At 41.5% G+C, this 473,111-nt stretch overlaps 1 protein-coding gene, 2 long non-coding RNA genes and 2 pseudogenes across 4 annotated transcripts; 2 read left to right on the top strand and 3 right to left on the bottom strand.

Annotated features, from left to right (window-relative positions):
* The first annotated feature begins 14,910 nt into the window (after window positions 1–14,910).
* On the top strand, window positions 14,911–27,874 carry LOC139042058 (uncharacterized). The gene is made up of 4 exons (XR_011498271.1): window positions 14,911–15,148; window positions 16,708–16,811; window positions 26,875–26,972; window positions 27,664–27,874. It is a non-coding gene; the product is annotated as an uncharacterized lncRNA (long non-coding RNA).
* A 9,885-nt stretch (window positions 27,875–37,759) lies between these two features.
* On the bottom strand, window positions 37,760–56,267 carry LOC139042040 (small ribosomal subunit protein eS4-like; annotated as a pseudogene).
* A 105,168-nt stretch (window positions 56,268–161,435) lies between these two features.
* On the bottom strand, window positions 161,436–161,782 carry LOC106833996 (small nuclear ribonucleoprotein Sm D2 pseudogene; annotated as a pseudogene).
* A 34,807-nt stretch (window positions 161,783–196,589) lies between these two features.
* LOC106833995 (uncharacterized) lies at window positions 196,590–204,887 on the bottom strand. Its single transcript, XR_001398742.3, has 3 exons — window positions 204,729–204,887; window positions 202,736–202,818; window positions 196,590–197,629 (listed from the first exon to the last, which is right to left on the bottom strand). It is a non-coding gene; the product is annotated as an uncharacterized lncRNA (long non-coding RNA).
* Window positions 204,888–205,699: 812 nt separating this feature from the next.
* PAPPA2 (pappalysin 2) lies at window positions 205,700–466,183 on the top strand. Of its 2 annotated transcripts, XM_070497529.1 has the most exons (23): window positions 205,700–205,925; window positions 207,545–209,375; window positions 239,806–240,877; window positions 307,206–307,351; window positions 324,667–324,960; window positions 326,688–326,880; window positions 330,126–330,247; window positions 333,314–333,803; window positions 336,872–337,000; window positions 340,761–340,852; window positions 344,613–344,803; window positions 346,689–346,835; window positions 371,655–371,790; window positions 371,991–372,207; window positions 390,496–390,667; window positions 394,142–394,319; window positions 395,549–395,762; window positions 414,733–414,901; window positions 416,296–416,434; window positions 418,128–418,237; window positions 426,463–426,534; window positions 460,665–460,763; window positions 462,879–466,183. In XM_070497529.1, exons 2-23 carry the CDS (start codon window positions 208,460–208,462, stop codon window positions 462,951–462,953), a joined length of 5,373 nt encoding a protein of 1,790 aa, XP_070353630.1. In that variant the 5' UTR covers window positions 205,700–205,925; window positions 207,545–208,459; the 3' UTR covers window positions 462,954–466,183. The 2 variants fall into 2 exon arrangements, with proteins under 2 accessions (XP_070353630.1, XP_014700821.3); XM_014845335.3 differs by lacking the exon at window positions 205,700–205,925 and having other exon boundaries at window positions 207,431–209,375.
* Window positions 466,184–473,111: the final 6,928 nt, after the last annotated feature.

Below are 473,111 nucleotides of genomic sequence, written 5' to 3'. Positions count from 1 at the left end.
GCCAGTGAGTTTCAGACGCTAACCTAAGATCAGACACATGGACTTAAGGCACATCCCTCATTTCTTTAAAGATTTATAAACTTCCAAATACAATGAATTCCATCTTGGATATGGGATAAATTCTAAAGTTCTCAATATTTACCTCCTAAAGACAAAATTTTTCCAAAAGAGACTGAATTTACAATTTTAAAGATTTTATTTTTTTTTCCTTTTTCTCCCCAAAGCACCCCGGTACATGGTTGTATATTCTTCGTTGTGGGTCCTTCTACTTGTGGTATGTGGGACGCTGCCTCAGCGTGGTTTGACGAGCAGTGCCATGTCCACGCCCAGGATTCGAACCAACGAAACACTGGGCCGCCTGCAGCGGAGCGCGCGAACTTAACCACTTGGCCACGGGGCCAGCCCCTGAATTTACAATTTTAAACCTGAAGAAACAAAGATGCCTTGGCTGGAAAGTTTAAATTACTTCCCCTCACTACGTAGTAGGATGGAGGTTCAAAATCAAGATGAGTTTAACTACAGACAAGAAAGTCCAGTAATTGCAGGCTAGGTAATTCGGACAAACCCTCCCACTGGAGACAACTAAAAATATATAGCATATACACATAAATATACAAAAGCATCGTCCAAAAATATCATAAAACTAGCAATATAAAAGGTGACATTTTGTCATCTCTCTATGAAATGTCTAGATGTGCATTTCTTTTTATTATCTAGCATGGGTTTCATTGGACTTCTGTGTATTGATGTCATTCGTCAGTTCTAGAAAATCTCAGCCATTATCTTTTCAAATATTTGCATAAAAAAATCAAATAGCAAATCTTTTAAAGCTGTTAGAGATAAGAGACAAATTACCTAAAGGAGCAGCAGTTAGATTTATAGCTGACTTCTCAGTAGCAACTATAAGGACTAGAAAACAGTGGAATGACATCTTCAAGGAGATGAAAAATATGACAGCCAACCTAGAAGGCTCTAAAGAGTGAAAGAATCCTTTGTATATAAGAAAAAAATATAGAGGTCTTCAGATAAGCAGAAACTGAGTTAATCACACAAAAGGAAATTCTAACGGATATTCTTTAGACTGAAGGAAAATGACCCTGGGTAAAGGTCAGAGATATAGAAAGAAATGAAGAGCAATGAAAGGGGAAAATGTAAGTGAACATCGTGTAAAACGATAAAAGAACTGTCTTATGGAGTTTAAAATTTAGTTAGCTAACTAGAGAAATAAAATATGCCACAGCAATAAACATGGGAATTGGAATGAGGGTAAATGTAGTTAATGTATTCTCAAACCTTTGCACTGTCCTGGAAGAGGTTAAAATGACCAATTATCAGACTTTGGTGAGATCAGGATGTTGTAATCTCTAGCATAACAATTAAAAAACCCAGAAACAATACATAATTTACAAATTGGGAGGATAGAATGATAAAAAATAGTAAACACATTCAAAAAAAGTCTACCCTTCTCCTGAAGTTTCCATTATCCTTATATGGCACCTTGATCATTAACATACCAACATCGCTTGATCACCTTACATAATAAGGAGGGTGTGTTACATTAGGGTGAAAAAAAGGTCTTCAAATAACACTGAGTAAGGAGAACACTAATTCTACACAGGATTTAGGGGTTAGTGGGGTGTGAGAGGCACCATTTGAGAAGGCTTCTAGGGAAGAAATGTCCATGAGGAACATTCACTGTTGATAATAGGCAAGGCTGTTTTCTATGGCCTGGACCTTTCAGAGAGCACAGCTGCAAGGTTTGTGAGCAAGGATAGCATTGGGAATTGGATCAGCGGGAGGAAGCTATGAGCAGCGCAGGAAGACACGGATTCCCAGAGGAGCCTCCCAGTCAGAGAACAGCAGGACAGGGATAGAAGGCATACTGAATTAGCTACCGAAAGATTTTCTACTTAACTAGTCCTGTAAATCCCCTGGCCAATCCAAGGTTTGTCAGAAGCCTCAGGCAAGGATTGGGCGGTTGGATTTCCACGAGAGCCCTGGTTTTGGAAAAATGGCCTTCAAATGAGTGTTATTGGTTCCCATGACTTGCAGTGTAGAAATGGCAGCAACCATCTGGCCTTCAGGTGACTTCAATTACATCTGCCTTGAAGGTTTGCAAAATTGTAACTATTTTCGAAAAATAAGGTGCCTGTTAACAAATTGAATTTACTCTTCTTCATAAGCTAGGTATTTTTTGGCCATGTAGCCATTCAAAAGTTTGAGGTCATATTTCGAAAAAGAACAGAGGAGTTCAATAAACAACCAGCTGAATGCTGTGGCTCTGGAGAGCTATGTATACCGATGCAGAGTCTCAGGTCTATCAGGCATGCAGAAGAGTAAGTTTCTTCTCATCTCTTCCTCCCTTTTGAAATTCCAGTTGTGTTCTGCATTCAGTAATGATGGACTTACCTTGATCTCCCACAAGTCATCTCATAACTCAGTGTTTTAATAAATTCATCAACATAGCTCATTTTAGAAATTATATATTCTATTCAATATATTTTCTACATTCTATTGGTGGTAAAAAGTAGACCATGAACTTCGTTCCTTTTAAGTTGGACTCTCTACTGGAAAGGCAAGACTCTAAGGGAGGAAGGGAAACAAAGGGCTTACTCCTGTGGTCATCAAACGCATTGGCTATGGCTGGAGCGTTGCCTTGAGAGTGATGGCTGTCCCTTCAATGATCAGTCAACATCACCAGCTCTGCAGTGGAAACTTCTGAAGAATTTTAATGGTTTTAAATCCTTATTCTAACATAAAAAATCTAATTTGAATTCTAGAATCATGAACTGTTTGAAAAACATCTGATAAAATATTAAAGGTCCAGTTTCTCCTGTTGGACCACATGTTCTAAGTGGAAATGGAGCCGAGAGCTGGGGCCTGGAAAGAGCATTGATCGCACCACTCCTTGAAGAGCTATTTTTTTCTCAGTGTGTTTTTTACTTTCTGTTTTCTGTGAATCTTAAAATAGAGGCTGCCCAAAGGCTAAAACATGGGGTATTGAAGGATGCATCTCATACTGGGGAAAAAGTTATGTGTGAATAGAAGAAACTTATACTTCTTTGTGTGTGTGTGTGTTTGTGTGTATGCATATATAATTTTTAATTTTTGGAAAGACTCAGTAAATTAATCTAATTCCATTGTTTGGAGCAATGGAGGAGCAGCTAGCTAACAGGCACGTAGCTGCTAATCTGTAAACTGGAGCCTCAGGAGGAGGAGAGGCTCCGATTTGAAAGCAGGTATTTTAGACCCTCGGGTAGCTTGTTTCCGTCTCTGAGCTGCTTCTCTGGTTCTGTGTTGATCTAGCGTGAGTTTGAATTATTTCCTCTGACGTTTTTAATATTAAAAAAATTATTTTTTCCTGCAATTATCATGCATATGGGGTAGAAAATTATAAAAGTACACAAAACTATAAAATGCATTGTAAGGGGGAATTATACCCAGTTATAGCTTTGTCAACATTTTGGAGTGTTCTTACATGTAAAAAAAAACTTACACACACACAAACACACACCTACACAGGGTCTGCAGATGATTCTCAATCTTGGCTGCACATTAAAAATCATGATCAGTGTGCTTCATGTAAGAAAGAAGAATTGAAACTCCAGTCATTTAAATAATGGCTAAAGAATAATCCTTAGCCCTACCTCAAAACCTTGATTAATAATATACATTTATTTTTAAGTTAAATTAAGTTTTAAAGGTTGTGTGTATGTGAATATATATGTATAAAATTGTTTATCAAATATGTATATAGCTTCTCATTCCGATTTTTTTAATTTAATCTTAAAAAATTTTTTTTTCTTCTCCCTAAAGTCCCCCAGTACATTGTATATACAATATACATTGTATATTTTAGTTGTGGGTCCCTTTAGTTGTGGTGTGAGGGGTGCCACCTCAGCAAGGCTAGACAAGCGGTGCTAGGTCCACGCCCAGGATCTGAACAGGAGAAACCCTGGGCCACCGAAGCAGAGCACATGAACTTAAGCACTCGGCCATGGGACTCTGACTTTTCACTTAAAAAATATTTTCATGTCATCAAAATTCTTAGTAATCATCCATAATGGCCACAAAAATTCCATCTTGTGAAAACATCAAAATTTGTTTATTATTTCATGTTTATTCTCCTATCACTGAATATTAAGGTTATTCCCAATAAATACACAATGAGCTAAGTCTTTATATACATATCTGATTATTTCCTTAGGATGGACCCCCTGGGTGTGGACTCACTAGATCCTAAAAGGCAAAGGGCAACACTCGGACGAAGAAAGCGAACTTTCCTAGAAGCCACAGCAGATTTCCACTTACATCTCATTGGCCACAACAGGGTCAAATGGCCATTCTTGACTAGAAGGTAGGAAGGGAGAAAAAGTCGGATGAGCCAACAAATGGAGTCCATCCCTATGGCTGTACAATTTTCCTACATCCCTTTATCCTTTTCTTTTTGATGGTGGCGCTAGCGTTTATTAAGCCGTGCCTTACTGCCGGGGCTGGGGCTTGCCCGTGATGTATCAAGCCCAGAAGTTCTGCTAATTCTTGAGCAATGACACCAGGAAATTGATAGCTAAGTGGATGTTGTACACCAGCTCATCATCCGTTATCTTCATGCGGCTGGTGGCCGTTGCCAGACACAGCACCTTCTTCTTTCGGAACTTGATTGTGGACTTCACTTTATCAACTTCGGCCTCCACGTTCTCATTGTGGGTCAGCAAGGAGGGGAACTTGTCAGCCTTATTCAGGTCTGGGCCCCGGATTCATGGGATCTGCTTGATTAGAGTCTTGTCACACTACTGCTGGTCCTCTAGGATGCACATGGGGAACTTGGGGTGTGGGAGTGGACTTAAGCCCGATGGTGACTGAGAAGCCTTTTCTTTCTGAGGATCATAGTTCTTCAAGCTCATCTGCAGCTCCACTGTCTCCAAAAACTTCCAGAGTTGTGCTGGTTCCCATGCAAGACTTCCCTCATCACGTGGCAGCACCCTTTATCCTTTCTCATGGAACACATTCATCTCTTCCCCAAGTTCAACATCCCCGACGTCTCATGCATTCACTGCTTCCAGCTTGAAGACCTTGATGTCTGGGTGATAAACAATTCTTTCTATCGGGTCCAGATATGGTTTCCAGGGGTTCAGCAACTTATAAGCTAAAGCAATGTTTATAAATCTTTCACGTTCACCTGAATCAACTGAAAGCTAGTTAAAAGAGATTGCTGGGTCCCTCCCCAGTGTTATTGACTCAGTAGGTCTGCAGCCTAAGAGTTTGTGTTTCTAACAAGTTCCAGGTAATGCTGCTGGTCCAGGGATCACACAAATTACATAGCTATTGTATACCATCACAACCAATAAATTGACAATATAATCTATTGACCCTACTAAGACTTCACCAGTTTTACACATGCTCATCTTTGTGTGTATAGTTAGTTCTATGCAATTTTATTACATGTGTATAATTGTGTGACCACCTCCGGTTGAGATACGGAATAGTTCCATCCAAGAATCCCTCACGTTATCTTCTTATAGCCACCAACACTTCCCTCCTTTACCTCATCACCCAACATCTGGCAACTACTAATCTGTTCTCCATCTCCATAATTTTGTCATTTTCAAAATGCTTCATAAATGGAATCATAATCTTTTGAAACTGGCTTCTTTCACTCAGCAAAATTCTCTTGAGATCCATCCAAATTGTTGTGTGTATATCAATAGTTCGTTTCTTTTTATTGCTCAATAATATTCCATGGCACGGATGTACCACAGTTCACTTAACAGTTTGCCCTTTGAAGGACATCTGGGTGGCTTCCAGATTTTGGCTATTACAAACAAAACTGCTATAAATATCCATGTACAGTTTTTTGTGTGTGTGAATATAATTTTACATTCTTTAGGATACATGCTTAAGAGTGAAATTGCTGGGTTGTAAGATAATCACATATTTAGTTTTATAAGAAACTGATAAACTGTTTCCCAGAGTGGCTTTAGCATTTTACATTCTCACCAACTATATATGAGTGACCCAGTTTCTTCATATCCTCACCATCATTTGGTTTTGTCACTATTTAATATTTTAGTTTTTCTGATAGGATATAGGATATGTAAGATATTTCATTGTTCCATTAATTTTCATTTCCTTCATGGCTTAAAGATCTTCATCATCTTTTTGTGTGTTTATATATGTATTTGTATATTTATATATTTTCTTTGGAGAAATGTCTATTTAAATCCTTTACCATTTAAAAAATTGGATTGTCTTTTTGTTGTTGAGTTGTAAGTGTTCTTTATATATTCTGGTTACTATGCCTTATCAGATATCTGATTTACAAACATTTTCTCCCATTCTGTGGGTTGTTTTTTCACATTCTTGTTAGCATCCCTTAATGTACATAAGTTTTTGATTTTGATAAAGTCCAAATTATCTATTTTTCCTTTTGTTACTTAAGAAACCATTGCCCCATTTAAGGTCGTAAAGACTTATCCCTATGGTTTCTTCTAAGAGTTTTATAGCTTTAGCTTTTATATTTAAGTATTTAGTCCATCATATGGTATCTTTGTTATATAGAAGGTTGTGTTTGTATGTTTTAAAATTTTTTGATTATTGTAAAATACAGATAACATAAAATTTCCCATCTTAACATTTTTAAGTGTACTGCTCAGTGTTGTTAGGTGTATTTGCATTGTTGAATGACCTATTTCCAGATCTCTTTTTATCTTGCAAAACTGAAACTCTTTATACTCATTAAACGACAACTACCCATTTCCCCCTTCTCCCAGCCCCTGGCAGCCACCATTTTACTTTCTGTTTCTATTAATTTGACTACTCAAGATACTTCATACAAATGGAATTATGAAGAATTTGTCTTTTTGAAACTGACTTATGTCACTTCATATAATGTCTTCCAAGTTCATCCACGTTGTAGCATATATCAGAATTTCCTTTCTTTTAAAAGCTGAATAATATTCCATTGTATGTGTATACCACATTTTCTTTGTCCATCCATCTGTCAATGGACACTTGGGTTGCTTCCGCTCCTTGGCTATTGTGAATAACGCTGCTATAAATGTGTGTACAAATAAAGGTGTGTACAAGACACTGTTTTCAATGCTTTTGGGCATATATTCAGAAGTGGAATTGCTGGATCATGTTGTAATCTTACTTCCAATTTTTTGAGGAAACGTCGTACTGTTTTCCATAGCAGTAGTACCATTTTATGTTCCCACTAACGAAGCACAAGTGTTCTAGTTTCTCCACATCCTTGCCAACACTTGCTAAATACCATCCTAATGGGTGGTGTCTTACTGTGGTTTTGATTTTCATTTCCCCAGTAATTAGTGATGTTGAACATCTTTTCATGTGGTTGTTAGTTATTTGTATATCTTCTTTTGAGAAATGTTTTTCCAAGTCGTTTGCACATTTTTTTGTGTGTGTGAGAAGATTGGCCCTGAGCTAACACCTGTTGCCAATTATCCTCTTTTTGCTTGAGGAAGATTGTTGTTGTTGAGCTAATATCTGTCCCAATCTTCCTCTTTTTCATGTGGGATGCTGCCACAGCGTGGCTTGATGAGTGGTGCTAGGTCCACACCTGGGATCTGAACCTGCAAACCCTAGCCTGCTGAAGCAGAGTGCCCGAACTTAAGCATTGATCCACTGGACTGGCCCCCTTTGCTCATTTTAAATCAGGTTTTTGTTTTTATGTTGTTGAGTTGTAGGAGTTTTTCATATATTCTGGACCTTAACCCTTTATCAGATATATGATTTGCAAATATTTTTTCTCTTTTCATAGGTTGCCTTTTTGCTCTATTTATTGTGTCCTTTGGTGTACAGATGTTTTTAATTTTGATGTAGTTCAATTTATTTTTACTTTTGTTGCCTGTACTTTTGCTGTCATATCCAAGAAATAATTGCCAAATATAATATCATAAAACTTTTTCCCTATGATTTCCTCTAAGAGTTTTATAGTTTTAACTCTTATATTTAGGTTCTTTGATCCATTGTATGGTATCTTTGACATGTTGAACACTGTGATTGTGTTACCTCCAAAAATTTCAAACAAGGAAACTGATAAACAACTTTAAGGCTTTTATTGGGTTGGAATTAAACTCATACAGTCATTTGGGAAGAATTGACAACTTTGTGGCATTCAAACTTCCCATATAGGCAATTATTATGTAAGGTCATTTTAATGCAGCTGATTAAATATATGAAAATTTGTTTACATAGGGTTTTCATATTTCATGCATTATTCCTAGTGTATTATATTTAATTACTACTCCAAATACTATGTCTCTATTATATTTTCACCATTTATTGATGGCTTTGAGGAAAACTATATTTTAAAAAAATATTTGTATTGTATATTTCACTTTCATGGATCCCTTTATTAGTTCTAATAGTTCTAATATATTTTCCTATTATTCCCATAGAATTGTCTACATGGGGCAAAATACATACACTCATCTCTATTTCTAGGTGATATATTTGTTTATCAATATAACCTTAGAGCATCAACTTAAAATTATTGGAGAGATCAAGGTGGTTATCTCTAAAATAAATGTAAACATAAATGGTTTTCCTTTGTATCTAGAAATCTATTAGAAAAAAATCCCCTTCAAGTTACAGGAAAAATGTGTAATACTGGAAATAAAATATTCTTCTTCCATTAATTTTATCTCATTTATCTTTCTTGCATTACAAAGTATAGTTACTAAGAGCGCAGACTTTACACAAACCTGGCACTTACTAACCATGTTACTTTGGGCAATTAGCAACCACCGTAGGCCTCAGTTTCTGCATCTGAAGAGTGTTATCAGAGTCCTTACCTTATGAGGTTGTTGTAATGATTAAATGAAATAACCCATGTGAAATGCATCGTGTAGTGTATGATACATAATAAACATTAAATATACTGTCATTATTGTTACTTTATGGACAAGATACCTAGAACAATATTATATAGTAAGGTTAGAGCAGGCATTAATTCTCTGGGACACTGAAGAAGATGTTGTTAGTGTTTCAGAATTAAGCGTGATGCTTACCAGAGGTGGATTTACCTTGAATGAATCTTCAGATTCAGAGATTCCCACTAATACATGCCCCTTCCGAGGCTGTGGACAACACGTTCATATGGTCACATATTTTGTAAAATTTGTGAAAGTAAGATATTTAAGATATTGCTGGGATATATACTGGGATTGTGTTGGACCTATAGACCAAATTGGGAGAATTGATATGTTAACAATATTGACTCTGCCAGTTCACGATTGTGGTCAATATTTCCATTTATTTAGGTCTTTGATTTTTTTACTGATGATTCGTAGTTTTCAATATACAGAACCTATTTATATTTTGTTAGATTTATTCCTAAGTATTTAATTTTTTGTGATATGGTCACTGGTATTTTTATTAATTTGAAATTCCAGCTGTTCATTGTTGATATATCAGAATCTGATTGACTTTTGTATATTCACCTTGCATTTTGAAATCTTGCTAAATTTGCTTTTTAGTTCTAAGAGATGTTTTGTAGATCCTTTGGGATTTTCTACACAATCATGGCATGTGCGAATAGAGACAGTTTTATTTCTTTTTTTTTCAATCTTTTTGCCTTTTTATTATTTTCCTTGTCTTATTGCACTGGCCAGGATTCCCAGTATGATGCTCTATGGGAGTGGTGAAGGATGACGCCTCGCTTTTTTCCTGATCTTCAGAGAAAACATTCAATCTCTCACCACTCAACGTGATATTGAATCAGTGAGGTGAGAAAGTGGTAGATGTTTTGTAGATGCCTTTTGTTAGGTTAAGGAGGTTCTCCTGTATTCTTAGCTTGCTGAGAGCTTTTATCATGAATGATTGTTGAATTTTGTTCCATGCTTTTTCTGTATCTAATGAGATGATCACATGACTTTTCTTTTGTCTTTTATTATAATGATTACACTGATTGCTATTTAAATATTAGAAAAGCTTTGAATTCCTAGGATGAACCTTATTTGGTCAGGAAGTGTTATCCTTATCATTATTGTTGGATCAAATTTGCTGATTCAAGTTTATGTAGTAATTGTTTTTCTCTTTACCATCTCAGATTTTTGCATTGCATCATCATTTTGTATTGTATTTCGGATTTCCTTGCATCACTCTTATTTCACTCATCTTCCTTTTACCTCTTCCTTTATTTCCATTTATTTTTTCTTCATGGCTTCATCTCCTACTTTATATTTTTCTTTGTCATTGACTTTTGCCAATTTTAATAATACATGCCTTGGAGAAGGTCTTTTTGCATTGATGTAATTAGGAGTTCTATTGGCTTCATGTACTTGTAAGTCTAGTTTCTTCCCCAGGTTTGGAAAGACCTCAACTATTATTTCTTTGAACAAGCTCTCTGCTGCTTCCTCCCTCTCTTCTCCCTCTGGGATATCTATAATGTTTATGTTGCTTTTCCTATTTGAGTTGGATATTTTTCAAAAATTTCTTCATTTTTAAAAAATCTTGGGGCCAGCCTGATGGCACAGCGGTTAAGTGTGCATATTCCACTTTGGCAGCCCAAGGTTCGCCAGTACAGATCCTGGGTGCAGACATGGCACCACTTGGCACGCCCTGCTGTGGTAAGCATCCCACATATAAAGTAGGGGAAGACGGACATGGATGTTAGCTCAGGGCCAGCCTCTCTCAGTGAAAGGAGGAGGATTGGCAGCAGTTAGCTCAGGGCTAATCTTCCTAAAAAAAAAAAAATCTTGGTTCTCTCTCTTCCACCTGAAGCGTTTCTATATTTTTATCCTCTAAATCACTAATTCTGTCCTCCAGAACGTCAGCTCTATTTTTTATGGTTTCTAGATTATTTTCTATCTCATTGTGTTCTTCATATCCAGAATTTCTGTTTTTTTTTTGTTGTTAGAATTTCAATCTCTTTGGTGACATAGTCCTCCTGCTCAAGAATTTTATTCCTAAGATCATTGAACTGTCTTTTTGAGTTTTCTTGTAACTCATTGAGTTTCTTTATGGCAACTGTTTTGAATTCTCTTTCGTTTAGATTGTAAATTTCTGTGAGCTCAGGATTGGTTTCTGGAGATATCATTTTCCTTCTGTTGTGAAGTGTTAATATAGTTCTTCATGGTGTTTAAAGAAGTGATCTTTTGCTGGTGCATTTGTGGTAATAACAGGTTGCAGATTCCACCTGCCACCCATGGGGGGGTGCAGGAGCTGTGTTTTCTGATCCCACCCCATCTGCTGGAAGTTGTACTGGTAGGGCTTCTCTGTATTTGTGTGCTGGCCACAGCCACTTGGCAGGACATTCATGCATGTGCAGGCAGGGCTTCTGTGCTCACAGGTGGGTCACTGTGTTGTGGGACCACTGTGCTCAGCAGGGGACTGGCCAAGCTGGTGCACTAGGAGAGAGGGGAGGGGTGCTTTCTTTCACACATGCAGGCCTTGTGCTCCAGGTCAGCTTGGCTGAGCTGTTGTGCTTAGTGGGGGCCCCCTTTCAGGGGCTGAGCCACACCACCCAATGGGGAGCTTTCCTATGGGTGAGGCCACTGTGGCAGGGTGGGCACTCCTGTGGGCTGGGCTACAACTCTGAAAGTGTTTGTGTGGACCAGGATGTCCCCACCTCCACTTGCAGTTGTGCTGGCCACTGTGTGAGGACCTACCACCTAGATCATTGCTGCTGGGGAGGAGGAGGGTGTGCTCATGTGGTTCCAGTGCCTCCCAGGGGTCCAGTCCACCCACCTTCAGATGTATAGCTGCATGGATCTCTCAGATGTCCTCTTGTGCTGTGCAGGGAATCCTCTGCTGGTTAATGAATGTCCATTTAGCTGTAACTTAAAAGAGAGAGACTAAGAGAACAACTCAGTCTGCCATGATGCTGATGTCACTCCCATCTCCTGTTTTATAAAGACCATATCTTCTAGCTTCTCTTGGAAGATACCAAATTAATTCCTTTTTTACTTTATTTGTTTATTTTTGGTGCAGAAGATTGGCCCTGAGCTAACATCTGTTGCCAATCTTCCTCTTTTTGCTTGAGGAAGATTGTTGCTGAGCAAACATCTGTCCCAATCTTCCTCTATTTTGCATGTGGGTTGCTGCCACAGCATGACTTGGTGAGTGATGTGTAGGTCCATACCTGGGATCTGAACCTGTGAACCTTGGGGTGCCAAAGTGGAGTGTGTGAACTTAACCACTACGCCACGGGCCAGCCTGAGATTCCTTTTTTTTTTTTTTTAAAGATTGGCACCTGAGCTAAAAACTGTTGCCAATATTCTTTTTTTTTTTTTCTGCTTTTTCTCCCTAAATCCCCCCAGTACATAATTGTATATTTTGGTTGTGGGTCCTTCTAGTTGTGGCCCAGATTCTTTTTTTAAAATTAAACTTTTTATTTTACTACGAGTAGGTTAGTATCCACAACGACTAGCATACATTTATCTCCTGTGTGCCTGCTGGACTATCATTAGATCTTTTCTTGGTTTAACTTTTTGGGTTCTCTGACTTGCTAGAACATAAGATACAATTTTTTTTATGGTGTAGTATAATATGAAAAATTGTATCCCCAATAATGTCTTTGTCTAGATATGCTTAGGTAACTAAGGATGATTGGATGCAATATGCCTCCAGATACCCTGTCTGATTTCTACCACACTGAGCACTAGCAGTTGTTGTCTTTGAATAGATACAGGAAGAAAGGAAATACTAACGTAATGAATCAAAGAACATGGCTATTTGTGATTCTGGCTTTTGTTGATAAAGTTGAGGGGCAGTTATGTGTTTTTCTGGTTATTACATTCCCTGTATCTCAGAAGTGGACACACATTGAGGGAGAGGAAAAGCCTTTTCCTCCCTTTTTTTGGAATTTTCTATGACGTTATATTTAGACTGTGGAAAATGTGATTTATAGTTCAAGAATGTTTCTTAATCCATTTTAAATAACAATGCAACTAGTGAAAGTTCCTCTCAGAGATGTCACATGGTGTTCTCATTTTTAGCTTACAATGTTGTAGCTAGTCTTTGTCATTTTGTGTGTTGTCATGGATTTGTAATGGTGAGTTGAGTGTGAGTTGAGTTGTATCAGGCAATGATGGTATGTTGCTACACGAAGGAACAGCCTGAGGTTTGTGGAATAACTCATAAAGTCATATGGCCTGTAAATGTGAAAGTTTGTATTTCAATTTAGTTTTGCTTACTGTAGTGTCCATGGTTCAGGGATCATAACAAAGTTTAAGAAAGAGTTCAATCCAAGTGAGGGAATGAAAGTTGTGTACAGGAAACCCAGATCTTATGAATTTGGAGGTGAGAAATGTTATATAATAAAGTCCAAAGTGTGGCTATGCCATCTTGTAACTGATGTGAAATATTAGTAAATATTATTGGAGTTGAAGAATTTTGTAGCCAGGGAGCTAGGTGTTAAGTCAATAAGAATGGGAATGAGATTGGGTAGGGCATCAGACGAATAGAAAGCCTAGTCCATTGATCAAAGTCATCGAGAATGGTGGTAAGACCTGTAGTAACAGTAATAAGGGTGGCAAAAAGCTGTCATGAATTGTCGACAGAACACTTTGGAGCAAGGAACATTCAGAACCGTATCTCCTCTTGCCCATTTAATGAGAAGACTGGGAAAAAGAATGGCTTTCACTGGTAGAAAATACTCATGACATAGTTGTTTTATCACAGCAAAGCCATGTTTCAGTTGAGGGAACATTTGTGAAAAATTCTAAGACTATAGAATAGTCTCTCACAATTTGAGTAAACTCCTCGAGACCATTGTGGTCCCTGTGGGCATATACCTCCTTGGCTTCAGGCCAAAGTGTCTCAAAGTCAATTTAATTCTGCACTCAATTCCTGTTGTCTTGTGATTCTGTCTACATGGATTACATTTCTTTCCATTTCCTTGGTATGAAAAAAGTTACTCAGATCCCATGAATGCCTCTATTTTTGTTCAGGCTGTCCTGGTTTTCCCCAGCTAGCTTACTTTTTCTAAATCCCTTGAACCTCTCTCCTTTTTTCTTGGGAGCAACATCCCTTACCTTTTGATTCTTTTTGGATTGATGTAGCATCAAGTAAATCCATCTGCAAAGCCATTAACAGATGGATATTGCAGACTTTGAATATTTACAATATTCAAAGTGGAGAAAATACGTTTTCTCCAATTGCAGAATGAATGACACTATCCAAATTTACAAAAATTTGGTGGAGGCCACTCCCCACCCCCCCCAACACACACATATTATTTAAGGCTTAACCATCCTTCTTCTTGTCCTCTCTCCAGAAAAGAAAAGGAGAGAATAAAACTCCATCCGTTCTGCCTTCTAATAAGTTGAGAATTCATATAGTGATGGACTTTGAAAACATTTTCCCAGCTTTATTTGTGAGAATGTCCTTTAAGACCAGGAGTAAAGTCTTTTTTCTTCCCTTTCATCAATATTGCGTGGCAGCGTGTCAAGGCATGATGTTACATAGGTCTGACTGATTTATCCTTCCCAAAGTCCTGTTTACTTTCCACTGGCACCCCGTGATGTTTCAGTATTCTATAAATGAAATGGTTGATGCATTTGGTCTTTTCAGGTATCAAAGTTAAGTTGACCAGGCTATAATTTTTTGAGTTATCACTTAATTTTCTTCTTTAGAAGTAGGCCCTACCTGTGTCCTTTCTCTGTGTTTAGGCTTCATAGCTGTCCACCATGTGTTCAGAAAGATTGTTTCTATGATAAGTTCAGGACGTGTCTTCAGTATTCCTGAATCTATGCTACCCGGGCGTGCTGATCTGAAAACACCCACTGTATTTAATCTCTGACTCCTTTATCTCCTATTCTGGATAAACTTTGTATTCTATTACAAAGGTGGCAGAAACTTTGTTTATTTGACCACAGTTGAACTCTTTTACAGGCTTCATACTGAAATTCGCCTTCAGAAAAAAAGAAAAACAGTTACTCACCCGAGAGCTCTGTAGTCCACAGTTCACAATCTCCCTGTCTGGAGATTAGATGATAGAAATAATTAGAAGTATTTGGAAAAACTCAGGAAAGACGCCCAATAGTGGAGGATATGTTAATATTTTTCCATGACGCTCTAATCTTCTATTGCCACCGGGTATTTAGAAATTGGTCAAGGAGGCTTTGTTGAGCTTTGCTTTTCATATCAGAAGAGTCCACAGTTATGTCACCCTGTTCTCCCGGTAAGTCTAACTCAGAAGTTTTCCTAACTGTGGATTTCTTCCTACTTATGATAAGCTGAACTAATTTAATTCGTTTACGGAATGAGCTGCACTCAGTAGCGTGAAGCAGAGAGTTCCTTTATTCTTTGTCACTTGTTCTTTGGGTTAGTTATTTCCAGCCTCTGGGACAGAATCTCAGTCAGGTCCCAAGGTTTTTCTGTCTCATTAAATAATTAAAAGTAGAGTACAGACAAATACCAAAAGTTCAGAGTCTCATTCAGTTTAAAATCTCTTCTTCCCCCGTGTAGGTCTGCCTCAGGCTTAGAGGATTGAAAGGGTGGGGTAGGGGGTGTGTGACCTGACTTTCCCCTTTTCTTGCTTCACTGCATTCTCTACTTAATAGTTGCTGTTTCAGGCACTTTAATATTAGAATGGGGATGGAGAAGTGAGGGGCAGGAAAATCCTCTGAACCAGGAATGTTATAATGTGGCGATGATGCCAATGAGCAGGATAAAGTCCCAGGCTCACCCTTTATTCCTGGGGTGCTTCTTTCAGTTTTGCAATTCTCTCCCTGGAGACCTTGGCCTGCAATTCCTGGCGTGAATGATGCTGCTTCCATGTGGCCAATTTCATGCCTCCACTCCACTTTCGCATCCACAGGACACCTTCACCCTCTTGTTATTGAGGCTGCCTCACTCTGGGCAGGAGATTTTGGTGGAACTCATGGCCAGCTAATCAACTTGACTATAAGTCAGCTCCATTCCACAGGGTCTGTATCCGATCCATGGAAACGGACCTGTCTGCCCTGCTCTCATTGGATGGATACCTTACTATTGGTACAACCTTTTTCTGCTATAGGTGACTCTTATACTTACCTTTGCTTTTTCCTTCAGTCATTGATCATGGTACCTAGTTCCAGAGAATGCATATTAGCTTTTCAAATGGTCCTTTTGAAACTTTAATTGGCTCAAGGTGAGGAGGGAGCTTCCCTTCCCTCCCATGAGGGAACACTCTAACAATATTCTTGAAAAAAAACCTCATTAGCAACATCTTCACCCTCCCAATGGATTCTTAGCCGTCTCTCAGACAATCAAGAAGTGAGTGATCGAAGAGCTGGTTTCAGTGTCTTCGATGTCCACTGGAATGTAAGCAGCAATAAAGCAGGCATTTTTGTCTGTTTTGTTTATTGCTGTATCATTAGGTTTTAGAAGAATACCTGACACTTAGTTGGCATTCAATAGATGTATGTTGAACACATGAATGAATGAAAAAGTCATCAAGAATCTTGTTTTATGATGTGTACATATATATGGCATCGATTGTATTAAAAAAAGTGAAACCAAAAAACAAGAAATGTCAAATTTAATATCCTATCAACTTAACTTATTTTAAAATTATCTTTACAAAGAGAATAAATGCAAAGTTTTTGGATTATCATTCAATGGTGATGTCCACAAATACATGTATTTTTCAGAGAGCAAAGACTGTAAATCCAAGGCTAGAAGTTTAACTAATCTTAGGCAGTCCCGAACGAATAGGAAATGTGGTTTATTTTAGTAATTTGTTCCATTCATTTGCAGATTATAAATTCTAGCTAAAACCCTGAGAGTCGGTGAAGAGTGTGAAAGTGGAACTTATTAGACTCTGGCTCGCGGATGGAGAGATGCTTTGGGGTTAGCTTCTGGTAATGCCTTCTCTTGACTTTCTCAGATACATGTCTGTACCCTTCAGTCAGAAGTTTTAAAACTTGTTTTGACAATGGATCACGTTGGAAGTCAAGACTATGACTCAAGTTGAACTTTTGGGAGCCCAAACATCAGCAAAGATGATCCACCAGTGATGTCCTTGGAAAAATTTCCCTAAGATTAACTGGACAAATGGCACTGTTTGAAGTTATAAAGGAGGGAGTTCACAAGTTAATTATTTATGCAGGAACCGCAAATGTAGACACAGAATGACAAATGCTTTTCTTGTCATGTGCCTACTTTTATCAACTGGTGGAGGTGCCTGGAAAGCTAGGCTGAGAGGGGTTTTGAGATTAACTCCAGTCCCAGAACTATACAGCTGATCAGAGGCAGCACGCAGTGCTGGGGAGACAGCCTGCTCACATACCTATTGTGCTCAACTATGGTTAGAATGTTTGAAGAGTCAATGTTAGTTCAAATCACTAATTATGAGGGAATCATCATTAAAAGATGGTAGAGTAAAGGTGGTTCTACCCTATTCTCATCTCTGAAATAATTAAAAGCAACACAAAGGTAGGAAACACCTTTGATGAAAATAGCAATCACTCACAACCCTAATGATAAAGGATAACTGACTAATTAGTCAAATCAGACAAAAGGGAAAATGTGAAAGGATTATATCTCTATATTTTTGAGCAGTGTTCAAGGTTCCCCAAAATGGATGACTCAGACATGAAGAGTATAAGTAACAATCTTTTTTATTTTATTTTATTTTTTTTGAGGAAGATTAACCCTGAGCTAACATCTGCTGCCAATCCTCCTCTTTTTGCTGAGGAAGACTGTCCCTGAGCTAATGTCTGTCCCCATCTTCCTCTACTTTATCTGTGGGATGCCTACCACAGCGTGGCTTGCCAAGTGGTGCCATGTCTGTACCTGGGATCTGAACCGGTGAATCCCGGGCTGCCCGAAGTGGAATGTGTGCACTTAAACGCTGCACCACCAGGTCGGCCCCTAAGCAACAATCTTTTAATTGGAATGGCGAAGTCTTGGATACAGACAAGCTTTAGAAGGAACTCTGAAGTTCATTCTACCTTCACAGAGGGGCAGGGGAGGAGGAATTAAGAAACTTGAAAGCAAAGTCATGCCTCCATGGAGAAAAGCATTGCTAGGACACCGTTGAGCAGAGAAGGTGACAGTCGATTTTGTGTGTGCGAGCACTGAGCTGCATCAGTAAGTGATGTTATCACATAAGAATCAACCCATTTTGTGGAATGACGCAGACTGAGAGCTTGGAGATGTACTGAGGAGCACCCAAGATGGTGGGAAAATATCTGAGAAAAGCATGTAGTTGTTGAACTTGCCTATTGTACCAACTCACTTGCCTGGCTTTTTCTTCAGCAAATAAGCAGCCTAGAAAAATGGCTTAGAAATGAACCAGCACAAGGCTTAAACTTGTAGAATAAGTACAAAGGAGAAAAGGAACAAAATAAACAAAAGGTAGATGATGATATGTTAAGCAGTATTGAACATTTCAAACAAACACTTGTTGGGGACATCAAAGAAACTTTTTAAATGATGTTTTTGAAACAAGCGCACAGGAAGAGATATCAGTGTTAAAGAAATAATTACTAAGACAACATAAAAGAGCTGAGAAGTGATCTGGAAGCATTCAGGAAAGAAACAGAAGGGTGACAAAAACATGTTCCAGAAATAAAAGTGGTATTAAAATCAGGAAAACCAATTAGGTGTATGGAAGACAGATTTGAGAAAATTTGCAAAATAAGAGATAAATAAAAAGTTAATAAAAAAGAACAAAGAGGTAAAAATGTTCAAGAAAACAATATGTATGGGAGATAGGGTCCAATAGTGAGACAGAAACTAGTCAATAATTGGAATTAGGAAAATATAATATAACAAAGTATTAACTATAGCAAGAGGTTGGAATAACGGGATTGGCTGGTGTCTTGGTTTGCTGGGGCTGCCACACACACGTACCACAGACTAGCTGGCTTACACAACAGAAATTTATTTTCTCACAGTTCTGGATGCCAGAAGTCAGAGATCAAGGTGTTGGCAAGTTTGGTTTCTTCTGAGGCCTCTCTCCTTGGCTTGCAGATGGCTGTCTCTTCCCTGTGTGTTCACGTAGTCTTACCTCTGTGTTTGTGTTCGAATTTCCTTTTCTGATAGGGACACCAGTCATATTTGATTAAGGCCCATCCTAATGACGTCATTTTAACTTAATTACCTTCCTAAAGATCCTGTCTTCAAATGTAGTCACCTTCTGTGGTACTGGGAGTTAAAACTTCAAAATGTGAATTTTGGGAGGACATAATTCAGCTCATAATAGCTAGTAAGGAGTAAAGAGAATCTAGATACATAAATAGCAGCTACAGGTAGCAGCTACTGCCCCTAGGAATGAAGTATGTTAGTCAAGGAAGATAGGGTACTCACGGTCTGGGGGACCTCCTTCCTCACCCCCCGAGTCTGAGGTCCAGATCTTGTGGAGAGGGTGTGCTATGGCTCACTGGAAGGCAGAGGCCACTGAGGCTATGGAGCTGTCTGCCACGAGGTGCTGGGCTTGCAGAGAACATTCTAGGGGAAGCTTCCCATGGGGAGGTGCCATGAGCTTCTGGTCACTGAGAGCTGTTGGAAGCTGGTGCTGCAGAAACCGTGTGTGTTGTTGGATCAGACTGCTGCCTGTGCGGCAGGGGCCCACCCAGAAGAGCACCCTGGAGCCAGGAAGGGAAAGCTCTTACTCTTCCAGTGTCCTTCTATTAACGTTGTGCCAGCTGACAAAGAGAGATCTTTACAGGGTCCATCTACATTATCACAGAACAGGCAATGAAGGATGGATTTGGAGGGGAAAGGCAATAAATTAATAACTGGCATAACAGGCAAAGGAGGTCCAAAAGCATTGGTGTCACTGAAGAAGAAATGGCAACAAATGGGACAGAAAATATACTAGGAGGGGATGCCCAGACCGTGAACCCTGCAAGGAGAGGAATTCGAGGTCATCAACAAGTTACTGAAGTATGTTATTTACATATGTATCCTGTTGAATTGAATTTTTCATATATAAGAGAATTTTATGACATTGAAGATGTTGTGATTTAAGAAAAGTACCATTGTACTTTACATGAAAGAGAGGGGCAAAGGTGTTTGAAGAAGTCAGTAGGTAGGTCCTTAGACTTTATAAGCCTTGTCTTGGGCAAGTCACTGACATTGGGTTCTGCCAGGTAGTATTTCTTTGTGGTGTGAAGGGACATCAGGGTGTCAGCACCAAGCTAAATCCAGTCATCAAACATCGTTTTCTTTTGCCCTTTTTTAAAATTGTTGGAATGAATCTCTCTCAGTAAACTGAGATATATGAATCTGATTATTGGAGGGCTATGGACAAAGTTCCCATTACATTTGAGTATTTAAACCCGTTCTCCTCTACATTACTTTTGCCTACAACAGTATTTAGTAGATACTCAATAAATATTTGTTGATGGAGATAAATACCAAATCCTAAAAGAGAAAAGGAGATGCATGGACAATTCTAGAGTTTTGCTATAATGTTCAACTATAATGTTAAGGCTTTGTAACCTCAGTAGATTTATTGGAGGAATTAGATTCTAATGTTAGCTAATAAATTATACGAATGGGTGTGCCACTTCACTGTATACAAGGTTGGAAAAATCACCTTGGACACAGAGGAAATGAAGTGAATTATCATAAACTCTTTTGATCAACTATGAACAAATAAATTTGAAAAGCTGGTTGAAATAGATGGTTTTCTAGGAAGATGTAAATCACCAAAATTGATGAGAGAGAAGATATAAAATGTAAATAGACTGATTTTCTTGGAAGAAATAGAAGAAGGTGTCAAAGAGTTATCCACTAAGAAGCATCAAGCCCAGAGATCACCCATGGTATCTCTCAACCTCTGAAGAACGAATAATCCCAACGCTGTTGCAACTCCTCCCATGCACAGAGAACAGAAGCTTCCAAATATTCCCTATGGAGCAGGAAACAACTACCCCAAACTCACATTTCAAGCCCGTGAGAAAAAACTGGATTATTGATGAACTTGATATTGCAACAACTGACCTTCCATTTGGGAAAATACAGTTGAATGTCTACCAACTTCCACGTTGTCAGAAATAAGTGGAAAAGAGAAACAAAGTATTTGAGGAAAATGTGTACACTTAAAAAGTTAGTAATTTTGGTGAAGGAAGAATTTTCTGATGAAGATATAAAAACTCAAAGGTAGAAAGAAAAATACTGATAAATGACTATATGTCAAAGAAAATAAGCTTTCTGTACAGCAATGAATATTCTAAACAAAGTCAAAAGACAATTGGCAAATTGTAAAAATATATACATGTCAGGAAAAGTATTAATTTTCTTAATATATCAGTATTCTTTTTTTTTAAATACAGTTCTGTGAGGTTTTTCTTCAGTTATTTTATTGAGATCATAATGGTTTATAACATTGTGTAATTTCTGGTGTACACTATTATTTTTCAGTTTCTGTATAGACTGCATTGTGCTCACCACCAATAGTCTAATTTTTATCTGTCACCATATGTATGTCCCCTTTTATGCCTTTTGTTCACTTCCCAACCCCCTTCCCCTCTGGTAACCACTAATCTGTTCTCTTTGTCTATGTGTTTGTTTATCTTCCACATGTGAGTGAAATCATGCAGTGTTTGTCTCTGTCTGGCTTATTTCGCTAAACGTAATACCCTCAAGTTCCATCCATATTGTTGTGAATGGGATGACTTTGTCTTTTTTATGGCTGAGTAGTATCCATTTTATATATATATATATATAAATATATATATATACCGCGTCTTCCTTATCCAATCATCAGTTGATGGGCATTTGGATTGTTTCCATATCTTGGCTATCGTGAATAATGCTGCAGTGAACATAAGGGTGCATGAGTCTCTTTGAATTGTTGACTTTGTGTTCTTTGGATAAATATCCAGTAGTGGGACAGCTGGATTGTATGATATTTCTATTTTTAATTTTTTGAGAAATCTCTGTACTATTTTCCATAGTGGCTGCCTCAGTTTGCATTCCTACCAGCAGTGTATGAGGGTTCCCTTTTCTCCACAGCCTCTGTAACATGTGTTATTTTTTATCTCGGCAGGTATAGCCATTCTAACAGGTGTAAATATATACATGTATTCTTATAAATTAATAAGAAAAACATAAGCTATAAAAAAGAAAATAATTAGCAAACAATATAAATAGGTATTTTACAGAAAAATAAATGCAAGTAGATTATAAACATATCAAAGTATGCTCAACCTCATTCATAAATAAAGAAATGCATATTGAAACACAGAAAAGAACACAAAGAGGTGTCACTTTCCGCCTATCAGATTATTGAAAAGGATCAAAAAGTTGGATAATATAGTAATCTTAATGAGGATATGGGAAAAGAAGTACTTTCATCCACTGTTAGTGCAACTACTGATTGGCACAAATTACCCTGTGAAGGACAATTAGCAATATTTATTAAAATTAGCCAGACACAAAGCTTCTCATCCAGATATTCCACTTTTAGGAATTAATCCAACGCATATACATCCACAAGTCTGAAAAGATGTATATGCAAGTTGTTACAAGATCATTTGTAATGAGAAAAAACCTAAATATACAGCAATAGGGAAATAATTTGCAGCTCTTAGAAAAAATGAGATGGATGTTAAAAAATACAGAATAAATCATATCCCTCCATTTGTGTAAAACAAAGGAATTAGGTAGACTGCTATTAAAGTACAAATACATAAATAAATGCATGGAAATTCTGGAAAGATATGTAAGAAACTCCTGATAGAGGTAATTTTGAGACATAGAACTGGCCAAGGGCCTGGGGTAGGAAGGATCTCCCTGTTGTCTGTTTGAAGTTTTTTCCCCTGCACTTGTGCTATTTTATTTACGAAGAAAAAGAAATAATGAATTGCTCTTACCTGATCACCTTAGGAAGTCTGGTGTCTTGTGGAGAGAAGCCATCTTGCTGACCTTTTCCAGAACGGCCACTCTCCAAATAAAGCACGCCATAAAATATTTCAGTGACTCATTTATCTCTTTGTGGTTGTATCAAGTTTTTACGGTTCACGTTCTTCTCAACCAAAGATGCATTTGTGATTGCCAGAAATCGACTTCAGAGCATTAAGATCCGACTTTTTACCCCAATCCTGTTTCCCTTCAGCCTTGTAGAATCAGCTCACTTTTGGTTTGGCTCTCTGGAGGAGAAAATTCAGATAAGATGATTAGAAGGTGGGGTGAAAACGCTAATGAGGACAGAAGGAGAGAGGTGAAGACAGTCTGTATTTTACGTGTCTTTATCTGACCCCTGGCTCTCAGTCTATGGGTGGTCATTTCCAGGGTTGAAGTAGCGATGAGCCGTGGACTGCAAACCTTGGTCCATGTGTAGGGACACTTGAAATTAAATTGGAAACAGTGATGACAGATGGAGAAATGTGTGTACTTTCAGAGGTATGTGTACTCGGCAACATAGCCACCTCTTTCAGTGTGAGAAACATGAACTTAGAAGAGAGGGACAAAAATCGGCATTTGACTGAATTCAGCTTCTGAAAAATGGAATGCATTTTAAACTAGTTTTTTGTAGGCAAGGCCTTTTGCCATTGAAGTCTTTTTTTACACAGGCGTATGAAACAAAGAGCCAGTCATTCAGTCAAAGCCGTCTGCAATTTAGATCATGTATTATTCTTGCTTCTTGCTGCTCCCTCATCCTCCTCCCATGCACTCCAGGTGCACACTAATGAAGGACTTCCTGGTTAAATTTTCTTCTGGTAGGACTCTTTTCTTTTTTTACATCAAAGAATTAGTTTACTCATTCTCCTGTTTCCTAACCATCTGTTTATTATTTATTTATCTTTCCCTAGAATCACCCCCAACAAGGAAGTTATTTGGAGTGGCATCACATCCCGGGATTGGGAGTCTGAAATCCGAGGGCCCTCTCCCTTCCGTTTGTAGCTTAGGTAGGGCATGAATGAGGTGGAACCGGTATCCCCTTTTGGCTCCTGCAGAAGGTGGCCTAAGGGTGGCCACACCCGGGAGGGTGGGGTTGATGGACAGACCAGAAACCTCATTATCCCTCTCAAGCCGCTTTCCCCTCACTAGGGAACTGGCGGTCTGCAGCGGGCGTTATCGGGGCGGGAAGTCGTTGCGGATGGCGGAGTTGCTTGCAGGTGGCATTGAAATGAGGGGCGTTAGCCTAGTTGCCATCTGCAAAGTCAGTGGAGGCGCTGGAATGTCTTTATTGCCACAAGGGAAAGGGAGTTTGACCAAAGAGGCCAGCCCCGTTAGGCCAAGTTCCCCGGCAGTGATTTTGGACGTGTTTCTTTTCTTAACAAGGACAATAATGGATGTGATTAGGTTGAGGTTCGCGGCAACGAGGATTCGGCAGAAAGCACTCCAGGCTAGATGATGAACTGCATCTTGGCGTGCAAGTCCCACATGCAGATGAAAAAGAAGAAAGCAGCGAGGAGCCTCTCAGCTACCGACAGGGTGGTGTACCCTGGTACTGTGCCAAGGCATTGAAGCGAGTGAGACTCACCAGGCACAATATAATCTCGGGAAAAAGCAGAGTTCCTTTTTTGGTGCAAGACTTTTGTGCAGAGAGGCTCTCAGAAGTCACCTTAGCACTGGCAGGGGTCCTTGTGTGTGCCGGGCGTCCGCTGGCTTGCTCAGGGTTCGAGGACTCGCCAGTGTAGCCACGGTGTCCACCATCTGGCCAGGAAGTCTCTTGCTCTATCATCTCTATCTGAGTCTCTATCTCTTTATTTATCTGTGTCTCTATTTCTATCTATGTCTCTGTAACTGTCTCTCTATCTCTCTGTCTACCTACCTACCTACTTACCTGCCTATCTATGTGTGTGTAACATCTTTTGGGCCATTGTTCACATATACAGCAAACTATCATATTAGAATGCAAAATGCTTAGAACATCTTCCGATCACCAAATAACTAATGTGGTTGTTAACAATTGTTTTGAACGCAGTAACATAAAAAAAGTTTACAAGCTTTACCATAAACTTTATAGTGACAATAAACAGCACACAGCAATAAATAGATTTGTTATAAAGTGCAGACAACATTTTACAGTACAAAACACTTTTTGATAAGGAACTGTTACTTTTCAAATGAGGTGGAGATTTGAAGGTTGAGAAAAGTTGAGGAAGAGAAATGGAAGGAGAGTTGAAACAGTCATTATTTGTCCCCTGTCACAGAAGATGATGATGTGAATGTGTTTGGTGACCAAGGGGCAATTGCAGGCAAATTACACTGATACAGTAAAGTCAGTCTATTCTTGGAGGCATTATTCTTTTCTTCTCCTGCTAGATAGTCATACAGGACCATATGTTCTTCAAAATAATCCCATCTTATCTCATTGAAGATTGTTTTAGTGAAATAGCTTCCCTAATCCATAATTTTGTGGATCAGACGAATGAGTTGACAGATTCAGGACTGTCTAACATCAAAATAACAGGGGAAAAAAACACATCAATGCAAAACCCACAACTCTTTTCTTCAAATGTAACTAAGACATTTTATTTTGTTGTCTTGGACTTGCAATACAATGTTGAGTAGAAATGAGATCAGATATTGTCTGATTTCTGATCTTACAAGGAAAACATTCAATACACCCCTACTGGATATTAGCTGTTGTCGTTTATCAGATCGAGAGAATTATTTTTGATTCCTAGTTTCTGTGATTTTTAGCTGGAATGAGCACTGAATTTTGTCAAATGCTTTTACTGCATTCTATTGAGATAATTATTTTTTCCTTCTTGTTCTGTAAATGTGGTGAATTACATTGATTGATTTTCTCACGTTGACCCAACTTTGCATTCCTAAGACAAACCCCACTTGGTCATGGTATGTTATCCTGTTCTATGCTGTTGGATTCCACTGATTAATACTTTGTGAGGAGTTTTGAATCCATGTTCATGAAAGATATTGGTCTGTAATTCTGTTTTTAAACCATGCTTTCAGGTTTTGGTATCAGAGTTACACTGACCTCATAAAACCAACTGGTAACTTTTCCTTCCTCCATGTTTTGTGAAAGGGTTTATGTAAGATTTGTATTCTTTCTTCTTTGAATATTTGGTAGAATGCAGCAGTGAAGCCATACGAATCTGGAGTGGTTTTTTGTGTGTGACAGTTTTCAATTACATACTTGATTTTTTGCGGGGGAGGTGGTGAGGAAGATTGTCCCTGAGCTAACATCTGTACCAGTCTTCCTCTATTTTGCATTTGGGACACCACGACAGCATGGTTTGATGAGTGGTATGTAGATCCATGGCCAAGATCTCAACCACGAACCCCAGGCCACTGAAGCAGAGTGCACGACTTAACCACTACACCACCGTGATGGCCGTTTGATTTCTTTAATAGAGTTCTGCCTCCACTTCTTACTCTCTGTAATGCTTGGATCTTATTTGTTTACCCAGCATCTATCTTTATTTGGGAACAGTTCTTTCCTGTTTTATGGGATCCCATAAGAACTATCAATCATTGTATTTTATACCCCAACCTCTTTAGAGGGGTTGGTATGTTATCCAAACTGACACACCAAATTGGGACTTTTCTGCTAGAACAAGTGGGAGAAGACTGTCTCTTTCCTTCACTGTAACGGCGCTAGGATATTGTGAGTTTGGGCTGCCACCTGCCATTTTCCAGAGTCGCGGGGAGGAAGACTATCTGTGGTTAGGAGAGGAGATCAACCAATTCATGGAGGGGAGCAGAGTTAAAAGGTGGAAGGGAAAGAAGCCTGATTACATCATTTGGACCCCCAGGTCAAATCATGCCTAAAACCAGTTCTATTTCTAGGCTTTTCTGATAAACAAGCTAGTAGATTCTTTTTAACATTTTTATTTTAAGTTAATTTGAGTTGGGTGTCTAACATCTGCAATGAAAAGAAACTTGACTAATATACTCTTTCTCAAGAATCTGCACTCTTGGGCTTTCAACGTTAATTTGTGGAATCATGAGCTGTGGTTTGGTGTTAAGGGACTTCTTTCTCTCTTTGCTTATTAGGTAGGAGGTGAAGAAAGAAGCTGTAGGCGTACAGATCATCAAGAAATATTCTTTGAAGTAAAGTGTATTGAAAGAGTGACCCTGATCTTATTTCAGAGGTACAATGGGGAAACATATGACCTTGACATCCTAAATGATCACTCAATATGTATTTTACCTTTAAAGCACTATAGTATATAGCAACTAAATTTACTAGAAGAATTTGGTTTTGGCTTCTGGAATGTTATATATTTCCCGAATGGTACTTTTGGTGTGACCTGGGGTCTCCTGTTATGGATCACATTCTCATGTAAAACAGCATCTCAAGTTCCAAAATACTGACTTAGCCATGACTTTTTTTTTTAAGCTTATTGGAAAGTCTGGTAATTATTTTACTTTTCTCTCTTACGGATTGTTTTCTACAATATAATGAAATGTGTCAAAGATAGACTTTGTTCTAAGAATAAATGAGCTGTACAGTTGTCTATTTCAGTGAATAAAGGAGTCCAAAGCATTATACCTTATGAGTTTGTGAAATATATTACCTGCCTAAATCTCTAGCCTTTGAATGATTTAAAAAAATAAATAAATCTATCAAGGTGTTCTATTTAATTATCTTTCAAAAACTTGTGCTTGAAATTCCTTTATAATTTAAGGGTTATGGAAATTCAGTGAATTTATATTTAGAAATACTATAAGTGTTAAAAAATTAATGAATCGGGTAAATTGTTATACAATTATTCAAATGATTGGAATGGATAATTTTTATTTTACGTTATATTGTAAATATGTTTGGCATTTCATTTTTAGGAAACAAAATTTTGTGTGAATCTGCTTTGGACCGTTGTGCTTGAAATAACAAGAAGAAATTCACGTGTAATAGACTCAGCATTAAGATGGCACCGTGACATGAATCCTGAAGCAAATTGTAGCATTACTCATCCTTATACATCAATAAAGATTCTATTTCCAGGCATAATGACATTTACTGGTTTGAAAACTATTTTCATCTTAATATTAAAGAATATTACTTTTATTAAAAATCCCTTGGAGGTCTGATGACATTTGTTGATTGAATTTCAAAGTCAAGTACAATGAGATGTTCCCTCTCAGGCACCGTGTATGTGGCTTTTTAAAGTTAGGCAGACCTGGCCTCAAACCTCAGGTTTGCAACTAACTAGTTGTGTGAGTTTTGGAAAGTTACTTTATTACTTTGGGTCTTGCATACTAACCTCAAAGGGTAATATGAGCAATAGCGATAATGTATCCTAAGCATTTATCACAGTGTCTAGCGCATGATATTTCCTCAATAAAAGGTAAACTTCCAAATGGGATGGTGGAAACCATCAGGTCCACATGCAGCTCTGAAACAGAATGGATTCTGAGAGAACCTGATGATAGCCCACAGTCGCACTGCATTTTGCTATTTCTATAAAGTTAGGACTATTTTAATGTCGTTAAAATATTGGAATGTACCCGTGAAGAAAGCAGCCCTAAGAGCTACTGAAGGTGACTCTCTGGAGAGAAAAGCAAAAGAGATTTTATATGTATATGTCTATGTACGTGTCTGTGTGTGCTTGTGTGTCGGGGCAGAGGTTGGATGGTGCGAGGCAAGCAGATTATGGAAAGAGAAATCAAGTTTCTTTCCTCCTTATAAAATCAGGGAGTATTTTCTATGTGGTCAGGATATTTTTTTGTTTGTTTGTGTTTTCTCTGTAATCAACATACACTCAAACTGTCTGGGGATTTCCAGATACTAGAAAGTGAAGCATCCGGAAAGTGGCCTCAGTGGCAAGAAAGCCATCCCAATGGCCAGGAAAGGGATGAGTAAAGGTGAAGGGAGGGGTGATTTGCCTACATAATACACCAATCAAGGCATTAATGTAAATTTCGTGGGTTTTTTTCAAAGATTTTATTTTTTTCCTTTTTCTCCCCAAAGCCCCCCAGTACATAGTTGTGTATTCTTAGTTGTGGGTCCTTCTAGTTGTAGTATGTGGGACACTGCCTCAGCATGGTTTGATGAGCAGTGCCATGTCCGTGCCCAGGATTTGAACCAACGAAACACTGGGCTGCCTGCAGCGGAGCATGCGAACTTAACCACTCGGCCACGGGGCCAGCCCCAATAAATTTCGTGTTTTTTAAAAATTAAGATTGTTAATATAATTCTGTGTTAGTAGGATTTTCAAGGTATGGTCGTGGAAAGAGAGGTTGTGGCAGACACTATTATTTCTCTACCCAATATTCCTTCCTTCTTTCTTCCTTGCCTATAGAACTCTTACTCTGGGGCTGTCCTGTGAAAATCACTTACTTTTTAAGCCCCATGAAGCTAGGAGAGGCCAAGTGACATAGTTCTGACAGGTGAGATGTAAGCGGGAGTCAGCTGGGTGCATCTCAGGAAGCTTTGCTTTCTTGGTAACAGTGACTGGTATGGCTTGTTCCTGTTGTTCCAGTCGTGATCAGTTTGGCGCTGCAGCATCCATCTTGCAATCATCAGCTGTCAAACATGAGGATCCAAGAATCCAGAAAGCCTGGATCCAAGAAAGCCCTGTGGAGCAGCAGAGCCGAGTAATCACCTACCTCTGGACTTGTTTTGTGAGAAAAGTAAACTTTTGGCTCAAGTTGCTATGAGTAGGGTTTGACTCAAAGTTAAATGTATTTCTAACCAATACTTTTCACAAATAGGTTTTGTGTAGTGACTATTTCTTTTTTATAAAGAAATTGAAATTTATTGAGATATAATTAACATACCATACACTTCATCCATTTAAAAGGTACAATTCAATGCGTTTTAAAATATATTCACAAGGTTGTGCAACCATCACCACAATCTAACTTTAGATCCCTTTTGTTCCCTCGCCCCACAACTCCTTATCCATCAGCAGTCATTCCCTGTCTCCTCCCTCCCCCAAGCATCCGCTAGCCCTAGGCAGCAGCTAGGCTACCTTTTGTTTCTATAGATTTGCGTATTCTGGACATTTCATATGAGTGGAATCAGACAACATGCGGTCTTTTGTGTCTGGCTTCTTTCTCTTAACATAATGCTTTCAATGTTCATAAATGTTGTAGCATGTACTAGTAATTCACTCTGTTTTATGCCTGAAACATGCTACTGTATGGAGTTACCACATTTTTTTCTCCATTGGCCAAGTGATGGACATTCGGGTTATTTCCACTTTTGGGCTATTATGAATAATGCTGCTATGAACATTTGTGTACAAGTTTTTTGTGTAGATCAATGTTTTCATTTCTTTTGTGTCTCTATGTTGAAGTAGAGTTGCTGGGACAAATGGTAATATTTTGAGGAACTGCCAAACTGTTTTCCAAAGCAGCTGCACCTTGTAAAATTCCCACCAATGGGGCTGGACCCAGTGGTGCAGCGGTTAAGTTTGCACGTTCCGCTTCAGTGGCCTGGGGTTCACCGGTTCGGATCCTGGGTGCGGACATGGCACCGCTTGTCAAGCCGTGCTGTGGTAGGCATCTACCATATAAAGGAGAGGAAGGTGGGCACGAATGTTAGCGCAGGGCCAGTCTTCCTCAGCAAAAAGGGGAGGATTGGCAGCAGATGTTAGCTCAGGGCTAATCTTCCTCAAATAAATAAATAAACAAACAAACAAAAAATTCCCACCAGCAACATATGAAGATTCCAATTTCTCCATATCTTCACCAACACCTGTTATTGTCCATTTTTTTGATGATAGCCACCCTAGTCAGTGTGAAACGGTATTTCCTTGTGGTTTTGATTTGCATTTTTCTAATAACTAATGATGTCGAACATCATAATGAACTTGTTGCCCATTTGTATCTTCTTGGAAAAATCTATTCAGATCCTTTGCTTATTTTCTAATTGGATTGTCTTTTTGTTATTAAGTTGTAAGATTGTAACGATTTAAATAGTTACTTAAATAGTAACTATTTCTATAACATAGTGTACTTTAAACAAAATAGGATATTTATACAATTCTCATATTGATGCTTTCAGGTCAGTCCCAAGAGGCATAGGCATTACATTTTCATCAATATTAAGGGACAATAATTAACTAGTATGAACATTTCATTGTAAATATATTTAGTCCTAAATCTCTGGTTAAACTTTAACAGCTAACATTCTCAGTTTAACCAACTTTGGGCAAGTAGACTTAGATTGGCTAGATTTTTTTCTGGACTTGCATAGGGTCACTTAGCTATCACAGTCAGTGGCCTCAAAGGTTAAATGCCCTTATTTTCTACTGTAGCATCGGTTAATGAAACACTGTAGTCTCTGACTCCTAAGAAAGGCCTTTGGGGGTGTGACTTTCAACTTCCCTGAGAGTCAGAAATCATTGGAGTAATTTAGTCCATTAATTTAGTCCAAATACTTGAAGTCGCTCGTTAACAATTTCCCATTGTAGTGCTGCAAGCTTCAGCCTCTGTTCTCAAGAGGTGATTCAGGACAGAGAGGATTTTTCCCCCTGAACTAGGATAAGGTCAGTGGAGATGAAGGGATTTGAGATACAAAAATAGGAGGTAACTGTGACTAGATTTGGTGATTGATCAGAGAAGGGAAGGAAGGGTGGAAGTGAGAGTGGAGGAGAGGATCACGCAGGTTTATGAAATGGGTGACCGAATGGATCATGGTGCCTTCATTAGCACAGGGAACAAGAAAATATGGGCTAGGTGTGAAGGAAGTGCCAAGTTTACATTTGGATATGATTTTTTGAAGTGTTTCTGGGAAATTTATATGGTGACGTCAAGTAGACAGTTTTATACCTGTATCTGGACCTTAAGAAACAGCTGTAAGCTACATTGGAAGTGTGAGCGTGGGAGAAGATGATAGTGTAAGTGAGCATAAGTGAGGCCATCTTATTACGCTAAATGACCCTAGCTCCCCCTCTGTGTGACTACTTGCTGCTCTGCACATACTCAAAAAAATTCGCATGCTCTCCTGATTTATGGCCTCAACTTATGTATGTACTCCTTGATACCTTGATAAATTAAAACTTTGTTCTATGAGTTTCTCTCCAGGAACAGGCTGACCACAGGCGGGAAACACACCTACAGGGTATCCATTGCAGCTGACAGAAGAATGGAACAATGTAATGCCTGGAGCCCATCATGCCTGGAGACCAACATCACTGGCCCCGTCCTCACTGCCCATTTCCCCTATATTACTACTTCAAGATTCTGTAATCCTTCAAGATGGGTTTGTGAGACATTAGTCACCCGTCTTCCAATTGGTCGGCTTATCTAATTAAACTTCCTTTCTTGATGTCTAACTCGTTGTGATTAATTGGCTCAGATCAAGGTGGGCAGAGCCAGCTCATTGATAGTATCAATGTCACCAAGAAAGCATGTAGAGTGAGGAGAAAAGAGTGCCCAGTTCAGAACTCTGACGAACATCAATATTTGAAAGACAAAGAAAGGAAGAGTCTGCAAAGGTGACTGATAAGGAGCAGCTCAAAACATAGAAAGAAAACCAAATTTCTGGGAAAAAACAAGTTGTCATCTGCATCAAATGATTCAGAGTGGTCCAATAACATAGAACTGGAATGTACCTATTAGATTAAGCCAGAAGAAGGTTTTTGGTGCTTTTAATGAGAGTAGATAGTTTCAGGGCTATGCTCACATAGGTAATTAGCTGCAGATCTGAGATTTGAGGCCAGGTCTGTCTAACTTTAAAAAGCCACATATACAGTGCCTGAAAGGGAACATCTCATTGTACTTGACTTTGAAATTCAATCAACAAATGTCATCAGACCTCCAAGAGATTTTTAATAAAAGTAATATTCTTTAATATTAAGATGAAAATAGTTTCCAAACCAGTAAATGTCATTATGCCTGGAAATAGAAACTTTATTGATGTATAAAGATGAGTAATGCTACAATTTGCTTCAGGATTCATGTCACAGTACCATCTTAATGCTGAGTCTATTACACGTGAATTTCTTCTTGTTATTTCAAGCACAATGGTCCAAAGCAGATTCACGAAATAGTCTATTGCAGCAGGGAAAAGGATGGAGAGTGATGGAGGAGTGTACTGCCGGGGGAGATGCTATTTGAGCAAAGACCTGAGGGCGGTGAGGAACAAAGCCGCGGACATGTTCAGGGTAAGACATTTCTGGCAGAAGGAACGCAAATGAAAAAGCCCTAAAGTGGACAAGGATTTATCAAGTGGAAGGAAAGCAAGAAAGCTGAGAGCCTTAAGACTTAATTCTACCGTGGAACTATCCAAAAGTCTCAAAGGATACAATTTCAATATTTAAAAGATCTATTTTAAAAAGGAAATCTCACACAGAAAAGGCTCAAGTCCAGCACAATAACTTTTTCCTTTGAAACATTTGGGAGTAAGTAAGCTGTTGACGTGGCCCATTGCCCCCAATTTTTTAAATATGTATTTTCTACAAAAAAAAATTGGTCCCGGGGAAAACATTTTGAGAAAATTATATGAAGAGTTTCATCACTGAATTCATTAAATATATCCAGGAAGATACCTAGGAATATTTGTTGTTTTTACAATTTTATTAATTTATGTAATCACTGGCCTGAGCAAGATAGTAAATGCTAAAGCAGTATGATGCTGAAGCTTTGAGTCTATGAGTTTATTAGAAATAAGAAAGGCTTAAATGAATTTTTATTAGCAATTCATGTGCCATTGACAAAGCTGTCATTTAAAGATATGACTAAATGTTCTGCATATCTGCAAGTGTCTTAATATGGATCTAGATGATTAAATATGTTTATATCATTTATTTTCCATTTGCAGGTTCAATTCAAATTTTAATTTTGTATTTGTCTTTTACAAAAATAAATCAATATTAATGAAATATTTGTAGTTCTTACATGCAAAACAGGAGTTTTAGTTAAGGCTATATAATTGCCCAAGTGATCTACTAAGTAATTGAATAGATGAGAAACAGTGCATCTCATCTCATTGATGGTAATATCAAACCTATATCTCGTAAGGCAAGCGGTCCCTTTCATTCACTGTCTTGGTTGTTAACATGGGCATTTGGGTGTTACTATCATCTGTGAGAATTATAGTGATAGCTGTGACATTTCCTGAGGACAGAATAGTTGAATTTAATGTATTTAATAATATCCACAATTTTGAGTCTCTGTTAGGCTTAAAGCATTGGTTTTTAAGTCATGATCCCCTAGAGCCGGGTCCTTGAAGTAATCTCTGTTATTTTGGTTGCTTCTACCAAGTTGATACCAATGTATGGTACTATTCATTAATCCAGGCATGTCTAGGTGCCTCATCTGGGCTTGCCTGGCTTAAATGGAATGCTTGTCTTATAAAACTGTGTGTCATTACCATACATGTCAATGCCACGAGGAGAGAGAAGAATGAACAAATAGGAAATGATGACACAAGTGAAAAACCAAAGAAACAATTAACTTGTAATGGAGCTCTAATCTGATCTTCACTGATTACAGCTCCTCACCTTGTCTGAAGGAGTTTTTATGCTGATCATGGATATAGTCCATTAGTCTTAAGAGATGAATGACTTTGAAGGAGTAATGATGTTTCTTCCAAACACCTCCAGTGCCTACATGATCATTGTGACATTAGTTCATTGAGGCCTCATTGTGGTACCTGATATTTGTTCATTCCTTTTCTTGCATACCTGTTTATAGCTGACATGCCAAGAAGGGTATATCTAACTCCCCCTTAAATGCATTGAGAAAAATCCATCATTATAGTATTTACCATGTTTCTTAGGAATCTGATCTGTCTTCAACAAATGCACCATTTTTTCTGGATGGTTTTTACTGGCTTCCTATTTGGCGATTGTGGAATGTCTTCCTCCCGTGGTGATGTGGCTACTGCCTGCATCTCAGTAAGACCAGTCTCCAGCGATCAGACCAGTCTGCTGCCTCTCGGAAGTTGTTTGTAGCAATGCAACCCCTTGGATTGGTATCATTTTCCTCATTCTTGTGCAATGCTTCTTGAATATTCTGTAACTTCAAGATAGCTTTCACTAGAGTTTTATGGAGATGGCTTGTACCCCTTAGGCGGGTAGCACAGTGGTTAATAGTATGGATTCTGGAGCCATAAATCCCTGGCTTTGAACCCTCGCTCCACCACTTGATGCTGTATGATTTGGGGCAAGTTGCCTATTCTTTTTGTGTCTCAGTTTCTTTGTTTGCAAAATGTTGAAAACAGTAGTAGTAGCCTAGCACCTACTACCTGCTGTGAGATTGAAATGACCAATGTGCTAAAGGACTTCGAACAATTCCTAATGTCAAAGAGCATGTGTCTTCCTATCTGGACCACAGGGTAACTCTGGCACTATCTTCTAGCGTTAGCAAGCCAACCTAAAGCCTGAAAGTAAAGCTTGGTGCGACTCCTAATGTTGTCTGCATAACGCTCCCACACACACCAGGTTTCTAACCCCAGGGCCTACAGAAGGGTGAATATTTTAAAATATAAAGACTTCTGAATTCAGCAAATATGAGTTTGTTTATTATCATCACAAAAAATCTAGAATTTGTGGTAAGTTACTGAACAGTATTCATAAAATGGAATAGGTCTGTCTCTGGGAACAAGAGTTCCAAATCTGTTCAGAGATACAACTTTTGTTATGTTTTGTGTCAAGGAATGCTTTTGCCCACATTTATTTCAGAAATTTAAAGGTAAATACAAATTAATTTAGTTTTAAGAATTTTATGATGTCCTTTGTGGTATCACAAAATTAACATTGGGAATAACTGGCCAATTTGTAGCTCACCATTCACACTTGCCAAAAAACCAAAATGAATATACCAGCTATGCCATCATCCATAGATTTCATTCACTTCTAGATCCAGTCAGAGATATTAAATAGCTACTCGAAATAAAAAGTACATACTTCTGGGTTATGAGGCAAAGAATGAGCATAGAAGTAGCACTGAAAAAAAGCGTGAGATAAAACATTGAGAGTTTTTATGGTCAGAGGACTCACTGTCATCACAAGTCATGAGAATTCTTCTTCAGAGTGCAGTTGAAAGAACTTATCACTGTGTAGGCTGTTAGAGACTGAGTCTGTGGAGGGAGGGGGGTGAGAAAAGGGAATTTGGTAGTTGGAAAAATGAGTGGGACTAGAATGACTGACCTGGTACTAAGACTCTTCAGGTCAAGGGATGGACAAAAACGTTTCTCTTTCTGCCTTCACAAACCGCGACTGACCCGTTCAAGCTGCATTCTCCAACTGGGGCGGAGCATAGGTCCACCTGAAATAAACCCACGGACAGGAGGCCCCTGCAAATTGATGTAGGTGTGGGAAGATTCTGCTTTTTCGTCTTTCCTTCTCTTTTTCCAAACTCCCACTGGAATGCCATAGGCAGTCTAGGATATGTCCCAGGAGCCAGGCAGGGGACAACTGAGCTTAACATGACAAAATCAAATCCAGGTTTATTAGCTAATGATCTGAATTTACATCAGAATTTTGCCACTCTGGCTACTTCTGTGTGGATCAAACACACGTAATTGATATATTTCTTCTGTCATTTCACAGCGCTAACCAAATGATAGGTCCACTTTTCTTGTTAAATTTCTTGCTAAGGTGAAGACACATTTAGAAGTTGAATGGTTCATCAGTCTCATTAGTTAATGTAATAAATGCTTAGTGAGTGATACTGTGCTAGTGTGTGTGTGTGAAAAGAAACCATCAAAGACTGATTCCTTAAAAATCTTCCACTTGATGAAGAGAGCGGAAGCTTGCACACTGGCAACGCTGACACAGGCCTAGATGCTGTAGAATTTTAATTGGACCATGACACTGTAGAGCGGAAGGGGAGTGCAGGAATCCTAGCTAGTGCATGGGTTCTTCACAAGCCAAGGCCCGGAGACAATGAAGTTCAGGTGTTTATGGGAAGTATTTCATTCACTCACTCTTCCCATAAATATTTCTAGAACACCAACATGTGACAAACTCATCCCTAGACCCTGGAGATGCAGCCCTAAACAAGGAAAAATCTTGGCTCCCCTGAGACTTACATTCTGAGAGGCAAGGGACAGATCAATTAGATAATTTCAGATAGTGGCAAGTATTGTGAAGCAAACAAAACAGGGTAATAGAGAGCACCAATGGGGCAGAAAATATTAGGTAGTGTGGTCAGGGAGGAGTTTAGCTTGACTAGAGAGTAGTGTGACGGTATTGTGGGGTAGAAACCTAGAAAAGTTTATACTGGGGAATCCATGAAACACCTTGAATGTCGGGCCTGGTAAGCTCTTTTTGGGCATTTCTAGAAAACACTAAGTACTTTAATTCTCATAGAAGTGAGATCTAGTGCTCACTCTCCTGACCACTGGTCTGTTCCAGAAGCATGTGTAGCGGCACGCTTGTACCCACGCTTGACAGCGAAGTGGAAATGGTCATTCTATATTTGGACACTGTGGCATCTTGAGTCATTTAACTTTATTTGACTTCCAAATGCCCAAGAGGCTAATCTTCACAAGCTCATCCAGCAGATCTTTAACAATTTTCTTAGTTGCTCGTAAAGTATTTTCAAATCACATTTAATTTCAGTTTATTATTTTTCCTGTGTTTCACTAAAATTACCTCTCATTGAAGTCTATCTACACAGGAATCTACAGGGTTTAACCACTTTTCAGGTATTTCTGTAAAAATAACCAAACACAAATTAAAAACAATAAGTGTGTCATTACTTCTACACCTAAAAATAATCAAAATGGGTTTATCTCAAATATTCAAGCTATACAATTTTTCATGCAATGCAAATACAGAATATTTTAACTCACAAGGAGAATTTTTTTAAGTTATTTTATTGAGGTCACATTGGTTTATAACAGTGTGTAAATTTCAGGTGTACATTATTATATTTTAGTTTCTGGATAGACTGCATCATGTTCACCACCAATGGACTAGTTTTTATCTGTCACCATCTGTATGTGCCCTTTTACCCATTTCATCCCCCACTTCCCTTCCCCTTGGTACCAATCTGTTCTCCTTATCTACGTGCTTGTTCATTTTCCACACGAGTGAAATCATATGTTTTTTGTCTTTCTCTATCTGGCTTATTTCACTTAACATAATATACTCAAGGTCCATCCATGTTGTCATGAATGGCATGATTTTGTCTTTTTTATGGCTGAGTAGTATGCCATTGTATATCCAAAGAACATGAAAACACTAATTCAAAAATATATACACACCCCTGTGTTCATTGCAGCATTATTCACAACAGCCAAGACTGGGAAGCAACCCAAGTGCCCATCAACAGATGAATGGATAAAGAAGGAGAACTTTTTTTAAAATTATTTTATTGAGGTCTTATTGGTTTATAACATTGTGTAATTTCAAGTGTACATTATTATATATCAGTTTCTTTCTTTTTTTTTTTTTTTTGAGGAAGATTAGTCCCGAGCTAACTACTGCCAGTCCTCCTCTTTTTTTGCTGAGGAAGCCTGGCCCTGAACTAACATCCGTGCCCATCTTCCTCTACTTTTTTTTTTATATGTGGGACACCTACCGCAGCATGGCGTGCCAAGCGGTGCCATGTCCACACCCAGGATTCAAACCAGTGAACCCCGGGCTGCTGAGAAGCGGAATGTGCAAACTTAACCACTGCGCCACCGGGCTGGCCCCAGAAGGAGAACTTTTAAAGAAAGTTTTAAGCATGTGAGCTGTAGTGGAAACTTACTATCTTAATCAATGATTTTTTTCTTGACACAAAAACTATTAATTGAACTTTATTAGCCTTGTTATAGCTCTAAACATCTATACTTCCCTTAGAAGATCTGACAGTTCATAAAGTTTATAAGACAGCTATCTGGAGTATGTCTTACGAGAAAAAATAGTTTTCACAAATTAAGCTGAATGACAGCAGGGGAACAGGCAATACTGAGATCATTTGTTGACAATGTATTAGGAGAGAAGGCCTGAGAATGGAGCAGTGGGACCAGGTTGTGGGTCATATTAAGGATTAGAAAAAAGAGAAAAACATGAAAACAAAGGAACCAGAGTGGGTGTGAGGTTGTTTTCACTGTTCAATAAGGGCACAGCATCCAGTGAAGTCAAGTCACAGTAGCACACTTGTTAATTTTGTCATTTTTACAGAAACACCACTTATAAAACTGGACACTAATGTATAAGAAGGGAAAAAGTTATCATTGCTTTTTATCAAATTATAGAGGATGCTCTTTAAAAAGCAATAGACAAAGTTAATTTTAAGGTTGCAAGTTAGATTGAGTGTAGTCCAATAATTATTATGCTTAGTTATTACTTTTCTTAATTTCATTCAGTTTATGGAATATTTTTTCAAAGTTTTTGTGACTGGTGGCTGGATAGTGGGAAATGTGGCACAGCCGAGTTTGCGGCAGCCAGAGCTTAGGGACTGGTCGCCAGGTAAGCAGTAAAGGGTCAGAGAAAGGGAGAGGACAGGATCATGTACAGCAGGCCCCTTGTTCTTGGGGGACACCTTCCAAGACCCCCAGTGGATGCCTGAAACTGCGGATAAGACCGGACCCTATACGTACGGTTTTTTCCTATACATACACATCTATGATAGAGTTTAATTTATAAATTAGGCACAATAAGAGATTAACAACAATAACTAATAATAAAATGGAACAATTGTAACAATATACTGTAATAAAAGTTACCAGAGATCTTAGCAACCTCAGCATATGATCTTTTTCCTTTCCATGTTAAGTCGAGAACTTTCACCTTTTCACTTAAAGGAGGTACCTTTACGACTTCTCTTTGGCATATGCACTTTGGGGCATTATTAAGGAAAGTAAGGGCTACTTGAACACAAGCACTGTGATACCGCGACAGCTGATCTGACAACCCAGACGGCTACTGAGTGACTAACAGGCAGGTGGCGCATACAGCATGGACACCCTGGACAAAGGGATGGTTCACATCCTGGGTGGGACAGAACGAGATGGTGCAAGATTTCATCATGCTATTCAGAACAGCATGGTATTTAAAACTTCTTTAAAACTTGTTGTTTCTGGAATTTACCATTTAATATTTTTGGACCACAAGTTAACCGAAACTGCAGAAAGTGAAACCACGGATAAGGGGGGAATACTGTGTGTAATAGTCGGCTCGGGCCGCCATGGCAAATCTCTGGAGGCTGGGTGGCTGAAACAACGGAAGTTTGTTTTCTCACAGTTCTGGGGGCTGGAAGTCCAAGATCAAGGTTCCAGCTGACTTGGTTTTTGGCAAGAGCCCTCTTCCTGGTTGCCTTCTTGCTGTGTTCTCACATGGCTGTTCCTTATTGCTTGTGTCCGGGGGGGAGGGGGTGAGGGAAGAAGGGAGAGAGAAAGAGAGCACACTAGCTCCCTGGGGTCTCTTCTTGTAAGGACACTAATCTTATGGGATCAGGGCCCCACCCTTATGACCTCATTTAACCTTAATTACTTCCTTGGAGGCCCCCATCTCCAAATACAGCCACATTGGGGGTGAGAGCTTCAACATGCAAACTTTGGGGGGACGCAAAGATTTAGTCCATAAAATATAGGAAGAAAGATGGGGTTTCTACCTGAAACAGAATGTAGAAAAGTTTTACTGCAAACTAAACAATAAATTGGCTCTGAGATTCCTGGCAAAGAAGGCAAAAAGAGAAACATAATAGGCAGTGTGAATTTAAATCAGTGGATAATCTCTTAAGCCTTAGTCTTATTGTGTGTTTGTGTTTGTCAAAGTGGTTTCAGACATCGACCAGTAAGGGCGGGGGGCAGGGTGGGATGTATTTCGGGGCTAGAAAGTCTGCTGCACTTCATATCACACTGTAGACTGTTTTTCTACATAGAAGGCTGATTTCAAACACTGCTTATACTCCTTGGAGCCTGGGTGGAAGACATCAGGAAGCACAAGTTCTGGACTGGAGTTGGGTTTATTGACACTGGAGTCAAGAATTGGGCTCTTTGAATCGTCAATGCACATGCAGGAATAAAAGAGAACAAGTGGAAAAGCCACAAATCCTGAAAGCAGATTATTTCAAATCTGAAGGGGATTTGTAACCCCTGCTGCTGATTCAGGTTAATAACGTACTTCTTACCAAAAGTGCTGAAGAAGATCATTTACATTAATTCTTTTGTATTTAAGTGAATTTAAAATGATTTTATCCTAAAAATTACCAATATCTATGAATAACTGGAGGCAACTTATTGGTCACAAGCTAAGGTTGGCATTTTTATTCGAGCTGCTCTGAGTGGGTCAATATAATGCACACAGTGCAAAGGGTCACGACATCATTTGCATGATGACTGCATAGATAACGTTTAGTTGGTGAGTGGTTTGTGCCGTTCTTCAATTCTTTTTGTTTTTTTAATCACTCCATCTTATCTTTAATTAAGTACAAAGACCCTCCAGTCATGTCACCAAGGGATCATTTCACCCACTGCCCTGTTTGGCGGCCAGTCTCTCGTCTCTCTCTTAGGCAATGGTGAGGAGGATCCCTTTTCCTTGGGGAAGAGAAATCCGCGCTTTTTTGTCTTTGCCAATAAAAAAAATGTTGGAGAGTTGGGTGGCGAAGCTGTTGCCTGTGGCATCTTTCACATGAACTACCTCAAAAGAACCAGGATGGTGGGCCGGCCCAGTGGTGTAGTGGTTAAGTTCATGCGCTCCACTTTGGTGGCCCAGGGTTTGTGGGTTCAGATCCTGGGTGCAGAACTACACACTACTCATCAAGCCATGCTGTGGTGGCGTCCCATATACAAAATAGAGGAAGATTGGCACAGACGTCAGTTCAGCAACAATCCTCCTCAAGCTAAAAGCGGAAGATTGGCAACAGATGTTAGCTCAAGGCCAATCCTCCTCACCAAAGAAAGAAAAGAAGAAAAAGAACCAGGATATCTCTCTGTTGGTGATCACACCAATTCTTCCAAGGTCAGCACCTCCAGTCACCATATACAGGTTACCAGTGTTAAACTTGATGAAATCAGTAATCTTGCCAGTTTCCAGATCAATCTGAATCACATCATTCACTTTGATGAGAAATCAGGGTAGTGGTTGGTGTGAGCATCATGGGTCATCCGATGAGGGATTCCTTTTGTGCCCACAAAGATCTTTCTAACTTTGCATAACTTGTACTTGGCTTCCTCAGGTGTAATATGATGAATGGCAAGCGACCCTTGGTGTCGTGGATAAGACAAAAATCCTCTCCAGCCTTGTCAATGCTAGTGACATCTATTGAACCAGCAGGGTATGTTACATCAGTTCCAGCCTCGCAGTCAATCTTAATGAACTGCTGCATGCGAATCTTCTGTAGTTCATCTCTTGTCAGAGCATACTTAAGTCTGTTCCTTAGAAAATGAGGGGAAGACGTTCTGTCAGCTTGTGGAGACTGGTAGATGGACAGGGAGCAGACACACTGGTCAGTTTATCAGCATCCAGTGCTTTGGAGATGCTCCATGCTTCAGATGCTCCTCGGGACCACGAGCTGTGGCTGTGCTAGCCATGAAAAGAGCATTCTTCAATTTTTTTTAGCTTGTCTAAACTTTGAGACGAATTTGGTTCTTAAACCTACTTTGTTTTCTCAAAATTGCAGGAAGGGAAAAAATAATTCTGATCACTTAGATTCCTTCAAAATGACAAATTCAAGAATATCAGTGTCTGAAAGCATAACCAGAAAAACAAGTATAATGTAAATGCAAAAATTTTATGCCTTCGTTCACCCTTTTGTTCATTCATAATTTGGCCAATTTTTATTGAGTACCATCTATATGCCAGGATATTTGTTAGACTCTGGGTAAAATGTGATCTCTTGGAACTTCCATGGCTATTAAAATGCAGTCCTGTGTGATGGCCGCCATCCTAGAGATACACACAAGTCTTACTGGACCGCTTGTGGGGGTCACCTTTCCTAGAGGAGAAAATTTGGGTTGGTTTCTGGAGAAAGTGGCACGTGAGCTAAAAGACGGATAGGAGCAAGCCATGGAAAGGGTGCGGTGTTCCAGAGGTGACATTATATGCATGGGAGCAGCTGGTTCAAAGGCAGAGATGCACAACTGAGTGATAACTGAGAGAGTGGCATGTGGTATGCGGCATGTAGAGTGAAAGTAGTGTGAAGCAAGAGGAAAAGCTAAGATAGAACTTTGCATGCCATGCAAATTTGGCACTTTCTCCTAAAACCTTTGGAGGGTTTTAACAACTGGGTTGAGGCGATCAGATCTTTTTTTTGAATGACAGTGCCAGTAGGAGTATGGCAGATGGATTGAGGGTGGGATGCAAGAGCTGTAGTCTGAGATCAAGTTAGAAAACTATTGCAGTAACCCAGGCAAGAAGTGGTGACGTCCCGAATTAGACTATTTCCCAAAGACATAAAAACAAATCTCCTCCACAATCCTGGGCCAGATGTTTTAAACAGTTATTTAGAAGAAAGCAGATAGCATCTGCTTGCAGGCAGGGTTAGTTAATTTCTCTCTTTCTCATTTAAAAAAATATAACCCGTCAATGTAATTTCGAAGCCATACGATATTTTAGAACTCTCTACGAAAAAATCAACAGATAAGCAGACATTAAACCATCCATGCTCACAAACATCAATGCCCTTCTCAGGCAACCCTATGCAGATTAACCAGAATCAAACCTGAACATTTTAATCGTAACATATGTTCTGTCATCTGCCAATGTGTTTTCAAGTCCATGCAGATATGACCGTATGCCACAATGAATGAATGACCTGGAAAGATCAAAGTTATTTGATCTGGTTCCATGATTTATAATTTCCAAATGAACATGAAGAGAAAATAGCAGGCATCAAACATCCATCTATGCTGGTACCAGGTCATACGCTGTAATTCTACCCGAGGACAAGTTTCCATGGTAAACAGGGTAGGCCTTGCCAAGACGTCACAGGTTTCCAAAAAGCAGCTCTGTCCCTCTTGGGAGAACTTTGTAACTGGAAAAGAAAATCTTCATGGATGAAATCTCCAGAAAAATAAAGTCACAGACTGTATTTCTGCAGTAGGCCCTTTGCCAAACGTCGCATCAACAAGGATGCTGTCGGCAGTGACCCGTCCTATGGTAGAGGTGGCAAAATGCTCCCGCCAAACCCTGTTTTCATTTGCTCACAGCTTCCTAGGAAAAAAAAAAAAATCTTACTTTGAGTTGAAACTTTCCACGTTTCATCCCAATCCAAAGGTGACTTAAAAAAAAATTTTTTTTGGAAAGTTGAGTTAAAGTCAAGTGAAATTTGTAAAGTTTAGTCATTTGGGGAGATATGTGTACACAAACATCTCGCTGGGTAACACTAAAAAATTACATTTTCGTTTCCCTTGTGACTTTTGGAAGACTAACTCCTTTTGGTTGTTTCTTTTGAAAGGATTTAACCCTGTCTATGTTATAGGGGCAGGAAACCAACCATTTTTTCAATTTACTCAAACAGGTTTTTGCCCATGAAGAACTAATAAGACTACATATTAAATCCACTAGGAGTTTAAAAAAATTTAGAATGTCCCAATAGATATTTGATAGAAAAAATATTGAAAAATAATGAGTTTAATTCAATTAAATTGAACCAATCTACTAAGTACCAGGCACGAAGTGAGGACTCAGTGTTTGAGGAATATAAAGCTGCAGAAGGAGGATCCTGGCCTCAAGGAACATATTATTTGGGAGTGGAGGTAAGACGAACATAAATGGCAATAATAGAAAGCAGAATACAATAAACGTGAAAGCAGCGGTATAAGCAAAATGATGTGGGACCACGGAAGTGGGAAAAGTTAATGCTGATCTGAGGATAGGAATAGTTTATTCTGGGTGTTGAGGGATTGAAGGTGGCAAAGATCAGTGAGTTGGGAAGGACATTTCAGACTAGAGAACAGAGTGAGCACAGCCATTGAGATTAGAAGTGGGACTAGTCAAGGTGGCTGGGCTGTTGGATATGACAGAGGAAGGAGTAGAAAATAAAGTTAGGAAAAGTTGAAAAGTTAGGCTCAGAGTTTCTCCATGGGTACGCTATTTGTATTTCAGGGTGGATGGTTTTTGGTCATCTCAAGGAACGTGTAGCCCTGATCCCAGCGTTCTAAAATCCAGCGGTGCTCCGTGTCATTTTGACCACTGGAAAGAATCCCCCGAACACTTTCAAACACCCCCTGGGGGAGGCAGCATCACATCTGTAGAGAATGACTTAGGGGGTCTTGGATACCAAGGTTGGGGACAGTCCCTAGTTCTGTAGGTGATGAGTGTCAACTAAACCAATCTGGCCAGAGCAAGGGTGTGATCGGATTTGGGATTAAGGAACATGGTTTCTGGAGATTGAATCAGAGGAGGAGAAAATTGGGAAGTAGGGTACCAATTCAATCTATTGCAGTAGTCTAGGCAAGAGTCAATGTGGACGCGAACAAAACAATTTCATCACTTTTGTGCCTGAAAACGTTAATAGACATTATCAGTTCTCGAGCTCTTCCTCTTGCCATAGTACTGAAACTCCACAGCACTGCATTGCAGAACTCTTTGTGCTGGAGCTGCTTTCCTGTTTTTTTTCTTTCCCCAAATTAATATCATATGGTAAATTCAGTATTACAAAAACAAGATTTTTAGAGGGTGATCATAACACCCTTTCTACAACATGCTTCCTAATCCTAGAATAAACATTTGGAGGCGGGGAGCTCTATTTAAAAAACAAGACAAAAGGAATGCTCTCTGTTTCATTTTAGATAGTGTTTGGATTCTTTCACTTCTTGATTGTTTTTTTCTTTTTTAAAGGAAGGCTCTGTTGACAGTAGATTGAATAGTTTTGAATCCCAGATGTCAGTGCAGTGGAAACTCAAAGTGGATCGGCAGATGGAGTCTGTCAGGAGCACCGCTCGTTGCCAAAACAGAAGACAGTGCCCAAGGCGAGGGAGGCGGGGAGGGAGTGCTCTGCTCTGTGCAGGAAATCCTCGAGACCAGGGGTGCGCAGAGAGCACCCGTCTGCACGTATCCGGAGGGTGGCCTGGCGCAACACAGCAGCTGTGATGGCATCTTGTAAGGCGTCCTTCTCTCCCAACTGCTGAAGTATTGCTGCCTTCTGGTTTGCTCAAGGAACTTTGGAAGGGACTACACTGACAGAAGATCAACCACAGACATGTCATGCTGAAATTTTCCTTAAAAAAAACCCTCTTCAGGGAACTTTCAGGTGGCTTTTTGTTTGAGACAAAATGGGATTTCAAGCACATTAAGCAACTGAAAACATGTACCGCATCCACACAGAGGCCCGAGGACCTGAGAATGCAAAGTTGCATCTGATCCCGTTCTTTAGTGAGACTCTCCTTCTCCAAACCTCATCCTTTCAGCCAGGTTCCTGTTACTGGTTTCTAAAACTGGCTTGGGCCCCGACTCAGATTTTCTGGGGCTATATTCCCTTCAGATCCTCTTGTGCAAAGTTGTTAATTTTGCTCTTCGTTGAGGAATATACTTAAAAAAATAATGATCACAATGTTTCTGATTTTCCTGCCACTTTCTATGTTATAAAGCAGTTTCATCTATATTAGCTCATTAAATCCTTGGAAGCTCAGAGGATTAGGGACTTACCCAAGGTCACAGAATGGAAAATCCAGAACTCAAGTCCAGGTCTTTTAACTCCAAGACCGTGTTGTTCCCTCTAAAGTTTGCTATTCAATGACCAGCACTTTGATCCATTGAACCGATGGTGAGGAGGGCCAGGACTTCCCAGCAGTAAGATCTGCCAGTTTTGACCTAGGGTCTGCTGCTTTGAATGATGAGGAGCCACTCCATCGGCAGTTTCTAGCACTGTCTTCTAGAGATTGTTATTGATGGTGCCAGCTTTCGTGGATCACGGTCCGCAGTGACAGGAGATGCCAGGGCTCCAGTTCCTGGTGGCCATTCCTCTTTATATTGTTGCTTGCAGTGACTCCCAGCGGCATTTTCTGCTGACTGTGGTGACTCCCACCTGCTCCTGTCAACAGCTCTTGAAAGGCCGTCTGGGTCGTTTCAAAGTCTCTTGCTTCCTGGAATAGCTCCGTGGCAAGGAGACAGCACAGCGTCACAACGTCAGCACCACCTCTGAGGGCAGATCAAAGCTCTGGTGCTCCACAGTTCTTACTGGAACTTCTTCAGATTGGCCCCTGAAGTGACTTAGAGAAAGCAAGACTGTGTAAGGGTCCGTAACTTCCTGGATTTTGCTGGATTCTGAGACAGATTTGGGTCCACTAAGTCTCTGTTGGTTCAGAGTGAGTGCTTTGACCTTCTTCTGTCAGAAGTCACACGTGTAGCCCGTAAAATTTCTCTCTTCATGCTCAGTCTTTCCTTATTGTGCGTTTCTATGAAACCAGCCCCAGAAACTGCCCTAGGTATCTCAAAATTCTCAAGCTCTTATGATTTTCTAACAGTGGCCCCGGGTTATGTAGAAACTCAAAATTATTTCCCATAACCACTGAGCAATAATAGTGAGGTAAGATTTATTTGGGGCTTGCCACAGGTGAAGACCTGTTCTAAGTGCTTTCTATTAACTTTTAAAATTCCCATAACACACCCTTGAGGAAAATCCTGTTATAAGCTCCTTTTACAAACATGGAAAAGGAGGCTTATGATGTTAAAAAATTTGCTCAGGAGGTAATGAATGAGAGCTGCCTCCTGGTCCTTTCTGAATTCCAGAAGTTTCTAGTGGATAAGAAGGCTACATCGCATTAAAAAATTTGAGTACATCCTCCATCCTCCTTGCAGAATGCCACATTTTCTCTGAGGGCAGATGTCTTTAAGCCTCATGTGGTCTGGGCAGAGTTAAGACTTCCGTGGCAGACACTTCCTTTCTTATCTAACAGCCATTCCTTGTTCTTCCTTGCCAGAGTCCCTGATTTTTATTCAGGTAGCAATGTGCTGTGGAGCCCCAAGCGACTGGATCCTTGTTGGCTTCATTCAACCATAGCAATCCCATTCTCCTTTGCACGTTTAGTATAGGGGCAGTTTTGGGTGAGTCGGGGGATCTTTGAGGAGCTTCTCGACAAGATATTCCTCTCTGAGTGAAGACAGAGCCACCTGGAGAGAAAGCCCGTTTGCCCTCCTTCTCTTCCTGCTTTGGGTAATGTTGAGTGAAGAGGTGACGTCTGGGGTCTGGAAGCTTGTGGCCATGAGATTACCAGCTTGAGATGGAAATCAATATCCTGTGGATGGCAAAAGGGGAAAATAAAAAAACAGTCTGGGTCTTTTTTAATGTTATGGAGTCCCCAAGTTAACCCTTGGACCACTTTTGAATTTCTCAGAAAGTTGGTGGTAAATGTCCTTATATTTATGCCAATACTACTCAAAATGTGGGAAGTGTATGCTGGTCCACAAACCATTTGTTACTGCTCTGTGAGGAGATTAGGACAGAAATTGACAAAATGGGTTTAGCTACTTCTATAGTACTTTGACATTGCTGTTAAACCAGTGACAATAGACCTGTCTCATTGAACAAGATATTGACCAGTCCAGGATGGATTGGAAATTAAAACAACGACGCCAATAACAACAACAATGCCATAGATAATTTAGTTGAATTTTTTCTTACTATCAGCTAAGAGTATTCCTAACTTACAGACCTCTTAAGAAAAGAAGGTTGCATCCACGTGACTGATATGCTCTTGAATTTAAACAGATCTATTATGGCACACGGTAGAGACCTGGACGTAACAGGCCTTCTGCTTATAGGATGTCTTAATAATTGACCTAAAATGTGTCTTTCTGTTTGATCTGATTCTTCTGTGGTTGTCATGCTTCGAGGGAAAGCCAAACCACTCGAGCCATGCAGGGTGGCACAGACTAGCCACTTGCTGAATGCAGCACAAGTGTGAAGTTGGCAGCGTTCAGCTCAGCGCTCCCTCACATGGTCCTTCAGAGGCCCCCCCCGCCCAGCCAGCCCGTTATCCCTCCTGGCCTCTCCCCTGTTCTTGTTTTTGCTCTCAGCCTGACACCAAAAATCTTTAATAAGCTTTATGGGGAATTTAGCCACTTAAGACTTTGAGGCTTTGGGAAAATCACTCACCTCTCTGAGTCTCAGTTTCCTTGTTTGTAAAACGAGGATAATGTGACACCTCATTATGTAAATAGTAACAACGATACCTAACATTTATCGTGTGCTTCCTGTGTGCTTGGTACAATTTGAAGCCCTTTCTAAGTGTTACCCCATTTGATTCTCCTAATAACTTTCTGACGTATGTGCTACAATTTTATCTCCATTTCATGAATGAGGTCTGCGACAAGGTTACACAGCCGGGAGAGGAGCTGTGATCTGAACCTGACATGACCACTAGTGTCCTCCTGTTTGACCACCATACTGCAGTTCCCTATTGTAAGTGTACGAAATTATCAATATTACGTGATTAAAAAAATTTTGGATCAAAAAATAGTTTATCTAGTGATTTTGTCTGTGTGAACCAGCCATTCATATAATTGTGTATTCACATGATTAAATGTGTAGTAATGAGCCATTTCAGAGCACCAAGAAAGAAAAAAAAAAAGGAATCAGCTGGAACATCTGGCTTCTGGTTGGTTTCCTGTTCAGGAGTTCCTAAAAGCAAACTTAATTATAGTGTTGATCTTAGTAGATTAGAACATATGAACGGCTTGGAGTATATTGCCAACTGGACGAACCCCTTTCAGGTTGATCACGCAGCAGCCAGAGGCAGTGGAAAGATCTACTTAATTCCTTGGTAATCAGCCTGTTTGATGGAAAGCAGGGCTAATTCCAGGAACACACAAGACCAGGATCGGAGGAGCTGGCCTCCAGGGCTGGCTCTTTCACCACCTGGCTAAGTGACATCGGGCAAGTCACTTAACCCTTCCAAGTTTAAGCTCTCTTTGCAGTGAGGCTCAAATGAAATCATAGAGGCGTAAGTTGCTTGTAGACTGTAAAACTTTCTGAACAGAATTTTTATGTTTTATATTTATATTAGTGCCTAACCCCTGATATTGACACTGTGGTATATTTGGAAGAAGTAGCGTGCTTTAATGAAAATTCCACTGTCTCAGAGACAAGTGATCTGGGTTCCCGTCTTGCTCCATCTCCAGCCTGTTGCAGCAATGTTTTCTTACGTGACAAATGAGGGATGTATGTGGAATGAGGGTTTCTTTTTTTTTTTTGGTGAGGAAGATTGGCTTTGAGCTAACATCTGTTGCCAATCTTCCTCTTTTTGCTTGAGGAAGATTGTTGCTGAGCTAATATCTGTGGCAATCTTCCTCTATTTTGTATGTGGGATGCCGCCATAGCATGGCTTGATGAGTGGTGTGTAGGTCCACGCCCGGGATCTGAACCAGTGAATCCTGTGCCGCAAAAGCAGAGCACGTGAACTTAACCACTATGCCACCAGGCCAGCCCTTGGGAGGGTTTCTAAATGATCTCTAGGCCTCTGTGCCATTTGACCATCAAAAATACTGAGATATTGGGGCTGGCCTCCTGGCTGGTGGTTAAGTTCGTGTGCTGCGCTCTGGTGGCCCAGGGTTCGCTAGTTTGGATCCTTGGCGCAGACCCACACATCACTCATCAAGCCATCTGTGGCAGCACCCACATAGAGGAACTGGAATGACCTACAACTAGGATATACAACTATGTGCTGGGACTTTGGGGAGAAAAAGCAAAAGAGGAAGACTGGCAACAGATGCCAGCTCAGGGCCACTCTTCCATAAAAAAACAACGGAGATATTTTCTTCAGGTACTTATTAACAGATTACTACTGTTACATTTCTACATAGCTGAAGCACATCTTCAAAGGACACCAGAAACTGTCCTTTTGACGTGCAAAAACAGACTGTACAGCCTTGGATCAAGAGGGCATCACGTGGACACAGCCAGATGTGGTCTGCGAGGGAAGAAGCTTGTATATGTGTTTGGAGAGCACCCCGGGTACGTCGCTGGAGTGGACCCTGCATGAGCACAGTGTTGCAGAGGGATTTTCTAATCCCGGGATGCAGCTAAGGTTAGCAATAGCAGCTCTGCTTAGAATATCAGAGCTACAAAGTTCGATGTGGAGAATGAGGAGACTGAGGGTCAGGAAGGACACATATTTGCCTGAGGCTGCACAGATAATCAGCAGGAAGCAGGCTGGAGCCCAGCTCACCTAATTCCCAGGCCAGGGCTCTTTCTCTTGGTCCATGCAACTTTATTTACAAAGATGACATTATTAAAATTATCCTGAGGAATTGCTCAAAGAAAGCATCATGAAACACTGAAAGAATACAAAACCTCTGAAGCACTGAGATGATTTATCTATTTTTCATTCACCTCATATAAGACAAGTGGATATTTTAGCAATGCGTTTTTTAAACCAACATGTACCATGCATACATAATTCAGGAGCATCCTTCTGAGAGTTATATATAATTGCAAAGATAATATTGCCATATCAAGCTGATGAAAGTCTATATTTGAAAGAGTTCTCTTTTTGATGTTGTTTCACAGGCATCTGAGGCAGTTCTCTGAAAGAACTCTTCTATTTTGTGTGGAGCATAACGTAAACACTTACCCCCGACCAACCAGAAGGAAATACATGGTGGTGAAAAACCATCGCCAGGGAATGGCCTAGACAGAGCAAGACCTGGGGGTCATGGTGGATGATTAGCCAAATATAAACCTACAATAGTTTATTGTAAAAGCAAATATTCTACTTGGACGTTTCAAATGGGGAAAGCTGTATTGGAGCCAGAATTATAGTAATTTTCCTATTATCCTCAGTGTTTGCCAGTCCTTTAATTTAGCACTGAGTCTTCTTTTGTACTTCTCTTCAAGGAAATTGGATAAATGGCATAGAGACAGTAGAAAACAAGGAGCTCAGTGATTAAAATGCAAAGACGAAAACCTTTCAGTCATGTGCTACTTTATTATAGAAGATGTTATTAGCTACTAGAAGACAGAGAAGGTCAGATGAGATAGCAGAAAAAATGTCTACAGTCACGCACCACATAACGACGTTCTGGTCAACGATAGACCGCATATACGATGGTGGTCCCATAAGATTAGCACCATGTAGCCCGGGTGTGTAACAGACTACACCATCTAGGTTTGTGTAAGTACACACTATGATGTTCACGTAAAGATGAGTTTCTCAGACCATATCCTGTTGTTAAGCAACGTGTGAGTGTAATTACAAGATTCATTGAGATTAGATGGCATATGAATAGCTAACATTTTTTGGGTCCTTATTATTTGTCAGGCACTGTGCTAAGTGCTATTCATGAACAATCTTATTTTATCCTCATAAAAACATAGATGGTAGCTACTATTATTATTTGCATTTAATAGATAAGGAAAGTGAGGCTGAGAGATATTCAGTAACCTCTCCAAGATAACACAGCTGGAAAGAAGATGGGAAGATACTGTGGTTACCACCCAACAGCTATTCTCTCTTTTATTTTGCAAAGAGAACTTCAATATTTTTCATCATGGGGGGCAGGTTCTCTTCAGCCCCAGGGGTGATTTTTCATTGGTCTAGTTCAATCATGGGGATGTTCTTACCCTTGCCAAGTAATTGGTTCAGGCGTGAGAATGAAACACAATTTTGGTCAATGTGATAGGAGAGGAAATCCAGGTGGGGCCTCTGGAAAGCTTATCCTTGTTGTTAAAATGACACTTTGAACTTTCCCTGCCTTGGGATGCTCTGGTGTGAGGCTGTGGTACACGGAGCACGTGAAGACATGAAGCAAATGTGAAGGGAGAAAACCAAAGGACAAAGGTGACATAATGCAGATGGCAGAGTGGAGGGATGGGAAGGCCCTGCTGAAGCCACCAATCCTAATGCCACCCTATCTCAGAACTTATTAGGAGAGAAAGTAAATATTCTTACCCCCTACGCCACTTTTGGCTGGTTTTTCAGCTACTTGTTGCTGAATGCATCCTCATTGATAAAGTGAAAACGCTAGCATTTAGACTCGTGTCTATCGGATACCAGAGTCTGTGTTCTTAACCACTACAGGAAAGTGAGGGAGACAAACAAGAATGTGTCTATAAAAGCAAAGAGCAGCCCAGGGGCAATGAATGGGTTGGCTCAAGCAGAATAATAAACCTAACTGTGTTGTTAGGGAGAACAATGGTGTTTAAAAGAAATTAGGGAGAAAAATGGCTTGAGAGTGGCTTCGGGTTATGGGAAGTGGAAAAAGAGTCTTGTAATTTCGTGTTATTTGTAGACATTTTTTCCATTCACTGGCCAGTGATTCAGCTCTCCACTTGTCCAGGCTCATGCAAATACGACATGTGAGGCATCTTCCAAAGATAAGTGATGCTGGGGGGAGCAGTATGCAAGCTGAACTGTACAGTGGTCAAGCCATTCGGGTTATATGTGAATACTCTTTAAACTCCTATCTTAGGTGACATTGCTGGGATCAGGTTAGGGTGTGGCACCTCCAGGCCTGGGCTGGGTGAGCGGGACTTACCCTGGGTTAGGGGTATTCAAAGTGTGGTCCATGAACCTCTGTGGGTCCTTGAATCCCATTTAGGATCTCCATAAGGTCAAAACTATTTTCATAATAATATTAATATTATTTTCTTATTTCTTTTCTTATTCTCAATGTCTTGTGACTGAATAGTGGAGTTTTTAATTACTACATGAAATGTGCTATCACAAAGATTCAAAGTGGAAGCAGATATAAGAATTCACCTGTCTTCTGTTAAACTAGATATTACAAATTTTGCAAATATATGAAACAGTGATGCTCTTTGTACTATTTCTTTTTGTTTTGGAAAATGTAGTTTTTACAAATAAAAACTTGCTATTTATCTTAACATGTAATGAGTTTACTATTGTCATTTAAACATAAGTAAGTAAATATTTAAGAAATTCTCAGTTTTAATTTCTTTTTTTTTGTTTTTTTGAGGAAGATTAGCCCTGAGCTAACATCTGCCGCCAATCTTCTTCTTTCTCCTGAGGCAGACTGGCCCTGAGCTAACAAGCATGCCCATCTTCCTCTATTTTATGTGGGACGCCTGCCACAGCATGGCTTGACAAGCAGTGCATAAATCCACACCTGGGATCCAGACTGGGGAGCCCTGGGGCCGCTGAAGCAGAACATGTGAACTTAACCTCAGCACCACTGAGCCAGCCCCACGGTTTTAATTTCTAATGTGAAAAGTATCAATAGTTAAAACTCATGTAAAATTTCCTTGGGGTCCTCAATAATTTTTAAGAGTATAAAAGAGCCCTTAGGCCAAGAAATTTGAGGTCTTCTGCTCTAGACTTTTATGCTTAATGCTAATGGAGAAGAGAGAGTTGTAAGAGAGAGAGCCTAACATGAAGAAAAGTCTAAATTGAAAACCAGGCTCAAACTTATTATTCAGATTGAAGGAGCTGGGTAAAGAAGGAAAAGAAGCTAAAAGGCAGGCACTAAAGAAACCCCGGAAAAGTGGGAGGTTCTAAGCTGGTTAATGGGGGGTGGTGGTAGAGAAGTGAAAGCAGAGGTGCAGGAGTTTTTCTCAAAGGAAGCTGGTGGTCTCCAGTTGTTTGAGGGGGGCCATGGAAGCACTTCAGCATGCTGAGTCTGTTTGAACAGGAATTATGGATCAAAAACTGAAAATAAATCCCTCTGAAAAAATTCATGATTCCTGGAGTTGTAAGTATTGCTCAAAAGATATGATGGGGGGCCAGCCCTGTGGCCAAGTGGTTAAGTTTACGTGCTCCACTTTGGCGGCCCAGGGTTTCGCTGGTTCAGATCCTGGGCGTGGACGTGACACTGCTCGTCAGGCCATGCTGAGGTGACATCCCACATGCCACAACTAGAAGGACCCACAACTAAAGATATACAACTATGTACTGGGGGGATTTGGGGAGAAAAAGCAAAAAAAAAAAAAAGCAAAAAAAAAGAAGATTGGCTACAGTTGTTAGCTCAGGTGCCAATCTTTAAAAAAAAAGACATGATGGATTTAAGTTATATAACTTGTCTATGACAGGTCATAGAGACGTGAGGATTAAAAACTTTTGGTCCTAATTTTGGCTATTTGAATAAATTAAAGGTCTGGTTTTATTTCAATTCACTAGAAGCTTGCCAACAGCATTGGATGCTTTAGGTAGAGTTTCTTCTTGTACTAAATGGCCAAATGACGCCTCTTTACAGAAAACTTTCCTGTTAAAGGACTTCCTTTTACTCTTTACTGAATTGTTTTCAAAGCAAGTGTAGCCATTCCCTTACTTTTGATCACTGGGCACACAAAAACCTTCTGAAAATGAATGATTGGCAGGGAACTCCTAAACGGAAATAATAGTATATAAATGATCAGGGCCTCACAGTTGGCAGAAGGAAATGCGAAACCTCTCTGGAGGGACACTTCTTCAACACAGGGTACACAAGATTTCCATAGACAAAGCCACAAGGAAGGTAAGCTTACATTCCAAAATTATAAAACATGAGAGAAACAATTCTTTATGAGTGACAGTGCCTCAACTGATAGAACAATCAACTGGAAGCTATCAAATACTTATGCTTAAAGTGGCAAAGAAGAGGAAATAAAAATATAAAGCAAAGAGGATTCTGAAAAAGAACAGGTACATTTAAAAATAATTAAATAAAACTTAGAAATGGAAATGTGTAGACATTGAAATTTGGATAGGTTAAAAATGCTAGATATGGCTAAAAAGAGAATTAGTATACTAGAAGATGAATCTGAGAAAATTATCTGGAATGCACTGAAAAGAAAGAAAATGTTAGAAAATATGAATTGTCAAGAGACAGTGAGGCTATAAGAAGGTGAAACATGCATCCACTAGGAGTTTCAGTAAGAAACAATAAGGAGAATGGTGGAGAAGTACTATTCAAGGATAAAGTAGCTGAGAATTTTTTTCAGCATTGATTAAAAAAATGAGTCCTAAGTCTCAACAAGCACAGCAAAGTTCTCGGCAGAATAAAAAAATTAAATCCACATCTAGATGCATCTTAGTGAAACTACAGAACACCAAAGACAAAAAGAATATAATAAAAGCAACTTTAGAAAAAAGACAAATTAACAAGAAAGGAATGGCTGGAGACCTCTCAATAGGCAATAAAAGAAGTCACAAGACAGTGTAAAAATATCCTCCAAGTGTTAAGAAAAAATAAATATTGACCTTACTTCTATAGCCAGCTAAACTCTGTTTTAATACTAAAGTCTCCTTTACCCCCAAAACAACATTTTCAGACAAAATAAAACTGAAAGAATTTAGCACAAAACAACCTTGATGACAAAACTACTGAAGGATGTAATTTGGGAGGACGAAAATTAAACTGAGAGGGAAAGTGTGAGAAGGAGTGGTGAGAAAAGGAGCTGCTGTTTTTCCTCTTACTGCTGCTGGGTGTCCAGCGCCTTCCATCGGATCAGGGGTAGAGTCTGAGCACAGAGATGAGGTACGGAGACGTTGTTGTTGCTGCCTGTTTGCTTCTCTGTGTATATCACAGTTTTCCATAGGATCAGTATTGCAAATAGCGATTAGGTTCCTGGGCTGGCCTTTAAAAGTCTACTGAGCTGAAGTGCTACTAACACATAAAACCATCTGATGAAAGAAGTACTTGAGTCCAGAAAACATTAAGCAAAGGGATCAAAGGATTCCTAAATTACCAAGTCCAAAGTCCTGGGGTGGTGGCAGTGGCAGTCACGCGGATATGAGCAGGCAACACATGAATGTCAAGTTCCTAAGGGAAATTCTAGATACTTCCTCTGAAGAAACATGCATTCTTCCCCTGGATTCTGATTAGACCTTGCTTTTTCTTCAGTGGTTACTGACAATAAAATCAGAAGAACAAGAACCTTGGAAAAAATATGACCAAAGAGGATAGGATTGCCAGCAGCCTTTGGATTTCACAGAAAGAGCCCTTTTAGGCAATGCTTTAGTGTAAGTGCCCAGCTGAGTTGCCTGAAATACTTTAGTGTCCAATCTTTTTTCTGGAAATAAATTCACTGGCAGATGATGATTAGATGATTATGCAGATAGGCAAAGCCCAGAAATCCTCTGGATGGAAGGAATGCCTGAGCCCAGCAGTTGGGCGTGGAAGGTCAGGAGAAGGGTGAGGAAACGACAGGTGCTCTTGGTTGGCGCCAATGGTCTGCTGCAGACTGTCTCACAAACATTCACGAGGTTGGCCCGTGCTGGGGTGGAGCCCAGAGTCAGGGCAGGTGCCCTGTAAAGGGAAATCCCCGGGCAGCCGAAAATGGAGAGAGTCTAGGAAAGAGGGAGCCAAGCAGGGAAAATTAAAGTTAACTTGTACCCACCTCCACACCCAAATAGAGATGAAATATGTGGGCTCAGGAGTGCTACAGGGGAAAATAGAAGTCTGAGAGCATCAAGCTAAGTTATTTTGTGGGAAAGGAACAGGGATTACCAAAAGGCACACAGAGCCACTAGCTATTATGTTAGTGTAGTTCTAATAGAAGCTTTTAACTAAGTTCAATTGCTTGACTGCAGTAAAATTAATCTTACACTTTTGATCAAATTAAAGGTATTGTTTAGTATGGTGTAGTCAAATGAAATGAGAGGTCAAGAGGTCATTCGAATATACTACTCTTCCATAAAGCATTTCGATTAAATAAAGCCTAGCTTTTTGAAGAATAAAATAGTTACTATTCTAGAAAAGTGCTGACAGGCTTAATTAGCCTTTTATTGGGGAATAAACATGTCGTAATTAAGGAAACTGGCAGAGTGAGAGCTGAGGAGCTGGCTTTGAAGGGTTATGTTAATTTGAAAAGTAATTTATGCTACATGATAATCTTACCTACCAAACTCCTATTTTTTTCCATTTCTTTTTTGACTCAAAAAATATGGACAATGGTTTACTCGTCCAGGAACTGAACCCCGGACCGCTGAAGCGGAGAGTGCTGAACTTACCCAGTAGGCCACAGGGCCGGCCCCTAGGCTCTCTTCTTTAGTGTTCTGTAGAATGGGATGCAGTTTTCAATCCTTTTTCCCTTCTGTACTGCTTATTAGAAAAGACTCAGAACTTTTGACATTTTCTACAGTTTGTTTGTTCATTCATATTTTGCCAGCCACTGCTCACAGTTCCATGAAGGAACCAAGATGCTTCAAGCTTTTGGGCCTTTGTATACACCCAGCCTTCAGATTTTCATGCTGTAGCAGGAGGAGGAACAGGTGCTTCTTAAAAACATCTGTTCTTCATACTTTCACCCTTAGTTGAAAAATAGCCTCAGTTTCCACTCTGGGGTTACTTAACGTTCCCCATGTACCCGCTGTATGGTTCCACGTGCATGCTTTTGCTCCAATTTGCCTCAAAGTTCTTCCTCCCTGTTAGTTTGTCCGTCTAAGTCTAGCTGTCCCTTAAGACCCAGATCAAGTTCCAGGCACTACATCAGGTTTTCTCGAACACTCTATCTTATCTGGACTCTCGCCCTGTCCTGAAACCTTGGATGTCCTATTTTGGCTTGTCACTTTCAAATGTGCAATTGCTTTGTCTCCTCAACAAGACCGTATTTTCATTGGTGGCAAGAGAAATCACCATATTTCTCTGAATCCTCTTGCACGCACCAGATTCTCTATGACTACCGGTTCAAAGAATGCCATTCAAATTGCCACTGGTGGTGGTTGTGCCGAATAGCAACCCTAGCTCTAAAAAGCCGTGGCAGACTTTACAAGCCATGGCTCCACCGCAGGGCATTCTAGGCACCAGGTCTTGTTGCCTTTGCAGTTTGAGGTCAAGTCACATGTTTTCTTTTCCCATTGTTTCCTCTTCTACTTCTGCCACACCTTTGCCTTGGAGATTGGCACGGAAATTTAAGCTCCATTGGGTTAAAAATAAAATCTCATTATTTATGCTATAATCTGGTCAGATTCTAGGACTCCATGTCAACTTCCCAAATTTGTTTTCTCCTGGCCTTTCTCTCTTTTGTCGTGCAGATTAGCTATCCAGTGAGGTCACCCTTCTTGTGGGTGATGAGGCCGTGATTCCTGCTGCTTCAGACCAATTTAAATCAGGATTATTTGGGGGCTTTTCTCCCCTAGTATAACGGCGCCCACTGCGTTAAAGCCCAGCTTGAAGTGAACAATCACCTATTTCAATCTTTCCTCCAATTTTGAATTCTTCGTATTTGTTTTAGTTTCTTTTGGCCGCTTTTCTGCCAAAATTCTGAATGATGCACGTGCGGGATGTTGCACCCCAGGTTCAGAAGCATGCTTCGGCAGAAGTCCACCAGAAGATGTAATGTGTCTAAAGCCCTTTGAAAACTGTCAAGCATGTCGAAGTGGGGGCCACAGTTACCTTTAGAAGGTTCCTGATTCTGGTAGCTGCATAAGAGCTGTGTTTTACTTTAGTCCAAAAGTTTATTTCCTTCAGGAATTTGTTAACAGCACCCCAGCATGCCAACGTGAAAATGGTTTTATTGCACATTCAGGTTTGGCTTCTTCCCTGGTTCCATGAAAAATACAAGAGAAAACCCAAAACACACACCCTTATATGTATAATTTAAGGAAAAATACTGAATATCTGAAGAAAAATTGCTAACAAGCAACTTTTCCAGAAAACTGTAACTACACATTACCACATTATATTAAAACCCACAAAACAAGCCATTATTATTCAATAGTCTTAGCAACCTACATGACTTACAAAGGAAGGGCTATTTATTTTAAGGACCATTAAAAAACGAGCACAAATGGATGTGTTCTCAGCTATATATTTTGAATCGAATCTTCGGCACCAGGAATCGGAATATTTTGTCATGTAGCATTAGCACATGTTATAAAATGCATAGTGCAAGAGCGGCTTTGTCAAGTAGACAATAAAGCTCATCATTTCATACATGGGTAGCAATTATGAAGCAAGAAAAGGAGCTGTGCCCCTTCTATCTGTTTAAAAGCAGTCAGAAAACAAGCTTAATCACTCCTGTCAAGTACTAACAATTTTGAAGTATACTTTTGAACAAAAGAAAGACGAAGAACAAAAATATGTTTATCGACAGTGGGGGCTGGAGGTGACTGGAGTTGGCTTGCACCAGCTCACGACAGCCAGGTGTACACAGCTCTTCCCAACTCCTTGTTCAGTAACATTGCAATTATATTTTGTAATTGATCATGATGGCAAATGCCACAAACCCAGGCTCCCTCCCCCCACCGAACCCCCCTCCCTACCACAAAAAAGAGCTGGTTGTTCACCATTTTCCAGCACACCACGGAGATCCAAACGTAAGTGTGTGTCAACACATCATGGCTTTCTGAGGACACTTCACAACTGCTGGCACTATACAAAGTTGCAGAAATCTCTGCTAGGTGCTCTGCAAATCTTGCAGAGAGTTGAACCTTAAAGCAAAGCTCTTCTCATTCAGTGGTTACATCCAGAGGTGCGTAAACCAGTATCGCCTGGATGCACACAAATGATCTCAGTAGATGTGGTGTTCGATAAACCTGGAATATGGGTGCAGCAGAGTGATCTGCAAGGTTTCTAGAATACTGTGGTTTCAGAGCTGTAGAGTGGCTGAGTGCCCAACATCGTAGTGAGTGCGCATTTATGTTTGCCATCGTTTCACTAACAAATATTCCTCATTGTCTGTATTTCCTTGAGATTTCTTGTAATTTGCATAATCCTCAAGAATGACTTCACATTCCCTTTGGTAAGAAAATAAAAGCAGCTTTGTCTGGTAACCAAGTTCCTGTCATCAGTAACTCGTGGTTTTGGTTATTCAGGAGATTTTAACTTCACCTCTGTTCAGGAATGTGTTTCTGGTTTCAGTGATGTTGTCAGCTTGGGCTCTTGTCTCTCCAGGTGGCTGGGAGGTCTCACTGGTTTGGCCACCAATTCCATTTTCAAGAGTTTTCTGTTTGTTCTTTTTCTTCCTTTCTAACTTTTTTCAGACCAGATTCTTCTTTTCCGGGGAAGCCCCTCCCACCATCCCCTCTCCTTTTGTTCCTGATTGGCTTTAGAAGTCCATCTCTTTCTGAAGATTGCTGCCCACGTTTTGGAGAACCCTGATTTCTAGAACACATTCATCCTTTTTATTTCAACTCCTCTAACGTATAAAGATTTTCACTTGTTTTCATTTCTGATGATCTTTGCATGAAGAAGAGCCCATGACAGCGTGGGGCCTGCTCAGTTTCCTGGCACTTAGACTCCAGGAGCCGTTTGGTGCTGTCAATGACTTGCCACCTCCTCCTTTTCCCACCACCCCTCATTCCTCAACTAATATTTATGTCAGGATCCTGAATATGCAGCATGAGTGAGTTCGTTTCTTCACTCAACACACATTTATAGGGGACACACCATACACCAAACATGGTATTAGGTGTGGGGATACACTTACACTCTAGTAAGGGTGGACCAAAAAGAAACACTTTCCAGAGAGTTAACATATGGTGATGTGTGTGAAGACAGCACAAAATTGAGTGATAAGCAAGCACCAGGCAGGTCAGGGACCTGGCCAGAGTAGGACAGCAGCCTGGCAGGGTCAGGAGATAAGATACAAAGTGAGAGTTTGAGAAAAAGTATTTCAAGGAAGAAGGGAGTAGATGAAAGTCAAAGGCAGGCATCCGGATGGAACATATCGGTGTAGAGATTTGTAAGGGTAACACTCATAAAGCACGAACCGACTCTCAGGATCAGAACATAATATTAAAAACTTTCTGTTTGGATCTGAGATCTGTAGATATCTGGTAAACCATAATGGTGTCTCTTATTTTAATGTATATAGGACTTTATTGAGTAGCAGGTGTTATTATTTTCATTTGATCCTAACGTTGGCATTGTTTTCCTGCTTTGAATAGACACAGTGATGCTGAGAGAGGTGCCTAGGCAAAGTCACACACTAGGAATAATAGCGCAAGGCCCTCTGCTGAGACTTTATAACTGATTTCAGTGGATCGTTATGCTGCCAAGAGAGATCTTGGAGTACATTTCCTTCGGGAAGGATTTGTGGTTGAGCCTGGTTAGGAGACAGCTGACCTCCAGAGATGAGCTGTTAGGCACAATACAGACCACCAGAGGGTGCTCTTACCCAAGAGAAAGTTGGCAGTCCTTCCCACAGCTTAAGAACTCTGTTCGTGTTTCTTCTCTGAGGTTCTTTCTTTAGAAACTGCAGGAGGAACCTGAAGGTAGTCAGTCACCCAAGAACTGCAAAGCATGGGGCGATGACCTGCAGCCTTCACACAGCCTGTGTCAGAGAGGCAAGGTGTATAGGGAGATGCTTAATTCTCTCTGAAATAATCCCCAATTGTGCCTGTGTGGGAGGGAGGAGCAGACAGTTCAGAAACAGTTATTCTGCAATGTTTGAAGAAGGAAGGAGTCCTTCCTGCTGTTCTAATGCAAGATTTGTTTCCACGAGCCGTAGGGTTCTCCCCAGGGGTGATTCTTAGTTGATTCGTAGGTGCTCATTGTAAATACTCTCAAAGGGTCATATTTAAGAATTTTGATGTCACCTCACTAGGAGAACTTTTTTGTAGTTATGATGGCTGTCATCTCAGCTTTCCTGTTCTCTTCTGTGCACAGGTTCATTCACGATCACTCTCTCTTTCCCTCCCTCCATCCTCTTTCCCTCCTGGCCTCTCTCGCTCTTCAAAGTTACTACAGTAAAGAATAGGAACTCATTCCCCTTGAGGTTCAAGTATCTGACACTCACTTAAAATGTTACCCTCTTCGAGTGATGCATTATAACAGAAATTGAGGTCTTAAATCAGGAACTGAAGCTTTAAAGACACATGGAGCAGCCTCCAGTGGACCTGGGTGAGGGGGACAGTAGTTTCTCCCTGGAGTTTTAAAAAGTCATTTTCTCATGAATGGTCGTGTACTTGGCCTGTGCTTTATCACCATTCCTAGGAATCTCCTCGTAGTGTCGTTTGTGTCTATTCAGAAGAAAAGTGTGAAAATTGTATAATAATCTGGTCTGGATAATTTGAAAAACATCGCCCTTCTTCTCTATTTCCTCCTCCCCTTTTCAATGACCATCCTCCCTCAACCCCTAGGCTGATAGTGGGAGTCATCCTGGGACTGGATGGTGGAGATGATCCTCTCTGCCTCCACTTGCTTCTAATCTTCTAGGCACGGCCTCTGGGTTTGGTTGGAACAAAAGTGGATTCCATCCTGTCAAAGCTCACTTTCTTGATCCCTGTCAGGACTCCGTCTGGGGAGGCCACTGCGGGGTGGGAGACACTAGATTCATTACAAATGTCCTTTTCAATGGTTCTTCTCTTGAAACCCTTCTATAGTTTTACCCTTGAGGGGAATTTGGCCTGAAATAAAGACATTTTAGTTCATACCCTCAGGAAAAATAGACATTGTTGTCCATCAGAACCTAGAGGCCTGTGGCAATCTCACAGGAGACGGTAGGTCTAGGTGTTATTCTGTTGGCTGAGAGTTGAGTTTAGTCTGTTTTCTTCATTGGGTCTCTCCCTCTTTTTCTTGTGACAGATACTTTCCTTTTGAGCTTGGGGACACAGTGTCAATGCCATGGAATCGGGCACTTATTCAACCAATGGGTTTGGGGCAGTTTCTTGTTTTCGGTCCAGTTCTGAGGATTTGAGTTGGGAGTGAGGTAGTGCACATATTGGATAGACTTGATCAGATTCTGCCTTTTGCAGTTAGTCCTGCCCGAGTGCTTTCCAACAGTGGTTTCAACAGCAAATCCCAGCGTGACGTATGGGCCTCTGAGCTGCACACGCCTATCACACATTTCTCTCCATAGCTTGTTCTTCCACCTTTGCAGTTTCACCTCTTTAATCCTTTAACGTTTCTCAGTCTTCACGAATCATCTATTAGAATACAGCTACTCCAGGGACAACTTGTATCTTAGCCCTTAACAGGCACTGCCTGAGTTTTCAATTAGTAATTTAGTAAGAATTAAAGTCATAGAAAGTTTTCCCTTGGAAGATCTGCAGATATTGCTCACTTTACAGATGAGGAAACTGAAGCTAGAGAGAGATGAGAGTCATCTAAGGTTATACACCTGGAAGAAAAGCAGGACCAGGGCTATAATTCAATTCTTTCAGTTTCTAGGCTGGTGTTTTAAAGATTTTATTTTTCCTCTTTCTCCCCAAAGCCCCCCAGTACATAGTTGCATATTTTTAGTTGTGGGTCCTTCTAGTTGTGGCATGTGGGGTGCTGCCTCAGCATGGCTTGATGAGTGGTGCCATGTCCGCGTCCAGGATCCAAACTGGTGAAACCCTGGGCCGCCAAAGCAGAGCATGCAAACTTAACCACTTGGCCATGGGGCTGGTCCCTGTGCTGGTGTCTTTTTTCCTCTCTGTTACCCTGTGAATGAGACCATGCTGGGATGAAGGTGAGAGGGCAAAAGGGATGCCAGGAAGGAGGAAATGAGCATTTGTAAAAGAGGTGGTTAGTTACCCAACATTCATTCAGGAAATATGTATTCAACACTACTATTCTAGGCATTGAGGTAGGTATTGCAGACATTGAAGACAAATGAGACATGCCACTGTTCTCTTGAGAGTCCAGTCCAGTGGCTGGGGTAGGCAAACTAACTGACAAGGATAATGAATGTGATAGTAGAAATGAGAGTCATGGGTGTGCTTTGGAAGCACAGTCTATTGTCAGGATTCTTTTGGTTGCAGGTGACAGAAAACTTAGCTCAAACCAGACTGAATAAAAGAATTCACCGATTAGCATAACTAGGATGTCAGGAGGTATTTCTGGTTTCACACACAGCTGTATTCAGGGTCTCAAAAAACTCTATCAGGACAAAATCTTTCAGCTCTTCCTTCTTGTGTGTTGACATCATTGCCAGGCAAATTCTCCCCAAATGTTGCCAAGGATGGATCAGGCAGCTGTGGTCTCATGTGTTATCCACTTAGCAACCTTAATAGAAAGAAGGTGTTTTCTGTCAAGCTGATCTCATTGTGCTGACTTGGATCACATGCCCATCCTAAAGCAGCCAGGGGAAATAGAATCCTCTTATTGGCCAGGTCTGGGTCAAATGCTTACTCTGGTGCTGAAGACATGGGATTAGCTACACTCAAACAACATGGGTTGATTGTGGAGGAGGATTCCTTGTGGACATGCAAAAATAACAATAGGCTCTAACACCAGCTGGAGAAGAGGTGGAGAGGAAGAATATGGGGTTGTTCTGTTTCAAAACCCAACTGGGTGAACTATAAGAAAATTCTGATACTAACCACTTGGAGTTAGCATCAGACTGCACAGCTAAAGGGTTGGTCCTCTATAAGGCTATCCTTACTTCAGATGCTGGCTGCACTTTGGAGATCCCCAGCTCACCTGCTCTTCTAAATGACTGGCCATGAATTCAGGAGTTTCCACAACCAACCCACTCAGGTTTGATAATTTGCTAGAACAACGCACAGAACTCATGAAAGCACTACATTTATAATTTCAGTTTTATTATAAAGGATATACATCGAGTGAGTTCTGGCAGCATGCGCAGAGCTTCCGCACCCTGTCCTGATGGAGCAAGCCTACATCACCCTCCCAGCACAACAGTGTGCTCTCTAATCAGGAAGCTCCATGAGCTTGGGTGTCCAGAGTTTTTATTGGGGTTTTACTACATAGGCATGATTGATTAAATCACTGGCCGTGTGACTGAACTCAATCTCCACGCCTACTCCTCTCCCTGGAAGTCTGGCATCTAAAAGTCCCAACTCTCTTCTGGAGACCTGCCCTAATCCTGAAGCTAGCTAGGGGTCTACCACGAGTCACACTATTAGCTTAACAAAGACACTTCTATCACTGAGAAAATTCCAAAGGTTTTTGATGCTTTATGCCAGGCAACACATAAATTCTTTACCTACATAGGTGTAGAAAGACTTCCTGGGGAGATGATATCGAGTTGAGTCTTCACACTGGCAAAAAGCACATCAGTGTGAAATCAGCAATGCATGTAAAAGGAGGGTAGTTTTAAGGGACCGTAAGTACAAGTGAAGCAAGAGAGAGGCTATGAAGATGGACAGTGTCTACATCTGGCAGTGCTTTGTAGATCTGCTTTTATCTTGTGAAGACTGCGGGGAGCCACTGAAGGATCTGAAGTTTAGTATTATGTCTTTAGATAGGTATGGAGGGTGGAGGGAAGGTGAGCAAAATGGAATGAGGTGAGTACAGTAAATCAGAAAAGAATTTCAGTTTCCAGAGATACCTAATTCAGTATTTTGCCAAGAACAGACCCTTGACCTCTGTACTAGTGTCCTAGGGTTGTTGTAACAAACTGCCACAAACTGAGTGGTTTAATATAACAGAAATTTATTATCTCACAGTTTTGGAGGCCAAAATTCCACAAACAAGGTGTCAGAGAGGTTCCGTCTGAGGGAGAGCCTGTTCCATGCCTTTCTCTTAGCTTCTGGTGATTGCCAGTAATTCTTGGCATTCCTGGGCTTGCAGATGCATCACTCTAATCTCTGTGTTTGTCATCATATGTTGTTCTTGTGTCTCTTTGTGTTCAAATTTCATCTTCTTATAAGGACCCTAGTCATTAGATTAGGGCCCACTCTAATTCAGTGTGATCTCATCTTAACTTGATTATATCTGAAAAGATCTTATTTCCAGATAAGGTCACATTCACAGGTACCAGGGGTTTGGACTTCATCGTATCTTTTTCTTGGGACACATGTCACAAGCCTTCCTGGGCACAGAGAGGAAAGTGATGGATTATCTGTGTAGCCTCAAAGCATCATAGCTCTCTCCTCAACCTCATTCACACAAAGCCAATAAGCTCTGACAGGGCTTGGGTGGAGTATCTTTTTCTCTATGGGCTGAGCTGAGCCAAGGTGGGTGGCTAGTGTTGCCCCTGTTATTGTTCTGGAGGGGAAGGCTCTGCTCCTTCCTTCTCCCAACTGTGTTCTAAATTGGGAGACCAGGAGTCTTTGAGTATACCCCTCCCCTGCACTAATCTGTAATTCTCATAGCACTCCTACTTCTTTAGAGAAAATGAATAATGGATAATCTTAAGCCCGATGACTGCTCTTATCTCACTGGAAGAGGGATGGTGGGATGAAATCACCATAGGATGACTCTTCTGTCTCTTCTCCTTACCCTCTCTCACTCCCTTCTCAACCAATACATTAAATGGAACACCTCAATCCAGTATCTTTTTTGCTGTGTTTAAGTCGTAACCCCTTGTAATAAAAATATTTCACCAATGATGTCTTATTCATCTTAAACATGCAGCTGTGTGTTGGGAGTTTTAAGCTTGGTTGTTCAACATTGGTTGAATGAGATTCTTCCAGTGTGTGACCTACATCCTGGGAATCACTTAGACACCTTCAGGGAGTCAGCTTATTAAATAGTACTGCATTGTCTCAAAGAGATCAGGTGCACCATAGGGAGAAGCTAGGTGTTTGAGGTCTTGGATGTTAAGGTGTTTCACCAAGGAGACCCAATTCCCTGTCTCCCTGAAGCCAATACTCTAGGATCAGATATGGCTGGCATCTCTGTACTCTTTTTTTTTAAGGATTTCATTTATTGTTTTCTTCTTTTGTATATGGTTTACTGAGAATAAGGCAAAGGAAATAAAATTTTTAATTCATTTTTAGAGTTGGGAGAAATGAGGTCTATGTAGGTGAAGTGAATTTCTCAGACTCACTTCATAGAGTCGCTAACTCACCCTGGTTTGCCTTGGACTTTCCTGGTTATAAAGCGAAAAGCCCCACACCTCAGGAACCCCTTCAGTCACCCTACCTCTCAAACATGACCACAAATTCATCAAGGGCAGAGGTTGTTTTCCAGGTCTTTGATATCCACCATATTGCCCCTTTTTCTCCCCCAACTCCACAATATCCAGTATATTTTTAGGAAGTATCTGTGATCAAAAGGAATGTCACCTAAGAAGCCAGAGCTAAAAGAAGCAAAGGAAGATTACCCAATTTCTAGTATTTGACTTTGTTCCATTAGTTTCTTGAATACTGAAGAGACTGAGAAGATCAGGAGAGGGAGAGTGATGGAAATGGAGGATGCAAACTCAGAATGCTATTTATGGTCTAAGAAGAGTCTTTGGTTGAGTTACTGGCTATTCTCCAAGGATCAAACAGCTCCAAATTTCCAGAGGAAGCCCCTGGAAAGGAACTTTTTCAGGAGAAATCACTATGTAAATTTCCTCAATGAGATCAAAGCAAGTGTCCATCTGGTGATGTCCTATTCCATCTCCCTTCACCCCTGGAGATCATCCCTCTATGCAATTTACGGACTGTGATCAACCAAATACTTGTCACAATTTCTTAGCTAAAGTATCTTCACATGCTTGTTGTTATGGCAACCATCAATAATATTAATAAAACTCTGTCTGGTTGAACCAGATGAATGGGACATGTAAACACAGACAAGAATAGCCATATCAGATGTCAACACAGAACATAAGCACAGCAATCTGTATGCTGGTCATCGTCTTCCACCCCACTCCAGCAGCCACATCTGTTTTGCTGCTGCCTGGAACACCCATTGACTTCTGTGTAGGGGTTATATAAGTGGGTACACAGCCAGAAGGGGCACTCTTGGGCCTATAAAATGAGAAAAAGAGAAGTAGTTTACCATGAGTTCAGTATTCCGTGAAACTAGGGGTTCCCTGTATGATATTTGCACATTGTTCACCAATTAGAGTCATCATAAAGCACATTGTCTACAAAGCTTGTTTTTATTAAGTATTCATTTTGCACATGTTAGTGACTTAAATAGTGGTTGATTTTAGCTGGAGGGTCAGTGGACAATAGACTAGTGATCAGTACACTTACTTAAATTCTTGTTTTGTAAAACAGGATCATCAAACCTACCTTATGGACTGTCGTGATAATCCAATATGATAATACAAGCAAGGCTCTTTGCATAGTGATAACATATAAGTGCTCCACAAATGAAATATTATGGGAGGCTATCTAAATAGTGGCCGTGGACTTTGAAGTTAGTTCAAATTCCAGTTTTTCATTTTCCAGCTGTGCATCCTCGGGCATGTTTTGTGAATCTCTCTCAGCCTTAGATGGTTTTCCTCATCCACTGAATGGAGAGCTTAATAGCACTCACATTATAGGGTTTTTGTGAGAATTAAGTGATGTTATGTTCCAAAGGTGGTCACTTCAGTGCTTAAGCCTTGGCTAAGACTCAATAAATTGTAGCTGTTGCTGATATTACTAATAATGGTGATATTATCACTGTGAGGTGCCCACTGATGTGACAGGACAGGGCTGTAGCGAAGACTTGGAGGAAAAAAATCTGGTAGTAGTGGAGGAGATGGGGTGGAATTATACAGCTAATGATTATAGTTTTTCTCTGGTAAGTATGAGTGCTACAAAGCCAAGGGATCTTCAGCAGATTCCCAGTTTACCTCGGTGACAGATTGGAAGTTCTGTTCTTGAACTTTTTTTTTAATTTTTAAATTTCACTTTCAAAATCCTAGTTATAAATTAGTGCTATAAATCGTCAAGTTATGTTCTCTATTGCTTCATACTTAACGCCCGTTTCTGATCTCTCTATTTCTAGGTTTTCTTCTCCTACTTTTTTGTACTGTCAGTTCTTACCTTTGCTATTTGTTTCTTACCTTTTTACTCTCTGGGACCAGCATTCTGGTAACATATACTCTCCAGCAGTCAGAAAACTTGACTACCAGGGAGAGGAATAAGAAGATCTTTTCCTTACACCATCCAGCCATGATGTTCCTGGTCTCAGAGAGATCGTTGGCCCTTAACAATCTTCCTTCTTCTAATAACAAGACCCCTGTTTTTAAAAGAATTCATTGGAGCAGTCATGCCCTGTAGAGGACTAACATTTTAGAGATTTTCTTTTCCTCCCATCAAAGAAGAGCCTCTGTTTGCTAGTATGACACCTGCTTCCTCCTTTTCTTGTTTGCGTCAACAAGTGGATTCAATCGATTGATCGTTTTCTCAGCACTCTGCTCAACAACTTAATGGATTAAGAAAAAAAAAACAACAAGCAAACAGAGGAATTCTAGTAACAGAATTTTCTCGTTGTCTGAGAGTCACTCTTGGCACAGCCTTAGACTTTGTGTTTGAGGTGATAGGGACATGGGGCCCATAGTTAATCAGTTATTGTCCTGGGGAGTCTTTGTTTATTCTGAGTGCTTCATCTTTCCAACTAGACATGGATTTTCTTTTAAAAGAGACTACTTGTTCTTCTCTAAGAGCTGACTTCCACTCACAGGACTGGAGCCCTGTGGCTATAATTGTGCTAAACATCTCTGTTCCCTCAATGAACACTGCGGTTTGTACCTGTGGTGGACACCCAAGTCATTCTGGGCCAATCAGAATCTTTCTCTTGGGAGTTTTGAAATCAGACATTGGGACACCTATCAGTTGGTGGTGACAGAGTAATAGGTACAGGGCTGCAGGGCTGGGCCTGTCTATTAGTTATTTATTGCTGCATAACAAATCACTTAAGAGTTAAGAGCTTTAAACAAGAAACATTGATTATCTCAGTTTCTATGGGTCATAAATCTAGGAATGGCTCAGATGTGTACCTCAACCTCATTCTCTCTCACAAGGCTGTGATTAAAGTGCTATACTCTTTGATTGGCTGGGGTTGTGGTCTCATCTGAAGCTTTGACTGAGGTAGGATCTGCTTCCATTCTTACTCACGTGGTTGTTGGTAGGATTCACTTCCTCAAGGGACGTTGCACAGAGGGTCTCAGTTCCTTGCTGGTTGTTAGTGTGAGGCTTCCTTAAGTTCTTTCCTTTATGGGCCTCTCCCTAGGGATGCTGGCTTCCATCAGAGAACATGAGAATGAAAGAGAGAGAGTGCAAAAAATGGAAGCTACAGTCTCTTTGTAACCTAATCTTGGAAGTGACATATCATTACTTTTGCCATATTCTGTCCATTAGGAAGAAGTGACTAGGTCCATTCCACACTCAAAGGAAGGTGATTACCCAAGGATGTAAGTATCAGGAGGCAGATACTGCAAGTCATCTTAGGGGCTGCCTACTACAGCCTACCCTCTGATCCCCAATGATTCATGTCCCTCCTACATGGAAAGTACACTCACCCCTACCCAAGAGTATGACATTACAGTATCAGTTCAATGTCTAGAACCTCATTATTTAAGTCAGATCCAGGTTTTGCTGAGGCATCTTAGGAATACTTCCATAAGTACATCTCCTTGAGTACAGTTCCTCTCAATCTGTAGAAATGTAAGAATAAAGAGACAAATTATCTTCCCCCGGTACACACAATACACAATTTTGGGACAAGCATAGATTAACCAGTATAGACATTCCAGTTCAGGAATGCATGGGGGAATGGAAGCCACAAAGGAATTACTAGTTTATAGCAATTCCGAAATCTGGACAAGCAAATGTTGGAAATTCCTTGAATATGTCTCAAGACCTGAGAACAATTCTCCATGGCTCTTGACTCTGCTCTTTGGGCTCCTGGTTACCCTGGGAATCATCCTCCTTTTTGTATGAGAGGTAACATCCTTCAGCTGAGCAGTTTTCTCAGCCTGCTTCCTACCAGTTAAATTTTGGGAGTCAAACTACATCTTCATTTTTTACTGCCTCTGTTCCTTTTAGTCCAAGCTGTCAGTGTTTCTGCTGATATAATTCTCTCAAAAATATTATGGGCTTTCTAGGAATGTCATTGGAGTTTACACCACTAGATAAAGTTCATACTCGTAAGTCTGTTTGGGAAAAATCTTTCTCTACATTGCGCGTCTGCTGAAATGGATGAGGGACAGTGCGTGTAAGCTTCTTAGAAGACCTGTTGCTTGAGAGACTCTGTAAGGCACACCTTAATTTCTTTAAAGGGACTTTGTGTGACTGAATAATACATTAGGCACCATCTTTGTTCTTTTCTGAGGTCTGAACAAAAAATCTGACAGTCACACCCTCAGCTTTATCTTTGCACCATGTTCTCCTGTTAGAGCTCTTGATTTGCTCCTTACTTGAAAGCTATTTCTTAATTTTAGAATTGTTTGCCATCTGAAGTGGCTGAGAACTTGTAAAACCATCAATTTCTGATTTCTTTGTGTTTTAAAGTCCTTCTCTCTATTGATCTTTTTCCTCTTTCATTTTACTATAAGCAGCAAAAAGAAACCAGGTGGCACCTTCAAGATTCTACTTGGGAATCTAGTTAACCAGATCATCCACTTTATTAGGAATATTTTCTGCTTTCCACATAACTGCAGATGACAGTGTTGCCCCTCCATAATAAAGATCCCTTTCTTCCAGTTTCTAATAACATGCCTCAGCTTCTTTTTTTGAGCCCTCACTGGCAGCATCTCCAAAGTCCAGATTTCTACTAAGAATATATTCAAGGCAATTTAGGTTTTCTCTTAACACACTATTTAAAACCTTTTAAACCTCCATGTACCTCCTGGCTCTAAAGGCAGTCCCATATTTTTAGGTATCTGTTATGGTACCAAATCTGTATTACTTATCCACATATAAAAAATTTTCCTCAAATTTAATGGCTTTTAACAATAAACATTTATTACCTCAATTCTTATGGGTCAGGAATCTGGGTGTGGTTTAGCTAGATGCCTCTGCCTCAAGATCTCTCACAAGTTTTCCATTGGGTTTTTGGCTGGGCTGCAGTCTCATCTGAAAGCTCACCTGAGGTAGAATCTGTTTCCAAAGTCACTCTTACTCATGTGGTTGCTGACAGGATTCAGTTCCTCGTGGACTGTTGGACAGAGGGTCTTTGTTTCTCAGTGGCTGTTGTTTGGAGGCCTCCCTCTGTTCCTGTCTCCCTGGGTCTCTTCATAGATCCAATCATACCATAGCAGCTGGTGTCAATCAGAATGATCACAGAGTGAAAGTGTGCAGGATGGAAACCACCTTCTCTTTAACCTAATCTTGGAAGTGACATATCATTATTTTTGCTGTATTCTGTATTAGAAGTAAGTTACAAGGCCCAGCCCACACTCAGGCATAGAAGATCCTTGAGGGTCATTTTGGAGGCTACCTACCACGGACAACTATCTTATGCTATAAGCAAGGAGAGAGAAGAAACAAGATGGACAAGAAAGGTAGAGATAAGAACCACATTCTGCTTTGACTCTAATATCTTTCCAGTTCCTAGTTACAGCCCTAATGAGGACCAACTGCATTGCTTTCTTTTGGCCTCTATAATATGCCTTATAATCTATGCAACAAATTCTCATTTTTTTCTTAATGTAGCTTGAATGACTTCTGTTATTTGCCACTGAAAAAACCTTGACTAGGGCAGGATTGTACTTCATCAGTACAGGTCTAGGCACACATTAGATTCTCAAACCATACTTGCTGTACTAATTAAACAAAATATTGATCTCTTCTAGCATGTTCTCTGTGGGACTATGGTATCATCTTAAACATCGCCAGCAAGAATACCTACTATTTCAGTGTTTGGTGTTAACCACACTTTCCAAGGGATAGGATTTCATGCTGACAAAGGGATCAGACCAGGGCCCGGTGGTGTGACTTGTTTACTATATCTGTTTTTATTCAGTTTTACAATATTTGTGTGAGGAGTAGACTTGCTGCCATAGGCCCTCACATTCCACACATAGACACTGGTGCTGAGGGGAGATGCTGAGACTATAATAACTGAGGAAGGGAAATGAAAGTTGCCCACAATGCATTCCTTGCTCCAAATAGTCTGAAGCAGGGGACTTTATCATTAGTCTCAGCTTGGTCCAATGTGTTTTAGAGTTTCATTCTTTCAGCTTTTCACCACTAACCCTTTGCAAAGGGCTTGGCTCTGTGGCAATGTGGACTGACTGTTGAAGTGTTCAAATTCTCATGTTTTGGCAAAATGTGGAAATTCCTTTGAGGACGACTGTGGCTCATCGTCAGAGATAATCCTTTTAGGAATTCCATGTCTGGCAAATGTGGCCTTCAATTTGTGGACTCTCGTGGTAAACTGGTATTGTTCAGGGTTTCCAATCCTGAGATTTTTATTGTAGTTATCCTCTCTAATGATACAGTCTCCGTTACTTTTTCTTCCAGATAAACATATTGGTGCCAATGTTCTGCTGTGGTCTGTTTGGGCAGGCTTGGGATATCATTAATTTCTTTATATATAGTATACACCTTTCAAGTGAGATTGGGCATTCGCTGATGAGTCAGCCTGTTTACTAATGAAACCACTGAACTGGAAAGGTAGGCTGCTGATGGCATTCCATATGCTTCCTGGGACCATGATAGAGTATGAAAACTTCAAGAGACCATAAAGATTGCCCCCTTCCCAACCCTCGGTTCAGAGTCAGCCATAACTGATCCAGGGCTTGAACCCAGGGTCCTTTTTCCCTTTACCACGCTATTTTTAACTTGATCAAGTTTCTCATTGTCAAACAGCTCTATACAGCCAAGAAAAATGGAGCTTAACTTTTCAATGAACATTTTATGTCATTATCTCTTTATTTATACTATTATTCTACTCCTAGAAAACTTCCAAAGAGAGTAAACTCACATTTACCCAGAAACCAAATGTAACTTAATGTTCTCAAGTTTTCTAGACTTCAATCTTTGGATTTCTTTGACATTGAATGACAGTAATTGGATACCCAAAGTCATGCGACTGTGAGAAGTTCAATTCTCTCTCTAAGTATTCTGAGAATGCTTGGTTTGCAACAGGAATGATAGACTATCACATAGTTAGTCATTTTCTTTATCCCACAATACACACACAACAGTCTCAGAATAATAATACCAGTCCTTCCACCAACAATATGATTTGGAGTCTATTTTTAAGTTCCTTTGGTCTTCCTCTCTATGTGGTATGTGACCCGCTGGATCCAAATTTAGGTTCTTTAGTTTCATTTTACTTTAACTTTTTTTGGAATGGTTTTTTAAATTTAATTTTTTAGTCATGCAAAATATGCACATCTGTCCAAAGTTAAATCTGTAAAACAAGATATGCTCAGAGAAGTCCTGAGTTTCCCTGTTCACTCACAATATTCTTACAGGTAATTATTTAAAAAAATTATGAAGAGACATTTTTCCAAAGAAGATATACAGATGGCCAACAGGCACATGAAAAATGTTCAACATCACTAGTTATTAGGAAATTGCAAATCAAAACCACAGTAAGATATCACCTCATCTTCATCAGAATGGCTATTTTAAAAAGATAAGAAATAACAAGTGTTGGAGAGGATGTGGAGAAAAGGGCACCCTTGTACGCTGCTGCTGGTGGGAATATAAATTGGTGCAGTCACTGTGGAAAACAGTATGGAGAGTCTTCAAAAAATTAAAAATAGAACTGTCTTATGATTCAGCTATTCCACCTCTGGCTATTTATCCAAAGAACATGAAAACACTGATTCAAAAAGATATACATAGCATTATTTATAATAGCCAAGACATGGAAGCAACCTAAGTGCTTATCAATGGATGAATGGATAAAGAAGATGTGGTGTATATACACAAGGAAATACTACTACTCAGCCATAAAAAAGATGAAATTGTGCCATTTGTGACAACATGGATGGAACCTGAGGGTATTATGCTAAGCAAAATAGTCAGACAGAGAAAGAAAAGTACTGTATGATTTCACTCATATGTGGAAGATAAACAAACAAACAAACACACAATAAGGAGAAAAGATTGGTGGTTACCAGTGGGGAAGGGGGGTGGGGGCAGAGTGAAAAGAGTAAAGGGAGACATTTGTATAGTGATGGATAGAAACTAGACTTTTGTTGATGAACACAGTGTACTGTACATAGAAGTTGAAATATAATGAAGTACACCTGGACCATTTATAATGTTATAAACCAATGTTTTCTTGTTAGTGCTGTCAAGTTGATTCTGGCTCCTAGTGATCCCGTGTACAGCAGAGCAGAACTCTGCTCAGTCTTTTGTGCCATCCTCTCACCTCCCAGTGCTGTATCAGACAACACTCCACTACTATTCATAGGTTTTCATAGCCAATTTTTTTGGAAGTGAGTGGTCCAGTCCTTCTTTCTGGTCTGTCTGAGTCTGGAAGCTCTGCTGAATCCTGTCCACCATGGGTGATCCTGCTGGTATTTGAAATACCAGTGGCGTAGCTTTCGGCATCACAGCAATACACAGCCACCACAGTATGACAACTGACAGATGGACAGGGTGGTTCCCTGACTGGGAAACAAACCTGAGCCACATCAGTGAGAGCGCTGAATCTTAACTACTAGACCACCAGGGCCGAAACCAATGTTACCTCAATAAAAATAAATAAATAAATAAATGAATGAATAAATAAATAAATGAATGAATAAATAAATATCATGACATGTTTTGTTTTCTGTTTATTATACAAGTCTTTTATTTAAATAATCTTTCACTATGTGGCCTACTTTTTTTAAATCTCCTCTTCTTTCTAGTATATATATACAGTATTTAGAAAGGTTTGCATTTTATTGTAATTGTCTGTGAATAAATGCATTTGACTTTTTCCTTTCCAACATGGATATGTTTTATTTCTTTTTCTTGTCTAATTGTAGTGGCCAGAACTGTCAATGCAATGTTGAATAGAAGTGAGAGTGTACATCCTTGTCTTGTTCCTAATCTTAAGGTGAACCCATTTAGTTTTTCACTATTAAGTATTATGTTAGCATTAGGTTTTTCATAGATGCCCTTTATCAGGTTGAGGAGATTCCCTTCTATTCCCAGATTGTTGAGAGCTTTTATCAGGAATGGCTTTTGGTTTTTGTTAAATATTTTTCTACTTCTATTGAGATAATACATGTTTTTCTATTTTAGCTAAGTTATATTGATTGATTTTCAAATGTCAAATAAACCTTAAATTCTGGGCTATGCTGTCATATCCTTTTTGTGTATTGTAAAACTCATGTTGCTAAGATTTCGCTTAGAATTTGTGTATCTATATTCATGATAAATAAAATTTACTGTATTTACAATTTACTGTTGTCTACAATTTACTTTTCTAGTAATATCTCTGCCTAGGTTGGAATCAGGTAATATGGGCTTTATAGAATACGTTGGAAAGAATTTATTCTCTCCTATTCAATTTTCTGGAAGAGTTTGTGTAAAATTAGTATTATTTGTTTCTTAAATGTTTGGTAGAATTCACCAGTGAATACATGTAGGTGCAATTTTCTTTGTGGCAAGGTTTTAAACTATAAATTCAATTTTTAAAATATCTATATGGCTATTCAGTTTATCTACTTCTTCTTGAGTGAGCTTTGAGTTTGTGTCTTTCAAGAAATTAGTCCATTTCATCAAATTTGTCAAATTTACTGGCATAAAGTTGTCTGTAATATTTCCTTATTATTCTTTTAGTATCTATAGATTTTGTAGTGACATGACCTCTCATTTCTGATATTGACAATTTTTTCCTTCTCTTGCTTTCTTTTTTTTATCAGTCTGGCTAGAAGTTTATCAATTTTTTTTTTTTTTAAAGATTGGCACCTGAGATAACAACCTTTTTTTGTTTTTTCTGCTTTTTCTCCCTAAATCCCCCCAGTACATAGTTGCATACCCTAGTTGCGGGTCCTTCTAGTCGTGGCATGCAGGATGCTACCTCAGCATGGCCTGATGAGCGGTGCCATGTCCATGTCTAGGATCCGAACCAGTGAAACTCTGGGCTGCCGAGGCAGAGCACGCAAACTTAACTATTCAGCCAAGGGGCCCGCCCCAAGTTTATCAATTTTGTTTTCTCAAAGAAATTGCTTTTCATTTAATTGCTTTTCTCTATTGTTTTTCTCTTATCTATTTCACTAGTTTTCACTCTCATCTTTATTATTATTATTTTTTTTGGTATACAATGGGTTTAATTTACTCTTCTTTTTCCGGTTCCCTAAAATGGAAGCTGTCATTTATTTGAAATCTGCATTACTTTCTAATAAAGATATTTATCACTGTAAATTTCCTGTTAAGCCCTGCTTGGCTGAAACTCACAAATTTTGAGAAGTGCTTTCATTTTCATACAGATTAAAATACTTCTTAACTTTCCTTTTGATTTCTTCTTTTATCCATTGGTTATTTAGTTTCTATTATATATTTCTGTGTTTTATTTATTTCCATTGTTGCTTGAGAAGATACTTTGAATTTTTTTAATTTATTGAAACGAGACTGATAACTCAGAATGTGATTTATACCAGTAAAGTTTCCATGTGCACAACAGAATGTGTATTCTCTTGTTGCTTGGAGTACTTTCTAAATGTCAGTTAGGTCAGTTTAAATGTCACTTAACTCTCATATATTACTTGATTTTCTGTCTACTTGTCCAACTAATTATTAACAAATAGGTGTTGAAATCTCCAAGTATAATTATGGACTTGACTCTTTTTTCTTATGGTTCTATTGGTTTCACTATGTTGAATTTGAAACTCTATAAGGTATACACACTTTTAGTATTGTTATGTTCTCTTGATAAATTGATCTTTTTATCATTATGAAATGACCTTCTTCTTCCCTGGTAATATTCATTCCTCTGAAATCATCATTGTCTGATATCGATGTAGCCATTTCAGCTTTCTTTTGATTAGTATTAGCATGATATATTGTTTTTTCTCCCAGCCTTTTACTTTTAGCTTGTTGATGTCTTTATATTTAAAATGGATTTCTTGTAGGTAGCAAATATTTACGTCTTCCTTTGTACACAGTTTGATGATATCTTCCTTTACATTGGGGTGTTTATACCATTTACTATTATTGTGATTGTTGAAGTGACTGGGTTTAAACTACCATCTTGCTTTTTATTTTCTATTTGTCCAATCTGGTTTTCGTTCCCTTTTTCTGCCATCTTTTGGATTAATTATTTTTTATAATTCTATTTAATCTTCTTTGTTGGTTTCTTATCCATAATTCTTTTCTTTTCTTTCTTTTTTATTTTGGAGATTGAATTAGAGTTTGTAGTACATGTCTTTAAATTATAACTGTTTCCCTTCAAATGATTTCATATGCTTTAAGTATATAAGAACCTTCCAACAGTTCATAAATCTCCATTTCTTTAGAGTCAATCATTGGAGTTTCATTAGTTTCCTTTAGTGGTGTCATGTTTTTTTGATTTTTCATGATTCTTATGGCCTTACATTGGTGTCTGTGCATTTGAGGAGGTAGGCACCTCTTCCAGTCTTTATAGCCTGGCTTTGGCAGGCCAGGTCCTTTACTAATCAGCCACTTCAGAGATTCTAAGTGGGCCATCTGGTGATGTTTGGGTCTATTGGAGTTGTTGGGTAGGCATGCCTAGTGCCTGGGTTTGCAGGAGCATGTTGGGAGCCTGGGTTCATGGGCATGGGCCGGGCACTTGAGTCTGCAGTGATGGGGCTGGGACCTGGGTCTGCATGGGTGCCTCTGGATTCTGGGTCTACAGGTGCCAACCGGGTGTCAGGAACGACTACAGTGGGCCTGATGTCTTGGTCTGTGGGAGTAGGTCTGGTATTAGAACAGGCTGGGAACGTGGCTTCAGTGGAGATTGCCTGGAGGCTAGGGCCATGGGGGCTGGCCTGGCATAGGGCAAGCCTGGAGCCTGGGGCCATTGGAGATAGTCTATAACCTGGGGCCTGGGGGTGGGAGGTATTGTGTTGGCCTGGAAGTTGGGATTGTGGGCACTGGTCTGGGACAGGGTAGGCCAGGAGCCTGAGTCTGTAGGGAATGGCCTTGAGGCTGAGTCCTCAGAGGCTGGCCTGGTGCCAGGGTAGGCTGAGAACCAGAGTCTATGAGACCTTGTCTGGAGTCTAGGTCTGCAGGGACTGGCCTGACACTGGGGTTAGCTAGGGGCCCGTGTTCGTGGGAATCTACTGGAAGCCACCTAGGGCCACAAGAGTGGACCTGGTGCTGGGGTGGGTTGGTTCGGGCATCCATGGTGAAGTCAGGTGCTTGCTTCACTCTCTTTCTTCCACAGGGAAGGTGTCTCTCTCTGCACTGGGCTGCCCTGGCTTGGTAGGGGGTGGGAGGTGGGGGGTAATGTGAATCCATCTTTCCTACCCTCTTCCATACATCTTTTCTTACTTCTGTGTTTCACCCAGGTGCTGTAATACCTTGTCTGGAATCCTTAGCTCTTGTGAAGGTATTTTCACATGAGAATAGTTGTTCAAACTGGTTTTTTTGGGGGTGGGGGAGTGCTAGAAATGCCTATGCTGCCATTTTACTGATGTCATTCTCAAAGTCTCTCATTTTTTTTTTGAAAGATATTTTTTACAGAGTATAGAATTCTAGGTTGAAAGGTTTCTACCCTCAGTTCTTTAAAGATATTGCTCCATTGTCATCTGACTTGCATTCCTTCTGATGAGACTGTTCCTCTGTACGTAATTTCATTTTTCTCTGATCACTTTTAAGATTTTATCTTTATCATTGGATTTGAGCAATTGATTATGACATTTCTTGCTGTAGTATTCTTAATGTTTTATGTACATGGGGCTCTTTGAGGTTCCCTGACTTGTGAGTTAGTTTTTATCAAATGTGAATAATTTTTTGGCCAGTATTTCTTCAAAAATTTTTTTGTTTCTTCCCTTTATGTCCTTTTGGGACTTGAATTACAAGTGTATTTGGCCATTTGAAATTGTTCCAGAGCTCACTGATAATGTATTTATTTAAAAAATCTCTTCTCTATGCTTTTTATTTTGGATAATTTTTATTGTTTTGTTTTCCAGATCACTAATCTTTTCTTCTTCAAAGTCTAGGAGGGTCTCGTTAAGATGGTGGTGTGAGCAGACGTTGAACTCATCTCCTCCCATGAACACAACCAGGTTACAACAATTTTTGGAAGAATTACCCTGGATTGAAAACTTAAAACTGGATAAAAAGAACCCCCATGACAAGGGACAGTCCTTACAAAGGCAGAAGAGGCAGTAATTCTGGCCAGAGAGGAAAAAAGCCACCTTTGGGAGCAGCAGAGCTTCTCAACTGGCCAGGCGGGAGCCACCCTAAGGTCCGCAGCCCTCCCTGGAGGAGTGAGGTCCGGAGTGGGGGCTATACTGCTATAAGCATCCTTTAGACTCAGCCCAACTGAGACGAGGGTCTTACTGTCTGGTTTTGCAGGCTATTCACTGCAGCGGGGACACCCCCAGAAATGCTACTGGCCAAAAGCTGAAAAGACCTGGGTCTTAAAGGCCCCACACACAAACTCACTCATTGCAGCAACCTAAAATCATCAGAGAGAAGGCTCACAGTCCTTTGGTGAAACAAGACTCACCTGGTGGGCTCTGGGGGCATCTTGGTGAGAGGAGGGTCCTCTCCGGAGATTGGCACATTGGTGGGGGCCATTGTTCTGACCTGGTCCAGGCGTGCTGATATGGCCCGGTGGGGGCCATTGAGGTTTGTCCCTTGGGCTGTTGGCCCAGGGGTCTGCCACGCCTACCAGAGCACAGATTTAATTCAGTTCAGCCAGGGCAGGCAGCCCACCCTAGGGACTGGCCCCACCTAACAGCAAGCCCTCAGGCTACTTTTCAGCCTGTATTGACTGGGTGCCTTGATCCTCTACAGGCAGGCAAGGGTGTCTGCCTCTGTGGGGCAGGACCTGTGTGAGGACCAGGTGAACTATGGGGGAGAGATGGGAGCCTCTGCAGTGTGGCGTTGGGGTATGCTCCAGGGGGTTGAAAAGTTTGCACAGACCAGGACTGTGTTGACAGTGTATGTGGTCCTGTGGGGGGTGAGGCTTATCAGAAGACTTGTGCTTCACAAATAGCCATAAAAAAGATCAGCCCCACCTTCCAAAGCCTGAAACAATTGAGTGCCCCCTGCCAAGGGCTAGCCCCACTCAGCTGCACTCCTAAGGAAACTGACAACAGCCTTGTTGGCCTGAGGCCTATCACAACTGTATGCCCCTGAGCCTAGCAACCAGCTACACTGGGCACCAACCCAATTAAGAGGAAAACTGCAATCAGAGAGTGCTGATAGATTTTGTAGCCAACAGTGCTGAGGCTCCCCAAACTGGATTTACAAACAGCTGGCCAGGGAAGGAAAGATCAGACTCCCTAGGTACCTGCAGTGGGAGCAACCCTGCCACAGCAGAAGGACACAAGTAGTCCACAAAGGGGTCACTCCTGGTTCTTATGGACTGGTGATGAGAGGGAAGCACACTGCTGGGCCTCGTAAGGCATCTCATACATAAGGCCCCTTCTCCAAGATCAGGAGACTTAGTCGACTCACCTACTACAAAGAAAATAGCACAGAGAAAGAGCCATAATGAGGAGGCAAAGGAATACTTTCCAAGCTAGGGAACACTACAAAACACCAGAAAAAGGACTAAGTGAAACAGAAACTAGCGACCTACTTGACAAAGAGTTCAAACAAAATATCATGAGGAAGCTTACAGATATGCGGAGAAGAATGGATGAACACAGTGAGTACATCAGCAAAGAACTGGAAGATATAAAAAAAAAAACCAATCATGGGGCCTGGCCCCATGGCTGAGTGGTTAAGTTTGCATGCTCTGCTGCAGGTGGCCCAGTGTTTCGTTGGTTTGAATCCTGGGCGGGGACATGGCACTGCTCATCAAACCATGCTGAGGCATCATCCCACATGCCACAACTAGAAGAACCCACAACGAAGACTATACAACTATGTACTGGGGGGCTTTGGGGAGAAAAAGGAAAAAATAAAATCTTTAAAAAACAAAAAACAAAAAACAACCATGGGAAAAAAAATTTAAAAAACCAATCAGAAATGAAGAATATAATACTCAAAATGAGAAATTCACTAGAGGGACTCAATAGCAGAGTAGTGGAAGCAGAAGAACGGATCAGCGAGCTAGATGAAAGACTAGAGGAAATCACCCAAGCAGAACAGAAAAGAAAAGAAAATTAGACAGAATGAGAACAGTGTAAGAGAACTCTGGGACAATATCAAGCATGCTAACATTTGGATTATAGGGGTCCCAGAAAGAGAAGAGAGAGACAAAGGGGCAGAAAATTTATTTGTTGAAATAATAGAGGAAAATTTTCCTAACCTGAGGAGGGAAACAGACATCCAAGTTCAGGAAGCACAGAGAGCTCCAAACAAGAGAAGCCCAAAGAGGCCCACACCACGACATATTATAATCAAAATGTCCAAAATTAAAGACAAAGAGAGAATCCTAAAAGCAGCAAGAGAAAGGCCACAAGTGACATATAAAGGGAAGCCCATCAGGCTATCAGCGGACTTCTCAGTCGAGACCCTACAGGCGAGAAGAAAATGGCACAACATATCTAAAGTGCTGAAAAGAAAAAAGCCAAGAATACTCTATCCATAAAGGTTGTCATTCAGGATGGAAGGAGAGATAAATAGCTTCTCAGACAAGCAAAAATTGAAGGAGTTTATCACCAAGAAACCAGCCTTACAAGAAATGCTGAAGGGACTTATTTAAGTGGGAAAGCAATGACCACAAATAGAGATTAAAAAAATTATCAAAAAACCCCAAAACAACAACAATAAAAAACACGCAATAAAATCACTTGTAAGGTAAAAATATAGTAAAGGCAGCAGATCAACTACCTGTGAAGATAATATGAAAGTTAAAAGACAAATGTACTAAAATCACCTATTTCAATGATAAGAGAGTAATGGATAGACACACACTAAAGAAGAGACTATATATGATGTGAAGAATATATAATGTGGGAGGAGGGGAGTGAAAAAGTAGAGCTTTTAGAAAGAGGTCAAGCTAAAGAGACTATCTACTCAATATAGACTGTTATATGCATAGTATATTAAATAGGATCCTCATGGTAAGCAAAATCACAAACCTATAACAAGCACTAAAAAAAGTAAGACAAAAGAAATCAAACGTATTACTAAAGATAGCCATCAAACCACAAGGGAAGAGAGCAAGAGAAAAAGACAGGAACAGAGAAGAACTACTAAAACACCCAGAAAAAGAAAGTGACAGGATGGCAATAAATATATATTTATCAATAGCTACTTTAAATGTCAATGGATTAAATGCTCCAATCAAATGCCATAGGGTGGCAACTGGATAAACAAACAAGACCCATGTATATGCAGCATACAAGAGACACACTTCAGACCTACAGACACTCACAAACTGAAAGTGAAAAGATGGAAAAAGATATTCCATACAAATGGCAAAGAAAAGAAAGCGGAGGTAGCAATACTTATATCAGACAAAATAGACTTTAAATCAAAAACTGTAATAAGAGACAAAGACAGGCACTACATAATGATAAAGGGAACAATCCAACAAGAAAATATAACACTTGTAAATATCTACGCACCCAACATAGGAGCACCTAAATATATAAAGCAATTATTAACAGACATAAGAGGAGAAATAGTAACACAATAATAGTAGGGGGCTTTAACACTCCACTTACACCAACAGATAGATCATCCAAACAGAAGATCAATAAGAAACACTCGCCTTAAAGGACACATTAGACCAGATGGACTTAGTAGATATTTACAGCACATTCCATCCAAAAACCACAGAATACACATTCTTTTCAAATGCCCATGGAACATTCTCCAGGATTGATCACATGTTAGGCCACAAAACAAGTCTCAACAAATTTAAGAAGATCGAAATAATACCATGCATCTTTTCTGACCACAAAGGTATGAAACTGGAAATCAACTACAGAAAGAAAACCAGAAAAGCCACAAAAATGTGGAGATTGAACAAAATGCTACTGAACAACGATTGGGTCAATGAAAAAATCAAAGAAGAAATAAAAAAATTCCTGGAGACAAATGAAAATGAAAACACGACATGCCAAAATCTGTGGGATACAGCAAAAGCGGTTCTATGAGGGAAGTTTATAGCAATTCAGGCCTACCTCAACAAAGAAGAAAAATCCCAAATAGACAATCTAAAAGTGCACCTAAAGGTACTGGAAAAAGAACAACAAACAAAGCCCAAAATCAGCAGAAGGAAGGAAATAATAAAAATCAGAGCAGAAATAAATGAAATAGAGACTAAAAAAAAAATAGAAATAATTAATGAAACCAAGAGCTGGTTCTTTGAAAAGATAAACAAAATTGACAAAAACCCTTAGCTACACTCACCAAGAAAAACAGAGAGAAGGCTCAAATAAATAAAATCAGAAATGAAAGAGGAAAGATTACAATGGACACCTCAGAAATACAAAAGATAATAAGAAAATACTATGAAAAGCTATACGCCAACAAATTGGATAATCTAGAAGAAATGGATAAATTCTTAGAAACATACAACCTTCCAAAACTGGACCAAAAAGATGTAGAAAATTTGAATGGACCAATTACCAGTAAGGAGATCGAAACAGCAATCAAAAACCTCCCAAAAAATAAAAGTCCAGGACCAGATGGCTTCGCTGGTGAATTCTACCAAACATTCAAAGAAGACTTATTACCTATCCTTCTCAAACTCTTCCAGAAATTGAAGAGGAGGAGAGGCTTCCTAATTCCTTCTATGAAGCCAACATTATCCTGATACCAAAACCAGACAAGGACAACACAAAAAAAGAAAATTACAGGCCAATATCACCAATGAACATCGATGCAAAAATCCTTAACAAAATAACTAGCAAATCAAATACAACAATACATTAAAAAGATCATACATCATGATCAACTGGGTTTCATTCCAGGGATGCAGGGATGGTTCAACATCCGCAAATCTATCAACGTGATACACCACATTAACAAAATGAAGAATAGAAATCACATGATCCTCTCAATAGATGCAGAGAAAGCATTTGACAATATACAGCATCCATTTATGATAAAAACTCTAAATCAAATGGGTATAGAAGGAAAATACCTCAACATAATAAGGGCCATGTATGACAAACATACAGCAAATATCATTCTCAATGGAGAAAAACTGAAAGCTATCCTTCTAAGAACAGGAACATACAAGGATGCCCACTGTCACCACTCTTATTTAACACAGTATTGGAAGTCCTAGCCAGAGCAATCAGGCAAGAAAAAGAAATGAAAGGGATCCACATTGGAAAAGAAGAAGTGAAACTGTCACTCTTTGCAGATGACATGATTTTATATCTAGAAATAAAAGATTTAAAAATTCCTAAAGATTCCACTAAAAAACTTTTAGAAACAATAAAGGAATACAGCCAAGTTGCGGGATACAAACTCAATGTACAAAAATCTGTTGGGTTTCTATACACTACCAACGAAGTAGCAGAAAGAGAAATTAAGAATACTATCCCATTTACAATTGCAACAAAAAGAATAAAATACCTAGGAATAAACTTAACCAAAGAGGTGAAAGATCTGTACACCAAAAACTATAAAACATCGTTGAAAGAAATCGAAGATGACACAAAGAAATGGAAAGATATTCCATGCTCTTGGATTGGAAGAATTAACATTGTTAAAATATCCATACTTCCTAAAGCAATCTATAGATTTAATGCAATCCCTATCAAAGTTCCAGCAGCATTTTTTACAGAAATAGAACAAAGAATCCTAAAATTTATATGGAACAACAAAAGACCCCGAATAGCCAAAGGATTCCTGAGAAAAAAGAACAAAGCTGGAGGTATCACACTCCCTGATTTCCAAAGCCATAGTAACCAAAACAGCATGGTTCTGGCACAAAAACAGACAACAGATCAATGGAACAGAACTGAGAACCCAGAAGTAAACCCACATGTTTATGGACAGCTAATATTTGACAAGGGAGCCAAGAGCATACGATGGAGAAAGGAGAGTCTCTTCAATAAATGGTGTTGGGAAAACTGGACAGCCACATGCAAAAGAATGAAATCTGACCATTCCCTTACACTATGCACAAAAATCAATTCAAAATGGATTAAAGACTTGAATGTAAGACCCCAAACCATGAAACTTCTAGAAGAAAACACAGGCAGTACGCTCTTTGACATTGGTCTGAGCAGCATATTTTCAAGTCCCCTGTCTAACCGGGCAAGGGAAACAAAAGAAAAAATGAACAGATGGGACTACAGCAAACTAAAAAGCTTCTGCACAGCAAAGGAAACCATCAACAAAACGAAAAGACAACCTAACAATTGGGAGAAGATATTTGCAAACCACGTATCAGATAAGGGGTTAATATCCAAAATATACAAAGAACTAATACAGCTCAACAACAAAAAAACCAACAATCCAATTAGAAAATGGGCAAAAGATCTGAAGAGAGATTTCTCCGAAGAAGATATACAGATGGCCAACAGGCATATGAAAAGATGCTCAACATCATTAGCTATCAGGGAAATGCAAATCAAAACTACAATGAGGTATCACCTCACTCCGGTCACAATGGCTGTAATTAACAAGACAGGAAACAACAAATGTTGGAGAGGATGTGGAGAGAAGGGAACCCTTGTTCACTGCTGGTGGCAGTGCAAACTGATGCAACCACTATGGAAAGTAGTATGGAGTATCCTCAGAAAATTAAGGATAGATCTTCCATATGATCCAGCTATCCCACTGCTGCGTATTTATCCAAAGAATTTGAAAACACAAAGGCATAAACATACTTGCACCCCTATGTTCATTGCAGCATTATACACGATAGCCAAGACATGGAAGCAACCTAAGTGCCCACCAAGGGACGAATGGATAAAGAAGATGTGGTATTTATACACGATGGACTACTATTCAGCCGTAAGAAATGATGAAATCCGGCCATTTGTGACAACATGGACGGACCTTGAGGGTATTATGCTGAGTGAAATAAGTCAGAGGGAGAAAGTCAAATACCACATGATCTCACTCATAAGTAGAAGATAAAAACAACTACAAAAAAACACATAGCATTGGAGATTGGGTTGGTGGTTACCATTGGGGAAGGAAGGAGGGGGGAGGGCAACAGGGGGGATTAGGCTCACATGTGAGGGGATGCACTATAATTAGTGAACATGATGTAATGTACACAGAATTTGAAATATGAAGTACATCCGAAAAAAAAGTCTAATCTACTTTTATATTCATCCAGTATATTTTTTATCTCACATATTTTCATCTTTAGAAGTTATATTTGGGGTTTTTGAATATCTTCAATGTCTCTGCATAACGTGTTCTGTATTTCTTCTAGCTTCTTGAACATAGGGAATATAGTTATAATTTATGGTGTGCTGGCAAATAGCTAACAATTGGCTCTCTGGAAAAAGAAGATAACACAGCCTAGATCTGTCACATTTGCAAACTTCTGTGCTTTAAACAATCCCACTATGGCTGATTTCAAGCTACCAACACATCATCACTGAATGTGGAGTTGGGAAGAGATTCACAATAGATGCACACTACTTTATAATATCTGCACCATACAAATACGATAATCTTAAGTAACCTCAGGCGCATAGATTATACTAAAATGTAAAATAACAAGCAAGTGATGAGATTTAGTATTTGTTACCTTTGCTTTAAATATAAATTATTTAATTGTAAGTGTATATAATTTAATTTTAAATGTTGGCTATGTTTAATAACTGGCTTGCAAAAATTCCCAATAATTGAAAAATTGGCTCTCCCAAGCCAGCATGACGTGACTCCAGTAGACCATTGGATAATAATTCTTTTAATGTCTTCCTCTATTGATTCTATCTGTGTCAGTGCTGGGTCAGTCTGTTTGATTTTTCCCCTCACTATTGGTCACACTTTCCTCCTTCTTTCGAAGGCTAGTAATTTTGATTGGGTGGTAGGCATTATAAATTTTACCTTTTGAGTGCTGGATTCTTTTTGGCTTTTTTGTTTTTGTTTTTGCTAAGGAAGATTCTCCCTGAGCTAACATTTGCTGCCAATCCTCCTCTATTTTGTTTGCGGGTCACCATCACAGCATGGCCAATGAGTGGTCTAGGTACCCACCCGCGAACTGAACCTGGGCGCCAAAGTAGAGCTCACCAAATTTAACCACTAGGCCATGGGGCTGGGCCCTGGATGTTTTTGGACTATTATAAACATTGTTGACTCTTGTCTGCCTGATGCCATTTAATTTCTTATTTCATCCTTTATGGTCCTTTATGGGTTTTAAGGGTTTTGTTGGTGGGACAGAGCAGCATTTAGTATAGGGTTAGTTTTCCCCTGATACTGTGCCAAAAGTCTTTGAGTACTCTCCCCAGTGCCCCATGTGAAATTCTACACTCTGGCTGGTGGGAATAGGAACCAGTCCCCACGAACCCTAAGAACTCTTTCCTCTAATGCTTTTGGGTGGCTCTTTCCCTGCTTGGGTAGTTTTCTTACATGAATGGGTTGATCGGTTTTCAGTTGAAAACACAAGGGGACTTTCTACAGATCTCCACGTCTCTCTGTCTCTCCTTCCCTCCTTCCTGCCTAGTCCTCTGCCCTGTGAACTCTGGCTGCCTTGACTTCCTTAGATTTCCAGCTCTATCTACCCAACTCCATGAGAACTTTGGGATTTTCCTGGGTCCTCCCAACCTGCACTGTGGCCTGGAAACTGTCTTTAGGCAGTACACTGGGGCAACAGTAGGGCTTGTTTGGTTTGTTCTCTATTTTTCAGGGACCAGTGGCCTCTGTTGCCTGATGTCCAATATCTTAATAACCATTGTTTCATATATTGGTCCATTTTTTTTTAACTTGTTCATATGAGATGGTAAATTTGGCCTCTTTTACTCCATCTAGGTTGGTATTGAAGTTTCTAACCTTTATTTTTTAGTTTAAGAATTTCATTATTTTCAACTTCTGTTAATCTTAATGCATTATCTATTTTATTTATCTGTTCATTTGTTCTTTCTAATTTAGTTGTAATTACTGAAATTATATATTTTTTATTTATAATTATTTTCCGAGTTCCATATTCTCTTTTCTAAGGTTTCTAGTTATGATGTATGTTGTTCTTTGAACATGTCCATTATTTTCTTAATTGATTTTTGGCTCATTTTGAAATATTATGTCACAGTTTTCATCTGTTTTGTAGACATGACCTTTGGAATGCTTTTGTTATCTAAAAGGATGTTATTCTGCTCTTTATTTCCTTTTTAAAAATTATAACTTTTTATGAGATTTGATCATGATGTTTGTTACTGCCTCATTTTGAGTGAAATGAGTTTTTCTGTATTTTCAGGATGATGGGATGGGCCAAGACAGCTTTTCAAATTTCATGACTTAAGAGCTTCCTCTTCTGCTGTTTTCACAAAGTGATTGATAAATGGACTCATCCTAAGATCGTCTTCCCCTATAACCCCACCCATTTGCTCCTGTTTCTCTGTCCTGCTGTAGTTGAATAAACTCTTAAGAATTTCTCCTTACAGTTGGACTTTATCTCAGATGAGTACTTTAGTTTGTTAATTTCAAGAGTTCATGTAGCCTAAACTGATCCAGCTCCTTCATATTTTATTGTGTTCTCTTTGCACTCACCCCGAACATTGCAACTCTCCCAGTTTAGCTACTGTTCTCTACTGATTTCGGAGTTCTCATGCTCTCAGGTGCATCAGACACCTTGATATTTTCCTCTGTGTTTAGATACTGATGCCAAGAAGGCTTTGTAGCTTCTGTTGGTTCTCTCTCTCTCTTATTTTTTATTTTGTGTTTTGTGGCAATTCTTGTCATCTAGTTTTGTGATAAGTTTATCCACAGGCATATTTTTAGCTATGTACAGTAGGCAGAATAATGTCTCCCTTCTTCCAAGGTGTCCCATCTTAATCCCCAGAACCTGTGAACATGTTACCTTATGTGGCAAAAGGTGCCTTGCCTGTTTAAGGTAAGGATCCCGAGATAGGGAGGTTATACCAGATTACCTGGGTGGGCTCAGTGTAATCGTAAATGTACTTACAGGTGGAAGAGGGAGGTAGAAGAGCCAGAGAAGGAAATATAAGATCGAAGCAGAGTTAGAGTGACGTGATATAAGAAAGGCTTGACTGGGTACTGCTGGCTTTGAAGATGGAAGAAAGGGATTAAAATTTACCTAGTCCATATTATTCTACTAAACTGATGTATTAGCTTCCTGTGGCTACTGCAAAAAATTATTGTAAACTTTGTGGTTTAAAATAAAAGAAATCCATCCTCTTATAGTTCTGGAGCCCAGAAGTCTGAAATCCAGGTGTTGGGAGGGTTGTCCCCCTTCTGAAGGCTCTAGGGAAGGGCCTTTCCTCGCCTCTTCCAGCTTCTGATGGCTCAACTCCTCCTTGATTTGTGGCTTCAGAACGCCAATCTCTGCCTCTGTCTTACCTGGACTTCTCCTCTGTGTCTGTCTTCTTCTCTTCTGCCTCTTATAAGGACACCTGTCATTGGATTTAGAGCCCGCCTGGATAATCTAGAATGATCTCACCTTGAGATTCTTAACTTAATTTTATCTACAAAGATAAATTTACATTCACAAATTCGATGGTTTAGGATAAAAAAATTATATGCATATTTAGCATTTTATTTATTTATGTATTTTTCAAATAGGCTTTATTTTTTAGAGTAGTTTGAGGTTCGCAGAAAAATTGAGCAGATACAGAGATTTCCCATGTATCCTCTGCCCCCCTACACATACTCTCCCCTATTATCAATATCGCCCACAAGAGTGGCACATTTGTTACAATTGATAAAACTACATTGACACATCATGATCACCCAAATCCATGGTTTACGCTAAAGTTCACTCAGTGTTATACACTGTATGGGTTTGGCTGATTCTATGATGATGTAGCCACCACTATAGGATACAGAGTGGTGTCATTGCCCTAAAAATCCTCCGTGCTCCACCTTCTCTTCCCCCTAACTTCTGGTAACCACTGATCTTTTTACTGTCTTTATAGTTTTGCCTGGAAAGGACATCATATGGTTGAAATCATACAGTATGTAGCCTTTTCAGATTGACTTCTTTCACTTAGTAATTTGCGTTTAAGTTTCCTCCATGTCTTTTCATGGCTAGATAGCTCATTTCCTTTTAACAATGAATAACACCCCATTGTCTGGATGTACCACAGTTTATTTATCCATTTACCTACTAAAGAACATGTTGATTTCTTCCAAGTTTTGTTGGAAAGCTTTATGAATAAAGCTGCTATACACATGAGTGTACAAGTTTTTGTGCGGACATAAGTTTTCAATTCCTTTGGGTAAATACCAAGGAGTGTGCTTGCTGGGTCACATGGTAAGAGCATGTTTAGTTTTACAAGAAACCACCAAACCACTAAACTGTCTTCCAAAGCGGCTGCGCCATTTTGCATTCCCAGCAGCAGTGAATGAGAGGCCCTGCTGCTCTGCATCTTCTGTAGCATTTAATGCAACCTGGCTGTGATTGCTTACTAGTTCCAGAAGATTTCACTTTGGCGATTCTTTTGGATTTTTTGTATAGATGATAATGTCATCTGTGAACAAAGATTGTTCTCTTTCTTCCTTCCTTATCTGTGTCCTTTTTATTTTGTTTTCTCGTCTTATTGTATTAGCTAGGACTTTTACATGATGTTGAAAAGCACTGGTGGGAGGGGGCGTCATTGCCTTGTTCCTGACTTTAGTGGGAAAGCTTCAAGTTTTTTGTAGATTAAGTATGATGTTAGCTGTAAGTTTTTTGTAGGTATTCTTTATCAAGTTGAGGAAGTTCCCCTCTATTCCTAGGTTAGTGACAGATCTGTTTAGGGGCCACCATATAAACAAATACACCTGCATAAAATAGTTGTCTGGAAGAAGGAAATTCCTTTAGTAATTCTTCTTCTCTGTAAAAATATCAGTTATTTGAAGTCCAGTTCCTTCTGAACAAGTCTAAAATACTTTTTATGATTATTGCTAAAGTTGGCGAACTGGGGCACTTATTTATATAATTGATTTTATAGGTTGCTTGTATAGCACATGTTTTTTGATTAATTAATTAACAAAGTCATTTATCCCACTTTGGGATCAGTGTAAAAAATCAGTATAGGGCTGGCCCCGTGGTGCCGTGGTGCAGCGGTTAAGTGTGCATGTTGTGCTTTGGTGGCCCAGGGTTCAATGGTTCGGATCCCCGGTGAGGACATGGCACCATGTGGCAAGCCATGCTGTGGTAAGCGTCCCACATATAAAGTAGAGGAAGATGGGCATGGATGGTAGCTAAGGGCCAGTCTTCCTCAGCAAAGAGAGGGGGATTGGCGGCAGATGTTAGCTCAGGGCTAATTTTCCTCAAAAAAAAAAAAATCAGTATAAACTAGGTTGGCCTTAAGGCATTTCTCAAGCTGTACTTAACACTGTTCCCCTTGAGTTGGGGGGAAAAGTTTAGAAACCTGGAAGTTTTAGAATAAAATAATATATCTCTCCATTTTCTGTACAGCTAGGTACTCAAGAAAAATCATTTGGGGTCACTTCAAAAGTAAAAAAACCTGGTATCATGCTGAAACTCTAATTTCTGGCATCTGGTATTGGAATGGGAAAATATATCACCTGAAATTTCCTGTAGATGACTATAATCACAGTGCTTCAAGAGGAAGAAGAGAGTAAGAAAAAACAATCAAAATCATTCTAAGTTTGGTGTCTTCTTTTAGTTTCATTGCTATCTAATCTTTTGCTTACCAAATTTGAATTCTATGTTGTACATAGTTAACTTCATTTTGACAGTTTCATTACTAAAATAAAGGGAGCTGGACCGACTCCTTAGAAAATGAACTTCTCCTGGAAATTACGCCCATTTTTTGCACAGTTACAATAGATCATTAATGAAGCTTTTTGAAAGTAGGCTAGACTCTGTATAGACCTTCTTTAGATACAAGTAATAGAGAGCCAAGAATATAACACTAGATTGTACCATCTTGTGGTTTGTATTTTATATTAAGGTTTTTTTTTTTTTTTAAGATTTTATTTTTTTCCTTTTTCTCCCCAAAGCCCCCTGGTACATAGTTGTATATTCTTTGTTGTGGGTCCTTCTAGTTGTGGTATGTGGGACGCTGCCTCAGTGTGGTTTGGTGAGCAGTGCCATGTCCGCGCCCAGGATTCGAACCAACGAAACACTGGGCCGCCTGCAGCGGAGCGCGCGAACTTAACCACTCGGCCACGGGGCCAGCCCCTATATTAAGGTATTTTTATAGGAAAAACAGCATATAATTTGATTATTCTTTTTGCCCTCATATATTAAAAAAATCTCAGAGCAAATAAAAAATGAAACATTAAACCGGTTGTTTTTCAGAAGAAAGGCCTTAATTGCTTTTTAAGTGCCTGTTATTCTGTGAGCGCTAAATGAATTTAATTTCTGGTCGTCACATTTCTTTATTGGTCTGCTTTCTGAAGCTCAGAGCCTCTGTGTTGTTTCATCACTTGGGTGCTTCTCTGAGAACTTGGAAACTGCCTTCTCAAACAGCTGCTTGATCCTAATTCACAACTCAGAGTTCCCCCTTTCTGCTTAATGGCTCCTCTGGTTTTCAACTTGCCTTCTACAAAGGTCCAGTGTTTGTTCTTAGGCACGTTTTAAAGTCACCAAAGAAAAGAACACCATATCACAAAGGACTGAAGAAAGGGTAAAATGAGGATTGAAAAAACGGAACTTGGGAGCAAGAAAAATACAAAAAGATTGTTTCATTATTTAAAGGTAGATGAGACAATGTTAACAGTTGTTGAAGATGATACGGATATACCTAACTCTTGTTTTTCTCATTCTTCTCTATTAAAGAAAAAGTAATTAAAAAACTGAAAGGTAGAATAAAGAATTAAAAACTGGGATGAGTGTGTGACAGCAAGAGGGCATCCAACCACTTTAAAGGTATTCAAGTCTTTAGACCAAGAGGAAGTAAATCATGACTTGGAAATGCGTGCATAATAACAACTACTAATGATCTTTGAGAAAAATATGGCAAAGCAGAGCATGGCCAAAAACTTGAGGGACGCAAACATTTCAACTACATTGGGAAATATAGATTTCAGAAATTACAGGTGGGGGACTACTGTGGATCCTCACAACTGTCCAGGCTGGATCCGTCCATGCCCATGTGCAAGGCTGGGCAGGTAAGTGGTACCCACCCCATGCCAGCTCCCAGAATTCTATACCTCAGTCCAATATCAGAGTCTCTTGATTTCCGTTTGCCTGTTAGAGGAGATAGCACTGCAACGTTTTAGAATGAATTACAAAACAAATAGCTTTAAGAACTTAGAAAGGTATGCTATTTTCTCTGGGAACCAGTGGAAGTTCACTAATAAGTCAGGCCAAAGCAACTTCTTTCACTCTGAGGAGTTTGCTGGTGTTGAAAGTATCACATTTCACCAAGATACCAGGAATTGTGGAATTGTAGAGCTGGTAGGCATCTTAGAGATCACCTAGTTCAAATTCCTCATTTGAAAGGGAAAAAGGAAGACGGGAAGGATTAACTACATTGCCTCACATCACACAGTAAGTTTCCAGCAGGTAGAGCTTGCAATAAATTCAAGTCTCCTAGTCTGAGTCCTTTTCAGCATATCAGGTTCTTCTCACGATATCTTTGTGGACAAGAGGAAGTAAGGGCTGAATGAAGCACAGTTAGGTTGGTTTACAGTTGGTGCAATAGCTACACTCCAAAAATGTTTGAGTTTTGTGTTATTTGAAGAGAGATCTATAATGGTATACTTCAGGTCTCTTCACAGAAAACTTCTTACTAAATTTTCAGATGACACAAAACTTGGAGGAATAGATAATATACTGGGTGATAGAATCAAGATTCAAAAGGCTTTTGACAAACTGGGACAATGAGCTGAAAGCAATAAGATGAAATTGAATAGGGTTAGAAGAAAAGCGCTACAATTAATTTTTTAAAAATCAACTGCTTCTATTCAAGACCGGGGGTAGTTTGCAGAAGTTTTGGTTGAATATAAATGCAATGTAGGCCAACAGCGTCATTTGGCTGCCCAAATAAATTATTGCAATCTCTCTCTGACTCAGAAGCATTCTTCTAAGAAGTGTTCTGATCAAGGGAAGTAATTATTCCCTGCATTGACCACAGCGGAAGATGAATCGGACTTTAGACACCACATTTTAACTGAAATGTTGACAGCTATAGTTCTTTGGAGGAGAGTGGCAGGATTATGAAGGGTCTGTTGTGAAGAAAACTAGGTATATCTATTCTGAAAAAGAGAAGACTTATAGATAATTTGCTAATGATAGCTATCTTTAAAACTCTTCATTCATCCTTTTTCATGTTCAATTTTCTTTTCATTCCACAAAGGTTTACTCAGAACCCTCTACTAAGTGCCAGGGATACACAGGTAAATATGATAAGATCTCCGCTGTTAAGAGCCTCATTGTTGGGGGCTGGCCCCGTGGGACAGTTAAGTGTGCATTCTCTGCTTCGGTGGCCCACGGCGCAGACCTAGCACCGCTCATGAAGCCCTGCTGAGGTGGCGTCCCACCTAGCACAACCAGAAGGACCTACAACTAGAATATACAACTATGTACTGGGGGGCTCTGGGGAGAAGAAGAAGAAGAGAAAAAAAAGATTGGCAACAGATGTTAGCTCAGGTGCCAATCTCTAAACAAAAAGAACCTCATTGTCTAATGCTGTGTTTCTAAAGCTGGATCTTTGGATGACCTAGGTATCTGTATCCACCTCAGATCTACTGAATCAGCCCATGGGTGAGGCATGGAGAACTGAAATTTTAGGACCCCACATAGTAGCAACATGGTGGGATAAATATCATCTTTGAGATTTGTCCAATGTGCTTAGGCAGCACATGGGAAAGAGAGTCAAAGTGTGTTTGATGGAATCTGCCATGTAGTATAGGGAACACAGATATTCCTAGATGTTCTAGAGGGCAGAATTAGAGCCAGTGGGTAGAAATTAAATGGGACCAGTTTTCAGCTCAGAAAATGAAGAACTTTTCAACAATGAGGGGTTTCAAAAATGGAACAGATTTCCTAACGAACAGTGCACCTCTCATCCTGGAGATGATAGAAGGGAGGCCTGACGAGCAACCATTGTGCAGTTTCGGGAAGAACATTCATGTCTTGCATCCTATGACCCACATTAGCACAAAGAGGGACCCTTCTCCCAATACTTCTACCCCCTTTCTCTCTTGCTTCTTACTCCTCCTTATGGGAGAGACTAGTCTGCTTTGTTAGAGGCTGGGGCATCTCTGAGGCCATGTTTTCCTAGGGGCAAGTCATCATATAAAGCTCTTCCTTTATTAGGCTGGTGCTTACTGTAAGAGTCAGACATGCAGGCTCTTCATCCAGATGAAGGGTCTGTTCTGTAGGACCCCATAGCACACCTAAGTGTGTAGGTTCCAGGGTATATACTGAAGATGGAAAATAGGGACCCCAACTTGCATCAGGTATAAGCTGTATTCTCTGGCATAGTCACCAGAACCCCCGCTTTGAGAATCATTGAATACTTTCCAGGCCATTCAGAAGCTATTTGGATCTCTCTTTGGTTAGAAGTTCCATTATTGGCTAGAGCTCTGAGGTGGAGAACAGGTGAGTCATAGGCCCACAAATCCATAACACATTTTTTATCTTCACTGAATAATGTGAGGAAACTAGCAGTTCAGCTCTCCTGGCACCTTGACAACTAGTCTCTAGAGGTGGAAGTTTGGACTAAATGACTCCATTAACCTTTCAGAGTCTTAATGGAGCCTGGAAGCTTCCAGTCCCCATTTGTTGGCTGATATTACTTGAACAATTTGTCCTTAAATCTGCTAATCAATAATGCCCATCTGTCAAATGCTTGGTCTTCAACCTTACTTTATTTCCTATGGCTTTAGGAATCCTCAAAAAGATGGTGAGATCTCACACATAATTTAGGCTGTGCCTTTCATTTATGTAAGAAATTGTTGCACATGCTGAGGTATGCTGTCCAGATCCTTCTTTGGGGACTGAAACACTCATTCCCCAAGCTGTTGAGGGTGGCAACTGACAGCTTGTAGTGGAGTCCCTCACCAGAGACTGTCCTCTGCTGAATGTCCCCTCACCAAAGGTGACACTTCCTTCCTAGAGGCAATCCACATGGTTGATACAGGGGTATAAAGACCCACCCCCTTGCCCCAATTTGAGACAACTCTGGAGGACGCTCCCAGTCCCAGAGGTCCCCATGGGGTCAGCTGAGGATTTTGTTGTGACTTCTCACAGACCAATTTCTCTCTCTATTCAATGTTGCTTTCATCTGTTCCCAGAGGTATGATGCCGAAAGGACCACCCAGCAAACTTCCTGCATACAACTTGCTGTCTCAGAAGTCTTCTTCCTCCTAGGGAACCCAACCTGCAACATGAATACTTGCTGTCTTATTTTAGGTATCAACCAAGTGCTAAGTGCGTTGAATACCGCCCTGAGGAAACAGCCTACGATTCTGTAGTTTATCTGTTTCGGCTACTGTCCTGCCCTGATCTATGTCATGACTTGGTCAACACGTGTTGCTGCCTTCACAGGTCAGTCTTGATGCTGATATTCACAGGGGGCTGCTGCTGCACTCCTCGTAACCCCTGTAGCTTTGAATGTGCCTCATTAGTGCCTGTGGCTGTGCCACTAGGCACCTTGATGCTATCGGCACTGCTCTGCCATGCTGGCTATGCCAGACTGGATGCCTTGGAACAGTTGATGACCTGTTCTCACCCTTCACTTCCCTTGATATGTCTGTTCTTTCTGCTGCTGTCGGATTGAAGCTTCTCTCCATCTCTGCCCATCTTTGTTCTCTGAGTCTTTTGACAGTGAGGAACCTATTTCCCTACTTGTGTTTAGCTCCTTTACGGGGGTCCCAGACACAGCTGCTTGGCTCCCCAGTGGGAAAATCTTTCATTTTCATCATCTAGCCCTCTGTGGAGGTCGTTTTCTTGTTAGAAATGCAGATGACTTTGACTGACGGATTTCTTTCGTATATTTGTTTTCATGTATTTCTCTTCTGCCTTGCGTATATAGACATCCCAGGGGGCTGGTTGGGGCTGGATAGAGAATGTTTTAAGCACAGCCTCATATTGGACCCAGAATAACTGCTCCCTTTCCTACACTCAGGCCCTGATACTAAGTTTGTCCCTCCCAAGACTCCTCCCCACTATGGTAACTTCCTTCAGTGGCCTCGTTGTCGCTCTTTGGAGCTTGGCTTCCCTTGGGACCTCCCCAATCTATCAGAAATATCTGTACTTGTCTAGACCTCAATTATGGACACAGTTCAACTTCTGTCCCATGGGGGTCCTGGGCCCCATACCAGTAAAAGGATGCAGCTAGTTTCTTATCTAAGTGTCCACAAACATTCCATGGCAGTTACCCTTAATAGCCTGGTGCACATAGATGACCTCTGGACAGGAGGGCGCCTAGTTCCACATGCTAGCATATCTGAATCTCAGCCAGAAGCATTGCTACATACAGCTTTGGGATTCCATGAAGTGATAATGTGTGACAGGAAGAGAACTGAACCTGGAGTCAGGAGATCTAGAGAGCCACTAACTCATTGCTTTAGCTCTTTGAGCCTCAGTTTCTTCAATTGTAAATGAGGGAGTTAGACTAGATCACGTCTAAGAGCTCTTTCAGTTCTAACACTTTATGATTTTTTCTAGCCATTTGTGTCATCTTCCTACTCTATTACCATGACTTTAATTGGGTCTGGCATGAACTCCTCTGAGGGACGACATTTCCAAAACAGTTTTCTGCTGGAATGCAGATGATACTTTTCCAGGGTTGACACATATGCATTTCTTTGTGCGACCTCTGGAGCCCAGCACAGAATTTTCCATCACAGTCTGCCTGGGATTAATCAAAATGCTTCAGGAGAGACCCATCCAGGATAGCTCCTTTGTAACAGATTCTTGGGTAGAAATCATTAAGCTCACCTTGTGCCCAGATAATATTGAAGGCTGGAAGGAAATGAGTTTTTTGGAGATTTTTTTTTATGCGTTTACTGCCCTGAATTCTGCATACAACAAAAAGCAAAGGTTAATAATGAGTGGATTATACACTCATACAACAAGAAATTCAAGGGTTAGAATGCCCATAAACTGGTTTTACAGGATCAAATGCTGTCAGTACATAATGTGAGTATTTGAACACAGGACGTAAAACCCAAAGACAGAATCACAAGGCCAGAAAGGACTGTGTGAAGATATCTATGTTTCCTTTTTTTAAGCGTAAATGAAAAAAAAAAAAAAAAGAAAAAAGAGTAAATGAGCCTTAATTAAGCCATCTCAAATGGAAGGTGATCAATGTTACCTATTTAAAAGCCAACAGAGAATCTATAACCCTCAGGAAGAAGTACTTTCTCTTCTTCTTTATAATAATTCACTGTCTGGAAAGCCTTCCTGTCACTACTATCTCCATTCAGGGGAGGTATGAGGCAGAAAACAAACACAGAGACACCTAAAAAGTCAGCTTCTTCTTCAGTCTCTGTTATCCTTGAGTCTTGCCAATTCTTTCTTTAAAATGCTGCTCTGATCTGTTCCTTGTCTTTGCCACAACTCCTCTAATTTGGTTTAGGCCCTTATCATTTCTAAACTGGATCACTGTAATTGTTCCTTCATTCAGTAAACTCCAGCTCAGTGGTGCCAGTAGAAAAATGGGTCCTCCAGCACGCTGCAAAATTTCTCGTTCTCTTGCCAGTATGAGAAGTAAGATTGACTAGCAATGGTCTAGCAGCATGTATGGGGGAATTGGAGAGGGAGAAAAAAAATTTCCCCAGTGTTGGACATGACTGTACCAAAGGCTTGAAGAAAGATACCCTGGTATCACGACTGATGTAGTTTCCTCATTTCTGGGAACTTCTGTAGACCTGAAAGGAAGGTGCGAAGTTAATTGGGGTCTGATCAGAGGCTGTGACCCATCCTGCTTGCTCCCACACTGGCCAGGTGCTGCACTTCCTTTTCCTCCCTCCTTCTCAGCCTTTTGCCTTGGCCCTGGGCTCACACAGTCCTGCCATACGCCTCTACATCAGATGCATTTGCTTTGTTTTTCTGCTACTTCAGTCTCACACTTCTTTCACCCATCCTTTACATTACTGCTGAAGTAATTTTTTCTAAAATGCAAATATTATAAAGTACTCCTCCACTCAGTATCTTTCAATGGCTCCCCAGTGCCCTCGGAGTACCATCCAATCTTCTTGTGGAATAGACGAGGCCTTTTATGATCCAGCTCTTGCTTTCGTCTCCTGCTTTTCCTTCACTGTGCCTTCTAGCCCTTGTATGTGTTGTCATTTCAGCCTTGTATACCTGTTCACCTCCTGTGACTTGGCTCATCCCAGCTTATCCTGAGTCTCCTGTACTGGAAAACCATTTCTAATTCCCCTTCCTACTCTTAATTATCTTTATTTCAGTGAGGTCGCATTCTTCACTCCTGTGAGTTCGCATTGAATCCTGTGCTTGTTTCTATCACAATATTCATCACACTATATTACAGTTATTTGTTTCATGTCTATCCCTCTCACCCAGTTGGAAGCTTCTTGAGGCCTAGATCTTTCTTTCATTTTTACATCATCCTGCTCTAGCACTAAAACTTTCCCATAGCAGATGATCAATAAGTGTGAGTTACAGAAATGAGATTGAAGAGCTCCCTAACAAGGGTGATCTACAAAAGGTTTTTTTACTGAGTACAAGGTTTGGCTAGACAACCTCTAAAGTCCTTCCTAGCTCTTAGATACATGATTTTATGATATACTGGGAGCTTGAGATAAAATTCTCAGAAAGTAGCTGCTTCTACAGAATAACACACATTTTTCTTGTTTGGATATTAAATTTGGTGATTTTGATCTTTTTCACAGTTCACTTCAGAGCATGAATCCTATTTTCAAAAGCTGCTTCTAATTCAATCATTTTACTGACAGAAATCATTTAGTTTCATTATCTCTGTTCAAACAACTGGATCAGATTTATTACTCAGTCAATTTATTCTGCATCTCTGAGATCCTATCAGTGTACCCGCAGTGTCAAAGTGTTTGATACGGAGCAGGGGTTAGGTGTGGGCTGAAGATTTCAAAAGAGCTAGTCCCAAGGGCAAACCAGATCTAAGGGTCAAGGATTAGGAGTCAGGAGCCAGATGAGCAGTCTGACCGTGTCATGGACATGTGTGTCATATGTCACAACCTGGCAGTGGGACCTGGGCAGAGGTCAGAAATCGAGAGAGTGCAGATGCCTCAGGGTAGAGTGAGGCGAGACTGAGAGTTGAGGGCTTGGCAGGTAGAGAGAGAGGAGGAGCTGGGAGAGGGTCAGGGACAGGAAGGCAGGCCCAAGCAGAAGGGAGAACAGATTCAAAGAAGAGAATCCTGATTCTGAGGTAGAACCTGACTCAGCTAGAAGGTTCTTGACGCTCCTTGTTGCATCAGATGTTAACGTCAGTGCTAACTCAGTCTAGACCTAGGATGCTACTTGTACTCGGCAGGAGGCAATCTGAGGGTAGCAAACAGGAGCAGGAATTGACTACTGGAGTGCTGTGACACTCCTTACGGTACTTTTACTTGCTTTATAGTCCCTTATAAGCGTATCTAATGTCTCCCGTTACACAATGAACTCCTTGAGAGCAGGGGCCGTGGTTTTCTATCCTCAGACTCTCAATTACACTTCATGCAGAGCTTTGCATATATCTGGTACTGCCTAGTATGTAATGAATTAAATTACAACACTTAGGGATTATGTTATTAGTGCTCCCTGGAGAATATTGAGTGGCTTTAGCGACTCCCCAGAATGCTCATTTAAGCCATCTGTAGATTCAGTTGTTTTTAATGCCGGTCACTGATTTTTTTTCTCAGTAATTGAATATTTGAGGTCTGAGTAACCCTGGGAAATAAGTAATGCTCTGAGGAGATGCATCAGAATCTCTAATGAGTCAAAGAAAAAGTGAGTTTTCTTGGGACAAGATCTCCGCCATGGTGCCTGCCTATCGAGTGTTTGTCCATAAATGGATCAACAGCTGACACCAGTGGAATAAGGTTAAAATTCAAATACAACTCAATGTCTCATAACTAAAGAAGCGCAAAGTGTTGAAAACTTTGTAAAAATCCAGAAATTCAATAGGGCTGGTGAGTTTCTGCTTTCTTGATAAAATATCCTCTGCCTTTAGGACTGTGTACTTCCTCAGCCGGGAGGATACTCCAGAAGGCACAGCCATGTCGGAAATGCTGAGTTTTCAGAATCTTATATAATATGCACTTATGATTCAGTATCAAATTTAACCCTGACAAATGAATACTGGAGCCTCATATGGAATAGCTCACATCTTCCGATTCTTTTCTAAACCTGCTTCTCCCAACTGGGGTCAAAACATCCTTCTACTTGCTTGACCCTCCTAATTGTTTTTAGTCCTTTTTTCTCTTTGCTAAGCAATGAAAATGATCCAACTCTACAGTTTTCTAGTGTCAATATGGGGGCTCTATATAGAGAATGAGTTTGAGGTTAAGAATTCGGTTTTAATTCTGGGAGCTTGACACAAAAATGATTTGATTTAATCTACTTGATTCTAGTTCTTTAGTTTCCTCATAGAGGACGTTTAATTTTCACCTGCTGGATTTTGCTGATTGCCCTTTGCCCTGTCTTATATTAAGCAAAATTCCAAGTGGATTTGGAGTCCAAAATTATGGATTGGATTCTCAGTTCCACCATTCATTAGCTATGTGAGTATGGCTAATCGCTGGAGGCTTAGTTTTCTTACTTGCAAAATAAGAATAAAAACCTTTGCCCTGAGTGGATTGATGAAGGACTCTATGTCAAGGTGTTTTTAGAACACTATTATCATTACTTAACTTTTTGGTTTATTTCTTTGTAAATGAAAACTCTCGGAAACTTAATTCCTCTACTGTCTTAACTTTTTGCCTGTAATTCTTAAGGTAAAATTCAATCAACGGTAACCAAAGACAAATAAAAATTGAAATCATCACTAGCACCATTACCATCACCACCATCAACATCATAGTACAAAGTAGAGAGTATATAAAACCAATATCAGGCCAAGAGGAGGACCCTCTACTGTTTGAAAGAACAAATAAACCAGTGGTGCTTTTTGTTATGCAGAATTGATTCAGGAGAAAACTACCTACTTTGGTATGATTTGAGGAGTAGTGAAAAGCATTTCTGTCCTAAAATAGAATCCTGCTAATGACCTACAGTGGGAAGTGGAAAAAATATGGAAAACTAGGCTAGTTTCATTTACTCTGGGGGCCTTCCAACTGCCTCAGGGATCTATGGGATCTGGGGACAATGTCAAAGGTGAGACTTGGGGTTTCAATCAGCAACATTTTGAAAACAGGGTCCAAATTTCTGCTCTTTGTTTTTCTGGCATCTACATGGAGGAGGCGAAGGTACGCAGAGGGAGGCTGTGAGAAGATAACAAGTCTTTGGAAACCTTGTGATCAAAACATCCTGCTCTACATGTTCTGTTGATTAGGGACTGACGGTAGGTGGGTACTATGATACGATGGGTAATAACCTCACCTGGGGTCAAGAGACCTGGGTTCTAGCTCTGTCTTTACCATTAACAAATTTTGTTTTGTCTTTCGGTCTTTCATACTCTGTTGCTCAGTTTCTATATCTTTAAAGTGAAAGGTTTGAATAAATAGCCTCTTGGTTTCTTCCTCCAGAAAACATTATTTGAGCTCCTGCTTCCTGTTTAGGACTATAATACAAAATAAATAGGACGCAGGCCCTACCTTCAAAGAGCTTACAGACTAATAGAGCAGACAGAAGGGCAGACAAATATGTGTAATAAAGGAATAACTGTATTACGCTGGATGTCTGTCTAGGTCCCTTCTAGTTCTAATATTTTATTATTTTAAACGTCTTATGAAATACCACACACCCCCTGGAAGAGTGAATTGTCAGCAATTACTAGCACAATTTGACTTCCTTGTAATTTTGTCAGGGATTCTGTTGTCCAATGACCTTCCTGTTCACCCCCGGAAATCATCTTCCACAATTCCTCACTGCCTGTTTTAGGCATTTCATACAATGCAAGGAACTTTCTAACCTAAAAGGGATTATTTTAAAGTACTTGACCCATATTATTTATACCATTATGTGTCACCTCAGATTCACCAGGGTACAACAATGAAAATAACAATAATGATTATTGCTAATGCCACTATTAATTATTCATGTTAGTGTCATCCACTGAAGTCATTCTAGAATTCCCCAGGTGGATTTAGGCACTTTCTCTTCCATACCACCGTCCCATTGTCTATCTTTCTCTTCATTCTTCCTTTCCTTCCTTCTTTCTTCGCAGTGCTATTACAATTCTATGTTATCTTGTCTCCTCCACTAAAGCACAAGCTCCTCCAGGGCCCAGGCCTCTTACCTATGTGGATATCCTGGCACTTAGCACAGTCTCTGGGCACAGAGTAGATACTCAATGCATGTTAGTTGAATGAAAGAATGAATTTTATTATCTTCACTATAGCTCTTCAGACAATACAATTTTTTAAATCATAATTTCTCACTGGATCTCCAGCCACATTCTGCCTTTAGGTACTTAGGCGTTACTCCATTGGAGGGCTCGTGGACATTCTACATCTGTTTATGCTTAAAGAAAGGGACTCCAGTTGCAAGTCATTTTGCAGACTCTCAGATCTGGGTTTTTCTTTTTTATTATAAGTTTTTTTCCCCCTTTTTTGAAAGAACCCATTGTCTCCATGACCTGAACCATCCCCCGCCCCACTGTCCCCTCCTGTTTCCCCCATGTCACCTTTTGCTTGCACACATATGATGCAGCATCATTTAGGGACAGCATTTTATAAAGAGGAAGGACACTGGATCCGTTCAGGTGGCAGAGAGATGAAAGAAGAGCTCACATGTTTCTTTGGTTTCTGTTATTTTTTCTCTTCTCATTAAGGCCTGCAAAGACAGCCTGTGAGAAAGAATCTGAAGGCTGAATTTGACACCATGGGATACCCAGTGGTAGTGGGTGGGGGGAGGGGTTGGATGTGAAAATTTGAGGAAAGAATTTGGATTCAGAATCAGCTGCAGCTCAGCTGCCAACTGATCAAATGTCCCTTTGGTTCCCTGAACCTATCCATGAAATTTGTAGCTTGGAAAAACTGCATTTGATGTTGGCAGGATGCAAGTTTTGTTTATCCAAGTTCAGTCTTCAGTGTTTTCTCTTCCCTCTCCTCAAGTACTCCATGTGTTCTGAATATTCCCACCTTCTCCCCAGACCACAGTAGTGAAGAAACGATGCTTGGAGTATGGGAATATCAAGAAAGATTAGCTTCAGAACTTGTCTATTTTTTTTCTATCGGTCAGGGACAATGCCAGATTCCACATCCATTCTGGACACAGGTAAACCAGTAAAATCCACATTAATTTAGATTATGTTGACTTTGTCCTATACTGAACAACACGTAATATTCTGTGTCTTGTTTAATCACACAACAGAAGGATACTACCCACTGAGTCATTCACTCACCATATTCCAACTGCAGAACATTTGAACATGCTTTTAATATTTATGTGACGCCACGGATGTACACAGCAGGGAAATCACACTAGGAGAAAAAAAAAGGCTATATGCTCAGGAGACTATAGCATGGAGGAATGAATACTCTCAAGCAGGAAGAAAATTTGAGATGAACTCAGAAGAGGGAGCAGGTGTATTTAAAATTCACCCTAGTGTAGGGAGTAGTTGAGATTCACTTAATCATCAAAAATATTTATTAACTGTCTACTTTTGTAAGTACCATGCTAGGTGCTGGGGGATAAACTCCATGCCTTTATGAAGCTTAAGAAAAATATTGAACAAGTGCCTACGAGTGTGAAGAGCGTCATGAAATACACGATGCTTAGGGAGCACAAGGGGGATACATAAGCATAGAACAGGAAGAGCCAACCTCAACCACGGGGTCAGGATGGCCTCCTTGTGGAAGCGATATTTAAACTGAGGACTGAGGGTGAGTAGGACTTAGCCAAGGTTTGGGGACAGTGTGTGTGTGCACACACAATTGTGTGTACGTGCTGCAGGAGATCATAGCAGCATTCTTGCTAGGCTTTAAGCCTAGGAAAAATAAATTCCAAATGGGTGGCTGGGAGATATGTGATTTGCTGACTCTCATAATTATTATACAAGATTGCTTGTGCTTTGGAATCTCAGGCCAGAGGGGAGTATGTTATTGGGCATGAAGGCAATGGGCATAAGAATGCCGGGCCCTTGCAGGGATGGAACGTCACCTGCATATCATGCTGATTGTTCTTAAGATACTCCCCAAGGGAATGACCTGGGATAGGGCTGCTGTGCTTCAGGGGCTGAAGAATAGAACCTTTGGGCTTTGGCTTGTGTGTCTCTGCAGGCATGAGTTCCTGCTATTGTACATGCTTGTGATTCTTTACCCTCAAATAAATATGTGGCGATCCGAGAGACCTCACCTCAGTCCTTGAGGCTGATGGTCCCCTGTCCCAATGAATAATATAGATTGTGTTCTGTCTATTAATTCCGTCTGCCTCTTCGGCTGGCTGCCTAGCTGGTCTTGGCAGCATGTATGTGTGTGTGTGTTGTGGTACAGGGGAGGGTCCTGAAGAGGGCTTTTTAGGCAGCAGGTTTAGAGGTTGCAGATGACTTGAGGTTAGAATGAGAATGGTGTGTCCGAGGAACTAAAAAGTCCAATTTAGCTGGAGCATGGGGAGTGAGGATAGATACGTAGAATGACGGGCTGTATTCCTTTGATGATGGCAAGGGATTTCCCACTGACTAGGAGATTCTTCCCGGTCACAGACGTGGCAAGAAAGGTATCTTATACCTTAGAGCAAAGTCAAAAGAGAATGGGTGGGCAGGACAAGGACTATTGGTGGAAAGGAAATGGAATCATATGGTTGGAAGATTTCGATGAGCATTTTCATTGTTTTAAGGTATCAGGACAGGGTTTTGAGAAGCCTTGAAGAAGTACTCTAGAAACTATGTGATTGGGGTAGGTTTTCCCCATATTTACGGAAATTAGGCAGTAAACTCCCTGAGGGAAGAACCAGGTCTTTTTGCTCACTCCTGAAGCCCCCAAGCTTACTGAGTACCTAGCTCATAGTTGGCTTTCAACAAATATACGAATTAATAAGTTAGAGGATGAATGATTATCTCAAAAATCATCTTGGTTGTGCCTTTTTGGGGCCAGATTTGCTTTGCAATTCCCCTAGGGCTGCTTGGAGACCCTTGGAAGCTCTGGAAGTATGCCTGCTCTGCTCAGCTTGGTTCTGATATCATAGAACTTGGATATCTTGGAACTGATCTCATAGGGCAGCTTTGAACTCCCAGGTCTGTTTCCATCCTGACCTGAGTCCTTGGAACACACTAAGTGCAGATGTCCAATCATGGAATAGTAGGAAGCTCTGTGGTTTAGGGACTTAATGTGATGGAGAAAAGGTGGTTTACTTCATGATCGATACCTTGTAACTCCTCTAGATTTTATTTCTAAGGGTGACCTTTTTAATCCCACAGATAATCTTAGATTATAAAGTCTCAGTCTTTTGAGGAGACCATGATGATTAAACTCATTATGGTGGTGGGAACTAACGTTTTTGTAGTAACATAGTTTTCAGTGTACTAGCTTACAGTTTCAGTACTTTATTTCATCTTGGGATTATTATTATCTCTCTTGTGCTGATAGGGAAAATGATGTTCACAGGTAATTTGCCTAAGATCACAAACTAGCAAGTCCTGAAAACAGAACAAATACCTTCTTCTTCAAGGACTATTTTTCTACTAGTGTTTCAACAAACATATAGTTTGGGACCTCAGGCAATTTATATCTGAATTTTTAGTTTCCTTGTTTGCAGCTATCAAAGATGACAGTCAGCTCTGCTGGAACTAATTCTCGTGATTATGGCTTTATGTTTTCTATCTGGGGACATAGTACTTAGATGTAAAGGGATGAATGAATCTACAATGGCATAATTTCAGGCGTAATAGGAGGCTTGTTAAGGAAATGTACTTGTGTAGGAGGGACTTTTCATGCTTCTCAAATTTTATGAGTGTAGTTTAGTGGAAAAAACACCAACTAGGAGTCAGAAACCCAGGACAATCCACTTAATCTCTGTCGCAGAACCTTCTCTATAAAATAGACCCCCATATTGTTCCATCTCATCACAAGGTTGTTTGCGAGGATCAAGTGCTAAAGTTTCTCTGAAAGTACTTTGTAAACTGTATATTACAATGTATGATATCACACTTTATGGTCTAAATGTAAAAATACATCAACTTACCTTGAAGAATACTTGTTGAAAATAAAGAGTTCAATTCGGAAGTATTGATAACATGATCTCTAATCTCCCTGTTGGCTAACTGGTCAAGTTACTTAAACTGTTTATCTCTTTGTCCACATACGTGGGTAATAATAAATGAGCCCTATAACTTTTAGGCACAATGTGTGGACAAATGGGAAAATGAATTGGAACAAGCTTTGGGAAAGGCTATGCTATAGAATTATGACTAGTCTTTCCAGGTTCCTTTTGGAGTACACAGCATTAGTCTCTGCAACATCAGAGTTTTAAGGAAATCTTTCCATCCTTTTTCCATGAACAAGGGGCAACGAGTCTAGTCCCTTTTCTTCTCGGGATCAGAAAGGAAATAGGATAGATATTCTCGAAGATAAGAGTCACATAGAGGGATGGAAATTGCATGGATATAGGGAGATGGAATTTAGGGAACAGAAAATTTGGTCTTCCTAGAGGCCAGGAGAGCAAAAGAAAATGAATAAAGCAGAAGGGGCAGAACAAAAATATAGTTAGTTCAAGTGTAGGAATAACATAGGAGAAGAGGTTGAGACAAGAGAGGAAATACAGCCAGAAACTGAGTGGTGAAGGACCTTAACGAGGAAGGCAAGCAGTAAATTGTTTTCGGAAGGCACTGAGGAGCCAGAGAAGGGGCTAATTCAATTAGCATAATATAATAATAGTATAATGAGCATAATAGAATGTCCCTATGGTAAAGGGTGGGGAGCAGCAAGTGCTAAGGGTTGCATAATCTTATATGGTGTTATTGTTTTACAAAGAACTTGTTCAATTTGGTGTCATTGTTTTATAAAGAACTTGTTATTCCTCTTCCTCCCTGTCTTTGAATAAACCTCCTTGAAGAATGAGACTCACAAATACACCATCATCATAGAACTGGGAAAAACTGGAAACGTGGAACTAGATGATAAGTCTTGTAGTTGGTGGCCTCTTTATCAGACTGACGTCAAAGGAAACGATGATATCCTTATAACTTTGCAACTTGATAGTCAAAGGGTATTTTCCCAATGTTTTTTCACTCCATGTCCATAGGAAAACCAACCAAGGCTGTAACAGAGGATGTTTGGGAGGGGTTTGTTCTAAAGCTCAGGGCAAGGTGCAGCCCCGGAACTCTGCATGTTGAGGAACTCTTGTCTGGACCCCTACGGAAACCTTCCCCGTGGGCTGGCTCTCACCTCAGTGCTCTGCTGCTCCTTCCTGGGAAGTGGAAGCAGGCGGGCAGCACCTTGCTGAAGCCATGAGCCCTCCCACCCCCAGTCCTCCCTCCTGTGGTGGCAGCCCTTGAGAAGAATGCTGAGGTTTTGGGCCTCCACCCTGAGGTACCCAAAAGTAACTTCAAGGAGCTAATGAGTAAAGTATAGTAACAAGAATAAATCCCAATGAGCTTCTTAGAAAGCTGAACCACAACTTTGGCAAGGCAGGAACTATTGTCTGGAACTTGTTTGTCTATTCGTAGAGTGTTGCATGCCTTCCTACATCTCCCAACCTACCCGTTCAGAACAGAGAGATTAGCAACAAAAGATAGATTTTCAAAGCTCCACACAGTTGTGATTTATGCTTTACTTTGGAGACTGTTAGGATGGCTTCTCGTTGGCATTGTAAGGGGTTTCAACCAATATCTGTTCTAATGGACCTCCAGGGACTCTTGCTGTGGTGTGTGTGGAAAGCGGGAGCACTCTGATCCGACCTCCATCTCTTCTGCAAAGGCTTCTTCGTCATTGCTTTGGACTTGATGAAACTCTCCCCCAACAAAAGGCAAAAAATGGTTTCAAGTGCTGTAACTCTTCTATCATGGGAATCTGTACCACCAATAAATGGCATGGAATTGCCCTCAAACTGCCTTTTTCCCTCACTGGGGGAAGATCATGTTTCCAGAGCATCTACCGGGGTGAAGGTACTTTTGAGAACACCAGGAATTCATGCCCTTTCAGGACTTGCATCCTCAGGAGGGGTAGGACTGTAGTTGCGTAGTCCCTAACTGGTTAGTCCGATTCAAGTTCTGTGTTAATGAGGTCAGTGCTGGAGAGTGCAAATCCCAGGCAAAATATACACAGGAGAAAATGACAGGTGAAAGTACCATCTTGGAGAAGTGTTTGGTAGCATCCACTGAAGCTGAATACCTGCGCACACTGTGACCCAGCAGTTGAACTTCTAGGTATGCGCCCAACAGAAACGCACCAAAAGACTGCTACAAGAATGTTCATAGCAGCATTTTTCGTAATAGCCAAGTCCTGGAAATGACACAAATGCCCATTGTCAATAGAAGGGATAAACAAATTATGACATTTTTACACAATGGGATAATATATAGCAATTAGAATAAATGATCTGCAACTAAATGCAATAACATGGATGAATCTCAAGAAATAATGTTGAGTAAAAGATGCCAAGCACCAAAGAATACACATTGTGTGTTCCTAGTTATATAAAGTACAAAAACAAGCTAAGCTAATCTATGGTGGTAGAAGTCAGGAGGGTTTTCACTCTCCGAGGGGTGAGGGGTGACCAGAAGAGAACATAAGAGGGGTTCCTGAGATGGTTATTAAACATGTTCAGTTCGTGAAAGTTCATTGAGCTGTACTCTTAGGATATGCGCACTTTTCTGCATTTGATAAAAGGTAAAAGAAATCATGAGGCTGGTTAGCTTCATTCTGTGATCACTTAGTTAAACTCCAACCTAAAAGGTCACCTAGGAAAGGTATTGCTGTTGGTTGTAAGAAAAAAAGCAATTGGGTGGCTAGCTCACTGCAAACTTATCGGCGCAATTCAAAACAAACCAATCAACCAAAGACTAAAACTAAAAGTTTTAAATCCCTATTGATTGGTATCACCATCTCACTCTACCCACCACCCACCTGGTCCCTAGACCTTTTGCCTATGTGTAAGCAGAGGGCTCCAGGTGTGCACCAGTGACCCAGTGACCCAACAGAAAAGACCATGTGTGAAAGGCAGGTGTTTGCGCCACACAGCATCACAGGTGCATCACTGAAACCAGATGAGGGCATCCGTGCTTTACAGCAAGAGGCTTTTTGGCTGAATTTGGTGAGCTCTATATATTGTCTCTGTCATCACCTCCGGTAAAACCAAATGCACATCATCTCTTAAAACCCAGAATACTTTCCCTGGAACTGCCCCTGCAAATCCACTTGAGTTTGCCTGAAAGGAGAAATAAGACTAGAAGCTTTTGGCTTTGGGTTTATCCACACCTATGTGGAACAAGTAGTTGTTCCAACATGACAGACTCATTGGATCACTCGAGAGTGGAAGTAAAGTCTACATTATCCCTACCTTTTCAATACGTTGGGATGAGACTTAGATTTGTGTGTGTCCAACCTACGAATATCTAAGGACTGCTTATGGAGCGGGCCCCTGTATTATAATTACATCTCCATTTATTAGGTAGATATTTACTGAGTATCTACAAGGTTAGAGGCACTGAGGGGTCAATACTCTTGGGCAACCATTTCCCTTTCTATCAATGGGTACCTGTTCAGCCTTGTATCTTCTCCTTCATGTTAGCGAAATTAGAAAAATAAATACATTTTTAATTATAAAATAGCCATCAGAACCGTGGACTCAGAGAAACCAGAGTTGAATCCTGGCTCAGACACTTAATAGCTATGTGATCTTGGGCAAGTCCCTTAATTTCTTTAAGCTTTGGTTAAGTGAGGAATAATGCCTAACTACCTCATAGGCTTTTTGGTAAGGATTAAATGTGATAGATGACAATTCTGTCTTGTCTGAAATTAGACTCAGAGCTGGATTTGATGGAACCAGAGGCTTGTGTCTTACAGTACTCGTGGTGAACACAGACGGCACTCCTTCCAGATTTCAGGCCCCTCTGACTGGTTCTTTGTGGCCTATGGGCTTTGCTTCCAATAACACACTCCCACCTCCTTCCTCAGCTTTATAGAGCTGCTCAGCCTACATACCACTTAGCCAATGTCTGACTTTGTCGAGTATGAAAGCCCACATTTCTAGTCTTGAGGAGGGGCAAACTCTGAGGTTGTAACTTATGATCCTGATCTCCCCATGGGATTAGATTGAAGCTGGGACTTTTCCTGGTTACACTTTTGCTTGACTCCTACTGATTCCTTGTCTTGTAACCTACTTCCCTACCAATTTATTTTGGGAACACTTCCTTAATAAGTTTCTTGCATACAAATCCTCATTTCAGGGTCTGCTTCTGAGAGCCTGACCTAAGATAGTCCTTATTGCCGCACACAAACTAAAATAAAAGTCTCCCTGGGCAGTAGCTGCACTTGGGATGAGAACAGATACGGCTGTCAGGTGGGGAGATATATAAAGTTGGGAGTGGCTGCCTGCTGTTCTATAAAGCCACTCTCAAATGAGTTTTACAAAAAAAATATTCTGATAGTGCCACAAATTGTTCCATTCAACAAATGATTACTGAGTTCCTGTCATGTGTCAGACAGTATACAAACTAAGCTGTGCCTGGGTACCTGACCCAGAGAAACTGTGAAATAATAAATATTTCTTGTTTTACACTAAATTTGGGGATAATTTGTTATACAGCAATAGATAATTACTAATACAAACAGCAAGGAGGTCAATTTGGTTGGAGTCAAGTGCTCCAGGGGAAGAGTAGTAGAAAGTCAGAGAAGGAATGGCACTGGGGGGACCAGGGCTCATCTGTGAAGACTCTGATTTCAGTAGGTCTGATTCAGTAGAGTGGGGGACTGGGCATCTCTATGACTTTAAAAGCTCTGCAGGTGACGCTTATGTGCAGCCGTGAACACCACTGAGAAGAGAAATGGCGCTCGGATTGTGGTGGCAACACCAATACTGAGGTTCACTGTATCCCAGCCCAGACACTTGCCTTTAAAGTGAAAGACTGTTGGTGACTGGGGCCCATCCCTATCGTATTCACCAGTAAAAAGGACTCAACATTTAAATGACTTTAGACGATGAGTTTGTGATAACATCACTGAATGTGGAAAGTCCATGCATTTAATTTTTTACGCTTCAACCAATCCTTCCACATGAACAAACAAACCAAAAAGAGTTCCTCCTGTTATTCCTGTTTCTTTCTCCTTTCTTTCTACCTTCTTCACGGGAATGTCTCCTTTGGTTGGAAGCTCCCTTGAAGTTGACTGTGTCAGTTTCCTCCTCATACTCCGCAAGGTCACACCCTACTCGTAGATTTCTTCATTATTTTTCCAACTTCCCTTGATCTGAATCTATAGTTAACATCAGTTATTTCTTCCAAATGCCCCCCAGGTTTAGACCGCAGCATTCTTTCACTCTGTGGTGTGGGGTCTTTGGTGAATCCTCTAAGACCAAAAAAAAGACGCTGACAGTTCAGAAGTCGAGGACTTGTGTGAATATCAATAAAGCTTTTCTTAAGGCAGAAAAATTGGTTACCCTACAGAGTACAATAGGAGTTAATGGACAATAATAATAATAATAATAATAATGTCATCATAATAGTAATAGTTATGCTAATGTTAACTGATGTTTGTTGAGAACCATTAAGAATGTCTTTTCTTTAAGAATTTGCCATGGTTCCTCTTAATTCTCTTCCTGGAATAGTTTCCTCTTTCAACACTCTCACCCTTAATCTTGCTAATTCTTATTCATCCTTCCAATTTCATCAAAAATATCACAACCTCTGGGAAGCCTTCCCTAACTTTCACAGACTAGATGAAGTAGTCCAGTTTGTGCCTCCCAGCACTCTGTACTTCCCCCACATGACACTTACCATACTTCAGTGTTAACTGCTTTTCAAATTGTCTCTCTTCCCTACAAGATTCTGAGCAATTTGAGAGGAGAGACCATGCCTAGTGTGCTTAGTTTTGTTCCTTAGAGTCAAGCACCTTGCTGACACATAGTAGATGATTGAATAATCTGTTGCAGCAATGTTGGAGGGGGTCATTGAGAGGATGTGACTGCCCCTGACCCATGAGCTGGACCCAGGCAGTCGGAGGCTCCTCACTGCTTCCCCTGTCCTTGGAATGTACATCCTGCCTACTATTCCCACACCAGCAGCCACTTCAAGGACACAGCCTTGAGAGAGTAAGGTGTTGTTGAGACCATCTGGACTGAATACACGCCTGAACCCCGTTAAAGCCTCCATATAAACTTTTAAGCTTCTGGCAGACTGGGGCGGAGATGTACTCATCTTGCGGCTGCCCAAGACAAGCCTCGTGTGTAAGTTGACCTGCTTATCAATCTGGAATGGGCTGCCTCTTCAGTTTCTCTTTGTCTTCCACGTTTGGGGAGTCAGTTTTGAATCTTACCGGAGGAACTCCCAGGGTTGTGAGCCAACAGGCAATGATTTTCTTATAGCCCAGTGCCTGTCACTGGGTTGAGTTCTTTACATAATTGTCTTTTAAAATATTATGACAACTCTATGAAGTACAGATTAGTCCTCATTGTGCAGAAAAAGAAATTTTGGCTTAAAATGGTGAAATGAGCCACGTTTTCATAATAAGTGGCAGAGTTAGGGTGGGAATCAGGTCTGTTAGGCTCTAAAACCACTACTCTAGACTTCTCTTACAGGAGGTATCATGTCATTGGGAAAGTTGGTGGAGTTAACTGTTAGGTTTTACATCCATGTGACAGAGGAGCAATGACCTCATTTTTGAGGCTGGCATTTTGGCTTGTTAAATCCCAATTTAAAAGGTCTGATGCACTCACTGTTGTTTCTTCTTCTTTCCACTTAGGATGCAACGTCGTGCAACCTAGCCCTAACTGCTACTCCTGGCATCCTTTCATTTATTTGTTCACTCACTCGCTCACTTACTCAAATCCAACAGATATTTGTTGAGTGCCCACTACATAAAGGCACTTGATCAGGTCCTGGGGCTCCAAAGACGAAGAGGCACAAGGCCTGTCCTCAAGGAGCTTATATTAAATAAATCAGTGCAATGGATTGTCATGAATGGATAGTTAACCGTTGTAGTTTTTGTCAGCCCTGCATCTGTTCTTCCTTCTTCTGGTGCTAGAAAATGAGCTTTTCTTTATGCAACCACTCCTTCCCTATTAGTCCATGTGTGTCAGATGAGCCTGATCCAGTGGTGGGCAGGCAAAAGATACAGGCCTGGCCAAGCAGAGCCTTCTGAACTCTGGTCACATCAGTTGTTTGAGGATGGGGCATGTTTCAGGACTGGGCAGGATGAGGCACGGAAGCCCCACCCAGAACTCTGATGAAGTTCTCATGGAGGAAGCTTCTTCTTTCTGCTTGGGTTGCTAGAAGAATAAGATGCAGCTGGGGACCTATTCCCAGAGACATCTTGTCTGAGATGCAAACCAACTCAGAGCAAAGTAGAGTCAAGAGGTGGAGGAAAAGACAAAGAACTGATGATGCTGTTTGAGCACTTGCTACGTTATTATTGACTTAAATTGCTTTCAGCTGGATTTTTATGAATTGCAGTATAAAGAGACATGACATAAAGGGCTAGGGTAGAGCCACAGGCCCAGGTGAAGAAGAGGAATGAAAGATCACGTGGTCGTTCAAGATAACATAAAACAACCTTGAGTTTATTCCACAATTTGTATGGAACAACAAATACCTGTGAACTGCTAAGTCAAACTGGAAAAGAAGAGCAAAGAAGAGGATTCACTCTATGAGGTATGCAAACATATTAAGCCATGGTGGTAAAAACAATGTAGTATGTGAAAAAGAATAGGAAAATGAATCCATGTAATAGAACAAAAAATTAAAAGTAGACCCATGTTTATTTGGAAAACTGGCATACGATAGATGTGGCACTACAAATGTATATGTCATTGAATTGTTTAATATATGGTGTTAAGGAAATGAAGTCATTATATGGAGAAAAATTAGGATAGATTCCTATAGGACAGTAAAAATTAATCTTCCCGAAAGACCTAAGTGTAAATGGAACTAGAGAGCTAGTGGAAAAGAATATCTTTGTGAGTGTTGGGGGAGGGAGGTGTTTTTCAATAAGACCACTGAAGCACAGTTCATAAGGCAAATAGTTGACGTATTTGACTACAATCCAATTAGAGGATTTCTCTTCAGTGAAAGCACCATAGATCAAGTTACTAGACTGGCGATAGACTGGAAGGAGATATCTGCATTAACCAAAACAACGATAAGGGATTGATATCTAGGTTAGAAAAGAAATTCTTATAATTCAACAAGAGAGACTTGGGAAGTCAATGGAAAATGTTAAAAAATCAGGAATAGGCAATTCATACAAAGGGGGATCTCAATGATTAACAAGTATATGAAAATTTGCTCAAACTCAGAAATGAGAGAGATGAAAATTGAAATCACAATGAAATACTATTTTATAGTCAGTAGCATAGAAAAAATTAGAAATATCAGTGAGGACCTGCAGACACTTGAACCCTTACACGCTGCTGGTGAAATGCACACTGGTGCAGTCATTTTGGAGAATAATCCAGCAGTACCTAGATAAAGTGACCTATGACCCAGGAGCCCCAGGCTTGAGTATATACCCCAGAGTAGTTCTCACACATTACCAGAAGGGGGCATATACAAGGCTGTTATGGAGGGAGAAAGCTGGAAGCCTGAAAGGGGAGAATGAAAGAAAGTAAGAAACATAATGAAATTTCCAGCATAATACCATCTAAGTAAATTTAAAACACATACACACATACTATATATTTTTCAAAGACAACCCCTTCCTAGACACATACAGACATAACACATACGTACATAAATACATATACACATTTATGCATCTCTGTCTACCTATGTACAGCAAACACATTAAAGTGGGTGCCTTTAGGGTGGGGGATGGGATATAAAGGGAGGGCAAATGAGAGAAATGTGAATGAGATCAGGAATAAAAGGAAAATAATAAAGTAAAATGAGACAGAAGCCCTGCCTGTGTGGATAATGACAGCATGCTGTGAACTGAAGAGTATAATCATCTCAACTTTCCAAGTGATTCAGGTTAAAAATAAAATGGTAATTAAAATTAAAATTTTAAAAATGCCCTAGGTGAGGAGAGGGGCAGGAATATTCCACCTGAGCGCCAGTCTCATCCCCCCCGGGAGCAGCACGTGACCTTAACTGCCCTCAAAGTGAGATGGTGTAGATACCGTATTCTCCCAACCACCTCTCCACTGTAGTGAGAGTGAAATCAGATCCCATCTATAAATAATTTTCCTGCTTCAAAAAGTAAAGCCATATAAAGTTGGGGTTTTTGCTACTAAGATTAGATAGGAAGCAATTTCTGTTTTTTTAAAAAGCAAACAACTTGTTGGAAATCAGTATGTTTATTGTCTAAAATCTTTGGCCTGAAATCAACACGCCTGATTTAGTAGTCACCTGCAGTTTGGGGTTTCCTAAAACACTCAGCGGTATGCAATTTCAGGCTGTCCTCATTCGCATATGTAAATTGTGCTGCATTTTCCTCTAGGTTTGAGATACAAGAGTCACACATGGTGAAGAGAACTATTGGGTTCTAAATTATCTCTAACACACCTGTCTGGTTTTTGTACTCTGAACCTAAATCAAACATATTCTTGTAGGACACATGTACCTTCTCTTTATATGAGACCTGTTCCTTTTCTGCCATGAAATAAACTCTACAAACACACAAGCAAAATGAAGCTCAAGGATCTAGCAAACTATCAAAAGAAGTCCCAAGGAGGTGTTCTGCAAGCAGAAGGGTTTACTTTTTCTGGTTCTTTGCTGTATCCCTATGCCTATCCTAATACCTGGCCCTTGGTAGTGCTCAACAAATATTTGTGGAATGAATGAATGTACAAACAAACTCACACATCGCTATTTGTCTTTGGTCTGCAACCAATTGTCACAATTCACTTTTTCTTTTCTTTCTCCCTTTTTAGAATTATCCAGTCAACAAACTCTTCACTAAAACCTCTTGATGTACTGACATCTGTGAGAGTTGAGGGGGAGAAGAAGAAGGAATTATAAAATGTGGTTCTCATGACTGAGAAGCTTATAATCCAACAGGGCAAATACACATGAGCAAGGCATCAGACTAAGAATTAGGAAGCATTTTAGCACCACGTAACACTGTCTGGAAACTTAGGAGGAAGACACAGAGCTGGTGGATGGACAGGAAATGGGGGAACGATCCCCCAGCTGGGCCTCCCTGCACGCTGTTGGGCTGTGGAGGGTAGAGGGAGTTGTTGGGAGAGCTGGCCTGGGGCAAAATCTTCACAAAGATTTTCTTGCGGAACCAGAATTTGAGCAAGTCGCTGGTGGAGGCCTCACTGTTCTAACCAGCTGCTAATGAGAAACTGGCTCTTTGATGCCAGAAGTGCTTGTGCTGAGAGAGGCACAAGCACTTAATGGGGTTGCAGCTGAGCTTCTGCGGACGCATCCTCTAAGGAGTGGAACACTCCATTCCAGACCTGTGGTGGCCAAGAGGGTGCCCATATGCGTGAACAGGAAAACTGCGGCAAAAAAGCCAATAATACAATGATGGAAATCCTCAGCTTTGTGTCCAGGGAAAGCTTGGTTTAGCAATCACTGTGAGCGAGTGGAACCAGCTCAACCAACGTCAGCAATTTGAAGACATCTGGTCTTTATTTTTGGACTTTTGTACGCTGAAGAGGATTATGGTTATATGATGGAGAGGCCATTTAGTTTTGTCAATCTACAGAATTTCTTTTAATAGGAATCCCTCACACTTAGAATAGAACCTTGTTCTCTAAAGTCTCCTTGAGATTTTCAAATATTAACTCTTTATCTTCCAGAGTGACTTTCGGAGGGAAGTTACTTGAAAGAGATGTTTTTAATAGGGAAATTGAGTCATGGAGTCGACATGTACTTTACCAAAGGGTAACCTGGTAGTTGGTGGAGGCCCCAGGAGCTTCAGCATCCCATGGCTGCCAAAAGTAAGGGTTCCGTTCCCCGCGCTAAGCCCCTTGGCCTTCATTTCTTCTCTCTCTGCTTTGCCTTCTCTTCTGGCATTTGCTTATCTTTAGTTCTCCCCTAGCTGGACCTGTTCTAGAAAAAATTATTAGTCTGGTAAAGTCAATGATGAACAGTATTCATATTAAACCCACCGCCATTCATATCCATTGGTCAAAGACCTGTTGCCTTCTGCAAGACCACCTGTTATGTCTCTCTTTTTCCTCCACTTCTACCCTCCTGCCCCCATTATTCCTGACCTTCCTTACTTCCTCCATTAACACATGCTTTGAGTTCCATTGCCCAGGGCTCTGATAGGTGACTGGCTATTTTAGAAAATTTATTTGTAGTAAAGCTGTTAATGGCCTAAAAATGGCTCAGAGGCTTCCTCCCCCAGATAGAATTTACATTTTCATTAGGGATTTCAATGTCAAAGAAGTCAGCTGAGGATTCCTGCACACTGGCAGTCTTGATTTTCTCCCATCTGGCTGCCCACTGAGCCGTCACCTGCTCTCAGGTTGTGGCTCCTGCAAGCTGGTTGGGCTTCTCTTTCTCTCATTCCAGTGTTTTCAGTTTATGTGGTGTTTTTCAATATCCTAAGAGCAAAGGACACAAAAAAAGGCAGGTAGGCAGAAGAGGGAGAAGGAACATTGCCAATGGAAAAAATGGCCAGGCCCTCAGGCTGAGGAATTCAGTCTGTGAAAAGGCCCATTGGGTACCAATGATATTGTTGTCCATTAAAAAAAATCCATAGGCTTTTTAAAAATGCATTTTCACCTTAATATAGCAGTGGCAACCACTCTGCCGTGCAATTCCTGAGGCTTTATGGCTGGTGGGGGTTAATGGTTTGAGGTGTTATTCCTTTCTGTGCTTCATTAATCCCCAGGAAGTGCCCATGCTGCGGGGGTTATTTGGCTGGGGGAGGCCACAGAGGCACCCACGTGTCCATCCAGCTCCTAGGTAGTGGCAGAGGCCCACCTGGCAGCGCTCAGTTCCGCTCGGGCTCTTTGTCTGCCCCACCGTGTCCTTCCGAGCCTGGGTTAGCGAGCCCCTCAATGGCATTATGGGTTCTAGATAAGTTTTTGGACAGATGGCATTTTTCTTAGATACTGGCTGTGTTGATGTGGCTCAATCTTGGCCTCACCACCTTCCCATATCACAGAAAGTTTGGAAGACACAAAAGTGTCCTCTTCTGAGAAAGAGGAAGATGAGTGTGATCCTCCTCCTGTAGCAGGTGACAGGGGAGACAGGGTGATGAAGGGGGCAGAACCAGAAACAAGACAGAGTCTCTCAGCAGCACAATATGCTTTCTGATAATCAGAACTTATTACACTTTGGGGGAAAAATCATAACTTTTGGAGCAGAGGCCATGGTGTTTATAGAGTATTCTGTACCTGTCGGTCCCACTTCTCTCCCTTCCACAACATTAACTGAGCACCTGCTTACTAAGGTACTAGTGTAGATACTGGGGACACTTCCACGGGCAGGAGTGACAGGGCTCCTGTCTTCAGGTTTTCTACCTTTTAGCGTGTGTTTGGGAGGTGTGTGTGAGAGGGCCTGGCAATAACCAAACAGACTTTTCATCTTCTTCCAACCCTGAGACTCGGGCAGGACAGCCGTGCCTATACCCACTTCACAAACAGGACAGCTGAACCTTTGAAGAGGTTAAGTGACCTGTTTCAGGCAAACTGGTTTATGCATTCATTTCTCACCTACCAGTGAGATTTATCGAGGGCCTGCCACGTTCCAGATCGTCTTCTAGCCTTTTTAGATGTAGAGATGACTAGCGTGTGGGCCTTGCCTTCCAGAGCACCCAATGTAACGGGAAAAGATCCACAGAGACACGTTCTAATCTGACAACTGCTACAACAGAGCCTGTGCTTGCAAAGTGGGGCCTAAGATGAAAAAGCCCCAAGTCTGCCTGAGGAAGTCAGGGAGCAAGAGACAGCTGGGCTCAGACATGAGCCTCAGGCTCCGGTGTGCAGAGAATGTGCTCCATAACACTTGTTGGACTGGACAGAGCCAGCTCTTCAGAGTCCGGCTTTACTATCTGTTTAAAAAGGGTCCCCAAGCCATCAGAAATCCTATACACAAATTAAGCATAAAAACCTCTTCTCATTCTAAACCGAAATAGAAGTTCGTTGTTCTACTTTTTTGGTCAGTCTTCCTGCTTTTATGCGATTAATTAAAAGCCGAGTAGCTGCTAAGTTGCAAGACAAATGGCAAACTGTTTATATCTCATTTAGGAGTGTAAAATTCCAGAAACTTCTGCAAGAGGCTGCTGCATCCCCCCTCACCCTCCCTGTATACCTCCCCTGCCTCCGTTAGACTGGTCTTAACTACAAAGGACTTCCCCTCAAACTCAGTCACAGCAGAGTAAACTCAGGATTTGTGTCCTGGGCATACCATTAGCTAAAATTCTGACCTTGGGTAGGTCACTTAATCTCTTGGTGTCTCAGCTTCCTAAGCTATAAACGAGATCATTACACCTGTCCTACCTTATGCCGTGAGTCCTTTTGAAGATCAAAATGGGCTGCAACATGTGGCAGAGGTTAAGAAGGAGCAAAACACTCAGCACGCGTTAGTGGATGCCATTACCATTACTACAGCACATCCACTGACCGAGGGAGATGTTAGGCATTTGCTCACTTGGCTTGGTTTCTGACGTGCGCCAGAGGGTGTTAGACTTCTCATATTTCTTTAGTGTCAGACGGTTGGGATGTGGTCCTGGCAATGAAGGCAAGCATTCTACTTTAGAATTCTCCCTGTCCAAGGGTCAGGTTCCCACTTAAGGGCTCAGTTTCCCCAGTCTAATAAATTGTAACAAATTGTCTCTTTTCCCCTGATAAGTGACGACCCCTGGCTGCCTTGTCTCCTTTTAGGCTGCAACCACTTCCATGAGCTGACAACTCCAGTTCTCCTGGGCTTCGGCCAGGCCTGCGGAGGAAGACAGCAGAGGAGATTAGAATGAGGGTTACTCACATCCTCTGCAGACACCTCACATTCAGTGTCTGCCTGGCTGGCATCAAGGGCACAGGGAACCTGAGGATGGGTGTGTACTGTGTGCAGGAAGGAAAGGATGGGTAGGGAGACTTCTGTTGCTAAGCTGAAAGGGTTGTAAGAGGAAAAGCGGGTTGAGGGGGAAAGCAGAGAGGGAGGCGGTACTAGCCAGAGCTAAATATCTTATTCGAGCAGACGGAAGAGACAATATTTATTTCTTCTACAGATGGAGTGATCGTGTTGCCCAGATCAAAAATTGTGACTGTGGACTATGATCAAACAAGTATAGTTATGATGACAACAGGACAGTGCAGTTCAAATATAGACTTTCATGGAAAATTCTGGAAGAGAGCTCTCTTCTATCTATGACCTCAAACCCTCCCATAATTCCAAAGCTTGTTGAGTGTAGTTTTGCTATGAGGCACAACGGGGAAGTTTGTGTTTGAGATCCTCCTACTAATCTCTCGTTTCAACACATATTTATTGACCATCTACAACACATGGGGCTTGGCCCAGCCTCGTGGGTGTGGGAGCAGGGGCACAGAGCCCTACATTGGGAAGGCTCTGCACTTAGTTTAATGTGCTCCTGCTGCTGTCTTGAAATCTGTAATATTTCTTGAATAAGAGTCCTGAATTTTCATTTTGCACTGGGCCCCATAAATTACATCACTGGTCCTGTGTGGGGTACCATGTTAGGTGTTGGGGATACAACGTTGAAAAGACACAGGCTTTTCCCAAAGTTTCTCCCTGGCTGTCACTGACTTCCTGCCTAGGCAATACCTCTTGTGCTGGACGCAGCTCTCCACTTAGCTATCTGCTGAACACCGCTCCAGCTAACGGGGAGTTCGAGAAGTTCCTTCTTAACTAATTCACTGCAAAAAATTACAAATTACATAAATATTCTTCCTGTAAAAGTGGTTGAAATTACCATAGATGATTAGGACTATGAAGAAAAATATAAGGAAGAAAACATAAAACAATCCATGATCCCATGACCCACATGCAGTGCTTATTTCCGGGCTGTGGGATCTAGACATTTTTGATTTTAATTATTCCTATTTACATTTTTAAATGATAGTAGGGACCTACTGTGCTTGCAATTTTATAATTCTGCCTTTTCACTTAAAAGTGGATTTTTGTCATTTCCCATGTCACTAAATAATTTCCAAAACACAGCGTTTTATGTTGGTAGCATCCTATCACATGGACGTACCATGATACATTTTCTTCTTTTGGGGGGACATCTACATTGCCTCCAAGTTTTTGCTGAGTTAGATGTCACTTGGATGAACATCCTTGTATATAGATCTTTGTGTTCTTCTTTGGTTATTTTCTTAGGATAAATTTCAAAAAACAGAATTACTGGGGCCAGCCCAATGGCATAATGGTTGAGTTTGTGTGCTCTGTTTTGGTGGCTCAGAGTTCACAGGCTTGGATCCTGGGCACAGACCTACACACTGCTTCTCAAGCCATGCTGTGGTGGTGTCCCACATACAAAATAGAGGAAGATTGGCAACAAATGTTAGCTCAGAGCCAATCTTTCTCACAAAAAAAAAAAAAAAAGGCAGAATTACTGATTAAAGGATGTGGAGAGTCATAACACATATTTAAATTGTCTTCCAGAAGATGGTGACAAGTTCTACTCTCACCAGTAAACGAATGAGAGGACTTATTTCACAAGTCTTGCAATACTGGCTATTTTTATTTCCTATAGTGGTTGTCCAAGTTGACAGGTGACAGCATTTCTTTGATTAGATTGAATATATTTTTCTTGCATTTATTGGAGACACATATTGCCTCTTTTATAAACTGTCTAAATACATCTTTTACTCATTGTTCTATCAGAGTGCTCTTTTTCTTAGTATCTGTAAGTTAGTGACCTATTAATTATCTTAGTTTTTTAATGTATTAGGGAACATGCAGAATTAGTGTGAGTGGCTGATAACAAATGCATATTTAACATGTTATCTCTGCTGAAGATTACCTTTAATAATTCTTTAAACTTGAAGAATTACTTTCTCTGTAACAACTTCAGTGATGTTCAATGTGGGAATGAGTTACTTCAAAGGAAATGAAATTCCTGTAATTGTAAGAATTCCTGCAAAGGCTGAAAGAATATTAGCCAAGAGTGATGTGGAGGGGATTCTTGCACTAGGCAAGATGTCACACTGGCTGGGTGATACCCAGTCGTTTTTGACTCTCCTTCTATAAATTTAATGGGAAAATTTCAAGTACCACTGTCTGTCTGGTTAGGACTCTTACAATTCTAATCTATGAGCAGTTCCATCCAGGTACGTTCAGGCCTTCCTGGGTCAAGCAATTTATCCCATTAATTGACAGTATATTATCTGAGATAAAATGGTATGATCAAGAGGTCCACACTTAAGTATTAAAAGGAGTCAAAAAAAAAAAAAAAAGGAATCTTATGAGGCTGTAGAAATCAGAGAGGTCCTGATGGAGGGAGTGAGCCTTGAACGAAGGAGTCTGTGCAGTAGAGAGGGGTGGGAAGGCTTTCCAGCTGCAGAAAACAACAATATGACTTGACATGGGCTATGAACCTGGCCTAGGCGTGGCCTTGGTTGTTTGTCACTGGTCAAATCAGGGTGAGAGGGTATTGATCATCTTGGAAAGCCAAAAATTCTTTGGAACAGGAAGTAAGAAAGATTGTTTCCAGGGCTAAGGGCAACTCCAGTTGGGGATTCCACAATGAAATCTGGTGTTAGGCTCATCTTTTTTGTTTAGAAATCCTAGGCTGAATTTCGTAGCTCTGAGACCTTGTTGGAGGCCCAGTCATTCTGGAATAAATCCAAGAGAGCTGAGGATTTCTCTCTCCTTTTCCTTTCTCAGTTGTTTTCTCCCGAGCTTTTATTTGCGTTGTTAAAGATGTTAGCAGGCCTGGTTAGTTGCACACAGAGAGTAGCAGTTACCTTGCAGGAGATGAGTTTCCATTTCTCCATCTGAACTTTGAGAAGCTGCCTTCATGGTTGGAAAACTCCCTCTTTGTCACAAAGATGGGTTCTGTTGCAAGGGTGGGAGCCTTGGCATCTGGGCTCTCTGGGGACCTTGTTTACTCAGTTGATGGAGTAAGGAGCTAGTGAGGCTAAGGTGCTGGGTTCTTTTCTCCCTTGAGCCACTTAACTTCCCTCTGTTCTGCACATGGTCCTAAGTTACCCTCCCTAATCTGATCTGCCAGTTTACAAAGTCACTAGTTTGCGGGAAGAGGTGTAGGTGCTTCAGCCAAACCATTTTCTCAACTGTGCCTCACAACTGAGATGCTAACATACAGTTGGTGCTCCATGAACCCATTCGATGAAGATTTTTGGAGCCACTACAGTGTACCAGGAACCGTGTGAGGTGCTGAAAATTCAGATTTAATTCAAGTGCTCTCTGTCCAGTGGATTTGATAAAGATGTGAAGGACAGCATTGTCCACAGAGACCCAAGAGGGGTTGGCTGGGGAAGATAAGTGGAAGCAAGGGTTGTGAGATCAAGGCTGACCATTAGAAAGTGGACACAATGCAATAGGTGGGGACAATCTGAAAGGTTGCACTACCCAAAAACTCCATTTATCTCGAGGTTTGTAGATTCAGGTAGCTTCCACATTAGTTTTGCTGGGTTCAGTCTTGGAATATCTGAGTAAGCACCAGAAAGGAAGGTGATGCTTAAAACAAGCCTCTGAGATTCTCTCATCCTGGATGTCTCTGGGCCATCACAGCTATAGGCTGAGGTTTTCCATTGTACTCAGTTAGGGGCTTTGTTGACGCGGGAAGAGCATCTCGGTATTTAACTAGCACCAGGAAAAGCAAATCTGCTTATTAGTCCCTGTGGCTTTTAGGGCTACCCACAACTAGCGAGGGGTGTCAGTTTAGAAGGGAGCCACTTCAATCAGCCGAGCAAATTCTCATTGCCAGCTCCTTGTGCAGACGCTTCCAGGTGTATGAGCTCATCGCTTCTTTCATCCTCCTGGCTAAGCACCGGGGAGTGCAAGTGACCCAGGTTCGCTCACCTAGTCCAGTTCCAGCCCTTTGACGAGTGAAGTGGGCTTGGAAAGAATCAGGAGTTCCAGAGGTAACAACTTCTGCATAGAGTCCTTTCTGTGTTCTCTTATTCCTTGCCACCCTTCATCTTTCACGTGAAAGGGCAAACGGAATTTTCAAATCTGTTAGCCCATTGATCACAAGGGTTGAGTTGGCCACTGAGGCGGCTGCTTCCTTCCCTCCTCCTGCTTCCAGGTATGACCTTTCTTAAGAGAAGTTTCCCTGATGGAGGGACATGTGGATACTGCTGATGCCCTGTTAGCGCTTCTCTTTGTCCTTCATGGGTATTTGGGGACATATATCCTTTAAAAGCTTTACCTTAATAAATAATAACAACAATGCTCTATTTCTGGAACATATACTATCTTTTAAGTCCTTTGCTCTGCAATTTAAATGTATTATCTCATTAAACACTCACACCAGTCCCGTAAGGGAGAAGCAATTATTGTCCCATATTTTGGATGAGTAAAGTGAAGTCCAGAAAAGTTAATAACTTATAGTAGCTGGTAGATGTAACAATCAGGATTCAAGTTCAGGTTTCTAACTTCAAACGCTGTTTCTAACCACTATACCATCCCACCTCCAAATACTTTCAAAGCTTACATACACTCAGCAGCTTGCTGGGCAGCACAACGTGGAAGGAAAGCGTTGGTCTCAAAGGCGAGAGTTTCTTTCTGCTTTAATTTCCTTGATAAGTCCAGGTCTTTTTGACCAGAAAATACTTCTCCTTCCTCAATTCCTTGTGGCTTTTTAAAAGTCTGACTGTTCAAAAAGTACTTTTCTATCAGGAAAAAAAGTCATTTGTGACCTCCCTCTGGTATCCATCTGACTAGTCCCTCCGTCTCTGCTCCCTCCCTCTCCTTTTCTCTTTCACCTCTGTGAATGGCAGCGTTAAGACCCCGGCTGGGGTATCCAAGCACACGCTGTAACTCACACATCCGTCCAGCGTCCCTACGAACACATTTGTGATGATAAATGGAGGATGGTCCAGGACTAATTGCATCCTGGGGAGAAGTGGGTACAGCAGCTTTTCGGCTGGGTTTTTACTGTGGGTGGCACCTTGGAAAGTGCTGTCTTTAAGGATTACGTTAGCAGTTGCGTACTTTCCGCCCAGCCTGGGAGAACAGCTCCCACTAGAAAAGGAAAAGAAAAGCTCACTACGGTATTTCTTGGGAACCGGCCGAGGGTGACTGCTTGTGAGGACATCCACTGGGCCAAAGGTCCTGGACTGTTTTACGGCGAGACTCTGCTCTCACCTCCCAGGCGCGGGAGGGCCCCGAGACACTTCACGCATCCCGCAGATGTCCCCGAGCGCAAGTAATCCCGGGCTGCGTCAGAGGCCTCACCACGGCCGGCCGTGCGCATTCCAGCGCCTCGAGCGCGCGCGCTCCCGGCGCTGCCGGCTGCTCTCTGAAGTCAGTCCCGTCCGCGTCGACACTCTTTACAGACCTCTGCAGGAGAAGCTGCCAACTATTTGATCGAGTCTTTTATGGGCTTGAGGAAGGGACTTTGTCCTCCAAAATACTATCCAGAAAACATGATGGAATTTCTCTAATAGGAAGTACAACTTTCAGTTTAGTTAAATTCTCAAATGCAAATACTAAGTGAAATTCACACTAACATGTAAATGAGAGCCACCCCATTCCAGCACCAAGGAGGAAGCGCCTGGATTTCGAAAGAGGTGAAGGAGGATGCTGGGTGGGGCTCACTCACACTACAGTGTTAAAGGAGAGACCTGACACGGAATTAACAACCTGCGCTGACTTCTCATTTTGCACTCCCCCCCCACCCCCCCCAGTCTGTTTCCGCCTATTTCCCCTGTTTACCAGAGGCCCCATTGAGGAAGGGGTGAGAATTCTCACTTCTGTCTTCCCTTCAATCGACGGCTCTATAGAACAGCCTCTTTAGTTTCCTGATGAAAATGGCGCAACATCTATTCGCTCTTTTCACCTGCCCTTTCTAGACCGTAAAGCTGGAAGGGCAAACCAGAGGGGGCCATTGCAGATCCAGGGGAGAAGAGAATGATCAGGCTGGGAGACACCAGGCAAGAGGAGTGAGGCTGGCTCTAGGCTAAACGCAACACTCGGAGAGAAGGAAAAATAGAACTGAATTGAGAAAAGAATGCTTTCCTGAAGGAAGACTTCATGTCCCCAAAGGCAACAAAACAGAAAATCCAGAGAAATATTCAATCCCCAATGAGAAGGGACCAGAAGTAACAAAAAATGTGAAATAAAAACACAATCATTTTTAAAACAACACAACAATTCCAAGAATACTTTGTGCTTATCAGCCTTGCGCCAGCCTTCCTCAAGTGGCGTCTCCCCTAATCGGGGCTGGATCTGATTTCTCATTTGGAGACTACTGCTTTGGGTCAGTGAAACATTTTTTTTCTCTCTCTTTTTTTTTAGTTTTGTGTTGAAAGAGAGCAAGAGCTGGCCCCGTGGTTTGGCTCCAAGTCCTCAGCGACTTCTGGGCGCAAACAGCACACCCTCAGAATTGAGGGAGCTATTGATTCTAGGATCTGGAGGTTTGTCTTCTCCAGCCTTAACAGATAGTTGCGGATGGCTGGTGAAAGGGACACTTTGGGTGGAGTTCATGCCTAAGCCAAGAAGAAGGCGGCAAAGGGGGCCATCCCGGTGGCGCAGTGGTTAAGTTCGCAAGTGGCCTTCCAGCGGCCAGGGTTCTCAGTGAGGGGTTCACCACCCGAATCCCCCGTGCAGACCTATGTACCGCTTGGAAGCCATGCTGTGGCAGGCGTCCCACATAAAAAGTGGAGGAAGATGGGCACAGATGTTAGCTCAGGGCCAGTCTTCTTCTTCTTCAAAAAATAAAATAAAAATAATAGTAATAAAAAGAAGAAGAACACGGCAAGGGAAGTGTTTGTTACTTGGCACAATGAGAACCCGTGTAGGGGAGTGCAAAGTGGGCAACATTTAGGAGAGGAGGATTAGGGTGGTTTGGAGTTTGCTTGGTCTGGCCTGAGGGATCTGAGGTGCACCCCCAAATGGACGAGGAGCTCAAGCAGGGTTCCAGGAGTCTTAGTTCCCTCTAAGCCAATTAGATTTTCATTCCCAACTTTTATTTGCCCTGCCTGTTAAGATCCAGTTCAAGATATCCTACCTCGGGAAAGCCTGCTCCAGATAACTCAGCTCATTGTGAGTGTTTTTTTTTTTTTTTTTTAATGTAAAGCCTTTTAAAAATTATAAAATAAAACACAAATATAGAAAACCAAGGAAAACAAATACAGGGCTTAACAGACTGTTATAAGGCACGCACTCATTTAACCATCATCCGGATAAAGAGAGAGAACTTCGCCAGCCCTGTCAGAAGCCCTCCAAGGGTCCCGTGGCCATCACAACTGCCTTCCTACCCCTGAAAGTCACCACTGTACAGTACTGACTTCTATACAAATCACTTCCTCCTGTTTTTTTTTTGCGGGGGGTGGGGGGGAGGTTACTATCAAAGTGGTATCCCTAAGCACTATAGTTTTGTCCCTTTTTAAAAACTTTGATATGTCTTTTAAATCTTTTTAAATCTACAGTTTTCCCCTCCAAACTTTTCTCTTCCTTGCAATCGATCTGTTGACGAGCCGGGGCATTTGGAGCGTCTTCATTGGCTTGTTGCTGACCGCGTACTCCTCATTGCAGTGCAACCGGTCCCCTGTCCTCCTTACTTCCTGCAAAATGGCAGCTGCGTTCGAGGCTTGAGACTCAGGCTCTCTCCCCTTGGCAACATGAGGGGTGATACATCATGAAGTATGTAATGTCTGGTTGTCTCTCTTTGTCACTTTAGCAGATATTGATGCTCAATATCTAGGTCCATCAATTAATTGTGAACTGCAGAATATTATAATTCTGTTATTTTTTTCATGCATTAGAATATTTCTGTAAAAAGAGACTTTTCCTCATCTTTTATTAGTTTAATCAGTGGTACAATTCAGATAGGACAGGGAAAGCCATGGATTCATACATGTAGTCAATGTATTGGATGCATTTCAAGCAGTTGTAATAATTATCTTTATTGCAACTCAATTCATCTCACTGGTCCACTAGCACTTGAGTCCTTCGATCTGACCCCAGTAGTCTTAGATGGCTTCTTTGCTGACTGACACAAGATAGTCGGGGCTTATCTTGTGCATTTCCTGCCCCAGACCTGGAATCTGCCATTTCTTCAAGAATCCCTGGGTTCTTTTAGTAGGAAATGGTATTTCAAAACCACAGTCCAGGCACTAAGTGTGTTCATTACTACTGTGTTACAGGTCATTGTTTCTAGGTCTTTTCAGTGGACAGAGCTAGGAAATAGCCATACATTTTATTTTAAAATGTCTCGTGAGTTCATTTTGATACTTCCAATTCAGATGTGGTACTATAGTTTTCTACAAACACCACAGGCTCAGAACAACAATATAGTACTACTATGACCAATATGATTACTGAGTTATATTTTTTCATTTGTTTTCTACATTTACCTCTATTTTTTGTGTGTGATTTTTATTTTTAAATTTTGCAATAGACTTTATTTTCTAGAGCAGTTTTAGATTCACAGCAAAATTGAGCAGAAGGTACCGCCATTTCCCATTAGCCCCTTGCCCCCACTTACGCACAGCCTTTCCCACTGTCAGTATCGGCAGGCATCAGAGGGGTACATTTGTTACCATTGATGAGCCTATATTGACATATCATTATCACTCAAAGTCAATAGTTTACATTAGGGTTTACGCTTGGTGTTATATATTGTATGCATGTGGGCAAATGCACAATGGCATATGTCCACCATTCTAATATCACACAGAATAGTTTTATTGCCCTAAAAATCCTCTGTGCTCTGCCTAGTCATCCTTCACCCCGAGCCTGATCTTTTTACTGTCTCCATAGTTTTCCCTTTCCAGAATTTGTATAGTTGGAATCCTGTACTGTGTAGCCTTTTCAGATTGGCTTCTTTCACTTAGTAATGTGTATTTAAGGTTCTTCCATGTTTTTTCATGGCTTGATACCTCATTTCTTTTTATCACTAATAACGTTCCATTCTCTGGATGTTCCACAGTTTATCCATTTATCCATTTACTCACTGAAAGATGTCTTAATCACTTCCAAGTTTCGGCAATTATCAATAAAGTTACTCTAAACATCTGTGTACACAAATTTTCAACTCCTTTTGGCAAATACCGAGGAATATGATTACTGGATCATATGGTAAGAGTACATGTAGGTTTGTAAGGAACTACCAGACTGTCTTCCAAAGTGGTTGTACCATTTTGCATTTCCACCAGCAATGGATGAGAGTTCCTGTTGCTCCACATCCTTGTCAGCATTTGATGTTGTCAGTGTTTTGGATTTTGGACATTCTAATAGGTATATAGTGGTATCTCATCGATGTATTAATTTAAAATTCCCTAATGACATATGAGGTTGAGCATCTTTTCATATGCTTGCCATTTGTGTATCTTCCTTTGGTGAGGTGTCTGTTCAGGTCGTTGGCCCATTTTCTCATCTTATTGTGTTTTTACCCACTTACGTCTACATGCTGTGCTTAGGATTAGGGTGACAGGCAGGTGAATCATTCAGAGTGAGCCTAAGCTGTATCCACTATGGATTTCTGATGTTTGATAAATTGGTAGAACAGATAGCTAGAAAGCTAAGTGCATGTAGTGTTTCCTGGAGGTGAATCCGTCAGAGACAATTCTGAAAACAGTAAAATGTATATTACTCCTATTTACCTCAGGTCTTATTTCTACAGAGGTGCTTAGGTATACATAAAAACTAAAAGAATTATTTCACTAAAAACTGTGTCCAGTAGTAAGGATAGGCCAGGTTATGATGCAGTAATAGTCAAGTCTGTAATCTCAGTGGCTTGATAACATGATAATTTATTTCTTGCTCATTCTACATGTTTAGTGCAGGTTGATGGGGGCTTCATAACCTCAGTCATTGGGAACTCAGACTGATGAAGGCTCTACCATTTTGTGGTTGTACTATCTGGAACACATGACCTTCTTTGTTAGAGGGAGAGACTCATGGAGGGTTCTATGTTGACTTTTCTACATTCTGGCCTGGAAGTGACATCCTTTTTAGCCACAGCCCATTGACCAGCACTAGTCTCGTGGCTGCCTAACTGTAAGTGGGCTGGCAAATGTGGGAAATCAGCTAGAATGTTTGGTGAATACCACTGTCCCTGCCGTACTGTGTCAGCCATTGTGGGCTCAGTGGTGGTGATGGCAGTGTCCACTTGGAGACTACAGAGTCTAGCAGGAAATGGTGGGAGCCAGTGGAGTTATAAGGGATGATCAGCGGACTTCAGGGGATGGAGGGAAATGAGGACATCTAGTCCCTATTCAAGACTCACACACTTGTTACAAGCTCCATAATTGTTATATTGCCTCACATAAAAGGTAAAATTGCCAACCCTTTTATTTTGCATAGTTAAAAAGGAGAGGAAATTGGTACCAGAAAATGTGATACTTTTCAAACCTGAGCTGTGGAAGAAGAAGCCATAGGAATAGGAACTACTCAGTGATCCGTTATGGTTCTGAAAGTACCTGTGCCTTCAAGCCCCAGGATTTTGTTTTCCATTTTTTTTATTGTGGTAAAATACATATAACATAAAATTTACCATCTTAACTATTTTTAGGTTTATAGTTAAGTGGTATTAAATGCATTCATAATGTTGTGCAACCATAACCACCATCTATCTCCAGAACTCTTTTGTCTTGTAAAACTGAAACTCTATACCCATTAAACAGTCCCTGGCAACCACCGTTCTACTTCCTGGTCTCTATGATATTGACTACGTTAAGTACCTCATATAAACGGGATCATACGGTACTTGTCTTTTGGTTTTTTTACTGACTTATTTCACATAGCATAAAGTCCTCAAGGTTCATCCATGTTGTAGCAGATGTTAGAATTTTCTTTCTTTTTAAGGCTGAACAATATTCCACTGGATGTATATGCCACATTTTGCTTATCCATTCATCTGTTAATGGACACTTGGGTTCCTTCCATGATTTCACTACTGTGAATAATGCTGCTATGAACATGAGTGCACAAATATCTCTTTGAGACCTTGTTTTCCATACTTTTGGGTGTATACTCAGAAATGGAATTGCTGGATCATGTGGTCATTCTATTTTTAATTTTTTGAGGAACCGCCATCCTGTTTTCCACAGAAACTGTACCTTTGTACATTCCTATGAACAATGCACAAGGGTTCCAATTTCTCTACATCCTCACCAACTCATGATTTTCTGTTTTGTTTATTTTCATTTTTTTATAGTAGCCATCCTAATGAGTTTGTGGTGGTATCTCATTGTAGTTTTGATTGCATTTCTCTAAAGATTAGTGATGTTTAGTATCTTTTCATGTGCTTATTGCCCATTTATATGTCTTTGGAGAAATGTCTATTCAAGTCCTTTGCTCATTTTGAAGTCAGGTTGTTTGTAGGAGTTCTCTCTATATTCTGGATATTAATCCCTTATCAGATAAATGATTTGTAAATATTTTCTCTCAGTCTGTGGGTTGCCTTTTTACTCTCTTAGTGTTGTCTATTGATGCATAAAATTTAAAAATTTTCATAAAGTCTAATTTGTCTATTTTTCCTTTGTTGCTTGTGTCTTTCATGTCATATCCAAGAAATCATTCTCAAATAATGTTGCGAAGTTTTTCCCCTATGTTTTCTTCTAAGAGTTTTATAGTTTTAACTCTTACATTTATGTCTCTGATTCACTTGGGTTAATTTTTATATATGGTGTTAGGTAAGGGTCCAATTTCATTCTTTTGCATGTGGCTACCTAATTTTTTCAGCACCATTTGTTGAAAAGACTGTTCTTTCCCCATTGAATGTGGTTGATATCTTTGTCAAAAATCATTTGACCATATATGCAAGTGTTTATTTCTGGGCCTTCTCTTCTATCCGGTGGTCTATATGTCTGTTTGTATTCTGGTACCACACTGTTTTGATTACAGTAGCTTTGCAGTAAGTTTTGAAATCAGAAAGTCTGAGTCTTCCAGTTTTGTTCTTTTTCAAGATTGTTTGGCTATTCAGGGTCCCTTGAGATTTTATATGAATTTTGGGAAGGGTTTTTTATTTTTGCAAAAAATGTCATTGGGTTCTGATTGCATTGAATCTGTAGATTGCTTTGAGTAGTATCGACATTTGAAGAATATTAAGTCTTCCAATCCATGAATATATGGATATATTTCCATTTATTTCTATTTCCTTAATTTCTTTCAGCAATATTTTTAGTTTTCCTGGTACAATTCTTTTAACTCCTTGGTTAAGGCATTTCTTAAGTATTTTATTCTTTTTGATGCTATTGTAGGTGGAATTGTTTTTGTAATTTTCTTTTCAGATTGTTTATTCTTCGTGTATAGAAATGCACCTGATTTTTGTGTGTTGACTTTGTTCCTGCTACTTTACTGAATTTATTTTTTAGTTCTAATAGTTTTTTGTTGTGAAATCTTTAGAGTTTTCTATGTAGGATCATGTTATCTGTGAACAGAGATAATTTTACTTCTTCCTTTCTGATTTGGATGCCTTTTCTTTCTTTCTTTTTTTGACTAATTGCTCTGGGTAGTACTTCCAGGACCATGCTGAATGGAAGTGGTGAAAGCGGGCATCCTTACCTTGTTCTTGATCTTAGAGGAAGTATTTTCAGTCTTTAACCATTGAGTGTGATGTTAGCTGTGGATTTTTCATATATGGTCTTAATTTGTTGAGGTAGTTTCCTTCTATTTCTATTTTGTTGAGTGTTTTTTTTATCATGAAAGTGTTCAATTTTGTCAAATGCTTTTTCTGTATCAATTGAGATATAATATGGTTTTTTTTCCTGCATTTTCATGTGGTGTATTACATTGATCAATTTTGTGTGTTAAAACATCCTTGCATTCCTGGAATAATGCATGGTCATGGTGTATAATCCATTTAATATGCCGCTAAATTCAGTTTGCTAGTATTTTGTGGAGGATTTTTGCATCAATGTTGATAAGGAATATTGGTCTGTAGTTTTCTTTTCTTGTAGTGTCTTTGTCTGACTTTGGTATCAGGGTAATGCTAGCCTCATAGAATGAGTTAAAAACTATTCCCTCATCTTCAACTTTTTGGAAAAGCTTGAGGGTAGGTGTTTGTTCTTTAAATGTTTGTAGAATTCATCATTGAAGACATCAAGTCCAGGGCTTTTCTTTGTCAGGAGACTTTGACTACTGATTCAAAACCCTTACTAGGTGTAGGTCTATTCAGATTTTCCATTTCTTCATGATTATTCTTGACAGGTTTTATGTTTCTGGGAATTTATACATTTCATCTAGGTTATCCAATTTGTTGGGGTACAATTGTTCATAGTGTTCTCTTATAATCCCTTTATTTCTGTAGCATCAGTAGGCATGTCCCCACTTTTATTTCTGATTTTAGTAATTTGTTTTTTATCCTTTTTTCTTACTCCATCTAGGTAAAATTTTGTCAGTTGTGTTGATTTTTTCAAAGAGCTAACTTTTTGTTTCATCACCTTTCTCTATTGTTTTTCTATTCTCTATTTCATTGATCTCTGCTCTAATCTTTATTGTTTTCTTCCTTCTGCTAGCTTTGGGTATAGTTTGTTGTTCTTTTTCTAATTCCTTAAGTTGTAAAGTTTGGTTGCTGATTTGAGATCTTTCTTGTTTTTTAATGTAAGCATTTATAGCTATAAATTTTCCCCTTAGTACTGCTTTTGCTGCATCACATAAGTTTTGGTATGTTGTATTTTTGTTTTCATTCATCTCTAAGTATTTTCTCATTTTCCTTGGGATTTTTTTTTTTGATTCATTGGTTATTTAAGAGGGTGCTATTTAATGTCCATAGATTTATGAATTTTCCAGTTTTATGTCTGTTATTTATTTCTAATTTCATCCTGTTATGGTCAGAGGAGGTACTCTGCATGATATCTATCTTTTAAAATCTACTGAGATTTAAGCTGTGGCCTAACATATGGTCTATCCTGGAAAATGTCCCATGTGCATTTGAGAAGAATATGTATGCTGTTGTTTCGGGTAGTGCGTTCTGTATGTATCTGTTAGATCTAGTAGGTTTATTGTGTTGTTTAAGTCTTCTATTTCCTTCCTTACCTTCTCTCTGGCTGTTCTATCCATTATTAAGAGTGGAATATTGAAGTCTCCAACTATTATTGTAGAACTGTCTATTTCTCCCTTTAATTCTGTCAATTTTTGCTTCCTATTATTTTTATGGTCTGTTATTAGGTGTATAAATGTTTATAATTGTTATATTGTCCTGTGTGTTGAAACTTTTATTAATCTATAATGTCCTTCTTTGTCTTTTGTAACTTTTTCTTGACTTAAGTCTATTTTGTCTAATATTAGTGTAGCCAAGTCTACTCTCTTTTGGTTACTATTTGCATGGAATATCTTTTTCCATCCTTTCACTTTCAATCTCTTTGTGTCTTTGGATCTCTTGTAGACAACATATAGTGGGATCATATATTTTTTAAAATTATTTTTTTCTATTTATCTATTTTTTAATTTTTTTGAGGAAGATTAGCCCTGAGCTAACATCTCTGCCAATCCTCCTCTTTTTGCTGAGGAAGACTGTCCCTGAGCTAACATCTGTGCCCCTCTTCCTCTACTTTATATGTGGGATGCCTACCACAGCATGGCTTGTCAAGACATGCCATGTCTGCACCTGGGATCTGAACTGGCAAACCCCGGGCCAATGAAGTGGAATGTGTGCACATAACCCCTGCGCCACTGGGCTGGCCCATGGAGCATGTATTTTTAATCCATTCTGCCAGTCTCTGTCTTTTGCTTGGAGAGTTTAATGTATTTACATTTAAAGTAATTACTGATAAGAAGGGACTTCCTTCTGTCATTCTGGTATTTATTTTACATATGCCTTATAGCTTTTTTTGTCTCTCATTTCCTGCATTACTGTCTTGTTTTGTGTTTAGTTGAATTGTTATAGTGAAACATTTAAATTCCTTTCTTGGTTCCTTTTATGTATATTCTATAGCTATTTTCTTTGTGATTATCATGGGGGTTATGTTTAACATCCTAAAATTATAACACTCTAATTTGAATTTATACTAGTTTAACTTCAATAACATATAAAACTCTGCTCTTTTAACATGTCTGTCTTCATTCCTTTTAGTTGTAGATGTCACAAAACTACATCTTTACACATTGCCCCAAAAGATAAATTAACAATTATTTTAAATTCATGTTTCTTAAATTATGGGAAAAACAAAACAAAATGTAGAGTTTAAAACCAATGTTTACAATAATTTTTAGACTAATACTTGTTTTAGACTAATTCTTGTTTTTTAAAAGGATGTGTTAGTCCCTTAGATCATGTATAAAACAAAAAGTCGAGCTACAAATGATTTCTACAGTAATATCAACTTTTATAATTGCCCATGCACTTACTTTTATTAAGATCTTTATTTCTTCATATGGTTTGGAGTAACTATTGTCCTTTCATTTCACCTTACAGTATTCCCTTGAGGGTTTGTTGCAGGGCAAGTCTAGTGGTCACAAACTCCTTCAGCTTTTGTTTATCTGGAAATGCCTTAATTTCTCCTTCACTTTTGAAGGACAGTGTTGTCAGACAAAGGAGTCTTGGTTGATGTTTTTTTTTTTTCTTTTTGGAGCCATCTGGCCTCTAAAGTTTCCTAGAGAAATCTGCTGATAATCTTATTGAGGATTCTTGTACGTGATGTGTCATTTCTCTCTTGCTGATTTCAAAATTCTCTTTTTGTCTTCGTCTTTTAAAAGTTTTATTATAAAGGGTCTCCATATGGATCTCTTTGAGTCCATCTTCCTTGGAGTTTGTTGAGCTTCTTGGATATTTATATTCATATATTTCATCAAATTTGGGAAGTTTCTTGCCATTATTTCTTTGAATATTTTCTCTGCCCTTTCTCTCTCTCTTCTCCTTCTCGGCCTCCCACAACACAAATGTTGGTCCATTTGATGGTATTCCACAGGTTCCTTAGGCTCTGTTCGTTTTCTTCAAGCTCTTTTCTTTCTGTTCCTCAGACTCAACAACTTCTTTTGTCTTATCTTCAAGTTCATGGATTCTTTTTCCTACATGCTCAAATCTGCCTTTGAATCCCTCTGGTGAATTTCTCACTTTTGTTATTATACTTCTTAGCTCTAGAATTTTTGCTTTCTTTTTATATTTTCTTTCACTTTATTGATATTTCTGTTTTGTTTAGACACCATTTCTTGACTTCCTCCACATCTTCCTTTAGTTCTTTGAGCTTCTTTAAGGCAGTTGTTTTAAAGTCTTTGTCTAGTGAATTTCAGGGACAGTTTCTGTTGATTTATTTTTTCCTTTGAATGGGCCATACTTTCCTATTTCTTTGTATGCTTTGTGATTTTTTTTGTTGTTGAAAACTGGACATTTGAATCTAATAATGTGGTCACTCTGGAGATCAGATTCTTCTCATTCCTTAGGGTTTGCTGTATTTTGTTATTGTTTTTGTTTTTTAAATTGTTTTACATTGTCTCTGTGACAAAGATAATCCTGAGGTGTAAACTTAGGGTCTTCGCAGGTCGTTTCCGAGCCTCCGCTTTCCCTGAGTGTACATGGTCATGTTCTAATTTTCCCTGTATATGGAGTTGCTTTTGAATATTCTACTCTTTAAAGTCTGACTCCCACAGGGGGAAAAAGAGAAAAGTGAAGAGGGGAGGAAAAGGAGCACCAGTCCTTTAAATCTCTTGAAAGTCACTTCAGCCAGAGGAGAGGGACTTGCCGCAATGGGGGAGAGTGCAACAGCAATGGCTGCCAACCTCTTTATCTGCATCTCAGTGATTAGAAGCAGCCATCAGCAGTCAGAGCACAGATCTCTGGATCTCTGATATTTGGAAGACATGGTCCTTATTGCCCACCTTGGCTTCTGCAGGCTGTGTGCAGATTGCTCCAGGAACACAAGCACGGCTGCCTGCCACCGGGCTAGGGTTGGGGGATGGATAGCTGCAACTGTGCTAAGAGCTGAAATTGACCAAAATTGACTGCAATTTACCGTCCAAGCTTTCCCCTGGAAGTTGTAAGCCTTCAACAGACTGGAACGTTCCAAAATAGTTACATTAGACAAATACTGCCAGTGCAATTATTGTCTAGGTCAGGAGACAGATTCCTGGTGCTTCCTGCTCCACCATCTTCTCGGGATCCTCTTCCAAGCCCCAGGAGTTTGTACTTGGAAAAATCACATGTTGTGTTGATAACTGGGGAAAACAGGCAAGATAGAAAATTATATGTGTGGTATGAACACATCTACATCAACTACAGTATAGACCAAATACAGAAAAAAGGGAAGAAAATAAGTGTGAAAGTGCTAGTCATTTTTGGCTGGTGGTCGTAAGAGAAATTTCTTTTTCTTCTACTTTTCTGTATTTTCCATATTTCTATTTTGACAACTAAAACAGAATGAATTTACACAGTAAACATAGTACATGAATGCTATGCCATAAAACTGTTCCGGGGCCACGTGACTCATCTAAGACGTGTGCAGTAGTCTTCCCATGGTAAGAAAGCCACACTGTCATTAACTCTGGGCTGGCACAGAGTAGGTGCTCAATAAATATTTGTTGAATGAATAAATGATTACATATGTGTGTGTGGGGGTATGATTTGGCCCACAAATAACCAGAAGCCTAGTATAGGTGAGGAGTTTTTAATGGAGTGTTACTGAAAATGAAAAGCCCAGATTCTCCTCCCTTGGCCCACCATCAGTTGTTACTGGCCTCAGTGCATCCTTACAGGAGGAAGGTGTACCCTGAGGAGAGATGGTTACCTCTTTTAGTAAGCGGCAAGAACCCCATGTGCTGTCACTTGGCCTCCTGATACCCAGGAATAGCCTTGGCTAGAGAAGTTCCTGTGGTTATGGACCCTCCAGGACGGGAACTGGGGAAAAAGTTGCTAGACATATTTACTTTCTAAAAATCTCAGTAGACAAGTTAAATGATTGAAAACGGTCATATGGCAATATCTTGGCTGGGTCAAGAAAAGACCCAACATCTTATATTCCTTTTAGTAGAGATTAGCAATTTTAGTGTGTTCTTTCTCTTTGTTTGTTGGAGGATGGAAGACAGATGCAGTTTAAGGAGGAGTCATGGCCATTTAGCCACTTAATTTGGAAAGTCTGAAAAATTGGGGTGGTAAGATGTTAAAAGAGAAGCAGCCTAATTATCTCCATTGAGACACCTACCTGATACCTACATTGGAAATGGGAACAGAAACCAAGAGTAATTACTGGGCTTGTGGAGAGTGCAGTTGTTCAATATTAGTAAGGTATTGGATTTTCTGAGTTTCCAGTTATTTGGTGCTGTGACTTTAAAAGGCTTTTGTAAGTTTTGGAAGAAAGGTATTTTATAAAGTTTTGATCTTTTCTCATCCCCCCAGTATCTTCTCTGATGACCAAGCCAGCATCCTTTTAAGGGAAAACATTGAAAACACATTCTCAAGAAGGTCTGCATCTTGGTCTTGCCAACATCCGAGTCCCCCAGTGATGTAACGTGGTTCAAAAAATACCAGCAAGCACTTGTGCTTCATATCTAGATTGTATGTTTCTTGAGAGCAAGGACCTTGCCTCTTGTGTTCCGTGTCCCAGCACCTAGACCAGTGTCCAGCACACAGGAAATTCCCAACGCTTACTTGCTGACTGAATGTCATTTGTTCTCTGCCATACCTGAGAATCCAAGAGCTGAAGCTCAAGACCCCACCATGATAAGGAAAACAGACGGTGATTGTCATTGTCTCCTAAAGCCAGTGACCTGACCTCCAGGTGACATGCTTTATTGTGATGGGACATGACAGAGATGGAGCCTGGGTGAGCCAGGTCAGTAGCAAGGGAGCATGGAGGCCATTGGCTTTGTCTGACAAGGTCCAAAAAGTGGCATTTGGGGTGGATATCAGGGTGGTAAGGAGTAGTCGCTTATAGCTGTGGTGGGTGAGTATCAGACATTCTCATTCCAATGGCAACAACAAGTCACAAACCAGAGCAGTCAGTTAGGTATGGAAGACGAGAACTGGAAATCATAAATGTGGTGGTTCAGATGAATTTCAATGACTATTTTTAATGGACTAGCCCTGTGTGTTCTGGATGCCAGTGTGGGGACACTTTACTGGCACCGATTGGCTACTGTGCCCAAGCTAGCTGGAATGGGCATCTGTGTTACTACTCAGGAAGGAGGCCTGTCTCCTGTCCTCTCCAGTTTCAGACTTCCCAGGCAGCGAGCACTCAATGCGCGGGAAAAGAAACACCCCTCTACCATGGGGAGAATAGACTCGCACGAGGAAATTCTGTTCCTCATTGAAACCTGAGATGCAGGACTTTCAGAGTCACCTGAACACCAGCCGTTGGCAGGAGTTCGCCCTATTCTTGACTGCAGTAACAGGGATCTTTAGAGGTCTTGTTTAGGAGAAAGATAGAGAAGTGTTGTCCTGCCATGGAGTCTTAATCCTCACCCCTATTGCTTGCACTTACCTCTTCCAGTAACTCTTGTTGGATAAAATACGGTGCCTGGACAAAGAACTCCTAGAAATGAAAGCATCCTTAAAATTTTCCAAAACTACTATGTGAGATCCAGGGGCTCTGGCGTGGTCAAAACAGATGCCTGGAGCCTCCGGTACCTTCAGAGCACCTGGAAGCAGAGCTCCAGGCAGGGCGCTGGTCACAGGCACCCAGAGCCAGTGAGCTAGTGCTCCCATCTGCATGGCTCCAAGCGGGGCTCTAGGCAGCCTCCCCTGTGAGGACTCACTCCTGCCTAGACTCAAGAACTCACATCTCCCAGTATGACTGCTCGAGATTTGTTCCCATGGGTACACTGCAAAGCCAGCCAGGCGCCCGAACCCTCAATTCAAGGAAACTTTTCATTTCAGTTGGTCTCTTGGCCCAGTTGTCAGTTGGGGAACCATGGCTGGGCTGACTGTACCAGCATAAGCTGGGAAGATTTTAACATTTACAGATTCCTGGATCCTTCCTCGGAGGTTATAATTTTGTATGTATAAGGTGGAAGCCCTGGAATTTGTATTAGAAAAGATTCTGATGTGAAACCAGGCTGGAACCAATGATCTATGGCCCTTCCGTGGGTACCTGGACATTTACCCGGGGAAAGCCGGAGTCAGGGGCTCTCAGCCCTGTTGCCGTGTTGGGGAGGCACTGGGGACCTCAGTGCCGCACAGATGGTTTGATGAGAACTTTTATACGGGCTGCAGTCATCCTCAAGCCATGGCCTTGTTTCCTTTCCCCTGACACTCTCCTCATACTGTTTGGCCTCTCAAGGGCAGCTCCAGGAGAAGCCCTCTCAATCCCATCCAACTGCTCTCCAGAAGAGAAACTAGTTCTGCATGAGGAAGCCAGTTTTTAATTCCCTTAGTCCTACCATCAAAATCTACCCCCTTACCGCTTCCTCTCAGGATCCCGGCCCATTGTACTTCCTTCCTGTGACCCGGGTGCATGCTAGTACTTCCATTTGAGGGGCAAAGAGTTGGGAAGTGGGAGTCTAAAATTTTAAAACCATGGATTTCGAGCATTTTTACTTGTGACTCACAATAAGAAATACATTTCCCATTGTGATTCATTCCAAACACACATGCGGGGGGAAAAAGTTACATGTAACACCACTAATTCTACATGTGATCCGATTGGATCTACACGTGACACACATTGTATCACTACATGTGATACCATCCATTCTCTAATCTATTCTGTTTAATAAAAAAAAGAGACTGGCTTACACCTACGAAATCATTTTATGACCCACTAAGGGGGCTCAACCCATTTTTGAAAAACACAGCTGTAAGAGCCCAGACTGATCTGTATCTTCTATATGGATTTGGAGAGAACGAACCACGGAAAACTCAAGCCATTAACAGATTGTCAGCCTAGTTATTTGCTCCTGAAGACATGGGGCAGTTATGCTGATTCAATAAGTAGCTCTTATAGCATATACGTAATGGCCAATGCAGCGCATGTGGAGGCGGCTGCTTGCTCGCCTTGGCTAGGATCTACAGCGGAACATTCTGAGCGGGTTCTGCTATTGAAAAGACTGTAAAGGAAGAAGCACATGCCAGATTACGGGGCATGAGCCATCAAAGGCACTTAATTTTCATCATGAAGAGACTGAGACATCTTTATTAAGAGTCTATATTGATTTCAAAAGCTGGTCCAATAGACTATGTTCTGAATGGTTTGAATGTAACTAGGAGCTAAGGCTAATGGTTAAGATCATAAGCTCAGGGGTAGGATAAACCTTGATTTGTTTTCTGGCTCTGCCACTTATTAGCTGTGTGCCCTTGGGCAAGTTACTTAGCCTCTCTGAGTTTCAGTTGCCTCATCAGAAAAATGAGGAGAAAAGTAGAATCTACCTACCAGTAGGCATATCATGAGAATTAAAGGAAAGAACAAGAAGTGCTGGGCAGGGTACGTTACACGGCAACAACCACAGCCTCACAGTTGCATTTGCATCCCGTCAGACGCCAGATGGAGGTTCAGACAGTGGGTTGGTTTTGACCTCAGTTCGAGTGTGTGGCCCTCAGTTTGAGAGTCCTGGGCAGCATCTTATCTAAGCTATCACTGTTGTGCCACAATATTCTTGAGCAATTGATCAGGCAGAACAGAGAATGGCCAGGAAGATGGTCCCGGCTTCTCTAGGCTCAGTCTGTCAATCCTGGGCCCAAAGCTCGGGGGCGGTCTGGCTGAATCCCTCCAGCTGGTCTCGGATGAGGCCTGGTCCTCAGGAAGACCTATTTATGCCACAGCCACCTATTTATACGTAGGAATTAAACTTTGCCGTCCCTTGGGTGGAGCTGGATTAAACTGTATTGAGACGAGATCTAAATTATAAGGCCTCGAGGGCACGCTGGGTGCTTCAGTATCTCCACATTAATCACCCCATGAAGATGTTTTCACCAAGGGAACTTGACAAGAATTCTACCCAACAAACATTTGGGGGACACCAATAATATTCATGTTTACAGTAATCTTTATAGTATTAATATTAGCTAACATATCTATAGCATTTATTATGTGTTCTAGAAATCTTTACATATCTTAATCTCATTTAATTATCACAGAAACCTATGGGATAAGTACTATCATTATCTCTGTTTTGAAGATGAGGAAACTAAGGCACAGAGAGGCGAAGTAATTTTTCCAAGGTCACACAGCAAGCAAACTAAAGCACAAAGCCAGATTCTGTGAGAGCATAAGGCAGCAGCATTAGAACCATCTCTTTTGGACCCAGCTGGTTTCGGCCTTTTTTCTTTTCTCTTGTGAAGGTTGCAGTAGATGCGTGGCAGGAAGTAGCATCTCTTAAGTAGTCAGCAGAGTCATACAAAAAAGGGAAGTGGTGGTTCTTTGGCGTTTGCAATTGTGAGACAATTGTACAGCAGACTCTGTACACACCAAGACTACCCAGGAGGAGTCCTCAGAAATAACACCCCCTGACTTACATATTGCGGGGGAGGGGGAAGCATTAGAGAGGAGGCCATGCAGTTCAAGGTCAGTGGGCTATGAGGCCCCTTGGCGATTCCTGCAGGCGTTTGCTGAGTGATTGTAGAGTGGGCCATCGCAGAGAAATGCCATGAACAAGGGAGGGTCCTCTGCTGGCCGCTTCATTCCTTGCGTCTCTTTTCATTGTTGGTCAGCCCGCATTATTCAGGACCTAAGAAGGTCAGGCTTGTCCAGGGAGAATCCAAATGCCTCGCTCCCTGCACTGAATCTGGGAGCTTCTGTCTTCTGAGCTCTGGGGTCAGGAAGCCTCAGTGGAAAGGAGAAAATACAATGACTTGATTTGCAAAATTGACTGCCATTACTTTATTCCCCAAATTTCTAGCACAACAACCTTAAAACACAGAAAGTTTAACAAATTTATTTTCTCAAGCCTGGATTTGAAGATTTAGCCTTTGGAAGAGAAATACACAGGGAAGCGCCCAGGGCTAGGGGCACCTCTTTCGTCTCCTCCTGGCCCCGGGGCAGGTTTTTGAGCTGACTGCCTACCTTTGAGGCCTGGCGTTGAACACTGCTGCTCACTAACCCTTGCTGGAGAGAAGCCAGCTGGTGGGAGAGGGGGTGTGCGGAGAGCAGCCTTCCCCCGCAGTCCTGCTGCCCACGCCTCCCTCTCTCGGCCATGCCTGTGACTGGGCCTCCTCAGTTCCCAGCTTGGCTTGGCAGTACTGCTGTGGGCACCAGTCTCCAAGAATTCTCTCTGCCTCCCCAGCTCCTGGGGCACCCGAAAGGGCAGAGCTGGAGAAGGCTCCGTAACACAGACCAGTCCTGGGGAGAAGGCCGCTCCATGGTTTCTGGGCGGGCAGACCTGGGCTGAGCTGGCAGACCTTCCTCCAGCCCTGAGGGACAGGTACCCACATCAGGAAACCACCATCCTAACTGGCCCCTTTTTTGGCAGTCTGAACTGAGAGGCTGAGGAGGGAAGCGGAGAATCTAGAATTCCACCGCACCCTAAGGGCAGGCGTGCGGTTGGTGGGGAGTGGAGGTGGGCAGGTCTGAAGGGCCAGGTGGGGAAGGGGACAGGCGGGGTCATTGTGCGGCACATGAGCTGTCTGCTGGGCAGGGTCTGTCCTCACAGACGCTGGTCCTGCGCCTCTTTCTACACTCATGAGGGCACCCACATGCCACAGAGAATGGATGAAGGAAAATATTTTCTTTCTCTAGCAGTAATTTCCTTCCACGACACTGGATAGGGCGTCCCCCTCTCCCTCTCTCCACCCCCCCTCTGCCTCCTGCCAGGAAGGAAAATCCTACGTACATACCTGGAATCACAGACCAGACGAAAACACTAAAGCCAGTCACCCGACTGTGCACACATTCTCTGACTTCCCAGAGCGGCCACCCTGACGTCTCTCCTGGACGTACCTGTGAGTGCGTGTGGGACAGCACCCCTCCTCATCCCCGACTGGCACCCACACCCCACAGTGCCTTCTTCTGGTCATCTCACTCTGCCCTTGGGCCACCCGCCACCACCCATCTTGTTAATGCAGCGGGATTGTGAAAGCGTGGAGGTTTTCTGAAAATAAGTCTGAGCCCAAAGTGACGAAGGGGGAAGAGAAGCTTGCTGAATATTGGATTAAGACTGGCTCCAAGAATATCGATATTCCCATAAGAAAGCCGTCAGCTTGCCCGCTACTTTAGATCCCCATGAATATTTCATTGGTTAATTTGAGCTCTTGAGACTTTAAAACACACAGACACAGACACAGACAAAGCCCCTTTCGGTAACAGGGCCATCATGCCACCCTTCGGGGCTCAGGCACAGCTCTGGGGTGATGCCACGTGGCAGCTTTGAGAGAGGGTCATCTGTCGACCTCACAGGGATCTAAATTTACATCTAACCTGGGACACCTAGTGTGGCTGGGGCAAGATTTCCAGAAGACACACAGTGGTTTAACACACATTCATGACTCACTGAGGAAGCTGACTTCCCCAAATACCCGTTGCTGGGGGACCAGTTGTCAAATTAGCTTATTGTCCGCAGCTGAGTTAATGATTGGGCAAATCAGTTTTAAACATAGCATTGAGGGGGGTGTTGAGGAAAAATTCCAGCTAGAATTTATACTGCTCTGACCCTGGATGAGAACGGATGTTCTTAAAAGGCTAGATCTCTACGTATTTCCAGTTAATTTCAAAATAAAGAGTTTTTACTAGTTCCCTTGTTTGCAATGCCTCTCTGATTCTTTGAAATTCTCTGTTCTTCACTATAACGAAGTCTCATGCCACAGGGGGGACAAGAGAACAACCATTCAACACAATCTAGAAAAATATTTCAATCCTACTGAAATCTATTAGTCCCAATCCTTTTCTTCCCGAAGCTGAATGATGGCAGTCCTGATGCATTTATTAGAGGAGAGTTTTTGATAGAGTGGAAAGAGCTGTTATGTAGAGTTTGAAGACCTGCTATATAGATTCAGCTTGGCCACAGAGACTTTGGGCAAGTCATTTAACTCATCAATTGTTTTCCATTCTACAATCACTAATTAAATGATATTATATTGCTCATGACTCTTTTGGTTGTAAGTGAAGAAAATTAAAATCAATTGTCATGAATGGGAAAAGAGGAGTTTATCATCTCATGCAATGAAAAAGCCCAGGGATGGCTTCAGGCTAACTAGATCCAAGAGCTCACGCAAATGTTGTTGGAATTTGGTTTTTCTTGGCTCTGCTTTCTCTGTGTTGGCTCCATTTTCAGGCAGACTCCACGCTTTGGGTGGCAAGATGACTACTAGCATCTCTGGGCTTATAGCCTATCTTCTCAGCTTCGTGTCTGGTGGGAAAAGGACTCCTATATCTTGGATGCTCTGGTCTTGATATGTCTTGGGTGTGAATCTCCTTGGACTAACTTGGGTTATGTGCTCATCCTTGAACTGACCACAGTAACACTCTGGTTACAGGGGTGTAACACTCTGGCCAGGCTTAGATCCTTGTCCAGCTCTGCAGTCAAGCCTACTGAAACCATATATAATGAGAGAGGAGGATGGATGGCTTCCCAAGGAGAATGAGGGCGATGGTACGATGAATTGCAGGGAATGTACTGGGTAGGTAAAACTGATATATGCTTTTTTCAAGGTTACCAAATGTCCTCTACATTGCTGAATCCCATAGTCAATTCTCTGTCCTCCTCTGACATGATAAGTAGCACCGTGTGACACACTGGATGGCCCCTGCCTTCTTGCAATATTTTCTTCACCTGGATTCCAGGCCCCACCCACCTCCACCTGTCCGTGTCCTTCGTTGACTGCTCCTTTGCTGGTTCTTTTTTCTCTCCCTGACTGCATCATTTAGGATCCAAGCAGAAACCACACCAGTGGTTTGAACAGAAAAAAGTATAGTACGCAGAATGGTTTTATGCTAGTGTATTGTTTTATACATTAGTAAAAAGTGGCTAAGAGACGGAGTAAAAGAGGACTCGAAGGGATAAAGAAGTAACAAATGCAGAAAGCCACCTCAGCTAAGATTCAGAGCTCTTTGAGGGGGTGTGGCTGCCCCAGGAGCACAAAGCCTGGCAGTGGTGAAGAAACTTGCCAGAGGCCATGGGTAGAAGCTAGAGGGTGTGGGCTGCAGCTGGTCCATGAGGACTACTGACGTGAGGGCTTCTGGACCTCTGAACCCAGTCCTCAGTAAATGGTACAACATCCAAACCTACCTCTCAGCAAATGGCAACTCCACTCATACCGTTGTTCAGGCTAAAACACTCGAGTCAACTTCCTATTCTTTCACACTCCCTATTTAGCTTCTCAGCAAGTCTTGTTGGTTCTACATACAGAATGGATCCAGAATTGGACCACCTCCATTGCCACCTCCCTGGTCCACCTCACTCTCACGTTCTCTCTCACCTGGACAAGTACATTACCTCCTAACTGGATTCCTTGCTTTGGCCCTTTTGCCACCACAATCTCAGTTCAACAGAGAAGCAAGAGTGACCTTGTAAAAATATAAAATAGGTTACATCCATCTTCTGCTCAGTACCCTTCAATGGCTTCCGATGCACTCAAAGTAAAAGCTCAAAGTCCTTACAGTGGCTTACAAGGCCCTAAATCATATGTCTCCCCATTACCTCTCTGACCTCATATCTTTCCTTCTGTCTCATTCCATTCTAGCCATGCTGGCCTTCTTGCTATTCCTCAAACTCTCCAGGCATGTATTTTTCAGATCTTTGCACTTGCTCTTCCCTGTGTCTGAAGCCACATGGTTCACTCTCCTACCTCCTTCAGTTCTTTGATTATATGTCACGTTCTCAGAGAAGTATTTTCTTAAATCCTATTTAGATTATTTTTAAAGAATTTTTAAGTATACTTTCTTTTTCTTCATAGTACTTACAACTCCTGCCATCTAGATATATATATTGCTTATTGTTCCTCTCTTCCCATTGTAATATGTAAATACAAGCTCCACGAGAGCAGAGATTTTTGTCTAGTTTGCTGATTGATGTAATCTTAATGCCTGGCATATAGTAGATGTTCAATAAATACTTTTTAAAAATGAAAGAATGCATGTTTATTCTGGTAATATGTGTGAGAATCTGTACCAGGACATGGAACATCACAGAGATGAAATAGCATAGTCCTTACCCCCCAGGGATTTACAATCTAATAGGAATACTCAGACAGGTGCAGACATATCTACAGAGAAAGATAGAATATGATACATGCTACAAGAGAGCTCTTATATCAAGTGCTATTGGGATTTGGAAGTTAAAGAGATCATATTGAATTTAGGAAAATAGCAAAAACTTCAAGAAGAAGGTGGCATTTGAGCAGTCTTAATTCTCCCAGAAGGAGAGCAAGTGGAAAACTTTCAACTGGAGGGAATGTCACAGCAAATGCCTAGAAGTGGGAAAGCAAAAAGTGTGTTCTGATCCAGTGAGCTTTCCACTTTATCTCCATAGGTAGGGATAGCAACAGCAGGAGACGAAAGTGCAAAGACACACCGGGGCTAGATTGTCGTTGGCTTTGCATGTCAGGATGGGGAAAGTGTACTCAGAGTTTAGGAAGCCTTTGTGAGAGCCATTGAGGGTTTTTGAAGAAAGAGGCTCTGGACAGCTCGATCATGTTTATGGGTACAGGGCAAGAGGCTAATATCGGGGTCAGTGGCATGGAGGGTAGATTGAAGAAAGAAGAAATACTTGAAGCGGAACCAAGTATGGAGAAGGTGAGAGGGGATGAGATCAGAGACCAGGAGGAAATGGCCAAAAGGGCCTGCCCAGATCCTAAGGAGGAGAGATCTGACAAATCCCCCCACCTGAATAACTTTGTATCAACCATTAAAAATATGCCTCAGAAAACACGGATGTAGGTAATCATTAAGAATCAGCAAAATGAGCGAACCTAAAAACATAGCCCTCGATGTTAACAGTGGCTGGGTTTCTGGTCAAGGTCATATTGACCAAAGGCCATCCTATAGCATTGTCTAACATGCATCCCTTTGCAAACATGCTCCAACTCCAGCGCCACTCAGAAAGCCTGCAGCTTCCAAATCTCCACGTCTGCCCCTGAGGCTACCACAGTCCCATGGAGTCTTCACTCCTGGAGGAGCTGGTGACCAGCTATTGTTCTCTGCTGGAGTTCACATTGACCTTGGCTACCTTGGCCGGGAAGTCAGAATCTAACTGGAAAGCAAGTTGGTGAAATTCCAGAGAAAAAGTTCTAAAGCATGACTAGCAATCTAGTTATGAGAAATCCCAGAGGAACTGAATACCCTGGATCCTTTTATTATTATTTACAATTTTCTTTGAAATATCTTCTCCAGTGCCTGTAATCCTTGTTTTAGGCAAAAGCACACTAAGCCGTGAAGGAGGAAGTGAATCAGATGAGTGGCCAGGGCTGGGGTCAAGATTCACAAGACCAGCATGGCCCTTTGCGCTCGTGACAGGCTGGTTAGGCTGGCAGGTTCTTCAGGAGGTCACTGTTTCGACTCTAATAAGTATTTACTGAGTGTGAGTAGGTATAAGGGCCTGTGCTGGAACCTGGTGGGCCGAAAAGAAATAAAATGTAGTTCCTGCTCCCAAAGGGGTTTGGAGCCAAGGAGGAGTCAGATGCGTGTGTAAATAACACAAGAGAGACAATAAAAGGGACAGGAAGGGAAATAAAAAAGGTAGTTGGGTCAAGAATGATAGTATCCAGTCTCCGTTTTCCACGCTGAAACACTGGTGTTGAGGCCACTTCTAAATTCAACTCAGGCAATGAGGTTGATGTGGGCTCCCAGCTGGGATTTTAGTCAAGTGAACAGGAAAAATCGAGAGGGCAGCTTTTAAATCCTGTTTTCAGGGTGAGCAGCAAAAGTATCTTCAAGATATTAAACCCTCATGTCACTATTCTATTCTCCCCTCTCTGTATAATTCTGTTCTTTCTCCAGATGTCCTCTATGGATAGAAAATAGGTCCAGGTCATCCTCATTTCCCAGAATGAACTTCTATAGGCCTCTTATCCATTATTTAAAATAGGAGAATGAACTGTAGGGTTGCTTGGGCCATAGGCTATTACTTCTTAGGGATGCTTTAGCTTTATCTTATAACATATGATTCAAAGTGTGGAGGGTAATGAGGGTTGGACGTTTTATATAGAGAGAGATATAGAGATTTCTGAGGTTCTGTGTCCTCACCTGAATAATAGGGATGATAATACTATACACTTTATATATGGTTGAGATGTGAAGTACCTAGCATGGTGCAAAGCTCATAGTAAGCACTTGGTAAATATTACCAATTATTTCTACTCTTCCGTGGATGGAACATGGTTGTTCAAACACAGGGTGAAAGAAGTCCGGTGTAGGTTATGTCTAGTTGGTAAAGGGAGACCCAAAATTTCAGCTCTTCCATCCTCATCCTCCCTCATGTTCTACCACCCCTGCCCTCCCCATCAAGATCCCATGTACACTGAGATAGGGTGTGGGGAAGAGCTGACATCAGATTCTTGGCTTCTCATTGTTGCTAACAAGCTGTAAAACTCAGGCAAGCATGTGAACTCTCTGGATCTCAGTACCGTTATCTGTATAATGAGGCTGGGCTACATGCTGAGCAAGGCAGTGTTTCTTAAACTATGGATAGCTATCCACATTTCACATAGTGACCCAGTACATATCCCTGTGTGCGCACACATAAGCACAAACCTCCACACTCACGAGTGTAACTGAAACATAAGTTTTACAAAACAATAGTTACTATTGCTATGTGTGATATACTCTGATATTTTCTATTCTATTCTGTTCTTTCTATTCTATATCATTCAAAAATTGCATGTTGTGGCCAAGCTAATTGATTTCAAGACCAGCAATGGGTTGGGATTGGAGATTAAGCAACACTGGTCTTAGCACCCTCCTCGCTCTAATATATGGGATTGTAATGCCGACAGATGCTTCCCGAGGGCTGCTGTCACCAGGGCCTTCAGTCAAATATCCCTTCTGAATACTTTAAAGAAAGTAGCTTTCACCTAGAAGCAACATGCTTGGAGGCATTACCACATTGGTCCTCTTGGCTTTCTGGAGAGGCTGGTAACACATCATAGTTGGCAGGTAAATGCCTGAGACCATGGTGGTTGTACATCTTTTGGGGTCCCATGGCAGCTACTGCAGATTTGGGGTGAGCTCTCTGACTCCATAATCTTTGTGTCTGCCCTCCCTACAGAGGGCCAGAGTCAGGTCAGGCTTAATTGCTTTGTAGTCTAGGTACCCCAGGTTTCCTTTCAATGATTTCTTTTTAGTGCCAAGAATGAAAGGTTTGAAAATTTGGCCAAGCCTCAGGCCCATTGGTGCCCTCACCCTGTACTTTGAACTTTATGTTGATCATAGCACCTATGGCACTAAGCAATACCTATTAGTTTATATATTGGTCTCCGCAGTAAACTATGAATTCCTTAAAAGCTGAGACTGATTTTTATTCAGCTATTTACGTTCAGATCTTATCAAAGTAACTAGTGCATAGTAGATACTCAACAAATATTTGACAAATTGGCTTAATTGAATTTGTGAAACAATTTCAGACAGAAGCATCTTTGGGGTTGTTGACCTTGTTCTATGCCGGCTGGACCAGACTCCAGGAAAGAGGGTACCCATCATCAGAGCAAGTGCTGCTTGGGCTGTATTACTTTAGGATAAGTCCTGTGGGAGTTTGGGAAAGACAGGAAGTTTTCTGTCAGGTATCCTGTCTTTCTTTTTTCTTTTGGTTTTCTTTTTCCATTAGCGACAGGCCTTTTCTCTGCTGAGAGCCCAGGACCCCTCTGGTCCATCTTTTATGTCTCAAGGGATTTGGAAAACTAATTCACCCTGTGGTGAAGGTGTTATTCCTTCCAGGGACATTTAATAAAAACAAGAAGCATCAATTCAAAGGAATTGTAGACTTTTAATGTTGAATCTTCAGTTAGCTGATAGCCTAATAAGGGAGGTATTTGGGGATAAGGATGGAGGGCAGTGGGAAGGGTCTTCTTGTTGTGCTGAAACTCCACCACAAAAGTGGTTGTCTTCTCTACTAGCCTGTAAAACCATCCCAAATTATATTTTTGTGATATAGATGTAGAATCATAAACCAGGAGACCTATTGTCTGTTTGGCATACATTGGTCCTTGGTTATATATTGTTATGCATTTTCTTCAAAATATTTCATGCATGTTCATCTTCTCCCCCCAGGGATGCAGAAACATCTCCATCAGTGCACGCAGATTGCTCCGGGTTCATGTTTGTCTGAGGGGACCAGAGCTCAAAGCAGCCAATGCAGCATCAGGAATCAGCTGGCTCCATCATGGTGCAGTGCTCGTTAGCAAGGGCTCCGCACTGTGATAGAGGCTGGGAACGTTCACAGGAGCCAGGCCACTTGACTGTCCCTCTTCACAGTCATTCTACAGCTGGTAGGAGCCTCACAGTCTACTTGGGCCCCAAAATTCCCAACATGCCCCAAATAGGGATTTCTTTTTGGTTACCACACATCTTAGTCGAAAATACAGACTATCCTACTTATTGCAAAATGTCTGGTGACCACATGCTGGTCTGACACTTGATTCACAACATAATCAAAAGTGCTGGCTCTGTCTGTGACTCACAAGGGCTGGGCCCCTAACTGGCTTTGCTGCCTGAAGGAGAAAGAATGAGCATCTCTTTCATAACCTTGGCAAAGACTGTAGATCTTGAGAAGTCAAGATAACTTTGTTCTTTGATCAGACATTTACTATTTGCTGGCTAAGTGACAGACACTATAGAAAAGCTGGAGATTCAAACAAGGCGGGATAGTCCCTGTCCCCAAGGAGCTGATGGTTAGTGGGGAAACAGAACTGTGATGATATACTGTGGTACACCCCACATTATCTGTGCGGATTAAATGCCATGGGAGTTCTGAAGTTGAAAACATTAGTTTTGCTTGGGGATGAGTTTGGAGCTGCCTTCTCAGATAAGGTGACATCTGGGCCGGGCTTGAAACATGAAGTTTAGGGAGGGAGGAAGAATTTGCATGAACAAAAACAAGGAATCATGAACATGTCTGACATGTTTGGGAAATGTCGAGCTGAGTGTAGATGCAGCATAAGATGAGCAGGGTAAGGGCAATGATGGGAAATGAAGTAAAAAATGTAGGTAGAACCAGATTATGACAGGTGATGAATGTCAAAGGAAGTTATTTGAATTGATAAGAAGTATACTTGAGAAAAATAAAGGTTGTTCCTTTTTATGTAAATAGCAAAGATCAACATCAAAAAAGCACAGTATTTATTATTATTTTTAGTCACTTAAAAACTTTTCTAAAATAAAATATGTGGTAGTGGTTATTTGTTTTGCTCCCATTAACATCATTCTGCTTTGGGAAATGCAAATATTCTCAAATTTTTGCTTGCTGCACTTGGACTTGATTTTCTGCTTGGTTTCATCGGATCTTATTGGAGGAGGAAAGTAAGATCAGAGAGATGAAATGATTTAGCAAAGGTCACATGAGAAAGTGGCAGAACCAGAAGAGGAGCCAAGGTCTTCCATCCCTAAGTCCAGCGCTTGTCAAACATAGCTGACCCCAGGCTCTTCTGTTCTGGACAAGTGTGGTGGGATGCCCACAGGGTGCTCCTGCACACCAAGCATGGAACCCTGAGTCAAAATGCCAGTGGGTCCAATGCGTGAGACTGGAAACGGCAAGCTGTGAGACTTGAGAATGAGGAATATCTCTAAAACGAGAGGGTAGAGTAAGTGTTGCTCACAGGGCATGGATGACACAGCGTCCAGCGCTGTAGGTCTCACTGGTGCCTTGCACAGGTCATGCTTAGATGGTTGCAGAGCTGGCTTACACTCTGCCTTTTCTCCTTCTTTCCCTGCTGTCTCTCAGCTCAGGCAGGATTTCTGCCTCTTCAGTTGCACCTCAGATTCTCCAGTGAGAGTGAAGAAAATCTTTTCTCTATCTTTCCAGAGTATAAAATGATAATAGTTGTTTTGATGATGATGATGATAATGATGATGATATCCTGAGACTGAGGGAAGTTAAATAATTTATTTCCAGATGTATAGTTAGTTAGTGGCAGAGTGAAATTTGGATCTCAGTCTCTATAACTCCAAGATCTGCCATAACCATTACCCTTCCCTGCAGCCCAAATGTGCCATCAAATGAGCCCAACTGACGTGGGGCTCTGGCCCACACCCTACGTAGCTTCTTAGAAGAGTGAGTGTGGGGTGGGGTGGTACTGAGGCTGCTTTCATGTTGAAGAGCTGTGTAAAGTTGAAGGTTAGCTAGCTCAGACATTTCTCACATCACTATCATCATCATCATCAAGTAATCAAAACGATACCTTAAATGTGGTTTGAGCTTTCTGGTTTCCAAAGCATTTCCATATAGATACTCTTATTTAGAACCACTTGACTTGGTAGATAAAGTGGGTATTATAGTTAAGGAAACTAATCGAGAGTTAAGCAGGAAGTGGGAAAAACTGAATAGATTAAAAAATTTTTTTATTATAATCCATAATAAAAATATATTTTATATTGTGATCTAGATTATAATGCCCTCTGCTCTATTCTATTTATTTCATTGCATTGCATTTTATTTAAAATATTAGTCATAATCCAATAAGTTAACTTCATGACATGCTAACCAGTTGAGACCGTCCGTTTGAAGAGCACTGGAGAAGATCTTTTAAAGTCTCTCCTATTCCGATGTGTTATGGTTCTATGAGATAATAGGTGCAAAATCATGAATTCTTCACCAAATATCAAAACAAAGTTGAACCTTGAAGGAGAGCGAGGACAGTGGCCTCTTGCCCTACCCCACATCCTTCCCACCCATCTGATTTTCAAAGGTAACCACTTTCAAACTCTTTTTTCCCCTTGATGTTTACTTTCTCATTTCTAAGTAATGTTCTTAGTCTGTTCATTTTTAATTGATCAATTTTAGACATTAGTTGATAACTTCTTGTTGCTTATCTACCAATCCTCTTCATTAAAATGTCAGGCTAACAGATATCAAAGTGGCAGCTCTATTGCTCCTGAAGCTGTTGGAGAGTGTGGTTTAGGTATGATGGGTTTGTGAATACTGATCTCCTGAATACAGCAGGTTTCATCTTCAGTCACAGGCAATACTGCCTCTCTTCTCAGGGGCAAAATCTGGAGCATGACAGCAGAGCAGAATACATGCTGTCTGCAAGCACAATGATCCCAAAAGAGAGAGGTTAGATATACTCTGTTCTTGCTCCCAAATTTACCATTCAAATAATCTACTCCTCCTCTGAAGACGAAGGAGTGAGAACTGACAAGTGGCCGAGAAAGCTTTTCTAGGTCACGTCATCCACAGGGAAACTCACAGCATGGGAGACACACTGACGTATGCATCCGTCTAAGTCCTAAATAACAGTTCAAGAGAAAGCCTGCTTCTCTGGGCCCAAGGCAGGAAACAGAACTCTGAATAGCTGGTTAAAGGAACCAGAAACATCTCCACTCTTAGTTAAGGAATTTTTTTGGTCATTGGCCTGGCTTAATATTTCTCTTGAATTGTGTTTTACCACTCAGAAACTTACTACCAGATGCTCAGGTCTGGGAGATCCAATTGTTAACATCACTGCATAAAATTAAATTAAATTTTAAAAACCACACAAATATTAAGACAAAACTATGGATATGTCTGAACATGAATTAGACTGAAACTTAGACTGAATAAGAATGGTAAGCCCCCAAATTTCATTACATAATTCCCCAATCATCTAAGGTGGGGAGTGGAGTCTATTCAGCTCCACCAACTGATTTCAGCATTGCTGTTAGAGCCCAGACCTGGAATGGAATCCTGCAGCTGACAGTGAATTAGGGCTATGTGTTCGGGTTTTTTCTGGAGCCATAGACAAAATCTTGGACTCGTACTTAAAGATCTTACTGCAATGGGAGGCCACACACAACTCATAGACACAATAGCATTAGGCGCTTCCAAGTTAGGCTTGAGAAATTTGGGACTGGTTTAATCACATGGCCCGTGCAAAAAATGATACTGTCAACAGAACAAGACTCTGTTGCATTTTCCTGACCCTTTGAGGTTTAGATCTGCAACCTGCATCAGCAAAACTCTTGGCATTTAATTCTATTAAAATCAAAGAGCCAAATTTCTGCCTCCTGTTACATGAGCACAGTTCTTACTGACGTCAATGAAAGCTGTGCATGCATAACTGAGGGCAGATTTTGGCCTGGACTATAGACATATGAGAACTGGCACACCACGCTCACATGAAAACTCTGTCCCACCCGGCCTTCTGATAACCGGCCTCCTCCTTTGTATCTCTCTCTCCACACACTGGAGCTGGGCCTTAACCCAAAACACAAATTAGAAGTATCATCTAACACAGAAATCTAAGGGGATGCAAATTTGATGTAGATGTGGCAAAGGCCACCTGAACGGGTAATCACCTCACTGCAGATTTCACAGACAGCCTGTGGGGACCTCCCCGTGAAGCACACTCAGTGTGCTTTCCAATGGATGCCTTTAATAGAGAGGAGGAGGAGGCCCGTGTGTGCTTCCACCTTGCTGTTTGGCTTTTGTCCTTGGGAATGCACTGCCTACACCAATCAGACTCCTGCTGCTGCGCGAGGAAATGTTTCCTGTTCCAGGGCCTGGTGCAGTGGCTGGGACAGAGGAAGCAGCCTAGCAAATATCTATGGGACCAATGGATTTCATAAGGCAAGAGAGAGTAATAATAGCTCACAGTTACACAGCGCTAACTATGTGTCAGGCACTGTCTTATATATTGAATGATTTAATCCTCCCACGCTCGATCATGTAGGCTTACTATCTTATAAATGAGGAAACTATATAGAAGTTAAGAAACTTAGCTAGTTAGTGGTGGAGCTGCAATTTCCATCCAGGCAGCCTGGCTCCAGAGGTCAGGCTGTTATTCACTCCGCTAAGCTGCCTCTCAGTTCAAATGCAGGAATTGTTTATTAGTAATTAGTTATTAGTCAAATACTGTTTATTGATAGTTGGGCAATCCTGCTGATAAAGATGGAAACATTTCGCTAGTAAGAGCTGGTCAAGAACTATTTGTGTGATCTTAATTGAAAGATCACACAAAAAGATCACACAATTGAAAAAAAAACAATTGAAAAAGTTTTTTTTTTCCATCTGCACAGTTTTTCTAAATAATGGGAGCAACAGCGTAACCTCCTGGACTAACTAAGCCTTTCGGTCTCACGGCAGCTTTGATATTTTTCAACAGAAAGGGAAGTGAATTTTGCAGTGAGTTTTGAAGATAAATTTTTTCTGTTTTAAATTTTAGATTGGCACCTGAGCTAACATCTGTTGCCAATCTTTCTTCATTTTTTTCTTCTTCTTCTTCTCCCCAAATCCCCCCAGTACATAGTTGTATATTGTAGCTGTAGATCCTTCTGGTTGTGCTATGTGGGCCACCACCTCAGCACGGCCTGGTGAGCGGTGCCATGTCTGCACCCAGGATCCGAACCTGCAAAACCCTGGGCCACCGAAGTGGAGCATGCGAACTGAACCACTTGGCCACAGGGCCGGCTCCTGAAGACAAATTTTATGTGTACCACATTTAAAGAAATTTTAAGATTTCACTGACCATTACCTCCTTCAACTGATTTTTCTGGAGGCACTTTTTTTTAAAATTAAATGTATCTAGGCTATGCATTGGCAATGTTAGGATTCTCACAACTGCTTTTTAACGTGGATCATCTTTTCTCTTATGAGAGCACATCTGAAGTGATAATTAAGTTTGATAGATACATATGATTTGACACATAAATATTCACTTTATGTGGATGCTTGAGGGACACAGCTGCAACTAGAAGATGGAAAATTCTCCCTTGCTCCAAATCCTACAGGCAAAAACGGGAAGAGGGTGACCCTCTCTGAGAACTTATCAGGCCCCCGTAGAGATAATTTCTGAGCTTTACTTTCACTTTTGTATTACTCAGAGTATATCTTCACGAGGCCTGTGGTTTAGCAACAAACCTGCTTTCTCACCCTGGGCACCTCATTCTCTTTGGTTTCAAGTGGAAATTCCTTACTTTGTCCTCCTCCACCAGGAACCTAAATTTCCTCCTTAGCTTCTTGCTCACGGTGTCATCTCAGAGCTCTCCCTTTGTGATGGTGGGCAAATGATAGGCCACAGGAGTCTAGGAAGAAGTCAAATTTTGCTGCTTCCCTTGACATGAGGAAATTCAAGAAAGGGAGCATGAGAAGAAAGGAAAGTGGGGGTTACTATTTTGGCGATATTGAATTTGAAACGAGGGTAAATCATTCAAGCTGTTTGGAGATTGAGGAATGTGACTTGTCCATGGTCATGTGACTCATGAGTAACAGACCGAGGACAAGAATCCAGAACACTTAACCCCCAAAACCACAGTCCCCTCATTCCAAACATCCTAAAACACGTCATAGGGCCAGGAAGGCTTTTTTCATAACTAGACAATGAGATTTGCATCTATGTCCATTAAAATCCTATCTCATAAATTCAGTGTGGTTTTTACCTGCACTTAGAAATATTGCGTTATGTTGGCTTTCTCCAATGTCTCTTCAGCAATGTGTTTAAATACAAAGTAGATTATATAGTCCTCAAATGTTGTCTTTGACTTTTTTTAGAATACCTCTCAGAGAAGAACATTTTCAGATCTCATTTCAAAAATTTCAGAGTTACTCCGTAGACTTTTATTAGGGGCTAGTCAGACCACCTAATGCAGGTTTCATTACCACAATATCCCTTAAAAGCGATCATCAGCTTCTACTGACCTACATCCAGGGACATTTATTACCGCACAAAGCTCTTCAAGAGTTCTACTTATTAAAATACGTATAAATTATAAAGACTAAAAACCTGACTCTTAGGAGCTTTGAGCCACTAGTTCTAGTTTTACCCTCTGGAGTAGATATTTCAAACTGGGGCTCTATGGGGAATCCCTTTCAAAATTGTATTTTGTTTGGCCTACATCATGTTTTTAAAAATAACGAGCCAACATTGAAGAAATTGAGGGATTTCATATAAAAATAAGGTTTTCTGGCTCTTCTTGAAAAAGAAAGATATTATAACATTGCACTCACATTCCTACAGGGCAACAATTATCTGGACCTGAGTGGGGACTCCCTCCTTTAGATGGGGCATAAGTTCTCCAGTTCTCCAGAGCCATCCACTTCCTATGGATTTCCATATCCTGTGACTGAGTGTTGCTTGTCATTAATTATCACGCATGCGTGATTGTTTTCCTAACATCTGGCTAGCTTCGTTCCCTTGTTACCTTTCTGAATCCTGTAGGCACATTTGTGACCCCCAGAATTAGGCAGCACAGAGTAAATATGTTTCCTCCTCTACATGAAAGAGATGTCCTTTTTCCTCTACATGTCTTTAGTCTTCCTTTTTGTAAGGTACTAAGTTTCAGTTCCTTTAACCATAACTTGTATGGTATAGTTTCTAATGCCATCACTCCTCTGGACGCTACTTTAATTTGTCTAGGCCCCTTTAAAAACATGTTACCCAGAACTGAACACAGTGGTGGAAAGCTGGAACCATGGACTTCTACCATCTTTTCCAATTTGTCAATTATAGGTGTCTTCAGAATCTGGTAATCATCATAGGTTGAATGGGAAGGGTGGGCATTTTCTGTTTTGTTTGCATAGCATCTTTTTCCTGGACACAGCACTCTCCTCTTCTCTGGGAACTGCTCCCTGACATGCTCCACTCTGGGAGTTGCTGACTGCTTATGAGACCTTGGCTACAGATATTCAGGGTGGGCACAGAGATTCAAGCCAGGACAATAAGAGATTTTTCCTCGGATTTTTCTAACCAGAGCTGGAAATTTTGGTTTCTGAGATTGTAAGGATATAAATCTGAAGCTTCAGGTGGCCAGCCTCCATCCCGGTTGGAAATGCTGGTCAGAAAGAAACGACCACACAGAGAGCAGCAGAGAGAGCATCACAAGAAAAAATCCCAGGTAGCATCACTGAAGTCCTTGGTTCTAGTCATCTCTAAGGTTGTCCTTTCCACATTTTGTTTTTTTAATCCAGTGTGTTCTTTTCCCTTCTTTCACTCCCTCCATCTCTGCCCCCTTCTTCCCCTCCTTTTTCACTTCTCTCCTTTCATCTTTTCTTCCTTTGAAATTTTTTTCTATTTATTTATTAAGATAAAACACAGGACTTTACTATTTTCATCACTAAAAACAGGTCTTTGCCAGACAGGGGAGTGATTTCTGATGGTGGGGAGGGGGCCCCTACTTGCCAGCAGTGAGTGGGTTTCACAGGACCATGATAGAGTCCCACATAGGAACATCTTGGAGATGGAGCCATCCTTGTTGACTGGCTTGGACTTCCTATCCTTGCTGCTCTTGGGGACCTGGGTCCACATCTCCCTCACGTTTTGCAGCACCACATTGTAGTGCCTGTCAAAGGCCTTCATACGGCCCAGGAGCTTCTCGGTGCAGCAGTTGATGAGAACTTGGGTGTTGTTCTTAACCGACGGTGTGAGCACGGAGGGTGGACCTGTGGTAAACTCCTCTTCCTCCTGCTTCTGCAGCTCCTCTGGGGTCATCTCACTCTTTGGCTTGTTGAGGACGCTCATGGTGATGGTGGCTGCGCTCTGGGGTCACTACTATCTCGTCCGTGTTGCTTCTGCCTCTAGAAAGAGTCTCATGCTAATTTAAATTGCCTTTCTCTAGCTGGCAACCAAGCAAAAAAAATCTTACCTAGTGTATTAGATGACTCATAGGTGCGTGACTGCATGCAAGAACAAATGACTACCTGGCTGAATGAGAAACTGGTTTCTCACTAGGATGGACCATGAATTTCCTATGATTTCTAGTCCACAGCAATCAGTTTGGAATTATATGTTTCGGAGCAATAATTATGTACTAAATTGACTTCAGCTATATCTTATTAAGGCTTGTATTTAAAGAATAGTAAATTAACAGTAAATAATGGTTAAATTTAATTGATTAGAATTTCAGGGTAGGTGGCTAGTCATGCCATGGCGTCAGAATAGATAACAACTTAATCTTTGCATATTCAGGATTCTGCTTCATACTTATTCTAAAGACTAAAAAACTGCAAGGCAATTTATCACACACATTTTGCGCTAGTGGTTTTGAGCTCATCCTTGGGCCAGAAGACATACATTTAAACAGATCTTAGCGAAGAAAAGGACAGGGTTGTTTTGATGGCTCTGATCTCTACTTCTGTGGAGTACTTAGAATCCCAGACATTTGACTTTTAGCCCAGATCTGGCTCTCAGCTGGGGAGGGGAGACAAGGGTGGACAGCTCCTCCATCAGCTCTCTTCCCTAATGCTCCCCTCTCCAATTCACAGAAACAGGTGCTGAGGCTAAAAAGACCCGCTGCGAAGACGAGAACTTGCCTAACGTTGGCCTTATCGCACTCCATCCTTCTGGACAATTGGCCCAGTCAGGCTTTAATATATTTTGTGCATAATAACCTTTTGGGTCTGTGAGTAGGTTTCTGTCCCTCTCCCAGCTCGTGGTAACTGAGCAAATGCTTGCAACATTTCCCTGGGTCTGAGTCCGTGCTGTGTCCCTCTGTGTGTATGGATGGACGTGTTTGGAGAGCACCATGTTCTTTCAATAATAAATGAGAACACACTGCTCTAGGGTTGAAATGTTTACACCCCTTTGCAATTTAATCAGAAATAAGAATCTGAAGATAAATGAGTGTGTGTGTTTAGAGGCACATGGATAAATGTACTCAAGTCAAGGGAAAGGTGACACTTGAAAATTTTCACATTTAGAAATACGTATATGTATGGAGAAAGTTGTGAGGTTTTGTTAATTCAGTAAAAATAGGATAATTTTCCAGATATTCTGTTTTTCCTCCAACTCCCCCAAATTGGAAAAATTTCCTATATGTCCTTTCAATTCCAGGTATTTATATTTCAAAAATAAGAAAAACAATGGTTTTAAGGACAAACCGAATTAAGCGTAGTATATTTTTGTATTCCTAAACAAAAGGAAAAAGTGACTTTAGATCTGAAAGGATACAAAAAGAAAAAAATTTTCAGTTTCCTTACATGTTTTATTTTCAACCGCTTTTTCACCATAGTTAAGTTTTAAAGAAAATTTATACCTCTAAATATGTGGTCATATATTCCTAACCGAATGACTTAGTTCACACCTGATTTATGAGGTTTATACTGTCTTACAATAGTAATTGCAACTTGTACCTATTTATCTCAAATCTCTTTTGACCAACAACATGAATTTAGAAAATTTCTGGCTGAGATTAGATACATTCTGTAGCCATGCAATAAACTAAATATAACCAGTTCTTACTGTAATTAACCTTTGTTAATGACTCTATACCAATTTTGTCTAACCTATGTATGCAATATACATGTACATAAACCATAGTTACTGTTGACATCAGCAATATCAATTGGCTAATGCCTACATGTCCATGACAAATCATCCTGAGGCAGCTCATTTAAAATATTGACTAATATGTGCTTTATTTTCTAATAGTCTGAACAAATTACTTTTCCTTTATAGTATATTAGTATTTGGAAGGCTGCTGGGTTAGCATTAACTGGCTATTGTCAACCTTTCTAATTTCCAGATGTTAAGCGTAAAATATTATATTTTATAACATATATGTTATAAAACATATAGTAAAGAAATACACACCCATTCATAAGACTGAATCCAAAAGTAAAGCACAGAAGTAGTAGCAGCAAATTCCCAGAGTTGATGGAAAAGTCTTTTCTCACAGTTTTATCATCTCTAAATATTAGTTTTAATGTAGCTTCTAATAAGTATCTTTCTATTTTTCAGTTATCCCTGCTAACAATCTGTTTCTATTATTTTGAGTGGTAATTACAAACAAACAAGGAATGAGAGCTCTTTGTAAGGAAATCTATTATTGCTGCAAAATCCTTCTATGTGAAGCTGTCCCTTTTCTCCTTCATCCCCATCTCTGTCCCTGGGGCCACTCTTCTCCAAACCCTGAAATCACATCCTCATGTCTGTCCAAATGGATGAAAAACAAAACTACAGGAACTTAAAACAGGAGCAAACAAGCTAATAATGAACTAGTGTACCCCTTGGCATTTGTGAAACCTTTTCTTTCTTGCTAATGTAATTTTCCAGGCAGAGATGGGGAAGCCTTTCTCGAGGTTATGTCTGCACAAATGGTTGTAGAGGAGCCCAGAGACTTCATTTCATTCTTTGTAATAGTCAGAGAAGAGTGATTGCTTCCTTGACTTTGTGGCTCTGATCATTCCTTAAGTGGTTGAGTAAAAAACAACAACACGTCCCTGGAGGAGAGCTTTCTAATGGTTTTTCTGTGGTCCATGGCCCCTGGGGTGCTCACCATCTCAGCAGGTCACCACGGTAATGCCACACTCTTCAGCCTCCCTCTGAACCTTTTGTGATAGTGACGCCAACATCTCATTTATAAAATTAATGCACTGTGGTCCAGCTTCACAGTTGCTAACAAAGGCAATCTTTTGTGGAATAAATGAGTGAACAAGTGATGAACACAGACTAGCATAAAGAATAAATTCTGGTGTAAGTTCTCTGTTAAGTCTGGATGTAGCTGTTTTAAAACATAAGCAAGACTAACACTTATTGTTGAATGTAGGGATATCCTATTAAGCAATAAAGAAACCATGTTAAGTTTTATTAATCTCTTTTCTTCAAACATCTGACTCAAGACATGCTAGCTGTCTGCACCATCCTTTCAGAAGTCTAACCATTTGTTTGAGAGCATTAGAACAAAGTGATGATGCTTCAGACAAGGTTCTTGTCCATGTTTCCCTAAACTTAAATGATATTAGTGAAAGTCCATGTCTGACATTTGATGTGGTACAAGCAACTACTACATAGCTATGAGAATAGAAAGGGATTTAGTTGTATCCTCAGCCATTCTTATGTACTTAACGCTTTCCCTGAAAAGGTTAAGATAATCAATATGGTAAATTATTGATTAATTTTTTCTTGGAAAAAGTTTTTTGTTGAGTTATGCTAAATAAGCTGTTTGTATTATTCTTAATAGTCTCCTCACCTTTACCCTGCTCCACTCTCAATGAAATAGATATTGTATCTGGTCAAGCTTTCAAGTAAAAATCAAATCCTTAGGGGCTGGGCCCGTGGCCGAATGGTTAAGTTCGCACGCTCCACTGCAGGTGGCCCAGTTTTTTGTTGGTTCGAATCCTGGGCGCCGACATGGCACTGCTCCTCAAACCAGGCTGAGGCAGTGTCCCACATGCCACAACTGGAAGGACCCACAACGAAGAATATACAACTATGTACCGGGGGGCTTTGGGGAGAAAAAGGAAAAAAATAAAATCTTTTAAAAAAAAACAAACCAAAAAAACAAATCCTTAGATATATTTCAGGTGGGGTGAGTAAGGCACTAGGACAACACCACATAAACCACCAAATAAAAGATAGACAAGCCCTGTAGAAGGCTTGTGCACGGCATCACAGACTAAGTTGTTTTTCTTTCAAACAACTTATGTAACATCCAATTGAAGCATGGCCCATTCTTCAGTCTTCCAAAGTTAATTGTGTGGCTTAATTACCAAAAGGCTTTCTCACATTCAGTTGCTTTGAGAAAAAGTGGTTCAATGTAATCAAGTGTCTACAGAGTCTGTGTCTCAAATTTCTCTTCCAGGCTTGTCAATAAAATTGGCTTATGTCCTGAGTACAAGACCCCAGTGCTCTATATGGTTAAACACGGGGGAGTAAACATATTGTATTAGTTTTCTATTGCTGCCATAACAAATTGCCACAAACTTAGTGGCTTAAAACAACACAAATTTATTACCCTCCGTTCTATAGGTCAGAAGTTTAGTGCAAGTCTCACGGAGTTACACTGGGCTGAAATCAAGGTGTTAGCAGGATGTGTTCCTTTTGGAGGCTCTAGGGAAGAACCCATTTCCTTGTCTTTTCCAGCTTCTAGAGGCTGCCCACATTCCTTGGCTTGTAGTTCTCTTTCATCTTCAAAGCCAGCAATGGCTGGTCAGGTCTTTCTCACGTTGTATCACTCCGACACTAACTCTTCCTCTGCCTCCCACTTCCACTTTGGAGAAGTCTTTGATTACACCGGGTCCACCTGGATAATCCAGGATAATATCCCTATTTTAATATTGGCTGATCAGCAAACTTAATTCCATTTGCAGCCTTAACATAATTTGTTTCCATAATTTGTCATGTAACATAACATATTCACATACCCAAGGACTAGGACATAGGCATCTTTGGGTGACCATCTTTCTATTCCCCACATGAATATACATAGAGAGAAGAATTTCAAGAGATGCTTAGTTAGCATCATGAAAATTTTTAAAACTTAGCCATAGGGGTAACTGCGAAACGTCCCGACTTTCACAATGAGAAGAAGAGCTTCTTAGTCAATATGTTCATTATTCTAGCGTGAAGTTGACCTTGTTCTTGACTAAAGGGGCCACTATTTCAATACTGCGAAGTGAGGAATTCTTGGGAGAGTAGTGTCTGTTCATTGTAAGGTCTAGGCACAGGCCTTCTGGAAAGTTATTTCCATGCTCTCAGTCTCAGAAGGCAGATGCTGCAGAATGCCTCTTCAGATAAGGAGCTGGAGTAGCTTATCAATGGCAGGTTTTTTTGTTTTTGTTTTTTCTTGCTGAGGAAGATTTGCCCCGAGCTAACATCTGTGTCAGTCTTCTGCTACACTGTATGTGGGTGGCCACCACAGCATGCTGACCAGCAGTGTAGGTCCATGCCCAGGATCTGAACCCAGGAACCTGGGCCGTCGAAGTGGAGTGCATAGAATTTACTCCCTACGCCACAGAGCTGGCACCCTGTTTTTGTTTTTGTTTTTTTACTGAGGGAGATTCACCCTGAGCTGACATCTGTTGCCAATCTTCCTATTTTGCTGAGGAAGATTTTCCCTGAGCTAACATCTGTGCTCACCTTCCTCTATTTTGTATGTGGATTGCTGCCACAGCATGGCTGCTGATGAGTGGTATAGGTCCCTGCCCGGGAACTGAACCTGGGCTGCCGATGTGGAGTGTGCTGAGCTTAACCACTAGGCCACCTGAGCTGACCCTCAATGGCAGTTTTTGAGGGAGAAAAATATGGCAGGACAGGAGCTGCACAAACAAGCATTATACTCTGTTTGATTTCTGGGGTCAGTGTATCATGAACTAAATATCTCTCATCTGTGTGGAATGAAAAACCACAGCATCAATGTCAGGACCTAAGGAAGTAACCTGAAAGTTGCATTTCATATTTTTCTCTTTTATTCAGCTTGATCTCTGGAAATTGTGAAGGATTTCCTGAGTGGGTCTGGGAGCTCATCATAGATTGATTCTCTGATCTCTATTAGGGTCTTTCTGGAATGTGGTACCATATCTTTACCCTTGATGATACTCTGGAATATTGCTGGGGAAATTGGTTGACTGGCATCAGAATCTTCAGTGTATCCTAAGGAGATAATTCTTAAGAAGTCATTGGGAAAATAATAAATACCTATGACAAAATTTAAACGGTACAAAAAGGTGTAAGATAAGAATATGTCTCTAGGTCTAGATCCCTATGGTCTGTTCCAGGGAAATATTTTCCTGAATATTACTTTAGGTGCATCCATTTCCTATGCATTCTTTTAGACTATTTCTATGCAAATACTTGCAGGTATATAAATATATTCTTCTCTTTACACAAATGAAAGTATATCATAAATACTAGTCTGAATCTTACTTTTGTTCACTTAACAATATGTTTTGGAGGTTTCCATATATCAGCAGATATAGATTCCCTTTGTCCTTTAAATGGCTCATAGTAGTCATTTAAGCACAGCCTAGGTGCAGCTCCAGGATGGAAGTCATGTTCCAATGCTTACCTACATTTCCTGAGGGGTCAAGCTTTTCGCTAGGAGCTAATCCAAGACAGAAAAGAAGATGCTATGTATAGGAGTACAGTAGATTGTATTAATGTTTATGAAATATTTTAATTTTTTCCTATGGTGTCTTCCCTGTGGAAGGATTTTATATCCTGGCTTGTTGAAGTAATGCCTGGCCATGTAACTTGTTTTGGACAATGCAATATTGGAAATGTCTCATCTCCAAGGCAGAAGCTGTAAGGGCCATCTTATAATTTGCCATATATCTTTCCCCTCTGTGGTAAAAACTGTTTAAGTCCCAAATGGGTATCACCCCTTCTGTTGGGTTATGGAATGAAGATGACATGGGATAGAGCTGCACCCTGTAACCCACTCATAATGGATGGGTACCACGAGTGAGAAGAAATAACTGCTATCAGGAAGTCACTTGGAGCCACAGAATGATCTAGCCTATCCTGCCTGATACAGGGAGCAAACCAAGGAACAAAGAATGTGAACATTTTCAATAAAATAGTCCTTCTGATTGTAAAATGGCCTCCCAGTGACCCTGTCTTTTCTAATTCCTTCCTCCCCAATTCATTAAGTCAAATGACCAAAAATCCCACTAATAAATAATACAGCACAGTACTCCTTGAGATTTTTAACATTTTCATTATATTTATTCATTTTATCCTATTTTCATTTTATTTTAACCCTTCAAAGGCTATTCATCTCTAGATCAAAGTAATCAATATTTTTTTGCCTTAAAAACAAACAAAAACATATCGAGGACAAAGTCTGCTTCTGGCCATGATGGAGTAACTGGGTTCAGACTTCCCTTCCCACAATAAAAATCTAAAAAACAGAACAAAATATGTGAGGCAATTGTTTTGGATATTGGAAAACAGGCATCACAGGACTGTGATTTCTGAAAATAGAGAAACCAGTGAGGTGAACCTAAGATTGCCCAACTTTATGCCTGGAGGCACTTTCCTCACCACAGAGGGGTATCCCAAACAGGGCATTGCAGAATTTCTAGGTTGCAGAGATAGACACTGGAGTTCAGCAAGGTTGAGGTGACTGGAAATATCAGGACAGACTATTGGAGAGGAGGGAGTTGCACAGGAAAAGAGGATCAAAAATTTCATAGGGATTCTCTTGAGTCAGTGGTTGAATACTTAACTGTACATGTGTAGGGAGAAATGCCCCAAGGCTGGGCAAAAAATGATAAAGTTGTAGCTCATACAGGGCTGGGAGATATTCACGTTCCGAGCAGCTAGAGTGGAGAGTCCTTGTTGAAAACTTGGGGCATTTGCTGGAGACCTCAGAGGGGTCATGCCTTAATAGTGGGGTTAAACTAGCCATAGAGTAAAGGCTACCCAAGACTCACTTTACAAAGCTTAAAAACAACCTTCAAGGGGCCAGCCCGGTGGTGGACTGGTTAAAGTTCCTGTGTTTCACTTTGGCGGCCTGGGGCTGGCCGGTTTGGATCCTGCGTGTGGACCTACATACGGCTCATCAAGCCATGTTGTGGTGGCATCCCACATACAAAACAGAGCAAGATCGGCAATGGGTGCTAGCTCAGGGCCAATCTTCCTCACACACACACACACAAAACAAGCACAATCTTCAAAAAGATCAGGTTGATCTTCAAGTAATGTAAGTCTCTGTCAGAACAAAGTACATCATTCTTTAAAGGAGGACCACAAATCCAGCATTCCACAATGTAAAATTAATGAAGTTCAGCATTCAATAAAAAACTATGAATCATGTGAAAACAGGAAAATATGATTCATATCCAGTAGAAAAATAAGTCAAAAGAAGCATATCAGAAATGACAGAGATGATGGAATTAACAATTATTTTCAAGCAGCAATGATAAATATGGGTAAGTACATAAAGAAAAATATGAATATAATGAGGATAAAAATGGAATATATCTAGAGGAACAGAAACTCTAGTTGTAAAAAATGAAATATTCCAGTGGCTGGCCTGGTGGGATAGCGGTTAAGTTTGCGTGCTCCGCTTTGGCAACCTGGGGTCTGCAGCTTCGGATCACGGGCGTGGATCTAGCACTGCTCATCAAGCCATGCTGTGGCAGAAACCCATATAAAATAGAGGAATATTGGCACAGATGTTAGCTCAGTGACACACACACACACAAATCGAAATGAAAAAGCACTGTGTGGAATTTATAACAGATTAAACATTGCAGGAGAAAAAAAATAGTGAATTTGAAATCATAACCATGAAAACTATCCAAAATGAAGTATACAGAGAAAAAAACTGGAAAAAAAAAATGAACAGAGCCTCAGGAACTTTGGGAAAAAAATTCAAGCAGCCTAGCATATATGTAACTGGTGTTCCAGAAGAATGAGGGAGGATAGAGAAATATTTGAAGACATAATGGCCGAAATATTCTAAATTTGACAAAAACTGGAAGCCCACAGGTCTGGGAAGGTCAAGGAATTTCAAGCAGGGTAAAAACACAAAGAAAAACAAATTAAGACACATCATAAACAAATTGGTAAAAACCACTTATAGAGAGAAAATCTTAAAAATCAGCCAGAGGGGAAAAATCAAGTGCTATGGATTGAGGAATATGGTGATAAAAATCACCACAGTTTTCTCACCTGAAACTATACAAACCAGAAGACATGGAACAACATCTTTAAAGTGCTGAGACTAAAAACAAAAATAAAAACAGAACAAGAAAAGCCAGCAAAGAAAAGCACCCTGTCACACCAGAATTCTAAATCAAGCGAACATTTCTTTCAAATAAATGGAGGTGAAATAATGACTTTTCAGACAAACAAAAGCTGAGAGAATTTGTATCCAGGAGATCTAAACAATAAAGAATGTTGAAAGACATTGTGGTTTTGCTTTTTTTTTTTTTTGGTGAGGAAGACTTGCTGAGCTAAATCTGTGCTAATCTTCCTTCATATCTTGTATGTGGGATGCAGCCACAGCATGGCTTGATGAGCCTTCTTCATAGGTTGAATCTGTTTCAAGGAAATCTTGGATTTTGTGTCAAATCTTGGGCATGACTAGGACCAAAGAGGAAGCTCAGTGGGAATACAGTGACAAAGATGACAGACTGTGGAGAGCCTCTCCCTCTGATGTCTGTCTGCTGTAGGGTTTGCCCATTCCAGATTGGCTCCACTGGTCAGGTATACGCCTCCATCCCATCGAAATAATTCTTATTCACTGTGCAAATATTTATTGAGCTCTTAATGTGTACCAAGCGTTGTTGAAGAGACAACAGTGAAAAAGAATGAGGGGGCTCTGGAGTCCGATTGCCTTGGTCCTAGTCTTGTTTTACCAGCTATGTGACCATGGGCAAGATATTCACAATATTCACTAAACTTCAGTTTCATCATCAATAAAATGGGGAGAATAAGAATATACACCTCGTAGGATTAACACTGCCCATAAAACATTGAGCACCATATTTGGTACTTGGAAAGTCCTCAACAGCTGTTAGCAAATATCATCAGCATTATCACTGGGGGAGAGGGATTTGTAAATGTTAGTAGAACTGAGGTATTCTTTGGCGACCCAAAGTAAGGAGTGATTAGTTCTGACAAGGTTAAGGGGGATGGCTTCTCAGAGGAGGGGATGCTTGGGTGTCCTGAGGTGGGAGTTTGATAGCCAGAAACTATAAAAGGTCATTCTGACCTGTCAGAATGGCTATTATCAAAAGGGCAAGAAATAAACAACAAATATTGGTGAGGATATGGAGAAAAGGGCACTCTTGTGCAAGGTTGGTGGGAATGTAAATTGGTGCAGCCACTATGAAAAACAGTATGGAGGTTCCCCCCAAAATTAAAAATAGAACTACCATATGACTCATCAATTACACTTTTGGATATATATCTGAAGAAGACAAAAACACTAATTCAAAATGATACATGCACCCGTATGCTCACTGCAGCATTATTTGCAACAGCCAAGATATGGAAACTAAGTTTCCATCAATGGATGAATGGATAAAGAAGATGTGGTATATATATAGATATATATAAAAGCAGTGGAGTACTACTCAGCCATAAAAATGGATAAAATCTTGCCATTTGCAACAACATGGATGGACCTTGAAGGTATTATGCTAAGTGAAATAAGTCAGACAGAGAAAGCCTAATACCATATGATTCCACGTGTAAGTGGAATCTAAAAAACCAAACCAAACAAACAAAATTAAACAAAAACAAACTTATAGATACAGAAAACAGATTACTGGTTACCAGAAAGGAAGGGGGTAGAGGGGTGGGTGAAATGGGTGAAGGGCTCAACTGTATGGTGATGGATGGTAACTAGACTTAGAGTGGTGATCATTTTGTAGCACACACAGATCGAAATATAGAGTTGTATCCCTGAAACTTATACAAAAAAAGGTCATTCTGGTTGGATGGGTCAGCAATACAGTCCTTACATGATCTCATCCGAGAGGATGTGATTGCTCAGACTTTTAGAAAATAAAGAGCCCCAAGCTCACAATGGGAGCAGCCACGGTAGAAGGACAATTAAGCTGCAGCCTGTTCATGGACTTCCTGCTGAACCTAAACAGATTTCTCAGACCAGTGACTCATCCACAGGACAAACGACATGTACCTGTTGCATAAACCCAGTGCTTTTGGTTTATTTTTGTCTTGCTTCTGTAACCCCTCTTTGTTCCCTTATTAATACTCAGTGCGCTGGGCAAGACAGGCTTAAAGATGTGATAAACCCCATTTTGGCTTTTTTTTTTTTACTTCTTATGCATTTTTGTTGCCAACAGAGTGAGTTCCTCTCTACCCCATCTTTGTTTCTTCCTTCTGGTAAAATGTTCTTCACTACGACATGGAGTAGCTGTCACTTCTGCGTTTCGCTCCATAGTGTGCTTGCTGTGCACATACAGCTGGAATTAGTATTTACTGAGCATTTTACTAGCCACTTTAAAGGCCTTTTCTCATCTAGTCCTTAGAACAATCCTCTAAAGGAGCTATTGTTTTCCTATTTTATGGATGAGACTCAAAGTGGCGAAGTAACCTGGCCAACATTGCTAGTGTGACAGTGGGGTGCTCTGCTTGGTGATTTTCTCTTGTGGCTGTGCCTTCGTCACTAGACAGCATGTTCTCTAGATACCCAGGATTGGGAAGTGCAGCTGTGCGGGAAAGGCAGAGCCCTAAAGCCATTTCTCCCTTCTCCTACTTTAGATCTCCCGCAAGCTCAGGTCCATGGCCACTGAGTGTCTCATCACAGATGCTGCCAAGATTCCCATTTCTACCCTTTAAGTCAAGTAGAGAAAGCTTAATTCTTTCCTCTGTGGTGGGTTGTGGGCTTTCACATATCTGAGGAAAGTTTAATTATAAATACCCTTATCCTTATCACTTACCACAGCCCCTTCTCTCCTTTAGTCTATTTTTTTTAAGGCAAAACAGTTTCTACTTGTAAGCCTTGGTGTTAAAGCATGGCAGAGGCGAAGTAAGTGACCATGCGATATCCCCAGGAATCCGACTGGCTCTCAAAGGCCCCATGCAGGTGATTCACTTCCATATGTTGGATGGTTTTCTGAACTACTAAGTAGTGACACCTGTCACTGCCGTTTTCACCTTTATTTTACTAAAAAAATTTTAAAAAAATCTATTACCTGCCTCTCCAAGTTCCTGCTCTGTGATTTCTGGCATGAACAAAACATGTGAAAACTCTTAAAGATTAATAAATTGAACTTGCTTCAGTATGAGCCATTAATCCACAGTCTCTGGTCGACCGTTCCATTCCTATCAAATTCCCATATTTATAGAGACTCTTCCTCAACTTTCCTCATCAACCAGGAGAAGATTTCCATTAGTTAAAATGCTCTCTTCTCATTAAGGAGCCAACACTGCAATGGCATTTCCCCCCTTTCTTCTCCTGCCTGCCTTGCTTTGACTGGTGGTGGGATTAATTGGGCCATGATCAATCTCTTAAAAGACAGCAAATTGGGAATGGCAGGTGGAAGGAGGAAAGCATGAATATTAATTAGCTAAGATTCCAAACAGAAGCCTTTTAATTATATTAAAACACACAGGCCTGCCGGCAGCGAGATAGTTCCTGCTGTAAATCTGTCGACAGGCCATTACCTCAGCAATGTCAATGCTTTTTAATGAATGAATATATACATTTCAAGTGGGGGAGAGAAAAATATTTTCCTGTTTATAAATATTAAAAGGAAAACTATCCATGTGAGGAGATATCCATGACAGCTCCTCTCAGGCTGGAGGTGCTTTGGGGAGGTGGGGAGGACCGTCTCCCTGGACAGCTCTTCCCAGGTTGTGAAACTGAAGCCTGTGGCTAATATGGGGATTAAAGCAATTAAAAACAGATGACGGCCAGCCAGGGTGAGCCAGGGGCTCAGCTTCTCTGTAGGTCGGTGAGCGAGCCATTTAAGGAAGTTGCATTAACTTTCCAAGTCACTTCAGAACCATTCCCCACAGGAAACGAGGAAGTCAGGGGCCTTCCTTCGGTATTTGTTAACATGAAGAAAACATTTCAAGATTGAAAGGTGACCGGCCACCGTGGGGCAAAGGACCATAAACTGAGAAGTGCTAGAATTCCAGGGCAATAAAGAAGTGAAATTTAATAAAGCAGATTTCAGTAGATCTAGAGTCACCTTGAGAAGACCCATGGAAGGGGACTGTGGGGAATCTAAGACACGGTGGTAGTGAGGATGGGAGGTGGGATGAGAGGGGAAGCCGGTCACGGATGGCTTTGTGGACTCAGAGGGCTTGAACAGAACCTAGTGACCAGCTAACCCAGCCCTCCTCATTTTAGAGAACTGGGAACTCAGGCCCAGAGGGGAGGAATGACCTGCCCAATCTCAGAGTGCTGGCGAGTAGGGGAATTTTGTTTATTTACTTGCCTCATTACCCACATACCTACCTACCTACCTATCTACCTCCTTCCTATGCACCGATTTATCTTCCACCTCGCTTTATAAAATATATGAGGCCTCTCACGGTTCCCCTGACTCCAAGTCTGGAGGATTTTCTAAGGCTTCTTGCTGTCTTTCTAACTTTAAAAAAGAATGCCTTCGAGGAAATCAAGAGTACTACATGCTATGCGCACCTTACATAATCTGAGAATATCCATCTATGGGGTCAAAAACAGTTCAGTCCAGATCAGAGAATCTATAAGGTCTATCCCAATTGACTGGAATGTTAACAGAAAGACAGCAGTGACTTCGTGGAGTAACCCTTGATTTTGGAAAGGTAGAAAAAGAAATTCACTAGAAGATACTCGAAAAGACTCAGGCCTTGAAGTTTGGTATTGGTGACTTTCAAAGGAAGGAAGGCAGAAAATAATTCAGTGCAATTAAAAAAATATCTATGTATTTGAAATCCAATCAAGAGTGCTTATGATGTGGAAAAGCTTTATGTGGGCTTTTCGAGGATAAATTCAGAAACCATCTGCAGAGGAGCACACTCTTGTATATGGGGCCACATATGGGTGGGTGCATATGCAAAGTGTTGGTGAGGGCGAGACATAAGTGGGTCCCATCAGCCAGTGGGACAGCATTCTCAGAAAGGACATACATCTCACAACCTCTACCTTTAGCTCAATAAGAACTCAGGTGAGAATGTGGGTGACTTAACAGGGGACACATCTTTTTGGACAAACAACTCAAAGAGTAAATCAAGGAAGGAATAGGAAAGTACTGCTCCTCTATCACAATGATGTGAAAGTCCACACATTGTTCCAGAAAGGCAGTCTTAAAATGTCTTTGAGACACACTCAATTTAGTCTCATGACTATGAGACATATTAATATAACTTATTTGGTAACATTGAGGAGAAAGAAGAGGATGCTAAAAGTTATGCAGCAGTATGTTAGATGTCCATTTAGTTCAGTTTAATGTGGATTCAATACTTTCTATGTGCCAGAGAAGGGATTAGGACCTAATGATGCAACGCAGATAAGACACAATCCTCTTTATCAACCTACTCTTCTGGAGAGACACATGAACAACACATTGGAGTAAGGACAGTATGGGGAGTGTGCACAGGGAACAAAGAACAGAGGTGCTCTCACTTGTGGGGTCACCGGAGGCTCTTGGAGAAGTTAGAGTCCGACAATGAGTTTGATAGTCAAAGAGAAGGATGGAGGAACAGAGGGAGGCAGGCAGGGGAAAGGACATGACCTTTAGACCTAATAGCAGTAGCAAAGGTGCACGGTATGGAACACTGTGTGCTTCTTCCGCTCTATAGCATTTTCTTGTTAGAGGAAAACCTATTTTGCTGTTCCTGCTTCCAGATGAAGTTCAGGTTCATCTAAATTAGAAATGTGCCTCTCCATGAGAGGATGATAGGAGAAACTAATAAAACAGCATCAGCAACCCACCATTCACTGTCCTGAGTTGCTCCTGTTTTTCCACCTAGGTGTTTGGAAGATCTGGCTGCTGATAATCTCTAGGAAGTGGAAACAACATGAATGCCCATCACCCATCTGGATAATGAACTGCAGTTAATCAACACAAGCCAAGACATGGTGATTTATCACAAACTCCCCACACTTGCTGATAGCATCTTTTCCTTTTTAATGTTTAGCTGAAAATCAGTAGTTGGCTGGAAGCTACAATGGGAAGAAACTCTATCATTGTCTCTTTGGTTGTTATCAAGGGCTCTTCTTGACTGCATTTCTTCTGTAAGGTGAGGGAGGCGCAGAGCAGTTTGAATACAGAAAGTGGGACTGGGGAAAGATTGTACCTTATATCTGGCTTAATTTGCTCACTCAGTAACTGTCCTTGGGGAAAGGTCTTAGCAGCTGGTCAGGTCAGAATCTCGGTTGCTTGGAGAGGGGACAAGAGGAAAGTCCCTTTGTAGCTTTAGTAGCTCTAGCCTTCCTCTAGACCAGGGGCAAGGTGGGAAATAGAAACGTTACTCTCCTCTTCTTCCTCCTCGTCCAATTCTATCTCCTACCATTTCCCCCCTCCAGGCTTTTTGCTGGTCTTGGATCCAGACACAAGGCTGACCAGAGATGGTACCATACTGAGGATTTATTTCAGGGGGAATTTTTCACCCTCTTAGCTTCCCAGAACTACCAGAAAATTCTGGAACTACACCAATTCAGTTGGGTTCAGGAACTTGAAGCACTGGGAGTCTTTCTAAAATATTTCAGGTTCAGGCAGTTAAGCCACACTTTCAGAAAGCCGAATTATTGTGCTGAGTTAGATTCAGGGAACTTTCAGTGATATATGGCTATCATGGGTGCTTTGAAGAGCTTGTCATCTCTGTGCCAATACTGGATAAGTAGCAGGGACATTTCATGGTCGGCTCCTTATCAAAGATGGCACACGCATATCTTTCTGATTAAGGTGAACTCATGCCTTTTGGAGTAAGCCAATGAAATAAAAGCTTCAAAAGAACAAACAAACCCTGTGATCAATGGGCTGGTCACAGGAGGAAGTATGGGTGACTAAAAAGCAAGACAGTTCGGGGAGAAGAAGACTGCTTGGCAGGGAAGGATTGAGTCAGTAGACTGGTCCTGCTACCAGACTCTCCTGGACTGGTTTCTAAGGTTTAGGGAGCTGCCAATAGAAATAGACTAAGCAGTTCTCATACAACCTCCCTGCAAGAGGTTAGAAGCAGAGGGATGCTCTGGGAGTCAATGTAACAAAATACAGTGCTGGAGTGTGCAGGGGTGTGTGTGTGTGTGTGTGTGTGTGTGTGTGTGTGTGTGTGTATGCCAGAGCAGGATGGTGTGGTGGATTAAAGATGACTACAATTTTTCTTTTTCTTTCTTTTCTGCTATTATTCCCATCAAGAGGTGGAGTATAGTTTCCCTCCTTTTAGATTTTACCAATAGAATGTGGCAGAGGTGATGTTATGTAACTTCAGAGGCCAGGCCTTAAGAGATCTAGGAATTTTCCTCTTATCTTTCTTAGAACTCAGCCACCATGCTGTGAGGAAGCCCAAGAAACCACTTGGTGAGACTCACTGGCAGGAAACCAAAGCCCCCAGCCAACAGCTCTAACTTAGCTCCCAGCCTACAGCCAGCACTAACTGCCAGCCATCGGGAACGAGGCCATTTTGGATCTTCCATGCTAGTGCCCCACATGACACCACATAAAGCAGAAGAAATGCTCAGTCAATCCATGGGGTCATGAGAAATAATAAGCTGTTGTTTCAAGCCACTAGGTTTTCGGGTGGTTTGTTACACAGTCATGGATAACCAAAACGTGGGATCTCCACACTTTGGAAAGAATGACTCAATTGGAGTGCAACTTCAGTCAGGGAAGAAGGGGACAGCCACTGGAAGCAGCACTGTGGTAAGAGACAGACTGACTGGCAGTGGGAAGGCACCCATGGGGCAAACAGGGAAGGAGGAAGAGTGATGACTGCCAAGCGGTGGCAGATACATGGGTAATGCACCTGAGGAACTTCTAGAAAGATTTGGGGAAACTTTGATGGGATTGAAAGTGAGATCTAGAGATCCCACAATAATGAGTACGCATGAACAGAGAACCCAACCTATGCTGATTTGTGTTATGAGCCTGTAACTTTGATGTTAGCTGGGTCCTCTCTTCTCCTTGAGATCTGGACAAGATTGGATTGAAGCTCCAATTCCACATTGTATGAAAGACCAAAAGACTCCCCAGGATTACTACAAATTTCTAGGGGAATTATTTTCTCCTCATTAGTCCTGGCTCCAAACTCTTGCTTCCTCTACTTATGGGTAATCTCACTGTCCCTTTTGTGCTGTTTCCATTTCACATAACATCAACCTAAACACAAAATTCAAGTCACATAATATCAACCTAAACAAGAAATTTAAATGTTCTCTTAATTTCCACAATTTTTACTCATAAAAGCAATTTTTGTGATTAGTAGATTTTTATAAGGAATTTCAGAGTGTAAGAAGAGGATTTTAAATTGTAGCAGTATAAACTTCAAATTGAACTTGAGACTATCCTCATTCCTAGGATGTCTTTGGTTACTCTGGCTGTGGACAACTTTCACAAGCAATATCACTCCAGATACTGGCCCCCGAGCCTCATTCTATGTCTCGGTTCCTCTCTCCCTTCCATTTTCAGTAGCAAAAGAAATTCCTCTCACTTTCTCATACAGAATAGCTATCCATCTATTTGTTACGCTCCATGTCTCCCCGTCCATCCTAAGCCACTTATCAAGGTATTTACTCAGCAAATACAGTCGTCCTCCAGGAACAATTATGATGTCAGTTGTTATAGTAATAACATTTCACTCCCACTTTCTATCCTACTAAAATCACTGCAGTTTCCTGCAAAGGTGCCCAGTGCTGGTCTCTCTGTCTCTGAGTACTGAGTGAGAGGAACATCAAACATAATAAACCTGGCCCAGTCCCGACTCATCGCCATGCCTCTTCTTTCCACCTCTTAGAACATGCAGATAAGGCCCCATTAAGTGCCCTTGAAGGTGTAGATTCTTTGAAACTCTTCTATGTTGCCTAGGAAAGGCAGAAGAGTTTCTGAATCTCCTCTTTGGATTTTCTGGGACAGGGTCTCCCCCATTTCACGTCAGCCTCCTTTGGCAGAGTGGGGGCATGGGTGGACTGCCTCTTAGGAGCAAATATAGCAACTTCTTGGCTTGACATGAAGTACCCCTGCCATTGTGCTGAATCCGTCAGGCAAGGTTTCCCCTGAGACACTGGATATGCATCACTTCCTGGTGTACCTGTGTGTGTGCATGTGCTGGTTTCTCTGTGGGGAGGGTGGGCTGAATCTCCAGCCTGGTTTTCCAGGACACCTTATCCAAACGAAATATAAAAGATTTTGTTTTGGGGAGCTGTGGAGTAGGCTGCATCTTTTAGTGAAGTGTAGACTCATCTGAGGTGTAACTGCTGCTATATCTTAACCAACACCAGCCTCTTCCCACTTTCCCCACCTCCACTTTCTCCTTAGAACTTCCAGAGAAGTCTGCTCTGTGGCCTGGACAGAACTACTCCCTGGGATGAGGCCTACATTTCCCCTAATTCTTCTCACTCATTAAATTGAATATGGGGCCCATCAAGGAACCAGAGACTGTCAGATTATCTCTGATCCCTGAAAGTGAGACAGCGACAAGCATGAGCCTCTGTCCACAGCTTGAGCCTGATTCATCACCAGCTCAATGTCATTTGTCTTACTGACCTCCTTTGGGGAGGTCCTGCCACTTGGAAAATTTCTCACAAAAATGACCTGTGCTCAGAACTTCTGAGTTTTTTTAATTTTCTAAGTGACATGTCAGAGGTGGTATGCGGTCTGTTTCATTTAGAAATTTGTTCATTCATTCATTTAAAATTTGGGGGGCACAACTCTGTATGTAGTAGGTTCCCAAGGAAGGCAAATATGAATGAGACATAGAATCTCTTATCAAAAGAGCTTACGATTCAGCAGGAGAAATAAAGTAATCAGACTTATCCAGTTTGGCAGAGTTGGTGCCCTCTTGCAAACGGGAGCAATAACTGAATCAGAGCCATCTGTATTTTTATGGCACCGTCCCTGCAAAATCACGTTCCTTCTCTTGTACATCGGCAAAGGGCTCTTTTCTCTCCCAGATTCTCTGAAGTCCGGACCTGCAGTGTTCCCCTGGCCCCATTCGTATTAGTTGTCTTGGCAGTCCTTGCATGCAAAAGAGATGTTTTAGGCCTCTCAATGTGTCAAAGGACTCCCACCAGTCTCTAATTGTCTGTTGACTTTTACCCTCTGTTTTCTCATCCAAGGCCATTTCCCTAAAGAATTCTCAAGCTGCTCCAAAATTTACCTTTAACATCCATCATGGTACTCTGTGTATTTCTTTCCAGGACTATCATTTGCATACACTTTCTCAGGTATGATGGGGTCAAAAACAAATGGTAGAGGAAGAGCATATGATGGATAAGTCACATCCACTGCAATAACACCCAGAGGCCAAAAGTGCAGGTGACAGGCTGCCATGCTACCTCTCACGGGCTGGCATTTGGGTCCCAGGAAAGAGAGCTATATGGCTAGTACACTCTAACGGATTTTTTCCCCCTGAAACAGCATTATAACAAGTCAACACTACAAGGGAGGGAAGACGATGTTAAAATAAATGTACAAGGATAGGCTAGTGACCTGAAATAAATAAAACACATATTATAGGAAACTATTATTTTTGGCTTGGTGATCCGGAAAGGCTTCCTGGAGGAGATAGCTCTTGATAAAGCATTATCTTCTTTGCAATGAATAATAAGACTATTCCCCAGGGGTAAACAAGTTACCTGGAAGTGGGCGAAGTGTGATTGAGAGAGAAATATGGTTCCTTCTTATGGAGCTGCATTTGCATCTAATAAGATGTCACAGGTTTAAAATTTCCAGAGCATTTTTGTGGGTCCTTTCAGGAAGAAAGCTTGCCTGTAGCCTTTCTTTCTTTGTCTTCTTGAAATATAGGAACTATTTCTTATTCATCTTTATATTCTTAGAGCCTAGCACAGTACCTGGCAAACGGCTCAATAACAATTTGTCACCCGATTGAATGAGTGAATGAATCAATCACTCAATCCAGTAAAACTCTTCTGGCCTCTGATGAGCCCCATGTCTCCTTTCAAGCATTTCTCTGTCAAGTTTACAGTGTCTATCCTCACATCATGGTGCTTTTGCTTGTGCAGTTCAACACTCTGAAAGATATAATCCATGAGGGTGGTGTTCTGCTTTATTTAACAAATTATAAATAGACAAATGGGTATGTCAAAAAGATGTTCAGGATTTCTTTTAATACATTAGGATAGTGGTTCTTAATGAGGTTAATGGAACAGTGCCAGTCTGACTACCTCAGAATCATCTGGAAAACTTAAAACAATTCAGGTTTCTGGGCTTTACTTCTGTGTTTTTGAAAATTTCCTCAGATGTACAGCCAAGTTTGAGAACCACTGCCTTAATCTTTAAAATAGGATTAAAATTTCAAAAACCCTAGCTATTGGCAATTTTCCAGAAATAGATCAGGTAGTTGAGGCCCACTGAGAGTCCACCCAGGTAGCTTTGGGGAGGAAGTACTTGTCTCTCTGAAAGTTACACTTAACGCAGGCATTCACCCAGTGCTTCCCTGGTCTTCCACCAACAGTGTATTTATTGTGTGTTCACAATTTCTCTCTCTGAATGCAAATTGGTACCCATTTATCTTGGGATTTTGAGATAGTTCTCACTTCAAACAATCTTCCCTGTTATTCTAATGAGGAGAGATGGGTATCCATATTTTCGAGATGTATTTCCATACACACACAGATTACAAAACCTGCCCAAAGCTGGCGATGGGAACTCAAGGGCAGGTTTCTCTCATCATACCCTGTTGCCTCCCCTGGGCGACTGCTGACCGAGGGCTTACATTGGCTCTGGAGCTCTGTAAACGTTCCTCTAGTTCTTGCAACAACTCTGCAAGGAAACCGTCTCTGGAGTCCTCCGTTTTGTGGGTGAAGTGTTCCAAGAGTTGATCATCTCCAGGACATTGCTGCCATTCAAATGCTATTGCCCACCCGGGCAAAGACTGTTCACTAAACCCCTTTGCCTTCTCCTCATGGATGCACAGCTACACTACATTTCCCAGCACCGCTTGCAGTTAGGGGTGACCATGTGACTGAGTTCTAGCCAATAGAATATGGGCAAAACGGATCATTCCACTTCTGAGCTTAGCCCCTTTAGAAGCCCTACTGTCATCCTTTGGGTCTCTTCTCTTTTCCCATCTGCAGGCTATATGCAATAGACAAAAAAGCCCTAGAAGATTCAGAAAAAGCCCTGAGTGATGGTGTGCATCCCCATCAGACAGTTTCATAAGGAGAAATAAACTTTTATTGAGTTAAGACACTGAGGTTCTTGGGTGATCTGTTACTGTACTGAGCTTCCCCTGACTAATACAACTGCCCTGCCTTTGATCCACAGCCTCTGCAGCTGTGACACCAACCTCTGACCCGAGAGCCCCACAGCAATGGGCAAGGTGAAGAGGTCTTTCAAAGGACTGCCAGGAGGGCGATGTGACATGGCAGAAAGGCACAGGCTTGGAGTCGGAAGAAATAGGTCCAAATTCTCAGTCTCTGCCTAATTAGGTAACATAAACTAATACCCTGCCAGAGATTCTTCCTCTGTGAAATGGGAATAACATGAGAAAACAGGTGAAAGAATCTGGCAATGGTGCTCAATAAATCTAAAGACTTCAGAAACATAGCAAGGACTTAGCAGAAACTGAAGGAAGAATCAAAGAGGAACAGTTTGTAGCTTCAAATAGCAAGTTCAGAGAGCCCAGGGTGCACTGTGGCTACACTGAGCAGCGTCCTGTGTGGCAGCTCTGTAGTGAGCGTTTTACACTCATGGTCACATTTGGCCCTACGCAACTCTGTGAGGTGGGTATTATCATCTGCACTTTGGCTCCTCTAGATTAAGTTTGCAGCTGGATAATTTTTTGAGATATTTCTTCCTGCTTCTTTCTTGTTTCGGGATAATGATAGAACATAAGTTCCATGAGGAGAAGGCTACTGTCTGTCTCTTCCCACTGTGTGCTGAGCACCTCGCACAGGGCCTGACACATTGCAGATGCTTTATCTGCACAGGACACGTTGCATGTGGCTAAACGAAAGACCAATCTCTTAGGAGAATAAAAGGGTAATTTGTTCCCTTGCTTTTACCCCCACGTCTTCCTCCTCTCACCTAACAGGTATGTTCAGACTTCTGGACTCCCTTACCTCTGGAGTTCTTTGATGGCTTTTTGCTTCAGAGCCAAAAAAAGAAATTGCCAGGTCTTCAGAAGAAATTCCTCACCCAGGTTGGTGCTTTGATTTAAAGAAGTGGAAAAGTAGAACTGGCTTTGAGAGATAGGTGGGAGGGAAGTAGCAAGTCCTGTGAGGGCTGGTGGCCCTATCCTACCCGCTAAGAGAGCTCTGGGTAGAGCGGGGCCTCTGCTGGGGTAGCGTGTGGATGCCATTGGTTTGGACATTGAGTGCCAGATTGGGTGGCCAGTTCATCCTAGCTCGCCTGGGACTTTCCGGTTTTAAAGCTGAAAGTCTTGTATCCTGGAACTGCCTACAGTCCCAGGTAAACCAAGATAGTTGGTCACTCTCTACTGCCATGTCTGAGGATCTAGGGTGAAAGATCATCGTGCCAAGCCTGGTGTGGAGGAAATGGAGACTTCCACCTTCAAATGAACTACGAGGGCTCAGATTTTAAGAACTCAAGTTGCCTGAGAGGGACTAAAGAATAGAGGCCCTTCCCCATATTTTCTGGAATGCACAAGTCTTCTGAGATTCATGAACATTCCTATGGAAGGGTAGCTGGCCTCCTGACCTTCCTCCACCCCTGAACATTGCAGAGAATACATTTCTTGCTTGCTAGTGAAGATCCAGAGGCAGACTTAATGTGACTTGGAAAAAGAGGGCAATGTGATGTTTCTTATACCTAAGGAGATGAGCACATTCATACCAGTTACAAACGACTTACACAAAGGCCCAGAGCTAACTAATGGTAGAGTTACTACTTGAACAGAGATCTATCTGGCCCAAGTGTTGGTTTTCTTTCCATTCTACAGTATCTTAGGAGGCACAGTGGCCCCAAGCACTGAATGAAAAAGGAACCAACAATTTGTCCATTCAGGTGGACTTCTGGACGTGCTCTCATTCACAATTCTCTCTTTCTTTGTTTCATCTGATTTTATTTAGCCTAAAGCACCAGATTCCCTTCCCTCCAGTCCATATTTCTCAGTCTGACATTCAGCTCTGCTGGTTTTAGCTCTAGCCTACCTTTTCGTGCTTATATCCCATGACTTCTTCCAGTGCCCTGTGCTTTAGCCATGCAGGGCTCCTCCATCCTTTCCCACCTCAGCGTCTATGCTGCGTTTCTCCCAGGAAAGCTCTCTTCTCCCACCTCTCTTATCAAGATCCTGCCATCCTTCAACCCCTCTGAAGTCTTCCTTGATCCTTCCTTTCTGATCTCCTGCACTTACATACACTGTGCTTTCAGTTAGTGCCACAATGACTCATTCTGCTTACTGGAGGGTTCCTTAAGGGCAGGACACAGGCCAGAAGTTTTCTTATTTTTTTTTTTTTTCATAACCTCCAAGATAACCTAGCACAGCAATCTGCACATAGTAGGCGCTCATTTATGCTTGTTGAAATGCAGTGCAGAGAATTAAAGGAGGAAGGGAATCTTTAAATTTTCCCTAGAGTGTGACTTGGAATTGGGACAAAGCTAATTTGACGGAGTGTTTTGAGGAAAATCAGGTGGGAGAAAACTGAGATAGAAATAGAGGTGAGAGATGGAGGCCAGCAATGCATTTCCTTCGAAGGGTGTCCCTGAATGTCTCAGAAAAAGCCAGAGGCCGATCTCGCTGACCATCTAAGTGTCACAATACATGTGCCTGTGGGCGAAGGCCCCCTCTTAGGTTCTCCTTCCAGCCTGCAGTTAACCATGAGAGGTGGGCAGGCAGAGAACACTCTGGAGCTGGTCTCCTGGCTGCTGAATCCACCGAGGTCTGCGCTTTGATGTGCTGGGGATGTCAGTTACATAAAGTTGTGTGGCATTTTCCTCTCTCCTGGGGTGGAGGGAGGGTAATGGTGGGAGGTAAAGGGAAGGAGAGCAGTTATCAGCCGAAGAGAACTGCTGCCTGAGCTCGTGCTCTGCCTTCCCTCACCACACACGTCTCCTCCAAATGTGCCCTTGGTGTTGCATTCTCCAACCCAAACAAAAAACCTGGAGACAAAAGGATTTTGTGGCTAGCTCTGTTTTCAGTACCATGGAACGTTTGCCGGCATGGTGATCCATCACCAGACTTTTTTTTTTTTAACCCTGCAAGATGGCCACTTGCCTTTTTTATCGGCATGTTTACATCCGTGTTGCTACTTACTTTCTCTTGAGGCCAAGTTTTCTTTTTTTTCCCCTGATTTTTGCCATCTGTGCCATATTTCTTTAGAGTTTTTCTTCTCTAATCCTTTCTTTAATGCCAGGAGAAGTAATACCAATGGGCTGGAGAGATTCCAATGCTTGATGCATGGAACTGGCTAAAAATCACAACAACATTACTTTACACACATTCTGGAAATTTCTCTCTTTCGTTTTTGCAAGTGGGCATGTAACATGGGCTGCAAAAGAAAGTTTTACCATTCAGCCTTACTCAGAAGTCAGTGAACTCCCTGCTCTGAGAACGAAGATCAAGATCAGGAGGCCTAGAGTCCCTGCTCCTGCTCACCGTCCCTGGGGACAAGGTACCCCAGTGATTTGGGATGGCCAGGCCTAGGAGTCACACTTTCAAGTAAGAGAAGTAAAACCTCACTCTTTCCTCAGGCGTTGAACTCTCTCACAACTCAGGAGCTGTGAAATCTGTGAAGCTTTAAGACACATCTACGTCTTAAGAGAGCTGTAGAAGATTCTCCTTTTCCTCTTAATTGTCATGTGGTAGAAAGAGGCTGGGACTGAGATACAGAGAGTTTCACCAAATAGCTTTGTGGTCTTGGACAAGTCACTTGAAATATCTGGATCTTAGTTTCTTTATTTGCAAATTATAAGAGTTGGAAAAATGCATGATTCTATATTACGGGTGTATATTTCATGGAGTTCTCTCAGATGTTGGGGTTGAATTGGTAGGAAATCAGGGTCTAAGAACTGGAACCCCAAATTTTACAGACCTAAGGAAGTTTGTGCATTTTTTTCCCCTTTGCTTTGTCTCTCTACTTTCATGCTTCTCCACTTCTTGCTTCCAACTGGGAGAATCAATTCTATGACCACATGAAAGTCTCATTAGGCCCAATATCTTAGGTCACTTTGGTAGTTCATAAAAGAAAACCAAAGTTTCAGCTCTGTCTACATGAGGCCACCAGGCCAAACTGGAACTGAATGTTCTCATTTGTATTGAATTATTTGCCAAGCAAATATGGAGCTCTTTTGATGTAAACAGGAGTGTTCACACCAACACGGTTACTAACAGCAGGCAGGCAGACTAGGTCCAACTTGGATCCTGCCTGCTTCCAGTAGCTCTGCATACTGTTGATGTAAGTTAGTCCAACTTGACCCCGTGGGACATTCAAGGTTCACCATCATTGGTTTTCAATGTATTGTGTCAAAGGCCAAGGCTGCCAGATGCATGACTTTGTGAACAAGGATGGAATCTGAAAAAGCTCCGTCTGGGTGTTAGAATGTTTAGAATGTTTACAAGCATGGTATAAAGGTGGCCACAAGCCTAAAATTATAGTCAGAGTGTCAATCAATATTTATTGAGAACCTCTCTTAGGTGCTGAGGATATAGCACTGATGATGTTTCTTGAAGTGATATTTGCCCTTTTCAAGTTTTCCCACAGGGTGTGGACTTTCAATTAATTTTCTCAAGCACACTGGTCACTGTTCTACCTTCATAAAGGAGAGTAACTGAGCGGCTTTCCTTCGTGGCATTTCCAGGAGATTCTTACCAGGAGGTGCTAAGGTCCCTGTTAAACAACCAACTGATATCTGACTTTGATTAGAGGTTCTAGGTGTCAATCTTTCTCTTTACACTAATATCCAGGACTTTCTTTCCAACTGAAGTGTGGAGAGTACACAAGTCAGTAAAAAGAAGTCCCCCTACAAATATAAAATCAAGTGAACAGTCTTGAGTATTTTATGGAACCCATTGACCATGAGCCGACCCTCTGGCACCTTTGGGTTAATGGTGGAAGGGGCTGATGTTAATGGTGGCACATCTATTTCTTGGGAACTGGGCTCCCTGGAGACCTCCTGGGTAAGGGCTGCCTGGACTCAAAACTGGCCCTGACATTTTGGCAGAGGTGCTGAACAAAAGCTGTCTCTCACTCTGAGGTTTTTCAGTCCATAAACCAGCAGCAATTTGGTTGTGGAAGACCCCGGCAGAAACAACACGAGAAAAGTGAAAACACGTAAGCACATTTGCCAAGCTTAATAGCCCTGCTCCGGCTCTCCACCTCCGGTACCCTAGGCATAAATGGCTGACCTCTATTTAATTTTCTGAACTGCAAGAATTATGGGCCCAAAGTTCAGTGAATTGGAAGAGGTAAGCTTTTATGCCTCTGAGCCAGCTTCCCCATAAGCATTAGGTCTACAAATAAAAGCAACATTTCTATTTATATTTCCTGGCGTTTGTGTATTAGGGAAGCCAAGCACGTCCCTGCAGCTCTGCGAAGGTGACTGCATGGTCAAATCTCCGGCCAGGTAATGTGATGGAGCCTTCCAATTTGGGCCAGAGGAAACAACTAGAGCAGATGGACAAGAGAGATTAAAAATAACACACGCAATTTCATTCGGAAAAGGGCACCTGCTCAAACAGCGACTGATTTACCCGCGGTGGCGTTTGTTTGATTCTCCTCCTGGCCGCTGGTAACAAATGTGTGCTAGGGGAAGTCTTACGTTCATACTCTTCCTGGGTACTCACCTTTAACGAGGCCCAGGGCATGAAGGGCATCCCAGCTTCCTGTGCCCACCTGGCTGTGTGTCAACACAGCATCGCCTGCTCACTCCAGACGCAGCCCGAGCGTTATTCCGGCCACTGCCACGCATGCAGGGACGCACTCACCCTCGTCCTGCCTGCTTCGTGGACTTATCTGACCCTTTCTGCGCTATGCTCCCTAGGTCCATCTCTGCCTCTCTTTCAGTGTCCATCTCTGCTGCCCAGCATCAGCGCAATCATGCGATTCCACACACATGTATTGAACACCCCCTGGGGTACCCCCAGGTAGACCAGAAGTTTCTCTGCTCGCCCCGGTGTCCTCTGCACTGGTGGGACTAACACACATTTGTTCACGGTAATCACGTATGTGGGTCACCATGAGGCAAACTCAGGTGTCTGGGCTGTGCATTCGATTCCTCACCGCTGTGCCTTTACAGGTTCCAGGTGCTTGCGCCATAAGCATCATGAGCATCTTTGCAGTAGACATGTTGACCCGAAAGTATTTTTGCCGCATAACTAAGTGGTCGTGATGGAATTTTGCCGTAAAAGATAAATTAACTGGTTGACACTTTGTACTCTCATTTTTATGTTATATAAATCTTAGCTCCACATTTCCCATCGAACTCGGGAACGTCCATCAAGGGACATGTGACACTATGCCAAGAACACAACAGTGTAGAAGCCTTTCACAACACAATACAGGGCTTAGTGACGAATATGCATCCTAGTATTTGGAAACTGATGTTTCTCTTAATGAAGGAAGAAATTTACAAAAAAGAAAAAGTGCGATGGATGCCCAACGAGGAGACGAATCAACAAGCAAATAATAATAATAATAATGATAATAAAATATGTAAAATACTATGAAGGAAAGGATTCAAAGACAGAAGCTTACGAACAACCCACAAAATCAAGTATTTGTGCGGTATTGACACGAATCGACACACATTTTCAATGTGTTCATACATCTTGAATTTTGCAATAAAGCCTTTCTAATTTTGTTATTCATTTTTCGTGTTTCGTCATGTCCTTTCTAATGCTCCTCTTCTATTTTTCATTATTTTATCTTTTACGGCAAAATCGCCTTACGGCCACTTAGTCATGCTGCGAAAATGTTTGCGGCGAAAACAGCGGACGGCCCTTTCCACGCGCCGCGTCCTCCCTCGGGGGTGGTCTTTGCACCTCAAAACTTTTCCTCTTCCTGTCAAAGCGCTGGCATTCTGCTCCTTTCCTCCTGCATGTGTGCTGCGGACAAATTCTGATGTGGTGTAAGTAAGCCGGTGGGGGCGCCCCTTCTGGGGACGAGTTTGCATGTTGCCTGGGGCTTTCTGAAAATGACGCCCCCATCCCAAGGTGTGGGTCCAGTGGGGAGGCTTTGAGCCACCTGGGCAAGCCGCTGGGGACTGTCTTTGGGGGAGGCGGGATTCCGTTTGCAGTATTTCCTGGACTCTGTCCGTAGGTTCTGCCTTGAAGGGCTGGGTCGCAGTCACCATTGCCTTAAGCCTTTTTCTTAAGGCTGAGTGCAGGGTCCTGGACCCCTAGGAAGCCTTCAGCTGCTGAGGAGATAATGAGATAAGGCTTGTTCCTCGAGAACACTCCATTTGGAGCTATTTGTTATTCAACTGTAGTGCTATTAAGTTAAATTATTTTTCTCCGAGCACCCGGCTAGAGGAGTGAGGAAATTTTGCACCCCTCCCTTGCCGCTTCCGTAGGGGAGCTTATACTTCCTAAACATTCGTCATAGAACATTTTCCTCTAAAGGACTTCTGCCTCTGCCTATGGCAGCAGTTCTCAAACTCGAATGTGCCTGTCGCCTGAAGAGCTGGTGGACATGCAAGTTCTGGTTGAGCGGAACTGCCCGAGATTCAGTAATTCTCACAAGCTCCCAAGTGATGCTGGTGGTACTGGTTCCTGGATCCCGCTCTGAGCAGAGAGGGTCTGGCCCTGCGCTGCCTGGCTCAGCGGTCAGTGGCCCCGTGTGGCTGTTGAGCTCTTGAAATGTGGCTGGTCCGAATAGACTTGCCATAAGGGTAAAATACACAAGATTTTAAAGATGTAGGATGTAAAAATGAATGTAAAAAGTCTCACTTAAAAAAATATTGCTTTACATTTTGAAATAACATTTTGGATATCTTTGACTATATAAAATATTAAAATTTATTTCAACTTTTTCTTTTTTTTTAAAAAATGTGGCTGCTTGAAAATTTTAAGTTACACGTAGGGCTTGTCTTACATTTCTGTTGGACAGGGTTCGTCTAGAGAACTGTGCGCCCTGGAAGCAGTGGAGGAGAGATGAACTGCTGGTTTGAGCTCTGGCTCCTCCTCGTATTTCTGCCCTGTTGCCCCAATGTATCTGATCGTCACTGGCTTCCTGCCTGTCATGCCCAGCTTCTCATGTTAGGCTCTCAGTTGGTTGCTGGTTTCTGGGTGTTCTTTGGGCCCAGCCTACTCACTCACTTCTCTTCCAGCCCTGACTTCCTTCCCAATCTTCATGATTCATAGTGCCCCACAGCCTCACCAAAATGGTGGCTCCAACCTGCCCAGGTTGGGAGAACCATTCGGGCTGTTTAGAATGGGGAAAGAACGTGATGTATCGGGTTGACTTTAGATGAGAAAAAACAAGTAAGATAATGAACATATTTAAAGATATTTGAAGACTTCAGCAGATAGAATAGATTCACAATTAGAAGGTGGAGGTTATTTTACTTTAGGACTGTTAACTGTAGGAAAGCCTGTTTCAACACTGAGCTGTGTCGTATCTGAATCTGAGCACGTATGAAAAGCATCCCACACACTAGCTTATCTCTGCGAGCAGCGAGAGCTCCCGGATTCAGAGCTGCTTTCTCATAGGTGACCGTCTCAAACTGGTGAACTGACACTCCTGAAGCTGTGCTGCATGAGACTCAACTGCAGACACATAGAGATGTGGCCTTTTGAGGATTTAGAAAGCAGAGTGAAGGAGAAGAGGGAGGGTTAGCAAAGAATTGGGATGGAAATTATTCGCTCCGGGAATCCTGCTCAAATTACAATTAAATCTTTTGCGAATTGCTAAATATCTTGCTTATTGGGGTGCAAAAGTATCCAGAATGGCTCTTTCCCGTGTTCCTTATGTTCCTGTTTCCATTCTCAAGATCAGAGGTAAATTGTAGAAGGTTGTGATGAAAAGGGGAGAGTGGACAGGAATGGACCAACTTGCTGTAGGGTGGAGAAAAATGGAGAGAATGAAGTGGAAAAGAGGTAAAGGTAAAAGAATAAAATATGAAAAGAATGTTCTTAGAGGAAAGGAGCATGCCCACTTTCCCTTTCCTTCAGACTGCTGGCTGGAATGTAGATGTGATGCCTGGAGCTCAAGTAGCTGTGTTGGCCTATGTGGCAGAAGCACGTGTTGTTATTGTGGAGCAAGAAGAGAGAAGGAATCCAGACTCTTGATGACTGGGGAGCCCATACCTACCCTATTTTACTGATCTCCACATTTCGTTTTCATAAGAGCTAAATTAAAAATTGTCCTTCTGGCTTAATCTACTACTCTTTTAGGTTTGCCCTCCCTCACAGTTAAACCACTCCTACTGATGACAGAGGGAAAACGTGCAAATACTTTGGGGAAAGGCACATGAGACATCCAGGGGCTAGTGTTGGGGTTTCTTCTGAGAGCAAAGCATGTTAGGGGGAGATGGAGAGAGCAAAAGAGCACCGGGCCGGAGGGAGAAGGCATAATTAGGGCCAGAGAAAGAGCTTCTCTAGCAGGCCCAAGGATGGGATCAGACACACCTGGATCTTAATCCCAGCTGTGTCACTTACTGGCCCTGGGACCTTGGAAACGTTGATGTTACTTCTCTGAGCCTCAGTTTTCTCATATATGCACTGGGGATAAGAATAGTTCTTACTTTTTGGATTTTTGTGAAGAATAAATGAGATAATGCACATAAAGTGCTTAGCATAGTCCCTGGCACAGAGTAAGTGCTGCCTGTCATTATTTGAAAGTGAAGACAGGAAGGCCAGAGGACACATTTCATCCACTGCCTTTGATTTTGAAGGTCTCTGACATGTGCTCTTTTGGGACCTCATAGCGTCAGGTCCCTGTGGGAACGTCTAAGGCTGGAATCTAGTCGATGGAGGAACGGCTCAGCACTAATTAAACTAATTAACAATTCATCATAGCAGCCTGTGAGGTTACACTGTCATGGGTATCTCCACTCGCAAGAAAAATAATAGCATCGTTAGCAACAACCTGTCAGGAAAACAAGCAAAAAGTTCTGAAGTAGCAGCCACCTGCTCGTTTTGTCTAATACTTTCTTTTCTTTCTCTAGAAAGAATAGCAGGTAATGAGAAAGATGTGTTTCCTGTGACAGCTGCGTAAGGCATGGGCGATCCTTTTTGTGCTCCTCTGAAAAGTAATGGTTATAATAATAATGACAATAACAACATTAATAATAATAGTGTATCAGTTATCTATTGCCATGATAATGCCACATAACAGTCTTAACAGACTAAACCTCAGTGGCACTTGAGGATGTAGGTTTATTTAGCTTGTGAGTTTGTGGGGTTTAGTTGATTTGACTTGGCTGATCTCTGCTGGGCTGGTCCATGCGTCTGAGGTTAGCTGCAGGTGGGCTGGGCATTCTGCTGATCTGGGTTAGATTTCCTTACCCGTGTGGGGTTGGCTAGTATTGGCTGACCTGTGGCCTCAGCTGGGCTGGCTGGAATCACCCATCCCTCATTCAGAGTCCTCGTCCTCCAAGAGGTGAGCCGCACGTGTTCTCAAGGCCGCGGCAGAGCAGCGAGGGCCGGCACACTCGGTCATGCAGATGCTACAAGCCTCTGCTAGGTCACTTTCACTAACATCCCACTGGCCAAGCCCAGAGCCAGCGTGGGAGGGCACTACAAAGGCAAGTACAGGAAGGAGGGAAGAATTGGGAGCGTTCACCAACATCCAACAAATGGTATTGATACTCACAGATGCTGGCTATGTACAGTCTACATTGATACTGCTAAGCTCTGTTCATGCATTATCTCATTTAATCTGCCAACAACCCTATGGGGAGGTACAGTTACCTCCTGGTTTTGCAGATGAGCTTAGAGAAGGCGTATATTTTGTATTTAGTAGAGCTAGGCTTGGTCCTCATTTATTAAACGCCAGAGCCCGTGCATTTAACTTTCATGCTACACTGCTTCCATCACGACCCTGTTGGGGTAGAGCAGGTTATTTTCTCAGATGTTTTTTTTCTAAAGGGACCTTTCTTTGTAGATTCTTCTAGACTTGATTTTAGACTCTGATTGCTCCTTTGCTCTGAATGCACTTGGTGCTGATTCAGCTCGGTTCCCCAGTGCTGACTCAGTGGGTGCCCGCTGTCCCCTCCCTCCAAGGCCGTGGACATGGCTCAGGGGTTGTAAGGTGAAGGAATCCAGGTGCTGTCCCACCTCTCACATCTGTCTCCACTGCTTTGTGATGATTCTCTTGGGACTTGAGTTACTCTCACTGCATTTCACCAAGCATGTACTTTAATTGGTTCTCTGAATACAGGAGATGGCTCAATTAACTCCATACCTGACATCTTTTAAATTCCTCCACGTCTGCTTGGCACATCAGATACTGGCGTACAGAACTGGAACACATCTTGCACCTTGTGGATGCACCAGGTTCTGTGTTCTCTTGTTTATTTTCTGTCTTTAGTCAGTGCTTAAGGACCCAAGTTTTTTGTTTTTTTGCTGAAAAGAATGACAAGATGGTCATTTAAACACAGAGGAAGTATGGGGGGGGGGTTGTGTATGATGCGTGCAGTTTCTTTCCGTGACACAGATATCTCAGTGAATGAAATTAATTTGGGAAAGATTTAAGCACAGCACTTCCCCAGGCGTGGGAGGAACAGCCCTCCCCTTTCTCTGTGGAAGTCCTCCTGGGATGCCTTAGTAAGGGGGTCTCCTTTTGGCTCTGTCCAGTTCATGCGTCTGAGAGCCTAGCCTACGCAAATGCAAACTAAGCAGCCTTGTCCTTGGACCAGGTTGAGCATTAGTGCTGTCACCTCTGACCCTGGCCCTGCCACCTCATCCTGTGGTGTGACCTTGATCTTCCTGCCTTTCTACCTCTTGGCCACCCAACCCCTCATGATTCTTTTACCTCTACCCACCCCTACCTAATTTAACCTCACAATCCATGGATTCCTTCTTCCTGCTTCAGTTCCCTGTCCTGAGGCCAACCTTTCAGCCCGGGCCTGCCGCTCTTTCTTTCTTTTCTGTGGGACCCTGATGCTTGAAGGAAGGCTCTTGTCTCAACCCTGCTTCTCCATCGAGTCAGCAGAGCGACTCACAGTGCTACGGGCTTTGTTTTGATCTCTCTGTTTCTCACCCTCCCATCCTAACAGTTTATTCTGCCCACACACTCCCGAGTGACGGGATTACCTCTTCCAAATCACCCCTTTCTCCCTTCCCACTGGCTCCCTGTGGAGCCAGGACAACGTGTAGGGCCGTCTGTCTCCCCTTGTCCTGGGTGTGTCTCAGGTGTTGGAGTGAACTGAGCACTTTACAGTAATCCTCTTATTTAATCCTCACAACCTGTGAGGTGAGCACTAGGATCTTTTCCATTTTATGGAAGTGGAAATCAAGACAGGGAGGCGAGGACATTGGTCCAAGGCCGCATGATAGTGGATGACCCCTCCAGGCTCCAGAACCACATCTGATGGACTCCAGAGCCTGTGCCTTGATCCACTGTGTTCTCTTCCAGAATTCCTCGTGAAGCCAAACCAAGCTGGATTTTTCTCCGAACAGGCTCTCATGATTGCTTTTAGAGATGAGGGAAGAAATGACACTTAGAACCTTTCCCCGCTCCTTTTTGGATCCGTCTCGCCGTCCTTCAGTCCTTTCCCTTGCCTCTCCCCTCGCCCCCGACCCCCAGGCTGTGCTGGCCCAAGTTCCCTGAGCTGAATTCACACTCGGACAGCCTCTTTTCAAAGGCCCTTTCCCTTCTCACTAGACAATACTTCACAGATTCAAGCCACCTTTAGGTCCTGCTGCCGGCTCTTCATCCCTGGGGCTTTGAAAGGCAGACTCATCAAAGGGACCAGCTGAGATTCTGGTTCTGAAAGTCGTACAGTCTGTTTTTGCTTGGCCTCACAGGTTTAAAAAGTTTTGGTTAAAGTTATGGCTGTTTACGTAACCTTCATGAATTATCCCTCAGATTCTTGAAGAGACTTCAGTCATCTCTGAACCCTTTTCCTTTCACCTACATCCTAATGTCTTGGCAGGTCCTGAGGCTCACATGGTGATGAATGAAACAGAGGTCCGAGTTTAATCGGTGTTAAGTGAAGGCCTCTCCTTTCTCGCTGGAGAAGCCCCTCCCCAGACCCTTTCAGTGCACATGCATGGCTGCTGGTCTGTCTGGGCAGACAGGGGCCGGCCCGAGAGCAGAACTCAAGGGGCTTCAGAGTCACGCCAGTTTCCTCCCCTGGCTGCCTGAGTTGGTATGGAGCGCAGGGCATGAGCTGGGGCGGCTGAACGGCGCAGGCCCAGCCAGGGAGGGGTTCCCAGGGGCAGGTGGAAGGCAAGCGGAGGGAAGCACAGACTCAGGTCGTGGCGGCCTGACCCAGCAGGAGCCAGAGATGCTGCCACCCAGCAGAGCAGACCCCTCACTATGGCCTCCACTTCGGTTCAGTTCTCTCTGCATTTACCATGGCTTCTTTTGTTGTCTATGCTCTGTACTAGGCTGTAGAGACACAGGGCTGAATCAGAGGTCCATGAACTTAAGCAGCTCATGGTGTGGGGTGGAGGGAAGACACATAGGAAGAGCGAGAATGTCCAGGCGGCTGGCTGTGGCTCTAGCTGAGGACTGTGTGGGTTTCCCTAACAAGCAGTGGCATTTGTTAGAAATGTACTGAGGAGCTGTGTGCGCTTGGAAGTCAGTGCTGCTGCTCTGGCAAAGCGCTGTTCCCTGAGGGCCAGCGAGCCTTCTGTGGACACCTGGTCTCCTGCTCTGCATTCCCCTGAGACTGCACTTAGGTCCTGTTCCATGCTTAGGAGACCTCATGCCAGGAAGGAAGTCAGAGAACATTCTGGTTGTGGCCATGCTTTTAAATTTCTCCCCCACCTTTATTGAAGTATAATTAACAAATAAGAAATGTCTACATTTAGGGTATACAATGTGATGATTTTGCACACAGATACCCTGTGAAATGATTAACAATCAAGTTAATTAACACATCCATCACCTCACTTAGTACCATTTTTTTTTTTTTGTGGTGAGAACACTTATGATCCACTCTCTTAGTAAATTTCAAATCTGGAATACAGTATTATTAACTATAATCACCATGCTATACATTAGATGCCTAGAACTTATTCATCTTATAACTGGAAGTTTACACCCGTTGACCAACGTCTCCCAATTTTCCTTACCACTCAGCCCCTGGTAGCCACTGTTCTACTCTCTGATTCTATAAGTTTGACGTTTTTAGATTCCGTATGTAAGTTGAGATCATACAGTATTTGTCTTTCTCTGTCTGACTACTTTCACTTAGCATAATGTCCTCCAGCTTCATCCATGTTGTTGCAAATAGCAAGATTTCCTTCTTTCTCATGGCTGAATAATATTCCATTGTATAAATGTATCATATCTTCTTTATCCATTCATCCATCATTGACACTTCGGTTGTTTCCATATCTTGGCTGTTGTGAATAATGCTGTAATGAACAGGGAGTGTGGGTACCTCTTTGAGATACTGATTTCATTTCCTTTGGATGAATACCCAGAAGTGGGATTGCTGGATCATATGATGTAGTTCTATTTTTAATTTTTTGAGCAACCTCCATACTGTTTTCTGTAATGACTGTACCAATTTACATTCCCACTAACAGTGCACAAGGGTTCCCTTTTTTCCACATTCTTGCCAACACTTATCTCTTGTCTTTTTGATAATAGCCATTCTAACGGGTGTGGGGTGACATTGTGGTTTTGATTTGCTTTTCCCTGTGATTAGTGATGTTGAGCACCTTTACATATCCTGGTTGGCCATCTGTATATCTTCTTTGGAAAATTGTTTATTCACGTCTTTTGCACATTTTTTGAATTTTTCTTTTTTTGCTATTGAGCTGTGTGAGTTTTTTTGTGTGTTTTGGATATTAACCGCTTATCACATAGATCGTTTGTGAATATCTTCTCCCATTCTGTAGGTTGTCTTTTCATTTTGTTGATGGTTTCCTTTCCTGTATGTGGCTCTGCTTCTCTTTCAGGTCTGGACTTGGCTGAGTCTGATGCTGGAAGGAGAAATGAGGAACAGGTAATCTTTTGTTATTCAAATAGTGGGGTTGTTTTCATTGTATCTTTGAGAGCTGTATGTGCTTAGATACAGAGGTTTTAGTCTGCTAAGAAGAGCTCCATCCTTTTCAACAGGGAGATGAGGAAAGGGAGGGACCATTTACTTCTCTCTGGGAAGTTCTTCTCCCAAGCGATCAAAATGTCTCATGGTTCCTAAGTTGAGCCTGGTTTTCTCAGACTCCTGGGGATACACAGATAATAAGACACAGGCACCACCCCAGGTTGCCTTGAATGGTCGTTGGGAAGAAAGAGAGAAACATGGGTAAACTGTAGGACTTGGCAATAAATGCCATCTTAGAGACTTGAATAAAGTGCTGCTGGGGCATCTTGTACCTGCCATTCTCTCTAGAAATGCCTTTCACTTGAAAAATGCCTAGTCTTCACTGAAGACCCTGTTCAGAAGTCACCCCCTCTGTGAAATCCCCCTGATTACTGCGTGAAGAGTGGGTGCTTTCTCCTTGGTGTCTGGTAGCACTTCATTCAGACTTCCGAGATAGCGCTTATGGCTATGTCTTACAGTGTGTGCATGTTTGGGTCTTTCTGACAAGTCTGTGAGGCAGTCTAGGGTGGGGCTTGTATCTTGTTGTCAGTGTGTCCCCAGAATCTAGTGTGATGGGTGGCACCTGGAAAGTTTTCTGGAAGGTTAGGTAAGGCCATAGTGACTTGACTTCTTCACTGAAGACCTAGTTCAGAGGGCAAGAGAAGGCCAAAATACTGAGTTAGAATGAGGCTCTTATATGGCCAGGGAAGCCAATCTACTCAATCCAGGCCAAGGAAACTGAGAACTCACTTCTCCAGCGACAACCAGCATCTCTACCATGGCTTCTGCGATCACACCACTTTAGCCCAAGAATTGCTCAGAGCCGGTGATGGCCATGGCTTCTGTAACTAACATTTTCCAGTGGTAACTTGAGGCACGTCACGTGGTATTGGGTGCCAAGCACCAGAATCCGTGATGTGAGTTTTGTGATCCATACTCTTGGACATTGTTTTCCATTTATTTATTTTTAAGTAGAGGGAGCTTAATGGAATTGAGTAAACTGCTACTTGAGCAAAGAGAAGCTCACTGGATGATATTTAGAAAGGTGATCATTTGAGAGAATGTGTTCTGTACAGTTTTGTGTATAAGGCACACACAGTTCAAACTACTGTTGAGTGTGTACTTCAGCTTTATCACCAAATACCATGAAAAATGCAGTTAAAAGCCTTCACGTGACTTCCTCCCTTGTGGATCTTGGTAGTGTGTCAAGAGCAAATACATACAGAAGGTTCGATCAGATTTGTCTGCATAATATTTTGGCCTTGGTTTAGATGAGGGGTTCTCAATGGGGGAAGTGCTGCCCCCTAGGGACACTTTAGAAAATAGTGAGGGTGCTTTTGGTGTCACAGTTATTGGAGGTTACTGCTGGCATTCAGTTAGCTGTCTCTGTAGCGCATGGATAGTCCCACAGAATGAATCCTCCTGCATCTTGCTTGACTCTTGAATGTCTGGCCAAACATTCATGTAGACGAAAAACCCATTTATGATGATCCAAGTCTAGGAGGTAACTCTGTTTTAAATATAAATGCTTAATCTCACATGTATTTTTTGTGTACACCTTAAATATACTTTCCCAGGAATGCAACTACTATGTTATGGAAGGAAGATTCGTGTGCAAATTTTACCAAGAGTTGTTCTCCATTTTGGAAAGTCATGCCATTGATGGCAGTGTTGCTCACCAGGTGTGAGTCACCCGCCCACACCCCTCCATCTGTCTGCATTAGGAGCTCCTGTGGCCACGCCAACCTGACGAGTATATACAGATAGACTTTGATAGCCCTGGTCTCAAAATGTCAGTATAAAGAAAAATACCTGTACTGTTGAGTATTTTCTTGTTTCTCTTAAATCCAAACTTACTCATGAGCAGTAGTTCAAGCATTTGATTACTTCGTTTGTCTTTTAATGTAGTTGTGTCAGAAATGTTTACATATTGAAATTCATTCTATTTCCTTGTAAATTCTTTTCTTTTTTTTAAAGCATAGATAGAGCATTAGCGTTTTCTGAAATTATGTAAGGTAGGTCATACTGTGTTTAAATTTTCCATACAAAATGGTTGCTATTAAAATGGGATTTGGGGGCCTGACAGGCTTGAGAACGACAGATTTAGACAAAAGAGCAATAGGAACCAGGGGAGAGAGGCTCATCTCCTGAGCACAGTGAGAGGAGACATCAAATGGCTCATCGGGAGTGATGGAGAGTCTAAAATAAGAAACTCGTAGGGTAGAAAATGTGAAGGAGTTGACTTCTTTAGTAGTACTAATGTTTATTAAGTACTTACTCTGTGCCAGATACATTGTTGAGAAATTTTCCTTATTATGGCCTCTCGCCTATGGCATCAGCGCACTCTGCCCTCCCAGTGGTGGCCCTGAAACCTGCCCCAGACCCCCCAGGCCATGGGGACAGGGCCCAGATTAGAGTCCTTGTTTGTGACTTATGCCGCCTGCTCTGTTAACTATCCCGCATTAGCTAGAGTTTAGTCTGCAGAAAAGAAACGAACTTTTCTTGGCACCTGTTGGATGCCAGCTCTGTTGAATGAGTTGGAGGACATCTGACAAACTTAGGGTCTCAGACTGCCGTGGTTTGTGTCCCTGCCTCCAGCTCTGGTGTGATCTACAGAAAGGCTGGGCTCAGCTGGGATTTAAGAAGGCTAAATTCCCTTTTCCATAGGCCTGCTCCCTTTCTGGAAGACATCTGGGGGCCATACCCATTTTGAAATATTTACACATGGACCACATTTCAGCAATTAAATGACGTGAGTACCACTCAGTATTTAACGTCTGGGCTGAAACCTGGAGTTCTATATCAGAGCTGACCTTAACACAGTAAGTCTATATTTTATGATGGTTAATAGACCATCAACTAATAGCTGTTATTACTATGAAAAGTTTGCATTAGTTATAATACATAGACAATCCAACATTTATCCATCTTGCATGATTCCTCCCAGATGTGACTGGTTTTCCATTTATAACTGGTTGGCTATATGTCCCTTAGATTTCACTGGGCACGTGGTGGATTGGGGGCAAGGGTAGTGAGAACAGGAGTCCCTGGGGATCTGTGGAAGGGACTTTAGCATTTACAGAAGGACAGCCTGTGCCTGGCTGCTTCTGTCAGCTGGGGCCGCATTTCTTGGAGGCATCGGACCCTCAACCAGGGGAGACTTTGGGAAAAGACTAAGGAAAGATCTTTCCTCTACTGCAGAGAAATCACTGGGGTATCCGCATCAGGAAAGGTCTGGTTTTGTTGTGCTGGGAGTCCAGTCTTCACGGCTGTGTATTTGTGTCCTTCTTGAAGAGGCAGTGCGGTATGGTGATTGAGAGCGAGGGCTCTGGGCACAGGCGATTCTTTTCAAGGTGGATAAGCTCAGATAGATTGCTTGCACTCTCTGTGCCTTGGTTTTCCCATCTAAAAATGGGGATCATAGTGGTGCTATCTCCTAGGTTAGTTGTTGGATTAAATGAGATGATGTATGTACATTGCTTGGTAGATTTACATTGACTGGTAGATGCTACATTGAGCATGTGGTATGTACTCAGTAAAAGTTAGCTGCTACCATTATTGTTCCTTTGAAAATGGGGATGATAGAAGCACCCACCTCACAGAGCTCTTGTGAGGAGTGAATCAACCAGTATATGTAAAGTGACCAGAACAGTGCCTACCATATTGTAAGTAATAAATGTTATTATTATTATTAATATGTTATTATTACTGTCTTGGGGGAATTACCAAATTTTAAGATTCTAGCACTGTATCCAGTTTAAAAACTCCTCCCATTTAAGTATTTTCCTACCAATACCGTGTGTTCTCATGTTTGATTTGCTCAATACCTGGCAGTGGCACATGCTGAGAGGACACGTTTCTCACTCTGTTAACAGAGCTCGGGAATCCCCTAGCTGTTACCCTGTTTCTGCATATCGGTGCTACAGTGGAGTTACATTTGAATGTATGGCTTTCTTTAATGACTAAAGCAAATGTCACAGGTGTCCATTGCTAAGGCACACTTGCGTCTCTGGGATATTTATAGGAAGTGGACACTGTCGTTTTTTAGTAACTGAGAAAACAGCATCTTAGAAAAGTGTTGCGTTGAAAAATTAGAGAATCTAATTCTCTGATGGAGCTGAGACTAGAGGCCAACTCTGCTCCATTCAGTCTGGTTCCACTGTCCCCTCGGGCTAGGTAAGAGAGTTAGGCACAGAGTGGTCCCAACCCATGACCAAGCAATGTCACAGTCTCCTTTGGTCTTTCCACAGGATGTAGACAGAAGAACACTATATTCTAAATCAAAAGACCCTGGCCTTACCCTTGGCTCCATTTTTCTCCCCACCCCTTGCTCCAGATTCACTGAAGTATAATTTATACACAGTGGTCTTTTTCAATCCACAGTTCTTCGAGTTTTGACACATGCATACAGTCATGCATCGTCCCCACAATCAAGATAGAGAACAGTCTCATCACCCCAGAATCCCTCGTGCTTTTTGTACTCAATCCCTCCCACCCCCAATTTCCGGCACCGCTGATCTATTCTGTCTCTATAGTTTTGCCTTTTCCAGAATGTCATATAAATGGAATCATACAGGATGTGGCCTTTGGTGCCTGGCTTCTTCCACTCAACATAATGCATTTGAGATTTATCCTGGCTGCATTCTTAGTGTCTGCAGGTCCTTGGGTAAGTTGCTTAACTTTCAGCCTCAGTGTCCTTAGCTGTAAAATAGGCATACTGTTTGCCTTGCATTTGCATCATTGTGGTTAGGAAGAGAGAAGGCACACAAATGTGAATTAGGTAAAAGGAAAAGGAGGTATACAGGTCTACTTGTTATTCTTGTTATGAGATTGCCTTTTAAAAAGACTCCAGGTACAAATGCGACCCTAAGTGAAGCATAAACTCTGCTGAGCCATTGTTCTTCTGATGAGCAGGGCAGGATCCAGCATCACTGTTAAACTCTTCCTCGGCCTAAGGGTTCCGCAAGCTGGTTTCAAGGCTCGAAATGTTACAGGAAACACTTACCTAATAGGGACTGTCACTGGGGGAAATGGATCTCTGGCATGTTGCCTCCACCACGCAGCTCCCAAGAAGTCGGGAAGCCTAACCTGTGGATGAAATACTTTGATCTATTTGGGTGGAAGGCACTTTGCAGAACACTACCGTTAACGCTGATAATAACTTATAATAGCAATAATGTTGTGGAAAAAAATAAGATTGTCTAACATACGGAGCACCAAACAGTTCGAGAAAAAGATGGGGCCTCTCTTGGCTCAAAATGCACAGGGAGGAGCGAGAAATCCAGATTTGCATTTCCTTCTGAGTGCTGTGTGATTCTGAGTTACAGAAGACATATGACCAACATATATTCCCTGGGCATTGGTGCCTGGATGTGGAACATGAGAGGCCTGTCTTGGATCCTGCCCTCCCATCCAATTGTCATGTGGGTGGCAGACAGCAAGACAGGTGCATGCCAGAGAAGGGAAAACCTGGACTGTGATTCAGGAGACCTGGATGCCATATGTGGCCCTGCCACTAATTGTGAGGCTTCATCCTTGTTTCCTCACCCATGAAAAAGGGGGCTGTGGTAGGTCACCCCGAAGGAATCTCAAGTGACCCCCATGAATGATAGAGCCACAGATTCCCAGTTCTGAGCACCGGAGCAGGGAGCGCAGAAAGCAACAACACTGAGCCTTCGAGTGAAATCCTTCAGAGGAGCTCACTCTTTCCAGCCTAGCTGAATAGGATTCCAATAAACATATTGCTGAAATGTTTGTTTCCGGGTGTCATTTTAGACTGCAAGTAGCTAAAACAGATCCGGCTCCTATATATAGATGCTGCCTTTGGTTGTGTTCTCGGAGGCTTTTATTACTACGCTCCCTGGCTGGCTCCCAGCTGAGCTTTTCCCTCAAGGGATCAGATTTTGGAATCAGAAAATCAGAGAGCATCAGTGACCATATTAAGGGGTCTTTCTCTCTCCCTCTCCCCACTAATGCTCTATACTGCAGGTGAACACCAACGGGAACTAGCTCCTCCCTTTGCTCAAAAACTCTTAATAATAATGATGACAATGCTAATGGAAACTGACCAGCCCCACTATGGCAGCAAATACAAGCAAAACAGCTCTGACGTCCTGGGCTTAAAGGAACCATAGTATAATTTGGGTTGAAATGAAGTGCAGGTTGTCATAAACGGCTCAGTCTTTAGTTAAGAGGACCCAAGACCCTGTGTGGATAGAAGCAAAGAAAGGAGCTAATAAGGGTGGGTTTTTGGGGAGGAGGGGGGAGGATGGTGTCTCAGTTCTACTCGTGAATCCTCCAGGGGAAGATAATGCTGGGCGCAAAAAGGTGAATGAAGGAAGGTGGAGGTGGAATTGGAGGAAGAGATGTAGGCAGGGAAGGAGGAGGGAATAGGGGTTTACTTAAAGAGACAATGTAGAACCCGGGCAATCTGACTTTAAAATGTGTCCGATCATGAAGTGTAAGTCCCTCCACTGTATGTCCTCTGTTTTCGGTGCGTAAAACGCAACCTCTGCCCCATTTTATAGGGTCTCCTTTCACCTGCTTCTGTGATTTCTTTATGTTTAACCATCATGGATCTAACTGCCTTCCTGGTCTCCATATTTTATGTGCCTCACCACCTCTTTCTCCTTTTTTCTTCCCCTCTCTCTCCTGCTTCCCTCCTCTCTTCTCTGCTTTTCTTTTTCAGTCCCTTCTGCTCCCAGACTCTTCTCTTTTCCCCTCAGCCCCCTCCCCTCCCCCTCCATTTCACGCCTCTCCCCCTCCACGCCTCCCCTCCCCTCCCCCTCCCTCTTCTCTCCTTTTCCTTCTCTTTCCTCCCTCCCCCCTCTTCCCTTCCTTCTCTTTTCCCCTTGCCCCCTTCTCCCTTCTTTCCCCTCTCCCCTTTCCCAACTCCCACCCCCTCCCTCTCCCCCTCTCTGTCCTCCTTTCCCTTTCCCTCCCTCTCCCTCTCGTCCTTGTTTATCTGTAAGCTCCAGTTTCTTGCCTTATAGATTTACCTGCAGAACAAGACACCGCTCCTCTTGCAAAACTGTTTAAGAAATCCATATCCTCTCCCTTCATTCCTTGGGCATTTCAGAAATGATATTCCTTCCCCCAACTACCCCCGTCAAAATAAAATAAATTCAGCAGCTCCTGCTGTGTGTCCTTAAATCCATTCCCTCTAGCTTCGCTGGTTTGAAAGCCTGTACCCTAGAAGGGGCCTCCTGCATTTGCTGGCAACCCTGCTCGAGTCTGATCGCCACAGATAGTGCTTTGGAGTGAAAAAAAGGGGGAAAAACCCTCTCGTTGGAGATTTCAAAACAGATTCTACCAGCTTTCCAATCTGTGCACTTGCAGAGTGGCAGGCTTAGGGGAGAGGAATGGGGACTTGGGGTGCGGGTGTTTGTCATAAACAAAGAAGCCACAGATTTATATATATATGCGTGTAAATGTGCGTTTCCTTTGGCATGTTTGGTGTCTTTCTCCCTGGCATCCAGGGTGGGTGCCGTGTAAGTCTGACTTCTCTCACACTTCTTCTGGGGTCTGATGTGTGTGTGTGTGTGTGTGTGAGGGAATTGAGGAGGGGGTTGTTGTGTTTTTGATGCGATTCACTTGACAGATTATTTGAATCCAGCCCACCTTTCCTTTCCGCACATGTCAAACAGATGGGATCATTGTTAAAAGCCTTGAGAGAGCCGTGGCTGAGCGGTGGGTAAGGCAGGGAGGGGGAAGAGAGGAGGGGACCGAGGGGAGAGAGGGGCACCTTCCAGTAGCTTTGTGTTTTCACACGTTGGAACTGACAGGAGCCCTTCTTCTCCGTGGGGGGGTGTCTGGGGGGTATGGGGCTGATGAGGGGTGGGATGGAAAAGAGAGCGAGAGGTGGGGTGTTGGTGGGCAGGGTTATGATGTCACAGCAAAAGTTACAACAGGAGGAAAACACAGAAATGGTTCAACATTTTTTTTTTTTTTAAACTTTGGACTGCCAAGAGCTGAAGGAGAGTGGTGAGCAGAGGAATGAAGGGGAGAGAGAGAGAAACTAAACTGGAAGCTTGAGTTTTGTGTAGCTTCTTGAAACCTTATGAATGGATTATTAGCAGCTGAGAGCCAGGAGAGATCTATAGGGGATACAAGATCATTCTCACATTAAAAGGGGGAGAGAAGCACGGCGGGATTCTTCTTCCTTGCTGTGTTGTCCCTCCTTCCTGAAATGAATGGTATGAAACCTTTTTCTGAGGGTCGTGGGGGTGGCAGGAGGGAGGGGGAGGTTGACTTCTCCTTTTCTTACCTGCGTATCTTCCCTTCATTTAAACTAAGGCTCCTCTCCTTCCTTCCCTCCTTTCTTTCCTGGTTGCTCTCTCTCTGTCTCTGTCTGTCTGTCTTTCCTCTGCTTTTCTGTCTTTCCATCTCCTCCTACCCTCTTCCAAAGCCCCAATCTCTATTGAGCTGCTTCAGGGAAAAAGAGAAAAAAAAGGACTGAGTCAGAAAAGTGAAGGGAGATAGGAAAATGATAAAAGGAAAAAGGACAGTCTAGGATCAGGGATTTCTGTTTAGTAAAATCCACGTGCCTGAATTGATATCGTCTTTGGAGACTTGCTTTGAGGCTCCAGTGGATGCTGCCTAGGGAAACAGGACAAGCCAGGGATGGGGTGTCTAGGATACAGCATTTTTAAAGCAAATGGGTCAGTTATTAGCCGGGGTAGAGGAGTTTAGAAGACGATGAGGAGACCCAAGGCAAAGAGGCAGTGTGATCTTACTCCAAACAGTGTGGGCTGCATGTTTTAAATGTGGGGAACACAGCAGAGATTTTAGAAGTGGGAGTGATTTTTCTTATTAATGAATGAAGGACCCAATATGTTTCTCTACCTGTTTTGTGCCCACTTCTGGTCAGACATCTTTACCTGTGTCGAGAATTCAGAACCATGTTGTGTGTGTGTGCGTGTGTGTGTGTGTACACACACGTTCAGGGGGTAGGACTCTTTGCAATAGCCTGTATCTAGATAAACATTATTACAGAGGTTAAAATTGCCTTATTTACTTACTTCCCCATCCTATCCACTCATTTCAAATCAGGTGAGAAAATAGCTGCTTGGGGGCTAGCTGTTCATTTTTGTCATTTCTAATTTTGAGCATCTCATTTGTTTATTTGCTCACTCCGCATATGGTGACTTTTAGTAACTTCAGAGAAACTTCAGAGAGCATAAGATCTGTGTAGCATGAATTCATGGCATTTCCATTTAATCCTTCTTACAGCAGGATAATTGATTTCTTCTTTCTCTCAATGTCCAATATAAAGGGAATTGGGGGTATTGTTCTTTTAAATCCCAAGTGATTGAAATAAGAAAAAATACAGGAGGTTAGTGGCCACACAAAAGAAAGAGATGCAAGTGGTCCCTAAAAGGCTGGCATGGATTTATTAGGCAGTAAGCAGGTCTGCTCACAACGCATGTGTGAGTGCGTGAGTGTGTGTGTGTGAGAGAGAGAATACACACAGGAAAGAGTGCTCCAAAACAGTATTGATTGTTTGTATTGATTGTGTAGGCTGCGGCTGCTGAGAGAGAAAGCCCGAGATGTTCACCGGGGACACCGAGAGCAGCGTCTGTCCCCTGTGCCTCAGTGAGGTGGGGAGGTTTTCAGGAGGAAGGAGGGGACAGGGAGTAGGTGGAGTGATGCACCGAACTTATTGGCTTTGACATCATCATTGTCTTTAAATGAAACAAGCAAGAAGATAATTACAGGCAGAGAGAAAGGGAGAGAAGGGGAGCAGGAGGGACCGGAGAGAACAGGTCCCCTGAAGTCTGTGCTCTTCTTCTTGCTCTCTTTTCCATCTTCCCAGGGACCCACAAGCCTCTCCGAAGGTGAAGTCAACAGCTCTCAGACTCATCAGGTTATCAGGACGTCAGACTGGCACTCCAAAGGAGAACTTTACGGAGACTCGCAACACGCCAACAAGTTGGAAGGGGATTAAAAAAACCTTCAGCACTCCACAGCCGCAAGTCCCTAGCTGAGGGAAACATTCGGACCTGCACAAGCAGCCTGGAAGCTGCATGGGGATCTGCTGAGGAGGACGTCTGGAGAGTGAAAGTTAAGTACCAGCTTGGATTTTTGTGCCCCCAGCTTCTTTGTGCATTTTTAGATAATCAGCATCACATTCTGTCTCTGGATACAGGTTGGAGTGATTTGTTTGGAGGTGAAGATATTTTAGCTTAAGGACTACAAGAGAAGGTAACTCCTAGGGAAGGACGAAGGAGAGAGGAATGACAAAAAGGGGATAAGCTTCTTTTTAGTGACCTCAGGTGGTGAGGGGAAGTGTTTGTGAGTGAGCGTGTATCTGAGAGGGTTTGGCTCATGTCCATGTGTCCCTCTTATAGTACCAGCGAGGGGAGGGGCTTTTGAAGAAGGAGAATAAAAAAGGAAAGAAACCTGAGCTGTCTGGGGGGAAATTCAAAGGGATCCAGAGAAATGAACTTCATTCTGCAGGGACTAAACTAGAGCAAGGAGAGAAAGGTCAAGGGAGCAGGTGAGGGAAGCACACACTGTGGGTGAGGCACAGGGGCCACGCGGGCACAGCCCGGCACAGGTAGCTGGAAGAGGCACTCTTTGGGCCTTCTTGAAAAGTTTGGTCCGTGAACAAAACGGTCTCCTCGGTGACTGCGAGTCCACTGCTAGCTGTCTCTTTCTCTTCTCCCCATCATTCCGGCGTGGTACCCAGAGGTTGACTTCTGGTTCTGTATAAAGAGCCGGGGGAGGTATGATGTGCTTAAGGATCCTGAGAATAAGCCTGGTGATTCTGGCAGCGTGGGCACTCGGTACTGCCAGCTCTGAGCCCGGCTGGACACGCAAGAGATCCTTGGTTCAGAGGGGACACCTGAATCAGGTGCTGTCAGAAGGAGAACGCTGTTGGCTGGGGGCCAAGGTTCGAAGACTCAGAGCTGCTCCCCAGCATCATCTCTTTGGGGTTTACCCCAGCAGGCCTGGGAACTACCTGAGACCCTACACTCTGGGGGATCAGGGAAACCACCATGCAGGTCAGAGTAAGCCAGCTGCCGATGGAGTGGCTGTGAGCCATGTTCCCCCAGACCCAAGTGGAAGTGCCGGAGTGAGGAGTGAGGCTGAGCAGCCAGCTGCCCCTCAGGCAGGGGATGGTCCTATTGGGCAATCTAAGCTGCGGGGACATGATGACACTTATCTTGGTGATCCGGCATCCAAGGAGTCTCTAGGTGAGGCTGAGATTCAGGAAGGCTCAGTCATGGCTGCCACCATTACCACCACCTTCGCACGCCCAAAGGAACCCGAACCAGGGACCCAAAGGAAGGGCCTGGCCAAGACCAGGCGTCGTCGCCAGGCCGTGAAGGGGCAGGCAGAGGGCAGGCAGAGAGATCCCGACGTCTCTCCCTGGCGTTTCCAACCTTGGCCCCAGCATGCCTTTGTGCACGGGGACAGAAACAGTCCACTGGAGGACAGCATCCAGGATGGTGGAGGGGACCCCTACGGGGAAGCAGAGACCTTTAACCCCGACAGAGGACTGCCTGTCTTGTACTTCTCGGGGAGGCGGGAGAGGCTGCTGCTGCGTCCAGAAGTGCTGGCTGAGATTCCCCGGGAGGAGTTCACGGTGGAAGTCTGGGTGAAACCGGAGGGAGGCCAGAACAACCCAGCCATCATCGCAGGTAATAACCCACTCTTGGGCTTTCTGTGGTTCTCGGGGTATGGCTGACTTCATTTTTGGTTGGGTTAGACATAGGGGGCAAAGAGGGGAAGGGGACAGAGCAGGAAAACCAGGAAGGGCTGGCCAGGGAAAGAGGGGGAAGGGCCTTATTCATCAGCACAGCAGGAGTCCAGACATCATCCAGATAATGACTCTGTAACCACAAGAGCATTTGTCCCTCGTATTGATCTCATGTGATTGTGCACATTGCGCTGGCACTCAGGAGACCTCCAGCTCCCTCCCTTACCCCTCTTTAAAGGGGAAGATCTCTGCTTCCTTGTCAGTAGGGAAGAGGTATCACACTCTATCATTTCTAGTAGTCCAGTATGAGATATGCAGGCAACATTGAAACTATGTGAGAACCCATGGATCTGGGGCAGCGAGAGAACAAGGCTGCCAGGTCCACAGCCATTGGGTCCTGACTGGTTCCCTGTTCTTTGAGCAGCCCTGGAACTTAGCAGAAAGCTGCTGCCTAGTCCAGATCCTGGAGTCCCCTTTGCTTTGTCCTAACAATCATGTGTCCAGCCTAGGAACAGCAGGGGTAACTAGAGAAGGTGGGTCACAAGCCAGGATCCTGGTTGTTAGCCCTGGCTGTTGTAAGAGGGACCTTAAAATGCACCTTGTATAACTCTATGGTTTTAATTGAGGTAATGTCTGGGAACATTACCTACACTTATTTTCCACTATACCCAGATCTTGGCTTTCATGGAAAGTCACCCAGGAGGACAAGGAAAGAGTAGGGTTAAGAATAACTGTCTCTCTTGCCTTGCTGAGGGTTTCAAGCAAGGGGTGGGGGATTAGATGTGATATTTCATCATTTAGTGTCTCATTGTCCCTTTGGATCCCCCATGACAGAACCTCACGCGAGACTAGGCACCATTTTAGAACCATTTTAATCTTACTAATTTGGATTATCCACAACACTCCCTGATGTTTGCCGGTCCCATTACGTTGATGGGGAAACCGAAGCAAGGAGAGGCCTGCCTGGGGCAGAGTGGGAATGGAACCCCAGAGCCCCTGACGTGCTCGACAACTCCCCCACTTAGAAACTTCTCAGGTTGCTCGATGCATGCAAATAAGTTTCAGACTAGAGAAAGAAATCTGGAAGGAGGGAGCCTCTTTCGATGGGGTGTTGCTGGAACATCACTTCCGGACACGCTGTCTCCCCGTTGGGCTGTGATTTCTCCTTTGCAAGCTGGGATTCCCAGACACTGAGCACTCTCGAGTTTTGTGATTTAGCTTTACTTTATTTTTAGGTGGGCGAGGGGGTGATGGGAGGGGAGAGAGAAGGGGCTGGGCTGTAAGATAGGTGGGGGTAGAGAAAGAGTAGAAGGAAATCCTTATTCTGGGGCCAAATGGAAGAAATAATGAGATGATTATCTGATCAGAGTTGGCAGCTTCACAGTTTTTCCCAGATGATATCTTCTTGCTGCCTAATCTCGCTTCCTAGTACCCATCTGCCAGGGAAACTGTATGCTTGCAGTCTAGACGGAGACCCACGGCTCTGCTTATCCCTCCTCTTGCAGTAGCAACCTGGGGACCTGGGATCAGTCTCTTGGCTGTGAAGAATTAGGGGAGGATTCAGCAGGAATGCGTGAGGGAGGCTCTTAGAGATTATTTCTTGGGGTTGTACAAACCCAAACCTGGGGTACCTGACCCCTGTCCTGTCCTTTCCATGACCTTCTGTCTCATGAACTGCATGGAGGAGAGCAGCGTCATGATTTGATTCTAGTTACAGCATTGCTTGTGGACCTCCTCGCCCCACCCTCCGTATATCTCCCTCCCTTGCCCACCTGTCCCCACCAACCACCAGCCCCCCACCTGCCACAGCACACACACTCAGATCCCTCTCAGAGTGCCCATCTGAACTCTCTTAACCTCCCTGAGCACGTACAATTAGGCAGGAAATCTTTTTCAGACAGTCTAGCTTCTGAGGTTTCTTTCTCTTCAAATCAAAGTGGCCCCAGTGGGGTACTGGTATTTTCCCTGTAGGTCCACACCAGGCAGGCTGAGGGCAGGGAGTACCCAGGTCTTTCTCCTCTCCACCATCCACTCTATGTCTTTCTTCAGACTTCTGCATATCAGAAAATATTCAGGAAAGATTTAGGGTAAAAGTCTGGGGAAGATGGAGCTGGGAACAAGGCCTGCATTCTTCAGGATTCCAGCAACCAGGCTCCCGAGGGCCTAGGCATACTTGTCTACTTGTTGTGCTTAGCTCCTTACACTTCACCTGTGGTCCCACGGCTGAGAGCCATGAGGGGGCCAGTCTCTGATTGCCACTGATACACTCGCTCCTATCAACAGAGCAGCCGTCTTCTTCCCTCCCTGACCCTGGCACTGGTCCTTTAGCTGGTCACTGCCTGTTCCTGGGATGGCTGGCCTTCATCCATGGAGAATGACAACTGAATCGTGTTCCTGGGAGCTAAATACAATTCAGTGGTTGTAGCTCTGAGCGTAATCCACTGAGGATGACCCAGGACGCTGCACGACTTGGCTCCCACACTCTTTTCCAACAGCTCTTAAACCTCAGCTTCTCCCTACTTAACTCAGACCCACCTTCCCACTTCTCAATCCACCAAACTTGCGACATTTTCTTCTCAGCAGAGATGTCAAGCCATTCAGCCACACCAGCCATTGTACGGGAACCCTCCTGAGATGTGGGGCCTCAGGGAATACTTCCCACACAGGGCACTAGGTGGCAGTGTTGCTTCATGCACAGGAGAGGCGGCACCTCTTTGGAAGCCACGTAGTGGGGAATGTGCCTGGTTTCTTGGAGGGCTGTCCCTGCCCTGGCCTCTGGGCTGTATCTAGTCACTCCCTCCCAGAGCGTTGTCGGTAGGCATCCCTTAGGGTCAGCCTCATACAAGACTTTTTGCAGGGACTATGTGAAGGGGCTAAAGTGGCATTCTGGAGCTGTGAGTAACTTGCCCTTGTAGCAACTAGTAAAGAAAACACGATCAATGAGAGTTTCCTCCCTCCTCCACACCAAACTCCTACATTCTTCCAAAATAGGAAGTTGGACTCCAGAATGGATTTCCGGAATGCTTTATTTAGGGCTGAGGACAGTACAGGCCTCACAGACTTTAGGTGCTGGGATTCTCTCTGGCCCCTAGTGGGGGAGCAGTGGTGCTGGGTGGCCTGCAAGTTAGACCTTCTGAAGTTGCCTGTCTCCTGTAGCTCTGAAGCAGGGCAGCTGAGGCCTAGGAAAGGACTGTGCGCAACTACTCCAGTGTGGGGTCTGCATCAAAGTAACGACTCAGGAGCCTGGCAACTTAGGGATGTGTGGCCACTGAGGAGTAGCCTGAGGTCAGGAACCCATTTGGATGAGGTGTTGGAACTCAGCAGTGGACTTATGCCAAATTCTGTCCCATCCTGGTGTGAAATCTTTAAGCTGCAGCACTCAACCCTGAGCCATCCTGTTCCTTTCCTTCCTTCTCAACTTCCTCTCCTCTCCTTCAACCCCAACATACACAGAAGAGAAACTTTTAATAGGTTCCTCCTCACCCATAATTGATTTCAAATGTTCCCTGAAGTTGCCCAGCTGAGTAACCACCTGCAGCTCCAAGTTGCAGGAGACTGAGTCAGTAAGTCCAGGACAGAACTGGAGCCCGAGCCCACGTTTCTTCATTCAACAAATATTTACTGAGTGCTTTGCCATGCAAAGCACAGCAAGGCACCACAGGGAATACAAAGATGTCTAAGAAACTGTCCCTGACTTGAAGGAGTTTTCCTCCTCTGAGGATCCAAGTCTTAGAGCGGATCCCAGTGTAGAACTTGGGAGTCAGACAGACCTGGAATCATATCCCATCTCTGACACTTATCAGTGCTGCAATCTTTGGCAATCTATTGAACTTTTCTGAGCCTTGGTTTCTTCAAAGTGGGAAATGAGATAATGTCTTGCAGAGTTGTTATGATGTTTAAATAAGTCATATATGTAGAGTGCCCAACACAGAGCTTGACCCTGGTGTTTATTTATGACATGGCATTAACAGTGGGAGGCCATCATTACGAAGAGCAGTGTGTTAATCTACTCATCTTTGGTTCTAACCTACTAATCTGTAATTTTCCCTTAGGTGGGATATTGACATTAATTTCCTAGGAATTTAGTTTGCTGATCTGTAAAATAGGAATGATGGTAGATATGATTTTTCACGAGACGGTCTCAAGATGATTGAGAACACTGCAGAATCAGATGCCTGAAAGGACTCTTTTTTTTAATCATTTGTTCTTTTTACCCTGGGCAGTACTATTTTGAATAAATTGCACAGTAGTACTAAGGCTTTTTGAGGGTCACAAACCCTTTTGAGAATCTGATGAAAGCTATGCTCACTCCCCAGAAAAATGTACATGTTCACATAGTTTACATAACTTTCAACAGTTCACATAGTCTTACATAACTTTCTGGATTTCCTGATGGCTAGCGTCTGTTGACCTTAGGCTTGAAGTCCCTTGTTTAGGGCACATGAATGGCTTTTTTTGTTTTGAATGACATCTAATAAATGAAATTTCACAGGATGCTGCGGCATCCCCTTCTCCCAATAGGGGAGCTGTGTACTCAGGGTGAAGAGTCTCGTTCTTGTGGAGTGTGGAGCTTTGCAGAAGACACATTCACATACACAGAAGTATCAACATAGATGTAAAGAGAATTGAAAAGGCTTTGCCATGTGTACTCTCTCCCCCTTTATCCAGTGGGACTCACTGATAGGTGAAGAGCCAGGTCCACCCCTTTCCCAGAGCTCCTCTTAGATAAGGATTCCGTGACCCTCCTTCTTAGCTGCCTCCTCCTGTATGGCAGCAATGGTCAAAGAGTGTTTGCCCTTATGGGACCCTAAAGAATTGCCCATTTTCTTCCATTTTATAGCTCTGCTCCCTGATCAGGACCTAGATGTGCGGCGAAGTCGTAGCAACCCTGTCCTTGTCATGGAAGAACCATGGATGTGAGGGCTGTTGTTGGTCTTGGAGGGTGGGTTTGCCCACCATGACGAGGATAAGATACACGAGTTTGCTTGTGTGGGCAAGGCGTGTGCCCTGATGGTTGTAAGTTAGCATCTGCGGTAGAAGAGTTTTTACCATGTGGACAAATGGCCCTTGAGAAGAGAGGCGTCTGGTTTTAGAAGGAAATCAGACTGTCACTCGGCCCCCTCCTTTCATAGCTTGCTGCTGAGCCCTCATCCATGGGGCTCTCCCCATTCCTGTGTGGAAGCCATCTCTCCACTTCCCTGCCTCCACGGCCCTTCATGGCTGTTTCCTCGGGTGCACGTTGCTTCCTTCCATATTAGTTCTGTGCACATCTCATTTGTACCCACTGAAGTTCCCTAGGAGCCAAATGCATGTCTGATTCACCTTTGTCTTTCCTAAATATCTAGCACGGTGTTAAACCCTCAGTTATGTTTATAGAACAGGGTGGAAATTTAGATTGCTTGATGCCCATTAGGGATGACAAAAATGCTGAAAGGAACTTTCTGAAACTGGAGGTATCTCGTGGGGAACCAGGGCAGTGGCTTTCAAATTCTGCTTTTGCTGCCGGCAGTAGTGTCTCAGGGACTTATGAGGGGAATTGCCAGGTGCCAGGCTCCTCTCCCACCTTCAGCAGGAGCAGCTCCTCTCTCATCTGTCTCATATGAAGAAAGAGTTTCGTTACTTTAAAAAAGCTTAAACCCCACCACTCTAGAGCAGAGGTTGGTATACTGTGGCCTAGGGGCCACGTCTGGTCCAAAGTTGAAGACTGATTTGTAAATAAAGTTTTATTGGAGCCCAGCCATACCCATGCATTCTCTGTGGCTGCTTCTAGGCTAAATGGCAGAGTTGAGTAATTGCAGCAGAGTCTTTATGGCCTGCAAAGCCTAAGATACTCACTATCTGGCCTTTTGTAGAAAAAGTTTGCCAACTCGTGCTCTAGAGCATTGCTTCTCAAACTTAAATATACCTGGGGATCAGCTGACATTCTTCTTAAAATGTCATGGCTGTCGTGAGAGTGCACCTTGTGGTAAATGCAATGAGAATATGCCTCACAGACCTCCCACTGCAGGGCGTTTCCTTGACCAAGGACCCCAGGCGCTGTGCTCTGAAGTCATTACTGCGTTTGCACTGACAAACCAGTTCCTGAGAGAGACAGGACTCCTCTGACAGCCGGCTCTGGCTTGAGGACTCTTGGAGGTCTTGCAGAACACTCCTTAGACTGCACAGCAATCTACAGTGCTTCCATCCACCCTTCCTTCCCTCTTTCCTTCCTTCGAGGTCGGACTTGTATCACGGACTGATGGCTCTCCCAGACTTTTCAGGCTCCTCCTGTATTTTCTCTCATAGGTGTCTCCCTTAATAAAATCCTTGCGCATTTAATCCCATCTTGGCATCTGCTTCTTGCCCTAACTCAACTAACTAACACAAATGTAGATTCTGATTCAGTTGGTCTGGGGCAGCCTGAGATTCTGCATTTCTGACAGGCTCCCAGGTGATGCTGATGCTTCTAGTGTGTGGACCATGATTTAAGTAGCAAGACTCTAGACTCATGAGTCTAGAGCAGGGGTTGGCACACTTTTCCTGTAAAGGAATACTAGTGAATGGTTTAGGCTTTGCAGGCCATAGGTCTCTGTTGCAACTACTCTGTTGTTAGACTGTGCAAGCAGCCATAGACAATATATAAATGAGTAAGCATGGCTGTGTTCCAGTAAAACTTTACAAAAACAAGTGGCAGGCCGGATTTGCCCTCAGGTCATAGTTTGCTAACCCCTGGTGTGGAGGGCTCTCCCTGCCCACCAGGCTTCTTCCACAGTCCTCTTCTGCTTTGCCGCCTAGTTCCACACTATCCAGGATAATAGCAACAGAGAGACTGTGGCAGTGTCAGTGTAGAGAAACACCTTTTGTTCACGTAAAAACAAAACTTCCCGGAGATTTCCTATAGGAAACAAGTCCTGCTAGTTTCTTGGTGTGAGCATTCCAGTTGGCGTTTATATTTATTTATTTTCTTTTTTTCAAAAAAGTAGCATTTGAGTTGTAACTTCCATACCATAAAATTCACCTGTTTAAACTGTACAATTAATGCTTTTTTAGGATATTTACAGAGTTGCGCAACCGTTACCACAATCTAATTTTAGAACATTTTCATTCCACTCAGAAGAAACACCGTACCCACGAGTAGTCCCCTTCCGTTTCCCTGCTCTCCTTCCAGAGCCGCTGTAGCCAGAGACAGCCGCCAGTCTATCCTCTGTCTCGCTAGATCTGCCTCTTCTGGCCATTTCATAGAATATGTGGTCTTTTGAATCTGGCTTCTTTCACTTGTGGTTCATCATGTTTTAGCATGTATCAGCTTCATTTCTTTTTATTGCCGAGTAATATTCCATAAATTTTACCACATTTTGTTTATCCGTTCTTCAGTTGATGGATGTTTTGATGACTTCCGCTTTTTAGCTATTATGAATAGTACTGCTATGAACGTTGTGCACGAGTGGACTTATATTTTTATTTCTCTTGGGTAGGTGCCTGGGGTTGGAATTGCTGGGTCATAGGGTAACTCTGCTTAGCATTCTGAGGCACTGCCAGACTGTTTTTTTAGAAGTGGCTGCACCAATTTGCATGAGGGTTTGGTTTTATGTTTCTGACCCTCTGAAATGAAAAGGGCTTCTGATGCTTAGGGTTCAGGCACTGCTTACATCGGATAGTACCTGGGTGGTCTTTGCAAAATGTGCCGTTGTCTTGAACAATGAATAGAGACATCTGGACCCCTGTTCTGAGGCCTTTGCAGTCCCTGGGAGCCCTTACTGGTTGAGATGGGTGCTGTCATCAGGCTCCCTCCTCCGGCTTCTGGAGGGCATCCTAAGATGGCCCTTTCTTCCTGGACCCTGCTGTGCATGGAGGGTGTTCTCCTTTGGCCCAAACTGCATTGCTTTCTATTTCTTTACACGGCCTGAGCCCTAAACGACATGTGTTTGAGAACACTTAGGCCCTCAGAAGTCACAGCACATCAGACTCTGATGTGGCAGCACCTTCAGGAGGCAAAGGAGAAGAAAATCAGAGGGGAGGAGGGAATACAAAGCCCATACAGCCCCCTTATACTGCCCTGAACTTTCTCCTGTGTTCCAGCTTCGGATGCCCGGTCACTGCTGTGTCCTTGTGTCCCACTCTGGTCAGGGCCTGGGGTCTCACTCACAAGGGTTAGATCTGGGACTTGGGAGTTATCCAGGTGTCTGGGGTGCAGCTGCTTCCAGGTGGTAGCACAGAGGGCTTTCCTCTGAGCATGACCCTGTGGTTGTCCTGCTCGTCACACGCCAGCTTCAGTGCCGGGCACTCATTATTGCGTCTCCTGTCCTCATCCCCAACCTTCAGTTACTGCCTGACTTCTAGGTCCTTTCGGGATCGTGGGCAGACAGTGCAGGGGGAGGGGCTCTGACCAACCTAGGGGGCGCCATTAGCTGCTCTCTCCTGTCCTCTGTGAGCTGAGTGTTCTCTTCCAGTCCTCAGGCGTGAGATGGAAACCCACGGGGACTCTCCGTGTATTCTTGGGTGGAGTGCAGGTTGTCAGGTTGGAAATATTCACGCGTGACAGGGGCAGGACTGGAAAGTAGGAATCACCTCTGGCAGCCCCAGTCAATTCAGCCGTTCGCCCGTCACCCGCAAAGCTTTGTCCTCCCTCAACTCTTGCTCCCTCCTTCACGCTCTTTATTGTTCCTCTGGGGCTGCCTAACTGAGTCATTCAGAATGTGTGTGCCAGGAGGCCTGGCTCCTTCTCGTCCCGTCCTCGTCTATGCTTTGAGAGGCCAAATAAACAAGAGAGGGAGGTTGCACCTTCGTCTGGATTCTGAGCCTGTATGCTCAGAACATCCGTTAGCTTCAGTTCCTAGTGCCATAAACAAGTGTATAAATTCCGTGCTTCTGTACTTCCCTACACAGAATTAGGTTACTCTGGGGGCTCATCAAATCCCATTCTGTTCGCCTCACACACCCCGTGAGCCCAGCAACTTCCAGAAAGCTTGCCTCTATGTTAAGTTTTTGTCAAAAAAATAAAGCATCCTCTCCTTCTCATGTTCACTACCTGCCTTAAAACAGTCCCACTTTTTGGATTTTTTGAAAAAGAGAACATCCAGCAAATAAAGCACTGTGGGCAAACAAAACATCCCAATTCTCTTTATGAGTCAGAAGTGAGTGGTGAAGAAATCGGTTCTGCCCAAATGTACAACATGGTCACTGGGACCCAGAGTCTCAGAACAGTTTGAAGTTGAAGCATTGCCATGGCAACAAGTTGGGATATCAAGACCAGGAATTATGGCTCATTTCTGGGTTGGAAGTCCAGTTACTGATCTGAGGGGAAGTCACAGAGCTGAGAGTTTAGTCAATCGGTTAGTGAGTCATCGTTCGAGCGGTGACTCAGCATTTGCTAACTTTCATGCAAATAATTGCTGTATGTTCTGAAGATTAGGAAAGAGGTGAAGTGGTTTGTTCTGTTTGCTCATTCATCCATTCGTTTATTCATTCATTCAACACTTACTGAGCTTCTCTCATGTGGTGGAGAATCAAGAATGAGTAAGGCAGGCCTATACCTGGAAGGTGCTCACTGTCGAGTGGGAGCAGACCCGTAGGTTATTATAGCTCTGCCGCCAGGAGGGCCAGTCCTGCCTGGACAGCCTGAGGATTCCTCGAGGCCAGGGGAGGAGGGCTGGGAGGCAGCAGAATTGGGGAAAGGGAAAAGGGAAAAGGATAGAGTTCTCAATGTGTCACAGGGCCCCGGGCCACGCGGCAAGCCAGCAGGCCTGAAGTGGGTTCCTTGGATCCAGCAGTTAGGAGATCACTGGTGACTTCAGGGAGAGCAGTTTCTCTCCAGAGTTGGGGTTCTGGGAGGAGACTCCCGATTATGGTAAGTGGAGACATGACTGAGGGTGAGGGAGTGAAGACGGGGAGCGGTGTCTGGTGTACTCTACCCAGAAGCTCGGCTCGGGGCGCAGGGGGTGGACGTCAGAAGCAGACAGGTTCAGAGAGCTTCTGTGTTCAGGTAAGGGAGATCCACGTCTCAAGGCCTTGTGATAAAGCACTGTAACCCATAGCAGGGGACAGCAGAAACACACAGGAGGACACTGGAAGACCAAGGGCAGAAATGTAAAGCCTGCTCTGCAGGCTCAGTCATTCTAAGAAATTATTGAAGGGATGTTTGTTCGACAGATACTCACGTAGTACTTATTCTGTGCCCGGCGTGACTGTGGTCACTTTACAAATATTAACTCATGTGCTCCTCAGAACAACTTGAGGAAGTAGACGGAGAAGCTGGAGCACAGAGAGGAGTAGGATATTGCCCAAGGTCGCACAGCTAGTTCACGTAGCACCAAGATTTGGGCCTGAGCTCTGTCCCTAAAGAACATGTTCTTATTCACTGTGCGAAGCTGTCTCTGATTTTTACGGCAGGAGCAGTAAGGAGTGAAGGGCCCCAGCCTGTCTCAGCTGACCCCTTCCATCTCAGTCCCACTCCTCCGGCTTCCTTGGTCTCAGCATGGGGCCCGGTCCGTGGCCAGAACTCTGGGAGTTCTTGTCCCACGTCACTGACCCTTGCCCCACCTCCCTCAGCACCATATGTAGCACCAGTCATCAACCACAAGTCACGTCTGTTTCACCTCGGCGATGTCTTCTGGGCCTGTCCTGTTCATCTCTGTGGCTGCTGCCTGATTTTGGCCACGTTACTTCTGGATGTCTCTCACCTGAGACACCAATTCATTCTTCAGCTAACTGCACCAAAGGGAGCTTTCTCATGTCACTTTGCTGCCTAAGACCCTTGGATGACCCCCTGTGTGCTCAGGATAAGGTTCCGCTTTCTTAGTATGCCATATGGGACCTTACTACATCCTCGGGTTCATGGCTGCCTTGCAGGACAGACACACATGCACACACCCACACATGCATAGTCAGCTACTCCCTCACACACAGTCATCCACACTCAAAACCACACTCACATGCACTAGCACGCACACACACTCTCAGTTAACTTCCAGCAACATCAGCCTACTAGCAGAGACACAGATACACTGCTCTTTCCCTGGCCTCTGCCCTTTGTATTTTATCTCCTAATAGGAAAATACTCCCCAAACCCACATTCACCTGACTCACCCTTAGTCACGCCCCGGGTTTTTGTTAATGTGACATCTCTTCCAGGAAATCTTCTGTGGTCTCCCTGATGTAGGTTTGTTCTCTCATGGGTTTTCCTGGTATGCTGGACTCAGCCTTGTCAAGACACTTAGATCAACTTAGCCTAATTCCCTTTTTATTCATTCAACACATACTTGTCGAGCTCTTCCTGTGTGTCAGGCAGTGTCTTGGGGGCTGATGTTAAACAAACAGACATCTTACTGCCACGCCATTTCTTTTCTAGGCTGGCTCCCCCACAGGGCTACAGGCTTCTTGAAGTCAGGGGCTCGACTTTGTCCTCTGCCGTACCCGTAACACCTAGTGCATTGTCAGCAGTAATCCAATAAATCCAATAAATATTTGATAAGAGAATGGATGTGTGAGTGAATAAATGAAGGGCAAGATTCTGTCCTATAAGTTGTGAAGTGAATTATTCTGTTTGGAAGTAGGGACAGGAAGACTTGGTAATCTTTAAGTTCTCTTGATTTGGAAGATGGCTAAGAGGTTTGAAATTCACTCCAAAATACCTAGAAGGAGTGGTTACCTTTATCTTCCACCTCAACTCCCCCTTCCTCCGCCCCTTCAGATCTATCTGTACTTGATAAATATCGACCAGGAACTAGTCTCCTGGAAAAATTGGATGTAATTGCAACTTGGTTTAACTCTGATTATTTCTAAACTTTCAGAAATTATTCTCTTTATTTGCTGCTTCTGGTTTGTACGTATTGTCTCTTTCTCATTCTCTCTAAAACTTTTGCTTTATGCAAAAATCTACCTGTTCACATTATTCCCGTGGGCGGGAGGGAGAGGAGGGGGAGAGTGTACCTAGAGAAAGTTAATTTTGCCAGTCCTGAGGAGAAGCAAGCAGGGGGCTGGAAACTTTCCTTGGTTCCAAGTCTTTCCAGCCTTTGCTCCTCTGGTCCTCTTAAAATCTGGAATTATCACAAGTTCTTTTTTGGGGGGTGAAATTCTTTTAACATGAAGCACTTACAGGCAGTAACTAGATCAATTTTTTTAAATCCATTTACTTACTCACGAATTCATTTATTCAGCACGTTTATTGAGCACAAAGTAGGTATTCAAGAACTATTTTTGAAATAAACTCCAACTTTATGCAGAATAATAATAAACCCTAACCACAGCAGAGATCTATTTTAGACATTGTTTGTTTCAAGGCACATTAATAACGTGAAATAATTGCACAATAGAATATCTTATAATCTGGCCCGTGGTGCGAGTCCTGAGGATGGAGGTAATCTTGGGCACAATGGCCTCCCTGGGTGTGGCAGTCTTACTGGGCCCTTGGACAGAGTGTATTGTGTCACTGGCCTGACCTTAGCCAGGACCAGCCTTGGCAGAGGAGGGGGTGCAAGGAGGGGGCCCCAACCCCTCTGGTACTCTGCCCACTGCAGGGTCTGGGACTTAGGAGAGGCGAGCCATATGTTGCGCTGCAGAAGGCTGGGCAGGAGAGGGAAAGGCAACCGCTGACCTTGCTTTTTCCAGCACTTCTGTCACTGTCTGTCCTCCTGGCCCCCCCCGCCACTAGACTGCAGCCTTCTACTAGACTCCCGGCCAACACCGTTCATGGTTCCCACTTGCAGTTCAAGTTCAAGCTCCTCAGCTCAGCAGTCAGAGCCTTCCAATTGCCTGTAAGCTTCTGGGGGCTTTGCTGGATTTCCATCATCCATGTGTCACCCCAGCACTCAGGGCAGGGCCTGGAGTGGAGTGGGCACTTTGCGTTGAATGGAAGGATGGAGAATCTGGCCCCTTTCCACACACAGAGCTTGATCTCTTTGACTCCTCAGAGTCAACCGCCTGCTGAGTCAGGGAAGTCTTTCTCGCATCTCCGCGTGCCCTGCCTGTTACCAGCTCCTGGCCTCTGCACAAGCTGTCTCCTCACCTTAAATGTCCTACCTCAATCTCTTCATCCATCTAAATTCTTTCCTTAATGTAGTGGTTAGGAATTCAGGATCTGGAGCCAGATGTTCTAGACTTGAGCCCTCCACTAGCTGTGTGAACTTGGCAAGTTAAAGTCCCCTCATCTCTAAAGCTGGAGTACTGATCGTTTCTGTCTCATAGAATTATTGTGATGGTTAGATACATTCATACACAGCACAAGCTTAGAGCTCTGCCTGGTGCTTAGTATGTGCTTGGTCCATGCTAGTTGCTGTTTTCATCCTCCTGTGGTGACGTGGTAGCACGAGAAGGACCCAAAGCCTTGCCCTCAAGACACTGCTGGCCGAGCAGCCAGGGCTGGCTCTTGCCTGTCTTCCCCAAGACGTCCCCTGTTCATTCTAGCGCTTGCGAATTCTCTTCTTCCTGAGCTCTTATGAGTAGATATGCATGCATGTCTATCCAATATGATTTAGCGTTGAATTGTTTGTAATGAAACCTTGATGCAGTAGATTCCAACTAACCAGTATCCTCAACTAACCATGATGTTGTAGTTATTCCACTTTTTAGAAGACAGAGGCACATGATTACAGAATGAGTTCAAAAGAGGAATCTAGCAGGAACAAAACCTGCCCATCGAGATGTGGGTTCAGCTCAATCCTTTCTGCCTTCTATGTCCGCCTTCACAGGATGTGTAACAGCGAGAAGTGGTCAGAAAGATGAGGACCTTGAAGTCCTTCAGGATGAGCCTAGAGATCCCAGGCACAGGCTATCAGAACAGCACCAGCCTAGCCTCTCCTGCACAGACAGGACCATGAGGCCCAGAGAGGGAAAGGTACTTTCTAGATATTACATAGCAGCAGGTTGGGACCACCTTCCAAGTTTCTTTGTTCCCAATTTGGTGTTATTTCAACTTTTCCAGGTTGCCTTTGGTTAATTTAAATCTTTTGTTGGAAATCAGAAGGAAACATTTTAGAAAGATATTAATAAGAAAAGGAAAACAATATTTATGACTTTAGTCCTCATTCAACTTGAAATGTCAATTAATTAGATCACCTATTTTTCTTACTCTTTTTCTTTCTTACTCAGGATCCAGGTGGCCAAAGGTAGTTTATGGCAGGGGTCTACTCAGAGGTCAGCTTTAGGGGTTCTCTTTGAACACTGGGTCCTGAAGACTTACCTGGGTTCCGTTTGAGAACACACACTTCATACCCTCTTCTTTCTTCTCAGATTTTCCAACTGGTGGTAAATGTGACTCGGAGCCTTTGGGTTCAGATGGTCATAGTGTTTAGGTTTGCGTGGTCCCTGGATATACCTTGTTTCCTAGAAGGCAGTCAGAGTGACCACATGGTCGAGGCAAAAATGTTCATGTCTTATTAGGTACACCTGGGGTGGTACATGTTCACTGACTGAATATAAGACACATTGGACAAATACTAATGCTGTGAAGGTCTTGTGATATCTCACTTTCAGAAAACCTGATATGCAAACATTGAACCTTAGCTGACTGATAAGTTGGGAGATTATTTTCATTGCAAGATGATCTTCTTCAAGCTTCCTAAATAAAGACTCCTGCAATGCCGCTGAATCGTCAAGTATATATTTAACACTATTTAAACACATCTTCTTAGGACAACATTGATTCTGTAAACTGTACCTGGTAAAAGAAATGCCAAAGAAAAGTTCTGAGCAGGATCTCAAAATTATTTATTTGGCAGAGGAAAAGAACAAACAGGAAGTTGGTGTTTGTGCTGCTTAGCTGGAGTTATAAAAGAGAGTTCTCGGAGGGACCTCGATAGAGATGAGGTCAGGTCGCAGATGGTAAGGGCTGTGGCATCCTGCTGTGGGTGCCACTGTCTTTGTGTCTCTCCCAGGACTAGCCCATGCTGGCTACTAAAGTGTCTTATCAAGATTAAGAGATTCAGAACACTCCAGGCTCTCTAAGGTGTGGGACTTCACACCATTCTCTCAGCTTTTGCACAACCTGCCTTTTGCTTTTGGGGGCTTAGAGCATGTCTGTTTTGTTGGAATTCCAAGGAGATGCTTCGTCTTTTTTGTTAAGATGGGAGATCAGATTGATAGAAAGAGGATCCTGTAGGCAGCTCTTCACCTCTGCTGAGGAAAAGCACCCAGTCCACTCCTCTCACATCACAGATGCTCAGTATGCAACCACAGCCATTTATCCACTGGGCGTGGAGGGGCTGTTTGTGGAATTCCATAGTCACAGGACCAGCAGAATGTGTTGAAGGCTCAGGAAATTTCATACTGCTTGTTCTCAAAAGTTATTAAAAATGGTTGAAATGACATTCCAAAAAAAAAAAAAATCCACTTGTTTAAAATTACTTGGGAGACTTTTTTTTTTGGTGGGAACAACCAGACATAAGGAACATTTCGGTATTTATTAAACTTCAGTTATTTATTTCCTTAGGTGGGGAAAAATAATTTAAAGTTGCTCAGATGTACTGAGATAAGGGACAGTGTTGGCCCAACGTCTGAGTCTAGGGGAAATTGCCCAGGATGAGTGCAGAGGGGTGGAGGGGCCCTGACGAAGGTCCTGTGACTGCTCTTGATTCTTCTGGATCCCTAGGAGGTAATGTGGAAGAGGTGAAAAGCCAGCATATTTCTCTAGGGGTCGCTGTAGTCATCATAACTGCCCCACTGTGGGGAGTGAGTGGTGTAGAAGGGGAGGGGCTGCTTATTAGATGAGTGTTTTTCTTTGTTAGAGGAATGAGTTTTTAGAGGGTCATTGTCAATTGGAAGGACGCCCTTGACAGGTCTGTTGACTTCCTCTTGTGGATTTAACCCATTAGTGAATTACCATTCCTACTATGGACAAGACATTGGCCTTGATGCAATGGGAGTGTGGGGAAGTATAAGACAGGATTACCTGCTCTCAAGGAGTTTATAACACAGTTGAAGAAAGAAAGCCTATATATGTTACAATGACAATAATTGTATTAGTGATGAATAATAATATTGAATGCTTATTATGGTCTAAGCACAGTTTTCATTGTTTTACATGTATGAATTAATTTAATCTCCCCCACACCCTATAAATTAGGTAGTATTCTTATCTCCATTTTATGGATGAAGGAAACGAGATCTAGAGAATTGCTGCATGGTGCTCAGGGTTGTAGCGTTATTAAGTGTGGCTGGTCTAGTGGATCTCACGCCACAGCCTGCTCTATTAGCTACAACAGTATTAACCAGCTTTTCGATTCTCAGTTGCTGCTGGGCTGGCTCCCTTTGGGCATTTGTGGGTCCTGGAGAGTCTGGGGAAGGTGGGAATGAGGCCGGGTTGTCCTGAGAGATCCTCCTGAGGCCCCTGAAGGTGTTGGCCACTCTCTGAAAGGCACACTAGAACTCCAAGCTGGCTATCCAGGTAGTTTTTTTGACCCCCATGGATTACTTTTTCAGCGAGAAAATAGCTAATCAGTCAGGCAGTAGGTGATGAATGCCTAAAGCCTTGTTGCTTTTTGCTGCAATGATCAAGGAAGGGGGAAGGGAGCTCCTGCTGCCCCAGATTTACTTCAGGTCAGTGGCAATGCTGGGCCTGTTTCTTCACAATGCTGGGCTTCAGCGTGGCCAGGCTTTGCTTCCTAGACTTTTCTAAGCAGTGAAAAATTTGTTTAGATAACCTTCAGGCCATATAGAAATGGAAATAGCCAATTTACTGTTTACTAGCTGACTTATTTTTGTCCTTACTTTATTATTATTATTCCAATTTTCTGACATCATCCTTATAATTTTCTAACAAACAAATCAGAGTAGGTCACCATGTGTCCTGTCCTCTCTTTCTCCACTTAAACCCTTCAGTGGCATCTGCTTTGTCATCCAGAGTGTAAAATCCAAACTAGTTAACTCTTACTTAGTGTCCTTTGTGATCTGTTCTAACCAACGTACCTGATTTTAATGTTACCAATGTCCTAGGTGCAGTGTGTCGTTCTTAGTTTATTCAACAAATATTTATTGAGTGTCTCATATGTGCTAGGCTCCATTTTAGGTGCTGGAGATACAGCAGCAAACAAGGTAAAAATTGCTGAAACTAATAATAGGGTACATTTTTGAGGGTTTACTATAATCAGGCTTTACACATCTTAATGTGTTTGATCTTCATGCAGTAGCCACTATGATTACTTCCATTTTTCAGATGAGCAAACAGACTCAGAGAGGTTGTTTATTGTAGAAAATCTGTTAAATATAAAAATTAAGTGACCCCTTTCCTATGAATCTGCCCTTTGCAAATAAGCACATATTTGTTATTTTATCCAGTTTGGATAAAAGAATATATATTGTTTCAGAACTTGTTTTCTAATAAGTAAGCTGTAAGCATCTTTCTAGGTTCCTAAATATTTTTCTAGGATGTGAATTTTATTTTTTAATTTATTTCGTTTTTTTTAAATTTTTAAAAATTTATTTTTCTTTCAGTTTTATTGGGATATAACTGACATTCATCACTGTATAAATTTAAGTTATACAGCATAACAGCTTGGCTTAGATATGTTGCGAAGTGATTACCACAATAAGTTTAACTTCCGTCATCTCATAGAGATTTGAAAAGAAAAAAACCAAAAAGAATGTTTTTTTTTCCTTGTAATGAGAACTTTTAGGATCTACTTTTTTAGCAACTTTCGAATATATCATACAGCAGTGTAAACTCTAGTCATCATGTCATACATTACATCCGCAGTACTTATTTATCTTATAACTGGAAGTTTGTATCTTTTGATCCCCTTCATCCAATTCCTCCACCCTCCCCAAAATGTGATTTTTAAAGGTAGAGTAGTATTCTGTTGTTTGTTGTATTGTTTATTGTATTGTCTACTGTATTGTTTTTCTATTAAAAAAAATGCTGTTGTGAACATCCTGTTCATCCTTGTAGACATACTTCTTAGACTGTTCCCTTATGATGATTCCCGGAAGTGAAATTACAGGGTTGGAGGATGTGAATGTTTTTGGCCAACGGTTGTCAGATGCCTCTCCAGAATGGTTTACCAATTTCCTCTCTCCCCAGCAGTGCATGAGTGTGTCTGTTCTCCACAATGTCACCAAATCTAGAGGCTATTATTATTTTTTATCTTTGCCAACCTGAGAAACAAGAATTTTTATCTTAATTTGCACATCTTTGAAGTTGAACATTTAAAATTCTTATTTCTTCTTTTTCGAATTTCTCCATTCATGTCTTTACGCTCCCATGCCTCCATTTTCTATTGCTGTCACCTAATATAATCATACAGGTGATATGTGAACGGAGAGAAGTGACACGAATTGTCACTAGGCGAACATGTCTATGGTGCGTGTTTGCGTCTGTGTGTGAGCGTGTGTGTGTGTCGGCAGTAAATGGGTGAAAGTGGGACGAGGAGACTTAAGTATTTAAGTCGCTAGATGAGGGTCTGTCCCTCACCCACCGCTGACAAAGGCCCAGCCTCAAAGAAGCAGATCTTGATCTGCTCTGAATTTGAGTCCTGCTGCTCGCGGTGTGGTCTGAAGGCCAGCAGCATTGGCTTCACCTGGAAGCTTGTTAGAAATGCAGAATTTCAGGTGCCACCTGAGTCCTACTGAATCACAGTCTTCATTTATTCGGATCCCTGGGTTGTGCATACACACAATAAGATCTGAGCAGCTCTGGTCTAGAATCGGCCTTTCAGGAGGTCTGTGTGCATCTTCAGCCTGACCTCCAGGCAGGTGCTGCTGATTAGAAGTAGAAAGTACTTTTAATTTGGCTCCCGGCATCCCATCGCCTCCCTACTCAGCAACAATAATAACTCTGTGAGTAGATAAATAACATCAATAAAATAACATTTATTAATGCTTTGTGCCAGGAACCTTGCTAACTACTTTCTACAGTCGTCATGTAAGGGCCACCTCTTCTGAGGTTGTAAATGCCATTGGATTCTTGTCCCCCACCTCACCATTCTGTTTTCCTGCTCTCTCAAGCAGCACAAAGCAAGTCCTCTCCTCTCCCTGCAAGTGTGCCACGTTGACTCTTGCCCTAGTCATGGGTGGCCTATGGAAAGCCCGGGAAATCCTCCATCCTGGTTTCTGTCATCTTTGAGCATGATGAGAGCATGACTAAAATGAAAAGTGGACTGTGAGGAGAGGTTGAAAAATTTGCTGGGAAGATGCTAGTGCAACATTCCCAGGAGGTTTGCCCCACTCTGTGCTCTAATTTGTAAAAGCTTGGACTCATAGATCAAAAGCTGAGCCTAATCCTGTCTTGAAGGAAAGTTATCTAGAACAGCTGAAAAATACCTCCCTGGCCTTCTTTTTTCACTTTCTCCCAGTCTTCCTGCTGACACAGCCCTGCTCTCTGCCAGGTTGCATGGTCTTTGATGGATGGCCTATCTTCTCCTCCTCCTCCTCGGTCCTTTTTTATTCCCCTCCTGCTCTCTTTAGGGGGCAGGGTGTTGGGTAAGTAGTTCTGCAGAAGGCAGCAGATAGACGTGTGGGGAGGCCCCAGGCACCACATTCTGAGAAAGGACCTTGCCTTGGAGCAGGTTGATTTATGGTCATGACCTAACCTGGCCCTGATTTTTGCTCATTTTCCTCCTAACAACAAACTTGAAGCACACAGCATGTTTTTTTAGTTACCAGAGCTGATGACACTGTGCATGACTCCTCTGTTTTGTTGAATAGAACCTCACCTTCCTGGAAGCCTATGGGTCTTCTTGGAGAAGCAGGACTTTCACTCCTGACTCTGATCCTCCCAGAGATGCAGAGAAGACCTCTGCCATGGGGCTTTCCTGGAAGTGAGGTTCCATGGCTGTGTCTGTGCCACGGGCAGCATTTCTGCCTGCACTTTATCTTCTGGGACCTTAGCCCATTGTTAAATGACCTCCTCTATGAGACTCTGCCATGAATTGGTGTTCCCTCCAGGATGGGGCTCTGCCAGAGAAAAGCTCTCAATAAGTTTTACCACATGCACTGTAATCCAATTGTGTAGGATCCGGAGGGAGCAATTTATGTGATGGCTGGGGAAAAGCACAGCAAACATCATGGGAAAGTCTAAGCACCTGTCATTGCACAGTGAAGAGAAGGCTTGATCCACTTGCGTCGTTTCTCTAGGTTGGATGCAACTGCAGGGTTGTTGGGGTCCCTCAGAGACTGGTGGGCAATGCTCCTTCTCAGAGTCAAGACTCTTGTGACTCAGTTTCACTTTAGGAGCAGAATGGGTGCAACACAGGAGCTGAAACCTGTTCCTTCCTTGATCCTGTGGGAACTTCACAGATGTCTAAGACAGGCTCTTGTCATCAAGGAACTCTCAAATTGCTTGGTTGAATAAAGAAAATAGCAGCAGTACAGTGAGGCTCAGCAAGCTGCAACAGAAAACCTCTTTGACTAGGGCGGTCAAGGAAGGCTTCAAGGACAAGGTGAAACTTCAGCTAACTTGTGGAGGACATACCCATAGGTGGGAGGCATTTCAGACAAAGGGAGCAATATGGTATTATTTATGGGGCTGAGACTGTACTTTGAATGCTGGTGTTGGGAAAGCGACGTGTTGACTGGAGACCAGGAATCTAATTGGGGAGGAATAAGAAAATGAAGTCCTAGTGCATCTTTCTCAGCCTTGGGCCTGTGTAGTCTCTCAGACAGGGACATTTTTTGGCTTTTCCATTTATTTCAGTGCTCTGAAATAAGTTCACATAATGTTCCTGAAACACAGATGCTCCTCTGCTTTGAGAAAGAAGAGGGTATGAGATGCTCCTTTTCCCTTTTTGTCATGACCATAAAATAAGAGTGCCAAGGACATGTTGATTCCTGACAATTCTCAGAAGATTCTCTTTTTCTCACTTGATGTTGACTTTTGTAACTCCTGGGTGGGTGATACATTCCTCCTCATTATGCTGCCAGGAGCACTGTTGAAGCACAGCTCTCTCTATCTGGTCTTGTGGACAGGGGACTGTATTCTGTCAAAACCAGCTGCCAGAAGATTCCAGGAGGGGAAAGGGGAGATGTCTGATGGAGAAGGAAGTGAGCAATCAGAGCAGTTTGACTGGACTGGTTGAGAAGTGGGAGTAGCTCGCATCTGGACCGTCTCACTTCCCTTTTTTATTATATTCTCATCTAATAAGGAATCCTCCCCTGCCAGTTGCATACCGAGTGGGGAGGTCAAGAAAAAAGAGGAAATGGAGTTGGAGGCCACTGGCTTGGAAGAGAGTTTTCAGTTCAATGTTCCCACCTTCTCTAACCTTTGGCTACTGTCCTGGCTTTGGGATAAGAAGTTCCCCTTTTGTCTCAGAGCCCTCTAGAATTGATTACTGAGTGTTATGTGTCACAGAAAATCTTGCAGGGCCACCAAGAAATTTTACCAAATGTTCAGCAAGGCAGCCTGTCAATTTAGGTACCAGCCAACACAGAGATATTAACCACTGTGCTAGCCAGTCAGTTCTCACCAGACTATTTCCAGGTGTGGATGTTAGCCCACACATTTTTTTGAGAGTCAGATCCCAGTTAGCTTTAAGAAGTGGTCTGAAAAGTTGTTAATGACACACTCACCAGCCCTTATTGTTCTTCTTGCTCCAAAACAACAACTAAAACCTTATTTTTTAGCATTTGAAAGATTTTAGTGTAGTAGAAAGAGCATGGGCTTTTTGGTTGAATAGACCTGGTTTTGATCCCTGTCTCTGGTCCTTCCTGATTCAAGACCGTGGACCACTTGCTTAATGTCTATGACCCTCAGGTTGTTGGTCCACAGTTGAGGTTTATAAAATTCAGCTCCTACATTTGTGGTTTAATAGGGGTGCCACATGTCTAGCGTCTAAAGCATAGTAGACATTTAATAAAAGGTAGTTCAAGTCTCTTTATTACTTCTTGGCATAAGCAGCAGATCTCCTGAGGACAAAGAAAGAACCCAAGAAAAGGAAAGAAGCAGAAGCAGGTTGACTCTTCCACAGGGGCCACATTTAAAAATTTCCCCATTAAACAGTCTCTTGGAACTCTCCAGCTATAATGTTTGCTGCTGTTGGAATTTTCATAATCACTCAGGGAGATGTATCCCAGTTGGAGAGAAGCCTTTTCTCCTTGAGGGTAATTGACTCTATTAATTCCAAATGCTGGCAATTAATAATAATATAGAACTGGGTGCAAATGGTTTTTCCTGAGACCACGTGAGTGTGTAGCTCTGTTAAGATACTTGTGGTCTCTAAATGCAAGTTTTGGAGTTGAGAACAGGAATTCAATGAACAAGATGTGTTTCCTCAGTTTCCTTTCCATTCCTTCAAAAATTAGATTAAATACAAGGTAAGGTGTTTGAACAATTTTTAATGTAGTAAACATTGGTACGTAATGGAAGCCAGTTCCAAGCAAGAGCTGAAAGAACGATTCTTAAAGTTTTAAGATGACATGGCCCAAATGTTTGGCCTCAGTACCACCACCATTTTTTGAATTGCATCATTCAATCTGATTTTTCTGACCCATGGGTAGGCTGTCATAGATCAGTTTGGTGTTGAGTGATTTCGTAAATCTTATTGATGATCTGGTCCATCTGTTCCTCTCAAGAATGTGTCTTTGATGAATAAACAACTGTTATAACATGTTTGCTTCTATCACATGTACATCCAAAGTTATAAAATCTCAATGTTGCACAAGCTCAAGGTTTCACCACATATAGTGTGTTGGCTTAGACTGCATTGGTTTTGTCAGCCTTCAGACTGAGAAGAAAGAAGTCTCCTAAATGTGGGGATTCGATAATTTTTCTTTTGAAACAAAGTCCGTCTTTCTCCTGCTTGATGGAGTTAAGGAGGCAGGTCTCAGGGTGCCTCCTGAGAGCATGTGGATGAGCTGTGCAGGCTCCTCTGTGATCCCACTTTGTGGCTGAAGGATGCCAAAGAGCAGATCTGGGATGGACAGATTTTTTCTCACAGGGACAGTTGGTCACTGGGTGCTCAGGCAGGTATCTTAAGGCTCAAAACCCTGAGTGGAGCAACATTTATCCTCCACTCCTTTTTTAAATACTTATCTTTTTTTAGAGCAGTTTTACATTTACAAGAAAATTGAGAGAAAGGTATGGAGATTTCCTGTGTATCCTCTGTCCCCACTCATGCATAGCCTCCCCTATTTTCAACATCACTCACCAGAATGGTACGTTTTTTTTAACTGAGGATTATCCTGCATTGACACATCATAATCACCCAAAGTCTGTACTTTACCTTAGGGTTTCACGTTTGGTGTTGTACATTCTATAGGTTTGGACAAAAGTATAATGACACCTATCCATCTTTATAATAGCATACAAATTCTTTTCACTGCCCTAAGAATCCTTTGTGCTCTGCTTACTCATCTGTCTCTCCTCACTCCTGGCAACCACTGATCTTTTTATTGTCTTTATGGTTTTGCCTTTTCCAGGATATCATATAGCTAGAACCATATGGTGTGTAGCTTTCTCAGATTGGCTTCTTTCACTTAGTAATATGTGTTTATGTTTCCTCTGTGTCTTTGTATGGCTTGGTAGCTCATTTCTTTTTAGCACTGGATAATATTCCATTGTCTGGATGTACCACAGTTAATTTATCCATTCACCTACTGAAGGACAGCTTGGTTGCTTTCAAGATTTGGCGGTTATGAATAAAGCTGCTACAAACATCTGTTGTGCAGGTTTTTGTGTGAACAGAGTTTTCAACTCCTTTGGGTAAATACCAAAGAAGCGTGATTGCTGGATCATATGGTAAGAGTATGTTTAGTTTTTAAGAAACTGCCAAAGTGTCTTCCAAAGTGGATGTACCATTTTACGTTCCCACCAGCAGTGTATGAAAATTCCTACTGCTCCACGTCTTTGTCACCATTTGGTGTTGTCAGTGTTCCAGATTTTGGCCATTCTAATAGGTGTGTAGTGGTATCTCTTTATTGTTTTAATTTGCATATGCCTATTTGCCATCCGTATATCTTCTTTGGCCAATTTTCAAATTGGGTTGTTTGTTTTCTTGTTAAGTTTTAAGAGTTCTTTGTATGGATAATGGTCGAATATCAGATGTGTCTTCTGATAGCAAGTATTTTCTCCCAGTCTGTGGCTTATCTTTTCTAGTTCTCTTGATATTGTTTTTGGCGGAGCAATAGTTTTTAATTTTAATGAAGTCCAACTTATAAATTATATCTTTCATAGGTCGTGTCTCAGTGTTGTGTCTAAAAGGGTATCACTATACCAAAGGTCATCTAGATTTTCTCCTATATTATCTTCTAGGAGTTTATAGTTTTGCATTTTACATCTGGGCCTATGATCCATTTTGAGTTAATTTTGGTGAAGGATGTAAGACTCGTTTTTTTTGCATGTGGATGTCCACTTGTTCCAGCACCAGTTGTTGAAGAGACTCTCTTTGCTCCATTGTATTTCTTTTGCTCCTGGTCAAAGATCAGTTGACTAAATTTAGGGGCCTATTTCTGGGCTCTCTGTTCTGGTCCACTGATCTAGTTGTCTAGTCTGTCACTAATAACATACTTTCTTGATAACTATAGCTTTCTAGTAAGTCTTGAAGTCACATTTACCCCTTTTAAGTGATAAAAAATCAGGTCACCAGCAAAGCATCCACATCTACTTTAATAGTCAGAGAGAGAAGGAGACACCAGCAGCTTGTATCTGCTTCTGTTTCCAGTCTTTATACTAGTGGAACTGGCCCAGACTGGCTCACCAGAGCTAATTGTACACATCTCTGCCCAACCCCGTGTTCAGTGACATCATATTGGTAACTTAAAATTGGTTATTGTGGGAATATTTACATCCCAGAAATTAGCAAATGCTGCAAATCAGGGCTTGTTTTGTTGTTTTTGTTCTTTCTTTAGAGGACCAGTTGTTAAACATTTACTAGCATTACGCTGATTTTAAATCTAATTTATTCTTCCCTTCGATATCTCATCGTCAGACTCCTTTTCATCATCATAGCTAATGTTTATTTATCACTTTGCACGAGTTAGGCACTGTGCTCAGCACATGTTCTTTTACTTAATTCTCCCAACAGCCTCTTAAGGTAAGTCTGTGATCTCAGCTTGTGGTTGAAGAATGCTGAAGAGCAGACCAGTGATGGACAGATTGTATTTTACAGATACAGTTTACAAATGAGTAAACTGAGGCTCAGCAAGGTGATAAAATTTTTTTACATAGCTTGTACAGGGTAGACTGCAGTCTGAAACTTTTGGCTGACTCAAGCTTGTAACCATCATGCACTACGGTCTTCCCCAGCTGAGAAAGGTTTCCGGGGCGCAGAATCATGATTCCCTGGTTCTGGTGTACTCTCTGCACCCAGCCTGACGCCAGACCTCTCTGAGCTTCAGTATCTTCACCTGTATATATTGAGGCTGGTGATAATAATCCTGCCTAGCTCACAGGATAGCTTTACTGCTTATATAATAGTTTATGTCAGATTGCTTTGGAAAGCTCAAGTACTATATAAATTGGAGATATTATTACATGCTACGAACTGAAGGAAAAAAATTCACAGAAAGAACAGCACATCCCAATTTAGAAGATTGAGCTGAAGTGGATATTTTATGTAAACACAGGTTCTAAGGAATCTTACAGTGAATGTTTCTGGGTGAACTGGCAGGCCCTTTGATCTGGGATGTCTGAAGTTATCATGTGGAATTCTTTGGCTTTAGCTCTTCCTAACCTTCCCAGATAGCCTGACTGGGAATCAAGGTAACCCTATTTTCATGGGTAGATTTGAGTGGTGGATACCTTCTAGGAATCAGATTATTGACAACATAGATCAGTGCTGGAAAGTTGACATTTAGTAACTTTCGGGAGAATTTCTGCTGTGTTATGTCCATGTTTTAATAAAGAGGTCTTTTTGCTGTTCCTATAGCTACTTATGCTTCCAACAATCAGTATATTTCATTATAGTTATTTGTTAAGCTTTGTCTTCTGCATTGTACTGAACTCTCCATGATGTCCAATAAACATTTGATCACTATAAAAATCCCCAGCACCAAGGACTGGAGTTGGCAGCTCGTATTGCTTCATAGATATCTACTGAACAAGTGCATGGGTCCTCTTGTGGCATTCATGTATTTCTTGTGCCACAGTTGTCCATCTGCAAGCTTTGGAAAGTTCCTTAGATGTCTCAACTGCAGTTGGACCTAGTATGCATGGCAAGGCCACCCATGGGATGTTTCGTGCTGCAGTTACTCTGTGTGCTGTCTGGATATCAGAGATATTTAGCAGCAGTACAAAAACTTCCAGATATTCCCTAATTTATACAGTCCAAGCCCCTCACTGTGTTATACAAGACCTACCTTTGACCTGTTTCACCCCTGGTACTTTCATCCTGCTGTCCCCACTGTGTGGAACCATCTTCTGTAATTCTTTTGCCTATATACTCTTCAAGAGTATGTTTGGGTCTCATCCCCTCAGGAAATCCTCTCTGAACGATGGGTTCAGGTTGTGCTCTGTTTTTACTCACCTATGTATTCCTTGATCTTGGTTCTGATATTATATTGAAGTCATCATCTATGTTTTTCACCATCCTGTGAGACTATAATTCCTCAAGGAGAAAGACCACTTTTATTCCAAAGATGAGAAGAGTCTCTGTGTCTGGCATGAATGGGGTGTTCAGTAAATGCTGATAAACTGAAATGACTAATTCCCAATGGAATGCCTTTTTCCAGGAGGAGCAGGACAGTGAGATGAAATGTGAACCCTTTGTGGTTTAGTAGGGTGACAGCTCTTCAAGTGACCAAGCATGATCCTCTTCCCACTAGCTAGGGGTGGAGCTTGGAGCTTCTGGGTTATAGCTTCAATTCTGGGGCTAAATCTGTGTCTGAGCACAGGCTGCAATTCCAGCCTAACTGCAGACTGGTTAACTCCATCTTAAGGGAGAAGAGAATCAGCCAATTCTCTATTCATATCCTCCAGATTGGAGAAATGGGCTGTTACCATTGCAGACTATGGAAGATGCAGGAGGGTAGAAATGTTTATTTACTCTGTCCTTGGAAATCTTGAAAATCCTCACGAGGACTCACTCGTGATCTCTTGAAAGAGGTTGAGGCTGATGGCAGTGATTCTCAGGGAGAGGTAGGTCACGCCAGGCTTCAATGCCACAGTTTCCTCCCTTGGAATAATCGATCTTTCAGTGGGAGCAGGGGATATTTATTGCCATTTCAGTAGTCTCAAATATGAGGTTTTATTGCAAATCATAAAAAGCCCCAATTAATTATCAATCCTAGACAATCAATTGGCCATGTTCCCTATCAGCATCATGCCTGTGCCCCTATTCATAGCAGACCATCGTTTCTTTTTAACTACCTCTCATTCTATTGGTTTGCTGAGTTAATAAGGAAGTATGTATTGTGGTTGCATTGATATCTCAGACAAACCCAAGATGCCTGATTCAATGTGATTCTTCAGTGGTTAAAAAGAACTTCAGATGGGCTTTCCCCTTTCATGTCTGGTTTAACTTACCATTGATAACAACCTTTCTAATTTTCCTTCACTGACGGGAAATACTAAGACTTCCAGCTTCTGTGTTCTGCATTTCCATCTACCGGGCAGCACTGGGAAGCTTGATTTCTTTCATCAGTGAGGAGTATCAGCAGCTCTCAACATGCTTTCACAAGAATCTGTATTTGTGAAAGTTCCACATGTGATTCTGATCCACAGCTATGGTTGATGACATTGGCGTCTTAGTTGGTTTGGGCTGCTATAATAAATATACCACAGACTGGATGGCTTAACAAAAGAAATTTCTCTCTCACAGTTCTGGAGGTTGGGAAGTCCAAGATCAAGGTGCTGGCAGAGCTGGTGTCTGGTGAGAACCCTGTTCCTGGTTTGCAGATGGCTGTCTTCTTGCATCCTCACATGATGGAGAAGGCTAGCTCTCTCTTCCTCTTCTTAAAAGGCCACTAGTCACATTATGGAGGCTCTACCTTCATGATCTAATTACCTCCCAAAGGCCCCATTTCCAAATATCATTGCTTTAGAGATTAGAGTTTCAACATCTGAATTTTGGGGGGACACAAACATTCAGTCCATAGCAGTTGGGTTAGAGAATTCTATTTGCTAAACGTGCTTCTTTTTTTTTTTTTCATGGAATGAGTGCAGGGCAGTGCTTCAGCAACTGTTTACTCTCTCTTATTATAGAGGAAGTATGAACAGTGGTAACACAGCAAATAAAATGTAGTTGTTTAAGCATCTAGTGAGGGATCTCATATGCTGTGTGGGCATCTTATTAGAGAGCAAAGATTATTACTATGGTAATCATTCAAAAAGTAATACTTCTATATACTTGCTACAAATCCCAACTGAAATAGACTATTTTAATACTCTTGGCCAATAAGTCCTTTCCAATATAATTGCTAAAACTAGGTTAATCAGAACTAGACTAGTGTGATAAGAAACTTCCGTCTTCTGTGTAATGTCTCAAGAAGTTAGAAATATCACTTTAGACACACTATCAGTAATTTTATGGCTTCCTATGAGATAAATGAGTGGAAACAATTATTTTATTGAATCTAGAATAGATGTTCTAAGGACAGTAAGTGAAAGTGTTCAAAATTGCAACTAGCTGCCTGGCAGGTAAGAAGCTAATTATCTAATAATTTGTATGTCAAGCCTAATAACTTATACCCCAACTCAGATACACACACCTGTGTATGTGCAACAAATATAAAACAGCATCCCCAATTATTCCTCTTAAAAAAGAGCAGAAATTTACTAGCCGAGGATTAGTAACTCTGTGGTCCTGATATTAAGTGTTGTAGCATATTTGTTCATAGGTCAGTGGACAGACATAATTAAAGCTAAGTGTACTTATCAAAGTAAGTAAACCAGGGAGAAAACATGAAGCAGGGAACTTACTATTCATCTCAGTAGATTTGTCTGCTTTTGAAAATCCACCTAATTGGAGAATTTGTAATGCAGTACTTGTTATGTACCTTTACCACATAGACCTCAGCAAAAAAACCAAACAAACCAACCCCCACCCAAAACAAAACTGAAACATCACCATGGAACATCATACCTAGTCATCACCAGTACTTCAGAGTCTAATGTTAGAATTACTGGGTTAGAGAGGAGTTGATTTTGTTAAAAAGAACTTTTTATTTTTTAAATTGCAAGTCATTAATTTATGCTAGAGGCAGAAGAGACCATATTCTGTCATTTATGAAAACATAGCTACTTTTAAAACACTTGCCTGCCATCAGAATGGGAAGCCCTCATGGCTTATAAATCTAGACTCTCCATAGAGAAGTACTGTTTAAGTGGATTATATAGGAGATCAGGGGAATAAATAAAATTCTGTATACAGGCTGGGAAAGAGCAACTCCTGGTGTTAGTCTCAGGTATCTGATCCAAAGGCCAGGAGATTTGTCTATTATTCATTCGTTAGTTAAAGCAGCATTTCTTAAGCGTTTCTTGTGTGAAGGTACTGCCTCCATGTAACTTGCAAGCAAAATCTGCTCCTGAGACTCTAACTGTATTTTAGAAGAGATGCCTGGGTGGAGATAGTAGTTCCTAAGTAAAGATGGGAACATTCGAGGCCTCCAAACTGCCTTCAGGATTTCTCTTTCATCTGTGGTCATGTTACATCTGACCTTGTTCCTCCTTCCTGCTGCCAACTTATTAATGATCCAGTTATCTGCAGGTGTTCCTTCCTTTGTTTATTCCATTGGACTTCACAGTCCTGTGACTGCAATGAGCAAGGTGATAAGGTAGCCTGTGGTGAGGAGCTCCTTTTATCTGGGAAAGTTCTGTTTCTGTACTGTGGTGGGCACCATTGGTCATAGAGCAATCATTCTTATAGCTGACTTGACTGATTTTTCAGGCTAGGACCATGGGACAATGGCATTTTGCTTACTCCAGGGAACTACTGTTCTCTGTGGATGGGTGTCTTTGCCCTTAGAGAGGCACTAGGGGAATAGTGGGCTGAGAATGACCTCTGTGATGTTAGTCTTCTCTGAGGGACTCCCTGATTCACCACCTCCTTGTTTTCCCCATGAGAATCAGCATTTCAAAATTCAGTAGAGAAAAATGACTTTTTGAGGGGTAGGAGATTACTGCCTTTTGTAAAAACTGTGATGGCCTTCCTGGCTTCGAGGAAACGGAGAGGAGCTGGGATTAGGGAGGAAGGCATGGACTCAGAGTCAGCCTGGGGAACATTTGTGACAAAGTGCTAGGTGATGATTGTCACTTGCATTAGACATCCCCTTTCCAGCTTCCATTTTGGTTATTTAAAAATACCAGCATGAGTTAAATTGGATGGAATCTTAAATCAGATTCCTTTTAGGGATAGACGTTGTCAGAATGGCCTGATATGGGGTACTGGACAGGCATCTCAGGTGAGGAATCTGTATCATTTAATTTTTTCCCGTTAAAAACCTACTTTCTTGCTATTCACGTGGGTTTTCTTCTCCCTTTCTCCATCCCTCTTTGTATCTGGTATTTCTCCCCTCAATTCTTCCTTCTTTCCCAGGTGTGTTTGATAACTGCTCCCACACTGTCAGTGACAAGGGCTGGGCCCTGGGGATCCGCTCAGGGAAGGACATGAGAAGGCGAGATGCTCGCTTCTTCTTCTCCCTGCGCACTGACCGCATGAAGAAAGCCACCATTGTGATTGGCCACAGTCGCTACCAGCCAGGCACGTGGACACACGTGGCAGCCACTTACAATGGACAGCGTATGGCCCTCTACGTGGATGGCACTCAGGTGGCTAGTAGCTCAGACCAGTCTGGTCCCATGAACAGCCCCTTCATGGCATCTTGCCGCTCTTTGATCCTGGGGGGTGATAGCTCTGAGAACGGGCACTATTTCCGTGGACACCTGGGTACACTGGTCGTCTGGTCAACTGCCCTCCCACAAAGCCACCTCCAGCACAGTCCTCAGTATCCAAGCAGAGTGGAGGAGTTGACCACCCTGATCCTGACAGCCAGTTTTGAGCCTCTGGAAGAACAGTGGGCCCCCTTTAGAGATGGGAACTACCCACGGCTTGAGGTTCTCCAAGGCTTTGAGTCAGAGCCTGAGATTCTGTCACCTTTGCAGCCCCCACTCTGTGGGCAAACAGCTTGTGACAATGTGGAACTGATCTCTCAGTACAATGGGCACTGGCCCCTTCGGGGAGAGAAGGTGATACGCTACCAGGTGGTGAACATCTGTGACGACAAGGGCCTGAACCCCACCGTGAGTGAGGAGCAGATCCGGCGGCAGCATGAGGCACTGAATGAAGCCTTTAGCCGCTACAACATCAGCTGGCAGCTGAGCGTCCACCAGGTCCACAACTCCACCCTGCGCCACCGGGTCGTCCTCGTGAACTGTGAGCCCAGCAAGATTGGGAATGACCATTGTGACCCGGAGTGTGAGCACCCGCTCACGGGGTACGATGGGGGCGACTGCCGCCTGCATGGCCGGTGCTACTCCTGGAACCGCAGGGATGGGCTCTGCCACGTGGAGTGCAACAACATGCTGAACGACTTTGATGATGGGGACTGCTGTGACCCTGAGGTGGCTGATGTGCGCAAGACCTGCTTCGACCCTGACTCACCCAAGAGGTAAGGGACTGGGGCTTGGGGTGTCCTGCTTGTAGGGTGCATTTCTGACGTTGTTTTATCCCTTTGGCTCTGGGAGACAAAGGAGGGTTCACACAGCCCCCACATAAAACATGCATCCATCCCACCAGACGTTACTGAGCTTTTGTGAAGCACTAGGTGTTGTGTTAAGTAATTAGGGACACAGAGATGACTAAGACAAGGGACAGCCGTCACAGAACTTACTGTCTCTGGAGCAGACAACTGTGTATGTGGTGTGAAGTGCACCTGAAGACATATTCACCAGGTGCTTGAGGCACAGTCTATCCGAGGAAGCAGGGGATCTTCACAGAGAATCAACAAGGTATCCATGGGTAGAAACCGTTTGGCACCAATTATACGTGAGCCTTCTTCCTACAGTCTTAGGTTCCAGCAAAGTAACACTGATCCATGAGGAGGCCTCATGTGTGCCTGATCTCTGGAGCAGTTCAGCAACTTCACGACACAAGGCATTCTACATCTAACCACCAGGCCCTTTAGGTGGCTGCAGTCTTCCTCTTTTGCCCCATTAAATGCCATTCTTCACACAGCATCCAGAAGGATCCTTCGTAAAAGGTAACTCAGATCCTGTGACTCCCCTTCTTAAATTTCTTTCCCACTGTGCTTAGGATAAAATCCAAACTCTCCACCTGGCTCACAGGCTCTGCCTCAGCCTGATCCCTGCCTCCCCTCCAGCTTCTCCCTGCAAACGCTCATCCCTCCCATGCTGTGCAGCCTCTCTGGCTGCATCTTCTTGCAATCCTCTTCTCCTTGATCTCCCCTTGGTGGGTTTTCTCTTGTCATTCCAACATCTACTTAAAGGTCACCTCCTGGCGAAGCCTTTCCTGATCCTCCACTTTAGACTTAGCTACTCAATCACTATTATGTCAACTCATTTTAATTTTCTGATCACTTATCACTTCTGATATTTTTCTTATGCATTTCTTTGTCTTTCCCCAGCCTGGCATATCAGCTCCATGAGGTCAGGGCCCTTGTTAACTACTATATTCCGGAGTGCCTACAACAGCAGCTGACACACACACACACACACACACACACACACACACATATATGTTTATTTCATGTTTATTTTAATGAATAGATCTGATGTGTCTTCTGTTGTGAGACAGAAGCCAACAAGAGGATTTCCATTTCATGGTCGATGCAGGGATTGGGGAGTGTTAGAGGGAGGTAAGAAAGGAGAGAGGTGGGGGGCTAAACTTGTTAATTTGTGTGTGTGGGCAAGGCTTCCCCATTACATAACTGGTATTATAAAAAGGCTCACACCTGAGCTAGGGTGTAGTGTTGGTGGGAGGTGGGGGGACTGGATCTCAGCTCCCACCCAGTACCTGGGTTCTTGTCTTTGTGTTTCTGGGCCTCAATTTGTGTAGTAATTCATGATGTCCCTGTGCGTGGGCAGTCAGTTAATACCAATTAATGGCTTGGCCTGTAGTTAAGGCATGTGATGTCATGGATTGAGTGTAAGATTTGGAGTCAGGGGACACAGCTGAATTCTAGAGTCCGTGCTACTTAACTAGCTATGTAAATTATGCAAGTCACTGTCTGAAACAGATTTCTTGTCTGTAAAATGAGGAGTGATTGCGGTAATACTTCACATTACCTACATCCTAGGGTTGTTTTGTGAATCAAATGAAATAAGGTACAGGAAAGTGCTTGGTAACTCTAAAGCTTTCAATGTACAAAAATAACTCTAGGCTAACTTTAGTTATTATTCTCATTATTAGAGCTGACAGATGGGAAGCCTTTGTTTACATAATAATACGCAGGGAACTGATCACATTACCAGAAATATTCACATAAGAAAGATTCTGTTTGGGTTTGGTTTGTAGATTTTGATAACCTTAAGCAGAAGCTAATCCTCTCTAAGAACAGTGGTTGCCAAGTCTTAGGATCTCTGGGGAGATGGGGAAATCTGACTTGTTCTCATTTGTCTACTGGCTCCTTACAACCACCCACTGCCCTGGCTGAGAGAGCTGTCTTTCAAGGTACCCAGGCATCCTACTCCTTCGGGTGGCCCTTTCTGTCTCTAAATCCCTATTGCTGCTGCCCTTATCTGGGTGTTTATAACTTACTCCCCTTACTGCTGCAGAGTTGCGATGGTAACTCATCCCTTTCTATCTGTAGACCCAGATGTGTTCCAAACCTTCTTACCCCTACGTGCAAAACTTGCTTTGTGGAATAAAAGGAACTTTTTATACTTTTCTATAGTTAAAAATATTTAAATCAAAGTAATAAATCCTCACAGATGAAGATATCAAATTGTAACAAAAGGCCTAAGGACGAACGACAGTCCCCTGCCTAACTCTTCCCCATCCCTCTCCACTCTCTAGCCGTGTTCCCATATTTAATTATTTCTCCTGTCTCTTCTAGTGATTACCTCCATATCTCCAAATATTATTTTTATATTACTTGAATTATCAATTTTCTTTTCTTTTCTCTTTTAATGTCTTTGCAGCTTTATGTTTATCTTTTGTTTTAAAGGTATGCTTTTTCCCTTTTTGAGAGGGAGATTGGCCCGAGCTAACATCTGTTGCCAATAGTCCTCTTTTTTTTTTTTTCTCCCAAAGCCCCAGTACATAGTTGTATGTGCCAGTTGTAGGTCATTCTAGTTCTTCTATGTGGGATGCCACCACAGCGGGGCTTGATGACCGGTCTGTAGCTCCATACGTAGGATCCGAACTGTCGAGCCCCGGGCTGCCAAAGCGGAGCATGAGAACTTAACCACTTGGCCACGGGGCCGGCCCCATGACTCATCAATTTTAAACATTATGCATTGACTTGCTCTTATGATAAAGATGAGACTTTAACGCTTACACTGTCTCCTTCCTCTCGCCTCCGTCTTTCCAATATAGTTATTTTACAATTTATTGTTGAATAAGTTAGATATATTTACAATATCATGACAATTTTTTTTGTTACGAAGTATTACTCTATTATTATATTTCCTTCATGCCATAACGTCTTCCCCTACCCTCCCTTGTCCCTTACGTCTCTATTTCCTCCCTTCCTCCTGCCCTCCTCTCTTCCTGCATTCATTTTTTTAAATATCCTCAATTGTCTTCAATGCTTTATCATATTAGCTAATCTACAGAATGTGTCTTTTTTCCTTTTCTTCTTTTGCACTCCTCTGGAGCTCTCCTTCTAGTTCATTCTATTTTCCTCTCCTCTTCCAATCTTGGACCAGTTATCTTTAAATCTGCTGCACAAGTTGTTGTCCTGGAACTCCTCATTACTGCTTTTTTGAATTGGAGCCACTGTGTCCTGAATTGTATGAGTGTCTCTTAATTTACTACCTTGTTTTACTGGAAAACATCTTTCAGTAACTTTCTAAGAAAGGACATTTTAGGTAACTTTTTCTGAAAATGCATTTCCCGAAATGTTTTTGTCTTGCCTTTACACAAAACTGGTAGTTTGTCTTGGTGTAAAATTTTGCGTTGGAAAACATTTTCTCTCAAACTTTTGAAGAAATTCATTAATTGCCCCCAGCTCCTATTCTGATAATTGTGTGTCTTTTTAGAGGTGGAATAATTTTTTCCCTTTTCAAAATTGTTTAGAATCTTAGCCTTAGTCTTATTGTTTGAGGGATTTTATGACAATTTTTGTAGGGTTGACCTCTTATTCTTTTTTTGTTGAGCACCCAGTGGTCCTTCCAGTATGGACATTCATGCCCTGTACCTCTGGAAAATTCTATTAAATTACTACTTTGATACTTCTTTATTTAGTTCTGCTTTTTCTTTTTTCTGCCTGAAACTCCTGAGGATAGATGTCCTGAATTTATTCTCTTTTTTCTCTCATATGTTCTATCTCTTTGTTATTTCATTCTATTTTTTTAGAGATTTCCTTGAGTTTATCTTCTAACTCTTCTACTGAATTTTTAATTTTAGCAATCATATTTTTAAGACCTTCTTATTCTTTGACTTCCTATATTAATCTATTTTTATTTTAAGGATGCAACCTTTTTTGAGGCTAAAAATAAGATTCATTCTGAATTTTCTTTCTGTGTGCTATATCTGATTGATCTGTGGTCAACTTTTCTTTTTCTTTTTTTCTTAATTCCTATCTGTCTTTCATGCTGGCGAATTTCCTCAAATGTCTAGTACTTGTTCACGGTAGGAACCACACTTTTAGATCTCTACTTGTGATGATCTAAAAAAATGATGATTATCTATGAATTTCCTTTTTTGGAGGAAGAAATCTGAAGGCAGAACATAGTGGAGAGGAGAGGTTTTTCTCTTTCCCATTGCCCTTGTATTTATTTCATGTATAAGATTTTTTTTCCCTCCCCATCCTTTGCCTTGTGTTCCTTGTGCTGAATTTTTATCACTAAAAATATTGTGTTTTTTATAACTTTTGTTACCAAGAACCATATTTTAAAAAACAATTATTTATCAAATTCCTATGATGTGCAGACACAGTAAGGTAAGCAGAGGGACAAATATAAAGAGTATATAAAGAGTAAGTGCCAATAATTTACTGGAGGGGTTTACTAATTTTATCTGAATTCCCTGAGTTCAAATCCAGGCTGAGGCACTAAAAGCAGAACGTGGAGTGTAGACTGCTTTTCTGTACCGTGGCTTGGATCGTTTGGAAGGACTTTGGATTCGTAGAGATGTAGATCTCTGGATATCTATGAGGGCCTGCGACTTGGAATTAGTGGTTGTCTCTGAGCTAAATTACCCAAACATAGCATCTCTATTATTACAATTAAATCAAAGAACAAGCTCACATTTCCATTATACTGTGACTCTGAAGGAAGTCAGCTTCGGCAGATATTTTACCAGACATTTATTGGGCAAAGGGAGTATGCCAGGCTCTTCCACTCCGAGTCCTTCTACTCGGGAGCTCACAGTTTAGCGGGGAGTTATTGGGAAGTTGGGGAGCACCTATAGATAGATTGCTAAGATGCAAGTACAATTGGTGTATAAACAATCCTCTTCATTTGTCAGATCCTGCTCAACCTTTCTCCTTTCCCCACCCCTAGCAAGAAATCAGAAATCTAACCCAAAGAAGTTCCTCTCCCCAAGGCTCTTCAAGGAGGAGAGAGCCTGAGGAATCCAGCATTGAACATCTGTAACCCAGATGGCTCTATCAAAGGGAGAGTATTTATCAGCCTTGGGGCTGGTCAGGAGGAGATATGAATTATAGATACAGTACCCAGCCAGTTGAACAGAATTACCATGATAGAGGAACTTGGCTTGTGGGTAGGGAAGGCTACACAGGCCAGATGTCTCTTTCTCTGGAGGAGCTGCCGGGAGAGAGGGTCTCCAAGAGCTGAGGGAAGGAAGGGGCTTGGGAGTCCACCTCAGTAAAACCACAAGTGTCGTTGACCACTCCCTGTGGTGCATCCTCAGAAGCCAAACCAAGGGAATCTATGTCCTAAGGCAAACTCAGCTTCCCTGATCTTTGCAGGCTCTCAGCTGCTTTTTGGTCATGAATTGTCTCTGTTATTTTTCCCTCTCAAATTATGTCTCAGAGATGAAAGGTTCTTTGCTCCTGAACCTACTTTCCAGCCCTTGTTCTTTCTCTCCTTTTCACATCAGAGTTGAGCTTAGGATCCAACCAAATCTGGAACAGTGTGCTTGCCTCTCTGTTTTGGTTTCTGTGTGTCAGATCTTGTAATAGTGTTATTATGTGGAGAAAAATCACCAAATAAAAACAAATGGCTGAGCACAGTTTAAGCAAGCCATCAATCACCTAGTGTCAGACCATGCCGTGAAGCAGACAATGGGATGCCAAACGTTTGTTTTCTGATTTCTGTGGTGGGCTAAGGTCTCTGTGTGTTGGTGACTCACTGTCTCTTCTCTGTCTCATTCCCTGAGTTTTGCTGCTGGGGATTTTGAGGGAAGAAGGACTGCTCTACATAGCAATGCTGGGACATGGCCCACTTCCCCCTAAAATGGTCCTCAAGAGGGTGGGCTGTGGGAGGGGGTGCCCTGCAGGGGCATGGCAGAGCATGGTGTCCACAGTTGTACACTACAAGGTGTGTATCCAGGGACTGGAGGACACATGCATGCATGTGACATCGAAGGGAACAGGTGGAGAAATCAGTGCTGTGCAGACCTGGATGTGTGGGATTAGCTGTGCTCTGCTCACCTACCCTCTGCGGCTGTCGAGCCAAAGGAATGGTTGGTCTGGGCCCCTGCAGCGGCGGGTCTGTTAAACATCAGCCAAGCTTCATTATAGGTTTCTTTTGAAGTTGAAATTCAAAGTTCCCTGCAGCCAAAAAAAACATGCGCAGGGAAAATAAGTGTAAGGGGTAGAAGAGGGCAGAGGGAAGAGAAATGGAGGAGAAACTTTAAAACTGAACAGCAAAAAAACCCCTCAGTCCCTCCACTTCAAAATGCACAAGCAGTGCAAACTCTAAAGAGACAAGTCTTATCTTCTCATGCTCATTTCACCTGGCAAAGAAAATAGGAGGGGAGAAATAAGAGAATGCCTTACAGGTAAGGTCAAAAAGTTCACTTTCAAATAGAAGTGTGTCCTACAGGCCAGTTTCTCCACAGTCCTCATAGGTACTGTATTTGGGAGTACATGAAATCCACAGTTGCTCCGTTACCTGGATCAGAGAACTTTCCTCCCCAGGTGAGCTGGGAGGGGTTGTTTCTCTCCTTTTTGTGGTTATTTCCTAGCCAAATTGACAGACTTGTGAGAGAGCCATGTGACGTGTCTATGTGTTAAAAATACTTCCTCTTAGAAAATTTTTAGGAGAGACCCTAGTCTCTAGTCACATTCAGTTCAGAATACTTGGGCGTTTTCCTAGGGGTTGGGGTGGAGGTCCTGGTGCCCTGGCCAGATGCGTCTGTCTCAGATGATTTCATGTAGGGATCTCTGCCTGGAATTTAAGCCTAGGAATCTGGAAGATAGCTGCACTCTTAGAAATGTTTTCTCTTTTTCCTCCGGGAACCCTGTTTGTGTGTTACTTTAGTGATGGAATGAAAGTTAAATCTCGTTGCTGGATGTTGCCCTAACCCAGAGAAGCAGGTTGGGGAGTGGATGGAGCATAGAGTTAGTCTGAGCATCAGGGGTTTTTCTGAGGATTTGTTCCATCAGAGAGTCACCTCCTGGAGGAAGCTGCTGACCCATTAGTTTTCCTGAGTCCCAGCGCATCTTGCTTCTCACCAGGTGCTCTGTCCACGGCTGTGGACCAGATTCCCCCAGCTTGATACTTGAATGATTCCTACTCATCCTTCAAGTCTCAGTTAGGGTGTCACTTCCTCCTTCCTGAGAACACTCCTCTGTCCTCAGATAGGAATTAGCAATCTCATTTGTATCACTTCTCGTCCTCCTCCTGCCACCACTCTGCTCTGGCTTGTCGTCTCTCATCTGGGTTATTGCAATAGACTCCCAACTGGTCTCCTCACTTTTGTTCTTGCACCTGCCCCACTAATCTGTTTTTAACCTAGCAGCCAGAGTAATCCTATTAGAGGATAACTCAGATGAAGTCATTCCTCTGCCCAGAATTCTCCAGCAGCTCCCAGCTCATTCAGAGTCAAAGCCAACAGAATTACTATGAACTACAGGGCCCGACCTGGTCTGGCACCAGTTACTTCTGTGGCTTCATCTCCTACCACTCATTCCCTTGTTTACTGCAGTCCAGGCACACTGGCCTTCTCACTGTTTCTTGTAGACATACTCTTACTACATGAACTTTTCAGTGACTTTTCCCTTGGCTGGAATATTCTTCCTCCAGATTTCTACATGGCTAGTTTTCCCACTTCCTTCTGTTTTTTTTCCAAGTCACCTTCTAGGTGAAGGCTTCCCTGGTGACCTCCTCTAAAATTTCACACACTCCTCTGACTCTTAACAATTTCTTTCCTGTTTTATTTCTCTTTTTAGAATTTGCTGCTAACATGCAATATATAGTTTTAATTTTACTGAATGTCTGTCTCCTCCACTAGAAGGTAAGTTCCATTAGAGAAGGGCTTTTGTGTGTTTGGGTTACTGTTTTACCCTCGCACTTAGAACAGCAAAAGGAATAGACTAAGTATTCAACAGAGATTGAATAAAGGAGTGTTCTTACCCTAGTATAGTGGTTGGTAAACTATGGCTGGTGGACCAAATTTAGCCTACCACCTGTTTTTGTAAATAAAATTTTATTGGAATGCAGCCACATCCTCATATTTACATATTGTCTATGGCTGCTTTCATGTGGCAGCCATAGTTGTATAGTTACACCAGAGACCCTGTGGCCCACAAAACCTAAAATATTTACTCTTTGGCTCTTTAAAGAACAAGTTTGCTAACCCCTGACTGAGTACATATTTATCATACTATATTGTAATTATGCATTGTTGTCTGTCTCTTGCACAAGACTTTAGGCTGTTTGTTCTTAGTACTTGTAACATAGGAAGTGCTCAATGGATATTTTTCTTTTTTGAGATTGGCCCTGAGCTAACATCTGTTGCCAATCTTTCGTTTTTTCTTTTATCTCCCCAAAGCCTCCCCGTACATAGGTGTATATTCTAGTTGTAGGTCTTTCCGGTTCTGCTATGTGGGACACCACCTCAGCATGGCTTGAGGAGTGGTGCCATGTCGGTGCCCAGGATCTGAACTGGTGAAACCCTGGGCCGCCGAAGCGGAGCACATGAATTTAACTACTCGGCCATGGGGCCGGCCCCTCAATTGATATTTTTAAAATGAATTAACATATACATAAATGAAAAATCAATGACGGGGGGTGGGAATGGTAGTGTTGGGCAAGGGTTTGGGTGGGGTAGAGTAAGCTAGTCTGTATTGAAAAAAGAAGGGTATTTGGAATCTACACTCTAGTAATCCCTCCTACTGCTGTCATTACTGTGGTAGAGTTGCCATAATCAGGAGTAAGGAAAATAACTGAAGATATTTATGAAAGTGTAAATATGTTAGCTGAGGAGGGAAAGGCTGTGAGTCATTTAATTCATTATCTCATTATTTGAGTACCTGAGCTCCCAGATGGCTCTGAAAGGATGAGACATGGAGTAAATTTTGGTGATCAGAGAAATAGTCAGCTACAATAGCCAGGAGGTAAGATGAGTGGGAGACAGTGATTGAGAGAAAGAGCAGACCCCCCCCCCCCCAAATGGATACAGGGCACTCCAATCAGATAGAGTCTCTTTGAACTCATGTCACAGATTAACCAAGATTTCTACCAAACCTTTTAGTTAGGCTTTTGTGGTTGTAAGGAAAGAGACACTCAAGTTAACTAAAGAAAATGGATTTATTGTACCATTACATTTGGGCTGGAGGTGGAGCTAGAAGTCTGCCAGGACTGTGGTGGGTCAGGGCACTCCATTTCTCTCAAAGGCTGCGGGGTTCTCTACATCTTAGTGCATCTGCACCGTTCATGCCTTCTTACCAGTGTGCTAGATTACTCATAGTTCCTGTCCCCTTGTGGCTTTAGTTTAAAACTAAACTCAGTTGATTGTGGCTCCTGCTTATCTCACTGAGTCTGCTCTTCAGATTTATGTCTCATTGCTAATTGACTAAGTCTTTTGCAGTATTTTGGTTCAAATTCTGGAGACAGTCACTGTGAATTGATCCAATTCATTTTTACATGTCAGGCCAGAAGTTATAGATTTATGGACGGCCTTGAGTTCAAGCAACAGTGGCCAAAAGAGCAGGATGGTGGGGAGGTGTCCTCAGCATTCCCAGGGCAAGCTTCCTCAGCTGGTGCCAACACTCTGGGTGGAGTGAGCTGCTTTTTCATCTTTACTTTTGGGGGATGAAACTCCTGACAGACATAATTTCTGCTACTGTCCTCTTCCTTAGACCTTAGACCTTGGTATTCTTAGTAATGGAGCTCCGATAGAATTTTAATGCCAATTTTATTTCTAGAATTCCGTGATTTAGAATTCAAAATTCAAATATGTCGGGATAATCAGATAAACTATCTAGGTCATAGTAAGATATCTTACTATGATATCTCTGTATCTGTCTGTCTATCTCTCTGTTTTACCAATGAAACAAAGCACTTTGCATGAATTATCTTATTTAATGTTCACAATAGCTCCAAGAAGCAGTTGCTTTGATTATCTCCATTTTATATATAAGAAAACTAAGATTTAGATAGTTAAATAACTATCATCATGCAATGGCAGAACAGGAATTAAACTCTGACTTTGAAGTCTGTGTTATTACCCTCCATTCTACGTTGTGTGTCAGGTATAAGTCTTACATGCCTAGCAAAGTACTTAGCTCGTAGTGGGTGTATAATAAATATTTGTTTATTTTAATTGTATAATGATTGTTTCAGAGATATATACTTGAAGAAAAGAAAGGAGGGAAAGGGAAATCACTGGCGGGCTGAAAACTTAGGAAGGACATTAGATAAGAGGTGCATTCTTTAACACATGCATAGTGAAGAGCTGGAGAAAGAGTTTAGTAGGCAAGGGCAAAGGTACGAACCAAAGTACAGATAGTCATGTGCAAATATATTCAGGCCACTATAAGAACAACTTGAAAGGCGGGGAGGGTACCTAGGGAAGAGTAAGAAAGAGAAAATTGGAAAAGTTAAGTTGGGAAGGCCTTTAGATGTTGGGCTAAGGGATTTCAACAGTAAGCAACTGGGAGCCATGGGATATGTGTAGACATATCTATCTCTTGATAGATCAACTGGTTGATCAATAGACATCTGTTTTAATATATACCTTTTTTAATAGCTACCATCTCTCTTGAATTTTAGATTTTACTTCTGGGATCAGTTTGCTTATCCCTGAAAGACATTTTTTGGAATTTCCTTTACTAAATGTTTGCTAGTCATATGCTTTCTCAATTTTCATTTCTATGAAAATGTCTTTATTTTATCAAATTTCTTGAAAGATAGCTTTTCTAAGTGTACAATTTTAGATTGGCTGTTTTGTTTTCTCTTATTGAGATATTATACTATAATCTCCTGGTTTCCATTAATACTGTTGAAAAGTTAGCTCTCTAATTGTCATTCATTTGTATTTACTCTGCCTTTTCTCTTTGGCTGTGTTCAAGATCTTTGTCTTCAGCATTCTGCAGTTTCACTGTGATATATTTGATATAGATTTTTCTTTTATTGTATTTGAGATTTATTGTCATTCCTGAATCTAAGCACTCATGCCATCATCAATTATGGGAAATTATCAGTCATATCTCTTCAAATATATCCTTTTTCTATTATCTCCTTTTGGATTTCCTATTAAATATATATTACCCCTCTTATTCTGTGCTCCATGTTTCTTAACATCTCTCAGTTTTTCAATCTTTACCCTCTGTGTTGCATTTTAAGTGACTATTTTTAGATTTATTGCCCAGTTGACTCTTTCTTCAGGTTTGGCTATCTTGCTCTTAGAACCCACCAATAAATTTTTAATTTTTATTAGTATAATTTTCATCTCTGTAAGTTCTATTTAGTTCTTTTTCATATCTGCCTAGTCATTTTTAAAGTCAATTTACATTACTTATTCATGCTTTGGGTATTCTCTTTTTTTAAAAAAAGATATATTAAAGTGAGGGATACATGAATTTACACATGATAAAATTGTGTAGAACTAAATGTCCACATAAACTATTGTGGAGTAAAAATGGGGAAATTTGAACAAGGTTGGTGGATTCTACCAATGTCAGTATCCTGGTTGTTAATATTGTATTATAGTTTTGCAAGATGTTATCGTTGGGGGAAACTGGGTAAAGGATATTTAGTACTACCCTGTAATATTTCTTACGAGTGCATGTGAATCTGCAATGATCTCAAAATAAAAAGTTTAATTAAAAACATATTAAGTATACTTCTTTGATATTTTATATCAGCCAGTCTGATTCTGTTGTTATTTCTGCTGGCTCTTGCTCCTGGTGCCTTGTTTCCTCATGCATGCTTTAAGGTTTTGGTGGTGAGCCCATGTTCCTTGAAACTTTACCTGTCAGATTTCTTTCAGGCCTGGATTGAAGATATGCTCTTTTATTTCTGTCAGTTGCCTGGGGCTTTACTAATAAGAAATCGCTTTAAATATATATAATTAGCTTGAGGTTTTTTAGACCGTATGGGTAGGGTGTTATGGATTTGGGGTGTAGACCTGTGAGGGCTGACTTATGGTTACCTCTCAGGGGAGATTTTCACCATACATATTTGGCCAAGATTTGGGAGTGTGAATTTTCAACCTGGCCCCCTTGATGAAGTGGACTTTAAAGATTTTTTTGGTGCTCTGTTTTATTGATGGTATAGTCCTTGAGAGTCCTGGCTTTGTATGGGGCTCTCCCATAAAACTCCCCACCTTAGCTAAGCCCTAAGCTTTGTTCCTATTCAAGATTCTCACAAGACCATCGAACTGAAGTTCAAGGGTGCTAGGAATGGGCAGAGTCCTTGGGGAAGCCAGGGGCTGCAGAGGATGCTTACTTTTCTGGATTCCTATTTTTACTTTGTACGTGGGCTCCAAAGATAACCTTTAATTTCCTTTCAGCTTTGTAATTCATTTAAAATTTATTTTTGTATTTTATTAAGAAGTGTTAGTTGTCCTCATTGGAGAGATAATCAGGGCTTCTATGCTCTTTATACCAGAAAGGGAAGTAATTCTCCAGAACACTAATCTGGAGGCAGCATACAGAGTCAGTGTTATGAACCAGGAAGATTGGAGGCAGGAAGATGACTTTGTAAGCTCTTGTAGTAGTCTAGGCAGGAAAGGGTAACAGGTTGAAAATGATTAGGGAAATTATTGTGACATAGTGGAAAGATCTAGGAAACTAGAAATGAGAAGAACTGGCTTCTAATCCTGGCTCTAGCCTAGTCACATAATGTAATCGTTTGTTCACTCGTATTCATAGTCGTTGATAGTCAACAAATGTTAACTGAGCCCCTATTCTAGGCCAGGCACTCTTTCAGGCACTGCAGTTACTGTGATGAGGAAAACAGTCCCCTCCCTCATGGAGCTTATAGTCTAGTGTGAGGAGACAGGCAACCAACAAATAGCAAGTGAATACATGATATGCCAGGTGATGATAAGTTCTGGGGAAAGAAATTCAGCAGAATTAGGGAGACAGGGAATACTTGCTGTGGGAGCAGGATAAAGGATGTGCAGGGAAGGTCTTACTGAAAAGATAACATTTGAGCAGAAGGAAGTATGGGAGTGAGCCATATGGAATCTGGGAGATTATTCGAGGCAGAGGCAGCAGTGAGGAGCTACTCTGGCTGGAGTAGAATGAGCTAAGCAGAGATTAGTCAGTGGGGACAGGTCACACAGCCTATCAGGCCACTGTGTGGATTTTAGTTTTTAATTTTTATGAGTTGGGAAGCTACCGTGGGGCTTGAGCAATTGAGTGACTTAAGCAGTGGAATGCGATTAATAAAGAAGGTGTAGAGAAGTACCTAACTGACCTATCTACCTCAAAGGGATATTGTGAAGTTCAGTTGAGATAATACTTGCTGATAGTACTTTGTAAATTGAAAATACTTCATAAGTGAAAGTGTTTGATGAGACGTTGCATTGAGTTCAGCAGTGAGTTTGAAGAGATGGTGGACATCCCCAAGGAGACAGTGAGCAGATTGTGAAAGAGGTATTCATCTCAGTGTGGAGTTTACGGGGGCAAGATCATGCCTTATACAGTAATAAAGAGTCATTATGAAACAGAAGGCATGAGACAGTAATCTCCCTGACCCATAGGGTATCTGTGACTTATCTCCCCTCCCAGGCCTCTTTCATACGTGAATGTAAAAATGCAAAGCTGAGTACAATGAACATCTCCTCTTTACTATGCTTTCAAAAAGATTTATTGTTCAGGAAGGCCTATGTCTAGCATCTCTGCTCAATACCAAGTAGGTACTCAGAATTGCCTACTGAATGAATGCCTCAAAGTTCCAGGGTCATAGCACTTAGGACTATGACAGAATTAGGGATTCAGAATAATTTCAAGTAAAAATTTAAAGGATTGAATGCTGGGCTCAACACAATACCATGAATATTTAGAGATGAACTTAGATTTTAAGATATAAAAAACGTGTAAACCAGGCTGGTGGATACTTGTGTTTGCATCAACCAATGTGAAAATAATCATGAGCAAGCTTCATGTGAAGCAGAAGTGTGATGTGGCTATTAAAAATATGCCAACAATTCTGGGCTTTGTTGAAAAAGGATAGAGTGTTCAGGTGGCTGGAAGAGCTCCCTCTAGACACAGTCCTGATCAGGCTCTGTCTGGAGCCTGTGCTCAGTTCTGGGCAGCAGGTTTTATGAGGACCATCAACAACCTGGAGCACATCCAAAGTTTGGGGGAGGAGAGTAGTGGTAAGCAAGATGGTAAATGGCCCTGTTCCCCTTCAAGTATGGATCTGTAACTTCTCCCTGCTGATTGAGGAGCTGATATAGAAGAATTTATAAAAATGTCACAATGGCCTCTTCTGCAGCTCATTCATTCTATTCATTCATCCACTCATTGATTAATTCATTCAGTTTATAACAAACATTCATTGAATGCCTACTATGTTTTGGACGCAGTAGCAGGCCCAGGGATATGATCCTTGCCTTCAAAGAGTTCAAGTGGGAGAGATAGGCACGCATGAATATAATTTCAGTACTGAGTAGAATAAAGCCGAGTGCTATCTCTAATCATCTTTGGCCCCCTAAGTCTGAATTCTACACTAACTAACCAATGTGTCTTTCTACTTTTAATCTTCTTCCACTCTACCCCCAAAATTAACTCTGTACACTGTCATCAGAATAATCATTCTAAGAATCATTTATGTTTTCAGATCTTCTCAACCAGAAGGACTCAACTGGGAAGGGGATGGGATTTGAAGCTGTTCTTGAAAGACGGGTAGTAGAACCCAGGAGGGAGAGTAAATTAGGCAGGGGAGTAAGGTCAACAGAGAATTGGTACCTGTCATATGGTATAAAAGATCTAGGATAATAACTGTAATAGTAATTGCCATTTATTCAATGACCTAACCATTAACTGCGAAAATAGAACAGCATTGTGAGGCATTCACAGTCCAATATTAGAAGGACAATTATTCAGACTGACTTCATGTGGAATGTAATACTTTCAGTTAAATACATTTTGTAATTATATCTCACTTATCTTTTCAAGAGATTGGTTTACTCCTTTTTCATAGATTTTAATATAATGGAAAAAAGTATTATCTCTAATTCTGTCATTCTGGGACCTTCCTGCATGATCATAGATCCTTGGTCAGCAAATAGATAAAATCACGTTTTTCTTTTCTTAGTACCCTAGTCCATCACAGGATATTTTGGAAAGGACACATAGTGAAGATGGCCTATGGCAGTGGTGGTCTCTTCTATCTTTAGAGTTCTTGGAGAACTGCCACAGCATCTTTATGCAATTAATTTGAGTGGATCATCTTATTTCGAGAATTTATTGTGGCTAATACTGAAACTCAAATATAAAGAATCCTTTCTAAGGCCTATTCCAATGCTTTTCTTAGTTTTACTTTCTTATATAATTGGACGTTATCTATGGCAAGAGAAATCCTGTTATATTTTGCATACATATTTCTAAATAATAGGTCTCTAGGAGAAATGTTTATTCATTTGTTTAGGGGTTAGTTATACCATGCCTTATTGCAAATAGGACTTAAGGTATAATTTTGATATGGTATGATAATTTAAAATAAGAAACATATAGAAAAAAAGAAAAAAAGGGAAAATGATGAAAGATAAGAAAAGATTGTCAGTGGTGAATTCAGTATGCAAAATGAGTGTATACACACATATTAGAGTGCTAGAGTTAAACCACAGATTTAGCTCTGAACTTCCCAGAATCAAGACAAAGAGGGAGACAGGATAAGCTACATGGCTCACTCTATTGCTAAGATGAAAACAAACAGCTACTCAAGGGAACAGCTGGCGAAGATAATCGTACTGGATAGAAATTTCTCCTGGGGGACCACATACAGAGAAAACTGTATAGTGCAATGAACAACATTCTCAACAACACCCTTATGCAAAAACCTAATATTCTCTTAAAGAATCAGTCTGGGATCTGCTCCTAAGCACAAACAAAAGGTCATTTTATGGCCTCAATTTCTACCTTTTGGAGGATGGTTGGAGTAATTTTATCCTGGAATGATTTTAAAGAAGAAGAAGAATCGAGAGTGTAGCCCTTCTGTGGAGGTAGGGGAGGAAGGGATTCAGAATCCAGGCAGCAGTGGAGACATGAACTGAAGAAAGGACACAGCTTCCTCTGAGACTGGAGGGAAGGCGGCAAGGGTGGATGCAGACAGGTGAGGTTTTGGCCTACAGGGCGGGATTTGAGAGAGGTTTTGCCGGGTAGCCTTGATCTTCTTGGCGAAGAAGGAGGCAGTTGTCTCTAGAGAGGGAGGGGATTACTGACCATTTAGGGGCTTGAGGAAGGTGGAGATTGTTCATAATACCCTCTTTTCAGTCCATCTTGGTGTGCTGAAATGTGAGGGAAACTTATGAGCCTAACCTTATTTCCTTCTTTCATGAGCTGTTGTGAAAGAATGTGATTCTGAAAACAGGAGGTGGAACCAAGGTAAATTCTGAAAGACACATGAGCCTACTCAGATTCAGAGTCATGGAATGTCATAACTGGATCTTGGAGATCATTTAGTTCAACCATTTTATTTTATTTTATTTTATGGACGAGGAAGCTTGTCTCAAGTCACAAAGCTAGATGTTTGTCTGATTGGATAACCTAAGGGGAGGTCGTCTGACTCCTAGTTGTTTCCCCAACTACACCTAAGTACTTAAGCTGCTAGGCAGGAGGCAGAGGATACTGCCTCTCAGTCTCTGCCTCAGTTTCTCCATTTCATACCATGCCTCTGCTTCACTCCATAGCCTCAAAACTATCTGTGGGGCTCAGAAGGAGAAGTTTGAAATCACAGATTGCATAGTAGACTCTCTTGCCCATGTTGCCATGTGCTTATCTGGTCTACTAGTTTCACATAATACAAGCATTAATAGAGTAGATGATGCAGGAGAAGGAGAAAAATAAGGAGGTTGATCAAAAGAGGAAGTAAAGTTCGGAATGAGAATGAAGCCCAGAGCTGCCCATCATCAGGTGTCATGTGACTCCCAGGAATTTGACTAGGCTGTCTCTGTGGTGTCCGTGGCTGGGCGTCCTGGGAGGCTGCTGGCTTGGTGACCAAGCAGCTTCTCTCTTTGCAGTTGGCATGGAGAGCAGCATGCGAGTCCCAGTTTAAAAAGAACAAAGAGCCACGTGCCCATACTTCATTGTAGTTGCCACAAGAGAGATTGGGAAATAAGGAAAAATTCCAACAATGAGTGGGCTGAGAAAGCCATATCATTTTGCCAGAGCAGACAGTATTCTTCTACTTTGAAGAATGAGTAAATCAGGATGGGTGCAGGGAGGGAAGGCAAGGGAGATAAAGAGGTTGAATGGTGAAGGGAAAGAGGGGGATGAGTGGAGGAAAGAAAGAACTAGATTATAGAGGCATTCTCTTTCTTTTCTTCAATTGTGAGCTTGCTTCTTAATTTTCCAGGCTTTAATGAGAGTCAAATGGAGATCAGATAGCCCATCTATTGCCAGATGTAGGGCCTACCTTAGCCATTGCCCTAGAGAGATGGAAGCTCTAATAACTGGGCCATGTGCTGTCCCGTAGCAGGATCTGGTGTGAGGTCAGCCTTGCCTGAAGCCTGTTGAATGGCCTCTATTATTACATAGGAAAACTTGAAAGGTTGGCCAGAAACTAAACAAATCCCTTGAGGTTATATTTCTTTCTTAATTTCTTTCCTGTTGAGTTTCATGCAAGGGCCTCCTCAGGCATCTGAAACTTTTACATTGTGTCTAAGCAAGGTTTTAAGGCAATGATTAGTTCCACTTTTGAGTAAACCATGGTGTGTGGAAAAGCCCCAAGTCAAAGTAAACCCCATAGGATATTGAAGAGGTGCTCCTTCTTAGGGAATCAGGACATCTTATTGGTTATAATGACTTGTCTGAAAATCTGAGCTGACCTAAAAAGTGCTCTCCTCGTTCTTCCTTTTATAGAAGGTTAAGACCTGTAAGGAATGGTTCTGGAACTGTGAGAGTGATGTTTGGAGTGGGCTAGATCACAAACTAGAATTTAAGAAATGTTGCTAAGTTATGTTGTGAGAGACAATCCCCAAGATGTTTCTGACCCCAATGAATACTGATTTATGTAGCCTCTTAGCTTCAGTTCCTCCATTTTGGAATTGAGATATTTTAATATCAAGCTAGACTTGAGTTCTTAGGCCACTATAGACTCAATTTGGTGGGCTTTTACTCATGCTTCATATTCTGAGACCCATCTTGTCAAAATAGCTTTTCCAGATGGGTCACCTGGAGCTTCAGAGGTCATCATATCCATGTCCTATCTTTGTAGATAGGCCACTATTGACCCAATGTTTATTACCAACCATACCAAAATACCCAGACAAGGAGATTTCAGTGAACCATTCAAATGCACCAGGAAATAAGAAAGAATTCTGCCCTGTGGCATATGCTGCTTGTGATTGGTACCTATTAATTGATATTTCAATTAATGAACTTTTGTCAGTATACTATAGTGTTGTGAAGAACATAATGAGAAAAATTGAACAATGAGGTCAAGAAACTTTATTGTGAGCATTCATTCATTTATTCATTTATGCAAACAACATTTGTAAACCATATATGATTGCCAAAGTGCCATTTCTCCGTGAAGTATACTGAAGAGAATAAGGGATAGTTTTAGCTATGAGAGATCTTGCAATCTTAAGCATTCATTAATTCAACAAATGCCTTCTTTGTGTCTGGTACGTGTGAGGTTGTAGGGATGAAAGATTAATTGGAATTTTATCCATTGTATGTCTGTTTTAGTGAAACACAACTGCCCTCAAAGAATTCACAATCTAGACTGGGAAGTGAGTTGTGGAAGCACAAATTATAACTAAAAGTAATTATTATATACATTAAATAATTTGTCACATGCGAGCTATGAAGTACTACAGGGGTTGAAGAGGAAGGAGAGGCTTCTTCCGAATTGGGTCATCAATAGGATGACCGTGTAATTTCTCATACAGATTGGGACACCACTGAGAGAGAAAGGAGGTACAGTTAATAATTACGGCATGGTGAGAGGAACAAACTGGGACTGCCCAGGTAAACCAGGACATATGGTTGCACGTCAGGAAGGGTTTCACCGAGCAAGCTGCATTTACGCTGGATCCTGACGTAACTTTAAATCACAATCACAGAGCCTTTCTCAGATACATTGTACGTCAGCTCTCTCCTTCATACGTGTGCCTTGTGCTGTCTTAGAGTTAAATAGGTGGAAGTTCAGTTCTTCCCGTGACTGATCAATGTTCAAAAGAGGTCTGAAACCAACTTCTATCAACATTTTCTGTATAGAGATTACAGTGTTGTCATCTATGTCAGAGACGGTGCATGAATTTCAACCCAGGTGTCAGCTTTAACTGACTGATGCTGGGTTCCTGAAGCATGATATTGAGAATGATTCTGAGACTGCACTGTGGCTCAGTGGGAAAGAATGCTGTATTTGATTAGTGGTGTCTGCCCTGGACGTGGGAAGTAGAACTGGTGGTGCTCGTTTGCTTTCTCTCATAAAAGGATTTATGCCTAAATTCAGCAAGTAATATTTGAGAATGAGCATATGTCAGTCAGCTTATCACTTTCAACCATGCAGCAATCCATCAGCAAGAGTAAAAATAATGAAATTAAGCCGAATAACTATTCTCAGTGTTAGGTGAGCTTTTCTATGGGTCTTTCTATAATCTGTCATTTCCTTTCTCATATACCTTTGAATTAGCTTACATACATCAAGCAATAAGGCCATCTGCTAAGACTTTGAAGCACATTAGTGAACACTGCTATAGTGCTGAAGGAAGTTAGGCAAAGGGACCTGCAGTGACGGACTTAAAGTAACGCTAGAAACTCATGATAAAACCATGTCGTTTTGGTGGCTAATCTTAGGGAGAGTAGTGTGGCGTTTTGAAGAGACCACTGGACTGGGAGCTAGGAAACTTGGATTTCTTGTCCAGCTTTGCGATTAGTTATATGATGCTAGACAGGCCACCTACATCTTAAAGCCATAGTTATTTAATCTTCAAAAAGAAGAAATTGGGTCACTACTTGGGATTCCACTTCCAAATCAGTATTATTTGGTCATTTCAAATCAAATTTATTCTATAAACCCAGGGGTTAGAAAACTTTTTGCATAAAGGGCAGACTTTACAGTTTAGGCTTTGCAGACTTTACAGTTTCTGTCTCAACTACTCAATACTGTTGTAGTGTGAAAGCGGTCACGCATAATATGCAAATGAATGCAATGACTGTGTTTCAGTAAAACTTCATTTACAAAAACAAGCATTGGCCCACAGGCTCTAGTTTGCCAACCCCTGTATAAATCTCTCCTTCCAGATAATATCTATTGCTGAATAACAAGTTGCTCCAAAACATAGTAGCTTAAAAAGACAGACCCTTGTTGTCTCACCTTGCTGCGGATCAGGAATCTTGGAGTGGATTAGCTGGGTGGTTCTGGCTCAGGGTCTCTCAGGAGGCTGCAATTGAGGCATCAGCTGGGCCATAGTCATCTGATACCTGGCTGAGTTGGTTTCTGAGCTCACTCATGTGGCTGTTGACAAGAGATATCAGTTGGTCATCATGTGGGCCTCGCCATAAGGCTGCTCCACCACATGGCTTTCCTCAGAGCATGTGAGCAGAAGGAAAACCGAAGATAGAAGCTGTAGTCTTTTTACAGCATAATCTTGGAAGTATATCCCATCAGTCTGCCTCTATTCTGTTCTTTGGAAGTGAGTCATGAAGCCCAATCCACACTCAAAGGGAGGGGATTATACAAGGGTCTAAATACCAGAAGGCCAAGGATCACTGGGGACCATCACTGATGATGTCTACCACATTATGTTATAGTGATTCTCACGAGGCAATTTTTAGAACCTTATGAAAAATGAATTAATCATATGGGCTATTTGAGTTTAGCTCTATCAAGTGTCCTAGTGAACTCAAATAATGGGGATTAGGATATGGATATAACTATTGTTCCGCCAGTACTAGGGGTGGCTCCAGAAATTCTGTTTGATGCTCAGTTTTGTCCTCCTCCCCATCCCTTCACCTTCTTCAAGCAGGAAAGATCTGATTGGGTCACTGGGTCCCAATTCAATATGGAACATTTTTATTGGGTAGCTTTCAATTCACACACTAATCCCGGATCCAGTCAGTTATGACCAATGTAATAAAGTCAATTCAGTCTAAGCAGATGCCTTTGCAATGCATAAATAAATAAATGGTGTGAAGCTGCTTTCCTCAGAAGAGGGAGAGATAACTAGCAAACATTTTGAGACTTCATGGCCATTCCCAGAAAGGGGCCATGTGTATACAGCAATATGTATGGAAGGCCAGTTCACTCTATGAAAATGCTTCCTGATAGCCATCGCGAAGGCACATGCTAAGCATATGTTCCTGGAAGACTTTTATTGCCCTATTTCTGTTAATACGTCTTTTGGTAGAGAAGTGGCTCTTGGGAACATATTTACCCAGTTAATTCTTGAGATGTCAGGTTACTGCCTGACTGTCAAATGTCTTTAGATAATGGGAGAAAATGGGAAAACCCTGCAGGTGAGACTCAGTTTATAGAAATATACTCTTATAAACAAATATTCACTGAAAGGATTGAGTACAAAAAGTAAAATAAACTTCTATTTGCATTTAAAATTCATGTACATTGTCTCAAGACAGTCATTACTTAATTTCTCCTTTTCTGTATTTTCCTAATAAAGGCATAATAACATCCTGATGCAGTCTGCACTAAAGGCACATTCTCCCTTCAGGTATAGAGCTACCAGCAGACAAGAGAGGGGCATTAAGACAGAGGAAGGAAGGTGGGGCAGCAAAGTGGCTCCTAAGTGAGAGAAGACAACAGCAATAGAAAATCCCAGGCCAGAAGGAGCTGTTAAAAGATGAAAAGAAGGCTTTATTAATATATTTATAAGAGGGGAAAATGTTGCTTCACGAATATGCTAATAACTCAATCTATTCTTCTGAGGTTGAGGACAGCTGGTAAGTCATCTGAAAGCTACTTGGGGTCTTCTGAGATGTCCCCAGATTGAGTAGTTGTTTGTTTTTTTTTTTTTTAATTAAATAAGCACTCCTTGTAATGGGAGACAAAATTAGGAAGAATGTAACGGGTTTACCTAGAAAACCAAATGAGGCCTTGGGTGTAGTAATGGATAAAGGGAGGGACATCCTACCCAGTGGTCGAAGTTGCTCTTCTCACAGTTGTCATCTCTGGCACCCTGGTTCCCGAACCCAATGTCTGGAATGATTGATACCCTTTTTAGTTTTTATCCACACTTCCCAGTCAGACTTCACTTTTCCAAGTAATGTAGCACACGAGGTCTTACATTAAAAAACAACCTGAAAAATAAAACAGAGAAAAAAGCAATGGCAGTTGTTTTTGACAATGCCAATTTCTTAGGAGTAAAGATTGAAATTCCATTCAAAACTCCATGAAGGACAAGTTGATGGCAGTGATTTTTCTCTGGCATAGGCAACACCCCTGAGGCACCTGCGCTGTCAGCAAGGACTCAGTGTTGGGCTCGGTGGCATGTCTATTGTAGTAACTGCCTCCAGTGGACATAACACCACCTCATGCCAGGAAACATTGCTCTTTCTGCCTTTCTCTTTTATAAAAATAGTAGTTAAGGACACTTTCTATAAATTATGAAGGGTCTTGGGCCAGAGCTATTATTCATGTCCATCATGACTTGATAGCACCATTGTGGTGTCCTCATTAATCATTTATAGTTAAAAATATTTCATAGTTTTCTTTTAATTTAACATCTAAAGGGGATGGTAGAGTTAGGATCTAGGATGCATGCAGGAGAAAGTTCCGTGGGGTTCTCAACTCAGAATGCTGAGAATTAAGCTTAGAACTGAATCGACGTGCTGCTCACAAAGCCCATGAAGGATCAAGTAGCTGTCGATCATCTCCAGTTCATAGGACTTCTAGGACGCTGGGGTGATTTTAGGCACAACCTACACTATGAGTTCCTTGAGGGAAAGGAAGTGTACTAATTTATCTTTGTACTGCCATAATGGAAGGAAATGACTATTAAGCCCTGGTTTTGTGTCAGGCACTGAGGTAAGTATTTTACATTTATTGTATTAAATTACCATTCTGAGAGATGAGTATTGTCTTCATTTGATAGATGAAACAACCAGAATCTCTCACAGTTTGCCTTGTATAATCTTGCATAGAGAACATGGTAGCTTCTCAATAAATTTGTGCTAAATAAATTTGTGGAAGGGATAAACATGCAAACTGTGATCTGTGGAGGCCAAGGGCGATCTCTACAGATCTAATGGGCTCTGGAATGATAACCTTGGGCCAAGAACTGTGTCCAGAGGTCACTTGTCAATAAGTTTTCCTTTTGTTTGATATCAAGGTGTCTCGAGGCAAGTGCTGTTACTAACAAATGTGATGATGGCAAACCCTAAGAATGCAAGGTTCCTTCTGAGGTTGGGGTTTTGACATTGAGCACAGCTGAGGGACAAATAGTTGGTAAAACTTGATGGTTCTCTATCTAATGTATGTATCTAATGTAGATGTGCTCTGATATAATGGAACTTCCAAAATTGTCTGCTCACGTCCACTCCAGTTATGCCCACCTAAGTCCAAGAGAAATAAAAATGAGATAAAATGATAAGGGAAGTCATTGACCAAATTAATAGCTTGAGATATTTTGTTTCCTTTATTATTATTATAACCATTTTACATCTGTCTCAAAAACTTCCATTTTTGATTCTCACTCTCTGGCCTGATGTTTTTCCTTTTCTCATTTTGTTCTGAACAAAATCCTCTTGGCTGGTTGAGTCAGTGTATCTCTAATTCAGAGAGGTGAACAGGTCCATGTGTGTCTCTGATGATTCAGTATTGGCCGTGTAGATCACTGGGCAGTAAAGAGGTTCTGGCAGCCAGAAGGCCATCAAAATGAATAGTGTAAACTCCAGCAGTGCCAGGAAGAGTTAGAGCCAAGCTTCATTATGGTTGGGCTGAAAAAACAACCAGTCCTCATTTCACCTGGGACAGTCCCTGTTGAAGACCTCCATCCCTGAACAGCTGCATTTTCTACAGGTGATAGGAGAGAGAGCTGTTCTGGCACTCAAAGGAATAGAACTGAGTGTACGGAACTCTGGGGAGATTTCTCAAAGGATCAGGTTTCTGTTTGATTCAGGTTAAATGTATTCACCTATAGTTTGCTGGGCATCTCCGGTGCTCCTTCCTTCACTTTGTGGCCTCAAATAAGTCCATTAAAATCGCTGTGCATCCGAACAGGTGCTGTACCTGCTTCTATCACCTACCCAAGGAAATGCTGTGATGATGGAAATAGTACTAAAAGGGCTCAGAGTTCCTTGAATGCTAAGCCTTGCAAATTATGAGAGTGAATGAGCTCACACTAATGCCCAAATAACAGAATGCGTTACTTTGGTTCATGTCAGTTATTTTATCATTATTGTGACAGGAAGAAATTAAATGCATGCCAAATAGGGTGCATTTTTATTAGTAAGGCATTTAAGACCTTTCTTTATTTTCCTCCTATCTAGCATTCTATTCTCATCTCATCATTCCTTGAATGCGCAAAACTTCTCATTGTTTTCCAAACAGGCTTCCCATATTTATGTCTTTGAAGCAGTCATTCCTCCTTGTTGGGATGCTCCTTTGTTCTTTCATCTGGTACACTTATTAAGACTCAGCTTGGTTGTTCCCTCCACTCCCATCCCCATCTCCAGTGCTTCCTCTGTGCTTTTGTATCACTCCATCGGCACCTCTACTGTTATATTTATTACATTGTCATCATGATTTTAGGGGAGTTTGGAACAAAGCCTACTGGGACTGTTCAGGAAAAAGTGAGAACTTGGCATGGCTGGCACTGGCTGACTGAACCGAGTTGCAAGATGGACCCCCATCAGGGCAGGCAGGAGAGTGCTTGTTGGGCACAAGTGGGTGGTATCAGCAATAGGTAGTCCACTCAGTGAAGGACATTGCAGCTGAGGACACTGAGCCTTTCAGGATACCACAAAGGCAGAGGTAGCTGGGGTCCACATGCTGAGAGATTACTCAAATCAAAGTAGGGCCATGGTCGGTGGGCAGCCCAGCTGGCAGGAGGAGTTCAAAGCCAATGCTAGGAAAAGAAACTGTCCAGTAGAGTCTGTTAATATCACAGGGATAAGAAGCCCAGGGCTCACTCTGCCCTGATGGACACTGTGTCTGACAGCATGATCAGTTCCATGCTCCACCAAGTTATGGGTCCAAAGGCAGCTGATAGAACTCCTGTCCAGGTCGTTGTCTTGGAAACTAGAGAGTGAGCCAACAGGAGAAGAGCATCAGAGCCTCCAGCTAGGAAGAGTGGGAGAGGCAGGGAAGGACTATTGTTTTGGCAAATTGGAAAGATGCTAGTCTTCTAGCACTAGATCACACATTCTTACAGAATGGAGCTCATGTCTTGTTCATCTTTGTATCTCTACTGCCTCATACTGTGCCTGACACGTAATAGGTTTTCAGTAAATGTTGATTGAAACAATGAATTAATGGATAAATAAATAGCCCCCAGCCCCTATAAAATGTAAGCTCATACACACAATCAACTGTCAGTTGTATAAGAATACTAAACCAATACATTAGTGATACAGTGCATAATTGTTTGAGGATGAGTCCCCTTCCCATGTTCTCATCCCACTATTTCTCAAATGAAAAGTACAAGTCGAACTTACTTCAAAAATAGAGTTGGTGTTAATTTACTTTTTTATAAAAAATGTTCTACATAGAGAAGTATATATAAAACATAGATATATGAAATAAAGAATAATTGCAAAGTTAGCATCCACCACTCACAATGAGATATAGATCACTAGTGCCTTAGAAAAATTCTGTGTTAACCCTTCTGTCCCTGATTTCATGCCCTCCCTTCTCTGCTACTGTAATTTTTGTGATAATAATTTCTTTATAGTTTTATTATCTATGCATGTATTCCTAAAATATATATTTAGATTGCCTGGTTTTGAACTTTGTTTAAATAGAATCTTCCGATATACATTTGTGTGTCACTTGCTTCTTTAAACATTGTAATCCTACGATTATGTTAATTTATTTTGAAATTTTCTGTTTCACATTTCTGTTGCTGAGGCAACTGAGATTATGCCCGCCTTCTACCCTTTGGGTGGAAATGTCTGAATGGGCTATAATCTACACCCGTGTCCCTCTTTCTGAAAAGCCAGCCAAACTGACAAATATTGACGGTGGTTGTTTATTTTACAAAAGGATTTACCGTAGTGGCCATTTAAAATATGACTGGATTAAAAAAGTTAGAACTTGGACAGTGTTTTGGAAATTTTTGTCAACGGAGTTATACCTGAATTGATTTCACATGGAGTTCAAAAGAGAGTCTGAGGGAGAGAGGAGAGAAAAGCGTGTGTAACTGGAATGGGGAGTAGGGAGGACAGCTGGAAGCTTCGTGTTCAGACAGTAAGTAGAGGCTCATGAGAGATCTCACTACGTTTCTGGGCCAGGTGCTCAGAGAAGGAAATACTGTATTTTTTGGCAATAAGCTTGGATGTGTGGGTAACTGGCAGATCACACCTGTTTTTCCTTTTGTATCCCAGGAGCTTCCTTATTCCCGTTTCCTTAATGGTTCAGACCTGTGTATCTAGACCTATGCTGTTGGCACCAAGAGCCAACAAGAGTTGTCATTGTTTCCTGAGGGATTCAGCTACCAGGAATGTGCATTTTCCTTAACTACTGAACTAACCTCAGCTATATAGATTTGCTCTAAGACTATATCCATATGTGTCCCCTGGTTTGGCATCAAACCCAAAATGTTATCAAATAACCAGTTATTCCGAAAACATTTAGTTGGATGAAGTCAACAACTTGTTATCCATAAATTGTTTTCAAAAAAGCTGATTGTCTGAAAAAATACAAGTGCTATGTAAGAATCTGAGAGTTGGATGGAACTGCAGAGATCTCTAAGTCTAATCCTTGGACACTGAGAGAAGTTCAGTGAACTGCCCAGAGAACAAGGACTGGACTCGGGCCTCTCGATCCTCAGTCTAAAGCTCTTTCCCCTGCCTGCAGGCTTTCATTTAATTTGGTGGGTGTGTATAAACCGAATTTTATTTTGATACTCTTGAAAGCAGGTCACGTCATTTTAAAATTTAATCTGTCTTGAGGAGAACTGCTGAGAGGTTCCTGGAGAAGGTGAGAGGGGATGGAGTCTAGGGCACAATGGGATGACTGGTTTTAGGTCAGAGCCTGCCCAGTTCACCCACCTACAGTAGGAGAAGCAGAGCATGAGAGTCCTGTGGGAAAGTTAGGTTAGATGTGATGGCGAGAGCTTGTCTGAAGGTCCTTCTCAGTTCTATTTCCTCGTGAAAGAGGCATTAAGGTAATCAACTGAGACTGAGGATGTGAGGAGGCAGGTGTTGGAGGTTTGAGGAGAGCAAAGTAGACATGAAGTAGTTATTAGGTGAACACGAGAGTGAATGGCCCGGAGAAATGGAGTAGGATCTGGACAGCATGAGGGCCCTCTTGAGATTAAAGGCCATACATTTAAATTGGGTCCAAACAGCATAATGGTGTGTTTTTTCTCTCGTCACTGTAATCTCCATGGGTGCAGACAGCATCTGCAGAAAGGTTGATTTAACTAGATTTGGGGTTTTGCCAAGAGAGAACAATGAAATAAGAGAAAATAAAGGCAAGGGAGTTGAGAATGTATGCAAACGAGTGATCTAATGATGACAAATTATGATGTCTGTGTTTCAGAAATCTTTGTCTCCTATGTACCTATTTGCCAAATTCAGGACTTTTTTCAGACTGGGATACACTAAGTTCTCAATGCATATTTGTTGAACGAATGATTTTCAATTAATGAAATCATTATTAATCTTATGTTTGTACTACCATGGTAGGTGCTGTGAGGGATACATAAAGAGAGAGGCCATGATTTCCACCCTAGAGGGCTTTATAATCTAATTGATAAATAGAATATGATGTAAAAAATGAAATAAAATAGGGAACAAAAGGCTTTTGTGAGTGATTTTTTTTTAAAGATTGGCACCTGAGCTAACATCTGTTGCCAATCTTTCTTTTTCTTCTTCGGTACATAATTGGGTATTCTAGCTGTGAGTTGTTTGTGTTTTATAATGCCACTATTTGATTATTATTGGATATTTTCATTGAATGACTGCTGTCTCTTGAAAATATGCAAGTACAGATTGATCTCTAATTGATAAACACAAGCAGACCAGAAGTAGATACGATGGGTCTGTGTAGGCTGGTTTTTAAATTGTCTTTTAAAAAGATAATCTTGTATCTGTCTTTTCATTTGCTTTATCATCTGGAATTGAAACAGTCTCTCCACATTGAATAAGGATTTGCAGGCTCCTATTTTTAAAGAGCTCACTTACAGATAAAATCCAATTTTTCTTTATGGTTCCGCTCTTCACAAGATGTATTGCATTTGACAGGTCTTTTATGTTAAGAGCTGAATATGGAATCCTAGGCTGCAGTTGCGATTTATGCTGCCCATAAAACTTAAGGCCTTCAGCAGCAATGGAAAAGCAATCAAGAATGGGTGTAAACAGGCCAACTTGACCCCCATCTGGTGTGGTTTATAGTATTTTCCCGGAGAGAGCCATTTGCTCCAATAACTCCCTCTGATATTAACAGAAGCTTATGCATAGTATCAGAGCCAGCTTCCTTTTGATAGGTAGATACAGGTGGACACACAAGTGGTATGAGTTCAAAGTCTCTAGGAGGAACTTAGTCTGTCGGAAAGTGGTTCCTCCCATCTGCGGATGATGCCTGCAATTCCATAAATAGAACATTATTTTAAAGATTTCAGCCAAATAAAAATTTGTCCCCTGTTAAAGGAAATGTAACCTTATTTGTCATTTAGTGACAGATCAAAATATTAAATAATGGGGTATCCAAGGGGGTGATCACAGGGATAATGGAAAATTTCAGCATGGATGTATGAGTCCTTAGAAGTCCAGACATGCAGGTAGGCAGGTGAGCAACTGGTAACAGACGTGACTATCAGAGCCTGGGATATCAAGATGGAATTTAGAATTTCAGACCCCCAAAAAGGTCTGTGTATGAATTAGGTTGGGGTACAATTCTCTGTGGGCTTACAGTACTCAGCAGGTAATTAGGAAAAGAACCTAGGGACAATGACACAGGGACAAGTTGAATGATCAGGATCATTTGGCAGAGGCTGGGTCTTATGATGAAGGCTTTCGTTCATCTATTCATTCTCATTCATAGATTCTTTAATTAAACAACTATTTATTGAACATCTACCATGTGCCAGGCATTGGGGAGGACACTGGAATGTGAAGACAAGTACAATAATTATCATGCAATGTAATAGATATTATGACAGAATATGTCAGTTATATTCTAGAAGCACTTGGCTGGATCATCCAAAAAAGACTGAGGGCAAAGAGAGAGAAAGCTTCCTGGAAACTGTAAGGTGTGAGATTCTTAAAACATTATTGAAGGTTGAACATATGCTAACCAGTGTGCTGAGCACTCAGTGAACAGAGAGTTAAATGGGAGGCAGGTCTTGCCTTCAAAAGCTTACAGTATAATGTGATCAGTACTTAATCAGATAGCACCAATGAGAATTATCTACATCAGACTGGAAAGTTAGAGAAAACTTCCCTGGGTGGTGAACTTTGAGTGATAAGAAAGAGTTATTTAGATAAAGGTTATTAATACATGTATTAATATATTTATTTCTACCTTTACCTAACTAAATATATCTTACATATTTACATATATTCTTATTTTATATAAATAAATGTATTCTAGGCAAAATAAGTTTGTACAAAAGTACACAAATGTGGGGGGCTGGCCCCGTGGCCGAGCGGTTAAGTTCGCGCGCTCCGCTGCAGGCGGCCCAGTGTTTCGTTGGTTCGAATCCTGGGCGCGGACATGACACTGCTCATCAAACCACGCTGAGGCAGCGTCCCACATGCCACAACTAGAAGAACCCACAACGAAGAATATACAACTATGTACCGGGGGGCTTTGGGGAGAAAAAGGAAAAAGTAAAATCTTTAAAAAAAAAAAAAAAAAAAAAAAGTACACAAATGTGAAATGGCAATCAAGGAGCAAAAGATGTATTGAGGAAAAAGCTCTTGATGTCAGAGAATTAAGCAAGGAGCAGATAATGAAGAGCCTTGTGTGCTAAGCTATGGGGAACTATTGAAGATTATCTAAAAAGATGTTACAGGATTGGCATTTTGTAGAAGTATGGACAATGGGTTGGAGGTGGACACTGTAGAAGCTATTTTGATAACTCTCAGAAGAAATGACAAATGCTTAAACTAAAGGAAGGCAGTAACAGTAAAACTGGAGAGAAGAAGATAGATGTATGAGGGGCATTAAGGACTATGCAGGCTTTGGGAACTGATAGAAAATGGGGTGAGCCTGAGGGAAGGGATGGCTCCTATGTATTTATGGCATGGACAACTAAATGGTGCACACCATTCACCATAATAAAAATTGATGGGAGATAGCTGGTTTGGGAGTGAGGAGTGGAGGTAAGAGATAAATTCAACTTTGGACTAACTGAATTTGAAATGCTCAGAAAAACACCAAGGTAAAAATGTCCAGTAGAAAATTGAATATACTTTCTGAAACTTAGAGAACAGCATGGATATTGTTTTGACAGTCATCAACAAATTGGTGACAGTTAACGTCATAGATTTTGATGGATTCATCCAGGAAGTGTCTGTGGAATGTGCACACTAGACAGTTAAGTGGTGAGGAGTTGGAAAAGAAACCCTTTGAAGAAACCAGGAAGAAACAAGGTGGTGGAAATCCAGGAGGGTATGTTGTCAGAGAAATTCAGGAGGCAAGAGTTTCTTAAAGGTGCACAGGGTTGATAAACAAAATGTAATATATCCATACAATGGAATATTGTTCAACCATAAAAAGGAATAAAGTGTTGGTACATGCCAGAACATGGGTGAAACTTGAAAACATTATGCTAAGTGAAAGAAGCCAGTCACCAAAGGCCACATATTACTTGATTCCATCTATATGAAATATCCAGAATAGACAAATCTATAGAGACAGAAAGCAGATTAGTAGTTAGAGCCAGGGAGGATGGGGGATAGGGAGATAATAGCTAAAGGATACAGGGTTTCTCTTTGTGGTAATGAAATATTCTAAAATTGACTTTGGTGATGGTTGCAGATATCTTTGAATATACTAAAAACATTGAATTGTCACTTAAAATGGGTGAATTATGTATTGTATGAATATTATCTCAATAAAGCTGTTTGAAAGAAAAAGAGTGTGGAGTAAGATCATCAAGTGCAGTATAGTGGCATAAGGACAGAAAAATCTCAATTGGATTTGGGAATATGGAGAGACCATTGGCAAATTTAATGATATGGGGAGTGAGATAACAGTTGGAAGAGTTGAAGGGTGAATAGGAGGTGGAAAGAATGAACTCTGAACAGCTGTGGCTGAGAAGGGAAAAAGCCAGCTGAATACTGAGAGGAAAGGCAGTATTTCTCTAAAAATGGAGGAAAGCCAAGAAACAGGAGTGAGGAAGGGTAACTGATAGAGGAAATTATGAATAGGTGGAAAGTGACAGGATCCATTGCACAGGAGGAGAGGAGGGAGAGCACAAACAAATGAGAAAGGATAGATGATGATGGAGATGTCTGCAGTTGGGAAGGAGAAAATTAAATGAAGTGTTGCCGTATAGCTTGTGTTTTCTCACTAAGTTGGGAAGCGAATCTTCTAAAGTTGAGTGGGATTTAGCTTGGTAGACGGTTTAGGGAGGGAGTAAGGATTTTCAGTAGTGAAGGAAATGGAGGAAGGAGTTTACTAGAGACACATTGGATTGCTGGGCGCCAGTGAGCACTCAACTGAGACCGAAGACCAAGAATTAGTAGTGACACCAATCTGTGTGGTTGTGTGTATTTTATTTTATTTTTATCAGCTCTCATGAACCTGGGCATAAGAGCAAATGCTGGGATTGATTCAACCTTGAAATTTTGCAGGGCACTGCATGTAAAGAGAATCAGAGACTCAAATATCCAGATGAATGACTGACTAACATGGCGGTGGGGTAGGGGGTAAGAAAGTGAAGTCAGAGGGTGCTGATGGTGGGCTAGTGGTCTGGCAGAGGGTTGCTCAAACCTTGTTGTAGCAATGGAGTTATTTTGCTTAATGAAGTCAATTTAATAAGCAGCCCCCAAAGGGAACAAACAGAGGTTCTCTGTTAGTGGCCTGGAGGCACTCCTCTCAGCATGCTATTCCCCTTTCAGCGGTCCCTGAGCAGCCTCACAGGGTCCTTGGGCGCTTAGAATAAAGTCTGAAAACCGCTGATCTATGGAGGACTTAATGAGTGGATTAGTAAAAATAGGGTAGAGGAGAGTAGTAATATTAACAATAATGACAATAACCAGTAAAAAGATGAAGATAGAGGAGGAGGAGAGGAAGGAGGAGGAAGAAAAGAAAAGGAGGAGGAGGAGGAAAAGGAAGAAGAAGAAATACTTTTCCCAGGCGCTGGCCTAAGTGCTTTATAGCTAATCTTCACAATAACTAAATGAGTTAAGAAAACCTTTTGTCTCTCCTTTTACAGATGAGGACATTGAAGCGTAGAGAGGTAGTTCACTTGCTGAAGGGAACCTGGCTGGTGTGGGAGCAGCAGCCAAGTGCTTCACGAGAGTAACGTGATGCTCACCTCTGAGATGAGTGATTTGTTGGTAAATTCTCCTGCCTTGGACCAAAGATGGGCCCTATAGATGGGACTCAGTCTGGGAATCAAGTGATGCCAGCCCTGGAGCGGATGAGGGACACAGAGGTTTGGGAACAAGCTGGACCTGGTAGGATCGACAGGATTTAGTGAGTGAGATGAGGTGAAGAGAGAGCAAGGAGTCAAGAATTATTCCAAAACTTCAAGTCCTGGGGAAATGTTGTATCTTGTAAAAATTTGGAAACCTGATGAGGAACTTGGTTTGAGGGGGTAATAAGAAAAAATATTAGGTGTTATGAAACATCTAATGTGCCCCAAGAACTATTACACTTAATATACATTATTGTATTTAATATAAGAAAATAGTATTATCCGCATTTGACAGATTAAGAAATTGAAATTTTCAGAGATTAGATAACTTGCCCAAAGTGACACAGTCAGTAGGTGATGGTGTCAGGACTTGGATCCAGGTGATTTCACTTTTAGATACATTGATTGTGGGAGTGATGACAAGGCGCTATCCAGTCGGTAGCTGAAGCCAGATAATTGTAGCCTGGAAAGAGAGAAATTTGAGAGAGAGAAGTTTCATAAAGACCCAATTAGAACTGATGGGTGTAATGAAAACTTCCAATGGGCAGCACATTCATAGCCAGCAGAGCCAGGGCCTGAGGCCTGTACTTCGGGGGAATGCTCACATGTCAGAAGACAGGAGGCAAAAGAGGAGCTCTCTGAGGAGACGGAATATGATTCAAGGAGCAGGGAAATCAACTCCTACAGCAGAAGCTTGCACTGTTTTTGTTACCCTGACCCCCAATTTGAAAAGCATTTTGCATGGCAACCTGGTGTGTGTATGTGTGTATATTTATGTATACGTATAAACCCAGAGTTTCCGAATATAATACTTAGCGTTAACTGTGTATGATGCATGCCGATATTTTCCCTTCTCTTCTTCTTTTTAAAAATACAACCACTAAATTTGTTTCATAACTTAATAATGGGTCACAATCCAGTGTTTGAAAACATCGCCCTATAGCTACCTTCAGACATTCAGGGCACGACGATGACATGCCTACACTGTGAGTTCTCAAGTTTGGCCAGCCACCTCAGAATAATAGCAAATATTAATGACTCTTAACGACAGCCTTCTATAATTTATCATAAGGAATTGTGACAGTAGCCCCATCTCTAAGGTCCACTCTCTTTCTGTCTCCTTCTCCCAGTATTTGTTTTCTCCTCCCTTAATTTCCTGTTTTCCACTTGACTTTCCTTGGTCCCTTTGGTTTGGAAATTAATTCTTCCTGGGTTTGTTCTTCTTTTTATTGTTTTTTTTTTCTAAATGAATTAAAATAATTTTAAGGCTGACCTGTCCATGTCATTTCCAATCTTCCCTTGTGGCTGTTTTATGCTTAAGTATACTGTACCACGGTAGGAGAGTGAACATTTTATTGTGTGGTACATAGTTTTCATTATATAATAATTTAATTCTATGACACATGAGGTTGCAAAACTGGTGTTACTCAGAGCACCTCATGCAGTGCTGCCAAATGCCCTGAGTTAACCTGACATTACCAAGAATGAATCCTGGAGACCCAGAACCCACAGGTCCAGGAATGCCAATGAAGTTTGTCATCAATTCCGAAACCAGGGAATCAGAGTAAATAACATAAAACAGCTTTGCCTCGATGTTCTTTCCTCCTTCTGTGGCATCCACATAAAATGGCTTCTTATTGATGTACTTTGCTATTGAGAATATGAAAGGGACATTGTTCAACAAACACAGTTGTAAAGTGACAGTCATAGAAATTAGCAGAGAGCTTCTATTGGGGCTACCTCACTTTGCAGAGATAATTATAGAATTTTGAGAAGTATTGACTTTGTCTATTTCTTTGTTTCTATATTTTGATCAGGGAAACCAAAGTTTGAGGGTTTAAGTGGCTTAAACTAAGATGGCCCAGCTACTAATTTAGAGAGCCAGGACTAGAATTCAGTATTGGAACTTGGATAAGCTCTAAATTTAAATAGCTGACAAATCTCTCTGAACAAATGCTTTCTCAGAAAGGTTGGCTATACTTGTTTGTCACTTGGAGTGACCAATTGTATGAAAGGTCAGAGGGGGAACATTAGGTAAACAAATTTGATTTTGTTAACATGGTTTGCAGATGAGAAAGTTGGTAGAATTGGTGGGCTTATTTCAACTTCCAAGTTGAACTTGAATATTTGGGATCAGTGACACAAAATTTTTTCCATCATTAAAATTTTGTAGATTATGGCCTCACAGGTTTTGTCCTACATCAGAGTCATCCACAGAATCATCAACTTTTTAAAAATTCTGTTGCCTGGACTCTACTTGAATATATTTTTAACAAATCTCAGAGGTGATTATGGTGCACAGAAAAGTTTGGAAATTCTCAGTCTAATAAGTGACACATTTTTGGCACATAAAGACGTAGGTTCATTCATTTATAAAATAGTTGTTGAACATATTCTGTAAGAGCCTAGGTTATTCATGGAAGACAGAAAAAAGTAAGACGTATATTCAGTGAACTGATAATGTGATATGGGGTAAATATAAACATGAAACAAGGTAAAATAGGGTTACGCATTAAAATGAGATATGAGGTGTCGTTGTAAATATAGTACAACAAGAGTGAGGAGGTAGGAATTAGGTCATTCTGCTAAAGGAGATAAAAATTCATCTGGATATTAATGGATTGATAAGACTTGGTATGTGGAGGTTTGGGATTTCAGGCAGTGGGGATGGCATGAGTGAAAGTTTGGAGAAACTTTTTAGGTGTATTCAGGGACTAGAAAACAATGTCGTTCAACTGGATCAGGTACTTGAAGAAGGACAGAGAAAGAGAACGTGGGAGAGGAAGAGTGTCAAAGATCTTCAACACAAAACTGAGGATTTGGAGACTAATTATTGGGCAATGAAGAGCCATGGTTTGTTTTTGAGCAGAGACTGGCATGACCAGCATTTATTCCTTGAAATATTAATTTGCAACAGAGTTCAGTGTAGACTGGAGGGGGGACACGTGGATCTGAACAGAAGGGTTGTAAGACTCACCACATTGCTTCAGGTCAAAGCTTCCCGACTACCTGCTCAAAGTCTCTCCCCGTAACAATGTGCATAGAAACATTTTCACACGCTCCATTCCTGCTTCTTGAATCACTGAGTCAATGTGACAGGTCCACCAGGCCTGAGTACTTGTGATGTAGACAGTACTGAATGAGTGGAAAGTGGAACCATTGTTTTTTTGTAAGCCAGATCAATTGTAATAAAAATAGGGGACTCTTGTGGTTTTAAAGGAATTGTATTGGATGAGAAAACCTGGAGACATGTTTCAAATCATAGTGACATCATTATACTCTTTTGAAGGAATTTGAAATAATTTGATGACTTTCTCTTAATGATTTAAAGGTGAGAGGACGTGGGATCTAATTCCAACTGTCTGGTTTTAATTGCTTTTCTTAGACAAGAGTGGACAAGAGTGGTCTTGATATACAACAGTGACTTCTGATTTAATTGTTGATGGCCTTGCCCTATTATGAACATCCTTATTTTCTCTTCTTTCTGCCTAATCTTTTGCTTCTTATTTTATATTCTGATCCCAACTTCTTTTTTGTTTTCCTCTCATTTTTCTTTCTTGTCTCCTGACTGCCGATCTATTCTTTAGGTGACCTTGTCCAAAAGGGTCACCATGACCCTTTTCCCTGGGAAAAGAAGGGTTGGAATTATTTGTTAATTATTGTCTAGGGTGGAGACCTTTTCATTTTAGTTGAATTATTTCAGTGTCATCCCAAGTGCCTTCCACAGTGCTAGGAAATGGTGATTTCTGAAAAAATGATTTTTGACGGAAAATACAGCATGCAATGTCAGACATATTTAGGTCCTTAATAATGAAGGTTGACCCTACTGGATTTTTCAGGAATGTCATGATTTCAAATAGTCTATTCTATCATTTTATAAAGTACCCTTACACTATAAAACCATGTCTTGATTTTTAGTTTGAAAATATGCTCACCATCCCCATGAAAAGTAAACATGAATCTGTACCCCAAACATAATACATATTGAAAAGAGAACATTCTTTGGGTACTTTATATACTCCTCTTGGAAAAGGCCAAAATGAAAAAATGAAAGAAAGGAAGAAAAAAAAATTGAGTGGCAGAAAGAGGAGGTGGTGGGTAAAGATTTGGCAGGTTTTGTTTAGCTCTGGTGGAAGGCTCTCTGGAACAATTTAGCCAGCGTTTTCATTGGCAGGCCTCAGCAGAGCCATTAGAGCTATTAAACGAATGTATTGTTTTGAGTTTTCTTTGGCCGCATCTCCCCTATTATTTAGGGAAACGGAATTGCACATTCACAGGGAAGAGAGAAGACTGAATGCCAGTGAACTCGAACCTTCCTTCATGGCGTGCTGTGGATGAACAGGCCGATGAGCTGGGGATTGAAGAGAATTTTTAGCCCCTACAAATTCTCTTGTGCCAAGTGCAATACTGGATCTGATCAAGATTCTTGGATATTTTTTTCACTTTCTGGTTAAAAAGTAATCAGAGCTTTGTGAAAGTTCCTCTAATAAATTATACAGTGGCCTTTTTATATCTGGCATCGTAGCCTTTTTAGAATGTCTGCTAAGGAGCAGAGAGCCCTGATCTGGAAAACCCAATATCACTGGCCTAAAAATAAACCTAGGTTTTAAGAAATTTGTGTGTGTGTGTGTATGTGTGTATGGGTGTGCGTGTGCGCCTGTGTAGTGGAGACAAAAGGAGAATGCTGAATGTCAAAAATGCTTTGTTAATAGATCCTAGAGTTGGAAATGCTGACTTGTTTCTTTTCAAATAAAGGATGAGGCTAAACAGACGACCCATCCATCCTTCTTTTCAGCTTGTCAGGAGTGTCTTTGGGAGAAAGGCCAGGTGACAAAACCTAGGATGAGCTCACTTAGTCCTTTCTCTCTTGTGTCTCTATTTTCTCTGTTAGTTATTGTTGTTTGACTCTTCTTTTGGTTCCAAATATTAGAGTAGAGTTAGAAGAATAGGGACTAAAGAGCCCAAACTCTGCCTAGGGAAGCTCCTACCTAGAGAAGGTTGCCCACCTTCCCTTGATTTGCAGGGAGGACCTGATGCATTAGCCTGAATGTGCTGGTCCTTTAATTGTGAAGCTGCTTTTGTTATAGCATCTAGAAAGATTGCATGGTATAGAGTGAATACGCTAACCAAGGTCCAACTTACCCTTTTTATTCTTTAAAAACTGAGTTTCTCCTCTAAAATAATACATCCTCCTTGTAAATTTTCGAACAGTAAATAGTTTTAACTTCTGTCTTTGGTTTATTTTCCTCATCTACTTCTTTCCATTTCTCCACAACTTTTGAAAACACACTTGATTCTGAGTTTAGATCAGTTTGTGAAAGGGTGTTCAGTTGTTTTTTAAATAGGCATTATTTGAAAACCAGCAAAAAGTGTGCCCTTCTCAAATGTGTTTGAGGAACACTGAGTGAAATGACAGTTGCCTTCTACATGCTTAGCATTTTGCCAAGTGCTTAATATATGTTACCTCATTTAACCTATGCAGCAGTTTTGGGAGATAAGGGACTATTATTAACCTCACTTTTTAGATTATTTCATGTTCAGTTTTCAAATGATCACGATAATTTTTCAAATCATGGAACTGAGGCTAGCAATATTATATAATGCCCCAAATGATACAACAAGAAAATGGCAAAGCCCAAATTAACCTGGGTCATCTTAATTCAGAGCTGTAACCTTTATTACTACTTATGCCATCTCTTAGGAATTTAAATAGATTTTAGCTTTACTTTTATTTAGTACAGGAGGTCTCAAAACATTTAATAATCTGCAATTAGAATAAAGAAGGGAGTATGTGCCTCGCCTCTCCTTTTGTTTTTAACCATAGAATCCCTTTTGTGAAAAGCATTTAAGGAGCCATTGTTTTTCATCAAACTCAGTCTAGTCTGAGTCATCCTCATCGTCACGTTAGTCTTAAGGACTTCTCGGTGATGGAGATGTTACCAAGGCTCACGCAAGGGTTTGCATGACTGCTGAGATAAGACTGGAAGGTCTAAGTTAGCGTGTACAATTTTGCAGCAGTCAGCTCAGATATCTACGTTACTCCCAGAATTGCCACTTGACTCTATAACCAAATTGCAACTTGTTTCTGTAACCACACTTAGATAAAATTGTGAGGCAGAAAGATTTCACGCTCCCAGAATTTCCTTTTCATTCCATGCCTCCGTGAAAGATAATGCTCCGCTTTTCTGGGCACTCCCCAAGCCATCCATCCTCTTACAGAAATGCCTCTGCATGAGATGGAAAAGTCTTTTCCTAAAAAGAGTAAATGGCTGAGAAAGACACGATTGTTAGTTTTCTGCAGTTTATTATAGTTTAAATGATAATAATTGCAATGGATATATGATTGCATATTTGGTTGAACAAAATAAATATGTGTGGGTCAGAAAAAAATAATGGTGAAATGCCAACAGCTCAAGATTCAAAGAAGTAGTATTCCCCCAATTCTGCAAATTATTGTTTGTGCATATGCAGAGAAAAATAATAGAAACAAATATACCAAAATATCAATAGTACTTATCTCTGAGGAATTAGAATTTGGATACTATATAGTTTTCTTTTAAATTTTTTTGTGTTCTAAATTATCAATAACATGCATGTAGCACTTTTATAATTAAAAAAAGAAGCAGTTAGGGAGAAGGAACAGCACAAGCAAAAGGACAGAGGCACTAAACAGCGTGCTTGGGGGTGGGTGGGGAGCTATAAGTAGTTTGATGTTGTTAGAAGGTAAAGCATGAGCCAGATGGTGACAAGAAATGAGGTGGCCGTAAGCAAGGTCACGATTTGGTAGATTTGTGGCTGAGATGGATGACTCCAACAGCTGTGTGGCTAACAGTCTGGGAAGTGTGAAACTGTGGGCAAGAAGACAGAAGACCACTGCTATGGTTTGGGCAAGAGACAGTGAGGGCCCATGGTCGTACCATTAGAGAGTGAAGGGGATGGAGTTGAAAATAATTAATAGACAAATGAGGTAAGTCTCAGTGATTGAGTGGCTATTAGGGGTGAGAATGAATATGGAGGAGAAAAGATTACTCTCAGGTTTCTGTCTAGGGTGAAAAGGAACAGAAAATGCAGGTGTGAGATCTCCCATCAAGACTTTCTGGAGCCATCTATGGAAGGATTTGTCTGACTCACCTCTGATCTTTATAGAATCATGGTATGACACTCCCTTCTTTTTGAGAGTGAAGAGATCTAATCACAGGATAGTTAAGACATTTGATGCACCTCTTGGTCTGAAAATGCGTTGTCTTTCTTGCATGTCAGCTTTTCCTATGTGAGCATAAAAAGTGTATGAAACCTCACCGAACCCAAAAATAACAGTGACAAAAATAGCTACTATTTATTCTGCTCTTCTTATGAGTGACCACTATGCTAAGTGCTTTATGTAGCATGCCATTTAGCTTTTACATCAGTCATTAGAGTTAATTATTACTTTTTGCCACAGATGACAAAACTGAGGCTCAGAGAGGTTAAGTAATGTGTCCAGGGTCACATAGCTGGTAAGCGACAGAGCTGGACTATAAGTCCATGTCTGTCTGAATTCAGACTCATGCTTTAGAAACATACTTTAGTATGGAATAAGAGTTGGCAAACTTTTCCTGTAAATGTCTAGATAGTAAATATGTTAAGCTTTCAAAGCCACATATGGTCTTTCTTGCATTCTCTTCTTCTTTTAAAAACTTTCTGAAAATGTCAAAACCATTCTTAGTGTACAGACCATAGAAAAACTAGCCACAGGCTGGATTTGGCCTGCAGTCCATAGTTATAGATCTGTGGTCTAGAGTACACACACACACACACACACACACACACAATCTTCTAGAGGACATTGGTGATGAAAGAGTAATATGGAGAGTGCTGGGGTGGAAGGAGAAAACGGGAGAAATCGCTTAGCCCTAGGTTTCCTGGGGAAAGGGAAATCCAGCTGGAATAGAATATCCATGGTAAACACAGGGAGACCACAAGAGTGTGAGTCATCACTAGGCCATAGTCTGAATGTAATCACTCAGCCAGCAACTGATCCTCAGATGGCTTCAAAGCATTAATGTCAAGGGCGGGAGAGAGAGAAATTGAGGAGAGGAAATGTGCTCTCTAGATAGAACCCTCGCCCTGTCCTTCTGGAAGAGGAAGCACAATAGAGTGACTGAAAGTGTGTGCCTCACTGGGCCCCAGCTCTCAGAGGAGAGGGAGAGGCTGAGGGACAAGCCAGAGGGTGGGGATGGAGAAGGGAGGGTGAGGAGTGTACCTGTGCAGAATTCTTTTTCCTCGGGCACCATGTACTTGCAACTCTCAGATGGATGGGAATGGTCTGGCAACTTTCTGGAATCAGTTTACAAATGCTAATGTAAAAGGCAAAGATAAATTCTCCCATCAAAAGCCTCTTCCTCAGGAGGCGTGTGCACTGAATATCCAGCTGGAGTCTGTAGGCTTATGAGAAGTTATCGGGGAAGGTGGAATTAGGAGCCCTCTGTCTCTGGAGGCATGATGACAAGTGAGCCTTGGCTACAGGTTCATGCAGCTTCCGGGGAGGTTGTAAGCACTGTCAGCGGGGCCCAGAAACCTGTGGTGGATTTGTATCTTCCTCTCCTGTGTCTCCTTAGAACCAATAATACTTGTCCTGGAGCCTATGAGTGATAGGATATTTTTAAAATGTCTATTTTATTATCTAGCTGTCCTTTGCATGTAATTGTTTCATCAAGAGGAGTCAAATATGGATACAGAAATGGCTGTTTTCTGCATTCCAATGTGTGTATCCCACAGCGGAGTTTATTTTAGTTCCTTTCAGGGACTCAACATTGAGAAATATTTAGTCTATCATTAGAGGCAATACAGTACCACAGTTAGAGAAAGCTCTGGAATCAGAAGGATCTCAGTCCAAGTCTCAGCTTCCCACTAGTCCCCAGCATAATGCCATGAGTGCTGTGCCAGAGGGACACAGAGTGTGCTAAGGTAGTATGTAGGCTGGGGACCAAATCTGGACTCAGCGTTTGGGACAGATGTCAGGGAGGCCTTCCTGGAAGAGGTGACATCTGTACCGATTTTGGATAATGAGTAATTGTTAGCAGAAAAGTACACAGTAAAAGAGCATTCTAGGCAGAAGGATTTGTGCAATTTCCTGGAACCAAGAGAAAGCATAACACAGATGCAGAGCTATGAGTACTTTGGAGATTTGGAAAAACAATGTAAGAGACATAATGTCCAGAGATAAACTAAATAGGTAGCAAGGGGCCAGATCGTGAAGGGCTTTGAAAATTTATTAAGGTATTTGGATTTTGTCCCAAATCCACTGGACACCATTGGAGTGTTTTAAGCGGGGGAATGGCTTGCTCAGATTTTTGTAAGGAAGATGGAAGAAGATGGGGAAAACTGGAGATCTGCCAGACAGTGAAGATTTTGCTCAGTAAAGCATGAGAGAAAGTATGCTGGCTTAAAACAATGGCAGACTGGACAATGGAAGGGAGAGATTTTAGAAATATTTAGAACTTACTGGACTTGATGATTGATTGGGTGTGGAACTGCGAAGGAGAGAGGAGTTTAAGATAACTCCCTTCTAGGGTTCTGGGTTGGATACGGAGTAGCGGGGGGGCTTGTCTCCATGATAGGGAAATGCAAGAAGTGGAAATTAAAAGGGAGGATGCGTTGAGTTTTGGATTTGTTGTGTTTGAGGTCTCTGAGGAACATCTAGGGGATTGTATTCATTAGACAGATGTGTTTTTCTGGAGCTCAGGAGACAAATCGAAGCTAGAGATACATATTTTGGGGGCATCACTGCAGAAAAAACTGCAGGAGTGAATGCCTTCACCCTAGGAGAGTATAGCGGGTGATAAGAAAGCAGAGGATGGGCCCAGGGAAAGCAGTGCTTAAGAGAGGCAGAGAGGAAGAAGGGCCCATGAGAGAAAGTGAAGGAGTGTCCACGGAGACAGGCACTACCTGGGAGAGTGTTGACTTCCTGAAGCCAAGTGAAGAGGAAGCTCAAGAAGAAAGTGGTCAATGGTGCCGAAAGCCTCAGAGAGGTCAAGAAGGTGAGGACAGAAGGGTGTCCACTGAATAGAACAACTGGGAGATTATCGGTGACCTTGCAGAGGACGGTTTTACAGAGAATGCTGAGGATGAAAGCAGAACATCTTTAAATCCAATTTATGATTAACAGAATTCATTATCATAGAACATTGATAAATTCCACATCTAGGAAACAATCGTCTACTTTGAAATCATTAGTAACAGAAGTTCCTGTTTTCCCGTCTTCTTAAGTTACTTCTAAGTAGGAGTTAGAACTAACTGGGTTTGGGAGAAGCTGAGCATGGAAGTATTCATTCATGCACCCCATCTAATGAATCCCCTCTATCTCCCTAGTAAGTGCTTCCTGTTCCCTGTTCTCACACAATGAGTATTTCACACCTTCTGGGTCTTCTCAAATTTCTGTACCCGTCAGCTCACTAGCCCCTCTTAGAGGATCCCCTTATATTCTACTTTATTAGGAAAGCAGCGTAAATGAGAGGAGCACTCTCTCAATGTAACGCCATCAACCCTCAAGACCATCTGGGCTCTTTCCTCCCCTCCCCCTCCCCTTCTATTGCATGGGTGTGTATTCCTGTTTGTCTTCAAGGAGATTCCCAAGAAGTGGGGCCTGAGACTGGGCTTTTGTCATTTGTGACTTACTGAGGGTTTCTTTTAGCAGAAAGTGGTGAGGGAAACAGGATAAGGCAGAACAAGGGGCTAAGCAAGCGTGTGGTCTCAGCTAGAGCCTAACCTGAGCCCAATCTCACAGGGAGCTCTGGAGCTTGAATTGCACCACGGATTTGGCCCCATCTTGGGGCAAAGGGTTGGCTTTTTGCACCCTTCTGTCAACCAGTCAGTCCTTGTCTGCATGCTGCCCCTGGGAGGAGGCAAGCATAATCTCTGCGAGACAGCTCCTATTCGGCTAAGGTGAATTCTACTAAGAAAGCAGCCCGCAGTGAGCTGTTAGCAGCCCATACTCACAGCAGCTAGGGGTTGGGGGTACCTGCTTGGGTGGGGCACCAACATATCCACCACACTCCTGTGTAAGGTGGATCTCTCCTGTTGGGTTCTGCATTGAATTCTCTTAATTATCTCTTTCTCTCTTTTCTCTTCATTTTCTGTCTCCTTGCTGGTGTCTTCCTGTTAAACTAATTTAACAGTTTTAAATCTCCTATTATAGAAGCTTTTCATCCTCCTCTACGTCCTCACCCTCTTCCTTCACTGCCGAGATTCTTTGTCTATGCTCATCATCCTCTCTTCCTTAAGACCTGCTCATTCCCCAACCCACTGCAGTCTGGTTTCTGCCTCCACTATTTTTCTTTTTTTTTTTTTAAAGGTTGGCACCTGAGCTAACCCATTGCCAATCTTTTTTCTCCCCAAATCCCCCCAGTACGTAGTTGTATATTTTAGTTGTGGATCCTTCTGGTTGTGGCATGTGGGATGCCACCTCAGCATGGCCTGGTGAGCAGTGCCATGTCCGTGCCCAGGATCCGAACCAGTGAAACCCTGGGCCGCCGAAGCAGAGCGCTCAAACTTAACCACTCGGCCACCGGGCCGGCCCCTCCACTACTTTTCTGAAATTGCTTTTCTCAAAGTTACCGACCTTCTCCTTCTTTCTTCTCCTCCCGATGGAGACTTTTCTGTTCTTCTCTTATTTCAATCGCCAGGAACATTTGGATTGATCTTTTCTCTTGGCTTTGAAGATGCCAACCCTTCTGGATTTCTTCCTACCTCTTCATCACTGCCTCTCAGACCTCTTTGCCAATTTCTTTTCCTCTGCCTATTCTTTGAAGTTACTATTCCTCAGGGTTTGATCCTGTGCCTTCTCTTCTCACTCTCTACACCTTTTCTTGGGCCAGATTGAGGCTTTTGAGACCCTCAGAAGAGATCACCCCTTCACTGTATCATGAAATGTAATTCAGAAGTAAACATTTATATGTATATATATATGTATATTATATATATATATATATACACATACACACATTTACATATATATCTAGTCAGGAAGGTTGGCCCTGAGCTAACATCTGTGCCAGTCTTCCTCTGTTTTTGATGTGGGATGCCGCCACAGTATGGCTTGATGAGCAGTGCTTGGTCTGCATCCAGGATTTGAACCCACAAACCCCTGGCTGCCGAAGTGGAGTGCACGAGCCCAACCACCATGCCACTGGGTCGGTCCCCAACATTAATTTTGTTTTTTTTTTTAAAGATTGGCACCTGAGCTAACAACTGTTGCCAATCTTCTTTTCTTTTCTTTTTTTCTCCTTTTTCTCCCCAAATCCCCCCTGTACATAGTTGTATATATATATATATATTTTTTAGTTGTGGGTCCTTCTAGTTGTGGCATGTGTACATCACCTCAACATGGCCTGATGAGCGATGCCATGTCTTTGCCCAGGATCTGAACCAGTGAAACCCTGGGCCACCGAAGCAGAGCACGCAAACTTAACCACTCGGCCATGGGGCTGGTCCCCAACATTAATATTTTTAAACAAAGCAAAATTAATGTTGTCTCCCTCTAGACTTTCAGATTGCACAATTCTGGATATTTTTTCTTTTTCTTTTTCTTTTGGTGAGGAAGATTGGTCCTGAGCTAACATCTGTTGACAATCTTCCTCGTTTTGCTTGAGGAAGATTGTCGCTGAGCTAACATCTCTGCCAACCTTCCTCTATCTTTTATGTGGGATGCTGCCACAGCATGGCTTGATGAGTGGTGTGTAGCTCCACACTCGGGATCTGAACTTGTGAACCATGGGCCACTGAATCAGAGCCCACAAACTTAACCACTACACCACTAGGACAGCCCTGGATATATTTTTGAAGATGAACTGGTTCTCACTTGTGCTCTCTCTCTCTCTCCCCCTCCCCCTCTCCCTCTGCTTCTCCCTCTCACTCCCTCCCTCCCTCCCCTGGTTCTCTAAGCACATGTTGTGTTGAGTATACCTATTAGGAATTCAGTAACGCACTAGCTCATTCATGCCATAGTTTTCATTATTATCCACGTGTTAATGCTTTCTGAATTTATATACTGCTCAGACCTAGAGATCTGTATGTACAGCCATCTGATAAACGTCTCTAATTTGATTATCACCGATGATTTCAGACTGCTGCCCAAACCTGTTCCTCCTCTTATTTCCCCCTTTAATGAATTGTGCTGCCCAGTCACTCAATATAAGAATCAAGGAATCATTTTGGACTCTTCCTCTTCCTCACCCCACCTCATCCCATTTCTATTGATTGGTCATCAATTTCTATTGATTCTATTCCTAAATATTGCTCAAATCCAGCCCCAGACTTCTAACAGGTTTCTCTGTCTCCACTTTTGCTCTGCTCAAATCCATTCTCCACACTTTCTCAAGACCAGTTTTTCTAAAAGGCAAATCTAATCATGTTCCTTCCTTGCTTTAAAGAACTCTAAACTTTTTACCATGGTTTGCAAGATGTTTCAGGATCTGGCTACTACTACCCTCTTCAGCATCAGTCTTTCTGCTTCCCCCCAACTCTCATGTACTACTTCCCCTCTCCCACCCAGGCCACTGGGCCTTTGTGCCATGGCTGCCTCTTCCTTCCATGCCATCCCCTCTTCAGGATAACTCCTTTTCATCTGCCAGCTCTTGGTGTAGATCTGCCAGAGAAGATTTACCTAAAGCCTCAAATCCTGGTCAGATGCTCCTGTCCATAGGTTTTCACCACACCTTTTACTTTCTCTACCAGAGTACCAGCTGAGTCACAGTGTGACTGCTCATGTCCTTGTCATCTCCTCTATTAGGTCGCAAACTCCATGAGGGTAGGAATGCCACCTGGGCTTATTCAGCATCGTATCCTTGTTGTTCAGCACAGGGCCTGAGATTTAGTAGGTGCTCAATAAATACTTTCTGAATTAATGATTGTGTCATCCTGCCTTCTAAGTCAAAGTATAAAGGGTTTTTAATCATCAGTATTCTTATAGGACTCATTCACTTTTCCCATGTCAGTAGGAGAGAAAGTTGAGAGTGCAGTTTGGTGCACGTGTATCGTCAAGAAGAACTGGCTTCTGTGGTGTGGGTGTGCGTGCTTCTGTGCATGTGTGTGACGTATTACAGAAAGAATGCTTTGCTTGAAAATAGGATTTGAAGAAAACCTTTTAAACGTTCTAAAGCAATGAAGGAAACAGCTTTAAGAGAAGAGAAAAGAAACACAAAAGAATGACTAAAGTACTCGATGACTTCATGGGTTTTTACCATTAGTTGAAACATATTGTGTCACCTCCGGTTACCCACAAGGACCACTCCTCCTGGGAAAAGCTTCCTGTTTTTAAACCTGGTGTAATCCTTGTGGAATTACATTGCCAATTGCTGCCAGGCCCAGTTTATTGTTATACAGTGTTTTTGCCAACAACCTGCTTTGTCTTAAGTCCCCAGCAAAGAGTTGGCACAGAGAGTATTCTTGTCTTTGGGTGTGGGCGGGCTTTTGTCTCTTGCTCTCCACCAGAGGCAGCGGGTCCTATCTGCCACCCTTGGAAGTTTGGCTCTTGTGGATATAATTGGACCCCTGTGGTTTAAGGGGCTTCTGCAGCAGGGCGATATTGGCAGACTATCTGTCTCGTCTTCCAGTTACAGCCCATCTCCACAACTGATCTAGTCAACTCATGTTAAATGAGCACTTGATAACGTGCAAGATGATATGGCAAGTCACGCTCACGCTGAGAAAGGCATGGTACTTGGCTTCTGGGAACTTTGTCCAGCTATTGAAATAAGGAATGCTCTATAATATTGAAATAAGGAATGCTCTGTTTTATATATACATGTATATGTATGTAAAGACCAATGCAGAAGAATACAAAGAAGAAGAGAAAATTACTTCAAATACCACTACCTGATTCATCCCTTTCTAGATATCTAGATTGACATATGTATATGCTGTTAAATACATTGGGGGCATTTTTCCATTTTAATAAATACAGTTCTAGATAATTTTTAATGACTTCATGGTATGAACATAATATACTTTTAATTTATCTTGCCAGATTCATGTTAATGGAAATTTACATTATCTGTACTATGCTATTATACTATCATTTACTATTATACTATATATTTTTAATTCTATATATTTTTGCCATTGCGCTGTTCTTGCTCGTGCATATTTGAGACTTGCATAAATATCTTCTGAAGTTAAATATCCAGAGGTAGGATTTCTACTGTTGGCAAATATTGCCAAAGTAGGCTAACATATAACCTATTGTGTTATAGACTAGATTGAATGACGTAGGGATTCAGATGTAGGGGCTCATTTCAGGCTGGGGGAATCAGTGTGGGCTTCACAGAAGAAGTGAGATAGAAAATAGGCCTTGAATGTCAGACACAATTTTGATAATTGTATATGTAAGGGAAGAACGGCTAGCAAAGAAGGGAGGCAAAAAAAAAATATCCCAGAGTCAGAGCAACAAAAAAAATGGGAGGCATGTTTGACATCAATGAGTAAATTGCTTTAGCTCAATCAATGGCATAGTGGTGCTGGGACAAGCCTGGAGGGTAAGCTGGGGGTCAGATTAACGGACTTTGAGTGGCAATTTAAGGAAAACAAAAAGACTATTGTGTAGGCCACAGGGAATCAAGAATGAACAGGTGAACACCAGTTTTGATGTTGTACTGAGTGGACTGAAGTGTTATAATATTGGAAGAAGAAAATAAGACATTTTAGTGCTTGACAAATAAAGCAAGAAGGATCCATTTCAGATAGTGACAGTGGCAAGAGAAAAATAAGGATGTGTTTTAAAGACTTTATGAGATAAGATTCTGTAGAAGTTGGTGACTAATTGGATCTTTAGGTATCTAGCTGTGATTTAAAGCTAAGCAACTAGTAGAATTATTATAGCATGAATCGAGAAGAAAGTTAAGTTAGACTGAAGATCTTGGTTGGGTGGGAGTATTACATCAATGAGGTAGATGACCTGTAGATGTGAAGTGGTGAAGGCTGTGTTAGTTCCTTGGGCTGCCGTAACAAAGCATCACAGACTGAATGGCTTAAGCAACAGAAATGTATGGTCTCACACTTCTGGAGGCTAGACATCTGAAATCAAGGTGCAGCAGGGTTGGTTCTTCCTCGGGGCTGTGAGGGAGAATCTGTTCCAGGCCTCTCTTCTAGCTTCTGGTGGCCTCAGGCATTCCTTGCCTTGTAGCTGGTATTCTCCCTGTGTCTTCATATTATCTTCCCTCTGTGCATATCTGTCTCTGTTCAAATTTCTGCTTTTTGTAAGGACACAATCATATTGGATTAGGGCCCACCCTAATGACCTCATCTTAACTTGATCATGTGCGAAGATCCTATTTCCCAATAAGGTCACATTCACAGGTACTGGGGGTTAAGACTTCAAAATCTTTTTGGGAGACACAGTTCAACCCATGACAAGGGCAATCCCTAGAAATGTTCAAAAAGTGTGAGAAAATCAAAAAGAGGGCGATATAAACGTATCAATCATTTGTATTAAGATAATCATTTAAATAATGAACATGCATTAGATCTTCAAGATTGTGACAATTCAGACTTATGAGGAATAGTTTGATTTAGTACTTTGTTTAATATAAGACATCTCTTTAACATCTCTACAAAGTGACCTTTCAGCTTCTGCTTGGATGTTTCTAGTGATAGGGAAGTCATTTCTTTTAACGACTAAAATTCAGTAAGTATTTCTATATATTGAGGCAAAATATAGCTCCTCATAATTTTACTCATTGTCCCTAATCCTTTCCTCTAGAGCTATATAGAACAAAGCTCTTGCATGTAATTGAATTGCAAATATTTAAAAAGTTTTCAGGCTGCCCTCCCACCCCTGCCACCTAGGCTAAACATACCCCATTTCTTCTGCTATTCTTCACATGGCCTTGTTGCCAGATCTCCCTCCTTTCTAGTCTCCCTCTTCTGGACATGTCTAAGGTCCCAGTGTCCATAGAGAAGGATAGACTAACCAAGCACAGGTCTGTTCATGGCAGTGCCCTGCCTCTGTGCCCAGGATTGAAGCCTAGGGGTCTCTACAGTTTCCCCCAGGGAGCCCCAAAATGCTGTTGGCAACTGAAATCTGAATTTTTTTCTATTAGTTCATGCTAAACCCAGAGTCCATAATACTGTATTTTAGCTTGTGGATTTTTTTGTGCTTATATTCAAATTTTACATTTGAAACTTTGGAATTTTACCTGCTGAGTTTACCTCCATAATTATAGCTTTTTGGGACCTATTTGAATCTTTCTTCTGCCATCCAACCTGTTATCTCTCTTCAATTTATGTCATTTGTAAATTTTATAACCTTACATTATATGAATTCTCGCAAGGTATTGATTCAATTATTCAACGAAATACGGGCAAATACAGAGACCTGGGCCAGACTATTAAAAACCTCCCTTCAGATAGTCCCAAGATTTGGTGCAAGTTGCTATGAATCTGTAACTGTAGACATTTTGCCACCCTTCTTATAAAGATCTCATGGGAGATTTATCAAAGATCCTGGTGAATCAAGATACATTTTCTGTAAGGAATCATCCCACTCTAGCAAATCCCACAGAACGCCCAAAGCGACAACAAGAGAAATGAGATTAGTTTTGTGTGATTTTTTTTTTCCCGGTGAGCTCATGGCCATTCCAGTAGTCAACTCTTTCTTGTCTAAATAGTAAAAATTTGTCTATTTAATAATGTATTGAGATATTTCTGGGAATTGACATTGATCTCAGTAATCTGTAGGTTCCAAATCTCTCCTTTTTCCTCTAATGGAACCTGAAATATCTTTCAGTCTTCAGCCTTCTTGCACCTTTTCATTATCCACGAAAATGAATGTTAACTGTTACAATACCTGAACAGGTCTTCTTCGGATCTTTAGGGCGTAATTCCTATGATTCTGGAGACTAATTCATTCAAAAACAATTCTTTTACTGCTTCTTCCACCAACTAGAACTTCTGGTTTCTTTTGGTTACATATATATTTTTGGCTGAAATATATCTTCCCTGACTTTTCTACCTTGAGAACTAAAATCAAATATGGAAAACACAGCTGGAATATCATCTCTAAATCAGTCAAGATTTAGTTGCAGAAAACAGAAAGTGCTGTAACTATTTCAGCCAAAAAAAGGATTAAATACAGGAATTGAGTTGCTTATGATGTTTTTGTAAGGGCTAGAATAGTAGGATTTAGGTTGGGTATCCAGGAAGATCTGTCAGAACAACACTGCAGAACTGACCTGCAAGTGGAGCTGCTGCCCCTGCTGCAGACGGGAAGGCGGGGAGTCCTGAGGTCTCCCGGAGAGCTGCTGGTTTCAGGAACGTGCCTTGTAGCTGCTGTCCGGAGATCACGAAACCGCTGCTGCCATCACTGAGTCACGTGGTGCCTGCTAGATCCTCCTAGATCCCGCTGCATCCGAAGCCCTGGCTGCAAGGGAGTTGGAGAAAGGTGGAATTTCCCTTTTCTGCCCTCCAGAACAGGAAGACACATTAGAAGGAGGGTAGAATAGAGGGGCACAAACCAAATCACAACACCCACCACAATCTTCTACACCACCTCATTAACGCCTGGTTCTTCAAGACGATTTTTCACTCCATCCTCCGTTCTTGCATGTAATTTTGTGCACATTGCTATTACAGTGCCTGTCACCTTGTGTTATAGTTATTTGTTGACATGGTTGTCTTCCTTGCTAGACGGAGCTTCTTGAAAACAAGAATCATGTCGTTTGTTTCTTTTCATTGCCAAGGTCCAACACAGCGACTCAGAGACTAGGGGAACCAGTTTAAGGACAGAAGAAGGAATGTGTGCTTTGCAGTTAGAGGAACTCGGTTTTAAAACTTGCCTCCAAAACTTACAAGCTGTGTGGCTTTCAGCAAGTGACTTTGTCTCTGTAAGCTTTAGTTTATGTGTAAAATGAAATCATTATGCTAACCCTGTAGGACTGTTGTGAGCTTTACGTAAGAAAATATATATGAAGCATCTGCCATATAGTTGGGACTTAACTAATTGTGATCATTATTATAATTAGGGACAAAAAATGATTGCCAGGTTAATGAATTATTGAATGGATTGCAACTTCAAGGATTATTTATCTTGGCGACAAGGCAGTCTTTGAAGAGTTCAGCTTTTTTCCCCAGTATATCATTATACCGTCTTTCTATTTTGCTTATTATTCTAAAAAGTGCAAATTTTAAAATTTATCATTCCTTGCATTTTTTTTCTTTTTTTGGTTCTGGGCTTTATCTTTTTTGGTTCTATTTTTTACAATTTCATGCTACTCCTCTTTCCAAAATCTACATATGTTCTTTTAAAAATTTTAACTCAGCAGATAATTCCCTTATAGAAACTGGGGCGTTTTTTGTTTTTGGGGTTTTTTTGATGCTTTTTACCTCCTTTGTCCTTTATTGGAATAATCTAGAATTAAATTGATTTTCAAGATTTATATTCTCCCACCTCCAAAGGGCTATTTTCCCCTTGAGAATCCTCGGCTGGAATCATTCCTCCCTTTTGGAAATCTGTGTTACTAAATCTCAAATCCTTGCTGTTCCCAGCCTCGGCTGTTGCAAAAAGCACGATGTAGTTTCTTTCATTGAAGCATCTGATCCACTCCTTGTCACTAGCTAGTTCTTTCTTATCAGGAAGAATTAAAATTAAACTATCATATCTCTGTTTCCTGAACTTTTTGAGAGATTTCATCAGGAAGTCAGGAAATGTGTTTCTCGGAAGTGTTGCCATTGCTGTTATCAGACTCAGCCGTCTGGCAGAGATGTTCTCATCCGAAGGTCTGGATCATCGCTATATTATTATTCCGTGTCAATTTTGGAGCCTGCTTTTGGGAGATATCGAAACTATCCCTTGCCTGATAAGGCAAGCTGTAGTTTGTGCCTAGAAAAGTTTCATTCCTGTTTTATTTTCACTAAAAGGCCCATCGTGGGTTTACATCAAGTTTTAGATTTAAGCTGTGTTTGCTGCCTCTTTGCACTGTGGTATTACCTCCATTTTATTTTACTTTTTTCTTTTAAGCAAGGTATGCCTCTCCTTACACATAGTTGGTGATGCCTAAGTCTTCAAGATGATACTTGCTTTCCTATATTATATTTTTTGAACTTTGTTGCTGGCTATGTAGGCATCTGAGGCCATGGGTATTGTTATTAATAATACAAAGTTTATTGAATGCTAATGTGTGATTATATAAATGTTATCTCATTTTTTCATCCCAATAATTATATGCAGTTGATACTTTCATTATTCCCATTTTACAGATGAGGAAACTGAGGTGTAGTGATGGTTGGTGCCTTGCCAGTGCCACGTGGCCAATGAGTGGAGGAGGTGGGACTTGAGACTGAAGTCATTCTGGCTTGAGAGCCTGTGCGCCTCAGGGCTCTGACATGCTGGCTACATGTGACTTTTGGTTTGATCATTTTCTCTGAAGTTCTACTCTTCCACCATGCCTTTTTTTTCTTATCTGGACCTAATAAGTTATCTGAGTATCTTCATGTTCTCCTTCCAAATAAATTTTAGGCTGTGGCTCCCTTGATAAGGTAGATAAACTACTGCCAAGAACTGGAATGGTGGGATATACTTTTTTTGTCCCCTCGAGCCCGTAATTCTGGCATCACAGGACAGGGTCTTTTAAAACAAATCCTTCCTTTTGATGTCATCTTTTGAAGCCAGATGTTCACTCCCTGTCAGCTCTTTTCGTTTCCAAAGATACTGTATTTAAGTGAAAGAAGATGCATTCATATGCTTTTGCCACTGCAACAAGTTACTACAAGCTTAGTGGCTGAAAACAACACGAATTTATTATCTTATGGTCCTGTAGGTCAGAAGTTTGACATGGGTCTCACCAGGCTAATATCAAGATGTCTTTCGGGCTGCCAATCTTTCTGGAGGCTCTAAGGGAGACACCTTTTTTTACTTTGCCTTTTCCAGCTTCTAAAGGCTGTCCACGTTCTTTGGCTTGCAGCCCCTTCCTTCCACTTCAAAGTCAGCAATGTAGCATTTCTCCGACTCTGCTTCCATTGCCACGTGTCTTTCTCTGATCATGGGCGGGAAAGGTACTCTGCTTATAAAGATTTGTGTCCTTAGATTGAGTCCACTCAGATAATCCAGAATAATCTCCCTATCTCAAGGTCTGTACTCTTAATCACCTCTGCAAAGACCTTTTTGCAATGTAAGGTAACATTCCCAGGTTTCAAGGATAAGGATAAGGATGTGGCCGTCTTTGGGAGCATTATTCTGCCTAGCACAGAAGACATTATGATATTAGACTTTGTCTTTTCAATCTCCAGTTACTTCTTTTATTTCAAACTCAAATTCTTACAACACTTAAGCATTTCTAGAGAATAATTCTATTTACTTCTAGTAGTATTACTCGTTCCTATGTGAATTAGCAAACATGAGTGTAATAAGTCTTGTCAGGTTCTCCATATTTGAATTTCAAGGAAAAAAACATTCCCAGTTGATGATGTCCTAGAAGGGATGATATCTAGCCTCTTTTGTGGCATTCAGAAGAGAAGCAATAATCATTATGATGTCTTCTCTTCCCAGGGTCATTAGCAGGTGGATGATTATATTGAGGGGAGTGGAGAACAGGAGGGAGGAATGAGGGAGAAATTCTGGGTTTTCTGCTTGTGTCATGGAGAAGGGTAATAGGGATGACAGTAATTCAGAGAGGAACACTGGGGGAGAGGAAGATGGGGGGAAGAAAACTATGAGTTCAGTGTCAGAGATGGCCTAAATGTCCCCCAGTCCACATAGCCCTGTGGGCACAAATGAGGTCATATTACTGTAACAATCAAATCACATTGGCTCAATGTATAACCATACAATCTTATCCTCATACAATGTCTCCTTTCTCTAGTATTTCTGGGCATCTCCAGAAGGGTGTGCCTTAAAAATTCATGCCCACCAGTTTCTGTGGTTCTCCTGCTGTTTGCCCTTGAACACTGGCGATGGTATTTACCTTGTCTGCTGACACTCACCATTTCCAGCTGATGCTCTGCCCTCACTGTTGTTGCTCTTGGGAAAACTGGCCTGCTGAGAGAGCTGGCTTCTGATGCAACCCAAGGCTGTAAAACTCTCAAGTGCTAGAATGGTACTGACATCCTAAATTCTTGCCAGGAATGGAAAGAGTGTCCCTTCCCCTCAGTTGGTGCTTTATTTTGTTATTAGGCCTTAAAACATAGGCTGCGTATCCTGAGTTGCACCAATTTTCTTATGAAAAGAGTTCTTTTTGTATTTGTCAGGAGCTCAAAATCCAGTCAGTAAAAGTAGGTAGGGGACAAAATGCCATTGTGGTCCTTTCCTTGTCCTTACCTTTTTATCCTTCCATGGACACAGGCACATACTTCCTCTGTATTTAACCAAAACTCAACCTTTCTTGCAGATCTGTCCATGGAAAAGATGTCCACAGATTCATCAACTGGACCACTATTTCACATGCATTTAAATTCCCTGTGTCTGAATTTCTTTTGTGCTCAGGTAGAACCACCAATCACATTGACATGTTGACTTCAAGATGTCTGTGGGTGATCCAGGGAGAGATGTCCTGCTGCTAGAGGGAAACAGGATTTAATCTATAGTCATATATATGAATTATCCAAATACTGATGGTGCTTCAAAGTTTGAGTAGAAGAGTTCCCAATGGTGAACAAGGAGAGGGACAAAAGAATGGGCCACAAACAGGAACGTGGGGAATAACTTGTAATGATTAGAAAGGGAAAGGAGGGCCCACCATAGAGACTGAGAATCAGTGGTCTGAAAAGCAAGAATAGAACCAGGAAAGAGCATTCCACTGAAAGCAAAGAAGTAGAGAACATTACGAAGCAACTAACAATATAAAAATGCAATGAAGGATTCCAATAAGAAGGTGACTGAATTTCTTTCATTTTGTGGGGAGGAACAGCTAGGAGGTCACTGACAACTTTAAAAAAAGAGGTTTTGATAAAGTCGTGTTGATGAAAGCCAGGTTACAGTGAAATTAGGGGGTACATGGAAAAAAGAAATGAGTGGGAGATGAGGAAATTATTCTTGCAAGAAGTTTTAATTGGAAAGGAAGAAGGAAAAACAGAGAGTGTTAGTTATGATTTACTCAGATACCTTATCCTGTGGGACCAGAGGAAAGGGAATAAAAATAAGTAAGGAAGTAAACGTTTGAATGTGTGTGTGCGCGTGTGTGTGAGAGAGAGGGAGGGATGGAGTTCGTGACGAATGGTGACAATTTCATCGTCAAAGAAGGAGGCATGATCATTTATGAAGGGTAGGGGAATAAGAGATTGGGGTTGGTTGGGGAGAAGGGGCTAGAGAAGAATGGAGAAGATTTTAAATAATTCCTGGAGAGGAGATGACCATACACAAGTAAAAGAATAGACGAGTGGAGTTAAAGATCTCTGCATGAGATCAGAGATAAAAAATCAGTCTGTGTAGGGGTGACAATGAGATTGAGGTGTGAAGGTGATTGGAGGTAAGGAAGTGCAAAATAAGACTGTTTCCAGCAGAGGTTTCACCTCAATGTTGAAACTTCCTCAAGTGATGATGGGAGCTGGGGAAGAGGAAGGCTGCGAGCCAGGCACTGAAGCCCTTGATGTATGGAGTAACCGGGAGATGGGAAAGTGAAAAGAAGTGAAAGTATACGGTGATGTGCCATGTGCCTAAGAGCAGGAGGAATTTGACAGAAGAAGAAAAAACTAAGTTTTTGAAGTTGCACTAGGGGCAGCTGGGAGAATGCTGGTTGGTACTCTGGGACTGATAAGCCCCAGGGTGCGGACACAGTGAAAGGGTTGGGGAGCAGGTCAAAGGTGATATTCACCAGGAGGAGGAAGCATAGTTGGCAAAGTGGATAGCAGATGGGGGTGACAGAGGGAACCCTTCTGTATGTTTTGGGAAGAGAGCCATGGTGTACAGTAATGACAGGAAAGTTTAGGTTTAACCAAACCGAAGTATCGTAACCTTGGTACAGTTGTTTCCGTGAGGGGAATTGGCTGAGTGTCCTTAGGGCATCTGATGTTCTCATGGGGGCTATCTTATCCCCTGTGGAATGCAATCAGGATCTTCCTGTGGAGGGCTTGTTCTGACTGTGGGAAACCGGGCCCTGGGTCCCAGTCTTAGGGCATGCGTGCATCCTTTATGTCTTGTTTGTCACCATGCCAATTTTTGATACTGATTAAACGTTCTTCAGACAGCTCAGGGTATTTTTCTTCATTCTTGAATTATTTCCATGAGACTATAAAGGAGTTATTCAACTGACTGTTAAACTAGAACACACAGAGGCATTTTTTTATACCCTTTTTCTTGGAAGCTAAGCAAGAGTTGGGACTTGCATGTACACATGGATACTGGAGTGTGGCTGAGGGTCTGCAGTCAGGGAGCATGGCAGAGATCAATATATATCAGAGAGATATATATACACACACCACATCTTCTTTATCCTTTCATCCATGGCCGGGAACTTAGGCTGTTTCCAAGTCTTGGCTATTGTGAATAATGCTGCAATGAACATAGGGGTGCATATATCTTTTTAAATTAGTGTTTTTGTTTTCTTTGGATGAGTACCCAGAGGTAGAATAGCTGTATCATATGGTAGTTCTATTTTTAATTTTTCAAGGGATCTCCATGTTGTTTTCCATAGTGGCTGCACAAGTTTACATTCCCACCAGCAGTGTATCAGGGTTCCCTTTTCTCCATATCCTCTCCAACACTTGGTATTTCTTGTCTTTTTAGTAAAAGCCATTCCGGTGGACATGACGTGGTATCTCATTGTGGTTTTGATTTGCATTTCACTAATAATTAGTGATGTTGAACATCTTTTCATGGGCCTACTGGCCATCTGTATATCTTCTTCAGAAAAATGTCTGTTGAGATTCTTTCCTCACTTTTTAATTGGGTTGTTTGTATTTTTGTTGTTGAGTTGTATGAGTTCTTTAAATATTTTGGATGTTGACCCTTATCGGATATACAAATTTACAAATATCTTCTCCCAATTGATAGGTTATCTTTTTGTTTTGTTGATGGTTTCTTTTGCTTTGCAGAAGCTTTTTAGTCCCATTTGCTTATTTTTTCTTTTGTTTCCTTTGCCTGAGAAGATATATTAAAAAAGATACTGCTAAGACCAATGTCAAAGAGCTTACTGCCTATGTTTTCCCTGGGAGTTTTATGGTCTTATATTCCAGTCTTTAATCTATTTTGAATTAATTTTTGTATATGGTGTAAGATAGTGGTCTACTTTCATTCTGTTGCATGTGGCTGTCCAGTTTTCCGAACATCATTTATTGAAGAGACTTTGCTTTCTCCATTGTGTGTTCTTGGCTCCTTTGTCAAAAATCAGCTGTTCATAAATGTGTGGGTTTATTTCTGGCCTCTCAAGTCTATTCCATCCATCTCTGTGTCTGTTTCTGTGCCAGTACTTTGCTGTTTGGTTGCTGTAGCTTTGTAGTATATTCTGAAGTCAGGGATTGTGATACCTCCAGCTTTGTTCTTATTTCTCAGGATTGCTTTGGCTATTCAGGGTCTTTTATTGGTCCATATAAATTTTAGGATTCTTTTTCTTTGAAGAATGTCATTAGGATTCTGATTGGGACTTCATTGAATCTGTAGATTGCTTTAGGTAGTATGGACATTTTAGCTATGTTTCTTCTTCTAATCCATGAGCATGGGATATCTATTTCTTCATGTTTTCTTCGATTTCTTTCAATAATGTCTTACAGTTTTCAGTGCACAGGTTTAACACCTCCTTGGTTAAGTTTATTTCTAGGTATTTTATTCTTTTTGTTGCAGTTGTAAATGGGATTGTATTCTTGATTTCTCTTCCTCCTATTTTGTTGTTAGTGTACAAAAATGCAACTGAGTTTTGTATGTTGAGTTTTGTACCCTGCAACTTCACCATATTTGTTTATTATTTCTGATAGTTTTTTGGTGGATTCTTTAGGGTTTTCTATACATAAAGTGATTTCATTTGCAAATAGTGACAGTTTTACTTCTTCCTTTCCAATTTGGGTCCCTTTTATTTCTTTTTCTTGTCTAATTTCTCTGGCTAGAACTTCCAATACTATGTCTTGTTTCTGTTCTTGGAGGGATAGCTTTCAGTTTTTCACCATTGAATATGATATTGGCTGTGGGTTTGTCATATATGGCCTTTATTATGTTGAGGTATTTTCCTCCTGTACCCATTTTGTTCATAGGTTTTTATCATAAGTAGGTGCTGAATTTTGTTACATGCTTTCTCTGCATCTATCGAGATGATCATGTGATCTTTATTCTTCATTTTGGTAATGTGGTGTATCACATTGATTGGTTTGCAGTTTTGCACCATTCTTGCATCCCTGGGATAAATTCCACTTGATCATGGTATGTGATTCTTTTAATGTATTGTTATATTCAACTTGCTAATATTTTGTTGAGGATTTTTGCATCTATGTTCATCAGTAATATTCTCCTGTAATTTTCTTTTTTTGTGTTGTCCTTGTCTGGTCTTGGTATCAGGGTAATGTTGACCTCACAAAATGAGTTAGGAAGCATCCACTTCTCTTCATTTTTTTTGGAAGAGTTTGAAAAGGCTAGGTATTAAATCTTCTTTGAATGTTTGGTAGAATTCACCAGGGAAGCCATCTGGTCCTGAATTTTGTTTTTTGAGAGGCTTTTGATTACTGTTTTGATCTCCTTGCTAGTGATCAATATGTTCAGATTCTCTATTTCTTCTTGACTCAGTTTTGAGAGGTTGTATAATTCTAAGAATGTATCTATTTCTTCTAGGTTATCCAATTTGTTGGCATATAGCTTTTCATGGTATTCTCTTACAATTCTTTGTAGTTCTTTGGCATCCATTGTAATTTCTCTTCTTTGTTTCTAGTTTTATTTATTTGAGCCTTCTCTCTTTTTTTTTTCCTTAGTGAGTCTAGCTAAAGGTTTATCAATTTTGTTTATCTTTTCGAAGAACCAGCTCTTAGTTTTTTTTTTTTTTTTTTTTTAAGATTGGTACCTGAGCTAACATCTGTTGCCAATCTTCTTTCTTTCTTTTATTTTTTTTTTAATTCTTCTCTCCAAAGTCCCCCAGTACATAGTTGCATATTCTAGTTGTTGGTCCTTCTGGTTGTGCTGTGTGGGACGCTGCCTCAGCATGGCCTGGTGAGCAGTGGCATGTCCACGCCTAGGATCCAAACTGGCAAAACCCTAGGCCACTGAAGCAGAACACATGAACTTAACCACTCGGCCACGGGACCAGCCCCTATAGCTCTTAGTTTTATTGATCTTTTCTATTGTCCTTTTAGTTTTTATTTCTCCTCTGATTTTTACTGTTTCCTTCCTTCTACTGACTTTCAGCTTCATTTATTCTTCCTTTTTCTAGTCTCTTTAGGTGTAATGTTATATTGTTTGTTTTAGGTTTTTCTTGTTTGTTGAGGTAGGCCTGTATTGCTGTAAACTTCCCTCTTAGTACTGATTTGCTGCATCCTATAGATTTTGGTGTGTTGTATTTTCATTTGTCTCCAGGTGTTTTTTTATTTCTCCTTTGATTTCTTTGTTGACCCAAGAGTTGTTCAGTAGCATTTTGTATACTCTCCACATATTTGTGACTTTTCCAGTTTTCTTCTTATAGTTGATTTTTAGTTTCATACCATAATGGTTGGAAAAGATGCTTGATATCATTTCAGTCTTCTTAAATTTATTGAGACTTGTTTTGTGGCCTAATATGTGATGTATTCTGAAGAATATTCCAATTGCATTCAAAAAGAATATGTATTCTGCACTTTTTGGATGTAATGTTCTGTATATATCTATTAAATCATTTAAGGTCAATGTTTCCTTATTGATCTTCTGTCTGGATAATCTATCCATTGACGTAAGTAGAGTGTTAATTTCCCTAATATTGTGTTACTATCAGTTTCTCCTTTTCTGTCTTCTAATATTTGCTTTATGTATTTAGGTGCTCTGTGTTGGGCATATAGATATTTACAAATGTTATATCCTCTTGTTGGACTGTTCCCTTTATAATTATGTAATGCCCTTCTTTGTCTCTTGTTACAGTTTTTGTTTTTGTTTTTTCAGTTTCTTTTCAGTTTTTGTTTTAAAGCCTATTTTGTCTGATAGACGTATTGCTTTCTTTTTGTTTTCATTTTCATGAAATATCTTTTTCCATACCCTCACTTTTCATCTGTGAGCACCTTTAGATCTTAAGTGTGTCTGTTGTATAGGGACTTGGAGCTTGTTTCTTCATCCATTCAGCCAATGTATGTCTTTTGATTGGAGCATTTAGTCCATTTACATTTAAGGTAATTATTGATAGGTATGTACTTATTGACATCTTGTTACTTTTCTTCAGGATTTTTTATAGTTCTTCTCTGTGCCCTTCTTCCTATCTTGCTCTCTTTCCTTGTGATTTTATGACTTTCTTTACTGTTATGTTTGTGTTCCTTTCTCTTTATTTTTTTGTGTATTTATTACCAGTTTTTGTTTTGTAGTTAATATAAGGTTCATATATAATAACCTATGTATATAGCAATCTACAATAGGTTGATGGTCTCTTAAGTTCAATCACATACTAAAAACCCTACACTTTTACCCCTCCCAACATCTTTTATGTTTTTGATGTCATACTTTACCCTTTTGATTTTGTGTATCCCTTACCACCTTATTGTAGATTTAGATGTTTTCAGTACTTTTATCTTTTGACCATACTAGCCTTTGCCAGTGATATTTTTTCTTTGATAATTTCCTTATTCCAATTTGTGGGCTTTTCTTTCCTCTTAAATAAGTCCCTTTAACATTTCTTATAAGGCTGGTTTAATCGTGGTGAACTCCTTTATTTTTTCTTTTCTGGAAAACTCTTTATTTCTCTTTCCATTCTGAGTGATAACCTTGCCAGATAGAGTATTCTTGGTTAGAGGTTTTTTTTCCTTTCAACACGTTGAATATATTGTGCCACTCACTTTTAGCCTGTAAGGTTTCTGCTGAAAAGTCAGCTAATAGCCTTATGGGGTTTCCCTTGTATGTAACTTGTTGCTTTTCGCTTACAGCTTTTAAGACTCTCTTGTTATCTTTAATTCTTGACATTTTAGTTATAATGTGCCTTAGTGTGGGCTCATCTTTTTTCGTCTTTGGGGTTATCTTTTTTGGTGCTCTCTGTGCTTCCTGTACCTGGATGTCTGTTTCCTTCCTCAAGTTAGGGAAGTTTTCAGCTATTTCTTATTCAGATAAGTTCTTTGACCCTTTGTCTCTCTCTTCTCCTTCTGGGACACCTATAATACAAATGTTAGTACACTTGATGATGTCCGGGAAGTCCCTTAAGCTGTCCTTGTTCTTTGTAGTTCTATTTTTTTTCTGTCCAGCTTGAGTGATTTCCTCTACTCTGTTGTCCAGAATACCGTTCTGTTCTTCTGTGTCATCTACTCTGCTGATTCCCTCTAGTGAACTTTTCATGTCAGTTATTTGTTACAGCTCTGATTGGTTCTTTTTTATGTTTTCTAATTCTTTGTTGAAGTTCTCAGTGTGTTCATCTATTCTTCTCCTGAGTTCAGTAAGCATCCTTATGACCATTAGTTTGTACTCTTTATCTGGTAGATTGTTTATCTCTGTTTTGTTTAGATCTTTTTCTGAGGATTTGTCCTGTTCTTTTATTTGGAACATAGTCCTTTGTCTCCTCATTTTGCCTACTTCTTTGTGCTTGTTTCTATGTATTAGGCAAATCAGCTGTGTCTCCCAATCTTGGAAATGTGGTCTTATATAGGAGATGTCTTATGGGGCCCAGCAGTGTGCTCCCCTCTTGTCATGCGTGCCAAATGCTCCAGGGGTGTCCCCTGTGTGGGCTGCATGTACCCTTCTGCTATGACAGGCTGCTGTTGCTATGGGCATGCAAGTAGGCTGGGCTGGCCCACAGTGCAGCTGGGTTTCTGGCCCAGTGGCATGGCTGTTGTGAGCTGCTCTTGGATAGGGCAGGCCTCAGGCACAGACTGAGTATGTGGCCAGGGGGGTGCACAACTTCCTTGGGCATGCTAGGAGGCAGGACAGACTAGTGGGCAGGGCAGACCCACTCCCCTGGCTTGAGTAGTGTGAGCTGCCTGGCTGTGCTCTATTGCCTTGGGTGCTCTCGTGGGTGGGGTGGACCCCTGTGCTAACAGGCTAGAGGAAGAATTCCAAATGGCATCTGCCAGTGTCTATGTTAGGATGGCTGAACTAGGTCACAACAAGGGCTGCTGCCAGTGTGGCCAAGCCACCTCCTACCTCTCTGGGATGTGCTCTGAGCTTAGTAAGTGAGTCTTTTTTACCAATAGGCTATGCACTTTTCTATCTGGTGTTTTTGTGCTGGTTTCTGGTTGAGTGAGTCTGTGCATGGGCCCTTTAAGAGCACGTTTTCCTTTCCCTGAAGTTCCCTAGTTTCCCTGGATGTATTCCCCGTTGGTTTTCAAAGCCAGATGTTTGGGGTCTCATCTCTTTTGTACTGGATCTAAGGTTGGGGTTCCTAGCGTGTAGCTCAAATCCCCAGCTCCTCTGGGAAAAGCTCTGTACCTTTGAGATCGCTCCTGACTGTGAAGTGTTATGGCTCGGGTGTGGTCTTTTCCTCAGCAGGTCTGCATCTCTGCCTCTTCCACCCCTTTCTGTTTGTCCCTTGTTGTGGAGGTTCTTTTCACCCAGTTTCCAGATCTCTGTCAGAGGAATTGTTCCATGGGTAGTTGTAGGTTCGTTGTGCCCTGGGAGGAGAGGAGCTCAGGATCCTCCTGTGCCGCCATCTTCCAAAAAACCCTCTGAGACAATTTTTATAAAAATCAAGGCATAACTTCTCTTTGACCAGTCAAAGTACTTAGGGAGAAGTGTATGATGAGTGTCTCAGTCTAGAGTGTGGAAGAGTTTGAGTGAAGGGAGATCCTGGCAGAAATTAAGCCTCTTAATGCAGTTCGTCTCCCTTTTCATACAGTCCTGGTCAGTTCATGACCCTTACGCTTTTTGCAACATTTATGTATGTCTTTTGACCTTCCTTTGAATATTAAGTTCTTTTGGATGGCAAGTTTTACCTCTTAATAAATCATTTCTGAAGCAAGATGTTAAGCTCTGAATTTAAGAATGATATCTACTTTTACCCAACCTAGGTCTGAGCCTGGCTTTGGTCACATGAGTTGACAAGCTAAGACATTTCTCTTCATTAGCTCTGAGTAACATCTGAAATGGTGTACAGGTGTTATAACAGGCAGGGCATTCTACACGAAATGCAGATATGCTGACATCTACATTTCTACCCTTTTTAGTTTAGGGAATAATCTGGACAAAAATACTTGTTTCTTACAAAATAAGGCCTTCCTCTACTGATTCAATTAATGACCATTTCCAACTACCTCTAGCTTTTTAAAATGTATTCTCTCCCTTATACTTGCTGACTTCTATCTATATCTCTGTGGAGTAAGGAGCAGAGCTACTGCACCCGGTTTGTGACCAGCATGACGTAAACGGTCTTATCTGGAAGTGTAGTAATTTATGGCTGAAGAGAGGTTTGGGCAAGGAAGAAAAGGGAGATGAGTAGAAGCAGCTAATGAGGTTGATGGTGGAGGAGGAGGCCTCTTGGAGGGCGCTCAAGGGAAATTAGTGGAACTGCTTGTTTGAGGGAGGACAGAAGGAGGGCGGCCGAGACTGGTAAGTGGCAGATAGAGAAGCCAGTAGCACACAGATGGCCCAAGTAAACCATGCTAGAAACAGGGGGATTTAGGAAAGTAGAGAGGAGAAAAGAGAGAAAACTATCAAGTTACCAACTTCTGATTTTAATAAGAACTTTGGGATAGGGACAAAGAAAGGGTGCAACTTATCTTCCCTGGTCCACTGAGCTGTACGTGGGCTCAGTCTCTGATTCTCTCTCTCCTGATTTCTTTCTGTCTTTCTTTTCTTTCTTCCTTCTCTCTCTCCTCCCATCCGCCCCCTCTCTGCTTCTTTATTCTGGCCTATTGAAACATCTCCATGTTGAAGAGTTACTTGATGTCATCACAGCTCCAAACCTTCAGTTTGTCAATAGAGGAAATGGTAATTATTTTTAAAAAAGGAGAAAGGGAAAGGGAATGTGACTATTGTCCAGGGAGAACCAGGCGACTGTCCAAAAAACATTGTGTCTCCAGGAAAGCAGCAAAAGGAATATCCCTCTGATCACATCTGACATCACTTTGTGGAATTTGGATGATTTCTTGAGGCTGAGAACTATTTTTCCAAGATATTATAAGTCAATAAGAAAAGTATTTTTAAATCCCTTTTCTCCCAAGCATCTTTGGTTCTAAAGCAAAATTTTATTTCTTTACTTATATTCCCCTTTATGATTCTGTTCCAAAAAACACAAAAACAGTCCTCTTTAGGATCTCTATTTCTTGGGTACTCCTTGCTGGTATATCCCACATGTGGATTAAATAAATGGTATCTACAGTGTGAGTGGAGGCAGAGCAAGCAAGGAAGAAGGGTCGTGCCGTCCTAACATGAGCTTCTGGGTTGGGAGAATTGTGTCTGCAGCTTGTCTACCAGAATAGCAACAATAGAGCATGATCTATGAAAGAAATTTCCAGTTTATGTTGAGGGAGCTGTCTGCCCAGTTGAAACTGTGATGGGAACATTCCCCTCTTTGGAGTGGCAGACCATGGTCACTATGAAAAGCATTCAGTGAATCTAAGGGGCCACTGAGCTCTGGTTTAGTTTTTCCTTCTTAAAATATCTCTTCAGTGAGACTGGTGGGGCTCTGTTTGCTCAACATAAAATTTTAAAAGTTTCACTGATGTCAGAAGGATGAAGGCTTTAACTATATATGACCTTATAAAGAGATCAAATCTTGTTTCATTTTTTTATGGGCCACGGGGCGTGTGTTTTTAATAGACTTTTAATTCTGTGCATAAGTGCAAACATAATATTACCTAGTGCTCTGAAGACCACCAATAAAGATACTTGGTGAGCATAAGGTAGTTGGAGTAGCGGTAGAGCTTCTGTGGATTAATGGGCTAGCAAGAGAAATATGTGTACGATTAACATTGTTTGCAATAGCTTTATGATATCTTCTCCTATCTATAACTCATCTCCTTTTTCCCCTCTTTTACCTTATATTTCGTAGCCACTATTTCCCTTTTCTTAAAAGAAAAATAATGCCTGAAGCAAGCGTATATTGAACTAGAGATTCAGTTGGTCTTCTTGTCATGACAATGATCATGCAGTGTGATGGAAAGAACCAGGGACTCAGTATTGGAATGCTTTCTTCACTGTGGCCTGGGGGGATTCTCAGGGCAAAGAATTAGGAGTGTCGTTGAATTTATCTTGAAGAAATAATCTAGGTGTAGAGTGGGGCATTGAGTATGACGTCAAATACTGAGTATTCATATAAATATTATAATGCTGAAAAGGTAGGATATTATTTATCTTGAAATAAACATCTCAAATATGTATTAGTGCCTTTTTTGTGGTCTTCATGACAGCCTGGTCTCTGCTATTCTGCCCCTCACAAAGGCAGTGCTGACTGGGACTGGCAGTCTGACTGGGTCTAGTCTGCTGTACTCTGTGTGTTGATCCTTTGGTGTGACGTGCTCTCCTCTGGTCTGCTCTCCAGGGCCTACATGAGCGTCAAGGAGCTGAAGGAGGCACTGCAGCTCAACAGCACTCACTTCCTCAATGTCTACTTTGCCAGCTCAGTGCGGGAAGACCTTGCAGGTGCTGCCACCTGGCCTTGGGACAAGGAAGCTGTCAGTCACCTGGGTAAGTGAAGTGAAGACCAAATATGGTAGAAAAATGAGGAGGCCCAAAAGGAGTCTGTGAAAGTGAGTTTGGAGAAGAAAGAAAGAGAAAAATCAATTTACTCAATGAATTAGCTGTTTTGGGCTGAGAATGGCTTTTGGGAGAATCTGTCAAAATGTTTCAATGTGGGCAAGTAAGAGGTATTGGAACAAACAGTGGCAAATACCCAGGATGTTCTAGACCAGATCTCTAATCTAGATGTGAGTAAGTTGTGGACATGGAATAAGATCCATTTTATATCTTGGAGAACCTCAAGGGGGAAACTAGCAAGAAGATGGCTAGACTGTGAAACCTGGTTTGCAGTAATCACGGTGCCAGAAAACTGGTGGACTTCCTGCATGGACTGGGCTTCCAAGGAGATCCTAGGAAATCCAGGCAGCTGGGGCTTGCTTGCTTACCCAGGAAAAGAGTGACACCTTAATACTGAATGGAGCTACTGCAAACTTAAGAAAGATAATTCCTTTTATAATGTCTTATCATTGTTATAAAGGAAATCTTATTGACCAATCAATGAATTATTAAATCAGTTAATGTTGATAAAAAGTAATTATCAAATATAATTTGTATATACTTTTGAAGGTCCTGAGTAGGATTCTTGCAAAACTTATTTTAAAACTGAATTGCCATAATTGAGAGGAATCTTTCATGTTGGAGAGAGAATGATTATAGAGACCAGAAACCATTTTATAAATGATTTGAGAGGTTATGCACAGTTAATCTTCTTAGTAATCAAATATGAAGTAGAGAGGAATAAATTGAAGAAAGATTACACAGTGCTATATATGTCAAACCCATGTTTGATTGGGTCATTGTGAAGTTGAGTCCAGAACACACTGAATTGATAATCAAAGAAAATATGCGCACGTGTCCAAAGGACAGCTAGTATTGTGGATTGGGGAAGGAGGAAGATGTGCAGTAGGTTAGCAATAGATGAAAAAAATATTGTTGCTGTTCAAGAAGAAACCAGAATATGAAAATCCCTGGAGGAAATCAGGTCAACATCCAGAAGGGGTACATATCTCGAGCAAAGAAGGAGACAATAAAAAATTGAACATGTGGTGTCTAAACTGAATGCTTTGCTAGTGTGCTGGGCTTCCTTGGCTCTACACTATCTGATACAGTTTTAGGACTCTGTAGTCCTTTTATCACTAAATTTTGTATTTCTTCTTAGTACATGAGAAGTCAGAAATTGGTGAGATTGGCAGTGCTTTCCAGATGAAAGCTAATGTGTGAGTCATTCTAGCCTTCATGGTAACGATGGTTGGGTTAGAAGGTCATATTCCAATAATCCATTTAATAGTGAGTTTGAGTGTCTTGAATTATCCTCATCAAAAGCAGCGGTAACAGAGGAGCATATAACATTGTAAGAAAGTACCTTCAAATTGGTGTACGTCTGAATCACCAAAGGTAACCTTTTTGTATATGTGAGGGTGTCCTGACAGCAAGCTTTACCCAGCAATGGTTTCCATAAGTCCTAGGTCTATCACTGGGAATCTCCTTATTTGACAAACCTTAAAAAGTTATCTGCCTGGCCATTATGGAGACAAATCTTGGTCTCTTCATAAGAAGTGCTGGGCTGGGAGCAGACCACTGAATGTTTTCTAACTGTATTGGAGCTGGGCTGTTGACAAGATTCATTTAACTATAAAAAATGGATAAAATCCCCCAAAATTTAGCTATTTGAAGACATCAGACAGCAGCCAAAACAACAAGGATTTGAGGGGCCCAAGCCCAGTGAGAAGAAAAATGCATTGAAGTGAGCTCTATATATAACTCAGTTTATTTTTCCTTTCAGGGAAATTGCCAGATTTTCAGTGAAAAGAATAGAGGCAGAGCAGAGAGCAGCAGTCTAGAGCTTGTTTCAGCCTCACTGATGGGGAGACAGAAGTTAGAGGTCAGGCCTTCCAAGGCATCCAAGACTTGAGGGACCAAGCTCCCAGAGAAATAGAAATCACAAAAAATGAGCTTGATATTTTGCTCATAATTTTATTTTAGGATATTTGCTAATTACTAAACTATGCATTCTCAGGGTTAGTGGCCAAGAAAACAAGTGTGAAATAACTGCGAAGAGATTAAAAAGCTAAATAGTGATTTCAGGAGTCTCATAGTAGAAGGGAGAAAAAATTGGAGTTGAGGCCCTGTCAAGGAGGAGGGGCTCTAAGACACCCCATGTGTGAGGGCACAGAAATAGCGTGGCTCACACAAAGCCTAAAATCCAGCCTGAAACACTCTTAAATCCCTGTTGGGAGAAAGGTCATCTGCCTATATTTAACTGCCTAACAAAAAAAAATTAACTATGCTCTGGAGGAAGACGACATCATCAAGAGCCTCTATAAGTTTTCATGCATAATGTTCAGCAATCAATAAAGAATTACCAGTTACACCAAGAGACAGGGCCAAATGATGGTAAACTAAACTAAACAAAGAAATAATCAATCAATAAATGCAGACCCACAGATTACCCAGATATTGGACTTATTGGATATTGGCTTTAAGATAATTATGATTAATATGTTCAAAAATAGATAAAAATATGGAGAGTGTCTACAGAGAACTGGAATCTATAATAATGAATCAAATGGAAATTTTAGAACAAGAAATACAATAATGAAATTAAGAAATTAATAGGTGAGTTTATGAGCAGGAAAAAGAATTGAATAACTAGGAAATTGTAGAAAAGATACATATTGAAGCTCAGAGAGAAAAAGTGATGGAAAAATATAGAAAATAGTTTGAGATATTTGAGACCTGATGAAAAATGTCTAATGTAAATTGGAATTTTAGAGGAAAATACTGAATAAAGCTATGCAGGCAGAAAAAAATGACCCCAGATGGAAGCAGAGACATGCAAAAGGAAATGAATGATACTGGAAAGGGGAAAAATATTAAAAGTAATAACAATGTCTTTTTGGTTTAAAATACATGTAGAATTAAACTATGACAACAATAACACAAAAGACAAATGGAAGAAAGCAAATGAAAGTAAGAATTTAAGGCACCTTCTTCACCTGTATCTAGAAAAAGTATTGATTTTAGTAATTTCAGGCAGTAATAAGTAAAAGTGCATGTTGTAATCTTTAGGGCAACAATTAAAAGATAAATTATCTCTAACTGACAAGCTAATAGAGCAGGAAATGAAATGATCCAAAGAACCAAGGAAGCAAGAGAAAATAAGAATAATAACAGATAGAACAAATAGAAACAAAAAGTAAGATATTGATTCAGACTTAACATATTAGTTATTGCATTAAATGCAAATGGACTAAACAGATCAATTTAAAGCCAAAAATTGTCAGACTGAAAATAAAACTCAATTGTGTGGTGCTTGTAAGAGACACATCTTAAGTATGAGAACACAAGAAGACTGAAAGTCTAAGTATATATACAATGTAAATACTAATCCAAAGAATGTCAGTGTGGCTTTCTTAGATCAGGTAAAGTAAACTTAAAGGTGGTGCATATTACCAGAGATAAATGGGAATGTTTTATAATGATAAGAAGTAAATTTTAATTGGAAAATGTAATCATGATAAATTTGTATGTACCAAATAACATGCCCTAAAAATATGTAAAGCAAAACTTACAAAAATAAAAAAGGACAAATCTGAAGTTATAGTTTGTGCTTTAAAAACGTTTGTCTCAGAAAATAATAGGATAAGAAAACAAATATTTAGTCGAGATATAGAAGATTTGAAAAACATGATTAATAAACTTAGCAAAATTAGAATAATGTACTTAAACAGTGAAAAATATACATTCTACTCATGTGCCATGGAAAATTTACCAAGAGTTCTCAACAAAAAGTAAATTTCAAAGGAGTGGAATCACAAAGACACTGTTCTCTCATCTCATTGGAAAAAAGCTAGAAATCAACAACAACAACAAAAACAAAAAACTAGGAAATCTTCAAATATTTTGAAACTAAGCAATATGCTTATAATTACCCTATGGCTCAAGGAGCAAATCTCAATAGAAATAGGAAAGTATTTTAAATGAGATGATAATGACAGTATGGCATATCAAAGCTTGTGGTATACACAAGAAGCCTTATACAGGGGAAATCTATAGCTTTGTATATTAGGAAAGTCTGAGCTAAGAGTCCTTCTCAAGAAGCCAGCAAAGAATAACATATTAAACCCAAAGAATGAAGACAGAAGGAAGTAATACAAATAAGAGAAGAAATAAATAAAATCGAAAATAAACATTCATTAAAAAAAATAAACAGAGCCAAAAGTTTTTTTTTGATGGGGAGGGGATGTCAAAGGATTGATAAACCCCTAGAAAGGCTGATCAAGAAAAACAAAACATGAGCGAGGAGGAATATATTACCACTATAGGGAATAAAAGAGATAATATTCTTACGTAGACTACAGACATTAATAGTCAGTAAGTATTTTCCATAAATGATGTTGAAGCAATTGGACATCCATAGGCAAAAGAAAATGAATCTCAACATAAATCTCACACTGCATACAAAAATTAGCTCAAAATAGGTCATAGATATAAATATAAAAACGGAAACTATAGAACTTTTAAAAGAAAACATGAGAATCTTTATGGCAGGCCTAGGTGAAGAGTGCTTATACATAACACCAAAAGCATAGTCCATAAAAATAAAAACTGATAAATTGGACTTCATCAAAATTTAAAACTTTTTCTCTGAGAAAGACGCTGTTAAGATGAACAAAGAAATGAGAGATTTAGAAGAAATATTTGCAAACCACGCATCTCACAAAGAATTTGTAGCTAGAATATATAAAGAATTCTCAAAACTCAACAGTAAAACAAACAAACATTCCAGTTAGGAAATGGGCAAAGAAAAGAACAGACATTTTACTAAAGAGGATATACAGATGGAAAAATAACCACATGAAAGGACGTTCAGTATCATTATCCGTTAGGGAAATGCAGATTAAAACCACAATGAAATATCACTACAGGCTTATTAGAATAGCTAAAATAAAAATTAGTGACTATACTAAATGCTGGTGAGGATGCAGAGAAACTGGATCGCTCATACATTGCTGGTGGGAATGTAAAATGGCACAACCACACTGCAGAATACCTTGGCAGTTTCTTATAAAACTAAATGTACACCTACCATGTGATCCAGCACTTGGACTCTTGGACATTGGTCTTAGAGAAATGAAAACATACATCCATTTAAAAACTTTCATATCAATCTTCATAGCAGCTTTATTTGTAATAACCCCAAACTGGAAATGACAAAGTGTCCTTTAATCTAACTGTTTAAACAAACTGTAGTACGTCCACACGATAGAATATTATTCAGCAAGAAAATGGAAAAAAATATTAATGCATAGAATGACTTGTATGTATCTCAAAGGTATTATGCTGAGTGAAAAAAAAAAAAATCTCCAAGTTCCACGCCGTATGATTCCACTTACGTAGTATTCTCACAATGACAAAATCGTAGAGAACAAGTTAGTGGTTGCTAGGGTTTAGGAATGCAATGGGAGGAAGAGGGGAAGGGATATGAGTGTGAGTGTGACAAAATGAATAGCAGGAGGGAGATCTTAATGGTGATGGAAAAGTTCAGTATCTTGATTGTGGTGGTGATGACACAGATATACCTGTGATAAAGTTGCATAGAACCATACACACACACACACACACACGTACACACGAGTGCATGTAACAGCTAGTGAAATCTGCATAAGGTCTGTGACCTCTGCATGAGCAGAGTACTTTGCATATAGCAGGTGTTCTCTGAATGCTCACTGAATGAAGGGATGAATGAGTAAATGAGTGAAGGTATTAAATTTAAATGGTTTCAAGAATTGTCTCATGAATCATTGACTCATAATAAATATTTTCAACAAATGGTGTAGAAGCAGTGGGACATCCGTAGGCAAGAGGAAATGAATCTCAACACGAGTCTCAAACCTTGTACAAAAATTAGCTCAAAATAGATGAATTGCAAAAGAAACTAGGATTATTTATGTTTCACTCATAAGCATTTTAGGAATAACTATGTTCCCCTACATGCTTCTGAATGTGCTTTTCAGAAGTAGAGGACCAGACTGAAGAGTTGGGAAATCTCACTCAATATGAAATTGCTCACGTTCTTATTTATTTATTCTTGTTCAGTCATAACTGTGCTTGAACAAAGGAAGCGTATTGACCTCAGTCAGGTGTAGAGCAGTACAGAGAGCTGGCATAACATGATAGAGGAAGACATTTAGGATTTTCTAAATAGAGTCTTTTTAGGACTCAAGATAAGATTATCTGTTTGTGTCAACATGAAAGTCTCCTGCACTTTGAGGGTCATCTGAATGACCTAGCAGATGAGTACACTGGCCTGAAAGTTTGAAGATTGAATCCAATTTCTGACTACCAATGGCTTAAGCCACTGTGTGGAAAGACCGAGGTAATTTGTGGTCCCGTTTTGCCATAAACACCATTTCTGCCTTTTAGCATTATTTTGTCCTGTTAATGCTGTGGCAATGCAGGGCAGAATTTCTTTTAAATAAACAAATGAATGATCGAGATCCCCTTGAACTGTAACGTTCAGTGGCTTCAGTATCTTTAGTTTTAGTACATAGCACTTAAACTGGAAATATATCTTCAAAACCAGAAGACTTGAATTAGTAGGAAACTAGGCCTTTTATAAGCTATCAATACCATGCTCGTCATCGTTCATTCATTCATTCATTCATTCATAGGAAAACTGTTGAATCTGTTTTGTGGCAATACCAGAGACAGAGTAACAAAAGGAATTCACCCCAAAGGTTTTCACAGCATAACTGGGAGACAGACATGCAAATATACACTTAGAATACTATGTAACAGTACCACATATGAGGTCAGGCAGGAACATGAAGAGAAGGTGCCTAGCTGTGCTGAAAGCATCAGGGAAGAGTTCTGAGAGGGGCAGAGGCTTGAGAGGAGAGTTGAATAAGATAGAGACAAGCAGGAGTTTGCTTGGCAGACAGTGAGGGCATTCCAGAGAGAAAGAACTGGTAGATGCCAAGGTTCAGACTGTTAAAAACCTGAACGTACTTAGAAGTGGAATGTACTTGGCTAGAGCAGTGCTCTTCAAACTTATTTTTGCTCACTTGTACCCCCTAAAAGACTTTTGAAAAACTATGACTCCTTCATACATTCTAAGAGTAATGTCTAAAAATTTAATCATAAGTTTAGATAGTAGCAAATAGCATAATTTCTGGCATGTTATTTTAAATTAGTGACATTTTAAAATAAATTTTACGTCTACCCTTCTAAATGTATCCTCAGTAACATAACAATTTTATAAGAACCATCATTCATTTAAAAAATTAACGTCCATGCAGTTTTTTTTAACGCTGGGAAATTATTCATTGCTCCTTTTTTCTCTTTGAATTTGTGTTTCCATTCCATTTCTCCTGTAGAGCTTTATATTAATGTAACATATAAAAATCTATTTTTTCAAAGTCCTGGTCACCTATTTGTCTACTAAAAACATATTTTGAATAAAACAACAGTTTTGTGATGGTAAAGTTTTTAATTAAACTTTTTATTTTGAGATAATTGTATATTCACACGCAGTTGTAAGAAATAATGCAGAAAGATTCCACATGTCTTTTACCCATTTTCCTCCTATGGTAACATCTTACAAAACTGTAGTACAATATCACAAAGAGGATACTGATGATAAGTTATAAAGTATTAAAAATTTATTTTCAATTGAGTTGTCTTTTGAAATGATTACTTGTCCAAAATTAATAAAAATGATATTTTAAAATGTTGATTAATGACTAGTAAACAAAATGGGAAACAACATTTTAATGAGGTGAGAGTGACTTTTCTCCTCCAAATTAGTTCTTGTGTCTGTAGATGAATAGTAATTATTACTCTAATGAGCACCAATTATATTGCTTTTTTCCCTTTTGTGGCTCTAAGCACTAAGAAATTTTGTTCACATAAATAAGTAGATGGGGAAAAAAAAGAGTTCTGTTTGATTGACTGAGTGGATGGTGGTGCCAAGTTTAGAAAATATAGGAAAAGGAGGAGCAAATGGGGAGCTGGTTTGGTTTTGGGTATCTCGAGTTTGGGGCCTCTAAAGACCTGACTGTGAAGGGACTTGCACAGGAGCAGGAGGAGGAGCGGAATTGAGGGTTATCCCTGACACCAAAGGAGAGAGAGGTTTGAGAAAGTCCCCTGAGGCCCACAAATGCAACTCTGCAGAGAGAGGAAGTGCCTACAAGGGCACTGCAGCCAGATTAGGGAGAGTCTGTCACTCTCTGGCACGGAAGTAAGACACTTCAGAGTGTTCTGGGCCAACCCTCTTGCTGGTCCTTCTAGGAATGTCTATACTGCCAAAGACCATTCAGAGACCCTGATCAGATCACAAGCAGCATGCCCCAGTGTTCACAGGACCCGAGAACCACGTGGGAGGGAACTTGAACCTGGTTGAGTTGGGGAACTTGAACCCCAACTATGAATCTGGCTCATAATGGGGGTTTAAACATAGAGGATCTTCAAATAAGTCCAGCTAATGTGACCCTTGTAGGAAAAATCAAGTCTTCGAAAGACAGAGTGGTCTATGGCCTCACATAGATAGGATCTTGAGCAAGTCACCTCTCTGGGCCTTGGTTTCATCATCTATAAAATGGGGATAATAAGCATGAGGAAGAGTGTCTGGCACATGGTAGGGCCTCAGTAAATATTAGCGCCATTAGTAGCAGTAGCAGCAGCAGTACAAGTTCCAAACACCACGTGTCTGTGGTTGACCTTCCTGGTTGTGCCCTCAGCGTCCCACCTCACCTCCAACATGGAGATCTTTAGTGTCCTGGAAAGATACTGGCTCCTTTATAAAGAAAAAAACTTTTAGGGGTCCAATTGCTTGCAATGATAGAGCAGCTTATAAGAAGCTAAGCAAGTTTCCTTCTCAGTCAGAGAAGGAAAGAATAAGTGATGGTTTGCAGTCTGGCGGAGATGAGTAGCTGCCTGGGCAGGGTCTGTGAGTGTCATGGCCCATGGACTGGAGGAGAGCAGCTGTCGCAGGGTGATGCAGATGTGGCGGGTATCTGGAGGAAAGCAAAGCAGCAGCAGCGGAGGGGCAGAGGCAGACAAAAGCAGCAGAAACTAACTCGGAAGTGAGCTATCTTTCCTTCGCACGGAACTTTTATGGGGGATCCCCCGGGACACATCTCCATTTCCTCCTCACCGAAGAGTTGGACGTTGAGTGTTGCATCAGTTGTGGCACAGTCATGCACAATGTGAGGGAGGCCTCGCTCGGGTGCTGAGAAATAGCCATGTATGTGACAAGTGGCAAGTCTGGGAATCTCAGCCGGGTTGTTTCTGTGGAGTGCAGGTGCAGACACCAGAGTGGGAAAGGTAGAGGCATCCACAGGAGGTACAGAGGAGCACTCTGGTGCAACTGGTCATTAAATGGTGGGACTCAAGCCAAACAAGTTTTGTCCCATATCCACTGGTCTTCTCTTTACTGTGCTAAAGCAGAGTGATTCCTCCTGGAGATAAGGATTGAGCAAGATGCGTAAACTGCAGAGCACCAAGTAAATACTAGGAATTATAGAAGCATTAATGAGACAGGCTACATGACACAAACAAGGCGAGGACTGCTCCTGGGAATTGCACACTAGCTGCTTTTGTAGATTATTTAATTTTCAGAAGATGACATTCAGCAAATGGGGTTATTCTTGGTGCCTTGGGATTTCAAACATGTGAGCACTCTTGGATATTGAAAATTTTGGATAAAGTTACTCTAGGTTATGAACCTCATACCCTGAAATTAGGGTGCCCCGAAAGTAGGTTCATGCATTTATAAGTAGGTGGAGTAAATAATCACCTTTACATGTATTGACTTGAAAGATCTCCTCTTTTGAAACATATTCTAGTAATCATTGACTCCTGGGCATCCAGAACAGTGCCTCATGTAGAATAAATGCTCAATAAATGCTGAATTAATAAATGAATTATAGAAAATATCTTTCCCATTCATACTCAATAGTGCCTAGAATTCTGGCATGGGTTACGTGTGATGTGTGTTTGGAGCATTGCCTTCATCCAGAAGCAAGGAAAGGATTAAATAATAAGTCTCCAAAGCTTTAGTAAGAATATTTTCAGTTTTTATTAATCAGATTACTTTTCTCCCATGGTGTGGGAATAGCTAGAAGCTTGACAGTTGGGGGTAGGAGTGGATGAAAGGATATAAAAGGAGACAAAAAATTACATTAGATTCTCTGAAATCTTCGCCCTCTACACGTTCTTGTCTTGGTTCGGTCTTGCCCAGAACAAGGACTCCCTTCTAATGAGACCACAGGCTGTAAAACTAAGAAGCCAATACAAGATTTGGAGATGAGTGGTTCCTGGGCTGCTGGTTCTGTTAAGAATTTGCTTGTCTTTCTAGCTCCCGTGATCTTTTTCTTTTTCAACCTTTTCCATTTCATTTCTCCTCTTGTCTATCAGTCCACTTTGCTGCTTTTTCCCCTTGCGATGTCCCAAAGTGCTCTGTCCTTGGACCTCCAGGCAAGCTTTGATAGCCTTGTCCCTTCCTTGTGGAGAGTATGTTTTGGGGAGCCTGTTTTAGAGTGTAACTGGAAGTAATTATATAGGCACCTGCAGACCAGCCTTCAACCTCCTTGTTTTATGGGCGTATAACAGTCAGCCCTAAAAGTTTTACAGAACCATTTTAAAGTCATTTCAATCATGTCCTTTTCTCCAACTGCCTGAGGGTTTTTTTTTTTTTTTTTTTAAATAGAAGTAGCTTTGGGAATCATTCTCTTTATTGCATGCCACTCTGGCGGTCTTGGGCTGACTCTGGGAGAAGCCATTTGGAACAAGAGAACGCAGCGTCGCTTGGGGAGCTTGGCTGTCTGCTCCTGGGTTTTCATCTTTTAATCAGCAGCTTCTCTCCCTTTTCTTCCCCTGCGCCATCCCCAAGACCACACAGCAACCCTGTCTTATTGTTTTAGTTGTCCTTTATAATCAAGGCTGAAAGGTCTTCTGAGAAGACATTTGTGCTTCCTCTGCCAGTCCATTAAGCAACAGCTGTGCCACACATGGCCACCAGTTGCTGAATCCAGGGAGCCCCATTCATATTATGTTCTATGTACAAGTTAGTGGTGCTGGCATGTATTGATTTCGAGTCCCACTGTACACATTCAAAAATGCAAGAAATGTAACCTTTATTTATTCTTCTATAATTGAACTTAATTTCTGTTTTGAGCCCGTACATAGCTGGGTAGTAGAAATTTACTCTTAATCAATTGCGCTTCTTTTGCCTGGGCCTGTATCTAACTGTAGAGATGGCTTATAAATGCCAAGGCCGTGGGGGAAAGGATCCATTTTGTCCTTAGCCATTAGGTGATGTTGGTCACCTGAGATGACCCTTGTTCCCATCACAACTTCAGCGAGTCTCTAGGAAGCTCTCCATCACCCTTCCCTCTTCGCCTCACTGGTCAGCCATTCTTCTCTAGAACGAGGCCACTTCCCCAGGAATCCATCACTGGAATGAGGCAAGATCCCCCTGCTGTGTCCAATCACACGCACCTGTTTTGAGTCTTTATCCCTTTACCAGGTCTCGAAAGATAGAGTACAGTCCACTTTGTCTGGACCCAACACTAGGTATGCATTCCCATTCTTGCCATTTTATCTATTCTCTCTTCCCCTAGCTTAGGAGAATCCGTTCAGGGCTAAGATGTGGTGGTGGCATTGGTAACATGAGACAAGGATCCTTAGCCTCCCTTCAGGCACCATGCTGGCTAAACCGTGGAGTCTTCTCAGGGCCCAGATGGCATAGGCTTTGGAAACCTCACAGCCAGAGCAGGACTTCTCTCCTTGCTTTTCACTCTTGTGTATCACCTAATGAGGTAATGAGTGAATGCAAGAGAGTCTTGCTTCCTGCACTGGCAGGAGAGTAAGGTGGGGGGAGGCAGGGAACCACTGGGGTAAAATAGTATTTCCAAAATCTTGCCCCTTCTTTCACACTAGTGCTTCAAAGTTTCCCTTGAGTAGGTACTCCTGGTCTTGTCATCAGTCCCTAGGCAGCCTTGCAGGATAGGTGTTGCAGAGGTGAATGAAGGTAGAAAGAGTCTAAGTGTCTCAGAGTGAAGATTGAGGGGCTAAGTTATGGCTGAAAGCGTGTGTTGGCATGTCTTTCTACCTCCTGTTTCAGTGTAGCAGATGAGAGCAGAGAGCACAAAGAAAAAGATTCAATTGCAGGGGAGGGAATCCCAACCCCCTCCATTCTACCACCATTTTTATCCCTTATTTGTGTTTTAATTTTATCCTCCAAGATGAGGAGAAACAAAAGTGAAAAGTGGTTTTGAGTCTAGGAAGTGGTAATTATATTCTCTGTAACTAGAGAAGTGGGGAGGAAAAGATTATCGGCACATAAAAAAAAAGATGTCTTGTGTAAATCTGACCTAACAGCAAGGTCTATGAAGAATGAAGATATCAGTCCCAATCCTATAAGATTTCCTTTCCTCCCACAATCACTAATTTCATGCTACTAGGAATGATTTTTGAATGCCAATATGTTGTCTATGAAGAGAATGTGCACTTGTCTATTTGCAACTCTGTCCAAGTCTTGTCTGTCTTCTGGGTGCCCGTGGCTCTCAGATTCAAAACGACATGGAAACAAAGTGTGAGCAACTTAGGAACAAATTCGAGCTCCTTGTGTGAGGGTGCTTGTCTACCTTGCCTGGCAATGCCTGGTTTCATTCTGGAAGGCCTGCCCTGTTTGTGTTTAGACCCTAGCTTCCATTCTCTTGATGGATGAAATGGTTAGGAGGGAGCCAACAAGTGGAGAGGGCAAAAGAGCATGTATGGCCAGGCTGCTTTATGTAATTATAGTCTAAGATACATTTTATGTCACTTTTTTCTAGAAAATAAGCTAAATGCTTATTTATGTCCATTACTACTTCAATCTTCATAACAGCTCTTTGAGGTAGGAGCTCTTGTTACTGCTGAACATATTAGGAAATAGCCTTGAGAGCTTTTAAGGAATTTTCTCAAAGATAAGGATCAATACATTTCCAAGGAGTGTACGCAGCCAGAGGCCACCCTGTGTGTGAGAGGCTTCTGTACGGTGGGGTAAAGACCCACCTCTAACCACTCAGAGTCTTACTCATGTTGCTGGTAATGAAAATGGAGGAAAGTGTGGGGCATAGGTATCAGCTTTAGAAGATGATGCTCATTGATTTGAATACTAATATAATATGGTCCTAGAAAGTAGCATTTTGTACTGTCTTTTCATTATTCTTACTAAGTTGCTCCTGGAAAAGGATTGCACATTTCCCTGAGAGGGTGGGATTTCACAGCTCCTCACACCCTCCCAGGTCAGACCCACATGGCAGAGAGGGCAGAAAGGGGCTGCCATACTGGGGATTCAGTTTTTATTTATTATTTATTATTTATCATGTCGTCTTCCTTCTTAATGAAAAGAAGTTCTCACATTCCTCTTTGTTGATTTTGGGCAACAAGTCTTTATGCCTCACTAAGGCTTTGGCATGAATATAAAACATGTCTGTATGTGATTTTTATCAAAACGTGAAAGAACTTTTATAAACTAAACCATGAAATAATTGATGTCCTTCCTCTGTTACCCACATGGGTGTGTGTCTTGAGTGATTAAAACTCACTCCCCTAGTCATTTAACAGGTTTATTTCAGTTGGAATAAAGAGTGGTGGAGAAGAAGAGCGTGGGACCCCCGTGCCTGCACGACAGGAAGAAGAGCGCAGGCTGGTGTTAAGATTAACAGCAGTGAGTCTGGATCACTTGAAACTCTGTAGCAGATCTGAGTGGAGTGTTTGCAGCTGCTCATTTCCAGCTTTTTCCCTCCCCTCGGGCTACTGAGAGATGGGAGTCTAGGAACACAGATTACAAGGCCGAGGTGGTGACAGTCCACAAAAACACAAATTTCTTCATGTGGTATTTATGATTGTCTCATGCAGTCCTGCATGTTAGCTTTTAGGGGCGTGGGATGAGAATAGCAGGAATCTTAGTGATAAGTCCAGCTAGCCCTCTCATTTGACAGATGAAGAAACCTCGTGAGAGGTTCAAGAGTGGAGCCAAGGTCATACAGCTAGCGAGGGTCAGGACCATGTTCCAAGTCCTTAAGTTCTAGTCCAGTGTGATTCCATACCCCTGGGCTGTAGTGGGCAGAATCACCATAAGAGGTCCAGGACCTTGAGCTTTTTCTTTCACATGTGTTGCTGCACATAGCACTTACTCCACATTAGAACATACAATGTTTTATTTAACACACGTGTAGTAACTAAGCTCATTACTGTATGTTCCATACAGATGATTTTGGGGTAGAGCCCATCCTCTGGAATCAAAAATATAACTGTCAGTAAGTGTTTTAAAAGGCTTATGTTTTGAATTAAAATTTAAGTGCTGTCTGGTTCAATCTATATTCTCCTGTTTGGGGAATATGCATTAAAAGTGCTATGGAGGAGAACCCTGGCCAGTTGCCCTTGGTGTGGAGAGATTTGCTGGGAATGTCGAGGGTGTGCATTTTTATGCTTCTTCCTTCATTTATAAATAAGCTGGTTTATTGAAAGGTGACTGTGAATCTATTGCAGAATGTTCTTAGATTTAGAAATATCTCATTTGGGGTTGAGGCAGAGGCTTCTGGTGGTTGATGAGAGGCCCGCTATTATAATGACCACCCTCATATCCTCCTTGAGTGTCCCCAAGGCCACAATCCCAGTCATCCCTCCTTCCTTGACACATGCTACTTTGCCATCCCTTCTTCCTGGAATCTTGTTTCTGTTCAACTATAACTCCTTTCTTCTACAACTGGAGGAGATCACAAGAGGACTTGGGCTGGTCTGACCAGAGAATGAGGGGATATTCGATGTTTGCTCAGAGGTAATAGGTATGGGTACAAAATAACTCTTGACTGGGAGTTTTCTTTGTCTTTGGTAGTGTTTCATGAATTGTGCTCCAAGGAATCCAGTATTCCACAGATGTCAGAGGGATTCTACCCCAAACAGGTTCTGCGTTCAAATAAGCTTGGGAATCAAAGGGTTAAATAAAATTTCTGCAGGACTTTTCAGGACCCGTAACATAATTCTCATGTATAATTTGAATCTTTAGGAGGAAGGTACGGCATAGTGCATTTTCCTCAAGCATATTTAACTACTGATACCACTTTTTTTTTTAAGTACTTCCCAGAGCCAGGGTTTAAGAACACAATTCAGAAAGAAACTACTCAGTGTGGATACTTAACCCTTATAGGTGAATTGTAGCCTTTCAAAGTCCTATTTGTGGCAGGTCGGTTTTTTGAATCCAGAGCTTTAGAGGTGAGAGGAAGGGGAAGAAAGAGGAGAGAAAGGGATTCAGTGTGTGTCAAGGGAAGGAGTGTGGTGGAGGAAGGAGGCGGAAGAGAGTGAAGGTACTTAAAAAGGCAATTGAGAGACCAGAAAACTGTTCTCTTAGAATATCTTCATTGGTGGGAAGGTTGATAGTGCTGTTGGAGAACTGAGAGCACGGTGGTGTATGAACTCTGATGATGCTTACTGCTGTAATCAGATATGTAAACATGAAGGGGTAGGCTTCTTGTAAAGTGGAAATACTGCATTTCACCGAGTTTATTCAGATACTGGGTGCTCTGGATGTTATTGAAATAGATCTGTTTCCAAATTACTTTAACTTTATGTTGACATAAGAATGATGCACAAATGAAAGAAATATACAGAAAATAATTTTATAAAAGGAAAAAAGGATAATGTTGGAGAAGAAGAATTTTTACTGGAAGTGACAGAAATGATAAACAAGGGAGATGAGGTCTAGCTCTGTTTTCAGATGTGCAAGTAGACAATATATCTCAGGACGAGTGTGGGCATGGCTTGGTTATTGTCAGCATGTCTGAGTAGACTGGGAAAAACTAGAACTTAGATTTGGAAACTGCTTCTCGCAGTAACGTAGTCACTCAAAAGGTAGATTGAGCTGCCCACTTGAGAAACCAGTGGGCCTGGTACCAGATACCCTGTGACTGTGTCCTGCACATAAAACCATGTGTGTACTTGTCCATAGGGCATAATATAGAATTCAGGAATGAGAGAGAGTCCCTGGAATAGGATCTGACAAAAGGAAGGCAGGGCTGTTCTTCTGGAGGCCCTGCTGTACTCAGTAGACCATTGATTGACGGAGAGCTTGGGTAGGATGAATGAAGCAAGTCCTGGGAACTGGCATCAGATCTGGGACAGAAGGGCAGGGTCAGCCTGGAAACACAGCTAAGAAGGACTCTAGACCACAGAGGGTTGGTCCACAGCTGTTGACATTCCCTGTTTCAGTCCTAGAGATGAGAATGGGCCTAATCCTGACAATTTTTGGAGATGAAGAAGGAAAGTCAAATGGTTCCAGCCATGGGGAGAGGAGGGAAGCAGGGATTGAAAGCTAGACAGATAGAAGTTGGAGCACTCAGAGGTCTTTCACCTTTTCTTTTGTCAGGTTACAATGAGACGACTGGGTCTTTTGTCTGAGCCCAGGTAGAATGCAATGAACTCTTCTCTGAAATGTCTCCTTGGTGTTGAGATTTTTGGGGAGTGAAGGTGGGGCATATACTTGTGACATTCTGGTAGTCGTAGTAGTTTAGTTGGACTTGTCTTGTGTCTCATGGTTATTAGATCCTTGAGAGTAGGGGTCATGAAATCAGAAATAGCATACACAACTGTTGTTTACTAAGCTCCTACATTGTGCCAAATGCTTAAAACAAAAAAATAAAACCAAGAAGTAGGTGTTATCATCTCCACTTTACAGACAACAAAACTGAGGTTCTAGAAGGTCAGCTAGCAGCTATTCAGGTCTTCAGAGCTGCTACGTGGAGGGGCCAGGAGTCAGACCCAGATGTCCCTGGCTCCAAATCCCATGTGCTTTCACTTATACCACCTGGGAAGTTTTAAAAAATACTGAGGCACGTACCCTGTCCTCAAATATTTGGATTCATTTCATCTGGACTAGCATTTGGACATCTGTATTTTGTAACTCCCCTGGGGGATTTCGGTGTGCAGCCAGGGCTGGGAATCCTGGTCCTCTATCATGTCGTCTTGTCTGTATTGTTATCCCTGGCATCTAGTACAGCACTCACCCATGATAGGGGTTAAAGACGTGTTTATTGATTAGTTCAGATGGTGTCTGTAGCCAGAGGGAAGAGCAGGGGCTGAATGCCACTAGAAGTTATAAAGTGTCCCCTTAGAGGCTGAAATCGAACATTTGATGTTCATCCGAAGACATAATTAAGGATCAGAGGGCTGCTACCCATTACATGCTTAGAGATGTTTTCCCAAACCTTCTCTTGCAGGTGGCGTTGTCCTCAATCCATCCTATTATGGCATGTCTGGCCATACCAACATCATGATCCATGAGGTGGGGCATGTCCTGGGACTCTACCATGTCTTCAAAGGGGTCAGTGAAAGAGAATCGTGCGATGACCCCTGCAGGGAAACGGTGCCGTCCATGGATACGGGAGACCTCTGTGCTGACACTGCCCCCACTCCCAAGAGTAAGCTGTGCCGGGACCCAGAGCCTACCAATGATACCTGTGGCTTCACCCACTTCCCAGGGGCTCCATTCAGCAACTACATGAGCTATACAGGTATCACAACAGTCTTGACGTATTTGCTTTTTAAGATTGCGTGGGGGCCTTTGAGGGCTGGACACGTGGAGGTGGAGGTGTGGGAGGTGGAGAGGGCTGTCAAGCAGTCATTTGTGCCAGAGTTGAAGTGTATTTGTCATGGCATAGTCTTTTGTTCAAGTCTTTGAAGAACTTAAAAACATTTTGAGATATTAAGGGGTCTCGTTGACTGGATTCTTTTCCACAAGAGATTAAACACACTTATATCTCGGATAGTTAGAAAAGGGGACTAAGCCAAATCTCTCTTGAGATCCCTTTGACCTCTCGAACTTGGTTATTCTTGTTCTTAGGCACGTACTCTGGAGGAGAGTCCAATAGAGATGGGGAAAGAGGTTTCTGGGTCAAAGTGGCTCTTTGTACTATTTTTGAAGTTGGCCAAGACGATGGCTCTGGTTAATTTTAACTCAGGATTCCTTTTTATTTTATGTTATTTTTTTAAGTATCAGATTCTCTTCTTCCAACACTAGCCAAAGGCTGACTTTTAGCTTGCCTACCAAAAAAATGGTGCCATCTCACTTAAAAAATGATACTTTCCTGGCCCTGGGAGCGATTGTATCACCTGGTCTTGTTGCCTGGATTTTGCTTCTTTCTTGTCCTTACACACCTTCCTCGTTTCTGGCAAAAAGTAATACTAGTCTAATCTAGTCTGATAATGGTCTCAAATTTATCCCTAAAGTGAAGGACTTGTTTGATGTTGATGACCTCCTCCAGTGGTGAAGGAAGGAGGTAATTTTTCTGTAAGGTCAAGGGGCTCGTTTGGTGATAAGTTCTAGAACCAGCCCCTCCCAAAAAAGGATCAACCACAAGACCCTGGTCATGCCTTTGAAGAGAAGAAAGAGTGGTGAGCTGGCCCTGTTTGTGACATATCACTATATTTCTATCCAGGTCTCATTTTGATGTGTAATTCAGGTGCACTGAATTCATAAGGACCAGCATCTGTACCTCCCCCAACAAGGACCCAGTGGCCATTGCTGGGGCAGAGAGACCAGACAGGAGCGTCAGAGGGCGGAGCTGTTTAGGCACTACCTTTGAAGTGGGCAGAGGACACATCTTAGAAGCAGGGGAAGTGTTTGACTGGTTTGCTTTCATTGAAAAAGGCCCTGGAACTAAGATAGCTCCCTTTCTAATCCCAATGAAAAATGTATCTAATAGGAAGATTTTGCTGGCTCCAAAGTGAGGTGGGGACCACGACTGCCAGTCCTGCTGCCTCCTTGACATTTTGGCTCTCTCTCCCCTTGATCATCAACCCTGAATGCCCACTAATTTTGGCCAGTGTCACCGGGCATAAAGCAGGTGTCTGCAACTCTGCAGTTGTTCACAAATAAAAAGGCCATATGCTGAAACACTGCCATCTTGTGGTTTCCTGAGTAAGCAGCTGTCAGCTCAGAGCAACCCTGTACCCCAGGGCACGAGTCTCACCCTGGCCCAGCCCAGCCTCAAGGTAATAGGCCTGCTTTAGAGATAAGCAAGTGCTATACTCTGCCTTCTCTTTCCCACTTCCAGCTTAGATACTTTCTGGAACGGAATGCTTTTATTCATTTGACAAGTGTTTATGGAGCCTAATGAGTTTGAGTTGTTGCGTTAGCTGCTGGTGACCCAGGTGTGAACGAGGCAGAATTTATTCCTGTCTTGGTGCACTTTGCAAGTGAAAACCTCCATCTCTCCTGTTCCCTTTTTTGTCTCCACAGACGATGACTGCACTGACAACTTCACCCCTAACCAAGTGGCCCGAATGCACTGCTATTTGGACCTTGTATATCAGCAATGGAGTCAAAGCCAAAAGCCCACCCCCATTCCCATCCCACCCATGGTCATCGGGCAGACCCACAAGTCCCTCACTATCCACTGGCTGCCTCCAATTAGCGGAGTTGTGTATGACAGGTGAGAGAGGCATTTGCCATGGGCCAGCTGGGAGAATGTTTCTGTGGCGTTTTTTATGCACAAGGGGAAGAACATGAAGTTAGGGGAACCCCAATTTGGAACCATAAACATGTGCACCACTGCTCAGGGTTGCCTCCTCCATCCTGCTCAGTTCTCATCTCCTTAGCAGAGCTCGTGGGGCTCTCATGTGAGCCAGTGGCTCATCAGACATGCTCATTCCTTGCCGAGGGGCCTATCAGATGTTTCCTTCGGAAGGTCACATCTGGCAGGCTTCCAGGAGCTATAAATGTGGGAAAGCCTTCTCTGCCTCATGCTGTACCTGTGCCTACCCCGCTTATGGCTGCTGCCTGGTGGGATTGTCATTCCTTATCTGTTCATTGTCCTATCTGCCCCACTCAGATGACAGCTCCTAGGGGCCAGGACTGTGTTGTGTATCTTTGTCTCTTGGCCTGCCACAATACACACCTAATACATGTTTATTGAAGAGAATGATTATACTGAAAATTAGTTTTTATTCGTCCTTTGCATATGGGTATAAATGAATGCCAGGGACCTTTTTGTAAAAGAGAGAAGGTAGGAAAAGAGTGGCATCTGACAGTTGGTGGGAGGATAGGGGAATGTGATGACCTGTGCAGGCCCTCTGCTTTCACAACCTGACACCGTATTCTAAATGACAAGCATAGCTGTTATCAGTTTGGTCCTTCTGTGTGTGAAGCCTTGTGCTGGGTGTTTTAGCTGCAATTGCTTCATTAGGCCGTGCAGTAAGCACAGTTCCTGCTCTGTGAGTGAGACAGCCAAGCATAGAGAAGCACGCAGTGGCTAGCCCCAGACCTCACAAGGAAATAGAGGTGAATTTGGGGCATCCACTGGAATTGCAGAAAGGAGGAACACAGAATAGATTATTTCTTTGAATTTAGAGCTTTCCCAGTTAGCAGGTGGCTAGCTCTTCCTCTGTGTGTCACACTTCCCCTCTGAGCTAAGGAGCTGGATGTCCCCGGAGCATGTTTCCATGTCCTCCAGCTTTGCTGAAAGCCTGGGTGAGAGGACAGAGAGAGACGGGTGGGAGAAAGTGGGGGAATCATTTTCCAAAGTGGCCTTCCCAGCATTCTAGGATCATGGTACCTGTCCTCAATACCCTGATGCATACTCAAGGCATGACATCACTTAGACCCCACTATCCTGTAAAGCAGTTTTGATTGTCCTCAGCACCCAAGCTCTCACAGGCTCCATTTGTGAGTCAAGACATATCTATTCGATGTGTGTAAGAATCCTCTTCCTGCGAGTGTGACCTTGTGCTGCTTCGGTTGGACTGGCTGAACAGTGAGTCCTCTGTGGGCATGTGCAAACAGGAGTTTTACATCAGTTTATGTAACACATGTAAACAATTTAATCTTTCAATTCTCTGTCTGGTACAAACGTTACGATAAAGCAGACATCAGTGCTGGCTTACTGGGAGTCTGTTGGCAGGGCAGGCTGCAGTTTGCTTCCTTTCTCAGCTAGGTGGGTCACAGCATTGAGGCCTCTCAACACGTGTGTCAGGGAGACTCACGTCACATACCCAGCGATTTATGTCACTCTTGGAGTTGTGTTTACTCCTCCCCAGTAGGTATTTGGAACCCTTATGTCAGAGAGGAGCCCAACCACGCATTCAGCCACGGCCCCGGAAGGGCCAAGTGCATCAGGGAAAAGTGGTTTGGAGTTACGTCCACACTAGAAGTGAGTGCTGACTGGAGTCCGAGGTTGGAGCTTAACTACACCTTTTCATTGCCAAAGTACTGGACACTTGATGGTGTTTGGAAACGTGCTCAAAGGAATTAAGGAACTTGTTGTGACCTTCAGCAATTTACTTAATCTCTCCGAGCCCAAGTGTCCTCATCTGTAAACATGGGGTTCTTACAGGGAGTAGAAATCAGTTATGAAAAGCACCTAGTGGAACAATGCCAAGTGTATAATGTGCTTAATAAATGGGAGCTGGTGGTGTGATTACCACCCTTATTTAACAATACTATTTTTCTAGTATATTACAAAATACTACTTTTCTCCGCCTACCTGTTGAGACACCTTGACTCGATGCCTCCATTTTCAGATGTGTCATTTACAATTGGGCTTCTACAAAAATCCTAAGTAGCAGAGATGAGCCTCATCAAGTGATTTCCCCTTGTGGTTTAGCTACTGTTGTTCGTACCTCTTTACCTCTTCCAGTCACCCCAGATCTGGAGCTTAAAGAGCTCTTCAGAGACTGTACTGATAGTCTCATGGACGCCCATGGAACCAGCTCTCACAGAGGACTGCCGAGGCCAGTCCCCGGGCTGACTGCTGCGGGGAGACGGAACAGGGCTTGGTCTGGACTTGCTCACAGGCAAAAGGAGAAGGAATGGGAGTGGGAGTTCGCAACACCACGGAGCAATGCCCGAAGACGGGAGCCAAAGGTGCAGTGGGTGCCCAGAGGAGGGAGCGATGGCCGCTCAGAGGAGTCAGGCTAAGTGCCACCACAGAGGTTACGTTTGAATGAGTCTTGAAGTTCGAGTAGAAATTTGCTAAACAAAGAAGCTTGGAAAGCCTCTTTGACAGGGGAGACAACAGCAAGTTTCATGGAGCTGTGCGAACAGTGTGATGTATTTGTGGAGGGGTGATCAGTGCTTGGCGATGGGAACGCAAACTTCATGAGGGAACTGAAGGAGGTAAGGCTGGAGCGAGCGAGCGTGTGAAGGACCTTGAATCAGCTAAGAAATTCAAATGTACCCCGTAGGCAATGGAGAGCCGAGGGGCATTATGTGTCCTATGACTTTTATTTTATGTATGTGATTAAAAGTAAGGAGTTTAAAACAGAAGACCGCATATAGCTAATAAGTTTACTCTGAAAATTGTTGTCTCTGTTTGTCGGGGGAAGGCGAGGGGCCTTTGCATGACTTCTGAGAGTCAGCATGGAAAGGAGTTTTATATCGAAAGATTCAGTTGGTAATTACTTTGTGTTGATTGTTCCTCAGCCAGAGGCTGCCCACTTTCATCTCCACAGGCCTCCTTTATGACCTAGTTAAATTCTTCTGCTTCATAACCTTGAGATTTTCATGTCACTGTGAATTTTGCAAAGATGAGGTCTACACAAGAAAGAAATGAGTTGAGAAATGGCTGTGCTCCCAGGCCTCATTCACCATCGCCGCTCTCCCACCCCCAAAGGTCTTCTGAATTTCCTCATCCAGGTCATCTGATTAGTTCTCCTCATCTTCCTCCCTTGGTCTTCCCAGGGCCCCGGGCAGCGTGTGTGGTGCCTGCACTGAAGATGGGACGTTCCGTCAGTACGTGTACACGGCTTCCTCCCGGCGCGTGTGTGACTCCTCAGGTTACTGGACTCCAGAGGAGGCAGTGGGTAAAGGACCATGGCTTTTTCATTCATACCTCAGTGGCCGCTGAGAATGGGGGTTGAGGTTAAGGGTGGAGCGGTGACATGGTGAGAAAAAGGTAGCTGTATGTTTGTGTGTGTGTGTCTGTGTCTGTGTGTGTCTGTGTGTTGCTGGGTATCTCCAGGGGCCTGGGAAGGACTCTGGCTGGTACCTTTGTGTGCCAGATGTCCCACGTGTTCTTAGTATGATGAAGCAGAGGTCAGCATAGAGGACAGAAGGATGGAGAAGTCAGCTGAGCTCAGGGTGGGACTTCAGAGTGAGATAGCTCAGGTGTGTAGTGTTACATGTGCCCCCCAGCCCAGGGAACAGCCTTGCCACGTGACGTGTAAGCTGGCCTCTTACTCCTCTCTATCAGGAGGGTAATAGAGAACACTTTGCAGGGAACACTCTACACTGGCTGAGCCAGTTTGGGTGGGAGTGAGGTGGACTAGGTGTTCCAAACTGATCGTTCTCGTTTAGGCTATTTTATGAGTCTCTTAATCACTGGTACTGGTTGTGCTTTGGATATGATCTTAGCTAAGATCTAGGAGGGGGAAAATGTTTTTAGTTGTCCCTTTTCCTGTCTCTCTTCCAACTTCTCAGTTACGTAGTCACTCATCTATGTATATCAATGCTTCTAAGACGAATTAGGGTGTGAGTGTTATCCCAATTCAAATCCAGAAAATGCTCTTGACATGAGTTTTAGCACCTTCTGATGAATGGCTTGACTTCATCCATCATCACTATCTTCAGTGTTGAGTCATTATCTTTTTCTTTTCCATATGTTTATTAAGATCCTAAAAACGACTCAGTAAGATGTGTTTGTCATGGCTTTATTTGAGTTAGTTTTTAGCCTTAAAGAAAGAAAGGAGAACATTGGTCTAATAGTCTACAGTTCTGCAAGATGTCCCCTTGGGCTCCTAGTTGTACAAATGACAGGAACCTCAAGGAGAAATCTGGAGGAAGACAATTACTTGATTAATCGTATAGGACTTTTCTCAAATGAGAGTTTTCAGGGAAGAATGGAAAGTGACTATAAAATTTACATTGGCACTGCATTGGTCTCTTTTAGAGATTGGCATTTCATAAAAGGCCATTTCTGTGGCAAACAGTTTGTCCTGTGCTGGTGTTTCAATGCCCATTTGACTCCCTGGCCCTGTAATTTTTTCTTTTTAATTCTTGGAAAAGTTTAAAGTTATCTGGTAGAGGTGAAAGGAATTAGAAGTTCTGGTTTCTAATTCGTATTGTGTCTTGAGGCAAACCAACTCAATTTTTAGAGCCTCTACTTCATGTTTTAAGATGAGAATATGATAAGTTGTGACAGACGGTGCTGCTGTTGGGTTGGCTTCCAAGGGCCTTTACTCTGCTGGTATCTTGGGATGACTGTTGGAAAATACTGCTGAGAAACACCGGTCTTCCTTTGTTTTGAAAACGTGAAGAACCAAGTCATATTTAAAATATCCACACTGTAAGTGATGGACACCCCAGCAGAGCATGCACAAACACATATATTCACAGATATGAGCAAAATGTATTTAATTACACTTAATGAACACCTATTGGCCACCAACTACTTTCTAAATGCTGTGGGGAATGGAAAATTGAACCAGACATGTTCCCTGCTTAAGTGTCATCTTCTTGGAGAGAACTTCCTTGAATCCATAATCTAAGATAGCCCCCAACCCCACCCTATCATTCTCTAGTCCCTTGTCATCCTTCGTTTTTCTTCAAAGATGCCATTACCACTTGTAATTATACTTATACCTCTTTATTTATTGTTGCACCTTCCACCCTATTGTAAAATATGTGAAGGTAAGACCTTTATCTCTCTTGTTCGCTATTCTATCTCTAATGCCTAGATTAGTGCTGAGTGTAAAAGAGGGACCCAGTCAAGTTTTGTTGAATGAATGAATGAATGAAGGTATTCACAATATTGGCAAAAACCAATAAGAACCATAAGATGTAATACACACACACACAAACACACACACACACACACACACACGTTTGAACTTGTTTCCTCTGGGCTTTAGAACATTCTCTATTTTCCAAATTCTGAAGGTCTAAACAATTCTGATTTTGCAAATGTAGTTTGCAGCTGCTTCTGTGGAACAGGGTACAGCTCTTCTACACTAACCTAGTAAGGCAGAGGTTAAATAGTGCTTATTTTATAAATGTGGAAGTTGAGGCTTAGAAAGAGCTGCTATGGTCACACGGGTAATGGCACAGCACCCATTAGAGCCTGGCGCTGCTGATTCCTTATTCAGCACTTTCCCTTCGATTCCCTTTATGTGAAATAAAAGACAACCGCCTTATACAGATCATTTCCACAGAGCTGACCTTAACATATTTGTGGTATTTGTTTTTTCCACCATTACCTTTTTATCTGGCTACTGAATCTCCACTTTTGCCCACTCTAGAATACGTGTTTCTCTTTCCTGCCTGCACTTTCCTCCATGCAGTGACCTACCTCCTCACGCTTCCTGAACTGAAAGGGAAATTTCAATGTATGGCTTTAAAGTGTGGCTAACAGTTGATTTGAAGGACTGCCAAGGTGCCATCTTAGGGAATGAAAGTTTCGTGCAGAGCCTAGTTAAACAAGGAGCAGAGTGGCAGACTGAAATGAATATTGGCCTTATTAATAAATAAAATGGGGCTTCAGAAGCATTAATTTATCATAAATTATTAATAAACTAAGTGCAAATAATTCTCCTTTGCTCAAGGATTCATTAAAGACGTGGTTCACCCTTCCGCGTTGGCCTCAGGTTTCTGCCTAGGATCTGGGTTGCTCTATTCCCAATGCCTTGCTGGTTTTCTCTTGTTAAAGGCACCAAGTAGAGGTGACATGGAACAAGACGTAATACTTTTGAATTGTTCCACCTTTGTCCTCACCTTTGTACTGCTTAAGATCTAACCCACTAAGCTGACCAGCGTCTGTGGGAATTCCCTCTCCATTCTCTTCTTCATTCTTCTTTCTAGTAGTTGATATGGACTACTCGCTTTCAGACTTTTAATGGCCATTCCTGATATGTCTTTCTGTTCATCTCCCCCAGGGCCTCCAGACGTGGATCAGCCCTGTGAGCCGAGCTTGCAGGCCTGGAGTCCAGAGCTCCACCTGTACCATATGAACATGACGGTCCCCTGCCCTTCGGAAGGCTGTAGCCTGGAGCTGCTCTTCCAGCACCCGGTCCAAGCCGACATGCTCACCCTATGGGTCACCTACCTCTCCATGGACTCCTCCCAGGCACTCTTTGATACGGAGATCTTGGTGGAACACCAGGAGTCTGTGCACCTGGGCCCCTTAGACACTTTCTGTGACACCCCCCTCACTATCAAACTGCATGTTGATGGGAAGGTCTTGGGGGTGAAAGTCTACACCTTTGACGAGCGGATGGAGGTTGACGCAGCTCTGCTGACTTCTCAGCCCCACAGTCCCCTGTGTTCTGGCTGCAGGCCTGTGAGCTACCAGGTTCTCCGGGAGCCCCCATTTGCCAGTGGCTTGCCCGTGGTGGTGACAGATCCGCACAGGAAGTTCACAGACGTGTGAGTTGGGCAGTAAGGCTTTCCAAACCATGGGATGTCCTGGGGCTTTGGGAGTGAGTTTTGTTTCCATTTTCCCCCACATTTTTACATTCTGACATGCCCTTAGTTGGAGAAATGTTCAGCATCTCAGAGGGGATTTTATTCTAGAGTGACATCTCTGAGATGAAGGAAAATATTTCCCAGAAAGGGGCAAGAAGGTGTTCTGACTGATGATGCCGTCATTAGGATTATGGAAAAAAGAGGTTAGTCTGTGAGGTGTGTCCGTTGGACTGAAAGTAGTTGCCACAGATAAGTTGATCGGAGTCAGACACTCCTGTATGGTGACACAAGTTAATTTCTGATTCCTTGCTGCAGTTGTTGGGTAATCTGCCACAGCTCCTATGACTTTCGAAGGTTATGGTCAACTCTTCCTTAGCTCAGCAAAGAAGCCCAGGGTCCTGCAGACACTACACTTAGTTTCATGACTCTTTCATGATGTGTGTTTCATGCTTTCCTCTTTTTCTTGTTCCATCCTCTCTCCATCTCTCTTTCCTTCTTTTCCAACTCTCCTCTTTCTCTTTCTTCTGTTCTTTCTACATTTAGCGAGCTCTGCTGTGTTCCTGGCACTGTGTGCTCAGTGCGAGGGACACAGACTAGGATAAAATTGTTGGCTTAAAAGCGTTCAGTGTCTAGAGTAGGAGGCTGGTATCCTCAAAGGCAACTTCTGCCACCTCATAATTTTCCTCAGAGACTGCCCTGAGGATAGAACTAGGGGGAAAACAAAAGTTTTATCAGAGGTACTGCATCGGTTAGTTTTTGCTGCATTAGAAATCATCACAAAATGTCGTGGGTTAAAGTAACTACTCTTTCTCGTGATTCTCTGGGTTGGTTGGGTGTTCTCATCTGTCCTGGCCTGTCCAGGGCTGGATGGCCGGGGACAACCTCATGTTAGAGGCTCATATTAGAGGTTCAGCTAGCGCGGCAGGCAAGCAATTGCCTGGCAAGACAATTGCCTCTTTCCACATGGTCCCTCATTCTCTAGTAGCTTCTCCTGAGCTGATTCTCATGGCAGTGGCAAGGTCTCCAGCAGCAGCAAAGGCAAGCCCCCAAATGCTCGCACTTTTCAAGCCTCTGCTTATGTTATTCGTGATAACGTTCCACCAGCCAAAGCAAGACACACAGCCAACTCCAGATTCAAAGGGTGCAAAATCAACTCTGTCTCATGGTGAGAGGAACAGCAAAGTCACGTCCCAGGGAATGTGCATCTGGGGGTGGAAGAATTTGTGGCCATTCTGCAGTCTACCACAGCTACAGAAAGTAGAGAAAAATGTTCACCGTGGGCTTTACCACATCTTTGTCCCATATTTGCTCTCTGAATTAGAACTAGAAGACAGTGAAATGGTCAAAAAGCTCATACAAATGGGAGGATAGATCACGGGATGGATTCAAAAAGAAAAAAACATGATTTTTGAGCTTCTCTAATAAGTGGTTAAAATGGCATTTGTTATCTAACTTGGTATCCACACTTGCACTCACTCACACACACCCACACCACACATTTAGATGCACAACATTTAAGATCAATAATATCCATTTTATGGGTGATAAAACTAAGGCTTAACTTTAATTTGGTTGAACAGAACTAGTACGTGGAAGACTCAGGATTGAAATCCAGTTTTCAGACTGTCTCATTTTGGTGCCCTTTCCTTAGTAACATATTGCCTTTTACAAACTCACACCACTGAAGATTAGGGCTACCTGCTGCTGAGCCTTTCCCCCCAGCAAGCATAAACCCATCCTGACGCTTGCTTCCAGTCCACTCCCAGCCACAGGACAGTGTAAGACGTTTATGTGTGGTGGCATGAGGAATCTGACGGAAACCAGCCCATAAAGAGGAGCCATGGGAATTGGTTAGGACATAAAATTGGTTTTTAAATTGCTTTTGAAATCTCTGACACTTTCATGAGAAGATTGCTTCCCTACAGAAAGCTAATTTAGAAATCTGAGAGTATTTAATATTTAGGTGTCCTTCCCATTAAAATAACTAAAAGCCAGTACAGAGATTTTTAAAGGGGTTTTTGAAGCCCCACGACCTTTCCTGTTTGCTGGTTGCAGCATCAGGAGAGAGAGCGGAGGCTTTGTGGTTGAGCTGAACAGTCTGTGAAGGAAGAGAGGGTCTTGGCAGCAGCTTCACGGTGGTCACTCACGGCAGTCCTGACAACCCTTTGAGATCCTGTCCTCCTAAGTCACTCCCATCCTGCTTGATTCTGGCAGTAGTTTTCCCACTAGGGCAGGCACTGGACAAAATTAACGTGAAGGCAGAGTTTGTCTTTGGAAACAGCACCCCCCCTCCTGAGCCCCGTCCTCCTTTCTGGATGTTCTCTCTCTCGTGTTCTCCACCTCATCAGTGCACCTGGGCTCTAGAGAGAGTTTGATAAACTCTGTTCATCTCTGGTGCCAACTGATAAAATTCCATTCCAGTCTATATGCATTTTGATAGGTTTGGAGCTGGGGAGTAATGTAACGCATTCCTAACCATGGAATTTCTTGTGTCCTCAAAATGATGATGGAAGGTGTTCTTCCCTCCTTTTAGGAGAGTGTTGCTCTTCCACCTGAGGATACAGTCTCCTTAAGATAAGAATTCTCTTGAGAGACAAGAAAACTGTGATCCACAGACCCAAGAAGGGCCTTGCTAAGCCCAAATTCTGAAGCTTTTCCTCTTCACTTTCTTTGATTTCTTTGAAGATACAGAAGACTAGTTTTCCAATAGTTTTTTTTTTTTTTTAATGTGGTAAAGATATGCTTGAAATGTCATCCTCCTGTGTTGTGTAGGACTGTTAGTTAATTCAGCAAGCATTCATTGCACGTTCACCACATGGAACATCCTGAATACAGAAAGGAATATGGTTTCACACATTCTGCTGCTGTGTAAGACCATGTACCCTGATCTTTGTTTCAGATGATTGGCATTTGTTTAACATTTATGTCCCCCGTAATATTTCTTTTAAACTCCTGCAAACCGTCTGCAAAGGAGCCAGGGCGTGTCTCGCTTTCTGGATGTAGTGATCACAGCCTATTGGTTTCCACAGGGAGGTCACGCCTGGGCAGATGTATCGGTACCAAGTTCAAGCTGAAGCTGGAGCAGAACTGGGAGAAGCTTCACCTCCTCTGAGCCACATCCATGGAGCCCCTTACTGTGGAGATGGGAAGGTAGCAAGGTGAGTATCGTGTGCATGGGAACGTGCGAGGAAGGACCTGACCGGGAGAGTCAGCCTCGAGGTTGTTTGACTTGTTTTGGAAATATAGGCAGCAGGACACTGTGTGATTCTAGTGTTAAAATTTAAGACCTGGAAGTTATCTTGAAGGTCACCACATCTCTACATAGTTAAGGAGGGCCAAACTTTATTTAGAGCTCACCCCAGAGTACTGACATATTGGGGCTGATTCTGTGGGGCCCCTCTTGAGGTTTCAAAGAACAACTACTGGGCAGTGAATCAGGGAAGGAATTCATGGGGGAAAAGGCTGCTTGTCAAATGATGCTAAAAGAGGATGTGAGAATATCTTTTGGATCAGTGGCCTGTCCTGTACTGCTAACGAGCGGTGTGACCCGAGGGAAGTCAGTATAGCTTTCTGAGCTTCAGTTGTTCATTTGACCCCTGGGAGACCTGATGGCAATGTAATTTCCAGCTATTCTAGAAAATCACCAAGGTAGAGGTGGAATCACTCCTTTGGTTTCTTAACATTCCTTTTTCTGTTTCCCTTTTGTGATAGCAACCTAGAGGACTAATTCACTCTAATTAGCCTGGGACTTTCCCAAATTTAGCACTGAAAATTCCCACACCCCGGTTTGTCACCCTCTATCAACCTATCCTGAATTCTTATCTAACCTAATATGTAGCTTATATAAAGCTGCTGGGAGAAGGAGGCTGGAAGGCCAGGCACTGTGATTTGTCTTAGATTCTGCATTCTAATAAGATGGCCTATTTTTAATTTCCCAGACTATGTGAAAATATATTACATCTTGAAGTTCTAATAGGAAGCAATTCTGTAGCCTTCCTTGGGATCCCTTGCATTGCTTAGTAATCACTAAGTATTGTTTATCTTCTCAATCTCCTGAGATCCTTAAGCTTTAGTGTAAGCCTATTCCTTTTCATGGAAATATAAACACCACATGTTTGCAGACTTCGGTAATATATGAGGTGAATGAGGTCACTTAAATACCCAAACTTTGCTAGTTTGCTGCCACCTTCTGCCTAACTCAGTCTCAGCTTCCACCTCTCCTCCACCTTCCACTCCCCTCCATCATCTCAGTCGAGTTTCTCCCTGGGGATGCCTCGCATGTTCAAAGAACGACTCTGGCTGTTGCTGTTGTTTGCCCTGTTCTGACTGCCTGATTGTAAGTCTGCACCCACAGTTACGGTGAGGGGCTTGCTTACCACTGCTACCCGGGCAGATCCCTCCTTGAACAAAACACTCCCCTATGTCAAGAGTCTCCAAGCAGTTCTCTGACGGTGGCCACCCTGAGGTCCCAGGATGCCACATCTGCTGGGGGCTGGAACAGAAAGTGGTAAAGGGTCCCCTTCCTAACCTGTGTTGCAGATTCTCTACTGTGTCTTGAAACAGCTTTGCCTGAAGTAGCCTCTGCTTGGCTACTGGGTCTCACATGGTTCCTATCAAGATGTTCTTTCAAATGTCTACCTGTATTCCCTTTCTGTAGAGTCACACTTTCTGCCATCCAGTGGGAAGATATCTCTGAATTCCAGCTTTAACTCATCTGGAGGCAGTCCGTTACACGGAACAAGAAGGAGCTGTACAAATAATTTAACTCACTGTGTAAAACTCAAGAAATGTATAGACTCATTCTAAGGGAAAAAATTATCACGGAGCCCCAAGAAGTTATCCTTAGATGCTAGTTTTAACAAATTTTTATTGAAAGCTAAAAGTTATCACTTTGGGTTTCACTTGTCATAAGACTTTCAAGACAGGAACAGTGGAGGGCCCTGAAAGTGTGAGCAGTGTTCATTTAGAAGTTGAGCATCTCGATCTGTGCCGTCCAGTATGGGAGCCACCAGCTACATGTGGCTGTGGAGCCTTTGAAACATGGCAAGTGCAACTAAGAAACTGAATTTTATTTAATTTTAAATAATTTAAATTTAATTTAGAAACGGAAACTTGATTCAGTTATCAGAAAACCTTGAAGTGTATTTGGAACAACTTGTGGCAGGGGTGGGGGAGCAGTGAATCTACTTTTTCAAGTATAGATTTTACAAAACCAGATAACACATCAAGTATTTGAATTGAGATGAGTTGTAAGTGAACAGTGCACTTCAGATTTCAAAGATGTAGTATGCACAAAAACATGTAACATACCGCATTAGTAATCTTTTATACTGATAACATATTGAAATGATACTTTGGATATATAGGGTTAGGTGAAATATATTATTACAACTAATTTCACCTGTTTCTTTTTACTTTTTTAATGTGACTACTAGAAAATTAAAAATCATATTTGTGGCTCTCATTATATTTCTGCTGGGTAGCAGTAGATGAGATGATACACAATATGCTTATATTAGTGGTTTAGATTTTCTTCAAAATGAAAATGCAAAATCGCCTACTTCCAAAATTGCATTCTGGACCTCGTTTAGAAAAACGCTGGTATTGGTTAAGCCTCTCTTTCCATAGATAAGCACACCGATGTCTGAAGTCTTTGGAGCCTTCCTGGACATCACACATCTTGTTAGGTCTCCAGCACAGGCTCTTTTCAATGAACCACGCTGGTTTTATGTAGGAAACCAATTTGAAATTTCCTTAATTTCTTCAGTTACATTGTTTTTATATCTCTTTTTTCTCCATTTACAGCTTACCATTTAAAATATGATTATTATATAATTGCATTTATAGCTTACCTTTAATTCATTTTAAAGCATTCTCATATCTAATTATTTAGTTTTTACTCCATCCCTGTGGGAAGGTATACATTAAACAATGGTTAGAGCTATTAGCAATGTCCTGGGTCTGAAAACACTTTAGCATTCCAAAACCCTTTATCTACTGTGTTAAAATATATGTTCATTTGGGACATGGTGAAAAGTCAAGGAGAGTAAAATGCTAATCCTCAATCCATTTTATGATAACCAAAACTTGGTTCCTTCAAAGAGCCTTCACCCCGAGTTTATCTATGTTGCTCCTGTAACATGCTTCATAAACACCTCCTCTAACCTCACTCCTTCACCTCAGCCCAAATTTAGTCATCAGTTGTATCAGCATTTGAGGTTTGCAACAAAAATGATGTTTTTCTTATCCCAGCATGTTTCTTTCCTGCAATATATGTTAGCTGCCACCAGGTGTTAAGGGAGTAAGGACAGGGACGCGAGCCTTAGTGATGCCTTGCACTGAGAGAGAGAAGCAAGCGGCTGTTGAGTCTTTTGGCGTATAAACAGGAGATTTCAATTCTAAAAAATCCTAACTTTAACAGCTCCGTCCAAATATAACAAAACAATGAAAACATAAAGAAATATCAGGTGAAAATGAATAGAAAACAAAACCACATATAGACAGGCAGGTTTCCTCCTCACCGGATCAGCTAACTGTTGCTAAGATTGGAAATTCAGTACGGGGCTGGCAGGCCTTTTCTAACTTAAGACCATCTACCGGAAACGCTGTCAGGACTCTTGTGGTTCTCCTAGATGTTTCTGAGTCATGAGCTACTTGATTTTTAGGAATTCCCATAACCCACTAGACACGCCAATAACAATCATTGCTTAAATTGTATTATCTTTAAATGTCTGTATATTTGATGTTTTTTTCCTGTAAAAGCATTCTCTTAGCTCCTATTTTTCTCCAGCTTGCACTTTTTGATATTTAATAAGGAATTGAAAGAATTTAAAGTGATGCTAACTAAACAAGAAAAATCATTTTATGTATACATGTATGTATGTTATGTATATGAATATGAGTACTTTTACCTTCCAGGAGCCTGGGGGAAGAGTGCGATGATGGAGACCTTTTGAGTGGAGATGGTTGCTCAAGGGCATGTGAGCTAGAGGAAGGCTTCAACTGTGAGGGTGAGTTGAGGAGCACTTGCCTAAGCTTATGTCCTACTTTTTGGAGGTGTCTCTACGTCTTGTTTCTGTGAGCTCCTGATATCCTATAACATATAGCTTAGTGATACTGATAATAATAATAATATTTAATGGGTCTATTTTATGCCAGGCGTTGTCTGTTTCACATAGATTATCTCGTTTAATCCCTGCAGTAAGCCTGAGGAGACGTAAGTGAGGCACAGAGAGCTTAGATAACTTGCTTTCTCTAGTACAGCTAGAAGTGGTGAAGTGAAGATTTGAACCAAGGAAGTATGGCCGTAGAATCTACATGTTAGACCACTAGGTTATACTGCCTCCTAGATTGATGTTACCGAGGCTTGCTCTTGGGGCTTCATGTATAACATCAAAATGTCAGCTAAGTAGCACAATCATATAGATTCTACATAAAAATTAGGGCAAGGGAACATTCTAAGTCAAAGGGAGTACAAGATACCTCTTGGTAGCTACGTTTAATAGACAGAATCATGAAGGATGACAGAGGGTCATAACATTTCTTAATCCTGGAGAATCACTGGTAATAAATTATAGTGAGGTGGCCTTGACTCTAGACTCTTGCCACTCGTGGAGGCCATGCGGAACACTTCTTCTCATTCTGATTAAAGCCATCATCAACAGGCTTCTTAGATATAGATTATTTTTCCATTCCCATCTGCATCCATTGCAACAATTCTGTGGAACATAACCACTCCTCAGAGTTATTTTAAACAGCAGCTCCTTTAAAAATATCTTATTGTCTCTAAATCTCAAGATAAAGTAGGATATGCTTATAATTGTGTAGAATTTGTTAAGGTGTTAAGTACTGTACAGAGCATACAAATGCCCCTGGTCTCCAGAGTATAATCGTAAAATCAGGAATCTTACTAGTCTTCCATCCATGCATCCATCCATCCATCCATCCATCCATCTAACAAACATATTCAGTGCCCAGCATGGACATGAGTCTAACAGACATGCTGATCCCTTCACGCATGCAGTCTAGCAGTGACTTAGAGTCCCGCTTCCTTCCCTTATAGAAATCTCTTCTACCAATTCTTGAGAGATGAGCCTTTAGCTTCTGCTTACATACTTCTAGCAGCAAAGAATGCACCTTGAAACAGACTGTTCTTTTTAAAAATGGAGTTGTCTGTTTTTCTTCTCTCGTCTTCTGGTTTGGAAACTGAGGCTCAGAGCATATCAGTGACTCGTCCATGGGCATACAGTGAGGCCTCTGCAGAGCCAACACTGGAACTCAGCTTTCCTAATGCTTCATCAAGTGCTTTTTCCTTGCTATGAAACTACAGAGGATACATTTTTTTCCTGTTTTATTTGACTACCATTCAGTTATTTGAAATGCCTCCCCATTATTCTCCTTTCCAATCCAAACATCCCCTCATGTGATTAGGTTTCCAGACCCTTTCCTATTTACCCTAACCTGGCTTGCTTCATGTGGTCGATGCCCAGAAAGGAATTCAATACTCCAGATGTGGTCTGGCTGTGAAGAATACACTGAAGTGATTACCTCCCCTCTTCTGTACACAAGTATTTGTTAATGCCACCTCTGTTTGCATCATTTCTTTTTGGTAGCGCATAGTGGTACATATTGAATACACACGCACACACATACATATAGATTCTCCAAACACTGTGCCTTCTTCAGTGCAGCTCCAGTCTCATTTAACTTAAAAAAGAAGATCTTACTTTGTTTCTATCACATTTGATCCCATTAAGTTTGGCTCATATCTCCTTAACCTCCAACTCCAGTAAGACTATATTAAATTATTTTAACTTTATAAAGTTAAAATGACCTATTCTACAGTTAAACATGTTTCAGTGAGTAATAAATTCATATAATACTAAGCATATAGTTCTATTCCATTATTTCTCAAAAGATTAGGTTTGAAGGAACCATTGTGAAATGTGTTTTAAAAGTGGTCTGTTATTTTTACGTGGATTTGAGAAAACAGAGGCAAAAATTTTAAGTTCATGATAAAAAAAAGAGAGAGGGAAGAAGCAAGAAGAAACAGTGACTGGGTTGTAAATAGAAAAAGAGAACATATATATACATGTTTCTTATAAACAATATATCCATTTTAAAGTATATTATAAAATGCAAACATATTCATATGTACACATATGTATACCTACATAGAACATACACACAAATAAATATACATATATGTACATGTATACACATGTTTGTGTGTTTATTTGAGAGAGAGAAAGGAATCATCATGGGAGACTCATTCCAAATACACATATTGGCTTTGGGGGGTGATTTGGGAAGGCCATGGGTTTGATGGAATGCAGGGGTTTCAAACCCAAAATAAGCTTAGAACCAAGTGCTTGGAGCAGTAACTTATTCCTGGCAAGTAGAGATAGATTTGCCATAGAAGGGTCTTAGACTTGAAGAAATTATTAAGGAAAATAATCAGTAACTACATGTTGATAAGCAGCTGAAAAATTCCTGGAACAGCCCTGTGCTATTGCTGTGAAGAATTAACAAAAAAAGAATGGTGTAGTAATAGTAAATTTTAGTAATGATGTGACTGTGTGTGTACCTGTGTGTTGATTTATTTTAAATCTTGATCTTATTTTCATGTCCTGTTATTTTAAGCAGAAATAGGAAATTCGAATCATGCTACTAATATTAATTGTCCCATATTTTGGTAGACAATGCAATAGCGCTTAATAAATGGCTTTACAGCTGCATCTCAGCTTTCTATATCTGATGAAAGCTCGTTTACCTATCAACAGTTAGTGTTACTCACTTAGTAGGAGTGATCCTATGGGCAAGTGTGGAACTTTTCCAGAGAACAGAAGCTTGCTTTACAACCTCACCAGTTTTTCTTGCATATTTGTTTCTGCTTCTGAAGACAGTCTCAGCTCGAGGCAATGTGAAGTGATAGAGAGCCCACGGAACCTGCCTTCTGTAGGCCCGGCTCAAGTCCGGGCTTACTGCTTATGTGTCAAGGGACTCTTGGCCGGTCACTTAAAATCACTGAGACTCAAGTGGCCTATTTATGAAACAAATAAAAAACACATACCTGACATAGTTGTTTAAGACTAAAAGAAGTAATGTGTATGTAACTCTTATTAACCTGGAGCCCATATTGTCCATTTCAGAGCAGTTGCACAGTTAGTTGAAGAAACACAATTCAGCATCAAAAAGTAATTGAAAATTAAATCCCTCAAATATCTTAATATTTCGAAAACTCTATGCCACAACTAGAAGGACCCACAACTAAAATATACAGCTATGTACTGGGGTGCTTTGGGGAGAAAAAGGAAAACAAAAAACAAAAAAACCCCAAAAAAACTCTGAAGGGGACCCAAGGATTTAACACATAGTACCATTTCCTTAAATTCTCTTCTACTTCTATATATATCCTCAGCTTCCCCCAGGTATCTTGCCCAATGATTCCTTAAAGTTTCTTTCTACATCCAGCCCACAGCTGCTTATTTCTCCCTGTTCCTTCTCGCCCGATACCGCCCCTTTCTATACCTTTTATTAGATAGATGGATTCTACCACTCTCCCCATGAAAAAGAACCCTTCTTCTTTAGTTATGTGTGCCTGTGTGTGTGTGTGTGTGTGTGTGTGTCTGTTGTCTGCGTGTTTGGGGTGAGCATTAGCTTAGCTGGCAACTACAGGATTCTCTTTAGTGGGTTGGAGAAAAAATGTAATTATTGTTACATGACATATATAAAAACACTTTTCAAGCATCATACAATATTTCTTGGCAGGAGAGCCAAGCCTGTGCTACATCTTTGAGGGAGATGGAATATGTGAGCCTTTTGAGAAGGAAACCAGCATCATAGACTGTGGCCTCTATACTCCCAAAGGATACCTGGATCAGTGGGCTGCCCAAGCTTACTCCTCTCGTGAGGACAAGAAGTGTCCTGTTTCCTTGGTAACCGGAGAGCCTCATTCCATGGTAAATTAATAGAGTCAAGGCTGAGCAAAATTGTGAAGTGTCTCCCCCAGATGCTTAATGGGAGCTTACATTTTTCTCTTGACTTTGATATCAAATTTAGTCCTTACTGAAGTCAGAATAAGATAATATTAAATGAAAAGCTTCTAGACTAGCAATTAGCTCTCATCCCTCACCCTCATCCTGCTTACCCTCACTAGTTTTCATCTAGGAACCTTTGGCGATGCAATAGCTGACTCCAAGGTATACAGAAGCATTTCAGAATTAACCTTATCAATACACATATCAGAAATTACACTTGGGCTTTGTCGTGGGGAGAATTTATTTTAAAAGAAGAAAAAGAAACAGTGAAGAGTCAAAATGACTGGATTACACTACTGGATCCACCAGTATTACCATTATTGTTACTAAGTGAGGTTTGACAAGTCACTTAACCTCTCTGGGCCTCAATTTTCTCATATGCAAAATGGTTATAGTAATACCTTTTGCGTTTAATTGAATGGTTTATTACAAGGATCAAATGAAATTTAAAATATATGTTAAAGATCAAAGTAGACTATGATTTCAAGAATTCTTATTGAAGAAATTCTACAATTAGTATTAAAAACAAATCCTTAGGTATACAATTTTCCGTGAGTATCCACCTAAATAAATAGGAGATCCTCTGAGGACTCTGAGGACTAACTTCTATGAATTATAGTTGAATCCTGAAAAGATTAAGGGCTTTGGCTTTTGGGTACTATTCCAGATGCTTCCGTTGCCAAATAACCTCTTCCATTCATCACAACAATAGGCAATACTGTCCTTTCAACAGAAGTGAGATTTAGCTAAGTATTACCAGCCAGGATGAAATCATTGGATTTCAGACTTGAGGAGACGTCTCCAGGAGACTGAGGAACCAGCCAAGGTTGGTGCTTCAGTTCACGGAACTCATCGAGGACCCGGGTGACTTCTAGATTCCAGCACTTTCCATCCTCAGCTTGCAGCTTTCTTCCTCCTGCTCATAAGATGACTGCTACCCCTTTAGGCATGAAGTCAAGCAGGAAGAAGGGGCAAGGTCAAAGGAGAATAGGTGCATGCTAGTTGAGTCTTTCCCTTTTTATTGGGAAAACGACAGCTTGCTGGAAGTTCAAGACTATAGACTTCCACCAACATCTCACTGGTCAGACCCAGATCACTTTGTCACCCTTAGTGGTAAAGGACCCTGAGGAAATGAGCATTTATGATTGGATACACTGTCACCTTGAACAAAATTGGAGTTTGTGCATAAGAAAGTAAGGGGAAATGGATATTGGTAGGCAACTAGCCATGTCTGCCATGTGTCCTCAGCTAATTCTGGCCTCTTTCTCAATAATTTTGGTGCCCAATGACAGGAAGCCAGGAAAGTTGGGAGATGTTGACTTAGTGACAGCTGTCTGAAGTGGCTTTTAGTCTAGCTTGTCTATCTTCCATAAGTGAAGTGGGAGAGATTTCCTGGAGTTTCTCTTCCCTGGCTCCTTTACTGAGCTGAATGCTCAGTGGTTCCCTGACTCAGTAGCCTCAGTTGGTCTTGCCCAGTAAGGATCTAAGCATCATTCTGGACAGTCTTCTGTGGCTAATCCTAGGAGCAGTTGCCTGAAATGTGCCCGGACTATTCTTTGGGCAAGATCCCTGGGTTGCTGGTGGGCTGAGAATTGTCATGTGTATTTTTATACCCTGGCAAGTTATATCTTGAGGCTAACAGAGACTGTTGAGACATTCTCCTACATTGAGAAAACTGTTCTGCCGATAACAGGATCGTTAGGCACTCAGAAAGGGAGGAAAACTTTGGTTTTGAGCTGGAGAGTTTCATTGTCTTTACTTATATCTCATCCTCCACCTTTAATTTTTGGTTGAAATTGTATTTTAGATTTGCACATCTTACCATCCAGATTTACTAGAGCACCGTCCCCTTACTGGCTGGTTTCCCTGTGCCACCCGTGGAAATAGACCTCAGGATGAGAGGAGTGAGCAGCCAGAAGGTAGCCTGGAGAGAGAGAATGAGGTTTGGCTCAAAGTAAGTGGCCCAAATTTTTTTTGTGAAGTCTGCAGATAGATGATGCTTGTGTCTGTATACGTGTGTGTACACGTGTGTGTATATCTATGTGTAAATGTGTAAATGCATTGGAATGGCTCATCAGGAAATTTCCTTTTGTTATCTCAAAGTTTTACACTTTGAATTTGTTTTCACCTCTTTCTGAAATTTGGACTTCTTTCTTTACAAGTAATCAGTTTATCAAAGTGTAACATACTCACAAGAAAGGGCCAAAATCAGAAACGCACAGATCAGTGAGTTTTTACACAGTGAACATCCTCTCTAGCCACCACACAGATCAGGAAACAGAGCGTTAACATCATCCCAAAGGCTCTCGCACTCCTCAGTTAATATACCACAGAGGTGTTATTCTATTTCTCTCACCATAGATTAGTTTGCCTATTTTTGAACTTTACATGAAAAACTTGACAGTATGTACTTTTTGTGTCTGATTCTTTCTTACTCAACACTCTATTTGTGAGATTCAACCATGCTGCTTCTCTCAGTGGTGTTGTTCATTTTCGTTGCTAGGTAGCATTCCAGTGCATGAATACAGCACAATTTATTTATCCGTATTGACGAACGTTTGGTTTGTTTGCAGTTTTTCTCCATTAGGATATTATGAATATTTCTGCTATACACATTTACTCACATTTCTTGGCAAACGTATATAAACAGTTGGGTATATTTGGAATTTCTAGATCATGTGTAGACAGGTGACCAGCTTTAGCAGATAATCCCAAATACTTTTCCACAGTGGTTGTACTAATTTGTTCTCTCACCAGAGGCTTAAGAGTATTCCAGTTGCTTCACATCTACAGCAACACTTGATATTTTAAGTCTTAATTTTAGCCATTCTGTTGGACATGTAAAGGTATGCCCTGTGGTTTCGATTTGCATTTACATGTTGACTAATGAGATTGGGAGATGGCTTATTTTTTCTTGCATTTAGTGGTATCTTTAGACAAATGAAGTTCTAAATTTTTTGAAAGTCTGATTTATCCTTCTTTTCCTTTATGGTTAGTGCTTTTTAGTGTACTATATTAAGAAACTTTGCCTACCACAAATATATACTTCCCTATGTTGTCTTCTAGAAATTTTATTGTTTTGCTTTTCATGTGTAGGTCTATAATCCACTGTAATTTTTGTGTATTGTGTGAGGTATAGATTAAGATTTTTTTTTCCCCTATGGATTTGCAGTAGGTCTAGAACCACTGTTACTCAAACTAAAATTTCCTTTTCCTCACTGTGCTGCACTGTGTCACCTTTGTCATAAATCAACTGGCAATATATATGTGGACGTCTGTTTATTGATTCTCCATTTTGTTCTGCTGGTTTGTATATTCTTGCACCAAGATTACACTCTTACTTACTGTACATTTTTGTTGAGTCTTAAAATCCTATTATGTAAGTCCTAAAATTTTGTTCCTTTTTTTCCAGATTGTATTGGCTATTCTTGGTCATTTGAATTTCCGTATAAATTTTGGAATTGGCTTCATTTTCCACTAATGGAAACAAATATCTGATGTTATATGGACTGGGATTTCATTGAATCTCTATGACAATTTTGGGGGGAGTTTTCTCTTTAATATATTTCTCTTCTAATGTATTCTTTCAGTTACTTAAGTTGTCTTCAGTTTCTCTTAACATTTTATGGTTTTCTGAGAAAAGGGAGTTGAATTTTATCAAATGCTTTTTTGCATCTACTGAGATGACCATATTATTTTCTCTTTTGTTCTGGCAATTTCTAGACTTACATTAATAAACTTTTAAATATGAACCAAACTTATATGCCTGGGAAACAATAACACCTTGGAGGTGATGTATAATCCTTTGTCAGTGGGTTTTGGATTTTATTTGTGAATATTTTAAGTGTTTTTTCTTTTTTAAATCTATGTTCATTAGAGCCAGTTCCTAATTTTCTTTTATTTTACTGTCCTGTCAGGTTTTACGACGAAGGCTAGGATTGACTTCTAAAGTAGGTTTCTTTTTCCTCCAGTTCTCTTGATTACTTTGTGTAAGACTGGTATTAATTTTGGAGGTGTTCATCAGTGAAGCTCTTTGAGGCTGTAGTTTTCTTTAGGAAAAAATTTAAATTATGTGTTAAAACTTTGAGACAAATATAGAAGAATTGGGTTTTCTGTTTCTTCTTAGGTCAATTTTGGTAAGTTGAGTTTTTCAAGTAATTTGTCCTTTTTTCCTAAAACTTTAATTTATTGACATTAAGTGTTTCATATTGTTCTCTTATTTTCTTTTGTAATGTTCCCACAATCTCTAGGACTTTTTTCATTCATGCTATTGTTATAATATATATATTGTTATATCTCTTTTATTTTTTTTGTTGAGTCTTGCTAAAGCTTTATCAATTTTATTGTTTTAATCTTTAATCTATCTTTAATTAATCTTTTTATAGACTCAACCAAAGAAATAAATTCATATATATACACACACATACATATATATGTGTGTATATATGCATATATACCTGTATATGTAAAAGGAGTATATATGTATAAACATAAAAGGAAAGAAATAATGAAAATCAGAGCCTATGTGTGTGCCCTTGTTTTTATTATTTCTTTCCTTATATGTTGGCATTTAATTTGCTCTTCTTTTTCTAGTAACTTGAGATGATGCTTACACGATTCTTAGGTTCTGTTCTCTTTTATATATGCATTAAGGCCATAAGATTCCTTTTTAGCTACATCCTACAAGTTTCACATGTCTTATTTCTGTTATCATATAGTTCAAACTTATTTTCTAATTTTCGTTTGGTTTCCTTTCTGGCTCCTGAGTTATATATAAGTATGCTGTTAGCTTCCAAGCTTTTGTGGATTTTCTGGTTAACTTTTTGTTTTTGATTTATAGCTAGAGTCTTCTGTGGTCAAAGAACATATTCTTTGCGGTTTTAATTCTTTGTAATTTGCTGAACCTTGAATTATGGACCAGCATATGGTCAATATTGGTAAATAGTACATGTACTTTGAAAGGAATATGTAGTCTGAAATTGTTGGATGCAGGATTCTGTATATTTAAGATAGATCAAGTTCATCCATCATGTTGTTGAAATTTCTTATATTTTATATATTTTTTATATATATACATATTTTTTTCTGAGATTTTGTACTGATTCCATCAATTACTGGGAGCTATGTGTTAGACTCTCCTACCATAATCTTGGATTCGTCTGTTTCTCCTTTATTTTTGTCAGTTTTTGATTTATACATTTTTGAGGCCATATTGTGAAATATGCAAGTGATTCTCACTTTATATGGTAGCATGGGACCACAAAATGACCATGTAAGCTGAAACTATGCAAGGCAAACTTAATAATCAATGGTAAAAATTACAATTGTTACATGACCTCTAAAAGTTTTTATCACAATATTGAATACTCTCTTATTTTCAATAATAAATGTGAAGGGAAATGAAAAAAAGTAAAACTGATATTTATTTAGTTTGCTATAATTTAAAACATTAGAAACGTAGAGGATTAAAGTATTTCATTTCTTTGTTAAAAAAAAAAAGACAAACTTACCCAAAGTAGTTTGGACAATGCTTGCCTTTTTTTTTTATCATGTGACTGATGCTATAAAGCAAGCAGTTTTTCTATGCATTTGTGAATTGTCATATTCCTTTCTTAGTTTGATCAGCTTCCAACATTTTATCATTTGTACTTTCAATGTTATGAAATTTCTCTGAGGAATTTTTTTAATGTGAATTTTTTCTTGGCATCACTTCCTCTGGGACATCTTCATCCTTTTTTTGTCACAACCAGTTTCCTCATTTATGTTGATAAGGCTGCTTTCACTAATTTTCTCTGGCCTACATATCGAGTCTCTCAAGTGCTAACAGCATCAACATTCCCACAGTCAGCTATTTTTTCTTCTACAATTTTATTTACCTTTAATTCCAATTTTATCATTTTTGTTTCTTTGCTGCACTCTCGTCCTCGTTAGCTGATTCCCTCTTTTGATTATCTATGTTTGTAAAATGTCCTGTAGGTTTGTCACTGAGAGACAAAGAGGCAGCACAACTGCTCACTTTTCTGTCTCTGCATCAACTGAGTAACAGAGACACAGTGACCGACCAATGCCAGACTTTGAAAGAAGTGATGTAATTGGTCACTGATCATGATTCTCATTTGTTATCTCCTTGGTGATTTGTGGATGGAAGGACTATGAGTGAAGTTTGTACTTTCTGCTGTTACGGTTAATATATGGTGCTAACTGAAATTTGAATCATATTGTTTGGACTCTCAGGTTATATCACTAAATTGTGATAACTGCTATTTGTGTTTATGGGAACCAGTAAAGTGAGGACTGTCAGTTTGTAACTTTAGAATTTCTGTATCTTCTTGGTGGATTAGTTTTAAATCTACCAATATACTTATTTCTTATTCACTTGTTCCATTTGTTCTATTTTTTGCTCTGTTTTAGATTAAACAAATAGCTTTATTATTTTATTTCCCATTCTATGATTTTGTTAGTTGTACGTTTAGTTTATTCTGTAAGTGGTTACCCTAGAGATTGCAGCATGCATCCTTAACTGGTTAGAGCCTACTATGAATTAGTACCCTCACAATTTCATGATCAATCAGTACCTGAGAATACTTTACCTCCATTTATTACTTCCAGGCTTTTAAAAGTTAATATGATTTTAAATTAGCTAATATTTACCCTCTCCAGTGATCTTCAGTCCTTTCTACATTTCTATGCTTGCCTCATTTTTATTTAGCTTTAAAAAGTCTGTTTATTGAGGGTGACATTGGCATCATGGCAGAGTGAGTTGTTCCCTTTCTCTCTCTCCTCTAAGTTATAACTAAATGGGCATTCATTAACCAGAAGAGAATTCCCTGCACAGCACAACAGAACATCTGAGAGATCCATGCAGCTGTACATCTGAATGTGGGTGGACTGGATCCCCAGGAGGCAGTGGAACTATGTGAGCAAGCACAGCCCTCTCCCCACGCAGCAACAGTGAGCCAGGTTGCAAATCCTCATACAGCAGCCAGTGTGAATGTAAGAGGAGGTGGGGGGAGCCCTGCCTGTGCAAACACTTCTGGAGTTGTAGCTCAGCCTGCAGGAGCATCCCCCAAGCCATGGCAGCCCCACAGGAGAGAATACTCTACCCCCAATGGTGATGGCTCAGCTCATGTGAAGGTGTCTGCCCCTGAGAGCAGTGCAGGTGATGAGGTGCCTCACCCACTCAGAAGGTGCCCTGCCTGCAAAGCACAGCAGCCCACAGGACCCACTGAGTGGTGGTTCATCCCCCATGTAGGTGCCCCTCCTGCCTAGTGTAGCAGCTCAGCTGATCCACTGCCAAGTTCAGTGGCCCTGCCTGTGCAAGGGTGACTCATATGCTGAATACAGATGCCCTGCCTATGGTGCACAACCCATCTGCCCAGCATAGAAGCCCTGCCCAGCTGAGTGCAACCTGCAGAGTGGCTTTGGCCATCCCACACAAACGCAGAGCAGCCCTACCTGCACAACTTTCAGCATATGGGGTGGGATCAGAAAACACAGCTCATGCTCCCTCTTAGCAGTGGCAGGTGGAATCTGTGACTGGATACTACCACAATGCACTGGCAAAGGATTAATTCATCAAACACCATGGAGAACTACAGTAACACTTTAGAGCAGAAGGAAAATGATAAGTCTCCTGAAACCAGTCATGAAGTCACAGAAATTTACAATCTAAATGACAGAGGATTCAAAATAGTTATCATAAGAAACTCAAAGAGTTACAGGAAACTGAGAAAGACAATTCAGTGAGCTCAGGAATAAAATTATTGAGTAGGAGAAATACTTCACCAAAGAGATTGAAACTAAAAAAACCCAAACAGAAATTCTGGATATGAAGAACACAATTAATGAGATAAAAAATAATCTAGAAATCATAAAAAATAGAGCTGATATTATGGAGGACAGAATTAGTGAATTAAGAGGACAGAAATATAGAAATCCTTCAGGTAAAGAAGGAGCGAGAACTAAGATTTTTAAAAATTAAAGAAATTCTTTGAGAAATATCTGACTCAATTAAGAAAAGCAATATAAGGATTATAAATATTCAAGAGGGAGAAAAGAGGGAGCAAGGAGCCAAGAGCTTGTTCAAAGAAATAATAACTGAGAAGTTCCCAAACCTGGAAAAGGAACTGGACTTACAAGTACATGAAGCCATTAGAACTCCTAATTATATCAATGCAAAAAGACCTTCTCCAAGGCATATAATATTAAAATTGGCAAAAGTCAATGACAAAGAAAAAATATTAAGGGAAGCAAGCAGAAGAAAATAACCTACAAAGGAACCCCCATCAGACTTTCAGCAGATTTCTCAGAAGAAACTTTACAGGCTAAGAAAGAATGGAATGATATATTCAGAATACTGAAAGAAAAAACTTTTCACCCAAGAATACTCTATCCAGCAAAACTATCCTTCAGATACGATGGAGAAATAAAAGCTTCCCCAGATAAACAAAAGCTGAGAGAGTTCATCGCCAATAGATCTGCCTTACAAGAAATGATGAAGGAAGCCCTCCTACCTGTAACAAAAAGACAAAGGTTTACCAAGCCTTGAGCAAGGAGATAGACAAAATCAGAAAGCTGCAACTATCTATCAGAACAGGTTAGCAAACACTTAATTATAACATAAAAGATAAAGGGAAGGAAAGCATCAAAAATAATTATAAACACTTCAATTTAGTTACAAACTCATATTACTAAAAATAATAACTTGTGGTGACAACTCAGAAGGGGAAGAGGAAAGAGCTAGAACCTGCTTAGGCTAATGTACATAACAGGCTATCAGAAAATGGACTGTCTCATCTATGAGATCTTTTATACAAACCTTGTGATAACCATGAAACCAAAAATCAAAGCAGAGCCACAAATCCTAAAGAGAAAACTAAGAAAACTGTCACAGAAAACCACCAAACTGAAATGGCAGTCAAAAATACAAGGGAAAAGAAACAGTGGTAATATAGAACACTGAAAAACAAGAGGTAAAGTGACAGCATTAAGCCCTCATATATCAATAATCACTCTACATGTAAATGTGTTGAATTCTCCAATCAAAAGACACAGAGTGGCTGGATGGATTGAAAAACAAGACCCAATAATATACTGCCTCCAGGAAGCACATCTTAGCTCTAAAGACAAACATAGGCTCAGAGTGAAAGGTTGGAAGCTGATACTCCAAGCAAATGGCAAGCCAAAGAAAACAGATGTTGCCATACTTATATCAGACAAAGTGCACTTCAAGATAAAAAAGACAATGAGAGACAAAGGCAGTATATAACAATAAAAGGGACTTTCCACCAAGAGGACATAACACTTATGAATATATGTGCACCTAACACAGGAGCACCAAAGTATATAAAGCAACTACTAACAGACCTAAAGGGAGAAATTGACAGCAACACTATAAGAGTAGGGGACTCCAACACCCGACTTACATCAATGGATAGATCGTCGAGACAGAAAGTCAAGAAGGAAACAGTGGCCTTAAATGAAACACTAGACCAGATGGACTTTATATATAGAACATTCCCTCCAAAAACAGCAGAATACACATTCTTCTCAAGTGCACATGGAACATCCTCAAAGATAGACCATCTGTTGAGAAACAAGGCAAGCCTCAATAAATTTAAGAAGATTAAAATTATATCAAGTGTCTTTTCTGACCACAGTGCCATGAAACTAGAAATCAACTATAAGAAAAAAGCTGGGAAAGGCACAAATATGTGGAGATTAAACAACATGCTACTGAACAACCATTGGATAAATGAAGAAATCAAAGGAGAAATCAAAAAATACTTGGAGGCAAATGAAAATGAAAGCACAACATACCAGCTCTTATGGGATGCAGCAAAAGCGAGACTAAGAGGGGAATTTATAGCAATACAGGCCTACCTCAACAAACAAGAAAAATCTCAAATAAGTAATCTAAACTACACCTAACAGAACTAGAAGAAGAACAAACAAAGCCCACAGTCAGCAGAAGGAGGGAAATAATAAAGATTGGAGCAGAAATAAATGAAATAGAAATTTAAAAAACAATAGAAAGGATCAATGAAACTATTATCTGGTTCTTTGAGAAGATAAACAAAATTGACAAACCCTTAGCCAGTCTCACTAAGAAAAGAAGACAGAAGGTGCAAATAAATAAAATTAAAAATGAAAGAGGAGAAATTAGAATGGATACCACACAAATACAAAGGATTAGAAGAGAATACTATGAAAAATTATATGCTGACAAATTGGATAACCTAGAAAAAATAGATAAATTCTTAAACTCATACAACCTTCCAAAACTGAATCAAGAAGATATAGAGAATCTGAATAGACTAATTCCAAGTAAAGTGATAGAAACAGCAATCAAAAACCGCCCAAAAAAACAAAAATCCAGGACCAGATGGCTTCTCTGGAAAATTCTATCAAAGATTCAAAGATTTAATACCTACCCTTTTCAAATTATTCTGAACAATTAAAGATGACAGAACTCTTTCCGACTCATCCTATGAGGCCAACATTACCCTGATACCAAAACCAGACAAGGACAACACAAAGAAGGAAAATTATAAACCAATATAACTGATGAATATAGATGCGAAAATCCTTAACAAAATGTTGGCAAACCAAATACAGCAATACATTAAAAGGATCATACACCATGACCAAGTGGGATTTATACTAGGAATGCAGCATGGTTCAACATTTGCAAATCAATCAGTGTGATATGCCAGATTAACAAAATGAGGAATAAAACTCATATGATCATCTCAATAGGTGTAGACAAAGCATTTGACAAGATCCAATGTCCATTTATGATAAAAACTTAAATAAAATGGGCATAGAAGGAAAGCACCTCAACATAATAAAAAGCCATATATAACAAATCCACAGCCAATATCATATTTAACAGGGAAAAACTGAAAGTCATCCCTCTAAGAACAGGAGCAAGACAAGGGTGCCCACTCTTGCCACTCCTATTCAGCATAGTACTGCAGGTTTTGGCCAGAGCAATTAGGCAAGAAAAACAAATAAAAGGTATCCAAATTGGAAAGGAAGAAGTAAAACTCTTGCTGTTTGCAGATGACATGACTCTATATATAGAAAACCCTAAAGAATGCACCAGAAAACTGTTAGAAATAATCAACAACTACTGCAGAGTTGCAGGGTACAAAATCAAGGTACATAAATCAGTTGCATTTCTATACACTAATAAGCTAGGAGAAAGAGAAGTCAAGATGCAACCTCATTTGCAATTGTAACAAAAAGAATAAAATATCTAGGAATAAATATAACCAAGGAGGTGAAAATTACACTATATACTGAAAATTATAAGACATTATTGAAAGAAATTGAAGAAGACGTAAAGAAATAGAAAGATATTCCATGCTCAAGGATGGGAAGAATAAACATAGTTAAAATGTCCATATTACTTAGAGTAGTCTACAGAATCAACACAATCCAAATCAGAATCCTAATGACATTCTTCACAGAAATAGAACAAAGAATCCTAAAATGTATATGGAGCAACAAAAGACCCCAAATAGCTAAAGCAATCCTGAGAAAAAAGAGCAAAGCTAGAGGCACAATCCCTGACTTCAAAATATACTACAAAGCTATAGTAATCGAAACAGCATGGTACTGGCACAAAAACAGACACATAGATCAATGGAACAGAACTGAAAGCTCAGAAAGAAAACCATACATCTATGGACAGCTAATCTTTGACAAAGGAGCTAAGAACATACAATGGCTAAAGAAAAGTCTCGTCATTAAATGGTGTTGGGAAAACTGGACAGCCACATGCAAAAGAATGAAAGTACACCATTATCTTACACCATACACAAAGATTAATGCAAAATCGATTAAAGACTTGAATGTAAGACCTGAAGCCATAAAACTCCTAGAAGAAAATATAGGCAGCACACACTCTGACATCGATCTTAGCAACATCTTTTCGAATACCATGTCCACTCAGGGAAGGGAAATGAAAGAAAACATGGGACTATGTCAGGCTAAAAAGTTTCTGCAAGGCAAAAGAAACCATGAACGAAATGAAAAGTCAGTCCACCAACTGGGAGAAAATATTTGCAAATCATTTATCTGACAAGGGGTTAATCTCCAAGATTATAAAGAACTCATTCAACTCAACAACAAAAAGACAAACAACCTGATCAAAAAAATGGGCAGAGGATATGAATAGACATTCCTATTAATCTATTAAGAAAATTTAGTTTTCCCTAATCTACCTAATACCAAATGAATTAAGAAGTGATTTTTAAAAATGAGCTCGTTAGCTTTTTCCAACGTTTTCTGAGGCCTGCACAATTTCTGACTCTTTATTATTCCTTTTAGTTCACTTTAATCTTGATACATAAATATGATTTGTATTCAGTGGATTAGAGACAAATATATTGCACAAGTGAGAAACAACTGTGCTGGAAAACATTAGCCTTGAAAATATCTTTCCAAAAATCCTTCATTTACTAAAATGCTACTTGCCCAACAAAATATCTGTCATTTTAGTCCACATTTACTGAGGTAACTTGTCTCTCGTAGTTTTTCTTATTTTTTTTCTAATCTTGGGCCAATAGACCAAAATGTAAGAACTTTCTCTTCCATAGCATAAAATGTAGATTCCTTTTATTATTTATGGTAAAAACCATATTTTAAAGCCATTTATACTTTACAAAGTGCATTCTCAGGCACTTTTTAATTTGATCACCACAATAGCCCTGTGAGTTTGGCAAAACATGTGTTTTCCTATTGTACAGATGGGGAAAGTAAAAATCAAAGACTCAAAGTGGTTTTTCTACATCACTCAAGAATAAAATGGTAAACTTGAGGATCAAACTCATGCGTCTTGACTCTGATCCCATGTTTATTCCTCTACACTGTGTTGCCTCACTCAACCAGCATTCATTATGCACCTATGATATGCCAAACCCAGAATTAAGCACTGAGATAAACAGGGGAGTAGACATGAGCAAGAAAACAAATTAAAACATATGTGGAATTGGAAGGAAAGCCTTCCCGTCTTCTAAATTCTTCAAAGACCATGTGTCTGTGAATTGAATTCATAGGATTTATTAAGTGCATATTGTAAACTCTAGGTGCCATTGGGGGATAAAGAAAGAAACAGAAGGCATGATCTCTTCCAGAAAGCGCTTTGAATCTCGGCAGTATAGACAACAAAAGAAGCAATTTGAGAAGCAGAGATTCAATGAGTACTTGTTTTGTTTCACAGGGAGCTCATCAATATATGCAAAATCATATGTTCGTGTTTATTTTCATCACTGTTCTAAAATGTCTCCAATTTGGAATGCTCTCACTCAGGCTGGACTGGTTAGCTATCCTAACAGAAACCACGACATACTCATAGTATTTTAAATACCAGGGTCCTCCACATCAGTTATAAATCATGGACCACTGCCTGGAAACCCTTGCTACATAAAGCCTAAAGCCTGTTAACCATAATTTCCTCCCTTTCTTTTTTGGGTTCAACTAGCCAAACACTGCATATGAATCCTCAAAGGAAAATGCAATGCGTATTTAATTGATTGGATTTCAAAGATGAGAATCCCTAACACCAGGCACTGGGAAGAGAGGGGAGAGAAACACATTTATTGAGATTTTCTCTGTTCCAGATATCTTATTATTAATTCTCATACAAACTCTCCATCAGGGATATAATTTTTCTCATTCTGAAAATGATTATCTGAAAACTCAGAGATGCTAAGCATTTTAGATAACATAGCAAGTAGAGATACAGATAGGATTCAAATTCAAATCCATCTTATTCCAAAGCCTATGGTCCTTCCTCTATACCAGGGGTTAGGAAGCATTTTCTGTAAAGAGTCAGATAATAAATGTGTTAGGATTGTGGGCCATATAGTCTCTGTCACAACTACTCAACGCTGCTGTTGTAGAATGAAAGCAGCCGTAGACAATTTGTAAAGGAATAAGCTTCGCTATGTTCTAATAAAGTTATATTGATGAACGCTGAGATATGAAACCATTGTTAGCTCACAGACTTTACAAAAGCAGGCAGGAGGTCAGATTTGCCCCATGGGTCGTAGTGTGCTGACCTCTGCTCTGTATTCGTGTTTCCAGTTAACACTAAAGGCATTTATAGACATTTGCCTTATTTCCACACCGTGGCAACATCCACTTTTAATTCTATTCAATAAACATTGCCTAAACTGAATAAAATGTTGGTTCTATAGGGGATTCAAAAATGAATGAATCGCCGTCATCACCCTTAATGTACATACACTGCAGTAGGCATGTTTTCACAAATATTTTAGAAGACAGAATGTCATAGGTCATGTGCTACAGATCAGTAAAGTGCAAAATAGACTCAAAAGGACCTGGTTACTGGTTGGACTTAGGAAGATAGAGATAAGTCTTATCTCAGACTGAATTGCCCCATTTGTCCTATCTTCCACACCCCTTTATACACATATTCACATACAACACACACACACACATTCTAGGCTTTACTCATTTTAGTCTTAACAGATTGCTTTCAGTGCTGGAATACGCCAAGGTTTTCACATCTCCGTAACCTTTCATGTTTTTCCTTCTCGGTAAATGCTTTCCTCACTTTGTAAATGTTTTCTCCACTCTGTGGGTGTTTCTCCCTAAGAAACACACGCTCATCTTCTAAGATTTAGCTCAAGGATTATTTTCTTTATAAGCCCCAGTCTTTCCTAAACTTCTCTCCCAAGCCCCACTTACTATAATTGATCACTTCCTCTTATGTGCCTCCTCAATAGATACTTCTGTATGTTCTGTACAGAACGTGTCTGTACGTTCACTGTTCTTGCTTACCTGTCCGTCTCTCCATATTATAAGCTGTAAGGATCTTGTGAGCAGAGACCGTGTGTATGTCAAGCACAGAGCACAGAGCCTGCTTGTTGTAATGTTCAACATATTTGGTGATTGCGTGAATAAATGATGGGATGTTAGGTATAAGCCTTGGTGATTGGGAGCATGTTGATAATATTGCTTGTGACACAGAACAGAGGTGGATAAGTAGGACTGTGGGTTAGACTAGATTGAAAAGAGGAAGTGACAGAGGCCAGAAATAGAGGCAAACCACTTCTTCCTGCAAAACGTTTTAAAAGATGGACTATCATCTGAGTGGAAACCTCATCAAAAGGAATTTTTCAAAGATGGGGAGAATTTCTTTGGTTGTGGCAGGTTGGATTCTCAAAGAAGTAGATTCTGAGATGGAACTTAGTGTGCAAGAGGTTTATTAAGGAATGACTATGCATCAACATCTGTGGAAAAAAAGGAAAGGAGGCATGAGTGGGAAAAAACAAGCTGAGCAACCTCAAACCTCAATGACAGGCTGGGCTGACACCTCCTCTGAAAAAATAATATATGTTATCACAAAGGACAAGTGGTAAGTGGGATAATACTACTGTAAGGTCCTTACACCTTACAGTAGTAAGGTTATTTGATCATGAGATAGTAATATTATTTGAGTGTAGATTGTAATGTTAGCATACATATTATAATCTCTAGAACAATCACAAAAAATATACATATACACAAATAACTATAGGTAAAAAGCCAAAAGAGAAGATTAATGGAATAATAAAATAACTTGATTCACCTAAAAGAAGGAAGGAAAAAACTAAGAAACAAATAATAGAGAGAAAAAAATCCATGTGGTAGACCTAAATCTAACTCTATTATTAATTACATTAAATGCAGATTGTCTAAAAACACCATGAAAAAGGCAGAGATTGTCAGTTTAATTAAGATGGAAAAAACTAGTTATATACTGTTAATACAAAAACACTTTAAAGACATGCAGATTGAAAGTAAAAGGGTGGAAACTTATACACCGTGTAAACTCTAAGCATAAGAAAATTGGTGTGCTATCTTAATATATGACATAATAGACTTCAAACAGACTATTAGCTGAGATGGACGTTTCATAATGAAAAGTGGGTCAATTTATCAAAAATATAGAACAATCTTAATTGTTATAAAATTGAAGCACTTAAGAACAGAGCCTCCAAAGAAATGAATTAAAAGTTGACAGAACTAGTAGACAAACAGGCAAATCCATAATCATCATTGGTGATTTTTGTTATCTCTTTCTAAATAATTAATGTAACAAGTAGACAAAAACAGTCAGGGCTAGTATATAAGATTTGAAGATCGTTATTAAATATCTTGACCTTATTGATATTTGTAGAAACACTACACTCAAGTGTAGAATGCATATGGTACACTCACCAAGATAGGCCATATACAAGACCAAAGAACTAGTCTCAATAAATGTATAATGATTGAAATCCTAAATAGTACGTTCTCTGACCTTAACAGTACTAAATTAGAAATGAATAACAAGATATCTTGGAAATCTTCATTTTTTTGGTAATCAAGTGTTACGTTTGTAAATAACTCATGGTTCAAAGAAGAGTTTTTGGTTATAAACTATTATGACCTCAAAAAAAATACAATAAAAAATGATTTTAGGGGGAAATTAGAAAATATTTTGAGCTGAATGATAATGAAATAACATGTCAAATTTATGGAATATGATTAAAACAGTATTTACAGGGAAATTTATAGCTATAAATGTCTGTATTTAGGAAAATAAAATCAATAATAAAAGTTTCCATCATAAGTAGTGATTAAAAAAAGATCAAAGTAAAAATAAAAGGAAATAACAGCCAAGAGTAGCAATCAGTGAAGTAGAAACACTCCTATATCATCACTGTTATTTTACTTTCTCTGGAAATAACAAATGCAGTTAGACTTTTATACTTCACGAGATATAAAAGAAATGAAACATAAAATGTGAAAGGAAGAAGTAAAATTTGAATTATTTTCTCATAAATTGGGTTAACATCTGAAAAGAGAAAACCTGAAAATTATTTCGCTTAATATCATAGTTTAGTACAAAATTAAGATGAAAATAAGTATGCTTTCCAATTTTAAACAACAATCAATGAGAAAATATGATTAAAGAAAATTCTTCATTTACAATAGCAGTAAAAATAGTAAAATATCTAGGAATAAATGTAAAAAAAGAAATTTGAAAGATCAACATGAAGATACAAGGGAAACTTGAATAAATGAAGAGGCACAAACTGGTCATGTATAGAAAAATTCAGTATCCTGTGGAAGTCAATTCTCCCTAAATCTTAAACCTCACATAATCCCGATAAAAATTCTAACAAGATTTTTAAAAGAATTATAAAGTTGGTTTTAATGTTTTTATGGAAATTCTACAAAAGATGAGTAGTGAAGGAGGGCTGGCCCTGTCAAATATCAAAATATATCATAAAATTATAGTGGTTAAAATATCAAGGGGCTGGGAGATGAGTAGACCGATCAATGGAACAAGACAGCCCAGAAATGCACCCAAAGATATAGACATATATGTAGACATGTGGCCTTAAACTTAACAATTTCAAGACAATGAGGATAGTGCACCCATTTCCACATATCCTTGCCTGATCCTAGTATTATCTAATTGCCTAAAATTAACCAGTGTGATGGAAACAAAGTGATATCTCACTGTTCTTATATTTTGCATTTTTTTCTGATTGATAGTGGGATAGAGCATCACCTTACAAAAATAATCATCACGTATTTAGTGTTCCTCTTCTCTTTCATTGTAATATAAATAAATTTATTAGTTTTTTTCAGAGACTGCAAAGATATTTTTCATTATATTAGTTTTATAGTTTTGCCTTTTAAAGTTTAGTCTTGAACATATTTGAAATTTGTTTTTGTATATAGAATAAGGTAGGATTCTACTTTTTTTTTCTAAATATGATAAGCCAGTTTTTCTCACCCCAACCATTAAAACTTTCATCTTTGCCCTGATGATTTGCAGTGCCATATTAATTATATATATACACTAGTTTCTGGAATATACGTGAGTCTGTTATTTTAACACTCTGTCATATTCCACTGATTTATTTTCCTGTCCCTTACACCGGCAATACACTGTTTTTACTACTGTAACTTTTACTATGTAAACATATCTGGTAGGGCATGTCCGTCCTTTTCACTTTTTTGCACGTCTTTTTCAAAATTGAGTTAGCTATTCATTATTCATGGACGCAAAGTTTTAGAATAAGCCTTAGCTCATTTCTTCTGCCTCTTGAAAAACGTATTAATATGTATGATCTGAACTTAATTAAACACTTGATTTGCAGCAATTGATATGATCATGTGAATTGTTCTCCGTTGGTCCATCATTATGTTCAATCATGTTGATAGGTATTTTTTTTTATATCAAGTCATTTTTGCCTTTGTGGAGTGAACCTACTTGTTTTTTTATCTATTACATTTTAAATATGCTCTTGGATTTTATTGGTTAATTTTTTATTTTGGACTTTTGCATGTGTATTTATATGTGCAATTAGTATACATATATTTTGAATATTCAAATTATACCAGACTCATAAAAATTGTTTGAGCAGTCTTCCCTCTTTTTTATTTTCTGAAACACTTGTATAAAATAGAAATTATCTGTTCCTTCAAAATTTGACAGAACTCTCCTGTAAAACCAACTGGTCCTGGGGCTTGTTTGAGGAAAGATTTATGATTCTCATTTAAATTTCTTTGATTTTTATTAATATATTCAACTTTTCTTTTCCAATCTTGGACTATTGGATATTTTTAGAAATTTATTAATTCCTTCCACATATTCAAAGTTAGTGCTTATAGTTGTTAATTATTTTTAGTATGTCTCATGTCTATTTTGTTGTGTTTTTTTTTGAGGAAGGTTATCCCTGAGCAAACTGCTGCCAATCCTCCTCTTTTCGCTGAGGAAGACTGGCCCTGAGCTAACATCCATGCCCATCTTCCTCTACTTTATATGTGGGACGCCTACCACAGCATGGCGTGCCAAGTGGTGCCATGTCTGCACCTGGGATCTGAACTGGCGAACCCTGGGCCGCCGAGAAGCGGAACGTGCAAACTTAACCACTGCTCCACTGGGCCGGCCCCAGTCTCATCTCTATTTTGGCTCAAGTTATCACTCCCTTTATATTGTATGGTTTTGAACCTTCATTTTCTCTTCTTTTTCTTGATTACTCATGCCTGGGATTTATTCAAAGAACAACTCTTAGTTCATTTCTCTTTTCGTTCTAGTTGTTCTCTGATCGACTAATTCTGTCTTTATCTTTAATATTTCCTCTCCTGCTGTTTCTCTGGATTGATGCTGAAGTTCTTTTATAGCTTCTTGTTATAACAGGATAACCTGTTTTAACTGTTGTATAAGTTTGTCCTCTAAGTACTACTTTAACACTGGCCCATAAATGTTGACATATAGTGCTTTCATTGTTAATCAGCCCTACATGTTTTGTAATAACTCACAATTTATTTTTAAAATCATGGATTTTTAATAGTTTTTTGTTTGTTTCTAGCTCTGATTTTTCATAGAATAGCAACTTTTTATTGTGCCATCTGTGTCATTATTAGAAGGTATTTTTCCTCCTCTTCTTGGACCTACATTTTATTAGAAAATACTTAAATAGCAAACTTTTATTCATTCAGAAGTTAAGGACCAGCCCATATTAGAAATGAGTGTTCTCTGTTAGCTGATCAAAAAGTGTCTACCACTCTTACTATTTTTCTTTTTCTATTTTTGTTTACATACGTAAACATCTACAAAATCTGTTCCTCTTTTCTTGTTTTTATTTGTGTTCTCTGCTCTTCTTTCTTTTATCTCTCCATTTTCTATTTTTCTTATTGTACATTTTTATATCTTTCTGACTTTGGGTTGAGGAAAAAATAGTATTTCAGATAAACAGTGAATAAATTTTTAGTATAAGTCCTATGCTATATTCGAGGCGTACTTAAACTAAAGAAAAATTATTTGTTGTTTCCCTGATATTCAAATTTAAGTGAGCATCCTGTTTCTTTTTGTTTAATCTGGCAACTCTCCTAATTCTTTTTTTATTTAATCAGTGACTTGCTAATCCTTTATTCAGAGATGTCTTTAACCATCCAGAAAACTGTCCAGATTTCATGATTTAGCAAAACAGAAAAAGCTCACATGTAGAAGACACCACATCCAATCACTACTTTGGATTCTTTGACTTTGTTCATAGGAAAGTTGACAAGACTCTTTGTTAGAGTCTCTTTACATGGAATTCTAACAATATTGGTCATCTGAATTTTCAGTCTGTTACAGAAAAGGGGGAAAAATTAGTAGGAGATTTAGAAACTAGAAGAAAACATGTACTCAGAAAAATGGTATTGTAAGCCCTGTTTTTACCATTAACCAGTCAAGTAACCTTATATAAATCATATAACCTTCTTGGGAGTCAGTTTTCTTAGCTTTAAAATGAGGTGTTTGAATTAGATGATTCCTTCCAGCTCTGCACTTTATTTTAAGCTTGATGGTGATTTTAGAAAAGGATGAGATAATAAACAAATATAATTAATAAAAGCATTAGGCTATCAAATGCTAAGGGCAAAGATAATTATATCTATTGATACTTTTAGAGCCTTGCTACTCAAAATATAGTGGGCATCCGAAAGCATCAGTGTACCAGAGAGCTAGATAGAAATGCAGAATCTAGGCTCGACTAAATCAGAATCTGCATTTTAACAAGCTCCTCGGGTGATTTGTATGCACATTTAAGTTGAGGAGCCCTGCTTTAGAGGATTGTTGTCTCGGCAATTGATGCTCAAAATGATGCCTCCAATTCATCAAGTGAAAATTCAGTTGAGTACAGGATTCTTTGTTTGAGAGGACAGAAACATTTCTAATACATATTGCCATTATTTTGATACACATGATTGAAATTCCTGAAAAGTTCCTGTGCTTCAAAAGACATTATTCTGTTTGAAAAATTGACCTATGTGGATCCCTCCATTCTTGGGAATCCTGCAAAAGCAAAGATGCCTATATCTATATGGTTTTCATTTCCATCAAAAACTAGACTAGTGTGTTGAAAGAGGAACTTCGTCTCCCAGTTTATCTCAGCGGGGAAAGCACTCATTTTCCACTTTCCTATCTGATTGCTACTAATATAACTTTTTTATTGATTTTACACGGATGCTTTTGCAGGCGTTAGACATGGCAACTTGGCAGACTCTAAGTTTCGTGAATAATTGGGATAGTAATTTTTTCGACCAGGAGGGAAGTTTGCCTGGCCCTGCCGTGCTCTCCTTCATCTCCTCACTTACGCATTCTTGTTCCCCAGAGAACCGTCTTTATGTGTATTACGTAACACCTTTCCTCCCTTTCAGACTTTGTCTTAAGTGGAGTTTCTGCAGGATTCAGCCTCTGAGGTGAAGATTTGCATGCAGAAAGTTGTTGAGAACTTTCCTTGGGATCAGCACCGGTGAGGGAAGGAAAGAACTAGGATTGGACAGAGGGAGGCATGGAACTGTGAAACAGCTGCATGATGGTGTCAGCATCCCACAGGGAGTGGGGATGGCTCTTCTGAGTTGTCCCATCTTGTAGACCATTCACTCCTATCAAAAGGTCATTGGACATGTGTTTCCTCCCTCTCCCCCAACTCCAGGGATGGGCATGACCTTGTGGAAGCTTTCTTCCTCTGAGGGCAGTTTCCAGAAGGAGACTTTGCTGTGAGCTGAGTGCTCAGGCCTGAAGGAGGGGATCTGGGCAGCACACCACAGTGTCCACTACAGATTTAGTTTGCCCCATTCTGAGCCCCTTCTGAGTCCCACAAGCTCTTCTAACACAGAGCCTCTGCAGATTTAGCCCTGATGTCTAAAATCACAGATGAAGAAATGCTCTTAGAAGGAATTGAGCCAATGAGCTGATTCTAATCAGAGCTCTTCCATGGCCTTGCGAAATCGTACATTTTCAAATGTCTCTCCCTGGTTGGTGGGGGTCAAAATGGTGGTTCCTTCTTCATTTCACAAAAAGACAAGTTGGCCTTACTCTTCTGAAAAAAGAAACACATAAGCTAATGGTGTTTATAGCCTTACTTGTATTATGAAGGAATAACACAGGAAATCAGCTGGTGCTGACCAAGACCAAGAGAGGCAGCAGCTTGGACACTGAAAGGAAGTCAAACCAGGTTCCCCTCTCTCCATTCTGACTACATTTTAAGTATGCAGACCACCAAGATAGCTCTATGGCAAGAGGCTACTTGCCCCACACCCTCCCTTCTTCTGTTAGATTTGGACTTCAGGTAAGAATCCCTGAAACTTTGAGAGTTAATCTCTTCCTTGTCAAATTTCTGAAGTCTACATAGACAGCAATATTATTAGGGTGAGCCATTTGAAATTGCCAATATTTGGTAATGTTTCACCTACAAAACGAGCATATAGTTCCACCAATAGCGTAAGTGTTTTAATCTGATTTCTGTTGACTCCTAATTGGAAGTACAAATGGCTTTTGAAGCATTCTCTCAGCTCCTTGAAATTGTCTGAAGCTTTTATGCCTAAGTGTTTATGGGACTTCATTTTTCGGGGGAGAGAGGGCATAAGTGTCAACAAATTTTTTAAGGAATCAATACTTTCCTGCTTACCCCAGATTAAGAACCATTGGGCAGCCAAAAGAATACAGAGCTTAAAGTTGGAAAACCCAAATTCCTACCTCTCTAGCATTTAGCTAAAAGAAGTAACTTAAACTCTCAGAATCCTACTTTCCACTGCTGTGGTATAACTTTTGCATCCAGGGATAATATAGTACAAAACTCTCAGATAGGAAAAAACCCAATGAGCTTGATGGATGCTCCAGCAAAGCATGTGGTCATGCTTGGCAAACTGTAAAGTGCTATACAAACAGAATGTAGTATCTGCCCACTTTCTCTTCTTCCGGGGACTTCTCTTTCTCTCTGGAATCAGGAAGGGCTGGAGATGAGTGAAAGTGGAAAGGCACAGAAAAAGTAATGACGCAGCAACTAGCCAAAAGCAATTTAAAACCTCAGAGAAGATTCTTTTCAAGTTTGTGGTATAGTTTCAGGATCTGCTATCCAGTGACCACCACAGAGGATGACCTGGAAGTCGAAATGCTTGGCTTGGGAGTCTAAGTGCGTCTTTACCCAGCAGGCAGATTGGAGAGGGATTTCTTAAGCCTGAACAGTTCTGCACTAGAGAAACATTCTTTCAGTAGTTAGAGCTGGGAGTTAGTGTGCAGGCTTTGGATGAAAAAGCAACTGAGTGTGTGGGACTGGTTTTCCACTTCCATCTGTCGGTTGGTATCTATAAGTCAGTATCTATCTATCTATCTATCTATCTATCTATCTATCTATCTATCTATCATTTATCTATTCAGTCTGTATTTTCTCTGTTTCAAAGTATTTTGAGATGGATTCACTAAGCTAATTTCACTGGCAGTCCCTCTATGTTGAGACCATTCCTCCGTCCTGAGAATCACTTGCTTTTCTAAAAAATATTTCCTCTTTTCTGATATCTGGCTATAGTTTTTCATAAGAGCCATGTTCAAATTAATTTTACATTGCCCATGTAATACATGAGTGCAATCTCCTTGTTAAAACAAATAATAAAACATTACAGATAAACCTTACAATCCCCTTGACCTCTTAGCATCTTGGATTTTTCTCCTGGGACATGTCTGGTGCTCATTTCAGATCTGAGCAGTATCCCAGCAGATGCATCTGGTGCTCTTTGTCCTGGAGGGGGCAGCTGTTCACATGGTGCATTTGGTGTGGTGATTAGAGGATTGTCATGCTAGTAGTGGCAAAAGTGGCATGGGGGTAGAGTAAGTAAGTAGAACTTTGTGTTGCCAAGTTTTCTGCTGTAACCACTACTTATCTTTCACATCTAGGAGCTCAGAATTTGTTACTTATTTCATATAAAGTAAAAATAGTTTGGATTATTATATACGTTAAAGTAGCTGTGACTTGGTTGTAGAAAGAGCAACTTTTAAAAATATCATCTTTGTTTGAATGAGGAATACACTTTTAGTATTCTAATAATACTGCCAATTCTAGAAGTTTCTTTGCCTATATGTACAGCAAAGTAGCTTTTTAATAAATGCACATTGAGCTGAATTTTCTGAAAAGTCTATTAAAAGAGTTAGGTATATAAAATGTATTTTTCCTTGATTCCATTTATAAAGTAGAGATACGTTCTATACCAAGGGCTTCAAATATTGACAGTGTCCGTGGAAGTAGAACCTGGAGTACCAATTCACATTGTTGCAAGTGCCAATTTAAAATGGCATATGTGAAATTTTTTAGTCTATATATAAATTTTAGAAAATGATAATTCTCTATATATCGAAATATACAGATTTTTGCATAATTTTAAAATTTTGTTCTTTACCCTTGTCTTCCTGAAATGCAAACAGAATTAAAAATATCTCCTTTTGGGAGTAAGAATTATTGAACATTGAGTCCTTCCTCGACAATAGGCGCTGTCTTATGTGGTTTCACATGATTTTGTTTCATCTCCATACTAGCCACAAGAGACAGGTAGTATGTCTGTTTCTCAGATGTGGGAAAGAGAATCCCTGGGCTGATTGCTCAATTTACCCAGCTAGTGAAGATGGAGCCAAGAGTCAAACCAAGGCTTCTGTTTGGCCAACACGCTCTCCAGAATAGTGAAATTACTCAGTTCTTTTCACCCCAGTTCAGATCGATTATGCCCATAAGTGCAGATTCACCCTAGTCTCTCCTTCTGAGGCTCTCACAGTTATATGAGAGAGTGTATACCTTCCTGTGTCTAGTTGCTGTTGTGGGGCATATTTGGCATTCAGATGAGAATGAAGTTTTCTTACCTCTCCCATGTCGCTGAGAGGAAGCACCCGAGACTCAGCATCCTGTGCTTGATCAAACCTTGTCTCTCTTTGCTTTGTGTATCCCAGCATTCCTCTGTCTATGTGTCCTTGTGGATACACAAGTCTCATCTGTGGTTTTCCTACTTAAGCCACAGCCTAGAAATCTTGGCATAGCTGCTTCTCACAAATCAAGGCACAGAGACACTGCCACCAGGAGCAGACTTTAAGGTTCAAAGAGGTTTGGTATTCAAAGACCCTTAGAGCTACGAGATGTAAAACGAGCTGGAGGTTTTGGTCATGGACCCTCAGGGCAGAAAAATCCATGCCACAAGGCCCACCCCTACTAATTAGTTTCAAGTGGGTGGTGTCTATTTTGGGACCCAACAGAAGGTGGGCAGACTGAGCCCTCCTGTGCCTCATTGAAGCCACCCCATTCTGCAAGTCTGAGGCCGATTGGGGTAAAGCCACCAGGTGCTTATTTGGACTCTGTCTGTTCCTGGCTCAGGAGACAACCCAGAACTTTCTTCCAGTACTCAGGTCTCTTTTGTGGTGTATTAAAAGGAAGAGGTTGTGGGAGTTCCCAGGGGACTTTGATGTCTTTGCTGCTGGAGTCGAGGGCTTTGCCTTAGGGTCTTACTTACCTTACTACGTGTTTCATATCTAGCCCTCATCCAGGTGGGAACAAAGGACCTGGTATTGCAAGCCATAACCTATGGGTCTGGATGTTTCTTAAGTTATGAAGGAATATTTATTACTTCAAAGAGGGGAAATGAAAGGGTGAAAAAAAAAGACACTGTAAAAAGAGAGTGTGGCTGGTCTTGCCCTCAAAGGAGGAGAGGAAGAAGGGAGATGTGTGCTGCGCTGACCACTGCAAATCATAAAATCACCCTACTTAAGCCCGCAGTGCAAATGGACACTCTGTAAACACACTGCCAAGACTCAGGAAAAGTCAGTCTGCGGACAAGAAAGAATTCTTGTGAAAATGGAAAACACGTTTTGCTCTCCTGCACCCTGTTTCAAGGGAAGGTCCCTGCTGTTGGTTATTGTCCCTGCTTTTACACTGAGGACAGTTTCCTGGGGCTCCATTTCCCTCAGAACCTGATAAAAAGCTAGAGAAATGCACCCAGCACTCAGTAAGGTCCAGCACCAGATTCTAATAATGTAACGCCATGTAACACTGGGGAAGGCTGAGGTTTATTCTCAGCAGAAATGAAGAGGAATGTTGAGCTAGAAGAAGTCAAAGAAAACTAGGATTACTGTGTCAGATCATTTCAGTGTGGAAAAGAAGCTCTCCAGGTCATCCTCCAATGTCTAAGATGTTTCCTTTTATATTAAAGGATTTCCAGGGACAAAACTTCCATAGTTTACTTTGAAAGACTGTTTTATTGTTAATCAGCCTAACCATCTAGGAATATTCCTTATAAATAACTGAATTCTCCTGTGCCTCAGTGTTGGCTCCTTTTCCAGCCATGGCCAGAGTATATATACTCGGGGCTCCAGGAGAGCTGCATTAGCATAAACAGTCCGGCAGCTTCTAATCTCAGAAGCAGCAGACTCTGCAATAGCCTCTTGCCCATGTGGGAGTTCACATGCTAAGTGAGAGATTCTGATAAAAATGCTGAGGGAAGACAGAGAGGTGGGGAGGGATAATTAGGTCAGACAGTTCAGAGTGTGGAACAGTTCGGAACACAATGTTAGCTTAGTGATCATCTTGTCGACTTCTCTCGCTTTGGAGATGAGGTATTGGCTGGCTGTGGTTTATTGTCTCCAGCACTTGTCTCTTTGAGCAATCTTTTTGAGAAATTTAAAGAAAGACAGGTTCAAGTAAAAAAGTTGAGGTAGGAAGTCTCAGAAAGAGATGGGAAGCTCAGTAGCTGAAAGTTATTTACTTTCCATCTAATTTTGACTTTTGCTGTGAGCTTGGGTATCTTTCTGTGCCTACTCCTTATTTTTCTCATTTGTAAAAGAGGCAGCTCTTACTTTATAAATGGCGAGCTATCTGAGAAGTATAAAAGTAGCGTGACACGTGCCTTGAGAGCCCAGTGGAGATAACAGCTCATACATGTATGTGCTTATGCCTAGGTGTGTTTCAGTAGACCAGGAGTGGCCACGGCAATTTTCCTTTTCTTGACGTCTGATGGCCTGGTACCTGGGGAACATCAGCGGCCAACAGTGACCCTCCACCTGACTGATGTCAGTGGAAACAACCACTCCCTTGGTGAGTCTGACAATTATCCCTTTAGGGCCACTAGAGGACAATCCAATAGGCCAAGAAGTCAGCTTGATGTCTGTCTCTGATATTGTTTGGGACCTTCCTACATCACACTACTATTGAGAAGATAAAATGAATACTAGCTATGGAAATACAGTACTACATGAATGGCTTAAAATATTATTCATTTCCTTATTTCTCTTTAGGAACCTATGAACTTTCATGCCAGCATAACCCTCTGGTTATTAATGTGACCCATCATCCAAATGTCCTCTTCCACCATACCACCTCAGTGCTGCTGAATTTCTCATCCTCATTGGTGGGCATCTCAGCGGTGGCTCTAAGGACATCCTCCCACATAAGTCCTTCAGCTACCAATAACTGCATCCCAGAGCATGAGGGGCCAAATCATCAGGCACAGAGGTACAAAGTCCCCTATCTTCCTTTTTGCCTTTCTTTTTCTTATGGCTGTGATATACTGCTATCATTTCCATAGATAGCATTGTGTATACAAGGGGTGCTTAATCATTAACTAAAAAATTGGGTCTAAGAACTACTTAAAAGACACAAGAAGTAAAGAATAATTTGTAGAAGACACACTTGGGTTTTATATTTTGCTCTTCTTTCCTTAGCTAAGCGTAATTTTTAATGTAAATATTTAACATCCTTGCAAGGTCTTAAAATGTTTTTTACATATAAAACCACTGCTTTCAAAGCAACATTATATAAACTGCCAAAAATTCTCCGCCGAAAACTCAATGTTCCCTAAGCAATGTGTGTTTTTCCACTTGTTCCCACCTGGGCAGTGTATAGAGTAAGTTGAACAATTAGTTTCTAAGGCATGTCATATAATCAATTAGAATTACATATGGAAATCAGGAATACATTAGCTCCATGTGTCTTTCTGTGGACATCTGTGATTGTCATCATCTAGATAGAGGTTTCCTGGACTCTCAGCTGCAGCTAGTAGAGGGACTGTACTTCAGAGTGTTGGTGGGCCCAAGGGTGGCCCAAATGGGAGCATGTCAAACACAATAATCTGAGCTGCACTTGGGCTGGACTCATTCTATGAATGCTCTAATCAATTGAGTGAGACTGTAGGTAACAGGATCTGTGCCCTCCATGGGTGAAGTGTCAGGGAATGGGATACTAGTCACAGAAGTTGGGGTTCCAGGCAGTGCTCCATCACCAAGGGGGAACTCCGATTCCACCATGCTCAACCTAGTTACATCAGAAACCCAGCTTCGATTAGGGAATAGCAGTAGACAATATTAGTATTGTATATTAGTGATCTATTGCTGTGTAGCAAATTATACCAAAGCTTTGTGGCTTATCACAGTTTTTGTGGGTGAAGAATCTGTATGTAACTCAGCTGCATACAGATGCATGGGTGCCTCTGGCTTAGAGTCTCTTATGAGCTTGCCATCAAGCTGTTGGCAGAAGCTGCAGTTACCTCAAAGCTTGAGTGGAACTGGAGAATTCACTTCCAAGCTCACTGCTGTGGCTATTGGCAGGCCTCAGAAGATCTGCATCCAAGCTCACTCACATAGGTGCTGGCAGTGGGCATGCTCACATGGGCATGGCTCTGTTCCTTGCCACCTGGGCTTCTTCATAAGCTGCCTGAGTGTCCTTATGACATGGCGGCTAATGATCCAAGACAGAAAGAGAGCCAGAAAGGGAGATTGCCCAAAAGGGAAACCACAGTCTTTTTATAACATAATGTTGGAAGTGACAACCCATTACCTCTGGCATATTCCTTTCATTAGAAATGAGTCAATAAGACCAACCCATACTTAAGGGGAGGGGTTCGCGTCAGGGCATGAATCATTGGGGACCATCTTAGAGGCCATCTGCCACATGAAGTAATAGTAGTTTATGTTAACTGAGTACCAACTATGCGCGAGGTACTTTTCTAAATTCTAGGAAAGGAGAAACAGTAAGGAATAGAGTCTGGATAATGAACAATGTAACATGAGCTAGTTCTACAACTTTTAAGTTTTCTTAGCAAACGTCTTCAAATATTAACATAAGAATGTAGACTATTAAAATAACATTTTTTACTAAAATTATTGCCTCGTTCTCATGTGTTTTCAAATTATCTCCTCTACTGGGTCTACCTCTGGCCTCAAACCATATAGAATTTCTTTCAGGTCCTTGAAATGTGTTCTTGATGAGCTTCACAGCTTTGCACATAATGTTCCTACTTTCTTGAATGCCTTCCAGTCTTTCTTCACTTCAACTCATCCTACACCATCAGGATTGACCTTCTTCTGGGAAGTTTTGGTAGACTCCCTCCCTGTTTCCATAGGATATTGTACACAACCCACACTCTACAAAAGTATCTCTCACATTGGGTGGTAACTATTTACTTGTTGTTCTTTCCCACTGAACTCTAAGCTCCCTACAGTGGGATTCAGCTCAGTATCTAGCAGAGGATCTTGCACATAGTAGGGGTCAGAAACTGTGTGTTGATTGACGGTTATAGATTTTATCTCTAAGTCTTCCATGGAACAGAACTGAACAAGCAAACCAAAAAAAGTAGAAGTCACAGCCTCTTTAGCCTGAGGGACAAGAATTCCCCTTACCATCACAGCTATGAAGTTTTGACAAAGAAGTTGATTAATTGTGATCGCTGCTGCTAGTTCTTCACTTATTTTCATTTGGCACAGTGAGAAAAACAAGTTTTAAATGCATGCATGCAAACCAGTAGAAATAGGATATGATTCTCCAGTTTACACAGAATGTATCTGGAATGCATAAGCATTTCCAAACCACATGTGACTGACAGGAGCCATGCAAATTGGCTTTTCCTTCTCGGCCAGTAAATCAGTGCAATGTAGTAAATTTTGATAAACAGAGAACCTAATAGCTTCCATATATTTTGTTTGTGAACAGATTTAAAATTGGAATCCCAATTTACTCTCAAAGAATAGAAATCTTTCTGCATCTTTGTATAAATCACAGTTGTATATGTAGATAGACCATAATATGAAACCCTCAAATTCTGGGCATAGTGAGAGGGATTCCTGGCTACCTCCTTCTTACCCCTTATGACCTGAATTCCATTAATACTTAAACTGGCAAGGGAAAGCTGACAGATGCCTGGCAGTAGAAGATGTGTTATCCATTTTCTATTTAACCATTAGTGACCAATGTCCTAGCCCTCCTACAACACTGCATCTTTAAAGCAGCCTGACTTGCCCACAGAATCTTAGCTGAAAGCCAGTAAACCAAGGTCTGGCTCTCCAGTGATGTTCACAATCCTTACGTTGCACCCTTTGGCTTTGACCTCTCTCTTCATCTTGTTTCCCATTCTCTTACGATAGCTACCCAGTTTATGACCATTTGGGCTTAGTCTACTGATAATGAACCCCTTGGTTTTGAAAACCTAGTTTAGTTTCCCTAGTTTTGGCCACCAGTGCTCAGTAAGAGCTCAATTCATTCTTACTCTCCAACTGTTTCCAGCTCTAGCCATTTTTGGGAAATGCCATGCATAACCTGCCATAGCATTCCATGAGTTGAGTATCAGGCAGACCCCCAGCCATCCCAGGATTGTGTTGCTGGCTTTGGGAAGTGGGAACCATCTTTTTGATTAATGCAATGGGGTTTGGAGTGTATCCGAGAGAGATAAATCAGGCACTAATAGGTTAATTTACCTAAATGAGTGGATTAGCTTGTAGATAATCAGGACTCATTATTGACTTTGGAAATTCACAAGGTCAAGTCTAGAAGAATTTACTAATAGGCAAGAATTGCTGATGGGCATGTGGTTTCTCCTACAACAGAATTTTGTTCTTCCAGTCACATGAACACAAAAGAAAAACTTACTGTAACATCTCTTACCCTACCTGATGGTTTATCCATTGGCTCCCCCAGTGTTGAATCTTCTGAAGACGAAGGGCATTAGCTCCTTTTCCAGGGCATGGGCTGGTGATAATGGTTGAAACTTCTGACTACTCATCTGTTTTCAGCACTTGCCCTTTCCCTTCTTTTGATTTTTTTATCTGCTTCTGCTGTAAAAGGTTGAGAATGCAGTGTAACCTTCCAAACAATTGTGCTTCTTTCAGTCTTCCCTTTATTTCAACCTGTTCTGGCTTTTTATAATTTGATGTTACATAGTTAGGTGTGTAACTGTTTGTGACTGTTTTATCTTTGTTAGGATCATACCTCTTGCCAACCTTCTTGCCCTTTTAAATGCTTTTGGCTTTGTATTCTACATTGTCTGTAATTAAAATTTCCATCCTTGCTTTCCTTTCCCTTTTTTTGTATTTGTTTGATAAATATTTGCCTTTCTTTTATTTTTAACCTTATTCTGTCTTCACTGCCAGTGAGCCCAGGGCACATTACTTCACTGCTCTGTTTACAAAGACAGTAGAATTTCACTGTGTAAAACTACTCCAGGCTTTTATTCTGAAAACTTATCTCCTGGTCCTGAAGCCCCTAGCATTCTTTAGGAGTCTGTAGCATTTTTACCTTTGTGGCATTTATCTCCTAGGATTCGATGGCCTTTGCCAATGGTTCTCCCCCCCCCATGCAGTTCCACCCACCTAGACCCTATACCTCCAGACCTCAAGTCTTGAAATGAGGAAAGAAAGGGTGGCACTGATGAGAACTGGTGGGTGGAGAGCAGATTTGTGACCCCTGAAAAGCAGTGCCCAGTTTTCTGGTCTTTACAGGGGCCAGAGAATGGGGACAGAATGACCCATTTCCCTCTCTTCTTGTAATACGGCTCTATTCCTTATTTGCTTTGTTTCAGAAAACAAAAAAAAATGCATGCTTTGGCTTCCAATGATGTTTCTCAATTCAACTCAAATACATTTTGAAATCAGGAGGAAATCCTCACAGATTCAGGCTGTCAGTCTTGGTTTTGGTATTGATAAGAGTTTTCATATTTTTCTATACTGTTGGTATTGAAGGAGGAGGCAGAGAGAAAGTGCCTCCTAGTATTCTTGTGAGATTAAGTGAGAATGACACATGTGAAGTTCGTAGCACATTCTAACCCAAGGCGGGAGCACAGCCCGCAGCAGTTTACACCACATTCCCCATCCTTATTTTTACCATCCTCCTTTTACAAGATGTGCCAGTTATCAATCAGTTTGTTGCTTCTCAGTTCTAAATGCACTGTCATTACTCTAATTTGTCATACTAGAACAGATTTTACTAATATTTATCCTTTGCTGGCTGGCACAATGTTAAGTTTTGTCAGTAGAGGGTTCTGAAGTGACTCCACAGGAGGAAGGGGCTTTTCTTCCTGGTTTCGGTGTGCTTTCTTCTTTTTTGCTGCCATGACACCTCAGAAGTGGTGTGCAAGACACCTCTGGTCAAGCACAGCAGCCACTGGGTTCACAAGGTACTTGTTTCCAGTTGGCTCTTCATCATAATCGGCCAGAGGTGATAGCTTGTTCACTGTGATCCACTGCATGTCATGGATTGCTAGCATCTCCTTTCCCATTGACAAGGAGCTCAGCATTGTACTCAGGCCCAAAGTCACAACCAAACTGATCCCCAAATCCTATCTTTGTGCATCCATCTGCTAGTAACATCTCCACTTCCATTCTGTGTCAAACAGGGCCCAGTCAGGACACAGTAATTAGAATAGGGAAAGTTTAGTATAAGTATTAACTGGTAACAGAGGCTTAACTACAAAGGAGTAAAGAGAACCCTAACAAACAGAAGAATAGTGGCTAAAAGGAGCAGCCATTACTTTTAGGGATGAAAGAAGGGGATCCAAGGAAGGAACAAATGTGGAAGAGGCTCCCAACCTAAGGCTGTGATTCGGATCTCATTGGAGAGGGTGGGGCCGTGGCACACTGGGTGGCAGGGAAGTTTGCTGAGGTTTCATAGGCTGGTGCTGGCAATCAGGAACCCGCCTGCTGGGGTGCTGATCAAAGCTCCTTAGGAAGCTGCCTGCTGGGGCACTATTGGGACTTATTGGAAAGCTGCCAGTGGGATGCTGCTGAAACTTTCTGGGAGATCACCCGCTGGGCACTGATGAAACTTGATGGGAAGCCACCCACTGGGGTGCCACTGAAACTTTCTGGGAATTCATTCACTGGAGTACCTTGGAAACTTGTTGGGAAGCCAGGTAGGGTGCTGGTGGAACTTGCTGGGATGTGCAGGGTGTCACTGAAACTCATTAGGGGGTGAGCACCACTGGACTGATGCTCTGTTGGATGTAAGTACTGCAGAAGCAAAGAGAGGAAGCGTGTAGGAATCAAGAAGAGAAGCCCCTTCCTCCTGCAGTCTCTCTCCTGTTACGTCTACTGGGAAAATGTGAGGTCATGCTAAGTGGCAAAGGAGCAATATTTACATGGTCCGTCTCTAGTATCACAAAGCAGGGCAATGAAGAGTGGTTTTGGAACTAAGAGGCAACAAGTTAATAACTGGCAGGTAAGGTCTTATCAAATAACCAAGAAGAACCCCTCTTCTCTCTGTCTTTTATGTTCCAGATAAGATTTTCTTTAAGTTCCTGGTTTTAATACTTAGACCACTTGTCAATATAACTTCTAAATAGATTGACCTAACAGGAAATGCATATTTTCTTTTTTTAATGTTTGAAACTTATTTTAAGTCCAAGGCAAACATTAAGTATAAATACCTCATTAGCTTATTCAGTAGAAATACACATTCTGATTGAGATGGAAAACAAGTAATAAATACTCGTAAATACAAAATTATAGTGGTTCTAGGTTTGCCTTGAATTATGATTTAGGAAAGCCAAGTATTCTAATATAAAATTGAATGAGATATTTATCTTTTAAAATGAATATCCCTGAGGAAACCTGGGTTCTTTCTTCCCTCTCTTGTTCTCACACTCATTGTTTCTGAGTCACTATATATGGTCATGCTTTGATCTTTTTTATCATTGTGGACAATTGAGAGTTGATTCGTGTAACAATTTAGGTCTAGTGCAATGGATATGTGTGTGTGTACACATTGTATATACATTTCTATATTTTACTTCACGTAGAAGAAAGGCTTCTGAAGATTTTAGTGTAAATTGATTTGTAAAACTAATTATTCTATATGGCATGTGGCATGTGGTGTGTGTATGTGTGTGTGCGTGTGTTCATGTGTGTCTGTGTATAGAGAGAGACTATTCATCATTCAAAAAATATTTATTAAGTGCCTCACAATGTGCCAGGAATCATTTTTCACTTGAAGAAACTAAGACTCAGAGTGTACAAATTCACCTTTTTGAGATTAGCAAAACTAAGAGGAGAGTCCAAGTAATTTCTTTTTAATAGAGAAAACTTCCATTAAAATGAATGGAAAACTATTTCAGAAGTATACCCATGTCTCCTACTGCCCAAGAATCCTGCCACCCTCCCTCAAACTGTATTTGGATTGGGGTAACAAGAGTTTAACTGGCCCTGGAACAATTAAAGAGCACCTATATTTTAGATATGTTTATGTAAATGGCATATTTATTTTGAGGAAACCATGAAACCAAGAAATGTAGATGTGGGCTCCAAGTAGTGCAGGTGAGCTGTGATATTTGATGGAGTAAGCGATAAAGGGTGGAATTGTAAAGATACTTGGGACTTTTGAGCACGTTCAGGAAATGAATTGTGTCGATTAGGGCAATTTTATGGGCAGCATCCAGGGGATTTAGGGTCATTAGAAAAAGAGAGGTTTGGACCCAGGCCCTATGGGGCCCAGAAAAAAAGAATCTTACTCCTTAGAGGAGAGAAAATCTGAGAAAAAATATTCTACTCTCGTGAAGATTAGCAGTGCAGGTAAGCCAGAAAGAGGAACAACAATCTTGAAAGACTGGTTTATGTGTGTACTAGATTTTATTGCTGTGTAACGGTATTACTACATACTTAGTAGCTTAAACCAACACACATTTATGCTGTCACAGTTTCTGACGTCAAGAGTCTAGGCCAGGCTTAACATGGCTTGATGAGAAGTGTAGGTCTGTGCCTGGGATTCAAACCCATGAATCCTGGGCCGCCAAAGTGGAGCATGTGGACTTACTCACTATGCCACCACGCCGGCCCTCTGATGATTTTTTTTCTTAATATTGGTTAACTGAGAGTTAATTACTTTAGCAATTTAGGTCTCGTAAAATGTGGTTATGTATGTGTGAATGTTTATGTGTGTGTATTTCATTTTATGCAAGACAATCTTTTGGAAAAGGTTAATGTGCATTGAATTATATAACCAAATTTTAAAATGATTTAACTTTTTAAATGATTCTACCATTTAAAAGAGTATTATTTTTTAAAGTGAAAAATAAGTATTTTCGTCGAGTAGTGTCGTTCCCAGATTTTCTCCTCTTCTCTTTCTTTCCTTTTTTCTTTTCTACATGAATCTGCATTTTCCTATTTACTTAAAGCAAACTAGCATGAACGTATAAAGTCTGAGTCAAGAAAAAACAATGAACACACACATTGTATTCTTATATGATTCTATATTCAAGTCAACAACTCTTAAACGGAACTTACCTTTTGCATTAAAAACATTTACTCTTAGGCTGTTATTGTGGACATCAGTTGGAGTTCAGCCTGTGATCCTTGTGTACTTAACATAAAAATGCACATATACATAATTAACACACCTGCAATGTTTTGTTAACCATGCTTATATAAAGAGAATCGGGCAATTTAGGAAATGAGTAATCAAGCAATAATGTATATCTGGTTTGATTTGTAGTGCCTCACGATGCACAGAGACCTGCAATGTTTTGTTAACCATGCTTATATAAAGAGAATCGGGCAATTTAGGAAACGAGTAATCAAGCAATAACGTATATCTGGTTTGATTTGTAGTGCCTCACGATGCACAGACACCTGCCGTTTTATGTACAGGTTGACTAGTTAAGTCACCTTTGTAACCTCTGTATAGCCTCTGTTCTTCGGGTTCTGTTTCCCGAAGCCAGGGCTGCAAAAATAAATAATCCAGGGAGAAAAATCAATGATTAGCTATTGCCAAATAACTCATAGTTTTCTGTGTGCAATTTATGAACTTTGGTAATTTGCAGGCTAATGCTGTCTCAGGCTGACTTACCCCACTGCCTCGCCTCTTCAGATCCTCCTTCAATGGCACCCCCGTGCTGTGGCACAGAAGATGTCTTTAGCCTTAGAAAGCTATTCTTGAAAAGGTGGATCTGCTGACGGAGGAGATAGAGCCTGCATCACTGAGTCATGTACAGAGGATTTCTGGATCACCCTCCATTGTCCATGGAGAATTCATTGTGGACATGGGATTTTGTTTGGGGGTATAGGGGTACGATAGAAAGGAAAGCAGCTTTTTCATAGAACTTCACACCTATGGCTTTAATAATCCCCAGAGAATTTCTGGGAGGAGGTGGCTGTGTTTTCCATTTGGGAGATGGTGGGACTCAGGTGTGAAAATGTCTCTTCTTGGTTACACTGTAGATTACGAGTAGAGCCGGGGCTGGCTTATAAGGCTTCCAAGCCCCAGTCCAGGAGCATGCAGCCAGAGCGCAGCTCAGTGCCTTGGCACTCCATCCCTGCTGTAATCAGTTTGTAAGCCTGGTCTCCATAAGAGGATCATTCCATCTCTGTTATCCGTCATTTGGCTTCATGCTTCATTATTCCCTGGAACCCTCACTGCTGCTGCTTTACCGTTTCCTATTGTGCTTCAATTATTTGGGGCTCAGATTAGAAATGCCAACCCATTCCCTTCCTCCGCGGCCTGGGTTGGGCCCCCACACCCTACCAGGCTTCTCCTTCCCCTGCTCAGTCCTGCGTAGGACGTTCAGATCTCCTCCCTTTTGTAACCTAACCACGTGAAGCTTCCTTCCTTGCTTTTGCTAGGGGCTACAGGTTAAAGCATTTGCTTATTCTTTGGCTCCTCATCTTTTATTTTTAGCAGCGAGTTTCCTTTTACTGCTCCAAGATGATGGGAAGTGTTCTTTCTTGATGCTGGGAAAAGCACTATAGAAATGAAATATGTATTGCATTTCTACTCATTTGATTATCTTCTTCCCCAAAGCAGTTTAGCAAATTAACATTAAATCTGTTTTTGTTTCTTAAGCAAGGAAAGAATTATAGCTGCTCAATTGTTCCCTAGGTTTCTTGCCCAACTTCCTTTTCCCAGAATGATTTGTCCGTAAAATAAGAGGGAAGGAGGAGAACCCACTGGAGAGGATTCTGATGCTCCTGGCCCATGATGGATGTCCCAGTAAATGACAGGTCTGCTTTGGGAGGCACAGTGAGCCGTTTGAGTCTTTTCAACTGTTTGCTCTCGTGGGGGTTATAAAGGAAAAATGAAAAGGTCGTGGACATAGTCTCATTTAGAGGTTTATTGGAGCATGGCTAGACTATTCTAGAAATAGCCTTTATTGAAATATTATCTTGTCTGAGATGGTTCTTAGTGGGATACATTCTGAGAATTAATTGGGTGGCAGCTTTTGGTCAAAAGCTAAGAACAGGCACAAACAGCTTAGGAAGACTGGAGGTTGGAGTCTACCTCTAAGGAATAGTTTTGTTTCAAAGTAATGACTTTGAAATGGTGAGTCCCCAATACTTTATCACTGTGTCTGAAATTTCACCATTAGGAATTATTTTCGTCAAGCCTTCACAATCTCTAGAAGTCTCTTTAAAATAGCAAATAAACTAATTAATAGGAATAGAAATGTTTTACATCATTATCAATTATTTATGCCAGAAGTATTCTCTTATGGACCTTGCCAATTCGAAAATGGACCAGGGCCCTGCTGAAATGCAACCTAGTGTAGGCATCTGAAACTTTGAGGGCGTGTGAGAAGCAGAAAAAGTGGTGCTGACAAGAGAGATGAGTTTAAAATGTCACCTGCTTCCCAGTTTTGCTCAGCTCTGGCCCTATCCTTATGGTCTGTATTGATGGCAGCTAGTGGAGAGAGCACAGAAAATAAAAACAAACCAATATTTCCAGGGTTCTGTCGTTTTGCCAGCCTGCCAAGTAGACAGACTCTGTTGATGGATTTGACCATAAATTGTGGTTGGAATGACTCTCGGGCCGTGTCTGGTTCTGTGTAGCCATAGCTGTGGAGGCTGAGGAAGTCTGGTGATTGGAGTGGCAGCAAACCCGACATCCAGACCCCTGCCTCTCGCTTTTGCAAGAGACCTTTTTCTGCATCGTCTAGTCTCACCATATGATTGTAGGACAGTGCCTTCCCTTCTTTGGGCCTTCATTTCTCCGTGAGCAAATGAGCCATTGGTGTTGCAAGGCTTGGTAGTGCCAGGAAGAGCGAAAGAACGGAAGGGAATAACATTCCAAATCTGATGTCAATCAAGGACTGACAAATTCCGGGATTATGAGATGATGGGAACAATGTGAAGCTTCTGTTGGGGAGTCCAGAAACTTTATAGGGAAAGGGAGCCAAGGGGGAGAGGGAGAGCCTCAAAGAGGCCCAATATGTGTTTTATGTTCTATTTGTGAATTTGGGACTCATTTAAGGGGCTGGCTTGCAAATCCTCAGACCTCAGTTTACACATAGCTTATGTGTAGCCACAGAGAAGCCATGCTACCCCTTCTTCCTGCCTGGTAGGCACTGTTATAGGAATGACACGAATGGAATCTCACGCCCGTTCAACTTCATTCATGGGACTGTCTTGTTCCCTCACTTAACTCTACGTGTCACAATTTCCCAGTCTTGGCCTATGACTGTGGTTGGGGACGTGTCACTCCCAAATTAATAGTTTAATTCGTGCCCAGGGATAAATAGTGGGTAGAGGGGGTCAGCAGGGCAGTCATTTGGGGACTCTCGCTATCGCTCTTCATTAAGAAATGCCCCATGTAGAGATGGTTATTGCCTTTGCAAGCCGGAAAAAAGTCTATATATGTATGTATTTGTTGTTTCTGCTGAGTGATTCTGCTTCCCTGGTGCAGTGGTGGGAAGCACACTCCCTGCCGATCAGCCGGCGGTTGCTTTGCCTCTTCCCTGGGTATTCCATATATTTTATCATCTACATGAAAATCATGGGTTCTGAACCTTGGTGAGACAGGGCTTTTGAAAGGGAGTGCTTTTGGCTGTGTTATATAAATCTGTTTCTCTTCAGAAGGACAGGGGGCATTTGGATGGGACTTCTAGTGCTACAGCCAAGCGAGGTAAAAACTGTGCCCAGAATTGGAAATGAGCAAAGCAAATTACCCAGTTCGGGGGCCACCAGAGTCCAGTCCTGAACTTAGAAATAGGTCACATTCTAGGAAGAGATGGATGTCTCCCGATCAGGATGTTTTGAGAGGCCAACCTCAGGCAGAGACTTCAGTAGAGGGGCAGGGGAGACTATTACTTTCTCAGGATACAGGAATGGAAGGAGAAGTCTGCTTAGTGCAATAATTCATATTTTCTCTGTCGTGTGAGGGAAGAGTCAGAATTATGACTGAGATTCCTTTGTTTCTCTCAGATGGGAATCTTCAGAGGAGAAAAACTTGAATTAATTTTTCCTTCCTGGTTGGTATGATCCTTCAGTAAAACCCCTCAAAGTACCAGTGTTGTTCTGCCCAAGAAGCCTGTTGGAAATGTACTTGCCATTTAATGTGGTTCCTGTCCTGCAAAGCAGAGATGGAGCCAGAAGTGAGGAGGAGGAAGATTGGGGAGCCAGAGTAGAGACCGTATCTTTTTGTATTGGTTTGGAGAAACAGCAAAGCTCTCTAAGAATGGATGCTATTATTATTATTTGGTTTTGCTGTTGGTGGTGGGAAGATTAATGAGAACTCAGTCTCTTCCAGTCCACTTCACATTCTGTACATCCTACTTCCATCTGCTGCCAAATCCAGAGCATACATTCCTTCTTAGCCCACACCCTCTTATTTCAGTAAGAATCAATAAAACATAGTGGGGGAGTGGAGAGAAATCTGATCCTCATTTACTATTTAACCTTAAAGGAGCTATTTCTACAGAAACCACTGGGATTGGTGTTTGGTCAATGGTGGCATTTCTTGGATAAATGAATTGCAATATTTTGTTTAAACAACTGAAAAGTTGGGACTTTAAGCAAAAACTTACACTGGGCAAGAACGATTGTAAGAAACTTTTTCTTGGGTTCCCCACCACATCCTGCCCATTCATGGGTTTTCTGTACTCCTACCCCCAATACCACCATCACCTCATCTATGAAATTAAATACCATGGTGGAGCTGGAAGGGACCTTTGAGAGAACCTAGTTCAACCCCATCATTTTACAAATTTGCAGACAGAGGCCCAGAGTAGTTAAGAGACTTACCCAAGGTTGTAGAGGTAAGCAGGGGCAAGCCAAGACCTACACCCAGGTCACATGGGCCTTGATCTGCTACTTTCTCCATCACACCGTGCTGTTCCTCAAAAAGTGTGGTACAGATGCCAGACAATTTCTCCTAACCTAACCTAGATTTCAGATAGCAAGTTGTAGTCAGCCTTTTCTGGCTGCCTGAGGGAGGGTGGGATATTCACTTTAGAAAAGTTTGCAAGCTGATGTCATTCTGATTTTGAGTTTGAGCCGAAGCTTACTGAAATGCTTCTTTGGTATTAGATTGTAGTCTTAGGGTGGTAGAAAGTTCTGGAATATCCCATCATTTCTTCTGGGCTCACTTTCATCATCTCTAAAATGAGGAATTTGGGTTGAATTATCTTTAAAGTCCACTTCAGTTTTAACAAGCTATGGTTCCTCTAGGATCATTGTTAAAATTCTCCGCCACCCCTCTGCAGTCACATTCAAGAAATGGGATCTTTAACGCATAATCTTCCAGAAATGGGTTTCACTGTTGATTCTGATTGACTCTGGAATATTGTCGTAGCCTCCTGAAGTTCCTCTAGGCTGACTCAGACCCTCAGGGGAACTTGGGACCGAATCTGTGGGAAAGCTGTGAGCAGAAGAGCTAGCACTTCACCCATTGGTCAGGAACTACCCAGCTTCCCCAATGTGGGCCTTGGCTGGAAGCTAGGCCAACTTGCCTCTAGTGGCCTCAAGAAATGGAAAACTAAAAAGAGGTGCCTGGCTTGGCATGCCCCGGGGGATAGCTCATGACAGGTTTGCTGTTAGATCTGTCCATTCCTCTGCAGAGAATGATGTCTGCTTTCTGGTGTCAGCCTTACCCTGTTTCTTGCCAACCACTGAAAGGGCGGAGGAAGACTTTGGGAACAGGCCTCTAAGTTTATCTTCAAACCTAAATGTCGACTCTTTTCAATATAGGTTCTCTAAATTTGTTTGTCAGAATTTAAGAAACCCACACAGAGTGAATTTTCTTCAGTTCTCAGGGGTAGGGAGGAAATATTGATTTTGGCTAGGTTTTGAGATTGACACCTTGCCCTGCACTCTGTCTGCAAAGCACCGGAGGTAACTTTCCAGGACATCTTTTTGTCTTTCCAAATCCTATTTAGTCATCAAGGTCAAATTATATCCAATGGTAAAACTCTTCCTGAACCAGCCATGAATTTATAATCAGTAACACAAGATTTAATTATTTTCTCTGTTCAGCTGTATTATACGCTTTTTCAGAAGAAAGCAAATGCTTTATGCTTTTGATCTATCTTGTGGCTTCTATGTGATAATTTGTGCTTAATACATTGAAGCATAATGATCAAGAATGGGACCAGTTTCTCTGTCTGGAGTCAGCCTTGTTATTTTATAGTCTTGGCCTATGGAATTTATTGAAATATCTTTCAGGTTACACATAATCAGATCTTTGCGGTGCTGGATTTTACTCCTGGTGAGCTCAAAAACTTTGAAACTTAAAAAAATCACAGATGTTAAGATCCCACCACAGGCCCATAGAATCAAAATCCCTGGGGCACTAAGCCTAGGCATATATATTTTTTAAAAGCTATCTAAGAGAGTCTAATGTACAACTATGCTTGAGAAAGCCTGACTCACGGCATATGAGGGCCGCTGTTTTATGGAAATGTGAAAAGTCCTCAAACATAATGACTTTGTGGCATGAGGACCAGAAGAGAGAGAGAGACAAAGAGCAAAGCAAGAATTATGGGTAGGTGGCCATCTACAGAGTGTGATTTCTAAGGGCCTAGTGAATTAAAATTCCATAATGAAAAACTCATTCCTTTGGCTTGAAACATTGTCTCTTGTTAAAATGGAAATACCTGTGAATCACATCTAGGTTCATTATATCTTTACCTGAGAACACATTGTGATGGGGTGTGGGGAAAGATCTGGAAAAAACGGGTGGAAGAGTGAGGAGCCGTTTCCAAGGGAGGATGCACACTTAGCAGAGCATCTTGCAGACAGTGGCAGCTGGACAAATATTGCCAGTTTGACTTGCTACCATTTAAGAGAAAACTACTCGAAAGTGAGACGGACTATTAAATATTGTATACTTTCCCCTGGCTGACCCTGACCTATGCTACCACCTCCTGAATTGAGAAGAAAGCAGCAGGAGGGCAACCTCACGTCCCCTGGGTGGCAGCCTCGTGGTCTAGGCTGGCCCCGAGAGCGAGGCCTGAGATCCAGCCTGAGGATTTTTCCTCTGACTTGCTGTGTGGCCTCCAGCCAGTCTCCAAACAGCTTTGGTTTCCTTGTATGTCAAACCAAGATAAATACCTAACTTCCTACCTCTCTGGGGCATTGTAAGGCTTCACTGCTGCCACTTTCATTAACATTTATACAAAGACCATAAGAAGAAAACTTCTGAGAAGTTTTAAGACTCATTATTTTTGCTATTAGCGTTATCATTGTGACATCGGAGCTTATGTAGCATGAGGTAGAAAGGAGAACATCACAAGAAGGTGAGAAAATGGAGAACACAACAAGTTCCCTCAGGAAAGCAGTGTTTGTAGTGGAAGAGAAACTCAGAAGGGGGTTTGGGGTTGGGGTGCAAGGGAGAGAAGCCTACAATTGATACCAGATGCCATCAGAAGCTAACGACCTGACAAACACCGTCCTCATAAAACAAATTCCTTAAAAAGGAAGCAAATGGAAATATAAGCTAGTGAAAGAATTTGCAGCAGCTGCCCTAAAACCATTTCTCACTTCATAAACAGGTCTGGGTTTGGTGCTTTTCCTTTTTTTTGTCTCGGTCTTATTTCGTGCCACTTTCTCCCGCTTCTGTGCTCCCTGTCTCACTCTTCCTCCTTTGCTGCCGGTGCTGGTCAGACTTTTCACACCGGTAGTCATAGCAACAGTAGTTAATGGAACCCCATCTTGATGGAAGGAGGCTCATTCAGAGTATTTGTTTTGTGCCTTATCTCAGCATGTATTTGTTCTCAGTGATGACACAAATTAATTGGATGGAATCACTGAAAAACAGCACGTGCTATTTCACATTAATTTCTTGCCAATAAGTTGACATGAACCAGAACTGTTAAGGATTCTCTGTTTTTCCAGTACTCTCTGCTTGACATATTGAAGAAATATGCATTTTGTGGACATTAAGGGCATGTAGCATCTTTGAAACTTGGCGTTCTTTAACATCAGCAATGAGGTGTTCTAGTCTCATTCCATGCAGGGTGGTTAGGTTTCAGATCTCAGGTGGTTGCATAAAGACTCAGAGATAAAGGTTTATCTTCTGTATTGCATATCCAATTATCGGCACTGGATTGGGGAATTTGTGCTGACAATTAACAACCCCTCCCCACCAGGTCATATATGCCTCCCTCCATCAAGCTCCATGGAGTGAGTCTGAGGGATACCACACCATCGCAGGGAATAATCAGGGCTTAAAGGAGTCAAAAAGTTTTCTTTATACCACTCATCTCCAATCCCACCATCCTATACCTAATAAGCATAGATAGAAGAAACGAGAATGTCACTGACATATGACTTAAATCCCATGGGTACAAGATCAAGGGCAGCAAATCTGACGTATTCAGATCAGATCCATCCTTTTGGGACTAGTGCTTTATAAATCAGTTCTCAATTATTTCAAGTCAATATGTGCATATTCAGTGATGTTTTATTTCCTACTTTCTTATATTGTTGCCCAGCTCTTTGATAAATTCATTGATTGCTAGCACAATTCAAGGGCAAATTGAGCAAATTAATGATACTGAGACTCACCGTTGTGTTGGCTAATTATTTAGCATCACTGGCAACAACATCAAAATGTCTTGTTGGTCTCTCCCACTAGACTGTGCATTCCTTAAGGGCATGATGCTTATTACGCCCCCAAGACTCAGACCAATGCCTTGTCAACTGTGAGTGCTCAGTAAATGTTTATAGATGAATGAATGAATAGGGCAAGATGGTTGAATCATTGTTTGATAATGATATTTTTGTATTTCAGATCCCCATCTGTCACTATAAAATTGAATACATTTCCCATTTTGGTAGCCATTGACTGACTTTGCTGTCTATAATATGAACAATTTAACTCAGCAGTCTTTTATTGTATCTACTACAGCAAAGTATATGGTACATATAAAAATGGGTAAGAGTCAATATTTGTCTTCAAGAAGTTTGTAATCTAGTTGAAAGATTCAGCATTTAGGACACAACAAGATACCAATTGCCCTGTGGATCAAAGGATGAATAAATTAATTAAGTAAAGAACAAGCAAATGCCTGTATGACAGTAATGCAAGATAGAGTAAAAGAAGGGAGTTATTTGTAAAATTTCCCTGGGAGGTTCAAAGGAGGAAGATATTTGGCGGGGCTTCTTGGAGAAGGAAGGCCTTTTAGAAATCTCAACAAATTAAGCAAAGGTACAGAAGTGGGAAAACCAAAAATTATGGGCAGCTCAGCTCACAGAAAACAGGCGACTAAAGGTGGGACTTGGGCCATTTGCAGTGGAGTAGTAGAGGAATTAACCCGGGAACAATAACAGCCCTGTGGGATGTGTACCATTGCTGTCCCATCTTATGGCAAAAGGAGCTGAAACACTGGGGAATGAATAACTCGACCAAATCACACAGGTAGTAAATAGAGGAGCCAGGATTCCAATTCGGGCAGCCTGGAACCAATGCCCTAATTTTTAATCTCTACAGTTCTGCCTTGGTAAGAGAGTGGTAATCTTTTTGCTCTCTTGCATCCTTGCCACTGTTATGGTCCAGGCTGAGTCTCCCTGAATCCTGGGGAGTTTCTCTCTCTCTCATGTTCCTGGTTGATTGGCCCTGGAGATCCAGGCAGCCATCCTCCTCTGCTGAGATGATGTCCTGGAAGCACCTGGCATGATGTGAGGCATGTGGCAGGGATTTAATATGTGTGAGTTTCCTCTTCCTGTCATGGGCTCAATTCCTCATTAGCCAGCGCTGATTCTCAATGGTGTGTCCTACTGTTGCTGTACTAGTTGTCAAAAATATTTCCATACCAATCAGTAAATAAAAGTTGCCTTTCCTGCCATCTCAGATACACAGACCCTTCATACAGGTCCCCCTGGGACCAACCCGTGATCAAACAATAAAAGGTTAATGCCTGACACAACCAAGGACTCCCAGGATGCACTCCTGACCTTTGTCCTGGGTCTGTTCTGATTGTTTGGGGTCCAGCAAACAACTGGTGGTTAAATATTTTTAGGATTACCCTCTGATCTGTTCATTTCTGATGCCATCCAGCTCTTCAGACACATACTCTACCTTGTTCTGTTACCATTTTGTCCTCCTCGAAGAGCCTTTGGTCAGTTAATCATCACTTGTTAGCTGACATTGTTCTTTTTTTATTTTATGTTGCATGCTTCCAGGTCATATAGAAGGAGATGACGAGTTTAGTGTAGGTTTGGGAGAAAAATTCTTCTCTTTGGTTTAGAGGCACTTCCCAGAGGGACCTGCAAAGTCTTCGCTGCTGCCTGTTGGTTCCAAGTCAGTCTAAGATGCTTCTGTTTCTCTCATCCCCAGCTGTGTCCATCGGCCCTGTGGGGAGCAGGGCAGCTGTGTGCCTCTGCTGCTTGATCATGCAGATGTGGTGAACTGTACCTCTGGTGGCCCAGGTCACATGAAGTGCGCTATCACCTGTCAAAGGGGGTTTGCCCTTCAGGCCAGCAGTGGGCAGTACCTCAGACCCATGCAGGTGAGTTGGAAACCTTGGTCATGAGGACCAGGCTCTGGGGGAGGGAAGGTACTCATGCTCCTCTCCCTGGCCAGATTGGGGAAGGGCAGGGGTTTTTAAATCATTTGAAAGGAAAAATGAGGATTTTAACAAGCAAGGAGAAGCCTGGCTTTCTAGAAATGCAAGGTATATAAGAGCATGCGTAGTACCAGTTAACTAGTGTCAGTTTCTCTCCAGGTGGGCAGTAGAGAGGAAAGCTTATTCTGTTCTTCTCTCTTGTTTTTGTCTTCCTGTCAGAAATTATGTTCCCCTCTTTTGCTTCAAGATGAGAATGCCACCGTTTAGACTTATCCACAGTTTGCTGGCAAGCTAGGTTGCAGTCAGCTGTCTGGCTCGTTGTCTGACCCCCCAGCCCTCCTCACAAGAAGGCTCGAGAAAAGAGTCTGATTTTGCTCCCTCTGTTACTGAGGTGGAGATTCTATCATGATTCTAGCTTCGACTTAATTTTCCAAATTTCTGCAAGCTACCACAGCACCACTTCCAGGATTTCAAGGTGATTTGGATGTTGTCGAATAGATGAGTTAAGAGTGTGGTTGGGAGACAGACCCAGAATGAAATTTTGGCTCCACTATTTTATTAGGTGTGTAATTTTAGTTAAAAACAAACAAACAAACAAACAAGAAACTAACCTCTTTAACTTTGTTTCCACATTTACAAAATAATTAGAAGAGAAGAATTTATGTCATTGAGTTAATATGATTACAGATTGGAAATAATTTAAAAGCTTCTAGCAAAAAAAGGCACATAGCACTCTGTTAAGTTGCCATTATTATGAGCGTGATAAAGTATTCTCAACTAAGAATTTTATTTTCCATCTTTCCTTTAGAGAGCTTTCGATATTCTACAGAGGAATTTTAAACTTGAACTCAACCATTAAAAAACATGACCATAATATGAGACAGAGAAAGGATGCCATAGGCAAAAGACAGTTGTACTTGAGCTTGGGATGGTGCAGACAGAGCTGGTGTGAGGAGAGTGCAAGCTTGATTGGCAGTCATACATCAATGGTTTGGAAGATTGGAATGTCTTTCCTTTTGTACCAGTTGACTGGTACAGCAGTTGACTGGTTAGCAGGATCCACTGGAGAATTTCAGTTGCATAGAGATAGTCAGAATTTAAAGACACAATTTTTGGTTTCAGATGGTTTAGGTTCTGCATAGAGAGAAACAGTTTTAATAGACCTTGAGGCACCAACTCCTTGGTCTATGATGCTTTGGTCAGAAAGGCAGAGCTCTTATCACCTGCTCTTAGCCCAGCTTAACTCACAGTAGAAAAGAGATGGAAAGAATAAAAAAAAATGTAGGGACTGAATACATTTGTGTCATAGATAAAGAAAAGGAGAGAAGAAAAGACGGCATTTGCAATAGATTAAAATTAGGAGCAAATTCAAGACAAAATGTACAATACTTAAGGAAGCCAGGAGAAAAACCAGGCAATATATGCAGAATTTGAGACCTTCTTTAACTGATCATTGTGGTTTGAGTCAGGCTTCTAGGCTGTGATAATTGTGTAAGGGACAGAGTCTGGGTTGGGAGGAGGAAGATGGGAGCTCACCCTTTGCCAACCATATGGTGAAGTCAGCAAACACAGCTCTCCAGCTGACTGCTCCTGTCACCCGAGGCTGGCCCCACTGAGGAAATTATACACTCCCGGCTCGTGATCACAAGATAATGGGGATATTTGCTTTTGGTGGACACAAGAGCTGAAACTAAACAGACAAATGTGTCTGGCTTTGAATTGGGTCTTGCTGGCAGGAACAGGGAAACACTGGGAAGCAGGGAGGAGCAGCTAGCCAGGAGTGGGTGTCAGAGGTTACAGGTGTTTTTACCAGTCATTTTACCTGTGGCTTTGGTGCCACTGTAGTCAGCTGGTGGGATGGCTGGCTGAGCCCAGAAGCTCCCCGCTGTCTCTTTGACCTTTGGTAACCAACAGCTAGAGCAACGGCTCTGCTTTTTCCCAAACATGCCAGGAGCTTGCAGGTCTCTCAGTCCCTGCTCATTCTGTTCCCCTCATTCTGAACATGTTATTCTCCCCCTTCCCCTCTGCTGCTGGGAAGTCCTGCTCATCTTTCAAAGGCCAGTTCCTGTGCCGTCTAATCTGAGAACCTCCTGCCAAACACTCTCTCTCCTGCCCAAGGATAAGCACTCACTCCTCCAGCCCGCGTAGTGCTGTCTCACCACCACAAAACGAGCACATGTATATAATATTGCTGTATTTTTCACAAATTTATATTTTCTTTCTTCTTAGTCCCCATTTCCTCCTCCTTTCGTTTTATCGTTTGCATTCTTTGTATTGTATTCTCTCAAGTTGTTATAGAAGAGGGTCGGATATAGCAAATAAAAATCTATCTCTTGCACTTTTGTTCCTTAATTCCTTTTCTCTCTTCCTCTGTCTCTCTTTCTTCTTCCTTCCATTCAGATGTTTTCTGAGCCACTGTTTCAACCTGCAATTTGCTCTACTGGTGGATTATTATCTTCTTGAGGGCGTCTTGTTTATCCAAACCTAGTATAGAAACTGGCCCTTGTAGGTGCTCAGTAAATGTCTCTTCACATATTTAGTGATAATGAACTCTAGGGCCACCCTACAGGAATGCTAGGCCCGGAGAAATGGCTGGAATCGCTCAGATTTAACCACGAGGTTTGGAAAGCGCCTTGTATGTGTTAATTCTCAGTTGTTCTTAGATGCCATGCACCATTCTCAATGGAGGTAATTCTCTTCAGTGGCATTATTGGTTGGGTCCCAGCAAGAAATAGGTAACATGCTCAAAAGTGGGCAATTTGAGAGAATTTAATAAAGGAACTACTTATAAAGGTGGGGGCAGGGTATAGGGAAATGACAAGGAGATGGCTCAATATTCCGGGGTGAAGGGGCTCTGTTATCATCCCTGGGCATGGGAAGTTGACTGTAGGGAGCAGTTAGCAGAACCCTCAGGGAGAGAGTGTAGGGGCTGGGTGGAGAGGGCTGCCAAAAGACAAAGCCAGCCTGCAGCAACCTTCCAGGGAGGGAGGAGGAAGAACGAGCATCTCGACCTCCCGTTCCTCCCCCCGCTCTCCAGTTTCCTGCCAGGGCATTCTGGGTGCCGAACTGAACCCAAGCACAAGACAGAGGCATGAAATCCACAGGGGCAAGGGTCCCTGGGAGCAGAGCAGGGTGAAGAGTAGAGAACGGATCTGGAAAAGCATGGGGAGGGCAGTCAAGAGTCGGCCTGGAGGAGCAGCTCCATTTAATGATTCTCTTACACTAACAGGGGCTTTCATCATATCAACCTGGGTGTCCTGAGCCTGTACAGTAAGACAATAAGGCAAAAAGAGGAAGAGAGTCAAGATAATTTTACCTGTTTTGCACAAATAATTGCCAGGACTCTTCCAAAGCCTGGAAACTATTTTGATAAACCTTTTTATGAGACTTTGACAGAGGAAAATTCTCTGTTTCTAGAAGGAAATTCTGCTCACATGTTCCTCTGGGCACTGGGACCGGGCTGTGAGCTGCATGCCTATTGACTGTGGCGTTCCTGACCCGTCTTTGGTGAACTACGCAACCTTCTCTTGCTCAAAGGGAACGGACTTTCTGAAACGCTGCTCAATCACCTGTGTCCCACCAGCCAAGCTTCAAGGTATGATCTGGCCAACTGGGAACTGTATGCAAGTTCTCTTCGCTTCCTCTCTCTTTGGGGTTCCTTGAGGATCTTTTCTTCACCCCAATACCCTTCCCATTTGCTCTGTTGTACCAGCCTCTTCTGATAACACGGTAACACCAGCAAAGTCCCAAAGGGGCAACACTAGTCTTTGTCTGGATGACCTGGACAGATGCCCTTGCTCAAGATCTCATTAATGAAAGCAACTTAGACTTTCCTCTGTTTTTATTTGATTGTATAATCATGAGTCAAGCCAACTAACAGTTTGCTGATAATATTAATAATCAAGATACACTTTACCATGCACATTTTTTTATTTAATATTTGCAGCCATCCTATGAGTTAGGTGCTTTTGGTTCTATTGTACAGATGAGAACACAGATATGAGCTGTCCCTGACAATACTGCTAGTAAGGGATGAAGATAGAGTGGAATCTGCTTTGATCCCACACCTTCCTCTTTACGTCTTCTCAGACTTGGTGTGCCTAACAGTGACCCAGGAGCCCTATTACAAATGCAGCTTCCTGAGCCTCACACTGACAGATTCTGGTTTAGTATATCTGAGGTGGGCTGGTGATGCTGCTGTGGGAAGCCGGTGGATTGCACCTGGAGAAACCATGAATGATACTGCGGTGTGTGGTGTGGTGTTTAAGTATAGAACTTTGCATCCAAACCGCCTGGGTTCAAACTCTGCCTCTCTCCCTTACTAGCTTGGGCAATACCTAAACCCAATTTTCTCATCTGCAAAATAGGGGATAATGATGGTATCTATTTCATAGGGTTGTTTGAGGTTTGGAGTTTAAACAAGTTAATACATGTAAAATGCTTAGAACAGTGCTTGGCATATGATAAGCACTATAAAAATGTCCCCTATTATTATTATAATGCTTTCCATGATACTGTCACTGCTCTATTTTTATTATTTGTAGTTAGGAAGTGAGGCCATGAGTTAGTCAGTAGCCCTTCTCTCACTCAGGTCAAGAAATAGTTATCTGACCTCTGTTCTCTATCAGAGATCACACTGAGTGCTCTGTGGGTGAAAAGATAAAGGATAAATGTTTGACTTGAGATTTTAGAGAAATTGCTCGACAAAGATAGTGCGGCCTTCTAAGAAAGCCAATATGTTGACAAGGTTTCGTTCTTTCTGCTGTGATTTTGTTTCTGGACTCTCTGTTCTGAGCATCCTGTGCTTCTCTCTCCTGGAGTCAGGACTGAGCCCGTGGCTGACCTGTCTTGAAGATGGGCTCTGGTCTCTCCCCGAAGCCTACTGCAAGCTGGAGTGCGATGCACCCCCTGATATCCGCAACGCCAAGTTGCTCCTGCCTCACTGCCTCCAGGGCAACCATGACGTGGGCTCCGTCTGCAGATACGAATGCAAGCCCGGCTACTACGTGGTGGAAAGTGTGGAGAGTAAAGTCAGGAAGTAAGTTGGATTGTTCCTGATCCTTGCAGCTCTTGCTACCCTCGAACCTTGCTCCTGTTTGCCAGTTTGTAAATCCCAGACCATTGTTTTGGAAGAAATATTAAGACCTTCTGGGTTATCTGCTGCTTGGTGCGTGTGTTTGTTTTTCTGTGTAATCTCTCTGCACCTGCACAAGGGTATTCCCCACTCATGACAGGCAGATTGACCAGGTGTGCTTTCTGTAAAGATACTCCTTCCCATAAGAGATCCCGCAGTCTCACTTAGGTGCTTTTGGAGAGAATCTCTGCCCTAATTATCATTTTCCTTGAAAGTCAGTGTTAGGAGCTTCCCAAGAGTTATGTCCGTCACCTGCATCCCCCTGTGTGCTGGAACATCCTCATCAGGCAGGTCAGAGGCTTGTGATTGTGGCTCTGGCAGAAATGGTCTGGGCTGGTCCCCAGTTCGGACTCTTATTAGCTACGTGATGCTGGACAGGTTTCTTTCTCTGCCTCAGTCTTTCTCATCTAAAATAAGGATAATAATAATATCTACCTATTAGTGCTGATGTCAGGGCTAAGTAAATTAATATGTATAAAACCTAAGATTCAGTAATTTATTTTTAAAACATAAAACTCAACACATATTAGTTATTAATATCATTATTAGAGTCTTTCTGCTTTCTTCTTCCTGGACTTTGTGTATACACACTCCTAGACGCAGAAACCAAGGTGCCTTTCTTCTGAAGGCACGGCGGATTAGAAAGAACAAAAGCTTTACAGCACGCTTTAAGAGGAAAGGCTTTGACAAGAGTCATGATGGGGTTCAAATCCCAGTGTCCCCCCTTCTATCAGCTGAACAACCTCAGGCCATTTACTCAACTCTTTGGGTCTCTGTCTCCTTCTTTGTAAATCGAGCATAGTGCCCGCATCCGAGTGTTGAGTTGAGGATTAAATGAGATAATCTGTATGCAGCCCAGTGTCTGCGTTATGCCAATTGCTCAGTCAATGGTTTCAGAAAAAGAAACTTTTTCTGAACAAATGAAACAAACAAAAAGCTTTCAGGAAAAGAAACTCCTTGTACTCAGTAAATAGTAGCTATTCTTTCCCTACCATAAATTATGTCAGTACAGGAGAAAATCAAATTCATTTCTTATCCAGGTCTTAATTAAAGATCTGACCATAGTAAGTAGTTTTTTTTTTTAAGATTTTTTTCTTTTTCAAACTAACAAAATCCCAGCCATGGCATTACCAATGATGCCAGGAGACGTGAACTTTGCTTGTAAGCTAGAATTCCCTAAAGGGGCAGAGGAAAATCAGGACCCTTACTCTCTGGCTTTCTTCTAGTCAATGCCCAGCCAGCTCAGTATGGGGTGGATTGTGTCTGGCTGCGCCCAGGACCTTCCACTCCAGAGAAAGCCCAGGCTTCTCCGTGGGAGGGGAGAAGGAAGCCCCTTCTCATTCTCTCAGCTGAGGCAAGAGCCAGGCTGATTAGAAAATGAATAATACTGATGAAAAATTCAAAGGAGGAAGCACTCTGGTTCAGTGGAGTCTAACAAGAATAGTCAACAGTTTTTGACAGCTGAAAACACATTTGTGTGTGATTTTCGTAGGCTCCAGCTCAATTTGCATAGGCACCCGTTGACAGGCAGGGAGTGCCCCTGTCATCTTCTAGTGAGAATGGCCTTACAACTAGCCTGAAGGATACTGTTTCCTTGCTTTTTTCTTGTCTCTTCTTGCCTCTCTTTTCACACACCTGCAGCCAACTTGGGTGTCTACAGAGCAGTGCAGTGAAGACTAACTAAGGGGGAGAGAAAAGTCTCAGGACCAGGAGGAATTAAGGGTGGAGGGAGTATTCCAATTTCCTCAGCCCGTGGCTGAGCTTCCAGTTGGAAACAATGAGACTTCCCCCCAGAGCAATGGCCTTTCTACCTTACCCTGCCTCTCTGATGCTGCCAGCTTTCCCACCCTGAGCAGGGGCACTCAAGGACCGTTTGTTGGCACAGCTTTTCTCGTTGAGAAACTGGAAGCTTGCATCACAATGTCGACATCGGTTTTGGCTTAAACATTTACATTCGCAAGCACCGTGCTGAGGAGAGATTAAATTATTTACCACTCTCTGTAAACGGATTTAAATCTCAGCTTACACCTGTTTACATAGCAGGCGACGGATTGGTAATCAGAAGTTTGCAAGTCAGGCGTAAATCACTGTCACTTGCTGCTTGTGTTTATTCAATGAACTATGGAACTGTCAGCCTTGTTCTTCACTTGGTGGAAAGAGCCCAGAGTTGTACAAATGGGGCCCTAAAGTTCTTTCTAAGACATGCAGGCAGGAGGAGAAGAAATTGAGAAAAGCAGGGAGGGAGAGCAATCCAGACAGAGTGGGCACTTGTTAATTTTATGCAGTTCTACTAATAGTGGAAAAAACCCACTTCATGGTTCGCACCTAGTTTGCATGATCCTGAACCATGTACTCAATATCCATGTGTCTCCATTGTTGAATTCATAATGTGAGGGGTAGTAATATTTCTATCCCATAGTGTTGTTTTGAGGCTGAAAGTAGGTAATGTGCTGAAAGCATTTTATAAATTATTAAGTTCAATACATGTGCTAGATGTCACTTTTTGTTCTTTCTTTTTAAAAGAAGAAACAACTACCAAGATCTCAGCCAAGTCCGTTCCCTTCCTGCTTCTTCTTGAGTCTATTGAATGTTGTTTCAAGAGAAAAGAAAGATAAGCACTGGATCTGACTTTTCTCTTCAATCCAGTCTGTTTCAGCTTGGTCCCATTCAGCTTGGGGATGGCAGGGATGGCACGGCTGCGGCTGGCACATTCATCATGTGCATGCTCTATTCCAGTGTCTGGGTTAGGAATGAAGAAACACACATGAATAAGATCTAGGCTTTGGGTTCAAGGAGCACACAGCCTCCATGTTCTCTCTCTCAGGTGCATTATTTCGCCTGGAAGCGTAGCTCCGAAGGGGACGTGGTCTCCAGGTCATCACTTTCTCCTGGCCCGTGGATTTCTTGCCCATTCTTCCTGGGATTGGAGGGTGATGCTGCCCACACTATATCTAATCCCTGAGGACAGGGAAATGCATCGCTTACGCCTGGGTCAAGAACTCTGACCTTGAATTCATGGGTGGAGTCAGCATCACCCAAACGCCATGGATTCTCCAGAGGAAAATTGAGAAGGAGGATACGAGTGGGTGTTGGGGGGCAAAAAATATTGATAAAAAAAAATAAATGCCCCTTATCTAGTGCAGCTATACGATGGCACAGCCAAATCATGAAATATCCTGTCACCATTAAAGATGTTTGGAGAATATCAGAAACATGGGAAAGCATTCACAATACAATCAGTGATAAGTGGTTAAAAGGAAGAAAGTAATTGTTATAAATGGCATAGTCCCTATTTTCCATATTAAAAGTATATTTTATCACTCTTTTTCAATAGCTGGAAATGGTTATTAATAATCATAATCTCAGGTAGTAGGCTTATAGGGAGTATAACTTTTCTTTTTCTGCTCGTTTATATTTGCTAAATTTTCTAGACTTTGCAATGAGATAGATGGATAAACAGTTTAGAAACAAGATAATGAAGTGAGCTCTAAAAAGTAGATTGTAGCAATTTGTGTGGGGGCAGAGAGTGAAAAAAGGAAAACCAGACAGATCTTTCTAAATAGGCAAATCAAAGCGAGACCAGCCCTCCGAGATGGTAGAAAAAAGGGTATGTGGAGCTTCCACCCCAGGCACAAGTCCTTCTATGTTTTGGGGACAAGCATTATCTCTGTTTCTGAAGGCCATTCTAGACCTCTTCTCCTCCAATCCTGATGCCTCTTCCCTAACTTCCAGCCTGTCACCTCCCTCCCTAAAGTGGAAAGGTCTGCCCACAGGTGTGCGAGCTAATCTACACCCCCAAATATGTTCTCCCCCTTCGTACTGTCCAAGATGAATTTCTCCACCTTTGCTCTGGATTCCGTCTCCCTTTTTAGGAATGTCTCTCACTCCACTCTTCTTCTTTGCTGCACTGAACCCTCTCTCCTCCCCTCACCTGCTTACTTCACTTTAGTTGTGCTCAGGCCTCTCCTGTGTTAAAACTCAAACAAGTGAAGCTTTTACTTGATCCCATGTCCCCTGTCAGCTACCGCTCTTTCTCTCTCGTCTTTGCAGTGAGACTTGTTGAAAGAGTTATCTGATTCACTGTCTCCATCTTGCCCTTGTCTTCTCTGTCCTTCACACTTGGACACTCAGGTTTTTACTTCCATCTCTCTACTAAAGCGGAGCCTACCGTGGACCTCCGTGCTGCCGAATGCAGTGACTCTTGTTGGAACTTATGTTGCATGAGAATATTTGGCTTATGTTGTAGTCACCCTGAGAGAGAGGATGGACCTTCCCACCCAAAATTTTGTTCGGATGTTGAAACTAATGGTGCCACAAACAAACCAAGAGAGTAGGAAAAGGTCTGTTACTCACATAATGAGGCTTTCTGGGGAGAGAAGGAGAGGATCCCAGCTTGATCTTCAAATGGCTTGAGAAGTCAGGAAAGGGAGACTGGCTGGGGGTTTATGGTGGTTGGGTAAGGGGCTTGGGTGGGAGTTTCTGCATGTGAACAGGACCTGGTCTGGTGTGAACTTTTTGCTGGTGCCCAAAGAGGAGGCGCCCAGGCTTTCTTACAGGCTTGCTGAGATGTGGGAGATGGTGGGGCTTGAAAGCTGTCAGCAGTCAAACGTCAAAAATTGAGGCAGGCTCTTTATTAAAGCATAATTGCCTACGCCTTCCTACTTAAAACTCTTCCTCCTTGATTTTGTGCCATCTCACTCCCTGATTTTCCTTCTTTTTCTCTATGTCTTCTCAGTTTGCTTTTCTAGCTTTTCTTACTCTGCCCATTTCTTCAATGTTGCTGTTTCTCTGAGCGCACTTTTCTCTCTTGCTCTACACACCTGTTGGGGATGAAGCTCATTTACCCCATCACTCGACTACCATCCATGTGCTAATGATTCCTAAATCCATACCTGCCCCTCTAGTCTCTTCCCTTAAGGGCCATAAGGCACGTTAGGGCAACTGCCTACGGATATTGCCACTTAGATGGCCCACTTGCATCTCAAACTCTTACTATACAGAACAGAGCCTATTCCAGCTTCTTTCAAATCTACACATCCTTCTGTGCTCCTTGTGGCTGGTTTGGTCCAGGAATCTGCACATAACCTAAGACTCGTCAATGTCCTTCACTCTCAATCAAATCAGTCATCATCTCCCTTCAAGTGTCATCATTTTACTGACTCTCAGATGTGCCCATTTCTCCCTATCCCGGCTGCCACTTCTCTATAATAGGCCACTGTCGTTTTTCACTTCTGAACTAATCTGACTCCAGTCTTTCCCTCTTCAACACATTCACCACTTTGCAGCAAAAATGATCTTCGAGAAAACTCAAATCCAATTATAGTATTCCCCTACACAAAACTGAATGACTAGGCTTCCTGCCATTTCATTTAGGAAAGAAAAAGCTTAAACTAAAAATAGTTTCAAGGCCTTGCATGCTCTCCCTGGGCCTTGCTTACTTCTCCAGCCTCATCACTCTCTGTCTTCCTGGGAGACTGCTTCCCTCCAGCTGTTACACACGACACCTTCGATAGCACAGGCTCTTGTGCTGCCGGACTTCTTTCACTTCTCCACGTGTGCCGTGGCCAGCGTGCCTCTGGGCCTTCAGATATGCTGTTTCTTCTTCCCACGGCTCTCCCTGACAGTCACCTTTTTGCTTAGCTAATTCCTGCTCTCCTATTTTTAGCATAGATGTGATTTTATCTAGGAAGCCTCCTAGATGTCTCCAGACTCCCGTTGCCCACAGAACTTCCTTGGCAACATCGTTTATCTCACTGAGCAGAAATGGCCTGATTACCTGTCTGTATTCTCCAACAGCCCATGAATATTTGTTTAGCATCACGTGCCCAATAGCTAGTACATTTATTGGTAGATATTCAATAAATACATTCTGAATGGATGAAGACTAAACTTATAAGAAAAATCACAATAGGATTTTGATGTTAAAGCTGATGCTAAAAAATGGTGAAGAAAATGGAGTTTTTCCTATGAAATGGTAGAGATCTCTACTTCATCTTTAGGGTGGAAGAAAACTTTAAAAATATATGTGTATGTTTTTCTTCCAGCAATTGTCTCTGCAACGTAAAAGGAATGGTCATTCTCCAAAGACGGTTTTAATTTCATTTATTTAACAGACTTTTAACTTGAGTAGCACCAACTGTGTACAAGTTAATAGCAACAGAAAAAGGATTAGACCCATCCACAAGCTCACCAGAACAATGGTTCTTATATTTGGTTGCACGTTAGCATCATCTGGAGAGATTTCAAAACTCCTAATGTCCAGCTCACGGCCCAAACCAGTTACATCAGAATCTCTGGAAGTGGAACCCAGGCGTCAGTATTTTGCAAAGCTCCCAAGTCACTGATACACAGCCAAAATCAAGGAGCACGAGTCCAGTGGAACCTTTGCTCCTGTAAAAACAATATCAGTCATGGGATTTTGACTTTCCTAAAGAGATCCAGAGTAATGTTTTCTTTTTTCAAAATTAGTGTAGCAGCACTTTGGCATGCCAGATTTTTACGTGTCTCTTTGAGGTTTGTTTATTTTGGGAGATAATAGAGAAAGTACAAACTGAATTGTAACTCCAAAGAAACTATAAAGTTTAGGTAGTTTCAGGAGTTCTTTCTTAGTCACATTTTATAATTCACACGCACTCTCCTTTAAGCCCTTTTCTTTTGCTCCCATGCAATTTGCTTCCACATACACATCATCATTAATCACTCCTTCATTGTTTCATTAACCTGACTTCCTAGGAAACTGAAATAAATGTGTTTGACTTATATTTTATCAAAAGACCATATTATATTCTCTCTTATCTTTTTATCTCCTTATTGTATGCTTACCTTTTTCTCATTAGGTGTTATCTTTATGTGTGAAGGTCAGGTTAGCGACATTAGGGTGCATAATTAATTTAACTTCTAAATTATTCCAACCTTCTAACTTAACTTAGCCTCTCCCTCTATAAGTCATTCATCAAGATGCCATCTTACGTAGTAGTCAGCTTTCTTAAAAGTAGGTGTAAACAGCCACCCTTTCTGAGGGTGGCCCATGGTCTCAGCTTTTCCAAAGAACATAAATCTATTAAAGTTCTATAAACACAAATGTAGGCCAAGACTGTAATAAATAGTCTTCGCATTGTGACCATTTACTGTTTAACAGATGTTTGGTTGGTAAACCCCTTCAGTGGGGTTTGTCTGATCTGACCTGGGGGGAGGGCTGGGATGGCCCTGGAGCTAGACATGTGTACTTCACCGATCTCTAAACACTCAGAAAGATCATTTGGTACAGGGAGTTCAAAAGCATAAGGCCTGGGCTCTGCTCTGTTGGGTTGATGATGATGATGGTGGTGATGATGGTGATGATGAGTCATCATTATGTACTATGTGTGCCAAGCATTTTACATACATTACTGCTTTTATTTATTATGACACTAATCAATTTTATTCTATAATAAGATAATAGTGTAATATAATATGATATAGTAATATATAACTTGATATAATAATAATAATGCATTTCGGTATCTTAGTATCCCCTATTACAGATGAGGAGACAGGTTCAGAGTACTGTTAAGTAGCTTTCCCACAATCACTCAGTCAATATACGGTGGTAAGACCATTCTGACTCCAAATCTCATGCTTTTGGCTAAGACTTTCGATCTTGAGCAAATTTCTACATTTCTCTGGGCTTCTTTTTCCAGATTTGTAAAATAAGGGAAAATCTGAAGTGACTTCCTGCTCTAAAAGTCTATATTTTATTTTCTATCTCAACAGAATCAATGAGAAGAGTTAAGATTTTGGTATAATACCCTTGAGAGAAGTGACATATAGCAATTTATTATCACCAGGAAATAAAAAGCAGCAGCAGTATGTTATAAACACAAATACTACACAGGCACAATCTTAGTGGGCAATACTTCTGGTCTGAATGAAAAGCCAAGGTTTTATTCTCTTTCTTTCAATGGGTTTCAGTGAATTGTTTTCCATTCACAACAAGAGGATTAGATCTAGGTGTTCCTTGAAAACAGAATATTGGATACATTTTTAAGATTTCTAGAATTGAGTTTAAAAATTAAGCAGTTCCCTAAAACCTCTGAAAAAGACAATTTAGTCAAATTGCGAAGAAGGCTTTCCTTAGTCCAAGATTTATCTCTTGGCTTCGTGGTTAATTACACAGGTTCTGGGGTTAGTAAGATCTAAATCTCAATCCCAACTCTGTTATTTGTTAGCTCTTTGACCTTGGGCAAGTTACTGATCTGTACTGAACATCACTACTCTTATGTATAAAATGGAGATAATAGGAAATAGGAGTACTTATAGATTTTTGTAAGGATTAAATGAGATAATAGATGTAAAGAGCTGAGCACAGTTCTTAGTCATATCGAGCAGGTTAGCAATAGCTGTTCTTTATTATTATTATTGTTACTGCTATCAGCAGCAGCAGCAACAGCATCGTCATCATCGTTATCATCGTCTGCAGCAGGTTAATGCTGCTTGCAAAATGACTGTCATTTTCATTGTGTGTAACAGGAAACCTTCATCTTTAACAAAGAATAAACTCAGCTACATTTTTGTCAGTAGCTATTGTCTCCCATCTGTGGTTGATTCCTGTGCTCCAGGAAAATAACACAGAGACCAGAAGACTGAAGTTGGCATTCCAAATGGGAGGTACAGGTCTTCAGTTACCAGGGGTGATGGGGGAGTGTATTTCCCCTGCCTATAAAACACACACACACATCAAAACAGAAAGTTTATTAAATTAAAAAAATGTATGAACTTCCTTCCCCCAGTCAGAACCCTCTCGGAATGATTCTTCATCCCGCTGTCAACTCAGTGAGTTATCCAGATACTGCAGTGGCTTTAAGTAGACCATGAAAAAGGACAGGGGGGATGTGGGGAGAAGGAAATGGAAATGAAGTAGTCAGCAAGATAGAGCTGGACGTACTTCAGAAGTCAGGGTGGGCAAATAAGGTCAGGCTGGTCTGGGAGGGGAAGGGAAGGGCATGTCCTGGAGACATTACCTAGGTTTTTAGGTTCTTTTCATCTTTTTGAACCATAGCTTGAATCTCTGAGGTTCAACTGATTTTATCCTAGCGTAGGAAGGGAAAGAAAGACTTGGCTAATGAAACAGAAATGTGCAGTTAAGGCAAATGCTAAAACTCTTTAAGTATCCTGGATTTGTAATTTTAAAAGATTAGTAAAATGATCTACCTAATTTTCAAGCTCTGTGACATAGCATTGTGCATATACATATATGAATAGATGCTAAACCTATATATACGCACACACTGTCATGTGCTATCCAGGATTTGCTGATTAAGGGGCACACTGTAATCTCTATGTACACTCATGCATCTGTGAGAAATAGAAATTTGTTTTCTTTCCATTAAGACATTGTCTGGCTTTATAATTAGTGTTTATAGTAAATACATTCAAAGTTTATCCTTGGAATTCTCAAATCTCTTGCCATTGTAGGATAATGTGAGCTTTAGGCTAATTTATTACAGCTTCTTTTGGTATCAGAGTGAGTGAAGCTCTGCTCCAAGCCTTGGCCACTCAGATACACACCTGGGTGCAGGCCAGCTCACGGCTGCAGGCTTCACAGGGCTCCGGCGATGGGCACGCAGGCCTTCACTTCAAACACAGCGTTTGTTGAACTCGTAAATTTCCCTGTGACCTTCAATCCCAAGCTAGGGAGCATCTTATTGTAAAACTGTCCTTCCTCCTTCGATATTATATTGCCTGTTGATTTCTCTGTTAGTCAGGAAAAATAATTTTTAAAGTCTATTAGGAATAAGCACTGCATTGGTATATATAAGCCAGTAGGACTTGCTTCAACCCATATCTTCTTTCCCTGGTGCCCTTTCTTCACTTCCTTTCTCCCACCCCATCCTCTGTCTCATGCCCCTGCGACAGGAGTCCCAGGATGAACAGTGTCTCAGGGTGAGCATTTTGATTGTGACCTTGTCTTTTCTCTCTAGTGTTGGGCTCAGGTCAGGCCAAACTGATTTATGAACTGTCTCCTGAAGGATTCTGGGTGGGACAAAAATCCAAAGCATTAAGTAGGGTGGGAAGACTGAGTAGACTGCTAACATCTCACATGGGTAGAGAGAGAGAGACAAGAAAGAGAAAGGTGGAGGGAGGAATGTGTCTAAGTAGATCCTTTGGTCATCAGGGCTAGTAATTTCTGCTGCTTGTTGAGCACTGTATGTACCTTTCATTGTCCTACATGCTTTATATACGCTAACTTATATAATCTTCTAGTGACCCTGTAAAGAAGCTGTTATTATCCCCATTTTCCAAATAGGAAAACTGAGACAAGAAAGGTTAAGTAATTAAAGCTTGGAGATTTGTTAAGAGCTGGAGTTTGAGCATCAGTCTTCTGATTCCAAATTGTCTGCTCTTAACCTGTCTGCCCACTGTCTTCCTGATGGGAACTACCCAGTGCAGCCACTAAAAGCCTGCTGAAGGCCACCGTGACCTCTGACTCTTCCTCTTCAGTCAGGGGAAAATTGGCAAGGAGAATGTTAACCAGCCTTTTCATTCCAGCCCCCGTCAGAGGGATGAGCTATCAGGAGGACTGCAAGTGCATGATTCACCTGTGTAAATTGCAAAGTCCTCGGGGTGTCACAGCTTTTCAGAGTTCTGATAACTCATTAGTGGGTTAAGGTTTTATCGTTTCTGTGGCTTCTGGACAGGGAGCCAGGTAAAGAGCTTTGCTTTCTGGAAGAGCAACAATGACAAGCAGTGATGGATTAGTTAATTCCTAGGTGAGGCTGTGTGTATGGTGTGTGAGTATATACTGTGAGCACTTCCTATCACACCTGTGTGTGTGGTGAACTGACCAGGAGCAGGAATATAACAATACCCGGAAGAATTCTTGAACCGAAGACTTTGTGAAGCTAGCCAAAGAATTTCTTACAAATGAGAGAACTCGCCCTCTAAAATTGAATTCAGACGATTTGTGGTCCTTTTCTGCTGAATCTGTCCCACCTGACCTTCCCCAGTCTCTTCTCCTGCCAGCCTCTTTCCCATGACAGTGGCCATGTATGTGCATACTTGTCTCCATACTTTCTGTTTATGTGTTTTCTTGCTGAGGCAGTTTCGCCCTGAGCTAACATCTGCTGCCAATCTTCCTCTTTTTGTATTTGAGCTGCCCCCACAGCATGGCCACTGACAGACAAGTGGTGTAGGTCTGCGTTCGGGAACCGAACCCAGGCCGCCAAAGCCCAGCGCACTGAACTTAACCACTAGGCTGCTAGGGCTGGCCGTATGCATACTTTTAACCAAGGCTTCAAACACACACTACTTTTCACACCTCTGTGTTCTTACATGAACTTTCCCCTCTGCCTGGCACATCCTTCTCCTCCTCTACCTAAGGAACCCGTCTCAAAGTCCTCCTCTCCTGATAGCCTCCTCTCTTCTTGTCCCCAGGCAGTGGTGGTGGCTCCCTGTTGAGCTCCCATAGGTAAGTATTCTGGCCCTATCATAGTACTCACATTTCTTTCTACAACTGCAGGACCTAGGGTAATACAGGGACACATACCAGGTGCTCAGTGAATGTTTGTTGACTGAATGTATGAATGGACAGATAACTCAATGATTAAGATGGTGAAGGCAAGAGGTTCCTATTTCATGTTTCCGTGTTTGGGGCCCAGTTCACCCCTGCATTTCAGTGTAATCACCAGTTCCTCAAAAACACACTGGTAGGAAGTCATATTAGTATTCTCCAGAAGGATGTTTAATAGCTATTGTATAGTTTGGTTTAAATTGCAGGCGTTGGAAAAATCTTAGGATGCTGTTAGATCTGAGGGTAACCTAGCAGATTTGTTAGGAAAGGTAAGCCTGTCAGTTATATGAAGAAAGTATAAGAGGGGCTAAGAGATTCATGGAAAAGAGATTACATGGATGCTGTTGAACTTAAAGGGAGAGAGGCTGAGAGTTGGATGATTCAGGCAGTGGCGGTGAGAGATGGAAAAGGGGCCTCCAGCTGGAGTTAGGTGTTCAGACCTAGGGACAGGTCACTCTTGCATCTGCCAATTTGGAGACCTGAGGTTTAGCAGCAAAAAGTCCAAAGGCAGGAATGGGGCTGGGCATTAGAACTAGAACCATTCATACGCTTAGGAGTTAGCAGTTCCTCATTCTGACAGAAAACCTCTATTTTAGGTGGGAGAAGAGCTTTGTAAGGGGTGACTTTTTGATTCAGGGAAGAATGGAAGGCCAGAGCCGCTGTATCTGGTGGGATGGTCCTGCTAATACTATTTCTTGTCCAGTAGAACGGACTGGGGCCGAACATCAGGAGGCCTGGTGTTAAGAGAGTGCAGAATAACTGGGATCGGCTGTGCGCTGGTCATGCCTGAAGTCTGCCTGCTCTCCATTTAAGATATTGGCTTGAGAAACCAGGTCTGCAATTTGTTAAGAGGAAAACTGGCGTGAAGTTTGGAAGTGCTGATGGTTCTATCTGGGGTGGGGTAGAAGACTGTGTCTTTTAAAATGGTCTAGATCAGTCCTTTTCAAACTTTATTGTGCATAAGAGTCATTTGGGGATCTTGTTAAAACGTCAGTTCTGATTCGGTCTGTCTGGGGTGGAACCTGAGATGCTGCATTTCTAACCAGTTCCCAGGCGACTCTAGTGCAGCTGCGCAGGAATCCCACTGTAAGCAATGAGGGACTAAACTATCTTCTGAGTGAAGGAGCTTTCTAATTTCAACTCAGAAACTGGCCATGTGTCAGGCAGGACACTTAACCAATTAATGCTTCAATTTCCTAATTGATATGATAGAAATAATGCAGTTGCTCCGCAGGCTTCCATCTCCTTTTTACGGATATTCTATGTGGTAGGACTTTGAGATACTCAGTACAAATGCACCAAAGAAATGGAGGTCATTTGTCTACAGCTTTATGTCTAGGAATACTAAGACTTCCATGTTATGGCTTAGGCATTGGCATCAGACGAATGGATCATGGTACTAATCCTTGCTCTGCTGTTAACCAGTTAGACAATCCCAGGGAAGTTATTTTACTTTTCTAAACCTTGCTTACTTCATCTATAAAATAAACATTTATAGCTTCATTGAACCAATGTTTATTGTCACCTAGTATGTACCAGGAATTTTGCTAGGCGCTGAATATATATTAGTAAATATGGTATTGCCCTTACCAAGCTTATGTTCCAATGGAGGAGACAGGCAATAAATGAGTAAAACCAATAAGCAAAATAATTACAGAGTACACATGCTATGAAAGATAGACAGGTGCTTTGATTAAAAACCAAAAATATTAGAGGTGTAAAATAACGATGATCTGGAGTGGCGAAAATTATTCTTAGAGAGGAAGAAGAGCCAGTCAGGAGAAGAGCAAAAACAAAACAAAACAAAACAAACATCATGAGCAGAGAGAATGGCACCAAAGTCCTTTGATAGGAAAGAGCTTGGTTGTGCTTGGGATTCTGTTTAGTGTGGACAAAATGCGTTGAAGAAGTTGAATGGGGCATAGGATGAAGTCAGAGAAAGTGGGGCCAGATCGTGCAGGACCTCGTGAGTGAGAAGTGAACAAGTCTGGATTTTATTTTTCACTCTACAGGAGGTAATTGAAATGTTCTAAGCAGAAAAAAATAACATGATCTAATTTATTTATTTGTTTTTATAAAATATCCCTCTGGTATTTGCCAACTGGGTAGGAAGGGATCCAGAGGAGAAATGGGGTGTCCAGTTAGGAGATGAGAGATGGGAATTTGGGCTGGTGCTTATGGCAGTGGAGATGTAAGAGCTATCGGGACAGATTCCAGAGATGTTTGGGAGGTAAAACTGAGAGGACTTGCTAACAGATTGAATAAGATCGGATGGTGGCTTGGGAAAAGGTAAGATTGAGACAAAGTCGATTCAAGGATGTCTCCTAAGTTGTAAGTGTAAGTGACAGGGTAGATGGTGGTATCATTTACTGAGCTGGGGATGACTGAGGAAGAGCCTGTGCGGAGATAAGCGAATCAAGAACTCTCATAACAATAGTCCTTATCACACAATATAAGTTTGACGATAAAATGATATAGATATATATTCTTCTTCACAATGCCTATATTTAAGTGCTCGATATTTTATTGTTATTATTCATGAGGGGCTACCCATTGGAGACACCAGATGCCCTTGATCAGTGAAGACATGGTAATTCTCTTGGACTCAACAATTATACTTTTATTTTCTCCAGTGGAAAATAAATATTACTTTTGAAAACCCTGCAGTGGTGATAGAAGGATGGGGTAGATTCATGGTATGCCTCAAGCAACATCAGTCAAACTTTCAGCCAAGTTTTGATTACAAGATCTTTATTTCTGGCAATAATATAAGAAACAGAAAGAGCACAGCTGGATTTTCAGCACTAGGTGGATACCACAAGTTCTGGAAATTGGAAAAAGCATCTTCTAACTTGGAAGTTGTGGTGATTTGTCTGGAGTAGTTAGAAGGAAAATAAATACAAGGCTTCCCCAACCCCCAACTCCTCGTGATACTGTTTACAGAGTACGTCGCCTGACTGTAGCTGTCCTGTTTGGTCTTTGCTAAGCATCGAGTCTATTGGCCAGGGTCGTTATGTGGGTGATTTTGCTCTCTGATTTCTACACCTATGGCTTATTTTTACTAGCATAGGCAAGTAGCATAGACTTTAGTAGTTTGTCAACCTGGCTACGTATTAAAACTTTCAGCGAGTTTAAAAATATCAAATGCTAGGCTGATCCCAGGAGATTTAGGCAATCTAGGTATTTACATAGATCCTACATGATTCTAATGGGGCTGATCTACAAATGTCATTTGGAAACCATTGGTCTACTGGTCAAGGTGTTGTATTATGATTTCAAAACTCTGAATTCTATTCTTGCTTTTGCCAGTGACTTGCTTGCTGGGTGTCATTGGGCAAGTCACCTCATGGTTATTCATGTGCAGTTTCCTGACTGTAAAATGAGATATTTTAACCTCTCTTACTACACTGGGATGAAGAAAATAGAGGGAGCTGATAGTCAGTGGGTAGATTGTTTCATGTGAAAGGCACTTGGACTGGACTATCCAGGAAGTCTTGGAATCTTTTGTCCAGGTGAGGGCCTGCCTGCGTGCATGGGTCTAACATCCAGTGCCATCATTCTTTGAAATGCAAACCCACTCACTTCATGACTTCAAAGTGCCTCTTGATTCATACACTTTGTGTAAAGGAGTTGCACCATGGTGAGTAAACCAATGTTTTCATTAATGAATTTAAAAGGGTAAGAGGGTGCTCCTCGACATCACCAAACTAGAAGAAATGCAGAGGCAGCTGTGGTAGCACTGGAGGTCAAAGTCCTGCCATTGCTGTAGACTCTAGTCTCCATCAAGGGCCCTACGTGGAAAGCAAATTTCTGGAAGCTGCGTGGGAGGAGTCCAGGACACTCCGAATTCCTGCCACAACCCAGTCCCTTTTGGAATAAAATGGCCAGGACCAGCCCATGGCACTTAAGTGCCAAGCTCTGTACCAGGGGATCTCAGGATTCCTTCCAGTGAGCAGGAATAGACAGGCATGGACATGGAGCCAGTGAGACAGCCTTTGCTGTTGGGCCTTGAGGAACTGACCAATCAAATGCTTAGTGAGAAGTCTGAGGGTGGGACCTGAAGCATGTCATCTGATTGAGTGACATGCAGAAGCTATGAGAGGCATTTGGAGAGATGGTCTTAGGAGGCCATCTCCATATAAGGGAGCAGAAACTGTGAGAAGGAGAATCTGTGAGGGTGAGGGGACATACGAACTCCTATAGAAAGGAAACTGGATTTCCTAGGGAATTGGGACTCTCTCCCAACCTCTCCTCACTCCTGCCTCTAGTGCCTCCTCTGAGGTCCAGGGTACCAGTGAGCTCTGCGGCTTCCCCTGCTACATTCCAGCATTCTCCCTCCCTGTATGACTGTATTACTATAAATAATATGTATTACATTATAGTGTACAATAGACATAATTGCTATTTATTATTATAAAAATAATGACATTATATATAGTACTATATACATCATATATTACTAGATATATATGTATTATATAACTATGTTATTGGGTGGTTTGCAGTGCAGGGCCTGCCATGTTGTCTGGGTACCACCCACAACACCCAACTCACTCTTCCTCATCCAAGTTTGATCTGTCTCCCCTCACCCCCGAGGTTATTAAACTGGCAAGGAAATATATGAAATCGGCATTCTTGAATGGCTCTTCACTCCGGGCAAGGAAAGGGAGGCCTGTTTCCATGGTTGAAGCGTTCCAACCAATTCAGAGAAAAATACCACATGAAGTCAAAATATCATCGTCCTGGCCAAGCAAGGGTTTTCCTTTATAACCATGCTGACATGCAAGGTTTTACAGCCTTGCCTCTCCCCTGGCGTCAGTGGTATTGCCTGCTCTCTCCAGCTGGGGGATGTCAGGTCAGCAGAGGTAGGAGAAGGATTTCGTCTGTGGGAGGTGGCAGAAAGAAGAGAGTCCCCGGGAGGATATAAACTCCGTCGTGTCAAAGAAGAGTAAAATATGCAGTCTAGAAGAGCAAGAAAAAGGAGCTGCATCATAGTAAAAAGAACTACAAACCCTCCATTGAAAATAACTTTGGAAAGACATTTTTAAATCGCATCTTTCTTTAGGGAAAGAAACCATATACTAAGGAGTACATAGTGGGTGATTTCATTTCTATAAAGTTCCAGAACCAGCAAAACTAATCTGTGCTGAAGAAAGTCAGAACCGTGTGGGTCGCAGGAGTGCGCGGTGGGTTCACTGAGAAGAAACACAGCGGGGGTTTCTGGAGGCCTGGAAATGTTCTGTATCTTAATCTGAGTGATGATTCCCCAGGTGTATTCACTGGTAAAAATTCCTTGAGCTGAGTACTAAGATTTGTGTAATTCTCTATATGTAGTTTATTACTCAATATGAAAATTTAAAATGTCTTTTTTTTTTTTGCCACACTTATAAATGTGGCATTAAGATAAAGGGCATCTGGAATGTTCAATAGGAGAGACACACTATTACTATTCAAATTGAACGGTAGCCATGAAGGAGCAGTTAAACCTGACACCATGGAAGGACCACGGGCTTCGGCAGCAGGCAGAGCCAGGTTCACCTCCTGTCGGCAGGTTTTACTGTGGGTCTTGGAGCAAGCTTTGAATCTCTCAGGCTCAATTTCCTTCTCTAAAATGTAGACAATAATGTTTACCTTTAACTGCTGTTTGGGGCATTCAATGAAATAGTGTATGTAGGTGTCCTGCCAAACACCTGAAACATAGCTGAAAAATAGTATTTATTATTAACAGATAGTAGGTATATGTCCACATAAACTAAGATGCTAAAGAATTCCAGTTATAAAATGAGATTTCTATGCTAATATATTCCTGGGAATAAAGGCATAAATTGAAATAACTATTTAATAATAAATGAAGCACTTCACTTATTTCTAAGTAGATATTGTTAAATACGTTAAAGTCTTAAAGTTTATTAAAATTATTTGAAATCAAATGCATTCTGTGCTGTAGGATCTTGGGCAAATTACTAAACATCTCTGAGTATGTTTCTTTGTCTATAAAATGGGACTAATAATGCTATTTCCTTAGGAGTATTCTGATGACTCAGTTTGTTAAAATATGTAATGTGCTCTACAGTGTGCCTAACACTGTGAATTTTGGTTAAATGATTCAATTTGGCAAATATTGAATTAATGCCTAATATAAGTCAGATATTATCTTAGTTTCTGGGAATTAAAAACAAGAATAAGACACAACCTGTGCCTTCAGGAAGCTTCCAACATAGTAGGAAAGACAGACACGTGCACATTTATAAAACAATGAGAGAAATGTTATACTAGTGTAAGATTAGAATACCAGGGAAGCACACAGGAGGCATTGTACAATAGCACAACGGTCGATTAAAAGTGTGTGGATGGTGGGCATATCTAAATTTTAAAAGAGCATCGTGAGACTGGAAAATAGCAATTTAAGGCCACCATGTGGTTGAGTCAATGGCCAAAGGATTATTTCTATTTTAGAATCACAAGCTTATCTGTAACCAGGAATGTTCTGAATCAGAAGTGGATGGATAAAGACAGCAAAATGGAAAGCACTTTCAAATTGGCAGTGAGTCAGAAGGGGAACGGAATGGAATCCACAGTAGCAAGACCTAATTCTATTGACTACCATCTACCTCAAAGGCAGCTTCCCTGGTTGGAGGCCATGTCTGTGCATGAGAAGGAAGGGCGATTCTTCCAGGACAGTCATGCCTACTTTGAGAATCTGATGAAAGCTTTGAACACTTTCCAGGAAAAGCTGGACTTGTAAACAAACAAAATGCCCATGGTAATCCCCAGCAAGGCTCTTGCCCTTCTGAAGTTCAGGGTAAGAGCCTCTGTTTTAAAAGAAGATCTGTACAGCCGCGTCTTCTCCCCTCTCTGGAGAACCAAGAAACATTGGCAGCTTCATCAATTATATCACCATATTAACACTGATGATCCTCACATCACTTCTGGGTAGTCCCCTGAGTGTGAGATGACCTTTTCTATAGTCCATCCTTCCTGGCATCTCCCAGTGCACGTGGGGGTGAGACTGCTCCAAGATGAAAGGCTTAAAGAAAACCCAGCTGTAAACAATCTAGACCCTGCCCTGTTATCTGTCAAGCTCTCTTGAGAGTAACGCTTCAAATATTAGTATACAACAGCTACACTATCACTGCTAGTAAGTGTACATTACTACCTTTACTTTCATGACTTAGAAATTATACTGGAAAGGTAGGACATTTGGCTAGCAAGAACCAACTGCCCCTGCTGTTTGCTAATCCTTACCGCATGTTACTGAGGACCCAGTCTTCTCCCACGACCTCCTTGAGGGAGTCTGATGGGCTATTTTGTTTTATGTCTTATCAGCAAGTTCCTGAAGATACAGTGCCTGGAGGGTGGAATCTGGGAGCAAGGCAGCTGCGTCCCAGTGGTGTGTGAGCCCCCTTCTCCTGTCTTTGAAGGCATGTATGAATGTACCAATGGCTTTGAGCTCGACAGCCAGTGTGTGCTCAAATGTAACCAGGAAAGTGAAAGGGTAAGGACAACTTGAACTTTGTTTTGGGTCAGGCTGTGCTCTAATCTTGATGACCAATCCAAGAATGTTGAGTAGAAGTGATCTGAATGTATCCCAACAGGCAGGGTCTTCCTAAGTTGGGCTTCTGACCAGGGTGTTGATATTATTTGATAGGGAATTCAGAAGACACCACATTTTTGTAATATTCTCTCCTGAGTTCAGAACTTCCTCTTGGATAAGAAGAAAAGCCTGTTGGGTTGGGTACCTGAGTAAATTCGAGAAAATGCTGGGATTCTGATTTGGCAATGTGATTTCCTCGAACCGTGTATGGCCACTGACCTAACTTGGCTAGGAATGCTGATATTATCTTTTTCAATAGAGCAGAGTCCTGAACAGAAACACAAATTCCTCAGCAAAGGCACGGCTGAAAGCTCTGTTTGATGATCATTTTCCCTAGGATTTTGGCACAAGAGGTCTCAAATGAATAGTCTTATCATGGTTGTGTGACTAAAATCAATTTTATTTCAGAATCTTTTCAAGTACCACACATATATGAGACAGGAAATTAAGCAGACTTCCTAGGCAAAGATCAGTGACCTTGACTGCTCTCCTGGCCCATGTCTTTATCTCACTGTCCAGCATTCCAGAGAAAGGACGGCAGGACAGATGGGAAAAGGATATGCCATGAAATGAGACCCTCGAGAAATCAAACACATCTGTTTGCACTGATTGTGTAAGGACTCAAGGAGTGGCCAGATGAAGGGAGAGTTATCTATGATTCTAAAATCTTGCTTTCTTTGGTTTTGTGAGTTAGTGCTATTCTCTGCATTCTGCATATAGTATCCTTTGTGGTTATTAGGGATGTGAAGCCAAGAGTTGCACAAACCAGCACACATGTGGAGAAAGAGAATAATAGATCTTTGGTGAGCTCAAACACAACTATGATGTGTCCATGTAAGCAGAAAGGCAAAAAACACCTTCAGAAAAACTATGAATTGATTTCACTGGATCAAACTCAACTTGAAAAAATCTGACATTTTCCACAAGCAGCACTGTGTGATAGAATGGATGAATCAATACAAAACAGCACTATCTGGGGAAAAAAATTCCAAAAATATTTCAGAATACATGAGCTACAGTTGATAGCTCATCAAATCCTTATATCCAAAGGAAAACACATTGTTAATAAGTTTCATTAATGACAAAATTGTTCATCATTCCTTCGCATAGAAACAGCAGAGAATTGTCTTGACGTTTTTTTGGTCAGTAACAATGTGGCTTATTATTTCAATAGTGTCTTTTAGTCCAAGTTGGAGAAGTTGGAGAACACTACCATTTAATCAGACCACTTTTTTCTCCACTCTAAATGAAGTTAGCAAACAATAATGAAATGTTCTTTGTCTTTGATATTCCAGCTTCCCATCCTTTGCACTAAGGAGGGACTGTGGACTGAGGAGTTCAAGTTGTGTGAGAACCTGCAGCAAGGGGAGTGTCCACCGCCCCCCTCAGAGCTGAATTTGGTGGAGTACAAGTGTGAACAGGGATACGGGATTGGTAAGTTCAGAAGAGATGCTGAATTTTGCTCCCAAGTAATCTTTTTATTAGGCCTGCCTGGATCTTGAATCATAGCCACTTTTCTCCCTGAGGAGTGGATGGAAATGCAAGTTTTGACTCTGAGCTGCTACAGTAAAAATGAAATTTATGGCAAATTCATTCTTTTGAATCTTCCACTTGTGTATAATGTTGATGCAGCTGCTGAGCCATTTGTTTGGGGTCTGGTCATGTTACCCACTTCACTGGGACTGAGAATGGGTTGATTTGTGGCAGGAGTCGTGGTTCCAAGAAGAAGGATGGGAATGTGTAGCCACACACCACGTGTGTGCTGGGCGCCTCCTCCATTCTCTCTGTGATTGTTACTGGCATGGAGAGTTCCTGAAAGAGATGATTTGAGATTGCACTTGCTTGCATTGCTCTTCAGTCACTCTTTCTCCAGGGGCCCAGGCTCCCAACCCTGTGGGCAAGTTCTTATTCAAGTAATTGCAATTAAAGGTCTCTGTGGCCAGAGCTGATTTATGGTGATGTTGACTCAACTTTGCCGTGGTGGGACCTAAGCATCATACAAAAGAGATGCTGTTTGTGGGAATCCTTGTGAGATTACTCCTAAATTTTAGACTGCACAAGCAAGGAGTAACTTTGTAAGTCATTCTAACTTGTGTAATGTCAATGGGTATAATCAAGTTAATTGGAAAGCTTCCTAGTTTCTGAATTGATTCTTTACCATCTTCAGTTGCCCTTTGCGTCATGATATCCATGGTCAGGCATGCAGTATCAGGGTGTTAGGCTATGCCTCTTGAGTGGTGTTTCATGAGCAAATTCTCATCTCCTAGGCATCTAATTTCTACATTAAAGTATCATGCACTCACGTGTATAGAGTCGTGTAGCTCCTTGAGTTGTTATAAAATAGTGAAAAACATAGAAATAGAGATAGTGAGTGCTGAAAAGAAACTTGGAGAGCATCAAATCTCTAGGTGAGGAAGCAGAGAACCCTGAGAGGGTGCCTTTTTTGAATAGAATTTTAGGAGACACTTGGACCCCGCATACAAGGGATGCAGCAAGATTTTCCTTCAAGAGGCCAACGCATGACAAAAATCTCTGCTTTTGATTTCCTGCTGCTTCCTCTTTTAATCACATAGGTTTCTTGGCTGCCAGTGTAATTATCTTCAGTGTAGCAACAGACATTACAAATCTGCCTTCGTAATTTCTGGGCCATTTTTTCCCCAGCTAGTAAAGTTCTTAGTAGATGCTGCAATTATAAGCTTTCAGGAAATTATATAAGGAGGAATGATAGTAAGTGTACTTAAAAGGTATCAACCAATCAGGATAGACTTGCTGGCCAGAGTCCTGGCCTGGTTCTTAGAGGTCTGCCAGACCAGGAGTTAATCTTTTAATTGCTGGCTCATGCAGAGATTCAGGGATTCCAGAGGAGAGGCTCTGCTGGCCAGGAAAAGGAGGGGGACCTCGAGGCAAGGGGTGTTAACTTGGGGCAGTGGCTCTTTACCAATTAGTGTAGAAGTACCCCTCTAGCTACATGGTAGATGAATATCAGCCCTGCCTGTAACCTTAATGATGTGGTGACCCAGAAGGTAGGAAGAAATTGCTCTAGAAAAATCAGAGCTATTGATTGTAGGATGCAAAAGACTGAGATGTGGGAAATTCAAATCTCTGCTGTAAATCTCTGTTCCTTCAGGTGCAGTGTGTTCCCCATTGTGTGTAATCCCCCCCAGTGATCCCGTAATTCTGCCTGAGAACGTCACTGCTGACACACTGGAGCACTGGATGGAACCTGTCAAAGTCCAGGTGAGGAAAGGGGCATGTCTGTGTGCCAAGGATGTAAGACTGCTGAGCGGTTCTCAACGGGCAGCATATTCCCTGGAGTAATGTCAGAGGCTTTGAGGCATCCTTAAAGCAAACACCCACATGGATCATTCTTAGAGAGCAGGACTGAGAATCAAGAAGAAAAAAGAGGAAAGCTGGAGACAAAAGGTGACTCACATCCAAAGGAAAGTTTAAAAGATAAGATGGAAGAAAGACTCAGAGACACAAAGAACGATAAAATGGGAAGGAAATTGAGAGAGAAAATTACTGCTAATGAAAAATAGGACAGGAAAACATGATAAGCCGAAGAAATGCATAGAGATGAAAGAAGGATGAAAAGGGATGGATGAATTAGAAAAGTTGAAAATAAAACTGAAAACAGGGAGAGAATGACTAAGGAAACTGAGTAAGGAAAGAATTGCCTTTCCTCTCTTTATCTCCCACCCTTTCGAAACTCTGAAATCCTTCCTCTGGGCTCTGGTGTTCAAAGTCAGTCATGAGCAAGATCCAGTTCATCTACAACCTCTTCCCTGGGCTGTCTGTTTGTTTTATGATCTGAGGGTACAGCTAAGCTATGTGGTGCTGGTCACAGTTTTCAATATTGTTATGGGTACTGTTGCTTTAGGGCCCTCCTGAGACTTGTGCCGTGTTTCTATGTGAAAACAAAATTAAGTAATTAAATTAGCTGCTTCCAACAATGTAGGGGAAGAATTGAGGTAACTCACAAAATGAGTCTCATCCTTACCTTTTAAGAATAATTTGTTCCTGAAAAAAAACCCTGAAGGTCAGAATTTCGAAAGTTGAAAAACATAATTAACAACATTTTTATTTGTTCCTGAACCCCTGGATCAATATTCTTTATGCCAAGGAAAACCAAGGAGTAATATAATCGTTAACATTAATTATCATAGAGTGGCAAAACAAGCAGTTTCCTGTGCTCTGTCAGCTCTTTCATAGATATTATGAAATTAAGGAGTATTGCTTACAAATAAAGCTTACATGGAATGCTTCATTTTTAGGAAATTGAAACTTAATTGTAACAGAAAAACAAGAAAAAGAAGTCAATGGAAGCAATGGAAATGATGATGAGGTTATTGCTCTTGTGTTCTCGGCCATCAGAAATGAGTTTAGGCACCAACAGTAGATGCTTTCCTGATGTCCACCATTTTGTGGTGCGCAGCATCTCGTGAGGGGTGCAAAATCTAATCTTGTTCTGGAATAAGAAAAAATGCCTTATAAACCAAAGCGGCTATATTAAATGAAACTCCCCATTGAGTAAAATTCTTAGAACTCACATTGATTTATCTTGAAGGTTGTTCCATATCTTCCTCGATCTTAATTTTATTGTCCTTAAGAATCACTTGGGCAGTTTGTAAAACAACCAGACTAGGTTCCATCCTTCAAAGAGGTTGGCGATGCCTTGGAATATGCATCTCCAACAAGCATCGCAGGTAATCCCATTGTATGTAATGCTTTGAGAAACGCTGCTATTACAAAAATAAAATACTGGCACCATAAATATTTTAAATACAAGCACACTTATTTGGAGTCTGGCTCATTTGTTTAGTAAATGGCGATTGCCTATTTCATGCAAATCTCTGCTATCTACCATACTTCACAATACCTGTGTAGCTGGAAAGACTGCAGAGCAAATGAGTTAAATTGCATCATTTTCTCTAGTTTGCTTCCAATGACTTCATTCTTTGTAATAAAAATGATATCTTATACTTGGATAACACTTTATTGTCTTCAAAGTTATATGTATCTTATATAAATATATATATTTAAAATTTCATTTGAATCTTATCAAAACCTTATCCTTGTTTTGCACATGAATTAGATATCATTGAGTGCTCTGCCCAAGGTTGCACAGCTAATGGGAAATGGAGAAAAATGTGCAACCAACTTTTCTGATTCCACTTTCAGTGTGATTCACCCTGAATCACCCTGTTTGCTGTAGTTTTCTTTTTTTTTCTTTCCTGGTGTATGTTTGGGTTAGTTTGCCTATCAAATAGAAAAGAAGTCACTCGTCTCAACCACAAGAACCCCTCATTCCCACCCTTTCCTTCCCTCCCCTTGAAGTCTAGCAAAAATAATCTGGAGAAATATTTCCTTATAATACTGCTTTTCCTTATTGTGAAAGAGTTTGTTTTTAAAGAACCATCGAGTATACTTTTTAGATGCCTACAGTGTATTTGCCTTTCTCTGGGGGTTCTACTGGCTTTTATTCCTGCAAATGATACCTGACTCCTGGAAGAATAGACTTTCCATTAAAGGAAGAATTTCAGAGCACTTAGGTAGCTTGGGGTTTTGACAAAAAAACTGCTCAAAGTAGCAACTGGCATAAAAGGAAAAGGGAGGTCCTCCTGGGTTCAAATACTGTGTGACCTCCCGCTTGGAGCCTCTCTACTCATCAGCAAAGGTGAAGGCAATGTTATCTGTCTTGCAGGCTTCTTATAAAAATTCAAAATAACACTTGTAAAATGTTTTGCACAGTTTCTAGCACATAGGTCTGAATTAAATAAAAATGAAATTTCAATTCACTTAGTACGAATCTTACCTTCAGAAATTCCCTTCATCTCTGAAAAGACATCATCCACTATTTCTAGGCCAAAGAAAATACTGTTCTGCACTTTGCTTGTTTGTATATGTGTGTAGACACAAATGTGTAGATCGTTTGTTTGTCTTTTTTCTGCCACTTTTACAAACTGGGCTGGGAAGAGAATTAATGGCCATTCAGTATTTCCCATTGGAACACCTCTGACTAAAGAAACAATTTCTAACAGCTTTTGTTGTGAGAATGAGAAGAGAGTAAGGATGGAAATATACTGTTCTTTTTAAGTGTTTTAAGGGCAAGCTGGCTGTGGGAGACAATAGGAAGGGGTTTGAAATACCCAGCTGGACTCTCTGAGCCTTTGTTGTTGTAATGCTGCCTTCCTCCTTCACCTGTTACACACAGGGATCTAGAGCTTTCTATGGTGATGGCATCAGCAGAGAAATATCCCAATGGAAAGGAAGGACGCAGACACAAGTGCTTCTTGGCAGTTAAATAAATGCATGTCAGTCAAGGTGACTGAGCAGTGGGATCTGGCAACTGGGGCAGGCAGGAGATAGCAAACGCCAACTCAGTGCCATTGCTCATGTGCCTTGGAGACCCAGAAACAAGGGCCTTCAGCCTGACCGCCCTCCTGCATCCCTGGGGCGGTACCTGGACACCTGAGAGTCTCGGGGGCCTGAGCTGAGGGTCTGGGAGGAGTTCCCCTCAGACTTTTGCTGGGAGTGCTTTGTGCTTTCCTCATCCTTGTTTTTCCTCTTCATTTTTCCTCCCTTTTTCTTCTTTTCTGTCATTCTAATGTCAATTCCCCACTAAACTGTAAGATTCTGGAGGATGGAAATGTCTTACCTTTCACTCTCAGTATCTCCTCAATGCACGACTCATTTCACCCATTGCTCAGCACATGGTTGCTGCGTGAAACCCAAGAGCCCCAAGAAGAGAATGGCTCCCACCTCCACAGAGCCATTTCTTAGGGCAAGCCTTTTGGTTTTTCCAGAAAGCCTACGTAAGGTTGAACTTTTATGATTGTCCTTAACCACTGTGCTGAAAGAGTATTTATTATATCTCGTGACTTTTCTATTTAAAATAGGAAAATTAATGTTTTGACCTACTTCTAAAGCAGTGGTCCCTCAGGAACCTGATTTCATGGAGAGAGGATTTTTTACACACAATGTGGCGATTGTTTGCATGTAAATGAGTTTTGTCTAAATTTTATTTGAATGTGTTTCCTTCTGAAGTACGAAAGCATTCATCATAACATCTCATTTCCTCCATTAGTCTGCTTCATAAATTCGTTTTTCGCAGACTGAACAATGCTTTTTCTCTCTTTTTTAAGTCTATCATAATTATGATTTAGTGAGGTCCAAATCAATGAGGTTTTTCTGTGGCTGTGCACGTTATGTTTGCAAAGATTCTCAGCGCTGTGTGGAATCCCTCTCTCAGCTCCCTAGTTCTTCCACAGAATTGCTCAGTCAAAACGAATTGTATAATTTCTGACTTTGTTTTCCCAGATTGGTCCCCAAGGGATTAATAATTTCTTAAATAAAAACAAAATGTCTTAAGAGAAAGAGAGAAGCGAGAAGGAAAAGAGAAGACAGCGCCCTGGAGGAGCCATAATTTCCCACTCTCACCCTCCCGGCCGTCTCCCCATCTCCTAATCCCTGCCCTTGCCCCCCAAATTGTCCTCTTGATGGGCACACTGTGGGTAACAGCTCCAGTGACACTTGTCACACATCAGTGGGAGAACAAATCCCTCAGACATGAGTCATGAAAAGGTCTTCTTTTTCATCAGTTTTAAGCCTGGACTTGTTCTCTCTCAGTTTGAATATGTCTCATGGCGTCAGGTCCCTCATCACTAGAGAAGAGAAGACAAGAGGGTCATGGAGGGCAGGGAAGAGGAGCGGGAAAGCAAAGTGCAGGGTGACGGGCTGTAGTACAAATAAGTATGTAAACAATGCTGTATTTTATTTAGGGTTGCGTACATATATAGCAATAAGAAAATTATTGCAAACCTGGGCAGAAGCAGAACTTTGTGGTCTGATGTGATTAGCAGACCGTTCTGTCAAGTAACTATTCCTGATAAAAAACAATTGAGCAATTTTGCATTAGAGCTTAATGTTGGCTAACTATCAGCCTTGTGACCTTTAACCAGATGTTTAACTAGCAACAGATACATCCTAATAACCCTTCACTGGTCTTTCTTCCTCCCTCCCTCCCTTCTCTCTCTCTCTTTCTTTTTTTCCTCCCTTTCACCCTCCCTCTGTTCTTTCTTCTTTTCTTCCTTTTTTTTTTTTTGCTAGCTTTTCAAAAATATTTAAATGGCGCAACCAAGAGGAAATCTTTAAATTGGTTTTGTCATGAACGTTTTCCTTTTGGAAAGTTTAAAATGAATCCTTGGCACTTAGTTGTTCACAATCAATTCATCTGAGAAGTTGCTTGCTAATAGAATAATAGCAATAGTTGTAATCATATACAAATGTCTAGAAATAGTAATTTAAAAATTCAGAATAGTTATTACCAATATATATAGGCACCACAACTATAGGCACCACAAATTTGCCTGTAAAAGTTAGGACCTGGGGGCTGGCCCGGTGGCATAGTGGTTAAGTTTGGCATGGTCTGCTTCGGTGGCCAGGGTTCAGAGGTTTGGATCCTGGGCACAGTCTTACACCACTCATCAAGCCATGCTGTGGTGGCGACCCACACACCAAACAGAGGAAGACTGGCATGGATGTTAGCTCAGGGCATATCTTCCTCAGGAAAAAAAAAATAAAAATAAGTAAAGTTAGGGCCTGGAAAACATTAGAAATTTTTCTCCAATTTTGATCAATAAGCAGTTCTTCAATTAATGGCATATGTGTATCTTTTCTTATGAGATGAATGACTTTCACAGGCCAGAAGATAAAGGAGAATCCTAGAGATTCAAAATCATATTTAGTGGTTGACAAATACTTATAAAATATCATCTCTCTCTCTCTCTCTAAGTCACTGAGATGAGATATATGAGTGGGAGACAGTTCCTATTCTCAAGGATTTTGCAATCTAGGAAAACATATAACACAGGTACCAGAAACTTTTGCAATTTTTATAGAGATTAAGGAGAGTTTCCAGTCTGAGTCAGTTTTAAGACTGAATTATAGAACATTAAAAAAATCCTTGAGGTATATCCATGCAATGAAATACTATGCAATCAAGAGAATGCAGCATCCCAGATACCATAAAATGAACAGAACCCCAACAAACATTGTGAACTGAAATAAAGTAAGACAATCAAACAAACACAACAGCAAACCAAAGTGCAAAATAAAATGATGGTATTCTATATTTATGTGATGGAATAGATGATTTTATACATCTATGTATGTATGTGCATAGAATATCTGTAATGATCCAAAAATAAATAAAAATAGGATGGAGAAAATTGGGTAGTTGGGGAACAAGAGTAGGAGCGAGATTGTGTATCGTTTTATGGCTTTCATATTTTATACTGTAAACATATCATCACAATAAAATAAAATTATATAAAAATACAAAGATGTAAAGAATAAGTTAGAAATATAGGAGAAAAGAGCATTGGAGGAAAAGAATTGAAAGTAAAGACAGGCTCTTTTCCTTTGTTTGTTTGTTTTTTTTTTTTTTGCTTTGCAGTATATTTTAAGAATTTCTAAAGTATTAGAAGACCAACACTCTTGCATTTATAAAAACGGTGGGTGGGGTTGAAGGTTTGGGGGTCATGAAAGAAGCAGATACATTCAGTTCAGAGTATTGTGGTGAGTTCCGGCTGAGGTCATCACGTGAGGGTGTCAAGGCCAAGTATCCCTTTATGTGGAGGAATTGACCTTTTTGAGACTACCTCCACCAACAGACTTTGAGCTCTTTGAGGGCAGTGACTAGATTTGTGGATCTTCAAATCCCTCTTGCTCACTGGGGAATCTGGCTCATAGTGGGTGAGATAGGGATATGTTTGGTTTTAACTGAATGACTGATTAGAGTGGGGACGGGGATGGATATAGTGCCATAAGAAGGAGTTAAGTTGCCACATATTTGCATTTCACCGGGGACAAGTTATTACATTTTGTCATTACTATTATCTGGTGACAGCAACAAAGTGTAAAACATTGATATTTAAATAATAAAAGTCGTGACCATTGCTAAGTAGAGTTCTGGGGGAACTTGCTTTAAACCAGAAGCAAGAATCATTTCTAGGTAGCAGAACCATTGTTTATATGCAAACGGTTCTGCTTACGTGGCTTTAAGTGCAGGAAAACAGCTCATTTTTTCAGTAGGCTGAACACGCCAATTATACTTACCTTATATATTTGTATAATCTTCGATATTTTTGATAATCCTTTTTTCTTAGTGCAGTGATAACTTAAGCCAAGTCACCTTCTACATTATTACAGTATAGAGTTTTGAATATCAAAATTTGCTAGGGTTTATAGTATTTATTTCCCCTTAAGGGAAGCTGTGAAGGAGGAGTTTTGGTTCATAGGAGCATAACTCCAGAAAAATATTGCAGATTCCTATTTTCATAAGAGACTATGAGGCATGTATTCATATATCTGTATATTAATATATGCAAATGTCTCCCATATGATTATTGCATAGTTTTAGCATTCTAGAATGTATAATTTTCAATTACTGGAGGTGCTTTCTTGTGTAAAGCTCATATCTCACCATGTATTATTTTTCTTCCAATTGCACTAGATTCCTATCGTACTGAATTAAAATATGAGCATGAAAGCCTGCATATAGGTGGGTTGGTTGCAGGCCATGGAGAAAATCTCCTTTTCTCTTTGAACCTCCTATGGGACCTTCTCTTCCTGAAGTGGATCTTTTATAAATTTTAAAATACTAAAATTAAAAGGAGAAAGCTCAGTGAAATTGAATTATTAATATTTAACAAAGAGTGGATGATTATTTGTTTAAATGTGCGTCTGGAAATGGCCATTGGGAATGAGACAGTCAGCAGTGTTTTAACATGAACGTGTTTTCACTCTCGCCAGCTTAATGTTGGTGCCATTTTGAGTCCCGCTGGTTTCATATTGACCCTGTTTGTCCAGGGCGTAAAGACCCTCTTCTGTTTCCCACAAGGAGGGGACAAATGTGCTAACAAGAGTTGCAGAGGGTGCAGTCAGGCCTCCAATCCTTGCTTGGGCACTCACGTTTTGTGAACTAGGATTCCTGAGATCCGTTTTTAGTTCAAGATTCTTCTTATGAACTTATATTTCTCAGCCTTTAAAGATCCATGGTTCTTCCTGATCAACACAGCCATCTCACAATTTCTCATATTGTTATTTAATATTTCAAAACAAATGGAACCAGTATTATTCCTAGACCCAAATTAAACTCATTATAATATTGAGGATGCTGTTTTTAATCATACCTACTCCACTCTGGAAATTTTGATACCTTGGGGTGGATGAAGGAGGATGAAGAAGATGAAAAATTCCCTCCACTGAGAGTCTACCTTGGCGCCATTAGCAGGTCCACAGGAAAGGCCAGACAGCAGCCTTAGCCCTCTTTACGGGGCACAGTCGGGGTCTCACTACTCAGGGAATGGGGTTGGGCTGATGGGGTAAGCTCAAGATTTGCCCCTTCTCTCATTGACCAGGTGTCTTTTGTTTTCTGTTCTTTCCATCTTCCCCTTCAGAGCATCATGTGCACTGGGCGGCGACAATGGCACCCAGACCCCTTCCTGGTCCACTGCATCCAGGCGTGTGAGGTAAGCTGCTGCTCCTTCCCCAAACCCAGACCAGAGTTCTCTTAACTCATGGGGACCTGAGTCCTTCTGGTTCACGATCTCACCCCTTCCTCACTCCTACACCCTTTGTTTAATCTCTTAAATTTAGCTCCAGAATCTCAAAATCACAAACATTAGACTTTCTGATTTTGGCTTTTTTTTTTTAGCAAAATCTCCAGGGCTCCATTTTAAAGGACTTAATAAAAAATAAGTTAAAAGCAAGTCAGAATTATTTATGGTTTTGGGATTCTCTAACTGGGCCTCACTTGTGCTTAGTTAAATCAGGGTTTTGCAGATCGATGGCCCACAGACAGGTTTGTTTGGCCAGCAATGTCTAAAAACAATTTTGTTTTGGTTACCAATGTTTGAAAATTGGGATTTTCACATAAAATTCATACGTCTCTGTGTAACATTACACACACACGTATTCCAAAGAAAAATAAATATAAAAACTCTTTGTGCAAAGATTTTTTCTCTCGAAAAACAAGAATATCTGGCAACCATGACAACAACTAGCAGGATCTGAGTGGCAGCCATGGCCTCAGAAGGGCCGCTTCTCTCGAGTTCAGTGTGGTCCTCACCTCTCCCTTTGGCTTCCTACCCAGTGGGCTTCCCTTGTTTATGCCAACTGCCTTTTCAACCTCTGAGGTAGACCTGTAGTTCACTGTTGATGAACCCAAACTAGAGCGTTACCACCTCAAGGAATCCTGTTCACTTCTTCACACCAGAGGTTCCCCCAGCAGTGGAGGACTTAGGGTGCTGTGAATTCCTGAGCTAGGTTGACAAGAGCTATTGCAAGGAATAGTCAACCATGAAGCTGAGCCTTGGTAATGGAAGATGACCCAGGAATTCTGACACGGGGAGGGGGCTACACACACACACACACACACACACTCTCTCTCTCTATTTAAGCCCTCTCACCCTAGAAATAGCCAGTGACAAATACAAATTTTTTAGTCTCAGTCACAACAGGTTTTGTCATGCAAATCTCTCACTGGAAGTAATTAAGCCACTTAGCAGCAATCCTTGGGTCATTCTGGCTGTTCCTTGTGTGCTAGAGAGAGCTAACAGCCTGGACTTCCAACACCCTCCCCCCTCAACACACCCAACCCACATGCATGTGAGTCCCTCCGTTCTTCTGTATCTCTGTTTCTCTTGATCTAATTCTGGGAAACTGGGATCTACATGAGGCCCACGAGGGGGAAAGGGTGGGGTTTGAGACAAAAGGGAAAACTGGGTGGGGAAATGATACCAATAAAATAGCATTGGGAGAGTGCGTCAGGAAAAATGCTAGCATGGAATGTGCTTTGTTACATGTGGGCCAACAAAACAGCTCATCTTCTGCCATCATTAGAAAAACAGATGGCAGTGAGGTGGGGAGGAGGGGAGTGACTCATCCACTGGGCAGGAGGTAAAAAGAGGGAAGAGGAGGCCAGGGAAGGAGGGAGATAAACAGACAGAAGACTGGGGAGCTGGGAAGAGATCAAAGGGATCCTGAGAATTCCCTTCTGCTGCCTCTATACAAGATCACAAGAGGGAGGGTGGATGACAGGGCTTGGAGCTGGCTTCGGTGTTTCCCGGAAGGTTACAACACAGAGCTTTCCCCGTTTGTCCTCCCCTCCTCACTGCCCCCCAGCACATCCCCTGGATGCCTTATCCAGAGCCTCCTAGGCTTCTCTCTGTCCCTTTATTGATTCCACAAGAAACAAAACTCCATTCCTTCTTCTGAGTCCCCTGCCCGACTGCCACCACGCACAGCTATGCCTTAATCACCTGACGGCTGTTGATACCCCAGCTCCAGTGGTTCTCAAAGTGTGGCCCCTGGACCAGCACAACCGCATCTCCTGGGAACCTGTTGGAAAGGCACATCCTCAGGCCCCATCCCAGATGTACTGAATCAGAGACTCTGGGTGTGGGGCCCAGCAATCTGTGCTTTAACAAGGCCTCCAGGGGATTCTGAAGACTGCTAAAGTTTGAGAACCAGTGCTGGCCACTCTGGGAGCAGGAAAGAAAGCTCCCAGCCTGTGGATCCCTAATGTGAAGCTACCTTTGTCCAGGACTAATTCTAACTAACATTATTGACATTCTGTTTATTTCTGCAATGTTTCCTGATACTCTCTGGGTAGGACAAGGTTTCAAAGGACAAGATTTTGCTCCAGCAGAGGCTAGAAAAGAAAAAACCACTTAGAGGAGTGGAAGGAAGAAGCAAAGAAAAATGAGAATCAATATTCATAGGAAAGGAAAGGGAATTGCACAGGGAGGGAGACAGATCAACAGCTCTGAAGAAACAAGTAACAAGAAAGGCCGAGAGGGAGAGGGAGAATGAGAAAGAAAAGACAAGAGAAGCTGGGACTGGCATGTTCTAGGGGCATTGGCAGACACGTAGTTCTTTACTGGAAAAAGTCAGCTAAATATCTCAGGGAGAACTGAACAGAGTCAAAGACAGACGGAGGGAAAACAGACCCAGAGGCAAGATAAATCAAAGAGGGCTAGGTGGGTGAGAGGAAGTTTTCAAAACTCTAGCACAGAAATCTGAGCTCAAATTAGACACTTCGCTTCCCCAGTATCTAAAAAGGGCTTTCTTTTTTTGCATTCCAATACTGAATGTTATTGTAAGATGTTCCTTTTAGACATTCAGCCTTATAAAAGTGGAACACTTCATTCTTTATATCTCTCAGGCAGCCCAAGGCCATGCATTCGTCCCCTCACTGGTGAGCCCGGGTCTCGCTTCATGTCACTTCTGCGCCTTTGATTGTGTCATATCCCCTTTGCCACAGATGTCAAGCTTTCAATCCTCCACTCTTCTATGCCTCTCACATTCTTTAAGACACAGCTCTAAGATTTTGTCTAAAAAATTTTGTGTAAATAATACCATCTTCTCCTTGTCACTTATGTTCCCATTGTCTCAGCAAGGACATGTGTGTACCGCGTATCTACAGTTCAAACTTGTTCATACATTAAATTCTGTTTTTCTAGTTATTTCTCAGGTTTGGCCTTCTTGACCTGAACACTTGTATTTTCTGTTTCTTTTGTAAGTTGCAGATGGGAAAGGAATGGCAGCTTGGTTGGTGGAAAGGTTTTGGGGTCAAACAAATGTAGATTCAAATCCTGAGTGAGCTGAGTGGTGTGACCCCTAGTGTCTTAATCTGTGTTGGGAAGTGGGGGCAACAAAGTACTTTTTGGAGGACTTGTGATGAGGGATTAACGTGATAATGTACATTAAGCATTTAATTGTCGTGCCATGCCTGGTCCCTCATAGTTGCTTATAGAGTGGTGGCATTTGTTGTGAACTGTTAGCCACTTTGTGAATGCTTACTGAATGAGTAAAGCAGAAAGCAGGAGGCAAAGCTGCTGGTGTGGCCTCAGCATGATTAGGTACAAACTCTGAGCAGGGGAAAAGGGAAAGAGCAAGAGAAGAAAGGGGCAACAGGCCGTTCCCGTGGATACCCACTGAAAGCTGTAATTCACAAATCACTTGGAGACAACTACTGTGTCCAGTCAGTCACCAGGTCAGTCAGTCACCAGATCATTGTATGAGTAGCTCTATTCATTCCTACTGTTGCACCCCTAGTTGGAGCCTCAGCATTTCTCACCTGGGCTATTGCGTTGGTCTCCTAATTGTTGTCCCTACTCCCAGACCTGTGCCCATTAAAATTACAGACAAGCATACAAATAGTCTATGAAAACTGTGTAGAAAACAAATATTTACTCTGCCAAATGCTTGTCCAATAAAGTATATTTTTTTTCCCCAACACAGAGAGAGAAAGAGAGAGGGAAGGAGAGAGAGGAGGTTTTCCTCATTTAGGGGTAATAATTGAAGTGAGTGTTGACTGCCTCTATGAACACTATGATACAGTCAGATCATGTAAGTGTTATCTTCTTTGTCTTTTTTTCCTTCTTTCTTTCCTTCCTTTCTCTTTCATAAAGTCTTATTTATTAATTCTGCCAAAGTCCACAGTCCTAGGTTCCACTTAAATTAAGAACATCTTGTTGTCTAGGGAATGCAACTGGGAATAAAGACCACACTTACAGCCTCCTTTTGAATAGAAATGATTAATTTCCTCCCTGCAAGATGATTAAAATTGAGTGCCATTGATCTCCGTTGTGGCTCTGCTTTTCTATGAGCATGTATTTCTTGAAAGTTCATCCTCTTCTTACCAGCAGCCTCCATTGTGGATTACAGCGTCTGAGATTCTCTCTTCAGCCCCTTGCTTGTTCTTGTAGTTGTACACTTTCTTTTTTAAAAGGGGAGCTTCCGAGAGGGACAGAGGCAGGCTGATATGAGAAGAATTAGGTCTAAATTGTGCCTCTACACTTGTTAGCTATGTGTAGTATCTATCTGGCTTTCTCTCAGAACTCCTGTGAGAATCGAGTGAAATAACTGATGTTAGGTGTTATATAAATTGCCAAATAACATAACCTGTTAGTAGTGATACTGCCTAAGGAACAATATACATGACTGTGTGGGGACAGGGTCCTATTGAAACAATATATATGTATGTTAAGAATTGGGGCCAGCCCAGCGGCATAGTGGTTAAGTTCACACGTTCCGCTTTGCTGGCCAGGGGTTCTCCAGTTCAGATCCCGGGTGTGGACCTACACACTGCTTGTCAAGCCGTGCTGTGGCAGGCGTCCCACATATAAAGTAGAGAAAGATGGTTGCGGATGTTAGCTCAGGTCCAGTCTTCCTCGGCAAAAAGAGGAGGATTGGCAGCAGATGTTAGTTCAGGGATAATCTTCCTCAAAAAAAAAGAATCAAGATACAATTCCCCTATACCCAGTTTACATCTTTATGAGTATTATATACTGCAAGTAGCCATGGCTAATTGATGTTCTTGAGGCTTCCAATAAAAGTGAGAAAGCCTTTCAAGATTTGGGGAAAATTTCAAGTAAGTCTCTCTGGGAATTAGCTGCCATTTCTCCTGTAAATTCTTATACGTACCCTTGTAAATGCCTATCATCTCACCTATCACATTTTTTTCTGATAAGATTATCTGAGGGGTCCATCCTTCCAACAGTCTGGAAGCTCTCACATGGTAGGATGTGTGTTTTGTTCACTTTTGTGTCTCTTTGAAAAACACAGGCCTCATTCTTCAGTGACGTCTACTTCTACTCCCCTAGAGACAGGGACAGAGAATTCAAGGGAGCACTTTTACTTTGAGAGTCTTACACTGGAAAAGGTTGGATCAGTCTTCTGAGAAGTAGCACTGTGGAAATAAAGGTAGAGAAGGAATAGAAGGAGAAGCAGATAATAAAAACCCTGGCATGCCTGGAATGGGAAGGCCAAGCAGCAGACCCAGTGAGGGCGGCATGGAGGAGCGGAGGAGAGCTGTCTGCTGTCTGGGGTTGGGAGGCGGGCTTGAACCTCAGTTCCATCCTTATTAATGTTTCCTTGGGCAAGTCAGCTAACTTCTCTGAATTTAAGTTTCCTGAGCTTTAAAATTAGATGGATAAAATTTATCATTTAAACTTGTTGTCAGATACCAGGTTCAGAAAGCTGTGGAGATCCACCCATGGGGTTGTGGTCTGGGGCCTTCAGAGAGGCCACACTTTGGTAAAGTGCAGGTCATGCTAATTTTTTAGGAATAACAGCCAACCTTCTCGTGTTTCTGGGGGTTTTTGCCTTTTACATAGATTTCGATCCTGGTATAACCATGGGTCCTTCTCTTCAAGGGCCCCTGGTCAGATTTGTGCCTTGGTTAACCTTGACTTCTGAATCCCTGGCTGGGTTGCATTTTGGAAATCTGTTGGCACTATCCTTCTTTTGATATCAGTCCAAGATCAGTCCTGCTTTTGGTTTTACTACTTCCGTCCTGGCACTAGCTGGCAAGAGAAAAATCAGACTAAGATAGGATAGATATGAGAGTCAGAATGTGATAAAGGATGTGCAAGTAGCTGTTGTAGGAATATTCGATAAACATTAATTGAGCATATGATAAACAATTGAATTTCATTTATCAGTAAAACTCAGTGACTTCTGTTGCTTAAAGCAAAAGTCATGCTTTTTCTTACTGTGTATCTTCATAAGACAGTGACAAGCAATGCATATATATGTACATATACATTGAGAGGGTGAGAGACCAAGCTGATCTGGAGGAAGATTTGGTAAAGGATTGCTTGATAAGACTTTTTGAGCCCCTATATAATCATTTTGATGTTCTCGAAGGAATGAGACGCCTCTAGCAGACTGAAGGAAAAGCCATGTAGTATATACCATTTTAAAAGAAAAAGAAATTGCATAATAAAGGCTACATGCTTGTAAGTTTGGTTTTTCTTCTAGAAAGAGTTCTAGGACAAATTTCTCTAAGTCCTGTAATTTATAAGGAACATGCTCTTCTTTATGGATTTCATGTTCTGTGACAGAATGATTAGTCAAAGAGATAAAGGAGAAATCACTTCTTAAGTTTAGGAGATGTGTCATTCTAGTTCAAATGATATACTGCTAATTCAAGAAGGCAACTGAGGAGTTGACCTCATGATGGATGATTACTGCAGATTGTGCTGGACTGGAGAGACCCATCCAGTGGAATGCTCATGACTTGTTCTGGCTATACTTTGTCTTGACTCATTTCACACCAGCAATGAGCAATGAACTTGGCTGGTAGTTCTTTTATGAATGTAATTAAGAATTACCTGAGGTGCTTATTTAAAAATGCAGATTCAGGGCTGGCCCAGTGCTGTAGTGTTGCATTTGTGCACCCTGCTCCAGAGGCCCAGCATTCACAGATTTGGATCCCGGGCGTGGACTTGCACACCGCTCATCAAGCCATGCAGTGGTGGCGTCCCACATAGAAAAAATAGAGGAAGATTAGCAACAGATGTTAGCTCAGGGCAAATCTTCCTCACACACACACACAAAAGTTGCAGATTCTTAGGTTCTGCCTCTCCCTCCCAATTTTGACACATCAAGTCTGGTGTGAAGTCTGAGAATTTGCTTTTTTAACACATTTTCCAGGTGCTTCTAGTGCAGGTGGTCCACAACTGCACTTTGACAGACACTGGGCAGGGATGAGTTAATCAACTCACAGATAATTGTATAAGCAGCACCCGGCTTGCATCTTGGGAGAAAAGGGTCCATCTTCCACTAGTTCTTGAGTAAATGAAGAAATCACCTGAAATAGAATAAAGTTGAGAAAGGTCAAAGATAGAGGTAAAAATATCTGGCAGGCTGAAAACATCAATAAAACTGAAATCCTTATAAGCCAGAGAAGACTGGATTGTTTTAAACTTATAGTTAATTTTTTTAAAAAAATTAGAGCTCATCATGGGCAAACAGCAGCATGCCTTTGTTCTTAAAACAAGCCACAGGCAAATAAGAGTAAGTGGGACCAACAGAAAACCCGAGTATTTCACTGTCTTGTCATTATTCTCCCCGTTGATCTGATCCTATGTTCTCGTTAGGTCCAGCTTCCATAGCTGTTAGAAAATACAGAACATGTTGAAGGTAACAAAAATAATGTCAAAGGCTTGATAGTAATACTTTTGGGGAAAAATCGAAAGAACTGGAATTTTTAAGCCTAAGAAGAAAAGGATAAAGATTGATGTGGGAAATATTTTCACGTAGTAAATGTTGTACGTGGAGAAGAGTTAACAGTCACCATCCCACGATAAGAACAGAACAGAAAATGAGCTTAAAAAACTGAATGAACTATTCAAAGTAAATCTGTGTGAGAGTAACTTGAAAGTGTGAGGCTTGATACAAGTCTATGCAGGGAAGCGTTTAAAAGGCATATTAGTCTTTGGAGCATTTTAAAGGATTGTGTATTGTCCTCCGTGTGACGCAGTTAAATATTTTGCTGTCTCCAACACAGAAGATGGTTTGGTCATCTCCCTCCCTGTAAACCTAGCACACCATGGATTTAAATGTAAATATATTTGTGTTTTCTTAAAACAGCCGTAGAGATATTTTTATGTATCATTACCATAGAGTACTACCTTGATAGGAATTTGTACAGGAGGGAATTGGAAGTGGGAAGACCAGGTGAGGAGGCCTTGGGGACACATGTGGCTTCAGCAGAGTGGCTGCATTTACTTAAATGTAGGTGGGCAGTATACTGATTTTACACACTTAGTAGTTGATACCAACAGCACTTCCATCACTAATTCATTCCATCTGGCACGCCATTCTTTGGATTCTTTCTTCTATGATATCTTGGACTTCTGTCTGCCTCCTTTTTATTATTTATATTCCAGATGGTAGCCCTGTTCTCAGTCGCTCATGGGCACTGCCTGGGTTTACTGCTGTAAAGCTACGTGATGCAGGGACCAATATATAATTCAGGAGGTGGAAATTCAGGAGGCATGAAATTCAAGTTTTTCTGGTACTTTTTTTCTTGCTCAGAGTTGGAGCCAAGAAGGGGTAGAGAGAAGCTGAAGTCAGACTAAAAGGTCCCATTCTAGGGGATGTGCTTTACCCTGGGGTGCAGGGTGCCTGCATACAGATCTGAATGAGATGATCAGAGGGGAAGGGCGGGAAAAGGTCATGCCGAGGAATAGTGGTAATTTTGGGCCTCAGCACGATGTGGGGCCCTTGTGGAGGAAAGGCTTTGCTGCGTGTTCAGATTTTGTTCCTCTTGTTTTTTAAGACAAGCTGTGTCTCTGTATATATACACACACACCCTTAAATCAGTTTTACAGTTCTTCGTATTTGACCATATGAGGCTCCACTGCAGGGTGGCAAACCTATCAGCACAATCGTGAATTAGATTAGATCTTTAAAATTAGATGAAATTAGATTTAGCTCTTTATTCCAAAAGGTGAAATGAAACATGGGCGTGTCTGGGAGACTCCAGTGAAGAAGTCCCACGTTCCCTGTGGCAGTTCCACTGGGCCCAGGCCCTCCTGCAGGAAAGCAGGGGGGAGATTTCAAGACCTAAGTGAGTCAGGCAGTTCTGTATGTCCGCCATCGAGCTCTCTGAGATTCACGGCCCCCAAGCCAGAGCAGTGAGACTTGGTCCTGCAAAGAACCAGAATGGGCGAGGGCGGCTGTGGTCCTGACCAGCCGCACCAGCTGACCTGGAAACTGGTTAGAAATGCAGACTCTCAGGCCCCACGCTGGACTGCTGGGTTAGAAACTCTGGGGCCGGGGCCGGGCAATCAGTTGTACTGAGCCCCTGGATGGTTCTGATGCCCCGTCAGGTTTGAGACCTGCTGGTCCAGAGTTCGAGGAAAATAGTCCAATAGTGACGGTCGTGAGGGACCTGAACACACCAATACTCAGATCCCTTACCTGGCTGCACGTCTCCCTCCTTTCTCTTCCCCTCCGCTTCATAGTGAAACCTGGTTAGCCATTCTTTTCTCATTTCTATCTATAAGGTTTTTCTCTATTACTATATCTTAGTAGTGCCTTTTCCCTCACTAGTCACAATTACTTGTAATAAATGCCCAAGACTTGAACTTTGAAGTGTGATCAAATGGAATTGCTACTGATCTTTCAAAAAACACTCACCTGGGTATGTCTTTATACATTCCTTATTAAAAAGGAAAATGAATCTTTTTTATGATATCTGTGTACAGAAAACCAAACGTTCTGTTCCAACCTGATGATTTGTGTGCTGGGTGATTGTGAAGTCATTTAACTTCTTGCTTGCTTTGTATTTATGTTTTGTCATTTAAATAATAGCCAACAATCAAACTTCTCTTTGCCTCATTTTAGCTGTTTACAAATCAGCTATGGTGATCATTCCTTCCTTGCTTCTCAGAGGACAGATCATATGGGCTTACTCTTCTTTTACATTCTTGCCAAGTTCTTTAGGATCTATGGGTGAAAAAGGGTTTCAAAAAAGAGGTTAATTATGGTGGGAATAATAATGGCCCAGCAGCCAGTCATGGGGACAGCCCCTCCACTTCTGGCAGGGTTAGTGTAGGTCCTTACAAACCTAAATCTAAATGTGTGTTAGACGTGTTAAAATCCACAGAAAAATTGAAAATTAGCTTAAGTTGGAGCTGTCTTCCAGGCTCACTGGCTGCCAAATTCCAGTCCCCTCGAGATTTGTTTGTGAATTTCGCCACCCGTTTTGTGTGGTCTCTGCACCAGGCTGAAAATCTGGGCGTGTTGTCAGCTTGTCCAGGGCCCCGTTCGGTTCAGGGTTCTACTTTCCATCCTCCAGCTGGAATCTCTGGAAATCAGACTCCAAATGTTAATTAGGGCTAGGTTTTCGTTTTGAAAGCTAAAACCATTGTGTTTTCTTTCCTCGCTTTTTAAAAAAGTGAAACATTAAAAGTAAATGCAAATTGTAAAACCTCATGCAGATTAACAACGTTCGTGAGAATTTATGCTTGTCTAGAACTCCCATAGAACCACGCCATGGCGTTCTGTGCGCTTCCTAGCCTACATTTTGTTTCATTTGTCGTCTCGGCCTCCTGGGTGGCCACTTTCTCACTCTATTAATTCTCTTTATGACATGGGTTGTCCCTTTTTCTCCTCTCACCACACCCTTTTTCTGATTTACCCCTTATTTTTTCTTATTTTTCTATTCTTTTGATTTTTCATTTCTAGTCTGGGCTTGCAGACAATTGAAATATTACTCGCCTGCAAAATTGACATCATGGAAACTCTATACTTTCTTTTCTTCAGCCTGCCTCATCTTCCAGATGCTTCCCATTGATTATACTGAGGTTCTAAGGGTCAGCAGGGAGCAAACATAATCAGGTTATATCTATAAATAACTCTAACCCTTTCCTCTTTTCACAGGGCTTTGCTTCATTAAGATTCTGTGATTCTAAAATGTGTTTTAAATGTGGTCTAAGCATGAGTCAAATACCTTTACCTGAGACTGTTCTTAAATTCTATAGAGCATTGATTTGTTTACCGTTTACCATCGTGGTCATTTGCATAACACCTTTATTAAATAGTCATAGAGACAAGCTCTTTCAGAAAGCTCATATAATTTGAGTCATTTCTAATTCATCCTACTAAAATAGATTTCCTTTAAGTGAAATTCTTTTATTAAATACTTGTTTATTATGACTGAGCTCTAGCAAGGTATTCTATAGTCTCTTACACCTCATTTTTAAAAGTATGTAAAGTATATATGTGTACCTACATACGTGTGTGTGTATGTGGGTGTGTCTGTTCTTCTGGCTAATGCAACAGTGAAGTGACAACAAAGAAAAGGGTGACAATCCCAATTTGACGACAATTATTTGCAATTTGCAGCAAACAGCATGTGTAGGGGAAAGGAGTCGCATTTCCACCCCTGATTAATGGATTTAAATCTCAGCTATATTTTTGGGTAATATTTTTTAAACTTAATATTAATTCTATGAAAATAGCACATGAACCTAGTTTCAAAAGCCAGCCATGCTCCTCAGTTTATCTGGAAACCAGCAGGGCCTGCGCCTCTGTGTCCAGCTGCAGCCTCTCTTGGGAGGCGATTCTTTCGTGTCTTTTTTGCTTCTTCTGTTTCACTTCTTTTATTTCTTCTGGAAATTACATCTATAAATATCTATATCTATGTACACATACGTATATCTATTTGATGTTTAATGTTTCTACTGCTAATCATGATTTTTTCGTTTAGGATATTATTTACTGACTTCCTAATATAGAAGATGGGGTTTAAGTTTAGACACTGTCGCTCTCTCTCTCTCTCTTTCTCTCTCTCTCTCTCTCTCTCTCTCTCTCACACACACACACACACACACGCACACACCTCTGTCTGCTGCTTTTAGAGGTACCTGACGCTTCTAATTCCTGAGCTCTTCTGGTGTTCTGTGGCATTTCAGGCATTTAGGTTTCTGTTTCCTCAGATCTGCGATGTCAGCTACTACTCATCCATCCATCCCCATTTTCCTAAATGTTGAATTCTCTATTTGCTGTCATCGTCTCTCCTGCTCTCTTTTCTCTTGTGATTTCAGACCTTTTTTATTCCTTTAATATCATTTTAGTGAGGCTTCTAGAGGGAGTGGGTATAAAAACAAATTTGCTTCACATGTTTTCTCAGCACTAAGCCTGGGATGTAGTCGGTGCTCAGTGATCATTCTACTGTTACAATTAACTGCTTCCTTCAGCAGAGTTTAAGCCTAGATGGAAGGAAAAAGAGGCACCTGACAAAGACAATATTTTGGTATTTTTTCCCTCTCTCATCTCTTCTAACTTCTTATTTCAGCTTAGAGCCAAGCAGAAATCTTTTCAAGGTGGTTAACTCCTGAAAGTGTAAATTTTAGATAAAAAATCACTTATTCATGGAATATACATCTGTTGTCCATATACAGTATAAGTCTAGGGATATGAAGCGCAACAAGACAGGCGCCTGTCTCCGGGGCATCCCCACCTGACTTGGGGGAGGAGCGTGTTCAAAGTGCTGTGGAAGCAGAGAAAGTGTGTTTGCTTATTGAGCAGGCTGCAGGTGCGTGTGGACATACAATTGGGGGAAGATTTCATAGCAAAGTGGCACTCATGTGGGGCGTGAAGGATATAACAATTCCACTAGTTGGAGGTAAAGTGGAAAGGCCTGTGGACGGAGAGGATGGTATGAGCACAAGGCACAGGAGTTTGAAACACAGGATGTTTGCAGGACCGACAGAGGGTGGGCGTGTGGGGACTAGAGATTAGCTTAGAGAGGCTTTGGCTGGGTTAGGAGGTGGCTCAGTGCTGTCCTGCTGGGGATATAAATTTTGTTCTGGAGGCATTGACATGCCTCACGTGTTTTTTTATCAGGAAGCTCAGATGTGGTACATTGTCGGAGATGAAGCCCACAGAGAAGAGATGGGTGATACATAGAATGGCTAGGAGACAGTGTCTGTATTTCAAGAGCGAGGTGGTGAGAGCCCAGCCTTGCACTTAGGGATGGAAGGAAGTAATCATTGAGGGCTTTTCTTTTAAGATATAAAATTGAATCTAGAATCCCCTCCAATGGGAGAGACAAAGTTCTGAATCTAACTCGCTGCTGCTTGGGTAGATGGTGAATGCTATTGACCTCTGTAAAGAGAAAGGAGCAGGCTGGTAGGAGAAGCTCGTGGGCTCGGCTTTAGACTGAGTGAGCTCAGTGAAATTGGAAATAAAAGGTCTGGAGTTCAGGAACACAGTCTCAGTTGGTGACTTACGTTGAGAAATGGGAAGGTATGGATGATAATTGAAGGTAGGCTAGTGGAGGAGATCACACAAGGAATGTGAAGGGAGAGAGGAGGGGAGAAAAGACTTGGGAGGAACAGAGGAAGTGAAGCTGGTCAAGGAGACAGAGAGAGAATGATTAGAAGGGTAGAAAGAAATAAAAGAGAAACCTTTAGGTCTTAGGAAAGCCATGAAAGAGGAGAGCCTTAAGGGGAAAGAGTTGGTGAATAGTGTTAAATGCTACAGAGCGGACCAATGAGTATTGACAAGAGACAATTAGATTTATGATTTAAGCAGTCACTGAAATCCCTGACACAGTGGAACAGTGGAGTGGAGGAGAGAGGGCAATAGGTTGAGAAATAGATAGGAAAGTGGATGGGGCAAATAAATATTGTTTCCAAAAGTTGGCCAGTACAAGGAGTGGGATGGGCAGTATCTTAAGTGGAAAATGGTGTCCATGGAACGACTTTTGGTATGGACAAGACTTGAATATAGTTATTGTCTATAGATAATAATCTGGTTGAGAGTCTGGAGACCCAAGGTAAAGAGGGGATGGAAGGGATTACAAATACTGTTGGCTCTGAGTCAGGTGGGAAGGAAGTAATAATACTAAAGACAAAGTTTGTAGAGTGGTAGATGGAATTCAAGAATTCAAGGGTTTTTTTATGTAACAGTTTCTCATTTCTCTGTGTAGACTTTCCCATCTCTGTTCATGGTAACCTGATCCTTCTCTTGCTGAGGACAAAATCCTTGGTGTCATCTTAATTCATCTCTTTTTCTCATCCTCCACATCCAATTCATCAGGTAATCCCAATAGCTCTACCTTTAAAACATATCCAGAGTCCAGCCACTTTTCACCCTCTCACCTGCTGCCACCCTGGTTTGGGCTGGCATCGTGTGCTCCCTGGTTTATTGCAAAGCCTCCTGACTGTTCTCACTCCTTACCACAGTCCATTCTCAACACAGCCAAAGGGGCCTGGTGAAATGAGAGTTAACACCAAGCTCTCCTCTGCCAAAGCCCTCCAAAGCTTCCTCATTCCACTCTGAGTAAAAGCCAGAGTCCTTGCCATGGCTTACACCAATATCCCCTCTCTGACCATTTCATTGAAAATTACAACTATCCTTCCTCCCTCATTCTCAGCCCACCCCCCAGCACAGCACCACTGATTCCCTCAGACTGCCCCATTTTTTTATGGGACTATGACTTTCTAATTCACCAAATAATTACCTCTTTGTTATAGTTAACGTCTAGTTTCTCCACTGGGATACCAGCTCCACAGGGCAGGACTTTTATTTATTTTGTTCACTATTTTATCTCAGGTCCTTAGCACCGTGGTGCAGTGACTGGCTCCCGGTAAATGCTCAGTAAACATTTCTGAGTGAGTGGCTGAGGTGGGAAGTTAAGGGCAGGCACAGATTGGGGAGGGGATTGGCAGCACGCTAATGATCTTAAGGAGCAGCTTGATTCCTGTGGGGAAACGGAAAATTTTGCTAACTTGTGAAGAGTAAAAAGATTGCCAAGAGACCCTGCGTTTTATTATTCCTTGGAGAGTCTTTTCTCCTGAATGCTTTTTTTTTGTGGAGTGAAGTTTACAGTTAGCCTGTAACTTGCCCTGTCCTGGGACATTGGGGATGGGTAAAATTTGGATTCCCAGGGTCCCTTCAGCTTTTTGGCGGCTATTTGTGCACCGGGGAGAGGAAGCTTGGTTCCACCTATTGCCTCTCTTCTCTTTGGTTATGTGATCTCAATCAAAGCCATTTAACTCCCACGGGAAAATAATGTCTCCTTTGGTTGACTTATCATGTTGTTTTGGGTCTCAAATGAGGGAATATTAGTGAGAGCTTTTGTAGACACTGAAATGCTACACACGGGTATGGGATCATCATCATCATCATCCCTGTGTGGGAAGTCTTCTGAGGTAAGGCCAGACTGAGGCATGGCAACACAGGTGACGCATCCTTCATGTGGCCACCGGAGGTCCCCACCGAGGGAGCCAGATGTCTGCTGGGAGGTGGGCACAGAAAGCTGCAGCAAGAACCCATAAGGAGAAGCAGAGCCTCTGCTTGTCTTCTTCCAACTCAGTCTGATTCCTTTCAAGGCTACAGTTTTGAGCTAGTTTTTGCGTCTCTTTGCATCCACCTTTCCAAAGTGGGCATCAGAACCTTGTTTAAGGGGCTGACGGCAGCTCAGATGTGAGGCTTGCTGGCAGTATCCCATCTCCAGCCCGCCAGCATGGGGTGAGCTTCCTTCAGAAGCTCCCCTTAAGAGGATGCACACCGTCCATATAGGGTAAGAACTCTCCACTTTATTCTTCCTCTATTTCATTGACCAGAGTAACAAGAATAAGAGAGAAAAAAAATGAGCCTTCGAATGCTTAACCAAACTAGAAAAAAAAGCAAAATCAAGAAAACCCTCAAAACCATGCACCTATTTTGAAAACATACTCACTGCCTCTTCCTCATCTCAGTAGCCTGAGCCCAGAGCTCCTAAGTAAGCCCTTTTCTCCCCCAGTAGATTCTCCATAGCCTCTTCAGCCTTATGCATTGTTTTCCTTCCTATTTAAGATCAGTAATGAGAACTTGGCAGGAGAAAGATTCAAATGGGTCAGGAGGCCCTTGTGGCTTTTCTCGGGCTTGTTTTCCACAGCCCATTCTAGCCTGCAACATACTTCACAAGAATAAGTTGGCTGCAGATCTAACCCACGGTGAGAGGCCGCCACTGAGGGCAGCATTTCAGACCAGGGGGACTGGAGCCACGAGCAGCCTTCCTGAAGCACAGAGCCGGGCTGTTCCTTACACATGCACATGCACACGCACGTGCACACACAGCAGCGCACACCGGGATCCTCATCGAGAACAGATGCTGCTGCCTGCCGTGCCAGCCACGTGTCATGCACGGCATTTTCTTCTGTTAAGCTGTTGGCAACTGTTTTTCCTTTCTTCTCCCCTACCTCTGCCTCCCACCCCCTCGTCTCACCCCCTACACCCACTGCCTTAAAAATTCTCTCCTGATTCATACTGGGTCAGCCTCATATTTTTGTTGTTGTTATTATTATTGCAAACATTAGACGCTTCCAAAGCTGGAAAAAAATAAAAAGAAAGGGAAAGAAACCACAACAACCCCCAAAGAAAACATGTTCTAACCCAGGAATGTACAATACTTCATGCATGGGAAGCATCTTCCCACCTCTCCAGCTTAGCTACAGAATCTAGGGCTCCAAATTCCAACACATGAAAAAATAAACTCATCCAGCTTTTTTTGTGTGAGCTTCATACCATTTCTTAATCTGAAAGCTTGCTGCTCCCCCCAATGGCCGGGATTTGCAGAAGGGTCATAGTCTCCTTTCCCAACTTACACCATGGTTACCAAACTATGGTCACTCCTTCAGGTCCATTTATTCATTTCTTCACTTAAAATAATATTTTCTGAATGCCTACTCTGTGTCAAGATTACAAAAATGAAAAAGGAGTTCCCAACACAGTGTATGCAATAGAGGTAAAAGATCAAATTGCTATCCAGTGAGTAATCATACAAAGATATGAGCAAAGTCACATGGCAGCACAGAGAATAAAGCAAATAACTTGTCCCGATCACGTGGAGAAGATGTTATAGAGGGGCAGCCATTTGAAGTAGATTTTGAAAGATAAATAGGAGCATATGGAAAGGCAAAGATGTGGAAGGAAATGGCATAATGCAATTCATCACATTTTTCTGTGCTAATGCTGCATAACAAATAATACCCAAATCTCAATGTCTTTTAATAACAAAATTTACTTCCCACTCATGCATCTGCAGGTTGACTCAGTGGTTCTGCTTTAGGTTGTGGGTTGGGTTCAAGTATACTCCACGTGTCTCTCACTCAAGGACCCTAGCTTCAGGGTTTCAGGGTCAGCAGCTACTCGGGTTATGTTCTTCTCACGGTGGATAGCATGGGTACAAAAGGGCCAGCAAAGGCAGGCAAGGACATTCAAAACTTCTGGACAAATGTAGCATATGTTATACACACTCATGTTCCATTGGTCAAGGCAGGCCATATGGCTAGGCCCAAAATTAGTAGGAGGGGGAATTATACTCTGCATATAGTGCAGTCATGGCAAAGGAAGAGAGAGTAAAAGGAACTGTGGACATATAATAATATCTGCTAGTCTGCCTTTTTAGTCACAAACATTTGTTATATTCAGATTCGCTCCATCTTATCCCAGGGCACTCCAAAAGTCTTATCCAGTCATAACATCAGGCTTGAAATCTCGAACATCATGACCTACTTCCGGTTACAAAGTAGCTTCTCATAATCTGGAGTCTGATATACTAAAATCACAATCTCCATCTTCCACACACCTGATGGACAAAGTAGAACAGAAACAAGACAACTGCAATAAACATCCCCTTTCAAGGAACGTGAGGAGAGGCACATAACAGTCGCGGGTCCACTACAGTTCTGAAATCCCTCTGAGAAAAGTTGCAAAAACCCCTCCTCTAAGAATAGGGAGTACTTCTTGTTCAATAGCTTTTCATGACTCCTCAGGGGTAGCTTCCAACGCCATTGTTCTTCAAGGCTCTTCATTGTTCTTCATGTTCTTCGTTGGCTCTGCTCTTTTGAAAGTCCTTCCTTTTCCATTATCCTCTTGGGTCACAAAAAGAGAGCATTTGGAAAGCATTCTCCTCTTGGAAACTAAGTTGCTTTCTCAGTCTGCTTTCTCCTGGTAAAATGTAGGGGACCCAAAAATCTTTTTATGTTCTCTTACAGTGAGTCTCTTTAAATCCAAGCTGATGGTACTTTTGGTAATTCAACTCTCCTAAACTTTATTGGTTTTGTATATCTTGAATTTCAGTCATATCCATATTCCAAGAGCTATCCTAACAAGTCTTTTCAAGACATGCCTCTCTCCATAGATTTAGTGATAGGTATTCTGAGTTTATGAGACTTCCCTGGGACAAAGTCCTTAGTCTGTTTTCTATGAGTCATTTTGTTCAGCCTCAAGGATCTCTTAGGTGCCACTTTAATCCAATTAAAAGTCTTAACAAATAGTGTAATGGTCCACTCCTTGATGTTGTCTTTGCCTGAAGTTAAGTCTTAACTTGAGTCTTAGAAAGCCTTTCTAACACAAACCATTACTAAGTTTTATCTTTCACTGGGTGGAGATGAGAAACAGCTTTATTTTCCAGTACTACAAGTCCTGGAATTTCTGGTACTCTCTATTCCCTGTCAGTTCTGCTGACAAAGCAGCAGCCTTTTCTGAACTCATCTCTTCCTGCAGTACCTTATCAAATGAAGGTGGTAACCATTAACTAACCCTAGTAATATTCTTCTTTAAATTGTCTTTGCCCAAAGCCAATAGGCTGTTAAGTAAATTTTCTGACCTACAAGTTATAACAATTAACATTATATCCCTCACAACTATGATAAACATTTAGTCAAATATTTTGCCACTACATAATGAGATGTTTCATTTTTCCAGCTTCCTAAAACAGTTTCTTTGCTTCCTGGTGTACCATTCTAGAACGAATGCCACATATTTTAGATTTTTGTTTTGGCAGCACCCCAATTCTGATACCAATCTTTGTATTATTCAAGTATTGCTACAATAATATCATACAACAAACAACCCCGAAATACCAGTGACACATCACAGAAAATATTATTAGTCTATGCAGTGAAGTTGATCTTTGAGAACCTGAAGAAGTGTGGAAGGATTTGGAATTAAAGAGTTAAACTGGGAGTAGATCACTCAGGCTCTTGTATGCCCAGCTAAGGAGTTTGGACTTTATCCTGTATCAAGTGTTGAGCCAATGAAGGCTTAAAAATAGAATATGAATTTACTTAGATAGGCTGTGGTCACAAATTAACCCTGAAATCTCAGTTATTTAACATGACAAAGGATTTATTTCTCATTCACATAAAGTCTGGTATAACTCTCTAGAGCATCCATTCATCTCTTCCATCTTATTCCTTTGTCCTCTCAAAATGTGGTCTCCGTGGCTGCCTCCAAAGAGGCAGAAAAGAAAGAGAGAGAGAGAAGCCAGTAAATCTCGAGTCCCTTGGACCAGACATAATGCATCATTTCTGCTTGCCTTCCCATTTACCAGAGCGTGGCCACATGGTCTCAAGCCCACTACGAGTGGGACACACAGATATCAGGTGAGCATTAAGTGTCTCTGTCACAGAAAAGATGATGGGATTTATATTTTAGGGAGGAAATCATGGTGGCAAATTTGGGCCATGGAAGTCAGAAACATCGTCTCTTACCTGAACTAATATAACAGCCACCTCACTGAACTCAGGAAATGGAAAGAGAAGAGAGCAAAGAGGCTGAGTACAAAACTATTTTCTGCAGTAGAATAGTGAACATTTGGATGTTGGATGTGATGACAAGAGAGGGGTTGAAGATGAAGTTAACTGGATTGGAAGGTGGGGGTGGCTGATGATACCATGGGCTCGCCTCTCACGCTAATATCTCAGTTTGCTCTGAGTAGGCTCAGCCAACAATTTATCAACACGTAATGCTTCAGTGTCTACTGTGGGGAACAAAGAAAAGACCCGGTTCCTGCCTAAGCACTTGGAAGTGTGTGCTTATTTGTAAGTGTTTTTGTTGGTGTACCTATTCTGAATGTCCAGTTAGACCAGCTTCTAGAGAACAGGGGACATATTTCATTCTTCTCTGTTTATACCCACCTGCCACAATCTAGTTTAATATTAAACATTCAATAAGTAGTTAATAAATATTCACATTTGGCTAAGTGATGCTCATTTTATTCTCTTCTCTGGTTGTTCCTGGCATATATTGTTTGGTAAATTCCATATTCATTGAATATGGAATATTGGCGTTCAGAACTGGAATTATGGTTTTATTTTTTAATTAGAGAAACTAAGTAGTAAATTGAATATGCATTATCCACATGTGAAAGATCCTGAATAAGTGGAGATGAAATCTGCTCCCCAGTGTCCTCTCCCTTGTGTGCTGGTTTGGAAGTTTAAAATACTTAAGTTTAATTTTCACCTCTGTTGCTCATTTCCCAAGTGACCTTGGGGCATGGCCCTTTGTCTCATTTTCCCCGTCAGTGGAATATGGATAATCATATTAATCTACCTCACCAGGTGATGTGAGGACTAATTAAAAATGAGATTAGATTCAACTGAAGTCTTTCTAATGTGAAAAATATTAAATTTAGTGGTGCATGTCTGCAATGCTGTTAGATTTCTGGGAATGGTCTTTGGCCTTGGAACTACTTATGACCCTGATGACACTGTAGCTGAGTCAGGAGTGTCTGCAGCCGGCCCAGCTTGTTGGCTGTACCCACCTGTCCTGGTTTCATGCCCTCTGTGCCCAGCCCAAGGGCCAGACCCATCCAGAATGGCTCAGTAACTGAATAACAGAAGCCAGTGATCTTTTTACTTCTTTTAGCTCCCTCTGAGAGCTGCTTCCTGCCTGTCCTCCTCTTACCTTCTTTTCATGTTCCCACTTTTTAGATGGAATCTCAGCGAATTCTTTGGGTTGACAAATCAGTAAAAATAGCTAAATTAATAAGTTCACTAAATAAGGCATGTGTGTTAGTCCACTTCGGCTGCTATAATAAAACACTGGCTTAAACAACAGATATTTATTTCTCATAGTTCTGGAGGCTGGGAATTCCCAGATCCAGGTGCTGGCTGATTCAGGTCTCTTGTAAGGGCTCTCTTCCTGGTGTGCAGGTGGCCACCTTCTGGCTGTGTCTTCACATGGCAGAGAAAGAGAAGAAGCTCTGGTGTCTCTTCTAATAAGGACTGTAATCTTGTCATGAGGGCCCCACCCTCATGATATCCTCTAAACCTAATTACTTCCCAAAGGCCCCACCTCCACATACCATCATATTGGGAGCTGGGGCTTTAACATGTGCATTTTTCGGTATACAATTCAGTCCATAACAGATGTGTTTTGCTCATGTTCACTTTACCCAGGCAGACAATGTCCTGATACACAGAACTAGGTTCCCAATTTTGTTTAATAGGTCTGCCTCCACCGTGTAATTTTGGGGACGCTATGCATGCTCCTGTTTCTCCCCCAAATACTTGTCCCTACCACGTGGATCACAAAGTCTCCAACTTTCCACAATTAAAGTAAATGTTTGCCTTAATATTTTATCCTTTATTTAGTTACAGATACATATGTATCTGCAGATATATGTCTGACATCACTGACCCCTTAGTGTGTCAGCTGCTGTCCAGAGAAGTAGGAGAATATTCAGATACTATGGTAGAGGTGGATGCATTGGTTATGTGAGGTGTCAGGGGGAGCAGAGTCCAACATCGAGGTGGGGATGATGGGAAAAAAGCAGACCAGGGGACAAAAGACGAACTTTGACACATCATTGCTGCTGCGCCTCAACTATCAACAATAGAACGTGAGAGAAATGATTAGTATTTCACGTAACTTTTCTTATGTATTTTGCCTGCCTTAAGGCATGTCATTCTGTCCCCATAGTTGGACAAGGTAAGTGGTAAGATCCCTAGGATTACTGGTTATAGTTGAGAGGGAGGAAGAATGACCAAGTTGTCCAGTAGCCACTTCTGGGAGGCCTAGTCTCCACCTTCACAGACAGGGAGCCATTGATGCCCAGAGTATCTAGGCTTATTGCACTCAGGAAACAAACCGACAAAAAATAGCTCCTGGTCACATAGTATACATACTTAATAACATTATTGATTGTTTATTGTATGCCAGCTGCATACTATCAGGAATTATTACCATTATTGTCATCCCTGTTTTACTGATGAGGAAACTGAGGAGCTGAGAATTTGATCAGCTTTTCAAAGCCTCAGAGTTAGCAAGTGTGGGACTAGAAGGTGAACCCAGGTCGGCTGATTCCAGAGTCCCTGTTCTGAAACTGGTAGGAAAATTAAAAGCAAATAAACAGCCCATAAACTAGGAATGCAGGACTTTTAGAAAACTCAGCTAAGAGATGAGCATGGGGTGCTGGCCACCTGTTAGGACACTCCCTAGGCTTTGCAAGCTTAAAGCCAGAGGAAGAGGAGGAAGGGGAGGTGTGCCAATGCACTCTGCTTAGCGAGGATCAAGGAAATGAGACTAGAGAACATGTTATGAAACAGATGCAGCCGATCAGTGGATGAGTGAATAAGATACACAGACAAGCGTCCCATAGATAAAGGGAATGTAAACAAGACACTTGCACAGAGAATAGGTTCCATATGGGTGAAAGCAAGACTGGATGGATTGACCAGTTAACGGAGAACAGAACAGCCGGGCTGACAACCCAGGATGGCGTGACAGGTTGAGGATGAGAACCGCAATAATCAGCCACACAAATCGAGCTGTTCATAGACACAGGAACTAAAAATTAGACTAACGCTAAGAGAAACAAGACTGTTGGCAAGAAAATATTCTAGAATAAACATGGCACCTCCCTCCTGCCATTCCTCAACTCAGCTGGACCTAGATATTACTGGGGGTGATAAAATTGTCATGACTAAGTTGAGGGGAGAGCCTGGTAGAATCAGGCAGGAGAGAAAATGTGCTAGGGCCCTCTAGGCCTGTGTTTATATGGAAAAGGAAAATGTGTAGAGCTTCTCGCTGTGAGGTGGGATGGTTTGCTGACTGGCAGCCTCTATTTCCCGTGGCTCAGTCCTTAGATTTAGTTAGGATTCTTTCTAGTTATTTTTTTCCATGAGCAGAATTTTTTAAGAAAAGCTTAGCATGATTTGAATAGTCAAAATGTCCTAGACAAACCTTCATCCCCATCGGTCTTACCCAAATATGTCCATTCACCAAGTCCTGACGGTTTTCCTTCACCGAACTCCTCCTGTCTGCTTTGTGCAATTCCGTATTAGAACAGCCAGCTCTGTTCTCAGTTCATATATAATTGAGATCAACTTCTGTCTGCTCTGGATCCTGCCATCTCTCTCCTGAACATTCCCCATGCTGTTCCCAGATCCAGATTTTGAAGCACAAGTTTTAACGTGTTCTCCTTATGCTAAAAAAAAAAAAAAAATTAGATTCCTCTGGATGGAGATTTGACCTACTTCCAAACTTGGACCATTAATACTTGAGGCAGAAAGCTACAGATATATCTTTTTTTTTTCTATTTGAAATCTTGGCTTGTACTTGCCCTCCTGCTGGGATTTTTCTCCCCATTTCTCAGCCCAAATCCTATCCATTCTCAAAGATTAAGTCTAATCCCATATAGTTCATAAAGCTTTCCAGAAATGCCCTAGCTCCTTTCCTGCTCTGAACTTCCATAGCTCTTATCAGTGCCATTAATTACTTTGGGAATTAATCCTCCCTTGGCCTGTGACTTCTTCCCTATTATCTCAGATGCTGTTCAGATTCTGCCTTATTCAGTGCTAATGCCACCAAACCTTCTTTAACAGACTTTGTCATGCAGACCCTGCTGTGGAGCCTTGTACACGGTACACACACTAACTATGTGCTAATTGGATATCCCAAGATTCCAGCCACTAGTCATGTGCCTGGCTCATAGTATATGTTTTGAGGTTAAATATTCTGGATGATACACTTCTCATGGATTTCTGTGACGCTCACTTTTCCTTAGACAGAAAGTGGCTGCTTCACGCCCATAGTTTTGGGGAGAGATGGACCAGGTGTGCAGTACTGAGAAGTGGAGTGGGACCTATCATTATTATAGGATAATAATGCTGTGGCATTTTAGGCCTGGGCATTAGACAGCAGCTCTATGTCTTTTCTTCAGACAGGTTCCTTAACGGCTCTAGTCCTTGGTTTTTTCGTCTGTAAAATGGGCGCGATATAATACCTACCTCACTGGGTTATCGTGAGGGTTCGATAAGATCGCGTGCACAAACCTTGTAGCACAGTGCCTTACACACAGCAAATGCTATGTACAATATAAAAATAGTATCTTGCTTCTCCATAATGTTCTGTAGTCTGTAAAAATATTTTTACCTTTAGGTTCTCTCCTTATGCCTAGAGCTTCAAGAGAAATTGTATATGTACGTGTGTGTATAAAATAAAAACACATATTTTAAAGTTATATGTCTATAATATAAATATTACATATTATTAACTATTATGAACACATATATCTTATACGTGAGAAGTGTACATATCCCATATGTACCATATTTATGCGTATGTGTGAATATGCATATATGCGCATACACACGTCTACACACATATTACATATATCTTATACGTGAGAAGTGTACATATCCCATATGTACCATATTTATGCGTATGTGTGAATATGTATATATACGCATACACACGTCTACACACATATTACATATATCTTATACGTGAGAAGTGTACATATCCCATATGTACCATATTTATGCGTATGTGTGAATATGTATATATACACATACACACGTCTACACACATATTACATATATGTCAGAGACAGTGAGAGAGATGGCGAGTGCTGTGAGTTAGATCCCGTGAACATATGTGAAAACTCAAAGAAATATAGATTTCAGTTTATCCCAAAGTAAAGCATCTTTGTGAAGGGCTGGGTGTGGTATCGTGTTGGAATGGCAAACAGCTTTGTCAGTTACTTTGGTTTCCTTAAACACCTCTTTCCACCCTAGAAGTCTCTGCTTCCTCCTCAAAATTTCCCTCAGTGTGCTTGATTGTTGAGGAAGAGAGTGAGAGAGAGAAAAAGAGAGAGGGAGAGATGGAGGGAGGCAGTGGGGAGGGATTGAGAGAGAATGGGAAATGAAAAAAAAAATAAGACGCTCAGCAAACAGCAGGAGGGCCAAGAAAAATATTTAATCCAAACAATGAATATTGTTGTTTCCTCCCACAGTCTGCATTCCCAGTCATCTTCCACAGGCAGGCTTGGGGAGCCAAGAAACGCCAAACAGCCTGGCATCATGTGCGTGTGGCAGGGGCACGGGGGGTGAGCACGCGTGTCAGGGGCTGCGGTGGAACATTCCCTCCGCCGGCCCAGGCTTGCCTCGACCTCCCATGAACTGCAGGCTGGCCAAGGAACCAGGAGACGGGGACAGACAGAAGTGAAGGCTCCGGGTCAGAGCAGGACCCCTGCTGTTTGCCCTGGGCCTTCTTCCAGGAGTCACGTGCTTTTCCATCCCTTTCTCCCAGCTGCAGGTTGTCCTCTTCTGACTTCTTCCTACTTCCCATCCTTTTGTCTCCTTTACCTTCCAGAGCTATGTGAGCTCTTGAACAGAGTGTGTACGGCTAAGGTTTCAATCAGGCGGGGTGTGGTCCTGGCATGACAGGTAGCAGAGGGCCAAGAGGGGGGGAGCTGAGGGAGGGACCACCTACAGAGGTGAGGGCCAGGCGGAAGGCTCCACCTGCTCAGCCAGGTGCCTGCAGGGGCCTGAAATTCCACTCTCGGTTTCCTTCTTCTGAATCTTTACGTTTGCTTCTGTAAGAATCGACGGTTAGTGAACCTTTACCTGGAAGGTCATGCTAAGCTGTTTTCAGGTGATGTTTTAGAGAGAGTAACTGATAGCGAGAATAGATACCTGGGGAGGCTGGGGAATAAGACAGAGGAAAGGGACCTTCTCTTGGAGAAAAGGCAAGAGGAATGGAAAGCAAAAAATATTTTGCGTTCTCGGTTTATAGTTCATTCTGGAGGGGCTCCCCGAGTGCCACTCACCAAATATTCATTGGGCACCTACTGTGGTGTGTTCGGCATTGTGCCGATGCAGGGGCCTTATTGCTGACGGAAGGACACAGGAGTGGAAAAGGAGCAAAGCAGGAGTGTCCCTGCTCCTATGGCCCTTGCACAGTTTAAACCTCTTGTGTTCATAGTTTCTATCTCTGACCTTAAAACACAGTAGGCTGGCTCCAATTAGCTGGCAAGGAGGCCAGAAATTCCCCGAACAAACAATTGTTAATCCATTCCTCTTAAAAGAAGAAACTCAGGTGCCATGCGGCAGGGCTGTCAGGAGAGTTTGTGGGCCACCCTACCTCATTTACGCCATGAAATCAAGAAACAAAATCCTGAGAATTAATGGGCCCACCAGCCTCCCAGTGGAGATGGGAATGAGGTCTGATGGTGTAGCATTATGAGTTCTTGCTGGGAGTCCAGCACAGACTTTGCTGTACCACAGATATCAGTACTGCTGGAGCACAGCAATCAGGCCAGCTGGAGGACTGCTGCCCTGTCACCAGACAGCATCCTGGGAAGTGTTGCTGTATGGTCCAGGAAGGAGAGAGGGCAACACTGCTGTGAAATCAGAGTTTGACAGCAAAAGACTGGGAATCACTAGCATCACGTCTGGACTAGCCGACCATGTAAGGTTAGCTCCTCCAGAGAAGAGGGGAAGCATGGCAGATGGAGTGAGACTGACAGAAGAGGAGAAAGAAGGTGTGGGGGACGTTTGTTTCTTTAGGACATGGAGTTGGGATTTGATGCGGAGGGGCTGGACAGTGACCTTTTGAGTGATTATGGAGATCTGAGGAAGGAATGGAGGCGATGGCAGGGAGGGGAGCCCTCGGTGCTGCCACCGTCTCATGTAATTTTGGTAAAAGGTAGAGGGTACTGAGGCCAAAGGCACAGAGTTTCTTCTGTTGGTGAGGCCTCTGGTTCCTGTGAGGGCCAGGACACACTGCCATCAGCGGCCGTGGCGCACCGCAGTGGCGTTTCTCCACAGAGGAACAGAACACACATTTGCAGGAGGGCTATGTCGTTTTGTTTTGAAGCCACCTAGGATAGCGGGACAAGGGCCTGTGAAGGGCTATTTTCTCCTGTCTCTATCTCTTGAGAAGCAGAGCTCTAACTTAGAGCTGATGTTTTTCTGGCGCAGAAAAATGCAGACTCTGCCTGAAGACTCCCCTGCCGCATCTTCGCCATCTGGGCCTCTAACTCCCCCCATCTGCTTGGGGTGAGTGAGAAGCCCCCGGGCCATGTTGGACCAAGAGGAGAGCCTTGTGGGGAAGCAGGTTGGTGTATGTTTGCGAGGTGGAGAGTCTGTACCGCTGGGTCTTATTTGCAGCTAAATGAAAGGAGCTGCTAGAAGGTTGTTTTTGGCTGAAAAGTAAGTCACAGAGTCTTCTCACCTTCCTGTTTTCCTGTGGCGCACGTCAGGGAAGAGGTGTCTGTGATGGTTTGGGGTTTTTCAGAGGCTGAGGCACCCAAGTCACCACTATGGTTTTGAGGAGAGCCTTAGTTTCCAGAAGCCAGTCAGGACTTTCCCACTTTGTTTTTACAAGTTCCGGACCCATTTCCCCTGTCACCTGACTCTCTCTCCTTCGTGACTCAGATGGGTGCATCTGTGGTGAAGTGGATGGGGCAGGAGGCTCACAGGCATGAGAGCATCCACGGCTTTGACTCTAAAGTGTTGGTGGCAGCATCTTCAAGTTTTTCTGACCAAAGTCTCCATGGGGGGAACTCAGACACCAACCCACAGGGGCAAAAAGCAATGGTAGTGTTCCTGGCAATTTCATAAAACTAGCATTCACTGAACACTTCCTGTGGGCCAGGTACCATGCCAAGTATTTTACCTCCATTTGCTAATTGGTTCCTTACAATGACCCTATGATGTAGGTGTTATTCTCGTTTGTGAATGAGGATACTGCTGCTTCAAGAAGTCCAGTAACTTGCCCAGATTCTAGGAGTTGGTAAGGAGCAGAGCTGGGATCTGGGCACAGGTTGATCTAACACCATATCCCGTGCTCTTAATCACCGTACTATACAGCTTTGATCATTTTCCTGGGCAGGAGCTGTTAGGTTCTGGGTACCTTGAAGCAGATGAAAATATTACAAGTGAAAGCAGTCAATTGGCCGTATTTTGTTTGCGTTTGTTTTTTCGCCTCCATTTATCCCAACTACTTCTCTCAGAAGAGCTAAGTTTTTGCACTACTTGATTATTTCCGTTCTAAGACTGTGGTTTGGTTTTGGTGTCAGATATAGATAAGCTGGTTGTAACCAGGCTTTCACACCCTGTAAAGGCACACATTTACTTTTCCGTTCCTGAGGGTCTGGTGGATTGCACAGGCAGAGGTTTGAAGCCCTTCACAGAAGCTATATGACCTCACATGGACCAAGTAAAGCACCATAGACACAAGACTAGATCACAAGTCCTGATGCTTCTCTCTTGGGGCCGCTAAACGGTGCTGCTTCCCTCTGCCCCTCCAATAGAATGTGTGTCTTCATTGCTTTTCTTTCAATTACATCTTGCCTATCTATTGTTTGTGGAGCAGACCCTTGGCCTTCAAGGAAGTATTCTTTGCACTTTCAACTCTTGGCTGGTAACACAGCAGGGACTTAATATCTTAGTTATTAGTGACTTTGCCAAGGCCCAGATTTGAGTCATGTAGACTTCAGGGCTGGTAGGAAGGAGCAAATCTCTTGGTTCCAAGTAACCAAGCTACCAGTGCAGCATCACCATGTGACTGTGTCATTCCATATTAGTCCTTGCAAACATAGTCATCTTATTAAAATACTAATAGCGTGGCTTAAAAGTGCTCCACCTTGCAAAGGCCCAAGATCTAGGCCCCTATTCCCCATCAGCTGTTGAAACCCAATCACTTGATTACCGATATTTGCAAACATTCCTAGGACAGCGATGGTTTCATGGCCTTATTTCTGCTCTGGTTTTCAGCTTCTTTTTGTTTTTGGCGTCTAGATAATTTCCTTTCTTTTCTTATTATCCCAGCTGTGGAACTGAGAAGATATTGTTACATTCTCTCCAGCATTTTTGGATTGTTTATAGAAAGAGAACTTTCAGAGGGTATATTCTACTATCTCTTCTCTCTCAGAAATAAAGGTATATCAAAACTCTGCCCCTAGTAGGAGAGAGTAATGAAAAGGAGGGAGCTGGTCATAAAGCATGCCAAGGAGATGTGGTTAGCCACCCTCATGTTTATTTGTTGAGAACCTGCTGGGCATCAGGCGCTGAGCTAGTAGCAGGGACTGCAAGGGTGCTTAGTCTCTGAGCCCTTGGTGATACACTCAGAGTGTTAAGTCCTGTAATACATATGTGGATAAAATATGCGACAGTAGCACAGGGGCAGGGAGAACTCTCTGGGTCCAGGAAGCCAGATGAGATTTTCCAAAGAAGGTTTATCTGAGAAGCTCTTCCTTCAAGATCCATCTCAGGGTATCTGTCTATTTTAGTTTTACATTTTCCAGGAAGATTGTTGCAAACCCACAAACGTGAGATCATCGGCACCCTCCCACCCCAAGGGGTGAACACTGGGGGAGTGGAACAACTTCATTTCCTCTTTTCCTCAGATGACTTTCGTGAGCAGAAAAATGCCTGGCTTTACCATTCTGGGGCCCAGAAATAAATGTTTCTGGGTTTCAGGCATGTGCTGATGGGATGGGAGCATAGTGTTGCTTCCTCCTGGGGGAATCAGCCTCCAGGGAAATATGGGCCGACAAGCCTGAGCCCAGAAGGAGCTATGGTACCAGGTAGCTTATTTGGGATAAACTTTGACCCACAACTGAGAAAAGGAGAAGTGAAGTTGTGGGGGTCCAGGGGACTTGACATTATATATCAGACCCTTTTTCTTGTTTCTCTGTTGGGTTACTGTGTTCACTTCATGATTGATGCTCCTGCACCTAGGCCTTTTTTGTAGAGGTGCCAAAGGAGTTTAAGTTACCTTGCTTTCCCCCCAAATTAAAAGATTAATGAAGTCATCAGAGAGTGGTAGCATGATATAGTAAAAAGAACATCTTATCAAGAATTAAGAAATTTAGGCTCTGTTCCCAGGATTTCTACTAACTAACCTTATAAACAAGACATTTCACCTTTTAAAGCTCCATTTCATCATTTGTAAAGTGAGGGGTTTTTACTAAATAGTCTTCAAGGCTCCATCCAGCCTTAGAATTTCATATATCTGTGGTCCTTTAAAAGAATCAAGTAGTGTTCTGGTCATCAAGGGTCCCTAAGGCGTCTCAAAGGTCTCCCAAGTTTTGCCCCTGAGATTCTAAGAGAGGCCTTGCAGTGAAACCCAAGCAGTGTGGACACAGTAGGCAGATCCATGGGATGAAAGGAGAATGAGAATCAGGCTGGAGATCACCATTCATTGGAGAGCTAGGAAAGAAGAGAAAATTGACACACATACTTGTGGAAATTTACGTAGAGCTTCCATCTGCTGCAAGGACTCCACCGGGTGTGGTGCCACAGCTGCCCTGGAAAAGGACTTCTTTTGGGCCTGATGCAGCCTGATCAATATGAAGAAATGCATGTGGGTCTGATTTGTCATTCGTATAACTAGAAGGTTTTGATGGGCAATGATGTGGGAGAAAGAAAATAGTATTAGGCATTAGGCAAAAGTGTGATGAGCATCCTCTGGTCTGAAACACCCTTCAAGATGATAAATAAGGCTTCTGCCCCATGCCTTACCTGTAGAGACATGGTCACTTTTGGCTGAGGTGCCAAACTGTAGGTTAGCAGAGCAGAAGTTCTGAAGTCCAAAACTAACCTTTCTAAAACATCATTGTGGTCATGAGTTCTGTTGCAAGCTGTAAAAGAAAAATATTCTTCATCTACTTCAAGTAATAGAGGTATTATCAGCCAATCAGTCAAAGTTTATGGACTTCTTCCTGAGGATGGGCCTGAGATAGCAGTCTAGCACCACCCACCTTTCGGTTTTCACCCTCTTCTTCCCCTGCACAGGCTCCTCTTCCCCTCTGAATCATCCAGTCCTAAGCTCTCTTCAGGAACTGGATGTGGCTAAGCCATCCACTGAAAGCTCATGCGGCTTCCCGTCCCCTCCCCCAAATCTGGATTAGGTGCTTCTCTCCTGTCCACATCTCTATGCTAGCACTCATCATCATAAGCAATAATTACTTATGGTGAGTTCTCTCAAGGGCTGAAGCCATTTTTATTTATCTCTGCATCCCTCTAACAATGCCTGGCACATGTAGGTTTGGGATAAAGAGTATGGAGTTATTGAAGGAATGACTGCATCCGTAGACACCAGACAGGGCAACCAACCCCATGCCTAACTCCCTAGAACAACTTTAAACAGAAAATATCACTAGATAATATAACATAAAGAAGAGATTATCTTTACTTTTGAGAAGTTTCCAAAGTTGTATAGGTTGGATAGGCTGACTGCCCTTCCTCAGCATATTTCATCCATTATGCACAACCATTTATATGGCCACCTCATCTGCTGGAACACAGCTAGCTGGCAAGAAAAGCCTTCCTATAACAACTAAAATAGGTATCATCAAGCTCATATGTCATAAGAAGAGCAAGCCAGCCTCTCTCTCAGATTTAGGTATTCATTTAGGTATAATTCTAGGAAGCTTGACTCATGAAAGAGAGTGTGTGTGTGTGTGTGTGTGCACGCGCGTGCATGGGCCCATTTAGCAAAGGGGTGAATAGCCCAATGCAGAGAGTGGCTCTGAAGGTGAAAATAAAAAATATTCCTCTTGATGGCTTTGTAGTCTATAAGTTATTAAAAGGCAGGGAAACAGGAATTTTATAAAGGTTTTTTGTTGTTGTTGAAATGATTAAAATGAAAATGAAAAAGTGGCCCCTAAAGGAATAAGCTTCAGGCGTTTAAAAACTTCCCTTATGTGGACCACTTCGTTTTCTGATGTTACAGGATAAATGTATGGGTATGGAAAATGCGCCTATGGACTCACTGTGCAGAGAAACCAAGCCTTGTACCCTCCCCAGGAAACTGGGGAATTTTCCCGCAGGGAGGAGGGATGTCCGCAGTCTGACACCTTTCAATTGTTAAGATTTAGATCTCCAGGTCTACCCCAGTCTTCAGATGCTTTAAAAAGTTTGGATCAATTAGTCATTTTTCCCTTCCTATTTTTTCCATTGTGACTTTGGACTCAAGCTGTCAAGCTTCCCAGGCACATGTTGCCATAGGAGACTCTGTTTGTTTAGGGTGGAGTAGTTGTTTTTGGCAGGTTGGGGGAGGAGCAATTAATTCTAATAGGTATATAGTAAATTAAATACTTGAGTCTTTCCAACCTTTTCTCTGTATTTCTGTTCTTTTTTTATAAATTCCCTTCTCTTCCCAGATGACCCTTTAAGAGCAGAAAATAAGCAGCTTCTAGAAATCGTATCCAGGCTATAGCAATAGAAGTCCCAGTGACACCTAGAGAAGGTCACCTAGACAATATTTGCTCTTTCAACGTATCTTCCCTAATGTTCTTGAGATGAGAAGCCATGCTTGGGAAAGATTTTGGAAGGACAGATTCCCCAGGGTCCTCTATTAATTCATTCAAATGTTTAAGTTGTTCTTATGAAAAGGAAGATCTTTGGATCTCCCTTTAATCCTCCATACTGAAGACCATGCTTTTATATGTAGAAAAAGTATTTTGGGTGCTCTCTGGATTTTTACAGACAATTATATGAAAAAGAAAGAAGGAACAGATTAAATTTTGCCAATGAGTCAGTCAGGGTTGGAGAAAAAGTAACACATGCAGTGTTAGATGAAGAAAATATACTCCAAACACTTGAAGAAGAAAAAGAAAACTCTGAGGGAATCTCCGTATCCGGTCCTCCCGACAGCATCTATAGGTGTTAAGGATGCAGCTAATGGTATTTTGACTCCTATTATTTGGCTGCAGTTGTGAACACAAGTCCTGATTGCATAGTTATCCCAGATTCTCCTGAGCCAAAGTAACTGACTCCAGTGTTAAAGACAAATGCTCATCTCAGAATCTTTGTCTTTTATCCCAGTGAGGCCCGTGTTGAAAACACAATTCATTTTCACTTACTGCTCTCAACTAATATTGCTGTGCAGCTGTGCGACAGCTGTTGAGTTCCACCCCACAAGTAGCAGCTTTCAGTGGTTGGCAAACTGGTATACATCTGGAACGATGTGCAAATGACCTCAGGACCCCATAGAATAAATCAAAACATTGAAGTAATAACTTGGATGAGCTCGTTCTGATGTAACTCAATTGCTGAAAGTTATTTAATGTCCATTTTTTGGTTTAGTGATCTATCTCATCAAAGCATAGTGAAATAGGGAACAGTTGACATTTAAGGAGGGTCGGGGGAGAGAAAGTTATTTGAAAATGTGAACTGGAAGGTGGCCTCAGAACTCAGGAGTCTACTGTCTTGTGGCCCAAAGAGTTTGACCACAAGATCTTTCCTGAGGCTTCGCAGCTGGGCATCCACTCAGGATGGGGAGCAGCCAGTGTGCTTGAGTAGGTGGGCTGGCAGATGTGCCCTCCAGGATGCTGTCGGACACTGTCTTCCTCCAAAAGTGGTTCTAGAGAAATAATGCATTGGGCTGCTGAACTATTTTTTAACCACTTGTTAGTGTTCTTATCATGCATTCCCTTTTGGGCTGAAACACTCCATTAACTCTGGTTTGGCCTGGGCCCCTTTCCTGTTTTGTTAACTTGCGACAGTAACAGGAGTAGATGGAAACCGTTCAGCTTTCTCTGCCCTAGCTCTGTGTCTAGCTGCTGTGCATGAGGTGGCTGTATGTGTGGGACTATTTCTGTCCCAGCACTCATGCCCCAAACTCTAGGACCACTGCATTCTGGTCACACACCATTTGAGTCTTCACAGCACCCCAAGACTACTAGGGTCTAGGGTCTCTAAGCACAGGGACCAGGAGAAGTCGTGGAGGTTATGGTCCTTAATCCCAAGCAGCAAAGAGTCAAGATTGATGACTTCTAATCCCAAGATCATCTGGGCTCCAACTGTGTGACCTGGAGCGATTTTTGTCACCTCTGTACATCTCTGTTTACTCACTGATAAAATGGGACTTTTAAAGCCAACCTTTCCTGATACACAGACTTCTCCTGATGATCAACAGAGTTAAAATGTGTGAAAACATTTTGTAACCTACACAATATAAATAATATTTATAATAATTAAATAATGTACCTATTATCACAAGAAAGCAAAAAATTTATCAAGGAATTTAAATGAACCATTCTGGACCCTCGAGTAGGCCAGCAGTAGGTGCTACAGGTGAAATTTGACAATTCCTTAGATCCAAGGGTCTTATCTTGAGACTGCAACTTCTTGCGAATGTTGGGTCAGTTTGTGCCCTGCCCCTTGGTGCTCTCCCATCTTATCTCTTGAGGTGCACGGATTATGCTGGTGTGGGGGTGAGTGGGAGAATAGGGTGAAGCACAGTGAAGCCGAGCTTAGACACTGACCTCCCACCTCCTTGCCAGCCTTTCCAAGCAGACGGTTGGTGTGATACCATCAACAATCGGGCCTACTGCCACTACGATGGGGGAGACTGCTGCTCGTCCACACTCTCCTCCAAGAAGGTAAGTGAGGCACCTGGGGGTGTGGGGAGGGGGCGGCAGCTCCAGGAGTAAAGGCAGGTGCTTTGGCTAGCTCTCCTTCATGAGCTATCATTATTGGTTTTTATTCAACAGTCAAGAAGTGGAGATTATAGTGAACAAACATTGGAGCTTCTACAGTGACAGGATTAAGGATAGTGGTTTTAGGATAGATTATTAGAAAATACTAGTTCTTTAATCGTCAGTCCTGTGACTCCTTCAGAAAAGCCCTGGCTTTTGCTACTCGGAGATTCACACCTGCGTCGTCATCCAGGAAACATTTTTGTAGGCAGGGAATAATGGCCTCCACCCCTTGGGGAGGCAAGCTTACCAATGAAGTGATGTCCAGTTATTATGGATCTTCATAATTAAGTTAACAATCCTATAAAGTGTATTGTAATCATATTGCAGATATGTGTTGAGTGGCCACCAAAAGCTACCTGGAGCACTCTCTGAACTGGGCTCTGGGCTCTCTTAAATTGACAGATATGCTCAAGCTAAGCCTGCAAATTGAATAGGCTGAAATTTTGCAATAATATGGATAAAAAACCAAGTACTCCGAAGACATATGATGCTAGTTGGCCAATGGGGACATGGTATTACCTTCCTTGTACATGTGTCCACAATAAAGTCACACCTACATGATCACCTCTACACAGAGCTGAATCCTACAGCCCCTAATGACTAATATTTACTGAATGCTAGCTATGTGCCAGGCACTATTTTCACCACTTACGTGAATTAACTTATTTAGTGCAGAGCGCTCAGCGGCTCATTGTATCACTGTTCAATTTGGCCCTCTTTTGCTCTAAAAACCAATAAATTACAAACCAAGGGAAACAGATCAAGAGCTTGGATGACAGGTCAGAAATCATGCCAACTAGTTCCTAGTCTCACCTGCAGAAGGTAACTTGTCAAGGGTCCCATCTCTACACTGGAAGACAGGACCACTTCAGAAGAAAGCAAGCAATTCTCTCCCCATCTCCATCTCCCACTCAGCAAATCTAGGGTTTGTCTTTAATAGATTTCAGTGCCTGTGGCCAGTGTACACAAGAATCAGTATTGAAAATGCACTTCACCCCCCTGTTGATTCCCAAGTCACATTTTACTTCATATGTGAAAATATGCTGGGAAGTTTCCCCAAACAGCGCCACCCGTTCTCCAGCCCACTTGCCCGATCACCAAGCCCGTCTCTTCAGTGTACTTGAACAATTTTCTCATATGCCTATATATTTTTACCTCATTTGATTGTCATGCCCAAAGGGTAGAATGTTTGCCATTTTTGTATCATGTCTCCCGAATGCCCGGTTCTCTCTGAAGCTAGTTACAGACATTCAAAAAGTATGTTTATCTGTTAGTAGCAGCACAAGCAGGAAGAGAGCAATTTTTGCTGGACCATCTCTGGCATAGAGGAGGGATAATTACATAGCAGGAGGGCAGTCCAGCCACAAACAATGGGTAGAGAGATGCGTTGTTTCACCAAGCCAAAGTGTCTATCCTGGGTTCAAGAAGGGCAAAACCTCATGCTTATGAAGATGGCAAGGATGCTCCTATGGCCCCAAGAACACCAAGGGGTCAGAGTCATAGAGCTAGGCTATAGAGTCTTGGTTTTCCAGATAGTGTCGTGACCTTGAGTTGAGTCATCCAACTTCTCTTGGCTTTTCTTGAAAAAAGAAAATGCTAACATTCATTTTACCTACTTTGTAGGGATTTTTGTGCAGTTGATAATAGCAACGAAAACATTTGCAACGGTAGCTTTAGACATTAGTGGTAATATTAGAAGTAGCAATAACAAGTGTTACAGGTGCCTGGAAATGTGTTTTATATCCATCCTCTTATTTAAACCACACTATTACACTCTGGGGTAGTTACCGTTGTCCACCCACTTTATATATAAAGAAAGTGAAGCAAGGATGGTTTACCTTGCCTAGGGAGACATGGTATGTAAGTGAAAGTACTGAGTATTAATTTCAGTTCTGTAATATTAACACGTGTTCCCACACTTCCTCTGGGACCAAGGGAGAGAAGTGAAAGCTGGCTGAAGAGTCTTAAGTTTGGCACAAAAATGGGTTATTTCAACTTCTCTTTGATTTCCCCTAGGTCATTCCATTTGCTGCTGACTGCGACCTGGATGAATGCACCTGCCGAGACCCCAAGGCTGAAGAAAATCAGTAACTGTGGGATCAAGCTCCTCCTTCCACTGCCCTGGAGGCAGTAAGAAAGAGAGGCTTCCCCAAAAGGAAACAAGAGGTTAATGAAGAAGAAAGACCATGAAATGAGGGAAGAAGGAAGAATGTGAAGGATCTATAAGAAACACGAGAGGATGTTTATAGGTGCCAGTGATTGCATCGAGTAGCCCAAGTAGGGAAGGATCATAGGCAAAAGTTTCTTCAAGGAGGCAGTTGATTAAAAGTGGAAGAAGAAATATGATAGATATACAAGGACCCTCCTCCCCCATTTATATTCTATCCAACCCCATCCTCAACTCTTACCCTGCTCCCCACTCTGCCAGCTATTCAGCTCCACCTAACTTGTAAACCAATACCAAAATACTAGAAGAGAAGTTACCAGGGACTCTCTGTTGATACCCATTTTGAATGGATTGCCATCTTTCAGGGCTCATCTACTCTAAACTGGCTCTCTCCCTTTCTTTTGTGTAGTCTCCCGTAGTAATAATGAAGTTAGTTATTAATTCTTTATAAGTATTTAAACATAATTATATAAATATATTATATATATTATATTTTTTGCTGTCTACTAAGCTAAAATTATCCATTGTTCCACACATGCTGCTGTGAAGTTCATGTCCAAAATGAATGCTGAGCATCTGAGGACAGAAAGACAAGTTCTTCTGCCATCTTTCTATTGATGAGAATTGGCAGGTTGAGAGGGAAGTGGAAGAAGGAGAGAGAGGAAGATTAGATGGAGTTCTTGAGGCTAACATGTCAGCTAATCATCTTTGTATGAGCTGGGAGCTGGGCCCACTTTGAGGAGATGGGGGTTGGAATGACAATACTAAGAGGCGTGGAAAGTTGGGTGGGACTACCTACTGGTGATGGGTCCAGAACTAGACGTGGTTCTTGAGTATCCATCCAAAAACAATAGATTCACTTCTCTACACTTCTCAAAACTCTTAGTTGGAGTTGGTGAGACCTGGGATTGTCTACACTTCCATATGTGCCTGTTCCAAGTGTGGCTGTCAGCCAGCCCATCGATCAAGTTAGTATTAGGGCTCATTCTCTGATCACCAGATAACAGGAACTCACGCATTCCTCATACTTGGCCTGTGGTCTCACTCCTTCTAAGTTCCCAAGCCTAAGCATCATTCACAGCCACATGACTGATTGTTGATTTTCTGGGGCGAAAAAGTGTTATGGAAATGACACAGGAGAAAGGAGGGAGAAGATGGAAGAACAGGCTGAGATGGAGGAGCCAAGGGAGGCCATACAGAGGGGAGAGGTCAGGGGTGAGGCAGAGCCCAGGGCAGGAGGATGAAGTGAATCAAGGAGAGACTCAGCCTTTTTGCAAGTCTCCAAAGCAGACCAAGGGGGATCCTTTAAACAATGCAGAATCTGAGGCAAATTCTATTCAAGCGCCATGTATCCAATCTGTGGCCCAGAGATGTTCGACTTGAGCAAGCTCTGGAAACACGTGGAGCAAGGGTGACACTCTGTGGGGAGAGAGAGGAATTTCAACCATTTAGGGTCCATTTTGTTATCCCTTCTTGTTCAATAGATGGGTTGTCTGTGGAATGACCCCATCACCCTGCCTCTGTTTATGTCCCAGGCTTTCTCTTTGTGCCTGTGCTCTATTGCCGTTGTGTTGTGGTAGTGATTTCTGGATTAGGCCTTGGGGAAAGAGAGTAAGGAGCTGCTTTCTTGTTCAACACCCCAGTTTGTCATCTCAGGAAGGGCTGGGAGGCTTGCCTCCCTCAAAGCTTCTTCTCTAGTGGAAGTGAAGAACAGACAAAAATGAGAGAGCAGCCTCGGTCTGTCTGCATCGTCCACTCTTTGGCTCTGACCACAGGTTTTCTACTGTTCTATCAACACTGAAGCGATGGCTCTGCAAAGAGGAGGAGGAAATATTACCCACTACTCTCTTGAGCCAAACTTCGTGTAGGAAAGAACAATATTCTGGAAAGGAATAAAAAGGAAAAGGGGATATATACATATTTATCTGTGGGGATATGAAATGAGGGGGCAGAGTCACTGGGGAAAGAAAAGAGCAGAGTTTGCCCATGCAAAAACACTCTTGTCCTCTATGTTTCTAGCCATAAGAGAAAGGAAAGCCTGGATACCTACCATTCCTTATCTGGGTTCAGATTTAGTGCCCCTAAGATGAGAATAAGTATTTATTTCTGGGATTCTGATAGGCTTCAGTATGGAAAGGACAGTGGAAAAGTTTAGATTCTCCATGAAGAAAAAGTTGTATAATTGTTTTCTTGGGGAAAGTATCCAAATTCCTGGAAGCGTGTCCAGCTCTGTGTAGGGGAATCCTGCCTCGTCCAAGACAGAGGCAGTGGAAGGGTTACCCTGGGCATTACCCAGCTCAGGAAGGCTACAGGCTCCCCCCCAAGAATGTGGAGCCTGTGGTTCATGCCAGTGGGGTCTGTGCTCAGTCTCTCCACAGGGGTAACAGTGAGAACATTGCTCTTCCATACTTCATGTAAAAATATTTTATTCTGGGTTGGCAACATCTGCACTTTGCCACTGCCCTGGGAAGGCGAGAGAACAGTTCCTGCGGAGTTTGGAAAGCCCCTCAGGCTGTGGGCTGCTTAGCCTTAGTCAGCTCTGGCCATGCAGAGACAGTAGGTTCTTCCAGCCCTTGTCCCTGGGGCCCATTGTTTTGAGCTCCTCAGGTCACTAATAAAGTTGAAGGATTGACACATCATGGTTACAGATCCCCAGTGGATATCAGCTCACACTTGCTCCACGTGGTGGTCTGCATTCGGCTGCTCTCACCCATCCATGGGGTCCCGGAGGGCCTCTCCCAGAGGCTCTTCTGTCTGTTTCTTTGCTCCAACATCACTTCTCTGCTTCCTCTTTTTCCTAGTCACTAGGGGCTATGGTGCCCAGGTCACACAGGGCTAGCTGCCTCTGATGATTAGTGTGACAGCCTCTAACCAGAGACACTAGAGGAGAGAGTGAGGAGAATGGGCAGCTGGCAAACTTGTATGTCCAAGTAAAGAGCTCCTCTGGATTCTCTGCTTTCCCTCCCTCCATGACAAGGCATTGGACTTGGCACTTCCTCTACTCTGTGAGATCACTATTGAGTGCGTCAGTTAGCACCCCAAGGGGATGGCTTGATTGGGAACACGGTGAAAGGAGCTGATCTACTGTATTGTAATGTAAAACAGCTACAGCCAGTGATTTTGTAAGATTATAAGATGTTCATTAAAAAATCAGCACACAAAATATGAAGTGTCTTTGGGGTCTTGTTCTTTGTTTAAATCATTTTGCCACTTCCAAGTCACTTTCCATTTGCTTGTGCCAGGTCCAGACGTCCGTCATTGTTTCATTGATTGATTGACCATTCCTTTCATTCACTTAAAAACTATTTATTAACTAAATGCTGTGAGTAAGGGAGATACACAGGAAAGTTCATGAGAAGAGATGACATATACAAAAACAGAGTACACAGTAGTAATGTCAAGTGCCTCATGAGTCGTGAAATAGAGTGCAGGAATCATTTACAGTTCAGAGGAGGTAGGAGTCACTCCTGGATGCCAAAGGCAGGTAGCATTTAAAGGACGGTCTGTGAAGGAGGCACATGAGCTTGATAGGCAAAAATGGGAAGGAAGGAGAGGAAAGTTCAGGCGAAGTGAAGAATAGGGCTGACAGTACGGAGGTAGGAATGTGAAAAGGCTGGGCAATCTTGAACATCACTGGGTCATCCAGCTTAGCTAGAAGGTAGAACCCAGCTAACATGTGTCGTGCATTTGGCCAACACAGTCTTATTTAATCCTCGCAAGGGATCTCCAACTTCCATATTCTCATTTCACAGATGTGGACACCAAGTGTCAGTGTGGTGAAGAAAATTCCTTAAGGTCGCATGCCTGGAAGTAGCTCCGGGCCTGGTTTTGTGAGACACCAAGAAGTAAGAAGGAAAAGAAAAATGATGGTTAATAGGATAGGGAAAGGGAAGGGCGAGGGCTGGAGAGAAAGGTTAAAGGTCATAACCTCTGCATTAAGGCTACACACCCATAACGATTATCACAATGGGAAAGGGAGGCCTCTTAAGAGGAGCAAGCTTTTGAAGAAAGGGCACATATTTGGTTGGACATTTCATGTAGAACAGTGTTTAGTGCACTGGAGAAGGCCTCTGCAGCTGGGGGCAGCGTGCCAGGGTCTCTGGCCATGCCAGGCCCCACCTGCCTGCCCGAAGGGTTGGGCGGTTATCTCAGCACACTGAAAGCCATTCGGGAAGGCCAGTGGGATAGTTAGAAGTATGAGCTTGGAACTTGGGAGAGAGGTTTGTGACTAGAAATAAACGTTTGAGACTAAAAATAATATTACCTGATGTTTTCGTCATGGTTTACAAAGTACTTCCATCTGCTTTATTACTACCCATGGGTGAAGCAGAGCAACATTTTTTGTTTCCATTTCACAGATGAAGAAACTTGAGTATCAGAGAGGTTATTGAAAACTTTAAGTTCATATAACTAAGTGCAGGTTGGGATGAGAATCCGAGTTTTCTGTCCCCAAATGAGATGTACTTTCCACTACATGATGTTCAGTTGCAGGGTGAAGCAGATCCAGTTGAAATGGGAAAGTTAAGTGTCTTTTTACCTGTCCATGTTTCAAGGCCCTTACTGGTTTCCGTGTGACTCTCTTAATAGCTGATGGTAGGAACTGAGAGCAAACCTTCTAGAGCACCCTTCCAGGGCCGTCTGCTCATGCCAGGCCCTGAGTATAAGCAGATGCCCCTGCACATGCCAGTTAGGCCGGCTGGACTGAGACATCTGGCAAGGCTGCCTTCTCCCTAATAGCTTCCCCAGGGAGCGTCCTGGAGAGAGACTTTGGAGCTCTGGTTTCTATTGACTGACAAACTTAAACGACATGATGAGTCACCCGTCAGCTAAGAGACTCACTACTCTTAGATTCAGGCCAAGGAGATGATGAGGGGCTCAGGATGGGGAGAAGGCCAATGAGAAGATTTTCCACTTATAAATAGCTCCAGGCATCTCTTTTTACATCACCCCAGGAAGACCTCTGATTCTGGATGCCTAACATTTCAGGTTGCCCAATGGTTGGCTTAGAAAAAAAGGAGATGGTGATGAGAATCTTATATCTTACAATATACATCCACACCGATAAAACCTTCTACATGTGCCTTGGGTATTTGGGTCTGGAACAAGGTAAGATTATGGTAGAAAATAGTGATTATTTTCAAGTCTGCCATTGTGTGAGCCTGCTTGGGCTTGACTGCACATTTTCCTGTCAGTATCCAGTCTGGTGGTCAACACACTGCGAGGTGTGTGGATTTGCCACATTCCGCTCCTACCACATGATCCCTTTGGGGTTTTATTGATCCTGCCACTAGATCTTCAGGTTACATTGCCAAGTGTTAGTAAGAACTGGTACAACAATGGCAGAGTATGTTCTTAAAAGAATCTACAAGTCAAATCTGGTTAATATTCCAAATCGGTATAATAAAAACATTTCTAAGCCCTGAAAGATAGTGCAGAGTGACTACAGTTGGCTAATGTTCTTCAAATTTTCTTCTAAGGATAATTTCATATAGACAAGCTTCCTTTTCTTTGTCCACATACAAGTCACTTATTTGAAAGCAAAATAAATAAAGGAGAGTGTTGACTTTTTAATGACGACCAATCGTATATCAATTTGCCTCTCGTCTCCGTTAGATAATCCCTATCTGAAGGCAGCTGCCTGTTTAAAAATGTCTATGCACGTACAAGTCACGTATTTAAGTCTCACAAAAGGGGATCTAAGTTAGAGAATGTTCCCATAGCACAGCTCAGTATGGGCAGCTCAGAGTGCTTTCTGCACAGTAAGCCAAGTGTGTGTTGGGACACAAATGACTTCCAAGGAATGATTTTATTGGTAGCGAATCAGTAACCTTTAGAATGATCTGTAAGAGAGTTCCTACAGCTGCTTAAAATGTCCAAGTAGTCTCCACCCTGGGAAATATCACTTATTAACTCGACCCTGCTCATGCCTCCTCTACTTCGCTAGATGACCTGCTGCGGGGAGGCTGGGGGCAGGGATGACCGAGTCTGGACCTATTCAATGGACCTTCCCAAGTCTGGAAGGTCAATGTGCAGCATGTATTAGTGACTTGTAATCCATGAGCAGCAGTATGGCGCTCTGCAAGGAGAATAAGCTTTTGAGCCTGACAAATCTGAATTTGAATTCTGACTCCACCACTAACTAGATCTGTCATCTAGTTACTTAACCTCTCTGAGCCTCAGTTTCCCAAAAATCTACCTTTGCAGGGTTATGTTGGGCACAGCACCTGAGCAGTGTCAGACAGGAAGAGGTTAACAAGTGGTTGATAGAAAGGATTAGTATAGTCTACTCTCTCAAGAAGTATGATGGTGGAGAAGAGGAGGAATGGCCTTTATATGGCTTTTAAATATCCTTCAAATTCTCCAACACTGTGATACTTGGACATTAGATGGTCACTGAGATGTATGTCATCATTACTATATCCTCAGGACAGAGCAGATAGGAAGATCCCTTGTGGTTTGGCTGCTAGAAGATATCCTAGCCTACTGATTCAGAGAAACGTCAAATGGATTTGTAGGGTAATGGTGGTAAAAGCGTGGCACTGAGAAAAATGAAGTGGGCTAAGGGGAAATTTTTGGAGTTGGTAAAAAAGTTGGTAAGTTCCAGAATTTGGAGTATACCTGGAAGTTGCATTAGCTCTGTGGAATGCTGTTTCTTTTCTCCAGAAGATAATTGAATTGCTGAATTTATCTAGTTGGCAGAGGAGTGCCGTTAAACACAATATTCTGCGATGATGGAAATGCTCTGTATCTGCGTTGGCCAATGTAGCAGCCACCAGTCACAGCTGCTATTGAGCGTTTGCACTGTGACTAGCACAACTGAAGAGCTGAATTTTAAATTAATTCCAATAATTTAAATGTAAATAGCCTCCTGTAGCTAGTGGCCACCACATTGGACAGCACAGGTCTAGAATATTTCATACATGTATCAATCACATTTGCTTTTAAAATATGCTTTGAACATGATTTTCAAAATCATTTGCTTGTGTCTCATGGCTGAAATAAGGAGACATCATATTCAGTTGGGTATTTGGGTTATATTATTCTAGTTTAGAAAAACTTAAATTTAATAAATCATCTACAAATTCATAATGTCAGAAACCTCAAACCAGAAGTAAAAAAGCAAATAAAAAGATCTCTCACTGGCATATAGTTTCCATAAAGTCTATGCAGTTTTCTAACAGATAAGATAACTGCGTCACCACTGGGACCTTATCTTTGGGAAATCAGACAGTGACCGAGCAGGTGAAACACTTAACAAAAATGAGACATGAGAATTATTCAGAGAAGCACAGAGAGGCCCAACATGGCACAGCTAATAAGCGGCCGAGCCAGGACTTGGTACCCGGGAGTCTGGCTCCAGTCTATGCATTAATCCACTCTGCTATCTAGAACACTCTCTCTCCTGGGAAACACCTCCTCAACAGACCATGGTAACGTCGCTAAGTGAGATCCCTTCTCCTGCTTCTTCCCCCGAATCTACTAGGCACAATGAGTCCACATCCTTCCTCCTAAAGTCTAGCTCTCGTTGAGTCGCCTATAACTCAGGGAAATGAGTGCACTGATTCTGCACGTCCCCACTGGTCTAACCAGTCTCAGCACGCCCAACCCGTTACATGGACCTCCCACTGCTTCTGAACAAGTGCTCCTTCTGCTCCCCAGAGGGCATCTTCCCAGCCCCTGAACCTCCTGCTTTTGCTCATGCTATTCCCTCCTCCAGCCTGCTTCCCTCTGTCTCCACCTGCCAAAACCCTGCTCATTTCCTCAAGCCCTTCTCTCATCCTCCAGTTTCAGGAAGTTGTTCTTCATTCCCCTTTATTGTGTCCATGACCCCTTATTGTCTTCTCCTGGGATAATCAATCTAGTTGACTGACGTCTTGTTAGATGTGTTCTTGTCTTTCCCTCCTACTCAGTTGTAAGCTCATTGAAAGCAGGTGAACTCAGGGCTCCACTAGCCTATTTGATGCCTTTTGTAAGAAGTGGATGAAGTACCCTGTCATCTGAGTAAGAGAAAACCAGCACCAGAGACCACGGCTTTAAAAATGTAGCACAAACTGAGTTTTTAGCCACACTCACACCTTGGACCAGGCAGACTTGGGCAAGACTCAACTTCACATCTCTACAAGGTGGCCCTGGAAACACTATCTTACTTGGTTTTAGAGCTTGGCACTGCCTCGCATGGTGCCCTACCTGAGTAAGACCTTGGAATTTGCTGAATTGAATCTCAACCCTGATTTTTACAGATGTGAGAATCAAAAGAAAAGAGGAGGTTGTGTTTGGGGTTGGGGTGGGTGGGTGGAGCTGTGGACAGTTGAGCTTTGTGCTTTGACTGGTTCTTTAACAATAGTCTGGAAGTGATGGTAATACAGGGCTGACATGGAAGACTGTGGGTTGTGAGTGCATAGCATCAAAATGTCACATTGTCAAGTTGACCCTGGAATTCAGGGTTTTTCAGTCACTTTTTTTTTTTTTTTAAAGATTGGCACCTGAGCTAACAACTGTTGCCAATCTTCTTTTTTTGTTTTCTCTGCTTTTTCTTCCCCAATCCCCCCAGCACATAGTTGTATATTTTAGTTGTGGGTCCTTCTAGTTGTGGCATGTGGGACGCCGCCTCAGTCAATTTTTTGTTGAGGTGTGCTTTAGCCCAGCTAACAGATGTGCATATTTCGGTTTTAGATGTATAGTCCACGTGAATTGGGAAGGAGGAGAGATTGTTGATCAAGCAAGATAGAGAATCTAAGAGACAACCTCACCTGAGATGGAGTTGAATGATCTTGAGCAAGTTACTTAATCGCTTAAGACTCAATTTTCCCATCTGTAAAAGGGAATGATAATTCCCAACTTAAAGAATTATTGTGAATTACTCTAATGAATGTGAAGTGCCTACCATGGAGCTGGCACTTTATAAATGATGGTTATAAGAATTACAACCCAAGGTAAACAGAAGTATTCCTGGCACAGAAGAGCCAAGAGGAAACAGAGTAGTGGGGATGGTGATTGGCTGGCTTTTGAGGTTCTGGGCACTTTCTGGCCTAGGGTGTGACCTATTCTAATGTCCTGGTTGGTGTTCTCTCCCTGTCTCTCTCTCTCACACCCACATACACACTTACATACGGTTAAGTGTTCTGTGAACCTTAGGCTATGTTTTAAGTATAATTTCATTTAAGGCCATTCCATGTGCCAGTTTGAGGCCCCAGATTAAATAGTTAAAATGTGACCCTGATTGCAAGTATTAAGGAAAGGAAAAATTTTTTTAAAAATGATGGCAGTAAGACAGCGTAGTTTACTCACAATTGTAGAGGGTCATGCTCATGCCAGAACACATCCTGGGCTCTGCCTGAGCGGCATGCTCATGCGGCATGAGCCATATGTAACCACCTATAATAATTTAGAGTTAGACAGTTTACCTTCAGGAAGTAACAAGGGCCAAGGGAATAGTGGTGGCTTGGAGAGAAGCAAATTTCCCTCCAGACATAAATGAAGTCCTGGAAGTATCAAGGCATCTGTGTATTTTAAGCCTTGACTCTCTTAGAGTGAACTTTGGTGGGCATTCTAGGCCGTATGTATTCATGCCTGCCTATTGAGAGAGTATAGACTTCAGACTTGAGACCTAGTGTGGATTCCCAGCTCAGGGAGACCTTAAGCAGACGACTGAGTCTTTTAGGGCCCATTTGTAAACAGGTCCTGAGAGATGAGTATATATTTGCAGGATTGTTATGAGCATTCAGTGGGTTAACATTAGTAACCCTTGAAAGCACTTGGTACCTAAAATGCTCTATGTGTGTTCATTTCCCATAACATAGCTAGAGCTCAGTAAATACCTATTAACAATAAATGTTTATTAATGAATGAATTCCTTTCCTTCTTTTTCAGTGAAGTGCCCAATATCACCCTATTAGCATTTCAGATGTTCTTAAAATCTCACCCCTTGTTTCCAGTTTCCATTCATGCTATAGCTTAGCTGAGAGTTTCCTCTAGGCTGGTTAAAGCTTAGGGGAAGATGAAATAGGACAGAAAAGAGTTGAGTCTGGAGAAGGGGAGAGTTGAGTCTGGCAAGACCTAGAGGTGAAGGCAAGGTCAGATTC

Source organism: Equus asinus, chromosome 25, assembly GCF_041296235.1.
Source record: "Equus asinus isolate D_3611 breed Donkey chromosome 25, EquAss-T2T_v2, whole genome shotgun sequence".
In the NCBI taxonomy this organism is placed as follows: Eukaryota; Metazoa; Chordata; class Mammalia; order Perissodactyla; family Equidae; genus Equus; species Equus asinus.
This window is presented reverse-complemented; position numbering and strand designations above follow the sequence as displayed.

Bases quoted from the DNA above. Each gene is read 5' to 3' on its own strand.
- PAPPA2 (XM_070497529.1), top strand. From the start codon at position 208,460: ATGATGTGCTTAAGGATCCTGAGAATAAGCCTGGTGATTCTGGCAGCG. The intron at 333,804-336,871 runs GTGAGTTGGGCA...TGGTTTCCACAG, and splicing joins CACAGGAAGTTCACAGACGT to GGAGGTCACGCCTGGGCAGA. The intron at 372,208-390,495 runs GTACAAAGTCCC...TCTCATCCCCAG, and splicing joins CCAAATCATCAGGCACAGAG to CTGTGTCCATCGGCCCTGTG.